Source organism: Mus caroli, unplaced genomic scaffold (genome assembly GCF_978045245.1).
Source record: "Mus caroli unplaced genomic scaffold, Mus_caroli_1 scaffold_8, whole genome shotgun sequence".
In the NCBI taxonomy this organism is placed as follows: domain Eukaryota; kingdom Metazoa; phylum Chordata; class Mammalia; order Rodentia; family Muridae; genus Mus; species Mus caroli.
Genome location: NW_028227263.1, coordinates 84763699 through 85193770, shown reverse-complemented (window position 1 = coordinate 85193770; position 430072 = coordinate 84763699). Strand labels below are relative to the sequence as shown.

General features: G+C 38.0%; 2 long non-coding RNA genes, 1 other non-coding gene and 1 pseudogene across 45 annotated transcripts; 1 reads left to right on the top strand and 3 right to left on the bottom strand.

Annotated features, from left to right (window-relative positions):
- Positions 1 to 13180: 13180 nt before the first annotated feature.
- On the bottom strand, positions 13181 to 67478 carry LOC110298667 (uncharacterized). Of its 3 annotated transcripts, XR_015047917.1 has the most exons (5): positions 63910 to 64378; positions 63589 to 63678; positions 55419 to 55512; positions 30400 to 30510; positions 13181 to 13695 (listed from the first exon to the last, which is right to left on the bottom strand). It is a non-coding gene; the product is annotated as an uncharacterized LOC110298667 (long non-coding RNA). The 3 variants fall into 3 exon arrangements; XR_003837191.2 differs by lacking the exons at positions 13181 to 13695; positions 63910 to 64378 and adding an exon at positions 67056 to 67478 and having other exon boundaries at positions 29829 to 30510; XR_015047915.1 differs by lacking the exon at positions 13181 to 13695 and having other exon boundaries at positions 29829 to 30510; positions 63910 to 64376.
- Positions 23598 to 24242, top strand: LOC110297952 (small nuclear ribonucleoprotein-associated protein B' pseudogene; annotated as a pseudogene).
- Positions 67479 to 67651: 173 nt separating the features above from the next.
- LOC115030329 (uncharacterized) lies at positions 67652 to 369376 on the bottom strand. Of its 41 annotated transcripts, none has more exons than XR_015047887.1 (39): positions 369299 to 369376; positions 367191 to 367306; positions 366910 to 366935; positions 366575 to 366616; positions 366097 to 366432; positions 364078 to 364128; positions 363069 to 363396; positions 362741 to 362824; positions 361700 to 361866; positions 360747 to 360890; positions 360342 to 360432; positions 356700 to 356797; positions 353726 to 353845; positions 352871 to 352940; positions 352244 to 352307; positions 350947 to 351438; positions 308651 to 308731; positions 290811 to 290887; positions 274536 to 274661; positions 272950 to 273112; positions 271937 to 272090; positions 264893 to 265051; positions 262094 to 262133; positions 261781 to 261862; positions 242139 to 242352; positions 236297 to 236400; positions 235217 to 235302; positions 210468 to 210563; positions 208235 to 208275; positions 202279 to 202441; positions 200014 to 200068; positions 185624 to 185782; positions 164906 to 165014; positions 163658 to 163743; positions 156847 to 156951; positions 137080 to 137172; positions 128914 to 128966; positions 124653 to 124757; positions 67652 to 68590 (listed from the first exon to the last, which is right to left on the bottom strand). It is a non-coding gene; the product is annotated as an uncharacterized LOC115030329 (long non-coding RNA). The 41 variants fall into 41 exon arrangements; XR_015047885.1 differs by having other exon boundaries at positions 366097 to 366418; XR_015047890.1 differs by having other exon boundaries at positions 366575 to 366613.
- LOC115031702 (U6 spliceosomal RNA) lies at positions 134798 to 134904 on the bottom strand. Its single transcript, XR_003837362.1, has one exon. It is a non-coding gene; the product is annotated as a U6 spliceosomal RNA (small nuclear RNA).
- Positions 369377 to 430072: the final 60696 nt, after the last annotated feature.

The window sequence follows — 430072 nt, the reverse complement described above, 5'->3', positions numbered from 1 at the left end:
AGAGAATTTCCAATGCTATAATTATTTTGCCACTGAGTAATAACTCCAGGGACAAGAAGAGTTTAAATTTTATGTACTCATTAGTCAAAGTATTACTACAGACTCCACATGAATTTCACAGATCATTTGAAAGGTTATGATTTATTCTCTTCAAACAGCAGCCAGAGAATAATGTTCTAATGCTGAAGATATTCTTACATATCACACTGCATGTAACTGAAGATGAAAAAATTCCTGAATATCATCAGCCACAAAAAGTGCATTGTAAATTAGTGAACTTCATTCAGGGTACACTGGCACAATAGTTTTACTGTCTTCCTGCAACCCTTCCTGTGTTAGCTTAATGCTTAATATTTTAGATTCATAAATTTGGATTGGACACACCACCTAGTAATTTGTGGGGGTTGTGTTTATTTGTTTTTGTTTTGTTTGTTTTAGATTTTAGGGCTAAGCTTATGAGCTGAAATTCATACCTTATACATCCAAGTGCCCATGAATCTGAGTTTAGATAGGATTGGGTTATAGAAAAGAAAAAAAAACCTACTACTGTTATTTTCCTATGGGAAAAATGAAATAAAATGATTCCTACAACATACTGTTCTACCCATAAATCAGTTCAGTGCTCAGTTCTCAACAAGGCTGTCTCCTCTTTCACAAGAATTAACTTAGACATCCTCAAGTGCCCTGTGTAGAGGAAGTGAGCGACTTTGAATCTGTAGATGTTAAATGGGTCTTCATTAAACTTCTCTCCTCAAGACTCTTGGATCTATGTTAAAGATAAAGCAGAAATATAAGTGTCAGGGGTTGAATTACTGCAAGGAAACAGTGCTATCCATACAAAACGACTGAGACACAGGAATGCCCAGAGAATGTGGCAGCACAAACAAAGCTGAATAGGTTCAATTCATCAAAAATTCCAGCTATGAGAAGGGAAAGGAGACAAAGTGCAACCCCTAACCAAAGAGTAATTTGCAAATAATGTCTGTTGATAGCAAAGAAAAAAATCAATCTATTCAAACAGAGTGTCACTGATTATATCAAAGATGATCCAGATCAGGCCCCAGCAACAAGAATAGTTGTAAAACATAAAGCAAACTTGACTTTTGTTTCATTTTTTATTTCAGAAGATTTTGTTTTGGGTACTGTTCATTTTGTTTTAATCTTTTTATCTTAATGTTCTTGGATTGCTATTTTGATTTTCATTTATTTACTTCTACTCTATTTTGGTAGTGAAGAAAGGGATAGAGAATGTGGAAGTGAGTCAGCTTTAGTGCTCCCACTTAATCTAGAGCATCTGAAGATTGTTTGCACTTGGGGTGGATCTGAGAGAAGCTGGAGAAAGGAAATGATGGCATCCAAGGTAAAATTATAAAAGAATATTAATACTAGGTCTTCTGCATCTTAAGTATGTGATGCTTAATGCAAAGAAAATGACTTTGTAATGTTTGTAAAAACATAATCTTATGTATAGAAAACAAGGAATTATGAATATGATCAAGTCTAATCCTAACTCAGCAAACCAATACTACATGAGAAAATCTAAATTTCTACTTGATTTTTATACACAGACAATCAAAGTTCAAAAATGAAACTCAGAGACCAGGTAGTTTTACAATACCATCAGCAGCAGTGGTGTTCTGTGTCTGTTGTGAGTTTCGCATGATGCTGGGAGGAACTATGGCTTCTGTGATGAGTTTGAACCCAGTGAGCAGCACGGTGAGATTCAGAATCAGAAGCACACATTACATGCTAAAAGAACAATACTAAAATAGATGTAACTTATATTTTCTATAAGCACAAGAGTGAAATGTATCTTAATATTCAGGATTATGATATAACAATAACTGTACAGAAATCTTGTAAAGACAGAAACACAATTCTTCCCAAAAAATATAAAGAGACATTAAAGAACAAATTAATTCAAATGGCAATGCAAAACATTCTAGATTATGAGGTCCCTGTAATTCTGCATAAAGACTGTAAAATTACAAACAAGTCCTTAACTTCTGATGTAACATAAAATTAATCAGATATGTGCTCTTTAAAAATTATTTAAGCATATTTTATTAAATATTCCGATATTTTAATAAAGAGATGTTGCATGCTAAGAACATATTTTTTGAATATCTGTTTGTGATTTATGTGCTTGCTGCTTAATAGAGTTGCAATGCTTTAGTTAAAATTAGAAATATTTGTAAGAATTATATCCTGGTGTTGATTATATATATATATATATATATATATATATATATATATATATATATATATATAAATCTTTCAGTTATTAAGATGGAAAATCAGTTAATTACATGCATTAAATTTATTGAGAGACCAGAGACTCCTTTCTATTTTTTAACTTATTCTTTAATCTTTTTTTACACTCCAGACTTTATCCCCCTCCTGGTCCACCCTCCAACTGTTCCATACCCCACACCACCTCTCCCCATCTCCAAGAGTATGTCCCCACACCATCGCCACTCCACCAGATCTTCCCACTCCCTGGCGTTCCAGTTCTCTTGAGGATTAGTTCTACCTTCTCTGTCTGAGTCCAGACCTGGCAATTCTGTGCTGTATATGTGTTGGGGGCCTCATATCAGCTGCTGTATGATGCCTGGTTGCTGGCTCAGTGTCTGAGAGATCTCAGTGGTCCAGGATAGTTGAGATTGCTGGTCTTCCTATAAGGTCATCCTCCTCATCACCTTAATCCATCTTTTCCTAATTCAACCAATGGGGTAACTGTCTTCTGTCTACTGCTTAGGTGTAAAAATCTGCATCTGACTCTATATGCTGTTCCTTGGACGTTTAGGGGCAGTCCTGAGAGGCTGCTCTTTATAAGCACACCATAGCATCAGTAATAGTGTCAGGCCTTGGGGCCTCCCCATGAGCTGGATCCAAATTTGGGTTTGTCACTGGAACTCCTTTTCCTCAGTCTCTTCATTTTTGCCCCAAACTGCAGTTTTGTTTTGTTTTGTTTTCAGACAGGAACAAATCTGGGTCAGAAATTTTGGCTATAGGATGGCAATCCCATCCCTCCACTTGATGCTTTTTCTTTCTACTGGAGGTGAAGTCTACAAGTTCACACACTGCTTGGTCCTTTGCTTTGAGATCTGAGAGTATCTCACCTTCCAGGTTCCAGAGACTCATTCCAAATTCCAGACTATGCTGTGAAATACAGTTTTCAATACTGAATCCACAATAATAAACATTTTTCACAAAGGCTTTAAAGCAGATGAATTTTTTAAAAATTATCTTTAATTTTTGTTTTACAATCCAGTTGTTATGCCCTCCCAGCCCACCCTCCAACAGTTCCTCATCCCATTCCTCCTCCCCTTTCTTCAATAGGATGTCCTCACACACCTACCCCCAGACCACCAGACTAAAAGTTTTTCAAGGGTTAGGTGTATCTTCTTTCATTGAGGCCAGACCAGGCAGTCCTCTGCTGTATATGTGCCTAGGTGGAGGCTCATATCAGCTAGTGCATGCTGCCTGGTTGGGGGCTCCTATCTGAAAGATCCCAAGTGTCCAGGTTAGTTGAGACAGCAGGTCTTCCTAAAGGGGTTGCCCTCCTCCTCAGCTTCTTCCAGTATTTCCACAGGGATCCTTGGCTTCTGTCCAATGGTTGGGTTTATATAGGAAGTGTCTATCTAGGAAGATTGAGACCAATCTAAAACCTATAAGGTTTCCTTTGCTCATGCAAAGTCAATATTATTGCATATCGTAGGTTGGGATATTTGTGTGTATTTATTTATTCATGTGTGCATGATAATTAAATGGGTACACAAGCATGTAGGAATAAAAAAACAACTGCTTTATCTTCTTTATTTTATCTCCAATTTATTTTGGTACAGAGTCTGTCATTGAACAAATATCACAACTCTATATAGAGTTTCTATTATATACTTAGATTACAAATAGACAATATCACATTTATTGATAGATTTTAATAAATTATTTTATTAACAATCCAAATGTTGTCCCCCTTCCATATTCCCCCTCCATGAGCTATTCACCCCATACAACACACCCCCTACCTCTGAGAGGGTGCTCCCCCTCCTGCATTCCCCATCATCACTCCTCTTCCCTGGGACATTAAGATTACATAAGATTAAGTTTATCTTCTCCCACTATAGCCATGCAAGGTACACATATGCCTCAACTACAAACCAGCCCATGTGTTCTCCCAGGACGTTGTCTTAGCCTCTGGGAGCTCTAAGCTCTCCAGGTTAGTTGAAACTGTTATTCTTCCTATGGAGTTGCAATTCCCTTCATCTCCTTCTGTTCTTCCTCTAACTCTTCCATACTGGTCGCAGAACTCACTCTAATTGTTGGCTGTAATCATCTGCATTTGTCTCAGACAGTTTATGGTAGAGCCTCTCAGAAGACAGCCAAGTGGGCTCCTGTCTTCATGTACACTATGGCATCAGTAATAGTGCCAGGATTTGGTGTGCACACATGGGATGGATGACAAGTTGGGCCAGTCTTTGGGTCGCCATTCTTTCAGTCTCTGCTCCATTTGTGTTGCTTTGCTGTTGTTATTTATTTGTTTGTTGGTTTGCTTGTTTTGGAATGGGGGTTATATTTTATTACTTTTATTTTTTTATACAGTCCTGTTATTAACCCCTCCTTGTCTGTCCTTCCACAGTCCCTCATCCCATTCCTCCTCCCCCTTCTCCAATAGGATGTCCCCCACCCCAACCCCTCAACCTCCACCATGAGTCCACATTCCCTGGGGCCTCAAGTCACTCTCAAGGTTGAGTCAGGGTTTACCTCACTGAGGAGAGGCCAGACAGTCCTCTGGCATATATGTGTGTGGGGGGGGGGTTAAATTTTTTGAAGATGGGTAGATGAAAACTCAGTGGATCTGAACCAAGTATGTCTGCTCCACTGCATGCAGCTTATAGAAGTCATCCCCTCAGTCTTGCAAACTTATCTGTGCACTCACACACACAGAAAAACTGTGCCACTCAAACTGCATTTTTAAAATACATACAGTCAAGAAATACTAAAATTAGAACAGGGACATCATTACTGATATATGAACTAAAGAATACTAAGTCCTGTAATTCTGAGATATACTGCAGGACTCACAAGGCATACAGAGAATCAAAGAAGTATATTTGTTAAATACCTTTCAAAATACCAATTGATAAAAAAATCTAGGAATGTCAAGTTACTATACAGTGTACACTAAACTATGTTTTAGCAGAATCTTGAAGCTTTTCTGATATTTGTCACTTATTTCTGAGAGGTTCTGGTAGGAATACTGTATTTACATCATTTCTACATGTCTCTACCAGGTCAAACTCCTTTTTCTCCTAGTTTCACCAAAATTTATGATAACTGAATGAATATATTTAATATCATTACCAGATTAGAAATATTTAACTCACCTATTTTTTAGTTCGGAATGAATACATTTAATGTCAATACCAGATCCCAAATATTTAACTCATTTATATCTCTGATCTAGATTGAGATGCACAAAGGGTGTTTTCATTGAGGCTCTTCTTGATTTATCTACTTTCAGCACAAAGTTGTGCTTTTGTAGACAAACTCCATATCGAAGAGAGGTTATTTATATTTCTCAGAATGGCATTCCCTTAAAAGCTCTTTAGTAAAAGAATGAATAGAAAAGGCATTAAATGTTTCAAACAAGTAATACAAAATTCAGATAATTTCAGACATGTGCATTTTAAAAATATAGCAATAGCCAGTTGACTCAGTTGGTCTTCCTTTGAAGTTGCTATACCCTCAGGTTCCTCAATTCTCTTCCTCCCACAATTCCAGAAGGCTTACTGTGATCATTCTAGTGTTTGGTTGTCGAGCTTTATATCTGTTTTGCTCAGCTATTTTGTGGAAACTGTGAGAGGACAGTAATCCTAGGCACCTGTCTGTGAATTTAGGACACACATACAAACAGCCTGAGGCTAGAAGCTAACTTTGATCTACTTCTAGATAAGGAGAAGGATAGGGTAGCCCCATTGATCCTCTGAGGACAGTTTGGCATATGTACTTCCCCACCAATTGGCATTAATTGCCACTCTTTTCATTTATGTCTGTTTCACAAAGGGCATGAGTGTATCTACCCCAGCAGTGTACAGTATAAATACACACACACACACACACACACACATATATATATCAGATATGCAGCTTGAAATTCAGTGCTGCTGTGATTGGCCTCAGTGTGAGAGGATGTGCCGAGTAGTCTTGCAGTATGTTGAGGTGCTAGGGTGGCTTGTTATACAGGCAGCAACACCACTCCCCTTCACCTATAAGGGTAGGAAGAGAGGATTTGGGTAAAGCACTAAGAGGAGAATGTAAAATGATTGGGATGAAAAGTGAAATCACATGTAAGTCCATGACAAAATATAAAAGAAAAATACAGGAAGGGATTGAACATTTGGCTCTAGTTTTAAGAACATTGGTTTTTCTTCAAGAGTATACAAGTTTGATTTACAATACCTACACAGCAACACACAAATATATATAACTCCATAGCATGAGATCCTACAGCATCCTCTGGCCATAAAAATATAAGACAGGCAGGTATTGGAAGTCATTTATGAACCAAGTCACTGACATAAATAAAATTAAATAAATCATTTAATAAAATAATATAAAATAGCAAAATTACTCTTGAATCAAAAACAATGTAAAATACCATAATTAAACAAGGAAACAATGGGCAATAAGTGAATCACAAGCATACTTTTAAAATTAAAAGAGGGTAAGTCGATACTTTGTGCCACATGCACAGAAAATAATAAAACAAAAGTCAATATCTGAATAGAGGGACGGACAGTATTTCAGAAAGCCACTTTTATGTAAACACGTTTGACCACTTAAAGAGGGTAAAATTAAGACTCTGTCACTAATATACCATTTACACTTAAATACATATTCTAGTCTACAACAAACAAAATATTCTGTTGTGTGGCTTCTTACTTTTCCTTTAAAACATTTAATGCTTAGCAGTCATGTAGCATGTTATGATGAAACAATAAAAAGCATATCATGCTCTCTTACCGACTGCCCCATTTCTTCTCTGTTTCTATTTCACTCACCTTCATGGCAAATGCACCTTTGATACCCTTATTTCTCCTCATGTGACTAAATTCTATCTACAAAATTATTTACCTTTTCATCACAGTAGACAAATTATTTATGAAGTACAAATGGAAACAATTTAATTTGGAGGTCTTCCACAACATAAGGAACTATATTACAGACTGGCAGGATTAGAAAGGTTAAGAACCAGAGGTCTATAGCAACATACCTTCAAGTTTACAAGGTTTTGGGACTAATGCAAAATTTTGTGGTATTCAAATATCCTCTTTTGATATTTCTGTGAGTTTTTTGGGTATAAAGCTATTGTTTCTAAAATTAATGTAATTTCTAAACCTAAATTTGTTCATTCTCAGAAGCTCAACAAGAAGGAAAATTTGGAAACAAAAGGAAACTACACTGGATATGTAAGACCTCTAAATAATACATTACATATAAAATTGAAAAAGGTTTTATGATGTCAAGGAACAACTCTAAAAAAATCAATATAACTATGTCAGCACACATGGCACGTGACACAGAAGTAATTAGAAAAAAAAAGAAAGGGGATAAAAATATTGCTCAGTGAGTGGAGATTCATAATCAAAAAAATGAAATAAATCTGTTAGGTAAAGTTCTTTCAATATGGGTAGAGAACACTATTCTGACACCAATGAGAGACATTTGACTTTGCAATATTCTCATGCATTGTCTTATAGAATGGAATTAGTAGAAATGGAAGAGAGTGCAAAGATAGAAGAACTAATAATTTTTCAATGAAGAATGATAATGAAAATATAACTCTTGAACCTAGATAAAAATGGAATATCTGAGCCCCTTGATGATGTCAGGATGAAGGAAAATTGCAAGTATTATACTTCTATGTCCACAAGATATTTGGGTGAAAGGCAAGACAGTATCTCTAAGTGTTATAGCTCAAACATTTCAGAGCATTGAAGAGTGCCAGGTGAGGATTATGACTGCCAAAGAAATTTTCAGAGTAGTCCCCCCAAACCCTTTTCTCTGTCAGATCCTGAATCCTGAAGTAATCTTTACTTGCAGATAATGAACCACATAAATACTAGTTGTATATGTAATATTAAAAACAAAAATTAAACTTAATAAATGTAACCCAAGACTACATTGATATTCATCGTAGATAAGCATCTCTTTGCTACCCCTCGAGCTCTGAATCTGTCCTCTGTAATTCTCCCATTTAAACTTATGTTTACTGAATATGCAACGAAAATCTCAGAAAATGGGGAGATATCTGTGCTGTTCTCCTTTGATCCAAACTCATACAATACCACAAGAGAAACACAGAATATTCTGATGTACATAACATCCCAGAATTAGATTCAAATTCTCACAGGTTTTTGTTTTCATTTTCAATAAGATCCATCTAAAAATTCCTTACAATAGTAAAGTATTGGAGATAGGATCCTTTATGTCATTCATATTATTTTTTCTTTATACTCCATGGTATGTTAATGTAAACACTGCAAGTTACAGTACTACAAACTTCATAGTAAACTCCATTACTTTACTACCCACTGAAGTGTTATAGTTTGTCAAATCTTAGCCCTTCAAATGGTAACAGTAACTTGGTGCTCAAACCCTCATATGAATTGTTCACTTTTTATTTGCTGAGTAATTCAGAACTACATCATAGCTTCAGAGGGAATTTATGCCTAATACAGGAAACCTGGTCTACTACACAAACAGGAGAGATCATTAGGCTGAAGGAACAACCTTTGTCTGATAAATTCCTGAAATACCACTTAATTTCTAAACTAAGTTCTAAATAACTATCCTAATTCCTACAGAAAATTTTAGCTATCTCCCTCAGCAAAAAGCTTTATTTTCTATTACAGAGAAATTGCTGAATTCTACAACCGTTCAAACTGCAAAGAACCAGAGAAAGTGGTGTGACTAACCCCAAGCAATGGATCCATAAAATCTGCCATTATTCCCAGACCCAGAAAATATTGCATAAAGCAGAAAAACAGAATATAAAAACAAAAGGAATAGTGTGTCTACTGTGAGAAGTATCTTTTGGAAAGTACAGGTAAGCTACACACATAAAATCTCAAAATCATTCATACATAAAAAAAAATCAACACTTTTAATGCTAAGAATTATGGGTAACACTTCTCAAGACCCCACACTTAATTTAAAAGTGCCAGGATGGATGCAGGGAGAGGGATGATCAGGGACACGAACACTGATAGTACACAAGGTATAAGCAGGTAATATCAGGAACATGAATGTATATATTGTATAAGTGAGAATCAATAATAATGAATACGTTTTAATGATTTGATATTTAATGGGACACAAATGACATTGGCGGAGTCTAGAAGAAAATGGGGGAATAATGTAAATATAGTACGCAAATATAAAAGTTTCAACCACTTCAAACAAGCTTAGATATATGTTGTTGTATACACACACTTACACACACACACATATGTGTGTGTGTTTGTCTGTGTGTATGTGTGTATAAAAGATTGAAGGGGAATGACATTATATTTGGATAGATATTGCTGTCACAACTATATATCTCAAAATATGAAATTATATCTTAAATATTGCTGGTGTCCTCAATTAATTATTTTGTTGAGTCCTTATCTAAAGCAGGCTTATTTTCCCTGCTCTGAGATATCAAATTATTGGTAACACGATATCAAATTATTGGTATCAAATTATTGGTAACATGAATACCAAAGGCAAGGTTAAATATTTGTCATCTGTAGGGAATGTCCAACTGCTGAATATATTATTTATGTATGGATTCAAAGTAGAGAAATACAATTGGTGCTCAATTAAAAGATTCACTGCCTCTGAATAATTTAATGAGGCTGAATGTTTACTTATGTGCTACTGGAGAAAAAAAGAAATCCTCAATATCACTAATGATGATCCCTGAAAAATATAATATTTAGGAGTTATCAAGATATACTTTTGTCATACTGGCATAAATATTATCATAGTAATAAATTGCTCTTATTATATTTATGATCAAATCCTTGAAGTTGAAGACATACCTCACTGTAAATGGCTAATAATCTGAGACTTATATAAAAAAATAATTTCTTATTCTGATAAATGGAAAAATTAAAATGAGCCCCAATGGCATAATTCTATACCCATAGATTTGAGAATCACTTATCATCAGAAGTGTTTCATACATTTTCTACTGAAATTTATGCACAAGCAATCAAAACTCGATAGTGAAAGTTGAAAAGAAAGTTGTCTTACAATACCATCAGCTGAATGTGGTGCTCTGCTTCTGTGCTGTGAACTTCTCATGAAGCTAAGAGGAGGTGTGGTTTTAGGGATGTTTTGGAGAACTCAGTGAATAGGACAACAAGACTCTGCATCAGAAGTACATGGACACATATTAAGAAAACAATATTGGGATAAATGTAACCTACAAACACTTTAAATTACAAACACAAAAGTAATGTGTATAAATATACTCCAGAATTTATCTAAAGAGTAACTACTGGAAATTATGTAAATGACACATTGCAAGTGGTTCAAGATAGCTGGTAAAGAGGTCACATGCCGGGGCCTAGCAAACACAGAAGTGGATGCTCACAGTCAGCTATTAGATGGATCACAGGAACCCCAATGGAGGAGCTGAAGAAAGTACCCAAGGAGCTAAAGGCATCTGCAACCCTATAGGTGGAACAACATTATGAACTAACCAGTATGTCAGAGCTCTTGACTCTAGCTGCATATGTACCAAAAGATGGCCTAGACGGCCATCACTGGAAAGACAGGCCTATTGGACTTGCAAACTTTATATGCCCCAGTACAGGGGAACGCCAGGGCCAAAAAGTGGGAGTGGGTGGGTGGGGGAGTGGGGGGGGTGTATTGGGGACTTTTTGGATAGCATTGGAAATGTAAATGAGGAAAATACCTAATTAAAAAAAAGAGGTCACCTGAAAGGACATGACAATAGCTATAGGAAAATATATTAAATTATGAAATGCATTCTTATATTTTATATAAAATATAGTCCAGTTCCAAACAAAATATCAAATCTTGTTATAAAAAAAGATAATGACATTTGATCTATTAATAAACTGATCATGTTCATGTATTTTAAGTTTTAATTTTTTTAAATTCTTGTTTTTAAATAATAGTACATTATGCTAAGAACATGTTTTTCAAATCTTTTCTTCAGATACCAGTATTTTTTTAAAATAGATCTGTATTCCTTGAGATAGAGTGTTAGAAGAATAAGCATCAATTGCTATCAATATTTTGGCAATTTATCATCCAAGTAAATTCCTCTGATATTTGGAATGGCAAATCACTTCAATTTCATGTATTAACCTCATTCACATTGTTTGGATATTTATGCTATGCTATCTGCATTTCACTTTAATAGCACAATGACCAATTAAGATTTTACACTAGCATCATTAAAGCAGGGTGAGGATTCATCAGAATAGAACTCAGTATAATTACTGTGAGTCAAGATTTTTAAATGATTCATGGTGTGCATTCTAAATCAAAATATCAGAGAGTGAGAGGGTAGAGAGAATGAGGAAAGCTTGTAAAAGATATCTTCAATACTGAGAGATTCTGTTCACTTTGATATGTTAACAGGAACATCAATTAGATATTTGTCCTAAGTTTTTATGACACTTAATTTTTCTTTTGCCAAAGCTCCTGTGAAGTAGAAACCTTTGAAAAATACTGTGTACAATAACATATGGTATCATCACCTACCTTCTAATTCTCACTCCTCACTCTCTCCATTCTCATACTTTCAGCTCTATACCTGTTTCTATATCATCAGACACTCAACTGAACCAAACTGTGTTATCAATGCATCATTCTGAGAGTCATAAAGATATCTTGCTGATATTTCTGAGCAAAGAAATACTTTCATTAGTTTATAATTTTTTGTATTGTTGCAACTACATTTTATTTAGTATGCAGGTAAGACCTTAAATTCTTACACTTAGATGCTCCAAACCAAGGGAAACTTAAGAGATTAAAACCAATCTAAGACACAAAAGGCTGCCAGACATTATGTGGTTTGTGAAGCTGGAAACTGTTTTTATTGTAAGGAGCAACTCAAATTAATATAATTGTGACATATGCATGATATATCCCAGAGACTGACTGATTGAGAGAGAATATTAATGAAGTAAAATTAGTCAGTCAGTGTATATTCAATATTAATAAGTGACAAGGAAATTTGATGTGTAAATTTCTTTTGATAAGAGTATATAATATCAGTCAGAGACCATAATATAGAATTTAGAAGGCTCATCTTGCACCTGACCTCATAGATATGAATGGGAAGACAGAGAAGACAAACTGCATTATTATTTGTCAAACTGAAGTGATAATTTAAACCTAACTCTACAAACAGGATTTGAAAGTTCAAACTCTTAGATGGCTATGGCAACAAGAAAATTGCACAACCCTTGTTTTGTCAGATACTGGTTACTGAAGTGTATCCTTTTCCTTTCAAGTGATACATGATCCAAGTCTGTGACAGGGTCAGTGTATCCTAAAGCAGGAGCAGCGACTTCAGCTGGAGGAACATATTTCCTGAAAAGCATTTAGGGACAGCCGGTCCATGAGGAATATAGAGATACTAGCAAGTCCCTGGTACACCTAGGTTTCACTTTGTTTTGTCGCCTGCAGTTTTTAATGAGCATTCCTCCTACTCTGACGAACACCATATACTCTTCTCCTTGCTAGGGCCTTCCACCACTCAGAAGCCTAACTTGCAATAATTCTGTAGAAAATTTGGAATTTTCTCTGTTTGCCTCTGCTTGCCAGAATGTCTACATACAATTAAACAGTAGATTAAGGATGAATCAAAAAAAAAAAAAGATCATGAAGAAGATCTCAAACCTAGAATTGAAACTCAAAACTTGCTCTAAGGTAAGAAATTTCATAACTGAAATAACCATCAAATAAATTTTTTTTGCAGATGTCCACTATCTCCAGCTCTTTGAGAAAGTGCTTCTTTACTGACTGGATTTGCTTCAGTAGAGAGTCTCTTGCACCATTCAGGATTGTATTTATTCAATTCTCTATTAAATGGTAATGTTCATATATAGAGTAGAAATAACACTACTAGAAACTATTAGGGCAAACTTCATTTTATTAACTTTCTATAGTGTTATCATTTCTTTTTTATTGTTCTTTAGTATTTTTTTACACTCCAGTCTCTATCCATCTTTCATTCTAGCCTTTGATTGTTCCTCGTCCCATACATTCTCATCTGTCTCCAAGCAGATTTCCCCACACACTAACTCCCACTCTATTAGATGTCCCAACTCCCTGGAGTCTCAAGACTCTCAAAGGTTAAGTGCATCTTCTCCCACTGAGTGCAGATCAGGCAGTCTTCTGTTGTATATGTGTTGGGGGACTCACCCAACCTGGTATGCTTCCCAATTGGTGGCACAATGTCTGAGAGAACACAGGGATCAAAGTAAGTTGAGACTGCTGGTCTTCCTATAAGGTTGCCCTTCTCATCAGCTTCTTCCAGCTTTGGCACAGTCAACCACTAGAGTCACTATCTTCTGTCCATTGCTTGGGTGGAAATATATTCATCTGACTCTTTCAGCGGCTTTTTGGGGGCTTTCTGAAGGCAGACATGCTAGGCTCCTGTTTGTAAGAAAACCAAAGTATTAGTAATAGTGTCAGGCCTTGGGGCCTCCCCTTGAGCTTGATCCAAATTTGGGTCTGCAACAGGACCTTCTTTCCCTCAGTCATTCTCCATTTTTATCCCTGCTTTTCTTTAGACAGGAACATTTCTGGGTCAGAGTTTTAGACTATGGAATAGCACCTCTCTCCCTCCACTTGATGTTCTATCTTTTACTAGAGGTGGACTCTACATTTCTTTCCGTCTCCTGTAAGGTATTTCATCTAACCCTCCCTTTGAGACCCGATAGTCTCTCATTTCCTAGGTCTCTGGTACATTGAAGAGAGTCCCCCACCTCCTACCTCCCAAAGTCGTCTGCTTTCATTTATTATGAGGGCCATCGGGGCTTCATTCATATCCCCTCTGATACCTAACCATGTTCCTCTCTTCCCCTCCCTGTCCCTCATTTCCACCCAGGTATCTCCTTCCTCATACCATGATGCCTTGGAATTATAAAACCACAAATGAAGAAATTATGATGTCTCTGGTGATTTATTGATACTTATTAAATCATCAAGGAGAGAATCATGTTCAATAATAAAACCTTAGCCAAAACCTGTGGCTGCAGAGATAATGGAATCTAGAGAAGAACTTAGCTCAGCCAGTTTCCTGACTCAGTATATATTTAAAATATAGAAATGTATACCTATCACCATCAGGAAAGTAGCTTCATTCTGCACCAGACAGAGAAAATTATAGGACTGCACCACTATTCAAAATGCAAAGAACAACTAACAGTGGTGTGTCCAACCCACATTTATGAATCTAAAATATTAATCATTAAGCTAACACTGAAAGCATTGCAAAAGGACATTAGAAAATATAAATGATTCAGAGGAAGAGATGTCTTCTGTAAACATGTGTCTTCTATATAGGATAAGGGAGTTGCACAAAATAATCTAACAACATGCATAACTAAAGAATATAATTCCCACATTACCACAAGATGGCATGCCAATTGTGATGGGAAAATATCATAGATATAAGCCCCATTTGTAGGTTTAAAAATACAGACAATTAAGCATGAGGATACAGATGAAATTAACTTTATCTTTTTATATTCCCCCTGGTAGGTTTTTCTATACCAAACATACATCTTAAAGATATTTACATATGATCAAATCCTCATATACACAGCAACAAGTAGTTATGTTTACATATGCTTAGGTAAATAATATTAATCACTAGGAAGATGAAATGGCATTGATAATGAAATAAGCAGGCAGGAGTAAATGTAGAGATAAAAGAATGAAATATGGAAATATTGTCAATTAAATTAGTCATGCATGAAATTCTCAAAAACAGAGAATCATATATATATATATATATATATATATATATATATATATATACATATATATATATATACATATACATATATATAATTACTATATATTTGGAGAGAAATTTCCAAAGCTATAAGTCTTAAGCCACTGAGTAATATATCCAGGGACATGGAGAATTTAAAAATGTATTGAGACATTGGATAAAGTAGTACTACACATGTTCTTCACATACAATTTGAAAGGTTATGGCTTAATCTCTACAACCATTAACTAGATAGTAATGCCTTATTGCTGAGGATATTCCTAACATATGCCACTGCATATAACTGAAGAAGAAAAAATATTGAATGTCATTAGCCACCAATAGTAAATTGTAAAATAGTGAACTTCATTCAGGGTTCACTGACACACTACTGAATCAATGTTAAAGTAACCTAGTAGTTTGTGGGGGAGGTTGTCTCTTTCTTTTTGTTTGTTTGTTTTAGATTTCAGGGCTAAGTTTATGTGATAAAATTCATACTTCATTATGCCAAGTGACCATGATTATGAGTGCAGATAGAATTGGGTTATAAATAAAAACCTATTACTGTTATTCTTCTATGGGAAACACTGACATAAAATGACTCCTACCAAAATACTGTTCTACCCATAAATCAGTTCAGTGCTCAGTTCTCAACAAAGCTGTCTCCTATTTCACAACAATTATCTAAGGCATCCTCAAGTGCCCTGTGTAGAAATAGTGAGCAACTTTGAATCTGTAGATGTTAAATGGGTCTTCATTAAACTTCTCTCAAGACTCTTCGATCTATGTTAAAGAGAAAGCAGAAAGATAAGTGTCAGGGGCTTGAATTACTTCAAGGAAACAATGCTATACATACAAAAGGACTGAGACACAGGAATGCCCAGAGAATGTGGCAGCACAAACAAAGCTGAATAGGTTCAATCTATCAAAAATTCCAGCTATGAGAAGGGAAAGGACACAAAGTGCAACCCCTAACCAAGAAGTAACTTGCAATTAATGTCTGTTGATAGGAAAGAAAAAAATCAATCTATTCAAACAGAGTGTCACTGATTATATAAAACATGTTCCAGATCAGGCCCCAGCAACAGGAATAGTTGTAAAATATAAAGCAGACTTCATTTTTATTTTATTTGTTATTTCAGAAGATTTTGGTTTTCCTGCTGTTCAATATATTTTTTATATTATATTAGTGTTTTTGGATTGTTAATTTTGATTTTCATTTGTTTTGTTTTACTCTATTTGTAGTAGGGAAGAAAGGGATAGAGAATGTGGAAGTGAGTCACCTTTAGTGCTCCCACTTAATCTAGAGTGTCTGAAGTTTGTTTGCACTTGGGGTGAATCTGAGAGAAGTTCGAGAAAAGAAATGATGGCACTCGGGAAGATTTTAAAAGAATATTAATTCTAGGAGTTTTGCTTCTTAAGTATGTGATGCTTAATGCAAAGAAAATGATTTTGTAATGTTTGTAAAAACATAATCTTATGTATAGAAAACAAGGAATTATGAATATGATCAAGTCTAATCCTCACTCATCAAACCAATACTACATGAGAAAATCTAAATTTCTAATTAATTTTTATACACAGACAATCAAAATTCAAAAATGAAACTCAGAGACCATGTAGTTTTACAATACCATCAGCAGCAAGTGGCTGTCTGTGTCTGTTGTGAGCTTCGCATGATGCTGGGAGGAACTATGGCTTCTGTGATGAGTTTGAACCCAGTGAGCAGCACGGTGAGATTCAGAATCAGAAGCACACATTACATGCTAAAAGAACAATACTGAAATAGATGTAACTTTTATTTTCTATAAGCACAAGAGTGAAATGTATCTTAATATTCAGGATTATGATATAACAATAACTGCTCAGAAATCTTGTAAAGACAGAAACACAATTCTTCACCCAAAATATAAAGAGACATTAAAGAACAAATTATTTCAAATGTCAATGCAAAACATTCTAGATTATAAGGTCCCAGTAATTCTGTATGAAGACTGGAAAATTACAAACAGGTCCTTACCTTTTGATGTAACATAAAATTAGTCAGATATGTGCTCTTTAAAAATCATCTAAGCATATTTTTATTAAATATTCCGATATTTTAATAAAGTGATGTTGCATGCTAAGAAAATATTTTTTTGAATATCTGTTTGTGATTTATGTGCTTCTTATTAGAGTTGCAATGCTTTAGTTAAAATTAGAATTATTTCTGAGAATTATATCCTGGTATTGATTATATATATATCTTTCAGTTATTAAGATGGAAAATCAGTTAATTAGATGCATTAACTTTATTTAGAGACCAGAGACTCCTTTCTATTTTTTTAACTTATTCTTTAATCTTTTTTTACACTCCAGACTTTATCCCCATCCTGGTCCACCCTCCAACTGTTCCATACCCCACACCACCTCCCCCCCCCCATCTCCAAGAGCATGTCCCCTCACCATCCCCACTCCACCAGACCTCCCCACTCCCTGGCGTTCCAATTTTCTTGAATGTTAGTTCTACCTTCTCTGTCTGAGTCCAGACCTGGCAGTTCTGTGCTGTATATGTGTTGGGGGCCTCATATCAGCTGCTGTATGATGCCTGTTTGCTGGCTCAGTATCTGGGAGATATCAGTGGTCCAAGATAGTTGAGATTGCTGGTCTTCTATCCTCCTCATCAACTTAATCCAGCTTTTCCTAATTCAACCAATGGGGTAACTGTCTTCTGTCTACTGGTTAGGTGTAAAAATCTGCATCTGACTCTATACGCAGTTCCTTGGACGTTTAGGGGCAGTCCTGATAGGCTGCTCTTTATAAGCACACCATAGAATCAGTTATTGTGTCAGGCCTTGGGGCCTCCCCATGAGCTGGATCCAAAATTGGGTTTGTCACTGGAACTCCTTTTCCTCAGGCTCTTTATTTTTTTTCAGACAGGAACAAATCTGGGTCAGAAATTTTGGCTATAGGATGGCAATCCCATCCCTCCACTTGATGCCTTTTCTTTCTACTGGAGGTGAAGTCTACAAGTTCACACACTGCTTGGTCCTTTGCTTTGAGATCTGAGAGTATCTCACCTTCCAGGTTCCAGAGACTCATTCCAAATTTTAGACTATGCTGTGAAATACAGTTTTCAATACTGAAACCACAATAATAAACGTTTTCAGAAAGGCTTTTAAGCAGATGAATTTTTAAAATTATCTTTAATTTTTGTTTTACAGTCCAGTTGTTATGCCCTCCCAGCCCACCTTCCAACAGTTCCTCATCCCATTCCTCCTCCCCTTTCTCCAATAGGATGTCCCCACTTCCCTACCCCCACACCACCAGACTTCAAGTTTTTCAAGGGTTATGTGTATCTTCTTTCATTGAGGCCAGACCAGGCAGTCCTCTGCTGTATATGTGCCTGGGTCAGGGCTCATATCAGCTAGTGCATGCTGCCTGGTTGGGGGCTCCTATCTGAAAGATCCCAAGTGTCCAGGTTAGTTGAGACAGCTGGTCTTCTTAAGGAGTTGCGCTCCTCCTCAACTTCTTCCAGTATTTCCATAATTCAACCACAGGGATCCTTGGCTTCTGTCCACTGGTTTGGTTATATAGGAATTGTCTATGTAGGACGATTGAGACCATTCTAAAACCTATAAGGTTTCCTTTGCTCATGCAAAGTTAATATTATTGAATATCCTATTATAATAACCTATGATAAGAGGTTGGGATATCGGTGTGTATTTATTTATTCATATGTGCACGGATGTTAAATGTGTAAAAAAAAAGCATATAGGAATGAAAAGACAACTGCTTTTTCTTCTTTATTTGATCTCCAATTTATTTTGCTACAGAGTCTGTCATTGAACATATATAACAATTTTATAGAGAGTTTCTATTACATACTTAGATAAAAAATAGACAATCTCACGTTGATTGTTTTTTTATTAAATTATTTTATTTACATTCCAAAACTTGTTCCCCTTTCAAGTCCCCCCTCCCTGATCTTTTCACCCCATCCTCCCCCGCCCACCTCTGAGAGGGTGCTCCCCCTCCTGCATCCCTACCCACATCAGCATTCCTCCTCCCTGGGGCATTAAGATTCCACAGGATAAAGTGCATCCTCTCCCACTATAGCCATACAAGGTACACATGTGCCTGGGGCCAAAAACCAGCCCATGTATTGTCCTTGATGTTTGGCTTAGTCTTTGGGAGCTCTTAGTGCTCTGGGTTAGGTGAAACTGTTATTCTTCTTCTGAGGGATAACAGAAGACACTGTCCAGTCAAATGCCAGGGTCCATAAAATATTAGAAAGTTCATTATCACATGGTTTCTAAATGCTACTTTAAAATTAACAGAAGTGATTTATTTCAGAAGAAACCCTTTATCTATACAAAAGGGTGACTTTTCTTTCTAGTCACTGTCAAAAAAGTTTCATGAACAAGGAAAATATGTTAACACATGTAGAATCAAGCCATACTGAACAGAATTAAGGACTTTCAATTCCTGGCATTCTTAATTCTACTAACATTCAAAACCTGGCCTAAGGAGTAGACTCATGCCAATTGTTTTGTTGTTGTTGTTGTCGTTGTTGTTGTAGTTGCTGTTGTTGTTGTTGTTTTGTTATGTTTTATTTTTTGTGAGTTTTAAATGAATAAACCATCCATAAATGTGTAGACTCATCGTCATATGTACAAATCATAAAGGGTTTTCTTATAATTAATATTTTATGACAATTTACCTTGTGCATTAATATTTCAGTTTATATGAGAAGGAAATTAACGATTCAATATTATCATATGAAATTTCTAATCATATGAATTCTTCAAATGCTTACAAAATTGTCTATATTAGTAGGTATTTGTAAATGAGTCTTCGCATGTGTAAAGATGCTGCACATATGAGCACAGGCTTGTGGGGTACAAAAATCATCATGTAGCCTTATCCTCAATCCAATCCCACCATATTTTTGTGATTGGCACTGAACCTAGAGATCAGCAGCTTGTCAGGAAAGACCAACACATATGGTTTAATTGTTCACTTGTTTGTTTTTTATGCAGAAGTTAGAGATTCAAGCACATATCTTCATGTTCCATAACAAATAATTTACAACTCAATTTCATAAAAAATATTTTTATTTTTTATTAATCATTCCATTTGTTTACATATCAAATAATATCCCCCTTCCAGGTTTCTCCTCCACAAATCCCCCATCCCACATCTGCCCTCTCCTTCCTCCCATTTGCCTCTATGAGGGATCTTCCCCACCCACCCACTCCCATCCTTCCACTTCAGCATCCCCTTACATTATTGTACATATTGTTCACAAATGTAATAAAATTATCTTTTTGTCAATTCATATTCATCTCTATGAATTGATATTTCCATCTCCCTATCCAACATTTCATATACTGTCATCTTCTGTGTAATGCTTATGACATGATGATGCAGTATTTCTCTAGAAATTTCACATGACTCCTTGGGTAAGTGTAGGCCTGCATACCAGAGGCTATCTGAGTAGATCTCCAGCCAGGGAAGGGAAATTTTCTCTGTCACCTCAGCTGCTGCTGCTGCTGCTGCTGATGATGATGATGATGATGATCATGATGATGATGATGTTGTTGCTGCTCCAAGAAACCTGCTCACATTGGCTGTGCTGAGCCTAGCCAGCAATAGTAGTGCAGAGGAGATTCTGGTGGCTAAGGTTTCAGGAGAGCAGTTCTCTTTTCTCGTGTGTTATAGCTTTTTATGACAAATACGCTCAGACAACAGAGTAATTTTCACACAACTTTATTCCTTCTGGATAGGATGTTATATACAGTTTTGGGGTGGTGCAGGGTCTGTTAGTAGGTGCTTCCTACACATCTACATGTGGAAGGGCTTAGGGCATTGTATTTACATGACTCATGGCCACAAATCTCTCTATGAGGGTTTGCAGCTATGTGACAGGGTCTGGGGCCTGGGGCAGGCAAAGCTCCTACTCTTCCTTCAGGATCTCTGGATTGTCTAGCCTTAGCTTGATCTTACCAGGCTTCCTCTCATGGTTCACAATACTGCAGTGTACGTTTGTAGGCCTGTGCCCATTCCACCACAAGGCAGGGTCTCTTGGGGAGGCAGAACTCATGGAGTTTGATTGTGCTTATCTCATGCCAAGGGAAGTTGCCAGGATGTAGGGAAGCACTGAGACTCAACTCTGGGAGTAGGAAAGCACAGTCTGAGATGTGAGAAAGCTGGAGCTGGCTTGGGGGTCCCCGGGCCTGTGACAAGGCTCGTGAAAACCCAGGCACTGCTGGAAGCTACAACAAAGCAGAGAATGAAGTTGAGGGCCATGGTCCATGTCTAGCCCATGACAGGGGAGGGGTTGGGGAAGGGGAGCTCCAATGAGTTCCAGCAGTGATAGTCCTTGGCTTGACAGCAGCAGGCTTGGTGGTAGTTGTGGCTAGGAGTGCAGAGAGGCCTTCTATGAGAGACTAGACTGATGCTCTGTATGTGAAGGCATTTTGTCTGCCTTGCAACAGTGTGTCTCAATAAAAAGAAGAAGTCCATAGTTCCAAATAATTTATTATCATGGAGGAAATTAGATGCATTAAACCATACACCACTTCTTTTTTTCAAAAAATTTTATTAGATATTTTCTTCATGTACATTTCAAATGTTATTCCTAAAGTCCCCTATACCCTCCCCCTGCCCTCCTCCCCAACCCACCCACTCCCACTTCCTGGCCCTGGCATTCCCCTGTATTGGGGCATATGATCTTCACAAGACCAAGGGCCTCTTCTCCCACTGATGGCCAACTAGACCATCATCTATTACATATGCAACTAGAGACATAGTTCTGTGGGGTACAGTTTAGTTCACATTGTTGATCTTCCTATAGGGTTGCTGACCCTTTTAGCTCCGTGGTTACTTACTCTAGCTCCTTCTTTAGGCGACCTTTGTTCCATCCAATAGATGACTGTGAGCATCCACTTCTGTATTTGCCAGGCACTGGCATAGCCTCAGAAGACAAAGCTATATCAGGGTCCTGTCAGCAAAATCTTCCTGGCACATGTAGTAGTGTCTGCATTTGGTGGCTGTTTATGGGATGGATCCCCAGGTGAGGCAGTCTCTGGATGGTCCTTTCTACTGCCTCAGCTCTGAACTTTGTCTCTGTAACTCCTTCTGTGGGTATTTTGTTGCCCATTCTAAGAAGGAACGAAGTATCCACATTTTGGTCTTCCTACTTCTTGACTTTCATGTGTTTTGTAATTATCTTGGTTAGTCTAAGTTTCTGGGCTACTATCTAGTTATCAGTGAGTGCATATCATGTGTGTTCTTTTGTGATTGGGTTATCTCACTCATGATGATATCCTCCAGATGCATCCATTTGTCTAAGAATTTCATATATTTATTGCTTTTAATAGCGGAGTAGTACTCCATTGTGTAAATGTACCACATTTTATGTACCCATTCCTCTGTTGAGGGACATCTGGGTTTCTTTCAGCTTCTGTCTATTATCAATAAGGCTGCTATGAACATAGTGGAGTATGCGTCCTTTTTACACGTTGGAGCATCTTCTGGGTATATGCCCAGGAGAGGTATTGCTGGATTCAGGTAGTACTATGTCGAATTTTCTGAGGAACCACCAGACTGATTTCCACAGTAGCTGTGCCAGTTTGCAATCCCACCAGCAATGGAGAAGTTTTTCTCTTTCTCCACATCCTTACCAGCATTTTCTGTCTCCTGAATTTTTGATCTTAGCCATTCTTACTGGTCATTTGCCAGTTCTTAGGATGGATCTGAGATTAAATGTCTTTTGCAGGGAGGAATTTCTGGGAAGGGAAGATTATTAGCATGCCCTCTGGGCTTCTTCTTACCTCATTAGCATGGAGAACTCTGTTTTAAGCTTAATTGACTGCTGTCACATCCCCTTTTACTATTGTTTTGGTCTGAGTTGTTAGGAATACCTCATCTACATGTGGGAGTGCTAGGCGCATTGCCCTTACATCACTGATGGCCACAATAATATAGAGGGCTGTGGATATATGACAGGAGCCTTGTGCTGGGAGCAGGCAAAGCTCTTACCACTCTTTTAGAGTCTTGAGTTTTCAAGCCTTTAGCTCAACCTTACTATGCTTCCTCTCATGGTCCACAGCCCCACACTGCAGGTAATTGCTTTCTAAGTTAAAACAGTCATACTTCATATTGGATGTGCTCACTTTAAAGAGATGAAGGGATATTTTTAAGCAAACACATCTGTAATTAAGTAAGGATAGTCACATTAAGTCTTGGCTACTGCACCATCAGTACTAACAACAACAACAACAACAACAAAGAAAAAACAAACACACACACAAGTAAATGTAGACTAGAACTTTTTTGTGTTATTGTTTATTTCTCCTTTAAAATTATGAAGACAAAGGTATTATATGGGGCAGTACAATGAAACATGATTCATAAAAGTATCCTCAATTAACACAATCATATTTTAGCTACCCAGTGTTTAAAACTATGACAGTTAGCAGGGGGGGGGGATCCAGTTGCTGGCTCTGAGTCAAGGAGGCCTCTATGGAAGTGAATCAATCCATCAGGAAACTAAGCCTTGTGAGCTTCCATGATGACTGTGAACAATAGCAACAAGATGGTGCAGCACATTAACTACAGGATGAGAGGCATCCTGCAAAACAGCTAGATCTTCACTGGACCTTCAAAACATTTGACAAGCATATGAATTTATCTTTTGTGTCTGTGATGAGTTCAGGAAGATTAAGCTAAAGAACTCCAAACAAGCAGAAATAGAAGAGAAGTGAGTCATTGTTCTGGTGTTGCTTTATGGGGGAGAACCTGGTCTACATGACAGTAGAAGGACCTCCTCCACCTAAAGATACTGGCATTGCCCGAGTGCCAATTGTTGGAGCTGCTGGACGGCCAGGTATTCTCAAGGCTGCTGGAGGAGGAATCCCAGCTGGTGTTCCCATGCCCCAGGTTCCTGTAGGTTTTTCTGGGCTAGTATGAAATATTGGAGGGTCATCCCAGCAGGTGATGACCCCACAAGGAAGAGTTACTGTTGCAACTGTTGCAGCTGCAGCCAGAGCCAGTAATGCAGGAGTCTCAACTCAGTACACACCTGGTAATGGGTGTCCTCCCCCACCTATGGGTAAAGGGGTCTCCTCCAGGTATAATGGGCCTATGTCCTGGCAAGAGGTCTCCCATTCGTGCCCCAATGGGATCTGTCCTGGATGAGGAACTCCAATGGGTATGACCCCTTCCTGGGATATAAACTCCTTCTCCAGGAATGCAGGTATGCTCTGATCTTCACACAGCATTATGTCAGTAGCTTCATAGAGGTGTGGGCCCTATTCTCCAGGGCCAGATTAACACAGACATCTTTGCTTTTTATGCTGTGAGTAGAGTCTTACTGGATTGTGTGGTTTCCCTTTCAGGGACTCTCCCTGGGAAATGAGTCCCAAGACTCATCTTGGATCTCCTCAGTTACTTTTCTGTTTTTTAAAAGGCTATATGTAGTCTAATTTCCTGTGTGGCCTATGAAGCTGATAATAAACTGTGAGAATGTTAAAAATTATTATAGTCATTATCAGGCTCGATAATGAGCAACACAAAGCACTTTAATTTCATAAACACAAGGGATGTATCACAGAGAAGTGATTGGTGAAAAGGTAATGCTAATGAGATGCTGGCCAGTCAATGGATATTCATTTTCAAATAGTGACAAAGAAATTTGCTGAGTACATTTATTTCAGTGAGAGTATAAAACAGTAATATGATTCCACTGAGAGATAAGTGATTTTCAAATATTCTTATGTCTTGCTGGAGTTCATAGGATGAATGGTACAGGCAGATAGGGAAGAGAAAATAAAATATAAAAACATGTGTTTGCAAAAGCAAAATGACAGTTAAACCTTACTCCAAAACCCAGATCTTAATGCAGTTTTGCTATGCCAAGTACAATTGATATCACTGGGAGGCCTGCTTATTTCTGAAGTGAAATGGACATGCAGAGGAGAAGGGGGCTGAGGGGTCCAGAGCAAGGGGCGGGAGCAGACACTGTGGCTGGGAAGAGAGAAGAACAAATAAATAAAAGAAAAAAGGAAAAAAAAACAAAACAAAACAGTTGAACCTCTGAAACCCTGAAACGCAGCATGTCCCCAAGAAAATGTAAGGAACAGATTTCAAACTGCATCATGTTCCTTGCCTTTTTCTGCAGGAGTACAGGACTGAGAGAGGGATGCCAGATATTAAGCAGAAGCAGTGGCTTCAGAAGCAGATTCACATTTCCTACACAAGAAGAAGGAGCCTGTGACTAAAGCAGGAGTGTGGGGAATCCTAGAAAAATCTCTGCCTGTGCTGTTCATTGGCTCTGTTGCCTGCAAGATTCAGGAGCAGTCCTCCTTTTCTTTTGCAGCTTACAGTCAGGCTTTGGCTAGATCAGGTACCAGTTGGTACCTGGAATCTAGCCAGGAGCCTGACTGGTAAAAACCCTGGCTGCAGAGATTTTTATTACCTCTGGTTGCCTCTGATTGGAGGAGTGCATACATTCAAATAGAGAATGGACTGAGAACCAATCAGGAGAGAGATCTCAAACCCAGGCATGAAACGCAAAAGCCTGCAAGCCTGCGGTAACCTTGGAGATCTTCACAAGAGCAGCTGATTCATTTATCTCTCCACCCAACCCCCGCCTTTGTGTTGCAGCAGAAGCAGGGAAAATGAAAGAGAAAAGCTAGAAAAAATAAAATTTAACCCTGAGTACTACTGGCTCTAATTTACAATCCACAAACCTGCCCATTGTACTTAGGGCTAATCATGTATCTGGGTGCCTGGGAATGGATGCTGGCTATCTAGATGAAAGCCTCCATTTCTGTCTGTATCTTTCTGATTTTGAGTCTAGAATGCTATGTGCAGCGTGCTGCTGACTCTTTGTGATACGCTTGTGTCAGTTTCCCCAATTGCTATGATTATATGCTTGAATTATAACAGTACATGTTATATTTGTGTCTATTTGAGTGCCTTACCAAAAGCTGCTTCGGTTTGAAAAAGAAATCTTGCCTTTAAGCCCTACTTAAAATGTATCCAACTAGGGTAATTATCACATTGTCATAATGATAAAGAAATAGTTTAATAGGTATTTATTTTATTGAAGATTTTAAAATAAATGTATATTCTCAACAATGCTGTGTAAGTGTAGGGAAGGTTTTTATATGTGGTTGTCCATGTGTCTGCTGGCAAGCAGCAATCATTATTTCTCAGGGGCAATTGATACTCTTAACATTTTTATTCAATACTAATATATGAAATAATGCATTTGAAAAAGTATTTTCTCTCTTTAATAACAATTGAATTAATTTAAGACATCTGTGTGTGTATGGACATGAGATCATCTACTGGCACATGGATTTCCTCTCCAGGAAAGCATCCCGAGAAAATATGATTATCTTCTATCGCTCATTGAATACAAAGAGCCAGTCTGACAGGAGTTGGGATTCATGTGTTCTGCCTCTAGCCATAGCAAATTTAGACTGACAGGATATAGTATATTAATTATGCATACAATTACATATGTTGGCAACTCATGAATGATATTATGCTTAAATATAAATCAACTAATGATCCAATGCATTGGCAATTGATGATTTGAGATAGTGTTTTTACAAGAAATGGAATTTGCCAAATAGCTTCACCTAATTGGCTAGTGAACCATTGAGCTCTTCCTGTCACCACTCCCCCGCAATATGCCAGGATTGCATGCTAATCATTCCTACATGCCTGCTTTTCAATATGTTTGTGCTAGAAACAAACCCCAAAAGCATGTTTTCTCATACACATGTTTCTGACTGTACCATCTACCTAGCTGTACATAGTATAACTTTAAAAGCAAAAAAATGAATTAGTGAATGTAGCTCAAGAACCACACAAATGTTCATGTTTAAGTAGACATCTATTATTCTTCTCTAATTCCTAGTATATCCTTAGCATAATTCAAGTTTCACATTTTGCGTGGTGAACACACTGAACTAAAATCTTAGGATGTGAGCAAGTGTCTGTAAAGTTCCTCTGTGATTCCCCACACATAAAATGGAACAAGAACAGCATATAAGATTCTCCCATATTTTTCATCTCAGATTTTAGTAGAAATCCACAACTTTATTGGCTTTAGTTTACGATAAGCTTCATTTATGAATTTATTACAATATGAAAACCTTATAGACAGTCCCTATGTCATTCAGACTGTTTGCTCTTTATTTATCTACTCTTCACAACTATGCTGTATTAATGTAAACACTGCAGCTAAGAGTACTACAAAATTTCAAAGTAAACTGCCTCACTTTACCACCTTTTTCTAGTGATATAATTTGCTAAATTTTACCCATAGAATGTTATTAGTGTCTTGGTACTCAAAGACATATCTGAATTTTTAGGTATATCTTTGTTCAGCAATGCAGCCCTCTATCATGTTCAATAAGAAATTTTTGCCTAGTACAATAAACATGGTCTACTACACAAGGCTAGTAGTATTGGTGATACTTAATACATCTTTCAGCTGCTAATTTTCCTGAAATAGTATAGTATGATTTATAAATGTGTTTTAAATATCTGTCCTTATACTCATAAACATAATTAGTTACAACCTTCAGGGAAACCTTCATTTAGCATCACACAATGACCACTAGAGTATTCCACAGCTGTATAAACTTCAAAGAACCACTGACAGAGATGTGTCTGACCCAAATGATGATAGCACAAACTTCGCAATTATTCCAAGACTGGGATAACACTGCCTAAGTGAGGCAAACAGATTGTAATATCCTGGGGAATAGGATGCCTACTGTGAAGAAAGTGTTTTCTATGTAGAATAAGCAAGCTACACACATTAAATCTTAAAAATATGTGCATCTACAAAAGATAAAAAAGAATGACACTACAAATTGGTATTCCCTCAAAGGTGAGAAAGTATTATATCACATACTTGGCTGAAAAACCACAGGCAAATCATGGATGCTTAGAGGGAGAATAGATTTCTCCAAGGACATGTCTTATGATCATGTATGTAATGTTCAGAATATAATATAAACATCAAGGGGTAGTTATGTATACATTTTTACATGAAATAAACAATGGTGATTTATAGAATATAATAATCATTTAGATAATGTAGCAGGCATTGCATGGATAATGGTAGGAGAAGAAATGGTAGAAATAAAGCAAATACAAAACTCAGGTAGAAAACACAAATAAATCAAAGAAGTTGATAGCATATATACACATATATACATAAGGAATTGGAATGAAATCACTCTGTATTTGTAGTCTATTACACAAACATCAAATACCATTGACAAAACTACAATTAAATATCTACATCATGATTTAGAGTTCCAGTTGCTGAAGATTCTACTTATTTATGTTAATGAAAATGTGAAAACATCTACTGCCCAATTAGAAGCTTCAAGGTTATTGACTGAATTTTATAAGGCTGAACATTAAGGTATATACTACTGGAGGAGAAAAGAAATCATCGGTGGAACAACAATATGAACTAACCAGTACCCCCAGAGCTCGTGTCTCTAGCTGCATATGTAGTAGAAGGTGGCCTAGTCAGCCATCATAGGGAAAAGAGGCCCCTAGGTCTTGCAAACTTTATATGCCCCAGTACAGGGAAACACCAGGGTCAAGAAGTGGGAGTGGGTGGATAGGGGAGCAGGGGTGGGAGGTATAGGGGAATTTCGGGATAGCACTTGAAATGTAAATGAAGAAATTACCTAATAAAAATTGGAAAAAAAGAAATCATTAACATAACAACCTACAAACCTGCAGCAGACATCAGTGAGAAGTATCAAAGAGACATTGACATAAACATTATAGGAGTAATCAACTACTTTGCTTTGTATTAAGACCAACTTCATGATATAGAAAGCCCTCCTCAGAATGCTAATGTGGCCAAGAACCTGAGTCTAAATATGTGATAGGCCTATGCCAAAAGCTATTTCTCTATTCCTGAGAAAGGAATATAGAAATAAAATGAGCCCTAATGACATGTATCAACTCCCCTTGACAAGCCACACAGGTCTCTGTGGAAAAGAATTCCAAAAGACAGTAACATGCCCAGGGGGTGATCACTGAGTTTTAAAAACAACAAAAACAAATACAAGAAACAGAAAACTCAAGGAATGTTTTGCAAAAACACCTTTACTGTCAGATATAGGTAGGCACTGAGACTGGCAGCCCAAACATGGTCTGAACAAGCTCAAAACAGACAAAAATACCAGCATGGGAAGGGAAAGTAGACAAAAAGAAGGGCCCTTACCCAAGAAGGTATTTGCAACTGATGTCTGTGGAGAGGAAAACAAATTAGGGTTGTTTTGGTTTGGTTTGGTTTGGTTTGTTTGTTTTGTTTTTAAACAATTAAATATCAGCAGTTATATTGTTATATTAATCACACTTCTGAACAACCCTCATGTACAGAGATAGCAAAATTGATCTCTTTGTTTCATTTTTCTTTTGGGAAATTTGCTTCTTCTTTTTTTTTATTACTGCCTTGTTTTTTGATGTTGAGATGGCTCAGTCTTTAGTTTTTCTTCCTTCCTTATTTCCTATCTTTCTTTTCTTTTCTTCATTTTTAGTTATTGTTTAAGAGGGAGAGAAAGACAGACATAAGAAAGAGAGACCTTGCATATGAACAGGGATACATTAAGTTGTGTTGGTAAGGAGGTAGGGAGTATCTGAGACAAGTTTTATAATGAGAAGAATGTGATCAAAATATATTATTTGAAAATATTATATGAAAAATATATTAATTAATTAATGGAGATGGAACACTTATTATATAGTCAGATTTTTTACAATGTTGAAGAAATTTTATCTAAATGGACAGGTTTAAGATATGCAAAGATTTCAATTAACAAGCATCATTAAAACAAGGAATGATAAAATATTCATGATCATCTTAAACTACAAAATAAAAAATCTCTGTGAATCCTTAGCTACCTTCATGATTAGAAGGAAACCACTCAAATATTAATTGCAAGAACACTATCTTAAGGAGAAATAACACATTAGCTGGTCTTAAATAACTCAGTATATTTGCAATTTTAAAAGTATTTAATGATGACAATTGTTGACACCTCTATTGGACATTGTTCTAGAAGGCCATTTATTTTGGAAAGCAAATACTTGGAATTTTCATTTTTTAAATATTCAAAGCTTGAAGCAAATAAAACCATGTCTAAGTTTTGCAAAGGCAATAATTCTTGTTTTCGGAAAATATTCAGCATTAAAATAATATTTATATATAAACATAATTTCAGCAAAGCCTGACAATTATAAAAATACACATTTTCTATTTTTTTTTACACCATCACTCAAATCTCAATATTGCATGTTGAAAAGGAGGTGTTTTACAATACCCATCAGCTGTGTGTTTTGGTTTGCATCTGTACATTAGCTTCTCATGATGTGAAGAGGCAGCATGGTTTCAGAGATGATTTTGAGACTACAGTGAGCAGCACAGTAAGAGCCTATTTAAAAAAAAAAAAAAAACCACAGGTCATACATCAAAAGACCAACACTGGAATAAATGCAATCTGTTTATATTCCAAACTACAAACACAAAAGTAATATACATGTAAATATTCCAGAATGAAACTAAACAGTAACTCCTCAGAATGATGCAAAGAAAACAGTTCAATTCATACATTAAAGTCCAAATAACTCTCTTGAAACTATTTGTGAATGCTATCATCTGCTGATATGAAGCCCCAACATGTATACAGCAGAGGACAGCTGTGTCTGAACTCAGTCAGAGAAGATGCTCGAGAGAATTGGGGCCCCAGGGTGTAGAGAGGTCTGGTGAGGTGAGGGTGGAAATGGGGGCATCCTCTTGGAGATGGGGGGATAGGAGATGTGGGATGTGGAACAGTTGGAGTGTGGACTGGGAGGGGCATAAAGTCTGGACTGTAAAATAGATTCAAGAATAAATAAAATAAATAAAAATAAAAATGCTCCCATATAGATCATGTAAAAACATAATAAAAGTTCAAAAAAAAAAGCCTTAAGAATCATTATTAGTCTCTAGATGGTCCATCCTTTCGTCACAGCTCCAAACTTTGTCTCTGTAACTCTTTCCATGGGTGTTTTGTTCCCAATTCTAAGAAGGGGCAAAGTGTCCACCTAGAGACTGCCATATCCGGGGATCCATCCCATAATCAGCTTCCAAACGCTGACACCATTGCATACACTAGCAAGATTTTGCTGAAAGGACCTAGATATAGCTGTCTCTTGTGAGACTATGCTGGGGCCTAGCAAACACATAAGTGGATGCTCACAGTCAGCTATTGGATGGATCACAGGGCCCCCAGTGGAGAAGCTAGAGAAAGTACCCAAGGAGCTAAAGGGATCTGCAACCCTATAGGTGGAACAAGATTATGAACTAAGCAGTACCCCGGAGCTCTTGACTCTAGCTGCATATGTATCAAAAGATGGCCGTCACTGGAAAGAGAGGCCCCTTGGTCTTGCAAACTTTATATGCCCCAGTACAGGGGAACGCCAGGGCCAAAAAGTGGGAGTGGGTGGGTAGGGTAGTGCGGGGTAGGGTATGTGGGACTTTTGGGATAGCATTGGAAATGTAAATGAGGAAAATACCTAATAAAAATATTTAAAAAAGAATCATTATTAGTTAATGACTATCATAATTGACTATTAACAAATCTTGCATGTTTTAAAATATGTAACTTAATATCTTTTTTTAAATTTTCCATTTTTTTTGTATATTTAAATCACTAGTCCACTGTGTCTTTACCCTTCTTTTAATAGCAGTGTCCCCCGCTGAGCAGTAAGTCACAACTTTGGAAATGAACAAGTCATCAATCATATTCTTTCTCAATACAAAGAAGGGTTGAAAGGCTCTCCTCTCACTTTTAGGGAACTTTTCTAGACTCTTGGTAGGAAAAAAAAAGCAGTGTTGAAAAAGGAAGATGACTCTTGGATATCAAGATCATTTTTAAAAGATTGATAAAACAACCCAGTAAAAAATTGATTTCTAAATCTGAGTGTGATGGCACTAGCCTGTAATCTTCGCACCCAGGAGACAAGGCTCAGGCAGCACATCTAAGCCCAACTTTCCCTGTCTCAAAAAAAAAAAAAACAAAATCAACAAAAGGCTTGTGAGTGCTGAGGAGAGAAATGATTTATAAACTGTGTAAGATTCCCACTCAAAGGGTAGAGAAAGAAACTTTCATTTAGCATTTATAAGTCCTGGTCTTTGTTTGGAATGACCATTTGGCTTACTCTGATTTAATGGGAGGGAAACACCCCCTTTCCCCCCACATTTTTATTAGATATTTTCTTCATTTTCATTTCAAATGCTGTCCCAAATGTCCCCTATGCCCTCCCCCTGCCCTGCTCCCCTACCCACTCACTCCCACTTCTTGGCCCTGGTGTTCCCCTGTACTGGAGCATATAAAGTTTGCTAGACCAAGGGGCCTCTCTTCCCAATGATGGCCGACTAGGCCATCTTCTGCTACATATGCAGCTAAAGACATGAGCTCTGGGGGTAGTGGTTAGTTCATATTGTTGTTCCACCTATAGGGTTGCAGACCCCTTTCAGCTCTTGGGTACTTTCTCTAGCTCCTTTATTGGGGACCGTGTGTTCCAACCTATAGATTACTGTGAGCATCCACTTCTGTATTTGCCAGGCACTGGTAAAGCCTCACAGGAGACAGCTTTATCAGGGTCCCTTCAGCAAAATCTTGCTGGTGTATGCAATACTGTCTGCATTTGGTGGCTGATTATGGGATGGACCCCCGGGTGGGGCAGTCTCTGTATGTTCCATCCTTTCGTCTTAGCTCCAAACTTTGAAAAAAACTGGTTTATGTGCTAAGAGCATAATTTTTCAAATGCCTCCTTATGATATCATTTCGTTCTATGAGAATTATATTGCCTGAGATTGAGTGCCAAATAAATGTGTACTACTTGCACTGATCACTGTAAATATTGATCATCTATGTATCATGTGGTACAGGTAGATATGTATGTATTTTCTTGTTGCATGAAGATGAGGTGTATACACAGGCATGCAGAATTGAGAGACTCACATATCTTCTTCAACCAATAACCAATGAATATTTTGAGATAGGGTTTATTATAAAGCTCAGATAGCACCAATCTTTATAGACTGGCTAGCACATGATGCGACTCTAGTTAGAAAACACAATGCTGACATATTATAATTCATATGCAGACTTAAGGGGCTAGAATAAAAATATTTCTACTCCATTGTGTGCAAATTATAGAACAAGGCATCTCCTCTGTCTAGAACACTTACCTATGAGGTAAAATGACTTTACACACTGATTATTATTCCAACAGTAATAATATTTCAAAAGAGAGGCTTGAGATAAATTGAAATTAATGAAAGATAAGAATTTTTTGAAATATGAATGCTACAACCCAAATTTCTTTAGTTCTGAGAAAGAAACCAGATCTCTAAGGTATGTATGAAAAAAGTGGAGGAAACCTGTGAAACCTTTCAAAGGAACAATGGGGCAATGAATGTAGAAGTGCAAATTCACAATAGAATGTACACAGAACTTTGAGTTAGTAACATAGTAAAGACTTTCTGATAAGATCAAACTATCTTATTAAATTTTTATACATGTATACTATATTTGCATCATTTCTACCTCTCCCATGGCTCCTTCAAACTATTCCCATGGGGTGTCAGTATCATCCTAACTCATGACCTCCTCTGACTCAGGTTTTAAAGGATGGAAATATTTAATAATGTTAATAATAATAATAATGGATCTGAATATTTTAACTCAAGCACCACTCATTTCTCTGTTCAGAAATCGCAAGTGAGTCCAATAAATGATGCCTACCTCCAAGGTCATATGACAATGTCTCCAGAGGGGCTCTTATGGAGATTTTGAGGACTAACTCAATGCTTAATAGAAGTTTACTTTTTTTTTCATTTTTATGAAAATAATAATATTCCTCTACAAGGTCTTTTGGGAAAATGAAGGAAACAAATTATAGGTCCTGAATTAAACTATGAAAAAGTTATCAAATAGTGCAGGTAAATAACATGAAATTATAGGGAAAGTGTAGGAATATGAGTTCTCTTAAGTGTTGACCAATTTCTTCAACCCACAACTTTTGCTTACCAAATTATATGTGTGTTCAACTATATCAATATTTATAGAGGAATTTTTATGATTATTTATAATGAAAATATAATATATTAATTAAAATGTGAACGCTTTGAAGATGGTAGTGACCTTGAGTACTCATAGGGCCACAATGTCACTCTGAGGAGCCTGAAAGACCCACAGATGTTTTAGAGGGAGACATGACAAAAAAGGATGAGCTTGGGAAGCAGACAGTATCTGTATCTGTGGAATAAGCAAAAAAGGGCAGGACTTATGGGAAGAGGCTTTTAAAAAGTGATACACTGGAGTGGTACAAAAAAGATGATTAAATATAGCTGGTCTTGAAGCAGGGAGAAGATATACTAGAAACTCAGTGGAGGAGACAGATATGGAAGTATGTTGACAGACAAAGGAACATGCTCTTGATGAGTAGGGCAAATCCTCAAGGCACTAGAAAGCTTGGGCCAACACTAGATCTGGCTTTCTCCCTTACTTCCTGCTATGCAGACTGCTGTTTAGATGACAGGCCAGGCCCTTGGCATTGAGCCGCAACTGCTGCTGATTGCCCTGCTCAGGGCAAAAGATTATGGGGCCACAGCATTGCATGCATGCTGCAAGCATGATGGTCATGTCCCAAGTGCTGGTATGGTGGCTGAGAGCAGAGCAGAATTGTATGCAGCAGCCTGAAACCCATGCAGGTAATGCCCCCAGTCAAAACCTGTGCAACTAACTACATGATCTTTTTGAGCAACAAAAAGACATCTAAGATGAAAAATGGTGACACAAGCCTCTTCCAGTCAGAAAAGCACCTGGGAAGCTAGGGCGTAGGGTCGGCTGACACTCGCCAGCTACCCACAACACCCGCCACAGGATCTTAAGACTTCTGGTGAGTGGAACACAGCTTCTGCTCCAATCCAATTATGCGCGGAACCTGAGACTGCATTAGTTAGGGAAGCAGAAACGGGCCTGAGTAGGGCCACAGGCCTCATCCGGCCGGATCAGCACCAGGGGAGCTAGAGCGCAGGGTCGGCTGACACCTGCCAGCTACCCACGACCCCCACCACAGGATTTTGAGACTGCTGGTGAGTGGAACACAGCTTCTGCTCCAGTCCAATCACGCGGGACCTGAGACTGCTCTGGTTGGGGAGAGAGAAATCCGGCCTACATAGGGCCACAAGCCTCTTCCAGACAGAAAAGCACCTGGGAAGCTAGGGCGCAGGGTCGGCTGACACTCGCCAGCTACCCACAACACCCGCCACAGGATCTTAAGACTTCTGGTGAGTGGAACACAGCTTCTGCTCCAATCCAATTGCGCGCGGGACCTGAGACTGCATTAGTTAGGGAAGCAGAAAACCGGCCTGAGTAGGACCACAGGCCTCTTCCGGCTGGACCAGCACCGGGGTACCGCCAGCTACCCACGACCCCAGCCACAGGATTTTGAGACTGCTGGTGAGTGGAACACAGCTTCTGCTCCAATCTTTAAACAGTGACAACGACAACAACTAACCCCAGAGATTACCAGATGGCGAAAGGTAAACGTAATAATCTTACTAACAGAAACCAAGACCACTCACCATCATCAGAATCCAGCACTCCCACTTCGCCCAGTCCAGGGCACCCCAACACACCGGAAAAGCTAGACACAGATCTAAAAGCATATCTCCTGATGATGGTAGAGGACTTCAAGAAGGACTTTAATAACACACTTAAAGAAATACAAAGGAACACTGGTAAACAGGTAGAAGACAGTAAAGAGGAAGCACAAAAATCCCTTAAAGAATTGCAGGAGAACACTGCTAAAGAGTTACAAATCCTTAAAGAAAAACAGGATAACATAATCAAACAGGTAGAAGTCCTTAATGAAAAACAGGAAAACACATCCAAACAGATGATGGAAATGAACAAAACCATACTAGACCTAAAAAGGGAAGTAGACACAATAAAGAAAACCCAAAATGGGGCAACACTGGAGATAGAAACCCTAGGAAAGAAATCTGGAACCATAGATACCAGCATCAGCAACAGAATACAAAGGATGGAAGAGAGAATCTCAGGTGCAGAAGATTCCATAGAGAACATCGGCACAACAATCAAGGAAAATGTAAAATGCAAAAAGATCCTAACTCAAAACATCCAAGAAATACAGGACACAATGAGAAGACCAAACCTACGGATAATAGGAGTGGATGAGAATGAAGATTTTCAACTCAAAGGACCAGCAAACATCTTCAACAAAATTATAGAAGAAAACTTCCCAAATCTAAAGAAAGAGATGCCCATGAACATACAAGAAGCCTACAAAACTCCAAATAGACTGGACCAGAAAAGAAATACCTCCCGACACATAATAATCAGAACAACAAATGCTCTAAATAAAGATAGAATATAAAAGCAGTAAGAGAAAAAGGCCAAGTAACATATAAAGGCAAGCCTATCAGAATTACACCAGATTATTCACCAGAGACTATGAGAGCCAGAAGATCCTGAACGGATGTTATACAGACACTAAAAGAACACAAATTCCATCCCAGGCTACTATACCCAGCCAAACTCTCAATTAACATAGATGGAGAAACCAAAGTATTCCACGACAAAACCAAATTCACACATTATCTCTCCACGAATCCAGCCCTTCAAAGGATAATAACAGAAAAAAACCAATACAAGGACAGGAACCACGCCCTAGAAACAACAAGAAGGTAATCCCTCAACAAACCTAAAAGAAGACAGCCACAAGAACAGAATGCCAACTTTAACAACAAAAATAACAGGAAACAACAATTACTTTTCCTTAATATCTCTTAATATCAATGGACTCAACTCCCTGATAAAAAGACATAGACTAACAAACTGGCTACACAAACAAGACCCAACATTTGGCTGCTTACAGGAAACTCATCTCAGAGAAAAAGATAGACACTACCTCAGAATGAAAGGCTGGAAAACAATTTTTCAAGCAAATGGTATGAAGAAACAAGCTGGAGTAACCATTCTAATATCTGATAAGATTGACTTCCAACCCAAAGTCATCAAAAAAGACAGGGAGGGACACTTCATGGTCATCAAAGGTAAAATCCTCCAAGAGGAACTATCAATCCTGAATATCTATGTTCCAAATACAAAGGCAGCCACATTCATTAAAGAAACTTTAGTAAATCTCAAAGCACACATTGCACCTCATACAATAATAGTGGGAGACTTCAACACACCACTTTCACCAATGAACAGATCATGGAAACAGAAACTAAACAGGGACACAGAGAAACTAAGAGAAATTATGAATCAAATGGATCTGGCAGATATCTACAGAAAATTCTATCCTAATACAAAAGGATATACCTTCTTCTCAGCACCTCATGGTACCTTCTCCAAAATTGACCACATAATTGGTCACAAAACATGCCTCAACAGATACAAAAATATTAAAATTGTCCCATGCATCCTATCAGATCACCATGGACTAAGGCTGATCTTCAATAACAAAATAAATAATAGAAAGCCAACCTTCACTGGGAAACTGAACAACACTCTTCTCAATGATACCTTGGTCAAGGAAGGAATAAAGAAAGAAATTAAGGACTTTTTAGAGTTCAATGAAAATGAAGCCACAACATACCCAAACTTATGGGACGCAATGAAAGCATTTCTAAGAGGAAAACTCATAGCTCTGAGTGCCTCCAAAAGGAAACTAGAGAGAGCACACATTAGCAGCTTGACAACATACCTAAAAGCACTAGAACAAAAGGAAGCAAATTCGCCCAAGAGGAGTAGACTGCAGGAAATAATCAAACTCAGGGGCGAAATCAACCAAGTGGAAACAAGAAAAACTATTCAAAGAATCAACCAATCAAGGAGCTGGTTCTTTGAGAAAATCAACAACATAGATAAACCCTTAGCCAGACTCACTAGAGGGCACAGGGAAAGCATCCTAATTAACAAAATCAGAAATGAAAAAGGAGACATAACAACACATCCTGAAGACATCCAAAACACCATCAGATCCTTCTACCAAAGGCTATACTCAACAAAACTGGAGAACCTGGATGAAATGGAGAAGTTCCTAGACAGATACCAGGTACCAAAGTTGAATCAAGATCAGGTTAATGATCTAAACAGCCCTATATCCCCCAAAGAAATAGAAGCAGTCATTAATAGTCTCCCAACTAAAAAAAGCCCAGGACCAGATGGGTTTAGTGCAGAGTTCTATCAGACCTTCAAAGAAGATCTAATCCCAGTTCTTCACAAACTATTCCACAAAATAGAAACAGAAGGTACTCTACCCAACTCATTCTATGAAGCCACAATTACTCTGATACCTAAACCACAAAAAGACCCAACAAAGATAGAAAACTTCAGACCAATTTCCCTTATGAATATCGATGCAAAAATCCTTAATAAAGTTCTCGCTCACTGAATCCAAGAACACATCAAAACAATCATCCATCCTGACCACGTAGGTTTCATCCCAGGGATGCAGGGATGGTTCAATATACGGAAATCCATCATCGTAATCCAGTATATAAACAAACTCAAAGACAAAAACCACATGGTCATCTCATTAGATGCGGAAAAAGCATTTGACAAGATCCAACACCCATTCATGATAAAAGTCTTGGAAAGATCAGGAATTCAAGGCCCATACCTAAACATGATAAAAGCAATCTACAGCAAACCAGTAGCCAACATCAAAGTAAATGGTGAGAAGCTTGAAGCAATCCCCCTAAAATCAGGGACTAGACAAGGCTGTCCACTTTCTCCATACCTATTCAACATTGTACTTGAAGTCCTAGCCAGAGCAATTCGACAACAAAAGGAGATCAAAGGGATACAAATTGGAAAAGATGAAGTCAAAATATCACTCTTTGCAGATGATATGATAGTATATATAAGTGACCCTAAAAATTCCACCAGAGAACTCCTAAGCCTGATAAACAGCTTCGGTGAAGTAGCTGGATATAAAATTAACTCAAACAAATCAATGGCCTTTCTCTACACAAAGAATAAACAGGCTGAGAAAGAAATTAAGAAACAACACCCTTCTCAATAGTCACAAATAATATAAAATATCTTGGCGTTACTCTAACTAAGGAAGTGAAAGATCTGTATAATTAAAACTTCAAGTCTCTGAAGAAAGAAATTATAGAAGATCTTAGAAGATGGAAAGATCTCCCATGCTCATGGATTGGCAGGATCAACATTGTAAAAATGGCTATCTTACCAAAAGCAATCTACAGATTCAATGCAATCCCCATCAAAATTCCAACTCAATTCTTCAACGAATTAGAAAGTGCAATCTGCATATTCATCTGGAATAACAAAAAACCTAGGATAGCAAAAACTCTTCTCAAGGATAAAAGTACCTCTGATGGAATCACCATGCCGGACCTAAAGCTCTACTACAGAGCAATTGTGATAAAAACTGCATGGTACTGGTATAGTGACAGACAAATAGACCAATGGAACAAAATTGAAGACCCAGAAATGAACCCACACACCTACGGTCACTTGATCTTCGACAAGGGAGCTAAAAACATCCAGTGGAAGAAAGACAGCATTTTCAACAAATGGTGCTGGCACAACTGGTTGTTAACATATAGAATAATGCGAATCGATCCATTCCTATCTCCTTGTACTAAGATCAAGTCTAAGTGGATCAAGGAACTTCACATAAAACCAGAGACACAGAAACTTATAGAGGAGAAAGTGGGGAAAAGCCTTGAAGATATGGGCACAGGGGAAAAATTACTGAATAGAATAGTAATGGCTTGTGCTGTAAGATCGAGAATTGACAAGTGGGACCTCATGAAACTACAAAGCTTCTGCAAGGCTAAAGACACCATCAATAAGACAAAAAAACCACCAACAGATTGGGAAAGGATCTTCACCTATCCTAAATCAGATAAGGGACTAATATCCAATATATATAAAGAACTCAAGAAGGTGGACTCCAGAAAGTCAAATAACCCCATTAAAAAATGGGGCTCAGAACTGAACAAAGAATTCTCACCTGAGGAATACTGAATGGCAGAGAAGCACCTGAAAAAATGTTCAACATCCTTAATCATCAGGGAAATGCAAATCAAAACAACCCTGAGATTCTACCTCACACCAGTCAGAATGGCTAAGATCAAAAATTCAAGTGACAGCAGATGCTGGCTAGGATGTGGAGAAAGAGGAACACTTCTCCATTGTTGGTGGGATTGCAAGCTTGTACAACCACTCTGGAAATCAGTCTGGCGGTTCCTCAGAAAATTGGACATAGTACTACCGGAGGATCCAGCAATACCTCTCCTGGGCATATATCCAGAAGATGTCCCAACCGGTAAAAAGGACACATGCTCCACTATGTTCATAGCAACCCTATTTATAATAGCCAGAAGCTGGAAAGAACCCAGATGTCCCTCAACAGAGGAATGGATACAGAAATTATGGTACATTTACACAATGGAGTACTACTCAGCTATTAAAAAGAATGAATTTATGAAATTCCTAGCCAAATGGATGGACCTGGAGGGCATCATCTTGAGTGAAGTAACACAATCACAAAAGAACTCACACAATATGTATTCACTGATAAGTGGAAATTAGCCCAAAACTTAGGATACCCAAGATATAAGATACAATTTGCTAAACGCATGAAACTCAAGAAGAATGAAGACCAAAGTGTGGACACTGTGCACCTTCTTAGAATTGGGAACAAAACACCCAGGGAAGGAGTTACAGAGACAAAGTTCGTAGCTGTGATGAAAGGATGGACCATTTAGAGACTGCCGTATCCAGTGATCCATCCCATAATCAGCTTCTAAACGCTGACACCATTGCATACACTAGCAAGATTTTGCTGAAAGGACCCAAATATAGCTGTCTCTTGTGAGAGGATGCCGGGGCCTAGCAAACACAGGAGTGGATGTCCACAGTCAGCTTTTGGATGTATCACAGGGCTCCCAATGGAGAAGCTAGAGAAAGTACCCAAGGAGCTAAAGGGATCTGCAACCCTATTGTTGGAACAACATGATGTACTAACCAGAACCCCGGAGCTCTTGTCTCTAGCTGCATATGTATCGAAAGATGGCCTAGTCGGCCATCAATGGAAAGAGAGGCCCATTGGACTTGCAAACTTTATATGCCCCAATATAGGGGAATGCCAGGGCCAAAAGAATGGGAATGGGTGGGTAGGGAAGTGGAGGGCGCTATGGGGGACTTTTGGGATAGCACTGGAAATGTAATTGAGGAAAATATGTAATAAAAATATTTAAAAAAAAAGAAAAAGAAAAATGGTTCATTTTCTGGATTAAGTCTCCTCAAAAGATATTCATGACTCATACTAATGCAAGCAGATATGTTAATGTTCTTGATTTCTGCCACAGATAACATTTTATTAAATGAATAAGATTGGTAAGTTCACTCTCTGATGATTGATTTTCTAAGACAATTATAAACAATAATTATGCAAATGGTATGATGATTTCTTGCCATTTTATGCAGTGTTAATATGTTTTAGATATTAGTTTAACAGTTATTAAGAACAGTACACTCATCCTTTACATGTTTCTGCCTCCTACAAAGACATCCCCTTAGTTAATAAGTGTATTAAACTGTACTTCATGATAAGACACCTCAGAAATGACTAAAAATGATGTATGAGTTATTTCTTGTCACTTCCTTCCATGAGAAAAAAATATATACACCATCAATTCTTAGATACAAGGTGTCCTCCTGAAACCTTCATTTTTTCATACAAGGCTATGCCCAAAGTTAGGGACAAGCAATATCAACAAAAATTTTGCAATCATCTCATGTACATATATATATTCTCTATTTTAGGTTCATTATGAGGTAAATTGTATTAGTATTATGAATGTAAAATCTAGATCAACAGAGATGTAAGGAATATAGTTTAAATAATATAAATAAAGGAATAATGTATATAAAGGGTTAAACTATATAAACCTACATTATGGAAGGTCATGTCCTTCTGCCAAACCGTTATCCCCTCACCATATCAAATTAGCTGCCAAAATGCCTCTGCTATCTCTGAGTGATAAAATGTTTAAGATGCTGATTCTTTGTTGAGATGATTGTTTTCTTCCCACATAACCAGCAACTTAGACCTACATTCCTTCTCTCTCCATGCTCCCCTTGATAATTAAAGCTTGCTGAGAATAAAATATATACCAGAGTATTTAAATCACAGGTTTGCCAATACAAAAATGAAAATGTGATTTCAAACAGCAATAAGGCATCATATTATCCACCGACACAAAGAATATACCACAAGTAATCTTATGAGACTGGGTTTTGTGTTGCCATTGTGGCAATGATACAGACAAAATTAGAGGGTACAAGTGTATAGATATGTCATGTCAGGAAGCTGTAATTCAAAAAGTCTAAATTCAGCGAAGAATTATGAGTGTACAAAATTTGGATTTCCTCATAAAATGTAGCAAAATAATATTTTCTATTGGCCATTTTTGTTCTCAGATTTTTTTTATCTCCAAAACCATGTAAATTGGCCTATGTAGGCTACAGAAGTGTGAGATCTTGCCATAAGATGTGCTATCACCTTGCATGACTCCAATGTTTTATATCTTTGCATTTTAGAATCCAGCTAATATCAGTGAAATCTCACAGATGTTTTACTAGATAGCAGCAAATCAATAACTCAATATACTCAGTAAAAAGACTACATGGGGATTAGATAGTATTCAGTCTTCTGTGCCCATGGTATCATACTAACACAAGTATATTCCATCTCTATTATTTTTATAGAGAGCATGATTTGTCCCTCAAAAACCATGATTTGTCCCAGACAGATTCTAACTCCTTGGTCTCGTTTCTATGTGGGCCACTTTTGACATTCCACCTCAGTATGCTTCCTTGTAAAGTAACTTGTACTGTATAGTTTTGTGTCAACTTGACACAACTGGAGTTATCACTGAGAAAGGAGCTTCAGTTGAGGAAATGCCTCCATGAGATACAACTGTAAGGCATTTTCTCAATTAGTGATCAAGGGGGAAAGGCCCCTTGTGGGTCGGACCATCTCTGGGCTGGTAATCTTGGTACTATAAGAGAGCAGGCTGAGCAAGCCAGAGCAAGAAATCCAGTAAAGAACATCCCTCCATGGCTCTGCATCAGCTCCTGCTTCCTGACCTGCTTCAGTTACAATCCTGACTTCCTTGGTGATGAACAGCAGTATGGAAGTGTAAGCCAAATAAACCCTTTCCTCTCCAACTTGCTTCTTGGTCATGATGTTTGTACAGGAATAGAAACCCTGACTAAGACATAACTCATGTAAGAATACTTTCAGGTTATACAGCATAATAATCATAGGAGTATTATTAATAAAAATAAGACAAAGAATATGGTAACATACTCATGAGAATCCATTAAAATAAGAACAGATCAATGGAATAATATACATTTTATGAGATATCACATACTTGTTAGATGGTATAATTCTCTTGCTACTTTATATTCACCGATATATCTCCATCTATGTAAAATATTCTTACATGTTGTCTTCATATGTTAAAAATCTGAGACCTAAATGGTCATTTGTATGTGTATTTGTTTATGTATATACATAGTGAGATATATACAGATAGATAGATAGATAGATAGATAGATAGATAGATATAATTGGTATTGAACTAATCAAAATAATTTTGAAGAATTTGTAATTATGTATGAAATTCCACCTCACACCAGTCAGAATGGCTAAGATCAAAAATTCAGGTGACAGCAGATGCTGGCGATGATGTGGAGAAAGAGGAACACTCCTCCATTGTTGGTGGGATTGCAAGCTTGTATAACCAATCTGGAAATCAGTCTGGCGGTTCCTTAGAAAATTGGACATAAAACTACATGACAATCCAGCAATACCTCTCCTGGGCATATATCCAGAAGATGTTCCAACCAATAAGAAAGACACATGCTCCACTATGTTCATAGCAGCCTTATTTATAATAGCCAGAAGCTGGAAAGCACCCAGATGCCCCTCAACAGAGGAATGGATACAGAAAATGAGGTACATTTACACAATGGAGTACTACTCAGCTATTAAAAGAATGAATTTATGAAATTCCTAGGCAAATGGATGGACCTGGAGGGCATCATCCTGAGTGAGGTAACACAATCACAAAGGAACTCACACAATATGTACTCACTGATAAGTGGATATTAGCCCAAAACTTAGGATACCCAAGATATATAATACAATCTGCTAAGCACATGAAATTCAAGAAGAATAAAGAACAAAGTGGGGTCACTGTACCCCTTCTTAGATTTGGGAACAAAACATCCATGGAAGGAGTTACGGAAACAAAGATTGGAGCTGTGACAAAAGGATGGACCATCTAGAGACTGCCATACCCAGGGATCCATCCCATAATCAGCTTCCAAATGCTGACACCATTGCATACACTAGCAAGATTTTGTTGAAAGGACCCTGATATAGCTGTCTCTTGTGAGACTATGCCGGGGCCTTGCAAACACAGAATTGGATGCTCACAGTCAGCTAGTGGATGGATCACAGGGCTCCCAATGGAGGAGCTGGAGAAAGTACCCAAGGAGCTAAACGGACCTGCAACCATATAGGTGGTACAACATTATGAACTAACCAGTACCCCGGAGCTCTTGACTCTAGCTGCATATGTATCAAAAGATGGCCTAGTCGGCTATCACTGAAAAGAGAGGCCCATTGGACACACAAACTTTATATGCCCCAGTACAGGGGAACGCCAGGGCCAAAAAAAAAAAAAAAAAAATGGGAATGGGTGAGTAGGGAAATGGGGGAGAGGGGGGACTTTTGCGATAGCATTGGAAATGTAATTGAGAAAATACGTAATAAAATATATTTTAAAAAAGAGGGTGCTATATACTTATATAATAGTTATTGTTATTTCTAGGTCACTGAGTTTATTCCCTGTTTGGACAGTTGAATATTTAGGTAAGACAGAAAAATGAACCTTAGAGATCATTTTCTTGGTCCCTGTATATATTTCTGTTTCCCTTATTGATTCTGTTTAACATGAGCCCCATGCATTTCTTCACTTTCTCCTTGAAAATGTTTCCAATACAAAAGGACACATTCTGAAATGCTACATAACTATCGGTCCTTCATTTCTTCTCAGATATTAGCTAAAAGAACCGTCAAGAGTTGGAATAATATTTGCTCTGGGTAAATTGTGATTAGAGTGGGCAGAGTATAGGAGTTATCCATCCAAGAGAATAGATGCCCTGATGTGGTGGACTTCTTGTGTCATTTAAGGGGAGGGGGTTCAGAAACAGAAACTAGGGATCTTCCACTGTGTCCACCCAGTGTCAGACATCAGCTCTGCATTTCTCCTCTAATATAACCTCCAGTTTCACAATTAGCATTGTTAAGCATTTCAACAGAAACTTTTTATTTTGTTACTTCTAAAAAGAAAAAAAAAATGAGGAGAGACTGAGTTCCCTTGGAGAATCTGTCCTATGGTGCTCTAGGGCATAATATATCATACATGCGTTGATACACATTAATTTGAGAGTTTTACCAATACAAAAGTATTGGGTTACAAGAATTGAAATAAATGAAAATTACCTCTAAATCATTAGGGTGAAACATTCCAATGACTGGTTGGACCTTAAATCAAGGAATTGTTCGGTTTATTCTTTTCTTTTCTTCTGTTTTTTTTTTCCCTGTCTTTTAAGTAAAGTCATTTCTGTTCTTGAGAGCACTAGAGTTGGGATTTCTATTTAGAATATTTGATAGCTTCTGTGTTGGATAGAGGCATAATGTAATGTTTTCTGATATACAATCTCTTAAAGAAACAAAAGAGACTTTTAACCAGCATTTAATATTTAGCATAAAACAGTAGTGGTACTCCCTACTTTGATTTAAAGTACACACTTTGGTATTGTATTGATCCACTGTGATGATGTCCAATGTTTGAATGTGAGGCATTCCACATACAAAATAAAAATGCAACATGATATCTCTGTTTTTATATCCAAGCGCAAAATTTTAGACAGAAGTACATAACCTGAACTATCCACAGGAACCAGGATTTTTAAAAGAATAATGAGCTCTTGGAAAAAAATCCTAGAGAATATGATTAGAAGGATACATGTCAAAGATCGATGTGTGAAATATGAGTAATTTTCTTGAATTAAAAAGACAATTGTGAGGATATAGGGGAGAGAGAATACAAGAGCATGTTGTGTGAGGCAGTGGACCATGAAAGGAAGCCTGGTAAGGTTATGCTAAGGCTAGAATCTTGGAGACATTGTAGGAGCTTTGCCTGCTTTCTATACCAGGCACTTGTCACATAGCTACAGTGCCCCTTTAGAGAGATTTGTGGCCATCAGTCACATAAGGGCAACACCCCAAGCCCTTCCACATGCTGATGAGGCATCCCTAACATCTCAAACCAAGCTAATAGGAATCAAGTACTGTCAGATCCGAACCCACCCCAAAACTGTATATAAGATCCTATCCAGAAAGAATAAAGGTGTGTGAGAATTACTCCATCTTCATCTAAGAGTGTCTGTCATAAAAATTATAATACCACCATGGAAAAGAACCGCTCTCCTGAAATGTTTGCCACTTTCACTCCCTTGTTGGCTAGCCAGCCTTCCACTAGCTCAGCTGGGCTCAGCTCATCCAGTCCAGTATCCAGCAGTGATTGCATCAGTGTCTGTAGCTGCAGCAGAGAGGCAGTAGAGGCAACTTCCCCTTCCTGCTCACACTCTTACCCCTTCACTTGAACTGTCCCATCTTGCCTGGCCAGAGATATAAAATTATATATAGTATAAAATAATAAAAAAGGTGAAAAGAGGTAAACAGAATGAAGAAGACAAAGTTATAGTAAGGTATGATGATTTATATATGATTGTCACAGGGAGTGGCACAATTAGAAATGTAGTAGATGTGTCACTGTGGATGTGGGTTAGAAGATTCATTCTAGCTTCCTGAAAATAAGTCTTCCATTAGAACCCTTCAGATGAAGATGTAGAACTCTCAGCTCTGCTTACACCATACCTGTCTAGATGCTGCCATGCTCGTACCTTGATGATAATGGACTGAACCTCTGAATCTGTAACCCAGCTCCAATTAAATTCTGTCCTTTATAAGACTTGCCTTGGACATGGTGTCTGATCTTAGCAGTAAAACTCAAACTAAGACATAAGGACATCTGAAAACACCTAAAGTGATCATTTAGTTATCTATCTAAAGTACCTATGACAAATACAAGTCATCATATAGATCAACATAGATTACAAATGAAACTTTCTCATCTAGGCTAAAAATATTCCTTTAAACAGACAAAATTTATCTGATAAAAATTTCACAAAAGAACATCTAATCAAAACATAATGTGAAACCCAGGCAATGAATATTTCTATAAGAAGTCACTATACAAGGACTAACTAACTAAAGTGAGGATGAAAACTAGATGCTACACATGACACTTAGCGATAAGAATAAAAATAAGTAGGAAAATAATCTGCCCAGGGGCTCAGACAAGTAAAATATTACTTCACAGCTCCAATATTTAGCCCCTTATGATTCTTCTCATACTCTAGGACTGAGTGGCTATTTCTACAAGTGATGTGCTTATCTGTTATGTATAGAACATCTTCAGAAAATGCTTTCATTATCTAAGTTCAGTGATGTTAAATAACTCTTAACTGTCCCTTGCTTGTGTAAGTAAGATAAACCATGAATGAGTAAAAGAAAGAAAGACAGAAAGAAAGAAAGAAAGAAAGAAAGAAAGAAAGAAAGAAAGAAAGAAAAGAAAACAAACCTAAGAATCAGGAAGTATGTGTCACTGTGTGCCCTAATTCTCATATTCATAATCTGTAAACAAATAAGTGATGACTCAGTGATTTACTTCCTTTACCTGAATTCTATTTATGCTAAAATATTCAACTTGTTTACCTCACAGAAACTGAAAAATAAAAACAAAAGTGCAAAGCCTTGGGTTCTGACTTGCTAGAATTCAAAGCAAGCAGCATAGAGGAAAGGAATATTACATTATGTTTCTATTTTTAAAATGTTCATTGTTTGGAGATGTTAGGAAGAAAGAATAAGCATTAAGACACAGTAAGGTCCTAAAAGGCACCCCCATCCCCTGCAAGCATACAGAACCCTTTATTTCCTGTTTGTTACTGCCAAGAGATTGTCTATCAGAGTTTTCTGGGCTGGTTAAAATCAACATGAGCTTCTATGATTTAGCCATCTTAGAGTTAAAGTGACTATACCAGGGGAACTCTTAAATATCCTAAAAAGGAGAACATCTATTTCCCCTTGGACTGACAGAAGTTTAGTTTCAGAAAGAACATAGGGCTTCCTCTCAAGTTTTCTACCCCTGAGCTTCACATTTTGCCCCATAGTTATTTTTCTTAGCATTATCTTCCCTTCTCAAAAATCTTCATGGAAATGTATAGAATAGAGTGTCTTTGGAAAGAGAAACAAATCTCTTTATACATGAAATAGAGGATAGAACCTGTTGTGGATAACAGGGATTACTGTTATCTGCCAGAAAATCCAGGTAAACACACCCTGCTCTGCTGTAACAAGTACATCTCTCAAAGGGCATACGTCACTTCCTCTATAGAGTCCACAGAAAATAAATGACACAGGTCCATGACTATGTTATCAGCACCATTATCATAATCCACTGAGGCAGTGTGATCATGCTGATTTTTCTCATATCCCTAAGACATTAAAGAACTAGATTTTAATATCCCAGTGACTTCTCAACAAATACTTAAATTTCAAGCATAAAAGTCACCAAGGAAAGTTTCCTACAAGAAACAGAACCTTCTTTCTTACCTCACTCAAGCTTCCACCTCTTGAGTTTCAGGACCTGCACACCTTGAAATCAAAGCAAACTTAGTAAAATTTATTTTTATTACATGAGAAATACTCTAGACTAAACTAGGATGAAGAAAAAGAGAAGAGGTTCACCACCAAATTATGAAAAAAAATTGGCTAGGATAGTATTGGTAGTTCCCCTTTGATTGTCAGGTAGCCTAAACTTGAGGAGTTACACTCAGTTATTCACATCTTATGCTTGAAGATTGTGCCAGGAACTGACTTTGGAATATGGGATTAAGCATAAGAGTTATTACCCAGTTTAACAATTACCAGTTGTATCGGTGGGGGGGGGGGGGAATGTGCTCTCTGACTCAAAAAATACTGCTTCTTTTTTTATTTTATTTTATTTTATTTTATTTTTAATTTTTAATATTTTTTATTACATATTTTCCTCAATTACATTTCCAATGCTATCCCAAAAGTCCCCCATACCGCCCCCCACTTCCCTACCCACCCATTCCCATTCTTTTGGCCCTGGCATTCCCCTATATTGGGGCATATAAAGTTTGCAAGTCCAATGGGCCTCTCTTTCCAGTGATGGCCGACTAGGCCATCTTTCCATACATATGCAGCTAGAGACAAGAGCTCCGGGGTACTGGTTAGTTCATCATGTTGTTCCAACTATAGGGTTGCAGATCCCTTTAGCTCCTTGGGTACTTTCTCTAGCCTCTCCATTGGGAGCCCTGTGATACATCCAATAGCTGACTGTGAGCATCCACTCCTGTGTTTGCTAGGCCCCGGCACAGTCTCACAAGAGACAGCTATATTTGGGTCCTTTCAGCAAAGTCTTGCTAGTGTATGCAATGGTGTCAGCGTTTGGAAGCTGATTATGGGATGGATCCCTGTATACGGCAGTCTCTAGATGGTCCATCCTTTCATCACAGCTTGAAACTTTGTCTCTGTAACTCCTTCTATGGGTGTTTTGTTCCCATTTCTAAGAAGGGGCATATTGTCCACATTTTGGTCTTCATTCTTCTTGAGTTTCATGCGTTTAGCAAATTGTATCTTATATCTTGGGTATCCTAAGTTTTGGGCTAATATCCACTTATCAGTGAATACATATTTTGTGAGTTCCTTTGTGATTGTGTTACCTCAATCAAGATGATGCCCTCCAAGTCCATCCATTTGGCTAGGATTTTTTCTGCTCTTAGGAAACTTATCCTTCTTGTTCAGACTCAGTGCAAGGATTTTCCCCTTGTCCTATTGTATTTTATGGTGCTTGGTTGTTGTCTCTTAGAAAGCTTCTCTTTTCTGAAAATATACAGAGGCAGAGTGGCTCTGGGATAGAGGGGAGATCAGGGGGTACTGAAAGGAGTAGGAGTGGAAACTCTGGTTGTTATGTATTGCATGAGAAAAAACTATTTAAAATTTAAAAAATTAAAAAGAAATATATATGTATATATGTGTATATATACACACACACAAATATGTACACATATACATACATACAAAAATGCATGTTACAATAATTAATGAAAAATGAAAAACTAGGCCATTAATATGAAAAAGCAAATACAATTATATGTGATGGATGGAGCAAGGAAGGGAAGAGAAGGATAGATGTCTTAGATAGAATTCCATTGCTTTGCCTAGGCACCACGGAAATCATTTCATTGACTCTGAATTGTAAATTTAATTATAACTATTATCATATTAGGAAGCATTGAAGCAAGCAGACAAATATGGTTATGGAGAAGGAACTTAGTGTTTTATAGCATTCTCCATATGGCAGTACAAAGAAGGAATTATACTGAGCCTTCCTTGAGTATTTGAAACCTCAAAGCCTAACCCTAATAACAAACTTCCTCTAACAAGGCCACATTTCCAATAATGGCACTTCATATGAACCACCCCAATGGGAAAATAATTAAATTATGTTAAATCTCAGAAAATAAAGCAAACAATTAAATAATAATTTTCTCCATAGGAGAGATGTAAGGAAGGTCTGCCCTTCCACTTAATGCACTCAAAACAAGTCTACATTGTATTACACCAAAGTTATCTCTGGGGCAGCAATAAGTTTATTGGGTGATCTTCTATAATACAAAACATACTGTTGTGTGTATGTCTGTTATCCGACTCAATGGACAAGAAAGTTTTTACCCAGCAAACATAATGGTTCTCCCATAACTCCAATAATAAGGCCACTGCAACTGAACTTCTTTGGCCTACATACTTCAGCCTTTTCCCAATGTCTGAAATTAGAAATGAGATGCATACAAGTTGTTGAAATATATGATCTCCTGACCCTTCCTTTCATTAAATGAGGGGGTGCAAGTAGCCAACAACTCAAGATAATCTTTCCTCAGGGAACACAAATAAATGCCCAAGATTGCAAGTGTTGGGCTTAGAGGATGGAAATATACAACACTTCCAGTTATCTCTCCAGTTCTTTTATTCTTTGCACCTCTTTGATCCTCAAGAATTGCTGAGCTTTGAAGGGCATTATATAGCTGTTTGATAACTCTCCTTGAGCTCCAGCAGGGTATAGAATCCTAAAGAACTTTTGATATAGTCAAAATGTCCCTGGAACATTAATGCTAGAAACTTTTGGGGATTTTTCTGACCATGAAAAATGAGAAATAAATATGATATAAATACACATGGAATATTTTAGTGTCATAGACTATAAACACAGATTACAGGAATAAATACTTAGCTGGCATTTTTATAAACCAGTCAATAGAAGAAAGTTTTTCACTATAGCCTAGGAGTTGCCTCATCACAGGTATTTCCAATTTTTTCCATACTAGATTTGTCATTTCCAATACAGAATGAATCTTAAGTCTAATATAAATATTGATATCTACCATCCTATAAAGCCAACATTGCAACAGCTAATACATCTTGATTAACACTTCTAATGGTAAATGCTTAGGATTCAAAATGAAGTAGAGTTTGGAGGCTTAATTCTCAACAACATTGTTAATTGCCCTGGTTGATGCTATAGGACCTAACTTCCCAGAGACTGGACACTTAGGGGCAATGCTAGCTATATTGCTCCTAGTCATCCAAAGCAATTATCCCTTCAACAATTGGAAGTGGTCCTTCACTCCTAGAATGCAACCAGCAGAGGTAACAACACTATTTGTAATTGTATAATCTTCTACGGCTTATGTGATCAAAAGCTAGCATGGGAAAGAACATGTTTCCCTTACTATGATTCCAAGTTAACATTTTTTGGAGCTTCAACTATAATCTCCTTTCATTCTTAGTGTAATTTTGAACACTTACATGTAAAAGCTATTTTAAAATTTCACAATCATCTTGGTAAATATTTATTCACCCATAAAGCCCCCATGGATTATAAAATTTCTTGTCCTATGTACCACTTGTAAACTAATTTTTTCATTTTGATTCTTCAGATTCTCATGCATGTCTCCTAAATTAGTCCAGAAATTTGTAAAACACTCAAATATTATCAAGGTATACTAGAGCATATGTAGATTACAAACATTAATGTCAAGTGTTTCTCCATGTTTCAATGTTGTATATAACAGAATACATAAGAGACACTAAATTTGGTTAAGTATTCAGTATCAGTAGTCATTTTCCTGGAATCATTCCACTTCCATTCTCCTTTACTCTTCAACAGAGCCTCCTTCATTTCCCAACCAGGCAGATTTGGTTTGCCATACATAGACAAAGCGGGGATGAAATCTTTCTTTTCCCTTCCTTTTTCTGGTATTCAGTCATGTTATCAGAGGGGCAAAGGGTTCACACTGTGCTGTAGTTGTCAATGTTGCCACTATATCAATCATGTCTGACTGTTACTGGAGGCTCAAAATTGACTACTGGAAAGCAAGACAAGGATCATTCTGCAGAATAGGGTAGTTAACTGTTTGATCTGTAAAATGTATTGCACATACCAGAGGTAGATTTGATTGCCATTATCTTTATTGATTTATTATTGGTGGTTTCTATGAACTTCTTTCTGGGTTTTCAAGAAACCACAAAGTTCGTTAGCATAGATTTCTGCCTTCATTCAATTGTTCCATCCAACCTCAAGCTCAATGCAAATCCAGACATGTTTGACCTCCATAACCCAAATAAGTTTCTGTCGTTTGTTTGCTTGTTTGTTTGTTTGTTTGTTTGTTTGTTTGTTTTCTTCTGTCTCTTCCAACTAGCTCGCCTGTTTACAAGAACATTTTACATGGTGGTTTAAGTCACTTCTGTCTATCTATAGATATTCAACATTATTAAGAACACACCTTACCAAATGAATGATTCTCCAAAGCTATGACCGGCCCCCCATAACATCCTCAATATCCCTGTTGATTTCAAGTCTTTTTTTTAAGATTCTGGTGAGCACAGAACTATCAGCCCCAGTCAACTGCACACCAGCATAGATTGCTTTCCTCATACCTAATGTTCTCAGTAGCACTTATCTATATTGCACTTTAGCTGCTGCTATATATGGATAGCTTCTCTAATGATGATCCAAGTATCTCATTTTCTAATGGCCCATGTGGGATCACCCTAATGGCATGTCTCATTGCACTTAAACATTTCTTATTCTTTCTACTAAGCTCTTAGGTCCGGTTAGAGACAAATTCTATGTAAAATTGTCTTCTGAAAACTCCACTACACCATGCAATTTTGCTTCACCTATGTGTCTCACTACACCATGCAATTTTGTTTTAGCTATGTGTCTCACATCATCATGTCAAGAGCATCACTGTTCTTCTTAAGTCTATAATGTTTTGTTGTAAACCTTAACTACCCCATATACTACCAAAATCCCTTAACATAGGAACGGATGTAAACTGTGTCTACAGGTCCTACTATGGTCCTCTTGACAAATCAATTTAAAACTAAACCAAAATTGGGGAATCACTGAAGCTTTGGTTTTACCTACAAAGCACAGAATGCATGTCATTATGTGGATTGTGAATGGCACTCCCACTCAAATTCTCTACCTAGAAGTTCTACTCAGCATAGATGATATATTTTCCATAGCTGCATAAAAGGATCCTGCTTGCACTGATAACCTGCCTCATATACATTTGTTCCTTTTGGAGAGCAAGTGTAATGTTGCAGTAATGGGTAGTCGTAAAGGGATGAATACTTAGATCATGTCTTCTTTATGTCTGCTCTTTATTCTGGAGATAGAAACAGTCCACCTGAATGTCTTTTACAAATTGGCACAGCTAATGTTTCCAAGGTATGATTATATGATGTAGAAGATAACCCTATGTCACACGGTAACTCAAAGATATCCCAGAGAAACAATTACTATTATGATCCCACCATCAGCCACAACCAAGAGATAGGGTTGGTAATGCCTCCCAGATTTGTATTTGGTATTCATTACATTCCAGTCTAGTCCTTAGATATGTAGGTTTGATGTCTTTCCCAGAGACACCAACTGACTCTGTGGGCTTGATAGCTTTAAAATGGTATTGAGGGTGGGGCCTACCAACAAAAACTGGTTACAGGAAGATGACAGGTCCTTTCAATCTCAGCCAACAAGTATTCAAATGATAGACCTGCATTCATGCTACTGCCATTTGATCACTTTGACAATTTTCAAATACCAACTGCCAACTGCCTATTAATATCAATCACCTCTATTATATTTTACTACACAACCATGCATGCAAGGATTCGGCATAGCAACAATTCATGACTATATAGAATTAGCCATAAAAAGACAGAGGATCTACAACAAGAAATTAACTAAAGCCATTGATGAATGGGATTGGTTTGTGGGCATCTAATTAGAGAAAAGGTGGACAAAGTCTCCATGTTAGTCAAGATCCATGACATAACATAAGCATTTGCAAGAATTCTCTTTACAGCCAGGACAAGAAAAATTCTCACTTCTGAGAAGTCCTATCTGTATATACCATGATGAGGGGATGACATATAAAGTGTAGTCATAAAATGAGGAACTCGAGTTCAGTGAAACTAGACCATAGTCATACATATTTATCATAGAAAGCAAATACCTAGTAGGAGAATATCCATAGGTGCACAGAATAGAGAAATCTGACTTATGAGCCCTAGTATTTTACCTCTCTTGTCTTTCCTGAATATTCAGGAATGAATGGTTGCACCAAAATCTAATGCACACCTCTGTTGTTTATGGGTGCTACTCTGCAAAATGCTTATTTTATCCTATTACAAGCCATATTTTACTTAGTTCAGTTTACTGTTGTGTTCCTTTATATAAAGCCTGTGGATCAAAAACACCCTAACTGGAAAATACAAAACCTAGTGGAGCCATTACTGATGACCCTTAATCTACGTGACAAGAGAAGATATATTATAACATCTTCCACATCTTCTTTGTCTTCCTCTAATGTAAATTCTAAATTTCAATAGTGTGTATGGGATAACTACTTTATCTAATGGAGGCAAAACTATTTAGGTTGTTGTCCTTTCTGTATGTCACCCTTCAATAACCACTCACCTTAGAAATACATAGTCTTCTCTTGCCTTCATAAGATACACCATTCAAAAATCCTCTGTGGTAAAATTCTCTTCATTTTTCTCAAATGTATAATCTGCAAGCAAGCAAGATAAGCAAGGAATAAATGACTTAACACATGTACCTAGATTCTAGAGAATGTGGAATGCAAAGATTGTTTATGTCACAGTAATTGGAAACTGCAAATTGGAAAACAAAACAGGCAACATGTAGAGAAAAAAAATGGGATGTTGTTGGTAAACTGGAAAAGCAGCTATCAAGACTCAGTATGGACACATCATCACCCTTACATCCAAGAAGATGAATTCTTTGCTTCTAGCTGGTACTGGATGCAGCTTGTCTTGCACCTGGCCTATGAATATTCCAGGAGCCTGCACAGGCACCAGTTATCTCTCGATAGACAGTAATGAGGGGATGTTTCAGCAATTCTGAGGGGGCAAAACTTGGTTGTGCCAAACTAAAAGTTGCTTACTAATATAGATTAAGACACAGTTGTTAAACAGAAGGAAATAAATTACATGATTAATTGTTAGCCTTGCCTCTAGCTGGCCAGGTGAGAAAGAAAATAGGCAATATTAACTTTTAGTGAACAAGGAAAAGAAAGTCATGCTCACAGAAGCAAAAACTTTTACACAAGCAAATATCCATAGACATATACACATTCATACACACATTTATACACAGACAGACATGGCAGACCATACTATTTGTCTCATTCCACAAATTCTCATGCATACTTACATAGTCACACCTATACTTATATGTAATACATGTGTGTGTGTGTGTAATGGCTGAATGGCTGAAGCAAAAGCTCCCATGAGCAAGGTATATGGAGCAAGTGCCAGAATTAAAAGCACTCACTCATTCTGGATGAAAAATAATCTCCAACCTTTATTGCTCAAAGAAAGAAAAGGTTTTTATAAATTTATTTCTGTTAGTATAAAATCCCTTTAAGAAAAAGCTCCTAAGTAAAAAGAAGTAGTCTCATGGTTTAAAAAAAAATCTCTCTCTGCTTGGCTCTGCCTTACCCAACCTGCCCTGGCCTGCCCAGCCCTGACCTAGCCTGCCCCGACCTGCCCTGGCCTGCCCTGGCCTGCCCTGCCCTGCCCTGCTCTGCTCTGCTCTGCTCTGCTCTGCTCTGCTCTGCTCTGCTCTGCTCTGCTCTGTTTTTCTATTGCCATTGTTCCAACTTCTTGTAATTTTCTCAGGACACATGAGTCGATGGTACATTAAATATCTTTTTATAAAAATTTCAAAAGTTTGAAACAAAAATTCAAATCATAATTTGAATACAAAGTAACAACAGAGATGTTTACATGTTTTCCCATTAAGGGCAGTTATCTAATTAAAAATTCATTATCTGTCATTAGATTCACAAGTCCATTAAACTTTTAAAATAATAAAATGCCATTAAGTTAACATGGTTTTGTTAAAAGGCAAATCAATCGCCTAGTGTTTCATTAGTACTGAACTTTTAGATAAATCCAGTCAATATTTTATCTTCTGTTCTGGCACCTACAGTAAATTGTCCATTCCCAAGTTTTGACCCCAGTTATCAGAAAATGGTTTCACAGCCACCCCAGAAGGAATGTTTTCTCTGATGTTAAATCTTCTTTCTATCTTAGTACACTTAGCCTGTTACACATGAAGATTTACAGAGCCCTAATTGCAGCCTACATACATAGAGACCGTGAAATTATCTGTATAACTTTAGGAATTCTATAGAATAATTATTAAAAATTACAAAATCATTAGCTTGTCTACATAGCATTACTATAAGAGAGTACATCTTTGTTGACCTGCAGAAAATCTGCCCAATAGCATGGGACAAGAAAGGATTATCAGGTGTAAGAAGCAATGCTGAGGTGAAATCCTTTGGACATTGCCTCTTAGTGCTCAGCAATCACAGACCATGCAGCACAATGGCCATCTCCAAAAAGACCACCTATATGTCTTTAGCCTATCGTTGACAGCTCCTGACAAGACTGTTACAAATTTACATGGATTTACAAGTCTTAACCATCTTAACTAGATTCAAAAGTCTGAAGAAACAGGTAAGGCTTCTATAGAAAAAATAAATTATCCTTGGTCTGATTTTTCTAGTGCTTCAGAGAGAACCCAGAGCTTCATGTATTCAGGTATGTTTTCTATACCTGAATTACATTCTTAGACCATAATTACTTTTCTTAAAATTTTCTTCCTTTTCAACATCATCAAGGCAAACTTTGGAACCTAGTGTGACAATATGTTCTTTGTATGGTCCTTTCCAAATTCATGATGTTGTTCTCCCAGTTCTATTTCTGAGCATTTATAATGAATTCATTGAATAATAATTGAAATATTTTAATAATTAATTCAAATAATTTAGAGTAAATGCAGATATAAGTAACATTTCCCAAATCTTTGGGAAGAATTTGAAAAACAAAACTATCAAGCTGACAAGGACAGAATTAATAGATTCACAACACACACATTATAATGAGGGTTGTGGGGCTACCCCAGTCAGGGTAATGCACATAGTAGAACTATGAAAATCTATGGCATTTCCTCATAAGCACATAAAATTAAGTCAATCATAGCAGTAGTGTAAGACTATATGCTATACTTTAGAGGCTGAGTAAAGAGTTCTTTAATGGTCATAGAACAGCTGGTCTATCAAAAAAATTAACTCCATTTAAGGAGAAATATGATTTCAAATATTGATATAGAGATTAATACTGGAAGACATATAATATAATCTCTAGACCCATGCTCCATTTCTCCAAAGTATAGAAATATGCAAAATTTACAATATTTCAATATTTTCTATCTCAATGAAACACAAAACTAAACAGCCTCAAGAAGGGCAGCACAAAACTAAGAGATGTTAAATAACATATTATTTAAAGTAATATGCTATTTAGGATGTGCTATGTCACATTATTTTGTGTGTGAACTATTTTACAGTAGCAGAGAATTTGGGGATAAATTTGGGAGATGACAAACTGCCTGCTTGAAGGAACATGTCATTAGCTATTTGGAAAAGCAAGATATTCTGGAAAAAAATTAGCCATAAAACTACTGATCCAACAGAGACCCAAATTCAGAGTTCAAATACTAATTCTCCAGTATCCATTTCACTCTGAATCAATACAAACATTGTCATAAACCACAAAGTAAAAGAAAACTTCTATCACAGCAATTATAACTGTCTTCCTAAATACACTTTTAATTTCCAATTGTTAAAAGTAGATGTTGTGCATGATCACTAAAAATTTTATATGATGTGATTGGTAGTCTCCTTACATGTATACTGATTTCTGACAAGATTCAGTGAAGCATACAATATATGTGGAAATGCCCTCTAGAAAGTGCATGGATGTGGGCTTCTGGAAACGCCCATCAATCTTCCTGAAGGCACTTGCTCTGAATTTTCTGGGTAACCAAGGGCCTAATTGTTAGCATCTCCCTCCGCCTTAATTGGAAGTTTGTTGCTGAGGACTAACACCAGAACAAGAAAGGTCTAACTTATTAAAAGTAGTACTAAATTGATCATCGTGAAAATACAGCTCCATGTTTCCCAAGGCCTTGAGTATATTCATGCAAGTCAGCACTTAGGAGTTCACAAGAACTCTGACATGATTTAGCCCTGCTTTCTTTCTTTTTTTTTTCTTTTCATAATATTTTATTGACTATTTGTGAATTTCACATTATAAACTTTGAGCACTCTCCCTTCCCTATCTTTCCAGGTCTGCCCTTACCATTGTGAAACCTCCACAAAACAAGAAAAGGAAAAAAATCAATTTGTGTGGCCCACATACTCACTGTAACATGGTCAAATACCCAGTGGCTAGACCCATAAAAAACTCAGTCCTTCACTACCAGTATCCCTGACAAAAAAAACATCAATTGTGGAGAGCATTCTGAGTGAGGTAACCCAGACACAAAAGAACACACATGGTATGTACTGACTGATAACTATATATTAGCCCAAAAGCTCAAAATGCCCATGATAAAACCCACAGACCATATGGAGCTTAGGAGAAAAGAAGACCAGGGTGTGGATGCTTCAGTCCTGCATTGAGGGGGAAAGTGGATGATCACAGGTGGTGGGGGAGGAAGGATCTGGAAGGGAGAGAGGAGAGGGAGGAAATAAGAGGGACAGTATCAGGTACTGGAGGGGATGGGAGAAAGGTAGAGAGGGTCAGGAAAGCTAATAAAAATGTGTAGCAGTGGGGATGAGGAAGTGGAGGATAGCCACAGAAGGGTCCCATACACCAGGGAAACGAGAGGCTCCCAGGACCCAACGAGAATGACTTTAGCTGAAATGTGCAGAGAAGGGGAGATAGAACCTGTTAGAGACCACCTCCAGTAGATAGGTCCAGACCCAGTTCGAAGGATTGGGCCACCCACCCATCTCAAAGTTTTTAAACCAGAAATGTCCCTGTCTAAAGAAAGAACAGGGACAAAATATGGAGCAGAGAATTAAGGAAGGGCCATCTTGGGACTGCCCCACCTGGGGATCTATCTTGTCCGCACACAACAAGCCCAGCACTGTTGTCTTTGCCAAGAGGTGCTTGCTGACAGGAACCTGGTGTGGCTGTTCCTTGGGAGGTCTGATCAGCAACTGAGCAATGCAGATGTGGATGTTTGCAGCCAGCACTCGGACTAAGCTCAGGGACCCTGGTGGGGAGCTGGCAGAAGGACTGGAGAAGCAGAGGGGGGATTACAATCTAATAGGAAGAACAACATAGGCTGGCTTGACCACCCTGTGCTCCCAGAGTCTAGAGTACCAACCACAGAGTGTACAGGGAAGGTTCCTTGGCTCCAGATACATATGTAGCAGAGGATGTCCTTGTCTGGCATCAATGGGAGAAGAGGCCCTTGGTCCTGTGGAGGTTTCGTGCCCCAGAGTAGAGGATGCTGGAGTGATGGAGTGGGAAAGGGTGGGTAGTTGGGGGTTCACCATCATGAGGCAAAGGAGATAAAGGAGAGGGCAAATATAGGATGGGGGTTTGTGGAGGGGTAACTGGGAATTGGGATATCATTTGAGATGTAAACAAATAGAATGATTAATAATAATAAAAATAGTTTTCTCTGATAGCTTTCTGTTTAGAATGTTATGTTTGGGGAAGGGGGTTTGGGTGTGGGTATTGGTTGTCACATAAGCCTTCTATGTCCCTCCTCACAGCCCTTACTTCTGTTGAAAATTATCTTATTAGTTTATTCATTGTTTATGTCCTGTGAATTTAAAATTTCAAAACATATTATAGAATTTTTACTCCAATGTAATCCTTTGAAAGTTAAGAAATTGACCTTGTAAATTGTTGATATTGATAATGTGGACCAAACTTTGAAAAAGTATTTAACAGTGGTATCCTTTATTCTATGTATAAATATGTACTAGTATTCTAGAATGGTCCATGGACAAGAAAAACAAAACAAACTAATTCAAAATATTCACATTGATATCCGCTTTATTATTTCTGGTCACAAATAAATAAACATATTTAATATATTTAGATGCTATAAAAAGCTGAGGAGGTCAGCAATATCATTGGAAGACTAGCTGTCCTGACCAACCTGCATGCCCGAGACCTGTCAGACACTGAGCCACCAACCAGGCAGCATACACTAGCTGATATGAGGCCTCGACACATATACAGAAAAGAACTGCCTACTCTGGCCGCAGTGAGAGAATATATACCTAACCCTCTAGAGACTTGAGACCCCAGGGAGTGGGGAGGTGTGTGCAGGGGGTGGGGGGAGTGTTGGGGACATCTGCTTAGGGATAAGGGGAGGAGGAATGAGATGAGAAACAGTCAAAAAGTGAACCAGGAGGGAGATAACGACTGGACTGTAAAAAAGATTTAATAATAATAATAATAGTAGTAATAGTAATAATACTAATATGAAAATTAAAAATATCCAGGCATATGTGAAAGTGCCATTAAGAGAGGATGACCAAATGGGAAATAAGGTTCCCTTAAACCATGTTAGATGATTTGATTTCAATTTAAAAACCTCATAATAGAAGGAAGTAACACAGTCTGATTCTATAACATGGTCCTCTGAAACAAACACACAATCTGTAAATTTAAAAAGCCAATTTTGAACGTACATATAAATATGTAAGATTTTTTTTAAATGGTAATAACTGTGGTAACAATTCTATAGAGACTGCAGGTTGGTTTTCACACCAAAAAAAAGAAAAAAATGTAATTTGAGAGCCGTTTTACATGCTGAAAACATTAGCTATATTCTCCTGAAGCTGTACTACCGATTGAACCATGCAAACACAATCAATTCTTTGTCTGACATCACCTCCTTTCCTGATTCTCTTTGTAGCCACCTGGGTACAATCATTTAAACAGCATTTTAATTCACCCTAAAATGAGTTAGTACATTCAATGGCAAGGGCTTATCAAAGATACTTTGCTCATGCATTCTTTAGATGCTCTATTCTATTCACATTAGTATACTAAGAGGGTGGTGGCTTGTCAATCAATCTGTTTTCATTATTGGATGTTCAAAACAGCTTATTTCCTTAATTTCTGATGAACAGACAACCCTCTCTGGTGGATTCGCACATGAGCTTTAGTTAATTGTGTTCAATCACATCTTTCATTTTATCAGAGTGTAATTTATAGGGACTGAACACTCAGCACCTCTTCCTGAGCTCCTCTAACACCTGTATCTTAAATTTCTATCTTCTGAACAAATTGGCAACACTCCATTGTAAGAGGTTTTCTTTCTGTGCACATCTACATAACATCTTTGCTGGATTTTCCGCTTATTTGTATTTCTGTATGATTATATGCCTGGCTTTATTTCTTCTCTATTGTCATGATGAACACCAGGACTAAAAGCAAATTACTGATGCAATGGTTTTTTTATCTTACAGGTTGTAATAAGGAAATCAGGGCAACATCTCACAGCAGCAACCTGGATGCTGGAACTAAGAGGATACCACAGTGTAGAGCTTATTGACTTGGTTATCATGGCTCAAATAATTTGCGGTCTTACATAATCTGGGACCATCTGCCCAGAATGGAAATTTCTCCAAGTGAACTGGGCCCTCTCACATCAATCATTAATTTTGAAAACAACCCAAAGTATGTTCCACAAAGGACAAATTGGTAAACAAATTCCTTCATTTGATATTTACTTTCCCAAATATGTCTGTGTTGTACCAAGTTAACAAAAGCTAACCAGCACAGAGAATAAGTATGTGGATCACCAGATTTATAGAAGAATATATACTGGATAACATGCTAGATTGTAGTGAACCCATTTACATTAAGAATTATTTGTATATAAAGAATTATTACCAATTAAAAACAACTAATTGAGGTGTATTTTGGGTTTGGTTGCCTATTACCCAGGAATCATTTATAAAATCAAATGTGTAAGAAAAAGAGTGAAGCAACAAGTATACAATTTTGAAGAGACTAAATATGTGCTACCATGATCTTGGCAGTGAGACCTGTGAGCCAGGACAGATGTCATTGCCCTTGCAGCCAGTCTCTACGTGATGTTACTTTCCTAACTCTATAATGGATTACAACTGAGTAAGAGTTGTAGCACTGCTCAGTATGCACTCACAGTGTGCTGGGATATTTTTATTGCTTCATGAACACTTGTGAGTGTCAGGCATGTTGCATTCACTCTGGGTATTTCACTGGGATATTCCCACACAAGTATGACATTCTGTTATACTAACTGCTTTTGCCTGACAATTCCTTGGTCTTTGTGATCTATTAGTTGAGACTGAAAATCCTACTCTGTTCCATTCAGCAGTACACAATATGATATAATTCTAGTATGTGAATGATAACTGAACATCTGATGTGCTTCACTGAATATAATGGATTCTGATATAAAGTACTCAAATCTGGACATTATTATTAGTAGAATAAATTGTATTTTTTTCTCCATTAGTTCCTATTTCTCAGGAATAAGCATAAAGAATCAGACAGTATAATCAGTGTGTTGCTTAAAGGAAAATGATTAAATGAAATTTCAGCAATTTAAAAAATTAATGTATCCACTATTCATGATAATTATGATTATAATCAGTACTGTATGCAATAACAAATATTCACAATTTCATGTTGTATAGTCACGTGTAAAAAGTCTCAACATTATCGTTAAATAATTAAAGTACACTCACCCTTCAGATTATTATTCCAGTCATTTCTAATGTCATCAGTATAATACTTCTAGATATCCACAAGGAGCAAATATCCCTCCTGACCAGAGTCTAAGGAAAACAGAGGCACAGTCATTAAGTGACACCCCTGAGCCTCTCTCATTCTACAGACTATGCAAAAATGAAGAAAAAATAAACAGCACATGAACTACTACTCAGTTACCGCTGAACTGCACTAAATTTCTTGGCTGTGAGAGGTCCCTGGTTCTATTAAAATGAATGTTAGCAGATGTCATAGCTTAAAGCTCTCAGAGTAGCTCACCATGACATATGAGAACTGACCTTGCTATAGAAGTTCTTCATGGGAGCAACAGAAGTCTCAGGTTTCTGTCAGTTTCTGAAGGCTGAAGTGCATCACCCTTGCTGTAACTGAAGTCAGACTCTAAAGTTGCCTCAGAAATAATCAGTCTTAATGCCAAAGCAGGATTAAATAATCCCAAGCAGAGATAACAGGAAAAGGTGAGTCTGATCGTGGGGATTCCCACAACATCCATGCAAATGCTGTGTGTCTGTGGCTCTGTCAACTGCAGGTCTCAGGAGCATCCATCCTTCTCTGATGAGCAGCTTGCAGTCAAGCCCCTGGCTAGAGCCTGGAACCAGCTGAGAGCTGGACTCCTGCCAGGAGCCTGACTGGCAGAAATTCTATGTGAATTGACTCATATTAGCTCTGGCTGCCTTTGATTGGTGAGATGTGTGCATGATAATAAAGAGCAGACTAAGAACCAATCAGGAGAAAGATCTCAAACCTAAAGTTGGAAGGCAAAAGCCTGCTGTTGCCTGGGAGATTTTCATCTAAGCCCCTGCTCCTCTTCTTTCCCCCTCCCTGGGTGTTGCAGCAGGCAGGGAGGAAGTGGGAAGAGTAAAACAGAATAAATATTTATATTTCCACTTAATTCAACAAATTAACAACAGACTAAACTCCCCAGCGAGACCTGCAAGCTCAAGCCTGGATGTAGCCATTCATTGGCCTTAGTCCTCATCTTTAAAAGAAGACTCCGTTTTTGTCTAATGATTCTGATTGTGGCTGTGGAGTATAATATGAAGTCTGATGCTGAGTCTTTGCAATCCTACTGTGTCAGATTTCTCAAGCAGCGTGGTTATATAATGATCTATGACACTAGATCACAGTTTATGTGGGTTACAGGTAACAAAAATAAATGCTCAGATTATCTAAAAATAATAACTCTCTCAATCATGGTTAGAGCCACATATTTAATTAGTGTGGTATGTTTTAAAGTATTATAGTTGTAAATAAATAATTTAAGAGGAATTTATTTTCTAAAGAAAAGAGTAATATGCAAGCACCCTCATGCTGGGGTCCTTCTGGCTCTGCCTACTGTAGTTCTCAGAAACAGCTCTCCTTTTCTGCTGAGTAGCATGTAGTCAAGCCCCTGGCTAGAACCTGCAACCAACTGAGAGCTGAGCTGTTTCCATTAGCCTGAATAACTAAAACTTAATGTGAATAGATTTATATTCGCTCTGGCTGTCTTTGATTGGTGGAGCATATATGTCTATGTGTATTTTTTAATGTGTTCAGGCGCATGGAGTACATGCTCACCCTTATAGAAACTAGTTAAGTTCTAGAATTAATTTTCAGATATCATTCATCATCACAAAATTATTGTGTGTAATTTTTGTGCTATATTGAATACAAATTATAAATAAATATTTGCAATATATTGAAAGAAAAATAACCCCAATTCCATATCCTAGATTTCTTTCTCTACATTCACTACTAACATTCCTTCACAACTTACCATGAATCTTTCCTTTTGAATACATATTCAATCCATTTAGCCATGTCTGTGTGTGTTTACTTGTTTCAAAATATATGCAATATCATCTACTGTGACATGAGCAGACTCTCATGGAAAGCCTCTGTTAACAAGTCTGACTGTCTCTCTTCCAACAGCCCATTAAATGGCTAACCCCCAATAGAAGTGGGGCTTCATGATTTCTTTTTTGTTTATTTTTGTTTTTGTTTTGTTTTTCAAGACAGGGTTTCTCTGTGTAGCCCTGGCTGTCCTGGAACTCACTCTGTAGACCAGTGTGGCCTCAAACTCAGTCTTGCCTGCCTCTGCATCCCAAGTGCTGGGATTAAAGGTGTGCACCACCATGTCTGGCTGGCTTTATGATTTCTACCTCTAGCCATGATAAGATTTTTGTTTTTGTTTTTTGTTTTTGTTTGTTTTTGTTTTTGTTTTTGAGACAGGGTTTCTCTGTGTAGCCCTGGCTGTCCTGGAACTCACTCTGTAGACCAGTGTGGCCTCAAACTCAGTCTTGCCTGCCTCTGCATCCCAAGTGCTGGGATTAAAGGTGTGCACCACCATGTCTGGCTGGCTTTATGATTTCTACCTCTAGCCATGATAAGATTTTTGTTTTTGTTTTTTGTTTTTGTTTGTTTTTGTTTTTGAGACAGGGTTTCTCTGTGTAGCTCTGGCAGTCCTGGAACGCACTCTGTAGACCAGGCTGGCCTCGAACTCAGAAATCTGCCTGCCTCTGCCTCCTGAGTGCTGGGATTAAAGGTGTGAGCCACCAAGCCCAGCACCATAATAAGATTGCTGGCTTGATCTAGTACAGGAATTATGCATTCAGTCCTACATAATAGAGTTTATATGTATAAATATGCTGTCATGTACAACAAATACTGTTTCAAAGAAGTGCTCTTCTACTTCTGATTCATTTGAGACTGTTTTCTATTCAAGTCTAGATAGCCAGCAAGATATGGGATTCACTCTGGCTCTCATCTTCAAAGGTGGAATTGCATGTTCATAACAATGCTGGTTTTTTATGTGTATGCGAAAAAATAAAACCCAGGTGTTTATATATGAAAGTTGTGTACAATTTTGACTGAGTCATCCACAACCCCTGCAGGGTTTGCCCTTAAAAGCAAAACAGTTTATTGCTTTTAATTCTGAGACCACAGACATATTCAGTTAATGGAGACTTCTAGTCTTGTTCTATCCCAAATCTAATACTGTCCTGTGACTTTATATTAAGATCTCAATGTATTTTTCTGAATATCTTGAAATTAGTAAGTGTTCGTTTTGTGCACTAAATATAAGTAGTACAGGGGATGCTGCAATATATCCCACATGTGAACATGCCTCTGTCAAAGTCCTCACTTTATTGATTGTGCTTAACAATAATCTTACAGACTTTTTAATTTGAAAAGCAGTAATTTAAATGAGATTGTGCCACTGTGCACTAGACATGCCTTTCTCCACATAGCATAGGATTGGATAATACTTGTGATCAGAAGAGTTCCTTTACTTTGTAGTATCTAGGTATTTTTTTCCAAATTATAATATAGAGCAGCTTTATTGCAAAAAGAATAACAAACATTGGTAGTAATACTTATTTTACTCACACCCTCAACTGTCATTCCTCCCCTTCCACTCCTCTTGCCCAATCCTTTCCAGCTGTACCTCTTAACATGTCACACCTTTCCTTCCTTTCTTCTTCCAGGCTTGCCTTCTTTCATTCTACATTCTTTCTTCTTGCTTCCTCTTCTCTGTTTTGTTTTCTTACAAAACATGGCAAGGAAAATGCCAAGAACTTGTGAATATTGCCTGGTCTTAGAATAATCATAAGGTTCCAAATATAAAAACATCAACAATGTCCCAATAAGTTTGATTGAGTTACCGACATATATCATGAACATGAAACAAATGAAGGGTCTCCTGAGGAGGTTCAAGGGGCTTAGACAAAAGGTAATATTGATGTTGTCCTCAGTGTGACTGATAGATGGACCACATAAAGATGAAAGATGACCCCGCTGTATTTTTAATAAACACCATGGGCAAAATAATTTTGTTTGGTAAATGTTCTTGGAAGCCAAATAACATAGATATAACATTGAACATAAAATATGAAGTGTATATGTATATACACTTCATATACATATATATATATATATATATATATATATATATATATATATATATATATATATATGTGTGTGTGTGTGTGTGTGTGTGTGTGTGTGTGTGTGTGTGTGTATACAGATCTTAGGGAAAGACACTTAAATTGCATAATTGACCCTCACTGTCAACACTATATACTCTCAAATAAGCAACCCATACCTCTTATTTACTGGGTGACACCCTAGGTTTGCATAATGCTTCCTCCAATGCTACACTGAACATTAAAGTATATGAAGAATGCAGAGAACACTAGTAGAGTTTTTGACATCTCAGCATATGAATAAGCTCTTCTAGGAATGCTTCTTCTTGTAATGACAACTTTGGAATTTTGATTTCTGTAAAACTCACAAAAATACTATAAGAATATGTTTTTGTTTTTATCCCAGGTGTGAGATATGGGGCTGCTTCATATTATCCACAGCAAGTGACCTATCAGTTGCTTCATGCTCTAACATAGGTGTGATTTGTCCAGCTGCTGGTAGTTTCTGTGATAGTGTAATGTTTAGAATTCTGAGGAGTTTGAGAGGGTATATAAATGCTAGGGTCCCAAGAGGCAGGGTGGGTGGATTATTGGTTTTGGGTTGGTTGTTGGCTGTAGTTTGTTAGTAGTAGTAAGCAAAGAAGAAACAAGAAGATAAAGTCATTAAGTATCATGACAGTGAAGTTCAAACTTGCCCCAAGGAACTCAATTTACTCAATTAGCAGGAAGTACCTGTAATATTGAACAATTTCTGACACTTGATATTCAGGGAACAATTTCATTTCCCCTCTCTCCTTTTTTTCCTCCCCTATTAGGAGTTGAAATGGTGGAAGAAAATGTTGATGCAGGATGGAACTAAGAAGAACCCATATAGTAGCCAAAGAGAACGATACCATCTCTCTTATTATCCAACACAAGTAACATGAATAACTCTCCTTGCTCTATGCTCTTAAGTGATAAAGTACTTCCATTACTGTACTTTGTGTTTTCTTAAGTGGTCTTCTTTTTGCAGGTGAAAAACAATCTTGACCATAAGTATTTCCTTTCCATGAATCTCCTGGAAAATGAAAACAGAGGTGAATGAGTATCACAGAGGCTCTACAGGAGCATATGGTAATATTATGATCTAAATAACCCTCCTCTGAAAGAACTACTCTTTCAAGAGTTAGATATTCAGGAAATAGACACTACACAATATAAAGTAATGGGCTATAACATACATATACATCCTCCATCAACTTTCTACATCATGAATTATAAGGTGTGGGTGTCAATTGATTTAAAGAGAAAAGTTCAGTTTAAATGAAAGAGTGGAAAGTATCTGATTGATATTGATGAATACTTCTACCTTTACAACCATGCAGAGTACCATCTAGCACCATAAACTCAATGATATAAGTGGTATCTACAACAACAGGAACTCCTTATTAGGAAGTGTGGAGTAAATAATAGCACTGGCAGTAATCTATGATGTATCAGAGAGGAACTGCCAATGGGATCCATTTTCTAAATAACCCAATAAAATTTAACCAATTCCTACCACTGGATGTATAATTCAGTGACAATAATGTATAGTTACATTATTTCCCCCATTATATGTGGTGACTACATATAGAGTATGTGTCTATAAGCTTCTACAGTAATAAATACAAACCAAACGCATAGATTCATGCCAAATAATATTACAACAATGAGAAGAGGAAGAGACACAAAATCCCACTCCTAACAGAGAAGCACTTTGCAGCTGACACTGAAACATATAGAGAAAATCACTTTTCTCTAATGAAATGTCAACAAAGGTGTCTACTACATTCCAGCTCAGAGTTCATACCCAAAAGTACTTAGTCTACGCACATAGAAGATATGTTAGTTTTTGGGTGTTTTATTTTGATATTTTTTTGTCTTATTGATCCTGTTGATTTTGATTTTAGTTTTTGTTTGTTTGATTGTTTTATGTTTTTGTTTTTGTTTTGTTTTGTTTTTGAGAAGGTTGGTTGAAGTCTCATTTTGTTACTCAACCTTTGAGCACATAGAAACTAGAGCCTAGTGTTCTCATACAAAATTTAAATGATGTATGGGAAAATGTCACATCATTACACAAAATGTTTTATCAATTACCCAGGAGGGCAGTGAATAATGCAATAGTCTTGTAATCTGTATTGACACAGTTACAGCTTTATCCCCCACAGAGAAGTGAGTATAAAAAGAAAGGCATTTGTGTAAATATGAAAAATATAATTTGATAATTGAAACATAAACTTTGAAAATAAAGAAATATTATATATAATGATATGAAACTGACCTTATATGTAGATTTAGTTTAACTAAAATAACATGAAGTAATGCATTAATATAAGAATGGGCAAAATGTATAGCTAATTTAAAAACCGGTTCCCCCTTCAACTTTGCTTCATTTATTTGTGTCATTCCCTTTATCAAAACCAACATCATTGATTTTCAAGATTCATCTGCATTTTCTTTTTGTTTGTTTTTTTCTTTAATTTTTATTAGGTATTTTCCTCATTTACATTTCCAATGCTATCACAAAAGTCCCCCATACCCTCCACCCCCACTCCCCTACCCACCCACTCCCACTTCTTGGCCCTGGCATTCCCCTGTACTGAGGCATATAAAGTTTGTATGACCAATGGGCCTCTCTTTCCAGTGATGGCCGGCTAGGCCATCTTCTGATACATATGCAGCTAGAGACATGGGCTCCAGGGGGTACTGGTTAGTTCATATTGTTGTTCCACCTATAGGGTTGCAGATCCCTTTAGCTCCTTGGACACTTTCTCTAGCTCCTCCATTGGAGGCCCTGTGATCCATCCAATAGCTGACTGTGAGCATCCACTTATGTGTTTGCTAGGCCCCAGCATAGTCTCACAAGAGACATCTATATCTGGGTCCTTTCAGCAAAATCTTGCTAGTGTATGCAATTGTGTCAGCATTTGGAGGCTGATTATGGGATGGATCCCCAGGTATGGTAGTCTCTAGATGGTCCATCCTTTGGTCTCAGCTCCAAACTTTGTCTTTGTAACTCCTTCCATGGGTGTTTTGTTCCCAAATCTAAGAAGGGGCAAAGTGTCCACACTTTGGTCTTTGTTCTTCTTGAGTTTCATGTGCTTTGTATCTTGTATCTTGGGTATTCTAATTCCTGGGCTAATATCCACTTATCAGTGAGTATGTGCATATCATGTGAGTTCTTTTGTGATTGGGTTACCTCACTCAGGATGATGCCTTTCAGGTCAATCCATTTGCCTAGGAATTTCATAAATTCATTCTTTTTAATAGCTGAGTAGTACTCCATTGTGTAAATGTACCACATTTTCTGTATCCATTCTTCTGTTGAGGGGCATCTGGATTCTTTCCAGCTTCTGGCTATTATAAATAAGGCTGCTATGAACATAGTGGAGCATGTGTCCTTCTTACCGGTTGGGACATCTACTGGATATATGCCCAGGAGAGACATTGCTGGATCCTCCAGTAGTACTATGTCCAATTTTCCGAGGAACCGCCAGACTGATTTCCAGAGTGGTTGTACAAGCTTGCAATCCCACCAACAATGGAGAGGCGTTCCTCTTTCTACACATCCTTGCCAGCATCTGCTGTCACCTGAATTTTTGATCTTAACCATTCTGACTGGTGTGAAATGGAATCTCAGGGCTGTTTTGATTTGCATTTCCCTGATGAGTAGTCTCTCAAGAACGACAAGAGGGAAATAAAGTCCCTCAACTGGAAAAACTTGTAAACTATGTCCACTTCTCCTCCTAAGTTCCCAATAACAGCCTTTTTACAACTTCACATGGTAAGATCTAGGAAATCAACAAGGTTATTGTGCTTTCTTACAGAACACTGGAGTTGAGTGTTGTCTCGTCCAAAATTCTATACCAGAATGTGTTTTCTCAGTAGGGGTGATGGCTTTCCTCTATCTATATTGGTTGACATATCTTGCCCTAGTTTACCTTGGCCTATATACTATAAACTACTTATGATTCTCTGTTCATTTAGGGCACAATTGCATAAAATAGGTAACAAGTTTCCTGACTTTTTTTCCTTCTATGTAAGCCATGAAATATTCTCCAAGCAAAGATAGGATTATCCTTTTAAAACTGGCACAATTCAACTCCACAAGTTGCCTGTTTTATGGGTCAGATGGTTGTACTGTTCAACACAGTCTTTTAATGAAAGCAAATGGAAACAATTAGAATTCTCAGCCCATTATCAGTCACAACTGATAGGCAAATCTTGTCTATTTGCAAAGGTTAGTACTTGGTGCTCATCACAACCCTGGTGGAAGCCAAATGTGCAGATTGTAGGTCTTTCTCAGAGATTACTGCCTATATGAACTTCAAATCTTTGTCTTGGTAAGCATAGGGGTAGCAAGTTGGTTATATGGATCTCACTGACTCTTTAAAACTCATCTTTCAAACTATCAGAATGCTTAGCCTGCTTTCAGTTCATGTCTGTGTACTCACTATTCTACGCATTTTCAACAAAACTGCCCATTAATATCTGTGGGGCTGTGGAGGTATTCAAAGAGGGGGTAAGGGAGAGAATGTCCATGTCCCACCAGAGTTCCTGTGCTCTGGGCAGGCAGGTGCCAGAGGATGGGCAGATGCTTTCCACTTGGCCCTGTGTGGGCATCTGGTTATGTGAAGCCACTAAACCCACTTGACAGGAGGTGGACAAGGGGCAGCCCCTGATACCAGGGCCCCTCAGCCCTGGAGATATGAGAGAGAGGGCAGAGGGAGAAAGGTTCCCATGCAAGTGAGAGTCCTAAGTCCAGTCCATGGCTGGAGCACAGGAAGAACTTCTGATAGGATATTAGGCAGGGCTCATTAGGTGAAAACCTATTCCATCATCCAAGCACAGAGGGCCTTGATGAACAGAGATGGCATATAGTTTTAGTGCTTTATTTTAGAAAGGCATGGGAAAAAAGAGAGGGGAGAGAGAGAGAGAGAGAGAGAGAGAGAGAGAGAGAGAGAGAGAGAGAGAGAGAGAGAGAAGAGAAGAGAAGAGAAGAGAAGAGAAGAGAAGAGAAGAGAAGAGAAGAGAAGAGAAGAGAAGAGAAGAGAAGAGAAGAGAAGAGAAGAGAAGAGAAGAGAAGAGAAGAGAAGAGAAGAGTCTGGACATGGCCAAGAGGAATGGAGAAAGGAGAGAGAAAGAGGAAAGGCCAGAGAGTAAGAGGTGAGAGAGAGAGAGAGAGAGAGAGAGAGAGAGAGAGAGAGAGAGAGCCAAGGAGCCCCTCTTATAGTGGGCTGTTATCTTGTTGTTGCAAGGTACCTAGGAGTAGTTTAGCCTGAAGGTCAGAACCTTGGGACATTGTCTACATAACTACTAACCACAGTTTCTCCTGTGGGGGCTGTGAGGGTGGTAACTTCAACAGGAGCTAGGACTCCAGGAGAGATGAGGGAACACCTTCCATCCCATGTAGGTGAATTATCACCCATCAGGTTGTATCAGGGTTCACAACCTCAGCTCGACTGTCTGTGCATAGCCCATTGATCCCACAAATATCCACTGTTCATACCATATTTTACTACACAATCTGAAGGTAAGAGGTCAAAGTTTGAACAAGTATAACTTGTATGGAACACTGTTGGATATTCAACAAGGAGAGGCAAAAAAGTCTTCAAAGAAGGAAGGTATATAATCAGAGCAGAACTGTTTCTAGTCCCAAGGATCATCAAGATAGAAAGATCCATAGTATGACATACATATATTTTCAAGGATATTGTGCTACTAAAATAATAATGACTTTTTACTTCTAGATATAGACCAGGACATTAGAGCTAGATGTAAACTAGTAAGCTAGATGCAAACTTAGAAGGTTGTAGCTAGGTTGAGAAATAGTATCAGAACAGTATATCAGTGAAACTAGACACTAGACATCCCACTTAACCAATGAAATAAAGAACCTAGAAGTAGTTTAACCATATGTTCTAGGAGTACCTCAGTCTGATATCAGAGTCCTAGTGCTTGACATCTTTTGTTTCTCCTGACCCTGAAGAAGAGTGGGTTCAAATAGAATGAATTAGCTCCTATGTAGTTTTTAGGGTCTGATCTGAAAATGTTCCTTTTAACCCACTATTTTTTTTTTTTTACTTAAGCCAGGTAGCTGTAGTTTTACTAAATATAAGACTAGTGATTCAATGATATCTCAATATATCAGTGCAAAGTCTAGGAAAGCTTTTGTTGAGAAGATGCCTGAAGTCCAGAATGGACACATGTATGAAAGAGGTTCCTGCAAGGTTAGAGCTGCTACAGATCAGATACAGAGAACCTGATCCTGCAGTACCATGACCATTTTTAGAGTTCATATATCTAATCTCCTTTATAGCCTATAGTCAGTTAAAGGCACATGTGCCCAATTATGCTATGGGACAGTATTAGTAAAGATTTGAGACATGAGGAAGCTCTGTCTTTGATATCACAAAATAAGAACACAGACAACTCCCAGTCGCCCCATGATTTGAGAACAAGAATTCAACCAACTCAGGGACCTCACTCAGGGTTTCCAGAATTCAAGGAATGGTTCCTAAAAAGAGACCAAACTTTCCCTCAAAAATAACTCAAATGGTCTCTACTGGAATTATTAGCACTTCCAAATTTGTACTCAGAACAATTGTTTTCACTAGTTACAGTACATAAAAAAAATTAAGGCTGCATTGTAGTGTGCCAACATTCCAGAAATTATCAAGACAAAGAGAGTAAACAAAGTTTTCCTCTGAGACACCCTACAGTTAGGTTCCTAAACTTCAATAATCATAATATATGGGCCCAAGACCCAACCTTGGGGTTAGAAGGATTTCAGCATGAGAATGACTTTCCACTTGGACCTTTTACCAAGTCTATCTCATGGGAAGCATGCCCTGCACCTCCCAGCCCAGAAATAGTATGTGTTCTTTAACCCTAATTTCCAAGTACAGACTTCTACCCTGGATTATGCAAGATAAACATCCACAAAGCATTATAAGATTACTAGATTATTCATTGGTTCTCTCATCTTGAATATAGATGGAGATCATTGCCAAGGCTAATTTTTAATTAAGACATAGCAGGACAGAATTCTCTTCCAAGTACACATTATTTTGTTGTTCAGATTCAGTTTATGATCTTGAATATTCAAGATGAATTCTTTGGATAGCAGTATAAATATTTAATGAATTAATACACATAATTTAGAATATATATGACTATATGCATACATACATTATATAAACATATATGTGGTATATGTTTATATAATATATAATATATATTATATATTATATTATATAATATATATATATCCAATTTATCAGAAGATTTTGGTAATTAAATTATTCAAACAGCTAATAAAGACAATTATAACACCATAAATTATAAACATAAACAAAGAAAAGATAACTGAGTGAAGTGGTATCATTACGGCAATGCCATTATACAAAGCATGTAGAACTAAGATCCTGTCTTCTAACCACATCAAACATCAGTGCAAGTGGTAATTCAAGTGTATATGAGAGTATATGGATAAACAATTCAGAGTTTCTTTGTAGGTAATGAATTATTTATCTACCCAACATTATTAACTGAATTTCCATTAGAAATTAATTATCAAAATTAATATGGACAGCATTACATGTTGATAGTGACACAAGTACATTATACTTATGTGTCACTCTATATTACTTTGTCAAAATATACGTATCCACATGCCTATAGCTACACAGGAACAGATTAATTCATATGAAAATATACACATAGCAAAATACATTTTAAAAACACCATTCATTCTAGATAGATGTAGATTTGTATCCTATAATTAATAGAATTAACTATTTTTTGTTTGTGACATACCATTTCTCAGGAAACACAATAAAAAAATCACTAAACTGAATCTCAACAATTTTATAAAATCAAGTCATTCACTATTAGTCACTGGATTATTGGACAGTTTTAATTACTATTGTATATAATAAAGGATATAGTTTATTATCTGGCTTGGGAGCAAAGCAGAACCTAGCCAAATAGGTTCCATAGGGCTCTGACCCAGCTAGAAAGGGCTGAAATATCACAGCTCAGAGAAGGGAAACAAGGATATTTGGGCAGCCTGTGTAAGGAAGGGAGCCAGCACTGACACAGTTACAGGGTTACAATGACTCCTTACGATTCATGTTTCTTTTTTCCAAACCCATCATATAAGGTAAACTTTGAGAGCATTTCTAGATTCTAGTAAATAATTTGTTCCTCCATGCTGATGTTTTCTGTCTATCACAACTGTCCCCTTTCTTTCTTCCTAACTTGTTTAAAAAATTGAATTACCTTATCTCAGTACTCACTTCATGAATACATATATGTAAAGAATTAACTGAAATCATTGGTTGTGGATAATTAATAAATAATTAAAGAAGGGACACATGAAGTTGGAATTGAGATTTCATGGAGTAAGGGTAAACATGGTATATATCTATAATATACACATATAAAATCTGAAAGAATAAATCAAATAAATATTACAAAATAATAGAAGGAAGCAATCACAGGAAGTTGTGAAAAGAAGGGATACGGGCACGAGAATCAACAGAGTGGAAAATAGGGCGACATCATGAGGTATTGGGGATGGTGGGTGGAAGGTCTGAATCCCTTAGGACCAAAAGCAAGAATGGAAACAGGCAACCTCCTGAGGTAGGAGGTGAGGCTCTAGAATGTACCAGAGACCTGTGAGGTGAGAAAAATCTCAGGACTCAAAGGGTGGGCCCTTAAATGAAATGCCCTACAGTGGGGAGAGGGAACTTCCCACCTTCGGTAGAAAGACAGAGCATCAAGAGGAGGGATGGGGTTGCTATCCCACAGTTAAAAACTCTGACCCAGAATTGTTCCTGTGATAAAGAAATTCAAGGACAAAAATGGAGAAGAGCCTGACAAAAGAGGTACGGTGACAGGTCTAAATTGGGATCCAGCTCAGGGAGAGGCACCAATGCTTGACACTATTACTGATGCTATGATGTGTTTCCAGGAGGAGCTTTTCATGACTGCCCTCCAAAAGGCCCAACAAGCAGCTGAAAGAGTCAGATGCAGATATTTACACTCAATCAATAGACAGAAGTTGCTGACCTCTGTGTTTGAATTAAGAAAAATCTGGAAGAAGCTGAGGAGGAGGGTGACCTTATAGGGAGACCAGCAGTCTCAACTAACCTAGACCTCTGGGAGCTCTCACTGAGCCACAAACTAGACAGCATATACCAGCTTATATGAGGTCCACAACAAATATACAGCAGAGGACTTCTGTGTCTGTACTCAAAGAAGAATCACCTAACTCTCAAGAGGCTGGAGGCTCCAGAGAGTGGAGAGTTCTGGTGGGATGAACATGGGAGTGGGGAAATTCTCTTGGAGACGGGGGTGGAAGGGGAGGATGTAGGATTTGGAACAGTTGGAGTGTGGACCAGGAGGGGAAAAAGTCTGGACTGTAAAAAAATAAAAATTAAACAATAAGATAATAATAATAATAATAATATAATTATAAAATGTCCCACGTAATATCATATTTTTTACTTATTGACTTTTTTCTACTGTAATACACAGGAGGAACAACATACAACTGGCAATAGGTCCTGGATTGTAACGTAGATTCTGTGACACACTTGATAACAGTAGCATAGAAACTAAGAAGGGTGGGACTGTTATAGATCATTGCTCTCAGATGGCTGGCCATTTATACCCGGCAAGAGGGTGTGAGCACAAACTTTCATCCCTAAGCCAGAGTTACCTCTAATTAATAGCTGAAAGCAAAGGAAAACTAACCTTTCTCTAATGGACTCTCACTGCACATAGAAAGCACTTAAGGGAAGGGCACAGCATTAGACAGCCCCCACAAAAAAATCTGGAACTTGTGGAAGTTCACTGACTCATGATGCTTTCTTGGTGACTTTTAAAAAATTACTTTACTGGTTGGAACATCTTCTGGATATATGCCCAGGAGAGGTATTGCAGGATCCTCCGGTAGTACTATGTCCAATTTTCTGAAGTCGGCCATCAGTGGAAAGAGAGGACCATTGGTTGTGCAAACTTAATCCGCCTCAGTACAGGGGAATGCCAGGGCCAAGAAGTGGGAGTGGGTGGGTGGGGGAGTGGTTGGGGGAGCGGGTGGGGGACTTTTGGGATAGCATTGGAAATGTAAATGAAATAAATACCTAATTAAAAAAAAACAAAATTAAATTAAAAAATAAATAAATAAGTGGAATTAACTGTTCATGGATATAAAGAAAACTAATGGAAGAGGAAAGTACTGATAATAAGGAAGTTAGGGGGAAACAAGGTGGGAGTCATACACATAGCATACAGTATGTATACCTGTAAGAAAAAATTAAAAAGTAAAATATAAAAGTCACTGTTTTTATTGGCAATAAACACTATAAATTTATTGTGTAAAAATTACTTTACATGTATTTGCTTATATATTATTATTCCTAATTTTGTGCTTTTTATGGGATTTCTGTGGAAATCAAGATGTGTAGCTCTGCATTTGTTTGTAGTTTCTGTACTTGTCCTTTTGCTATACTTCTTCAGTTATTTTATTAGTTTTTATCACATTCTGGTTTGTTCAGTACTAGCAGCAGCAGCAGCAGCAGCCAGGCAGCAGTGGCAGCAGTAGTAATACTCCTCCCTGGTCAAGCAACATACTCACTGGTAATGGAGTGCTCAAAATATTTTAATGGTAAATGAATCAACTGAGGTACTTTAGAAAAGAAACGGTAAAGTCTCTGTGTGTGTGTGTGTGTGTGTGTGTGTGTGTGTGTGCAGGAACATACAAATTCATTCATACCATGTTTTATGGCTTTAGAACTTTATTGCAGAAAACAGAGTGAGCGGGAAGAGAAGAGAAGAGAAGAGAAGAGAAGAGAAGAGAAGAGAAGAGAAGAGAAGAGAAGAGAAGAGAAGGGAGGGGAGGGGAGGGGAGGGGAGGGGAGGGGAGGGGAGGGGAGGGGAGGGGAGGGGAGGGGAGGGGAGGGGAGGGGAGGGGAGGACAGGAGAGGGGAGGGGAGGGGAGGAGAGGAGAGGGGAGGGGAGGGGAGGAGAGGGGAGGGGAGGGGAGGGGAGGGGAGGGGAGGGGAGGGGAGGGGAGGGGAGGGGAGGACAGGAGAGGAGAGGAGAGGAGAGGAGAGGAGAGGAGAGGAGAGGAGAGGAGAGGAGAGGAGAGGAGAGGAGAGGAGAGGAGAGGAGAGGAGAGGAGAGGAGAGGAGAGGAGAGGAGAGGAGAGGAGAGGAGAGGAGAGGAGAGAATTTAAATTCTCCCAAACATTATTTAGAAAATATATTTGGCTCTCATTGTTTTCCTTAGGAACTCTAGCTCAACACAAATCTTGCTGTATTTGCTTTCTACTACCCTACACAGGCCTCTTTATCTGCTTATACATTCCCTTCCCATCTTCAGAAAGCCATATCCCTTCAGATAATCTTTGCAGGCTGATATAAGTCACTTAAATCTGCCAAGTCTTTCCAATATTATAAAGATCCAATCTGAACAAAGATCTCAGCCAGATGACTAAATTCTCATGCTAGTCTCAAGATTCTTCCTGAATCCAGGTCTTCCTTAAGCCTGTGTTGAACTCTGTGTTAACAGTATCAGTTATTTAGAAATCAGATTTCAATACCCTCATACCTACTTCCCTCAGTAGTTATTTACCTACCTCTACCATCTTCCACTTCTTAATACCCATGGTGACCTTCTCTAGTGATGTAACAGTATCTCTAATGCCGTATATGTGACAGTTCCTCAGTAATCAAATTCCCTTCTTTAACCTATATTCCAAGTGGCATATGTGGTTATATTTCTCAATTTCTCTGACTTCACAGTTCACAGACTAATCTAGCATGCCACCACATTCAATAAACCCATAATTCTGGCTGTCTTTGGGTCATGACAATAATAGACTAAACCACAAAAACTGTAAGTCAGCTCCTAATACATATTTTTTTCTTTTTAAGAGTCACCATAGTCATGGTGTCTTTGTACAGCAATAAGACACAGACCATCAAGCATACCTACCACTGCATACCACAAAGAAAAATCTGCTATGCTGTGATACACCTAACATACAGGCATTTGCCAGGTGGCATAACCTTTGTAACATAACCCACTGCACCCTGAACTATTAATGTCCCTGCCACCACTCTGTTACTCACTTACAGGGAAAAATATTCATGTAAAAATCTCCTCTCCTCTTTAATTCTCACTACTTCATGCACATTATTTCTGTTACTTGCTGCTTTCTCCATATCTAGAACATCACTCTTCTTTCCTGTATCACAGTTAGTTTTGTTGTTTCCTTCCATCTTCCCACATGGTGATGCATTCCTTTTCCTTGGAGAGATTTAAACCTCTATAATTTCTCTTGAGATGCTAATGAGAAAATAACATTTCCACAAAAGTTTGCTCTGGAGAACTGATGACATTTCATGGTTACTTATAAGACAAAGGTAATGTGCTACTTACTGGTGTGTAAGCACTAGCTCAAATTTATACCAAAATGTTTTTCACCAAAGGAATAACAGAATTCACATAGGATACCCTTTACAGCAGTCTTCTTGGCCTATATGTGCTAGCCACTCCATAAAAGCATATCACTTTTTTCCAGAGTTACATAAAACTAGTGTTGGTATATTAATTATATGGCTTTGAAGACAGTCCTCTGCAACTCATGTACTTGGAGGAATCCCAGAGGAGCAAGTAGAAATATCAGTCCATTATCAGACACAGCTGACAGGCAGGATTGGCCTTCCCTCACAGGTTGGCATTTGCTAATTATCACATGTTTTTTGGTTGGTCCCCAAGTGAACAGGATGGAGGTCTTTACCAGAGGCAACTGCTGACACTGTGAGCTTGACACCTGTAACTTAGCCACTGATTGTAGGACCCACTGACAGAAACTGGTTACATGTAGATCTCATGTCTTTCAAACTTAGCAAATTTTTAGAGAAAAAGAAAGGCCTTGTATAGGACTCTCCTATTTATTTTCTCCTTTGCAATTTGTTTGTTTGTTTGTTTGTTTTGTTTTGGAGACAGGGTTTCTCTGTATAGCCCTGGCTGTCCTGGAACTCACTTTGTAGACCAGGCTGGCCTCGAACTCAGAAATCTGCCTGCCTTTGCCTCCCGAATGCTGGGATGCAAAAATTTTAACATGACCAGCCTAATGACTACTTTTCCAAATACTTTTCATTTTATAAGTTCGGGACCAAGAGTTCAAGGTTGGAACCATTAGAACATGTATAAGAAAGTGCTCAGAAGGAGAGAGGTATATTAATAAGCAGATTATTAAACCCATCCATGAAGAAGACAGTGGATTTTCTATTAAGGAGAAAAGAAGACAAATGTTCCAAATATTATCAGAATGTAAATATATATCACATGACACAAAGACATATGCAAGGACATGATCTGCCACACAGATAGCAATATATTATCACCTCTGAAGAATCACAAGCTGTGGGAGAAAAGAAGACGAATGTTCCAAATATTATCAGAATGTAAATATATATCACATGACACAAAGACATATGCAAGGACATGATCTGCCACACAGATAGCAATATATTATCACCTCTGAAGAATCACAAGCTGTGTGGACCAAACCAGAGTTTTGCCACGGAGATGGTATATAACCTGGAAAGTTAGTGTCAAAAACTAGAGAGCAGTGAAATTTAACACTACTCATCTCTATAAATAATGCAATGGAAAACCTGGAAGGAGAATCATTACAGGTTCTCAGAACACAGCAGTCTACTTTTATAGGACCAGGATTTGATCTCTTCTGTTGCACTGACCACTGAGGAATGAGATATGGCACCTACACTTAATGCTTCTTAATGATGCTCTGAAAATATTCTCTTTAACCCAATGCAGAATATATTGTTACTTAGGCCAGTCACATGTTGTGTTTCTGTAAACAAGGTCTGTTTTAGGAGACAGTTGCCTGAGTCCATCCTTCCCAGGAACAACCTCCTTATTGCTGGGAGATCAAAACTGAGATCATGTTTCCAGACCCTGGAACCAACGTCTATCCTGCTTGTGCATGAATTTCCCATTTGTATGCTAACCAGTAAAAATAAATCTAAAGAAGGAACTTGCCTATTATCTATAATAAGGCACACAAGTTGTAATTGAATTGCTTCTCATGACTTAAATTTACTTTGCACAGCTTGCCCAGTCATTTGTTCCCTTATCATTCTGAATTCTAGGCCAGAAAACCGAGAAGGAGAGCTGACTGCAGAAAGTGAGTCAAGAACCCTAAAACCAGGTGACTGGGATAAGGCCTTGTCACCAACATTTTACTTCCTTGCTTAATTTGTATCAAACTATGATTGGATAATGCCACACCCTCCCTACTCTACTTTGCTTTTGGGGTCTATCCTTTAAAAATGACCTTGATATAGCTGTCTTGAGTGAGGCTATGCCAGTGCCTGGCAAATACAGAAGTGGATGCTCACAGTCATCTATAGGATGGAACACAGGGCCCCCAATGGAGGATCTAGATAAAGTACTCAAGGAGTTGAAGGGTTCTGCAACCCTGTAGGTGGAACAACAATATGAACTAACCAGTACCCCCAGAGCTAATATCTCTAGCTGCATATGTAACAGAAGATGGCCTAGTCAGCCATCAATGGGAAGAGAGGCCCCTTGGTCTTGAAAACCTTATATGTCCCAGTATAGGGGAAAGTCAGTGCCAAGACGTGGGAGTGGGTAGGTAGGGGAGCAGGATGTGGGAAGGGTATAGGGAACTTTAGGGATAGCATTTGAAATGTAAATAAAGAAAATATGTAATAAAAAGAAAGAAAGAAAAAATGCTATGTGGTACAGAGCTAAACAAAGAATTCTCAACTGAGGAATCTTGAATGGCAAAAAAAGCACCTAAAGAAATGCTCAACATCCTTAGTCATCAGGGAAATGCAAATAAAAACAACCCTGAGATTCCAACTTACTCCAATCAGAATGGCTAAGATAAAAAACTCAGGGACATCAGATGCAGGCAGGGATGTGGAGAAAGAGGAATGTTCCTCCATTGCTGCTAGGATCACAAGCTAGAACAACCACTTTGGAAATCTTTCTGGTGTTTACTCAGAAAAGTGGAAATAGTTCTACATGAAGACCTAGCTATACCACTTCTGGGGCATATACCCAAAAGATGTTCCAACATATAACAATGATACATGTTCCCCTATGTTCATAGCAGCCTTATTTATAATAGCCAAAAGCTGGAAAGAAGGACATGGCCTAATAAAACAACAAAGCAATGCACATAAGGGCTCAAAAAGACTGAAATGGCAAGTGGGTAGACTGCAGTGGTCTGCACTAGGTTGTCTGTATATGCTGTGCCTATTAGTTTGATATGTTTTAGGACTCCTACCTATGGAAGTGTTTGTGTGTGTGTGTGTGTGTGTGTGTGTGTGTGTGTGTGTGTGTGTGTGTGTGTATTTGACTTTTTTCTGCTCTTAGGAAACTTATCCTCCTTGTCCAGCCTCAATGTGAGGATTTCCCCTTTTTTATTTTATTTTATTTTATTTTATTTTATTTTATTTTATTTTATTTTATTTTATGTGTTTGATTGTTGACTCTTGGAAAGCTCCTCTTTTCTGAAAGTAGACAGAGGCAGAGTGGATCTGGGGTAGAGGAGAAGTCAGAGAGTGCTGGAAGGAGTAGAGGTGTGGAAAATGTAGCAGAGTACTGCCTTATTTTGAGGGAAGGTGTTGGTCCTGTGGAGGCTTGATGCCCCAGTGAAAGACAATTCTAGAGGAGTGAGGTTGGAGGGGAGGGTGGGTGAGCACTCCCTTAAAGGTAAAGAGGAGGGGGAATTGAATGGGGGAGTTTCATGGATGGGGGACCAGGAATGAGGATAAACTTTGAAATGTAAACAAATACAATGATTAATAAAAAAAAGTTAAGAACAAAACTATTAAAAGGACAGAAGAAAAAAAAAAGAAATTATATTAAGGGGAAAAGACCTAGTAACATGTAAAGGCAACATATCGGAGTTACACCAGACTTCTCAAGAGAAAGGTTAAAGACAGAATATCTTGGACTGCTGTGATGCAGACAACAGATGGCAACCCAACTACTATACCAAGCATAATCTCAATCAACATAGATAGAGAAACCAAGATATTCTACTACAAAACCAAATTTAAACAATATTTTTCAACTATTCCAGCCCTACAGAGGTTACTACTAGATGACACATTCAATACAAGAAGGGTAACTACACTCCAAAAAAAAAAAAAAAAAACAAAAAACAAAAAACAAAAAACAAACAAAATAAAACAAAAGAAATTAATCATCTCACAAGGAATCCAAAAGAACAGTATAAAACACACACACACACACACACTTCCAGCAGCAAAAATAACAGACACTAACAATCATAGATCTTTAATATGCCTAAACATCAATGGGCTTAATTCAGAGATAAAATGTCATAGGTTGCAGCTGGAGAGATGGTTCAGTGGTTATGAGCACTGACTGCTCTTCCACAGTTCCTGGGTTCAATTCCCAGCAACTACATGGTAGCTCACAAAAAAACTGCAATGGGATCTGATGCCCTCTTCTGGTATATCTGAATATGCTATAATGTACTTATATAACATAAAATAAATAAATCTTTTTAAAAAGAGAGACACAGGTTGACAGACTGGATATTCAAACAGGATGCAGCGTTTTGCTGCATACAGTAAACATACCTAAGAAATGACAACAGACAATGAGAGTGAAGGGCTGGAAAAAAAGTTTTCCAAGCAAACAGTCCCAAGATACAAGTTGAGTTACAATTTTAATATCCAATAAAATAGACTTTCAACCATAAGTAATAAAAAGAATTAGGGAAGGACACTTCATACTCATCAAAGAAAAAAAAATCCACTAATATTAAGTCTCAATTTGGAACACCTATGCCCCTAATGCAAGGGCACCCACATCCATAAAAGAAACACTACATCTCAAATAAATAAAATGAAAACAGAAAAGATTGGATTTAGTAGAAAAAAGCATAGGCATTATGAGTCAATGGGGCCAAAGATTTCTATCTAGTCAAGTAATTTTGTTGATCCTTCATTACTTCTAGGTGTTATTGGCAGTAGCTTAACTGTAACTGGGCCAGTGTTATTTGAGATTACCTAGTTTAGCTAAAATGTGCTAGAATCAATTTACCTGAGAAAACTGTTAACTCCTCATCAGACAATGGGAATTTATTTTCTTCATAGTCTGACTTTCTCAGTGCTGCAAAATAGACCTGAAATTTGTGTAACCAAAAACACTTTCTACAAATAAGTCATATCATGAGGCTCTAAAGTACATTTTCTTGCCATTTTTCTCTTATCTTTCATTAACTTTAGAACTTCTAAAGCAGTGTTTTTCAACATTCCTAAGGCTGCAAACCTTTAATACAGTTCTTCATGTTGTGGTGACCCTCAACCATAAAATTATTTTTGTTGCTACTTTTTAACTTTAATTTTTCTAATGTTTTGAATCATAAATGTAAATACCTGTGTTTTTTGATAGTCCTATGTGACATTGTAAAAGGGCCATTCTACCCTCAAAGATATAACAAACCCAGAAGTTAGCATGTTCTAGAGCACCTGATGCTTATCAAAATTCCAGCCTAAGGTATTTTAAAACGAATATGGAATGAGTGATCCTGAAATTAAAAATAAATACACATGTGTGAAGGAAACCACTGAAAGTTCAGAGCTGCTGTAATCTAACAGAGTACGACAGTCTCATGTTGTACATTGATCCATTAGCCACACTACACTTCATTCCAGTTCATATACCTCAACCCTCTTGGAGCCCACCAACTAGTAAACACAGGGTTCCCAAGTACTTGTTTTATGTTGAGCAATAATTCTTTGAGAGAACAAACTTTTGTCTCTGTACTTGAAATAACCATGGAAGAACAACGGCAAGCCTTCATTAACCATGTGACTTCCAGACAGTGGTTAAAGCTCTGCAGAGATGCTAGCATCCAAGAAAAATTTCCTACATAGAAACAATTCTTTACATATTAACAGACTCAGTCCCTTTGATTTAATTTCAGGGCATTCCAACCTTGAGTTAAAAAAAAAAAAACAAAAAAAAACAAAAAAAAAAAAACAAAAAAAAACAAAGGTTTAGTATGATTTTCTTCATATGTCAGAAAACTTTTGACTATTTCAAAGTTTTCTTTGAGCTAGTGTGAAAACCTAAAGCAATGTGGAATTTAATCAAGTTTTTGACCCCCAAACTGTCTACCTTTATATGCCTGTGGTTAGCAATTCACAGAGTATAGCCTCAAGATCAAAGCTTGGAGTAAGGAGAAACTCAGCTGTGGAATGACTACGTACATGGATCCTTTCTGTATCTATTTAGCGTGAAATCTGTCCTTTGTCTCCCAACCCAGGAAAGCAAAGGTTTCCTTAAGCTCCAGACTACAAGCATTGTTCTTCTCCTTGGACTCAGAATGGGAATTCTCCACACTGCCATAATCAAAGCTCACGGATCCATCTGAGCACAGTCCTTCTCTTTTCCTCATTGTTATTGGAGTTGGAGACTGAAGTTGGAAATTCAAACTTTCAGATCCATGATGCAAAGGTTCCCCTTTCAGAGGGGTGCTCTGAAATGAGTGCCTGATAGTAAAGGCCACATCCAAGTCCTTCACCATGATTTCCATTCAAGTATAAGAACTGAAGTATAGAGCTTCTAAAATCCTTGATGAAAGTTGTAGAAACAAACCTTGAAGAATCTCTGCTAGACCTTGACAAATGCAGACACTCTTTTGCTGAGTGATAGTGCCTATGCCTTCCTTGTTGAAAGAAACAGTCTTTTCTATTGATGTCAGACTGGCTTCTTTCCTGCCTTTCATCACTTTGCACTGCCTCGGCAATCTAACATCTGGTACTAGATAGAGTAAAGGAAGCCCTGAGGCCTGCACACCAACCTTGATTGTTCTCATTCACTTGCTTATACTGGGGCCCTGATTGGGCCAGCAGAGCCATCTGTCCTTTAGTGATTTCTTTCAGTTTCAATCAATACCATTTTCTCCTCTCATGTCCCTTTGTGTTTTTCAGGCACAGTCTGCCCTCTAGATGGGAGGGATTTCTCCATTCAACCAGACTGTTCATCAAACACCTCCAAAAATTTGGGACAATGTAACCCCATGGGACCTAATTAGAAGGCAGCAGTTTAGGTCTTGAGGGATAAAAAGTCTCCTTTAGAGATTTGTTCTATGACTGTGAGGGTTTTGAATGAATCCTCTGGCCCCCTGACTCCTCAAGGTTACCAATTTTAGGGATATTCTTCCTACATTCTTGGCACATTTAGGAAATATAATTCAGGGAGGAATCTCTGAGAAGGGTATATTTTGACCCATGTTTACCTTAGATTCACAACTTCTGTGATATCCTAATCACATGCCCTTAGCCTGTCTTTGAACTTTTGGAAAAAAAAAAACTAAACTAAATAAAGGAAAAACAAACAAACAAACAATCACCACGTATGTTTAGCTATAACGTTCAATCTGGCCTGAATATACACTGGACAATGACCGCTGTTGGCCTGAAATTGAGTCTTTCAATCTTAATTTTTAACCTGTCCAGATAATTTGATAATATGAAATGGATAATGTTTTGATGACTCTCTTCCCAAAGAATTAACAGCTCCTACTCACTCTTCTCTTCACTACTACTCAGATCTCTCCTTCAACCTATCTCAGAACCTTAAATTAAGTAATTCCCATATTCCCTTCTCTGGAAAAAAACATCCTATGGATCATGGAAAGTAAGGCATAAATTCAAGATACTGTCCCAGCATGGGCAGCCTGTCCCAAACGACAGGTGATGGCAACAAGAGCTGTGGAACAGTCACTGAGAATATAAGTGGAGCTGGTATTCTCTACCTCTGCAGAAACTCTAGGGATCCCAGAAGCCTTGTCAGACAATGAGTCCAGGGCCTCACATCAAAATAATTATAGAATAAAGACATATTTTTCTATGCATGGCAAGTTTTTTTCTTTGTGGAGAAAGCTCCTTGGCTAAAATATTTTATCAGGGCTCCCTAAATTCTGTAAGATGATATAAACATGAATTTAATAAATAATAACTCAGGATTATTGGCTGAAGTAGATTAACCACATGAAGGTTAAGAAGTGGCCCAGCTATTGCACTGATTAAGGCATGTTCAAATATAAAGGCTGTGTGTGGGTCTTTCATTCAGGAACTTAAACCACTGAAGTAGTTAGCAGACCCCCACCACCAGGATTTATATATAAAAAATAATGGTACACCTATGCTTTATATAAGGACCTATTTTTAATAGCAAGTGCATACATATGTTGATTTATTGCATTACTTTAGATAGATTATTTGTAATCTTCTTTTATTAATATGATGTTGCATAATATCATTTTTTAATTTTACTTTATTTGTAATTCATTTTTTCACTCCATATTCCATTCCCTGCCCCTCCCGATCTACTGCTCCACATCCCGTACTTCCTCCTCACCCCATGCCATCTCCACATGGATGCCCACACCCACACGTGGATGCCCCCAGCCCCAACCCCACCTGATCTCTAAACTCCATGGGGCCTCCAGTCTCTTGAGGGTTAGGTGTATCATCTCTGAATGAAGACTGACCTGGAAGTCCTGTGTATTGTGGGATCTCATATCAGCTGGTGTGCATATTATCTTTTAAGTTGAATGATTCCCATTGATAGAGGTCTAGCTCTTCCTGTTTAAAATAATTATAGCTGAACACATTAATATACCTTCAAAAATAAGTGATAGGTAGGATATTGGACCTTTACCAGAGTGTCTAGTCAATCCTCTTGTTGGTTATCTACAACTTGATAGACCTCAAGGTTTTTTGGAAGACTTCAGGTGTACAGGCTAAAAAATAAATGTGGGAGAAGGGCCGATTTATACAATAATGAAAAAGACTTTACATGCACTGAATGTGTAACCAAGATATTGCCTAAGCATCTTTTCTAGACATAGCTTCTTAAAACAAATGGTATATTTGTTATTGCAATGTATTATTTTATTTAACATTTTAATCAAGAAAAATACATATGTACACACATATGTATGGCTAAATATAAATAAATGTATTTACTTCTTTGGATTCCTCTCTCATTTTTCATTTGTTTTAGAAATAAACACCAATTCAAGGTCATGAATATCATTGAAGTTCTTCCCAAAATACAAATATTCTTTCTTTTAGGATATGTAAGACCATTAAGACATACTTTTAAAAGCTATATAATTGTAAACAGGGAAAAGTTTGCTTTGACCTTGTAAAAAATAATGGGTTAATAATAAAAGCAACTTAGATTCAAATGCTGTTTAGGGAAATGAAAAAAACTATAGATATGAGGAAAATATTTAAATTTATGGGAAATATAAGGTTTGTTTTCATTTTTTAAAGTTAAAAATATGTTATTTAAAGTGGATTTTTCTATGAAGATATTTCATCCTAATATGAAAAATAATAACAGTATTAGATAAAAACCAAACCATGTATGAATAGGCCAAGTCTCAGAAGGTCTGAGTAAACTACAAAAGTTTATGGAAAACAGAACTTAAGGGTGATGTATGCTTGACAGCTAAGAGTTACAAATTTCTAAGGTTATAATGCTTTATTCACCATAATAAAAACTAATCCAACATATGTAATGGTGTCTGGCCTTATTAAGCTTCAGTAATTTGGTGAAACTTAGTCAGATAAAGAATTATTATATTACTTTAAAAGTTATGCTATCAAAGGATCAGGAAAGGGAGTTTCCCAGTCTCTCCATAGATTGTGTTCATTCTCAAAGTATATTTTTGTACCAAGAATGTACAATGCAAAACCATAATTTTTGAGTCTTGGAGACTGCAACAAAGATAAAATTATAAAATACTAATCTTTTAAGAATTACTAATTTATTTTATACTATTGCAACAGAGATTACTAAGACATAAAAGTAAATGGTCAGTCACCTTATAAATGAACAATTTATTTAATGTGTTTAGAACTATGTTTGTAGCCATAGGAACTATAAATGTAATTCATTTAGAGAAACAAGCTTGAAAGGGAAGAGAAACTCATAACTCACAATATAGAGTCTTCTGTATGTGTTGTTAAAGTTCAGTCTGAAAGAATCAACTCATTCAAAGTCAGTTATGAAAACTGGTTAGGAATAAATGATTGTCTGAATAAAATGGATTAAATTTACCAATACACACTTGCACAGCAGAACATCCTGAAACTCATGTAGGACATTTACTTTGGGATATGGCAGCCCCACCAGAGTAATTTATATGTTAGTCTAACTTCAGGATAAGGATACTTGAGAAATTAATAGCAGCTGGATGCCTATTGGTTCTATCTCCAGCTGTTTTGAGCAGACAAATTCTAGCAATTTATGCCAGATTAAGAAAACCCCACATTTTCTATAGGAAAGTTGAATTACTACTCATATTCCACATGGGGATGAATTCTCTGGCTCAGTGTAAAATAAATTGACACAAACTGGACATAAATAGGATGCTGTGAGCAGGGGAGTCATGTACATTAGCCTACAACACAACTAGTAAGAGATCTACATAGTTCAATCTGGGTATAACATTTACCCTGGCTTTCAATTCTTCCTCTGAACAAACTTAATTCCATGGTCGATATCTTAGCTGCCCATGTTGCCTGACTAAGTTTGAATACCAGATAATCTGTTATCAAACTTACAGCTTTGGGTAATTATTCAGAATATTAAGGTGGTAAATTTGGATCTTTGTGAGAGGATCATATAAAGATGACTAAATAGAATTCTATTTGTTTTCTAAAATTTCAATCAAATGCTGAATTTAACAGGCATCCTTTACAAATCTTTCAGGTGTTTGTTCCCTATGCAGGACTCTGAAAGCTAATTATAGTTACTTTGTCCTTCTATTAAACTCTTATACACCCAGGACCCTCTCCCCCTCTGTTCCTTATGATTACTTTGGTCTCCTTCTAAGTTGAGGTGGGGGTGAAAATAAGGGGTACAAAAAGGGGACAGGATCAGGTATAGTTTGGAACAGGAGAGGAGCCCAGAATATCGGGAGAATGAATAAAAACATGCCTGAAAGTGGGGTCAAGGACAGGAGAAACCTCTAGAAAGTCCCAGATACTAGGTGTGTGAGAGGATCCCAGGACCCAATGAGTATCTCCTTCCAGTAGATAGACATGGCCCCTGGTTGAGGGATGGGTCCATCCACCCATCTCAAAATATTTGACCCAGAATTGTTCCAGTCTAAAGGAAATGCAGGGACAAAAGTTGAGCAGAGTCTGAAGGAAAGGCCATCCAGAGACTGCCCCAACTTGGGATCTATTCCATGCACAGGCAACAAACCCTCACACTATTGCTGATGCCATGTTGTGCTTACAGACAAGAGCCTGGCATGGCTGTCCTCTGAGAGGCTCTACCAGCACCTTACTGAGACAGATGCAGATACTTATTGCCAACCATTGGATTGAGTTCAGGGAAAACTATGGAAGAGTTAGGGAAGGACTGAAGGAGCTGAAGGGGATTGCAACCAGACACGAAGAACTACAGTACTACAGAACTAACCTGAGTACACAGAACTACAGAACTAACCTAATACCTCAGAGCACAAAGGTATTAAGCTATCAACGAAATGTCATATATGGGGTAGTCTGTGTCCTCTGCAGAGGACTGCCTTGTCTAGCCTCAGTGAGAGCAGATGTGCTTGGTTTGTGGAGGTTTGATGGCCCAGAGAAGGGGAATAAAAGAGGAAGTGAGGTGGGAGTGGGTGGGTGGTAAGGGAGCACACTCATAGGTGAAGTGGAGGGGGCATGTGGTGGGGTCTCATGGACGGGGAACCAGGAAGGACTATAAATTTTGAAATGTAACTAAATATAATAATTTATATTAATAGTAATATTAAACTTTTATACTTGGTCCAGCAAATTCTCCAACTATTTTACCTGACTAAGCAAAATGTATGTTAATCATGATGTTGAACTCTTAATGATTCCCTCAGGAATGTAATACAGAGAACCAATAGATGATTTTAAACTTATTCTGGCCAATGAAAAATATTTCAAGCTCTTCCACCAAACCTTATATCTTGTGATCAACAACAATGATAAAAATAATCAGTTTTGGTAAAACCTACTTAAAAGCCTGGAAAACATGGCTGAGATTTTTTTCAACCTGTTTTCTTCATTCAATAAAGGATAAACTATCCTAAATATCTTCTTAATTATTCTATGCACATAATTTAAAGTGATATGAATAAAAGTTTCAATTTTTTTAATATTATACAGGTACTACATTCCTTGCATAGCATGTTTGAAGAATGCACACTGCCCCCAAGTGGGCTGTCTGGTGTTCTGAATCATTGCTGGCTCATCAGGGTTTTTGTTTGGTTTGATTTGGTGTTTTGTTTTGTTTTGTTTTGTTTTGTTTTGTTTTGTTTTGTTTTCTTTTCTTTTCTTTTCTTTTCTTTTCTTTTCTTTTGTGAGACCTTGGAAAGATCTTTCTCTGAGACATTCCAATTTCTGTACCTTCTATATTGCCCTTTATGTCAGCTAAAAGGATGTAACTCTCTTCAGCTAAAAGAATGTAACTCTCTTTGTATTGAATCACTATCTATACTCCTCTTTCTCTGTGTGTGTTTCTCTCTCTCTCTCTCTCTCTCTCTCTCTCTCTCTCTCTCTCTCTCTCTCTCTCTCTCTCTCTCTCTCTCTGTGTGTGTGTGTGTGTTGTCTCATAGCCCTCTCCTTTCCCATATATGGTTATCCAACCATCATCTCACCAACATAGGTGCATTACAACTTCCTGCTCTGAGATCTATAAGTGATGAAATAGGTCCATTTGTGCACGTGGGTTTTTCACTCATGCCTATTGTTTCTTATATGACTGTCTTTCCTGACCCCAAGGTTTGCCCTCTCAAAGTACTTCACAAGAAAGGTAGCATGCAAAGAATAAAACTAAATGTGAGCTATACAATAGATGCTAAGTCTTGTTCAGAAAATATTGGAAAAAATGTTTGTGATCAGACAAAGCAATACAAATTCATTAACATACATGAGTTAGAGCAATGAAATGACTAGCCAAATCAGGATGCTGAAGAAGATACCCGGATCAATACAAAGAATTTTTAGCTAAGTAAATTTCTATATATGGAAGTATTTATAGCCCTTTTGCCTTGCCTGTTCAAAAAGTATAAAGTAGGTAAAGAGGGAAGTGGAAGAAAAAAATACCTATATTTATCTCATAGCATTATAAACTTACATCTAACAGTAGAACTTGGATTGTAATGTAGAACTTCTGAGTTGCCTAGATTACAGTCCTTTGCTTTCAGATGACTGTTGTATGCACAGCAGATAATATCAACAAATAGCTTTAAGTGTGGCAGATGATAGGTGACCAATATACTTCACAGAGTATGGCCATGAATAAAGTGTAAGGGATAAATATACTCCTGGTTCTGTTATTTTCAGAAGGCTGAAGTGAACCATCCTTCTCTCAAATAAATTTGGATCTAGGACTGAATTATGAATGGCATGTCTGAATACATGTGGCATTAGATAAAATTTCTAACACATAAAACATGTCTACAATCACTCTGAGAAAGAATATGATGAATCCAGCAAATCTTTTCCAATGCTGGGTTTCTACTGGCTCTATCTAAACACCAGATCTCAGTAACAGTTCTTATTTTCTGTGTTAGGCTTGGTAATCAAGCTCTTTGCTACAACTTGTACCCGTTTGAGAACTGGACTCCGGCTGAGAAACTGTCAAGATTCCTATGTGGCTGGCTCGTGTCATCTCTGTTTGGCTGAATGTGTAAAAATAGAGGATGGATAAAGTACAAATCATCAAGGATATTGGGGGAGATAAAGCTGAAAAAAGGGATTATATATCAAAAGTCTAACTAGAACACCTTTGGGGAACAATTTCAACTTGATATACATCCTCTCTATATACTGCAGCAGAAACAGGAAAAAAGAATGAAGGGAGATGGGGAAAATGCAATTTAACCTTATGTATAGATAAAACTAGCAAAAGATAAAAGTAGACAGTATTGCCTGGGCTGTATATTTGTATATGAATATATATGTGTTTGTGTGTGTGTACATGGCTAGAACCTATATATGTATAGGTTCAAGTGATACACCTATAAACATATCGGTATCAAATAATACACCAAATTAGCATGAAGTGTTTTATACGTTCATAGTGGTAAAGAAATAATTAAGAGGTGTATAATTTTTTAAAAAGCTGTCAAAATATATTCATATTTTTGGCATTCATTTGTGAGCAGTATATTTGTATTTTATTACTGTGGGGAGCACATAATCTACAAGTCTTTCAAAAACTAGAGGAGTACTCGAGATTTTTCTTAGGCATCACCTATCCTTTAAACTTTTTTTTATATTAATATTTATTTGTAATATAATTGGAAAAATATACCCTCTTTTTCTCACTTTAAATTCTTACCCATGTCAACCAATATACCATTGCAACTTTATGTGTATTCTTTTAATACATATTCAGTCCATACAGTGCTGTCTGTGTGTGCCTAGATGAAGGGACCACCTAATGGATCATGATTAGCTTCTCAGGTCAAGTATCCCTGAAGAAAACTGACACAATCCTCCTGAGGTCAACAAAATGGTACTAGCTTCTCAAACATATGTGTTGGCTTCATAAGCTATGCCTCTCACTATGCTGGTATTTTCGTGACTTGTTCTGATATATCCATATTTTAGGAGTTTATGTATGCAAATATCCTGCCATGTGCAGCAAATACTATATTTGGTTCAGAGATCCACTTACTTTGTCTGATTTGAAATAACATTTATTCCTGATCTGGATTTCATCATGGGGACTATGCCATCAGGAAAATACAGAGGTCTCTCTGTCCCTAAACAAAATTTAAATTTAAGTAAATGATTGAATATAATACAAGGAACTTCTCACTACACACTATATGTAATTCTCAAATTTTCATCCAGCATATCTTGGATGCTATCCTCTAAGATCTACATCTAGTGTCAATTTTAGGTTTCTGAATACAGAACTAAAATCTCAGGAAATTAAAAATACCTGTGTTATTTCCCATTGACCACCAAAAAAATGTATTGGAACAATAATAGCACAGAGGATTTACCCATATATTATTTGTTATACATTAACCAATCCTTGTAAAAACCTTTTCCAATGCTCATTCTAATTTCCAATAAGCTCTCAATGTCTTTCATCCTTAATTCGATAATTTGTATGAAGAGGTTACACTGTACAAAAGGGATGCAACACTGTAATGCATAGTATTTTTTAATATGGTTGAGTGGGAAATTTAGTATCTTTTAAGTATTATAAGTAAGCATTCCAAATCATATTTTAGAACACATTTATTAAAAGAGAAATAGCATGTGCTATAATAAGGATTATTTCATTCACCTTACCCACAATCATACATCCCATTCAATTTCTGCTGGCAATAATTATGTTTAACATCTTCCATCTCTTACTGGCATGTCAGTCTTTCCCTTCATTTTGTTTTCTCAATATTCTTTTCTTCCTTTCCACTTATTATTTTAATTTACGTATTCTCTGACCGCTAATTTTATTGTTTTGTTTCTGATATATATGAGAGTGAAAGTCCCAAGTACTTCTGAATATAGACTTGTCTTTCAGAAATCTAAATAAATCCCCATATAAAACTATCAATACTTGTGATCTGATCAGGCGATTAAAAAACAAGCATATTTATAGAGAGACAGACAGGTAAAACTGAAGTGGGGAGGAAATCACAATAAGGATATCTAAAATGTCATACAGAGGACAATGATCCGCCCTGCAGGGAGCGCCATCTTGGCTCCGGGACACCACCGAACTTAGTCTGCACAGGTGAGAGTGAGGACCACAGAGGCAGACAGCTTCTGGGACAGGCGGGAGCCACAGAGCCTCTGAGGCAGCACCCTTTTGGGGCCGCAGACATCCGGCACCCTCCCAGCTGGAAGACAGTGGTCTGCCCTGCACAGCAGCCCTCTGCCTCAGGAGCAGGGAGCACATCTTGGATCCCGGACTCCACCGAACTTAGGAACCTAGTCTGCACAGCTGAGAGTGTGCACCACAGAAGCTGACAGCTTCTGTGACCTGCCAAAGCAACACAGCATCTGGGAAAGGTCCTGTTTTCGGCCTTCTTCTTCGGCCAGGAGGAGGTCCAAATGCCAGATATCTGTACACCTTCCCTTTAAGAGGAAAGCTTGTCAGCAGGGAGTGCCCTAACCACTGAAACTCAGAGGAGAGAGCCTGTCTCCCAGGTCTGCTGACAGAAGGTACTCAGAATCACCAGAAGAACAACCTCTGAACAGAGACAACTATAACAACTCCAGAGATTACCAGATGTCGAGAGATAAATGTAAGAATCTTACTAACAGAAACCAAGACCACTCACCATCATCAGGACACAGCACTCCCACTTCGCCCAGTCCAGGGCACTCCAACACACCTGAAATGCTAGACCTGGATTTAAAAGCATATCTCATGATGATGGTAGAGGACATCAAGAAGGACTTTAAAGAACTACATGAGAACATGGCTAAAGAGTTACAAGTCCTTAAAGAAAAACAGGATAACACAATCAAACAGGTAGAAGTCCTTAAAGAAAAACAGGATAACACAATCAAACAGGTAGAAGTCCTTAAAGAAAAACAGGAAAACATATCCAATCAGATGATGGAAATGAACAAAACCATTCTAGACCTAAAAAGGGAAGTAGACACAATAAATAAAACCCAAAATGAGACAACACTGGAGATAGAAACCCTAGGAAAGAAATCTGGAACCATAGATGCGAGCATCAGCAACAGAATACAAGAGATGGAAGAGAGAATCTCAGGTGCAGAAGATTCCATAGAGAACATCGGCACAACAATCAAGGAAAATGGAAAATGCAAAAAGATCCTAACTCAAAACATCCAGGAAATACAGGACACAATAACAAGACCAAAACTACGGATAATAGGAGTGGATGAGAATGAAGATTTTCAACTCAAAGGACCAGCAAACATCTTCAACAAAATTATAGAAGAAAACTTCCCAAATCTAAAGAAAGAGATGCCCATGAACATATAAGAAGCCTACAGAACTCCAAATAGGCTGGACCAGAAAAGAAATACCTCCCGACACATAATAATCATAACAACAAATGCACTAAATAAAGATAGAATACTAAAAGCAGTAAGAGAAAAAGGCCAAGTAACATATAAAGGCAAGCCTATCAGAAATACACCAGATTTTTCACCAGAGATTATGAAAGCCAGAAGATCCTGGACAGATGTTATACAGACACTAAAAGAACACAAATTCCAGCCCAGGCTACTATACCCAGCCATACTCTCAATTAACATAGATGGAGAAACCAAAGTATTCCACAACAAAACCAAATTCACACATTATCTCTCCAGGAATCCAGCCCTTCAAAGGATAATAACAGAAAAAAACCAATACAAGGACGGGAACCACGCCCTAGAAAAAACAAGAAGGTAATCCCTCAACAAGCCTAAAAGAAGACAGCCACAAGAACAGAATGCCAACTTTAACAACAAAAATAACAGGAAACAACAATTACTTTTCCTTAATATCTCTTAATATCAATGGATTCAACTCCCCGATAAAAAGACATAGACTAACAAACTGGCTACACAAACAAGACCCAACATTTTGCTGCTTACAGGAAACTCATCTCAGAGAAAAAGATAGACACTACCTCAGAATGAAAGGCTAAAAACAATTCTCCAAGCAAATGGTATGAAGAAACAAGCTGGAGTAGCCATTCTAATATCTGATAAGATTGACTTCCAACCCAATTTCATCAAAAAAGACAGGGAGGGGCACTTCATACTCATCAAAGGTAAAATCCTCCAAGAGGAACTATCAATCCTGAATATCTATGCTCCAAATACAAAGGCAGCCTCATTCATTAAAGAAACTTTAGTAAATCTCAAAGCACACATTGCACCTCATACAATAATAGTGGGAGACTTCAACACACCACTTTCACCAATGGACAGATCATGGAAACAGAAACTAAACAGGGACACAGTGAAACTAACAGAAGTTATGGATCAAATGGATCTGGCAGATATCTACAGAACATTTTACCCTAAAACAAAAGGATATACCTTCTTCTCAGCACCTCATGGTACCTTCTCCAAAATTGACCACGTAATTGGTCACAAAACAGGCCTCAACAGATACAAAAATATTGAAATTGATGCATGCATCCTATCAGATCACCATGGACTAAGGCTGATCTTCAATAACAAAATAAATAATAGAAAGCCAACCTTCACGTGGAAACTGAACAACACTCTTCTCAATGATACCTGGGTCAAGGAAGGAATAAAGAAAGAAATTAAGGACTTTTTAGAGTTCAATGAAAATGAAGCCACAACATACCCAAACTTATGGGACGTAATGAAAGCATTTCTAAGAGGAAAACTCATAGCTCTGATTGCCTCCAAAAAGAAACTAGAAAGAGCACACATTAGCAGCTTGACAACACACCTAAAAGCACTAGAACAAAAGGAAGCAAATTCACCCAAGAGTAGTAGACAGCAGGAAATAATCAAACTCAGGGGCAAAATCAATCAAGTGGAAACAAGAAGAACTATTCAAAGAATCAACCAATCAAGGAGCTGGTTCTTTGAGAAAATCAACAAGATAGATAAACCCTTAGCCAGACTCACTAGAGGGCACAGGGAAAGCATTCTAATTAACAAAATCAGAAATGAAAATGTAGACATAACAACAGATCCTGAAGAAATCCAAAACACCATCAGATCCTTCTACAAAAGACTATACTCAACAAAACTGGAGAACCTGGATGAAATTGAAAAGTTCCTAGACAGATACCAGGTACCAAAGTTGAACCAAGATCAGGTTAATGATCTAAACAGCCCTATATCCCCCAAAGAAATAGAAGCATTCATTAATAGTCTCCCAACCAAAAAAAGCCCAGGACCAGATGGGTTTAGTGCAGGGTTCTATCAGACCTTCAAAGAAGATCTAATCCCAGTTCTTCACAAACTATTCCACAAAATAGAAACAGAAGGTACTCTACCCAACTCATTCTATGAAGCCACAATTACTCTGATACCTAAACCACAAAAAGACCCAACAACGATAGAAAACTTCAGACCAATATCCCTTATGAATATTGATGCAAAAATCCTCAATAAAGTTCTTGCTAACGGAATCCAAGAACACATCAAAACAATCATCCATCCTGACCAAGTAGGTTTCTTCCCAGGGATGCAGGGATGGTTCAAAATACGGAAATCCATCAACGTAATCCAGTATATAAACAAACTCAAAGACAAAAACCACATGGTCATCTCGTTAGATGCGGAAAAAGCATTTGACAAGATCCAACCCCCATTCATGATAAAAGTCTTGGAAAGATCAGGAATTCAAGGCCAATACCTAAACATGATAAAAGCAATCTACAGCAAACCAGTAGCCAACATCAAAGTAAATGGTGAGAAGCTTGAAGCAATCCCTCTAAAATCAGGGACTAGACAAGGCTGTCCACTTTCTCCCTACCTATTCAACATAGTACTTGAAGTCCTAGCCAGAGCAATTCGACAACAAAAGGAGGTCAAAGGGATACAAATTGGAAAAGATGAAGTCAAAATATCACTTTTTGCAGATGATATGATAGTATATATAAGTGACCCTAAAAATCCCACCAGAGAACTCCTAAACCTGATAAACAGCTTCACTGAAGTAGCTGGATATAAAATTAACTCAAACAAATCAATGGCCTTTCTCTACACAAAGAATAAACAGGCTGAGAAAGAAATTAGGGAAACAACACCCTTCTCAATATTCACAAATAATATAAAATATCTTGGCGTGACTCTAACTAAGGAAGTGAAAGATCTGTATAATAAAAACTTCAAGTCTCTGAAGAAAGAAATTCTAGAAGATCTCAGAAGATGGAAAGATCTCCCATGCTCATGGATTGGCAGGATCAATATTTTAAAAATGGCTATGTTGCCAAAATCAATCTACAGATTCAATGCAATCCCCATCAAAATTCCAGCTCAATTCTTCAACGAATTAGAAAGTGCAATCTGCAAATTCATCTGGAATAACAAAAAACCTAGGAAAGCAAAAACTCTTCTCAAGGATAAAAGAACCTCTGGTGGAATCACCATGCCAGACCTAAAGCTTTACTACAGAGCAATTGTGATAAAAACTGTGTGGTACTGGTATAGTGACAGACAAATAGACCAATGAAATAGAATTGAAGATCCAGAAATGAACCCACACACCTATGGTCACTTGATCTTCGACAAGGGAGCTAAAACCATCCAGTGGAAGAAAGACAGCATTTTCAACAAATGGTGCTGGCATAACTGGTTGTTATCATGTAGAAGAATGCGAATCAATCTATTCCTATCTCCTTGTACTAAGGTCAAGTCTAAGTGGATCAAGGAACTTCACATAAAACCAGAGACACTGAAACTTATAAAGGAGAAAGTGGGGAAAAGCCTTGAAGATATGGGCACAGGGGAAAAATTCTTGAATAGAACAGCAATGGCTTGTGCTGTAAGATCGAGAATTGACAAGTGGGACCTCATGAAACTGCAAAGCTTCTGCAAGGCAAAAGACACCATCAATAAGACAAAAAAACCACCAACAGATTGGGAAAGGATCTTTACCTATCCTAAATCAGATAAGGGTCTAATATCCAATATATATAAGGAACTCAAGAAGGTGGACTCCAGAAAGTCAAATAACCCCATTAAAAAATGGGGCTCAGAACTGAACAAAGAATTCTCACCTGAAGAATACAAAATGGCAGAGAAGCACCTGAAAAAATGTTCAACATCCTTAATCATCAGGGAAATGCATATCAAAACAACCCTGAGATTCCACCTCACACCAGTCAGAATGGCTAAGATCAAAAATTCAGGTGACAGCAGATCCTGGCGAGGATGTGGAGAAAGAGGAACACTCCTCCATTGTTGGTGGCATTGCAAGCTTGTACAACCACTCTGGAAATCAGTCTGGAGGTTCCTCAGAAAATTGGACATAGTACTACCGGAGGATCCAGCAATACCTCTCCTGGGCATATATCGAGAAGATGTCCCAACCGGTAAGAAGGATACATGCTCCACTATGTTCATAGCAGTCCTATTTATAATAGCCAGAAGCTGGAAAGAACCCAGATGTCCCTCAACAGAGGAATGGATACAGAAATTATGGTACATTTACACAATGGAGTACTACTCAGCTATTAAAAAGAATGAATTTATGAAATTTCTAGCCAAATGGATGGACCTGGAGGGCATCATCTTGAGTGAGGTAACACAATCACAAAGGAACTCACACAATATGTATTCACTGATAAGTGGATATTAGCCCAAAACTTAGGATACCCAAGATATAAGATACAATTTGCTAAACGCATGAAACTCAAGAAGAATGAAGACCAAAATGTGGACACTGTGCCCCTTCTTAGAATTGGGAACAAAACACCCATGGAAGGAGTTACAGAGACAAAGTTTGGAGCTGTGATGAAAGGATGGACCATCTAGAGACTCCCGTATTCAGGGATCCATCCCATAATCAGCATCTAAACGCAGACACCATTGCATACACTAGCAAGATTTTGCTGAAAGGACCCAAAGATAGCTGTCTCTTGTGAGACTATGCAGGGGCCAAGCAAACACAGGAGTGGATGCTCACAGTCAGCTATTGGATGTATCACAGGGCTACCAATGGAGAAGCTAGAGAAAGTACCCAAGGAGCTAAAGGGATCTGCAACCCCATAGTTGGAACAACATGATGAGCTAACCAGTACCCCGGTGCTCTTGTCTCTAGCTGCATATGTATGGAAAGATGGCCTAGTTGACCATCACTGGAAAGAGAGGCCCATTGGACTTTCAAACTTTATATGCCCTAATATAGGGGAATGCCAGGGACAAAAGAATGGGAATGGGTGGGTAGGGAAGTGGGGGGCGCTATGGGGGACTTTTGGGATAGCATTGGAAATGTAATTGAGGAAAATATGTAATAAAAAATATTAAAAATTAAAAAAAATGTCATACAGAATCAAACTAAAAACTACAGCTATGAAATCCATAATAAACATAAATCTATGACTAATGATACACATATGAAGTTTTCTCATGGGAGCAGACAATGTTCCTTCAACGAAACAAAAACAACAGGTATAAGTAGCCTTAGTTGGAAAGATTCGTGAATAGAACAGCAATGGCTTGTGCTGTAAGATCGAGAATTGACAAATGGGACCTCATGAAACTGCAAAGCTTCTGAAAGGCAAAAGACACTGTCAATAAGACAAAAAGAACACCAACAGATTGGGAAAGAATCTTTACCTATCATAAATCAGAAAGGGGACTACTATCCAATATATATAAAGAACTCAAGAAGGTGGACTCCAGAAAATCAAATAACCCCATTAAAAAATGGGGCTCAGAACTGAACAAAGAATTCTGACCTGAGGAATACTGAATGGCAGGGAAACACCTGAAAAAATGTTCAACATCCTTAATCATCAGGGAAATGCAAATCAAAACAACCCTGAGATTCCACCTCACACCAGTCAGAATGGCTAAGATCAAAAATTCAGGTGACAGCAGATCCTGGCGAGGATGTGGAGAAAGAGGAACACTCCTCCATTGTTGGTGGGATTAAAAGCTTATACAACCACTCTGGAAATCAGTCTGGAGGTTCCTCAGAAAATTGAACATAGTACTACCAGAGAATCCAGCAATACCTCTCCTGGGCATATATCCAGAAGATGTCCCAACCGGTAAGAAGGATACATGCTCCACTATGTTCATAGCAGCCTTATTTATAATAGCCAAAAGCTGGAAAGAACCCAGATACCCCTCAACAGAGGAATGGATACAGAAAATGTGGTACATTTACACAATGGAGTACTACTCAGCTATTAAAAAGAATGAATTTATGAAATTCTTGGGCAAATGGATGGACCTGGAGGGCATCATCCTGAGTGAGGTAACACAATCACAAAGGAACTCACACAATATGTATTCACTGATAAGTGGATATTAGCCCAAAACTTAGGATACCCAAGATATAAGATACAATTTGCTAAACACATGAAACTCAAGAAGAATGAAGAGTGAAGTGTGGACACTATGCCCCTCCTTAGAATTGGGAACAGAACACCCGTGGAAGGAGTTACAGAGACAAAGTTTGGAGCTGAGACCAAAGGATGGACCATCTAGTGACTGCCATACCCAAAGATCCATCCCATGATCAGCATCTAAACGCTGACACCATTGCATTTACTAGCAAGATTTTGCTGAAAGAACCCAAAGATAGCTGTCTCTTGTGAGACTATGCCGGGGCCTGGCAAACACAGAAGTGGATACTCACAGTCAGCTAGTGAATGGATCACAGGGCCCCCAATGGAGGAGCTGGAGAAAATACCAAAGGAGCTGAAGGGATCTGCAACCCAATGGGTGGAACAACATTATGAACTAACCAGTACCCCAGAGCTCTTGACTCTAGCTGCATATGTATCAAAAGATGGCCTAGTCAGCCATCACTGGAAAGAGAGGCCCATTGGACATGCAAACCTTATATGCCCCAGTACAGGGGAATGCCAGGGCCAAAAAAATGGGAATGGGTGGGTAGGGAAGTAGGGGGGAGGGTATGGGGGACTTTTGGGATAGCATTGGAAATGTAATTGAGGAAAAGATGTAAAAAAAAAAAAAGTAGCCTTAGTTGGTTTGCTCTTTTAGTCTGTCAAAGGGACTGCAGAAGTAGAAAGAATTCTTATGGCTGAAGACAACATACACTTCAAACACAGGGCCTACAGATCCCTGAACACAAACTGACCTGTGTGATTTCAACCTTTGGACTAACTTTCAAGCTATCAGAAAATGCTTCACAAGATTGAAAAGGAAGGAAGCAAACATTCTACCAAGCAGTGATACCTATGAATCAAAATAAACACAAACATAAGAAAATAAACCCTAATTGCTGCTATATCACATTTTCTTTGGCAGTAACTGACAACTCTTTTATTGTTTCAGACCTGCTCATCATGAGGAAATTTGTCCTTTGAAACTCAGTTAAATACTGAGTATTAGTGAGTTATGGATCCTTGAGATAAACCTACTATTCCTTCACATTTGACTTAACTAGCATAATCCCTAACAACAATCCAATCATTTTATATATAACTACAGATAATTATAGTTTTCAACCCCCATGAATAAAAATACCCTTTGAAATAGATGCTTCATCCAAACTAACTAGAATTCATGATGCTAGAATATACTTTCAGTGCTGCTAAAGAATTCAACCATACAATCCAACTACTTTTTACCGTTTGATTTAGGATTGACCTTTGGTTTTAAATTATTTGAATTCCTCACCTTATGTTTGATCAAGAAAAATGAGGAAAGGTATTGACCCCGGAGTTTTCTGTTTACTTGATTACAATGGTAGATCATCATACACCTGACTGTCTGACCTGAGATAGAGTGATTACTCTCACTGGAAGTTAACTTTATCATTAGATTATTATGTGTTCTTTTTAGGTCCTTTGTGCTATTCATTCTCTGCATTTTCATTTCCTAGGACAGTAGTAGCAGAAAAACAAAACAAAACAACAACAACAATAACCAAAAATCTTATGGTTAGAAACATTTGCTCACCTTTTTAAAAATATGACCACTGTGGAGGAAGTATACCCTGCTAGCAGACAGACACCAGAAAAATCTCAGAATTGGGAACAGCAGGAGTGGAGCTAGCTCCCTGCCAAACTACCTGATCTGGAACAGGTAACCATGACACCACACTGAGAGGACCATGACAACCAGTCACTCTAGCATAAAAAACTAATGCTAATAGGGTATCTAAGTATTTTCCGAGTGTTTAGCCAATGAGCTTCCCTTCCTGGGCATTCCGTCTCTCAAAAAGTATTTCATACCTGTTTCACCCTGAATACGTTGTATGCATTAACATCTGCCATCAAACAGTTTGGACAAGCAAGGGCTTTTTCTTTCATAAAGTATTGTTTCAGGGGTATGGGTTTGGGAGAGGTCTTTGTTGTAAAGAGCCATTCCTGAATCTCCCAGAGGAAGCTTTTTCTCTTCCAAACCCTCTGTACTATCTGTACTCCTTTTGAAGCAAAACGGGTTCTGCCTTGTAGTGAGTTCAGCCACCCCTTTTCTGCTTGGCATTTAGACACAATCAGAGGAAGTGTAGACCTATGGAGCCCTGTTCTCATGTCCCAGCAATACGCCAGTGGTGTACATAGCTATCTGGGAAGCTGAGCATCTGTCCCTGACCCCATTGTTTCTCACCTGGAAACATGAACTAGTACCTCAATTATAGACTGTGTTCTGACTTCCTTGAGCAGCTTCCCATTGGTGTTCAGGCACACAAGTGGCAAAGCAGACACCAAGCCTGGAAGACCACTACAAATAATATATAACACTGAAAGTTTTTTAACTTTACCAGTTAATGGCAATTAACTGGTATTCCATGATTGGTATTCATGGTATTCCACGATTGAATGACACAGCATGCCTATACAAGCTCATTCAGAAGCTGGAATTCCAAAGCCTTTACTATTTTCTACAGCATTCCTCAGAGAATCCTCTTTCAATGTGGATCTGAAGAAGAAAAAAGACATTTTAGACAACCATATTCTAACTAACAGACATATGGTGGGTATTTTTACACAGAAAGTGTGAACTTATAGGATTAATTCTTAAATATAAAATGTAAAAAATATAAAATATCAATTCATAAAATACAAACTTCATATATATTTTTTTCAACCTGAAGAGTTGTTGCTAAACAACCCAATTGGGTGTTAATCTATAAAAAGGGCAACGTTTCCTTTTCTCAACTTGTCTAAATTGCCTCTATTTCTTTCTGTAGAGTTGTGACCTGGTGTACTCTGTCTAGTATGGTATATTCATTAGTGTCATTCTTAGTTAGCTGATTTTTCCGCAGTCATTTTGCTGAGACTTTATAGGTAGATTTATTTGTATTGCTATGAGAAACAGTATCATACATACTTCAAGATAATTTGGTCCTTACATTTTTTTCTGCTTCTTTTTCTCAACATTACCTAAGCTTTATATGTGGTAGAGTTTTATAATGTATCCATTAGTACTGTGCAAGGGCTTCAATGTAGCTGTCCTACCATCTATGATGGCTATGAAGCAAATCAAGGAACTGCATGTCTAAGGGTGCAATAGGGGTATATATATCATGGAAGTAACCAAGAGTACTTTCATTGCACTTATGATCTGCTTGACAGGAGGAATATGACACTAGTATAGGAATCCTAGTTAACTATACACAGAGGAAGAGAAGTCATTCTTATTGAAATAGGACTTACAGCTACTAATTCATTAAACCAACATAATATACAACTACAGTTTATAAACACACATAGTGTATACTCACATACTCTCATCAAGAAAATTTTCTCTTGCAATAGACAGAGATCATTCCAGAGAACCATAAACAATCAAAATACAGAGTGGTGGAGCACAGTCTCCCTCTCATCTTAATACCAACTTAGCCCAGTTTGGCTACCTGTTCCTGAATGAATCTACAGAAATATACTGGAGCATGGGTAGCTTCTGAGGTCCAACATCCCTCAAAATCATCTGACACTTTCTTCTCCAGTAGCCTATAAAATGTCATTATTTTGGTGATGCAAATGTCTATTATCACTGGCTCACATATTAAAGTGTTTCTCACTAAAACTCACAAAATAGTATTGGCTGGCTAGTCATCACTACTAAAAAAATCTGCCATTGTCTTATATGTCCTGGGATTGCATGTCTACAACAATATTCCTGGTGTGTGTGTGTGTGTGTGTGTGTGTGTGTGTGTGTGTATTCCAGAAATAGACTTAAGCATTTACAATTACAAAGTAAGTATACTGATGGCTGAGCCAACTTACTATTTAATGTAAACCTGAATATTAAAAATGAAAATTGAATATAATTCAAGATCCATAAGGCTGCACACTCTATGTTAACCTTCAATCTTCTACCACATCTATGAAGCTTACCTCTGAGAAACTAACCAAAATTCAACTTCAATTTTTGGAAATATTAAATAATGAGAAATTATGTTTTTCAATGGTGAGGCATAAACATTCAATGAAAAAGGATAAGCACAGAGGGTTCTAAACTATATTCTATATCACATGTGAGCCAAGATATAAAAACATTCATGTGCAATTATTGAACATTCTAATAAGGCTGCTTTTAGAATATCTTACAACATTAACATACTATAGTCTCCTACATTATTCATCTTTATATTTGGTCTACCACTTCTTCCTTGGCATGCTGATGTGAATACATCAAATAACCTTGCTATAAAAATTCTAGTTAAGCAATACATGAATTGTTTATAATATTTCTCATCAGGAAAGTAGACTTATATCAAGATCAAGGATAGAATTTTTTACAAAAACTATACACCTAGCCAAATGTCAATACATAGTGAAATTATGAACATTAGACAGAACCTAAAAATGCCATTTTCCTTTAGAAGAAAATTTATATAAATTAGTTAGCACTAACTCTCAGCAAAGTAGTGTCAATTTGCAGTTTAAAAAATGTTATCCACTGGTAAAAAGACAACTAACTGAATATTGTATGCCCAATACCAGTTAATAAATTTTAAAAGTACCTAACACAAAAACATACCCTACAGAATCAACTAATAAGGGCTCTTATGGTTTCTCAGAAACTGAAACAATATTCAGGAACTCTGCATGAAACTATCTGGAGTCCTTAGTGTATAGGTTATGGTGATATTGTATGCCATTCGTTACAGACTTCTAATAGTAGGAACAGGTACTATCTCTACATTTTTTGCTTGCAGTGGCAACATCTTCCCCTCTACTGGGATGTCTTGTCCAGCTTTTAATATGAGTCTATGTTCCTTGCTTCAGTGTAATTTCTTTATGCCACATTTGGTTGATATCCTTAGGAGGCCTTCTCTTTTCTGAAGCAAAAATGAGGAAGAGTGGGTGTAGGGGAGGAAGGGGAGAAGGAGTTAGAGGAGATGATGAAAGGCAAACTGCAGTCAGCATATAATATATGAGAGAAGAATAAATAGACAGTAGAATGCTAGATTATAGGTAGATAAGTAGATAGATAGATAGATAGATAGATAGATAGATAGATAGATGATAGATAGATAGATAGATAGATAGATAGATAGATAGATAGATAGATAGATAGATAAAATTGGTAAGTATTCACCAAACATCTGGTTTTATCTATTTTTTTTTAATTTTTAAAAATTTACTTGACAAAACTACTGGAAGCTTTCCCAACTATATTCAGGGGTTTCACTTGTACCTTACTCAGCCATAAAATTATCAAGAATGTTAGATAGAACACCGTCTGGCATACCCTTTGTGAAGTAATTTTCCATTCTTGATTCTTCAGCATGTATATTCAATGAACTCTAAACCTGCAAAGTACTCAATGTCTACCACTATGCTATCTACTCAGAAAAACAACAACAATAACTTTATACAAAGTGTAGCAAAACAATGAAGCAAATTTCTGAAAAACCACACTTAATTTAGTAGTCTGACTTCAAAAAATCACCTGGTAAAGCATTTGGAATACCTAGTGTCATCTGCTCTGAACAATTGTTAGGTCATCTCAGGGGTTGAATTCTATGCAATTAAAAACAATGTCTAATACATCATTCCATCCATTCGTACCAATTATTTCTTCCACACATCATCACTGGGTACAGAAATTTAGACAAGAGGTACTAATGGTTCTATAGAAAAGGCCTTCATTTTACCAGCAATGATTGCTTTAGTTGTGCTTACTCCTGCTGCACTGCCCAGCTAAGGGTAAAATTCTTTTTTATATCCTGTTCTCCAGTGCTAAATTTGCAGTTGGGGCAAAACCTTGGAGCATGAGAGCATTTATTATTTCAAATCAGGCATTTCTTACTTTGCTTATAACTAATTATCTTGGTACTGCTTTTGCAAAATGTCTTCCACCAATAGATATCCATGATGACCTTCTCTAGTCATTGAACATTTTCTCTAATGAGATAGATAAGACAGTTCATTGGGCATAAGTCCCCTTTCTACCTCCTCAAATTATGCAGCCTAAGCATCCACAGCTGTCTGATTCAATCTGTCTCTATATTCAAAAGACACACAACTCAGGCTGTGATGTAATGTTTTTCTTTCTGAGGCTTTTCTGTAATTCTAGCAATTTCAGTATTGAATCTTCTTTGATACCAATTGTCTTTAACACCTGATCATAATGAAGAGTAATATTGGCATTGTGGATCATGGATGTTTTTATTAATCTAACCAAATGCAGGAATCAAATTTATAGCGGGGAGGTTCTGGCTCCCTAATTGGTTCTTGGATGGATCAATAAAGAAGGCAAAAGCCAATTGCTGGATGAAGGGTGGGACTTCCAGGTTCCAGAAGGAAGAAAAGATACACAAGAAAAGAGAAAGTTTTTTTAGGCAGGCTTTGGAACAAGGAGAAAGTAGCAATCTTGTAAGATCTGGGGAAAATTAGAACCAGTGGACTCCACCAGTAGAGGCTGGCTGATATAGGTTAGTTGATATGGTTAGGGCAGGAGATTCTGCTCCCAGCAATTGTGCTAGTAGGCAAATTCTACAATAATAAGACTGAGTGTGTATGTTTTGTTTTTTTTTTTTTTTATCTGTGGATTCAAAGGTCTCTTGTGGAGCTTGTAATGTAGGATGCAGGCTAGGCCATCACCTCCCGGCTTTTCTAGGTTAGCGGATGGTTTCAATCGAGTTAGAGCAAAGGAAACCAGGAAAGGGCAGAGCACAGGCTGAGCTCCCAGAAAAGGTGGGAGTATGTTTTTAAATTACACACAACACAAAGTATACATTTTGTTTTTATCTAGGTTATTCCCTCAGTAATTGCTACAAGAGTACAATGGGTTCCATCTTTGGAAGTGCAAGATGGTGTGCTATACCACTGGGCTATTCTGGGCTCCTTTACATTTTTTTCCACAAAGCGATAAAGAACCCAAACCTATATTTCTGTTTCTCTTCGTATGTTCAATATACATGTTGTTGGATGCCAATATTAAATGATGAGCTTTACATAGTTTTTGTTTGTTCATTTGTCTGTTTGTTGCTTCAGTTATTACCATACACCAGTAGTATCACTCAGAGCTTATACTCACCATTGCATACATTTTAGAGGGCATGTAGTCTTTGTGTTCACAAATAATCACTAGGGGATCCTTGAATGTTAAACATGGAGGCTGGTCTTTTCTTTTTTTAAAGTTCTTTTTTTATTGGGTATTTATTTCATTTACATTTCCAATGCTATCCCAAAAGTCCCCTACATGCTCCCTCACCCACTCCCCCACCCACCCACTCCCACTTCTTGGCCCTGTCGTTCCCCTGTACTGAGGCATATAAAGTTTGCACGACCAATGGGCCTCTCTTTCCACTGATAGCTGACTAAGCCCTCTTCTGATTCATATGCAGCTAGAGACATGAGCTCCAGGGGGTACTGGTTAGTTCATATTGTTGTTCCACCTATAGGATTGCAGATCTCTTTAGCTCCTTGAGTACTTTTTCTAGCTCCTCCATTGGTGGCCCTGTGATCCATCCAATAGCTGACTTTGAGCATCCACTTCTGTGTTTGCTAGGCCCCGGCATAGTCTCACAAGAGAGAGCTTTATCTGGGTCCATACACCATTGCATACACTACCAAGATTTTGCTGGGAGGCTGGTCTTTTCAATGGAAGTAATGTATACACCTGTGTGGTGGTTTGAGTCAGTATGCACACACACACACACACACACACACACACACACACACACACACACACACACTGAGACTCATGTTTTTGAATGCTAGGTCCATAGGGAGTAGCATTATTAGGAACTGAGGCCTTCTTAGAAGAAGTGTGTCACTCTAGGGTTAGACTTTGAGGTTCGCTATGCTCAAAATATGCCCAATGTTTCAAAGAGTCTCTTGGTGCCTGTAGATCAAGATGTAGATCCTGTAGCTCCTTCTCTAGCACCATGTCTGTTTGGATTCTGACATGCTTTCCACTATGAGGACAATGCCCTAAACCCCTCAAACTGTGAGCCAGGCCCAAATAAAATGTTCCCTTTAATAAGAGTTGCCATGATCATGTTGTATCTTCACAGCAATAAAGTCATAATAAAGACAGCCTGTTTTTTCAACCAGGAGGCTAGAAGTTGATGTTTTTAATAGCCTGGTGATTTGTGCTATCTGAAGGTCAAGGCAACACCCAAATTCCTCAGATTATTATTTTTATTCCAGACTCTTCCTTCCTAGACCTTCATCTTTAGTTATGTTTCTCAGTTAATAGAACCCATCTCATTTACTTTTTAGCCTTGTGGGCTCTCCACTATATGTATGACTGATACCACAATATATTCTAAGCCCTTAAGCTACAGAACTCATCCTTTTGTACATGTCACATGTAGTTTACAAAAGCATTTCAATGTAGTCAGGACTTAAGTATTATTGAGAACATGGAATTGAGAAAACTGTTATGAAAAAACTTGTATTTCTAAATCTGAGCTATACATAAATATTTCAACAATAAATTCTCTGGTATCAGGCTCTACAATAGTTGTTCTCAATCTTCCTAATTCTGCATCCCTTATATATAGTTCCACATGTTGGGGTGACCCTCAACCATGAAATTATTTTTGTTGCTACTTCTTTACTGAAATTAGGCTGCTATGAATCATAATATAAATATGCATGTTTTCTGATTATCTTACTTAACACCATGATAGGGTTGTTTGATCCTCCAAAGGGGTTGAGAACCAGTGCTCAAAAAGTTTGAACCAAAACCAGCTAGTCTCTTGTATTGAACTGGATTTTCTCCTTGCCTCATGAAGACTGTTCTTTCACAGGCCACGATGTTTACAGAGAACAAACCCCTCCCAATAAAATTTATCATTACCCTCAGCAGTATGTCATGTTGCTTGTTCAAATTCTCACTGACATGATGATGGGCAGAAATCCTGGCAGAAACTATTCATATATTAAGAACACATATCAGTCACTAAATACCACATAGAAAGACTGTTATCCTGAGCTTTTCCTAGCCCACAGCCACTGTCCAGATGGCCTCCCGTTAGTGATATATCTCATTACTGTCTGTACTCCGCATGCCAATATCACTACCCTGATATTCACTTACAATATTAGATCCTCATGTAAAACAATTCCTGTGTAATATCCAGTAAGTTGTGCAAATTTTCTTCAGTTACTTGTTTATTTTCCTACATAAATACCAATATCATTTCTGTATCGAAATTTATAGGTAGTCTTGTTATATCCTCCTAACTATTGGAACTGTTGATAAACTTCTGCCAATTGGAGAGGGCGACTCTACAGACTAAGGAAGTCTGACTTGTTAAGTTTGAAAAGGAGTCTTGAGAATGACTTACAGACTTTAACAGGTCCATTATATATTTTGAGTTAAACAATTCAAATTTCTGGTAACTTGAGCTGAAGTGATGGGAACCCCACAAGACAGCCAACAGAGTCACCTAACCTGGACACCTAGAAGCTCTCATAGACTTAGCTTTTTTAGCACCTAGCCCTGGAATATGGCCAGTTAACATGGTTATAATTTTAGCCACCTTAGAGCTAGAGTCACATAGCTGGAGAATCTAAGTATCCTTTAGCCAAATTAAATTGATTGTTACTATGGTCTGACTATCCCAATGTTGCAAAGAAAACCAGCAACTTCATGTATCCAGGGAAGTTTTTTTTTTTCAAGTAAGCCACATCATATTATCCTACATTTTGCCATTTTCTTTACTTATTCTCATTTTGGACCCTGTAGATTCTCTGATGTCTTTCAAACGGACAGAAAAACACATGTAGATACAATGTGGAATGAAGAGGCCTGAAGTGTCAAACCTAAACTGCTGTCATCAGAAGAGACTATGAGATGATTATGTCATACCTTGCTCATGTTACAAAATTTTAACACTCCATCAGAGTTTATATATCAAAGCCCATATCAAGTCTTCCAGTGGGTGGAAGTGTAGGTTCCCACTTATTTGTTATGATTTGGTGATAACTGTTTGAGGAAATATATTCATGCCTTGCTTCTTGAAATCACTATGGAAGAACAATGACAAATTCCCAGTAGGCATGTGACTTCTGGACAATGATTTTAATGCTGTTGGAGCTCCAATACTCAAGAAATTTTTCCTAAACAGACAAAGGTTTTCATTCTAACTAACTTAAATGACTTCTAATTTTATGCCCTGAGTGCGTTGCCTTAAATTGGGATATGTAATGGTTTTTTTGACACTATGTCAAAGTTTTTGCCGTCATGAAAGAAATGTTAAAGCAATAGAGATATTTGAACAGGTTCTTTCTTCCCTCAGACAAGGTACCTTACGTTGTCTCTGTCTAGATATTCACTGTGTATGGACATGAAATCCAAGCTTGGTGTAAAATGAGATTCTATAATGGAATTATTACTCACATTGAACTTTTCTAAGTTTATGTATAGTAAAATGTACCCTTTGTAAACCAGCTCAGGACAATAATTGTGTCCTTGAGCTCAAGTCACCAAGCATAATTCCACTCCTTGAATTATACAGTGAAGTCTTCAGATAGCCATAGTCAAAACTCATAGCTCCATGTGAGGAGAATCATTTTATACTTTTCACTAATATCTGAAGTAGGGACTGACTGGGGACTTCAACTGTACAAACTATGATAGAAAGGAACCCATCTCAGAAGGGAGATTCTAGAGTTAATGACTGATAGTCCACATCCAGGTCCTTGTCTATTATTTTCCATTAGTCATAACTTGAGTAAAGGATATCTAAAATCCTGGATGAAAATTTTTTTAAATAAATCTTAATAGGCTCTGTCAGAACCTGACCTGTATAGTCACTCCTTTTCCATGGAACAATATCTGTGCCTTGTTGTTTGAAATAGTCTTTTATGTTGAAGCAAAATTGGTCTCAGCATCTGATCTCTACTGTTATAAGGTAAATGAGAGATTGAATATTTGGTGCTGAAAACAAGAAAGGACAAATGGCTTCAGAAGGTGGTCTGAGTGGTTCAAAGTGAACTCTTCTGATTTCCTTCACTTTCTAGTCTTGGGGCCTTGAATGGGCTGGCCAGGAACATCAGTCTCTCCTATAGTTCCATCTCTCACTCTCACTCTCTACTCTTTACTCTTCACTCTTCTTAATTCTCATTGTTTTACTCAGACTGCAAGTGTCTTTCAGATTGTGCCTTTCTACCTTCACCCAGACTATGAATCAACATTTGCAAAATTTCTGGCACAAAGTAAATTATCTGGCCTCATTTGTAGGCATTCCATGCAGGTTTTCTATATCACAAGTCTCACCTTAAAATATGCTCCTTTGGACCCAAGCTTAAAGGTTTTGCAGCCCCATAGGAGGAACAACAATATGAACTAACTAGTACCCCCAGAGATCCCTGGTACTAAACCATCAACCAAAGAGTACACATGGTGGGACTTGTGGCTCCAACTGCATGTGTAGCAGAGGATGGCCTAGTCAGTCATTAATGGGAGAAGATGTCCTTGGTCCTGTGAAGGCTCTAAGCCCCAGTGTAGGGGAATGCCATGGCTGGAAGTAGGAGTAGATGGGTTGGTGAGCAAGTGGAGGGGATAGGGGATGAGGGGTTTTGGGGGAAACCAGGAAAGGGAATAACATTTGAAATGTAAATAAAGAAAATATCTAATTAAAAATATATGCTCCTTTGATGATTTTGGAAGATTTCTACATACAGTGCAAACTCTTTCCTTTGGCAGGTCTCCAAGATTTGAGAACATGCCTCCTACCTTCCAGACACATTTAGAAAATTTGATACTTTGGGGATGTTGCCATGCCTTTTCTACTCTTATTCTAAATCTGGCCTCAATATATATTAGACAATAAACCCTGCTGGCCCAAATTTATGATTTTATATTTTAATATTTAAACTTATTTTTATAAGTTATAAGTTTATATATATAAACTTATATTTAAATTTCATATGATGGTCTGAGACCCTTATAGCCACATACTTAACAGCTCATCTTAATCCTTCTTGTCCCTGTCACTCATATCCCTATAGCATTGAAACTGAGTCTGAAATTAACTAACTCCTGCTTTCCCTTCACAAAAAGGTCTCCTATGGTCCATGGGAAAGAAGCATAAATTAAAGATAAATATTTCTTCTGGAACCTGCTTAAAATGGCAGAGTTGTTTCAAAAGTCAAGGAGAAGAAAGTGCAAAATATAAATGGAGCAGACACTCCTATTTCTCTGCCCCTGCTGAGAATCCAAGAATCTAGTTAGCCTTTCAATCAGTTATTTGAGGATCCCATTTAAGAATAGCTTAAGGAGGCATTACATGTGCGTCTATACCATACTTTTTCTATATGGACAGAAGGACCAAGAAGCAGGAGTAGGTGGGTTGGGGAGCAGGATGAAGGGGGAGAGGATGGGGGATCTTAGGATAGGAAAATAGGAAAGGGAATAACATTTGAAAAGTAAATAAGAAAATATCTAAGATAACAAAAAACACCTTTGGCTTGCTGGCTTGGAAAGGAAACTGAAGACATAAATACATTGCATTCTAATGTCTGTCTTTTCTATTTTGTCTCCAAGACTGCTTCCTCTAATTGAACATAGTGTTTATATTCTTGGAACTTTATCCCCTACACCTATGGTCTGCCTTTGTTTCTGATATAATATGTCTGAATACTTTTATCTTTTCTTTATATCTTTTTGTGTAGATGGTCTCTATGTTTTATGGGTATTTATACTACCAAAAAGAAAAATACAAAAATACGTAGTAATCTTTTCAGGATTTCTGACTTTTTCTCAAGATATACATAAATTTGCTTTAGTAATATAGATTGCCAGGTTCAGTTTTACAGAGATTTAGATATCTTTTGGGTATTGAGAATATTAGAAATATCACATACTACTTTATTTCCTATATTCTTCATGAATATCTTTGCAGCAATTGCTGAAAGTAAACTTCATTGTCTTAGGATCTATAAAACCACTGGGACATGGTTTGAAAAACTATCAAATTAACACAGGGAAATTTTATATTAAAACTTGTAAGAAAAAAATGGTTAAGAGTCAAAAGTCTTAGTTCAGGTTATTTAAATTTAATACACAATACCATATATGTATACTTTGGATCCAAATTTTATTTAAGAAAATAAAAAAGTAACAACAGGACATATAAGGAAACTTATTTGAATTCGTTAGATAGTTTTACTATTTTTAGAAAAAGTGTTAAATATTTTGACTAAGAATAGAGTTTTTTATGATTTTTTTCTAAGAATGAAAGCATAACTGATGAAGACAAAGCCATGAACGTTTAAATGGCCATGCTACAAAAGAATCAAGAAACTGTGGTTCTCAGTCTCTCCAAAGACTATATTTATGGATTATGTTTATTTTTGTACTAATAGAGCTTCAATGCAAAACCTGTAGTTTTTGACCTTCATAAATTACAGCAAGGTTAAAATTATGAAATCCTAATCTAATAAGAATTACTAAATTATTGATAACTATTGCAGTATAGATAAATAAGTCATAAAAGTAAATAGTGAGTGACCTTTCAAATGAGCAAATTATTTAATGTGCTTAGAACTATGGACAGAAAACATTAAAGAAGAAGACCCATTTATATCTCCTGTTATACAGTCTTCTCTAAACATTGTTAAATTTATGCCTCAAACACAGCAAGTTTAAAGCAAAAATTAAAGAGGAGGGGGATTGCAACTCCATTGGAAGAACAGCATAGCCTAGCCTGATCACCCAGTTCTCCCAGTGACTAGACCACCAACCAAGGAGTGTACCTGGAGTGATTCATGACTCCAGATACATATGTAGCAGAGGATGGCCTTGCCTGACAGCAATGGGAAGGGAGACCCTTGATCTCAGGGAGGTTTGATGCCCTAGAATAGGAGGATGCTGGAGCAGTAGGGCAGGAGAGTTGGGGGAACAACCTCATACAGACAAAGGGGAGGGGGAGGGCAGATGTAGGATGGGGGATTGGTGGAGGAATAACCAGGAAGTGGGATATCATTTGAGATATAAATGAATGGAATGATTAAAAAAAGAAAAAGGAAAAATTGAAGTTTATTTAATACAAAATAATATTCAAAATGGTGTATGTGAACTGATTATAAAAAATTGAACGTGTGAGTATAATGGGTTAAATTTACAAATATACTGCACAGCAACCCATTCTCAAGCTCAAGCAATACCCTTTCTCTTGATGGGACACTGTGCCACTATAGAAAATTGTATGCTAATTTCATTACAAGGATACATGAGAAAAAAGACCTAACAGAACTGATGCTTCCAGCTGTTGTAGGCATAACCATCTCTAGTTCTGTTGTCAGACCCGTAAAATCATTACCTTATCTATACAGAAGATGAAACTGTCCCCATGGCTCATATGACATGGGGATGCTCAGTGGAGGATCTTAGAGTCTGCTTTCTTACACTCGATATCTGAACAAATAAGAGTTAAGTAGCAATTACTCTACCCACAATGTCTCCCAAATTAACATTTTAGCATATTTTAAAAGGTGAAAATTTGTACCTAAGTGTACAAGCTGAAACCTCATACTAGTCTAATAGGCATGTACTTTATCTTGTCTTTCAATTTTTCCTCTTAGCAAAGGCTAATTCCATACTCCATACTTTAAACACCCATGTTCTCTGATTAAGGTTGAGGCTTCCAGATACTATGTCATCAAATTTAATGTTTCGGATATATATATATATATATATATATATATATATATATATATATATATATATATTAATATCCAAGTGGTATCTTTGAATCTTTGCTATGCAGTCCTATAAAAATCACTCAATAAGTTTCTATTTGGTTTTAAATTGTTAATTGGATGCTAATTTTACAGAATTACTTCACAAATCACCCAGATCCTCATTCCTTTCAGAGAAATCTGACAGTTACCTTCTCATTCTACAGAACTCTCAAACATAATCTAACCAGCTGTATAATTTCATTTCATATTACTGAACAAAGCTTAGCTTAAATATAATGTTAAACTCTCATTGATTCCCTCAGGGTCATAATAGAGCAGACCCAATGGATGAATCTGAACTTATGCTGGCCAATGGCACAAGTCTCAACATCTTTCATAAAAGCAATGACCTTACATCTTATCATCAACTACAATGACACAAATCATTAGTCTTGCTAAATCCTCTGAAAATTCCTGTCCAAAAAAATTTTAAATGATTTTCCTGCCCTACTTCAATAAAGATAAAACTGCCTTAAATGTTTTCTTAACTATATTCTCAGTAAAATTATAATAGTATAGTTAGCAGTTCTCCTTTTCATATGTTACAGTTACTCATAGCATGCAAGAATATACACTATCACCAAATGGATGTCTTATGCTCTGTACTATTTCTTCCACTCAGTTTTACTACGAATCCAAGGCCAGATCCACTTCTGAGACACTCTAATTGCTGCATCTTCTATTTGGCTCTCTCTGTTAGCTAAAACGATATATCCCTCTTCTCCCTAATTTGAATTATACTGTTGTTCATGTTTATCTCATTATCATTTGTACATATTTCTCCCTGTAATCATCCACTTACCTTTTAAAACTGTTGCTATCAACCCATCAATTGAATAATTCTGGGTCATAAATACCTCTTCCTCTGAGATATCTAAGTGATGAAATTCAATTGCCTCATGTGCTTTCTTGATATGTGTATTCTGCTTCTCAGTTGACTGTTTCTCCTGATCCTGAATTATTATCCTTTCAAATGTTAGACAGAGGAACTTTCAGGGAATAAAATTATCACATGGCATATGATAGCTTCATAAATATGTGTAATAAATAAGATTGGAAATGTGACTCAAAAGAACTACTCAAACACAGCAATGCAAATGATATAACATACATGATTTAGCATCCTGTATTGATTGGAATGAACACAATAGAGAATATGAATGCAAAAGAGAAAAAAATTAAGCCAAGTAAAGTTATTTCCCTGGGAGTATGTAGAGCTCTCTTGCCTTATCTATCATAAAAAACAATAGATTGAATAGACAGAGAAGTGAAAACAAACAAGTGTAAACAAACAAACAAACAAAAAAAAACTGGATCTGTCCCAAAGAAGTAAAGACTTTCTTCTCCCAGTAGAACATAAATTAAAAAGTAAGAACTCTTTCTAATAGCTGAGTAGTACTCCAATGTGTAAATGTACCACATTTTCTGTATCCATTCCACTGTTGAGGGGCATCTGGGTTTTTTTCCAGCTTCTGGCTATTATAAATAAGGCTGGTATGAATATAGTGGAGCCTGTGTCCTTCTTACAGGTTGGGACATCTTCTGGATATATGCCCAGGAGAGGTATTGTGGGATACTCCGGTAGTACTATGTCCAATTTTCTGAAGAACCCCCAGACGGATTTCCAGAGTGGTTGTACAAGCTTTCAATCCCACCAACAATGGAGGAGTGTTCCTCTTTCTCCACATCCTCGCCAGCATCTGCTGTCACCTGAATTTTTGAACTTAGCCATTCTGACTGGTGTGAGTTGGAATCTCAGGGTTGTTTTGATTTACATTTCCCTGATGATTAAGGATGTTGAACATTTTTTCAGGTGCTTCTCTGCCATTCGGTATTCTTCAGGTGAGAATTCTTTGTTCAGCTCCGAGCCCCATTTTTAAATGGGGTTATTTGATTTTCTGTGGTACATTTACACAATGGAGTACTACTCAGCTATTAAAAAGAATGAATTTATGAAATTCCTAGGCAAATGGATGGACCTGGAGGGCATCATCCTGAGTGAGGTAACCCAATCACAAAGGAACTCACACAATATGTACTCACTGATAAGTGGATATTAGCCCAGAAACTTGGGATATCCAAGATATAAGATATAATTTGCTAAACACATGAAACTCAAGAACAATGAAGACCAAAGTGTAGACACTTTGCAACTTCTTAGAATTGGGAACAAAACACCCATGGAAGGAATTACAGAGACAAAGTTTGGAGCTGTGACGAAAGAATGGACCATCAGAGACTGCCATATGTGGGGATCCATCCCATAATTAGCTTCCAAACGCTGACCCCATTGCATACACTAGCAAGATTTTGCTGAAAGGACCCAGATATAGCTGTCTCTTGTGAGACTATGCCGGGGCCTAGCAAACACAGAAGTGGATGCTCACAGTCAGCTATTGGATGGATCACAGGAACCCCAATGGAGGATCTGTATAAAGTACCCAAGTAGCTAAAGGGATCTGCAACCCTATAGGTGGAACAACATTGTGAACTAACCAGTACCCCGGAGCTCTTGACTCTAGCTGCATATGTATCAAAAGATGGCCTAGTCGGCCATAACTGGAAAGAGAGGCCCATTGGACTTGCAAACTTTATATGCCCCAGTACAGGGGAACGCCAGGGCCAAAAAGTGGGAGTGGGTGGGTAGGGAAGTGGGGGAGGGGAGGATATGGGGGACTTTTGGGATAGCATTGGAAATGTAAATGAGGAAAATACCTAATAAAAATATTTTTTTAAATAAAGGTAAAAACTCTTAATAATGGAAGGCTCTATCGCAACAAAAAAAAAAAGTGTGCAAATGTTATACTAATTTACTTTCAGAAAGTCTTTTGGTAAAAGCAAGAAATTATCAGTAAATATTATACCCCAAATCTCAGAGATTATCAGCACAACATGTGAGAGTCATTCATTCCTGACATAGAATTTCTTTACAGAGTGGGTCCATCAAGGGAGTATACGGAAAAGCAGTTCTCCAGTCTCTTGTCATTTTAAGAAGATTGATGTGAACTATCAATCTCTGGATAAAGGCAACATCTAAGAGTGAGTATGAATGACAAACCTAAAAGCAGAATCAGTGGTCCCAGGTGAGGGACAAATAGCCTTTTATGAGGGATTTTGCATTGTCTTATTTTATCTTGCTTTGCTCTGTTTGGCTGTTGGCTGTTGAAGGTCTGTTCATTTCTAAGAGGGAATGGAAGGAGTGTGGATCTGGGAGTAGGAGAGGTAGGGAAGACCTGAATGGAGTCAGGGAGTAGAAACTGTTTGGGGAAGAAAACTAACCCCAAAATAGGAGAATAGTATAAAAATCACACTAAAGAATACTGTGGTGAATCCTTGAATCTACCCTGTCAATTTTGGATTGTCAAAATTGTAGGTCTCAGTTGTAGCCCTCTTATAAACTAAGCGTGGTATCCGTGCATCAGACTGTCATAAACACTATAGATTTATATTAGCTGTAAATGGCTCTGATTGACTCTGATTAAATGAAAATAAAGGATGGATTACATACTAATCAACAGAGGGAGCCCAAACCAAGAAATAGTAATTTAAAAAAAAAAATCTAACCTAGGAGATCTCCATTAGAAGTTGTGGATAAGTCAGTCACCTGTTCTCCCTCTCTGTTCCAGCTGAAGATGTGCAAAGGAGGAGAAAGATAGGAAAATATCATTTTTCCTATGGTTAGGATTAGGGTTAGGATACAATTGATAACAGTCAATACCAACTAGTGGTATCTGAGTGTTAAGCATGTATCTGGCAGCTTGGAATTCTTTTACATCTATTTACTATAAAGCATCTATTTTCTTTTCTGGGGCCTTCTGACTATGACTGTTAGCTGCCACATGCAGTAAGCTGCTGACTTCTTGCAATCTCGCTGTGTCAGTTTCCCTGAGTATTATGATTATATCCACTAGTAATCACACTGGATCTATCTTTATGTGTGTTAGAATAATCTAAAACAGGCTAGTAGAGGTAAATATAGAAATGGTGTTTTCAAAAACTGATCAAACCACATGCCTCATCTGTATGTAATCCATTAACTTGTCATACTGGTAAATAACTTAAGAGCAGTGTTAAAAAAGAGTAATTAAAAACTATGTGTATTTTAAACTGTGGAGAGAGAGAGAGAGAGAGAGAGAGAGAGAGAGAGAGAGAGAGAGAGAGAGAGAGAGAGAGAGAGAGTATGTATGTATGTGTGTCTGTGAGTGTGTGCGTATGTGTGTGTGTATGTATGTGTGTGTGTGTGTGTGTGTGTGTGTGTATGTGTATACCTACACAAAGAAGTGTATATAAAAGAACCTGGCTCTTCTATCAATTAAAAACGTATTAAATGCCAATAACTAATCATACTGAAATGGAATGTAAAAGTACCTTCCTACTTCAGCCATAGCAGGATATTTATGACTTGTTCTGATCCAACTTTTGTACATGCAGTCTTAGATGTTGGAAGTTCATGTGGTCAACCGTCTATCATGTCCAAGAAATACTTTTTACATTGTATATATCTACTACCTCTGGCTTATTTGAGACAGTCTTTTCCAATGAGCTAAATTTGCCAAGTAGTCTACGTTGGCAGCTCAACAAATCTTAGAGATCTGTCTGTCACTTCCTCTCATATACTGCAAGTACTAAACCAAACCTTTTTGCCTTGATTTTTACATATGTATTTTATAAATAAGACTCAAGTGTCCATATATACAAGACAAGCAAATTGACAATAAAAGCTGAATGTTGGAAAGCAGTAGGTTTTCCATGTGTGTGAATGTTGTTGCCTATATCTACAGTGTGGGTGCCTCAAGAATCTACAGAGGTGGCATAGCTTCAGCAATGAGATTCCAATCATACTCAGCAGCACAGTAAGTCTATCCAACATTAAAGAAATATCTGTCAAGCCTTCAGTTGTCACATTCAATGGAACCTGTGTCATAAGAACCACAGGAGTATATGTGTTAAAAAACCTACCTGAACAACAGAATTAACACCTGTGAGAACTGAACACTTCAAAATAAAAATACCATTTGATAAAATTTTAAAATGCATTGACCACTAATTAGAAAGTATTTTTAAGCTAGTTATAGAAATGTGTTCCTGCTGTTTGTCTCTACCTAAGAGACATAAGGATAAATGATCTTTTGCCTCAGAAAGGACATTGGCAATAGGCCAGAAATTAAAGTTTCATTAAGTCCAGGCTTGTGAACCAATGAGGTATATGTCACAGCTTCCAGATCCACATGTAAGCATTGGGACAAAAAGAGATGTATTTGCAAAAATCCCACAGTGATGTAGGTAAAAGAAAACATTAAAACTATAGCCTTATAGCTCCCTAACCCAGATAAATGCAACAACCCTAAAGAATACATCCTACTCATAATTTATTCTTTGAATCAAATGACTTAGTGAGTTGTCTCTTCTGTGTACTAATTTATTATCACGTTTTATTATGTTTTCCTCTTAGATTCTCCACAAGAAGACAAACTTGGAGAGAATAAAATTAACATGAAAATTACAAGAGCCACATGTTAGTATATAATGAAAATAATTTTAGAAAACCTTTTGATTCAAAATAGCAACTCAGATAAGGTAATATAATTTTAATAATGTACATAATGTAACGCATCTAAAGTCACTGGAGAAGGGAAGGAGTTGCTAATCAGGGGACATTGATCAGTAAAAGGAGATGACAAGCCAAACAGAGAAAAGACATTTTGCAGGTAAAATTCCTTCCAAGAAAGTATGGGCAGGCTTCTTCCCTTGTCTTTCATCAATAAAGAGTTGTGAGCAGAGAGAATGAGAGAAATGAGTAAAATTTGGGATCAATTATATTCCAAACTGCAGTGACAATTTCATTTTGAAAGTTAAGTCAGGATGGGAAAGGTGCGTCTGTGACTCTTAATCAGTAGAAATAAGAGAATTCCACCATTATGTATCATTGCTCTCAGTTGGCCATTGCACACCACGTAAAATACTTTATGTGACAGGCCTCTAAGCAGTCCAAGAGTCTTAGGTTGTCAGCTGCCACTGACATAGCAATTCTTCAGTATATATTCAAAAGCTGTAAGAAGCAGAGGTCTCATGTCTCTATAATACTGAAAACATTAGTAAATCATCTTTCTTCTATACAATAAAATATTCCAAGGCTCATCCAAGTAGGGTAGATATTAAGCAGATGAGCTGTCTTTAGACATAGGAACAATTTTACAGCAAATTAGACAGAAGCCGAATCTCTACAAAGCTAAAGGAATACAAGAAAATAGCCCTGATTTTACTGGGTGGCTCTGTAAACCAGGACACAATTTTCCCTCTGTGAAATGTAACTTTTTAATCATGCCCTGGTTAGAGCCTTGAACCAGGAGCTTGACTGGTAAAACTCCTATGTGCATGGATTTATATTAGCTATAGTTTCCTGTAATTGACTGAGTGTATGTGGGCAAATATATAATGGATTAAGGGCTATGCAAGGTGGTATTTTTTATGACAATGTGATACAAGCTAAAGTCATCTGAGAGGAGGAAACCTCAATTAAGAAAATGGTTATAAGAAGGCCTGTGAGGTAATTTCTCAACTTGTTGGGAGGGCACAGTCCAAGGTTGGTGATGGGTAGTGGATATCTGGGCTGGTGGTCCTGTACTCTATAAGATAGAAGGCTAATGAAGCCATGTGGAGCAAGACAATAGCAGTATCCCTCAATGGCCTCTGTACCATCTCCTGCCTCAAGGTTCCTTCTCTGCTTGAGTTCCTGCCTTGACTTACTTTGATGATGTAATGTAATGTCAAATTAGAAGACTAATAAACCTTGTACTGCACATTGTTGTTATGAGTCATGGTGTTTCATCACAGCAGTTGGAGCTCTAACTAAGATAATTGTTCAGAAGGAGAGAGAAAGTGAGACAGAGACAGGTAGAGAGAAGGAAGGAGGGATAGAGGGAGAAAGGGAGGAGGAGGAGAGAGACAGATACAGAGATAAATGTAGAGAAGATTAGAGGAAGAGAGGTAGCGTGAGAGACAGAGACAGAGAGGGAGGGAGAGAGAGAGAGAGAGAGAGAGAGAGAGAGAGAGAGAGAGAGAGAGAGAGAATGAGAGAGAGAGAGAGAGAGAGAGAGAGAGAGAGAGAGAGAGAGAGAGAGAGAGAAGCTGAAAGCTGAAGCCTGGTATAAACCAGGAGAGTTCTCCATCATAGCAGCTCCTCCACTTCTTTTACCTGTCTCCTTCCAACTTAGGTGTTTCAGGGTGCTGGCTTTAGGTGATGATAGAGAAAAGCAGCCATTAAAGTATTGAACCTTTCTGGTCATTCCAGGCTTTCATCCTGCCAAAATACAAGAATATCTCATTTGTGTCTGTGACATTCTGGTTCATACTGTATGCAGTCAAATTCAGACTTGTGCTATCTCTTTCTAATTCTAATGGGAAGGTTTTATCATGTATGTGATTGTATGATCACCCATCACCCTAGATCATTACTTTTAAAGAATGGTAGAACAAATTAGCAAGGTATGTTTTGGTGTTTCATAGAGGTAAAGGAATATTTTACAAGGTATATGTTTTAGAACAAAATAGTCAAACTCTATTCATATTTTCACTGTTTGTTTGTTGGCAGTATAAGTGTACATTTTATATATAGAGAGCATATTTTCTGCATGTCTATGTAAAGTATATGTGGACACCTGGAATGATATACCAGGGCTCTTTTTCTTTTAAAACTATTTTCATATTAATATATACATATATTTTCAAAAACCATGACCAATTCCCTAAATATAAATTATTCCCAATATTCATTAGTATTTCATCCCAACTTCATGTGCTCTCCTTTTTTCATACACTTGCCTTCTATTTAGTGTTCTATATGTGCATAGATGTGGGTACACCTATTGGAGCATGAGTAGCTTGTCAATGAAAGAATCCCTGAAGAATGCTTACTCGTACTTTTCCTGCTATCAAAAAAAAAAAAAATGACACCAGATTCTCAGATATGTGTTTGGCTTCACTATCATGCCCTTGCCTATGTTGGGATTTTGTTGGCTTGTTCTGCTTTAAAAATTAACTTATAGTCCACGGGTGTTGGGTATTTATATAGTCAATTGTACTGGAATGTCTAGCAAATACTGTCTTGGTGCAGGAGTTTACTATCACTAGATCATTTGTGATAACATTTAATGGGAAGGTTTTATCATGTATGTGATTGTATGATCACCCATCACTCTAGATCATTACTTTTAAAGAATGGTAGAACAAATTAGCAAGGTATGTTTTGGTGTTTCATAGAGGTAAAGGAATATTTTACAAGGTATATGTAATCCATCTAGGTTGGATTTCACCATATGGTCTAGCCTAGTTGGGCAACAAGTCTGGGAGGTCTATTTGTCTTTAAACTTCAAGTCAAAGGATGGTATCTACACACCACTATGTCCACATTTAATGTGTACTGGAAATAAAGAGGATAATAATTACTGTAGGGCCAGTACATGGTGAACTGAGCCATCTCACCAACTTTCCAGATTTTAAAATTAAATAAGCAGTAGAATAAATTTCAAGGGTCTCCCTGGAACATACTACATGTAACTTGTGAGTTTTCTTCTACACTATCTCAGATGTTGTCCTCTTAAGTGGTCCTTTTATGTCAATTTTTGTTTCCTTTCATCAGGACTGATACCTCAGTGTGGTCTCCCTTCCCCCACCTGCTTGAACCTGCTTGCTCAAGGGTGGAGTTTCCTGCTCATTCGTTCTGCCGCGCCCACTGCTGGACCCTGTCAGCTTTGCTGCTTGGAGACACACACGTGTTCGTCCTGCTACTGGACCCAAAGTTACTTGGCAGGAAATTGGGTTCCCTCCCCCTTCCTTTATAACTGAATGTTGGAATTAGTAAAAGTGGGCTTCCTCTTTTTTCAGCTCGAACTGCCATTCTCAGTTGAACCATTCAAGTTGCAGACTGCGGGCGGGCCGCAACAGTTTGGCGCCAGAACTGGGACCTGAAGAATGGCAAAGGGATGCTAAGAGAAACGGCTGCTGTGTGGAGCTCCACAAGAAAGGAAAGGATCTTCATATCGGGAGCATCGGAGCAACGGACAGGTACACGTGCTAGCGCTAGCTTAAAATTTCAGTTTTGTAAAGTGTTGCTGTGGATGTGGTAGGATACGAATTAAGTTTGAATCAGTGCTAACCCAACACTGGTTCCACTTGGGTCAGCAGCTTGTTAATCGGAACTAGATACGGAAACAGGTGGTGTGCCGCAGCTTTTTAGAAAGCTGTTTAGGTGGAAGAAGGAAGGGTTTAAAGTCATGGATCAGGCGGTTGTTTTTAGTTTTCAGGAGTTGTTTCAGGCCAGAGGAATAAGGCTTGAAGTACAATTAGTAAGAAATTTTTTAGATAAGATAGATAGCTGTTGCCCATGGTTCAAAGAAGAAGAAATGATAGATTGTGGAACCTGGGAGAAAGTTGGTGAGGCCTTGAAAATCGCTCAGACAGATAATTTTACCCTAGGCCTCTGGGTGCTCGTAAATGATGCTATAAAAGATGCAACTTCTCCAGGGCTAAATTGCCCTCAGGCGGAGCTTGTGGTATCTCAGGAGGAGTGCCTATCAGAGAAGGCCTCCTCAGAAAAAGATCTTCTTAACTCAAAAATTGATAAATGTGGAAACTCTGATGATGGACTGAATTTTAACAAAAAATCACTCAGATAAATTGCCCATTACCTTAATGAGAATTGGTCCTCTTATGAATCTCCTGCTTCACCTATAATCACCACTTCGGGAGGTGCTACTCATAGGGACACATGGCTAAGCGAGTTAGAGTTTGAGATTAAGCTTCAGAGGCTGACTAATGAGCTTCGGGAACTAAAAAAGATCTCAGAAGCAGAGAAGAGTAACTCTTCTGTAGTTCACCAGGTGCCGCTAGAAAGAGTTGTGAGTCAGGCTCATGGGAAAGGACAGAATTCATCTAATACGCTAGCCTTTCCTGTGGTCGAGGTAGTTGATCAGCAAGATACTAGGGCCAGACATTACCAGACCTTGGATTTCAAGTTGATAAAAGAGTTAAAGGCAGCTGTTGTGCAATATGGTCAGCCCCATTCACTCAAGCATTATTGGACACAGTTGTGGAGTCACACTTAACCCCCTCAGATTGGAAGACTCTTTCCAAGGCTACCCTGTCAGGAGGAGATTTTTTGCTTTGGGATTCTGAATGGCGAGATGCCAGTAAGAAAACTGCTGCTTCTAATGCTCAGGCTGGTAACTCAAACTGGGATAACAACATGCTTTTAGGAGAGGGTCCATATGAGGGACAGACAAATCATATTGATTTTCCCATTGCAGTGTACACGCAAATTGTGACAGCCGCACGCCGTGCTTGGGGAAGGTTGCCAGTTAAAGGAGATATTGGTGGAAGTTTAGCTAGCATTTGGCAGGGTTCTGATGAACCATATCAGGACTTTGTGGACAGGCTATTGATTTCAGCTAGTAAAATCCTTGGAAGCCCAGACACGGGTAGTCCCTTCATTATGCAACTGGCTTATGAGAATGCTAACACAATTTGCCGAGCTGCAATTCAACCGCATAAGGGACAGACAGATTTGGCAGGATATGTCTGTCTTTGCACAGACATCGGGCCTTCCTGCGAGTTCTCCCAGGGAACCTATGCGCAAGCAATGTTCTCGAGGAAACGAGGGAATAATGCATGCTTTAATTGTGGAAGTTTGGATCATTTTAGAAGTAATTGTCCTACGAACAAGGGCGCCAAGGGTAGACAAACAGGCCGTACCCCAGGAATATGTCCCCAGTGTGGGAAGGGCCACCACTGGGCAAAAGATTGTAAGCATAAACCAAGGGTTTTGAGCCGCCCGGTGCCTGGAAACGAGGAAAGGGGTCAGCCCCAGGCCCCGAGTTATTCAAAGAAGACAGCTTATGGGGCTATAAATCTGCTGCCCAGCCAACAAGATCAGTTCTTGAGATTGTCAGGTTAAACCCAGGAAATGCAAGACTGGACCTCTGTTCCACTGTCCACACAGTATTAACCCCAGAAGTGGGAGTCCAAACTCTGCCTACCGGAGTCTTTGGACCACTGCCCATAGAAACCTGTGGCTTTCTCTTAGGACGAAGCAGTTCTATTGTACAAGGCCTGCAGATTTATCCAGGTGTTATAAATAATGATTATGAGGGAGAACTTAAAATCATAGCTGCTTGCCCTCGTGGTGTTATAACTATACCTGCTAATCAGAAAATTGCTCAACTTACTTTGATCCCTTTACGCCAGTCACTGTATAGATTCCTTGAAAATGAGGAAGGACAAAATAATTTTGACTCCTCTGGTGTAAATTGGGTGAAATCTATCACTAATCAGAGACCTAACCTTAAATTGACTCTTGATGGAAAAGGCTTTGAAGGATTAATAGATACCGGGCCGATGTAACGATTATAAGAGGGCAGGACTGGCCCTCAAACTGGCCCTTGACTCTTACCTTGACTCACCTTCAAGGAATTGGGTACGCCAGTAACCCAAAACGTAGTTCCAAATTGCTAACCTGGAGAGATGAGGAAGGGAAATCAGGAAAGATTCAGCCGTATGTTATGTCAAATTTTCCTGTGACCCTGTGGGGAAGAGATCTGTTGTCACAGATGGGTGTTATTCTGTGCAGTTCTAAGGAGATGGTGACTGAACAGACATTCAGGCAGGGACTCCTGCCTGGTCATGAAGTAGTAAAGAAAGGACAGGGAATTAAGAACTTTGAGGATCTTAAACCCCACTCTAACATGAGAGGTTTAAAGTATTTTCAATAGCGACCACTATCTTGCCTGCATCCCACGCCGAAAAAATTCAGTGGCATAATGATATTCCGGTGTGGGTGGATCAGTGGTCTTTACCTAAAGAGAAAATAGAGGCCGCTTCTTTGCTAGTGCAGGAGCAGTTAGAAGCAGGACATTTGGTGGAGTCTAATTCTCCCTGGAATACACCCATTTTCATTATCAGGAAGAAATCTGGGAAATGGAGACTATTACAAGATTTAAGAAAGGTTAATGAAACCATGGTACTTATGGGAACCTTACAACCAGGGCTCCCCTCCCCAGTAGCCATTCCTAAGGGATATTATAATATTGTTATAGATTTGAAAGATTGTTTCTTTACCATCCCTTTGCATCCAAAGGATTGTGAGAGATTTGCTTTTAGTGTTCCTTCTGTAAATTTCAAGGAACCCATGAAAAGATATCAATGGACAGTTCTCCCACAGGGGATGGCTAATAGTCCCACATTATGTCAAAACTTTGTGGCGAAAGCAATTCAGCCTGTTAGACAACAATGGCCAAATATTTACATCGTTCATTTTATAGATGATGTCTTGATGGTGGGAAAGAACTCCCAAGAATTGCTTTTGTGTTATAAAGGTTTACAAAAAGGCCTAGCTGATAAGGGATTGCAAATTGCTTCTGAAAAGGTACAAACTCAGGATCCTTATAATTATTTGGGTTTTATACTCACTGATCAAGCTGTTTTTCTCCAGAAGATCGTTATTCGTAGAGATAACTTAAGGACTTTAAATGATTTTCAAAAATTGTTAGGTGATATTAACTGGCTTCGCCCCTATTTAAAGCTTACTACAGGGGAGTTGAAACCTTTATTTGATATTCTTAAAGGGAGTTCTGATCCCCCTTCCCCTACATCCCTAACCTCAGAAGGATTGCTGGCCTCACAGCTAGTGGAAAAGTCTATTGAAGAGCAATTCGTTACCTATATAGATTACTCCTTGCCGCTGCACCTGTTAATTTTTAATACGACTCATGTGCCTACAGGACTGCTATGTCAAAAATTTCCTATAATGTGGATACATTAGAGGATTTCTCCCAAATGTAATATCTTGCCATATCATGAAGCAGTGGCTCAGATAATTATCACTGGAAGAAGTCAGGCATTGACTTATTTCGGAAAAGAGCCAGATATCATTGTTCAGCCTTACAGCGTAAGTCAGGACACTTGGCTGAAACAGCATAGTACAGATTGGTTGCTTGCACAAGTAGGGTTTAATGGAACTATAGACAGCCACTACTCCAAAGACAGGTTGATAAAATTTTTAAATGTACATGATATGATATTTCCTAAGATGACTTCTTTACAGCCTTTAAATAATGCTCTATTGATTTTTACTGATGGCTCCTCTAAAGGGCGAGCTGGATATCTTATTAATAATCAACAGGTTATCGTAGAAACTCCTGGTCTCTCGGCTCAGCTAGCCGAATTAACAGCAGTACTAAAGGTCTTTCAGTCTGTACATGAGGCTTTTAATATCTTTACTGACAGTTTATATGTTGCTCAGTCAGTACCCTTATTGGAAACCTGTGGTACGTTTAACTTCAATACACTGTCAGGATCCTTATTTTCAGAATTGCAAAACATCATTCTTGCCCGGAAAAATCCGTTTTATATTGGCCATATACGGTCTCACTCTGGTCTTCCTGGGCCTCTGGCCAAGGGTAATGATCGCATTGACAGAGCTCTAATAGGAGAAGCTTTAGTTTCCGATCCTGTTGCTCTGTCCCAACGTGATCATGAAAGGTTTCATCTCTCTAGCCATACCCTAAGGCTCCGACATAAGATCACTAAGGAGCAAGCAAGAATGATTGTAAAACAATGTCCTAAATGTATTATATTATCTCCAGTGCCACATCTAGGAGTCAATCCTAGAGGCCTTATGCCTAATCATATTTGGCAAATGGATATAACCCATTATGCAGAATTTGGAAAACTAAAATATATACATGTTTGCATTGATACCTGTTCAGGATATCTCTTTGCTTCTCTGCATACAGGGGAGGCTTCAAAAAACGTAATTGTTCATTGCCTACAAGCCTTTAATGCCATGGGGTTGCCTAAACTTATTAAGACAGATAACGGGCCATCTTATTCTAGTAAAAACTTTATTGCATTCTGTAAAGAATTCGGTATCAAACATAAAACTGGAATTCCTTACAACCCCATGGGACAAGAATAGTTGAACGTGCTCATAGCACCTTAAAGAATTGGCTTTTTAAAACAAAAGAGGGGCAGCTATATCCCCCAAGGTCACCAAAGGCTCATCTTGCCTTCACCTTATTTGTCCTAAACTTTTTGCAAACTGACATTAAAGGTCAGTCTGCAGCGGATCGCCATTGGCATCCAGTTACTTCTAATTCTTATGCATTGGTAAAATGGAAGGACCCCCTGACTAATGAATGGAAGGGTCCGGATCCAGTTCTAATCTGGGGAAGAGGCTCGGTTTGTGTTTTTTCACGAGATGAAGATGGAGCACGGTGGCTGCCAGAGAGATTAATTCGTCAGGTAAACACAGATCCTGTCTCTTCTTGTAAGTATCATTCTAAAGACTAAAATTCCTCTTGTGCTTAAAATTCAGCTGGGAATGGAAGCTCCCAGAAACGCTGTTTTCCTCTGAGCCAAATCCCCTACAGGAGGCCGGAGACTAGCTTTAACTTTACAATTTGCATCTGAATAAGTACCTGGATTTCTCCAAAAAGAAAATTTGCATTGCTACTCTCTCATTGTCTAGATCTCTTTCTTTTTTCAAGTAGGTCAATCTACATTCTCCCGCAAGACCTGCAGGGGTGCCTTCCCCTCCCCCAAGAGCACACAGGTGGCTACTGCTATCTCCCTTCCAAGGACATTCCAGCACGTGGCTTTCAGTCTGAGATAGAACTTAGATTTACCAAGAGAGCTAGGGAAGTAGAAATTTCATATATTTATAGAGATTAGTTCTTATTTTGATAGACGGGCTTAGTCCCTTAGCTGACCTCTGGCTTTTCACCCTTGATGTTACTGCAAGGTTTCCTTAGTTCCTCAGGCTAGGGAATAACAGGGATGAGGAGGAAAGACTTCCAGCTCCTATTTTAGCCACAATTCGTGGTGTTACTAATGACATAATTCTTTTCTAGGCCTTGCTAAATCTGAGGTTGACAAGTCTCCACTAGAGACCGCGCAGGACTCAGACCTGCGCATACTGATTCGTGATCATACGAATACAGTATGGCTACCACTTGGCGCAGGGGATTACTGCGGGGGAAGGTCCAGTTTGACTGTTTCTGAGTTCCCTGTGCAACACACCTGATTTGAAGGAGGTTGGTATCTGATTCCAGCTAAAAACCAAAAATACCTAAGGCTCTGCCTCCCCTCCCCAAAAGATACCAAGAGCCACAGATGTGGGTCCTGACAACACCCACGGGAGGAATCAAGTCAATGTCCACCCAAGCCAAGGTTAAAGGCCCACTCATCTACGGATGAGAAAATCATTTGGTCACCTCAGTTAAGCGTTGCCTATTTAGACTTAATTAATAGGGGGGGAGAGAGTTTGGAGATCGTACTGTTGAAAGGGCAAGCCCTTCACTGCCTCCCACCCAAATAAAAAAGCCAATTGGCCTTGTACTAAGGAGCCGGTCTTGCCCCTTCTCCCTGTTCCCCTGCCTGTCATCCAAAATTGCAGAGGAATATCAACTCAGTGTTATTCTAAATTTGTTCTGTCAAACTTAGCCAGGGTTCCAACGCCCTACTTAAAATGCAACCAGGTAGTTACCTATTCAGCACTAATTAGCGTTGTAAAGTCAGAGCCTACAGCTCAGCACTATTCTGTTAGTGCTTTACTAGGATAATAAAGACAGTCTTAGCCAGATACAGTTTACCATTAGGGAATCCCACGGAAACAGGTTTTTTCTTTAGCCCTAAGAACTCAGGCAGAACTATTTAGCATAGACAATTTTTCTGCCTCAGGCCAGCCTTTTCTTATTTTATTTTTTTGTTAACTATTGGGAGGAGATGTGGTCTCCCTTCCCCCACCTGCTTGAACCTGCTTGCACAAGGGTAGAGTTTCCTGCTCATTCGTTCTGCCGTGCCCACTGCTGGACCCTGTCGGCTTTGCTGCTTGGAGACACACACGTGTTTGTCCTGCTACTGGACCCCGAGTTACTTGGTGGGAAATTGGGTTCCCTCCCCCTTCCTTTATAACTGAATGTTGGAATTAGTAAAAGTGGGCCTTGAACATGGAATCGTCTTGGCCCAATTCTTTCTTCCGCCCCGTCTAGCTTCCTCTCTTTTCAGCTCGAACTGCCATTCTCAGTTGAACCGTTCAAGTTGCGGACTGCGGGCGGGCCACAACACCTCAGTAAATGGTAACTTGTCTATGCTGTTCTCTGTGAAAGACACAGAAATAGTGGAGTAATAGATGTACAGCGAAATCTACCATAATTACTTTGTCAAACATTAACCAGGTCTTATGAAACACTAGTCTATATTAATTCAACTTTGCCTTAATATCCAATATTCTTTAGTTCACTGGTTTTCCAAATAGGTTTCATTGTTCAACAGGAATGACATTCTAACTGTATAGGTCAATATGGCTGCTTTAGGAAATTTAGCTTGTATTAATATATGTATATCTTCACATTTATAAATAAAACACAAATATTACTAGAATATGTTTATAGTAATGATTATTTCATTCACTCTCCACACTATCACTACTCTCATTCTAGTCAAACTAGCTATAATCATATCCGACACATAGTCTTCCATCAACATGTCATTTTTCATCTTTTGGTTCTCTAATGTTTTTCCTTTCTTTCTGTCCTTATATTTTGCTTTATTTATACCTTATCTGCCCCATACTTTCAGTATTTTGTCTTTTACAAAACATGGCAATAAAAATTCCAAAAAAAAAAAAACCACTATATATAGCCTCCAGTTTCAGAAATCAAAGCAATTCACATAGAGAAACAAAGAAAAAGTTGATCAGATCAGAAATAATAAAACTATTAATGGAAGGAAGTAAAAACAAAGGCAGGAGAAGGAAAAATAATAATAATTAGGATTTCTGAAAAGTCATCAGGAATTATATCAACTCTATAGCAAAAAAAAATGGATAATACACATAAATCAGAGTAAATAAATATACATATGGAGTTTTAATGAATTTTTTTAATCATCTTAGCTCCTTTCACTAAACAAAACCCCAATAACATATTAGAAGCCATCATTTGAGTTGCTCTTCTGTCTGTACAAGAAATTTCCAATGCACAGGGTACTTCTATTGTTTGTTGCTGCACCCTAGAAGTGGAAGTGTACCACAATTGCTGAAACAACATATCCAGGCCTTAGTATTCCCTGATCTCAAACAGTCCTGAAAGTTTCCTCCGGGAGGACTAGCTTACATGGTACAAGAATATGCTATGCAAAATTTCAAAAGAAATCCCTCTAAGCTACGACTTATAAACCACAAGAACCATCAGCATCTCACATTAAACTTGAGGGTGCCATAGTGAAATGTATCCCTTGGAAGTAATCAATAGCTTTCTAACTGCTAGAAATACATTTCCAGCATCAGAAAGAAATACATGCTGCATGAACTTGTGTGTCATCCTTGTGCAAGGGCCATGTTAATCTTCTCTGTATCATTCCAATTTTAGTATATGTGCTGCTGACTGGACCACCAACAAAATAATACACATGGAGGGACCTGTGGTCCTGGCTGCATATGTGGCAAAGGATGGCCTTGTTGGACATCTGTGGGAGGAGAAGCCCTTGGGCCTGAGGGTGTTATATGCCTCAACGCAGGGGAATGCTAGGGCGGGAAGACAGGAATAGGTGGGAAGGTGGGGGAGCACCCTTATAGAGGCATGTGTGAGAGGATAGGATAGGGGGGTTCCCAAGGGGAGACCTGGAAAGAGGAAAACATTTGAAATATAAATAAAGAAAATATAAAATTAAAGAGAAAAAGAAAAAGAAAAAAAGAATACATGCCTGGTAGTTGAAACCTAGCTACTTATAGTGTGCTAACACAGTCAAGATTACTAGCAGAGAAACTACTAACTTTTATAATTTTACTAAATCCTAAATCTTTAATAACAATCTAAACATTGTCCAATACCTACAGATAGACAATTTTTTAACCCCCATGAATGGGAGTTCCCTTTGAAACAGAGAGAGACCCTTGCAGAAAATTACAACCTATGAAAATGCTCAAAAGGGTTGTTGAGCTTTGTCCCAGTAGATAGATCTACAAAACACTCCCCAAGAAGAGGCTAAGAGAACATTACAAATATATCAGAATTATTTCATAAACCAAAGGAACAGGACATATTCTGAGAAGTGTTAAATACTAGGAGAATATATTATCTCCATGTACAGATATACATGGTATAACAAGAAATTTAAAAGGACAAAATGCACTTGAAAGCAAATGAAGAGGAGTATATAAAAGTGTTTGAAATGAGGGAAGTGAATGAAGAAATGATTAAGCATTTTATAATCACAAAAAGGATTTAAAAATAACTATCCTAAATATTCAAATAGAATCTAAAGAAATCATGTTTCTAAAATAATCTTGCTAATATGAAGCAAAGGCTGAACTGTGAAGTACTTCCACATTCTTGGTTTGAAGATAGCATGACTAAAATAGCAGACCTTTCATTCAGTATATCAAACAGTTATACCATGTTATAGCCATCCAAGATCATTTGTATTAGATACCAATGAAGAAAAAAAATATGACATGTTCTCAAAACTGAACACATTCATGGGTCATAAAGTTCTTACATAAGTGTAACATTACACAAAAATTGTAAATATTATATATTTATGAAAATATACAGACAACAGACTACAGTACTTAAACCTAAATACAGAATGATTTTTGAGTCTGGAAATTTTTAAAAATAAACAATGACTGTGATTCTATTGAATGTTATATACCCTGAGGATATATGAATGAATTTCTGTTCAGCCCAGTAGCAGGATCAATGACCAAACCACAACTACAAAAAAAAAAAAAAAATTTCAAATAACTTCAGATCAATGAACCAAATTGTTCATTTCCTGTTATAGGATAATAAGTGACATAAAGATATCTGCATTACAAAACACTCACAATAGAGTGTGTATAATTATTCAGGGAAAGTGCAGAGGAGAAGATCACTGCCCTAAGAGCAGGCAGCTCTCCCAGAGCCTCCTTTACCCAAATAATTATTCATTTCAAAGTACTTGAGGAAACTGACCAAGTTCTTTATTTATTGAATGCTATGATCTTTACTTGAAAATCCAAAAGAAAAGAAAGAAAAGAAAAAGAAAATAAATATAAATATCATCGCATGGTAATATGAGATATGTAGCTACAGGAAGACTTACTAGAAACATTGGTGTTCTAATTTTTGTCCTTCATGTCTTGTGAACTAATTTAGAACAAGTCAAGACAGTACTGGCCTTTTAAAATGTTAGGAGTTAATAAAATATTAATATGTTAAAATACAAGAATATCAGTACATTAATTTTGTTGTATACAAAACACAAACTCAGGCAAAGAATTATTATTCCACCAAATATACCATTGACATAGTTTTGTGAGTATGAAGTTTTGTCCATAAGTAATCATTACATGGGTACAGACATGGACACGTAAGTATTTCATTCTCGTCTGTATTGACAAGAGAAGCCACAGTAAAATATCAACAGTATAAAAGACTTTATCAAATGGCTCCAACTTAAATGCATCAACTAATAATAGAATAAAAAATATAAATTGTATAACTAATATCATAAATTCATGTTATTTCGACATATATTTGAATATAAGCTTACCATTTATTGTAAGACGATTACAGCATACTTACACTTAATATTTCCATTCCTCTGCCCCCTCAAACTTCTTCAATGCGGCCCATAAATTGTCCATCCTTTTTCAACTATTCTCTCTTGAACAGTTCCTTAAAGAAAGCCAAACATAAGCACTGAGTTTCAGCAATAACCTTCTGTCCACACTGTCCTTGTATAAATTCCCACCATAAACACTTAGAGTATCACCACTTGATAACTTTTAGAACTCAACCAGACCCACATTAAATAAAAATGATCTCTCTAAGCAGTGCCATGAATACTAGTAAAGGCCTTGTAATTATACTTTTTTTTTTTTTTTTTTTTTTTTTGTGAGGACATGAGTTTTATTACTAGCATACGTTTGGTAGCTCACAAACTTGTATAACTTCAATTCCAAGTGATCTGATGTCCTTTTCTGGCCTTGGTGGGCAGTAGACACACATGTAAAACACACACAGACATAAATTCATGTAAAATACTCATAAACATAAAATTTATTTAAAATAAAATTAATAGTAAAATATGGACTGTGAGGAGTAACAGTTCAATTAGGATCATATTCTAAAAGACATTAAGGTCTAGATAATTGATGCATAAATTTTATCATCATGCACACATATCTGAAATTTATATTTCCAAATTGATACAAATTATTTATAATCATTCACACCTCTCAGAATTATACATTTTCAAAATTCTGAAAGCCATGAAAATTGTAATTTATGAAAGCAATATCTGTAGAATTCTGTTTTTTCTATTTTCCTTTTATACTGTAAATATCAGTAGTTGGTAAGTAAAAAAGATTGAAGAGACTTTAGGCTGAATCCTATCCAATTTGGAATCTACTTTACTTCCTTATTGCCAATAAAATTCTCCACATTCCATGAGAATGATGTTTCTCCTAGAAGTAGATTAATGATATTTTCTGAATGAAGAATAAAGCACCTGGTATGAAAATGTCTGCCAGAAATTATTGTGTGTTAATAAGAAAGTACTCTAAAATGTATGTCTTTTGTGTCACTTGAGAAGTGAATTCTTGTGTTCTTAGTTTATAAATATTTCGGGCTTCTTCTTCTATGTAAACCTTGTGACTTGTTGTGGTTTGAACATGTAATAAGTCTTAAAGGTTTCAAACAAAAAGACATTATGGTCTATTTGAGTCCACAATAAATTGTTCTTTTTTAATTTTTAATATTTTTATTACGTATTCTCCTCAATTACATTTCCAATGATATCCCAAAAGTCCCCCATACCCTCCCCGTCACTTCCCTACCCACCCATTCCCATTTTTTGGCCCTGGCGTTCCCCTGTACTGGGGCATATAAAGTTTGTGTGTCCAATGGGCCTCTCTTTCCAGTGATGGCCGACTAGGCCATCTTTTGATACATATGCAGCTAGAGTCAAGAGCTCCGGGGTACTGGTTAGTTCATAATGTTGTTCCACCATTTCTTATATGTTGGGTTATAATAAAGCTATGGAAATCAAAAAGTAGTAATACAATATAAACAATTGCCTATTGGCAATCATCATATGAACAGGATAATCTTCTGTGATATAAGGTGGATATTTAATTTGTTTCTCAATTTTCCAGGAGTGATTTATGAGATGAAATGGGTGGGGAGTATCCTGAAGTTCTATGCATGCAAAGTAAATGATGCTAAATATTCGCTGCCCTGATATGACAAGTGAGGCATGTGGGCCAGGCCTGCTGTCACTCTTCTTCCAGGGTCTAGGCCACAGGAGCTAATTTTCCAACTGAATAATTGACTATGGTAGAGACATACTATAGTTATGTATATTAATATATTAGCCTTGTTCATGTGGGTACTCTTGAGGTCCATTTTGTATTCACGGTGTCCTGTACTCCTTTAATTGATAACTAGTCCTTCTCTGGGAGACATGCAGTATCTTGTGTTATTATCTGCTTCCACACTCCATACAGAACAGTCTTTAATATTTCCCTTAATAAGAACTTTGGACTCTCTATATAAATACAATTGAAGATTGGACTCCAATACTACTGAATTGGCAATTCACTATGTGATGCAATCCTGGTATATGAGTGGTAATAAAACACATGATAACAGTGAACTCATATGGGTTCTACAAAATGACAGAACATTTATTATTACATAGTGTCTGTAAACAAAATTATAGAGCACTTTCTTAATTAGTGATTGATTTCATTGAACCCAGGCAATTGTGGTCCTAGGTTTTATAAGAGTGTAGGATCAATAATCTATTAGAATAACCCAGCAAGCAATACCTATGTATATCCTTTGCATCAATTTCTATTTCCAGTTTCCTTTTCTGTTTGAGTTTGTGGTCTGACTTCCTTCAGTGATATACTATGATAATGAAGTACAAACTAACACACCCAATCTTTTTACCTAGTAGTTTTTCATGTTGGTGTTTCATAACAGCAACACTACACCTAACTAAGACAGAGATTTGTGCCAAGAGTAAGTTATTGCTGTTACAGAACTGACCATGTTGTTTTGTATAGGATTTTGGAAGGAGATTAAAACCTCGGGAAACTAAAGACATTGCATGTTGACTTTACAGTGAATATGGCATAGGAGTTTTTAAGACAACAGGTGATGGTGTCCTGGCTTGTGATGTTTCAGAGAGAAGCAAAGACTCTACAAAGCCATTTCTGTGATGAATCTTTTGTGTCATATCGGCTTTAACTGATGTATTGTCTATAACCAACATGAGACCAGATCTCTAAAGTAAGATTTTTACTGTGCTAGGCCTATGGATGCTGAAAATCAGCTGTGATTAAGAATAGCACAATACCATTGAGGTAAAGTTTTCTGGAAAGTGTTTCTTAAAAGTCAACACATAGAGTGGTTGGAAAGGTTGCTCAGTGGTTATGAACATAGAATGTTCTTCCAGAGGACATGGGTTCAATGTACAGCACTCACATGGCAGCTCACAAGTGTCTATAACTCCAAGATCTGATACCATTACCCAGTCAAACATACAGGGAAAACACCAATACACGTTTAAAAAAAAGAGTCAACACACAGATGTGTTCTAGGATCTTTTAAGGTGATTCCTCCTGTTAGCAGCCAAAACCAGTACTGTAAATGTCATACAGCTCTGGATTTGAAGGCATGAGAGCTCTAGGGCAAGTGTGAGCTGAAAGAATGGGACTGGAATAGGAGTGAGGTTGGTAGGTTTCCAAACCCCTAAAATCACTTCTTAAAACTACAATCTCATCTTGACAACAGCAAGAATAAGGACTCCCTCCCTAAATTCTTTGCCTGAATGCTGCAGGGCATATAGACCCACAACCCCCACCTCCATGCTTACATGCTTCCATACATTTCTTCTTGATGATAATGGACTAAACCTTTGAACTATTAAGTCAGACACAATGAAATGTTTTCCTTTATTAGATTTGTCATGGCTATGGTGTCACTTTGCAGCAATAGAAACCTCAAGACAATATATAATCCAAATTAACTTTTTCTCTCCAAGTTGCTTTTGGTAATGATATTTCATCCCAGGCATAATAATCATAAACAAGACAATAAGTTGGTAGCATATTTTAATACATGGGAGCAAATAAAAAAGGCAGACTATAAAGAACAAAAAGGCTTACCCATTTTCTCTTGGTAGACATCTAGCAAAGTATAGAATTTGGACTAAGGAGTGGAGTTATGTCAAATTTCTCATGTGTTGTGGGAAGTTATTGAACTAGCCATAGTATATACCCTAATAGAAAACTTTGACATGTATAGTAATATTGAACTGTTTCTAAAACAGATCATGACAATTACAGGAAAATACATCACTTATATCTAATGATGAAAGATAATTATTCAACATTACCACATAAATTACTTACTATATTATATTTCTCAAAACTGTACACAATGTTATAAACATTAATAAATTATGTGACAATCTATGGCCTTAAAATAAAGCAGATATAGTTAGTAAATATGTATGTTTGGTCTTTCATTTAAAACAGGCTATAGGAGACACTCCTTCCCTCCTGCCCATTGTTTCTCTACAATGACACATCTTCTGTGTGGGTCTGATATATGAGTGATGTAGCATTTCTTAAGAAAATTATCACATTTTTTCTAATATAGTTAGATAGATAGATAGATAGATAGATAGATAGATAGATAGATAGATAGATAGAGATAGAGATTGCAGCTTCAAATATGTTTTGTTTCTGAAGAAATCACTAGACAAAACTGATTTTTTAAAATCAAATATACAAGTGAAAACAGGAAGATACTCACAGGATAAGTACTGTTAGATAAATATACCACTCTGAATATACAAATTCAAATTTATATATTAATCTAATTAACTAGGTTTTTTTTTTCGAAGAGATACCATTTCTTAAGGAACACCATAAAGAATCAGATAGAGTATCTTGTGCATTTCTTGAATAAAAATGATTAAATGAAATTTCAAGAATTTACAAAATTAACTCATCCACTATTAGTTACACAATTTACTACCGGACCATATAAATTACTATTTTATGTAATAATGGATGCTTGTGATTTCATGCCATATAAATATGTGAACATAAACTCAATTTGGCCTTTAAAATTTGGTTTCTAATTCAATGTCTTTTCCAATATTATCAATATGGTGAATCTAGTTATCCACAATTAACTAAACTCCATTCTGATGAAATCTGAGGAGAAAAGCATATACAAGTATTAAGTGACACTGCTAAGCCTCTAAGCAGAAATGCAAGGGAACTACCCCTCAGGTACAGGGTGATAGTGGCTCCTATTATCCATGTTATTTAATTCAAACCAATCACCCAATGGAGGTTTTGAGACCTTTTATAGATTCCAATAAATAATTTGTCCCTTTCTACCCCACTTGTCTCCTTCCTAATTTTCCTACCTTGTTGAAAATGTTGAAAGTTTATATCTTGGTACTCACATCATATCATATGTACATATAAGAAGCACAAATTGAAATAATTGGATTTGAAGAAGAGTGAAAATATGTATAGAGAAGGATGTAGAGAGAAAGCAAAGAGGACTATGCTACGATTAAATAAAAATTTCAAAAGAAAAAATTGAAAAGAAATTTTCATATAAAAGTTCTTTCCTTAAGGATATGGCCAGGCCTCTTAACTTGCCTGATTTCAAAACTGGAGTGTCCAGACAAGGAAGTGTAAACAAATATATTTATCACAGAGCAGAAACAATATTTAACAAAAGACTGGTTGTGGATTAGAACATAGAATCTGTGATACTCTTGAAGCCAGCTTTACAGTTTTATACTGCCTGATGATTATTGGCTAGAAGTCAGCACATGACCTGTCACAAAACCACAAGCTCTCGCCAATTGATTACTGCAAGCAAATGAAAAATAAATTTTCCTCTAGTGGAGCTTAATCACATATGCAAATTAACTTTAAAGGTCCAAAACTCAGAAGTAGATTGCACACAAAAAAGTACTCAAAGGCATTTTGGAGTTTCTTTTTCTCATAATGCTCCCTCAGTGTTGGTTTGTTTTGTTTCTGTTGTTGTTGGTGGTGGTGGTGGTAGTGGTGGTGGTGGTGGTAGTGTTTTCTTGTTTATTTACATGTCCTTTTTTGTGGGCATGCCTATAATGGATAATGGTTTATGGTATTATGTTTTGGTGTCACTTATTTTTGTGTGAACATGTGTGCCTCTGCATAATTTCATTTGGCTATTTTACTTCTTTTTTTTTTCTTTCTTTTGTCTTACTGTGATTTGTTTTATTTTAATGACTGCTCAGTAGTAGTAGTAGTAGTAAATTCATGTCTATATTCTCATTAGAGAGACAAGGAAAAAGTGTAGATTAGATTTGGGTGGGTGGGATTTGGTATGAGACTGAAGGAAAGACCATCCAGATACTGCCCCACGTAGGGAGCCATCCCATATAGAGTCACCAAACCCAGACCCTATTGTAGATGCTGGGAAGAGCTTGCTTACAGAAGCCTGATATGGCAGTCTCCTGAGAGGCTCTGCCAGAGCCTTACGAATACAGAGGTGGATGCTCACAGCCAACCATTGGATTGAATGCAGGGTCCCTGATGGAGGAGTTGGAAAAGGGACTGAAGGAGCTGAGAGGCATTGCAGCCCCTTGGGGGGAGCAATGGTGTCAACTGGCCAGATCTCTCATAGCTCCCAGGAACTGGAACACCAGTCAAAAAGTACACATGAAGGGACCCATGGCTTGGGCCACATATGTGGCAGAAAATGGCCTTATTGGACATCAGTGGGAGGAGCAGCCCTTGGACCGGATGGCGTTTGATGGCCCAGTATAGGGGGACTAGGGCTGGAAGACAGACAGAACTGGATTGGTGGGTGAGGGAGCACCGTCATGGAGACAGGGGGAAGGGAAATGGGAAAGGAGGTTCCCAAGGGGAGACCTGGAAAGGGGAAAATAATTGAAATGTAAATAACAAAATATCCATTTTTTAAAAAAAATAAAAAAACAAAATAAAACAAAAGAATAAAGTCCTAAGTAAGATTTAAAAAAAAGAGAAAGCACAGTCATTATATATTTTATGAAATAAAATCTACCTTCAGTAAAAGAATACCACCTATTAAAAAAGTGAATGTTTCAGCTCTCTCTGACTTTTCTCTCAGAGTTTTAGGTTGCCAGATAAGAGATATATGTAGATATCAGTTCTCATAATAGGTCTATGAAGGGAGTCTGAGAAGCAGTAGCTCCCCTGTCTCTGTTATATACTGAAGGCTGGGATGCTTATGGAACAGTAGCTATACTGTCTGTGTTATATACTGAAAGCTGAGATGTTTATGAAACAGCAGCTCTCCTGTCTCTGTTATATACTGAAGGCTGGGATGCTTATGGAACAGTAGCTATACTGTCTCTGTTATATACTGAAGACTGGGGTGCTTATGGAACAGTAGCTCTCCTGTATGTTATATACTGAAAGCTGAGATGTTTATGGAACAGCAGCTCTCCTGTCTCTGTTATATACTGAAGGCTGGGATGCTTATGGCAGATTAAAGCCAAAATTCAAGGATAAATCATGTATATATATATATAATTTATACTTCTCTCATACAGTGTATTATAAATGCAATCTCCCCTTCCTCCCTGCTCCCTGTCTCCTCTGGAACATACGTTCCTCCTTTTCTCTTCAGAAAATTGATACTAACTAAACATAGCATAACAAGATGCAATAACACGAGAAAACAAAACAAAACAAAAAAACCCTTTAAATCATGGCTGAATGAGGCTACCTAGTAGGAGAAAGCAAGTCCCAAGAGCAGGCAGAAAGAGTCAGAGACATCCTCACTCTGACCATGGGCAATCCCACAAAACCCCCAAGCTGAAAAAGCAGACATTTGCAAAGACCTAGGCTCCATGACTACTGCTTCAGTCTCTGTTAGTCCCTGTGAGCAATATATTTTTAAAAAGAGCAATGGATTAGGAAGAAGAAACACATTTCCTAAAGAGGAAATAGAAGCAAATAATTAAGCAGGAGTGTGGAGTCTTTTAGCAAGTACCTGTCTATGCTGGCTTTCCATTGGCTCTGTTTCCTGGCACATTTTAATATGGGTCCTCCTTCACTGCTAAGTAGGTTGTAGTCAGGTCCTGGCTAGAGCCTGGAACCAGCTGACAGCTGGACTCCAGCCAGGAGACTGACTGGCAAAACCCCTCTCTTCAGGGACTTATATTAGCACCATTTGTCTATGATTGGCTGAGTGTGTGCATTCAAAATAAGAATGGTCTTAGAACCAATCAAGTGAGAGATCTCAAAACTAGCTATGTAAATCAATAGCCTTCTGTAACCAGGGAGATTTCTATACAAGCTTGTATGTATCGCCCCTCCTCCCTGTGTGCTGCAGCAGGCATGGACAGTGAAATGAGAAATAATAAATAAATGTAATTTTACATGGTTCCACTTGACAAAAGGCAAAAACAGCCAGTGGTGTGTGGGTGCTGAGCATGTATCTGGTTCCTTGTACAAGATGCCCTTGTACAAGGAAGTGTCTTTGTCTGTCGGGACCCTTCTGATTATGATTTTGAGCTGCCAGACGCAGCTGCTGCTTGACACTTTCTACCCAGCTGCGCCACTGTTTATAAGCGCAATGATTATAAGAATGAGCCATCACACTAGATTAGAACTTTATGTCTATTAGAATGATTAGACTACCGAAAAAGCTGATTAGTTTTAAAAAAAGAAATGAGGTGTTCTATCCCTGGTAAACTAATATATCTAATGAACATGGAATGGCTTAAAATATAGTCATTGTAAAGAAATAATTTAACAGGTAGTATGTAAATTTATTTTAAGACAGGTCCATAAATATTCTCTGCTTCTGCGTGCCTCTCTCTCTCTCTCTCTCTCTCTCTCTCTCTCTCTCTCTCTCTCTCTCTCTCTCTCTCTCTCTCTCTCTCTCTCTCTCTCTCTCTCTGCTTATTTGTGAACTCATACATTTCTGGTGTGAGGAGTGAACACATTGTGCATCCAGGTAACATACAAAAGGCAAATCTACATTTTTCCCCACTAGCAGCTTCATTTCTTAAGACATATTTTATTCAATATAAATATTATGTGCTTTTAATACCTACCCTCCATTCTATAATCTAAAATCCTACACTACCTCTATTATTACTACTCTATATACTTATATAAATCTTATATACTTATATAAACCTCTCTATTCTCTTTGTGTATGTGTGCATGTGTTTGTGCATGGCTGTATTTTCATTTCTCTCTGTCTCTCTGTGTCTCTCTTCTCTTTCTGTGTGTGTGTGTGTGTGTGTGTGTGTGTGTGTGTGTCTGTGTGTGTTTCTGTGTGTTTCTGTGTGACTACTTTCTTATTTTTATTATTATAATTTAATTGTATTTCTTCTTTCCCTTTCTTTTTTCAAATTTTCTATAACCCACATCACAATATCTTTCACATTTATGCCCCCCTTTTACTAATTTTTGTTGGATATATACATGCATTAACCTCAATGTAAATTCTCAAAGGTGACCTTCTTTTAAAACACAAATAATTTGTGTAGTCTTCGCTGAGAATGGTCACATCTTCCTTTTCCAGCTTTCCTTAGTTGCATATTGTTCTATAAGTATGGTGGAGTCCTTGTGAACATTTTCCCATAAATTTTAGCTCAATTTTGGATGTTCAGGTTACTGAAATTTAATTAATGGAGCTTCTAATATTCATAGAAACATTATTATAACAAAATTCGCTGATCACCTGGCTCTTACATTTATTTTTGCTACTTTACTTTATTGTACCATGAACATTAAAGTAGAAAAGAGAGTCCCCTATGTCTCTCATTTTTATATTTCATCTACTCCTTACCACCATGCTATGTTGAAGTGAACACTAAAGATAAGAACGGTACAAAACCTATAGGTAAACTTCAATATTTTATCAACTCCTCTCAAATGGCATTATTTCACAAATCCTAGTGCTAATCATGGTAATAGAGGATTATTTATTCAAAATTACACATGAATTGTTCATGATAGAGTGTAATGTGAATGATAATCAGTAGTCTTATTATGTGATCAAGGAAATGGATTATGCCAAACACTATAAACCTAGTCAACTATCCACAGACAGTGAGATTACCAGTCTTGGAAAACAACCTACAGCGGCCAACTTACTGAACCAGAATACTTTATAATCACATTCTAAATATATATCTTTATATCCACAGATTAATGCAACACTCACCATCAGCAAAACATTTTGCAGCACAAGGAGACCATTACAATATGCCCCTGGTCAAAATGCACCTGACTTTGGTATGCCTAATAACAACAGTTAAATTTAAAAACATCATCAGCATTCAAGCATCAGAGTATTATGGAAGAGATGGAAAAATACTATAAATCCAATGGAATTCTTGAACGCAGAATATCATTAGATATACATAATTATGTTTGTAATTATAAAATGCCTAACAATATGCCTAGAATTTGAAATCAAATGGGACATATATGAGAGTTGCTGTGGATGAAAGATGGAGTGGTATAAGTAATCATTCGATCATATAGACATGTATGGGTACATGAAAAATACTTTAAAACTTCCTAAAATGTATACACTTCAGAATGTAATTTAATGGATTCCCCTTACAAAAGGGGATAGTTCAACTAAATATTTAAGCCACCAAGTAAAATGTGTAGTATTGGAAATGGGTTATTTTTGATTCATTCATTAATGGAGTCATACAGACTCTACAGCTATCACAGGTTACAGCCAAGGATATCTTCTACTTTATAGAACTTAATTGTTAGGCCTATTACTGGAAATGCAGCTTATCTATGACATCATACACAGAGAAATTGAGCTGGTGAAAAATTAGAAGCTTTACTATTTCTGACTAGAAATCCTGGTATTGGGAGATACTCTACACATAACTGGTGGAAAGAAGAAATCATCAATGCTACCCAGTTACAAATGATGCAAGCTACATTAGTGATATACTTGTACAATACACTGGTGAACATTTTGAACAAAAGCCATTGGAGTAATCATTCAGTTTTATGAATTTATGATGTCACCCACAAAGCAGAACCAATAGAGAACATTGTTATTGTGAGAAAAAAACCAACTGAGACTAGATGGGACAGGGCTTGTCGAAAACCTGTTAATATTATTTTACTGAAGGAATCTAGTATTGAATTTCCTCCCATAGATAAACACGTTCTTCAATAATCATTATCAAAGCGTCTACTTGTAGTAGATAGGAAATAACATAACGACTTACAGCTGTACAATAGGCTAAGAATGACAAACTTTGGAGCACTTGCTCCTTAATGATATGTCTTAAGCAAACCTACCAGACCTTGCCTCCAAGATTTCTACAGAAAAAGGGAGTAAGAAGACTGTCAGAGCCAAATGTAGTGAATAACTCCAAAGTAACAGAATCTTCTAGAAAAGTACACCTGGTACATTTGAATCCACAACATTTCTGAGAGCAAATAAGACTTGCATGAGGTAAATTGCATTTCTTAATCCTCAAAGGCAAAGCAACAAACTTCCTCAACAGTAGAACCTTTTCATTCAGTTCTTTTTTTTCCCCTTTCTGCCATGACCTTTTTAAGGCATTTTTATTATATATTTTCTTAATTTACATTTCAAATGCTATCCCCAAAGCCCCCTATGTCCTCCCTCTGCCCTGCTCTCCAACCCATCCATTCCAACTGCCTGGCCCTGGCATTCTCCTATACTGGGGCATATGATCCTCACAATACCAAGGGCCTCATTTAGTTCTGAAATAAAGCCAACACCTGCTGCAAACATCTTTACTCTTTTAGAAACTTCTAGGTTTCCTGTGGCCAATGACTACTAGGGAAGTAACCTATTAATAGCCCTAGAATTTCCAATGCACAATGCTGTGGCTTCAACAAATATCTGCTTGTATTTTTTTCTGTACCTTTTAATAGAATCTCCTCTCCTATGCACCATTTGTAAAATTATCATCAATTCATGATACTTTAGATGCATTCCCATGTTTATTAAATGAGTCTTCAAAGCTGCAAAACACTCAAAGATTACATAATGATAGGTACATTAAAAGGGGGATATACAGTATATGGGCAGAACAATGATCCAAACGTCTGGGCCAATACATTATAAGTAATAATAGGATTCCTGATTTAACATTGGTAAAGCACTTGGAACATACACTGCCATCTCTTCTGTGCAAGTGTCAGCTTATCTCAGGAGTTCAAAGCTAAGGAGACACTGAATCAAATATAATCAATATTTAACACAGCATTTAATCTTAGCATCTATTATTTCTTCCTCACATCATCATTGGAAACACTAGCATGGACAGGAAGAACTAAGTTTTCCACAGAGAACCCCTTCATTTTAACAACAGTTGCTTTAGTATATCTGATTCCTTTTTCTCTGCCCTACACAAGGCAAACCACAAAGGAGATCCTGTTCTCCAATGCTACAGCCACTAGTTAGTTGTATTCCCTGGGGTAGCAGGATGGCTCAGTTTTTATATTGTGATCTTAGTTCCAACTGTAGCCTAAAACTCATAATACCTGAATACTGGTAAAGGTCCCAGTCTTACAAATTATTCCCACCAATAATACTTCTTTTCACAGAAGAGAATGAAACACTGATTAATACAGAGACATCACTATACTGAGCAGAGATAGGCTTATCTTCACCTTCTATTCAATTCAAGGTGAAGGTTTAAAGCCATATAATAGTTCATGAGAAAAGTATTTTGTATCTTCAGTTATTTTTTTCAGGAACTTCCCACATTTGACTTCACATATCATCCATTTCCTGGCTCTTCCCTTTCGCTCCTCCAGGAATCAATCTCACTTTATCTTTGAAGTTTGGTGTAACTACATAAGTCTGCTAAAGCCTTTCCAACGTTATAATAAAAACAAAGAGTTCATAAAAACTATGAAAACACCTTGCCAGCCTCAAGAACCTTGCTTAGTACTTGCTTTCCTTAAGTCAGTGGTGAACATTATTTTATCTGTCAGTCTCAGTCAAGTGGATATCAATTATATCTTTCCTCATACCTAATTCCCTCAGTGGTGTTTTTCCCACTCTACTGTCTTCCAATATTTAAAATCAATGGGGACTTTTTATAGTGTTGGAAGAATGTATTATAGATCATAAGAGATAATTAATCAGAAATTGATTACCATCTATGGTCTCCATGAAGACTATGTCCAAAAGGGGATATAAGTATATATTGCTCAGTTTCCTTGCTTCCACAGCTCACACCCTGATCCAATCTTTCCCCCTATCCAGTGAACACACAGGACAGGCTGTGAGTCTTCTTTGATTACTGAAGCTTTTCTGTAATTCTAGCAGTTTCAGTGTTGAACAGTCTTTGTTAAAATTTACTCAGACACCTGAACATAATGAAGGGTAATGTCTTTATAGTGGCTCAGGGATTTTTCCATTTAACATTAGCAAATGCAAGACTCAAGTTGTATCTTTTACTTTTTCTGTCATTTCAATTCTGTTACTATAAGATTCCAATGGGTTTCAGGTTTTTGTGTGGTAGATGATGGAAGAAAAATTAAATCAATAGAGAAATTTGAACAAGTTTCTCCTTCCTATGAACACATACTCTCAGATGGTTCTATTTTGTTATTGTTAGTGCATGGTCCAACAATCCAAGTTGGAGTGATAAAGTGATCAGAAATGGCAGCACTGTCCACACTGCCCTTTACATTTTTTTTAAGAGTAAAACTGCCTTTTGCTTTCCAACCCAGAAGATATTTTTTTCATTGATCTCCAGTCCCAGATCCAAGTCTCCTCCCTGAATTCAGCATGGGTACTCTTCACTCGGCCATTATCAAGCTCACTACTCTATGGGAACACAATCATCCTGTTTCTTCTTGTTACTGTGGGTTCTGATTCGCTGGAGATTCCACCTGTACTAAGCAATGTGGAAGAGATCTTTTTCTCAGATGAGGGTTGCTGGAGTGATTGCTGGATAGTTAAGGCTACATACAAGTACTTCTGCATGGTTTTCAACTGGGTATATGACCTTAAGCATAGGACTTCTAAAATCCTGGATAAGAGTTGTTGGTATAAACCTCAAAGAAACTCTTTTTTACCCCAACCAAAGCAGCCACGCTTTCCTTGACAGAGACTGTCTGTGCCTTTCTATTTGTAATAGTAGCTTCTGTTTACACTCGTCTCTTTTCTGCCCTATGTTCATCAGAAATCTAAAAGTTGTTGGGAATTGGTCTTTTATACAGCTCTGTGTATCCAGATGCTGACAATATCCAGACATGGACATTGTCATGAACATTGAATAATCCCATATACCAATGTTTTGTATAAAATGCCCCCCCCAATTATGTCTGATTGGTTAATAAAAAGATGAAAAGTCAGTGACTGGAGAATAGAGTTATGAAGGCTGGACTTTCAATTCCAGCCTGGGATCCCAGGGAGGAGAGCCAGGTAGAAGTAGTTCACCATGAGTCATGTTAGGATCCAGAAGGAGAAGGGCCAAGAGGTGGAGGAAGAAGGAAAAGGTCACCATGAGGGCAGGCATGAGGAAAATTCTCCAAGGGAGTTCTCCATTGGGATAGAAAGCTGGAGCTGAGCATGTATCTTAACTCTGGCTATTTAGCAGAAAGCCTAATTTTCTGTGTCCTTTTGATTGTAAGCATGTGCTGCCAAGTACCTGTCAAAGAAGCTATGCATGGTAGCATACTGCTTTTCCAGCTTCAGCAGGAGCTGCTCCGCAGGAGCTGTCCACAGTGGTGACACCTATCCTGCCTTAGCATACTGCCTTCCTGAGGTGTTGTCCATGGTAGTGATACCTTCTTTCCTGACTTTTGTGAAACACCACTGCAGGATCTGCCCCACAAGAGCTATCCACAGTGGCAGCACCTCATCTTTAGCCTCTCTCTCCCAAACTAGAAGCCCCCCCCCCCTGAGATGGTGCTTCAGCAAAAGACAGAGGTGGCCAGGAAGGATTTCTCTTTAGGCCCAGGGCAGGAAAATGTGGGTGAAAAAAATCCATCAATCCCTGATCTCAAAATTTCACCAATCCATGAGTTTCTCAACCCACCCAAAACACACACATGCAAACCTTTGAGTAGGTGAGCAGGAAACTCACCCATCTCTGAACCACCCACCAAGCCCTGAGCTCCCCAGGCTCAAGACTTAAAAGCCCATCAATTCTCAATCTGGATATCTCTTCCCTGAAAAGCTCCACCTTCTAAGGAACCTGATTTAAGCACTGTCCTTTATACAATTCTCTGCTGCCCATACCCAGGAGCAGAGGGCAACCATCCCTGGACTCACCAATAAATCTCTTTCTTCAGATTCCCTGCCTAGTATGATTTTTGTTTGAAGAAGTCAAGAAGAAAAGAACCAATGGGAAAAAAAAAAGGAGTGTATCTGAGGCCCCTGAGCTCCTCATCTCAGCTGGGGATGCCCTACCCTGGGAGCTACAAGGCCTCTTATGAAGAGGATTTCTCTCAATTATGTAGTTCTAGGGATGCTGGCTCTCATAATGTCCTCCCACAGGAACACTGTCCCACCTCAGAGCTCTAAGGTTCTTATCCTCCTATATTTCAAGATTCACTTCTACTGGGACAGTGTCATAACTCAAAGCTTTGTGTTTCCTGGGACCACATATCACAGGATGCCTTTCCATCGGGATACCTTTTCCTTCCATAGTTGCATGGCTTCTGGCTTCCAAGTCCCAGGTTACCATACTGTCCAAAAACTCTTACACATATAAACTCACAAGTTCATAGTAGCATGCACAGGACTGCACTAATCAAACAAATTTCACTGTTTCTCAGAATATTGGGAATAGTTCTATCTCAAAACCTAGTTATTTCACTCCTTGCCATACACCCAGAATATGCTCTGACCATACCAAAAGAACACTTGTTCTATGTTCATTGCAGATTTATTCATACTTTCCAGAAGCTGGAAACAATCCAAATGTCCCTCAACTGAAGAATTAGTAAATAAAATGAGGAGCCAAACATTAGATAGATCTCTGGAAGTCTTGTGGAAGAGTTGTAGGAAGACTGAGGAACCTGGACAGGATAGGAATTCCATAAGACCAACAGGGTAAACTAACCTGGACCGTGGGAGTTTACTTACACATAGATAATAACTTGGACAAAGATTGGGAACATATAAAAGACCCATACTTCTCCATTATCTGCCAAGGAATTGACACTTATACGAAAACCCCAGAGAAAGGGGCTTCATGTGCCAATGTCTTCCGGGGTACAATGGACTGTCAAGTGAAACTGCCACTAATTCCTATTGAGGGACTGCCTACCAACAAGGAGGTACCCCATATGTATGTGCCCTGATGGATATGCAGGAAGGTTCTGCAAGACAAATTACAGTGAGTATACTTGCATTCTTTGCCTAAGCGGGGCTTTGTGTCATGACGAAATCAATGGCGACTCTTGATTTTGTATGCCTGCACACCGAGGCAGGCATTGTCAGTTGGAAGTGGATGAATGTGCTTCTGATTCCAGCATGAATGAGGCTATATGCCTCAATGAAATAAGAAGATACACATGCGTCTTCCTCAAGTGTACTGGGGTGTGAGCTGTGAGTTGGAAACTGATAAATGTGGATCCCAGCCATGTCTACATGGTGCCACATGGGTACCATGTGGCTTATTTCTGTAATGGTACCAGAATGGTGGAGGCCACTGTGAACTCGACTTTAATGAATATGCCAGTCCACCATGTCTTCATGGAGGTCCATGTGGGGATGCAGGAAACAGCAACCTCTATGTCTGAATGGGTAGTATATTCACAGGAAAACACTGTCAGACCTTGATACCTCTTTGTTGGATAAAGTTTTATCACAATGATGCTATATGTGATGGCACTGTTGACAACTCTATTTGTCACTGCAGGCTTAGATACACAGGTGGTCTCTGAGAGACAGACATGAATGAATACAGTATCAATCCTTGCCATTTTGGGTAGTAATATGTCAAGTTGTCCTCAGAAGATCTATATGGACACATTAGTGTCCTGCTTCCTCCTTCAATTACCTTGGTGCCCCAGGGTATGTTTTTACCTATCAGCCTGAATTCACAGACAGAAGCGTAGCATAACTGTTCTCTGAGAGGATTACCCAGCATCTGACATAAACAGGTGCAGGAAAACACACTTCAATATTAGACAGAATTTGGGAGAAGAATTGTGGAACACTTACTTGGGGAAAAATTGAGGAACCTGAAGGGGATATGGGCACCATAAGAAGACCAACAGAGTTAACTAAACTATACCCTTGGGGATGATAAACTGAAACACAAACCAAAGAACACACCAGGTCTGGACATGGGCCTACTTGAACATATATACCAGGTATGCAGCATGGTCATCATGTGGGTTCTCCAAAAATTGGAGCAGAGAATGTCCCTAACTCTGTTGGTCCCTAACTCTGTTTGTCCCTAACTCTCTTGTCTGCCTGTGAATCTTCTTCCTCTGACTGCCTACTCTGGCCTCAGTGGCAGAAGTTGGGCCTAGTCCTACAGTCACTTAATGGACTAGGTTTGGTTGACACCCAGTGCTGTCCTCCCTCGCTGAAAAGAAGGGAAGGGGAGGAGCTTTATTTATTTATTTATTTATCTATCTATCTATTATTTATTTATTTATTTATTTATTTATTTATTTATTTATTTATTTATGGAGGACCAAGAGGACAGGGACTGGGATTGAGAGGTAAATAAATAAATGAATGAATGAATGAATATCAATGTTGATATATATCATGCTTTTAAAATCCACCCCATCCTTAGTGGCACTATTCTATTGTAGTTTCATGCATTCTTTCTTCTTTGCACCAAATGAATAAATTTAGTGCTGCCTATATACACATAAATAACTACTAACATTATACCTAAGAATGTATAACCTCTCAGAGCAAATATTACTAAAGGAACCCCATTCTCTCAAATCAATCAACACATCAATAGCTTAGATAAGAGTCCTACTCCAAGAGGTCCTCCTCCAGCCATGGTGTGATATTGGCTGGCTTAATGTGGTGGAAGTCATATAGATGTAGATGGGAATTCATGTGTTCACAAGTTCTATCATGCTCATGAACTACTCTAAATACTGGCAAAATGGAAATATCTACTATCTCTAGCCAAGTTGATGAAGTGTTCTCAGTGGACTAGAATTTACCAAGATATACAGGACACCTGGCAAAAAAAATCAGAGATCTGTCTGTTAATTCCCCTCAAGTCCTGGCAGTGCTTCCCTGTACTAGTATGCCTTGATTTTTGCATATATTTTATAAATAAATATTGGGTGCTTATATCTGCATGTCAAGATTTTTTTGTGAATTAGCAAACTCCTCAGCCCTGAAAATTTTTATATAAAAAGAAAAGGTAAATTTTATTCAAGAACCACAAGGCTGCTCACTTTATGTAAATTTCCAACCTCCATTCTTATTCAACCATGTCCCTGAAGCATTAATCTGAGCTCCTGCTCAAGTTTCCATTTTAGCTTTCTTAATACTGTCTGAAATATTGAGAAAAATTGTATAACTGTTTGTGATGTTTTCCTGTGAACCTCGGATATGTAGTATAAATAGAGAATCATCGAGAACATTGATGTGAACCCAAGGCACACATGGCACAGGTATCTGCCAAAGGCCTGAAAATCATTCAATCAGTTTTCCTATAATCTGTTGTTTCAAAAATTTCTACATCAAAATGACAGAGAGGCTCTGATGTCATACAGCTTTATACTTCATTTATTTCTTATTTTAACACCACATTGAAATGAAAATTATGGATAACATCTCTTGGTATGCGTATTGGTATCATCTTTCCTTAAATGCCATTATTTTGCAAATATTAGCCCTTACCAGAGCATTAGAAGCTTTGTGGCTCCAAGGCATACCTGAATTGTTTGCATTTCTGGTCAGTAAAATAGATTTATGTGATGGTAAAGGAGAGAATAATGGTTAATATTGTACACATGGCCAACTATCTATAGTGTGTAAGGTTATAAATCTGGCAGAAGTTCTTACCACCATCATTTTTTTGGAAAAAGTATAATTTCTAAATGAATTTAAGGTCTCTATTGTTGTCCCAAGAAATTAATGAAGGCCCCACTTTCAGCAAAATACTTCATTTTATAGCAGTGGAGTTCAGTAAAAAAAAAAAAAAAAAAAAAAAAGAAAAGAAAAGAGAAAAAATTCGACAACTATATAATATGAAAAGAATAAAGAACTGTGTTGTGCCAAGTGATAAAAATTTAAAAATTAAAAGAAAGAAAACACATAGAACACAAAACTCAGAAAAAATGTATATGAGGTGGAAAAATGCTGAATCCAGACTAACAGGATGTCTGCTGTGAAAAAGTTTCTCCTATTTATGATAGGGAAGATTCACAAACTATCAACAATACAGATACCTAAAGTAAATTTAAAAACTGAAACCACAAGTTCTCATGCCAATGTGGATGGCAGAAACCTCACAGGCCACAGTGCTAGTTGAAGAGCTATGGATAATTAATTAGAACAAGAGGGAGAATCAGTGACTGCATGGGATAGAGCCCTTGATAAGTTATTAAATCTGAAGAACTTAGCCCTAAACACAAACATAGGTTTAACACCTAATAGATGCAGATGCAGCAGTTGGTAATTAAGGATACATAATTGTGTGTGTGTATGCATACATATAAACTTGATATAAATTATGTGACACACACACACACACACACATATATATATATATATTATCTCCCTTGAGAATAATGTAAATTATTCAAAGGCTTGAGGCTACTACTTAACAAAAAACTGAGAGATGATTTATAAATGAAATTCTACCTACAAGTGATTCAATGATATTTATTTGATATTAAAAGAATTAAAACTTTTAAAAGGTATTGTAATTATAGATACTCCTGTCTAATGAAAATAAATTGGGAAGAATATAAATTCATAATAAAAATAAACCCCTCCATTATATAGGAAAATATGATAGATTATTTATAGAAGCAACACATAGGCACATCCTTATAGGGTAATACTCAGTGTGTCAATAGTAACTGAGAGTACCCACCCTTGCTTTTCTATTTCACATTGTCCTCAATGTCTTTTTCAAATAAGTGAATGAGTGTTGAGTTTGAACCTATGACAAATGGCTGAGGTGACTGTAGCATCAAAGCATAGCTTGCCTTTTGTAAAATTATGTAATGTTTTGTAATGTTATGCAAGCAAAATGTAAAGTATAGCAAAATATAAAGTTCAATCTATTGTTTTCATGAGCAATCTACAATCAATAAAGAAATCAGAAAGCATGTGTCTTTACAATACCAGAAGTTCATGGTAGTAACCTCCATTGTGAGAATCTCAGGATGCTGAGGGAAAGCACAGCTTTAATGCTTGAGTTTCAACAACATTGAACATCAGAGTCAGACCCTGTATTAGAAATAAATGACACAAATTAAATGAAAACATAGGGATGGCTGAAGGTGAGCATACTAAAATATATAAGCATGTATTTAAGATTATTTTAAAAATCCATATATTTTAAATGTTCCAATTCATTGACTTTAAGAAGGTAACATTTTTCAAATATATTGAGAGAATAAGAATATTAAATCCAGAGCAAAGATATATCATTTTTTATGGTCAACCTCATAAAACTTCATAAGGAACTGCCATAAGACAGTAAAATTTGACACAATATTAACATAGAAAAGTAAAGATGGAGAACTTGAACTCTCAGTCATATTTAAAAACAGGACAAATTAGTTGTAACGATAACATTTATTTGTATGTATGTGTATGTATGTATGTAGAGACAAGATATATAAAATTAGGTGCTTTAAAATGAATTCTTAAATATATTTGTGTATATGATCATGGGTGAGTGAGGTGTCTACCATATGTGAACAAGTATATGATTGGAAGGAGACCACCAGATCTCTAGCACAATTAAATTCTAGCTTTTTAACACTTAGCTTGAGATTTTCATTGATCCTATAGCTTAGCAGTTCATTGGATTTGCAGACCAAATTTGGTATTCTTACTGAAATTGGATGTAGAACCATTCAAGACAGAGATTTCAAACCTAGGGATGGAGATCAAAAACCTACTGTAAATAGAGTGGTTTCCATCAAACCTGCTGTAATTTCTATCTCTTCACAATTCCTATATGTTGCATCAGAAAATGGGAAATTGAAAGGAAAAAGGAATAAAATATAATTTAATATGTGCTCTGGATGCAATAGACAACAGACAAAACAAAAACAAAACAAAACACAACAAAAAAAACCTGCAGTACCTAGAGTCTGAGCATGTATCTGGCTGCTTGGACCTAGAGCCTGGCTATTAACCAGAAAGTTTACATTTTGCTGTGTATAACTCTAGTTCTAACTCTGAGCGGCACTTGCAACTTGCTGATGCCTCTTTGTACCTGTCTGTGCCAGTTTTCCCAAGTCCTATGATTATATGCACAAGGGTACACCTTGGATTAAAACGTTACATCTATTAGATGCTCTATCAATGGCTATTTGCACTAAAGAAAGAGATGTTGATTTTAAGCCTTGGGCAAAAAATATACCCAGTGAGCAGTTTAGTGCCCTAAGGTGGCATGATTGTCAATAAATAATTTAAGAGGTATTTTAGAAAAGTAAACATATGTATATTTTAAATATTGCATTTGCTGCTGCTGCAGCTGCTGCTACTGCTGCTGCTGCTGCTGCTGCTGCTGGTGTGTATGTGTGTGTGTGTGAGAGAGAGAGAGTGTGTGTGTGTATGTGTTCATGTATAAATGCAGCAAATGTAGTTTTGAATGTGAAGAAGGTACATATTTGTCCATGGTCATATCACAGCCAGAGGTTAAATTCTACAACTGATTCTCTGGTACATTCGTTTTTTTTTTTTTTTTTCTAAATTATTGAATGTATAGATGTGTGTGTGTGTGTGTGTGTGTGTATGTATGATCATGTGCATGGGGACATGCAGTTTTGCTATGAACAGTGAACACATGTGTGCATGCAGGTAAACTACAAAGAACAAACTCTATCATTCTTTCTCTGGTGTTGGGCTGAGGGGTGTAGGGGAAGAGGGAAGGGAGAGACCCCGAGTCCAGCCAGAGTTCCTCTGCTCTAGGCAGGCAGATGCAGGAGGACTGCCATACATTTTCCACTCGGCCTGGATGGACAAATGGCTGTGTGAAGGAAGCTACTGCCCTTGCTCAGAGGGGAGTGGACAAGGGTCAGCCCCTGATACCAGGAACCCCGGGGTGACACCCTGAGCACCCAGGGATAGGGGAGAGAGGGCAGAGGGAGAGAGGTTCCCACACAGCGAGAGTCCTTAATCTTGTCCATGGTTGGAGCACAGGAAGGCCTCCTGACAGTAGATTAGTCACAGCTTGTTAGGAGGAAGCCTATCCCATCATCCAAGCACAGCAAGCCTTGATGAACAGAGACAGTCTATAGTTTTAGACCTTTTTTGTAGAAAGGCAGGGGGGAAGAGAAGAGGTAAAATGAGAGAGATAGGCCATGGCCAAGAAGAGAGAAGATATAAAAGGAGAGAGAGAGAGAGAAGAAAGGCTAGAGTAAGAGGGAGAGAGTAAGGAAAGTAACAGCTTAAGAGAGCAAAGAGAGAGAGTAAAAGTTGTGCCAGCACCATTTGTTGAAAATGCTGTCTTTTTTCCACTGGATGGTTTTTGCTCCCTTGTCAAAGATCAAGTGACCATAAGTGTGTGGGTTCATTTCTGGGTCTTCAATTCTATTCCATTTGTCTACTTGTCTGTCACTATACCAGTACCATGCAGTTTTTAATCACAATCGCTCTGTAGTACAGCTTTAGGTCTGGCGTGGTGATTTCACCAGAGGTTCTTTTATCCTTGAGAAGATTTTTTACTATCCTAGGTTTTTTGTTACTCCAGATGAATTAGCAGATTGCTCTTTCTAATTCTTTGAAGAATTGAATTGGAATTTTGATGTTGATTGCATTGAATCTGTAGATTGCTTTTGGCAAGATAGCCATTTTTACTATATTGATCCTGCCTATCCATGAGCATGGGAGATCTTTCCATCTCCTGAGATCTTCTTTAATTTCTTTCTTCAGAGACTTGAAGTTCTTATCATACAGATCTTTCACTTCCTTAGTTAGAGTCATGCCAATTTGTGACTATTGAGAAGGGTGTTGTTTCCCTAAATTTTTCTCAGCCTGTTTATCCTTTGTGTAAAGAAAGGCCATTGACTTGTTTGAGTTAATTTTATATCCAGCTACTTCATTGAAGCAGTTTATCAGGATTAGGAGTTCTCAGGTGGAATTTTTAGGATCACTTATATATACTATCATATCATCTGCAAAAAGTGATATTTTGACTTCTTCCTTTCCAATTTTTATCCCCTTGATCTCCTTTTGTTGTGAATTGCTCTGGCTAGGACTTCAAGTACAATGTTGAATAGGTAGGGAGAAAGTAGGCAGCCTTGTCTAGTCCCTGATTTTAGTGGGATTGCTTCCAGCTTCTCACCCTTTACTTTGATGTTGGCTACTGGTTTGCTGTAGATTGCTTTTATCATGTTAAGGTATGGGCCTTGAATTCCTGATCTTTCCAAGACTTTTATCATGAATGGGTGTTGGATTTTGTCAAATGCTTTCAAAGTGAGGAGGGGGTAAGCAGTCACTCTTATAGTGGGATTGTTTTATCTTACTGTTGCTAGTTAACTGGAAGGAGTCTAGCCTGAAGGTCAGAAACTTGGGACATTGTCTACATGACTACTATCCACATGCTTCTCTTGTAGGGGCTGTGGGGGTAGTGAGTTTGACAGGAGCCAGGGATTCAGGAGACATGAGGGAATGCCTACCATCAGATGTAGGTGGCAGTTATCACCACTGGGTTTCACCCGGGTTCACGACCTCAGCTTGAAAGGAAACAAAGTGGCCTGTGTATAGCCCTTTGCCCCAAACTATGGTGCCTTAATTTCTTAAATATTTCATTCAAACACACACATAAATATTATATGTTTGTTAAAAAATCCATGGCTTAAACTAAAATCCATAATTATCCTTACTTATAATATCTATGCTGGTATCTACAAATCCATCTTCTCTTTATGAATGCAGGAAGACATACATGCACATGTTCATGTAAACATGTATATGTGCATTGATGTGTATGAATGTCTGAATTTGAGTATGTTTTTTCTTTTTATTGTTAACAGTACAATTTAATTACACTTCTGCCTTCCTTGTCCTCCTGCAAACATTTTTGTATAACAGTATTCTCCTTGAATTTTATGGCTTAATTTTTTAAAAATATTTTTGAATACATATATTTATACATTTATACATATGTATTCTTAAATATATAACCGTTTTGTTCTCCGATTGTTACCTGAATGTGTTTTCAAAGCAGTATTTTTGGTACTAAACAACCAATTGGTATTCTCTTCCCTGAAAAAGCCAACATCTCCCTTTTTCCGATTTACTCAGTTGCCTATCATAGTTTGTGTAGTGCTGAATCCATATGGTCTTTCTTTGTCTTCTTTGTCAAGTTCATTTCCATCACCTTATTTAGCTGATTTTTGGTCATCCATGTTGCTCACTCTCAATCTGATATTATCAACAAGACATACTATCATAGCAAACTTTCTGAACATCAGGCCTAACAATTTTTCTGACAAATGTGATGCAAGATTGCCTAGGAATTCTATGTGGGAGTGTTCTGTATATGTATTTACCATGTCTGTGTAAGCTTCCAAAAGAGGAGGCATATTTGACATTAAAAGAATAATAAACCTATGTAACCCACTCTATGTAAACCTCCAGTACTCTCTACAACACCTCTGAAGCCTCCTCTAAGATCCAACTTTATTTTCAATTATAGTTTTCTTTTTATTTATTTATTTATTTATTTATTTATTTATTTATTTATTTATTTATTTTATTTTTAGAATATATTTTTATTAGGTATTTTCCTTGTTTACATTTTCAATGCTATCCCAAAAGTCCCCCATAACCACCCTCCTAATCCCCTACCCACCTACTCCCCCTTTTTAGCACAGGGGTTCCCCTGTACTGGGGCATATAAAGTTTGCAAGTCCAATGGGCCTCTCTTTGCAGTGATAGCCGACTAGGCCATCTTTTGATACATATGCAGGTAGAGACAAGAGTTCTGGGGTACTGGTTAGTTCATATTGTTGTTCCACCTATAGGGTTGCAGTTCCCTTTATCTCCTTGGGTAATTTCTCTAGCTCCTCCATTGGGGGGCGTGTGATCCATCCAATAGCTGACTGTGATCATCCACTTCTGTGCTTGCTAGGCCCCGGTATAATCTCACAAGAGACAGCTATATCTGGGTCCTTTCAGCAAAATCTTGCTAGTGTATGCAATGGTGTCAGCGTTTGGAAGCTGATTATGGGATGGATCCCTGCATATGGCAATCACTAGATGGTCCATCCTTTCATCACAGTTCCAAATTTTGTCTCTGTAACTCCTTTCATGGGTGTTTTGTTCCCATTTCTAAGAAGGGGCAAAGTGTCCACACTTTGGTCTTCGTTCTTCTTGAATTTCATGTGTTTAGCAAATTGTATCTTATATGTTGGGTATCCTAAGTTTCTGGGCTAATATCCACTTATCAGTGAGTACATATTGTGTGAGTTCCTTTGTGATTGGGTTACCTCACTCAGGATGATGCCCTCCAGGTCCATCCATTTGCCTAGGAATTTCATAAATTCATTTTTTAATAGCTGAGTAGTACTCCATTGTGTAAATGTACCACATTTTCTGTATCCATTCCTCTGTTGAGGGGCATCTGGGTTCTTTCCAGCTTCTGGCTATTATAAATAAGGCTGCTATAAACATAGTGGAGCATGTGTCCTTCTTACCTGTTGGGACATCTTCTGGATAGTTTTCTTTAATATTAGAAAATGGCAAATTGTCTGAGCTATTCCATCTGTGTGAACCACAACGATGTAGCGAGACAAGTAAAACACAGAATACTCTACCTTACATTTCACATAACATATAAGCCAAATTTCTGTGAAAATATTCACATGTAATAGATTTTCCCATATATAGATTTTAGAATTCTTTACAATATTAAAGTGGTAAAAAGTCTCCTATGCAATTCAGCATTATACTTGATATTCTTTTTACCACCATGCTAGCTTAAGGTGAATGCACTGCAGGTAAGCATGCAGCAAAACTCTTAGGTAAATTCACAGTTTTACCAACTTTCTTCAATTAACTTCATTACCTAAATATTAGGCCTTATTATAGCATTAGAGACTTTTCAGCTCAACTTCACATGTAAATTGTTGTTGATATTTCTATTCAGTAAATTAGCATTCTACCAGGTAAAGGAAAGAAGTTATACCAAACAGTGCAGTCTATAGCTATAGGATGTCTGCTGTAAAAACGTTTGATTGATATATGACAGAGCTGCATCCATAAACTCCCAAAATAAGGATACATAGGTATTAAATATACATGACACTATGTTGAAATGCCAGAGTAAAGAGTGGAAATTCAAAAGGTCCTGCTGCTAGCGTAAGAACTACTGGAAGAATGGGATGAAGAGGGCAGACCAGGAGGGGAAATAATGACTGGACTGTAAAAAAAAAATTAAAGAATTAAAAAAAATAACTATTGGCAATAAATATTATTATCCATGGTTGATCCTTAAATGGGACAGGTTATACAGAGAGTTCAGTCCTAAATGCATGCACACAGACTATATTTGAGAAATATTAAACTACCAAAGGTTTTAGCAGTTGTTCATTAGTTATATACATTTGTATGCATAAAACTAAAAAATAAAAAATAAAGCTATGCCATGATGAAGATTTCTGAAACCCTGGGAATTTCAGCATTGAATTGTGTTTAAAGATAATTGCCTCAAACACCTAAACTAATTGTACAGGACTTCAGTGAGATCCTATTTGGGGGTAGTGGACATTGTTCTATATAGCTGGTCTAATCCAGGACCTCTTACATTTTTAATCTTCATAGCTATAAAGAATACTAATATCTCAATTATACATTGTATATAATATAGCTTCTATATTGGAGCTCAATATCAAATTCCCATCACCACATGCTTTTTGTATGCTTATTTATCACCTTACACAATACATATCTTTCAGGGCTGGCTGAAACTCACCATTAGACATATTATTCAGTATCTGCAGTAGTAGCCATATTGCTCCTGCAGCTTTTTACTGATACTTCTGTTATTGATGTAGCATTCTGAGGGAGAAACCAGTTATATATTAATTAAGTATATATTCCAATGAACAACACATAGAACACTGTTATCCTATGATTTCCCTAACTCTCAGCTACTGTCCAGGCATCCTCATCTTAGTGTTTTAACTTATCACTACATTCCCTAATCCCCTTCCAGCTCTCTTACAACGAAAAACCACCAGGTAGGTGTCCCCTCTCTAATCTGCACTAATCTATACACATTATCTTCAGTTACATGTCTCTTTTCCGGTATCAAGTATAAAATCATTACTATTTCCAAACTCAACATTCATATCTTCATCTACATCTTTCTTTAAATCAGACAGTCTTTTCACAGCAAGGATGATAGCTTTCATATAGCTACATAGTTAGTGTCATCCTACCTTTGGAAGCTCTGGCCTATCTCTTAGCCTATCTACAAAGCCACTTTTACTATTGTCAGAGTTGAATAAAACAAGTCCTGGTAAATTATCTGTATGCTCTAGGAAAAAAAAAAAAAACAATCCAAAGCAACTAAGTAACAAAGAGAGCAGAAAGGGAAATAAAACAGACATTGTAGGATGACAGAGAGAGAAATCTTGATGGGAGAATGAGTGAGGAAAGGAATGTCGATAGGTAGGGAGAGGGTGGTAGAAGATTGGGAGAGAGAACAGAAATCGATGGGGGTCATCGCTGGTACCAACCAGAGACCTGAGACAGTGGAGGCTCCCAGAAATCAGTACTGTAATTTAATATATTTGAATTTTTAAAAAATTAGAGTACTGAAATTTAATAAATATAAATGGATGAAAATACCTAGCACCCTAAAAGATTTAGTAATTTTTCAAAAATTAGAAAGAAAAGGATAGAAATAGTTGCCAAGCCACACAATTACTGAGCAATGTCCTCTAGGAATTCTGTTTGGAAAATGTACACTGGGTGTTTCTAAGGACAAAAATCATAATCTATATCTAATTGGAAAGAACATGATTCAAGAGAAATAGTAAGACATGTACAAAATTACAGATTTAAACATATGACTTGGAAATATGCAAATACATAAAAACACTAAAGTTTTAATTTTATTTTACATGTAAGAAATAATAATTAAAAACAAAAGAGAAAATTGTTCAGAAAATTAATAATTAAAAAGGAAACAAAAAATAACCAGGGTTTACAATACCACCAGCTAGATATGGTAACTGTATTCAGGAAAAGCTTCTTGGAACTTGGAAGAGCAGAATGTCCTCATTGCTTGAACTTGAGATCATTATAAACTGCATGTAGAGACCCTGAAAAAGTATCATAACATGGAAAGGAAAATGTTTAAGAATAAATAGTGAATAACTGTTTAAATATGTATGACTAAACAGTGAATAATTTTCAGATGACTAGTAAGATCTATCTTAGATTTAGAATGTCCTAAATTTTAAGACAAATATTTTTAATATTATTATGAATTCAATATTTTAAAGCAATTTAGAAATTTTGTACTATGAGCTTCAAGGTCCCATATATATTATTCATTAGTTGTTGTGTTTAAAATTATTCTAAAATTTGCACAGAAACACAAGAAATCATGTATCAATAAAATTGTCCTGAAAATAATAAAAAGAATTTATTTCAATCATATTGTATGTTTTCAAAAATTATAAAAATGTGACACTACACACATAAATTGAAAATTCTTTGATGTATACTGAGGGCTTAAAAATACCATTTAATATTTTTAATTTAACACATCTTACAAATTGATAAAAAAATATGAGATGAAAAGTTTCTCAAAACTCAGGGTGTTCTCACTCATAATAGCTGAATAGTATTCTGTTGTGTAAATGAACCACAGTTTCTGTACCCCTTCTTTTGGATGGAACTAGAAATATCATCCTGGATAAGGTAATTCAAACCCAAAAGGACATGCATGATATGTGCTCACTAATAAGTGTATATTAGACCAAAAAGTACAGAATACCTAGAATACAATCCACAGAACTCAAGAAAGTTAACAAGTTGAAGGGATCAGGTGAGAAAAGTTTAGTCTCACTTGGGAGGGAGAAGAAATCAATCCTAGGAGGCAGTGGGGGGCAAGGGACTTGGGTGGGATAAGGGAGAGGGAGGAGGAAAGGAGAACAAGGTCAGGTATTGGGGTAAGGGACACAGGAGAGAAACTGTAAGGGCCAGCAGAATGAATGGAAATATATAACCCAGCAGGGGTGGGGGGTTATGGGGACTCTTCAGATATACGAGAGACCTGGAATGTAAGAGACTCCCAGGACTCAAAGAGAGCAACCTTAGATGAAATGCCCTACATAGAGGAGAGAGAACTTGTAGGGTCCACATCTAGTAAAAAGACAAGGAATCAAGAACGTGGATGGGGTTGCCATTCCACAGTTAAAAATTCTGGCCCAGAATTGTTCCTTTCTAAAAGAATGACAGGTACAAATATGGAGAAGAGTCCGATGAAAGGAGGCCCAATGACTGCCCAACTGTCAATCCATCTTAAGTGGAGGCTCCAAGGACTGACACCTTTACTGATGCTATGGTGTGCTTAAGGACAGGATTCTGGTATGACTTTCCTCTTAGGGGCCCAAGAAGAAGCTGACTGAGAGACATGCAGATACTTACACCAAAGCAATGGACTGAAGACAGAGACCCATGTGATTGAATTGGGAAAGGCTAGATGAAACTGAGGACAAGGGAGACCCCATAGGAAGACCAGAAATCTCAACTAACCTGGAACCCTGAGATCTATCAGACACCAAGCCACCAACAAGGCAGCATACACTACCTGGTATGAGTCCCCTGACACATATACAGCAGAGGACTGCCTGGTATGGCCTCAGTGAGAGAAGATGTACCAAATTCTTAAAAAAATACTTAAAAAAAAGATTCTCAAATCAAGATAACACGGCAAAATATATTTAACTTGCATAAGACATATTGTTGATAGTTGTATTAATATGTGTGTGTGTGTGTGTGTGTGTGTGTGTGTGTGTGTGTGCAAGCATGCAAGTGTGCCTAATGAGTGCTTGTAATTGTGCTTATATGTGTGCTCATACACAATAACAGAATCAGAAGAGGCCATATATTTAAAAGTGAACAAGGAGGATGATATGGGGATGATTTGAAAAGAAGAAAGGTAAGGGAGACATGATGTATCAAAAATTAATATGGAGAGCAGTCCAGAAAGACAATAATACTGAGTTGTAGCGTCCATATCCTTATATTATCATCTGTTCAAAAATTGGGATAGCTTACACCCTGCAAATACACAGGAACAGTTTGACAAATATCAAAGGCATGGAAAATAAAATGTTAATAATTAGTAGAGATCTGATGACATTCTAAAAGAATGTTTGTAGGAGGAGGTGTTAATATTAAAGTCTGGTTCCCTAATTGGTTTTGATTTGGTCAATAAAGGAGGCTGGGAGTCAATTGCTGGTCAGAAGGGACAGGAGGGACTTCTAGGTCCCAGCAGGAAAAAGGAGATGCAGGGAAAGAGAACAGGCTTTTGCTTCCATACATTGGGACAAAAAGAAAGCAAAAGCATGTAAGACATTGGGGGTAGCTAAAGGGTGAGTTTTTAACTGTGAGATATCAACCCCTTCCCTTCCTGAGGGTGAGGGACTGCAGCCTCCAACTCAGGTAGGGGCAAAGTATGTTGGCAGAAGCTAACCTCTATAGGGCTAGCTGGTAAGTTTTCAGGAGCTTCTGTGCCCAGCAAATGTGCTAGTAGGCAAACTCTAACATAACAAAGTTGTCTGAGTGTTTTTCATCCATGGAGCAAAGGCTTGTAGAGTGGGAAGCCTGGTCAATAATGCTGGCTTGGTGAAACTAAGCAAGGAAGAACAAGAAGTAGAGAGCAGACAGTGTGAGGGTAGCAGCTCATTGCAAGTCGGGAGTCAGTCTGGTGGCAGCCAATCTCAGAGCAAAGCCAGGAGAGGTCATAGCCCAGGATATGCTTCCTGAAAAGCAGGTAATATGCTCATTAAAATTACACACAACAAATGTGTTTACTTATAATTAGACATGGGGGACAGCAGTCATATCTAGGAACTCACTGTCTCAGAACTGTGGAATTTTCAAATCTTAGCCTATGTGAGGCTGAGTGTGATGGCAAAGATTTCTACTTCATGAAATACCAACCATGCACAGATTCCTCCCTAATGATTAATGTACAAAATGTGATGGGTCCCTATAGTGATCTCTTATCAAGATTACTTGCACACATAGAATAGCAAGGTATTTGGCACAAGTATACTAGTGCATTCACAAAGTTGTGACTTCTGGCTTACCAGATAGTTCACTGGGAATATGCAATGTCTTCATTATGTCTATTACCAAGGACAGACAGAATCAGAATTAATCAGCAAAGGCAAGAAATAATTAAGGAGACACATAAAACTTGCCCACAGACCAACCTGAAATGCATAATTAATAAATTGACAGTCACTTTCAAAAATATATCCAGGTTGTATCAAAAAATTAAAAAAAAATTGAGTACAGTTTCCTAGTATGAGAAAAAAAACTGCTTCAAGAATAAAAACATCTTACTTGTTTTTAATTAGGTATTTATTTCATTTACATTTCCAATGCTATCCCAAAAGTCCCCCACACCCTCCCACACTCACTCCCCCACCCACCCACTAACACTTCTTGGCCCTGGCATTCCCCTGTACTGAGGCATAAAGTTTGCAAGACCAATGGGTCTCTTTTTCCACTGATGGCAGACTAGGCCATTTTCTGATACATATGCAGCTAGAGACAGGAGCTCTGAGGGATACTGGTTAGTTCATATTGCTGTTCCACCTATAAGGTTGAAGATCCCTTTAGCTCCTTGGTTATTTTCTCTAGCTCCTCCATTGGGGGTCCTGTGATCCATCCAATAGCTGACTGTGAGCACCCACTTCTGTGTTTGTTAGGCCCCAGCATAGTTGCACAAGAGACAGCTATATATGGGTCCTTTCAGCAAAATCTTGCTAGTGTATGCAATGTCAGCGTTTGGAAGCTGATTATGGGATGCATCCCCGGATATGGCAGTTTCTAGATGGTCCATCCTTTCGTCTCATATTTCTTATGATGCTGGGTTGTAATGTAACAATTGTAATCAAGTAGATATTTACTTTGACTGCTGATAATAAAAATCTTATGGACAGGCTAAACCTCCATAACTCAAGAGGGTATTGTTAATTTGAGTCTTCAGTTTCAGAGTCATTTATGAGAAGAAAATAGGGGAAAATCCTCCTTAAGCCCTCTATATAAAACTGAAGTTTCCTAGATACATAAAAGACAGGGATGTGGACCAGGCTGGCTGTCATTCTTTTTCAAAGCTTTATAAGATAGGAGATAATTTTGTAACTGACTATAAATATGATGGAGATGCACCACAAATATCAGTATTAAAGAAGTAGCCTTGACTTTTGGGGGGCATATCGGCTTCAATGTGTACTCACAATGTAATAGGTGTTCTTGATTGATGACTAACATTTCTCTAGATAAGAAGTTGTCTGGTGTTTTTCCCTGTATTTACACTATGATTTCCCTAAACCTAGAATATAATTTGTAATAATTCCTGTTACAAGCCTTAGTATGTCTGAGACACATAATTGAAAATTCAAATCCATAACTCTTGTATTGGCAGTGCCTGGTATGATGCAATTCTGATACATGGTATATATTCTGGTATTTATAGGAGTAAGAGACCAGAAACAATACTTAGTATATTATGATATATGAGACTATATTATATGATATAAAATATGATATGAGAAAATAATCTATTTTATTTATTTATTTACATTCCAAATGTTGCCCCCTTTCCTGGTCCCTGCCTCACGTGTCCTTTACCCCATACGCCATCCAAATTGCTCCTGAGATGTTGTTCACCCATCCACACACCTACTTCCACCTGACTCTGACTGTGCTAGCATCCCCTTTCCCTAGGGTACTAAGTTTCTATAGGATTAAGGACATCTTCTCCCACTGAGGCCAAACAATGCATATATCCCTGCTACATATATAACAGGGGCCATGTGCCAGTCTCTGTATGTTCATTAGTTGGTGGCTTAGTCTCTGGTAGCTGAGGGGCTCATTGCTAGTGAATACTGTTATTCTTCCTATGGGGTTGCAATTCCTTTCAGCTTCTTCTGCCCTTCCCCTATCTGTTTCATAGGGGTCCCTGACCTCAGTCCAATGGATGGCTGTAAGGATCTTCATCTGTCTCAATCAGCTTCTGGTAGTGCCTCCAAGGGGACAGCCATGCTAGGCTTCTGTCTCCAAGCATAGAATGCCATCAGTAATAGTGTCAGAGTTTTGGGCCTGAGCATGGGATGGGTCCCAAATTGGGCCTTTTCTTCAGTCTCTTATCTATTTTATTACCTCCATTTCCTTAAGATAGGAACAATTCTGGTTCAAAAATTTTAAAATGGGTGTGTGGTGCCATGCCTCAAATGTGGGCTATGTCTTTCTACTGGAGCTAGTCAATTTAGGTTCCCACTGTTGGAAATTTCAGCTATGGTCATCCCCACTGAGTCCTGGAGGCCACTCACATCCTTAGTCTCTGGGAATTTCTAGATGCCCTCCCCCCCGACTGGAAACATATAAACAGAGAAAGGGGGCAGGCAGGGAGGGAGATACACTATATGAAAATTTTTTTCTGGGACAATGATTGCTGGAACTTTGGAGCTGAGGAATAGGTTGTGATTAAGAAAAGATCAGCATCATTAGGATAACTATACCCTGAGATTACCACACAGAAGCTGTTTTCCTGGGGTGATCAAGAATATACTTCATGCTGGCAGCCAAAGTTGGTGTATAAATGGGAATCAGGTAGTGAGGTGAAGACTAGAAGAGGTCATGTAAAGCAGTAGATGCTTGGCACACTGTGATAGAGTTGGTGATCCTGTCACTGGCACAAGAGTTCCATGTATGTGCTGGCTAGTTTCTTGTAATCATGATACAGGCTAGAGAAATTAGAGAGAAGGAAACATTAATTGAAAACTGCTGAGGGCCACAGGCCTCATCCGGCCGGATCAGCACCGGGGTAGCTAGAGCCCAGGGTCGGCTGACACCCCCCAGCTACCCACGACCCCCGCCACAGGATTTTGAGACTGCTGGTGAGTGGAACACAGCTTCTGCTCCAGTCCAATCACGCGGGACCTGGGACTGCTCAGGTTGGGGAGAGAGAAATCCGGCCTACATAGGGCCACAAGCCTCTTCCGGTCAGAAAAGCACCGGGGTAGCGAGGGCGCAGGGTCGGCTGACACTCGCCAGCTACCCACAACACCCGCAACAGGATCTTAAGACTTCTGGTGAGTGGAACACAGCTTCTGCTCCAATCCAATTGCGCGCGGGGCCTGAGACTGCATTAGTTAGGGAAGCAGAAACCGGCCAGAGTAGGGCCACAGGCCTCATCCGGCCGGATAGCTAGAGCGCAGGGTCGGCTGACACCCGCCAGCTACCCACGACCCCTGCCACAGGATTTTGAGACTGCTGGTGAGTGGAACACAGCTTCTGCTCCAGTCCAATCACGCGGGACCTGAGACTGCTCAGGTTGGGGAGAGAGAAATCTGGCCTACATAGGGCCACAAGCCTCTTCTGGTCAGAAAAGCACCAGGGAAGCGAGGGCGCAGGGTCAGCTGACACTCGCCAGCTACCCCCAACACCAGCTACAGGATCGTAAGACTTCTGGTGAGTGGAACACAGCTTCTGCTCCAATCCAATTGGGCGCGGGACCTGAGACTGCATTAGTTAGGGAAGCAGAAACCGGCCTGAGTAGGGCCACAGGCCTCATCCGGCCGGATCAGCGCCGGGGTAGCTAGAGCGCAGGGTTGCCTGACACCCGCCAGCTACCCACGACCCCTGCCACAGGATTTTGAGACTGCTGGTGAGTGGAACACAGCTTCTGCTCCAGTCCAATCACGCGGGACCTGAGACTGCTCAGGTTGGGGAGAGAGAAATCCGGCCTACATAGGGCCACAAGCCTCTTCCGGTCAGAAAAGCACCGGGGTAGCGAGGGCGCAGGGTCGGCTGACACTCGCCAGCTACCCACAACACCCGCAACAGGATCTTAAGACTTCTGGTGAGTGGAACACAGCTTCTGCTCCAATCCAATTGCGCGCGGGGCCTGAGACTGCATTAGTTAGGGAAGCAGAAACCGGCCAGAGTAGGGCCACAGGCCTCATCCGGCCGGATAGCTAGAGCGCAGGGTCGGCTGACACCCGCCAGCTACCCACGACCCCTGCCACAGGATTTTGAGACTGCTGGTGAGTGGAACACAGCTTCTGCTCCAGTCCAATCATGCGGGACCTGAGACTGCTCAGGTTGGGGAGAGAGAAATCTGGCCTACATAGGGCCACAAGCCTCTTCTGGTCAGAAAAGCACCAGGGTAGCGAGGGTGCAGGGTCGGCTGACACTCGCCAGCTACCCCCAACACCAGCCACAGGATCTTAAGACTTCTGGTGAGTGGAACACAGCTTCTGCTCCAATCCAATTGGGCGCGGGACCTGAGACTGCATTAGTTAGGGAAGCAGAAACCGGCCTGAGTAGGGCCACAGGCCTCATCCGGCCGGATCAGCGCCGGGGTAGCTAGAGCGCAGGGTTGCCTGACACCCGCCAGCTACCCACGACCCCCGCCACAGGATTTAGAGACTGCTGGTGAGTGGAACACAGCTTCTGCTCCAGTCCAATCACGCGGGACCTGAGACTGCTCTGGTTGGGGAGAGAGAAATCCGGCCTACATAGGGCCACAAGCCTCTTCTGGTCAGAAAAGCACCAGGGTAGCTAGGGCGCAGGGTTGGCTGACACTCGCCAGCTACCCACAACACCCGCCACAGGATCTTTAGACTTCTGGAGAGTGGAACACAGCTTCTGCTCCAATCCAATTGCGAGCTGGACATGAGACTGCATTAGTTAGGGAAGCAGAAAACCGGTCTGAGTAGGACGACAGGCCTCGTCTGGCTGGACCAGCACCAGGGTACTGCCAGCTACCCACGACCCCCGCCACAGGATTTTGAGACTTCTGGTGTGTGGAACACAGCTTCTGCTCCAATCTATAAACAGTGACAACGACAACAACTAACCCCAGAGATTACCAGATGGCGAAAGGTAAATGTAATAATCTTACTAACAGAAACCAAGACCACTCACCATCATCAGAACCCAGCACTCCCACTTCGCCCAGTACAGGGCACCCCAACACACCAGAAAAGCTAGACACGGATCTAAAAGCATATCTCCTGATGATGGTAGAGGACTTCAAGATGGACTTTAATAACACACTTAAAGAAATACAAAGGAACACTGGTAAACAGTTAGAAGACATTAAAGAGGAAGCACAAAAATCCCTTAAAGAATTGCAGGAGAACACAGCTAAAGAGTTTCAAATCCTTAAAGAAAAACAGGATAACCTAATCAAACAGGTAGAAGTCCTTAATGAAAAACAGGAAAACACATCCAAACAGATGATGGAAATGAACAAAACCATACTAGACCTAAAAAGGGAAGTAGACACAATAAAGACAACCCAAAATGAGGCAACACTGGAGATAGAAACCCTAGGAAAGAAATCTGGAACCATAGATACCAGCATCAGCAACAGAATACAAGAGATGGAAGAGAGAATCTCAGGTGCAGAAGATTCCATAGAGAACATTGGCACAACAATCAAGGAAAATGTAAAATGCAAAAAGATCCTAACTCAAAACATCCAAGAAATACAGGACACAATGAGAAGACCAAACCTACGGATAATAGGAGTGGATGAGAATGAAGATATTCAACTCAAAGGACCAGCAAATATCTTCAACAAAATTATAGAAGAAAACTTCCCAAATCTAAAGAAAGAGATGCCCATGAACATACAAGAAGCCTACAGAACTCCAAATAGACTGGACCAGAAAAGAAATACCTCCCGACACATAATAATCAGAACAACAAATGCTCTAAATAAAGATAGAATACTAAAAGCAGTAAGAGAAAAAGGCCAAGTAACATATAAAGGCAAGCCTATCAGAATTACACCAGATTTTTCACCAGAGACTATGAAAGCCAGAAGATCCTGGACGGATGTTATACAGACACTAAAAGAACACAAATTCCAGCCCAGGCTACTATACCCAACCAAACTCTCAATTAACATAGATGGAGAAACCAAAGTATTCCACGACAAAACCAAATTCACACATTATCTCTCCACGAATCCAGCCCTTCAAAGGATAATAACAGAAAAAAACAATACAAGGACAGGAACCACGCCCTAGAAACAACAAGAAGGTAATCCCTCAACAAGCCTAAAAGAAGACAGCCACAAGAATTACTTTTCCTTAATATCTCTTAATATCAATGGACTCAACTCCCTGATAAAAAGACATAGACTAACAAACTGGCTACACAAACAAGACCCAACATTTGGCTGCTTACAGGAAACTCATCTCAGAGAAAAAGATAGACACTACCTCAGAATGAAAGGCTGGAAAACAATTTTCCAAGCAAATGGTATGAAGAAACAAGCTGGAGTAGCCATTCTAATATCTGATAAGATTGACTTCCAACCCAAAGTCATTAAAAAAGACAGGGAGGGACACTTCATACACATCAAAGGTAAAATCCTCCAAGAGGAAATATCAATCCTGAATGTCTATGCTCCAAATACAAAGGCAGCCACATTCATTAAAGAAACTTTAGTAAATCTCAAAGCACACATTGCACCTCATACAATAATAGTGGGAGACTTCAACACACCACTTTCACCAATGGACAGATCATGGAAACAGAAACTAAACAGGGACACAGAGAAACTAAGAGAAATTATGAATCAAATGGATCTGGCAGATATCTACAGAACATTCTATCCTAAAACTAATGGATATACCTTCTTCTCAGCACCTCATGGTACCTTCTCCAAAATTGACCACATAATTGGTCACAAAACAGGCCTCAACAGATACAAAAATATTGAAATTGTCCCATGCATCCTATCAGATCACCATGGACTAAGGCTGATCTTCAATAACAAAATAAATAATAGAAAGCCAACCTTCACATGGAAACTGAACAACACTCTTCTCAAGGATACCTTGGTCAAGGAAGGAATAAAGAAAGAAATTAAGGACTTTTTAGAGTTCAATGAAAATGAAGCCACAACATACCCAAACTTATGGGACGCAATGAAAGCATTTCTAAGAGGAAAACTCATAGCTCTGAGTGCCTCCAAAAGGAAACTAGAGAGAGCACACATTAGCAGCTTGACAACATACCTAAAAGCACTAGAACAAAAGGAAGCAAATTCACCCAAGAGGAGTAGACAGCAGGAAATAATCAAACTCAGGGGCAAAATCAACCAAGTGGAAACAAGAAAAACTATTCAAAGAATCAACCAATCAAGGAGCTGGTTCTTTGAGAAAATCAACAAGATAGATAAACCCTTAGCCAGACTCACTAGAGGGCACAGGGAAAGCATCCTAATTAACAAAATCAGAAATGAAAAAGGAGACATAACAACAGATCCTGAAGACATCCAAAACACCATCAGATCCTTCTACCAAAGGCTATACTCAACAAAACTGGAGAACCTGGATGAAATGGAGAAGTTCCTAGACAGATACCAGGTACCAAAGTTGAATCAAGATCAGGTTAATGATCTAAACAGCCCTATATCCCCCAAAGAAATAGAAGCAGTCATTAATAGTCTCCCAACTAAAAAAAGCCCAGGACCAGATGGGTTTAGTGCAGAGTTCTATCAGACCTTCAAAGAAGATCTAATCCCAGTTCTTCACAAACTATTCCACAAAATAGAAACAGAAGGTACTCTACCCAACTCATTCTATGAAGCCACAATTACTCTGATACCTAAACCACAAAAAGACCCAACAAAGATAGAAAACTTCAGACCAATATCCCTTATGAATATTGATGCTAAAATCCTCAATAACGTTCTTGCTAACCGAATCCAAGAACATATCAAAACAATCATCCATCCTGACCAAGTAGGTTACATCCCAGGGATGCAGGGATGGTTCAATATACGGAAATCCATCAACGTAATCCAGTATATAAACAAACTCAAAGACAAAAACCACATGGTCATCTCGTTAGATGCGGAAAAAGCATTTGACAAGATCCAACACCCATTCATTATAAAAGTCTTGGAAAGATCAGGAATTCAAGGCCCGTACCTAAACATGATAAAAGCAATCTACAGCAAACCAGTAGCCAACATCAAAGTAAAAGGTCAGAAGCTTGAAGCAATCCCTCTAAAATCAGGAACTAGACAAGGCTGTCCACTTTCTCCATACCTATTCAACATAGTACTTGAAGTCCTAGCCAGAGCAATTCGACAACAAAAGGAGATCAAAGGGATACAAATTGGAAAAGATGAAGTCAAAATATCACTTTTTGCAGATGATATGATAGTATATATAAGTGACCCTAAAAATTCCACCAGAGAACTCCTAAGCCTAATAAACAGCTTCGGTGAAATAGCTGGATATAAAATTAACTCAAACAAGTCAATGTCCTTTCTCTACACAAAGGATAAACAGGCTGAGAAAGAAATTAGGGAAACAACACCCTTCTCAATAGTCATAAATAATATAAAATACCTTGGCGTGACTCCAACTAAGGAAGTGAAAGATCTGTATAATAAAAACTTCAAGTCTCTGAAGAAAGAAATTATAGAAGATCTCAGAAGATGGAAAGATCTCCCATGCTCATGGATTGGCAGGATCAACATTGTAAAAATGGCTATCTTGCCAAAAGCAATCTACAGATTCAATGCAATCCCCATCAAAATTCAAAATCAATTCTTCAACGAATTAGAAAGTGCAATCTGCAAATTCATCTGGAATAACAAAAAACCTAGGATAGCAAAAACTCTTCTCAAGGATAAAAGAACCTCTGGTGGAATCACCATGCCGGACCTAAAGCTCTACTACAGAGCAATTGTGATAAAAACTGCATGGTACTGGTATAGTGACAGAAAAATAGACTAATGGAATAGAATTGAAGACCCAGAAATGAACCCACACACCTACGGTCACTTGATCTTCGACAAGGGAGCTAAAAACATCCAGTGGAAGAAAGACAGCATTTTCAACAAATGGTGCTGGCACAACTGGTTGTTAACATGTAGAAGAATGCGAATCGATCCATTCCTATCTCTTTGTACTAAGGTCAAGTCTAAGTGGATCAAGGAACTTCACATAAAACCAGAGACACTGAAACTTAGAGAGGAGAAAGTGGGGAAAAGCCTTGAAGATATGGGCACAGGGGAAAAATTCCTGAAAAGAACAGTAATGGCTTGCGCTGTAAGATCGAGAATTGACAAGTGGGACCTCATGAAACTACAAAGCTTCTGCAAGGCTAAAGACACCATCAATAAGACAAAAAAAAAACACCAACAGATTGGGAAAGGATCTTCACCTATCCTAAATCAGATAAGGGACTAATATCCAATATATATAAAGAACTCAAGAAGGTGGACTCCAGAAAGTCAAATAACCCCATTAAAAAATGGGGCTCAGAACTGAACAAAGAATTCTCACCTGAGGAATACAAAATGGCAGAGAAGCACCTGAAAAAATATTCAACATCCTTAATCATCAGGGAAATGCAAATCAAAACAACCCTGAGATTCCACCTCACACCAGTCAGAATGGCTAAGATCAAAAATTCAGGTGACAGCAGATGCTGGCGAGGATGTGGAGAAAGAGGAACACTCCTCCATTGTTGGTGGGATTGCAAGCTTGTACAACCACTCTGGAAATCAGTCTGGCGGTTCCTCAGAAAATTGGACATAGTACTACCGGAGGATCCAGCAATACCTCTCCTGGGCATATATCCAGAAGATGTCCCAACCGGTAAAAAGGACACATGCTCCACTATGTTCATAACAGCCCTATTTATAATAGCCAGAAGCTGGAAAGAACCCAGATGTCCCTCAACAGAGGAATGGATACAGAAATAATGGTACATTTACACAATGGAGTACTACTCAGCTATTAAAAAGAATGAATTTATGAAATTCCTAGCCAAATGGATGGACCTGGAGGGCATCATCTTGAGTGAAGTAACACAATCACAAAAGAACTCACACAATATGTATTCATTGATAAGTGGATATTAGCCCAAAACTTAGGATACCCAAGATATAAGATACAATTTGATAAACACATGAAACTCAAGAAGAATGAAGACCAAAGTGTGGACACTGTGCACCTTCTTAGAATTGGGAACAAAACACCCAGGGAAGGAGTTACAGAGACAAAGTTCGTAGCTGTGATGAAAGGATGGACCATTTAGAGACTGCTGTATCCAGGGATCCGTCCCATAATCAGCTTCTAAACGCTGACACCATTGCATACACTAGCAAGATTTTGCTGAAAGGACCCAAATATAGCTGTCTCTTGTGAGACGATGCTGGGGCCTAGCAAACACAGGAGTGGATGTTCACAGTCAGCTATTGGATGTATCACAGGGCTCCCAATGGAGAAGCTAGAGAAAGTACCCAAGGAGCTAAAGGGATCTGCAACCCTATTGTTGGAACAACATGATGTACTAACCAGAACCCTGGAGCTCTTGTCTCTAGCTGCATATGTATCGAAAGATGGCCTAGTCGGCCATCAATGGAAAGAGAGGCCCATTGGACTTGCAAACTTTATATGTCCCAATATAGGGGAATGCCAGGGCCAAAAGAATGGGAATGGGTGGGTAGGGAAGTGGGGGGCGCTATGGGGGACTTTTGGGGTAGTATCAGAAATGTAATTGAGGAAAATATGTAATAAAAATATAAAAAAAATACTCTGTGTGTCTACAGTATTCTAAACTGTCAAGATGGTTAAGAAATCAATTAGAGATATTCTGGGAAAAAACTGTTAAGTTCTATATAAATGTAAGACTTCTTTGAGTATGTGTGTATGTGTGTGTGTGTGTGTGCATGTACATCACACAAACCCAGGTAGTTTTTGATGTGAGGAGGGCATAGATTTGTTCATGGACATATGGCACCTAGAGAATAAACTCTATTCTTGCTTCTCTGGTGCCTTCATTTAAAAGCACATACAGCATGGTCCGGTCTCAATGAGAAAAGCTAGACCTAACCCTTTAGAGACATTAGGGCTCAGGGAATGGGGAAGACTGGAGGGATATGGAGGATTAGTGGAGGGGTGAAATCATCATCTTGGAGATGGTGGCACAGGAATGGGATGGTTAACTGTTAGAAGGAGGAAGGGGGGATTTTTTTTTAAAAAGGTTAAAGATAATAAAGAAAAGAAAGAAAAATACTACAGAAACAGAGGAGTCAAAATAATTCCATGGGATGGGGAAATACTGACTTGATCCTATTCCACAGGAAGCCAGAGAATTATACACAGAAGGCAAGTAGACTTCACTGCCAGCAAAGCTTGTGATGTGCATGAAAGTGAGGCCAGGAATGGCTAGGTTGTTGGACCTGGTCTATCTCTACCACTGCGAAGCTCCAAGCAGATACATACCACAGGCAGACTCCAGTGACTCTCTTTTTAGCAGGGCATCCTCGGTGGCTCAGACACTGGTTGTGGATTGTCCTTCCCCTGCATGACTTATTGCTTTCCTATACTGCTCTTTTGAACAAGTAATAAAGTGTTCCACACCAATTTAACCGTGGGTAGTTTCACTCAGACTGAGGAATAACTAAATAGTATTATATAACAAGACACTAAAGTGGCATAGACCTAGCATGTGCCTTTGAGAGGCTTTCTAGAGTGGTGGGGAGTATCACCAGCTCAGATTTGAATTCTCTGTAGAAGGCAAGATAGATATCCAGTTACATTCATGTTCCTCTCACAGACACTTCAGTCTTATAAGTGAAACTGAAGATTCCTTACCCTCAAAAATATTTATTAAACAGCTACTATATGTGTTGCCTATTCTGGGTACTTACTATAAAGATGTAAACACACACAAAATGAAATATTAGCCTACAGAAATCTTTCTTTCAAATATAGCTGATTAAATTGTAACAGCTTAGCATTCTGTCAATTACTTTATCAGAGAAAACATGAGAGGAAAACAAGTCTTAACAGTTATAATCACAGTGTAAGCTCATTTGGTGAGCAGATGAGATAGTTTTAAGTTCATGTAAATGGCCAAAAGGAAGGCACTCTAAAGAGACATGAGCCACTTAATCTATCAGGGCACTGAAATAATGGACACAAGAGGAGAAGGTCAAGGAGCCAGCCAGATGGTAAAAATATCTCTTAGGAAGGGAAAGAATATGAACCAAGTTCTAATATTTTTCTCATACCACCTTAGAAGAACTGAAGCACTGACAATGTTGAGACAATAGTGGCTGGGTCACCACCTGACCCAGCCTGCTGAGATGTTCTTGACCCTGCTCTTCTATGTAAACTTTAGTTTGTTTTTGACCTGGAAAATAGACTTGAGTGGGACATTGCATCACTTGTTTGTCTCCCCAATATTCCTACAATAAATAAACTTTATTTTCTGCTTTCTATTTAAAATTATTAAATATGTAAATTTTGGAATCTATAATCCCTCAAATCATTATTTTCACTAAACTATGCCAAATTTGAGAACTATCTTGGTGCTTTGTATATATGTGCATGCACATTTTGTGCACAAATGTGTGTTTTATGTGCACAAGTGTTTGTGTGTGTGTGTGTTGGTATACATGCAGTTCCCGAATGAAGAATGGACTGATTTAGAAAAGTAAGAAAACTACCGAGGACAAAGTCTCCTCTTGTTACTCTGGTTCCTAAATTTCTTGATAATATTTTGTTAAAAATAAATATATACATATTTTAGATATGTGAAAAGATGCCTAACACATTTTGACCTGAAATCCTTACCTGCTACTGCTATCAATATTCTATGCTGACTTTAACAACATTGTCTACTCTTTTTTTCTTTTCTTATTCCTTTTTATCAATTTTTGTTAGATATTTTCTTTATTTACATTTCAAATGTTATCCCATTTCCTAGTATCCCTCTGAAACCCCCTATCTCCTCCCCCTCCCCCTGCTCACCAAACCCACCTACTTCTGCTCCCTGGGACTGACATTCCCCTGTACTGGGGCATAGAACATTCACATGTCCAAGTACCACTCCACCCATTGATGACTGACTAGGCCATCCTCTGCTACATATGCAGCTGGAGGGAGCCATGAGTTCCAAAATGTGTTTTCATAGGTTGGTGGTTTAGTTCCAGGGAGCCCTAGGGGTTAGTTCATATTGTTGTTCCTCCTATGGGGCTCCAAACCTCTTCAGCTCCTTGGGTCCTTTCTCTAGCTCCTTCACTAGGGACCATGTGAATGGCTGTGGCATCTACTTCTGTATTTTCAGGCACTGGCAGAACCTCTCAGGAGACAGCTATATCAGGCTCCTGTCAACAAGCTCTTGTTGGTATCCACAATAGTACATGGGTTTGGTGGTTGTATATGGGATAGATCCTGAGGTGGGGCAGTCTCTGGACATTGTCTACTCTTTGTGCATGTGTGCATGCATGTATTCAGACACACATAAGCATACATGTGTGTTTGTATTTATGAGTGCCTACAAGTGTGTGAGGAAGCTATTTCTATTTTTGACAGTATAATCCAATTAGAACATTTCTACTTTCACCCAACTCATCCAAACCCTTACACACACACACACAGACATACACATATGCAGATATATTCTAGATATTACTTCATAAGTCTCAATGCTCCCTGCATGTGTTTTTTCAAAGCAGAACTTTCAGTGCTGGACAACCAAATAATGTACTCTTCCCTGAGAAGGACAACAACTCCCTTTGACAAATTGCCTCAGTTGCATATTGTAATTTGTATAGCGTTGAGTCCTCATGGGCCTCTCTTTGTTCAGTTTGGTATGTTCATGTTTGTCATATATAGTCACTGAGTTTTAACTCTGTCATGTTGTGATGTCTCTTTTTTGATATTAGTAAAAGGTACAATATCATAGCAAACCCTGAAATTTTTAGTCTTAAAATTTTCCTGTCACATTTGAGGCAAAGTTGCCTAAGCACTAGGTTTAGAAGTGTTTGTATATCTATCTATCTGCCAATTTTCCATCTGTTCCATTGTCTATCTATCTATCTATCTATCTATCTATCTATCTATCTATCTATCTATCTATCTACCTACCTACCTACCTACCTACCTATCTATCTATCTATCTATCTATCTATCTATCTATCTATCTATCTACCTATCTATCTATCTAGCAGGTCCGTGGAAGCTTCCAAAGAGGAAGACCACCTACAATCTGACCCAGTTTGGATGTCTATGAGAAACATCAATTATTAGCAGAGCAAAAGTAACCACTAGCGTACAGTGATGACACATATATGTTACAGGATTTTCCTTGTCCAATCACATTAGGGCAGTGGGAGGCTTGCGATTGGATATGAGAAGGGAGGGAGAGCATGGAGTTGAGTGGAGGGGGGATGTTAGAAGGGGAGAGACAACCAGAATAGAGGCTGACATGGTGTTATCAAAAGGTTAGAATAATTGGGTTAAAGCATTATCATTATCATTTGGCACTGAAATTATTTTATTGGCATCTTGTAAACTGTGTTATTATTGATACATAAATCTGATTAGCTAATTAATCTTAAGAGATTAACTCTACTGGGTAATTAGGTGTTGTGATGACTAACCTGGAGTATGTGGAGCATTGCAGGAAAGCAAGAGGAATTGGGTGGGGGCGTCTGACAGATAGCCTGGTTGGAGCTATGTGACCTCATAGGACTGTTGAGTGGTCTGGCTGAGAGACCAAGTGAGTGAGAACCTGGAATAGTGGCTAGCTCTAGACAGTTGGTGGTGGTAGCAGTACTCAGAAGCTTGGTCTTACCCCACTGAGTGTTGGCAGGTTTATTTTTTAATATTTCCCACAACACATATATCTTGGAAATAACAGACAGGTCTCTATTTGCACTTATGACCTCATCAACAAAAAGGAGATCATGTTTGGTATTGGAAATGTACTCAACTACTCCAAGTTGTGAAGTCACAGTTACTGGAGGGAGAGCTACAACTACAAATTTTTAAACAAACATAATCTCTATTATTTATAGTTATGTGTGCTCATATCCAAGAATAATTTAGTCTTCTCAGTTCATCAAAAAACACTTTGCAAATAAGGAGAAATAATTAACAGGTATATCTATCAAAATACAGGCTATCTATCAGTGTCCACTTATTCATAATACCAATTTTGGGCTAACTTTTTGTTCACAGATGTGTGAAAATTTATGGAATTGATAGTAAACAGCTTCTGAGATAAGAATCTCTGAATATAATGGAGTATTCTTTCATTAGCAGTCCACAAAATGTGACACAAATATGACTGAGTCTTCATGAGTTCATCCACTAACCAAGATGATATCTTTTTTTTTGTAGCTTGAATATAAAAGAAGGATATGTATAAAGAAGGGTGCAGAGAGAAAAAATGATACATGTTATAATGAAATCATAATCTCAAGAACATATATATATATTGTATGGGTATATTTCTATGGGTATATGGTTCTTTCCTTCATCAGATGTCAAATAATAGAAGGTAGAGAAGAGGAAAAGTTAACAAATATATTTGCCACAAAACTGTTGCAATGCACACCTCGTTTGTAAAATGTACTCTGTGAGACTTAGTGATGATAGCACGATATAAATAAAGGAAGTTCTTCAATCTTTAAGGATGGACACTGGATATAAGGTAAGAGAATGTTATTAGCTTCCATGCTCAGCTCCTTGGTAAGGCATTTGGACCCAGTGCCTGACCCCACACACATCTTCATGTTTCAATATTAGTGTTCTGAAATATTAGGGAAGGGGAAAGTGTCTGTACTTTACAGTCAGTGTGAGCATCTATGTTATAAGGGGGAAAGAACAGCACAGAGGATGCAATATTTCTTTTCACATTAAGATGTGACCCAATAGGTGGAACAACTATATGAACTAACTAGTACCCACAGAGCCCGAGTCTCTAGTTGCATATGTAGCAGAAGATGGCCTAGTCGGCCATCAGTGGAAAGAGAGGCCCCTTGGTCTTGCAAACTTTATATGCCCTAATACAGGGGAACACCAGGGCTGAGAAGTGGGAGTGAGCGGGTAGGGGAGCAGGACAGGGGGATGGTATAGGGGACTTTTGAGATAGTATTTGAAATGTACATGAAGAAAATATCTAATAAAAAATTGAAAAAAAAAAGAGATCCTAAAAAAAAAATACGTGACCCAAGCGTCTGTCAAAACATTTTCACTTATAATACTTTCCCATAGATTTATTTATTAATTTATTTATTTTTAAACTTTTTTACAGTCCAGACTTTATCCCCTTCCCAATCTACTCTGACTGTTCCACATCCCAAACCTCCTTCTGCATATCTCCAAGAGGATGCCTTCACCCCCACTCCCACTCATATTCCACCAGACCTTCCCATTCCTGGGGCTCCAAGTCTTTTGAGGTTTTGGTGCATCTTCTATGACTGAGTTCAGACACAGCAGTGTTGGGGACCTCTTATCAACTGGTATACACTGCCTGGTTGGTGACTCAGTATCTGAGTGATCCTGGGTGTTTGAATTAGGGAAAAGCTAGAAGAAGCTGAGGAGGAGGGCAACCCTATAGAAAGGCTAGCAGTCTCAATTAACCTGGTCACCATAGGTTTACATTAAACTTTCTTGCAATGTTAATAAGATGGTAGAGACAGTGTTTCATGCCATTTAGCTTTATATCGATTCTTCTCTTTAGAACCATGCTAGGTCAACATAAAAATTATATATAAATGTGCTACAAAATTTCTACATAAACTTTATGATCTTAACTTTCCTGAAGAAATAACATTACCTAAATCTTATTGCATATTAGGTTATTAAAGGCTTGGCTGCTCAAATCCACATGCAAAATGTTCATCATATTTCTCATCATTAAAGCAGAGATCAATCATGGTCAGGGAAAGAAATAATGACAGTGTAAACCTAGACAACTCTCCATAGATAAAGAGATATTGGGCCTTGGAAAAACAGGTCTAGAGCTGCCAGATTTCTAAGACAGTATAATTACTATCAACATTGTCTATTTAAATTTTAAATTAGTGTATCACTCATCCTAAGTGAATCCACTTCACTTTGCAGCTGACTGTGACCCTTACAAGAATTCAATGGTCAAAATGCACCAATACCAACTGAAGAATAAAAAGAAACACACTGAACAATCAAGAATCAGAAAATACTGTGGAAGAGGTAGCACAAAAATTAGAAGATCCAGAGTAAGCATGGGTCTGCTGTGAAAAGGCTGTCTTTAATATAAGATAGTGAAACTGTACCCATAAACACCCCCAAATAAGACTATATGAATATTAATAATAAAATTATACACTTCAAGTTGAAATGCCAAAGTAGATGGTGGGAACTCAAAGATCACACTGCTAGGGAAGAGCTACCAGCAAGGATGTGTGCTAAAATATGGATTGTAGTCTTCTATAAGTCCCATTTGATGGGACAGTTAAGAAAAATAGTTCATTCCTAAATGTATGCCCAATACTATATTTGAGAAAAATAAAACTGCTGAAGAATTTAGCATATATATATATGCTAAATATATATATATATATATATATGTTCATATATATATATATATATATATATATATGAACCTACATTAATAGGAATATTCCATGCTAAAGACATCTGTAACTCTAGGAATTTCAGTGTTGATTTTTCTTTATTGGTCATTGCCTCAGACACTAATTGCTACAGGATCCAATGATTTATGGGGGTCCCCTTACACTTTTCACCTTCCTATTAAGTAAAGTAATTTTTATGTTCCTCATTTTTTTCTCTAGTACATCTGAAACATTAAAACTCAGTATCAAATTGTCAGCCCCACACATTTTTGCTGTATTTCTTACCTTAGATCAGAAGTATCTCTCCTGGCTGCACTTCACGATTAGACACACTTCTGAGTAACCACATCTGTAGTCATATTACATTTACAGCTTCTTGGTGATGCTTTGGTTGCTGCTGTGGCATTCTGAGGGAGAAACTGATAATGTATCCATCACAAATGTCTGTCAATGAACACCACAGAGAAGAACATCATTAAATGTTTTCCCTAACTTACACCCTCTGTCCTGGTAACCTCACCTTAGTGCTGTATCTAATGCACCCCTTATATCTAGCCCTCTACAATGAACACCCCACTCTCTTATCAAGGAAAACTACCAGGTAAAGTGTTCTACAACTGTGACTCATCACCAGGCTCTACAGTTAATTTTTGTGTCAGCTCTTTCCATTATCCCCCATTGTCTTGAATTTTTTTTTCTTTCAAAACACTAGTAGAGAGCATTGAAGATACAATATAGCATGAGGGGCCCTGAAGTGGTAAAGCTGAGTACAAGTCCCTGGGAAGATCAGAACATGTATTCTCAAACCAAGAGTACAGCCTAATCATGCTGTAGTCTACTCTTCCTGAAACATGGTGATTAATCAGAGGTCATATTTTTCAAAGCATACGTAGCTCACACGAAAGTGGAGGCACAGGGTTTCAACTATTTGTATGACATCAGTGATAACTTTTTGACAAACATATCCATGCCTTTCATCTTAGATTCTCTAAGGAAGAACAATTATACTCTTTCTGTAGCCAGGTGATATCTGGAAATTGATTTCAATACCCTTGGACATGCCAGCATAATCAGACAATTAGAATTCCTACACAGCCGGGTGAGGTGGAACACGCCTTTAATCCAGCACTTGGGAGGCAGAGGCAGGCTGATTTCTGAGTTCGAGGCCAGCCTGGTCTACAAAATGAGTTCCAGGACAGCCAGGGCTATACAGAGAAACCCTCTCTTGAAAAAACCAAAAAAAAAAAAAAAAGTATCCCTACACAAAGACAAGACTTTGCATACTAGCTCACCCCACTGGCTTCTACTTTAACATTCGCCAGGCCCACCTGGAATTTAAAGCAGAGTTAATATCACCCTCCTTTGTGTATATCAGAAAAGGAGGGACTATTTCAAAGTCCACCTTCATGGCAGAAAAGCTAAAAGCAATAGAGAAATTTGAAGAAGATTCCCTTTCCCTCAGACAACATGCCCTTGGACACCTACACTTTGCCAAAGATCCAAGTTTGGAATAAGAAAGAACTCAGGATTGTCAAGACTACCCACATGAACATTTAAAGTGTTATCTACAATGAATTCTTTTTTGCCTTCCTACCCAGGAAGATAATTGTTTACTTAAGTTCCAATCCCAGGTACAAGTTTTCTCCACGAGTACTGCATGGGAAAACTCCAAACAGCTTTTATCAATGCAACTGATATTCCTATGAGATTGCAACCCCATAGGAAAAACAATACCCACTAACCTGACCACTCAGAGCTCCCAGGGAGTAAACTACCAACCAAAGAGTATACATAGAGGGATCTATGTCTCCAGCTGCATATGTATGAGAGGATGGCCTTATCTGGCATCAATGGGAAGGAGACCCTTATTCCTGTGGAGGCTTGATGCCCTGGCATAGGAGGATGGTAATACAGTGAAGCAGGAGTAGGTGAGTGGGTGGAGTTGCAATCTCATAGAGGCAAAGGGGAGAGGGTTAGATGGGGGTGGGAAGTTGCAGAGAGGAAACTAGAAAGGGGGCAACAGTTGAAATCTAAATAACTAAAATAACCAATAAAAATAAAACTGAGATTAATGTTCTCACATATTTTGTAAAAAGCCACTGATCAATGGGTGCACAATTAATTTGTTGTTACTCATTGTTATTAGAAGGGAAAACTGATTGAGATTTCAACTGTATGAGCCAATGTGAAAGAGTTCTCCTGTCATATGTGGGCTGCAGAGTTGATTGCTGAACAAGTCCACATCCAAGTCTTCTGCATGATTTTAAATATGGCATATGATTTTGAATACAGGACCTCTAAAATCCTCAGTGAAATATTAGAATGAGCTTTGAACAAACTTTGATAGCCTCTGGCCAAGGCAGGCATTCCTTTCCTGACAGAGAGTATCTGCAATTTGCAGTTTTAAAATGTTCCCATCTCTTCATACTGGTCTCTTTTCTGTCTTATGTCATATAAATCATCAGAAATTTAAAAATCAGATGCATAATTCAGGAAGGGAAAATGAATCCATTAATAACCTGAGCTCTCCACACAGACTTCCCTATTTCTTATTTACTTTCTACTACTGGGTGCTTTAATGAGCCTGAAAGGTTGATGTCACTCATGCAGTCATTCTTTCATTCTCAATCTATACCTGTTCTCTCCTCTGATTCCACTCTGTGTTTCTCAGACTGACTCTGACCTCCCAATGGGAGGCCTTCTCTATTCAAAGAGAATATGTATCCAAAACCTCCAAAACTACAGGGACAAGGTACCTCATGGGACCTCACTTTGACACTCTGGTAACTACTTAAGAATCTCAAGTAACTGGCCGGGTGTGGTGGCCCACGCCTTTAATCCCAGCACTTGGGAGGCAGAGGCAGGCAGATTTCTGAGTTCCAGGCCAGCCTGGTCTACAGAGTGAATTCCAGAACACCCAGGGATATACAGAGAAACTCTGTCTCAAAAAACAACAAACAAACAAACAAACAAAGAATCACAAGTATCATCTTAGAGATTTTTCAGTAAATGGCTCTGGAAGCTTTCCTCTAGCCTGTGACTCTTAACTTATGGAAGGTACCAGGTTTAGTGACATGGCTCCTATAAATCAGAAAATATTTGGAAACCTGATAGTTGTAGGATAAACAGTGTTTAGATCTTCACCCATGTATTTAACCTTGGTTCTCTAACTACCATTTATCCCAATTTTGACACTTTTGGCCTCTCTAACATCTAAAAGAATAAAAGTGTTGCTATAGATTTTCAGGTCTCAGTCTCCCGCTGAACTCACAGTCTATTACCTGGCTGCATAAGGGAAGATGTTCCTGGCCCTCGAGTATCTCCAGATCATTGACTTCCCATGTGGGTTGATAGGTGCTGTTAGCCTGAAATTGATATGCTGTCTCTTCTATTTTGCTTTCAATCTCTCTTTATGGTGAGTATACCTCCCCCATTATTCAGAGTTAATCACTCTATAATGAATGAGATCTGCATGCTGTACCCCTCCTAAATCCTACAGCCTGCTTGTCTCCCAGGAGGTCTGTCATAACCAGAGACACAGATGAGACAATTGTGCCAATACTCCAGGCAGACCGCCACTCTCTCCCTCCAGCCCAGCAGACATGGGATCTATACATCTCCAAATGAGCCTCACAGTCCTATCTGCACTTCCATCTGCAATTGGGGCAGCTACTTTCCTGGGACCCCAAAGCCTGCCTGTCTCCCAGGAGGTTTGCCCTAACCAAGGACACATGAGATCTGTCCTAACCAGGGACATAACAGTACTGCTCCAACCAGTGACACAGAAGGCCTTCTCTAAACAGGGACACAAGAGCCACCACTTCCCTAACCAGATTCAGCACAGTCTGCCTCATAGGATGACTGCTCAAACCTATGTAACCCAGCTCTACCTGCCTCCAAGGAAGCCAGCACCAGTCGGAGACAATCAGGCCAGTTAACACCAGAGATAAAATCATTAATAATTATCAAAGCCTTGATAGTGTCACTTTATTAAATAAAAGACTGGGTTCTGGCTCTTTATTTGGGAGAAGGCAAATGAATGAGAAAGGAAAAGGAAGAAAGAAAAAGGAAGAATGATGAGAATACTCGGGCAGTGAGAACACTTGAAATGACAGCTTGGATCCACTACTGACTGTGAGTTATTATTGAATCAATGTTATTTCCATTCTCCCGTTTCTTAGTACACTCCTCATGCTGAGACTGGAGATCAGCAGTTTATTGGAAAATCGCTACTGCTAGCCTGAACTCAAGACTTTCTGTTTTAATATTCAAAATGACTTGGATATATAATCTCACATGACAGAATGGAGAATGGTATTGAAGGAGGAAAATTACTGAACTCTTCCTGAACTCTTCAACTCAGAGTCCTCCTACCCCTCCCATCTGGAGATTGTTCCCGGAACACTCCTGAAATTCTCACCCCAGAGTACATTCCTGAACTCTTCACCCCAGAGTCCGACCCCCTCCCAACTGAAAACTGTTCCAAGAACATTTTTTTAGATAAGGGTTTCCTGGAACAAACCTAGTCCAACCCCTCCCAACTGAGGACTGTGCCAGGAACATTCTTGAGATAAGGGTTTGAACAAACCTCAGAATGTTCCAATAGATCGGGTACATTGCCAAAATATAGGACACGACCCCTTGGTTACAGAAAGCCCCTTGGAAAGCCCCTTGGAAAAACCCTTGACAAAAACAAGCCCCTTGGAAAAACCCTTGGCAAAACCCCTTAATGACGCAAACTTGTACTTTCCCTGCCCTGCTTCCCCCCTTGGCTTTTTCCTATATAAGCCTGTACAAAATTTGGGTCAGGGTCGATTCTCCTCTTCACCATGCTTGGTGTATGAGTTTCGGCCCCAGAGCTCTGGTTTATGTGCTTGCTTGTTGTTGCTTTATTAAATCTTACTCTCTACATCTTAAGTTCGGTCTCAGTGTCTTCTTGGGTTCTCGGCTGTCCCGAGACTTGAGTGAGGGTCTCCCTTCGGGGGTCTTTCATTTGGGGGCTCGTCCGGGATTTGCGCAACCACCCAGAAGTCCTAGACCCACTTGAAGGTAAGATTTTCTGTCCTGTCTTGGTCTGGTGTCTGTGTTCTGTTTTGGAGGCCAGGAAGGTCTCGATCTGTGGGCCTTTGAGAGGCCATCTGAATCTGTATCTGGTGTGATCGCAGTTTCGGTTTTGCGCGACGCTCTGTGCTCAGTACGAGTACCTGAGACCGTGCTCCGGGAGAGAGCGCGGGGTGGATAGGGATAGACGTGTCCGGTGTCCACCGTCTGCTCGCCCTGGGGGACACCCCAGGAGGAACAGGGGAGGACCGGGGACGCCTGGTGGACCCCTCTGAAGGCCAAGAGACCATCACTTTGGTGGAAGGTCTAAATCGGCCGGCCTTGGAGAGGCCATCTGATTCTGTAAGTTGCCTGTGGGCGACACGAAGTCGCCGCTGTTTTTGGTTTCTTTTTTGTCTCAGTATCGTGTCTGCTCTTGTTGTGTCTGCTATTATTCTAGAAATGGGACAATCTGCCTCCTCTCCCCTGTCTCTAACCCTGGAGCATTGGAGAGAGGTGAGGGTCAGAGCTCACAACCAGTCAGTGGAGGTTAGAAAAGGTCCTTGGCAGACCTTCTGCACCTCCGAGTGGCCGACATTTGGAGTGGGCTGGCCACCAGAGGGTGCTTTTGACTTGTCACTAATCGCCGCCGTCAGGCAAATTGTTTTCCAGGAAGAAGGAGGTCACCCTGATCAGATCCCCTATATTGTGACCTGGCAGAATCTTGTTCAGTTCCCACCTCCGTGGGTCAAGCCTTGGATTTCAAATCCTTCGAAACTGACGGTCGCGGTTGTCCAGTCCGATGCAGCCGAAAAATCCAGTCCCTCAGCACCCCCCAAGATTTATCCAGAAGTTGACGACCTTCTCTGGATGGACTCCCAACCTCCCCCTTACCCCCTGCCCCAGCAGCCGCCTGCGGCCGCCCCGCCACAGGGACCAATAGCGAGAGGGGCTCAAGGACCGGCGGGGGGACTAGGAGCCGCCGAGGCCGAAGCCCTGGGGAGGAAGGGGGGCCGGATTCAACAGTCACCTTGCCACTTAGAGCACATGTGGGAGGGCCAGCGCCAGGACCTAATGATCTCATTCCTTTGCAGTACTGGCCTTTTTCCTCTTATGATTTATATAATTGGAATACTAACCACTTTCCTTTCTCAGAAAACCCCTCTGGGCTTATTGGGCTCCTTGAATCACTTATGTTCTCCCATCAACCCACTTGGGATGATTGCCAGCAACTTTTGCAGGTCCTCTTCACCACGGAGGAGAGAGAAAGGATCCTGCTGGAAGCCAGGAAGAATGTCCTGGGACAAGATGGGACCCCTACTAATCTCCCCAATCTTATAAATGAATCCTTCCCATTGACTCGTCCTAATTGGGACTACAACAATGTGGGAGGTAGGGAGCGTCTCACGGTCTACCGCCGGACTCTAGTGGCGGGGCTCAAAGGGGCCGCACGGCGACCTACTAATTTGGCCAAGGTAAGAGAGGTCCTTCAGGGTCCAGTGGAGCCGCCCTCTGCTTTCTTAGAACGACTAATGGAGGCTTACAGAAGGTATACACCGTTTGATTCCTCTTCAGAGGGTCAAAAAGCAGCCGTGGCTATGGCTTTCATTGGTCAGTCTGCCTCTGATATCAAGAAAAGGTTACAGAGACTAGAGGGGCTCCAAGATTATACCTTACAGGATTTAGTGAGAGAAGCTGAGAGAGTGTATCACAAGAGGGAGAAAGAGGAAGAAAAGCAAGAGAGAGAAAAGAGAGAGCTCGAAGCGAGAGAAAATCAGCATGATCGCCGCCAAGAGAGAAACTTAACTAAGATTTTGGCCATAGTAGTAGGTGCAAAAAGGGCAGAAAAAGAACAGTCAGGGTACCTGGGCAACAGGGCGAGAAGACCTCCAGGAGAACAGAAACTTCCACTTGAAAGAGACCAGTGTGCATACTGTAAAGAGAAAGGACATTGGGCCAGAAATTGCCCCAAAAGGAAGCCAAGAGGACCCAAGGTGTTGACTATGAAGGAAGACTAGGGAAGTCGGGGCTCAGACCCCCTCCCTGAGCCTAGGGTAACACTTTCTGTGGAGGGGACTCCTGTTAATTTTTTAATAGACACAGGAGCAGAACATTCAATCTTGACTAAACCGTTAGGACAATTAGGAAGTAAGAAGACTATGGTAATAGGAGCTACTGGCAGTAAATTTTACCCCTGGACTACTAAGAGAGTTTTGGAAATAGGAAAAAATCAAGTAACTCACTCTTTTCTTGTGATTTCTGAGTGCCCTGCGCCCCTTCTGGGACGAGACTTGTTGACCAAACTTAAAGCTCAAGTCCAGTTCACCTCAAAGGGACCAGAAGTTACCTGGGGAGAGACCCCTATAGCGTGTTTGGTTTTAAATTTAGAAGAAGAGTATCGCCTCCATGAGCAGGGTCCCAAACAATTGCCAGACCCTGAATGGCTATCCGCTTTTTCTGGAGTCTGGGCTGAGCAGGCAGGGATGGGATTAGCTAAACAAGTACCACCGGTCGTGGTAGAGTAAAAAGCCAATGCCTCCACAGTTTCGGTCAGACAATACCCTATGAGTAGGGAAGCTAAAGAAGGCATCCGGCCACATATTCAGAGACTGATAGAGCAAGGAATTCTAGTGCCTTGCCAATCTCCTTGGAACACAGCTCTCCTGCCAGTACGGAAGCCTGGGACTAATGATTATCGACCAGTGCAAGATTTAAGAGAAGTTAACAAGAGGGTGCAGGACATTCACCCTACTGTTCCAAATCCTTACAACCTACTAAGTTCCCTCCCGCCAGAGCGGACTTGGTACACTGTTCTAGACTTAAAAGATGCTTTTTTCTGCCTTCGATTACACCCTAAAAGCCAGCCACTGTTTGCTTTTGAGTGGAGGGACCCAGAAGGAGGACACACGGGCCAGCTAACCTGGACAAGGTTGCCCCAAGGATTCAAGAACTCTCCTACTCTTTTTGATGAAGCACTCCACCGGGACCTTGCGCCTTTTAGAGCACAAAACCCTCAGATTTCTCTCTTACAGTATGTAGATGACTTACTGGTGGCAGCCTCAACCCAGGAACTGTGCCTTGAAGGAACCAAGAAGCTCCTGAATGAACTGGGTGAGTTGGGGTACCGGGTATCGGCCAAGAAAGCTCAGCTATGTCGTACCGAGGTGACCTACCTAGGATACACCCTCTGAGACGGAAAGCGGTGGCTCACCGAGGCCAGAAAAAAGACTGTGATGCTGATCCCAACCCCTACCACCCCGCACCAAGTACGTGAGTTTCTGGGGACGGCGGGCTTTTGCAGACTCTGGATACCAGGGTTCGCAACACTGGCGGCCCCTCTATATCCACTTACTAAAGAAAAAATCCCATTCACCTGGACTGAGGAACACCAAAAAGCCTTTGACAGCATAAAGGTAGCCCTGCTTGCAGCCCCCGCTCTGGCCTTGCCAGATTTGACTAAGCCTTTTACCTTATATGTTGATGAGCGGGCTGGAGTAGCCCGCGGGGTTTTGACTCAGACTCTGGGGCTCTGGAAGCGGCCAGTGGCCTACATATCTAAAAAGCTTGACCCAGTCGCCAGCGGTTGGCCCTCCTGCCTGAAAGCCATTGCTGCAGTAGCCCTGCTTGTTAAAGACGCTGACAAGCTTACTCTGGGTCAGCATGTGACTATAATCGCTCCCCATGCCCTGGAGAGTATTGTACGACAGCCCCCTGACCGGTGGATGACTAATGCCCGGATGACCCACTACCAGAGTTTGTTGCTAAATGATCGAGTAACTTTTGCTCCACCTGCCATCCTCAATCCTGCCACCCTCCTCCCCTTGACGGATGACTCCACTCCTGTACATCAATGTGCTGATGTCCTGGCTGAAGAAACTGGAACGAGGAGGGATCTGACTGACCAGCCTTGGCCAGGTGTGCCTGCCTGGTACACAGATGGTAGCAGCTTTGTGGTAGAGGGAAAAAGAAGAGCAGGAGTGGCAGTGGTGGATGGAAAACAGGTAATTTGGGCGAGTGGTCTTCCAGAAGGAACTTCGGCTCAGAAGGCTGAACTCCTGGCACTAACCCAAGCCCTGCGGTTGGCTGAAGGTAAGGCGATCAACATTTACACTGACAGCCGCTATGCTTTCGCTACAGCCCATATCCATGGGGCCATCTACCAACAGAGGGGGCTACTTACCTCAGCAGGTAGAGACATTAAAAACAAAGAAGAAATTCTGGCCCTCCTAGAGGCTATACATATGCCAAAGAAAGTGGCTAATATCCATTGTCTGGGCCACCAAAAAGGACAGGATCCTGTGGCTCGAGGAAACCAGATGGCTGATGTAGCAGCAAGGCAGGCAGCTCAAGGGGTAACAATAATGGTAGAAAAAGGCAGGCCCCTGCCAGAGCCCTCACCGGCAACCAGTCCAAATTATACTTACTCTGATGAAGATTTTAAACTATTAGATTCCATGGTTTGTCGCAAACAGGCGCAAGAATTCAATTTTAGGGGGCTAGTGCGGACTGTAGATGGGCGTATTATTTTACCTACAAAAGAAGGAAGAGACTATGTCCAAAAATTACATCAATTGACTCATCTGGGATCTGATAAACTCCTACAGCTGATCAAGGGTTCAGATTATTATATTTTGAAACTTAACTCGGTAGTACAACAGGTGATTGACTCCTGTCAGGCTTGTGCTCTCACCAATGCTGCCCGACCTTACAAAGAACAAGGAAAGAGACAACGAGGAGATCGCCCCGGAGTTTACTGGGAAGTGGACTTCACTGAAATTAAACCAGGAATGTATGGCAACAAGTACCTGCTGGTGTTTATAGACACCTTTTCTGGATGGGTAGAGGCTTTTCCCACTAAGTCTGAAACCGCTCAGGTGGTGACCAAGAAGATCCTTGAAGAAATCCTACCCAGGTTTGGGATCCCCAAGGTAATTGGCTCAGACAACGGGCCTGCATTTGTTGCCCAGGTAAGTCAGGGATTGGCCTCAAAATTGGGGACTGATTGGAAGTTACATTGTGCTTATAGACCCCAAAGCTCAGGACAGGTACAAAGAATGATTAGGACTCTAAAAGAAACCCTAACTAAATTAGCTATTGAGACCGGCGGTAAAGACTGGGTGACCCTCCTTCCCTTTGCGCTTCTTAGAGTCCGAAACACACCTGGACGTTTCGGTCTTACTCCTTATGAAATTCTACATGGGGGACCGCCCCCCTTGACCGAGTCTGGCGGGATTTTGGATCCCTGTGTTGACTCTTCCTCACCCTCTGCTCTGTTTACCCATTTAAAGGCCTTAGAAGTTGTCAGAACACAGATCTGGGACCAGATCAAAGAAGCTTATGCACCGGGGACTACGGCAGTGCCCCACGGGTTCCAGGTTGGAGATTCGGTCCTTGTCAGACGACATCGCACTGGCACTCTTGAGCCTCGGTGGAAAGGACCATATCTGGTGCTGCTAACCACTCCCACAGCAGTAAAAGTAGACGGAATCGCCACCTGGATCCACGCCTCCCACGTCAAGAAGGCCCCTAGCCAGAGTAGAGGCAACCATGAAGACAACTGGACAGTGGCAGCTACTGACAATCCTCTTAAAATTCGCTTGTGTCGCGGGTGCCACCCTAAGCCTAGGGAATCACAACCCTCATGCTCCAATTCAACAGTCTTGGGAAGTGCTTAATGAGGAGGGAAACATTGTATGGGCAGTCACTGCAGTCCATCCCCCTTGGACTTGGTGGCCTGATCTCACACCTGACATCTGTAAGTTAGCAGCAGGATCTCCCAATTGGGACCTCCCCGATCATTCTGATCTTAGTAACCCACCCCCTGAACAGCGGTGTGTTCCGAATGGAATAGGGAACACGTATGGATGTTCGGGGCAGTTCTACCGAGCTAATCTTAGAGCTGCACATTTTTATGTTTGCCCCGGTCAGGGTCGGAGCGGGAGGCTTCAACAAGAATGTGGAGGGGCTTCAGATTATTTTTGTGGTAAATGGACATGTGAAACGACAGGGGAACCCTACTGGAAGCCTTCCTCTGATTGGGACCTAATCACGGTAAAACGAGGTAGTGTTTATGACAGGCCAAACCAAGGAGAGAGAAACCCCTATAAATATCCAGAAAATGGGTGCGCTCTTAAAAACAGCCCACCAGGGCCTTCCAAAGGTAAATACTGCAACCCCCTACTTATAAAATTCACTGGGAAAGGGAAACAAAATCGTTTAAGTTGGCTTAAAGGAAATAGGTGGGGTTGGTGCGTATACATTCCACCAAGAGACCCTGGGTTCATTTTTACGATCAGACTGACAGTAAAAGACCTGACGGTAACACCCATAGGGCCCAACAAAGTCCTTACGGAACAGGGCCCCCCAGTTGCACCGGCTCCCCCACAAGTCCCAGCCGTACCAGCTCCACCAACTCCACAGCTCAACACAGTAGGACCCTCCCTAGGGACTAATACTTCCCTCATGAAGCCAACCTTAGCTTCCTCACCGCCCCTAGATACAGAGAGCCGTCTGGTCAGTTTAGTCCAAGGAGCTTTTTTAGTTTTAAATAGGACTAATCCTAATATGACTCAATCATGTTGGTTATGCTATGCCTCTAGGCCCCCTTATTATGAAGGAATTGCTCAGATCAGGACTTATAATACTACTTCAGATCATTCTCAATGCCTTTGGGGAGAAAACAGAAAGTTGACTCTGGTAGCATTTTCAGGGAGTGGGCTTTGTTTAGGCCAGGTACCTCAGGATAAAGGGCACCTTTGTAATCAGACCCAGAACATCCAGCCTAACAAAAGTAGTCAGTATCTAGTGCCCCCCATAGACACAGTATGGGCTTGCAATACCGGTCTCACTCCTTGTGTATCTATGTCTGTTTTTAATAGTTCCAAAGATTTCTGCATTTTAGTTCAACTTATTCCTAGACTCCTGTATCATGATGATAGCTCCTTTTTAGACAAGTTTGATCACCGGGTCCGCTGGAAAAGAGAACCCGTTACCTTAACTCTGGCAGTACTTTTAGGATTGGGAGTAGCAGCAGGAGTAGGTACAGGGACCGCTGCCTTAATTAAGACCCCCCAATACTATGAAGAATTACGTACAGCTATGGATGTTGATCTTAGAACTATAGAACAGTCTATAACCAAATTAGAAGAATCTTTAACTTCCCTGTCCAAAGTAGTGTTACAAAACAGAAGGGGATTAGACTTATTATTCCTTAAAGAAGGAGGACTTTGTGCTGCTCTAAAAGAAGAATGTTGTTTTTATGTTGACCATTCAGGAGTAATCAAAGATTCTATGGCCAAACTTAGAGAACGCCTAGATATACGTAAAAGAGAAAGAGAAAGCCAACAAGCTGGTTTAATAAGTCCCCTTGGCTCACCACCCTCCTCTCCACCATAGCAGGACCCTTAATTACACTTATACTTTTGCTTACTTTTGGCCCCTGCATTCTCAATAAGTTAGTAGCTTTTATTAGAGAAAGAATAAATGCAGTGCAAGTTATGGTACTAAGACAACAATATCGGGTCCTCCAAGAGGCCGAAAACTCGCTCTAAGATTAGAGCTACTTACTAAAAAGGAGTGGGGAATGAAGGAGGAAAATTACTGAACTCTTCCTGAACTCTTCAACTCAGAGTCCTCCTACCCCTCCCATCTGGAGATTGTTCCTGGAACACTCCTGAACTTCTCACCCCAGAGTACATTCCTGAACTCTTCACCCCAGAGTCTGACCCCCTCCCAACTGAAAACTGTTCCAAGAACATTTTTTTAGATAAGGGTCTCCTGGAACAAACCTAGTCCAACCCCTCCCAACTGAGGACTGTGCCAGGAACATTCTTGAGATAAGGGTTTGAACAAACCTCAGAATGTTCCAATAGATCGGGTACATTGCCAAAATATAGGACACGACCCCTTGGTTACGGAAAGCCCCTTGGAAAAACCCTTGGCAAAAACAAGCCCCTTGGAAAAACCCTTGGCAAAACCCCTTAATGACGCAAACTTGTACTTTCCCTGCCCTGCTTCTCTCCTTGGCTTTTTCCTATATAAGCCTGTACAAAATTTGGGTCAGGGTCGATTCTCCTCTTCACCATGCTTGGTGTATGAGTTTCGGCCCCAGAGCTCTGGTTTATGTGCTTGCTTGTTGTTGCTTTATTAAATCTTACTCTCTACATCTTAAGTTCGGTCTCAGTGTCTTCTTGGGTTCTCGGCTGTCCCGAGACTTGAGTGAGGGTCTCCCTTCGGGGGTCTTTCATTATGTGGCCCATTTTTCCATTTCATTACAACTCATCTTAAAAGTTTTCATCCCTATCACTCTGTTCCCTCTTGTTACCATGTTCAGAGCACAAATATATTTAGCTCTCATTTCCCTTCCTGCTAAAGGTCTCATAAGGCCCCTGTAAATTGAGAATGGAAGACAAAATAATATCTCAAGTTGGAAAGACTGCCCCAAATGGCAACAAATGGCTTGGAGTAGAAACTGAAAATGTCAGTTCAGCAGTCACTCCTAATTCTACACCCCTGATTTGGCCCCAAGCTACCTAGTAACCTTGCCAAATAGCTAGTATGGGTTTCACCACAAAAGAGTCACAAAAGATAATCAAAGCTTTTCTATGCAAAACATATGTTATTGTTGTTGTTGTTGCTGCTGCTGCTGCTGCTGCTGCTACTACTACTACTGTTTTGGTTTTGGTTGTTTGTTTTAGTTTTTGTTTTCTAATGGCAATATCCCCTTGGTTTTGTAGTGTGTAATGGAAACTGGAAAAATAAGTATATTAGGTCCTGCCATATATACTAGGTCTCCAATCATGCTTGCAGAAACTGAGATAGAATAGTCTCTCTATTATTAGCAATTCCTTGTCTTATACCTAATGTGTGCCATTGTTTCTGCTCCAAAATCCTCTATAATATTTTTCATACCTTTCTTTATTATTATTATTATTATTATTATTATTATTATTATTATTATTATGTATTTCCTTCATTTACATTTCCAATGCTATCCCAAAAGTTCCCCATACCATCCCCCAACTTCCCTACCCACCGACTCCCATTTCTTGGCCCTGGCGTTCCCCTGTACTGAGGCATATAAAGTTTGCAAGACCAATGGGTCTCTCTTTCCTCTGATGGCCGACTGGGCCATCTTCTGATACATATGCAGCTAGAGACATGAGTCTGGGTGGAACTGGTTAGTTCATATTGTTGTTCCACCTATAGGGATGCAGATCCCTTTAGCTCCTTGGGTACTTTCTCTAGCTCCTCGATTGGACTGGAATGCGTCATCCTAAGTAAGATAAGCCAATCACAAAAGAACTAACATGATATGTACTCACTGATAAGTGGATATTAGCCCAGAAACTTAGAATTCCCAAGATATAAGATACAATTTGCAAAACACATGAAACTCAAGAAGAACAAAGAACAAAGTGTGGACACTTTGCCCTTTCTTAGAATTTGGAACAAAACACCCAAGGAAGGAGTTACAGAGAAAAAGTTTGGAGCTGAGACGAAACAATGGACCATCTAGAGTCTGCCATATCTGGGGATCCATCCCATAATCAGCCTCCAAATGCTGACACCATTGCATACACTATCAAGATTTTGCTGAAAGGACCCTGATATAGCTGTCTCTTGTGAGGTCATACCTTTCTTTTTGATGGCTTCTAGGTGTCAGCTCTTATATTGTTGGCAACTTGAAATCTTTAAAAATAGAAAAAGTAATTGTTAATATTTTTATGTTTTCTACAAAATTATTGTAGAAACACAGGCCACTGAGTTTAGCCTTACAGATATTTGAATATTTTTGGATGTGTATTATATGAAAATAATTTCACTTGTAACTTTGCTGAAAAGCTAGCTCTGGAGAGAGGCTTTAGCCTGTTCACCCTAGACCCCAAGCCTCTTGCCAATGGTTCCTTCAAATGCTCTCTACTAATTTAAGCTATTCTCCTGATTTTTCTGTCATGGAGAAGTCAACAAAAGAATAACCCAGGAAAAAGACAATGTGTGCTTCACAGTAGCTAAGGGTAAACTTCTTCAAATAGAGGCGACTATTATTTATCCCATTGAAAGAGGGTGTTTATAATAATACTAGGTAACCAAGTACTTATACATAGAAATAATACAAGGCAGTCTAGCATCTTTTTTATGTTAACATTCTTCCACAGATAAATTTTGTTAGATGATATAAACATGAAATTATGATTATAATGAAGACAAAACACAAACAAACACACAATCAAACAAATTCCCTCTACAGGCTGCCTAATTCATAAAGGCTACCCAATATTTTTTCATAAGGTTTACCTACGTTTTTACCATCAAGTATAAAGGTAATATTAACTTATTATTTCAATATATAAATGTTTGGTTTAGGTTTCTTTATTGTGGTGATGATTCACAATATCTTATAAACTGAAAAACTATTTGAATAGAGTTATTTATAACCTTAGCTGTACCTACTTAAAATAACTACAGTTGAACTTATTAAATTGACATATCTTCGAAAAAATAGGAGAAGATAGTCAAGGGTCATTGGACTTTAGTCTTTGGTCCAAGGAGTCTCCCAAGTAGTTAGGTGCAAGTGGACCCTAATTATATTAAAATTCAAGGCTTTAGGAAAAATTGAAAATTACAGGCTAAAAATTAAAAAATGTAGAGTGAATCAACTTATGTCACAGTAAATAGATGTAATATAGAGTGAATTAGGTTCCTAGATATTGCTTACAACTTCACTTAGAAAAATTAATTACCAAAAATGATAAATTAATTTGTTACTGTTTTATCATGGTATTTATTTTTTAATTATATATATATTTATGTGTGTGTTAATAGTGGTTAATACTGGTTAATACTGGTTAAATATAATTAAACGTATTTAGCTCTCTGCAATCTTCCCCCTTATATAGGTTTTTATTTTTTTAAGTATTTCTCCCATTCATAGTCATGGATGTCTTTGAAGTGCTTCATGAAATGTGAACTTTCTTTCTCTTATGACATGTAAGACCATTGAAGACATAGTTTAAAACCTGTAAAATTTCAAGCAGAAAATATGTTTGATAATTAGTTGTTATATATTCCTAAAGTTATAATGATTTTTTTCATGGTAACAAAGGCATTTAAAAGATGTATGTCTAATCACAATACTAACTTCACAAAAGCATATCTAATCATAAAAGACTTTGTTAATTTTATTAAGGTTTAGTAATTTAGATAAACTAAGCATACAAAGATATTTATATATACACATGACATAAAAGGATAAGAAAACCGAAATTACCAGTCTCTCAAATTGACTGTATTTATAGATTAAAATTAATTTTAATGCAAAAAAACCTTTAATTTAAAAAACTATGAACACTAAAGCTTAAACTCTGTAACATAAATAAAATAATAAAATAAAAATCTTAAAGGAATCACTATTTTTTAAATCTTTTACAAGAAAGATAATGAAGAACAGAAGTAAATGATCTGGCACCTTACATATTATCAAATTATTTAATGGTTAGTTAATTTTGTAGCCATGTTAAGGAAAAGTGTAATTGATTTACACAAACAGGCTTGGAAAGTAAGAACAACTTATAACTGACATTATATAGTTTTCTTATGTATTGTTAAACTCCAGTCTAAGGCAATAACTCAAAATAAAATTAAAGTAGAATTAAAGTTAAGTTAAAATAAATTAATGTTCAAAACCAAGTATAAAAATTGGTTAGAAAAAAATGGATATCTCAATGAAACGGGCTAAAATTATAAATTAACTTATACAGGAGGACATTTGAAAGGAAAGCAGTAACTTTTCTCTCAGATAGGACATAGCTCCACTAGAATGAATTACATGCTGCTCTTATTACTAGTTGAAATTTTTACTAGTTGAAATAATTTTAAAGGAATAGGGAAACAAAACCTACCAGCTCTCTGCTGCTTTTGTCTCCAGTGCTTGTCCAGATCCAACTCTCTAGGCTAAACCAGAAAATCCTCCTCCTTTATATGGAAGAATAGTATCGCGTGCCTCACATCCATAAGAATGAAAGCTCTTACTCAGTGGATGATCTTGTAGTCTGTATCCATATCCTAAATGTATTAAATACAAAGAGTAATTCCTCTGACAATAATATCTTTAAAAAATGGAATATAAGGATCTACAAAATGGGAATATTGAACATAAGCCTACAACCCAAATGGTATGGGACCTGGTTCATAATTCTATTGGACATGAACCTTTTCCTGGTGTCCATTTATTCCTCTTAGCAAAAACTAATCCCACGCTCAATACTGTAATACCCAATATTTTCTGAATAAGGGAAGCTGTCAGATAGTTAGACATCAAACCCCTAGCTGTGTATAATTGTTCAGAAATTCCAAGTAGTGTATTTGGAATTTTTCTAGACAATCCTATAAAAAATTACTCAATAGGATACTATTTCTTTTCAGAATTTTCAATCAATACTATACTTCACAGACTTCCTTTAAAATCTTCTAGGTTCTGTTTCCTTGTGCAGGAGTCTGATATTAATAAACAGTTAATTACAATTACCTTATACTACAGAATTCTGTTATTTTGACTTGTCAGTTGTGAAACTGCAGTTCAGTTTAGTAAACAAAGTTTATATTAATCATTTGAAAAACTCTAAATGACTCTCATAATGTTGCAATAGAGCAGCCCAATCAATGATTCATAATATATTGTGTACAATGAAAAATGTCAAATTGCTACCATCTTTTCATTAACAAAAATAACACAAATCATCAGGCCCTGTAAACATCTTTGAAAAAGCAGGCTAAAGAGGGCTGAGATCATTTTCTTGCCTGTTCTTGTACTTCAATAAAGACTGAACTGCCTGAAATGTTTTCTTAACTATTTCCTCAGGAAAAGAATAATAAGACTATTAAAAGTTTACTCTTTATACATTCCATATATAACCCCATTCGCATATAAGCTGGAGATTATATACTACTATTAAATGCCCGTCTTTGCTCTGGAATGTCACCATCTTTTAACTTTTATTGTTGGCCCTTGATTGGATCATCCTTTGTGAAACCCTAATTTTTGCTCCTTCTATATTACCTATTTTGTCAGATGAAAGTTTGTAACCTTCATGTTCGTAATCTGCATTCTTTCTCTCTGTGTCCTCATCATGTAAGTATCATCACTTAATCGACCTCTATATCACCAAACACTAACATTTTATAGATGTTGCTATCAAAGAAGTATAACAAATGTTCTTCCATTTCAATCAGCTTCAGAAGGCTGAAGTGAAACAATTAAGATGAGCCATGTTTATCTCATTCTTTACTAAGCTGGAAACCAAACCTGAGTGGTGAGTAACATACCTAAAACATAATCAGTAATCTCATATGAGGAACAAATCCCTAAGTGATGAAACAGGTGCAAAATTACTCTTAGGACAAAGGTGGGGAACACAAAAGTATCTTGTTAATTGCATGTTTCCATTGGTGTCATATAACTGCAGATCTCATGAGCAGCCCCCCCCCACCTTAGAAAAAAATGTAGTCAAGTACTTTACTAGAGGCTTGAAGAAGCTGAGAGTAGAACCTCAGGTAGGAGACTGTCAAAACCACCTTGTGTTTGGATTCATATTAATGTAGTTGGCTCTGGTTGCCTGAGTGTGTGAATAAAATAAATAATGCAATAGTACCAATCAGCAGAAAAAGACAAGGAGAGTTAGCTTAAACCCAGGAGTGGAAAATAAACATTCATTAAATAATATCTCCATTAATGGTACAGTTTCAACCAGGTATCCTTACTCAGTGTGTTACAGCAGAATAAAGAAAAGTCAAAGGAGAGATGAACAAATATAAATCACCCTGGGCTCTGGGTCTAACTGACAACAGACAAAATCAGCTAATGGTGCTGGGGGCCAAGCATGTATTTTAATTCATAGACTTTAATACTGGCTAGTTACTAGAAAGTAACCATTTCTGTTTGAGTCCTTCTGTTTCTAACTGTGGGCTTCCAAGAATAGCACCCTGATAACCCTGGAATCTCCCTGTGTCACTTTTCCCAATGACTACATTCATAAATGATGAGACTGGATCAAATCTTTATTTCTTTATTTCTATTAAAGTGCATTCAAAACGTCCCGTCTGTTAAATATGTATATGATGGGTTATAGCCCTGATAAAGAAATATTCCAAATTAGTGTGGATGATATTTCAATGTGCTTATGGTAAAGAAATAATTTAGGAATTATTTTAGAAATGAAATTAAAACCTACTGTAGATGGTTAACACAAAGGATAAAATGCCTTCTAGATACAACAGAACTGACTAATATATGAACTCACAAACAACATGGCACCTTTCACAGGTCTATACAGTACAAATCCAGAAAGCATTCTAGATCTGATAAAAAAGAAGGGAACAGTTTCACTACATCCTCAACCATGAACCTATCTCTAACTGACAAACATTCACCAAAAAAGGAGAGTTTCAATGAGTTACAATCTATACTAATGGGGCTTAGAATCTCATGTCAGGCATTAAATTGCTAACTAAAAATCAATGGTGCTTTTTTGGGAAAAAAAAAACATACAATACTTTCTCTACACATTGTTAAATGTTACTCTTGTGTTGTTTCTTTATTATGGTTCCCAACATTACATTTATAGGTATTCTCTTTGTATATAGATATCTGCATTGTATAGGTGCTATGCTAATACTTGCTTTGTCTTTAGGCTTTCTTCCCTCTGTGTTTTTTATCCTATCCTCATTTTTTTGCTGTCTTATTCTCCTGTTTCGTTTCATAAAAGATACATAAATAAGGCATAGATATGAATGGGTTAGGAGGTTTGAAGGGTCAGGGAGGAGTTCGGGGGGGGGGCGGGATCCATGATCAGAAAATACTGCATGAAAAGTATTTTTCTGTTAAAACATATTATGAATTAAAATTCCTACTCTATCAGTACTATCACAATCTATCTCAACTTTCTGTTCTCTCTCACTCTTGATCTCTCCCTCTCTGTCTCCCCCTCTCTGTCCTTTACACAAAAAGAATCAATTTAGTGCTGCTAGCATATGTATGTATGGAGAAAAATCAATTTAAAAATGAGAGACAGCTAGGGGAAACATGTCTAGAAAAAAATTACTCTCCCAGTCTCCAGCAGCCTATTAATTGTCAGTAGCTACTCAAATAGGTATGGAATTTTATGAATCCATTGCCCAGCCATAATGGAATATTGTATGGCTTGATCTGGAACAAGTCATGTGAATATAGTTGGGAGTTCATGTGTTAAATTTCCTTTCATGCCCAGAAAATCCTGTTAAGATGTAAATATACAGTAACCCAAGATCAGTTCATACAGGGTTTCTTAATGGCCCCAACTTTAACAAGTTTTCTAGGCTTTCTGGCTAATGAAATGTAGAGACACCCCCCCCCATGTTCTGGTAGTGCTTGAACACAAGTCTATGCCTTGATTTTGAAATATATTTTATAAATAATAGTTTATTTCATAGAATTTCATATCTTCAAGGCCTGAATGATTCTGACTGTGCAAACACTGTAACCCTGCATATTTTTATCTAAAAAAGAAAAGTATTAAACTGAGTTACCACACAGCCTCTCATCCCATGTAAACATCCAACACTCCACTCCTATTCTACTACATCCATGAATCTTTTCTTTGATCTTCTCCCAAAGTTTTTATTTTAGCTTTCTGAATACTGGACCAAAAATATATGAAATGTAAAAGTGTTTTTGCTGTTTTCCTCTGAATGAAATTATCAGATTGTTACTGAACTCAAGAAAAATGGTCAGGGAGTGACCATATTCATTTCTTATTGTGTAATAATGGCTGGGTTACCTTGGAGGAAAGACAGTAGTTCTGAAGTCCAAATACACAAAAAGAAGGACAAAATTTTAATAATACATCACACTGAAGTGAGAAATTTATTCTGGCTCTTATATATAATATTCCACATTTGAGAACACAGAAACTAGTTTTCTCATTCAGAGTAGAACTATTTTGAGGAGAAATATCATATCATTAGAGCAAATGGAGTGAGTTTCCAGGTAACTCCAGAGTATGGCGACATAGCAAGCGAGAGAGTAAATTGGGATCTTCTGCAGAGTATGGAGTGAGAACAGGGAGACATTTGACAGGTTGAGGCAGTCCCTTCTACTGTGTAATTCTGTGGCTTTCCAGACCGAGTGCAGAATATTTATCCTATATTGTCAATACTAGGTCATTACATGGATATGGATCATATTTCCCCAGGCACAAGGTTTTTTCTCTGTTGTGTGTAACAAAATCTAAATCATTAATCGCTTAGAAGTTTCGCATTGCTGTTGTCTTCATGGTCATGAACTGAATTGTAAGCAATTGTAAAATGAATGTGTGATGATATGGAAGAAAAAAGAAGAAAAAGGAGATCTAATGGGTGCACTATTTTCCTTTAAATTGAGAAAACTGGGCTGGATTTGGTTTGGCAAGTAACCATGGAGGGTACCCTAGATATCACTTTCAGCGCATCTAATTAGTACCTCAGGTATTAAATTAGTTATGTGCATCTGAAAGGACATTCCACTAAATGAGATCTACTTGAAATAAAATTTTGAGTCACAGACAGTCCTAGGTATCTACATTAGAATTCATACTTGCCATTAGTGTTACCAATTTTCCTTGTGTCAACATTTTCCCCATTTTACTCATTACCAGGATATTACATTGTACTAATTACCAGATGTGTAACTATTTTACATAAAATCCCTTTGCCTTACTATGTATAAACTACACATGAATTCATTATGCCTCAAATGCAAACTTGTTAAATGGTCAAGATTGAGGAATGTCATGAAGGCTAGAAGTTTATACATTGCTGGACACTCATATGGCACTTGCTTTGTTTCAATTTCTAACTACTCAAAGGGAGTCTCCTTGAAGACAATGATAACAAAATAACAAATAACTGATAATGCACAAATAAAATGCTACTTTTAAAATCATTCCATTGAGTCTATTTTATCTTAAAAGAGATAAAAATCTAAAAGCAAAGATAATTACAGATCATCATGGCTATTGGTAACTATTGGGAAATAATACAAGTCAGTAATAAAAATAAAACCTTCCAACACATATAAAATATCATATATATAAAGGAAGCATATATGCAGATCTTTGTAGGTCAAGATTTCTGCATGTTAAATAGAGAATGGAGATGACAAGAATGACCACCCTTGTCATCTCCATTTCACATTGTCCTAAGGCTATTTCTTAAGGCAGCTCCTGGCTGTTAAGATTCAAATCAGAGACAGATTGCACAGCAGAGCAGACTTGGCCTCCATGCTCTTTCAGTATTCCCTAGTCATTACCTGTTACAGAGCATGATTGACATATCCTGCCCTCTACTCTGAACACTCCAGCCTAGGGACTGTGTGACCCTTTTCACAGAGGCTCTTCCTTGTATGATACAGCCACTGTGGTTATCTGCCCCTTTTGTATCTTTGACCTCCTGGATATTGGAACCAGTTCTCCTCTCTACTGTTTCCCTTCATCTTCACCTTCTCCTTATAGGGCTCAGTGTCATGAAAACTCTGTACTCTCTGGAAATTTTTGCCTCTGACTATGCTTTCCCTTTCATCTGCAATACACTTTCTCCTCTACCATACCTAGGTACATTAATATCCTTTCCTTTCCTTTTCAATGTCTGGTCTTTAAGGCCAACAGGAAAATCTGCAAATTTTTTGAGAAGACATAACTTTGTGTAAAGCACTCAACAATAAAACATGTACAAACATCTAAAAACTGCAAAGTTCAGAGTATAACAAAATATAAAGTTCAATCTAATAATTTTCATGAGCAATCAATAACCAAAAAAGAAATAAGAAAGCAATAAGTTTTACAATACCATAAATTATTGGCCACCTCCAGTGTGAAATCCTCAGGATGCTGAGAGAAAGCACGACGTTAATGCATCAATTGCAACATCACTAATCAGCATAGTCAGACTAAATGACATAATTAAATGAAAAAATAGGAATAAATTAATATGTCTATACTTAAAGATAAACACTTCTATTTAAGATTATTAATAACATATATACATATATACATATATACATATATACATATATACATATATACATATACACATACACATACATATCATTGGATTGACTTTAAGAAGCCAACAGTTCTCAAAACTATTGAGGGACAAAAAGTATCCCATCCAGTGTTAAGATATATTACTTTTTTTCTATTGTCAAACTCTTCTAAACATCATAGGAATTGCCATATGATCCTCAACATTGACACATTATTTCAGAACTTAGCACAAACTCAGCATCAATAAACTTAAGTGTTTTAGTAATGTTTCCTAAAATTGCCACACAGACACTGTTCTCAAGTGGTGGACAAGGTTATACATTATGCTTTCAGCCAAAGTTGCCAGTACAAGTGTCTCTCATGTGAAAAATGCTTGAAGACATGAAGAGTTCTTGGAGTGCTAAGCAGGTGAGGCTAGGTACTATGTAATAGAGTTGGTGTTTCTGTGACTGTCATCATAGTTCCAAGTATGTGCTGGCTAGTTTATTGTAAACTTGATAAAGGCTATAGTCTAGATATAAGAAAACATTAATTGAAAAATATTTCTATAATATCTAGCTGAGGTCAACACTGTAGGGCATTTTCTTAATTAATTACTGGTGGAGACAGCCCACCCATTGTTGGCAATGCAGCCTATGTGCTGGTGGTTCTATGTTACCTAACCAATCAGGGTGAGCAAAGTCATAAGAGCAAACCAGTAATCACCTCTCCTCCATAGAATCTGCATCATCTACCACCTTCAGGTTCTTTCCCTGTTTGAGAATCTGCCCTTAAATATTTCAGTGATGTACTATTATAGGGGAATGTAATGTGTTTTTAGTTATAGAGTTTCACCAAAGCAATAGTAACCCTAAAAAAGGCAATGTACAGGAGAGCATATTCTAATACATGTGAGTAAAGCATAGAGATAGAGATCAATCACAGGATTACAATTCCTCTCATTTTACACTTCCATTGAGGTATAGAATTGTGTCTAATGAATGGAGCCATCTCCTGTATCTGATGTCTTGCTAAAGCAGAATGAACTAACTATAGATATATTTGCAGACTAACTACAATACATGACATATTTAAACATGTTGAACATGGTTTCAAAATAGATAACAAAAAAATTCTCAATTTTCCAACATATGGACCTGTGAAGGTTTGATGCCCCAGTGTAGAGTAATGCTAGGGTGGGTGTGGGAAGGTAGGTAGGGTAGCACCCTCATAGAAGCAGGGTAAGGGAGGATGGGGTAGGGTTTGCAGAGAGAAAACCAGGAAAGGAGATAACATTTGAAATATAAATAAATTTTAAGAAATTAAAAGACACAAAAAGGATTTCTTATTATATCAAGTTTTCCCACTTATTCACAAAAATATATTTGTAAGTGGTTGTAAGAAAACCATTTATGTAACTATCTGAGGTGTTATTATAAAGCAGATATAGTCAATCAACATGTGTGATGTGACTTTCGTTCTGATCAGACATGCTAGAAACTCCTTCCCTACTGTCCAAGGTTTCTCCACAAGATCATCTTCTATGTGGGTCTGACACATGAGTAAAGCACCATTTTTTAAAGAAAGTATAATAATCTTCACTGACATTCATATATACATGTATTTCAGCTTCAAACATATTTTTGATGAAACAATCTCTAGAAAACAGTAGGTAGAATATGTTTATTTTAATTTAGTGGATAAGTGAAAACAAGAGGTTACACTTAGAATAAATACTGTAAGATCAAATTTAGACCAGATATATACAAAACTGAACCCTATTATTAGTTAAATTAACTGTTTTCTCCGAGATACCATTTCTTTAGAAACACCATAACACCATACAGAATCAGTAACAGTATACCTGGAATTCCTAGGAGAAAAATGCTCGCATAATATTTAACAATATTACAAAATTATTACATGTACTTTTAGTGATGAGAATTAATATTGGACAAATTTTAAAATTGGTATATATAATGAATGTTTATAACTTCATGTTATATATTCTTGTAATTATGAATTCAATATTATTTTTAAATTTTATTTGCACTCACCTTTCAAATTTATTTCTACATCAATGTCTTTCATAATGCCACCAATCTGATCCATCTAGATATTAACATGAAGCAATTCTCCATCCTAACATTATTCTATGGGAGAGATAACACATCTAAGTATCAAAAGTGAACCAATCACGCCTCACACTTCACAGTGAATGCAGAAATACAAATGAATTACCACTGAATTATTACTTCCTATAATCCATGTTGCTTACTCCAAATGCATCATGCTTTATGAACATTTGTATATTCCCATAAATAATTTGTTCCACAGTGATTATGCTTTCTCTCACCCCCACTGGCTCCTTCTCTATCTCCTTATGTGTTAAAAATTTGAAATGTTCCTGTTTTGGTGTTTATTTCGTACATACACATGAAAAGTACTTATTGAAATCAATGATTTTGAAAGAAAAATATCAAAATTATTATAGACAGTGAACAAGATGTTGGATATGAGATTTGGTAAATTGATGGTTGATATGATTAAAGCTTTATTAGATACCTGAATAAAAATATCAAAGAGTATTTTTAAATTGCTAAATAGTAATATGACTTATATGAAATTTTCATCGATTGAACTTCTAATCCATGATAGAATATCATCAAATTATTATCCCTATGGTGTATCCATAGGAGTTGATGAGCTTTTACTGATTCACATGTCTAAGTACCTAAGCATAATTTCATTAAGACAGAGCAATGGCTATATTTCAGTCTCTGTCAATGAAAATTACATAAATATTAGTGTAACCAAATATTTCCTTTGACTTCCTATATCAGAGGAAAAAAATGATAGCTTAGCAATATACTGTTCTGAGATAAAAAAATATTGACATAAGTTTATATTTAAAGTAAAAATAGCTTAAACAAAAATTGATTCGGTGAAATAGTCATCTGATAAATGAGCTGAGAACCAGTGCCATATGATAATTTTGTTCCCTAAATAACCAATCTCAAATAATAAAGGGTACAGAGGAATAGAGGAAACAATTCTTTGCCACAAAGCATAACAATATAAACCTTGGCTCAGAAAAAAACAATCTATGAAAATTCTTGATGGACCCAAGGTAGAAATAAACTATAATGTGACTATTTTAGTTCGATGTTTTTGGAGAGATGGGATTTGGGTATCATACAAGAAAATGATGATAGAAGGGTCCATCCCTAATTCAGAAGCTCCATCTCTGATTAATAGCTAAAAGTAAATGAAACATTGATAGATTCTCACTGCATATTTAAGCACCTATGAAGGGCAGGGCTTAGAAGTTCATTGTTTCCACAAAAATGCTCTCAATGGCATTGTTACAGATCCACTTTCTCATAATACTCTGTCATAAATATTATTATATGTAAATATTAGTATAACCAAATATTTGTCTGGTCTCTTGTTCATTTGTTTGTTTAACCATACAGTTCCCTACTCTATATATTACCTTTTCTGGTTCTGTATTTTTATGGGATTTCTGTGAGTGTGAGCATATGTGTCTCACAATTATGTGTTTCTTGTGCTTTTTCTCTGGCTACTTTTGTATATTTATTTTTTGTCCTACAGTAGTTGGTTTTGTAATAGTAACAAAAGGAGGATGGTATGAGGATGAGTATCAGCAATAGAATCCTATGTCTGTTTATCTTCTACTGAAAGACAGAGAAATAAAGAATGTAAATTAAGGTGCATAGGTTATATATATATACATACATATATTGTTAGCAGTGGTGACACTGACATCAAAATATACTGTATGAAACAAAATCATCACTATACGGAACCATCCCAAAAGAGAAGTACTTCTCATTAACTATGTTAGCTCTAAGCTTTCAGAATCTCAGTGGCCAGGTGGCATATGTACTTAAATAGCAATTATTTACTTAGTAGGTCATGAAGGGGATATGAGGAACACAGGTCTTCAGCCTCTGTTAAATATTGAAAGTTGAGATGAATGACCCTTCTTTCAGATAAAGTTAAGACCAAGGAATGGGCAAATAAGGATATCTAAAGGCAAAGCAGTGACTTCAGATAGAGCAATAGTTTCCAACAGATGTAAAACTTGTAGAATGGGTTCCTTCACTCAGGATACTTTCTAGTTCCATCCATTTGTCAAAGAATTTAAAGAATAGAACTAGAAAATATCCTGACTGATGAAACCCAATCACAAAAGAACAAGCATGGAATGCACTCACTGATAAGTGAGTATTAGCCCAAAAGTTCCAAATATTCAACATACAATTCACAGAGCACATGAAGCTCCAGAAGAACAAAGATCAAAATGTGGATGTTTTACGTTCATAGCAGCCTTATTTATAATAGCCAGAAGCTGGAAAGAACCCAGATGCCCCTCAACAGAGGAATGGATTCAGAAAATGTGGTACATTTACACAATGGAGTACTTACTCAGCTATTAAAAAGAATGAATTTATGAAATACCTAGGCAAATGGATGGAACTGGAGGGCATCATCCTGAGTGAGGTAACCCAATCACAAAAGAACTCACACAATATGTACTCACTGATAAGTGGATATTAGCCCAGAAACTTAGAAAACCCAAGATATAAGATACAATTTGCTAAACACATGAAACTCAAGAAGAACGAAGACCAAAGTGTGGACACTTTGCCCCTTCTTAGAACTGGGAACAAAACACCCATGGAAGGAGTTACAGAGACACAGTTTGGAGGTGAGACAAAGGATGGACCATCTAGAGACTGCCATATCTAGGGATCCATCCCATAATCAGCCTCCAAACGCTGACACTATTGCATACACTAGCAAGATTTTGCTGAAAGGATGCAGATATAACTATCTCTTGTGAGGCTATGCTAGGGCCTAGCAAACACAGAAGTGGATGCTCACAGTCAGATATTGGATGGATCACAGGGCCCCCAATGATGGAGCTAGAGAAAGTAAACAAGGAGCTAAAGGAATCTGCAACCCTATAGGAAGAACAACAATATGAACTACCCAGTACCCCCCAGAGCTCATGTCTCTAGCTGCATATGTATCAGAAGTTGGCCTAGTCAGTCATCAGTGGAAAGAGAGGTCCATTGGTCATGCAAACTTTATCTGCCTCAGTACAGGGGAACACCAGTGCCAAGAAGTGGGAGTGGGTGGGTGGGGGAGTGGGTGTAGGAATTTTGGGAAAGCATTGGAAAAGTAAATGAAATAAATACCTAATTAAAAAAAACAAAATTTAAAAAAGGAAAACAAAATACTCACAGGAGAAAATATGGAGATAAAGTGTAGAGCAGATACTGAAGTAAATGCCAACAAGAGACTCTCCCACCTGGGGATTTATCCTATATACAGTTACCAAACACAGACACTATTATAGATGCCAAGAAGTGCACCCTGGCTGGAGCCTGATATAGCTGTCTCCTAAGAGGCCCTGCCAGAGCATTACAAATACAGAGGCAGATGCTCACAGCCAATGATTTAACTGAGCATGGGGTCTACAATAGTGGAGGCAGAGAAAGGACTGAAGGAGTTGAAGGGGTTTGTAACCCCATAGGAGGAACAACATTATCAATCAAATAGTACCCCCAGAGCTCCCAGGGACTAAGCCATCAACCAATGAGTACACATGGCTCCAGCTGCATATGTAGTAAATGATGGTCTTGTCAGGCATCAATGGGAAGAGAGGCCCTTGGTCCTATGAAGGTTTGATATATGACCCAGTGTACGGGAATAGAAGGCAAGGAGTTGGGAGGGAGTGGGTGGGTGGAGGAACACCCTCATAGGAGCAGGGAATGGAAGGATGTGGTAGGGATTTCCAAGAGGGCTGAAACTGGGAAAAGGGATAACATTTGAAATGTAAATAAAGAAAATAACCAATAAAAAAGTATAGAATGACTCTAAAAACAACTGCTGGGAATCCCAATTTGCCACCCCACAGTACATACACTTCTATTGGTTGTCTCCTACAGCTCCCAGGAGCAGTCCCCCTTCTCTACTGAGGATCATGCATTCAGACCCTGCCAACAAGAGACTCTCCCACCTGGGGATTTATCCTATATACAGTTACCAAACACAGACACTATTATAGATGCCAAGAAGTGCACCCTGGCTGGAGCCTGATATAGCTGTCTCCTAAGAGGCCCTGCCAGAGCATTACAAATACAGAGGCAGATGCTCACAGCCAATGATTTAACTGAGCATGGGGTCTACAATAGTGGAGGCAGAGAAAGGACTGAAGGAGTTGAAGGGGTTTGTAACCCCATAGGAGGAACAACATTATCAATCAAATAGTACCCCCAGAGCTCCCAGGGACTAAGCCATCAACCAATGAGTACACATGGCTCCAGCTGCATATGTAGTAAATGATGGTCTTGTCAGGCATCAATGGGAAGAGAGGCCCTTGGTCCTATGAAGGTTTGATATATGACCCAGTGTACGGGAATAGAAGGCAAGGAGTTGGGAGGGAGTGGGTGGGTGGAGGAACACCCTCATAGGAGCAGGGAATGGAAGGATGTGGTAGGGATTTCCAAGAGGGCTGAAACTGGGAAAAGGGATAACATTTGAAATGTAAATAAAGAAAATAACCAATAAAAAAGTATAGAATGACTCTAAAAACAACTGCTGGGAATCCCAATTTGCCACCCCACAGTACATACACTTCTATTGGTTGTCTCCTACAGCTCCCAGGAGCAGTCCCCCTTCTCTACTGAGGATCATGCATTCAGACCCTGCCAACAAGAGACTCTCCCACCTGGGGATTTATCCTATATACAGTTACCAAACACAGACACTATTATAGATGCCAAGAAGTGCACCCTGGCTGGAGCCTGATATAGCTGTCTCCTAAGAGGCCCTGCCAGAGCATTACAAATACAGAGGCAGATGCTCACAGCCAATGATTTAACTGAGCATGGGGTCTACAATAGTGGAGGCAGAGAAAGGACTGAAGGAGTTGAAGGGGTTTGTAACCCCATAGGAGGAACAACATTATCAATCAAATAGTACCCCCAGAGCTCCCAGGGACTAAGCCATCAACCAATGAGTACACATGGCTCCAGCTGCATATGTAGTAAATGATGGTCTTGTCAGGCATCAATGGGAAGAGAGGCCCTTGGTCCTATGAAGGTTTGATATATGACCCAGTGTACGGGAATAGAAGGCAAGGAGTTGGGAGGGAGTGGGTGGGTGGAGGAACACCCTCATAGGAGCAGGGAATGGAAGGATGTGGTAGGGATTTCCAAGAGGGCTGAAACTGGGAAAAGGGATAACATTTGAAATGTAAATAAAGAAAATAACCAATAAAAAAGTATAGAATGACTCTAAAAACAACTGCTGGGAATCCCAATTTGCCACCCCACAGTACATACACTTCTATTGGTTGTCTCCTACAGCTCCCAGGAGCAGTCCCCCTTCTCTACTGAGGATCATGCATTCAGACCCTGGCCAGAGCCTAGAAGCAGCTCAGAGCTGGACTCCAACAAGGAGCCTGACTAGCAAAAGCACTCTCTTTAGGGACTTATATTAGGTCTGTTCACCTATGATTGGCTGAGTGTGCATTCATATGGAGAATAGAGTTACCACCAATCAAGAGAGAGATCTCTTCAGTATTTGCCAGGCACTGGCATAGCTTCACAAGAGACAGCTTTATCAGGGTCATGTCAGCAAAATCTTGCTTGCTTATGCAGTAGTGTCTGTGTTTGGTGGCTAATTACGGTATGGATCCCCCAATGGGGCAGTCTCTGAATGGTCCTTCCTTCCATATCAGCTCCAAACTTTCTCTCTGTAACTCCTTACATGGTTTTTGTTCCCCATTCTAAGGAGTGATGAAGTATCCACACTTTGGTCTTCCTCATTCTTGAGTTTCATGTGTTTTTCAAATTGTATCTTGGATATTCTAAGTTTCTGGACTAATATCTGCTAATCAGTGAGTGCATATCATGTGAGGTGTTTTGTGACTGGGTTACCTCACTAAGGATGATATCCTCCAGATCCATCCATTTGCCTAAGTATTTCATAAATGCATTGTTTTTAAAAGCTGCATAGAGTGGATGCTCACAGTCATCTATTCGATGGAACACAAGGCCCCCAATGGAGGAACTAGAGAAAGTACCCAAGAAACTGAAAGGGTCTGCCACCTTATAGGAGGAACAGCAAAATGAACTAACCAGTACCCACTGAGCTCATATCTCTAGCTGCATATGTATCAGAAGATGACCTAATCAGCCATCATTGGGAGGAGAGGCCCTTGGTCTTACAAAGATTATATGCCTCAATACATGGGAATACCAGGGCCAGGAAGTGGGAGTGGGTGTGTTGGAGAGCAGGGTAGGGGAGTGTATAAGGAGCTTTTGGGATCGCATTTGAATTGTAAATGAAGGAAATATCTAATAAAAATTTGTTTAAAAAAGAAAAACATAAACTTATTTATTAAGGAGCAAAATAAAACAGATGCATATCTTTCTAGATATTTTATTGCTTAATTTTCCTAAAAAACAATTTAGTATGAATGGACAACAAATATTAAAATCTAAGAGTGAGAGAGAGAGAGAGAGAGATCCCAAACCTATGAATGGAGATCAAAAATTTACTGTACCTAAGGAGATTTCTATCAAAGCTGTTGTTTTGTCTATCTCTCCTCTCTCCATGTATGTTACAGTAGAAGCAGAGAAACTGAAAGGAACATGAATAAAATATAATTTAATGTTGGCTCTAGCTCTAATTAACATCAGACAAAACAGACAGGAAAACCTGGAGGCTGAGCATGTATCTGACTACTTGGAATTACATCCTGGCTATTAATTTGAAAGGTTTCATTTTGTTCTGGACTATTCTGACTTTGATGCTAGTCTGAGAAGTAGAACTTGCTGCAGACTCTGAAATCTGCCTGTTTGTTTCCACTAGTGCCATTATTACATGCATGAGCCTTCAACCTTGATTATAACTTTATGTACATTAGAGTACCCTGCAAAGAGCTTCTTGCATTAAGGGATAAAAAAAATGATGATTTTGAATTCTGTGTGCCCAGAGTGTCCCAAAAAGACATGATGGTGAAGAAATATTTTAAGAGATATTTTAGAAAAAATATTCTGTCAAATTTTATGTAAATTTTAACCATTCTCTGTGTTATGGTGTGCGTATGTGTGTGTGTGTGTGTGTGTGTGTGTGTACATATGTGTATATTTGTGTATACACAGGCAACATTTGCCATGTGATGTTCATACATATGTTTATGGTCACATGACATTCAGAGAATAAACTCTACTATTGCTTTTCTGGTATCTAAAATTCATACAATTTTTTAAATATAAATATGTATATATTGTGTGTTTGCAAAAATACTCTGAGCATACCATAATCTGTAATCACTTCACTGTTTCACTAAACTATGATAAACTTGAGAATTCTTGCTCTTATGTGTGTATGCATATATGCATGCAAGAATTTTGTATAAACACAATTGTGTGTTTAAATTCAATTATGGTTGAGGATTGAACCCATGTATGCATGTAGGTACCATACAAAGTAGAAAAATCAACTGCTGTTGCTCTGATCCCATATTTCCCAGTACAGGGGAACACCAGGGTCAAGAAGTAGGAGTGAGTGGGTAGGGGAGCAGGGCGGGGAGAGGGTATAGGAGACTTTTAATATAGCATTTGAAATGTAAATGAAGAAAATATCTAATAAAAATTGAAAAAGAGAAAAATATATTTTCAAAATAAATATATAAATATTATACATCAACTTAAAGCTACTGCCCATAACCTAATCTTAAATTTTTCCTGTTCCTTTAAACACTATTTTATGCTAACCTGAATAAGTCCATATTCTCTTTATATATGTGCCAATACAATCATGGACACATTTATATACATTTGTGCATGTTCATATATATGTGAATTCATGTATGTGGGGACAACTCTTTTATTTTTTTAAGATTTATTAACTTTTTGTATATGAGTATTCTATCTGCCCAGAAGAGGACATCAGAGTACTATATATATATATATATATATATATATATATATATATATATATATGGTTATAAAACACTATGTTATTGTTGAAGATTGAACTCAGGAACTCTGAAAAAGCAGACAGTTCTTTTGACCACTGAGCCACCTCTCTAACCTATTTCTGTTATTTTTGACAGAATAATGTATATATATAAGATTTCTACCTTCCCTTTCCTTCTTAAAATACTTTCATATACATGTTCTCCTTCAAATTTATGACCTCATTTTCAAGCAATTGTTATTGTAAGCATATATGTACACATATATACAAATATATTTTAAATATTACCTGATTACACACCTAATGCTATTTTTATGTGTGTTTTTAAAAGTAAGGAAGAAACATCTCTCTAATTGCATTTTGGCCTGGTCAGCAAGAGTAACATCTTGTTTGGTACTAGAAGCCTAGTTAAAGACTCAGAGGTACTAAAGACATAGCTACTATAGAAGACTCTACAATTAAAACTATATTAAACCAGCATAGTCTTCAACTATAATTTATGTATAGAACTAACAAAGAATTCACAACAGAGGAATCTCAAATGGTCCATAAGCACTTAAAAAATGTTAAAAGTTCTTAGTTATCAGGGAAATGCACATCATAACAACCCTGAAATTCTACTGTGCACAAATCAGAATGGCTTAGATTAAAAACACACACACACACACACACTGGTGACAGCACATTTTGGTAATGATGTAGAGAAAGAGGAACACTCCTCCACTGCTGGTAGGATAGCAAACTTGTAAAACCACTCTGGAAATCAATCTGGAGGTTCCTCAGAAATTTGGAAATAGATCTACCTGAAGACCCAGCTATACCAATCTTAAGCATATACCAAAAGATGCCCCACCATGCCACAGAGGCACATGTTCCACTATGTTCATGGTAGCCTTATTTGTGATAGCCAGAAACTGGAAACAACTCACATTTACCATAATGGAAGAATAGATACAGAAAATGAGGTTCACTTACACAATGGAATACTACTTAGCTATTAAGAACAAGGACATATTGAGATTTACAGGCAAATGATAGAACTATAAAATATCATACTGAGTGATATAACTTAGAACCAAAATTACAGGTATGGTATATGCTCTCTAATAATTGGATATTAGCCAAAAACAAGTGCAGAATGCCCAGGATACATTCCACAGAACTCAAGAAATGTAACAAGCAGAAGGGTGCAATTTAGGACAACTCAATCCCACTTGGGAGGAAGAAGAAAGCAATCATGTGGGGGGTGGGGAAAGAGGGAGGGAGTAACCTAGGTGGGGCAGGGGAGGAGGAGGCCAAACGTGGAATATAATCAGATAATGGGGGACAGAAGTGAAGACCTCAGGGCCAGTAGAAAGAATGGAAACAGGAAACCTCAGGAGGTAGTAGGTTGTCCCTGAGGACCATTTAGAATATACCAGAGACCTGGAAGGTGAGAGACTCTCAAGACCCAAGGGGAGGAACATTGAATGAAATACCATACAGTGGGGAGAGGGAACTAGTAGAATCTACCTCCAGTAGAAAGACAGGACATCAAATGGAGAAATGTCATCCCATAGTCAAAAACTCTGACCCAGAATTGCTTCTGTCTAAAGAACTGCAGGGTAAAAAATGGAGAAGAGCCTGAGGGAAATGAGATTCAGTGACAGACCCAAACTGGGATCCATCTCCAGGGGAGGCTCCAAAGCCCGACACTATTACTGATGCTTTGGTATGCTTACAGACAAGAGCCTAGCATGCCTGCCTTCTGAGAGGCCCATACATATAGCTCAAAGAGTCAATGCAGATACTTACACCCAATCAATGGACAGAAGCTGGAGACCCCTGTGGCTGAATTAGGGTAAAGTTGGAAGAAGCTGAGGAGGAGGGTGACTCCTAGGAAGACCAGCATTATCTACTATCCTGGACCATGAGATCTCTCAGACACTGAGACACCAATGAGGCAGCATACACTAACTGATATGATAGATGATAGATGTCTGATATTGTCAAGAAAATAAGTTATTCCAAACATTGTGGACCTAAACTAGTATCCATAGGTAATGTGAAAATAGACCTTGCAAAGGGACCTACAAATGCCAAATTTATAAGTCAGTATAATTACTACTGAGATTTCAGTTTAGATTTTAAAATGTTGTAGCACTCACTCTCAAGTGAAGTATCTTCATTCTGGAGCAGAAGGTGATTATTACAATAATCCTATGTTCAAAACACAGCTGACTGTGATAGATCTAATGCAAACAGATGAATAAAAGCAATAGTCATAAGGCACACAAAACTCGGAAATTACAGAGGAAGAAGTTACCGAAAGATTAGAGGATCCAGGGAAACACTATGTCCATTACGAAAAAGTGTGCTGGAAGGTCACAGTGTCCCACTGCTAGCTGGAGAGATACCAAAAATAATACATAAGAAAATATGTAGAAAGAGCCTTCTCTAGTGGAACCCTTTCATGGAACTGATAAGACAGAGTTCAGTTCCAAATGCATGTGCACACACTCTATATTGGAGAAATGTAAACCTTCTATTATATCCAGCAGTTTTTCATTAATTATACCTAATTATAGGCATGTATAACTTGTTGAAGATTTCTGTAACTCTAGAAACTACAGTGCTACATTGTCTTTAATAATCATTGCTTTAGACACCTACCCTTATTGCTAGAAGAATACAATGAGTGCTATTTTGGGGTGCCAGATATTGTCTGTATTTCTGATCTATTCTGGATCCTCTTACACTTTTGACATTTTAGCTAAAAAAAACTGTGACTTTTACATTTCTTTTCTTTTCTTTCCTCCCATATACCTGCTATATTTTAGGTAAACAAAAAAATTGTCAGGACCTCTTGTGTTGCTATAGTTATTACCTTACACCAGAAGTATCTCTCGTGGCTGTTACTCATCTTTAGACAGATTTTTCAGTACCCTCAAAAGTAGTAATATTAAACAGGCTGAGAAAGAAATTAGGGAAACAACACCCTTCATAATACTCACAAATAATATAAAATATCTTGCGTGACTCTAACTAAGGAAGTGAAAGATCTGTATGACAAGAACGTCAAGTCTCTGAAGAAAGAAATTAAAGATCTCAGAAGATGGAAAGATCTCCCATGCTCATGGATTGGCAGGATAAACATTGGAAAATGACTATCTTGAAAAAAGCAATCTACAGATTCAATGCAATCCCCATAAAAATTCCAACTCAATTTTTCAACAAATTGGAAAGGGCAATCTCCAAATTCATCTGGAATAATAAAAAACCTAGGATAGCAAAACTCTTCTCAAGGATAAAAGAACCTCTGGTGGAATCACCATGCTGACCTAAAGCTGTAATACAGTACAATTGTAATGGAAAAAAAAACAAACAAACTGCATGGTACTGGTATAGCAACAGACAAGTAGAACAATGAAATAAAATTGGAGACCCAGAAATGAACCCACACACCTATGGTCACTTGATTTTTGACAAGGGAGCTAAAACCATCCAATGGAAAAAAGACAGCATTTTCAACAAATGGTGCTGGCACAACTGGCAGTTATCATGTAGAAGAATTCTAATTAATCCATTCTTATCTCCTTGTACTAAGGACAAATCTAAGTGATTCAAGGAACTCCACATAAAACCAGAGACACTAAAACTTGTAGAGGAGAAAGTGCGGAAAAGCCTCGAAGATATGGGCACATGGGAAAAATTCCTGAATAGAACAACAGTGGCTTGTGCTGTAAGATCGAGAATCAACAAATGGGACCTCATAAAAGTTCAAAGCTTCTGTAAGGCAAAAGACACTGTCAATAAGACAAAAATGCCACCAACAGATTGGGAAATGATCTTTACCTATCCTAAATCAGATAGGGTACTAATATCCAATATATATAAAGAACTCAAGAAGGTGGACTCCAGAAAATCAAATAACCCCATTAAAAATGGGGCTCAGAGCTAAACAAAGAATTCTCACCTGAGGAATACCGAATGGCTGAGAAGCATCTGAAAAAATGTCCAGCATCCTTAATCATCAGGGAAATGGAAATAAAAACAACCCTGAGATTACACCTCACACCAGTCAGAATGTCTAAAATCAAAAATTCAGGTGACAGCAGATGCTGGCAAATATTTGTAGAAGGAGGAACACTCCTTCATTGTTGGTAGGATTACAAGCTTGTACAACCACTCTGGAAATCAGTCTGGCAGTTACTCAGAAAATTGAACATCGTACTACCAGAGGATCCGGTAATACCTCTCATGGGCATATATCCAGAAGATGTCCCAACCGGTAAGAAGGACACATGCTCCACTATGTTCATAGCAGACTTATTTATAATAGCCAGAAGCTGGAAAGAACCCAGATGCCCCTCAACAGAGGAATGGATACAGAAAATGTGGTACATTTACACAATGGAGTACTGCCATATCTGGGGATCCATCCCATAATCATCCTCCAAACGTTGACACCATTGCATACAATAGCAAGATTCTGCTGAAAGTACCATGATATAGTTGTCTCTTGTGAGACTATGCAATGGCCTAGCAAACACAGAAGTTGAGGCTCACAGTCAGCTATTTAATGGTCACAGGGCCCCCAATGGAGGAACTAGAGAAAGTACCCAAGGAACTAAAGGGATCTGCAACCCTATAGGTAGAACAGCAATATGAACTAACCAGTACCCCCTGGAGCTCGTGTCTCTAGCTGAATATGTATCAGAAGATGGCTTAGTTGGCCATCAGTGAAAAGAGAGGCCCATTGGTCGTGCAAACTTTATATTCCTCAGTACAAGGGAATGCTAAGGCCAAGAAGTGGGTGTGTAGGAGGGGGGGTATGGTTGACCTTTGGAATAGCATTGGAAATGTAAATGAGGAAAATATCTAGTAATTTTTTTGTAAATTTCAGCAACAAGTGATTCAATGATATTTATTTGTTATTAAAAGAATTAAAACATTAAATAGGGACCCCGAATGGAGTAGCTAAAGAAAGTATCCAAGGAACTAAAGAGATCTGCAACCCTGTAGGTGCAACATCATTATGAACTAACCAATACCCAGGAGCTCTTGACTCTAGCTACATATGTATCAAAAGATGGCCTAGTTGGCCATCACTGGAAAGAGAGAACCATTGGAGATGCAAACTTTATATGCCCCAGTACAGGGGACACCAGGGCTAAAAAGTGGGAATGGGTGCTTAGCGGAGTGGGGGGGAGGGTATGGGGGACTTTTAGGATAGAATTGGAAATGTAACTGAGGAAAACACGAAATAAAAAATATTTTAAAATAAATAAATAAATAAACAATTTAAAAAGGTATTGTAATTATAGCTCCTCCAGCCTAATGAAACTAAATGGGGAAGAATAAAATTCATAATAAAAATAAACCCCTCCATTATATAGAAAAATATGATACATTATTTATAGAAGCAACACATGGGCACATCCTTACAGGTTAATACTCAGTGTGTCGATAGTATCTAAGAGTACCCTCCCTTGCTTATCCATTTCACATTGTTCTCAATGTCTTTTTCAAAGCAGTGAATGTGTGTTGAATTTGAACCTATGACAAATGGCTGAGGTGACTGCAGCATCAAAGCATAGCTTGCCTTTTATAAAATTACATAACATTTTGTAATGTTATGCAAGCAAAATGTAAAGTATAGCAAAATATAAAGTTCAATCTATTGTTTTCATGATCAATCTACAATCTATAAAGAAATCAGAAAGCATGTGTCTTTACAATACCAGAATTTCATGGAAGTAACCTCCATTGTGAGAATCTCAGGATGCTGAGAGAAAGCAGGCTTTTAATGCTTGAGATTCAAGAACATCAAGCATCAGAGTCAGACCCTGTATTAGAAATAAATGAAATGCTCTTCCTGTCTGACCAGCACCTGGGTGGCTGGGGCGCGGCATCTGCTGACACCCGCCAGCTACCCACGACACCCGCCACAGAATCTTGAGACTTCTGGTGAGTGGAACACAGCTTCTGCTCCAGTCCAATCGCGCGGGACCTGAGACTGCTTTGGTTGGGGAGGCAGAAAACCGGACTGAGTAGGGCCACACACCGGGGTAGCTAGGGCGCAGGGTTGGCTGACACTCGCCAGCCACCCACAACACCTGCCACAGGATCTTAAGACTTCTGGTGAGTGGAACACAGCTTCTGCTCCAATCCAATTGTGCGCGGGACCTGAGACTGCATTAGTTAGGGAAGCAGAAAACCTGTCTGAGTACTGCCACAGGTCTGACCAGCACCGGGCTAGCTAGGGCGCAGGGTTAGCTGACACCTGCCAGCTACCCACGACACCCCCCACAGGATCATAAGACTTCTGGTGAGTGGAACACAGCGTCTGCTCCAATCTTTAAACAGTGACAACGATAATAACTAACCCCAGAGATTACCAGATGGTGAAAGGTAAACGTAATAATCTTACTAACAGAAACCAAATCCACTCACCATCATTAGAACCCAGCACTCCCACTTTGCCCAGTCCAGGGCACCCCAACACACCTGAGAAGCTAGACCCGGATCTAAAAGCATATCTCATGGTGATGGTAGAGGACATCAAGAAGGACTTTATTAACACACTTAAAGAAATACAGGAGAACACTGCTAAACAGGTAGAAGACATTAAAGAGGAAGCACAAAAAAAAAATCCCTTAAAGAATTGCAGGAGAACACTGCTAAACAGGTAGAAGACATTAAAGAGGAAGCACAAAAATCCCTTAAAGAATTGAAGGAGAACACTGCTAAATAGGCAGAAGACATTAAAGAGGAAGCACAAAAATCCCTTAAAGAATTGCAGGAAAACCAGACCAAACAGGTGATGGAATTGAATAAAACCATCCAAGACCTAAAAAGGGAAGTAGAGACAATGAAGAAAACCCAAATTGAGGCAACACTGGAGATAGAAACCCTAGGAAAGAAATCTGGAACCATAGATGCAAGCATCAGCAACAGAATACAAGAGATGGAAGAGAGAATCTCAGGTGCAGAAGACTCCATAGAGAACATCGGCACGACAATCAAAGAAAATACAAAATCCAAAAAGATCCTAACTCAAAACATCCAGGAAATCCAGGACAAAATGAGAAGACCAAACCTACAGATAATAGGAGTAGATGAGAATGAAGATTTTCAACTCAAAGGACCAGCAAGTATATTCAACAAAATTATAGAAGAAAACTTCCCAAACCTAAAGAAAGAGATGCCCATGAACATACAAGAAGCTTACAGAACTCCAAATAGACTGGAACAGAAAAGAAATTCCTTCCGACACATAATAATCAGAACAACAAATACACTAAATAAAGATAGAATACTAAAAGCAGTAAGGGAAAAAGGTCAAGTAACATATAAAGGCAATCCAGAATTACACCGGATTTTTCACCAGAGACTATGAAAGCCAGAAGGGCCTGGACAGATGTTATACAGAAACTAAGAAAACAAAATTTCCAGCCCAGGCTACTATACCCAGCCAAACTCTCAATTACCATAGATGGAGAAACCAAAGTATTCCACGACAAAACCAAATTCACACATTATCTTTCCACGAATCCAGCCCTTCAAAGGATGATAACACAAAAAAAACAATACAAGGACAGAAACCACGTCCTAGAAAAAGCAAGAAGGTAATACCTCAAAAAACCTAAAAGAAGACAGCCACAAGAACAGAACACCAACTCTAAACAACAAAAATAAAAGGAAGCAACAATTACTTCTCCCTAATATCTCTTAATATCAATGGACTCAACTCCCCAATAAAAAGACATAGACTAACAGGCTGGCTACAGAAACAGGACCCAACATTTTGCTGCTTACAGGAAACTCATCTCAGAGAAAAAGATAGACACTACCTCGGAATGAAAGGCTGGAAAACAATTTTCCAAGCAAATGGTAGGAAGAAACAAGCTGGAGTAGCCATTATAATATCTGATAAGATTGACTTCCAACCCAAAGTCATCAAAAAAGACAAGTAAGGGCACTTCATTCTCATCAAAGGTAAAATCCTCCAAGAGGAACTATCAATTCTGAATATCTATTCTCCAAATACAAGGGCAGCCTCATTCATTAAAGATACTTTAGTAAAGCTCAAAGCACACATTGCACCTCATACAATAATAGTGGGAGACTTCAACACACCACTTTCACCAATGGACAGATCATGGAAGCAGAAACTAAACAGAGACACAGTGAAACTAACAAATGGATCTGACAGATATCTACAGAACATTTTATCCTAAAACAAAAGGATATAACTTCTTCTCAGAACCTCACGGTACCTTCTCCAAAATTGACCACATAATTGGTCACAAAACAAGCCTCAACATATACAAAAATATTGAAATTGTCCCATGCATCCTATCAGATCACCATGGACTAAGACTGATCTTCAATAACAAAATAAATAATAGAAAGCCAACACACACGTGGAAATTAAACAAAACTCTTCTCAATGATACCTTGGTCAAGGAAGGAATAAAGAAAGAAATTAAGGACTTTCTGGAGTTTAATGAAAATGAAGCCACAACATACCCAAACTTATGGGACACATTGAAAGCATTTCTAAGAGGAAAACTCATAGCTCTGAGTGCCTCCATAAAGAAACTAGAGAGAGCACACATTAGCAGCTTGACAACACACCTAAAAGCTCTAGAACGAAAGGAAGCAAATTCACCCAAGAGGAGTAGATGGCAAGAAATAATCAAACTCAGGGGTGAAATCAACCAAGTGGAAACAAGAAGAACAATTCAAAGAATCAACCAATCGAGGAGCTGGTTCTTTGAGAAAATCAACAAGATAGATAAACCCTTAGCCAGACTCACTAGAGGGCATAGGGAAAGTAATCTAATTAACAAAATCAGAAATGAAAAGGGAGACATAACAACAGACCCTGAAGAAATCCAAAACACCATCAGATCCTTCTACAAAAGGCTATACTCAACAAAACTGGAGAACCTGGATGAAATGGACAAGTTTCTAGACAGATACCAGGTACCAAAGTTAAATCAAGATCAGGTTAATGATCTAAACAGTCCCATATCCCCTAAAGAAATAGAAGCAGTCATTAATAGTCTCCGAACCAAAAAAAGCCCAGGACCAGATGGGTTTAGTGCAGAGTTCTATCAAACCTTCAAAGAAGATCTAATCCCAGTTCTTCACAAACTATTCCACAACATAGAATCAGAAGGTACTCTACCCAACTCATTCTATGAAGCCACAATTACTCTGACACCTAAACCAAATAAAGACCCAACAAAAATAGAGAACTTCAGACCAATTTCCCTTATGAATATTGATGCAAAAATCCTCAATAAAGTTCTCGCTAACCGAATTCAAGAACACATCAAAACAATCATCCATCCCGACCAAGTAGGTTTCATCCCAGGGATGCAGGGATGGTTCAATATACGGAAATCCATCAATGTAATCCATTATATAAACAAACTCAAAGACAAAAACCACATGATCATCTCGTTAGATGCTGAAAAAGCATTTGACAAAATCCAACACCCATTCATGATAAAAGTCTTGGAAAGATCAGGAATTCAAGGCCCATAACTAACCATGATAAAAGCAATATACAGCAAACCAGTAGCCAACATCAAAGTAAATGGTGAGAAGCTGGAAGCAATCCCACTAAAATCAGGGACTAGACAAGGCTGCCCACTCTCTCCCTACCTATTCAACATTGTACTTGAAGTCCTAGCCAGAGCAATTAGACAACAAAAGGAGATCAAGGGGATACAAATCGGAAAAGAAGAAGTCAAAATATCGCTTTTTGCAGATGATATGATAGTATACATAAGTGACACTAAAAATTCCACCAGAGAACTCCTAAGCTTGATAAATAGCTTCGGTGAAGTAGCTGGATATAAAATTAACTCAAGCAAGTCAATGGCCTTTCTGTACACAAAGGATAAACAGGCAGAGAAGGAAATTAGGGAAACAACACCCTTCTCAATAGTCACAAACCATATAAAATACCTTGACGTGATTCTAACTAAGGAAGTGAAAGATCTGTATGACAAGAACTTCAAGTCCCTGAAGAAAGAAATTAAAGAAGATCTCAGAAGATGGAAAGACCTGGCATGCTCATGGATTGGCAGGATCAACATTGTAAAAATGGCTATCTTACCAAAAGCAATCTACAGATTCAATGCAATCCCCATCAAAATTCCAACTCAATTCTTCAACGAATTAGAAAGGGCAATCTGCAAATTGATCTGGAACAACAAAAAACCTAGGATAGCCAAAACTCTTCTCAAGGATAAAAGAACCTCTGATGGAATTACCATGCCTGACCTAAAGCTGTAATACTGAGCAATTGTGATAAAAAACTGCATGGTATTGGTATAACGACAGACAAGTAGACCAATGGAACAGAATTGAAGACCCCGAGATCAACCCACATACCTATGGTCACTTGATCTTTGACAAGGGAGCAAAAACCATCCAGTGGAAAAAAGACAGCATTTTCAACAAATGGTGCTGGCATAACTGGAGATTATCATGTAGAAGAATGCGAATTGATCCATTCCTATCTCCTTGTACCAAGGTCAAATCTAAGTGGATTAAGGAACTCCACATAAAACCAGAGACACTGAAACTTATAGAGGAGAAAGTAGGGAAAAGCCTTGAAGATATGGGTACAGGGGAAAAATTCCTGAATAGAACAGCAAAGGCTTGTGTGGTAAGATTGAGAATCGATAAATGGAACCTCATAAAGTTGCAAAGCTTCTGCAAGGCAAAAGACACCGTCAATAAGACAAAAAGACCACCAACAGATTGGGAAAGGATCTTTACCTATCCTAAATCAGATAGGGGACTAATATCCAATATATATAAAGAACTCAAGAAGGTGGACTCCAGAAAATCAAATAACCCCGTTAAAAAATGGGGCTCAGAACTGAACAAAGAATTCTCACCTGAGGAATACCGAATGGCAGAGAAGCACCTGAAAAAATGTTCAACATCCTTAATCATCAGGGAAATGCAACTCAAAACAACCCTGAGATTCCACCTCACACCAGTCAGAATGGCTAAGATCAAAAATTCAGGTGACAGCAGATGCTGGCGAGGATGTGGAGAAAGAGGAACACTCCTTCATTGTTGGTGGGATTGCAAGCTGGTACAACCACTCTGGAAATCAGTTTGGCGGTTCCTCAGAAATTTGGACATAATACTACCAGAGGATCCAGCAATACCTCTCCTGGGCATATATCCAGAAGATGTTCCAATCGGTAAGGACACATGCTCCACTATGTTCATAGCAGCCTTATTTATAATAGCCAGAAGCTGGAAAGAACCCAGATGCCCCTCAACAGAGGAATGGATACAGAAAATGTGGTACATTTACACAATGGAGTACTACTCAGCTATTAAAAGGAATGAATTTATTGAAATTCCTAGGCAAATGGATGGATCTGGAGGGCATCATCCTGAGTGAGGTAACATATTCACAAAGGAACTAACACAATATGTACTCACTGATAAGTGGATATTAGCCCATAAACTTAGGATACCCAAGATATAAGATACAATTTGTTAAATGCATGAAACTCAAGAAGAAAGAAGACCAAAGTGTGGACACTGTGCCCCTTCTTGGAATTGGGAACAAAACACCCATGGAAAGAGTTACAGAGATAAAGTTTGGAGCTGTGAAGAAAGGATGGACCATCTAAAGACTGCCATATCCAGGGATCCATCCCATAATCAGCTTCCAAACGCTGACACCATTGCATACACTAGCAAGATTTTGCTGAAAGGACCCAGATATAGCTGTCTCTTGTGAGACAATGCCAGGGCCTAGCAAATACAGATGTGGATGCTCACAGTCAGCTATTGGATGGATCACAGGGCCCCCAATGGAGGAGCTAGAGAAAGTACCCAAGGAGCTAAAGGGAACTGCAACCCCATAGGTGGAACTTTATTATGAACTAACTAGTACCCCAGAGCTCTTGACTCTAGCTGCATTTGTATCAAAAGATGGCCTAGTCGGCCATCACTGGAAAGAGGGGTCCATTGGACTTGCCAACTTTATATGCCCCAGTACAGAGGAATGCCAGGGCCAAGGGGTGGGAGTGGGTGGGTGGTGGACTGGGGGGGAGAGTGTATTGGGGACTTTTTGGATAGCATTGGAAATGTAATTGAGGAAAATACCTAATAAAAAAATAAAAATAAAAAATAAATAAAGAAATAAATGAAACAAATTAAATGAAAGCATAGGGATGGCTGAAGTTGAGCATACTAATATCTATAAGCATTTATTTAAGATTATTATAAAAATCCATATATTTTAAATGTTCCAATTCATTGACTTTAAGAAGGTAATGATTTTCAAATATATTGAGAGAGTAAGAATATTAAATCCAGAGCAAAGATACATTATTTTTATGGTCAACCTCATAAAACATCATAAGGAACTGCCATAAGAGAGTAAAATTTGACACAATATTAACATAGGAAAGTAAAGATGGAGAACTTGATATCTAAGTCATATTTTAAAACAGGACAAATTAAATGTCAAGATAACATTTGTCTGTATGTATGCCTATATGTATGTATGTATGTAGAGTCAAGTTAAATAAAATTAGTTGCTTTAAAATGAATTCTTAAATATATTTGTGTATATGATCATGGGTGAGTGAGGTGTCTACCATATGTGAACCAGTATATGATTGGAAGGAGACCATCAAATCTCTAGCTCAATTGAATTCTAGCTTTTTAACACTTAGCTTGAGATTTTCATTGATCTTATAACTTAGCAGTTCATTGGATTTGCAGACCAAATTTAGTATTCTTACTGAAATTGGATGTAGGACCATTCAAGACAGAGATGTCAAACCTAGAGATGAAGATCAAAAACCTACTGTAAGTAGAATGATTTCCATCAAACCTGCTGTAATTTCTATCTCTTCACAATTCCTATATGTTGCATCAGAAAATGGGAAATTGAAAGGAAAAAGGAATAAAATAAAATTTAATATGTGCTCTGGATGAAATGGACAGCAGACAAAAAAACCCTGCAGTCCCTAGAGTCTGAGCATGTATCTGGCTGCTTGGACCTAGAGCCTGGCTATTAACCAGAAAGTTTCCATTTTGCTATGTATAGCTCTATTTCTAACTCTGAGCTGCAGTTGCAACTTGCTGATGCCTCTTTGTAATCTGTCTGGGCCAGTTTACCCAAGTCCTATGATTATATGCCCGAGGCTACACCTTGGATTAAAACGTTACATTTATTTGATGCTCTATCAATGGCTATTTGCACTAAGGAAAGACATGTTGATTTTAAGCCCTGGGAAAAATATACCCAGTGAGCAGTTTAGTGCCCTAAGGTGGCATGACGGTCAATAAACAATTTAAGAGGTATTTTTAGAAAAGTAAACGTAGGTATATTTTAACTATTGCATGCGCTGCTGCTGCTACTGCTGCTGCTGCTGCTGCTGCTGCTGCTGCTGGTGGTGGAGGTGTGTGTGTGTGTGTGTGTGTGTGTGTGTGTGTGTGTGTGTGTGTGTGTATGTATGTATGTATGTATGTGTGTGTGTAAATGCAGCAAAAGCAGTATTGAATGTGAAGAAGGTACATGTTTCTTCATGGTCATATCACAGGCAGATGTTAAATTCTTCAATTGGTTCACTGGTGCCTTCATTTTTTTCTAAATTATTGAATGTGTAGATGTGTGTGTGTGTGTGTGTGTGTGTGTGTGTGTGTGTGTGTGTGTGTGTGTGTGTGCTGTGTTTGTGATCATGTGCATGAGGACATGCAGTTCTGCTATGAACAGTGAACCCATGTTTGCATGCAGGTAAACTACAAAGAACAAACTCTACAATTCTTTCTCTGGTGTTGGGCTGAGGGGTGTAGGGGAAGAGGGTAGGGAGAGAGCAATCGGAGTTCCTGTGCTCTAGGCAGGCAGATGCAGGAGGACTGCCAAACGTTTTCCAGTCAGCCTGGACAGAAAACTAGCTGTGTGAAGCTACTGACCCCACACAGATGGGGGTGGACAAGGGGCAGCCCCTGATACCAGGAGCTCCGGGGTGACACCCTCGGCCCCCAGGGATACAGGAGAGAGGGCAGAGGGAGAGAAGTTCCCACCCAGGTGAGAGTCCTTAATCCTGTATATGGCTGGAGCACAGGAAGGCCTCCTGACAGGAGATTAATCACAGCTTGTTAGGAGAAAGCCTATCCCATCATTGAAGCACAGCAAGTCTTGATGAACAGAGACAGTCTATAGTTTTAGACCTTTATTGTAGAAAGGCGAAGAGGTGTGGGGAGAAAAGAGGTCAAAAAGAGAGGAGAGAAGGGGGAAAAAGAGAGAGAGAGAAGAAAGGGTAGAGTAAGAGGGAGAGAGTAATGAAAGTAAAAGCTTAAGAGAGCAAGGAGAGAGAATAAAAGTGAGGAGGGGGCAAGTCTAGCCTGAAGGTTAGAAACTTGGGACACTGTTTACATGACTACTATCCACATGCATTTCTTATAGGGGCTGTGGGGGCAGTGACTTTGACAGGAGCCCGGGGTCCAAGAGATATGAGGGAATGCCTACCAACCCATGTAGATGGCAATTATCACCACTGGGTTTCACCTGGGTTCATGACGTCAGCTAAAAGGAAACCAAGCTGTCTGTGTATAGCTCTTTGCTCCACTCTCTGGTGCCTTAATTTCTTAAAATATTTCATTCAAATACACACATAAATATTTTATGTTTGTTAAAGTCTCCATGGATTAAACTAAAATCCATAATCCTTAGTAATAATATCTATGTTGGTATCTAAAAATACATCTTTCCTTTATATATGCATGAAGACATACATCCACATGCCCATGTACACATGTATATGTGCATTCATGAGTATGAATGTCTGAATTTGAGTGAGTAGTTTTTTTTCTTTTATTAACAGTTCAATTTAATTACACTTTTGCCTTCCTTTTCCTCCTGCAAACAATTCTGTATAACAGTATTCCCCTTCAATTTTATGGCTTCATTTTTTAAAAATAATCATTTTTACATGCATATATGTATACATTTATACGTAAGTATTCTTACATATATAACCATTTTATTCTCTGATTGTTACCTGAATGTCTGTTTTCAAAGCAGTACTTTTGGTACTAAAAAACCAATTGGTATTCTCTTCCCTGAAAAAGCCAACATCTCCTTTTTCAGATTTGCTCAGTTGCCTATCATACTTTGTGTAGTGCTGAATCCATATGGTCTTTCTTTGTCCTCTTTGTCAAGTTCATTTCCATCACCTTATTTAGCTGATTTTTGGTCAGCCATGTTGCTCAGTCTCAATCTGATATTACCAACTAGACATACTATCATAGCAAACTTTCTGAACATCAAGCCTTACAATTTTTCTGACAAATGTGATGAAGATTGCCTAGGAATTTTATGTGGAAGTGTTCTGTTTAGGTATTTAATCATGTCTGTGTAAGCTTCCAAAAGAGGAGGCATATTTGACATTAAAAGAATAATAAACCTATGTAACCCACTCTATGTAAACTTTCAGTATTCTCTACTACACCTCTGAAGCCTCCTCTAAGATCCAACTTGAGTTTCAATTATAGTTTTCTTAAATATTAGGAAATGGCAAATTGTCTGAGCTATTCCATCTGTGTGAGCCACTATGATGTAGTGAGACAAGTAGAACACAGAGGACTCTACCTTACATTCCACATAACATATAAGTCAAAATTCTGTGAAAATATTCACATGGAATGGATTTTCCCATATGTTGATTTTAGAATTCCTTACAATATTAAAGTGGTAAAGAGTCTTCTATATAATTCATCATTATACTTGGTATTCTTTTTACCACCATGCTAGCTTAAGGTGAATGTGCTGCAGGTAAGCATGCTACAAAACTCTAAGGTAAATTCACAGTTTTACCAACATTCCCCAAGTAACTTCTTTACCTAAATATTAGGTCTTCTTAGGACATTACAGACTTTTCAGCTCAAATCCACATGTAAAATTATTGTTGATATTTCTATTCAGTAAAGTAGCATCCTGTCATTTTAAAGGAAAGAAGTTATGCCAAACAGTGCAGTCTATAGCTATAGTATGTCTGCTGTAAAAACGTGTTGCATCCATTAACTCCCAAAATAAGGATACATAAGGATTAAATATACATGACACTATGTTGAAATACCAGAGTAAAGGGTGGAAATTCAAAAAGTCCTGCTGCTAGCTTAAGAACTACTGGCAGAATGGGATAAAGGGGGCAGACCAGAAGGAGAAATAATGACTGGACTGTAAAAAAAAAAAATTAAAGAATTTAAAAAAAGGACTACTGGCAATAAATATTATTATCCATGGTTGATCCTTAAATGGAACAGGTTATACAGAGAGCTCAGTCCTAAATTCATGCACACAGACTATATTTGAGAAACATTAAACTACCAAAGGTTTTAGTAGTTTTTTCATTAGTTATATACATTTATATACTTAAAACTAAAAAAATAATAATAAAGCTATGCCATGCTGAAGATTTCTGTAACCCTGGGAATTTCAGCATTGAATTGTGTTTAAAGATAATTGTCTCAAACACCTAAACTAATTGTACAGGACTTCAATGAGATCCTATTTGGGGGATAGTACACACTATTCTATATAGCTGGTCTAATCTAGGACCTCTTACACTTTTAATCTTCATAGCTATAAAGAACACTAACATTTCAATTACTCTTTTTCTACAATATACCTGCTATATTGGAGCTCAATAACAAATTTCCATCACCACATGCTTTTTCTATGGTTATTTATTACCTTACACAAGAAATATCTTTCCGGGCTGAAACTCACCATTAGACATATTATTCAGTACCCACAATAGTAGCCATGTTGGTTCTGCAGATTTTTACTGATACTTCCATTATTGATGTGGCATTCTGAGGGAGAAACCAGTTATATATTAATTAAGCATATATTCCAATGAACAACACAGAGAACACCATTATCCTGTGATTTCCCTAACTCTCAGCCACTGCCCAGGCATCCTCATCTTAGTGCTATAACTTATCACTACATTCCCTATTCCTCTTCCTGCTCTCTTACAAAGAAAAACCACCAGGTAGATGTTCCCTCTCTAATCTGCACTAATCTATACACATTATCTTCAGTTATATGTCTCTTTTCCCATATCAAGTATAAAATCATTACTATTCCCAAACTCAACATTCATGTCTTCATCTACATCTTTATTTAAATCAGACACTCTTTTCACAAAGGATGATAGCTTTCATATAGCTACATAGTTAGAGTCCTCCTACCTTAGGAATCTCTTGCCTATCTCTAGCCTATCTACAAAGCCACTTTTAATTTTGTTAGAGTTGAATAAAACAAGTTGTGGTAAATTATCTGTATGCTCTAGGGGAAAAAAAAAGAATCCAAATCAACTAAGTAACAAAGAGAGCCTAAGGCAGAAAGGGAAATAAAACAGACATTGTAGGAGAACAGAGGGAGAAATCTTGATGAGAGAATGAGTGAGTAAGGGAATGGCGATCAGTAAAAAGGGGATGGTAGAAGATTGGGAGAGAGAACAGAAATCGATTGGGATCATCGCTGGTACCAATCAGGGATCTGAGACAGTGGAGGCTTCCAGAAGTCAGTACTCAAATTTAATAAATTTGAATTTAAAAAAATATTAGAGTATTGAAATTTAATAAATATAAATCGATGAAAATACCTAACACCCTAAAAGAATTAGTAATTTTCCAAAAATTAGAAAGAAAAGAAAATAGTTGCTAAGCCACATAATTACCAGACAATGTCCTCTAGGAATTGTATTTTATAGGTAAGAAATAACAATTGAAAACAAAAGAGAAAATTGTTCAGAAAATTAATAATTTAAAAGGAAATAAAAGTGCCCAGGGTTTACTATACCACCAGCTAGGTAACTGTATTCAGGAAAAGCTTCTCGGAACTTGGGAGAACTGAAAGTCCTCATTGCTTGAATTTGAGATCATCATAAACAGCATGGAGAGACCCTGAAAAAATATCATAACATGGAAAGGAAAATGTTTAAGAATAAATAGTGAATAACTGTTTAAATATGTATAACTAAACAGTGAATAATTTTCAGAATACTGGTAAGATCTATCTAAGATTTAGAAAGTCCTAAATTCCAAGACAAATATTTTTAACATCATTATGAATTCAATATTTAAAAGCAATTTAGAAATTTTGTACTGTGAGCTTCAAGGTCCCATATATATTATTCATTAGTTTTTATGCTTAAAATTATTCTAAAATTTGCACAGAAACACAAGAAATCATGTATCAATAAAATTGTCCTGAAAATAATAAAAAAAAATTATTCCAATCATATTTTCTGTTTTTAAAAATTATTAAAAAGTGATACTACACACATAAATTAAAAATTATTTGATGTATACTGAGGACCTAAAAATACCATTTAATAATTTTCATTTAACACATCTTACAAATTGCTAAAAAAAATATGAGATAAAAAGTTTCTCAAAACTCAGGGTGTTCTCATTCATAATAGCTGAATAGTATTCCATTGTGTAAATGAACCACACTTTCTGTACCCCTTCTTTTGGATGGAAATAGAAATAATATCCTGGGTAAGGTAACTCAAACCCCAAAGGACATGCATTGTATGTGCTCATTATTAGTGTATATTAGCCTAAAATTACAGAATACCTAGAATACAATCCACAGGTGTCAAGAAAGTTAACAAGTTAAAGGGCTCAAGTGAGGACAGTTCAATCTCACTTGGGAGGGAGAAGAAATCTATCCTAAGAGGCAGTGGCGGGCAAGGGACTTGGGTGGGATAAGGAAGAGGGAGGGGAAAAGAAGAACAAGATCAGGTATTGGGTGGGGGACACAGGAGAGAAACTGTAAGGGCCAGCAGAATGAATGGAAATATATAACCCAGCTGGGGTGGGAGGGTAGGGGGACTCATCAGATATACCAGAGACCTGGAATGTAAGAGACTCCCAGGACTCAAAGGAAGCAACCTTAGATGAAATGCCCTACAGTGAGGAGAGAGAACTTGTAGGGTCCACATCTAGTATATCAACAAGGAATCAAGTACAGGGATGTGTTTGCCATCCCACAGTTAAAAACTCTGGCCCAGAATTGTTCCTGTCTAAAAGAATGGCAGGAACAAATATGGAGAAGAGTCCGATGAAAGGAGGCCCAATGACTACCCAACTGTGAATCCATCTTAAGTGGAGGCTCCAAGGACTGACACTTTTACTGTGTGCTTAAAGACAGGATTCTGGCATGACTGTCCTCCTAGGGGCCCAAGAAGAAGCTGACTGAGAGACATGCAGTTATTTACACCAAAGCAATGGACTGAAGACAGAGACCCATGTGGTTGAATTGGGGAAAGGCTAGATGAAACTGAGGACAAGGGAGACCCCATAGGAAGACCAGAAATCTCAACTAACCTGGAACCCTGAGATCTCTCAGACACCAAGCCACCAACAAGGCAGCATACACTACCTGGTATGAGTCCCCTGACACATATACAGCAGAGGACTGCCTGGTGTGGCCTCAGTGAGAGAAGATGTACCAAATTCCAAAGAGACTTGAGGCAACAAGGATTTGGGAGGCTTGGCATGGGTGATATTTTCTTTGAGACAGGGAAAGGGGGAATGGGACGAGGAACTATGAGAGGTTGGTCCTGGAAAGGGGGAAAATGACTGTACTATTATAAACAAAACCTAAAAGTAATATTTTTTAAAAAAAGTTTCTCAAATCAAGATAACACGGCAAAATATTTTTAACTTGCATAAGATATATTGTAGATATTTGTATTAATGTGTGTGTGTGTGTGTGTATGCATGCAAGTGTGCCTAATGAGTGCTTGTGCTTATATGTGTGCTCATACACAATAACAGAATCAGAAGAGGCCATATATTTAAAAGTGAACAAGGAGGATGATATGGGGATGATTTGAAAAGAAGGAAGGTAAGGGAGACATGATGTATCAAAAATTAATATGGAGAGCAGTCCAGAAAGACAATAATATTGAGTTGTAGCCTCCATATCCTTATATTATCATCTGTTCAAAAATGGGATAGCTTACACCCTGAAAATACACAGGAACAGGCTGACAAATATCAAAGGCTAAGTACAGGAAAATAAAACGTTAATAATTAGTAGAGATCTGATGACATTCTAAAAGAATGTTTGTAGGAGGAGGTGTTAATATTAAAGTCTGGTTCCCTAATTGGTTTTGATTTGGTCAATAAAGGAGGCTGGGAGTCAATTGCTGGTCAGTAAGGACAGGAGGACTTCTAGGTCCCAGCAGGAAAAAGGAGATGCAGGGCAAGAGAACAGGCTTTTGCTTCCATACATTGGGACAAAAAGAAAGCAAAAGCATGTGAGGCCTTGGGGTAGCTAAAGGGTGAATTTTTAACTGTGGGATATCAACCCCTTCCCTTCCTGAGGTTGAGGGACTACAGCCTCCAACTCAGGTAGGGGCAAAGTATGTTGGCAGAAGCTAGCCTCTAAAGGGCTAGCTGGTAAGTTTTCAGAAGCTTCTGTGCCCAGCAAATGTGCTAGTAGGCAAAATCTAACATAACAACGTTGTCTGACTGTTTTTTCATCCGTGGAGCAAAGGCTTGTAGAGTGGGAAGCCTGGTCAATAATGCTGGCTTGATGAAACTAAGCAAGGAAGAACAAGAAGTAGAGAGCAGACAGCATGAGGGTAGCAGCTCATTGCAAGTCGGGAGTCAGTCTGGTGGCAGCCAATCTCAGAGCAAAGTCAGGAGAGGTCAGAGCCCAGGAGATGCTTCCTGAAAAGCAGGTAATATGCTCATTAAAATTACACACAACAAATGTGTTTACTTATAATTAGACATGGGGGACAGCAGTCATATCTAGGAACTCACTGTCTCAGAACTGTGGAATTTTCAAATCTTAGCCTATGTGAGGCTGAGTGTGATGGCAAAGATTTCTACTTCATGCAATACCAACCATGCACAGATTCCTCCCTAATGATTAATGTACAAAATGTGATGGGTCCCTATAGTGATCTCTTATCAAGATTACTTGCACACATAGAATAGCAAGGTATTTGGCACAAGTATACTAGTGCATTCACAAAGTTGTGACTTCTGGCTTACCAGATAGTTCACTGTGAATATTCAATGTCTTCATTATGTCTATTACCAAGGACAGACAGAATCAGAATTAATCAGCAAAGGCAAGAAATAATTAAGGAGACACACAAAACTTGCCCACAGACCAACCTGAAATGCATAATTAATAAATTGACAGTCACTTTCAAAAATATATCCAGGTTGTATCAAAAAATTAAAAAAAAAATTGAGTACAGTTTCCTAGTATGAGAAAAAAAAAACTGCTTCAAGAATAAAGACATCTTTCTTGTTTTTAATTAGGTATTTATTTCATTTACATTTCCAATGCTATCCCAAAAGTCCCCCACACCCTCCCACACTCACTCCCCCACCCACCCACTAACACTTCTTGGCCCTGGCATTGCCCTGTACTGAGGCATAAAGTTTGCAAGACCAATGGGCCTCTTTTTCCACTGATGGCAGACTAGGCCATTTTCTGATACATATGCAGCTAGAGACAAGAGCTCTGGGGGGTACTGGTTAGTTCATATTGTTGTTCCACCTATAAGGTTGTAGATCCCTTTAGCTCCTTGGTTACTTTCTCTAGCTCCTCCATTGGAGGCCCTGTGATCCATCCAATAGCTGACTGTAAGCATCCACTTCTGTGTTTGTTAGGCCCCAGCATAGTCTCACAAGAGACAGCTATATATGGGTCCTTTCAGCAAAATCTTGCTAGTGTATGCAATGGTGTCAGCGTTTGGAAGCTGATCAGGGATGGATCGCCAGATATGGCAGTTTCTAGATGGTCCATCCTTTCGTCTCATATTTCTTATGATGCTGCGTTGTAATGTAACAATTGTAATCAAGTAGATATTTACTTTGACTGCTGATAATAAAAATCTTATGGCCGGGCGTGGTGGCGCACGCCTTTAATCCCAGCACTCGGGAGGCAGAGGCAGGTGGATTTCTGAGTTCGAGGCCAGCCTGGTCTACAGAGTGAGTTCCAGGACAGCCAGGGCTATCAGAGAAACCCTGTCTCGAAAAACCAAAAAAAAAAAAAATCTTATGGACAGGCTAAACCTCCATAACTCAAGAGGGTATTGTGAGTTTGAGTCTTCAGTTTCAGAGTCATTTATGAGAAGAAAATAGGGGAAAATCCTCCTTAAGCCCTCTATATAAAACTGAAGTTTCCTAGATACATAAAAGACAGGGATGTGGACCAGGCTGGCCGTCATTCTTTTTCAAAGCTTTATAAGATAGGAGCTAATTTTCTAACTGACTATAAATATGATGGAGATGCACCATAAATATCAGTATTAAAGTAGTAGCCTTGACTTTTGGGGGGCATATCGGCTTCAATGTGTAATCACAATGTAATAGGGGTTCTTGATTGATGACTAACATTTCTCTAGATAACAAGTTCTCTGTTGTTTTTTTCCCTTTATTTACACTATGATTTCCCTAAACCTAGAATATAATTTGTAATAATTCCTGTTACAAGCCTTAGTATGTCTGAGACACATAATTGAAGATTCAAATCCATAACTCTTGTATTGGCAATGCCTGGTATGATGCAATTCTGATACATGGTATATATTCTGGTATTTATAGGAGGAGTAAGAGACCAGAAACAATATTTAGGATATTATGATATATGAGACTGTATTATATAATATAAAATATTATATGAGTAAATAATCTATTTTATTTATTTATTTACATTCCAAATGTTGCCCCCTTTCCTGGTCCCTGCCTCATGTGTCCTTTACCCCATACCCCATCCACATTGCTTCTGAGATGTTGTTCACCCATCCACACACCTACTTCCACCTGACTCTGACTGTGCTAGCATCCCCTTTCCCTAGGGTACGAAGTTTCTATAGGATTAAGGACATCTTCTCCCACTGAGGCCAAACAATGCATATATCCCTGCTACATATATAACAGGGGCCATGTGCCAGTCTATGTATGTTCATTAGTTGGTGACTTAGTCTCTGGTAGCTGAGGGCTCATGGCTAGTGAATACTGCTAGTCTTCCTATGGGGTTGCAATTCCTTTCAGCTTCTTCTGCCCTTCCCCTATCTCTTTCATAGGGGTCCCTGACCTCAATCCAATGGATGGCTGTAAGGTTCTACATCTGTCTCAGTCAGCTGCTGGTAGTGCCTCCAAGGGGACAGCCATGCTAGGCTTCTGTCTCCAAGCATAGAATGCCATCAGTAATAGTGTCAGAGTTTTGGGCCTGAGCATGGGATGGGTCCCAAATTGGGCCTTTTCTTCAGTCTCTTATCCATTTTATTACCTCCATTTCCTTAAGACAGGAACAATTCTGGTTCAAAAATTTTAAAATGGGTGTGTGGTGCCATGCCTCAAATGGGGGCTATGTCTTTCTACTGGAGCTAGTCAATTTAGGTTTCCACTGTTGGAAATTTCACCTATGGTCATCCCCACTGAGTCCTGGAGGCCTCTCACATCCTTAGTCTCTGGGACTTTCTAGATGCCCCCACCCCTGACTGGAAACATGCAAACAGAGAAAGGGGGCAGGCAGGGAGGGAGATACACTATAGGAAATTTTTTTGCTGGGACAATGGTTGCTGGAACATTGGAGCTGAGGGATAGGTTGTGATTATGAAAAGATCAGCATCATTAGGATAACTATACCCTGAGATTACCACACAGAAGCTGTTTTCCAGGGGTGATCAAGAATATACTTCATGCTGGCAGCCAAAGTTGGTGTATAAATGGGAATCAGGTAGTGAGGTGAAGACTAGAAGAGGTCATGTAAAGCAGTAGATGCTTGGCACACTGTGATAGAGTTGGTGATCCTGTCACTGGCACAAGAGTTCCATGTATGTGCTGGCTAGTTTCTTGTAATCATGATACAGGCTAGAGAAATTAGAGAGAATGAAACATTAATTGAAAACTGCTACTTCAGATATGACTGTAGCTAAGTATTGCTAGGCATTTTCTTAATTAAAGATTGATGTGAGACAGCCCACCCCAATGTTGGTGGTATTATGGCTGGGTGATTATAGGTTCCCAAGAACTGAGCAAAACTCTTAGAACAAAGTAGTAAGCAATACCTCCCTATGGTCTATGCATTAGCTACAGTGTACAGTCTTTTCCCCTATTGGAGTTTCTGCCCTGATATATTTCTATGATGTACTATTATATGGTAGTGTAAATCAAATAAACACTATTCCCCCAGGGTGTTTTTGATTACGGAGTTTAATCACAGAAATAGTAACCCTAAGACTGTGAGACCCCGACTTAGAGCATTTCTCCATAGAAGATAGGTGTCCACAGTACGTTTTCCAAGCTTGTTTACCCTGATCTCTAAAAATACAGCCAGAAAGAAGCTCTTTGTTCTCTATAGCCAGCAAAAAGCCTTATTGTTTCCGAGCCTTACAGCCAGAGATGCGATAATTGTAATTTTACCAAGGATATCCGGGCAGAGAAGAACACTCCTCCAAACTCTTTCCAAATCCTACCAACTTTCCTACCGACTCCTCCCAACTCATCCCAACTCTTCCTAACTCCTCCCAACTCTACTCCCAGCTGCTCCCAATTCCTCAGCTAGCTGTTAAAAGCCCCCTACTTTCACTGCTCAGGGAAGAACTCCCCTGCCCTGCATGGCAGAAGGAGTTAGTTCTCAGCTAGCTGAAAATAAAACCTCTTGCAGTTTGCATCAGGTGTGGTTTTCTCTCAAGTCATTGGGGTGCTGACCAGCACATCCCAGGACTGGAGCAGAGGCCCAGCTTTTGGGGTCTTACAAGACAATGTACAACAAAACACACGTTAGCAAAGCATAGATATAAACTGAATAGAATCAAGAGATAACAGTTTCTCTCCTTCTAAACTTCTATTAAGATGCAGAATTGGAAGTAAGAAAGGTAGCCATGTCATATATCTGATATATAGTAAAATCAGGATGAATTAACCATAGATATATGTGTAGACTATTCATAGCCCATGTCATCTATAGGAACATTTCAAGATTCCCATAAATAATTTGTACCTCAGTGCTTATGTTTTCTCTCAAACCTAGTTTCTCCCTTTTCTGTTTCATTATTGAAACTGTTGAATAATCATGTTTTTATTTACCGCATGCAAGAATACATACATGTGCAATGTACTAATTAAAATCAATGATTATGAATTATAAATAAATTATTATAGAAAAAGGACACAAAATTGGAATTGAGACTAGTGATGTGATGGTGTGTATGATAAATCTCTATTTAATAAATTAATGAAAATTTTAAATATTAAATCATATAAAATTACTAAATAGTAATAAGTCCCATATGAAATTTTCATTGATTGCGCTTCTATTCTATGATGTGATATCAACAAAGTATGATCTCCACAGTGAATCCTTAGGAGCTGATGCGCTTTTAATGAATCATATATCTTGGTAACTAAGAATAATTATATTTAGAAAGCTCTATGGCTACTTTTCTGTCTCTGTCAATAAAATTACATAATATTAGTATAACAAAAAATTTCCAATGACTTTCCATTTCTAAGTAACAGTTATAAGAGCTTAGCATTATACTGTTCTAAGACAATAAAATACTAATGTAATTTTAGATTTAAATTTATATTAAGATTAAATTAAAATGGATTCAGGAAAAAATTAACCTGATTATTGAACTATTAAAATTTCAGAGACTATAATCATTATTTGAATAATGTAGTGAATTCTTAATAACTTACCATGTATCAGCCTCTACTTGGGTATGAGGTCACCAATGTTACAAAGGAGATCATGACAGGCTAGACTATGTCCAGAGGGATCTGATTTCTTAACTTTCCTCAAAGAAACCCATTCAACACCCTGACTGTGGGATGCATCCCTAGTGCAAATCTCCTAATAACAAGTCAGATCAATATTGGAATTTGTCCAGTCAGCCTCCAACTAATAATGCCTATGGAGAGAGTAACAGCAACACTTACTAAGTTACCATAAGAACTTCTAAAACCTGCTTGTGTTATCCAAACTGATGAAGAATGAGAAGGCTTTTCAAAAGATGTCATACACCATAAAAAAGGATGTGACCTTCCTTTTCCCTCATTTCTCTGTTCTTATTTATATAATTTTCAGCTCTATGAGTATCTCTAGCTAATTATAATTTCAACTTTCCCAGGTGCTGTTATTAATCCATCATTCCATCAAATTTGCAGCATGAGAATTTCTTCTGCTGAGATACCTAAGTTATGAAACACTTTTGTGTTTGTATATGCTTTGCTGAACAGTCTGCAATGTGTGTCCCTTGACCTGAACTACTAATGCTGAATTATTAATTCTCTCAAAATATTGTACAAGAATGGGAATTCTCAGGGAACAAAATGAACATGAGGCAATGGGTCTCAACCTGGATATTTAGACCCATTTTGGGACGAATGAACCTTTTACAGAATTCACCTGAGAATATTAAAAGACACAGATATTTAAATCACAATTCATAACTATAGCAACATTAAAGACTAAAGAAGATATAAAATAATTTTAAGGTTGAGTGGCAAGACTATGAGGCATTTTATTAAACCATTGCAGAATTATAAAGGTTAAGAACCACTGACAATACATACAGTAGACACAAACTATATTTAATAAATTCATTGAAAATGGTTTATGATTTCAAAAGATCACTCAGAGTAATTAACTGCATTAATATGTATGACTTATCTTACTGTAGTGACTGACAGAAACAGATGAAGATAAGCAGACATTATATACTAAGTGAAAATGACAAGTCTAAACAACCTACTGTGAAAAGAAACATACAAGAAATAATACACAGAATGAAAAGTTTTTATATAAATAAATACATGTATATATATATATATATATATATATATAAAATATCATTTAGTGAAAAGGAGGTTATGAGTATAAAGGAGAATGAGAAGAGATATATAAAATGGTATGGAGGGCAAGGAAATGAAGAAATGTAACAAAATTATATTCTTTTTTCAATAACTTATTTATTCACTTTACATCCTGATTGCAACCCCCTTTCCCCACTCTCCTCCAAGTTTCACCCTCACAATTCCTCTTACAACACTACACAGTCAACCTCTCTGAAGAGAAGGGAAGTGCCTAGGAGTATCAACCTGCCTGGAACATCAAGTTGCAGCAAGATTAAACAAACACTCTCCCTCTGAAGCCTAACAAGGCAGACAGGCTAAGTTAAAGGGATCCAAAGTTAGGCAAAAATAGTCAGAGACAGACCATGCTCTAAGTTTGAGTGGAACTATATGAAGACAAGCCTGCACATATGCCTCAAATATGTAGGAACTTTAGTTCCAACCCATGCATGTTCTTTGGTTGAGAGTTCAGATTTTGTGATTCCCCATGAATGCTGGTTAGTGGACTCCTTAGGTCTTCTTGTGATGTGATTGACACCATAGCCTCCCCTAATTTTTCCCCATACTATTTTGCAAGGGTCCAAAGCTCTGTCTGATGTGAGGCTCTAAAACTTTGCATCTGTTTGCATCAATTGCTAAATTCTCAGAGAAGAGTTATGCTAGTCTTCTGTCTGCAAACATAGCAGAGTATCGTTAATAGTGTCAGGTATTCGCTCTCTTCCATGTGATGTGTCTCATAAGAGAGAAAGGATACTTTGGAAGAAATGTTCTTTCTAGGGGTCTATGGGCTTGTTCTTTCCTTCATTGGATTTAAGATAATAGAAGGCACCGAAGAAGAAGAAACAAATATATTAGCCACAAACCTGCAGCAATACACACCTGGCTTGACAAATATACTGTGTGAGAATTTTTAATGATCGTAGGATATAAATAAAGGAAGATGCCACCGTTAGAGTTCCTTAGTCTCTATGAACAGTACTGAGTATCAGGTAAGAGAATGTCAGTAAAAGATAATATCTGAAAAACTGAAGCTCTACGAAATGGATAACTGAGAGCAATAAAAAAAATCTATTTCTCCAGTGGAGTCTCACTGCATATAAGTTTTCTTCAAAATGGTGGGGCTTAACTGGAGATGGTTCGAACAGAAAGCACACATACATTTTTCGAGGAGTATTTTTTTTTCACATAATGCTTTTTCAACAATTTTTCTTTTTAACCTGGCAGTCTACTTGCTTATATATTATAATTTCTGGTATGGTGTTTTTATAGAATTTCAGTGAGTGTGGAAATGAGTGTCTCCTAAGTGTCCACTACTTTTATTCTGGCTACTTTTCTCTATGTTTGCTTGCTTGTTTGTTTGTTTGTTTGTTTGTTTCTTTGTTTCTTTGTTTGTTTTAATTTAATACTATGTTGTAGTCATAGTAGACTTAGTAGTCATAGTGGTAATATCATATTTTTGTTTACATACTAATGAAATACAGAAAGAAAGAGAATAGATTTAGAAGGGTGGATTAGCACAGAGTATCCTAAATGAGTGGGATGGAAAAACTCAAACAATAATAAATTGAAGAAAATAAACCTACAATAAATGAACAACTCACAAACGTGGTCTAACTTAGCAAGTGTTTTAGCTCTAAGATTTTTTAGTTTCAAGGTGCCATGGAGAGATGCAATTAAATAGCAATTATTTACATAGTAGGTCATGAAGGGAGTGTAAAAGGCATCAAGTCTCCAGTCTTCCAGATATTGAAGGTTAAGATGAATCACACTTGTTTCAGAAAAATTCAAGACTGACGGCTGTGTAAACATGATATATAAGTGGTCTCAGAGGCAGAAATACACTTTTGAAAGATGAAATGAGCACTGAATGACTCTAAGAATAACTGTGTGGAATCACAATATGCTAGCCCACTGTACTTACACTGCATTTCTATTTGCTCTGTCTCCTGTAGACCCAAGGAGCAGTCTCCCTTCTCTACTCAGCATCATGCAGTCAGGTCCTGGCTAGAGCCTGGACCCAGCTCAGAGCTGGACTCCAGCCAGGAGCCTGACTTGCAAAATCCCTGTGTTCACAGACTTCTATTTGCTCTGTTTGCCTATGATTGGATGTACTTTCGTAATAAGAATAGAGCTAGGACCAATCAAGAGAAAGATCTCAAACAAAGAGATGGAAATCAAAAACCTACTGTATCTAGGGTGATTTAAAGCAACACTCGAGTTTTATTTCTCTCCCCTCTCCCTGTATGCTGCAGCATAAGCAGAGAAATTGAAAGGAAATGGATAAAATATAATTTAGTCTGGGCTCTGGCTCTAATGAATCCTCCCCCAAAAGGCAGCCAGTGGCACCTAGAGGCTGAGAACCTATCTAGCTGCTTGAAACTAGAACCTGGACTTTAACTAGGAAGATTCCATTTTGGTCCGGACCATTGAGATTCTTCTCAGCTGGCAAGTACAGCTTGCTGTGTAATCTTTTCAATCTGCCTGTGTCACTTTCCTCATGGGCCATTATTACATGTGTGGGCTTTCACCCCTTATTAGAACTTTATTTCTATTACAGTGCCCTGCAATGTGCTGCTTGCATTAAAGAAAGAAATGTTGTTTTGAACACTGGTAACACAATATATTCAGTATGTCTGGAGTGTTCAAAAGTACCATGACAGTCAAGATATCATTTTGTTAAAAAAAAAACTGTTAAATTGTATATAAATTTATACTTCTTTGTGTTGTTGTTTGTATATGTGTGTGGTATATTGCAGATGTAAATGGTACATACACATGTAGTTTTTTATGACAGAAGGGCATAGGGTTGTTCATGGACTATGGCAGCCAGAGGGTGAACTCTGCTATTGCTTCTCTGGTGACTCCATTTCAAATAAAAAGACTGTCTGATGTTGCCTCAATGAGAGAAGACTCGAGAAACCCTTGAGAGACTTAAGGCCCCTTGGAATGGGGAGATCTCGAAGGGTATGGGCATTTTGTTGGTGGTGAGGACATCCCCTTGAAGACAGGGGAGGAGAAGTGGGATAAAGTACTGTCAGAAGACAGAGTGGGAAGGGAAAATGACTGGACTACAAAAAAAAATAAAGATAACAAAAGAAAGGAAAAATACTACAGAAACAGGGAAGTAAACATAATTCCATGGGGTGAAAACATGGGGTCCTGATCCTACTCTACAGAAAACCAGGTGATTATAGACAGAAGGAAAGCTGACTTCATTGCCAGCAATGCCTGTGATGTGGATGAAAGAAAGTCCAGGAATGGCTGGGCTGGTCTACCTATAAACCTGGGCAGTTCCAAGACATACATGCCACAGGCAGACTCTTGTATCTCCCTTTGTAGCCTGGGTTCATCAGTGTATCAGACCCTGGGTATGGGTTGTCCTTCTCCTTTATTACCACATCATGATTTATTGTTTTCCCATACTGTTCTTTTGAACAAGGAATAAAATGTTCCATACCGATTTAACACTGGTCAATTGCACCAGAACTGAGGTATAATTGAAATTGTTATATAACAAGACTCTGAAGTGATATAGACCTAGCATGTGCCTTTTAGAGGCTCCCATGGGTGTTGGGAAGTATTACCAGCTCTGCTTTGAACTCTTTCTAGAAGGCATGTGAAATATCTAGTGACATTCCTGTTCCTCTCACAGACAGTTCTTGATAACATAATATGTCTTATCAGAGAATCTCAAGATTCCTTATGCAAAAATTGTTTATTAAACACCTACTATATACCTGACAGATTTCTGGGTACTGATGATAAAGATTTAAACAGACACAAAATGAAATATCAGCCTGCAGAAATCTTACTGTCAAATATATTTGATTAAAAGTGCAACAGATAGCCGGGCATGTTGGCACTTGCCTTTAATCCCAGCACTTGGGAGGTAGAGATAGGTGGATTCAAGTTCAAGGCCATCCTGGTCTACAAAGTGAGTTGCAGGGCATCCAGGGATATACAGAGAAACCCTGTCTTCAAAACAAAACAAAACATAAAAAAACAAAACAAAACAAAAGTGTAACAGCCTAGCATCCTGGAAATCAGTTTTCCAGGGAGAAAATTGAGGGAAAAACAAAAGTCATAACAGTTTTACACACAGTGTAAGCTGACTTGGTGAGTAGATGAGATGGTTTTAAGTTAGTGTAAATGGCAGAAATGAAGGCACTCTGATACATGAGCCACTTAATCTATGAAAGTACTGAAATAATGGACACCAGAGGAATGAGGATTCCACTAGAAATTCCATTTTGGAAGAACAAAATGATACCAGATTGGAGAGATAGTTTCCCAGAAAAGGGAAAGAGATTGGACACAGTTCTAATATTTTCTTATACCACCTTAGAGGGACAGAAGCACTGGTAGTGATAACACAATTGTGGGTGGGACACCACCTGCCAACCTGCTGTCATGTTCTTGACTCTGCTCTTCTATGGAAACTTGAGTCTGTTTTGGACCTGGAAGAAGCACTTGAAGGGCACACTGCATCACTTTGTTTGTCTCCCAAATATTCCTACACAAATAACCTTTGTTTTCTGATTTCTATTTTATTAAAAATAAAAACGTGCATTTTGTGTTTCTAATCTAAAATCCCTCAAACACCTATTAGTACTAATCTATGCTAACTTTGAGAAATATCTCAGTACTTTGCATATATGTGCACAAATATTTCATTCACAAATGAGTGTCTGTAGTGTTTGTGAGAGAGTTGATATATATGCAGTTCTTGTATGAAGAGTGAACTAAGCAAAGAATGAGGTAAAATACAGACGATAAAAACTCCTCTTGTTACTCAGGTGCCCTTATTTTCTTATTAATATTTTATTCAAAATAAATATATATTTTACATAAGACAAAGGATGATTGGCTTGTGGTGTAAGATAGAGAATCGATAAATGGGACCTCATAAAATTGCAAAGCTTCTGCAAGGCAAAAGACACCGTCAATTAGACAAAAAGACCACCAACAGATTGGGAAAGGATCTTTACCTATCCCAAATCGGATAAGGGGCTAATATCCAATATATATAAAGAACTCAAGAAGGTGGACTCCAGAAAATCGAATAACCACATTAAAAAGTGGGGCTCAGAGCTGAACAAAGAATTCTCACCTGAGGAATACCGAATGGCAGAGAAGCACCTGAAAAGATGTTCAACATCCTTAATCATCAGGGAAATGCAAATCAAAACAACCCTGAGATTCCACCTCACACATGTCAGAATGGGAAAGATCAAAAATTCAGGTGACAGCAGATGCTGGTGAGGATGTGGAGAAAGAGGAACACTCCTCCATTGTTGGTGGAATTGCAAGCTTGTACAACCACTCTGGAAATCAGTCTGGCGGTTCCTCAGAAAATTGGACATAGTACTACCCGAGAATCCCAAAATACCTCTCCTGGGCATATATCCAGAATATGTCCCAACCAGTAAGAAGGACACATGCTCCACTATGTTCATAGCAGCCTTATTTATAGTAGCCAGAAGCTGGAAAGAACCCAGATGCCCCTCAACAGAGGAATGGATACAGAAAATGTGGTACATTTGCACAATGGAGTACTACTCAGCTATTAAAAAGAATGAACTTATGAAATTCCAAGGCAAAGGGATGGACCTGGAGGGCATCATCCTGAGTGAGGTAACCCAATCACAAAGGAACTACCACAATATGTACTCACTGATAAGTGGATATTATCCCAGAAGTTAGGATACACAAGATATAAGATACAATTGGCTAAATGCATGAAACTCGAGAAGAATGAAGACCAAAGTGTGGACACTTTGCCCCTTCCTAGAAATGGGCACAAAACACCCATAGAAGGAGTTACAGAGACAAAATTTGGAGCTGTGACGAAAGGATGGACCATCTAGTGATTGCCATATCCAGGGATCCATCCCATAATCCGTTTCCAAATGCTGACACCATTGCATACACTAGCAAGATTTTGCTGTAAGGACCCAGATATAGCGTCTCTTGTGAGACTATGCCGGGGACTATCAAATGGAGAAGTGGATGATCACAGTCAGCTATTGGATGGGTCACACGGCCCCCAATGGAAGAGCTAGAGAAAGTACCCAAGGAGCTAAAGGGAACTGAAACCCTGTATGTGGAAGAACAATATGAACTAACCAGTACCCCGGAGCTCTTGTCTCTAGCTGCAAATGTATCAAAAGATGGCCTAGTCAGCCATCACTGGAAAGAGAGGCCCTTTGGAGTTGCAAACTTTATATGCCCCAGTACAGGGTAATGCCAGGGCCAAAAAAAAAAAAAAAAAATATATATGGGAATGGGTGGGTAGGGAATTGGGGGGAGGGTATGGGGGACTTTTGGGATAGCATTGGAAATGTAAACAAGGAAAATTCCTAATTAAAAAAGATAAAGGATGCCTGCCACACATTGTCCTAAAATTGTCATCAGCTGCTATTATCTCTATTTTATACTGATTTCAACAACATTTCTCTTTGTGCATGTGTGCATGCACATATTTAGCCACATACATGTGTACATAAGTGTTTGTATTTATAGGTGCCTACATGTGTGTGAGGAGATAGTTTCTTTCTATGTTGACAGTATAATTCAATTAGAACATTTCTGGTTTCACCCATATAGGGATATGTGAGTGTGTGTGTGTGTGTGTGTGTGTGTGTGTGTGTGTGTGTGTGTGTGTGTGTGTATGTGTGTGTCTGAGAGCGAGAGAGAAAGAGAGAGTTTATGGGTATACATATATGCAGATATATTCTTAAATATAACTAGTTCAGGCTCAATAGTACCTGCATGTGTGTTTTCAAAGCAGAACTTTTGGTACTGCACAACAAATTGGTTTTTCTCTTCCTTGAGAATGACAATATCTCACTTTGCCAGATTTCCTCATTTGCATATTGTACTTTATGTAGGTTTTGTCCTTGTGGACTTTTCTTTGTGTCATATATAGTCACTGAATTTTAATTCTGTCATATTGCTATGTCTCTTTCTGATATTACTAAAAGACACTATATCACAGCAAACTCCCTGAAATTTCACGTCTGAATTTTTTCTGCCACATTTTAGGCAAAATTGCCTAAGCATTAGGTATGGAAAAGTTTATACATCTATCTATCTATCTATCTATCTATCTATCTATCTATCTATCTATCTATCTATCTACCTACCTACCTATCTACCTACCTATCTATCTATCTATCTATCTATCTATCTATCTATCTATCTATCTATCTATCTATCTATAATCTGATCCATCTATGTATCTATGTATCTATGTATCTATGTATCTATGTATCTATGTATCTATGTATCTATGTATCTATGTATCTATCTATCTATCTATCTATCTATCTATCTATCTATCTATCTATCTGTCTATCTATAATCTGATCCATCCATCTATCTATCTACCTATCTACCTATCTATCTATCTATCTATCTATCTATCTATCTATCTATCTATCAGGTCTGTGGAAGCTCCAAAAGAATAACACAACCTACAATCTGACCCAATTTTGATGGCCATGGGAAACATCAATTATTAGCAGAGCAAAAATAACCATTAGGTTACAAATAGGTGTATGCTAATATATGTGATTGCACATATAACTTGGAGATAACAAACAGCTTTCTAGTTGAACTTATGACCTCATCAACAAAAAGGATATCATGTTTGGTACTGGAAATATAGTCAACTAATCAGAGTAGTGAAGTCACAGTCACTGGAGGGGAAGCTACAGCTATAAAATTTTAAACAAACATAATCTCTATTATTTATATCATTTGTATTAACACCCAAGAATGAATAAGTCCTCTCACTCCATCAAGAAAATTCTCTTTGCAGATAGGTATTCAGCCTTAAGGAGCTCAGTGTCAACTTCTTCATAATACCAACTTCAGATGGCTTATTTGTTCATAGGTATGTGGAAATGTATTGGATTGATGGTAAGTAGATTTTGAGATCAAGCTTTTCTGCATATAATGGAGTTTCCATTCTGTATCAGTCCATAAATGGCAATAGCAACTGAAATATGACTGAAACTTCATGGGTTCCTCCCCAAACCATGATGATATGAATTTTGTAGTTTGCCCTACTAGAAGTCTTGTATATGCAATTTGTATCTCTAACTGCTAGGACTTGACTGTGCAGTTCAACAACCAATATATGATGCAAATATCTAAGTCTGGTTCATTTGAGACAGTCACTCTCACTGAAATACACCCAAAAACCTAGTTTGGCTGAGCAGCAATATGAAGAGTACTGTCATTGCATTTCATATTCTGAAATTGCACATCCACAATACAATGTCTGAATTTTTATTTCTGTAGTATAGAAATAAAGACAGGTGTTCATAATTAATGATGACAGTTTTCCTGCAATGTGCAAGTGCCCAAAATTACAAAGTAAATATGTAACTGCCTGAGTCAACTTTTGACTCAGGGATATTTAATATGAAAGCAGAGGAGAGTATCATTAATAGTGTCAAGGGTTGGATCTCGACCATGGGATGAGTGTCACATTGGACCAGTAGCAAAACTACAGTTTTAAAGTAGCAATGAAGATTATTGTATGGTGAATGGCCACCACAACATAAGGAAATAAATTAAAGGGTTGCTACATTACAAGGTTTGAGGACCAGTAACAGGGCATAGAGTAAACATGAGGAAAAAACATAATAACTATGATTAAAAATGGTTTATAATTTCAAAAGCGATTTGATATGATTTAACTGCAATAATATGAATGATTTACCTCACGGAAGTAAATGGTGGAAACAGATGGTGTCAAGCACACACAGTATATTAAGTGAGGATTACAAGTCTAATTGTCAGCCCTGAAAAGAAGCATATAAGTAATATTATAAAGACTAAATTATTTTATGTAATATATATATATATATATATATATATATATATATATATTCCTGCTAAATGAATTAGCAATAAGGGGGGGCATAAATATAAAAGAATGTGAGTGGGTATATGAAATCATGTAGAGAGAAAGAATGTGATACATGTTCTAATCAAATCATGATCTCAAGAAACAAAAAAAAATATGAAATAGAAAGGATACCTTGGGGCTGGTGAGATGGCTCAGTGGGTAAGAGCACCGGACTGCTCTTCTGAAGGTCCAGAGTTCAAATCCCAGCAACCACATGGTGGCTCACAACCATCTGTAATGAGATCTGACGCCCTCTTCTGGAGTGTCTGAAGACAGCTACAGTGTACTTATATGTAATAAATAAATAAATCTTAAAATAAAAAAAAAAGAAAGGATACCTTGGAAGAAATAATCTTTCTATGGGTTTATGGGTTGTTTCTTTCCTTCATTATATCTCAGATAATTGAAGATACAGAAGACAAAGAGTAAATAAATATATTTGCCACTAACCTGTTGCAATACACACCTGGTTTGACAAATATACTCTGAAACTTATTTATGCTAGCAGGATGCAAATAAAAGATGATGCCACTTTTACGGTTCTTCAATCTATGGACATTGGATATCAGCTAAGATAATCTCATCTAAATAGCCCATCTGCAAATCTGACTCTCTCTCTCAAACTGATAACTGAGAACAATGAAAATTTATTTTTCTCCAGTCGAGTCTCACTGCATGAAAAAATTCCTCAAAATGGAAGGGTTTACCTGGAGAGGGTTCCCACAAAAAGCATGGAGTTTCATTTTTAGAGGAATATTTACAGAAATAGATAATAAAAATGAGAGTCTCACATCTAAGTGTCCTGTACTCTTGCTTTGACTTCTTTTGATTAATTAATTAATTTATTTATTTAACCCTTTGGAAGTTGGCTTCATAATAGTAGTAGAAGAATTACTAAGAGTTGTCATAGAAGTACTAGTAGAAATATGAAGAAAGAAAGAAAGAAAGAAAGAAAGAAAGAAAGAAAGAAAGAAAGAAAGAAAGAAAGAAAGAAAGAAAGAAAGGAAGGAAGGAAGGACAGGGAAGGAGGGAGGGAGGAAGGGAGGAAGGGAGGGAGGGAGGGAGGGAGGGAGGGAGGGAGGGAGGGAGGGAGGGAGGGATGAAGGGAAGAAGGAAGACGAAAAGAGAACAAATTTAGGAGTGTATATTCACACAGCTTATCTTGCAGGAATGGGATGGAGAAACTAAAATAATAATATATTGTAGGAAATAAATCTACAATAAAAAGAAAAACTCACAAATGAGGTCTTTCTTAGCAAATGTTTTAGCTCGAAGCTTTTTATTTTTATGGTGCCATGGAGAGATGTAATTAGATAGCAATTGTTTACTTAGTAGGTCACGAAGGGAGTGTGAGAAGTATCAAGTCTCCAGTCTCTGTTAGATTATGAAGGTTAAGATGAATCACCCTTATTTCAGATAAATTCAAGACTGATGGCTGGGTAAAAGTAATACATCAGTGGTCTCAGAGGCAGAAATAAATTTTTGAAAGATGAAATGACTCTAAGGATAACTGTGGGAAACCCAATATGCCAGCCCGCAGTACTTACACTACACTTCTATTTGTTCTCCCTCCTGCAGCTCCCAGGCACTGCCCACCTTCTCTACTGAGCATCATGTAGTCAGGCCCTGGCTAGAGCCTGGACCCAGCTGAGAGCTGGACTCCAGCCAGGAGCCTGACTTGCAAAATCCCTGTGTTCACAGACTTCTATTTGCTCTGTATGCCTATGATTGGCTGAATGTGTGCCTTTATATGGAGAACAGAGTTAGGACCAATCAAGAGAGAGATCTCAAACCAAGAGATGGAAATCAAAAACCTCCAGTATCTAGAGAGATTTAAAGCAACACGCTTGTTTCACCTCTCTCTCCTCTCCCTGTATGCTGCAGCATAAGCAGAGAAATTGAAAGGAAATGGATAAAATATAATTTAGTCTGGGCTCTGGCTCTAATGAACATTAAATAAAAGCACCTAGAGGGTGAGAATGTATCTGGCTCCTTGAATCTAGTTCTTGGCTTTTACTAGGAAGATTTCATTTTGATCTGGACCATTCTGATTCTGATTCCCAGCTGACAAGTACAGCTTGCTGTGAAATCTTTGCAATCTTCATGTGTCACTTTCCTCATGGGCCATTATTACATGCATGAGCCTTAACCCCCTACTGGAATTTTATTTCTATTAGAGTACCTTAAAAATGCTGCTTGCATTGAAAAAAGAAATATTGATTTTTAATCATGGTCAAGGAAGATACTCTGTGTGTCTACAGTATTCTAAACTGTCAAGATGGTTAAGAAACCAATTAGAGATATTCTGGGGGAAAAAACCCATTAAGTTCTATATAAATGTAAGACTTCTTTGAGTTTGTGTGTGTGTGTGTGTGTGTGTGTGTGTGTGTGTGTGTGTGTTCATTTACATCACACAAACGCAGGTAGTTTTTGAAGTGAGGAGGGCATAGATTTGTTCATGGACATATGGCAGCTAGAGAATAAACTCTACTCTTGCTTCTCTGTTGCCTTCATTTAAAAGCACATACAGCATGGTCTGACCTCAATGAGAAAAGTTAGACCTAACCCTTTAGAGACATTAGGGCTCAGGGAATGGGGAGACCTGGAATTACATGGGGGATTAGTGGAGGGGTGAAATTATCATCTTGGAGATGGTGGAGCAGGAATGGGATGGTGAACTGTCAGAAGGAAGAAGGGAGGGGATTTTCTTTAAAAAAAAAAAAGTTAAAGATAATAAAGAAAAGTAAGAAAAATACTACAGAAACAGAGAAGTAAAAATAATTCCATGGGATGGGGAAATATTGACATGATCCTATTCCACAGGAAGCCAGAGAATTATACACAGAAGTAAAGCAGACTACACTGCCAGCAAAGCTTGTGATGAGGATGAAAGCAAGGCCAGGAAAGGCTAGGCTGTTGGACCTGGTCTACGGCTACCACGGGGAAGCTCCAAGCAGATACATACCACAGGCAGACTCCAGTGACTTTCTTTTTAACAGGGGATCCTCAGTGGCTCAGATACTGGTGGTGGATTGTCCTTCCCCTGCATGACTTATTGCTTTCCCATTCTGTTCTTTTGAACAAGTAATAAAGTGTTCCATACCCATTTAATCCTGACTAGTTTCACTCAGACTGAGGAATAACTAGATAGTATTATATGAAAAGACTCTGAAGTGATATAGACCTAGCCTGTGCCTTTGAGAGGCTTCCTAGAGTGGTGCGGAGTATCACCAGCTCAGCTTTGAATTCTTTCTAGAAGGCAAGATAGATATCCAGTTACATTCATGTTCCTCTCACAGACACTTCTTCATAATATAATAAGTCTTATAAGTGAAAGTGAAGATTCCTTACCCTCAAAAATATTTATTAAACAGCTACTATATGTGATGCCCATTCTGGGTACTTATTATAAAGATGTAAACACACATAAAATGAAATATCAGCCTGCAGAAATCTTTCTGTCCAATATAGCTGATTAAATTGTAACAGCTTAGCATCCTGGCAATTAGTTTATCAGAGAAAACATGAGGGGAAATCAAAAGTCTTAACAGTTATAATCACAGTGTAAGCTGATTTGGTGAGCAGATGAGATAGTTTTAAGTTCCTGTAAATGGCCAAAATGAAAGCACTCTAAAGAGACATGAGCCAATTAATCTATCAGGGCACTGAAATAATGGACACAAGAGGAGAAGGTAAAGGAGCCAGCCAGATGGAGAAAATATCTCTTAAGAAGGGAAAGAATATGAACCAAATTCTAATATTTTCTCATACCACCTTAGAAGAACTGAAGCCCTGAGAATGTTGAGACAATGGTGGCTGGGACACCACCCTGACACAGCCTGCTGAGATCTTCTTGACCCTGCTCTTCTATGTAAACTTTAGTCTGTTTTTAACCTGGAAAATAGACTTGAGTGGGACATTGCATCACTTGTTTGTCTCCCCAATATTCCTATACTAAATAAAATTTATTTTCTGCTTTCTATTTAAAATTCTTAAATATGTAAATTTTGGAATCTAAAATCCCTCAAATCTTTATTATCACTAATCTATGCCAAATTTGAGAACTATCTTGGTGCTTTGTATATATGTGCATGCACATTATGTGCACAAATGTGTGTTTTATGTGCACAACTGTGTGTGTGTGTGTGTGTGTGTGTGTGTGTGTGTGTGTGTGTGTGTGCACGCGTGTGTGTTGGTATACATGCAGTTCTGGTATGAAGAATGGACTGATTTAGGAAAGTAAGAAAACTACAGAGGACAAAGTCTCCTCTTGTTACTCTGGTTCCTTAATTTCTTGATAATATTTTGTTAAAAATAAATATATACATATTTTATATATGTGAAAAGATGCCTGACACATTTTGACCTGAAATCCTCACCTGCTACTGCTATCAATATTCTATGCTGACTTTAACAACATTATCTACTCTTTTTTTCGTTTTTTTATTCCTTTTTATCAATTTTTGTTAGATATTTACTTTATTTACATTTCAAACATTATCCCATTTCCTGGTATCCCCTCTGAAACTCCCTATCTCTTCCCCCTCCCCTGTTCACCAAACCCACCCACTTCTGCTCCCTGGGCCTGGCATTCCCCAATACTGGGGCATAAAACCTTCACATGACCAAGTTCCTCTCCTCCCATTGATGACTGATTAGGCCATCCTCTGCTACATATGCAGCTGGAGGGAGCCATGAGTTCCAAAATGTGTTTTCATTGGTTGGTGGTTTAGTCCCAGGGAGCCATTGGAGTACTGGTCAGTTCATATTGTTGTTCCTCCTATGGGGCTCCAAACCTCTTCAGCTCCTTGGGTCCTTTCTCTAGCTCCTTCACTAGGGACCATGTGAATAGCTGTGGCATCTACTTCTGTATTTGTCGGGCACTGGCAGAACCTCTCAAGAGACAGCTATATCAGGCTCCTGTCAACAAGCTCTTGTTGTTTTCCACAATAGTGCATGGGTTTGGTGGTTGTATATGGGATGGATCCTGAGGTGGGGCACTCTCTGGACATTGTCTTTGTGCATTTGTGCATGCATGTATTCAGACACACAAAAGCACACATGTATGTTTGTATTTATGAGTACCTACAAGTCTGTGAGGAAGCTATTTCTATTTTTTACAGTATAATTCAATTAGAACACTTCTACTTTCACCCAACTCATCCAAACCCTTCCACACACACACACACACACACACACACACACACACACACACAATCGTGTGTGTGTGTATATATATATTCACATATTTAGATGTATTTTAGATATTACTTGATAAGTCTCAATGCTCCCTGCATGTGTTTTTTCAAAGCAGAACTTTCAGTGCTGGACATCCAAATAATGTACTCTCCCCTGAGAAGGACAACAACTCCCTTTGACAGACTGCCTCAGTTGCATATTTAATTTGTATAGCATTGAGTTCTCATGGGCCTCTATTTGTTCAGTTTGGTATGCTCATGTTTGTCATATATAGTCACAGAGCTTTACCTCTGTCATGTTGTGATGTCTCTTTTTTTGATATTAGTAAAAGGTACAATATCATAGCAAACCCTGAAATTTTTAGTCTATAAACTTTCCTGCCACATTTGAGGCAAAGTTGCCTAAGCACTAGGTTTAGAAGTGTTTGTATATCTATCTGCCAATTTTCTATCTATCTATCTATCTATCTATCTATCTATCTATCTATCTATCTATCTATCAGGTCTGTGGAAGCTTCCAAAGAGGAAGACAACCTACAGTCTGACCTAGTTTGGATGACTATGAGAAACATCAATTATTAGCAGAGCAAAAGTAACCACTAGGGTACAGTGATGACACATATATGTTGCAGGATTTTCCTTGTCCAATCACATTATGGCAGTGGGAGGCTTGTGATTGGATATGAGAAGAGAGGGAGAGCAAGGAGTTGAGGAGAGGGGGGATGTTAGGAGGGGAGAGAGAACCTGAATGGAGGCTGACATGGTATTATCAAAAGTTTAGAATAATTGGGTTAAAGTATTATCATTAGCATTTGGCACTGAAATTATTGAATTGGCATCTTGTAAACTGTGTTATTATTGATACATAAATCTGATTAGCTAATTCATCTTAAGAGATTAACTCTACCGGGTAATTAGGTGTTGAGATGAATAACCTGGAGTATGTGGAGCATTGCATGAAAGCAAGAGGAATTGGGTGGGGCCATCTGACAGATGGCCCTGTTGGAGCTATGTGACCTCATAGGTCTGTTGAGTGGTCTGGCTGAGAACCTGGCATAGTGGCTAGCTCTAGAGAGTTGGTGGTGGTAGCAGTAGCTCAGAAGCTTGGTCTGGCCCCACTGAGTGTTGGCAGGTTTATTTTTTAATATTTCCCACAATACATATATCTTGGAAATAACAAACAGGTCTCGAGTTGCACTTATGACCTCATCAACAAAAAGGAGATCATGTTTGGTATTGGAAATGTACTCAACTACTCCAAGTTGTGAAGTCACAGTTACTGGAGGGAAAGCTACAACTACAAATTTTTAAACAAACATAATCTCTATTATTTATAGTTATTTGTGCTCATACCCAAGAATAATTTAGTCTTCTTATTTCATCAAAAACCTCTTTGCAAATAAGGAGAAAAAATTAACAGGTATATCTATCAAAATACAGGCTATCTATCAGTGTCCACTTATTCATAATACCAATTTTGGGCTAACTTTGTGTTCACAGATGTGTGGAAATTTATGGAATTGATAATAAGAAGCTTCTGAGATAAAAATCTCTGAATATAATGGAGTATTCTTTCATTAGCAGTCCACAAAATGCGACACAAATATGACTGGGTCTTCATGAGTTCATCCACTAACCAAGATGATATCTTTTTTTTTTTTTTTTTGTAGCTTTACCTAGTGAAAGTCTTGTATATGCAAATTTTATCTATAACTGCTATGAACTTATCTGTGCAATTCAACAAACAGCACCACTTCTGGCTCCTTTGAGACAGTCCCTCTCAGCAAAATTCATCAAATAACCTAGTTTTCCTGACGAGCAATACTAAGAGATATGTCACTGCCCTTCGTGTTCTGAAATTGCACCTCCACAATACTATCCCTAAATCTTTTTTCTTCTCTAAAGCAAAAAGCAGTGCAAGTATTCATAATTAAGGAAGAGTGTTTTGCTGCAATGTACAAGTGCCTGTAATTACAAAGTAAATATGTAGCTGCCTGAGTCAACTTCTGACTCGCGCATATTTAATCTGAAACCAAATCAGAGTATCATTAACAGTGTCAGGGGTAGGCTCTCTACCATGAGATTTGTCTCACATTTGGACAGTAGCAAAACTACAGTTTTAATGTAGCAATGAAGTTTATTGTACAGGTAGTGGTCAGGACAACATAAGGAAATGCATTAAAGGTTGCAGCATTATAAACTTTGAGTACCCGTTACAGGGCATAGAGCAGGCATGAGGAAATAACATAAGTAAGATTGAAAATGGTTTACAATTTCAAAAAGACTCAATGTAATTTAACTGCATTAACATACATGACTTACCTCACTGAAGTGACTGGTATAAACAGATGGTGACAAGCAAACACTGTATATTAAGTGAAGATTACAAATCTAATAATCAGCCCTGAAAAGAAGCATACAAGTAATATTGTACAGACTGAAATGTTTATGTGTAAAATATATATGCATGTATATGCATGCTACATAAAATAGTAAAAAAGGGAGGATATGAATATAAAAGAAGTATATGTATAAAGAAGGGTGCAGAGAGGAAAAATCATGCATGTTATAATGAAATCATAATCTCAAGAAGATATATATATATATATATATATATATATATATATACGCATACTTTGGTAGAAATGTTCTTTCTATGGGTATATGGTTCTTTCCTTCATCAGATGTCAGATAATAGAAGGTACAGAAAAGGAAAAGTGAACAAATATATTAGCCACGAAACCGTTGCAATGCATACCTTGTTTGTAAAATATGCTCTGTGAGACTTAGTGATGATAGCAGGATAGAAATAAAGGAGGTTTTCAATCTCTAAGGATGGACATTGGGTATCAGGTAAGAGAATATTAGCTTCCATGCTCAGCTCTTTGGTAGGGCATTTGGACCCAGTGCCTGACCCCACACATATCTTCATTTGATCAGAGGTAACAGGACTTAGTGGGTGTTATTTTTTATTAAGCAGTTAAAGGGAGTAAATAAGAGGTATATGGTATAGTTGGAGAAAGGGGATTGGAGGATTGATATAGTCCTGATAAAACTTATTTGTACATATATAAAATTTTGAAAATAATATTAATAAAAATAAAGTTTGAAATTCATAGAAATAATAAAAAAGTAATCCTTTTTCATATAATTCAAGGGCTGTAAGACGGCCCACTCCATGTGAACCTCTAATCTTCCTGTTTTCCTCATTGATTTCCTTCTTGTATGTATCCCTACTCATGTTTCAATATCAGTGTTCTGAAACACTAGGGAACGGGAAAGTGTCTGTACTTTACAGTCAGTGTGAGCATCTATGTTGTAAGGGGAAAGAAGAGCACAGAGGACTCAATATTACATTCCACATTAAGATGTGACCTAATAGGTGGAACAACAATATGAACTAACCTGTGCGCACAGAGCTCGTGTTTCTAGCTGCATATGTAGCAGAAGATGGCCTAGTCAACCATCATTGGGAAGAGAGGCCCCTCAGTCTTGCAAACCTTATATGCCCCAGTACAGCAGAATGCCAGGGCCAAGAAGTGGGAGTGAGTGGGTAGGGGAGCAAGATAGGGGAAGGGTATAGGGGACTTTTGAGATAGCATTTGAAATGTAAGTGAAGAAAGTATCTAATAAAAATTGAAGAAAATATAAAAGAAATCCTTAAAAAAAAAAAAAAAAAAAAGATGTGCCCCAAGCTTCTGTCAATACGTTTTCACTTCTTGTACTTTCCCATAGATTTATTTATTTATTTATTTTTAAACTTTTTTACAGTCCAGACTTTATCCCCTTCCCAGTTCACTCTGACTGTTCAACATCCCACACCTCCTTCTGCATATCTCCAAGAGGATGCCTTCACCCCCACTCCTACTCCTATCCCACCAGACCTCCCCATTCCTGGGGCTCCAAGTCTTTTGAGGTTTAGGTGCATCTTCTATGACTGAGTTCAGACACAGCAGTGTTGAGGGCCTCATATCAACTGGTATATGCTGCCTTGTTGGTGACTCAGTATCTGAGTGATCCTGGCTGTTTGAATTAGGGAAAAGCTGGAAGAAGCTGAAGAGGAGGGCAACCCTATAGAAAGGCTAGCAGTCTCAACTAACCTGGTCACCATAGGTTGATATTAAAATTTCTTGCAATGTTAAAAAGGTGGTAGAGACAGTGTTTTATGACATTTAGCTTTATATCTGTTCTTCTCTTTAGAACCATGCTTAGGTCAAGGTAAACATTATATATAAAAGTACTACAAAATTTCTACATAAATTTTATAATATTAACAACTTTCCTGAAGATATAACATTACCTAAATCTTATTGCAGATTAGGTTATTAAAGGCTTGGCTGCTCAAATCCACATGCAAAATGTTCATCATATTTCTCATCAGTAAAGTAGACATCAATCATGGTCAGGGAAAGAAATAATGACAGTGTAAACCTAGACAACTCTCCATAGATAAAGAGATAATGGAGCTTAGAAAAACAGGCCTAGAGCTGCCAGTTTTCTAAGTCAGTATAATTACTGTGTACATTGTCAATTTTAAATTTTAAATTAGAGTATCACTCATCCTAAGTGAAGCCACTTCACGTTGCAGCTGATTGTGACCCTTACAATAATCCAATGGTCAAAATGCACCAATACCAACTGAAGAATAAAAGTAAACACACTGAACAATCAAGAATCAGAAAATACTGTGGAAGACGTAGCACAAAGATTAGAAGATCCAGAGTAAGCATGGGTCTGCTGTGAAAAGGATTTCTTTGATATAAGATAGTGAAACTGTACCCATAAACACTCCAAATAAGACTATATGAATATCAATAATAAATTATACACTTCAAGTTGAAATGCCAAAATGGATGTTGAGAACTCAAAGATCACACTGCTAGGGAAGAGCTACCAGCAACGATGTGTGCTAAAATATGGATTACGATGTGTGCTAAAATATGGATTGCAGTCTTCTATAAATCCCATTTGATGGGACAGATAAGAAAAATAGTTCATTCCTAAATGTATGCATAATACTATATTTGAGAAAAATAAAACTGCTGGAGGATTTAGCATATATATATATATATATATATATATATATATATATATAGCATATATATATATATAGCATATATATATATGCTAAATATACATTGGGTCATATATATGTATATGGAATTTGCCTTTAATAGGAATATGCCATGTTAAAGACATCTGTAACTATAGGAATTTCAGTGTTTATTTTTCTTTATTGGTCATTGCCTCAGACACTAATTACTACAGGATCCAATGCGTTACTTATTTATGGGGGTAGATGCTCTCTTACACTTTTCACCTTCCTATTAAGTAAAGTAATTTTTATGTTCCTCATTTTTTTCTCTAGTATACCTGACACATTAAAACTCAGTATCAAATTGTCAGCCCCACACATTTTTGCTATATTTCTTACCTTAGATCAGAAGTATCTCTCCTGGCTGGACTTCATGATTAGATACACTTCTTAGTAACCACATCTGTAGTCATATTATATTTACAGCTTCTTGGTGATACTTTGGTTGCTGCTGTGGCATTCTGAATGAGAAACTGGTAAGGTATCCATCACAAATGTCTGTCAATGAATACCACAGAGAAGAACATCATTAAATGTTTTCCCTAACTTACACCCTCTGTCCTCGTAACCTCACCTTAGTGCTGTATCAAATGCACCCTTTATATCCAGGCCTCTACAATGAACACCCCACCCTCTTACCAAGGAAAACCACCAGGTAAAGTGTTCTACAACTGTGACTCATCACCAGGCTCTACAGTTAATTTTTGTGACAGCTCTTTCCATTTTCCCCAATCATCTTGAAGAAATTTTTCTTTCAAAACACTAGCAGAGAACATTGTAGATACAATATAGCATGAGGGGACCTGAAGTCATAAGGCTGACTACAAGTCCCTGGGAAGATAAGAACATGTATTCTCAAACCAAGAGTACCTCCTGTTCATGTGGCCGTCTACTCCTCCTGAAACCTGATGATTAATCAGAGGTCATATATTTCAAAGCATATGTAGCTCACACAAAAGTGGAGGTACAGGGTTTCAACTATGTGTTATGATATCGGTGATAACTTTTTGAGAACATAGCCATTCCTTTCATCTTGAATTCTCTAAGGAAGAACAATTATACTCTTTCTGTAGCCATGTGATTTCTGGACATGTGATTTCAATGCCCTTGGAGATGCCAGCATAAGCATACAATTAAGAATTCCTACACAAGCCGGGAGAGGTGGCACATGCCTTTAATCTCAGCACTGGGGAGGCAGAGGCAGGCAGATTTCTGAGTTCAAGGACAGCCTGGTCTACAAAATGAGTTCCAGGACAGCCAGAGCTATACAGAGAAACCCTGTCTGGAAAAACCAAAGGAAAAAAAAAAAAAAAACAAAACAAAACAAAAAAAAAAAAGAATTCCTACACAAAGACAAGACTTTGCATACTAGCTCACCCAATTGGCTTCTACTTTAACATTAGGCCATGCCCACCTAGAATTTAAAGCAGAGTTAATATCACACTTATTTGTGTATATCAGAAAAGGAGGGACTATTTCAAAGTCCACCTTCATGGCATAAAAGCTAAAAGCAATAGAGATATTTGAAGAAGTTTCCCTTTCCTATAATAGACAACATGCCCTTTGATACCTACACTTTGCTAAAGATCCAAGTTTGGATTAAGAAAGAAGTCAGGATTGTCAAGACTACCCACATGAATATTTAAAGTGTTATCTAGAATGATTTTTTTTTCCTTCCCGCCCGAGAAGATAATTGTTTCCTTAAGTTCCAGTCCCAGGTACAAGTTTCCTCCATGAATACTGCATGGGAAAACTCCAAACAGCTTTTATCAATGCCACTGATATTCCTATGGGATTGCAACGCCATAGGAAAAACAATACCCACTAACCTGACCACTCAGATCTCCCAGGGAGTAAACTACCAACCAAGGAGTATACATAGAGGGATCTATGGCTCCAGCTGCATATGTAGAAGAAGATGACCTTATCTGGCATCAATGGGAAAGAGACCCTTATTCCTGTGGAGGCTTGATGCCCTGGCATAGGGGAATGGTAATACAGTGAAGCAGAAGTAGGTGAGTGGGTGGAGTTGCACCCTCATAGAGGCAAAGGCGAGAGGGTTAGATTGGGGGGGGGAGTTGCAGAGAGGAAACTAGAAAGGGGGGCAACAGTTGAAATCTAAATAAATAAAATAACCAATAAAAATAAAACTAAGATTAATGTTCTCACATGTTTTGTAAAAAACCACTGTTCAATGGGAGCAAAATTAATTTGCAGTTGCTCATTGTTATTGGAAGGGAAAACTGATTGAGATCCCAACTGTATTAGCCAATGTGAAAGAGTTCTCCTGTCATATGTGGGCTGCCGGAGTGATTGCTGAACATTCAACTCCACATCAAAGCCTTCTGCATGATTTTAAATACAGCATATGATTTGGAATACAGGACCTCTAAAATCCTCAGTGAAATATTGGACTAAGCTTTGAACAAACTCTGCTAGACTCTGGCCAAGGCAAGCATTCCTTTCCTGACAGAGAGTATCTGCAACTTGCAGTTTTAAAATGTTTACCTCTCCTAGGCATATATCCAGAAGATGTTCCAATGGTAAGAAGGACACAGGCTCCACTATGTTCATAGCAGCCTTATTTATAATAGCCAGAAGGTGGAAAGAACCCAGACACCCCTCAACAGAGGAATGGATACAGAAAATGTGGTACATTTACACAATGGAGCACTACTCAGCTATTAAAAAGAATGAATTTATTCCCCTATGCCAGGCAAATGGATGGACCTGGAGGGTATCATCCTGAGTGAGGTAACCCAATCACAAAGGTACTCACACAATATGTACTCACTGATAAGTGGATATTAGCCTAGAAACTTAGGATAACCAAGATATAAGATACAATTTGCTAAACACATGAAACTCAAGAAGAATGAAGACCAAAGTGTGGACACTTAGCCCCTTCTTGGAATTGGGAACAAAACATTCATGGAAGGAGTTACAGAGACAAAGTTTGGAGCTGTGACGAAAGAATGGACCATCTAGAGACTGCCATATCCATCCCATAATCAGCTTCCAAACGCTGATACCATTGCATACACTAGCAAGATTTTGCTGAAAGGACCCAGATAGGGCTGTCTCTTGTGAGGCTATGCCGGGGCCTAGCAAACACAGAAGTGGATGCTCACAGTCAGCTATTGGATGGATCACAGGGCCCCCAATGGAGAAGCTAGAAAAAGTAACCAAGGAGCTAAAGGGATCTGCAATCCTATAGGTGGAACAACAATATTAACTAACCAGTACCCTCCTGGAGCTCTTGACTCTAGCTGCATATAAATCAGAGGCCTAGTCGGCCATCACTGGAAAGAGAGGCCCATTGGTTGTGCAAACTTTATCTGCCCCAGTACAGGGGAACGCCAGGGCCAAAAAGTGGAAGTGCGTGGGTAGGGGAGTGGGTGGGGGAGGATATGGGGGACTTTTGGGATAGCATTGGAAATGTAAATGAAGAAAATACCTAATAAAATATTAAAATTAATGTTCCAATCTCTTCATACTGGTCTCTTCTCTGTCTTATGCCATATAAATCATCAGAAATCTAAAAATCAGATGCATAATTCAGGAAGGGAAAAATGAATCCATTAGTAACCTTAGCTCTCCACACAGACTTCCCTTTTTCTTATTTACTTTCTGTCATGGCACTCCGGTCGAGTCTGCCTGTCAGGCAGTGATGCCTAAAAGCTGCTCATGAGGAAAAAAAGAGTTTCAAGGAAGCTCTCCTCCTGGAGTCTGGCGAAAGCCAGCTCTCCAGTTGGGTCAGTTTGACAAGCGGAAGCTTGGAAGCTGCCCATGGGGAAAAGAGTTTCACAGAAACTCCCTCCTGGAGTCTAGCATCCCCTCTAAACCATAAATTAATTGTCCACTCCCGCGTTAGTCTTGTATATGGATCCATGTGCCCTCTATTAAGCATTACCCTATTATAAGTGCCTTTTAAGATTGAATTCTGACATAGCTAAAGCCTCTCCCAGTGTTCCAAGATCCCAGATTACAGCAAGGAGTTTAACCTATTCAGTAACTAATTAAGCACTACAATAAAACAGAGCCATTAACTCAACTGGTCTGCAGGAAGAGCCTGGGAATCTCACTGAGATAGAAATCTTTAGTACAGGTTACATTCCATGCCAAGAGCAAGTTGATATACTATCTTGATAAATGGGGATTCTCCAGACAAGATAAGAATGAGCAAAGCCTAGGAATTTAGGGGTCCATGACACTACATTATTCTTGAGGCTTGTCAAGAGTTAAAACCCCCTGGTCCTATTAACACTAAAGTGTGAAATTCTTGCCTGGCATTAGGCTGATCCTAGGCAGGGCTGTTAATCTCTATTGTAAACATTTATATAGTTCCTGAAAATTCCTTTCTTTTGTATCTGGTAAATTTCAGTGTACCTTGTCTTATTATGATTTGTAGCTCCTGATAATTCGCTGTAACATAAAATAGTCTAATGCTCGACCAGAGATTACATTCAGATTCTACACAAACTCTCCTGTGTGTGTCTGTTTGTCAATTTAATCCTAAGCTTTGCCTACCTACTCTAGAGACCCGTTTTACAAAGACACAGGGACCCAGAGGGTCTGCAGCAACTTTCTACTGCTGGGTAATTTAATGAGCCTGAAAGGTCTATGTCACTCATGCAGTCATTATTCATTCTCAATCTATACCTGTTCTCTCCTCTGATTCCACTCTGTGTTTCTCAGACTGATTCTGACCTCCCAATGGGAGGCCTTCTCTATTCAAAGAGAATATGTATCCAGAACCTCCAAAACTACAGGGACAAGGTACCTCATGGGACCTAACTTTGACACACTCTGGTAACTACTTAAGAATCACAAGTATCTGGCCGGGCATGGTGGCGCACGCCTTTAATCCCAGCACTTGGGAGGCAGAAGCAGGCAGATTTCTGAGTTGGAGGCCAGCCTGGACTACAGAGTGAATTCCAGGACAGCCAGGGCTACACAGAGAAACACTGTCTCAACAAACAAACAAACAAACAAACAAAGAATCACAAGTATAATCTTAGGAATTGTTCAGTAAATGGCTCTGGAAGCTTTCCTCTAGCCTGTGACTCTTAACTTATGGAAGGTACAAAGTTTAGTCACATGGCTCCTATAAATCAGAAAATATTTGGAAACCTGATAGTTGTAGGATAAACAGTGTTTAGATCTTCACCCATGTATTTAATCGTGGTTCTCTAACTACCATTTATCCCAATTTTGACACTTTGGGCCTCTCTAACATCTAAAGGAATAAAAGCGTTGCTATAGCTTTTCAGGTCTCAGTTTCCCGCTGAACTCAAAGTCTATTACCTGGCTGCATAAGGGAAGATGTTCCTAGCCCTGGAGTATCTCCAGACCATTGACTCCCTATGTGGGCTGATAGGTGTTGTTAGCCTGAAATTGATAGGCTGTCTCTTCTATTTTGCTTTCAGTCTCTCTTTATGGTGAGTATACCTCCCCCATTATTCGGAGTTAATCACTCTATAATAAATGAGATCTACATGCTGTACCCCTCCTAAATCGTACAGCCTGCTTGTCTCCCAGGAGGTCTATCATAACCAGAGACACAGATGAGTCACTTGCGCCAATACTCCAGGCAGACCGCCACTCCCTCCCCCCAGCCCAGCAGACATGGGATCTATACATCTCCAAATGAGCCTCACAGTCCTATCTGCACTTCCATCTGCAATTGGGGCAGCTACTTTCCTGGGACCCCAAAGCCTGCCTGTCTCCCAGGAGGTTTGCCCTAACCAAGGACACATGAGATCTGTCCTAACCAGGGACATAATAGTACTGCTCCAACCAGTGACACAGAAGGCCTTCTCTAAAAAGGGACACAAGAGCCACCACTCCCCTAACCAGAGTCAGCACAGTCTGCCTAATAGGATGACTGCTCAAACCTATGTAACCCAGCTCTACCTGCCTCCAAGGAAGCCAGCACCAGTCGGAGACAACCAGGCCAGTTAACACCAGAGATAAAATTATTAATAATGATCAAAGCCTTGATGATGTCACTTTATTAAATAAAAGACTGGGTTCTGGCTCTTTATTTGGGAGAAGGCAAATGAATGAGAAAGGAAAAGGAAGAAAGGAGAAGAAGGAAGAATAATGAGAATACTTGGGCAGTGAGAACACTTGAAATGACAGCTTGGATCCACTACTGACTGTGAGTTATTATTGAATCAATGCTACTTCCACTCTCCCCTTTCTTAGTACACTCCTCATGCTGAGGCTGGAGATCAGCAGTTTATTGGACAATCGCTACTGCTAGCCTGAACTCAAGACTTTCTGTTTTAATATCAAATTGACTTGGATATATAACCTCACATGACAGAATGGAGAATAGTATGTGGCCCATTTTACCATTTTATTACAACTTATCTTAACAGTTTTCATCCCTACCACTCTGTTCCCTCTTGCTACCATGTCCAGAGCACAAACATATTTAGCTCTCATTTCCCCTTCTGCCAAAGGTCTCATAAGGCCCCTGTAATTGAGAATTGAAGTCAAGATAATATCTCAAGTTGGAAAGCCTGCCCCAAATGGCAACAAATGGCTTGGAGTAGAAACTGAAAATGTCAGTTCAGCAGTCACTCCTAATTCTACACCCCTGATTTGGCCCCAAGCTACCTAGTAGCCTTGCCAAATAGCTAGTATGGGTTCCACCACAAAAGAGTCACAAAAGATAATCCAAGCTTTTCTATGCAAAACATATGTTATTGTTATTGTTGTTGTTGTTGTTGTTGTTGTTGTTGTTGTTGCTGTAGTTGCTGCTGCTGCTGCTGCTGCTACTACTACTACTGTTTTGGTTTTGGTTGTTTGTTTTAGTTTTTGATTTCTAATGGCAAAATCCCCTTGGTGACGATTCACAATATCTTTTAAACTGAAAATATATTTGAATAGAGTTATTTATAACCTTAGCTGTACCTACTTAAAATAAGTACAGTTGAACTTATTAAATTATCATATCTTTGAAAAAAACAGGAAAAGATAGTCAAGGGTCATTGGACTTTAGTCTGTTGTCCAAGCAGTCTCCCAAGTAGTTAGGTGCAACTGTACACTAATTATATTAAAACTCAAGGCTTTAGAAAAAATTGAGAATTACAGACTAAAAATTTAAAAATGTGGAGTGAATCAACTTATGTCACAGTAAATAGATGTAATATAGAGTGAATTAGGTTCCCAGATATTGCTTACAACTTCACTTAAGTAAGATTAATTACTAAAAATGATAAATTAATTTGTTACTATTTTCTCAAGGTATTTATTTTTAATTATATATATATATATATATATATATATATATATATATAATTCATATATATGGATGTGTATGTGACTATTTGTGTGTTTTAATAGTGGTTAAATATAATTAAAGGTATTTACCTCTCTGCAATCTTCCCCCTAATCTAGGTTTTTCATTTTTTTATTTTTAAGTATTTCTCCCATTCATAGTCATGGATGTCTTTGAAGTGCTTCATGAAATGTGAACTTTCTTTCTCTTATGATATGTAAGACCATTGAAGACATAGTTTAAAACCTGTAAAATTTCAAGCAGAAAATATGTTTGATAATTAGTAGTTATACATTCTTAAAGTTATAATGATTTTTTCATGGTAACAAAGGCATTTAAAAGATGTATGTCTAATCACAATACTAACTTCACATAAGCATATCTAATCATAAAAGTCTTTGTTAATGTTATTAAGGTTTAGTAATTTAGAGAAGCTAAGCATACAAAGATATTTATATATACACATGACATAAAAGGATAAGAAAACCGAAATTACCAACCTCTCAAATTGACTGCATTTATAGATTAAAATTAATTTTAGTGCAAAAAATCTTTAATTTAAAAAACAATAAAGACTAAAGCTTAAACTCTGTAACATAAATAAAATAATAAAATAAAAATCTTGAAGGAATCACTAATTTTTTAAAATCTTTTACAAGAAAGATAATAAAAAACAGAAGTAAATGATCTGGCACCTTATATATTATCAAATTATTTAATGTGGTTAGTTAATTTTGTAGCCATGGTAAGTAAAAGTATAATTGATTTACACAAACAGGTTTGGAAAGTAAGAACGATTTATAACTGACATTATATAGTTTTCTTATGTATTGTTAAACTTCAGTCTAAGGCAAGTAACTCAAAATAAAATTAAAGTAGAATTAAAGTTAAGTTAAAATAAATTAATGTTCAAAACCAAGTATAAAAATTGGCTATGAAAAATGGATATCTCAATAAAACGGGCTAAATTTGTAAATTAACTTGTACAGGAGGTCATTTGAAAGCAAAGCAGTAACTTTTCTCTCAGATAGGACGTAGCTCCACTAGAATGAATTACATGGTGCTCTTAGTACTAATTTTAAAGGAATAGGGAAACAAAACCTACCAGCTCTCTGCTGCTCTTGTCTCCAGTGCCGGTCCAGATCCAACTCTTTAGGTTAAACCAGAAAATCCTCCTCCTTTGTATGGAAGAATAGTATCTCATGTCTCACATCCATGACAATGAAAGTTCTTCCTCAGTGGATGATCTTGTAGTCTTCATCCACATCCTAAATGTATTAAATACAAAGAGTAATTCCTCTGATAATAATATCTTAAAAATGGAATATAAGGACCTATGAATGGGAATCTTGAACCTAAGCCTACAATCCAAATGGTATGGGACCTGGTTAATAATTCTATTGGACATGAACTTTTTCCTGGTTTCCATTTATTCCTCTTAGCAAAAGCTAATCCCATGCTCAATACTGTAATACCCAATATTTTCTGAGTAAGGGAGGCTGTCAGATAGTTAGACATTAAACCCATAGCGGTGGGTAATTGTTCAGAAATTCCATGTAGTGTATTTGGATTTTTTTCTAGATAATCCTATTAAAAATTACTCAATAGGATACTATTTCTTTTCAAAATTTTCAATCAATACTATATTTCACAGACTTCCTTTAAAATCTTCTAGGTTCTGTTTTCTTGTGCAGGAGTCTGATATTAATAAACAGTTAATTACAGTTACCTTATACAACAGAATTCTATTATTTTGACTTGTCAGTTGTGAAACTGCAGTTCAGTTTAGTAAACAAAGTTTATATTAATCATTTGAAAAACTCTAAATGACTCTCATAATGTTGCAATAGAGCAGCCCAATCAATGATTCATAATATATTGTGTACAATGAAAAATGTCAAATTGCTACCATCTTTTCATTAACAACAATAAAACAAATCATCAGGCCTTGTAAACATCTTTGAAAAAAGCAGGCTAAAGATGGCTGAGATCATTTTCTTTCCTGTTCTTGTACTTTAATAATGACTGAACTGCCCGAAATGTTTTCTTAACTATTTCCTCAGGAAAAGTATAATAAGACTATTAGAAAGGTTACTCTTTATACATTCCATATATAACCCCATTGGCATATAAGCTGGAGAATATATACTACTATTAAATGCCTGTCTTTGCTCTGGAACGTCACTATCTTTTAACTTTTATTGTCGACCATTGATTGGATCATCCTTTGAGAAACCCTAATTTTTGCTCCTTCTATATTACCTATTTTGCCAGATGAAAGTTTGTAACCTTCACCTTCCTAATCTGCATTCTTTTTCTCTGTGTCCTCATCCTGTAAGTATCATCACTAAGTCGACCTCTATATCACCAAACCCTAACATTTTATAGATGTTGCTATCAAAGAAGTATAACAAAAGTTCTTCCATTTCAATCAGCTTCAGAAGGCTGAAGTGAAACAATTAAGATGAGCCATGTTTATCTCATTCTTTACTAAGCTAGAAACCAAAACTGAGTTGTGAGTAAAATACCTAAAACATAATCAGTAATCTCATATGAGGAACAAATCCCCAAGAGATGAAACAGGTGCAAAATTACTCTCATGACAAAGGTGGGGAACACAAAAGTATCTTGTTAATCACATGTTTCAATTTGTGTTGGATAACTGCAGTTCTCATGAGCAGTACCCCTCACCTTAGAAAAAATTGTAGTCAAGTCCTTTGCTAGAGGCTTGAAGAAGCTGAGAGTAGAACCTCAGGTAGGAGACTGTCAAAACCACTTTGTGCTTGGATTCATATTAATGTAGTTGGTTCTGGTTGCCTGAGTGTGTGAATGAAATAAATAATGCAATAAGTACCAATCAGCAGAAAAAGACAAAGAGAGTTAGCATAAACCCATGAGTGGAAAATAAACGTTCATTAAATAATATCTCCATTAATGGTACAGTTTCTACCGGGTATCCTTACTCACTGTGTGTTATAGCAGAATAAAGAAAAGTCAAAGGAGAGTTGAACAAATATAAATCACCCTGGCCTCTGGATCTAACTGACAACAGACAAAATCAGCTAATGGTGCCTGGGGGCTAAGCATGTATTTTAATTCATAGACTTTAATACTGGCTAGTTACTAGAAAGTAACCATTTCTGTTTGAGTCCTTCTGTTTCTAACTGTGGGCTTCCAAGAATAGCATCCTGATGACCCTGGAATCTCCCTGTGTCACTTTTTCAAATGACTTCAGTCATGACTGATGAGACTGGATCAGATCTTTATTTCTATTAAAGTGCCTTCAAAAATCCCCTTCTGTTAAATACATATATGCTGGGTTATAGCCCTGATAAAGCAATATTCCAAATTAGTGTGGATGATATTACAATGTTCTTATGGTAAAGAAATAATTTAGGAATTATTTTAGAAATGAAATTAAAACCTACTGTAGATGGTTAACCCAAAGGATAAAATGCCTTCTAGATACAACAGAACTGACTCATATATGAACTCACAAAGACCATGGCAATGTTCACAGGTCTATACAGCACAAATACAGAAAGCATTCTAGATCTGATAAAAAAAAGAAGGGAATAGTTTCACTAGATCCTCAACCATGAACCTATCTCTAACTGACAAACATTCACCAAAAAAAGGAGAGTTTCAATGAGTTACAATCTACACTAATGGGGCTGAGAATCTCATGTCCAGCAATAAATTGCTAACTAAAAATCAATGATGCTTTTTTTGGGAAAAAACATGCAATACTTTGTCTATACATTGTTAATAGTTACTCTTGTGTTGTTTATTATGGTTTCCAACATTATATTTATAGGTATTCTCTATGTACATAGATCCTTGCATTGTATATGTTGCCGCAGACCCTCTGGTGCCCTTTGTCTGCGTGGAATGGGTCCCTAGTCACATGTGGGCAAAGCGTCTGATGAATTTGACAGACAGATGCACACAGGAGAGGTTGTGTTGGATCTGAATGTCTTTTGTCAAGTCGAGCATCAGACTTTTTACGCAGAAGACAATAAGGATGTTGGGTGACATACCCACAGGTTACAAATGAGGTAACTGGAATCTTACATAAAACAGAGGAATGCAAACACAAAAGGTCTAAAAGGAACTACCTGGGATAGAATTTATTGTTAACTGGGATAAACAAGGGCTCCACCTAAGATTCACTAATCTTAGAAGCCAGGATCAAGGGCTTTGTGCCCTTGTCATACTTCCTATTTTAGTCTATTGTATAGTCCACCTTCCCCTTAGGCCATTGTAAATACTTGTGTATGGGTGTAACTAAGCTATAGTTCTAAGTATCTATTCTGGTTTCTCCATTGGTCTGAAACTTCCTTCTTCCTTAGTGATGGGAAATTCCTGTGTAAGGTAATGACTTAGCTTTTATTCAAAGTGTCACATTCTTACTGAATTTTAAGCCCATGGTCTTGCTCAAGGACATCCTAGGACTGTTGGAACACTAAGGCTTTAGCTATGTCAGAATTCAATCTTAAAAGGCACTTATAATAGGATAATACTAAAAAGAGAGCACGTGGATCCATACACTAGACTAACGTGGGAATGGAAAATTAGTGTATGGGTTAGAGAGAACGCCAGACTCCAGGAACGAGTTTCTGTGAAACTCTTTTGCCTTGAGAGTAGTTTTTAAGCCTCTCCGCTTATCAAGCTGACTCTACTGGAGAGCATGGCAATAGGTGCTATGCTAATACTTGCTTTGTCTTTAGGCTTTCTTCCCTCTGTGTTTTTTATCCTATCCTTACTTTTATTTTTTATTTTTTGCTTTCTTATTCTCCTGTTTCTTTTCATAAAAGATACATATATAAGGCATAGATTTGAATGGGTTAGGAGGTTTGAAGGGCCAGGGAGGAGTTCAGGGGGGGATCCATGATCAGAAAATACTGCATGAAAGTACTTTCTGTTAAAACATATTATGAATTAAAATACCTACTCTATCAGTACTATCACTATCTATCTCAACTTTATGTTCTCTCTCAATCTTTCTCTTCCTCTCTGTCCCCCCCTCTCTCTCCTTTACACAAAAAGAATCAACTTAGTGCTGCTAGTGAAGGAGGAAAATTACTGAACTCTTCCTGAACTCTTCAACTCAGAGTTCTACCCCTCCCATCTGGAGATTGTTCCCGGAACACTCCTGAAATTCTCACCCCAGAGTACATTCCTGAACTCTTCACCCCAGAGTCCGACCCCCTCCCAAATAAAAACTGTTCCAAGAACATTTTTTAGATAAGGGTCTCCTGGAACAAACCTAGTCCAACCCCTCCCAACTGAGGACTGTGCCAGGAACATTTTTGAGATAAGGGTTTGAACAAACCTCAGAATGTTCCAATAAGATCGGGTACATTGCCAAAATATAGGACACAACCCCTTGGTTACGGAAAGCCCCTTGGAAAAACCCTTGGCAAGACCCTTTAATGACGTAAAACTTGTACTTTCCCTGCCCTGCTTCCCCCCTTGGCTTTTTCCTATATAAGCCTGTGAAAAATTTGGGCCGGGCGTCGATTCTCCTCTGCACCATGCTTGGTGTATGAGTTTCGGCCCCAGAGCTCTGGTTCATGTGCTTGCTTGTTGTTGCTTTATAAAATCTTACTCTCTACATCTTAAGTTCGGTCTCAGTGTCTTCTTGGGTTCGCGGCTGTCCCGAGACTTGAGTGAGGGTCTCCCTCCGGGGGTCTTTCATTTGGGGGCTCGTCCGGGATTTGCGCAACCACCCAGAGGTCCTAGACCCACTTGAAGGTAAGATTTTTCTGTTCTGTTTTGGTCTGGTGTCTGTGTTCTGTTTCTGGAGGCCAGGAAGGTCTCGATCTGTGGGCCTTTGAGAGGCCATCTGAATTGTATCTGGTGCGATTGCAGTTTCGGTTTTGCGTGACGCTCTGTGCTCAGTACGAGTACCTGAGACCGTGCTCCGGGAGAGAGCACGGGGTGGATAGGGATAGACGTGTCCGGTGTCCACCGTACGCTCACCCTGGGGGACGCCCCAGGAGGAACAGGGGAGGACCGGGGACGCCTGGTGGACCCCTCTGAAGGCCAAGAGATCATCACTTTGGTGGAAGGTCTAAATCGGCCGGCCTTGGAAGGCCATCTGATTCTGTAAGTTGCCTGTGGGCGACGCGAAGTCTCCGCTGTTTTTGGTTTCTTTTTTGTCTCAGTCTCGTGTCTGCTCTTGTTGTGTCTGCTATTATTCTAGAAATGGGACAATCTGCCTCCTCTCCCCTGTCTCTAACCCTGGAGCATTGGAGAGAGGTGAGGGTCAGAGCTCACAACCAGTCGGTGGAGGTTAGAAAGGGTCCTTGGCAGACCTTCTGCACCTCCGAGTGGCCGACATTTGGAGTGGGCTGGCCACCAGAAGGTGCTTTTGACTTGTCACTAATCGCTGCCATCAGGCAAATTGTTTTCCAGGAAGAAGGAGGTCACCCTGATCAGATCCCCTACATTGTGACCTGGCAGAATCTTGTTCAGTTCCCACCTCCGTGGGTCAACTTTGGATTCCAAATCCTACGAAATTGACGGTCGCGGTTGTCCAGTCCGATGCAGCCGAAAAATCCAGTCCCTCAGCACCCCCCAAGATTTATCCAGAGGTTGACGACCTCCTCTGGATGGACTCCCAACCTCCCCCTTACCCCCTACACCAGCAGCCGCCTGCGGCTGCCCCACCACAGGGACCAATAGCGAGAGGGGCTCAGGGACCGGCGGGGGGAACTAGGAGCTGCCGAGGCCGAAGCCCTGGGGAGGAAGGGGGGCCAGATTCAACAGTCGCCTTGCCACTTAGAGCACATGTGGGAGGGCCAGCGCCAGGACCTAATGATCTCATTCCTTTGCAGTACTGGCCTTTTTCCTCTTATGATTTATATAATTGGAAAACTAACCACTCTCCTTTCTCAGAAAACCCCTCTGGGCTTATTGGGCTCCTTGAATCACTTATGTTCTCCCATCAACCCACTTGGGATGATTGTCAGCAGCTTTTGCAGGTCCTCTTCACCACGGAGGAGAGAGAAAGGATCCTGCTGGAAGCCAGGAAGAATGTCCTGGGACAAGATGGGACCCCCACTAATCTCCCCAATCTTATAAATGAAACCTTCCCCTTGACTCGTCCTAATTGGGACTACAACACTGCGGAAGGTAGGGAGCGTCTCACGGTCTACCGCCGGACTCTAGTGGCGGGGCTCAAAGGGGCCGCACGGCGACCTACTAATTTGGCCAAGGTAAGAGAGGTCCTTCAGGGTCCAGTGGAGCCGCCCTCTGTTTTCTTAGAACGACTAATGGAGGCTTACAGGAGATATACACCGTTTGATCCCTCTTCAGAGGGTCAAAAAGCAGCCGTGGCTATGGCTTTCATTGGTCAGTCTGCCTCTGATATCAAGAAAAGGTTACAGAGACTAGAGGGGCTCCAAGATTATACCTTACAGGATTTAGTGAGAGAAGCTGAGAGAGTGTATCACAAGAGGGAGAAAGAGGAAGAAAAGCAAGAGAGAGAAAAGAGAGAGCTCGAAGCGAGAGAAAATCGGCGTGATCGCCACCAAGAGAGAAACTTAATTAAGATTTTGGCCATAGTAGTAGGTGCAAAAAAGGCAGAAAAAGAACAGTCAGGGTACCTGGGCAACAGGGCGAGAAGACGTCCAGGAGAACAGAAACTTCCACTTGAAAGAGACCAGTGTGCATACTGTAAAGAGAAAGGACATTGGGCCAGAAATTGCCCCAAAAGGAAGCCAAGAGAACACAAGGTGTTGGCTATGAAGGAAGACTATGGAAGTCGGGGCTCGGACCCCCTCCCTGAGCCTAGGGTAACACTTTCTGTGGAGGGGACTCCTGTTAATTTTTTAATAGACACAGGAGCAGAACATTCAGTCTTGACTAAACCGTTAGGACAATTAGGAAGTAAGAAGACTATGGTAATAGGAGCTACTGGCAGTAAATTTTACCCCTGGACTACTAAGAGACTTTTGGAAATAAGAAAAAATCAAGTAACTCATTCTTTTCTTGTGATTCCTGAGTGCCCTGCGCCCCTTCTGGGACGAGACTTGTTGACCAAACTTAAAGCTCAAGTTCAGTTCACCTCAAAGGGACCAGAAGTTACCTGGGGAGAGACCCCTATAGCGTGTTTAGTTTTAAATTTACAAGAAGAGTATCGCCTCCATGAGCAGGGTCCCAAACAATTGCCAGACCCTGAATGGCTATCCGCTTTTTTTGGAGTCTGGGCTGAGCAGGCAGGGATGGGATTAGCTAAACAAATACCACCGGTCGTGGTAGAGTTAAAAGCCGATGCCTCCCCAGTCTCGATCAGACAGTACCCTATGAGTAAGGAAGCTAAAGAAGGCATTCGGCCACATATTCAGAGACTGATAGAGCAAGGAATTCTAGTGCCTTGCCAATCCCCTTGGAACACACCTCTCCTGCCAGTACGGAAGCTTGGGACTAATGATTATCGACCAGTGCAAGATTTAAGAGAAGTTAACAAGAGGGTGCAGGACATTCACCCTACTGTTCCAAATCCTTACAACCTACTAAGTTCCCTCCCGCCAGAGCGGACTTGGTACACTGTTCTAGACTTAAAAGATGCTTTTTTCTGCCTTCGATTACACCCTAATAGCCAGCCACTGTTTGATTTTGAGTGGAGGGACCCAGAAGGAGGACACACGGGCCAGCTAACCTGGACAAGGTTGCCCCAAGGATTCAAGAACTCTCCTACTCTTTTTGATGAAGCACTCCACCGGGACCTTGCGCCTTTTAGAGCGCAGAACCCTCAGATTTCTCTCTTACAGTATGTAGATGACTTACTGGTGGCAGCCTCAACCCAGGAACTGTGCCTTGAAGGAACCAAGAAGCTCCTGAATGAACTGGGTGAGTTGGGGTACCGGGTATCGGCCAAGAAAGCTCAGCTATGTCGTACCGAGGTGACCTACCTAGGATACACCCTCCGAGACGGAAAGTGGTGGCTCACCGAGGCCAGAAAAAAGACTGTGATGCTGATCCCAACCCCTACCACCCGCGCCAAGTACGTGAGTTTCTGGGGACGGCGGGCTTTTGCAGACTCTGGATACCAGGGTTCGCAACACTGGCGGCCCCTCTATATCCACTTACCAAAGAAAAAGTCCCATTCACCTGGACTGAGGAACACCAAAAAGCCTTTGACAGCATAAAGGCAGCCCTGCTTGCAGCCCCCGCTCTGGCCTTGCCAGATTTGACTAAGCCTTTTACCTTATATGTTGATGAGCGGGCTGGAGTAGCCCGCGGGGTTTTGACTCAGACTCTGGGGCCCTGGAAGCGGCCAGTGGCCTACCTATCTAGAAAGCTTGACCCAGTCGCCAGTGGTTGGCCCTCCTGCCTGAAAGCCATTGCTGCAGTGGCCCTGCTTGTTAAAGACGCTGACAAGCTTACTCTGGGTCAGCATGTGACTATAATCGCTCCCCATGCCTTGGAGAGTATTGTACGACAGCCCCCTGACCGGTGGATGACTAATGCCCGGATGACCCACTACCAGAGTTTGTTGCTAAATGATCGAGTAACTTTTGCTCCACCTGCCATCCTCAATCCTGCCACCCTCCTCCCCTTGACGGATGACTCCACTCCTGTACATCAATGTGCTGATGTCCTGGCTGAAGAAACTGGAACGAGGAGGGATCTGACTGATCAGCCTTGGCCAGGTGTGCCTGCCTGGTACACAGATGGTAGCAGCTTTGTGGTAGAGGGAAAAAGAAGAGCAGGAGCGGCGGTGGTGGATGAAAAACAGGTAATTTGGGCGAGTGGTCTTCCAGAAGGAACTTCGGCTCAGAAGGCTGAACTCTTGGCACTAAACCAAGCCCTGCGGTTGGCTGAAGGTAAGGCGATCAACATTTACACTGACAGCCGCTATGATTTCGCTACAGCCCATATCTGGGGCCATCTACCAACAGAGGGGGCTACTTACCTCAGCAGGTAGAGACATTAAAAACAAAGAAGAAATTCTGGCCCTCCTAGAGGCTATACATATGCCAAAGAAAGTGGCTATTATCCATTGTCCGGGCCACCAAAAAGGACAGGATCCTGTGGCCCGAGGAAACCAGATGGCTGATGTAGCAGCAAGGCAGGCAACTCAAGGAGTAACAATAACGGTAGAAAAAGGCAGGCCCCTGCCAGAGCCCTCACCGGCAACCAGTCCTAATTATACTTACTCTGATGAAGATTTTAAACTATTAGATTCCATGGTTTGTCGCAAACAGGCGCAAGAATTCAATTTTAGGGGGCTAGCGCGGACTGTAGATGGGCGTATTATTTTACCTACAAAAGAAGGAAGAGACTATGTCCAAAAATTACATCAACTGACTCATCTGGGATCTGATAAACTCCTACAGCTGATCAAGGGTTCAGATTATTATATTTTGAAACTTAACTCGGTAGTACAACAGGTGATTGACTCCTGTCACGCTTGTGCTCTCACCAATGCTGCCCGACCTTACAAAGAACAAGGAAAGAGACAACGAGGAGATCGTCCCGGAGTTTACTGGGAAGTGGACTTCACTGAAATTAAACCAGGAATGTATGGCAACAAGTACCTGCTGGTGTTTATAGACACTTTCTCTGGATGGGTAGAGGCTTTTCCCACTAAGTCTGAAACCGCTCAGGTGGTGACCAAGAAGATCCTTGAAGAAATCCTACCCAGGTTTGGGATCCCCAAGGTAATTGGCTCAGACAACGGGCCCACATTTGTTGCCCAGGTAAGTCAGGGATTGGCCTCACAATTGGGGACTGATTGGAAGTTACATTGTGCTTATAGACCCCAAAGCTCAGGACAGGTAGAAAGAATGAATAGGACTCTAAAAGAGACCCTAACTAAATTAGCTATTGAGACCTGCGGTAAAGACTGGGTGACCCTCCTTCCCTTTGCGCTCCTTAGAGTCCGAAACACACCTGGACGTTTCGGTCTTACTCCTTATAAAATTCTGCATGGGGGACCGCCCCCCTTGACCGAGTCTGGTGGGATATTGGATCCCTGTGTTGACTCTTCCTCACCCTCTGCTCTGTTTACCCATTTAAAGGCCTTAGAAGTTGTCAGAACACAGATCTGGGACCAGATCAAAGAAGCTTATGCACCGGGGACTACGGCAGTGCCCCACGGGTTCCAGGTTGGAGATTCGGTCCTTGTCAGACGACATCGCACCGGTACTCTTGAGCCTCGGTGGAAAGGACCATATCTGGTGCTGCTAACCACTCCCACAGCAGTAAAGGTAGACGGAATCGCCGCCTGGATCCACACCTCCCACGTCAAGGAGGCTCCCAGCCAGGGTAGAGGCAACCATGAAGACAACTGGACGGTGGCAACTACTGACAATCCTCTTAAAATACGCTTGTGTCGCGGGTGCCACCCTAAGCCTAGGGAACCACAACCCTCATGCCCCAATTCAACAGTCTTGGGAAGTGCTTAATGAGGAGGGAAACATTGTATGGGCAGTCACTGCAGTCCTTCCCCCTTGGACTTGGTGGCCTGATCTCACACCTGACATCTGTAGGTTAGCAGCAGGATCTCCCAATTGGGACCTCCCCGATCATACTGATCTTGTTAACCCACCCCCTGAACAGCGGTGTGTTCCGAATGGGATAGGGAACATGATGGGATGTTCGGGGCAGTTCTACCGAGCTAATCTTAGAGCTGCACAATTTTATGTTTGCCCCGGTCAGGGTCGGAGCGAAAGGCTTCAACAGGAATGTGGAGGGGCATCAGATTACTTTTGTGGTAAATGGACATGTGAAACGACAGGGGATGCCTACTGGAAGCCTTCCTCTGACTGGGACTTAATCATGGTAAAACGAGGTAGTGGTTATGACAAGCCAAACCAAGGAGAAAGAAACCCCTATAAATATCCAGAGAGTGGGTGCGCTTTTAAAAACAGCCCCCCAGGACCATGCAAAGGCAAATACTGCAACCCTCTACTTATAAAATTCACCGAAAAAGGGAAACAAAATCGGTTGAGTTGGCTAAAAGGGAATAGGAGGGTTGGCGAGTATATATTACACCAAGAGACCCTGGGTTAATTTTTACGATCAGATTGACAGTGAGAGACCTGGCGGTAACACCCATAGGGCCCAACAAAGTCCTTACGGAACAGGGCCCCCCAGTCGCACCGGCTCCCCCACAAGTCCCGGACGTACCAGCTCCACCAACTCCACAGCTCAACACAGTGGGACCCTCCCCAGGGACTAATACTTCCCTCATGAAGCCAACCTTAGTTTCCCCACCGCCCCTAGACACAGAGAGCCATCTGGTCAGTCTAGTCCAAGGAGCTTTTTTAGTTTTAAATAGGACTAATCCTAATATGACTCAATCATGTTGGTTATGCTTTGCCTCTAGGCCCCCTTATTATGAAGGAATTGCTCAGATCAGGACTTATAATACTACTTCAGATCATTCTCAATGCCTTTGGGGAGAAAACAGAAAGTTGACTCTGGCAGCGGTTTCAGGAAGTGGGCTTTGTTTAGGCCAGGCACCTCAGGATAAACGGCACCTCTGTAATCAGACCCAGAACATCCAGCCTAACAAAAGTAGTCAGTATCTAGTGCCCCCCATAGACACAGTATGGGCTTGCAATACCGGTCTCACTCCTTGTGTATCTATGTCTGTTTTTAATAGTTCCAAAGATTTCTGCATTTTAGTTCAACTTATTCCTAGACTCCTGTATCATGATGATAGCTCCTTTTTAGACAAGTTTGATCACCGGGTCCGCTGGAAAAGAGAACCCGTTACCTTAACTCTGGCAGTACTTTTAGGATTGGGAGTAGCAGCAGGAGTAGGTACAGGGACCGCTGCCTTAATTAAGACCCCCCAATACTATGAAGAATTACGTACAGCTATGGATGTTGACCTTAGAACTATAGAACAGTCTATAACCAAATTAGAAGAATCTTTAACTTCCCTGTCCGAAGTAGTGTTACAAAACAGAAGGGGATTAGACTTATTATTCCTTAAAGAAGGAGGACTTTGTGCTGCCCTAAAAGAAGAATGTTGTTTTTATGTTGACCATTCAGGAGTAATCAAAGATTCTATGGCCAAACTTAGAGAACGCCTAGATATACGTAAAAGAGAAAGAGAAAGCCAACAAGGATGGTTCGAAAGCTGGTTTAATAAGTCCCCTTGGCTCACCACTCTCCTCTCCACCATAGCAGGACCCTTAATTACACTTATGCTTTTGCTCACTTTTGGCCCCTGCATTCTCAATAAATTAGTAGCTTTTATTAGAGAAAGAATAAATGCAGTGCAAGTTATGGTATTAAGACAACAATATCGGGTTCTCCAAGAGGCCGAAAACTCGCTCTAAGATTAGAGCTACTTACTAAAAAGGAGTGGGGAATGAAGGAGGAAAATTACTGAACTCTTCCTGAACTCTTCAACTCAGAGTTCTACCCCTCCCATCTGGAGATTGTTCCCGGAACACTCCTGAAATTCTCACCCCAGAGTACATTCCTGAACTCTTCACCCCAGAGTCCGACCCCCTCCCAAATAAAAACTGTTCCAAGAACATTTTTTAGATAAGGGTCTCCTGGAACAAACCTAGTCCAACCCCTCCCAACTGAGGACTGTGCCAGGAACATTTTTGAGATAAGGGTTTGAACAAACCTCAGAATGTTCCAATAAGATCGGGTACATTGCCAAAATATAGGACACGACCCCTTGGTTACGGAAAGCCCCTTGGAAAAACCCTTGGCAAGACCCTTTAATGACGTAAAACTTGTACTTTCCCTGCCCTGCTTCCCCCCTTGGCTCTTTCCTATATAAGCCTGTGAAAAATTTGGGCCGGGCGTCGATTCTCCTCTGCACCATGCTTGGTGTATGAGTTTCGGCCCCAGAGCTCTGGTTCATGTGCTTGCTTGTTGTTGCTTTATAAAATCTTACTCTCTACATCTTAAGTTCGGTCTCAGTGTCTTCTTGGGTTCGCGGCTGTCCCGAGACTTGAGTGAGGGTCTCCCTCCGGGGGTCTTTCATTAGCATATGTATGTATGCAGAACAACCAATTTAGAAATGAGAGACAGCTAGGGGAAACATGTCTAAAGAAAAATTACTCTCCCAATCTCCAGCAGCCTATTAATTGTCAGTAGCTACTCAAGTAGGTATAGAATTTTATGAATCCATGGTCAAGCCATAATGGAATATTGTACTGCTTGATCTTGAACAAGTCATGTGAATATAGTTGGGAGTTCATATGTTAAATTTCCTTTCATGCCCAGGAAATACTGTTAAAATGTAAATATACAGTAATCCCAGATCAGTTGATACAGGGTTTCTTCATGGCCCCAACTTTACCAAGTTTTCTAGGCTTTCTGGCTAATAAAATGTGGAGATACCCCCAGTCCTGGTATGCGACTATGCTTGATTTTGACATATATTTTATAAATAATAGTTTATTCCATAGAACTTCATATCTTCAAGGCCTGAATGATTCTGACTGTGCAAACACTGTAATCCTGCATATTTTTATCTAAAAGGAAAGTATTAAACTGAGTTACTACACAGCCTCTTATCCCATGTAAACATCCAACACTCCACTCTATTCTACTGCATCCATGAATCTTTTATTTGATCTTTTATTTGATCTTCTCTCAATGTTTTTATTTTAGCTGGACCAAAAATATATGAAATGTAAAAGTGTTTGTGCTTTTTTCTATGAATGAAATTATCTGATTGTTACTGAGTTCAAGAAAAATGGCCAGGGAGTGACCATATTCATTTCTTATTGTGTAATAATGGCTGGGTTACCTTGGAGGAAAGACAGTAGTTCTGAAGTCCAAATACACAAAAAAGAAGCACCAAATTTTAATAATACATCACACTGAAGTGAGAAATTTATTCTGGTTCTTATATATAATATTCCACATTTGAGAACACAGAAACTAATTTTCTCATTCAGAGTAGAACTATTTTGAGGAGAAATATCATATCATTACAGCAAATGGAGTGAGTTTACAGGTAACTCTGGAGTATGGCGATATAGCAAGCAAGAGAGTAAATAGGGATCTTCTGCAGAGTATGGAGTGAGAACAGGGAGACATGTGACAGGTTGAGGCAGTCCCTTCTACTGTGTAATTCTGTGGCTTTCCAGACCAAGTGCAGAATATTTATTCTATATTGTCAATACTAGGTCATTACATGGATATGGATCATATTTCCCCATGCACAAGTTTTTTTCTCTATTGTGTGTAACAAACTCTAAATTGTTTATTGTTAGAAGTGTCACATCATTGTTGTCTTCGTGTTCATGAACTGAATTGTAAGCAATGGTAAAATGAATGTGTGAAGATATGGAAGAAAAAAAGAAGAAAAAGGAGATCTAATGGGTGCATTATTTTCCTTTCAATGGAGAAAACTGGGCTGGATTTGGTTTGGCAGGTAAGCTCCAAATAGACAATATACAATTCACAGAGCACATGAAGCTCAAGAAGAACAAAGATCAAAATGTGGATGTTTTATGTTCATAGCAGCCTTATTTATAATAGCCAGAAGCTGGAAAGATCCCAGATGCCCCTCAACAGAGGAATGGATACAAAAAAAAAATGTGGTACATTTACACAATGGAGTACTACTCAGCTATTAAAAAGAATGAATTTATTAAATTCCTAGGCAAATGCATGGACCTGGAGGGCACCATCCTGAGTGAGGTAACCAAATCACAAAAGAACTCACACAATATGTATTCAATGATAAGTGGATATTAGCCCAGAAACTCAGAATTCCCAAGATATAAGATAGGATTTGTGAAACAAATGAAACTCAAGAAGGATAAAGACCAAAGTACCAAAGTGTGGACACTTTGCCCCTTTCTTAGAATTGGGAACAAAACATTCATGGAAGGAGTTACAGAGACACAGTTTGGAGCTGAGACGAAAGGATGGACCATCTAGAGACTGCCATATACGGGGATCCATCCCATAATTAGCCTCCAAACGCTGACACCATTGTATACACTAGCAAGATTTTGCTGAAAGGACCCAGATATAGCTGTCTCTTGTGAGACTATGCTGGGGCCTAGCAAACACAGAAGTGGATGCTCACAGTCAATTATTGGATGGATCACAGGGTCCCCAATGGAGGAGCTACAGAAAGTAACCAAGGAGCTAAAGGGATCTGTAACCCTATAGGTGGAACAACAATATGAACTACCCAGTATGCCTCTGGAGCTCGTGTCTCTAGCTGCATATGAATCAGAAGATGGCCGAGTCGGCCATCAGTGAAGAGGCCCATTGGTCCTGCAAACTTTATCTGCGTCAGTACAGGAGAAAGCCAGGGCCAAGAAGTGGGAGTGGGTGGGTGGGAGAGCAGTTGGGGGAGTGGATGGGGGACTTTGGGATAGCATTGGAAAAGTAAATGAAATAAATACCTAATAAAAAACAAAATAAAAAAAAGGAGAACAAAATACTCACAGGAGCAAATATGGAGATAAAGTGTAGAGCAGAGACTGAAGTAAATGCCAACCACAGACTGTCCCACCTGGGGATTCATCCTATATACAGTTACCAAACACAGACACTATTGTAGATGCCAAGAAGTGTACCCTGGCAGGAGCCTGATATAGTTGTCTCCTGAGAAGCCCTGCCAGAGCATTACAAATACAGAGGCAGATGCTCACAGCCAACGATTTAACTGAGCATGGGGTCTACAATAGTGGAGGTAGAGAAAGGACTGAAGGAGTTGAAGGGGTTTGTAACCCCATAGGAGGAACAACATTATCAATCAAACAGTACCCCCAGAGCTCCCAGGGACTAAGCCATCAACCAATGAGTACACATGGCTCCAGCTGCATATGTAGTAAATGATGGTCTTGTCAGGCATCAATGGGAAGAGAGGCCCTTGGTCCTATGAAGGTTTGATATATGACCCAGTGTATGGGAATAGAGGGCAAGGAGGTGGGAGGGGTTGGGTGGGTGGAGGAACACACTCATAGGAGCGGGGAATGGAAGGATGTGGTAGGGATTTCCAGGAGGGCTGAAACTGGGAAAAGGGATAACATTTGAAATGTAAATAAAGAAAATATCCAATAAAAAAGTAGAGAATGACTCTAAAAAGAACTGCTGGGAATCCCAAAATGCCACCCCACAGCACATACACTTCTATCGGTTGTCTCCTACAGCTCCCAGGAGCAGTCCCCCTTCTCTACTGAGGATCATGCATTCAGGCCCTGGCCAGAGCCTGGAAGCAGCTGAGAGCTGGACACCAACCAGGAGCCTGACTAGCAAAAGCCCTCTCTTTAGGGACTTATATTAGGTCTGTTCACCTATGATTGCTGAGTGTGTATTCATATGGAGAATAGAGTTACCACCAATCAAGAGAGAGATCTCTTCAGTATTTGCCAGGCACTGGAATAGCTTGACAAGAGACATCTGTATCAGGAACTTGTCAGCAAAATCTTGCTGGGTTATGCAGTAGTGTCTGTGTTTGGTGGCTAATTACGGTATGGATCCCCCAATGGGGCAGTCTCTGGATGGTCCTTCCTTCCATCTCACCTCCAAACTTTGTCTCTGTAACTCCTTACATAGTATTTTGTTCCCCATTCTAAGGAGTGATGAAGTATCCACATTTTGGTCTTTCTTCTTCTTGGGTTTCATGTGTTTTGCAAATTGTATCTTGGGTATTCTAAGTTTCTGGACTAATATCTGCTTATCCGTGAGTGGATATCATGTGAGGTCTTTTGTGATTGTGTTACCTCACTAAGGAAGATATCCTCCAGATCCATCCATTTGCCTAAGTATTTCATAAATTCATTGTTTTTTTTAAATTTTTTATTAGGTATTTTCCTCATTTACATTTCCAATGCTATCCCACAAGTCCCCCATTCCCACCCCCCCAACTCCCCTACCCAACCCCTCCCCCTTTTTGTCCCTGGCATACCCCTGTACTGGGGCATATAAAGTTTGCTTGTCCAATTGGGCCTCTCTTTCCAGTGATGGCCGACTAGCCCATCATTTGATACATATGCAGCTAGAGACAAGAGCTCTGGGGTACTGGTTAGTTCATATTGTTGTTCCACCTATAGGGTTGCAGATCCCTTTAGCTCCTTGGGTACCTTCTCTAGCTCCTCCATTAGGGACTCTGTGATCCATCCAATAGCTGACTGTGAGCATCCACTTCTGTGTTTTCTAGGCTCCTGCATAGTCTCACAAGAGACAGATATATCTGGGTCCTTTCAGCAAAATCTTGCTAGTGTATGAAATGGTGTCAGCGTTTGGAAGCTGATTATGGGATGGATCCCTGGATATGACAATCACTAGATGGTCCATCCTTTCATCAAAGCTCCAAATTTTGTCTCTGTGACTCCTTCCATGGGTGTTTTGTTCCAAATTCTAAGAAGGGGCAAAGTGTTCACACTTTGGTCTTCATTCTTCTTGAGTATCATGCAAATTCATTGTTTTTAATAGCTGAGTAGAGTAGATACTCACAGTCATCTATTGGATGGAACACAAGGCCCCCAATAAAGGAGCTAGAGAAAGTAACCAAGAAGCTGAAGGGGTCTGCAACCTTATAGGAGGAACAGCAAAATAAACTAATCAGTACCCCCCTGAACTTGTGTCTCTAGCTGTATATGTATCAGAAGATGACTTAATCGGTCATCATTCGGAGGAGAGGCCCTTGGTCTTGCAAATATTATATGCCCCAATACAGGGGAATACCAGGGCCAGGAAGTGGGAATAGGTGGGTTGGAGAGCAGGGTAGGGAAGTGTATAAGGGACTTTTGGGATACCATTTGAATTGGAAATGAAGGAAATATCTAATAAAATGTGTTAAAAAAACAAACTTATTTATTAAGGAGCAAAATAAAACAGATACATAACTTTCTAGATATTTTATTGCTTGATTTTCCTGAAAAATAATTTAGTATGAGTGGACAACAAATATTAAAATCTAAGAGAGAGAGAGAGAGAGAGAGAGAGAGAGAGAGAGAGAGAGAGATCCCAAGTCTATGAATGGAGATCAAAAATTTACTGTACCTAAGGAGATTTCTATCAAAGCTGTTGTTTTGTCTATCTCTCCTGTCTCCGTGTATGTTACAGTAGAAGCAGAGAAACTGAAAGGAAAATGGATAAAATATAATTTAATGTTGGCTCTAGCTCTAATTAACATCAGATAAAATAGCCAGCAAAACCTGGAAGCTGAGCATGTATCTGACTTGGAACTAGATCCTAGCTATTAACTTGAAAGGTTTCATTTTGTTCTGGGCTATTCTGTCTTTGATGCTGGGCTAAGAAGTAGAACTTGCTGCAGACTCTGAAATCTGCCTGTTTGTTTCCACCAGTGCCATTATTATGTGCATGAGCCTTCAACCTTGATTATAACTTTATGTGCATTAGAGTACCCTGCAAAGAGCTTCTTGCATTAAGGGATTAAAAAAATGAAGATTTTGAGTTCTATGTGCCTGGAGTGTCCCAAAATGACATGATGGATAAGAAATATTTTAAGAGATATATTAGAAAAATATTCTGTCAAAATTGATGTAAATTTTAACCATTCTCTGTGTTATTGTGTGTGTATGTGTATGTGTGTACATATGTGTACATTTGTGTATACACAGGCGACATTTGCCATGTGATGTTCATACATATGTTAATGGTCACATGACATTCAGAGGATAAACTCTACTATTGCTTTCCTGGTGTCTAAATTTCATACAATTTTTTAAATATAAATATGTAAATATTGTGTGTTTGCAAATGTACTCTGAGCATACCATAATCTGTAATCACTTCACTGTTTCACTAAACTATGATAAACTTGAGAATTCTTGCTCTTATGTGTGTATACATATGTGCATGCAAGATTTTTATATAAACACATGTGTGTATTTAAATTCAATTATGGTTTAGGATTGAACCCATGTATGCATGTAGGTATCATACAGAGTACAAAAATCTACTGCTGTTGCTCTGATCCCATATGCCCCAGTACAGGGGAACACCAGGGTCAAGAAGTAGGAGTGAGTGGGTAGGGGAGCAGGGCGAGGAGAGGGTATAGGAGACTTTTAATATAGCATTTGAAATGTAAATGAAGAAAATATCTAATAAAAATTGAAAAAAACAGAAAACATATTTTTTCAAAAAAATATATCTGCCTAGAAGAGGGCATCAGAGTCCAATATATATATATATATATATACATATGGTTGGTTTTAAAACACGATGTTATTGTTGAAGATTGAACTCAGGACCTCTGAAAAAGCAGACAGTTCTTTTAACCACTGAGCCAACTCTCCAGCCTATTTCTGTTATTTTTGACAGAATAATGTATATATAACATTTCTACCTTCCCTTTCCTTCTTAAAATACTTTCATATACATGCTCTCCTTCAAATTTATGACCTCATTTTCAAGCAATTGTTATTGGAAGCATATATGTACACATATATACAAATATATTCTTAAATATTACCTGATTACACACCTAATGCTATTTTTATGTGTGTTTTTAAAAGTAAGGAAGAAACATCTCTCTAATTGCATTTTGGCCTGGTCAGCAAGAGTAACATCTTGTTTGGTACTAGAAGCCTAGTTAAAGACTCAGAGGTACTAAAGACATGGCTACTATAGAAGACTCTACAATTAAAACTCTATTAAACCAGCATAGTCTTCAACTATAATTTATGTATAGAACTAACAAAGAATTCACAACAGAGGAATCTCAAATGGTCCATAAGCACTTAAAAAATGTTAAAAGTTCTTAGTCATCAGGGAAATGCACATCAAAACAGCCCTGAAGTTCTACTGTGCACAAATTAGAATGGCTTAGATAAAAAACAATGGTGACAGCTCATTTTTGTAATGATATGGAGAAAGAGGAACACTCCTCCACTGCTGGTAGGATAGCAAACTTGTAAAATCACTCTAGAAATCAATCTGGAGGTTCCTCAGAAAATTGGAAATAGATCTACCTGAAGACCCAGCTATACCAATCTTAAGCATATACCAAAAGATGCCCCACCATGCCACAGAGGCACATGTTCCACTATGTTCATGGTAGCCTTATTTCTGATAGCCAGAAACTAGAAACAACTCACATTTACCATAATGGAAGGATAGATACAGAAATGTGGTTCACTTACACAATGGAATACTACTTAGCTATTAAGAACAAGGACATAATGAGATTTGCAGGCAAATGAATAGAACTATAAAATATCATGCTGAGTGATGTAACTTAGACCCAAAATTACAGGTATGGTACGTGCTCACTACTATGTGGATATTAGCCAAAACAAGTGCAGAATGCCCAGGATACATTCCACAGAACTCAAGAAAAGTAACAAGCAGAGGGTGCAATTTAGGACACCTCAATCCCACTTCTGAGGAAGAAGAAAGCAATCATGTGGGGTGGAAAAGAGGAAGGGAGTAACCTAGGTGGGACAGGGGAGGAGGAGGGTAAACGTGGAATATAATCAGGTAATAGGGGACAGAAGTGAAGACTTGAGGGCCAGTAGAAAGAATGGAAACAGGAAAACTCAGGAGGTAGTAGGTTGTCCTGGAGAACCCTTTAGAATATACCAGATACCTGGGAGATGAGAGACTCTCAAGACTCAATGGGAGGGACATTGGATGAAATACCATACAGTGGGGAGAGGGAACTAGTAGAATCTCCCTCCAGTAGAAAGACAGGACATCAAATGGAGGAATGCCATCCCATAGTCAAAAACTCTGACCCAGAATGGCTCCTGTCTAAAAGAACTGCAGGGTAAAAAATGGAGAAGAGCCTGAGGGAAATGAGATTCAGTGACAGACCCAAATTGGGATCCATCTCATGGGGAGGCTCCAAAGCCTGACACTATTACTGATGCTATGGTATGCTTACAGTTAAGAGCTTAGCATGGCTGCCTTCTTAGAGGCCCATACATGTAGCTGAAAGAGTCAGATGCAGATACTTACACCCAATCAACGGACAGAAGCTGGAGACTCCTGTGGCTGAATTAGGGGAAAGTTGGAAGAAGCTGAAGAGGAGGGTGACTCCTAGGAAGACCAGCATTATCAACTAACTGGGAACCCCGAGATTTCTCAGACACTGAGCCACCAATGAGGTGGCTCATACACTAACTGATATGAGGGCTCCAATACATATAGAGCAGAGGACTGCCTAGTCAGGCCTAAATGAGAGATGGTGAGCCTAACCCTCAGGAGACTTGAGACACCAGGGTCAAGGGAGTTCTGGTGGTGTGGGGGTAGGAGTGGGGACATCCTCTTAGAGATGGAATATTGGTAATTGGATTAGAAAGAGTTGGATGGCAGACCAGGAGAGGGATAATGACTGAATGCAAAAACAAGATTAAATAATAATACTAAAAAAAAATGGACATAGTACCATTGCTGGAATATCCAGCAATACCTCTCCTGGGCATATACCCAGAAGATGTTCTAACTTGTAATAAGGACACATGCTACACTATGTTCATTGCAGCCTTATATATAATAGCCAGAAGCTGGATACAACCAGATGTGAAGATGTAACCAATGGATACAGAAAATGTGATACATTTACACAATGGAGTACTATTCAGGGATTTAAAAAATGAAATTATGAAATTCTTAGGCAAATGTATGGATCTGGAGGATATCATCCAGAGTGAGGTAACCCAATCACAAAATAACAAACATGATATGCACTCACTGATAAGCAGATATTAGTCTAGAAACTTAGAATACCCAAGATACAATTTGCAAAACACATGAAACTCAAGAAGAAGAAAGACCAAAATGTGGATACTTCGTTCCTTCTTAGAATGGGGAACAAAATACCCATGGAAGGAGATACAGAGATAAAGTTTGGAGCTGAGATGGAAGAAAGGGCCATCCAGAGACTGCCTTACCTGGGCATCCATCCCATATACAACCATAAAACCCAGGTACTATTACATATGTCAGCAAGATTTTGCCGACAGGACCCTGATATAGCTATCTCTTGTAAATCTATGCCAATGCCTGGTACGGGCAGGCTCACAGTCATCTATTGGATGGAACACAGGGCCCCTAAAGAAGGATCTAAAGAAAGTACCCAAGGAGATAAAGGGATTGGCAACCCTATAGGAGGACCAAGAATATGAACTAACCAATACCCCCCAGAACTGTGTCTCTAGTTGCATATGTAGCAGAGTATGGTCTAGTCAGCCATCAATGGGAGGAGAGACCCTTGGTCTTGCGAAGATCATATGCCCCAATACAGGGGAATGCCAGGGCCAGGAAGTGGGAGTGGGTGGGTTGGGGAGCAGGGTTTGGGGAGGGTATAGGGTACTTTCAGGATAGCATTTGAAATGTAAATGAAGAAGATATCTAATAAAATATTTTAAAAATTAAAAAAAATTTGCTCAAAGCCAAGAACAAGTTTACTCTCCTAACCTCATCAAGTACCTTCTCTTTGCAATAGATGCCATAACAAAAACTATATAAATAGAGTATTGTGGAACACAGTATCCAATTCTTCATATTACATACTTAGAACTAACTGTATGTGCATAGATGTTTGCAAATCTATGAGATTTTAAGTAGCTTCTGAGACCAACCATTCCTGATTATAATATAAATTATTTAACAGTTGATAAAATGCTAATGGCAAGTAAAATATTAGTGGAAATTCATGTGGATCCAGCAGTTGTTCATTAATTATACATAATTCTACGTTTATCACTACAGATTTTAATAAGAATATTCCATGTATGCCATGTTGAAGATTTCTGTAACTCTAGAAACTACAGTGCTACATTGTCTTTAATAATCACTGCTTTAGACACCTACCCTTATTGCTAGAAGAATACAATGAGTGCTATTATGGGGTGTCAGATATTGTCTGTATTGCTGATCTATTCTGGAACCTCTTACACTTTTCACTATCTTAGTTATAAAGAACTGTGACTTTTACATTTCTTTTCTTTCCTCCTATATACCTGCTATATTTTAGGTAAACAAAAAATTGTCAGGAACACTTGCTTTTGCTATGGTTATTACCTTACACAAGAAGTATCTCTCATGGCTGTTACTCATCTTTAGACAGATTTTTCAGTACCCTCAAAAGTAGCAATATTGAACAGGGTGAGAAAGAAATTATGGAAACAACACCCTTCTCAATAGTCACAAATAATATAAAATATCTTGGCGAGAATCTAACTAAGTAAGTGAAAGATCTGTATGACAAGAACGTCAAGTCTCTGAAGAAAGAAATTAAAGATCTCGGGAGATGGAAAGATCTCCCATGCTCATGGATTGGCAGGATCAATATAGTAAAAATGGTTAACTTGCCAAAAGCAATATACAGATTCAATGCAATCCCCATCAAAATTCCAACTCAATTCTTAAACGAATTGGAAAGGGCAATCTCCAAATTCATCTGGAATAACAAAAACCTAGGATAGCAAAAACTCTTCTCAAGGATAAAAGAACCTCTGGTGGAATCACCATGCTGACCTAAAGCTGTACTACAGAGCAATTGTGATAAAAAAAAAAATAAATGTATGGTACTGGTATACCAACAGAAAAGTAGACCAATGGAATAGAATTGAAGACCCAGAAATGAACCCACACACCTATGGTCACTTGATCTTTGACAAGGGAGCTAAAACCATCCAGTGGAAAAAAGACAGCATTTTCAACAAATGGTGCTGGCACAACTGGCAGTTATCATGTAGAAGAATGTGAATCGATCCATTCTTATCTCCTTGTACTAAGGACAAATCTAAGTGGTTCAAGGAACTACACATAAAACCAGAGACACTGAAACTTGTAGAGGAGAAATTGCAGAAAAGCCTTGAAGATATGGGCACAGGGGAAAAATTCCTGAATAGAACAACAATAGCTTGTGCTGTAAGATCGAGAATTGACAAATGGGGCCTCATAAAATTGCAAAGCTTCTGTAAGGCAAAAGACACCCTCAATAAGACAAAAAGGCCATCAAGAGATTGGGAAAGGATCTTTACCTAGCCTAAATCAGATAGGGGACTAATATCCAATATATATAAATAACTCAAGAAGGTAGACTCCAGAAAATCAAATAACCCCATTAAAAAACAGGGCACAGAGCTAAACAATGAATTCTCACCTGAGGAATACCGAATGTGTGAGAAGCACCTGAAAAAATGTCCAGCATCCTTAATCATCAGGGAAATGCAAATCAAAAGCAACCCTGAGATTCCTTCTCACATCAGTCAGACTGGCTAAAATCAAAAATTCAGGTGACAGCAGTTGCTGGCAAGCATGTGGAGAAAGAGGAACAGTCCTCCAGTGTTAGTGGGATTGCAAGCTTATAAAACCACTCTGGAAATCAGTCTGGCAGTTCCTAAGAAAATTGGACATAGTACTACCAGAGGATCCTGTAATACCTCTGCTGGGCATATATCAAGAAGATGTTCCAACTGGTAAGAAGGACACACACTCCACTATGTTCATACCAGCATTATTATACCAGCCTATTATAAATTAGCCAGAAGCTGGAAAAAACTCAAATGCCCCTCAACAGAAAAATGGATACAGAAAATGTGGTACATTTACACAATGGAGTACTACTCAGCTATTAAAAAGAATAAATTTATGAAATTTCTAGGCAAATGGATGGACCTGGAGGGTATCATCCTGAGTGAGGTAACCCAATCACAAAAGAACTCACACAATATGTACTCACTGATAAGTGGATATTAGCCCAGAAACTTAGAATACCCAAGATATAAGATATAATTTGTAAAACACATGAAACTCAAGAAGAATGGAGACCAAAGTGTGGATACTTTGCCTCTTAGAATTGGGAACAAAACATCCATGGAAGGAGTTACAGAGACAAAGTTTGGAGCTGAGATGAAAGGATTGACCATCTAGAGACTGCCATACCCAGGGATCCATCCCATAATCAGCCTCCAAACGCTGACACCATTGCATATACTAGCAAGATTTTGCTGAAAGGACCCTGGTATAGCTGTCTCTTGTGAGGCTATGCTGGGGCCTAGCAAACACAGAAGTGGATGTTCACAGTCAGCTATTGGATGGAACACAGGGCCCCCAACGGAGGAGCTAGAGAATGTACTCAAAGAGCTGAAGGGGTCTGCAACCCTATAGGTGGAACAACAATATGAACTAACTAGTAACCCCCGGAGCTCGTGTCTCTAGCTGCATATGTATCTGAAGATGACCTAGTCGGCCATCAGTAGAAAAAGAGGCCCATTGGCCTTGCAAACTTTATATGCCTAAGTACAGGGGAACGCCAGGGCCAAGAAGTGGAATTGGGGAAGGGGAATGGGGGATATGGGTGACTTTTGGATAGCATTGGAAATGTAAATATACCTCTATTCAGTATCTCTTGAGAATAACAAAGACAATATCCTACTATACCTGTGATTCTCGGCACAAGATTAAACTGGCTGGTGAGATTCATCATTCAAGGAAGAGACCATATACAGAGTTCACACTTTCCCTACTAATAAGCTCAAGGTTTCTCCACAAGAAATTTTGGCCCTCTAAAATTTAAACTCAGAGAAAGACTTTTCAGTATGTCAGAAAACTTCCAGGCTCCCTGGAGTTTATCTATGTTCAAGAAGCTAAAGACAGATAAAATTTAACAACTCCCTCCTAGCAATATAATGGCCCTAGTTGCATAAAAAAAAAAGCTATTCCTAGTGCATAAACCCAAGACCTGACCCCATGATGAAATAGATTCAGAAGCAGAATAACTTTCTGTGTGGAACTTTCCCAGGTGTATTTAATGGGAATCATTCCCCCTATTCCCAAACAGGAAGAGATTTGTTTCCTTGAACAAGAATTCCCAGGCATAAGCCTCTTTCCTAAAGTTTTCAGGATAAATCATATGATATAACAGCTCACAGCTGCACATATAGATTATTCAAGGCACACTAGTAAGGACTGTAGTTATGGATCATAGCCAAGGCTGATGTCAGGATCAAGCCACAGCAGGACAGAGTCCCTTGCCAAGAACATACCATTCTTCATTATCTTTTAAGATGAATCCTCTAGGTACTAATTCATATATTTACGTAATTAATACAGATGATTTATTGCATAAATTTTCCCAAATAATTTCACGAGAAAAGTTTGATAATGAAACTAATAAAAGAGGTAACATCCACAGAATTTTATTACACCATAGGTTATAAAAATAAACAAAGGGAAAATTTAAAAGTGAGTCTCTGTGTATGGGTAAGGAACTATTTTTCCATTATATTAGCATGTAAAACCAAGCACATGTCTAGTTCTAACATAAAATTTCAGGGCCAGATGTTTGTAATACTACATTCCAGTATTTCCTTGGGATCATAAAATGTTGACCCAACTCAAATAATTAAATTAATTTCTATCACAAATTTTATAACAAAAATTAATGTGGAGAATGATACAGGAAGACAGCAAACACTGAATTATAGCCTTGAGACCAATGTACACTCTTGTGTTCAAAAATTTAGATGATATACTACCCAAAAATACATAGAAAAAAGACCTTCCTTTAGTCCTCTGACAATCAAGAATTTCATTGAGTCCAGATTCACTTCAGAGGACACAACAAATAATGTATATTATGAAACAGATGATAGGGTCCATTAAGAAAAAAAAGATTATTTTTATGGAAAATCTTAAAAAGACGATGGGAAGAAATACCTATACATGTGTGATGTTCTCCTCCATAAAGCAGCCACATACCAGCTCATATTCACCACCTGTGCCTTGTATTAACATCCCTATCCCTGGTTTACTTGGCTTTCCCTTTATTCTCTCTTTCAATAATTATAAATGCCTAACGATGTTACACAAAAAAATAAAAACTACCACTATGTCACAGAAAGAAAGAAATAACAGAGCAACAAAGAAAAGACAAAAGACTCTATCAATGCAATGACATATTTTCAATTCACACATGATAAGAATCTATTGTCCACAATAGATGTTAAATACAATGTTAAATACAACTGTATCCTTAGTAGAGGTATATAAGTGTGTTTTCTAAATAAGTAAATTCTTTGAATAGAAAGTACTCAAGAATCTGCAGACACCAAACTCAGACACTATTGCTGATGTCAAGAAGTGATTGTAGGCTCTTCCGGTCAGAAAAGCACCTGGGCAGCTAGGGCGCAGGGTCGGCTGACACTCGCCAGCTACCCACAACACCCGCCACAGGATCTTAAGACTTCTGGTGAGTGGAAAACAGCTTCTGCTCCAATCCAATTGTGCGCGGGACCTGAGACTGCATTAGTTAGGGAAGCAGAAACCGGCCTGAGTAGGGCCACAGGCCTCATCCGGTCGGATCAGCGCCAGGGTAGCTAGAGCGCAGGGTCGCCTGACACCCGCCAGATACCCACGACCCCCGCCACAGGATTTTGGGACTGCTGGTGAGTGGAACACAGCTTCTGCTCCAGTCCAATCACGCAGGACCTGAGACTGCTTTGGTTGGGGAGGCAGAAATCCGGCCTGAGTAGGGCCACAAGCCTCTTCCGGTCAGAAAAGCACCAGGGTAGCTAGGGCGCAGGGTCGGCTGACACTCGCCAGCTACCCACAACACCCGCCACAGGATCTTAAGACTTCTGGTGAGTGGAACACAGCTTCTGCTCCAATCCAATTGCGCGCGGGACCAGAGACTGCATTAGTTAGGGAAGCAGAAAACCGGCCTCAGTAGGACCACAGGCCTCTTCTGGCTGGACCAGCACCAGGGTACCGCCAGCTACCCACGACCCCCGCCACAGGATTTTGAGACTGCTGGTGAGTGGAACACAGCTTCTGCTCCAATCTTTAAACAGTGACAACGATAACAACTAACCCCAGAGATTACCAGATGGCGAAAGGTAAACGTAATAATCTTACTAACAGAAACCAAGACCACTCACCATCATCAGAACCCAGCACCCCCACTTCGCCCAGTCCAGGGCACCCCAACACACCGGAAAAGCTAGACACGGATCTAAAAGCATATCTCATGATGATGGTAGAGGACATCAAGAAGGACTTTAATAACTCACTTAAAGAATTACAGGAGAACATGGCTAAAGAGTTACAAGTCCTTAAAGAAAAACAGGATAACACAATCAAACAGGTAGAAGTCCTTAAAGAAAAACAGGATAACACAATCAAACAGGTAGAAGTCCTTAAAGAAAAACAGGAAAACACATCCAAACAGATGATGGAAATGAACAAAACCATACTAGACCTAAAAAGGGAAGTAGACACAATAAAGAAAACCCAAAATAAGGCAACACTGGAGATAGAAACCCTAGGAAAGAAATCTGGAACCATAGATACGAGCATCAGCAACAGAATACAAGAGATGGAAGAGAGAATCTCAGGTGCAGAAGATTCCATAGAGAACATCGGCACAACAATCAAGGAAAATGTAAAATGCAAAAAGATCCTAACTCAAAACATCCAAGAAATACAGGACACAATGAGAAGACCAAACCTACGAATAATAGGAGTGGATGAGAATGAAGATTTTCAACTCAAAGGACCAGCAAACATCTTCAACAAAATTATAGAAGAAAACTTCCCAAATCTAAAGAAAGAGATGCCCATGAACATACAAGAAGCCTACAGAACTCCAAATAGACTGGACCAGAAAAGAAATACCTCCCAACACATAATAATCAGAACAACAAATGCTCTAAATAAAGATAGAATACTAAAAGCAGTAAGAGAAAAAGGCCAAGTAACATATAAAGGCAAGCCTATCAGAATTACACCAGACTTTTCACCAGAGACTATGAAAGCCAGAAGATCCTGGACGGATGTTATACAGACACTAAAAGAACACAAATTCCAGCCCAGGCTACTATACCCAGCTAAACTCTCAATTAACATAGATGGAGAAACCAAAGTATTCCACGACAAAACCAAATTCACACATTATCTCTCCACGAATCCAGCCCTTCAAAGGATAATAACAGAAAAAAACCAATACAAGGACAGGAAGCAAGCCCTAGAAACAACAAGAAGGTAATCCCTCAACAAACCTAAAAGAAGACAGCCACAAGAACAGAATGCCAACTTTAACAACAAAAATAACAGGAAACAACAATTACTTTTCCTTAATATCGCTTAATATCAATGGACTCAACTCCCCGATAAAAAGACATAGACTAAAAACTGGCTACACAAACAAGACCCAACATTTTGCTGCTTACAGGAAACTCATCTCAGAGAAAAAGATAGACACTACCTCAGAATGAAAGGCTGGAAAACAATTTTCCAAGCAAATGGTATGAAGAAACAAGCTGGAGTAGCCATTCTAATATCTGATAAGATTGACTTCCAACCCAAAGTCATTAATAAAGACAGGGAGGGACACTTCATACTCATCAAAGGTAAAATCCTCCAAGAGGAACTATCAATCCTGAATATCTATGCTCCAAATACAAAGGCAGCCACATTCATTAAAGAAACTTTAGTAAATCTCAAAGCACACATTGCACCTCATACAATAATAGTGGGAGACTTCAACACACCACTTTCACCAATGGACAGATCATGGAAACAGAAACTAAACAGGGACACAGAGAAACTAAGAGAAATTATGAATCAAATGGATCTGGCAGATATCTATAGAACATTCTATCCTAAAACAAAAGGATATACCTTCTTCTCAGCACCTCATGGCACCTTCTCCAAAATTGACCACATAATTGGTCACAAAACAGGCCTCAACAGATACAAAAATATTGAAATTGTCCCATGCATCCTATCAGATCACCATGGACTAAAGCTGATCTTCAATAACAAAATAAATAATAGAAAGCCAACCTTCACGTGGAAACTGAACAACACTCTTCTCAATGATACCTTGGTCAATGAAGGAATAAAGAAAGAAATTAAGGACTTTTTAGAGTTCAATGAAAATGAAGCCACAACATACCCAAACTTATGGGACGCAATGAAAGCATTTCTAAGAGGAAAACTCATAGCTCTGAGTGCCTCCAAAAGGAAACTAGAGAGAGCACACATTAGCAGCTTGACAACACACCTAAAAGCACTAGAACAAAAGGAAGCAAATTCACCCAAGAGGAGTAGACGGCAGGAAATAATCAAACTCAGGGGTGAAATCAACCAAGTGGAAACAAGAAAAACTATTCAAAGAATCAACCAATCAAGGAGCTGGTTCTTTGAGAAAATCAACAAGATAGATAAACCCTTAGCCAGACTCACTAGAGGGCACAGGGAAAGCATCCTAATTAAAAAAATCAGAAATGAAAAAGGAGACATAACAACAGATCCTGAATTAATCCAAAACACCATCTGATTCTTCTACCAAAGGCTATACTCAACAAAACTGGAGAACCTGGATGAAATGGAGAAGTTCCTAGACAGATACCAGGTACCAAAGTTGAATCAAGATCAGGTTAATGATCTAAACAGCCCTATATCCCCCAAAGAAATAGAAGCAGTCATTAATAGTCTCCCAACTAAAAATAGCCCAGGACCAGATGGGTTTAGTGCAGAGTTCTATCAAACCTTCAAAGAAGATCTAATCCCAGTTCTTCACAAACTATTCCACAAAATAGAAACAGAAGGTACTCTACCCAACTCATTCTATGAAGCCACAATTACTCTGATACCTAAACCACAAAAAGACCCAACAAAGATAGAAAACTTCAGACCAATATCCCTTATGAATATTGATGCAAAAATCCTCAATAAAGTTCTTGCTAACGGAATCCAAGAACACATCAAAACAATCATCCATCCTGACCAAGTAGGTTTCATCCCAGGGATGCAGGGATGGTTCAATATACGGAAATCCATCAACGTAATCCAGTATATAAACAAACTCAAAGACAAAAACCACATGGTCATCTCGTTAGATGCGGAAAAAGCATTTGACAAGATCCAACACCCATTCATGATAAAAGTCTTGGAAAGATCAGGAATTCAAGGCCCATACCTAAACATGATAAAAGCAATCTACAGCAAACCAGTAGCCAACATCAAAGTAAATGGTGAGAAGCTTGAAGCAATCCCTCTAAAATCAGGAACTAGACAAGGCTGTGCACTTTCTCCATACCTATTCAACATTGTACTTGAAGTCCTAGCCAGAGCAATTCGACAACAAAAGGAGATCAAAGGGATACAAATTGGAAAAGATGAAGTCAAAATATCACTTTTTGCAGATGATATGATAGTATATATAAGTGACCCTAAAAATTCCACCAGAGAACTCCTAAGCCTGATAAACAGCTTCGGTGAAGTAGCTGGATATAAAATTAACTCAAACAAATCAATGGCCTTTCTCTACACAAAGAATAAACAGGCTGAGAAAGAAATTAGGGAAACAACACCCTTCTCAATAGTCACAAATAATATTAAATATCTTGGCGTGACTCTAACTAAGGAAGTGAAAGATCTGTATAATAAAAACTTCAAGTCTCTGAAGAAAGAAATTCTAGAAGATCTCAGAAGATGGAAAGATCTCCCATGCTCATGGATTGGCAGGATCAACATTGTAAAAATGGCTATCTTGCCAAAAGCAATCTACAGATTCAATGCAATCCCCATCAAAATTCCAACTCAATTCTTCAACGAATTAGAAAGTGCAATCTGCAAATTCATCTGGAATAACAAAAAACCTAGGATAGCAAAAACTCTTCTCAAGGATAAAAGAACCTCTGGTGGAATCACCATGCCGGACCTAAAGCTCTACTACAGAGCAATTGTGATAAAAACTGCATGGTACTGGTATAGTGACAGACAAATAGACCAATGGAATAGAATTGAAGACCCAGAAATGAACCCACACACCTACGGTCACTTGATCTTCGACAAGGGAGCTAAAAACATCCAGTGGAAGAAAGACAGCATTTTCAACAAATGGTGCTGGCACAACTGGTTGTTAACATGTAGAAGAATGCGAATCGATCCATTCCTATCTCCTTGTACTAAGGTCAAGTCTAAGTGGATCAAGGAACTTCACATAAAACCAGAGACACTGAAACTTATAGAGGAGAAAGTGGGGAAAAGCCTTGAAGATATGGGCACAGGGGAAAAATTTCTGAATAGAACAGTAATGGCTTGTGCTGTAAGATCGAGAATTGACAAGTGGCACCTCATGAAACTACAAAGCTTCTGCAAGGCTAAAGACACCATCAATAAGACAAAAAAAAACCACCAACAGATTGGGAAAGGATCTTCACCTATCCTAAATCAGATAAGGGACTAATATCCAATATATATAAAGAACTCAAGAAGGTGGACTCCAGAAAGTCAAATAACCCCATTAAAAAATGGGGCTCAGAACTGAACAAAGAATTCTCACCTGAGGAATACCGAATGGCAGAGAAACACCTGAAAAAATGTTCAACATCCTTAATCATCAGGGAAATGCAAATCAAAACAACCCTGAAATTCCAACTCACACCAGTCAGAATGGCTAAGATCAAAAATTCAGGTGACAGCAGATGCTGGTGAGGATGTGGAGAAAGAGGAACACTCCTCCATTGTTGGTGGGATTGCAAGCTTGTACAACCACTCTGGAAATCAGTCTGGCGGTTCCTCAGAAAGTTGGACATAGTACTACCGGAGGATCCAGCAATACCTCTCCTGGGCATATATCCAGAAGATGTCCCAACCGGTAAAAAGGACACATGCTCCACTATGTTCATAGCAGCCCTATTTATAATAGCCAAAAGCTGGAAAGAACCCAGATGTCCCTCAACAGAGGAATGGATACAGAAATTATGGTACATTTACACAATGGAGTACTACTCAGCTATTAAAAAGAATGAATTTATGAAATTCCTAGCCAAATGGATGGACCTGGAGGGCATCATCTTGAGTGAAGTAACACAATCACAAAAGAACTCACACAATATGTATTCACTGATAAGTGGATATTAGCCCAAAACTTAGGATACCCAAGATATAAGATACAATTTGCTAAACGCATGAAACTCAAGAAGAATGAAGACCAAAGTGTGGACACTGTGCACCTTCTTAGAATTGGGAACAAAACACCCAGGGAAGGAGTTACAGTGACAAAGTTCGTACCTGTGATGAAAGGATGGACCATTTAGAGACTGCCGTATCCAGGGTTCCATCCCATAATCAGCTTCTAAACGCTGACACCATTGCATACACTAGCAAGATTTTGCTGAAAGGACCCAAATATAGCTGTCTCTTGTGAGACGATGCCGGGGCCTAGCAAACACAGGAGTGGATGTTCACAGTCAGCTATTGGATGTATCACAGGGCTCCCAATGGAGAAGCTAGAGAAAGTACCCAAGGAGCTAAAGGGATCTGCAACCCTATTGTTGGAACAACATGATGTACTAACCAGAACCCCGGAGCTCTTGTCTCTAGCTGCATATGTATCGAAAGATGGCCTAGTCGGCCATCAATGGAAAGAGAGGCCCATTGGACTTGCAAACTTTATATGCCCCAATATAGGGGAATGCCAGGGCCAAAAGAATGGGAATGGGTGGGTAGGGAAGTGGGGGGCGCTATGGGGGACTTTTGGGATAGCTTTGGAAATGTAATTGAGGAAAATATGTAATAAAAATATTAAAAATCAAAAAAAAAAGAAATGAAAATCAAAATGGCAGTTGGGGGGAGATAAGATTAAATATACCAAAACCAAATAAATTGTTCACAAGAAAAAAAAATAAATAAAGCTGTTTCTAATGGTGAAAAAAAAAAAAAAAGAAGTGCTTGTTGACAGGAGCCTGGAATGGCTCTGCCAAAGCCTGATCAATAGAGATGTGAATGCTCATAGCCAACCATTGAACTGAGTATAGGGATCCCAATGGAGGAGTTATGGGAAGGACTGAAAGAGCTGAAGGGGTTTGCAACCCCATAGGAAGAACAATATCAACCAACTAGACCCCCCAGAGCTCCCAGGGAGTAAGTCACCAACCAAGGAGTACACAAGGAAGGACCCATGGCTCCAGCCGCATATGTAGCAGAGGATGGTGTCATCAGTTGGAGGAAAGGTCCTTGGTCCTGTGAAGGCACAATGTCCCAATGTAGGGGAATGCTAGGGTGGTGAGGCAGAAGTGGGTGGGTGGAGGAGCTCCCTCACAGAAGCAGGGAGGAGTGGGGCTGGGATATGGTGTTTGAGGAGGGGAAAGTTGGAAGATGCATAACATTTGAAATGTAAATAAATAAAACAGCAAATAAGAAAATTATCTGGAGAGTTAGAATGAGCTTCAGTGACAGCTGCAAGAGCCCAAGGAGTCCATTAGACAGAGAAGTGTGTGCCTGTTCTATAGAACAAGTGCTTCCAGATCACTGCCCAGATCAGAGCACCATGGGAAAAGACTGATAATTAGCAGCAAATCTTGAAGATAAACTTGAGCCTGACTGAAAAAAAAAAGAGAAAGAAAAAAGTACTCAAATGTAACTACAGCAAAGTGGAAAGGCAGAGAAAAAATCTTAAATGTTTTTGATCCCAGGTAAGTAAAATCTAAACACCCTTGAGAGAGACCGCACACATCTAAGAGGCATGAGTTTATGTGGACTTGCATTTGACTTAATATGCCACTTGACATAATGTTTGTTGGATTCTTATGTTGTGTGAAAGATTTAACAGTATTAGAAAATATGGGGATAAAAGAGGGAGCATGCAAACCTCCTATATGAATAAGCATACTACCTGCCTTTTAGAAAATATATATGTTATGAAAATAAGACACAGTGTTACTAATTTAAGAAGCTGCAATGATGGAAACTCATAGTCTAAGGCAAATTTAGTGACTTGCCAATTTATACCTAACCAATGTAAATATTGCAATAGCTTCAATATAAAAGGAAAACATACTATTGAAACCACACCTGTATGCTTGGGTATTCTTAAAATTTACATTAGCCTAGAATAAATGTACAGCAACCTTTCTAAGTATACATGAATCAGTATTTAGGATTTCCCAAGTACTCTGACAAGAGTTGGTCCTTACTTCTGTTGAAGAGGATCTTCTTCCATTCTTGATTTTTGTGTGTGTGTTCTTCCTATGTAAACTTTTTGATTTAAGCAATTTATAAAAACTTAACACAAACTCAGCACTAGAAAGGAAATAAATAATCTCATATAAAATTGATGATGATACTGGTAAAAAATAAATAATTTAGTGAAATTGAAGTGAAAAAATGACCACAGTATCTTCTACTACTATTCTGAAACCAGTCAATTCCAAAAGATAAAGTCAAAATATTCAAATAATATATATTAAGATCCCTCATAAATGCCAATTGCTATAAATTTGTAACCTAACCTAAAATGTGATATATATATATATATATATATATATATATAATACAAATTAATTAATTTAAAAAATGTATTGAGGGACTAAGAAGAGAACATAAACACCAAAGTAAAATCTTTGTATTGTACTGTGTGTTGGGTGCAAACAGATAGAATTTGATAAAAGAGGTAAAGACAGGAAGATCATAAGTTCAAGGTCATACTGGACTATAAATTTAATGAGAGGACTAGTGGAACATACCTTTAATCCCAGCACTTGGGAAGCCAATGAAGACAAATCTCTGAGACTGAGGTTAAACTCGTCTACAGAGAAGATTCGATGAAAGCCAAAGCAACACAGAAAAAATTTGTCTTGAAAAAATACATTGCTGAAACTGTGGATATTGGTCAAATGGGGGCTGGGGGTGAAGAATAAGCTGTGATAAACCTGATCTGGAATTGGGTGAAGGAAAAGGACTGAAGTTCTGAGGGCCAGGAGAAAGAATGGAAACAGGCAACCTTAGGAAATAGGAGGTTTGGGAACGCCCCAGAATACACCAGAGACCTGGTAGGTGAGAGACTCCCAGGATTCAAAGAGAGGGACCTTAGATGAAATGCCCAACAGAAGGGAAAAGGAACTTATAGCACCTACCTCCAGCACAGAAACAGGACATCATGTGAAGGATGGAGTTGCCATCGCACAGACACATCTCTGACCCATAATTTTTCCGGTCTGAAAGAATTACAGGGATAAAAATGGAGAGGAGCCTGAGGAAAAGAAGGTCAAGCGACAGGCCCAAAGTGAGATCTGGCTCAAGGGGAGGTCCCAAGGCTTGACACTATTAAAAAAAAAAAAAAGACCTATCATGACTGCCTTCCGAAAGATTCAACAAGCAGCTGGAAAAGAGTCAGTTGCAGATATTTGCACCCAACCAATAGAGAGAAGCAGCTGACCCCTGTTGGTGAATTAGGGAAGACTGAAAGAAGCTGAGGAGAAGGGAGATCCTGTAGGAGGTCCTATAGAAGGATCAGCAGTCTCAATTAATCTGGACCCCAAGACCTCTCAAACACTGGACCACCAAACAGACAGCATACACCAGCTGATATCAGGCTCCCAACATAAATACAGTAGAGTACCTCCGGGTCTGTGTTCATTCAGAGATGATGCACCTAACCCTCAAGAGACTGGAGGCCCCAGGGAGTTTAGAGGTCAGGTGGGGTTGGAGGGTGGGGGCATCCATGTGGAGACAGGGTCAGGTGTGGAGGAGGTATAGGATGTGGAGCAGACAGAGAGTAGATGGGGGTGGCAAATGGAATATGGAGTGTAAAAATAAATTAAAAATAAAATAAAATTTAAAAAAGTAGACACTGGTGTCAATGAGATAAAGTCTTCTAGCAAGTGTTTCCTGAGCGCACAGAAGTTATATTCCAGAGACAGCCAAGTTTATAGATGTTGCTGGCACTAAACTTGAAAATATATGTGTCACTTAGGTTATTTTTATTTTGAATGTTGAAGGTGTTATGGAGAGTAGCTGAGGTCTCTAACTGTGTGGCAGAACAAAAGTCCCAATCACTGGCACAAGCATTACCATATTATATGTATGTCCTGGTTAGTTTATTTTCAACCTGACACAGGCTGGATGTATAGAATGAGGGAAACTTCTACTAAAAATGCCATCTTTAGATTTAGATGTAGAAAATCCTGTAAGACATTATCTTAATTAATCATTAATGGTGATTGTTTAGTCCTTTGTGTATAGTGCTATCCCTGTACTGGTGGTCCTAAGTTCTTTAAGAAATTTGGCTGTGTACCACATGAAGAGCAAGCAGGAAACAGAACTCCTGCCTGGCCTCTGCAACAGCTAAGGAAACCATGGCATATATATTAATATTGACTATGTTCTCAAATCAGATGATGTGAATCATATGGTGGTTGCCTGAAAACAGTTTCTGTGTATGTCTTGTGTGTCTTTTTGTGTTCGGACTTGGACTAACAACTGACAACTGTTTTTGAGTTATGACCTCTGGAATAAGCCTAAGAATCCTGTCAGATCCCTGGGCTGACCACAGCTGTCCTGCCTCCCACTCCAACCCCAGGGAGCAGCCAGCAGGTCACAGTGGTCCTGCCCATGGACCTGGAGCCTAGGAAGAAATGAGCTAGGGAAACCTAGAGCAAAAGAGGGGTGGTCCCTGAGAAGTAAGTGGCCCTGGATGTTGTGGCTGCTGAAGAAAAAAGAAAAGGAGGCTGTAGGAGTGGCCGGCCAAGAGTGCTGTGGGTTCCCTGGCTCCTTCTCATTCTCCTGTCCCCTGCATCCCATCTCTTGTTAACAGAAAAAGTGCTTTCACTTTGAAATAATCAGAGGCCCAGTACACCCAGCTGTGAGAGCTGCACTCCCTTCTATGCCTAGTGTTTTCTCTTCTCATGCAACTCCCCCCTGAGCTGCTGGCAGTGAGTCTATTCCAAGTTCCAGCAAGGGAGGCATTTGCCCACTTGGGGCTTCTGCCCAAGGTAAGGAGCACCTTCGAGTCTAGCTGCCAGGCTCTGATGGGGGTCTCATCTCTGTGGGACTAGAAAGTGCCCCAACAATCTGACTGAGGTAATAGGAAGTTACAGAAGTTAAGAGAAGGACAAGGTAAGTCGGTAAGAAAATTAGTGTAAGTCGATAAGAAAGTGCAGAGGAGGAGAAACGAAGGAAGGATAGAGGTCTGCAAAGAAGTGAGCTAAGAGCAAAGCTTTAGCAGACTCAGGAGAGATGGACAACAGTGGCAAATAGATCGGTTAACAGTGAGGAGAAGTAAAAATAGAGATGAAGGAGATTAGAGAGGTCTGAGATGAGAGAGGTACTCTGAATGAGAAATATTTAGAAGAACCAGTAAAATGAGGCTGACAAAGACAGAGACCAGAGTCAGAATCAGAGATATGCTGTGAGAAAGAAAGATAAACCAGGGTAGAGGCGAACTATGAGAGAAGATAAGTGACAGAATATAGATGTGATAATTAGAGATAACATCCAAAGGAAGCAAAGACAAGGAGGAGGAATATATATATATATATATATATATATATATATATATATAGAGAGAGAGAGAGAGAGAGAGAGAGAGAGAGAGAGAAAACATTATATGAGATCTCCATTAGAGTTAGGAAACAGCAGCAAGGAGAGGTAAATGACAGAGACTAGAACCTAGCGAAGTGTCACATGCTAATAATGCTAGCACTTAGAAATGATCTGTAAGAAACAGGAAGCCAGGAAATTGAAAAGAGATAAAAGAAATGAAATACTGGCCACAAAAGTCAGGGAAATTAGAAAACTTACTTCTTACCTGAGAAGAAAATGGGCACTGGGTGAGAGACTGCATCAATACAAAAAGAAGAGGAGCCCCCCCATGACCAAACCCTTCACCTGTTCATGGCTAAAAGTAAAGAGATAGCAAAAAGACACAGAAGCTGAGTCCTTAGAAGAGGCCGGTGGCCTGTCAAAGAAGCTAGAAAAGAGACTGTGTTTCATATTCCCCCACCAACCAGTGCAAAACAAGTTAGAAAAGTTACTGGGCACTGTGGGCTTTTGCAGATTGTGGATTTCAGGTTTTGCTAAATTAAAGAGATAAACAGCCCTTCGTATAGAGAAATAAAGAACAACCTTGGATGGCCTTGCATGCTATTAAGACTGTCCTAATGTCGCCCCCAGCTTTGGGACTCCTAGATGTGACTGAGAACAAAGGTATTGCCAAAGAGGTTCTTATTCAGAGATTGGGACCCTGGAAAAGGCCTGTGGCATACTTGTAAGAAAGTAAACCTGGTGGGTGTAGGATGGCCTGCTTGTCTGCACATAGTGGCTTCTGGTCAAGGACACAGATAAATTGACTCTGAGACAAAACTTGGCACATGCCCTAGAAAGTGTGGTTCAGCCCCCCTGACTGATGGCTGACTAACGCTCACATGACTCATTACCAGACTCTCTTGTTCAATTCTGAGAGAGTCACTTTTGCCCCACAAGTCTGAACTCAGCTACCCTGGTCACAGACACAGACTTTCAGCAGGTTCTTGCTGAGACACATAGGTGACATAGAGATCTGACTGACCAGTTACTGGAGGGTGCAGATGCTACCTGGTTCACAGACTGGAACAGTTATCCAGAAGACAAGAAAAAAAAAACATACTGGAGCAGCTGTGATAACTGGACAGGCCCTGCCAAAGGACACATTGGCTCAAAAGACTCAACATCTACACAGATAGCAGGTACGCTTTTGCCACAGCCAATGTCCATGAAGCCATATATCAATAGAGGAGTCTACTGATGTCGGAAGAAAAAGAAAATAGGAACAAAGAAGAAATGCTGGCTCTACTGAGGCCCTCCACGACCCTGCCAAGGTAAACATCATCCACTGTCATAGTCACCAGAAGAGAGATACCATGTTAGCAAGGGGCAACAACACGACAGACCGAGAGGCAAGAACAGTTACCGCCATGGCCTTGCTGATGCTCCTGGCAACGGAGACCGAGTTTTCCTACACAATAGAGGACTTATCCCTTATTTCCAAAGATTCCAGTCACCAGTTCAACAAAAATAAGAGACTGTGATACACCTCCAGGAAAAGAAAATCCTGCCACAAAGACAAGAAGAAGCTGTGAACAAACAGATGCATCAGTGGACTCACTTAGAGGTAAGCAAGCTCATCCAGACATTTTCCAAGCCTAAGTACCATGTACCAGGGTTAAAACACCTTGTGGAACAGGTGGTGCACAAGTGTGTGCCCTGCCAAAGAGTCAATGTCTGCCACACTATAGTAGATCTAGGGAAAAGACACTGGGGAGAGAGACTTGGTGTCTACTGGGAAATAGACTTTACTGAGAAAAATATGTGTATGAATACCTTCTGGTTTTTGTGAACGTTCTCAAGATGGATAGAAGCTTTTCCCTGTAAAAATGAGACTGCTCAGATAATCACCAAGAAGATTATTAAAGAAAAAAATTCCAAGATTCGGAGCTCCAAAAGCAATAGTGTCAGATAATGGCCCTGCCTTTGTTGCCCAGGTAATTCAGGGTGTGGCCAAGTATTTAGAGGTCAAATGAAAATTATATCGTGTGTAAAGACCTCAGAGATCAGGAAAGATAGAAAAAATAAATAGAACTCTATGCCTTGAAAAAATTAACCATGGAGACTGGCGCAGACTTGGTGTCCATCCCCTTACCCTATTTGGAACTAGAAATACTCCCTCTTGATTCAGTCTTACTCTTTTTAAGATCCTTTATGGGGCTCCCATGCCCATCACTATCTTAAATGATGTGTTTAAACCTATGTTTTTGTAATAATGATCTGTATGCTAAGTTAAAAGGCTTGCAGGTGGTGCAGAAAAAAGTATGGTCACAACTGGCTACAGCAAATGAGCCGGGCACCACAAAGACATCTCACCAGTTCCAGCCAGAGATCTGATCTACGTGCACCTACATCATGCTGAGACCCTTAAGTCTAGCTAGAAGAGTCCCTGCCTAGTTCTGTTTACTATCCCTTCTTATTCTGTTTTTGTTCCCATGTTAAAGTTACAGTATAGCTTATGGTCCTCCAGTATCAATACCAACCAATAGTTAAGATAGAAAAAGAGTATGATTTCTATTCTCCATATAGAGATATAAACTTCTGAAATTCTAAAATTAGAATTACTTAATAGAAGAAGAGGGGAATGAAAGAAAGATGAAATTTCAAGACCTGTAAGTCATATAAAGCACTCAGAAATTGCTGGTTATTTGTGAGCCTAGAGGCTGCCTGGGGCTGAGAAAAAAGAAAAACAAACCTGGGTATGCCCGTAGTTAAAATATTCCTGGGAACATCTTAACCTTAAAGATAAATAAAAATGTGAAGACATAACAGGGGTATCTTAACTGAGTCAACAACTCATAGAACTCTGACACCCTGCACATACATGTAATTTTTCTGCTGATGTTTGAATAAACCAATAGTGTGTTGCTATTCCACACCCCTAAGCCCCTTACCCCATGAAAACCCCTAGCTTCCAAGCCTTGTGGCCGACATCCATTATCTCCTGTGTGGGATGCATGTAGGTCTGGAGCTCTGTAATTAACTACATCATGTAACTCATGTAAGTCCTCATGTAACTACATCAAGAGATGGTCCTTTGTGATTTTTTTGTGTGCATGCCGAATCGGGAATTGGGTGGGGGTTTCCCCACTAGGTCTAACAATACTTCATTAAAATCATATAGATGCATATTTGAAACCTATTATTTATTGCATTAACTATTTACATTTTTGATATCCTTAGGTAATGAGTCACTGGGCATAGTCACAGCTTAGAGAATTGGCTAGAAGACTGGAGAGATGGCTCATCAGTTAAGAGCACTGGCTGGTCTGAGTTCAATTTCCAGCAACCACTTGGTGACTCACAACCATCTGTAATGGGATCCAATGCACTCTTCTGGTGTGTGTCTGAAGACAGCTACAATGTACTCATATAAAAATAAATAAATAAATAATTTTTTAAAATAAAATATTTTGAAAAGGAAATTGGCTAGAATATTGTAAGCATTTCTCAAAATTGTTGAATAAAATTTCGACAAAATTTTAAAATTACAAATTACTTTATCCACTCTTCATAATGAGAGGTACTATTGGATAATTTAAATATAATTATAAATAAAAATTAATGCTTACATTTTCATGCTATACATTCATGTGAATATGAACTCAACTTAATCATATAAAAAAGCAGTGCCCTTACTCTTCAGGTTTCTAGTTCACTCTTATTCCTTGCAACATCAATGTGATACATACAGATTTCTACATGAAGCAAGACTCCCTCCAGACCATATTTCAATGGACAGAGAAATATAAAAGATTTGCCAATGACACTCTCATCACATAGTACATGAAGAAATGCATATGAAGTACCACTCAGTTACAAGGTAATAGTGACCTCCTGGGGTTCATTTGTTTACTTCAAACTCATCATATATGGTGGAATTTCTGAAATTTTCTAGATCCTAATAAATAATTTGTCTTAAAGTCCTTGGGTCTTCCCTCTACCGATCTGTTTACTTCTGGTTCCTATAACTTATTGACAATGTTGAATATTTTCTTTCTTAGTACTCACTTTATATACATATATACATATATACATATATACATATATACATATATATATATATAAAATCAATCATTAACTGATCATTGGTATTGAATGATAGAAAGAAGTCATGAACTTAGGATCAAACTTGATATAGGGATCATTGAAGACTTGGAGAGTGAGAAAACGTAGATAAAATTTCATTATATATTTTTTATTATTGAAATTTTATATATAAAATATTTGTATATAACATATAGCACATGTATTACATATAATATCAAAAAATTCAGACAAAATTATGGATATTAAGTTCCATGTGATATTTTTATTGATTGTAATTCTAAGCTTCTGCAGGATATCATAAAGATATAATCATGTGGTAAATCTGTAAGAGTCACTGGGCTTTGAAGTATGCACATGTTTTAGTACCTAAGGATAATAATATCCAGACTGCTCTTGGTTTACTCTTTAATCTTTATCAATGAAAATTACACTATTATTATTAGTGTAAACAGAAATTTTCTTGGAATTCATATTTCATAGAAACAATTATGAGAGTTTAGCAATATATTATTCTAAGAGAATGTGATGGTTTGAATAAGAATGGCTGTCATGGACTCATAGATTTGAATGATTGATCACTACAGAGTTGCTTTATTAGGAGATATGGTTTTTTGAGTAAATGTGTGCTTACTGGAGAAAATGTGCCACTGGGTATTTATTGCCTTTGAAGTTTTATATGCCCAAACCAGGCCTAGTATTCTTCTTTCTCCTACCTATGGATACAGATACAGAACTCTCAGACACCTTCTCACCACCACCTCAGCCTGCATGCTGCTATGCTTCTCACTGATGATAATTGGAGAATATAATTCCAATTAAATGCTTTCTCTCAGAAAAGTTTCTGTAGTCACGGTGTCTTTTCACAGTAAAAGATCATTGATTAAGGCAGATAACAAAGTGTTCCATTTGTTTATATTAAATATAGATAGATATTGATGATGTGAGCTGCCAGCAGATAACAAAGTGTTCATTTGTTTATATTAAATATAGATAGATATTGATGATGTGAGCTGCCACATGAGGTGCTGGGAATTGAACTCAGGACCTCTGGAAGAACAGCCAGCACTCTTAACTACCGAGCCACCCCTCCAGCCCCAATAAGCATGAATAAAAATTGATTCATCTGGAGTCATCTCATGATAGAACCATTTAAATTTGCATATTGCTGTAATCACTATCTGAATAATATAGTTACTTTTAACATTGACCAGATGTCTGCAGCTATTTGAGCATCACCTTAGCACTGGTAGAAAACAATAAAACAGAATATATCCTTTATATTTTGCACTCTCTGGTTCCTCAAGTTTCCAAAAATTTTCAATTCAGACACCTAGCTCTTGGAACAAAATCCCAGTGTAAAGTTCCTAATGGAAAGTAAAATCGACATTTGAGAGACTCCAGTGAGCCTAGCTGCTCATACCACTCATGCAGAAAAGCACAGAAAATTCTGCTTGGGCACCAAGGAACTTCCTAGAAACCAGATAGCTTTCTCTATATCTATGATGGAAGAAAAACATTTTTGAATAATGGTGCACAGGCATCATGTGTGTATGTATGCATCTCTCTCCCTTTCTCTCTCTCCCTCTCCCTCCCTCCCTCCCTCCCTCCCTCTCCCTCCCCCCCTCTCTCTCTCACACACACACACAATTTCTCTCTCTCACTCTAGTTAACACATAGTATATAAGAATTTCTATCCAACAATAACCCTACCTTTCTCAGCCATTCATATGAATCCATCATTTCATCTACTTTGAGGCATTAAAAACTTCTTCCATTGACAACTCTAAATAATGATATACTTGAATATTTGCAAGTGTTTGTTGTCTCTACAGTGTCTCCCTTGACATTCCATCCTGACCCTGAATACATGCCCCCTCAAAGTGTTCAGAAAGAAGTCAAATTTGAAGAGAATAAAAGTAATATAAGAAATAGAATAGGGTACAATATAAAAGAGAGATATGGCCTCCCCTGTGAATATATATATATATTCATATATATATATATATATATATATATATATATTCATGAATATATATATATGTGTGTGTGTGTGTGTATGAATTTTATAAAATGATATGTAATAATATGCTTAAAAATGGTTTATGATTTCCAGAAGCAATTTAGACAAAGTAATGCCACTGCATTAATATAAATATATTACTGCACTAAAGAGACTGAAGAAACCAGAGTGCTAATAAAGAGACACTAGATATTAAGGAGAAATTATAAGTCTAAACAACCATTCCTAAAACTAATATGCAGGTAAAATTTAAAAGACTGAACAGTTCATATATATATATATATATATATATATATATATATATATATTATGTTTTCTGTTTCTGAGTAATCATATCTATAGTCTGTACATGAGCATCTCTCCATTTCCATGTGTTTCTTGTGATTTTTCTCTTCTAACTTTCCTTTTTACCCTGACCTTATTTGTCTATCTATCATATATCTATCAATCTATCTAACTAACTATCTATCTATCTATCTATCACTAATATTATCATCATATATCAGTTTATATTCTAATGAGAGAAAGAAAAAGAAATACTGTAGATTTCAGTGAGTAGGGAAGTGGAGAGGAACTGGGGGATGGAAAGTCCTAGTCAGAATATACTGTATGAATGAAAATCTATCTTCAATAAAAAAGAAACACATACACAAGAAAGAGAGGAAAATGTCAAAAACTATCTTAGCACTAAGCTTTCAGTGTTTCAGTGCACTGTACTAAATAATAACTGTAGGAAAGGCCATCCAGAGACAGCCCCACCTGGGCATTCATGCCATATGCAGCCATCAAACCCCAATCACTATTGCTGATGCCAAGAAGTGCTTGCTGACAGGAGCCTGATACAGCTGTCTCCTAAGAGTCTCTGCCAGAGCCTGACAGATACAGAGGCTGATGCTCACAGACAACCATTGGAGCTGAAGGGATTTGCAACCCCATAGGATGAACAAAAATATCAACTGATCAGACCCCCTAGAGCTCTCAAGCCTAAACCATTAACCAAAGAGGGACATATGGCTCGAACTGCATATATAGCAGAGGATGGCCTTATCTGGCCTCAATGTGAGGGTGTAAGATCCCCGAAGCTGGGCCTCCGCTCAAGTCACAGGATGAGCTGGCCAGCACCCCAGTGATGCGAGAGAAAACCACACCTGATGCAAACTGCAAGAGGTTTTATTATCATCTAGCTGAGGACGAAGTCCCTTGGCAGTGCAGGGCAGGTGAGTTCAACCTGGAGCGGTGACAGTAGGGAGCTTTTACCAGCTAGCTGAGGAATTGGGAGGATTTGGGAGGAGAGTTGGGAGGAGTTGGGAAGAGTTGGGAGGAGTTGGGAAGAGAGTTCTTCTCTTCCAGGTGTCCTTGGTGAAATTTATAAGGCAGGAGTGGGGAGTGAGTTCTTTCTGAATTTTTATCTCAGTGTCCTCGGCACAGGAAAGCAGGCATCTCTGGTTGTAAAGTATAGAAACAAAAAGGCTGGCTATAGAAAACAAAGAGCTTCTTTCTGACTGTATTTTTAGAGATCAGGGAAAACAAGCTTGGGGAACGTCCAGGGGCTTTACCTTCCAGGGAGAAATGCTCTAAGTCGGGGTCCCACAAAGGGAGGCCCTTGGTCCTGTGGAAGCTTGATATCCTAGCATAGGGAATTGCTAGGGCAGTGAGTACCATGGTGTATGGCGGAGCAGCCTCATAGAAGAAAGGGGAGTGGGATGGGGATTTGCAGAGGAAAAAGTGATAACATTTGGAATGTAAATAAATAAAATATCCAATAAAAATGAATTCCTAACATAATAGGTCCATAAAGAGAATGTGAAGAACAAACAGGTAGCCTGTATCTATTCAATTCTGAAGGTTGAAATGAATCTTGTAGATATAAACAGAATACAGTATTCACTAAGAACAAAATTTCTTCACAGATAATCAGTAACCTCACAAGCATAAATAAATTTACAGCAGATGGAAGAGGTACAAAATCACACTGAAGATAAATGTGGGGAGTCTCAAAATATAATCTCATGGTGCTTATAGCAGACTACCATAGCCTCTGTCTCCTACAGGTCTCAGGAGTGGTCCTCCATTCCTGATTAGCAGATTATAGTCAGGCCCCAGCTAGAGACTGAATCCAGTTGAGAGCTGGACTCCAGTCAGAAGCCTGACTGACAAATATCCTGGGTACATAAATATATATTAGCTTTGGTTTCCTCTGATTGGGTGTGTGTGTACATGCAAATAGAGGATATATTCAGGACCAATCAAAGAGAGTGATCTTAAACCTACCAATGGATACCAAAAGCCTGCTATAACCTAGAAGATTTCCATCTGAGCTGCTATTTCATGTATCTTCTTCTCCCCCTCCCTAACGTTGCTACAGAAGCAAGGAAAGTGAAAGGAGAAAGACAGGAAAATACAATTTCCACTGTGCCCTGACTCCAACTGAGAACAGAAGAAAACAGCCAGTGGTGCTAGCTCTAAGCATTTACCTAGCTGCTCAGATCTTGATCCTGGCTATTTACTAGGAAGTGTGCAACAGCACACTAGATTAGAGTTATACCTCTACTAGATAGCCTTGGGAAAAGCTTCATGGATTGAAGAAGGAAGTATTTCCCAGTAAACACTGAGAGACTTAAAAAGTTATGGTGTAAAATAAATAATTTAAGAATTATAAGAGTTATTTTGGAAAAGACATGTTCAAAATCTGTGTATATTGTTTGTGTGTGTGTGTGTGTGTGTCTGTGTGTGTGTCTATGCATGTAGATTTTGATATGGGGAGTGAACACATGTGTACATGCAGATGATAGCCAGAAGACAAACTCTATTTTCTCCCTTTTCTTCATTTTAAAACCTATGCTATTTAACATAATATTAACTATTATGTTTGTAAAAAATCGTTTCCTATCCCTAATAGCACTATTCTATGCTAACATCAAGAATTCTTCTCTCTCCTTCTTTTTGTTTACATGCATAGGCATGTGTGTGTGTGTGTGTGTGTGTGTGTGTGTGTGTGTGTGTGTGTGCAGATATACACACGTGTGGCTTCATTCTTTGGTTTTATTGCTGAGAATGTAGTTTATTTACAACACTTATATTTCCATTAACTTCTTGAAACTTTCCAATATACCATGACAAGCTTTCCTTAAAATTCCTGGTTTTATTTCCTTTAACTAATTTTTATTACATGCATACTGTATATGCATGTACATTCTTAAGTATTCAATGCGCCATCCATTTAATGATACCTGTGTTTATGTTTTTGAAGCAGAGTCTTGGTTCCTAGAGAACCATATAGTATGTTTTCCCTGGGAAAGTCCATATCTCTCTTTCCCAGCTTCCGCTGAGTCCTAAGGGCCTTTATCTGTCCAGTTTGGCAGGCTAGTCCTTATTCAGCTAATTTTAAACAATAATTTTGCTGTGGCTTTATGGGTTGAGTTCTTGACATTAGTAGGATATATACTGTTTTTAAAACTTTCTGATTATCTGGCTCCAAAATTTTTTCTACTCACTTTTCTGCACTATTCCCTGAACGTTAGATGTGGGTATGTTTTGTAGATGTATCCATTAGTACTGTGCAAACTCGCAGAGGAGAAAGAAAATACATAAGTAAATAAGTAGAATTGCACAATAACCCAAAGTGTGAAATATAGCACATATATATTGGTGGTAACCAACAGCTCTCTAATTGCATGAATGACCTGCTCATCAAGATTAATATATTGCCTGTTAATTACTCAGTGCTAGTGAAGTTATGATATTGAAGGAGAAGTTACAACTACAAACTTATTAAGTCAGCATAATCTCTAACAACAATTTATAAATATTTGACTTCATGCTCACATGTAACTGTAGCCTTCCCCTCACATTAGGGAAAATTTCCTGGCGAAATATGGAGATGATTACATAAATCAATCCTCAAGAAACAATACTATTCCTTTTTCAGCAGCGCAACAATTCCCAATAATTCCCACAATAGGGGCGGGATTTCAAAGTCTTTGTTTCAGCCATCCTGAAATTTTAGCTTATACAAGCCTTAAACAAGTAGTCTTAGCTGTTGGGTGCTTTTATGTGACACTTTCCTAATGTTTTCAGCAAATATTATTTTAATTCAAATATCTACAACATCTGTCTCAACATCTGCCTTCCTTGAGGCAGTGTTTCTCACTGAAATTCACCAAATAATGTGTATTGGCAAGTCATAAAACTCAGAGATCTGTCACTTCTGACCATGTTCATGGATTGCATATTAATAACAATATGCCTGGATTTGACTTGTGTATTCAAGAAACAAACTCAGGCATGTATAATTACAAGGTATCTATGTTGTGACTGGGCAAACTTCCCAAGCAAACATATTTGGCCATAGAAGGAAAAGTATTCCACTGAATATAATTCAAGGACTATGAGGCTGACCATTATGTAAAGTTCCAATCTAATTACCCCACATTTCTGAAGCTTTCTTTAAAGATCCTCCTCAGGTTTCAATTTTATTTTCTAAAATATTAAGAAATGGGATAGTATCTGTCTTGTTCTACCATGAGATAAAAACATGTAGTGGATAACAAGAAGTAGAAAGGTTTCTCCAATACATTCCACATTAAACGTGAACCAAACTGCTATGAGAACACTCATATTTATCATTCTTCCCAATAAAGTTGATTTAAAATATTTACACTATTAAAGTAGTAAAGATCATCTCATTTTTATATTTTATAAAATTTTTAAATATAAAAGCCAGTTTTATATTTAGTCAATTCTTTAACATCATGCTCTGTTGATGAGAAAATCATACATAAACGTGTTACAAAACTTCTAGGTAAATTTCATACTTTTAACCACTTTCCTCAAGTATCATTGTTCCCCTAATTTTAGCCCATACAAGGCTACTTTAGACTTAATGGCTCAAAGCCACTGGTGAATTGAATGATATTCTGGTGAGGAAAATGGACTTATCCCATGGTCAATGAAAGAAATTATGTGAAACAGTAATGTGATCATGATCATGTGAGTAACATAAAATTAGTAACCACATAGTTTAGATAAGTGTCAGCTCTACATTCCTTTCCAGAACCCACGATGCAATGTTTCATATAACTTGTAAACAATGTGTGTGTGTGTGTGTGTGTGTGTGTGTGTATCTTTGTGTATAAAATAAAATTAATAATCACATGGTACATATATTTGGTACATATACATATTCATGTTGTTGTTCACCAATGGGCTGTCATAGTTGCCCCAACCATAACAGTCTAACTCCACAGATACTGACTAATCTTTACAACTTGATGGTTACGCCCTATTACTAGAAATACTGTTTCTTTATGACATCAAACAGGAAGAAATCAGCTTGGTGCCCAACTAGATGGTTCAGTCCTAATGACTAGAAATACTGGTATTGGAAAGTATTCTACATATTATTGGAAGAGTAAAGAAAACCTCAATAACCTTAAGATACAAATCCTGAAACCTAAAATAGGAACCTTGCTTTAAGACAAAGTGAGTAATAGTATCACAAATGTCATATCATTTACCAATCACTTTTTCATTGGATTCAAAGCCTACTCTATAAAATGGAGCCCAATTCTATCATAGACAATATGCAAAAACCTGAGTCTACATAGTTCATAGGCCTAGACTAAAACCTATTACTATTATTCTATAAAAGAAATTCAACAATAAAATGAACCTCAAAGATCAGTGCATTTTTTTAACAATCATCATCAAAGATTCTTTTTGTATTAAATAAGAATCAGAAATAACACAGAGAATCACAATATGCAAATAATAAGACACTTTGGAGCACTTGTTCATATAGGAGGTCTTCATCACACCTCAACCTTTAAGCTTCATGGTTCTATGTGGATTAAGAGGTAGAAGAATTATCAGACCAATGGCTGGTTGCTGACTCAATGGAAGCACTGTCTTCCAGATATAAGTAAACCTGAACTCACTGAGACCATTCAAGCAAATAGGCCTACATATGTTCAATTTTATTACTCTTAACTCCTACAGTCAAAGCAAGCAACATCCTTAGCAATACAGCCTTATTATCCCATCCTAGAATGTAGCTAACACTTGTTGCAGATGTCTTAATTTAGTCTATTTTTAGTCTTTGTTTTAGAAGTCTCAAGGGACTCATCACCAACAAATAATACTGAGGCAAATGATTGCTACTTCTAGAATACCTAATCAACAATGCTAAGGTTTCAACAACCATTTTCATTTATCTTTTATGTACCTTTTAAGATTTACAGAAAAAAGAAATATATAGCAAGCTTTCCCAACCACCTTCAGGGATATCACTTGTGTCTTCACCAATCATAGAACCACCAAGAACTCTACAGAAAGATTCCTTGCACCCTTTGTCTAATATTGTCCATGCTTGGCTATACAGGTGCACTCAATTGTCTCTTAAATGAGTCTCTGCATCTGTAAAACACTCAAAGTTTAGTAGTATGCTATTTACATAGAAAACAAACTTTATATAGTGGATGGGCAAAATAATGATGCAAATTATGATTCTCACTACTCTATAGTCATCTTTGGTAAAGTACTCAGAACAAATATTTCTAGGGGATTCTCTGAAAATTTTTCCTTTATCCTACTATACTTTACTTCATTCCAAATGACAGGTACATTTTGTGTTTGTGTATCTATGGCCTGTTGATCAAATTTATCCAAATATCTATGTACACAATAGGAGAGAGTCTTTTGTTAGGACTTCCAAACCATAAGACAATAGAAGATTTATTGGTATATTTTCCACTTCTTCTTTGTCAAAACTCTGGATATTTATATGTAAATTTTATTGACATGGGCATTAGTACCTGTGTATTCTGCTTTCTCCATATGTACTGAAAAGAAAGATGGCTTATTGATATTATTAACTCTTGTCTATGTTATATGTTATGAGCTGTAACCTTAAAGAGTTCCTAACTTTGTCTTTCCTATATAAGATGCATAGCTCAAATATTCCTCTAGAGCAAATGTTCCTTCTGACACCTACATTTTATAATTATTGTATAATCTATAAGCAACCAAGAAAGCTTACCATAGACACAAAGATTCTAGAAAACATGGAATAGTCAGCCTGTTTTTCACAGAGTAATTGTAAAGTAAATACAAATGTTTGGAGTGTCTAGTGAATAATGTGGCAGAAATCAAAAGAAGTAGAATGAATGGAAAGAACAATCTCATTTAAGTAAATAAATAAAATATTACAGGTGCTGGCCAAAAAGGTAGGCATTAATACACAATGGTGCCATAACATTTCCAACTTCCAAAATGAGTCTGCTAGTCTTATTTACTTCCCTGTGTTACTGTCAGCAGATGGACTAGTCCCTGCTCTTGGATACTGGAAATTATTATGAGCTTCCAAATTGTAGCCATCTTTGAGCCAGTGCCATATAGCTGCAGATACCTTTAAAAGCCCTTTAGACAAAATAAAACTTGTTTTCATAAAGATTTGACTGTGGTACAAAGAGAAGTCATTTCTTGTATAGCCAGAAAAGCTGTCTACACTTGAGCAACATCATCAGGTACTACATTTAATATCTTGACATTTTCCTCCCTTATTCTTAATCATCTTGAAGAACTTTAGAGGCTGTGATGCCTTGCAAAGATGCCAGCAAGAACATTTTATAGAAAATGTGGAATGAAGGAGCTTGAAGTGACAAAGCTGCATATGTGTGGAGAAAGGCCCCAGAGGTCAGAACTGCTGTGAACTGAGAGAGAGTGAACCATGCACATGTTATATTTGATTCATGCTGCCTCCATCAGTGCCCATGCAGCTCAGTCCACATGGAGCCCACCACTGGTAAAGGCACAGTTTCCACCTATGCGTTATGACTTTGGTGATAACTATTTGAAGAAATATATTCATGCCTGTTATCTTCAAATCTGTAAGGAAGAACCATGCCACAATTCCAGTTGTTGTGTGATTTCTTGACAGGCAGTCAGGGCTGTCATAACTCTAAATAGGGTTTCTAAACAGCAACAGCACTTTGCATACTAACAAAATCAAGTGGCTTCTACTTAAATTTCAAGCCCTGCTCCCTTTGAATTTAAAGCAAGTTCAGTATCACTTTATGTTTACCCCATCAGAAAACTTAAGATGACTTCACGGTTTGCCTTCAAGAAAGAAAAGCTAAAGCAAAGGATAAATTTGAAATGTTTCCCCTTACAAAGACAACCTACCCTCAGATGTATATAGTTAGCTATTCATAGTACATGGACCCGAGATCCATACTTGGGGTAAGAAGTGATATAGTGATGAATGACTATCCATATGGAACTTTACTAGGTTTGTCTAGAATGAAATTTGTTTGTTTGGTTAGTTTTTGGTTTTGTGTTTTTGTTTTTTGTTTCATTTTGTTTGGTTGATTGCATCCCAAAACTTGAGATTATTTTCCCAAGCATAATTCTCCTCTCTGGATTCTTCACACACACACACACACACACACACACACACGCACACAGAGAGAGAGAGAGACAGAGAGACAGAGAGACAGAGAGACAGAGAGACAGAGAGAGACAGAGACAGAGAGACAGAGACAGAGACAGACAGAGACAGAGACACACACACACACACAGAGAGAGAGAGAGAGAGAGAGAGAGAGAGAGAGAGAGAGAGAGAGAGAAAGAGAGACTCCACATAGTCATAAACAAATTCCACAGTTCCTCAAGAGCACAGTCCTCCTATTTTCCTCATTCTTAGTAGAAGTAGACTAACTTGGGATTCCAACTGTAATAACCATGGTGGGAGGTTCCTCCCTCAGAAGGTGGCTTCTGGAGTAAGTGCCAGATAACCAAAGCCACACCAAAATCCTTCACAATTATTTTCAATCAGGTGTGTGAACTTTAGAGGATATCTAAAATCCTGAAAGGGAGTTTTAACCAAACCAAATCAACCAAACCATGAACAAGGCAAGCAATCCATTTGTAAGAGAAAGTATCTGCTCTTTCTGCTTGAAATAGTTTCATCCATTGTGATCAGACTGGTATCTTTTCCATCTTCTGTCTCATTAAAGATATAACAAAAATCTACATCTGCTACTGAAACCCAGGGGATGTCAGTTGTTATCCACTGCTGGCCTGAATCCTTCTCTGCCTGGTTCTCATATACCTGATAGCCCTATGGTCCTGATAGGGTTTGGCAGTGCTATGTGCCTCTCAGGATATCATTCTTTCAATCTCCTTCACCATTCTCATTCCTTTGTAGTGAGCTAGGAAGTTCAGATGACCTTCTTCCACATAGCCAGATCATTCATAGAACACCTCCAAAAGAGTTGGTACTAGATAACCTGTGATAGCTAACTTTGATGCCTCTCATTGAGTTCTTCTGGGATCACAAGTCTCATTTCCCAACTACTGGAGGCACTGTGTTCAGGGATGCCCTTCCTACTTAGTGACACATTTTGGCAATTTGATACTAAAGAGTTGCTGTGAGTGGCAAGATTGGACCTCTGCTTTTACCCTCATTATGCACCTACTATGTAATCAAAATTACACACCCTTAGCCTGTCTGTACACTAATCTACCAAATTCAAAAGAACAAACAAACAAAAACCCTTGCTACACTTTTTCAAGCTTCTTGATCCCAATCTAGATTCAATTTACATTGGTCAATGGTCACTGCTGGTCTGAATTCAAAACTTCACTTTTTAATATCTAAAATGATAGAGATAACTTAATAAGATGGAATGGAGAATGGTCTGAGAACCTTGCCACCACATAATTCACAGTCCATCTTCACTATTCTCATCCCTGCCATTAGACTCTCTCATGTAACCAGGCCCAGATTTTGATCTTAAGGAATTCCTGTTCTCCTTAATGGTTCCCACAGACCCTGGAAGTAAGGCATAGTCAAGGTTGACAACAACAGTCTTGGAAAGGACACGGCAAACAATTTAGTTTTCTCAAAATGGCTCACCCTTTTGCACTGCTGAAATGGGTGTGTTCTAAGAGGCATGGACACCAAAGACTTTATCCCAGGATTGTTTCTCCCTTCTGATAATGCCTTCCTGACATTATTACATAGCTTAATGATTTTCTGAGTATTTACCTATTCTGTTAGGCAGATTTCCTGCAGAATCAATATGAAGATGTACTTTCATATAGTAATACCGTTTGGATGAATTGGTGATTTCTAAATTCCTGACAATGATTTTATAAAAAGTTCTAAACTAATATAAGTAATTTTGATCCCCATGTAGAATAAAACTTGTAAAGTGAGCCCTGTATCCCTTCACTTTTCACAGTCTAATTGCAATAGGGAAAGGATAGAAGCTTAGAATAAATTGCAATTAAGGAAAACATTCCTTCTAAGTTAGGAATGAGGCCAATATCTTGAGAACTGCATATCATAAATAGAGAATAGGCAATTAATTTTAGGAACAAGGACAGAAAATGAATGATAAACTAGTTTACCTATATAAATAATAAGACACAAGGTGGGTTATTTATATCTTGACAAAACTGCTATCTTGTGACATAAAATCTATTGCTTTAAACTTACAGTAAATTTTCTTTTGATCTAGAAAATACATAATTAATGTTTATTCAGGTAATAGTATTAATGGAAAGGCATGTAAATTTAAACAATTATACTATAACTCCTTAAAACTTATCAATGTATCACATCAATTATTATTGTAAACTTACTATGAACTGGTAGATTATAAAAGTGTTTAGAAAATCATGTAAGCAATTATCTTGCTGTAACTGTACACCCTGATCATTACTGTGAGATAACTTTTGGAGAAAGTCTAAATACTAAGAAAAATAATAAATTGATGGTATACCACTGCTTGCTTTATCCAGTGTGCATGTGTCTGAATATGTGCCTGACTTTCTTTTTCTGTTTTTTCTCTCTGTCTCACAAAGTGTTTAAAAAACAAACAAACAAAAAACAGAGCCCTAGGCCTGGTTAGTGAGAGGCCTCTGAGTCAAAGTGTAAAGTGTTCAAGTAACTAAGTTTCTCTGTTTACTTTCTAAATCTCCTGCTGTTATCAGTAGTAGTTAATTGAAGGAAGCCTTCAGCTTTTGGCCCCATTATAGCAAGGGAGAGTTAAGCTGGAAGAAGTCATCAGCTTCTGGCTCCCACAAAATTAAAGGAGAGTTTATGGCCAGAGGTCATAAGCCTTTGGTCTTTGTTTAGCACTGCTTCCCACCTCTGTACCTTAGTGTTCATGTGGGAACAAGATAACCAATGTCCCTGTCTGGATATTCTAACAGAAAGGCCAATAAGTGATTACAGCAGCCATGGAACAGGAAATGCAATATGTATATGTGGCAGCCACTCCCATTTCTCTATCCTGACCGAGACTCCAGCTTCATAGTTTTTAACTGGGCTCCCTCGGCTAAATTATATTAGATTATGTAAATGTGAATTTAATGATGATAATGATAAAATATGAATTAAACAAATTGGACCTTCTATACCAGGTGTCTCTCAACTTTTCTTATGTTGTGACACTTTAACATAATTTTGTGATAATCATCATCCATCAATCCATTTTCATTGTTATTTCATAACTATAATATTGCTACTATTATGAATTGTAATGTAAACATTGGATAAAGTTGGAACAGAGATTGAGGGAATGGCAAAATAATAACCAGCTTAACTTGAGAGCCAAACCCAGACACTATTGATGCTCTGCTATGCTTGCAAACAGGAAACAAGAATAACTGTCATTTGAGAGGCTTCATCCAGCAGTGGATGGAAACATATAGAGACCCACAACCAAGTATCAGGCAGAGATCAGAGAGTCTTGTGAAAGAGTGGGGGATAGAATGAATTGAGCTGGAGGGGTCAAGGGCACCACAAAAAGATCTACAGAGTCAACTAACCCAGAGCAATGAGGACTCACAGAGATTGAACCACCAACCAAAGAACATACAATGGATGGATCTAGGTCCCCTAGACTTGTATAGCAAATATGCTGATTGGTCTTCATGTGGGTTCCCTAATAACTAGAGCAGGAGCTTTCTCTGACTCTCTTGCCTGCCACTGGATCCCCTTCTCCTAATTGGAATGCCTGGTGTGTTTCAGTGGAAGAAAGGGTGCTTAGTCCTGAGCTGACTTGATTAACAGGGTAGGGTGGCACCCAAATGGGGCTTACCCTTCTTCCTAGAGGAGGGGAGGGGGTAATGGGAGGGTATTGATTTGTGAGGGTGGAACTGAGAGGAGAGGAGGAATATAGGGCTGTGGTTGGGATATAAAGTGAATAAATATATTAATTAAAACAAAAAAAATCCTTTACATAACATGCTTGAAGAATACACACTATCACCAAATGGCTGTCCTGATATATGGATATTTTCCATCTCCTAATTTTTACTGTGGTCCCTCAGATGGATCCTCCTATGAGATCCTCTAATTGCTGTCCCGTCTATGATCAAGAAGGATGTAATACCCCTTTTCTCCTATGCATTCCTTCTCTCTGTGTCTCTATCGTCTAATACATTTATATGTTTCTCAATTTCATCATTCCCTATGCTTTTCAAGATGTTATAGTCAATACATCATTTTATCACTTTATGACATGAAAACTACTTCTTCTGAGATCTCCAGGTGATGAAAAAATCCAATACCACATGTGTTTTCTTGACATGTCTTAACTGTTTCTCTCTTGATTAGTTCTCTTAATCCTGAATATTACCCTCCTCCTTTATTCTACAAGAGGAGGGCTTGAGGAGAATAAAATCAACACAGAACACACAACAACTGTAATACTATGCATAATAAATATGATAGCAAAAGTTAAGTAAGTCCAAAGAACAATTTAGATGAAATAATATAACCACATAAACATAAATGACTTAGTACACTGAAGTGATTGGCAGGTACAGAATGCTGATGAAGACACGCTCATCACTAATTAGGGTTTACAAATCAGAAAGATAAAAATGTTGGATGGGTGAAGTTCTTTCTACAAAAGTAGCTACAGAGGGAAATTTCCTAAACAGGATGCCAATGGCTCAGGCTCTAAGATCAATATTGATAAATGGGACCTCAAGAAACTGAAAAGTTTCTATAAGGCAAAGGACATAGTCAATGGAACGAATTGGCAACCTACAGATTGGGAAAAAATCTTTACTAGTCCCACATCCAATAGAGGGCTAATATCAAAAATATATAAAGAAATCAAAAAATTAACCTCCAAACAAACAAACAAACAAACAAACAAACCAATCAAAAAACAGGGTATAGAACTAAACAGACTTCCCAACAGAGGAATCTCAAATGGCCAAGAAGTACTCTGAAGAAAGAAATTAAAGAAGATCTCAGAAGATGGAAAGATCTCCCATTCTCATGGATTGGCAGGATCAATATAGTAAATATGGCTATCTTGCCAAAAGCAATCTACAGATTCAATGCAATCCCCATCAAAATTCCAACTCAATTCTTCAACGAATTAGAAAGGACAATCTGCAAATTCATTTGAAATAACAAAAAACCTAGGATAGCAAAAACTCTTCTCAAGGATAAAAGGACCTCTGGTAGAATCACCATGCTTACCTAAAGCTGTACTACAGAGCAATTGTGATAAAAACTGCATGGTACTGGTATAGCAACAGACAAGTAGACCAATGGATTAGAATTGAAGACCCAGACATGAACCCACACACCTATGGTCACAAGGGAGCTAAAACCATCCAGTGGAAAAAAGACAGCATTTTCAACAAATGGTGCTGGCACAACTGGCAGTTATCATGTAGGAGAATGGGAATTGACCCATTCCTATCTCCTTGTATTAAGGTCAAATCTAAGTGGATCAAGGAACTCCACATAAAACCAGAGACCATGAAATTATACCCCTTCTGGTCCCCGACAGCTCCGGGGTAGCTTGGGCGCAGAGTCTGTTGACAGCCACAAGCTACCCACAAGACCCTCCACTGGAACTTAAGACCTCTGGTGTGTGGAACAGAGCTGCTGCTCCAATCCAACCATGAGGGACCTGAGACTCTCACTTAGGGAAGCAGAAAACCCGGCCTGATCAGGGGCACAAGTCCCTTCCTGTACACACCAGCACCGGGTTCCTTGGGTGTGGAGTCTCTGGACACCCACAAGGTATACACAGGACCCTCCATGGGATCTTAAGACCTCTGTGAGTGGACCACAACTTCTGCCAGGAGTCAGGTTTGAACACCAGTTATCTGGGCACCTTCCCTGCAAGAGGAGAGCTTGCCTACAGAGAATACTCCGAACACTGAAACTCAGGAGAGATCTAGTCTCCCAGATATGCTGATAGAGGCTAAAATAAACACCTGAGGAACAAGATCTAACCAGAGACAACTACAAAATCTAACTCCAGAGATTACCAGATGGCAAAAGGCAAACGTAATTATATTACTAACAAAAACCAAGACCACTCACCATCATCAGAACAGAGCACTCCCACCCCACCCAGTCCTGGACAGCCCAATACACCCGAAAAGAGAGTCCCTGATTTAAAGCATATCTCATGATGATGGTAGAGGACATCAAGAAGGACTTTAATAACTCACTTAAAGAAATATAGGAGAACACTGCTAAACAGGTAGAAGACCTTAAAGAGGAAGCACAAAAAATCCCTTAAAGAATTGCAGGAAAACAAGACCAAACAGGTGATGGAATTGAATAAAACCATCCAAGACCTAAAAACGGAAGTAGACACAATAAAGAAAACACAAAGTGAGGCAACGCTGGAGATATAAAACCTAGGAAAGAAATCTGGAACCATATATGCAAGCATCAGCAACAGAATATAAGAGATGAAAGAGAGAATCTCAGGTGCAGAAGATTCCATAGAGTACATCAGCACAACAATCAAAGAAAATACAAAATGCAAAAAGATCCTAACTCAAAACATCCAGGAAATCCAGGACACAATGAGAAGACCAAACCTACAGATAATAGGAGTAGATGAGAATGAAGATTTTCAACTTAAAGGGCCAGCAAATATCTTCAAAAAAATTATAGAAGAAAACATCCCAAACCTAAAGAAAGAGATGCCCATGAACATATAAGAAGCCCACAGGACTCCAAATAGCCTGGACCAGAAAAGAAATTCCTCCTGGCACATAATAATCAAAACAACAAATGCACTAAATAAAGATAGAATATTAAAAGCAGTAAGGGAAAAAGGTCAAGTAACATTTAAAGGCAGGCCTATCAGAATTACACCAGACTTTTCACCAGAGACTATGAAAGCCAGAAGATCCTGGACAGATGTTATACAGACCCTAAGAGAACATAAATGCTAGCACTGGCTACTATACTCAGCCAAACTCTCAATTACCATAGATGAAGAAACCAAAGTATTCAGTGACAAAACCAAATTCACACGTTATCTTTCCATGAATCCAGCCCTTCAAAGGATAATAACAGAAAAAAACAATACAAGGACAGAAACCATGCCCTAGAAAAAGCAAGAAAGTAATCCCTCAACAACCCAAAAAGAAGACAGCCACAAGAACAGAATACCAACTCTAAAAACAAAAACAATATGAAGCAACAATTACTTTTCCTTAATATCTCTTAATATCAATGGACTCAATTCCGCAAAGAAAAGACAGAGACTAACAGACTGGCTACACAAACAAGACCCAAAATTCTGCTGCTTACAGGAAACCCATCTCAGGGAAAAAGACAGACACTACCTCAGAGTGAAAGGCTGGAAAACAATTTTCCAAGCAAATGGTTTGAAGAAACAAGCTGGAGTAGCCATTCTAATATCGAATAAAATCGACTTCCAACCCAAAGTTATCAAAAAAGACAAAGAGGGACACTTCATACTCATCAAAAGTAAAATCGTCCAAGAGGAACTCTCAATTCTGAATATCTCTGCACCAAATGCAAAGGCAGCCACATTCATTAAAGAAACTTTAGTAAAGCTCAAAGCACATATTGCACCTCACACCATAATAGTGGGAGACTTCAACACACCACTTTCATCAAAGGACAGATCCTGGAAACAGAAACTAAACAGGAACACAGTGAAACTACCAGAAGTGATGAAACAAATGGACTTAACAGATATCTACAGAACATTTTATCCTAAAACAAAACAATATACCTTCTTCTCAGTGCCACTTGGTACCTTCTCCAAAATTGACCATAAAATTGGTCACAAAACAGGACTCAACAGATACAAAAATATTGAAATCATACCATTCATCCTATCAGAGCACCATGGACTAAGGCTGATCTTCAATAACAACATAAATAATGGAAAGCCAACATTCACGTGGAAAATGAACAACACTCTTCTCAATGATACCTTGGACAAGGAAGGAAAAAAGAAAGAAATTAAAGACTTTTTAGAGTTTAATGAAAATGAAGCTACAACATACCCAAACTTATGGGACACTATGAAAGCATTTCTATGAGGGAAACTCACAGCTCTGAGTGCCTCCAAAAAAAAAAAAAAAAAAAAAAAAAAACTATAGAGAGCACACACAAGCAGCTTGACAACACATCTAAAAGCTCTAGAAAAAAAGGAAGCAAATTCACACAAGAGGAGTAGAGGGCAGGAAATAATCAAACTCAGGGGCTAAATCAACCAATTGGAAAAAAGAAGAACTATTCAAAGAATCAACCAAAGGAGGAGCTGGTTCTTGGAGAAAATCAACAAGATAGATAAACTCTTAGGGAGACTCACGAGAGGGCACAGGGACAGCACGCAAATTAAGAAAATCAGAAATGAAAAGGGAGACATACCAACAGATCCTGAAGAAATCCAAAACACCATCAGATCCTTCTACCATAGGCTATACTCAACAAAACTGGAAAACCTGGACAAAATGGACAAATGTCTAGACAAATACCAGGTACCAAAGTTAAACCAGGATCAAGTTAACGATCTAAACAGTTGCATATCCCCTAAAGAAATAGAACCAGTCATTAATAGTCTCCCAACCAAAAAAAAAAAAAAAAAGCCCAGGACCAGATGGGTTTAGTGCAGAGTTATATCAGACCTTAAAAGAAGAACTAATTTCAGTTCTGCAAAAACTATTCCACAAAACAAAAGTAGAAGGTACTCTACCCAACTCATTCTATGAAGCCACAATTACTCTGATACCTAAACCACAGAAAGATCCCACAAAGATATAGAACTTCAGACAAATTTCCCTAATGAATATCAATGCAAAAATACTCAATAAAATTCTTGCTAACCGAATCCAAGAACACATTAAAGCAATTATCCATCCTGACCGAGTAGGTTTTATTCCAGGGATGCAGGGATGGCTTAATATATGGAAATCCATCAATGTAATCCAGTATATAAACAAACTCAAAGACAAAAAAAAACCACATGATCATCTCCTTAGATGCAGAGAAAGCATTTGACAAAATCCAACACCGATTCATGATAAAAGACTTGGAAAGATAAGGAATTCAAGGCCCATACCTAAAATGATAAAAGCAATCTAAAGCAAACCAGTAGCCAACACCAAAGTAAATAGTGAGAAGCTGGAAGCAATACCACTAAAATCAGGGACTAGACAAGGCTGCACACGGTCTCCCTACCTATTCAACATTGTACTTGAAGTCCTAGCCAGAGCAATTCGCCAACAAAAGGAGATCAAGGGGATACAAATTGGAAGAGAAGAAGTCAAAATATCACTTTTTGGATATGATATGATAGTATATATAAGTGACCAAAAAATTTCACCAGAGAACTCCTAAACCTGATAAACAGCTTCAATTAAGTAGCTGGAAATAAAATTAACTCAAACAAGTCAATGGCCTTCTTTACACAAAGAATAAACAAGCTGAGAAAGAAATTAAGGAAACAACATTCTTCTCAACAGTCACAAATAATATAAAATACCTTGGCGTTACTCTAACTAAGGAAGTGAAAGGTCTGTATGGTAAGAACTTCAAGTCTCTGAAGAAAGAAATTAAAGAAGATCTCAGAAGATGGAAAGATCTCCCATTCTCATGGATTGGCAGAATCAACACTGTAAAAATGGCTATCTTGCCAAAAGCAATCTACAGATTCAGTGCAATCCCCATCAAAATTCCAACTCAATTCTTCAACGAATTAAAAAAAGAGCAATCTGCAAATTCATCTGGAATAGCAAAAAACCTAGGATAGCAAAAACTCTTCTCAAGGATAAAAGCACCTCTGGTGGAATCACCATGCCAAATCTAAAGCTTTACTACAGAAACTGTGATAAAAACGGCATGGTACTGTATAGCGACAGAAAAGTAAACCAATGGAATAGAATTGAAGACCCAGAAATGAACCCACACACATAGGGTAACTTGATCTTCAACAAGGGAGCTAAAACCATCCAGTGGAAAAAAGACAGAATTTTCAACAAATGGTGCTGGCACAACTGGTGGTTATGTAGAAGAATGTGAAGTGATCTATACCTATCTCCTTGTACTAAGGTCAAATCCAAGTGGATCAAGGAGCTCCACATAAAACCAGAGACACTGAAACTTATAGAGGAGAAAGTGGGGAAAAGCCTCGAAGATATTGGGACAGGAGAAAAATTCCTGAATAGAACAGCAATGGCTTGGGCTGTAAGATTGAGAATTGACAAATGGGACCTCATGAAACTGCAAAGCTTCTGTAAGACAAAAGACACTGTCAATAAGACAAAAATGCCAACAACAGATTGGGAAAGGATCTTTACCTATCCTAAATCAGATAGAGGACTAATATCCAATACAAAAAAGAACTCAAGAAGGTGGACTCCCGAAAATCAAATAACCCCATTAAAAATGGGGCACAGAGCTAAACAACAAATTCTCACCTGAGGAATATCAAATGGCTGAGAAACACCTGAAAAAATATTCAGCATCCTTAATCATCAGGGAAATGCAAATCAAAACAACCCTGAGATTCCACCTCACACCAGTCAGAATGGCTAAGATCAAAATTTCAGTTGACAGCAGATGCTGGCGAGGATGTGAGGAAAGAGGAACACTCCTCCATTGTTGGTGGGATTGCAAGCTTGTACAACCACTCTGGAAATCAGTCTGGCAGTTCCTCAGAAAATTGGACATGGTACTACCAGAGGATCCCGCAATACCTCTCCTGGGCATATATCTAGAAGATGTTCCAACTAGTAAGAAATAAACATGCTCCACTATGTTCATAGCAGCCTTATTTATAATAGCCAGAAGCTGGAAGGAACCCAGATGCCCCTCAAGAGAGGAATGGATACAAAAAGTGTTGTGCATTTATACAATGGAGTACTAATTAGCTATTAAAAGAATGAATTTATGAAATTCCTAGGCAAATGGATGGACCTGGAGGGCATTATCCTGAGTGAGTTATCCCAATCACAAAAGAACTCAAATGATATGTACTCACTGAAAAGTGGGTATTAGCCCAGAAACATAGAATACCCAATATATAAGTTACAATTTGCAGAACACATGAAACTCAAGAAGAACAAAGACCAAAGTGTGGAAACTTTGCCCCTTCTTAGAATTGAGAACAAAACACCCATGGAAGGAGTTACAGAGACAAAATTTGGAGCTGTGGAAAAAGGATGGACCATCTAGAGACTGCCATATATGGGGATCCATCCCATAATCAGCCTCCAAATGCTGACACCATTGCACACACTAGCAAGATTTTGCTAAAAGGACCCTGATATAGCTGTCTCTTTTGAGAATACGCCAGGGCCTAGCAAACACATTAGTGGATGCTCATAGTCAGCTATTGGATGGATCACAGGGCCCTCAATGGAGGAGCTAGAGAAAATACCCAAGGAGCTAAAGGGATCTGCAACCCTATAGGTGGAACAACTTTATGAACTAACCAGTACCCCGGAGCTCTTGACTCTAGCTGCATATGTATCAAAAGATGGCCTAATCGGCGATCACTGGAAAGAGAGGGCCATTGGACTTGCAAACTTTATATGCCCCAGTACAGGGGAATGCCAGGGCCAAAAAGTGGGAGTGAGTGGGTAGGGGAGTGGGGGAGAGTGGGGGGGTAGGGGAGTGGGGGGAGGGTATGGGGGACTTTTGGGATAGCATTGGAAATGTAAATGAGGAAAATACCTAATAAAAAAGAAAAGAAAAGAAAATTATAGAGTAGAAAGTGGGGAAAAGCCTCGAAGATATGGGCACAGGGGTAAAATTCCTGAAAAGAACAGCAATCACTTGTGCTGTAAGGTCAAAAATTGACAAATGGGACCTCATAAAATTGCAAAGCTTCTGTAAGGCAAAAGACAACCTCAATAAGACAAAAAGGCCACCAACAGATTGGGAAAGGATCTTTACCTATCCAACATCAGATAGGGGACTAATATCCAAAATATATAAAGAACTCAAAAAGGTGAACTCCAGGAAATCAAATAATCCCATTTAAAAATGGGGTTCAGAGCTAAACACAGAATTCTCACCTGAGGAATACCAAATGGCTGAGAAGCACCTGAAAAAAATGTTTAGCATCCTTAACCATCAGGAAAATTCAAATCAAAAGAACCCTGAGATTACATTTCACACCAGTCAGAATGACTAAGATCAAAAATTCAGGTGACAGTAGATGCTGGCGAGGATGTGGAGAAAAAGGAACATGCCTCCATTTTTGGTGGGATTACAACCACTCTGGAAATCAGTTTGGCATTTCCTCAGAAAATTGGACAGAGTACTACCATAGGATCCCGCAATACCTCTCCTGGGCATATATCCAGAAGATGTTCCAACCAGTAAGAAGGACACATACTCCACTATGTTCATAGCAGCCTTATTTACAATAGCCAGAAGCTGGAAAGAACCCAGATGTCCCTCAACAGAGGAATGGATACAGAAAATGTGGTACATTTACATAATAGAGTACTACTCAGCTATTAAAGAGAATGAATTTATGAAATTCCTAAGAAAATGGATGGACCTGGAGGGTATCATCCTGAGTGAGGTTACTCAATCACAAAAGAACTCACATGATATGTACTCACTGTTAAGTGGATATAAGCCCAGAAACTGAGAATACCTAAGATATAAGATACAATTTGCAAAACACATGAAACTCAAGAAGAATGAAGATCATAGTGTGGACACTTTGCCCCTTCTTAGAATTGGAAATAAACCACTCATGGAAGGAGTTACAGAGACAAAGTTTGGAGCTGTGATGAAAGATAGACCATCTAGAGACTGCCATATCTGGGGATCCATCCCATAATCAGCCTCCAAACGCTGACACCATTGCACACACTAGCAAGATTTTGCTGAAAGGACCCTGATATAGCTGTCTCTTTTGAGGCTATGCTGGGGACTAGCAAACACAGAAGTGGATCTTCACAGTCAGCTATTGGATGGATCACAGGGCCCCCAATGGAGGAGCTACAGAAAGTACCCAAGGGGCTAAAGGGATCTGCAACCCTATAGGTGGAACCACAATATGAACTAACCAGTACTCCCCAGAGCTCATGTCTCTAGCTGCATATGTATCAGAAGACAGCTTAGTCGGCCATCAGTGGAAAGAGAGTCCCATTGGTCTTGCAAACTTTATATGCCCCAGTACAGGGGAATGCCAGGGCCAAGAAGTGGGAGTGGGTAGGTAGGGGAGTGGTGGGGAGGGTATGTGGGACTTTTGGGATAGCATTGGAAATGGAAATGAAGAAAATACCTAATTAAAAAATGTTCAATGATTTAGTGATCAGGGAAATGAAAATCTAAAGGACCCTGAGATTCCACCCTTACACCAATCATACTGGCTAAGATCACAAACTCAGGTGACAGCACTCATTGGGGAGAATGCAGAGAAAGAGGAATACTCCTCCATTGCTGGTGGGATTGCAAACTGGTACAACCACTCTGGAAATCAATCTGGAGGTTCCCAGATAATTTGAAATAGATCGACCTGAAGACCCAGTTATAACACCTTTGGGCTTATACCCAAAAGATGTCCCAGTATGCCGAAAGAACACATGCTCTACTATGTTCATATCAGTCTTATTTGTGATAGCCAGAAGCTAGAAACAAGCCAGATGTTTCACAACAGAAGAATAAATACAGAAATTGTGGTTCATTTACACAATAGAGTACTAATCAGCCATTAAAAACAATGACTTCATGAAAGCCACAGGCAAATGGATGGGACTAGAAAATATCTTCCTGAATAAGGTATCTCAGATCCAAAAGGATATGCATCACTAATAAGTGGATATTAGCAACCAAAAAAAAAAAAAAAAAAAAAAAAACCTACAGAATGCCGAGGACACAATCCACAGAGCTCAAGAAGGTTAACAAGCCAAAGGGTCTAAGTGAGGATGATTAAATCCCTTTTGGGAGGGAGAAGAAAGCAGAGTGCAGAGAGAGGGAGGGAGGGAGGGAGGGAGGGAGGGAGGGAGGGAGGGAGGGAGGGAGGGAGGGAGGGAATGAGGGAAGTGGGTAGAAGAGTAGATTGGGAGGGGCAGGAAAAAAGGGGAACATGATCAGGTATTGGGGGAAGCAGGAGTGAAGCCCCAAGGGCCAGCACAATGAATGGAAATATGCAATCTCAGGAGCTGAGGTAACCCACTAGAATGTACCAGAGACCAGGAAAGAGAATGTCAAAACATCTAAGGTACAGGAACCTTAGATGATGTGCCCTAAAGTGGGGAGAAGAAACTTGTAGAATCCACCTCCAGTGGAAAAGAGGGCATTAAGTGAAGGGATGGGGTTGCAATCTCATAGGCAAATACTCTGACCCAGAATTGTTCCTGTCTGGCACAATTGCAGGGACAAAAATGGAGAAGAGCCTGATGAAAAGCAGGTCCAGCTACAGGACCAAAGTGGGATCCAGCTCAAGGGAAGGCCCAAAGGCCTGACACTACTACTGAGGCTATGGAGTGCTCACAAAAAGGGGTCTATCATGACTGCACTCCAAAAGACCAAACAAGAAGCTGAAAGAGTCAGATGCAGATATTTACACCCAACCAATAGACAGAAGCTGATGACCACCATGGTTGAACTAGGGAAAAGCTTGAAGGACTTTTCCTACACAATTCTTTCGATAAATTTACTCCTTTCCTACTGTCGACACAAGCAACATCATTTCGATAAGATTTTTTTTTTCTTCTCTGCTTCTGATCCCCACTGATAGTCATCTCATATGTCCCAAATTACTAGGATGGAAATTTGAAATTAATCTGAAATCAGAATTGCACAAAGTCATGAAAAGCATCATATCTGAAAGCATAATTGCACAAATCAGGACAGGCTTGCTTCTCTTCACCTATATTGCTTTATTATGCATACCCTCTGTGAAGTTCCGTAAGATTTTAAAGTCTTCCAAAAGTTCTTTCCCACAGAATTATGTTTTGCTTCAGTATTTTTCCTTAGGAATTCTAGCTACACTAAAATTGTGTCAAATTTTGCCTTCAAGAACACAGAATAGTTTTCTACCTCTGCATATGCATTCCCATATCTCTTCCAGGAAACAATATCTCCTTTTTGTTACCTGCTGGGTTATGCCAAATACAATATGAAGGACTTTTAATCTTTTAATGATTCTACTAAACAAAAGGCCTCAGTGAGGGTACCAAATGTGCATTACAGTCTCAAAGCTCTTGCTCTGAACATAGTACTATCAACCCAATCAACTGCCTTATATGTAGTGTACATCAAACTTAATTCTCTCAGAGGTGCTAGGGCCATCTCTACTGTACTGTAGCTTCTGAAGTCTAATTGTTACTCTGGCTGCCAAGTGCAGCATACTAGTGAGTTTTTACAATCTTTCTGAGTTAGTTCTCCCAAGTAACAGGATTATAGTCATGAGTAATTACACTGGATCAGAATTGTGTGTGTGTGTGTGTGTGTGTGTGTGTGTGTGTGTGTGTGTGTATGTGTGTGTGTGAAATTATTTTTATGTTTGAAATAAATGTATCTGTCCAGGGGATAGCCGATATTTGCTAATAAGGAGGTATGGTTGTTTTTATATGCTTGGGCCATGGAGTGACACTATTAGGGTTTGTGGACTTGTTGGAGTACATATGTCACTGTGGCTAGGGGCTTTAATACTCTAAACCTAGCTGCCTAGTAGTCAATCTTCTCCTAGAAGCCTTCAGTCAACAACTTCTATAATATTTTACACTCCTATATTAGTTAGGATTTTACTGCTGTGAATAGACACCATGAACAAGGCAACTCTTATAAGACACCATGAACAAGACAACTCTTATAAGGACTATATTTAATTGGGGCTGGCTTATAGGTTCAGAGGTTCAGTCCATTATCATCAATGCCACAAGATGGCAGCATCCAGACAGCCTTGGTGCAGGAGGAGCTGAGAGCTTTATATCTTCATCTGAAGGCAGAAGACAGCCAAATTAAAACAAATTCTATTGTATCATGGATATTTTTTTCTTACAGAGAATGTTGGAATTTATTCTTACATTACTGATATAGTGCTTATATATTACAGCTTCTGTAATTTGTGTATTTGTTGGTGTTCTTTGTGTGATGTGTGTTTCTATGTCCATGTACTTCTCTTGTTTTTCTTTATGTTTTTTCTCTCTATGTTTTATACTATTCTGGTTTATATTTGCCTGTTTCTTTTCTAAAGAGATAAAGAATGTAAAGAGTTAAATGTATTGTGAGATAGGAAGGCTTAAAAGAGGTGAAGGGGTAAAGATCACAAAATAGTATATGAAAATTACATATATAAAAACAAAAAATATATAAAATTGTGTGTGTATATATATATAGATAGATATAGATATAGATATAATTCCATATGAATTAATTAATTATGGGTGGCCTGCATTCATGTGGGAGCATGAATACTAGAAAACAGGTATCCTCACAGAGCAAACATCCCTGAAAGAACTTTACTCACCCATAAACCACAGACGATAAAATGCCAAAAGATACCCAGACAGGAGTGGAACTTCAGGTATAGTGGAATAATTTCTTGAACTGACGCAAGTTTTTGTATGTGGTCTTAGCTGTTGAGAGTTCATGGTTCAACTGCTTTGCCATATCTAGGAAATACTGTAATAATGCAGAATACTACTATCTTTATTTATTTGAGATAATGTTTCATAGTTGACTAGAATCTGTCAAGTAGTCCAAACTGCTTGGGAAAAAGAATTTGTCTACCACTTCCTACCATGACCTTGAAGTGCTAGCACACAAAACACACTACTCCTTGATTTTTACATATCTGTTCTATGAATAAAAGTCAGGTACTCATACCACCAAATGCAGACACTATTGCATATGCCAGCAAGATTGTGCTGAAAGGACCCTGATATAGCTGTCTCTCATGAGGCTATGCCAGTGCCTGGCAAACACAGAAGTAGATGCTCACAGTCAGCTATTGGATGGAACACAGGGCCCCCAATGGAGGAGCTAGAGAAAGTAGCCAAGGAGCTGAAGGGGTCTGCAACCCTATAGGTGGAACTACAATACAAACTAACCAGTACGCCCAAAGCTCATTTCTCTAGCTGCATATGTAGCAGAAGATGGCCTAATCGGCCATCATTGGGAAGAGAGGCCCCTTGGTCTTGCAAGGAACATCAGGGCCAAGAAGTGGGAGTGGGTGGGTAATGGAGCAGGGGTGGGGTATAAGGGTCTTTCTGGATAGCATTTCAAATGTAAATGAAAAAAATACCTAATAAAAAATTGGAAAAAGTTAAAGAAAAAAAAACATCCACAGCCTGCATATTTTGATCTATGAAAGAAATTTAACACACTTAAGATTATCCACTGACCATAAGGTCATACCTGCTATATAACTCTCCAATCTTCTACCTCATCTTTGATGCTTTCTCCTGAGATTCTCTTCAAATAGTAATTTTATTTTTCTGAATACTGGACTGAAAAGTTAGGAAACAGATAAGTACCTGTCCTTTTCCCTCATGAACCACAAGAATGTAGTGGAACAAGAACAGAAAATAAATGTGACATGACTATGTCCCATGCCCCACATAGCCCACACATAAGTTAAAGGCCTAAACTACATTCAATATAAGTTGCATTTTAGAATTCATTGCAATATGGAAGTGATATAGAGTATCCAATACCAATCAACTTTACATTGGGCAATTTCTTACCACCATGTTATATTGATGGAAACCCTAAAGATAACACTGCTACAAAAAATGTGGGTAAACATTATGATTTTACCATCTTTCCTTAATTGTCATCATTTCTAAAATCATAATTATTACCGGGATATTAGAGGCTTAGAGGTTCAAATCCATAACCCAATTGTTCACACTATTCATGGTGAGTAAGTAGACTTATATCATGGCAAAGACAAAAAATCTTCCTGGATACTGTATACTTAGTCAGCAGTTCATGGCTGGTGAGGTTACAGATCCTGCCAGAAAGTTTATGACAGCCATGTTTTTGGCATTATATAATTTCTAAACACATTTTGAATGTGTGTCTTTTCACAGAGAAATTAGTATAACTTTCACCCTCATCGAAACACTCCATTTTAAAGCAGATGGAGATTAGCAGAGAATTCCACAAATAATCAAATTGAAAAGAATAAATTACTGGTATTCCCAATGACAATTGATAAATTAACACAAGAATGAAAAGAAAAATAAGGGAAAAGGGAGAAGAAATTGTATTACACCCAAGACTTAGAGAATTTGTGTAAGATGGAGCAGAAAGGGTGTAAGATCCAGAGAAATGGCATGCCTGCTATGAGAAAGTGTCTTCTACTTATGACAGGGAAGTTGCACCCACAATACCCCAAATAACAGAAATACCTAAAGAAGATTTTTTTAAATAAATGACACCACATGTTCTTGTGTCAACCTGGATGGGGGAGAAGGATGTTATTGACCACACTGCTAACTGAAGACCTACAGGAAATTAATTGGAGCTTATGAGAGAAAGAATGGGAATTCTCCTGGGCCAAGTTCCTTAAAAAGTTGTCAAGTCTTGAGAAAATAGCTTTTGCACACATACACACGAGCAATACCTAATGGACTTAATAGTCAGTAATTATGCATACATAACTGTATTATATGAGAGTAGACCATGAGTTTGGGAGCAAATAGGGTGCAAAAGAAAGAAATTGCAGGTAGAGAAAACAGCAGAAATAATGTAAAGGATCACCTTTGTAATTTCATTAAATTTTTGAAATATTCATTGAAATACATTCCAAATATACTTTGAAAGTAATTTAAATGGAGTTACAATATGTTGAGTGAGACAATTACAACCTAGATATATTATGACACCAAATAAAAATTTCAGTATAAGGAGTGGATTACTTTTGTGTAGCAACAGCTAATGGTGCTGCCCACCCCTCCCGATAAAACACGTTATTGGCAAGACTATCAGTTACTCTCTACAAACTGAATATATCATGAATTTATAACATTAAACATGGACAAATTGATCCGGTTCCCAAGTAGAAGATTCACTAGTCCTAATGAGCAGACATAGTGTTGACAAGTACTTGGCACACTACTGGGAAAATTCATCATCAGTTTTTTCCTAGATAGAACCCGTGTAACATATAGCAATAACCCCTATATAAGATATATCATTGCAGTAATGCCAAATATATTACAGAAGTAAACAAGGATATACAGGAATAAATAATTAATTAATGAAAAAATTAAATGAAAATTGAAAAAGCTATACATGATAATATGACTAAGAACTTCCATTTCATAGTCATTTTATAATAAAATTAATGAAATAGACCAAAGTACATAGATTTAGCGTAACATACATAAAGGTTTTCTGTGAAATACTGCCTTATTATATGAATAGATAAAGACTATAAGCTTATCTCAAAGTGCACAGCCAAAGTCTTCAAGAACCCCCTCTCTGTGGTTTGAAAAGAAAGTCATATATTAGTTATGTAAATGAAACCCTGTAAGCTTAAGAGGCTGTAGCACTTGTCCAAATATAATATTTCTGTAATTAAAAAAATATCTATAGACCTAGAGGTCATCCTAGGGCAGTTATTGGGAAAAACTAAAAGTGGACATTTTTTTTCTTAAATATCTGATTTTTAAGGCAACAAAAATAATCTAAAAGCTTTGTGAAGACCACATCCCTGTATATAGAAAATTATTGATATTGGTTAGGTCAAAGATAATTTCAGTAAAGTAGCAGTGCATGTTAAAATAAAAAAATAAATAAATTATGTTTTATGTACAAACGATCACTATTCAAAACTGAATGCTGAAACACACCTGGTTATACAAAGCCCTCAGTGAGTGTGGTGGCCTACATCTACAATGAAGAGCTGTGAGCTCCTCAGCATCTGGAGGTTCAAGCATGACTTTGTTAATGAGTCTCAACTCATTATGAGAAGTACATTGAGACTTTGTGTCATAAACCAAATATATTAAGGTTATATCTGTCAAGCTTCGTGGTGTGCATGTGATTACAGCTCACCAGACCTGAGTCAGAAGAATTCCAAGAGTATAAGGGTTGGAGGTCTGCCTATGTGACACAGAGAGAACAAAAGTGAGACCTGACAAAGACTGTTTGAAACTATTTTAAAACAGATTTATCATTGGTAAGGAACTATTCTTAAGGTAGGTCTAGAAATAATTTACTGCAGTTTCTCTTTTTCTGGAGAGACGTGAGGAAAGATGTGTTTGTCCTAGTTATGACATAGGTAAGAGAACAGAAATTTTAAAAGGTGCCCACTATTCCAAGCTGGTGTACCACTAGGTTTACTGGGGTTTACATACAGAGTTGCAAGTAATCATGTGTGACACAAAGGCAGGTAGATTACCCTGATTCCAATCAATGTGGGAGGAATCTACTAAAACTGCAGCCATGTAGCTCTTTAAACAAATTGAAGGAAACTCCCATAAAACTATTTCAATTAAAATTTTCTATTTGCATAGCATGTCTTGATGCCTTGTCTCTTCTTTATCTGAACTGACCATCCCCTCTGACACTGTTTCTATAGGCCCCCTCAGAGACACAACAAGAAGAGAAATTTATAGTAAATAAAATTAAAATGAGCTACAGAAGAGATATAAAATGGTATAAAGAATTGGAAAAAAAAGGTTTTTTTTTATTCCAAGGAGCAACAGAGACAAAGCAATATGACTATATAAAAATACATGACTTAGAATGGTAAACTGATTGGCAGAAACAAATTGTTATGAGGAGAACTTAGTCAAAAAGAAGACATTGCAATCCAAAAGGAGAAAGAAATTTTTGCTAGGTAAATGCTTTCCACGGCAGGTGGACAGCCCTCTTTACTTGCTTGCCATCCAAAAATTTTAAAGGAGTGGACAGAGAAGAGAAAATAATATTTGGGAAGTAATACTTCCCATACAGCAGTGACAACGCAACTCTGGAAGTTGACCCTGTATTGGAAAAGAGTATCTCTGAAACACTTCATAGCAGCTGAATGATGTCAACTGAATGCCAGCATTATATAACTTTGTTCTTAGAGAGCTGTTGCACACCAGGTAAAATGCCACAAATGACATGGCTCTTGGCGTTTAGATGATCATAGTGTATCAGATGACAGCTGCCTTTGATGTAGCAATTCCTGAGAGTAGGTGCCCCCAAAATAGTGCAAGAAGCATGAGTTCTCATTCTCTCTCACACTGAAAGCTCTATGGAATCACCTTTCTTTCAGATAAAGTATGATTCCAAGATCTGAGAGAGAAAGGGAAGAGTTTAAAGCAGAAGTAGTATTGGCAGACCCAAGAACAAATTCTCAGCAATGGAGATAGGAGCAGAATTGCTCTGAGCAGGACTGTGGGTAATCACTTCAAGGACCCTCAACTTTACTGCATGTATATTAATGTGTTCTGTCAAATCAGAAGCAGTCCTACTTTGATGAACAGCAGGTTTCAGTAAACCTCTGGCCTGATCCTGGTAACTGCTGAGAGGTAGACTCCAGCCAACTGCCTAAATGGCATAATACTGTGTGCATGAATTAATATTAGCTGTGGTTGGCTGAATGTGAGCATTCAAATAAATAATGAATTAATGGCAAATCAGGAGAGAGAACTTTCAAACACAGGAATGAAAATCAAAAGCTTACTATAACCTGATAGTGTTTTACATTTGAGCCTATTCTACCTCTTCTGCCTCCACCCTGTGTTCTACAAGGTGCTGACTTCAACAGACATTAGAGAAACCAGTCATTGGAATATAGAAGTTTAAGTTTTTGTCTGGTCATATAATGCTTTCATCCTGGTAACATACAATAAAATCAGTGTTTGTGTGTGTGGCTTTCTGATTGTGGTTGTGGGCTGTCCAATGCAGCTTGTTGTTAATCCTTTGAAATCCTCTATTGTCAGTTTCATCAGGTGTTGTGATTATATTATGATCCATTACACTAAATAATGTCTTTGTGACCATTACAACCCACTATAGAAAAACTGCTTAGGTTATATAAAGAAATAGTGGGTTCTAGCCATGGTAAGCAATACAATTAATTAGCATAGAGTGTATTATAGTCGAATAGGGTATATATTTTAGAACCAATAAAGTCAAAATGTATTCACCATTTGTTTATGGGCAATAAACATATATTTTTCCATTGTACACAACACATAGTCTGCATGTTTATGAAAACTAGAGGTGCAATCATTAACTGTTTCTTAGAAATCATTCATCATGTAAAACTGTTCATATTAATGAATACATAGTACATGTAGTAAATTCCAACCACCAATTCTATAGACTTTAATTTCTCCCTAATATCAATTAATGTTTCATCACAAGTTCATATACACTGTCCATTCAGTGCTATTTGTGTTTGCATAGAGATGTGACCAGCTACTAAAACATCAATAGCCTCTCAGGGTTAGTATCTCTGAAGAAAACTGGTTCTCCTTCCATCTGCACTTAATCAAATACCACTAGCTTCTCAAATAAGTTTGGCTTCATGAATCCTGTCCCTGACTTTGCTAAGATTTAATTGGCTACTTCCAAGACAAGAATTTAGCATGTAGTCTCAGCTGTAACAAGTTTATGTGTTCCAATGTGAAGTCCTGTCCAGAAAATCCTGTTTCAGTATACAGGTCTACTACCTCTACATTGATATAGCATTTAATACTAGGAGAATTTCATGATAAGAGTGTAGGCTAGCTGGCCAGTAATACTTAAAGGCCCCACTATCTCTAACCCTGAAACTTTAGGATGGCTTTTATACACCTCTGTTTCAATTATATATACTTGATGAGTGTGTTCATTCAAATAAAAATGAATTAAGGGCCAATCAGAAGATAGAGCTTTCAAACGTAAATGTAAATACAAAGCTTGTTGTAACCTGGGAGAGTTCTCAGTTGGAGCCTGCTCCAACTCTTATGCCTCCTCCCTGGATATTTCAAGGTGTTGGCTTTAACTGACACTAGAGAAAATCAGCAAAAGGAATAAGAATATTAGTTATAAACTCTGGGTGATCAAAACCCAAAGACAAGCATACTCTTTACTGTGCCATCTTCCCAGCCCTACATTTTTAAACTTAATAACCCAGTAAATATAATTCAACAAAACACTCCCTGATACCTACTACATGTAACTATCAAATTTTCCTCCGTGCTAGCTCTGCTATTGTCTTCTGAGATACTCCTCTAGTGTTATTTTTAGGTTGTTTTTTGTTTTTTTTTTTTTGTTTGTTTTTTTTTTGTTTTTTTGATACAGGACTGAAATCTCAGAAAACTGGACAGAGTCTGTACTGCTCCCTGGTAAACACACACACACACATGTAGTAGAGCAAGAGCAGCACTGACTGCTCCCCCTTATATCCTTCCTCACACATTAACCAAGTCTTGTCAAATTTCTCACCTACATTTCTACAGTTCTTCAATAATCTCCAACTTTCATTCATTTTTAAATTAATGATTTGTCTGAACAAGTTCTAGAGTTCACCAGGAATGACCTTTTGCATTTCATAGGGTTTGTCAAAATGGTTAGATAAGGAAATTAATAAAGTTTGAATTAAGGTAAGCAGGCCTTCTAAACTAAAAAATATAACACCATTATAACTACTAGAATGGCATGCATGTATACTAACTGTAAATTTCACTCACCTTCAGATAAATATATACCTTACTTCCACCAAACAAAACTCCCAAAATAGGTATAAGAAGTCCTGTGTTTACTTGCTATTGAGATCTGTTTGAAAGATGCCCAAACACACAAGCTATTTCTACTGCCTATGACTGGTCCCAAAAGGTGGTAAGTAAGTCGCTATTAATAAAGACAACACACACTTTAGACACAGGGCCTAAAGGTACCTGATCTGAAATGTGCCTTCTCCCTGAGGACTAGCTTTCATAATACCAGAAATGACAGATAATCTTCAAAGGAGGGATGCAATAAACTGCCCTGTTCAGTTGTGACACATATGAGCCATAACATTCACTGGCATCACACACACACACACACACACACACACACACACACACAAATAAATAAATAAAACTAAGGGTGCATTTACAGCACACTTACAATAACTAAGACCTCTCTAATTGAACTTAAGATCTCAACATGAAAAAAAAAAAACCAAAAAAAAAACCTTGTCTTATACTAAAATCTAGTTAACTAATCCAAGGCCTGACAATATTACTGATGCTATGGTGTACTTATAGAGAGGATCCTAGCATGGTTGCCCTCCAAGAAGCCCAACAAGCAGCTGAAAAAGTCAGGTGCAGATACTTACACCCAACCAATGAACAGAAGCCAAAGACCCCTGGATTTGAACTAAGGAAAAGCTGGAAGAAGCTGAGGAGGAAAGTTACCACATAGGAAGACCATCAATCTCACCTAACCTTGACCCCCTGCTCAGACACTGAGCCACCAACCAGCCAGCATAAATGAGCTGGTATGAGGCCTCCAACACATATACAACAGAGTATTGCCTAGTCTGGCCTCAGTGACAGAAGATGCACCTAACCCTTGAGAGATTGAGGCCCCAGGTAGTGGGGAGGTCTGGTGGGGTGGAGTTGAGGGAGTTGGGGACATCCTCTTGGAGACAGAGAATGAATAATGGGATGAGGAACAGTCACAGGGCAGACTGAGAGTGGGATAACAACTGTACTGTAAAAATAGATTAAATAATAATAATAATAATAATAATAATAATAATAATAATACCGCAAAACTATTTTAGCTGGGATTTAGTAAGAGACAGACAGTACAGGTCTGTTGACATGTTATTAGCACTGACTAAAATAATTTTACATAGATCCTACAAACTTATTTTAGTTGGATACAAACCACAAACTCAGTAGTTTTTTGGGGAAAGACTATACTGCCAAAATGTGTCATTGGTATAATCATGAATTTCTGACTAAGAGACAGCATTTCTTAGGAAAGGGCATGAAGTCCTATAAGATGCATTCTATTCTATATTGATTAAACATGCCCCAGTGAAATATCAATAATATAATATAATTCAACTAATACCTTCTGGTTAGATACTTCAATTAATGGTGGAATATTATAATTATAAATTATGTTTTTAGAAGTGAATGTTCACAGTCATCTATAAGATGGAACACAGGGCCCCCAGTGGAGAAGCTAGAGAAAGTACCCAAGGAGCCGAAGGTGTCTGTAATCCTATAGGTGGAACAACAATATGAACTAACCAGTACCCCCAGAGCTTGTGTCTATAGCTGCATATGTATCAGAAGATGGCCTAGTTGGCCATCATTGGGAAGAGAGGCCCCTTGGTCTTGCAAACTTTATATGCCCCAGTACAGGGGAACGCCAGGGCCAAGAAGTGGGAGTGGGTCAGTAGGGGAGCAGGGAAGGGGTGGCTATCGGGGATTTTCAGGATAGCATTTGAAATGTAAATGAAGAAAATATCTAATAAAAATTGAAAAAAATGTCATCACCAAAGATAACAATCCCATGCTGTTTCCACACTCCACATTTGAATATAAACTTACCCTATATTGAAAATGATTACACCATACTCCCAGTTGATGTCATCTCTGCTTCCTCGGCCTTCCTCAATGTGGTTCATCAAATTTTCTATTCCTTACAGCTACTCTCTAGTGAACAGCTCCTTTAGAAAAAATCAAAGATACACATGAGTTGCATAATTGAGCACCTCTATCCACACTGCTTATGCATAAATACTCTCTGTATAATTCTTAATTACAGTATGTACACCTATAGACTGTTTGCCTCTGCTAGACTCACATTGAAAGGGAAGTATCTAAAAATGCAGTGGGCAGTAAGGCTTTGGTATCCCAGTATGTAAATATACTTTCTAGGTATGCTCTGTCATCTTAACTGTGCCATACTAGTCAAGTGAGATTCCCTCCATGAGCTAAGATTTTAAGAAAAAAAAATGGTCTTCCAGTATTGTGTATATTTGAGTGTCTGTTTTCAGCTGCTCAAGTAGTCCTCAATGTTCTCCCCTTGCCATGGGTCACCTAGAAAAAGAAAACAGAAGGAGAATGAATAGAACATAGGCTCTATAAGGAGCACATGATAATCTGATGATAAAATAAGCCCCCTGTGAGAGAACTACCCTTTCATTGGACATACAGTAGTAAAATGATTCAGTAGCATAAACAAGCACACCACACTATAGATAAATATCATCCATCACCTTTCATAATTAATTACAAGATGGGGGATTAAAATAGTTAAAAACCCCAATCAAGCCTAAGTCAAAGAGTGGAAAATAGCTGTGTGGTATGAATGTTTCTATTTTTTATTAATCATTTTATTCATTTACATTTCAAATGATATCTTCCTTTCTGCAAACCCCTCATTCCATTCCCTTCCCCTTTTCCTCTATGAGAGTGCTCCTCCACACTCACTCACTCCAGCCTTACCACCCTAGCATTCCCCTATTCTGGGACATCTAGCTTCCACAAGACCTAGAACTTCCCCTTCCTATTGATGCCAGATAATTTCATCCTCTGCTATATATTTATCTGGAGCCATGAATCCACCCATGTATACTCTTTGGTTTAGTCTCTGGGAGCTCTGGGTGCTCCAGTTTGTTAATATTGTTCTTTCTATGGGGTTGCAATCCCTTTCAGTCTTCCTCTAGCTCTTTCATTAGGATCCCTAGGTTCAGTCCAATGGTTGGCTGTGAGTATCTGTATCTATATTAGTCAGGTGTTGGCAGAACCTCTTAGAGGACAACCATACCAGGCTCCTGTCAGCAAGCACTTCTTGGCATTAGTAACAGTGTTGGGGTTGGGTGTCTGCAGATGGAATGGTTACCTAGGTGGTGTAGTCCCCAGATGGTCTTTTCTTCTGTCTCTGCTCCATTTTTGTCCCTCCATTTCTTTTAGACAGGAAAACATCTGGGTTAATTTTTTTTGAGATGGGTAGGTGGCCTCATCCTCCAACTACAAGTCATGTCTATCTACTGGAGGGGATCTCTTACATGTTCTATTTCCCCTTTTTTGGGTGTTCTGGCTAATGTCATCCCTGGTTGAGGTAGCTTCTATCTCTTACATGCATGCAAAATACCTTCTGGAAGTAGGAAATCTAGTTAATAGGGATGAAATATCTTCTTGGGTACAAACTACATTTTTCCATATTTGATTATATAAGTAGTATATTTAGGAAGAGGGCCTTTCTACTGTAGATATTGTAGGTGTAAATGATGTTTAGCACTACTAATTCATGTTTGAGGTTAGGGTATATGGGAATTCTTTGGACAATAATCCAGGAGGATTTAACCCATTCCCACTGCTGGAGGTTTACTTGGTGGCACACCTAGCTAAGGAATTGTCTTCTTTAATATGGTGAGTACTTCATAATTATTATCATTTGTGTACATATTATAGAAAGCTTCTAGAACAATAGGCACAGACAAGACTTTCAATATTTCACACCACTTACAATTGCAGCATTGATTAAGGATGTGAACACAAGTCCTACTCCTCATCAGGAATATATTTGTAGTTTATATCTGTAAGGAAAGGGAGAATCATGTTTCCCCAGTGGAGTTATTAAGAATATCAACCACAATCTAGGGCTGACTTCATTCCCACGAATAGTAGGCCAAAACAAAATGAAATCCAGGTTTATTTGTTTGCTATTTGATTATGCACTGTGTTGTGATGGGCTCTGTTTGATTTGGTTTGTTAGATTTTCTGTTTCTTTGCATATTCATATTTTCTTAATGATAGGATATATATAACAATAAATTAGTTGGGTAGGGAGATAGGAAGAATCTGAGTGACACTGAGAGAGAAAAATAATCAAAATATACTATAGATAATTAATAAAGGATTAAATATATAATATGTATAAATAAGTATGATTCTATTCATTAAATAAGCAAAAAACAGTTGTTTCCAGAATACCCTTTCTGGAGTGGAACCTGACAAATGTAAACAAATTCTGCACTACACTGGAAATAAGAAACAGCACTGAAAATTTAATTTTGCCTAATGCTGCTTTGCTCAATCTGTTTTGTGCAATCTCAGGAACGGTGATCACAAGTTCACCTTGTTTTATGTCGCAACCAAATGTTGTGATGATTCTAATACTCAGAAAGTTTGGAGTCTCACCCTGGCTCTGTGACCCACTCTCCTCTGATAATTGGAACCATAAATAAATTTTGTTGTTTCCAGATCATCATAGTAGATGAAAACTGTATAGCATAATAAAATAGAATCTTCCATCTAATTATTTACATAACTAATCAAAAATAAAAAAACAAATGTTGGGAAGCTAATGACTTTATAATACCATAGCTCCAGGTAGCAGTCTCCAGTGTGATCTTCTCAGGATGCTGACAAGAAGCATGGCATTAGTGCTTGAGTTTGCAACCTCACTAAGAAGTACAATGGATCTCCATATCAGAAATACCTGAGATAAATAATGAAAAACACAGGGATAAGTAAGTATGAGAATACTTAAAGTTTCAGACATGTATCTCAGACTATTAATAACACCCATGTATTTTTAATGCCCAATTCATTGACTTTAAGAATTCCATAATTATCAAACTATTATAGACTAAGAGTATCTCCATCCACAGCAAAGTTATATTACTTTTTGTTCTATGGGCAAACTCATCTAAATTCCACAAGGAACATTAGTACAAGAACTAAATTTGACCTAATATTCAGATAAATAAAAACAAAGATGGAGAACTTGAACTTTAGACCCTGTTTCAAAACTTATGACAAATTAGTTTCAATAAAGATATCTGAATATGATATATAGTTAAGCATATATTAGTAAAATGAAACCAAATACCCCAAATAAATATTTAATAAGCATTTGTGAATATGATCATGGTGTGTGAGAATGTTGCAAACTGTGCATATGTGTATGAATGTTTAGTGAACATCAGGGCTTTTAATCAATTGAATTCTGTCTTCTTTAGAGATATCATTTGTCACTGATCTTAGAGATTAGCAGCTAAATAAACTAGCAGACCATTTCTAGGATGAGGATGGCATGACACCATTTCCAGTTTCTTTGTTGGTTGGTTTGATTCTGTAACTGCTAGGGATACAATATCATATATCTGCAAGTTCTGTGAGAAACACTATATAAGTGAGCAATCCCCAAGCATAAAACATTTATAGTTAACATCAATGATTATCAAAAATGTCCAGTAATTTTTGAAGCTATCAGTAAAGTTGATACAATATGAAAATTTGCATACAGCAAACATAACTGACTAAAATTGCCCATGCAAAAATATATACTGAAAATTAAAAACTCATAAGCCAGCAATATCTATGGAGTTAATTATGGTAGCACTAATGAACAAATTATTAGTAATATGGAAGCAGAATTACTGAAAGAAAAGAATATTGCAATTAATACAAAATAAGCATTTTATAAAATGAATTATAAATTCAAACAGTTTAGGATGACAAAAATATAGAATTTTCGAGTATCAGTGTTTGCCAATAAGGTAAGATTTTTCGAGGAGTACCAGAACATAATGAAGAAGAGTGAAGTATGCATATATACCCCATGTGGTGATCATCACATGTCCATTCAAGTTATTCCCTCTGCTACCCAAATTTCTCAATGTAATTACTGCTATGAGACATAAAAGCCAACAGTGATAGTGTATAAAACAACAACCATCAAATAATAACAGACAAAAATACCAAGACAAGTGAAAATAATTCAAAACAAAGCAAAACAAAGAAAAACCATAGGGGCTGACATAGCTTTATAAGAGTGAAAACACAACCAGTAGAATCACGTGTTTCTAGATCATATTGGATAAGTCTACTAACAAAAAAGTATAAAATATTTTACTATTTTAAATACAAAAGAGGAATAACAGAACTATATAATTACGAGTCTAAATAGACATTTTTGCAAAGCAGTTCCATGAGCATTGCAGAAGAAATTTTCTAAAATAAATAGAAACAATAGGGTTAGTCAAAACTTACAAGGAAATCATTATTGATAATTATCCCAAATTATATATAATTGTTATTCACATATAGATACTCACACACATGCATATACACATGTATGTGTATACATAGGTTTACATAATTTGCACACAATTGGGAAGATTATTGGCCCACCTGGGGCCATGAATATCTAAGAAAAATTCCAGACAGGAGAAAACTCTGAAATTTTGAATTGTTAGTAAATTTGATGAGTTGTTGAGAAAGGATTCCAGGAGAATACCACAAGAGTATAGTATAAGATAAGTACTTATTGCTTGAAATAACTGCATTTTGGATAGGGGAGCTAAAGGGATACTAAAGGTACAGTTGTGTTCTTAAACATGTTCAATAACTAATAGCTACCTAATTGAAATCAAGGCTTGCTTAACAAAGGGCCAATGATGCCTCATTGTGTAAACCAACAAATGTCATAAGGCTAGTTAGCCTTTGGAACTTAGACGACCTTACCACTACTTTCATAAGCCATTATATTCCCTAAATGCTGATGACATCTTATTCCTACAGAATGTTTAGAGCTAAGAATATTAAATCAATTTGTAAAGTTGTATTTACATACAAATATGCATGTGTTTGTGTGTAAGAGTATGTATGTAGCAATTATAATGAAGACATGATTTTGAGAGACGTGAATTTGAGACGTGAATTTGAAGTACACAGGAAGAGTCAGATATGTCAAAATTATGTAATATCTATTCATATGAAATCCTACTTTTGAATAAAGAAATAGTAAGGACACATAGAATGTAGGTTTTCCATAGAAGAAAGATTAGATTAGACTGAGGAGAATTGAGATGAATATGAGTAAAACTTATTTAATATAGGAGTATAAAAGAAATTGAAATACAAGAAGAACTAGAAAACTCAATAAAGCAGGCCATGTGCAAAACTGAAAGTTTATGGATTTAAATAGAAGGAAATACCTAGATTATAAAAAAAAAAAAAAAAAAACTCAGTACTTTCCCAGATGTTATCAAAGAAAAGATAAAAGTGGATGTCACTTCATAGAAAATGCACTGGTCATTAATCTTAGTCCAATTAGTGAATACAATGAACAATAGGTCACTCCTCTGTCTTTTCCTTATGACAAGGAAAACAAACTACTTTTGTTGGAAATATCACATTATTTCTATAAAATGCACAAAAATATACAGACTTTAAAAGATAGCAACAAACATAAAAGTATATGGACATATAAAATTTCACTTGAATTTATAGAGAAGAAAGTAATAATGAAAAATGAAAGGCAAAAGTCTCTAAGTATACAATACTACCAGCTACACATGGGATCCCTTTAATAAAGTCTCCTCAGAAGACCAGCACGGAGCACCTTCTCAGAATCTAATATCAGCTTGAGCAGCACGGTGAGACTCTGCATCATAAAAAGAAAAAAAATGTTTAAGAATAAGTAGTTAGTAAATGTAAAATACGTATGCTTTATTATTTATTTTCTTTCATACTTAACAACTTGACTGCAATTTCTTTCCCTCCACTACAACCACTCATTCCATCTCTGCTCTTCCTTAGATCCTATCCTCCTCTGTTTCTCTTAAAAAATGATTAGACCTCTCAGGGATATTAAACATGCAAGGCATATCAAGTTGCAATAAGACTAGGTACAATCCATCACACCAAAACTGTATGAGACAACTGAGTAGGATGAAAGGGTCTCAAGCATAAGCAAAAGAGTCTTGGACATGTCCCACCCTCAGTGTTAGAGCAGTCCCACAAGACCACCAAGCTACACAACCATAACATATATGCATAAGACCTAGCTAAGACCCATACAGGTTCTTTGATTTTCACTTAAGTCCCTGTGAGACCCTGTGAACATTGCTTAGTTGATTCAGTGGCCCATGTTCTTATAATGTCCTTAGCTACTCTGTCCCATACAATTCTTCTTCCCCTTCTTCTGTAGGGTTCACTGAGCCAGCATGAAATACAAGCCTTTGAGTAAAGCTGTGCACACCTATAAAGGGTGTGGTCCCATTCTCTTTTACTCTCCCTCTATATCTACTTGTATTATTATCAGTCCTATATTAATCTATATTTGATCACATTGTAACCTCTACTTTAAGTTGGCATTAATTCATCAGTGTATTAACCTGTGAGCCATGCCATTCTGACCCCTGAGGTCTGTAAGTGAAATATATTTCAATTGTTGCATTGTATTGCAGATTTGTCTCTACTGTGCCTCACTTAACAATCACTTCTGACCCTACTATCTATTTTTTCTCACTGCATAATCACTTTTATCAAATTATTTGACATGATATTAATATATAAAATAAATATTATGTTTGAAAAAATAGGCCCACCATTTCCTAATCAAAAAATCCTCTATTAAACCTATGATGTTTTCTATTATAACTTCATGTATTCTCTCCATTCTTTATATAAACTGAGTCCACTTGCATGTGTACACCTAGATGTGGAACAATCTACTAAAGGATGAGTAGACTCTCAGGGAAAACAGTCCTAAAGCAATATGACTCTCTTCTCGTAAAAGGCAATCAAATTCTAATAGCTATGTAGGGATGGGACTTCATGAGTTTTTCCTGCAGACATGGCAGTATATTGGCTGGCTTGCATTGTTAGAAGTCTTGTGGATATATTCTTAGCTGTTGAACATTCATTTGTTCAGCTTTTCAGTCACACCTAGCAACTACTGCTACCATCTGCTACCTCTGGCTCATCTGAGACAGTGTTTCTCAATGGACTGGAAATTTCCAAGTAGTATATGCTAACTGGCTGACAAAATTCAGATATCAGACTGTCACATCCTCTTATGTCTTAGGAATCCTTACCCATAAATAACGCCTGGCTTTCTTTTCTTTTTTTTTTAATTTTTTTATTAGATATTTTCTTTATTTACATTTCAAATGCTACCCCAAAAGTCTCCCACTGTCCTGCTCCCCAACCCACCCACTCCTGCTACCTGGCCCTGACATTCCCCTGTACTGGGGCATATGATCTTGCAAGACCAAGGGCCTCTCCTCCCATTGATGTCCAACTATATCATCCTCTGCTACATATGCAACTAGAGACACAGCTCTGCGGGGGGTGGTGTAGTGTTTAGTTCATATTGTTGTTCCTCCTATAGGGTTGAAGATCCCTTCAGCTCCTTGGGTACTTTTTCTAGCTCCTTCATTAGGGGCCCTGTGTTCCGTCCAATAGATGACTGTGAGCATTCACTTCTGCATTTGCCAGGCACAGACATAGCCTCACAAGAGATAGCTATATCAGGGTCCTGTCAGCAAAATCTTTCTGGCATATACAATAGTATCTGGGTTTGGTTGTATATGGGAGGAATCCCCGGGTGGGGCAATCTCTGGCTTTTCATATATATGTGTGTGTGGGGGTGTATGTTTGAGAAATAATACTTAGTTTTATATATCTAAAAAGCAAGCATATTGCTGAATAAGCCACCTCCACATACCTATGTATTTTAACATAAAATGAAAAATAACAGATATTGTGCAAGAATCATAATGCTGTGTTGTGGGGCCAGGGAGAGACAGAGCCAAGGGAATTGAGCCTGGAGCAAGAGTGTGGTTGGGGCATGTCCAAACCCTGGAAATCTTATCCTCATAATAGAAGTAGTAAGATTGCTCCCTAGCCCTGCCCTGGTTCTGCATGTCCTTGTGCATATAGCCCTGTGCCCTTACTTTGGTTCCACTAGAGAAATTAATGTAGCCCAGTAGCCATAATAGGTCCACCAAATATTTGGAATTACTCCTTATGCTGAGGCATCCCCAGCACCTGACCCCTACCAATGGTATACCTTTACCATATAGCTCCTACTCACCCTGCGAAACATTTAAATAGCCTTTAAACCACCTATTAAAATGAGAGGTCTCCATGAAGCTGCTTCTGGAAAGTATGTTCTCACTGTGTTGACTGCCACCTGAGACAATATTCCAACTAGATATTTTAAGCTATCAAATAATTGTGCATGTCACAGAGGTCAAGGACTCCACAAGACAACCTACATATTCAACTCACCTGCACCCAATGGGGCTCACCAATACAGAACCAACAACCAAAGAGTATGTAGGGAATGCAATTAAACCCCCAACATCTATGTACCATATATGCAACTTGGTCTTCATTGGGCTTCCCTAAAAATAAGAGCAGGGACTGTCTCTGACTCTGTTGCCTGCCACTGGATCCCCTTCACCTAAAGGGAAGAGCCTCAGTGGAAGAGGATATACTTAGTCCTGCTGTGACTAGATGTGCCAGGTTGGGGAAGTATGTAACAGGGGCATCCCCTTCACTGAGAAGGGAAGAGGTAATGCCAGAAGAGATTTGTAAGGGGGGCACTAGAAGAAGAGGAAAGAATGGCTTGTGATCAGGATATAAAGTGCATAAATAAATAAATTTTAAAAAATTGTCAGGAATGTTTTTGTTGTTGTTGTTTGTTGTTGTTGTTGTTGTTGTTGTTGAGTTGTTGACTGGATGGTATGTCATGAAGACATGACCAAACATTACAAATTGTCTCCTAAACACATGAATATTTGAGAACCAAGTAATAGATTCAACAGCTGCCAGTTAGAAGTACATAATAATAGGTATCCAAAAATAATAATTAAGAGTTCATGAATTGAGAGATAATGTGAAAAACGTGAGAAGCCAGTGGTGTAAGAAGGAGAGTGGAAATTATCTACTTACAATACTTATGAATGAATGTCTCAAAAACTTTTAAACACGTCCTCTATATGGAAGAAATTTAAAGATAGTCACCATAGAATAGAGGAGACTATACCCTAATCTCTCCAGTGTTAGGAATGGGTAATTTTGTTGCATTTTAGTCAATGGAATCCCATAGACAACCCCAAACAAGATATAGACAAAGCTTTTAGTTACTCTCTACAAACTGAAGGCAAAATCCTAATACAAAGAAAGATATCACTTACTTATGTCACCAAACATGGAGAAATTGAGCCAACGCCAAGCCAGAAGCTTCACATGTAATGTTCATGGAGTTAGAAGGTACGCTGCATGATACTAGAGGAAGAAATAAATAATCATTAGTACTCAGCTACAAATCCTGTAACCTAAACTAGTAATATAGCTACAAAATATACTGCTGTAATTGTGGCACAAAGTTTATTGAAGTAATCTCCTATTTTTGATTGGATTCATGGCCTAACACATAAAAATCAAGAGTCATACCAGACATTGTCAATGTGCTCGAGAACCCAAGAATACATAGGCCATGGTCCTAGTGGGAAACCACTATTATTCTGCAAATGGCTCATGACAATAAAATGACTCCTAATGGCATATTGTTATATCCATAAATCAGTGCATCACTTAACTCTCATCAGAGAAGTTTCTTCTTATAGTAGATAGGAACTAGCCCAGAGAGCCACAACTGGATAATGTACAACAGTGAAAGACATTGGAGTACTTGTCCTGAATAAGAAGCCTTCATCAAACCTTTCCCATCAAGCCCTGTGAATCTATGGGAAAGGGAAATTAGAAAGATTTTAAGAGAAAAAGGTAATAAATGATTCCAAGGAACTAGACTATTTATATACAACAGGGCACATAAACATTTGTACTCACAAGAGACTTTTATAGCATGCACAAGACTTTAAAGTTCAAACTGAACAAAAAAATCTCAGCATTAAATGGGAGAAGTGGAAATGAAGTGTCCCACCCCTAATTAAAAGCTATGTGTAATTGATAGCTACTGGCAAAGGGAAAGTCATTTTTTTTCCAATTTGGGTCATTGGATATATCAACAAAATTCAAGGGCAAGCTGCATGTCATAAAATAATTAGGAAAGAGAACCATATTCTCTTTTGGCTTGGGGAGGAGTGCTTTTTTTTTCTTTTTTTGATTTAGTTTCATTTGGTTTTGATATTGGTTTGTATTATTGATAGGTTTGTCATTGCTTTGTTTGATTTTCTTTTTTATTCTGTCTTGAGGCGTTGGGAGATAGAGAAAGAACACAAGTTTGGTGAGGAGGGAAGCAAGAAGGAGTTGGGAGTACTTGGAGGGGTGAAATAATATCAAAATATATGATATGAAAACAATTATATATATGATAATACAACCCAATCCACCAATATGAAAAATGATTATATACAATGAATACTTTATGACCCAGTTCAAGTTTTTTTAAGAACTTTATGTACAATACTATATTTACATCACTTCTACCCCTTCCTCTGCCTCTCCACTCTTCTAATGTACCCATATTCTCCTACAAACCCATAACCTCCTGTCTAGTTTTGTAAAGGCTGAGTACACAAAATAGGAATACCTGAAATTTTAACTAATCTACCAATGACCTTTTTTTCTGTTCAGAAATCCATATCGAGATCCATGAAGGATGTCTTCCTGAAGACTCGGATAGTCAGGTCCCCTTCAGGCTCCTATGATGGATTTCTGGGTGGGGGGTTAATTCCATGTTGAACTGAAGTGATTTCACTAGGGAAAAATTCAGAAATTTTTATTTTAACTTGTAGTTTCAAGTTACATTCCATCATTGCAGAAGTCACAGTAGCAGGTTGCATAAGAAAACTGATCATGTTATATCCATAACTTAGAAACAGGGAACTTGTCCAAGTGTTTTCTAAAGAAAGGAAGAAAGAAAATATGGATTTGAGTAGGTTGAGATGTGGGGAGGTTAGGTATAAGTTAGGAGAGGGGAAGTGGTAATCAGAATATATTCTCAATATAAAAAGCAGAGAGTAATGAACACAAGTTCATTCTAGTTCATGCTAGTATTCAGCCTGCCTTCATCATTTTATACAATCTAGGATATCCTGCCCAGCGGATTTTCCTAGCTACAATTAACATGGTTCTTTAAACAACCAAGGTGACCCCTCACAGATAATATCCCAGGGGCTTGCTTCCAAGTTGGTTTCAGTTTTTGTCGTGTTGGCAGCTAACAATGAACCAACTACATGAGCATAGAGGGTGCTCTTATTTTAATATAGACAATATGTTTTAAAACGACAAATTTCCTTTGCAATCTTTTGAAAATCAAAACACAATTTTAAAGCTTACAACAAGTCTTTTAGAGATGACAGTGTAACCTAGTATCAAAACTTCAGAAGCAAGATAGCACCTTAGAGACAAACATGATTTAAGAATGCAGGAAAGGTCTGGAAGAGAGAAGAAGTGGGGAAGACTGACTCCAAGGAGAGGAGAAATAGTAAACTCTGGTTAGGATGTAATACATAAGAGAAGAATGAAACACAGAATTCAAAAGAGGAATTTGATGTATTGCTCAGTAATAAAAAACACTGCTCTTCCAGAGAACCCAGGTTCAAATTCCTGAATGCACATGGCAACTCACAAATGTCTGTAATTCCAGTTCCAGGGGATCTTACACCATCTTCTGGCCACTGAAGGCAACAGACATGTATTCGAAGACATATACCTACAAGTAAGTAAAATATATATATATAATATATATATATATATATATTATATGTGTGTATATATATATATATATATATACACACACACATATAATTTATTTTTTATTTTCTGCTTTCACTCTTTTTTACACTCCAGTCATTACCTACTTCCCGGTCTTTCCTCCCACAGTTCCTCATCCCTTTCCTCCTCCCATCCTGTCTCCAAAGGAATGTCACACCTCCCTACCAGACCTCCCCACTCACTGGGGCCTCAAGTCTCTCTAGGGTTAGGCAAGTATTCTCTCACTTAGGCCAGACCAGGAAGTCCTCTGCTGAATATGTATCAGAGTCCTTGAACCAGTTCTTGTATGCTGCCAGTTGGTGGGTCAGTGTCTGAGAGATCTTGGGGGTCCAGGTTAAGTGAGACTGCTGGTCTTCCTTTGGGGTCACCCTTCTCCTCAGCTTCTTCTAGCCTCTCCCTCATTCAACCACAGTGGTCTCCGACTTCAGTATATTTTGTTGAGTGTAAGTATCTGTGTCTGTCTCAGTCAGCTGCTTGTTGGGCCTCTTGAAGGGCAGCCATGCTAGGCTCCTATTGTAAGCACAACATAGGATCAGTAATAGTATCAGGCCTTGGAGCCTCCCCTGGAGAAAGATCCCAACTTGGTTTGGTGATGGGACCTCCTTTCCTCTGTCTCTTCTCCATTTTTGTACCTGAAGTTTTTTTTTTTTTATATAGGCACAATTCTGGGTCAGAGTTTTTGACTGTGGGATGGCAACCCCATCTGTCCATTTGATGCCCTGTCTTTCTACTGGAGGTGGACTCTATAAGTTCCCTCTCCTCACTGTTAGGAATTTCATCTAAGGTCCCTCCCTTTGAGTCCTGAGCGTCTCTCACATACTGGGTCTCTGGTACATTCTAGAGGGTCACCCCACCTCCCACACTCTGAAGTTACATATTTCCATTCATTCTGCTGACCCTCAGGGTTTCTCTCCTACACCCCCAATACCTGAATAGGTTCTCCCTTCCCTCCTCTCCCACTCCCTCCCCCTCCCTCTTCCTCTACCATATACCACCCAGGTCCTTCCCTCCCTCTGCCTCCCATACCTGCTGCAATACTCATAATGTCCTCATTCTTAATAGCTGAATCTTATTCCATTGTGTAAATCAACCACATTTTCTGTATCCATTCTTCCCTTGTGAGACATCTGGATTGTTTCTAGCTTCTGGCTATCACCAATAAGGCTGCTATGAACATAGTGAAGCACGTACCCCTGTGGCATGGTGGGTGTCTTTTGGGAACAGCTTGGTCTTCAGGTAGATCTGTTTTCAATTAAAATTAAAAATACAGAAGAAAAATCCTTCAAAAAGTATTTTTGAAACAAAGACAACAAAGAGGAACCAGAGTACACATGGGCACAACGTGCATGGGAATCACAAATGTAACAGGGTCCCAGACCTTGGAAAGCCTTGAAAGTTTAGCCCAGCTGACTTAGTACACTTCAGTGGTGGCAGTACCATTTAGAGTGTAAAACTCAGCACATAGACAGTGCCACCTCCCAAATCTAAAAAAAAAAAAAAAATCTATTCTTAACCCAGCAACATAATTGTTCTGGAAAACTCTCTAAATGTACTGACCTTGCTTTTTTTTCTCCTGTAGTTCTGCTTCTGACTAACTGTTCTTCAAACCTGAAATATCTCAACCCAAAACAAGCTTGATCTTTTTCAAAGCTCATCCTGAAAAGATTTCAGTGCTGCACTAAGATCCTGAACATCCAGTGTATTTGCTGGTCAGCTAATAAAGATTTTCTTTTGACTGAAATCCATCTCCAAGCAACATTTTCTGGTAAATACCCCACAACAACAAATATTCATTTCAGATTTTAAAATGAGTTAATATGTTACACTACACTTAAAGAGTATGATAAAAAAATTAAGTGATTATCTCACAAAGGCAGAGGAAATCTATCACAAATCCAAACCCAATTTATAATAAAACACTCAGCAAATTAGGGAGAGAAGAAAGTCATATACACATTTTATCTTCAAAAGCTCAATTTTCAGATTAAAAATAACCAGATGTGCACTCCCTTCATATTTCTATCAAACATTTGTTCCAAGCATACTGTGAGTTGTATTTAGTGAGAAAATAACATGAGGGATACTATATTTATAAAGTTCAAGGATAAATAAATCATAATCTACCTATATAAAATGACATATCCTTGTGGATATAACAGCCACCAGAAACCTACCAAATTCCTTTAAAATATGAAAATATTTTGACAATGTTGCAATTGATGTAAGTTAAATAAATGTTTGGCTACATTTCTATCAAAAGACATCCCAAATATTAACTCAAAAAATAAACATAGCAAAGGAAAATATGCTAGGCTTAGAGGTGTGCCTGTGGTCACAGCTCAATGGAAACTAAGTATGAATCATTACATGAGGTTAAGAGTTGGAGACCTGCCTGGGCAGGACTGAGAACAGTCTATTTCTCTATATAAAGACTGTTTAATTCAAGTTTAAAATGCATAGACCTTTGGTAAGGAAAGATTCTTAAATTAGATCAGGACATACTTTTTTCTGGTTGTCTTTTCTTGAAGAGACACAAAGTAAGTTCTGTTTGGCACAAATAGGATATGGATGGCAGCCCAGAAATGGAAAAAGTCCCATTTAGTCCAGGCTGATGAATGAACAGAAGTGTGGAATATCCAGGTAGATTCTAATGACTAAAAGTTGCATCTTAAAAAGTGTGACTAGTGGGATACTTTAGGTTTATATTATTAATTATTGAAAATCATGTGTGGTATTGATATATGCACATGAGTGACAGAGCCAATTGACTTGTGTTGTGGGAACTAAGGTCATTGTGTGTTCTTACTCTCAAGCCCCTCTCTCTAGTGCCTGTTTTTTTTAGATCATCTATAAGACAATTTCTGAAACTATATATTAGGAGAAGTGAGGTACATGCCACCATTTAAACCACTTTTGAGGGGAAGAAAAAAGGAGAATGGTCACTGAATCATGAGCAGGTTGCCTAAGGCAGTGTTTGGAATGATGAATAAAACTTTGCTTGTACTTATAAAGATTCCAGGAGACTGCACTAAGTAGGCATTTAGAATAGGTTGGTTATTGGGTAAAACAAAACATTTAATTCCATCATTATCTATAAAATGTGATACTTTTGTATACTGCTATATTGATTTTTATTAATTTATATGTAATGACTACTTCTATCTTCAGTTTTCATCTTTTATGGGAGATATGAAGAAAGGTTCTAGGTACCTTATCCAAGTAATCCATTCTTAATCAGATTCTTATTGTTTCATCACAACCATGGGCCGATGGTGTTACACATCTTCAGTCCTAGCACTTGGGAGACAAGCAGGCAGATCAAGGAGTTTGAAGTCAGCCTGTTCTTCAGAGCCAGTTCTAGGACAGCCAGGGACACACAGAGAAATTATCTCAAAAAATACCAAGACAAAAACAAAAATGGGGAAAGCACAGAGGTATGTGCTTATAACTCACACCATTGGAAAGTCAAGACAGCCATGTCACTGGAGCTCCATTGCCAATTTAGTCTGCAAAATCTGTGAATATCGAGTTCCTGTGAGAGAATCTCTGTTTTAAACAACAAGAAAAAAAAAAAAACACAACAATAACAACAAAGCCAAGGTGACTCTATCTAGTGATATGGTTTAAGTTAACTGCTGCTCTTCTAAAGGACTTGGATTCTATTGCCAGCATTCACATAGTAACTCACAACCAAAAATGACTCCACTTCTCAGCGATCCAATGTCATCTTCTGGCCATAGCAGGTACCAGGAATAGAGGTGTTGCACAGAAAAAAAATATAGACAAAATAACTATATGTACAAAACAATTGAATTTTAAAGAAAAACATGGAAGCTGTCTCTTGAAAAACAACATGATCAATTCATCTATGGTTTCCAATGGTCATAAATGTATAAACACATGTTGCACATGCATTTGCACATGTGTTGCACATACAATGAAAACACACATACACACACATGAACATGCACAAAAAAGTACAATCCAAAAGAAGAAAATTGAAATAAAGATGGCATACTTTACCATTCTTACTAAATGTTGTAGTAAATCTTCCCATCAAGAGCAATCAGTGAGCAAAAATAAATATTAGGTACGCTTATTTCTTATGTATCTTTTCCCTATCACAATTAGGATAAACTGCATTTATTTGGAAAGAACATAATCTTTTGTATGAGAAAAAAATAGTTTGGAGCTGAAAGATAGCTCAACAGCCAGAGGAATCACTGGAGCTTGGGAATTACAGGCAATATTTGAGAATATATATATATATATATATATATATATATATATATATATATATTTACCTGTTAGGTGAACTTATGTGTGGCTTCTGCAGAAATACCTGACAGAATGGCCCATACTTGCTAGCTGTAGCTCTTCATATCTTCCTCTGTAGTAATTCAATTCTGTCATATTCTGCCTGTGATAGATTATAAGTTGGAACAAAATATTAACATCTAAATTAGTAGCAATATAACTTCTAGCTGTCCAACATAAGCTTATTATAATTTTGGCTTTTTCATGTGAAAGGAAAATATATCTCAATCAAAGGAATAAAGAATGACCCTGGAATACATTATATAGATATATTTTCTAGCATATATTAAATATTGCAACTAAAAATTAAAAGAAAAATGTCTTAATAAAAGTAAGATTTTAATACACACTTCTCCACAGTAGCTATAGGAATATCTTATTGGTATATCAAAATTTCTCAATACGTTCCATTCTTACCAATTACACATCTCAATAGCCATGAAATGTACTTTATTATACAAGAGGCATATAACTAAATGAAAGGATGAGATTGAAAAATCAAAACCTCATTTATGTAACACTGGGAAAAAAGTGATGTGAAGGAGCATGTGTAGGAACTAATAAAATCATTAATAACTACAAAGTCACTTGGGTCATGGGAAGGTTTCATAGGTGAGATGCAGATAATTTTTATAATTCACTAAAATATTTTTACAGTTTTGTCTTGAAATTTTATAATATAATGATTAATCCTACATTCTGCATAAATTAAACAGTAGGTTGGGTTTCCCTAAGGAGTAATTTGAACAAAATAGCATAACTCTTTTTTGAATATATGTAAAAACCCTGATTTCTGAAAGTAGTGGGGAAAGGGATATGACCCAGGTAGCTTAAAAATAACTGGACATTCCATCCTCAAATAAAAAGAGAATTATCTGAGAATACTGCTAATTATTAGAAATATTACTTCCTCTGTATGAGCTTCTGGTTTTGTAACCACTCTGCATATAATATTTGTGTTGATTTCTCAAATCAACGAAGTCAAATTTCTCACTGATAAAGATGTTATGTATAATTAAATAAAATGAGGTAGACTATTCATGTTCTACAAACTCAAAGAAAAGATCTAATTAAGTACAATTAAGGCATGTACATAAGGACAGTCATAAAATTGAACAAAAATGTAAAAAGAACACCTGTGTTCTGGTATCCCCCTTCTCTTAACCTGTCCCACCCCAATAGCCCCATTTCCTGGTTTCTGCCAGAACTCTAAGCCAAACACACAAATCTAAAAAGTCAAGGCTAAAACCCACATATAAGAAAGATTGTGTGCTGTTTGACTCTCAGCCTGACCACTGATGGCTACTAGGTAAATGAATGCAAGTTTTCTTCAGGGTTGTGGTTAGGGGTAGCTTGCATGGCTCAAGAATGTACATCAAGGAACACTAACTAGATTCAGTATTTTATTTGGGGGCAAGAGGAGAATTGAGAAGGGCACAGTGGGGGCAGGGAGGAGCTTGGAGAGTTTGGGGATGAACATAATCTAAATACATTTTATACACAAATTAACTCCTCAAGGAATAATTTAATTTAAATAACATATTTTAGAAACCAAAGTAAATAAATATAATCTAGTTTTTATAGGAATACTATTAGTTTGATAATTTTCATAAAAGGAATATGCAAAAATAATGAGATACACACCAAATCTCCAACACATTTTTGCTTTTGGACATGCACAAATGTATCTTTGAAAATGGCCAGATATTTATACTTTAGCAATGATTAAATAAAAATATACAAATATATGGCAATTCCCTTTGTTAGCTAAAATTCCTTATGAATAATTGACCAATAAAAACCATATTTAACTTCAGGATTACTTGATAAGGAATGTAAGGGGACATATGAAAGAAAATAAAACGTAAAATTACACGTTATGATTTGAGGTATAAGGTAAAAATCACGAAGTCGTTTTGAGTACATTACATAGTACAAAGCAAGATGCAGAGACACCAGACAATCTGTACCTATGCTAAGAATGCAGGGAAGACTCCCACAACACAGAGACTTTCCACTTATGCTTTTATATCGAATCCCTCTGCAAACACTGGACGCCCATCACCCATCGCAGTCCAGCGACCTCAAACCTTACCTCTGAAAAGGCTTTCATCCGGTGAAGTGGTTGGCCTTGTCTGTGTTGGACCCTCCATTTCATTCTCTGCGCAGCTGCAGACCCTGCCCATCCGCAGCTTCCCAGCAGGCTGTTCGTGGCCTCCATCTAGTGGACACTAGGTGGCAATGTGAACTGTCATTCTGAACTTCTGATTTAGAAAAATGTATCTAAGCCTGAAAAAAAATAGTAAAAAAAAAAAAAAAAAACAAACAAAAAAAAAAAACAAAAAAAAAACAAAAAAAACCAAAAACCTAACATGAACTTATTTGCCTGGTAGGATCGAGTCCTCGTAAATGGCAAAAGGGAAATAAATGTAGACAGAAGAAAGGTAGACGAAGAGACGAAGCCTATTAGCCTGAGTGCCCAGCAGTTGTTTCCATGCAACTTGCACCCTTCCTAAATCCAGCCTTTGAGGAAATAACCCAGAAAAGAGCCTTCTGGGCTTTTCTCAAAACCAGGCATCTTGGTTTAAGAGAGCATAATAGGGAATAAATGTAATGATAAATAAATTACAAAATTCTTCAGTACAACAAGCAATTCTTCTGGGAGATACATCCCCATCTCCTCCTTACCTGCATCCTCTCACCTGTCCAGTATCCTACGTATGGCTCCCTGCTATGTTGCAAATTCAGCGGATTCTTGTTATCTCCTAGTCTGTTGCCATATATACAGTTGTTCCTCACCCCATATCCTTGCCTGACCAACTTGTCCTCCATCTTCAGCGCAAACTTTCTTTCTATAAGTAATGTATCCTTTCCATCCTATCTAGTTCTAATACTGTTCTTTTGGTTCCCCGGCAGCTCTCCCTAAGCACCAGCTATTATTCAAGTTTTATGCATCCCTTAAAAAATTAAATACCACGGAAAATGGAAAATGTGTTTATGGGTGTGTCCCTGCAAGTCCCATGTAGGTAGTGGGAAGAAGGAACACAGATTGTCTTTTATACTTAAGTTACACAAGAATTAATGTCTCAACCTTCTGACATATATTCTATCTGCATTACAATAAAAACAAACCTTTGATTTGAGGATTTGAAGATGGTGACTTCTTAGTTCTTGTTTCTCAATTCAAGACAGAGCCCCCAGATCCGCACTTTAATTGTTGCCTCTAGCCACCCTTTATCCACCCTTGGCAAACAGCTGGACAACATTGGTTCTCTCATCTGTATAAGAAATGGTTAATTTGACTCTCTTAGGTCACTATCAAACATTCAAGTTTATTAGCCTGTCTTTCTAGACAAATATTTTCAAATCTTTAGTAGTTACCATGTTTTCCCAATATCACACTGTATTTTTTTTAATGGATAACATTTTAGCCTGGTAGCTAAAACATGCTATGACCTTCACTGTGTGCTCATGAATAAACAGGTCCTCACATTTCTATTATATTCTGCTCATTCGCTTCTATCAAATCTTGCACATGATCTATCCATAAAAAGAGTACAGATCGCATGGAGGTTGGTAGAAGTTGGGAAAAATCTGAATAGCACCTCCCTTGCCCCAGTGTCACTTGCTTTGACTATAAAATCACGAATTTTTAACACGTACCTATAATTTCAACCCTTGGAAGGCAGAGACAGAGAGAAGGATCCAGAGATTTTTCTGGATAGCAAATCTCAAATAATGTATATGCTCATCTCCCAGTGAAAGACTCTGTCTTACAAACCAGAAGGTGTACAGGAGTTTGATTCCATCCTTTACAGCATTGCTACATACTGAAACTTTGCATAACAGTAATGAAGTACATAAATGCAAGCAATGTCTCTGCCTATACTCATATTTATATTCTATAATTACAAACCTTACAACAGATTTATCTGTATTTTTCTTTACTAAATAATTTAAAACAGATTCCAGGTATCTTGAAATTATATCACTTTGTTGTTACATAGTTTAGCATTCATCTCCAAAACAAGTATTTCCTCACACAGCACAAAGCTAACTTATATCCTACAGCTGAACAACTTTTATCTAATATCAGTAACTTTGTTGCTTTCTTTTACTTGATTTGGGATTTAAAGGACACCACACATTGCATTTTCAGTGTATCTGAAGCTTCTGCAAACGTACTTTGAAAGGCAGAAATTCATGTATCTGAGGATGCCCTGAATTCCAATCCTCCTTACACCATCTTCTGAATTCTCGAAGTTTAACACCGTGTACAACTTATATTAAGGCTCTGATATCATTTTCTTAGGTTTGTTTTTAAGATTCTACATTATACATTATTTCCTATTTCCCAATTCTCTTTATTGTTTTCATACCATTTAGTTCTTATAGAAATAGTATCTCTTCCAAAATAATTTATTGGTCTATGGAGACAGCTCAGTTGCTAAAATACTTGCCATACCAGCATAAGGAATTGACTTCAATCTCCAGATCCTATGCAAAAACCCAGGTGCTATGGCACACACCTGTAATACTAGGAGAAGCATGGCAGGGACAGAGAGAATTGAGAATAGCTGAATTTTGAGTTCTAGATTCAATGAGAATCCCTACCTCAAAACATAAAATAAATGGATTGAGAAAGTCATCTGGCATGGAAGTCTGTCCCCAACACAGCCATATACTCATGCATATGTGTCTGCAAAAACAGTTGAAAGTACATATGAACACATGCATACATAAAAATGCTCTATACATTGATTTAAACCTAAGGATGAATAATACTTTTTAGACATTTATATAAGAAGGATTTTAAAGAATGTATGATCTCTAGGAATGGATTTTACCATACTATCTATAAATCTACTTAGCTTTTAAGTGCTTGACTTCAACATGTCAGTTATAAAAGCATGGTTAGCAGAAAAAAAAAAAGAAAAAAGAAAAAAAAAACTCAGCCACACTGGAGGTCACATAGTGAAGCAATGTGTCATTGCTCTCTCACTAGTTTCTGTTATAAAGAACAGATGAACAGAAAGGTTTCCTGTGGAATCAGATGGAAATGAACACATAAACCCACAACCAGACATTATATGAAAACGGAAGTCTAAACCAGGGATCTCCATTGGATTACATTCCCTCAGTGCAAAGGAATTCCCACTGAAGATGAAGAAGAAAGATTATAGAATGCATCCCACTGGATCAACTAAGCCAGGTCCATATTGACTCACAGAGACAGATGCCTGCATGAGTTTGCACCAGGTCCCCTATATACTTGTTGTAGCTGTTAGTTTTGTGTTTTGTGTGCAGGGTGTGTTCCTGATTTTTTTGTCTGTTCTTGGGACTCTTGCTCGAGTTGGGTTATTTTGTCCTGTTTCTGTGTAAGAGCTTTTTCTTTGTCTTGCTGTTTCAGGTTCAAGTTTTGTTGTCTTTTGGATGCCTGCTCTTTTTGGATGGGAGATAGAAGTGGAGTAAAATAAGAGTTGGTGGGAGGTGAGGTTGGAGGTATGAGGAGTGAAGAGAGGGAAAATTATGGAAAAGAAAAATAAAATCACACTTGAAAAATGAACGAAACTTAGATGACATGTGAGCCATGTTCAAAAGGCTTTTTTGCATGATCTTTCATCAACTTGAAGTTCACTTAGTTGAAACTACTGACGTCTTCTATGGTCCTCTGAATAAGCCCTTATATGTACATGTTTTGATGGTATGAAGCAAAAATGTATATCCTCAAGTCTGTCTAATGGCATTACTTTTTTAACACATCTTCCAAGGATAGATATGAAGATGAATTACACATAAACAGATTTAATTACATCACATTCCATCATATTTTTCTTTGCCTTAAATCACATTTCTTCTCAGTCCTAGAAATACCTGCAATGGTCTTCTCTGATGAATCATATTTGAAATGTAATCTCCTACCAACATACATGAGCTATGAAACAAGTAAAATATCTTTGACAAAAATCACTTCATGACTGACCTACAAGGCAAGCAGCAAAGTGAGACTCATGTAGCAACATCACAGGAGGAAGTTTTATTTAAGCAATATATTTTGTCAACTGTTTTCATACCACAGATGGTAACTGTCCTAGTTTGCTCCCTGTCATTGTGATAAACACGATGATGAAAAGCAAGTTGGGGAGGAAAGGGTTTATTTAATCTCACAACTCACAGTCAGGAAAGTCAGGTCAGGAGTTCAAGGTAAGAACCTGGACATAGGAATTGAAGCAGAGAGCAATAGTACTTACTGACTTAACCTTCCATGTCTTCTTCAGATAGCTTTCTTATACAACCAAGGACTACTTCCATTAATCAATGAACTGGAAAAAAAGAATGAAAAAAAAAACTCAGAGGCATTCCTATGGGCCAAATTTCTGGCAATTCTGTAATTAACAATCTTTCCTCTCAAATAACTCTAGTCTGTGTCAAGCTAATGAAAAGCTAACCAGCACAGTAATGTTCAAATATCTAAGACTCTAGGGGTAGGAGATATGGATCAGTGTTTAAAGTGCTTGATTTCTATGCAAGCAGTAGGGTCAGAGTTCAGATACTCAGCACCCCCATAAAAATGATGGCTTGCCTCATTCCTCTAACCCCAATGCTGAGGACAATGCAACCCAAGGGGACCTCAAGGGCTCCCAGGGGAGCCATTCTATGCAATAACAACAAGCTCTGGGTTCAGCAAAAAAAAAAAAAATCAAAAAGACTAAGTAGCCACTTTTAAAAGGCACTCCAATATCAAACTCTTGCTTCTACTTAAGTCTACACAGGTGAGCATATAAATACATACATGTACACAATTATGCATACACCTCACACAGAAAGGGAAGAAAGGCATGGAGGAAGGGAGGGAGGGAGAGAGTAGGAAGGGAGAGGGAGGAGCAGGAAAAGAGAGGAAGAGAGGATGGAAGAAAGACATATAATGATGAGGCAGCAGGAAGGAGGGAGAAGAAAAGGGGGAGAGAAAAATAGAAAGAAAGAAATGAAAAGGAGGAAGTGAAGGCAATGGTAAGAGGGGAAAAAGAAAAGAGGTAGGAGAGGGAAAAAGAAAATCTAAAATGATAGAACAAATGAGTTTCACAGAAGTCAGATCATTGAGGTGTGTGTAAATGCCTTAATTCACACATAGAAATCCTTTTCATATGAATGAAAGTCTTATCTGTCATTGTGGAACATTACAAATAATTATAATAAAAAATGAAAGTCTTATCTGTCATTGTGGAACATTACAAATAATTATAATAAAAAGTATGTTATCTATACAAAAAGTTGAAAGTGATACAATCATTTTAAGTAATATATCTAAAATTTTCCTTTCCCTGCATGTAGCATATAACTCCCATAAAAACGTTTAAATAACTTGCGACCCAGGCTGGCCTTAAGATAAGAGACTATATATCCATATATACATATATATATGGATAAAGTATATGAATCAATAGTTGGTAATACTGTATATCAAAATATAAAAAAAATGAGGGGGAAGGGAGGGATGGAGGAGAGAGAGAGAGAGAGAGAGAGAGAGAGAGAGAGAGAGAGAGAGAGAGAGATCTATGAGAATCACTTTGCCTCAAATTCTTACTTCAAACAGTGAGACAGCGTTCAGCCTGGCTATGTAAAGGATCATGCTGGGATTCTAAATTAAGTTGATTCTGATGAGAGTCTGGAGAACATTCTGGGCTTAAATATCCCAGTGCCACATTCTAGAAAAGAGATCACTCCTCAGTGTGAGGATTCTGAAGATTCCGAAAGGTTGTTTCATTAGTCTGAGCCAAGAACACAGCTGAATCTGAGGGAAGAATCACTTAGAAGTATTAAAGATGTTTCACACTTACACCTGCCTAAAGTAATATTTCTCATTCTCTTCAGCTACACTTCAAGACTCAAAGAACATTGAAAGAGGTAAAAGAGGTATCTTGCAATTGCAATAAAATGTTCTTATACCAAATGCAATTTCATTAATTAATAGTAATAGAATTTTTGCATACAAAACAATGCAATTAATTCATGTTATGGTCTACAATTAGGCTCAAATTTATTGAAACATAATAATGGGCATCACTCAATAAAGTAAAATTAACATTTCTTCTTTCTCAATAAATACCCACAACACAGGTAAAAACATTTAAGTGAGACACATCGTAAGAAGGAAATGTTCCATTGTAGCTGCCTTAGACATAAAATAGAAGCTAAAAGTTAAATGGCAACAACACAGAGACTGTTTTTTCATAACCTCACACTACCCTGGAAATGATTTTACAAATTCCAGTGCAAAACACTATTTTTTGTTTTCTTATTTTTTGTTTGTTTTGTTTTGTTTTGTTTTGTTTTGTTTTGTTTTGTTTTGTTTTGTTTTCCAGCCTCTGTCTCTGACCCTGTTGCCAGCTCATCAACTAAATTCCAATATAGATGCAGCTTAGTCATGAAAGTGGTCAGGAACCTCAGTGAAGTTGAAGATTTGTTTGTGTTGAAAAAACTTAAAGAAATGCAGTGCATGGGGTTACCTGATAATTAAACTTTTAGAAAGAAATGTCTAAAAAATAATGAAACCTTGCATATAGGAACCATGTATTTTACAAGACAGAGAGTAAAATAACCAGAATGAAAACAGCATCTCTAACTGAGATGTGGGACATTTTCAAGCTCATATGTGAGTGCAACTAGAGCCAAACTAGCTAAAATAGAAACCTATATATTCAAAAGCACTAACTTCCAAGCACAAGGGATATGAAGATATCTATACAGTAATACATTGTACCCAAGTTGCCCCAAATGGCAATCAAAAAGTAAGAAAAGAACAAGCATGTCATTACATTGGAGATAAAGTAGGGTAACATATTTCACATCCAGTGAAATAGAAGCATGTTTGAGGTACAATATGATTATCCAAATGCTGCAATAAGATGAAGCTTGCAAGCATTGTACAAATGTTAAAATAAATTTTAAGTCCTATTTTGTGCACATATGAACTATAATGATTTGTCACTACTTAACCTTTGGAATAAGAAATGTGAAACTGAAGAACTTAAGAGAAAGAAATCGATCTCTACAAAAAGGAATTTAGAAACATCTCTAACTACTTGAGTAAATATAGAAAGTCATTTCATATTACTTAAATACATTTAGCAAACCATTTATTGCCTAGACAAAGTGATGACAGGACTATGAGACTATCAACAGAAGTAAATACGTGACTTATCACAAATATCAGGAAAGAAGAAAAGGAATTATTCCTCTAACATGGTAGACTATCACTTGAAAATAGAATGTGATCAGTTAAATATGCATATATAAACCCTAAATAATTATTAGAAATAAAATTATACCTGTATAACCCAAAAGAATATATTTTAATTCTTGAAGATTATATCATTCCTTAATAATGCTGATAAAGAAGAGAAACAGAAACAGGTAGAATGACTATTAAAGTAGAGATGGTCTATTAAACACAAAAACTCAAAAAGAAAATCTGTCAATCAGACAATAAAGGAATCTGAGAAAAAAAATCAAATCAAAGAACCCAATTTTAAAAATGGGTACAGATCTAAACAGAATTTTCGGTATGGGAATCTCAAATGGCTGATAGACACTTAAAGACATGTTTAACATATTTAGCCATCAGAGAAATGCAAAACAAAATGACTTTGAGATTCCATCTTACACCTCTCAAAATGGCTAAAATCAAAAATACAAGTGAGTATTCATGATGGCAAGGATGTGGAGCAAGGGGAACATTCCTCCACTGCTGGTAGAAGTCTATATTTGTACAGCCACTTTGAAGTAAATATGGCAGTTTCTCAGAATATTCAGAAGAGTTCTACCTCAAGACCCAGCTATACCACTGTTGGGCATATTCCCAAAGGATGCTTCATCCTACAAGGACATTTCCTCAAGTATGTTCATAGCAACTTTATTCATTTAATACCCAGAACTTGGAAATAACCTAGACATTCCTCAAGAGAAGATTTAAATAAAATATGATACATTTACACAATGTAGTACAATTCAGCTGATTAAAACAATGACATCATGACATTGCAGGCAAATAGATGGATGTAACTTTAACTTTTTTTCAAATCCTAATTTTAATGGTGGCTCTTAAATTCTTTAACCTTCCTTAGAACCCACCACCCACCAGAGGTAGTGGGGGGAAAAAGGATACCGGGGAAGTGAACCTGTTTACAAAGGTTCTTTGGAGCAATTCCTGTCTGTGTTTTCTGGAAATCACACAGTTCAGTTCACAGGTTAGCAGACAGTGGCAGCTTGATACACTCTCAAATGCTTCCTGGAAACACCAGCAGTCCAGTTCAGGAGAGTCAGATTAGCAACAGGGGTGACACAAGTTAGCAAAGACAGCCTGGCCTCAGCCTAGGCTCTAGTCAGCAGGTGTGACCAACAAGAACACCAGAAGTTCTCAGCTGTGCCTCTCTCAGGGAGACCCACAAGTATTTCACTGCTAGCTGTACTAGCAAGCAGGCACTGTCTCCATCACTCTGTTGAGTCCTATTTGTACCCTCTAAATACCACATGTCCTCCACATGCTTTGTCTCAGCACATGCATCCAATCAGCCACAAACTATGGTACATCACCAGAAGATTTTTGGTCCGTTTCTCTCTAAGGCCTCCTGACAAATGCAGCTCAACTATCCAATGTAAGGCAGACAAATACATGCATATCATATATCATTAGCAAAAAAATTTTCATCATGTGTCCTTTCATGTGTTTGCTTTAGAAGCACATCCTCTCTCCTGTGTCTGCTTCATCGAAACATTCCTTCATGAATAGGCCTTGGCCTTTCACACCTGTGTCTACTTTAATGAAATTTTCTTTAACGTGTTTGCTTCAGCAAAATACTATCCAACTGACTTTCCAAAGAACCCTTAAGTTTCCACTTCAGATGGAACTAGAACAGATCCTGAGTGAGGTAACCCAGACACAGAAAGAAACACATGGTATTTTTTGGGACCTAAGTAAAATGTTAAGGCTTAGGTGATTGTTACCTAGATAGCCTGCCATTACAAAGAAACTTTCTCATATGTGTCTGTTGTTAGTAGGATACTTTCTAATGCCAAGGTTGATACATATTCTGTTATGTTCTGTGTCCTTGGGAACCAATAATAAGAGAAATCAATAAAACTGTTTTGTATAGTTACCCACAGTGTTTGGGCCCAAACCAACCACCCAACATCCATTCCTGCATCTATGTCTAAGCTTTTAGGGAATTTGGATTTATATTCTGCCCCTGTAATGTACCCCAGCATAAGAGATATACCTACACCAATATAAGAAACTATTTGCAATAAGACTTCCATTTTGAGTAGTGGTCAAGTAAAGTTTATGTTCCTAAGAACTCCCTAGGAACTGACTTTATTCTTGGCAAAAAGAGACATGTACATGGAACTGATATCCTAGTTGGCAAGTTAAGACATGAAAGTTTGTCAAGTCCCATTTTGGTAAAAACGTTGGTACATGTGTATTAGACAAGACAAGCCCCCTGCCACTCCAACTAATGGAAACAGGATAAGTGTGCAACAAAAACATGTTCCTAAGGAAATCCCCTATCCTTAAATCCTGACTGGGGAAATTATGTGTCACAGATGTTTGTGGATTTTGGGACTTAAAAACCCTGTAGAATCTTAATGTCATGATTCAGTTGACAAATCTTGACCATGACCCTGTTCAAATAGTTCTATGGGGTATGCTCAATAAACTATCTCTGTGTGATTGAGATCAGTGTTTATGTGGCTTTTGAGGCCATTTCTGGACCCCAACAGTGTGTACACACTTATAAATTGATATTAACCATAAAATAAAGGATAAGCTTGCCACAATCCACAGACCCAGAGAGGCCAAGCAACAAGGGAGGGGGTTTGGGTGGGGGTGAGAGCACAAGGGACCTCCTTGGGAAGGAGAAGTAACATAGATTTTGTGGGTGGAATGTAGCCAAGTGGAGTTGGGAACAGGAGGGATCTGGTGGGAGGAGGGAGAAAATATTAAAAGAAAGGATTGGAATTGGGGGCACTTGAAAGAATGAGATAGATACCTAGTACAATAGAAACTCCAAAGAGTCCCAGAGTAATCCTGGCAAAAATTCATAGTAATGTGGGACACTGAGCTTGAATTGTCCATTTTCTGTAACCAGGTGAGACCTCAAGTATAGGGATTGCGACACCAACACAGTCACAAAACCTAGAATATTCCTGGCTACAGAGAGTTCATCATCAAAGAGACAAGAGAGACTTAAGCCAAAAACTGATGTGACCAGATGCAGAGTCCCACAGCCAAACATTAGGCAGAACTCAAGAAGTCCAGACAAGGAGGAGGAGGAAGGATGGGGGTAACTGATGGGTCAGGGAAACCCCCAGAAAATGGCGCATAGAATCAACTTACCAGGACTCATGTAGACTCACAGAGATCAGGGAGCCTGTGTGGGTCTGACCTAGGTTCTCTGTATGTTATAGTTTAGTAGCTTAGTGTTACTGTGAGATTCCTAACAGTGAGAGCAGGAGCCATTTCTGACTCTATTAAGTGCTTACAGGACCCTTCTCTTCCTACAAAGTTGCCTAGTCCAGCTTTGATGTGATATATGCTCTTGCTTTTATTGTGGCTTGTTATGCCACATTTGATTCTTGTCCCTGGAAGACTTGCTCTTTTCTGAGGGGCAGCAGAGAAAAAGAGAGTGGATCTGGAGGAGAGGGGAGGTTGGATGAAGAGACTAGTGGTGGGCTGAAAACTTCAATCATATATAATGCATGAGAGAAGAATAAAAAAGAAAAAAAGAAAATCATACTTATGTGAAAGCTTCATAAGAAAGATTGAAATAACTGAGATTGGGATTTTAAAAATATATGGATAAACATTCCACTAAAATGTGAAAAAAGAAAATAAAAGAATCTGTAGATGTATATGCAATATGAATGTGTAAATTGTGTAAACACAAGAACACATACACATGCCTTTTAGGATTAAAAGATATTACTGATATAAATTAAAATGAAAGATAAGTTTATATAAGATAATACTATATACTTCTTTATAGAAATATATATTCCTTTGTAATAGGACCTGGAAGACGAAACTATCTAGGACCACACAATGATTCTTTAAATGCACAAACTAAAATCTAATAGAATCTGAGGTGAACTGAAAGTTTTCATTGGAAATTCCAATATAATATTGAAATACATAGTGAAAAGGAGAAAAACTACTAATAATGTAGAATGTTAAAATTATACTATTTACTATTTGAATCTAATTGTCACCTACAACATTTTATGCTTCTTCTAGTACATCTTTCAATTAAACATGGAACATTTGATAAGGTGGACCATCTCTTTGAAGAAAACATCAACCTAAGTAAATCTAACACATGGAAGGAAGGAAGGAAGGAAGGAAGGAAGGAAGGAAGGAAGGAAGGAAGGGAGAATAAATGAAAACTAGTACCATTTGTTTAGAATAATATCTGTCAGCAAATAGTCTCAGGCTGAAATACAAAATAGTAGTGACCTTACACCTAAATCCCTACATAACTAAACAAGAGTAACTGCTACTGCTTCCGAGTCAGAAGTGGTTTCTTAATAGCAAAACTGACCATTTCACATTCCACCAAATTTGAAAGAAAGTGTAGGTAGAGAAAATATGCAGAAGAGAAGAATAAGAAGAAATATACAAAGAACTAGGAATTATGACAGTAGAAAACCAGGAAGGAGTGGGTGGGAGGTGTGAAGCTCAAAAAATGTATTTCAGATAATAAGAATGTTGAAAAAAATCAAGGAAACTATGAAAATTGATGCTTTAACTTAGCTAGGTAACACACAGCACATGAGGTGCTCATACTTCTGTGGGAATATATTGAACCGAAATGGAAACTGAAACAGAAAACCATAGAAAAGAATCTTTAAATTACATTTATAAGATGATGACAAAGTCGACACAGAATAATTCCTCAGTAATTTAACTTAGAGCTCATATAGCATGCCTGTTACATCTACTGAAATTCTTACAACTGGAAAGACCTCAAACAGTGTTGCAAATATGTAATGGCTCAGAATCTCTGGCAAACAATGGTCATTTGTTATGAAATGAAGTTTATTCCTTCCAGATATCGCAGCAATCTCATTCTTGGTCACTTATCCTAATTAGAAAATGAAAATTATGTGCACGTACAAGTACTCATGGTAATTTTACATTTACTGTTTCCAAACTGCAAATAATCTTAATTTTTTAATGGGCAAAGAAAACGAAAAGGATTCTAGTACTCTAGTACTCAGTAATAATGAATAATAGATTTTTGAAACAATACATGGGCTTCAATGAATTAGTCAGAGTAAGAAAGTCTCACAAGTCCATATAGGTAGAATAGTGGGTGAAGAAATCCCTTGATACTAAGCTAGAAGACCTAAGTTTGGTTTCCCAGAACCCAGGTAAAACCTCACCTGTATCTGAGCACTCATATAGCTATATGGCAGGCATGCACAAGGTAATTCTTTGAAGCTTATATAAGCAGTACTGAAGAAAAGCAGTCTTCATTCTAAAGAAGATGGAAGGCAAGAACAAACACCCAAGGTTGTCCTCCAAATCACTCATGTGCATTCCATACTCACAAACAGCACCACACATACAAACATGCCATATGAACATGCATATGCACACACAGTCTAAAAGATTACCTTCTGTATCATTTCATGTATAATGTTTTAAAATCTAAAAACAAAACAGATTTATAGAGAATAAATCTTTGATGGTCAGGAGAGTTAAAAAATGATAGTAATAAAGTCATGTTGCCGAAAAGGGCTTGGCACATATACATGTGATACAAATATGCCCATGTGATACAATTTTATAGTTCATTTAAATTGTTGAAAGAAAACGGTATATAGTTTGGTTAATTTTCACTCATCAATACCAATTCTTCGTGTGGAGCACACTATCCTACAATTACACAAAATGATCTTGTTGGGAGAATACCTACACAAAGCACCAGAACTGTTTATGGTTTCTAAAGTGAGCCTCCATTAAGAAGAGCTTCTGACTGTGTTGCTAAGCAAAGTTCCAGGAACCAACACATTTCTTATGACAGGGAAACTTCTCATAATCTCTAATATAATGACTGATAAGTATGCAACATAGTCTCTCACTGAGAACTTGGGACATCAGATGAAGTCTCTCAAAGTAAACCAGGCAACCCTCAAACTCAATATCTTCCTACCTATAGCTGCGAGCTGCCATGCCAATCTTGTCAGAATTTGATCAAAAAGTTTTTATTGAATCATGTATACTAGAGCAAGTAATTGTTAGCATATGTGATTCAATAACAGATGATTCTAATCCTCTGTGCCAAACTCAAAAGTTAATTGAGACATGCCTAAATAACACAGATGTATTTAAAAACTTGGTCATCCCTAAAGGTGTATAATATAAAAGATTATATATAATATATAACCTTTATAATTTGTGTGTGTGTGTGTGTGTGTGTGTGTGTGTGTGTGTGAAGCCTTTAATGAAAAATACACCACAAACTTTAAGGAGAGTGGGTTGGAGTATATAGAAGAGTTTGGGAGAAAAAGCAAGAGAAGAGTGTTGTAATTATATTATAATCTCAAAAAGAAATACATAGTAAAAGAAAACTTGAGGAACCCCTGCAATCTATGCAATCTAACAAGACCTATGGTGCACACCTCCTGCTTCTGACATCTCACCTTCCAAAGTAAAAGGAATAAGATATCCTTTTTCCTCAGAATAATGTCTATATTTTGATTATGATGGAAAAGACTCCAAGAGGAACAAATTGCAATTAAAAAAAAAACTGAAATAAGGGTTTAAACTTTCTTGACAATAAGAATTCTAAAAACAAACAGGGAAACAAGAAAACCCTAACAGATTAGCTTCTTTTACATGTCAACACTCACACCACCACCTCCTTTTCAATCCTGGAATGTTTCTATCAGTGTTTTCCTCATACAGAAGTTTTTATTTCTCTGTTGTTACTTTCTGTCCTTACCTCTCTGGCTTACTACACATTTCCAGTGAATCTTCTAGTCAGCCACCTGCAAACATATATTACCAAATAAATTAGACAAGCATAGTTAAAAGCACTATAAAGTACTTAAATTGTTGCTAACGTAAAATGACTGAATAATATGCTTTGTAAATTACATATGGATACTTAGGATATGAAAATTTATTCTTTTGCCATATACAAATAGTTTAAGATACTATTAAAGTAAAAATTAATACTGATTTTGTTCACATGTGCTCATATGTAGTAAGATTTGAGGAGTATCTATCTGTTGACCTAGAAATTAGATTCTAAATTAAGCTCTACACAATAATATGTTTGTAGTGCAAATAAATGTACAGGTATTTCAGTATGGAATCTGCAAATTGAAGCAAAAATAGACACAAACTAAACCAAATAAAATGAAAATACAACAAATATATGCTAATCAAATAATGATGTAATTTGGTAACAATATCCCTGCATGTTTGTAAAGTATATTTCTAACTATTATAAAAATCTATTGCTTGTTAGTAAAGAACTCTAGGATAACAGCAAAGGAAGAATAAGCTTTTTGCAAAGCAATGGAAAAGATGGTAAAATAATATAGTCTTTTTGTCATCACTTAATTTTCTTGAGCCTTTCAAGTTATTTGCCTAGTGCACCATTAGTGCTTCTAACTGAGAACTTGGTACACCTCACACATTTGGCTTTTGAATAAGAAAATTTTACCCAATTGAGAGGGGAACTCATAATGTATGACTGTGCTATGGCACACTATATCTACCTGAAATTAACTTGATGATCCTTGTATACATCTTTTGTAACTTAAAACATCAATAGTAATACATACACTTACTCTGCAAACATAGGTTGAAAAGACACAGGTGATTACAAAATTCAGGATTTAATGATCAGACTGTGACCTTTCGTTTTATATTATTTTCTATATAAAATTTGAATTCTATTATTTTTTTCAAAAATGCTAAAACCTACATAGTGAAATGATTACCTGTATATATTTCTGAATACTTTAAACATAATTCCAGGGCTGTAGATGGACACAAACCCAAACTACCATAAAAGATTTTGATTTCAATATTTTTCTGATTCTTTTTTGTCTTTTTCATTCATTTATTTCTTTAAATTCAGAATGATAAAAATCGGAGTAGCAACTAACTGTTTACAATGTAAAGAAAAGGAAATCAGTGGTGACTTCTTTGGTATAACTAAGATAGTCTTGCTGTTAAGCAAAGCAAAAAAAAAAAAAAAGAAAAGAATTAAGAACTGTAAATTTTTTTAAAGTATGCTGACCAACAGAAGAAAGAAGAGCAGATACTACTAATATATGTACTTTATGTACTTGTGCATGAATATAAACTTGATAAATAATGAAATATATATTTTTTCCCTAAGGGGAGAAAAAAGTTTATCTTCTGTATGTTGTGAAGGAATGCAGGGGTAAGAATCTGTCGAAAGTTTCAGGTTCAGCCACAGACTGAAGAAAAACTCCTAGAGAACCGGAAGCTAAAACCCCTGTGTGTAGATTTCTAGGCTGTTGCAGAGACCAGAAAATGCTGAGCACCTGGCTGCCTAGCTGATGCAGAGGAGACAGATTAAGATTGACCCTTGCGAGATGCCTTCCCTGTACTGTGAACACGTGACTTTCCCACCATTCCCTGCTACTAAGCCTGCTAGGGTCTGGACACTTACCAGCTCACAAGCATTAATGACCAGCCTGGTGCACTGGTTCTAAGCAGTCCCCAGGGGCCACTGAGGAGGCCAGATGAGGAGTTCAGGAAGGATTTGCTACACAGTCACTAAATTCACCCCAAATTAACTGAAAACCATCTGTGGAACACAAAGCACAATGAAGTTTTTATCCTTAAGGAAACATTAAGTTTTCACACTTCCTACATATTTTTTTTTGTTTTCTTTCGTTTCGTTTTGTTTTGTTTTGTCTTACAAATAGTTCTTGAATTTTCTAAAATTGAAATGTTAAGAAAATAGACTACACAGGTCATAAGAACTTTTACAACGTTTCTAGAATCAAAAAAATATATACATCAATAATGGTATAATGTTAAAATAAAAATTGTATATTTATTTCCCAAATATTTACTTCCACTTAGTTTTACCTTATTATGCTTAACCATTAGATTCTTTTAAAATTCTAACCATTAAGTTCTAGTAAACTAATAGTTTAATAGAAAAATATGTAAAAACGTTCTAGCAAAAATATGCAAATGTTATTTTTACCTTAAAACATATTTTAGACACTTCACATTTAATTATTTCTAGGTTCTTACCAATTTTATTATTAGTGAAGTTTAAAGGAAGTATGAAATTTACAAAAATACTTATAGTAATCAAGTATTGATGAATTAAGAGGCACTTAACTTTAGGATTACAAAATACAGAAATAACACGTGTATATGTATAATTAATACTTAGGGAGTAAAATAAGAAAATGGAAAAACAAAGCAAAAACAAACAAAAACCTCCAAGATCTCACATCTTGGAGGCAACTCCCATTCCTAATGTTCACTGAATTTACTTTCTACAAAATTAAAGAAAGGTAGCAATGAAATTCATACTTAGTAATTTAGAGATGTGGGTATTTTCAAATATTTGTAAAATAATATCGACTTCCTACCTCTTTATCATACATTATATATATACATAATTAATACTGTATGTTTTAAGTTAAAATAGCATTTGTATATTTTTGAGAAGTTAATTGGTTGCATGAAACCAGAAATATTTACAATTTATTAAATTACTGGTAAGTAATTGATAGTGTAAAACTAAAAACAGTTAACCGTTTGGAAAATATTTATATCATTGTAGTCTTATATACATGTTGACACAATAATCTCATATTACTAATGTATGCTTTTTAAAATGTTAAAACAATTTACCAAAGAGAAAACTAAATAAGGAGCAGGAATAGTAGGCATTTAATGTTAAATAAATATATTAGACGAGCTGTGCTAGCTTTTGCAAGGAGAGTTGCTAATGTTGAAGCCTAAACACTGCATTTAATATCATCATTTAATATAGAATTAATGCCATAATGTTCTTTTAGGGAATCAACAATTTTATTACTAGTGAAGCTTACAAGAATGCAGTTTAAAATAATACTTCTTGCTGTATTTTCTGTGAAACAGAAAAACAATAAATCAAGTATATATTGTTAGTCCACAAATAAATTAAGAGGCATTTGTATTTAAGATCACAAAATAAAAAATAATGCATATCTACCTAATGATAAGAAAAATACGGAATGTTTCTACATATCAAACACTGACTATCAAATATAGCTAGCTTTATATATTAACTATAGAATTGTTCATGACAATTGTTTAGAAATATGTAGACTTAACTGAGCTCAGTCATAGGTAAGGTTTATACTATTATGATAAAGCAAGATGACCAAATTTAGGAAAGAAAGGGTACATTTGTCTTACATATCCTGGGTCACAGTCCACTGAGAGAACCCAGGACAAGAATTCAAAGAGGGAACTGGAGAGAGAAACTGACACATGGAAGAATAGTGCTTACTTGTTGCTCTCTATGGCTTTCTCAGGCTGCTTTGCTATATTTCCTAGGGTCACCAGCCTTGGAGTGGCAACTATCACAGTGAGCTGGACTCTCCCACATCAACTGTGAATCAAGAAAATGCTTCATAGACTTGCCTAAAGTTCAACCTGCTGAACACAATTCCTAGTTGAGATGCCCTCTTCCCAGACTGCATCTTTATGGATGGATATAAAAAGTTGAGTACATTGTTAAGTTTTTTTTTTTAACATGTTCCTGTTTTAAAAACTGTGCAAGTAAATAGAAAGGAATGCTATATGCCAAACTCTTAATGTTCCTTTGTTTCTGGTTTATTGGCTTTTGTTTCCTGGTCTCCGTTTTACCGTTATCTGTTGTTTTGGAGCCAGGATTTCTGTTACATACCCAATCTGGTGCTGAAATCAAAATTCAAATACCTGAGTCCTTAGAGTCAGTCATATGTCTATAGTTTAGAAATATATTAATTTGTATTAAATTTGCTCCTTACCGATGTCCATCAGCATTAGTTTCTTGGGCTCTCTCCAGAATCTAATCACTCTTTGTATCTTACTACTGAGAGTCTAGATTCCGAGCCATAAGATTGGGCATAACCCTGTACTTCCACTTCTGGATGGCAGATGGCGATGTTGAATTGCTTTATGGGATTTTTGTACATGTTTTAATATTGTTAGCGCTCACACACTGTAGATTTTAACTAAAACTAAAAACAGAGTTGTCAGGGTTATCAAACCTTCAAGAACAGATTAATGTAAATTCCCCAGGTAGAGTTTAAGAGCTTTATTAACTAGAGGTTCAGTGATCTCACAGTACTACCCAATATGTCCTGGCTGAGAGGTTTTCTGCAGAGACTTACTAAGGCACCAAAATCAGAAACAGAGAATTGGCCTTCTAGAACATTCTCAAGGTGCCATGATAAGTAATGCAATATGTTACTCTGAATAGGATCCTGGGACACTGTTGTGTGTTTTAAATTGATACTGAAAATAACATATTTTAACTCAATGAATAAAATGAGAGCTGTGTATGAATACTCACAAATCAATGAAAGGTAGGTGCTGAAATACTCCTCATTACAGAATGACTACAACATTGTGACCTTAGAAGAAATGACAGTGGGGTTAGAAAGTCATGAAATTCTGCCAGTAACAGAAAGTACATAATAAACAGGTGTGTCTCCAGAAAGATTTAATCAATCCAAGTTTGCCTAAAGTGTGGTTAAAAGAGATGTCTTACTTGAAAGACACTCTGAAAGATTTTGAGTTAAAACATTCAAACCCTTGTATTTTCAATGTTTTGATGTAAATATGTGGACATTGTTTTTGCATGTGAACAAATTCAGAAGAAATGTATATAGAGAAAATAACAGGAAGTGGAGTATAAGATAAAAATATGACAAATATTTATAAAGAAAATAATATAAATCCAATATAGCATCTCCTTTATGTTTCAGATTAGATATTAACAAAGTTTAATTTTTGGATAACTTATTATTCATTTCCTCTAGGGGAAAAAAGAACTGTCTTATCACATATTCACAAAATAAATTTCAATTAATACAAAAATCCTGTGGAAAATAGAGAGGATCATGCTATTAAGAAAAAAAAAAAAACAAAAAACAAAAAACTGTGAGACCTGTAATGGACAAAGCCTTGTTGTATAGAATCCATAAAATATTTCTATAAAAGATTAAAAATAACCCATCCAATTCAGGGGGAGCATAGAGCAATTTTATGCAATGAATCATTTGTACAAAATAAACACAAATGTTCAAGGAATATGGGCAAAAAAACATAATGTGCAGGATACAGGAAAATAAAACATTTGTTTTCAATAGAAAATAACAAACTCAAAAAAAAGTTTAAATTGTGTTTTGTTGTCAAAAGAACAGAAGATCAAATGCTCTCTGTTTCAGTAATTATTGAGTTTTGATACTGTATAATTACCATCCAATGCACATGTAGGAAAGTCTAGAAGTCGGTAATCCAAATGCTAAGTGTTCCTTCCCTCAGACTCAGCCATGCTCCTGGCTCAGACAACTACCACAGCCTTTGGGAATCTTCAGAATCCTGACACTGAGGAGTGATCTCTTTTCTAGAACGTGGCACTAGGATATTAAGCCCAGAAAGATCTCCAGACTCTCATCAGAGTCACCTTAATTTAGAAATCTCAGCACATATCCAGGCTGAGTGCTGTTTGAAGTAAGAAGTTGGGGCAAAGTGAGTCTCACAGATATTCCATTCTCTCTCTCTCTCTCTCTCTCTCTCTCTCTGTGTGTGTGTGTGTGTGTGTGTGTGTGTGTGTCTGTCTGTCTGTCTGTCTGTCTGTCTGTCTGTCTCTCTGTCTCTGTCTCTGTCTGTCTCTCTGTCTCTCTGTCTCTCTGTCTCTCTGTCTCTCTCTGTCTCTCTCTCTCTCACACACACACCACATACATGATCATACTTCCCGAAGTGAAACATTTCATAAAATAGAAGCTATTGTGTCACAGATTTGGAATGGGATGGCATACACTGAAAATATAGCAAAAGAAAAGTGTTAAAAAAAATGCAGGAAATAAACAAATTTCAGTTGACTAGAGGTTAGAAAACAAAAATCTGGTAAATGTCACCGATAAAGAATTAAAGTACCTGTCTATGATGGATGACCCATGGCAAGATGGCTTTTAAGTAAAAATGTTGAGTCAGTAGACTTTTGGTGGTGTTAAGTATCATAAAATACAACAAAATATACAGATGAGCTTAGAAATAAACTGTTCAAAACTGTTCAAGGTTTATGAGAATGAGAGGAAACAAAATGTATGGAAGAACTACTTTTCAGGTACAAACTAAAACAAACAAACAAACAAACAAAATCCCAGAAATTTGTAATAAAACCTCATTGCTTCTACTGTGGTTTAGAATGAGGAAAACTTACGTACCACAGCTTTAAAATCATCAACATGTGAATAACTTCCATGTTCATTATTTTTTTTTCACCCCCAATCCAGACTACAAATAGCACATGCATACAAAATACAGTTAATTTGAATCTGACTGAATTTTCACCAATTTATTAACACATTAAAAAAGTCAGAATCTGAACTTTGCTTTTTTTTTTTTTTTTTTTTTTTTTTTTTTTTTTTTTTTGACTCTCAGTGTACGGAAAAAGTCAGCTAACTTTCCTGTTCGGTCAGGTGAATTTGAATTTGAAGTTGGCTTTAGGCTGAGTATCTTAACTCAAGGAGTGGACGGTGACAGACTTTCCAAGAATGACTCCCTGTTTTTAAAAGGCTCCTCTTTTATTTTATTTTATTTTATTTTATTTTATTTTATTTTATTTTATTTTATTTTATTTGCATGTCACATGGAGAGAAGGAAGCACAGAGACTGTTTTATGTTGTATCTGTTAGCAAACAGGCTTTGGAAAGACCAAGTCCTGTGCTAGGCTCAAGGCCATCACATTGCTTTGCTGAAATGACCCATCTCCTGTTCTGGTCAGCCCCAGGAGAGTGGGACCTAAGGGTCAGATTTTGGGAAGCAGTGTTCCCGGGATGCAGTCAGGCCTTTGTTTACTCAACTTTCTCTCCTTAGTGTCTATCTGGAGATACAGATCAAAAAACACCCCAAGGCTGTTAAAACCAGGGTGGGCCCTCTCAGATTTCTTTTTCTGACTGGAGTGAGCTGAGAATCTGCATTTCTAACAGTGTTGCTCTAATGCAGATGGCCAGCAAGGAGCTGAGGCCCCAGGGGATAGAGTCCTGGGTTGGGGGCAGGCTGAAGGGCATCAGGCTCAAATACTGAGGTAATCCTTTCTCTGAGGCAGCTCACCTTCAGCTTGTCAATGCACCCAAATTTCCTTTGCAGCTGCTCTTTCCAAAATTAGGATGTGTTATTTGACTCGAATTCTACTTTGGTGACCCACACAGCACATTTCCAACATTTCCAAGCCCTAACAAACACTGCAGTCAGAAGCTGTCAGGGGACAGAAGGGCCTCTTCTGTTCCACGCAGCAGCCGCCTGTTGGCGCAGTAACCTGAGCAAAGGAACACTTGTGGCTTGAGAGCTGCAAAGGGAGGGGCTGGAGCAAAGAGCCACAGCCCAACTCCCTCTCTGCCTCCCGCCCCTGCCTAGCCCTAGATCTTTCTAGAAGCTGCCAAACTGGCGCAGTCGCACAGTAAACTCTGCAATGCTGTAGTAAGAGTGCGCAGGCGCCAGGAAGCCCCCTCCTCGAGAGAAGGGAGCTGCTGCAGTGTGTTTCCATTGCGCATGTGCCAAGAAATCCCCCTCCCTCTAGAGCAGACCCCTGCACTGCGGTGGAAGGAGTGCGCATGTGCTAGCACCCCCCCCCCCTTCCTCCAAGTCTGTGAGCTGCTCTGAGTCCATAGCCTCCCTTCTTTTTCAGGTGATTGACATTAGATAAGGCCCACACGGATGGTGAGAGCTTGTAAAATGGTGGCTGTGAGAGACTGATTCCCTACAGAAATGTAATTGAAATGTTCTCAGTTACTGAGAAAGAACCCAGGTACCTGCCCCTGACCCCAGGATGACAGTTTAAAGCAAGGAAGTAAGCTAACTCTGGGTCAATTAGCCAAGGTCAGATTAGCTCAATTTTCTGAAATCAAGTTTTCAGATCCTTCAGTGACTTCAAGGCGCTTTCAGCCTCACAGCCTTGAAATGGCATTTGCAATTGACCTCTGACTTTTCGCTTTCTTAAATCATGAGTTATCAGTATTATCAGTATTTAAACTTTGGACGAACGTACACGATTTAGGCTTTGAGCTTCCACAGAATTTTAATAACTCACTGGTATGGGAAATCAGGAAAGGCATAGAGAGCCTGGTGGAGAAGAAAAGACTTCATTTGTAACCAAGTCTGAAGGTAGAGGACAGGCAAGGAGAACAGCCTCCCTGCTTACTGAACTCTAGCCTTACATACAAATGCCTGCACAGTTTTTCCCTTGATAATTTTTCCCTCTGCTCGGGCTAATAACCACATTTTCCCAGTAGACTCAAGTTTAAACATTCTGGTTTCAATCTGGCTGTGATCCAAGCCACACCTTCAGTATCCTGCCCCAGAGTCCTGCTAAACAAGGCTTCTCTGAACAGCACGGATCTGGGAGTACAGCAAAGCACTTGTTTCTCACCTTATTTTAATACTTACTGAGGCTCAACACTGTTACTGGAACATTACATAGAGCTACTATAGATTTTTCTTTCACACCTCTGTCGGGAACTCACATAACCCCACAGCTTCGTCAAAGTAAAAAAGGCACCTAGTAAGAACCGGGCCCATAGGTGAAACCTGACCTGAATCCATCACACCCACTTCGAGCATCTGAAATAACCCCTTAACACGATTTCCTGCCTATACCCCAGTGTCTCCCCACACCCATACAATCCTCACAGCAAAATGAGTCACACTGAAGTTTTAAATCCCCTTTCAAAAAGCTACCCCAAGTGGAAGCCCGAAAAAAAAATCATACTTTACACTGCGTACATCACCCTCTGACTCTAGCTGCTTCCCAGCCACAGAGACCCTGTTCTCAGTCACCGAATACATGAGCTCGGGAGTGTTTTGTCTCCTGCCTACGAAGATCCATCTTTCACTTCTATTGATTGACTCAGCTCTTGTAAATTTTTTATCAAAATTCAAGTCAAACATGTCTTATCCAGATTCCCTGGATTACCTTTGAAGCCTCTGACATCTAGCACACTCAACCTTGCCTTTGTGTGCTTTGTTTTTTTTTTTTTTTTTTGCTCTGCTTTATGTATCAGTTTTTATTCACTGTATTAATAAACATAACATGCAAATCTGGTGAGAGCCTGATAAAAATCTACAAGGAAGCAGGTACCTTTATTTTACACACCAACATGCCCCAAGCTTGTAAAATAGGATTATATAATCATCAGAGTTTTAAGAGATTTTTGTTAGGTAAATAGATAAGTAAATAAATAAATAGCAGGATCTTAAAATGAAATGAAAGGTTAGGAACTAAGAATAGTGTTGGGAAGAATGAAAGGCAAATAGCACAACAAAACAAAAAAAAGGCGAAAAGCAAAATGATTAGTCTCTGAAACAGACTTCTGAAGTGCTTCATTGGCAGATAGCGAGGTGATCACAATGAATCACTCCGTTTGCTTTTGCTTTCTTTACTTTGCTCTCCATCACAAAGCTCCCTGGCCCCTCGCTTCCTTGGAACACAACATTGATACACATGGGCATGAAACTTGCTTTCCCTGGAAGTGTTTAATTTCACAATCGGTGGCCTCATCTTTAATATCTTGGTCTCCATGTGTCTGAATCACACAGGCAGTCCTCAAATGCTCACCCCTTGCCAGCAACACAGAGGGTGTCAAGGCATTAGTTGTCCAGATAAAGGAATGAGACTGAGAGGCCTCCAAGGTTCCTGTTTTGAAATCAGAGCAAGTCTATAATAAAGCTCTTTTGGTGATCTCATAGAAACCTCTAAAAGTAAAGATTTTTACAATACATTGCAAAATGTACAATATCCTATTTTGCTTCTGCACCAGTCTATTTTTTTTCCAAAAAGAACTAAAAATTTTGTGACTGTCAGTATTATTTGCAATAGCAGAAATATTAGAAATGTTCTAGTTCTCTGTGAATATATGAACGACTACAAAACATAGTGCCTATGATCTTAGGTATCACAGACTTGATAACATATGCTGTGATTAATAAAGTGGTCTGTGAGATTTTACAAATTGAGATCAATTTTAAATCACAAAAAAATGTAAAATCAATCTGTGAATTTCCATAGACACATTGGATTGTGTATTTAGAGTCATCATCAGTTCCTTTTGAGAGTCAATTTGAAATAAGGATTTCGTCTGTTTAAGCTAGGGGGCACAAAGTATTAGTTATTTCACACAGTGGTATGTTATTTAAATATTTGTAGTTGGTATGATTTTTTTTTTTTAAATACTCTACTTCACATTGTCCCCTCTTCTGTTTCCGATGTACGGGGCCTGTTTTTACCGGCAGCTGCCTATATTGCAGGCGCTTTACTCCATCTAGAGACTTCCTGTTCTGGTTACTAGATGGCACTGTAACATGATTAGAGAAGGCTCCCGACCACCATAAAGGAAATGGGAAGAAAAAATCTCTTTGAAACAGCCAACTTGGATTTGCCAGAGGTTCATTCCTCCTCAAGGAAGTGAGGATTTGTTCCTTTGGGTACAAGCAGATGTTAGAGAATTTGGGTGGAGGGGAAAGCAGGAACTCTTGGGAGGCTGAAAGCACAGCTGTATTAGAGCGAGTGCCTTGAGACCCTGAAAGCACGATCCGTTATCTGCAATCATTCATACTCCAGATCTAACACATTCTTAGGAAATGGTCTAAATGGACAGTAAAGCCAAAAGTAGACCTTTCTCTGGGACCTACTATTTTGCAATCGACAGAAACAATATATAAAAGGGCAGTCTTGGAAAAGGTTGCTGCATTGGATTTGGGAAAGTGGCTGACATTTGGCATGGGAGAGAGCAGGCATCACAGCACTGAAAACATTTCCGACGACAAGAGGAATCAATTAGAAAAGTATTCCGTCAAATTTTAATTATCCCGAATTTTACTCTTTTACACAGGGGTCAGAAGATCTGCCACAAGTGGATTGGTAGAGCCAACTGGGGAGACATAAAAAAAAAAAAAAAGAAAAAAAAGAAAACCAAACCTTATTTAGAGAATTTTCATCCCATAAATATAAATGATCACTTTTTTTTTAAAGCCACTGTAGAGTTAGAGGCAAAACCTGTAATCCCAGTGTTCATGGGGTTGAAGAAAAAAAATTAAAAAGGAGGGGTAGGGAGGAACAAGATCTGTATTTAATCTATGTATACATGGAGATTTATCCAAACAAATTCAAATAATTCCCAATTGCATATGGTTGAGATATTAAAAATCATTTCACAGCACTTGGTTAACTTCCATTGGGAGAAACTGTAGCTAAAATGCTATCTCATATCATTAAAAATAAATAAGTCTAGTGATCTGGAATTAGAAAAGGTAGTTTAAAAGAAGTGAAAAAGATAAGATATAGGCTTATTGGAAACCTTTGCACATTTTGTAACTGTATTATAGAAGGAATGTCTATAAATCACTGGAAGAAAAGGCTGCTGAGGTGATGGGGAACTAGGCAAATTATATGAAAAATCAAATCATGGCAACACAAGATCTAAATGTGTGTATTTATGATTTGTATTTCCATGCTCCTAGTCTACAACAGCTTAGTCCCATGGGCATTGCTGCCCTACGGCACTGATAGGCTCTTGCCAGAGGCTAAAGTTCTGGAAACAATTAATGTTAATGGGGAATAAGAAAATCATTTTATTTTCCAAGCATGTAATTATTGGTGTGATCGTGAATACATTTTATTTCTTAAAATTACATTAGAAAGCCCCGCAGGGAGATTAAGAGCAGCCTGAATGGGGGGGTGCTTTGTTACCTTTATCTGCAGGGAGTTGGAAGCAATCACAAATATTTAAGAACATTTGTGTGTTGCATATTTTGAAACAAATAAACTGTTACAGAATTTTCAGAACGTATGCTCATCTCTATGTGCACTCATACATAACAACGAAGATAAAGGTCCTTAATATTCTGCTTAGTACAAAATAGCTTTTCTGTTGAATATTACCAAATATCACCTAAATGGCTAATAAATAAATATGACTTTAAGGATCATGTATAGTTATCATGATCATCACAAGCCTCTGTCCTGTGTAAACACACACACGCACACACACACACACACACACTGCCTAGCATAGGTTTCCAGCTGGACCTATCCATGCATGAAACCCACTCTGGGCTTCTGGCCAAAGAAGGAATAGATTCTAGAATGGTGGCATGTTTTTAGAGCCCCCCTCAAATAAGTCCAGGTTAGCATATGTTCCATTAGGATCAGGGAAGAGTAAGAAATTGAAGTCAAGAATGTTTCTTTGTGGTTTTTCAGATAGGGAGGGCATAAAGAGAGGGAGAGGGAAAAAGAGAGAGACAGAGAGAGATCTATATGTCTATTTCTGTGGGGTTGTATGTTTATGTGTGTGTGATTGTGTATATGTGTATGAGTATGTCAGTTTGTATCTATGAATGTGTGTTTAGTTATGTGTGCATCTATGTGAGTATGTCTGCATTTGTCTGCATATGTGTGTCTTCATGAATACCAGTGTGAGGGTTCTTATGTATATGTGTGTCTTCCTCTGTGCATCAGTCTTTCTCTGTGTCTCTGTATGCAAAATTATGTGTATGCATTTGTGTTTGGATCTGTGGGTATATATGTTCATGTGTGTGTTTGTGTGTGTATGTGTGTGTGTGTATTTTCTGTGTGTGTGTGTGTGTGTGTGTGTGTGTGTATTTTCTGTGTCTGTGTGTGTGCATGTGTGTGTACATACCTGTGTCTTTGGTGTGTGTGTGTGTGTGTGTGTGTTTATAAGAGTCTGTCTGTATATCCATGTGTGTATGTGTGAGTCTCAGAATGTGCCTCTGTGTGTCTGTGTTTTCTTGACTGTGTCTCTCTGTGTCTCTATGAGTGTTTGTGAACGTTTGTTCTTTGAATATTTCTATGTATAAGTATGTTTCTATGGGAGTGTGTGTTTGTGTGTAAGTAAATCTTTGTGTCTGTGTGAATGTTTTTGAAGTGTTTGTGCATGCTTCTCTATATGTTTCTTTCTGTGTGTGATCGCGCACTTGTGTGTGTGTGTATGTGTGTGTGTGTGTATTCTTCCAGGAAAATTCACTTTATCTTCAGAAGAAACTCATGTATAAATAAGGGCAGAAGATAGATCTCTCTTTAGTATTTTACCCATTATCATCTTCTTGCTAGAGGTTTTGTTTTCTTGCTTATCTGTTTTTTAATCTTATTTTATGTTAAATGATGTCAGGATTCCTTATAAACATATCATGTCAATTTTTAGCTTCTTTTTAACTTCTCATTGCCATCATTGCCAACTTTCATCTACTGAAGTATACCTTTATGCCTACATCAAGAGTCCTCTGGGTCTAATTGAAAAGCTCACTAGATTATCTCAGGGCAGGTTCCCATAGGCATACTGAGGCTCATTAGCAGGATCATACTTATGTCTTATATATGAAAATCAAGAAATTAATTTGCTACTCTCTGTGAACACAGGAGTGAACAGGAAGCTGGCTACTCAAAACAGAAGACATTTTGTGCCCACCCTACCAGATTGATCAAGGATACAGAAGATTGGTCTACACTATTCCTAGGCAACTGGGCAGGCTCCACCAGAGTAACCCACTCTCCACATTGAGGGTGTGGTGCTGTTGGAGGGGAGGAAGTCCAAGGGACTAGTGTACTACATCCTCTATTCTCCTAGACAAATTTTCTTTAAGGAAGTTTTATGTGATCACTCCTGAAAGAGCTGAGAATGTGCAGAAAACTGGCTCAGAATACCAGGTTTCTTTAGACAGATGCAATAGAGCATCCTAGGTTATATTGGCTTTAGTTTGATAACCGCCCACAGTTGCCTCTATTCCCTAACCCCAAATCCTAATCCTGGCCAACTGGGACCACAGAAGAATAACCAGGTGCAAATATCAGATTTTCTGTTAAATTACTATGCTCATTCAGTGTTCCAGAATCCTGTCATCTGCCTTAAAATCCTCTTACAAAAAGGCAGCTGACTAGTTTCTATGATTAAAAGGGTATGAGGTAATTCCTTTCCTCTGTGGTCCCATAACCCTTTTGTGTTTACTTGATTAGTATTTTCTCTGGTTACATTGGGAATTTTCTCTACATTAAAACAATTCTACAGCAGGATTGTGGGATGATTTGAGTAGGCTAGACAAAATGGCAGCAACAAGTAATTGGGAGTGCTTGAAAAGGCTGCAAATTTGTGTGCATGATTTTGCTGGAGCTTAAACTAGTCTTTTTTCACAGAACGATGAGGAACAAATGAAAAAACAAAGGAATAACAATAATGAGAAACAAATTAATCATTTTTAGTACACACACTGGGAGAGAGAAGAGAGACAGACAGACAGACATACAGACAGACAGCGAGAGAGAAAGACAGAGAGACAGAGGTGTTGTGTTCATGGACAAATACACACTATTGCCATTTAGTGTCTTAGCCCCAAATCAAGAGGTGAGTCCATGCAATTAAGACCCACGATGCTGCATTGTTGCTACCATGAATCTAATCCAAGTCTCCACTGTTGACTTTAAACCTTTCCTTCTGTTATTAGGTCTGGACAGAATTTTTGTTCAGATTGGCACAGTCTAAAAACGTTCTAATCTCTGCCCACTAATTTCATGTGGTCCATATATTAAGCCTATTAAGCCTTTTAGAGATTCCAGAAATATTCAGCTTCTAGATAACAAAGTCTCTGAAATAAACTTGGAGCTGATGACAGAAAAATTGACATCTACATTCTCAAAACTTTTCAAATTGAGTTTGTTTTGTTCTGATAGCTGCCTGAAGGCAGACTTTAAGCTTTTAGTTATTAATGGTCAAATTGTTCTTCTAGTTGTATCAAATACCACATCCTCAGTTGAAGTTTTCTGTGTTTCTGTTCCTTGTCTTTGCTTCAGGGCATGCTATCACACTTTTCCTGTTTTCTCATATGCCTAGACACTGTGGACTTCATAATATAAACATTCTTGATTGTTCCATGTTCTTCTGATGGATACATGTATACTGTTTCTGTCAATTAACCAGAGGGCTACATTCTGAGAAATGTATCCCATGAACATCATGGTGTTCACTTAAACAAAACATCATTATAAGGTACATAAATAAACAGTTAAGTTGGCTGAACAAACTGCTCACAGCCTCTTCTCCAGATGGTGGAAAGTCAGGCTCTGTTCAGGTTTCCAATACGAAGCCCAACCTACCCTCTATTCATTGTTTCAAGACCATTTAGTGTTGGATAGGATAGATCTACAGAATCTAGTGTCTCTTGTACAACTCTTATTTCTGAAGTTCTGACATATATACATGATTTAACTGTCACAAATATCATCTTTGGGTATTATTATCCCATACAGATGCAGGTTTTCCAAATTGTATTTTCAGATACTCTTCATGGAACAGATTTGGAACTTAGCTGATGACAATATCCTGAAACGATGAAAAAAAAAAAAAAAACCACTCGAAGTATAGAGTAGACTCAACCCAATCGCAGACTATATGCTTTTTGTGTCTCTTCAATAATTTCAAAAATGTGCCTTTGTATAGTATTTAGATTTTCAGTCAAGTTTCTGTTTCCTCTATCATTTAAAATACATTTAAAGCATTTTGAAATTAAGCTCATTCTGTTTGATATTAACAAAGTGTGGGGAATGGAAGTGATTGTGCATAAGCAACTTCAGCTACTCAAGTGGCTGAGGTATAAGAATCCGCAGTTGAACTCAGGAGTTTAGGAAGAGTTGTAGCAAAAACCCCTACCTCATATGAATATTAACAGAACATAAAGTCAATAGGAGATATATATGGCTTATAGTTATACTTAGATTTGTATTTTGTTTTCTTCTGTTTGCAGGATTCAAGATCCTTGATGATGACATGAAGCAGAACCTCGTATCTTCCCACCAGAAGCACACTCATTTGTGTCCACACATGACAAGAAACCTCCAAAGAAAAATAACTTGTTTACAAAATGCCAAATAAAATGTTTTCTATTAATACATAAAAGCTTTCTCATATATGTATTTTTTTATTTTCATATACTATGAATTTTTGTGGGGTTTGAAGAAAAGTGTTCAGGGGGGATAAATACAGAAAAAATATAAATTACCCCTTCTCATGAATCTATCTGAAAGAGGATAAGGGAGAATTGAATATTTGGAGAAGGAAAGCCAAAGATGATAGTTCAGGACAAGAGATGAGCATTTCAAGTCTGCTTTATCTCCCCCACCATCCCTCCTCCTCCTAGGTGCCTAGGGAAAAGAGCTCAGATGCATATGGCTGCCCATCCGTGTCAAAATCACAAACTACGTTCTGTGTTTTAATAAACAGAGTGAAATAACATCCTGCAGCTTTAGACAGGACCCTCACTGGGGAGTTGGAGACCTGGATTGAGCACAGTAAAGACAGGAAACAGGGCTCAGTTGTCTTTTTGTTCATTTTTTTTTCTTCTTCTTCTTTCTTTTTCTTTTTCCCTTAGAGATTGCTGTTGTTTCCATTTAGCCTTCATAAAGCATCTGTCTCTCCTAACACTGACCTCACTCCCCAGGAAATCACAGCATCTACTCAAGACATAAATTAGGGGAATCATTTTTATTGTATTTAGTATGATTTTCTTTCTTTAATATCATACTATCTTTGAATATAATGGTATATTTACATTATACACCCACCTTCATGATGCACAGGTTTGTTTTGGTTTTGGTTTTTGGGTTGTATTTTTTTTACAGTTTTATTGTGGTCCTAAGGGTACTTATGCATAAATGTGCCTCATCACAATGTCCTTACTGGCCAACAGACATGAAGTCAAGTGGATAGAACAAAAGAAAATGATGATATTTAGTCAAAAAGTGATAGGGTATATTAATATGGAGAGTAAGTTCAATAGATAGGACAGGTTGGGTCACAGGGCAAAGGTAGATTTGGCAGAATCATATAGATAAAAGTAGAAAACAAAACTGTCCCAATGTCCATGTTTTAAACATAGATGTGACTTTCTGGGAGCATATAGGACCCATCTCATTCAGTATACCATGGTACATGATACCATAACTACTTCTCACACATGTCGATTTTGAAATTACTCTATACACATACCAAGAACAATGATTTGAAATTCTAACATATACTTTAGCTGGCACTGTGTCTATGTTCAGAAACCTGGGGAGACAATAGCAGCAAGTGTGGCACACAGAAAAGCTATTCTAATCCCCTGCCTCAGCACCCTCTCAGAAATCACGCTACAGGTGTTTTCTCAGGAGAAATGTTTGTTCATTAATATATGTACCGCAATACACGCCAACACTTATGTCCAACTTTAATACTCCAGAGTCCAGCATTGAGTAAGACTGTTCTGCAGAATGTCTACAATGACAGCACATAGGCCCAGGAAAGCAGCTGAGGAGCGCACGGCTCTCATTTCTTAGATCTGGGCAAGGCTTCCTAAGATACATCTGTTTTCTTAATTTGTTCTTTATGAAACCATTACTCACCTCCAAGTTCATAACTGTATGCCAAATTTAAGACTCTTCCTCCATTACTAAGACATTAAAATATGGATTTTTGCTTCTCTAAATCAACAGATTTGTACCTCCAATAAAATAACTGTCCCACACAATCAATGCTATAGAAGGCAATGTGCAGAGAGTGCCACATATAAGAAACTATGCTAAAGGTCCTTGCACTTCAAATAAGAAAATAGATTTGATAAAGTAAATCGATGGATTTGCATGGTAGTTGGAATAAGCATGAAATCCTGCCTCAAATTTCATTTAATATCTATCTGACCTGAACTCACTTACCTACCAGTGGGTAACCATACAGACAAGGTGTCTTAGCTGTTCCTTGTAAACATACCTGATATGTGAAGAACCCATGCTCATATTCAGTTTTCCAGAAACCTTATGTTAAAGTACTTTGTTGCCTGGTTAGCAAAATTCTAATGAAAGCCTTAATATCACTAATTCTATAAATTATATAATCTGTTAGCATTTGTTTCAGACAATACAGGTTTCAGGTGATCAGAGACTTCAGCCTGGGAATTCATTGGCAGTGCCTTGTATGGTTGAGAATGCTGCTAGCACTCTTTCAAGTGCTTTGGTGGTACCACCATGTCCCAGCCCACCACAATATAAGTACAGTTTCAATCCCTTTTCACGTTCCATCTTGAAGCACTCAGGTTAAACATTAGATTGCTGAGGATACAATTTGAATTTAGATTCATTGCAACCCCCATCACAATTACAGCATAAATCTTCATAGATATGAAAAGAGCAATTCTCAACTTCATATGGAAAAACAAAAAGCTCAGACTAGTCAAACAATCCTCAGTAAACGATCTTCTGTGGGAATCGCTATCCCTGGCCTCAAACTCTACTACAATGCAATAGTGGTTAAAAATATATGGTATTGGAACAGAGACAGACAGGGTGATCAATGGAATAGAATTGAAGACCCAGAAGTAAACCCACACACCTATAGACAGTTGATTTTTGAGAAAGAAACCAGAATCCTTCAATGGAAAAAAGCATCTTCAATAAATGGTGCTTGTCTAACTGGTGGTCTGTATGTAGAAGAATGAAAATAGATCCATATTTATCACCTTGCACAAAGCTCAAGTCCAAGTTGATCAAGGACCTCAAGATAAAAACAGATACACTGAATTTAATAGAAGAAAAACATCATTTTTTTGCTTAGATTGTATGCAATATAATAATACACCCATTTAAAGGATCTATCTCAATCCACACAGAAGTTAATGGCACGCAGATTCTTCTTACCTTTCAATTTCATGTTACACCAAGTTACAGATATAATGCAATGCTATATGCGCTCCTTTCTTTTTCTTAATAGTTTTGAGATCGATTCATGTTGCTGTGTATCAGTACTTTGTTTCTTTTCATAAAATAGTAGTATATTACTCTGTAGTTATGACACAATTTGATTAACTACTCAATTGTTGAGAGAGAAATTTTGGTAAATTATTCTATAAATAACCTGAACATAGTACACATAATAGTTTATCTCATTATACATACATAATTTGATTCCTTTTGTTTAAACAGATGGAGTTAAGTTTGGGTGGGTTATATGGAGAGTATATAACTCAATCCACTTGAAAAGAATCAACCTATATTTCAGAGCATCTGCATTGTTTTACTTTCATGGAGTAATATATAAGAATGTGATTTTTTTTTTCTATTTCTCTGGCTCATGATGGGTGACAATTTTTATTCCCTGATGGCTAGCCACTCTGAGGGGTTCTACAGGGATTTATTTGTCTCTCAAGACAACACTTCTGTGTTTTTCTAGTTTTCACTGAGTATTTAGCCTTATTGTGCACCATATGATTGTTCCTTTTACAAAATTTAGATATAATCACTACCTAGGAATACATATTGCTAATAATTCCTCAAACATTATGAATTTTCTTTCCTTGAGAGTACAAGCATTTTTGGTGTAATTCAAATGCTTATTTTTAATGTGATTCACATTTTAAACTGCTGAAGTTATGTTGCCTTTGTTTTGTAGATGTCTTATGATCGTGACATTCTGTTCATTTCTGAATTATATCTCTGCTTAAATGTATGCATTCTGTGAGATTATTGCAACAACTCATTTCTCCCCATTTTGGTGACCAAGTGTTACAGCACTCACTGAAAATGCTCTGTGTTACTGATTTAATGATTTTATTATGTATATATATATATATATATATATATATATATATATATACATTTGTGTGTATAATATTTGTATATAACTATGTAAATATAAAGAAATAATATATTTATATATATATACTATAATACTATTATATGGTACTATAGATCCCTATATATTACTATATATTACTCTAATTTAAATTACATATAGATATTTATACAAATAATACATATAAATAGATTAATATATACATTCCATATTCATAACTCTATTTTTAAAATTCATGCATTTTCATGGGGTATTGTGCTTTCAACCCCCAAATCAACTGCCTTGATTTGTGTCCCTTTGAAAATAGTTTGAAACTAGACTATGAGAATCTCCCACACAATCCTCGTTTTCTGCAGTTATAACAACACTAATCCCTTTTTCTTATAAGTCATTTTTAGATTCAGTGTGCCACTATCTACAGAAAGTTCTCTATGTACTCCATGGACTTGCGGTCATGTATTTTTTTGTTTGTTTGTTTGGTTGGTTGGTTGGTTGGGTGGGTGGGTGGGTGGATGGGTGGATGGGTGGGTGGTTTGATTTTTCAAGAAAGGGTTTCTCTGTGTAGCCCTGGCTTTCCTGGAACTCACTTTGTAGAACAGGCTGGGCTTATAATCAGAGACTGGCCTGTTTCTTCCTCCTGTGTACTAGGATTATAGCCATGCACCACAAACATCTAGGTATTGAATCATGTTTAAACTAATCTTTGAAACCATTTGAGAGGTGAACTTGATGCTTTAATTCTATTCATCCCTTTATCCATGACTATGTCCAGTATTTTTACTTGTATTCTCTTTTCAAAATCAATCCAATATTTGCAATTTGAAGTTCTGATGTATTATGCATGTTTTACTCAGTAAACCTTTTTGGTTTTCTGTTTGTTTTGCTAACTGAAATACTGTTTTGTTTTGGTTTTTATTTTATTTCAAGCAACAAACAATAAAAATACCCTTATTTTGACACTGTGTCTTATAGTCATACTAAATGTTCTTCTGTGGATTCCTGGGGCCTACATAGTACTCACTTGAGTTTCCAGACTTCATACTTCACCTATTGTCACTGAAATGTTTTTTGGGGTGTGCATGTGTATACAGGTGTTCCTGTATTTCTGCAGAGAATAAAACTGTTTAAAAACAAATGTTTTAGGCATAAGACATGTTTATAATGTAAGAGGATCACATTGGGAATATGGCAGCTGGAATAGATGAAAAACTTGATAGAAAAAAGACAAACCTCCCACCCTTCCAACTCAGAGAGGCCTAGGGTAAAGTTTGAACAGAAACTCTGGCAAACACCAAGATGACATCTTTTGGAGGAGAAATCTCTTTTCCATACTTGACAATAAGCTGTCCTTTCCCAAGCTCATCTAAAATGTTACATAAGACAAAAACTTTCCAGACATTTTTCTGGACTCTATGGCTTCCTTGATGACCTACTGCAGCAAACTAAGTTTCCTTCTTATGAGCTAATATTCACAGAATTATATGGGAAAAACTTTATTTTATCTTTTGCTCCCACTTCACATACTATTTTGATGTGTGTGTGTGTGTGTGTGTGTGTGTGTGTGTGTGTGTGCTGTATCATCCACATACCAATATCAGTTTTCATTCCACAGTAGCACTCCAAAGTAAAAACATGTCAAGTGTGTATCTAGCACTTGTCTAGTGGCATTTGAGTGCATCTTATTAGAAACAGATTTAGGTATAAGAATTTGGACTTTGGTTTTCAGAAATATAGTTTTATTTTTATGGGCAACTAACTTGGGTGGAGTTTTGTTTAGGTATACTGTGATACAGAACTATTGAATACTAATATCAGATGGCATAGTAAGAGTCTCCTAAACTAGCAACAGTGAGGTCATGTGTGTTCTTATCTTCTGCACATTGTTGAAGCAACTACATTCACAGTTTTGTTTTTGAGGACTTTTAAGTTACCCATTTCTCCATGCTCATGGCCATAACTTCAAAGGTGAAGAAAGCATAAGGTTCAGTCCTCCTGGAATACACAGTAGGGATGACTTAACCTTGTAATGGTTTGTTCAATATTTTAACAAATTTAAGGTGTTTGCAATATTAAAATTGCTTAAAGATTTATTGTTGCTTTGATTCTTTTTATGAGATTAAAAATGTGTTTTGGCTTTTAAAAATAGGTTTTCAACCTTACATTTGCTTGCAATTAAAAAAGACAAACTTTACATTTTGGCATGCATATTATCTCCAAGCACAAAGGGAAAACTATAGATAAAAATAAACCCATTTAATTCCTCCAGGAATCCCTCATCATGTTCAAGTATGTTCCCCAGAAATGAAAGCAGCTTATCTATCTGGAACCTGAATTTGCTTTCTTATCTTTAAAATATATGTTATTTTCATCATTTGTGTTTTCATTCCTGACTGTGCACTTCCCCGGTCTACTCTGAGCTGATATCTCCCTTGTGATATTTTACTGTATGAAGACAATAATTAGCTACTTGGAACAGATATTAAACTTCACAAGTTATCTTTTCATACTGTGTTATCTAGATGCAGGAAGTCTACCTGGCCACGACAGCCCAACAATAGAATGACCACATCTCTTGTCACCACAAAAGATAAGCAGCATCTTTCTCGGTCTTAATTTGAGTTTCCATGCAGTCAGGTGCTTGGTATTGTTCTTTCTGTTGTGATGGCTGCATTGTGTTAGGCTATGTTATGTGTTGGTGTTACAGCTCCTTTAAAATTCCTTTACTTTAATCTAATGCTATTTCATGTTCTGTTTGATTCATGCTGCAATAACACAAGCACTGATGCAGTCCTTCCACCATATTTTCTCAAGGATGCAGCTCGCTCTGACCTTTGTATATTCTGTTTACTGCTCTTTCTTCAGGCTTTCACTGCAGAGAATGTAAAAATGTAGACTCATATGGAAGATTTTATTCCCCACCCTGAATTTATTCTCACTAGAGCTCTAGCCATCAGATAAGCTATGATTTTTATCAAAGTCACTCTGGTTCTTATTTCAAAATATGAGCACATCAATGTGGGAATGGGCAGTGTTCTTGTTATTAGAGCTATAAGTTGTAGTTATTGAAAAATACTTGTAGAATGGAGTTAATAAGCTCATGTCTTCAGGTTTCAGTAACATTACAAAACTTCATGTCATAAAGCAGAAAATAGCCAGACATTGGGCTACATGCCAGTAAAACTAACACTGGGCTTTGAGCAGGAGAAAGGACATGTATTTGAGATCAACCTGAGCAACACAACATGTTAAAGGCCTGACGTAGATAGATAACAAGTATCTGCCACTAAAAAAGAGATAGAGAGAGAAAATGAGAAGAAAAGCGATAGAGATAGAGAGGGAATTTTGAAGGTCATAATTGGAACTACCTAGATTTTTGAGATTCAATGAAAAGGAGCTGAGAGTGGGAGTGTGGGAAATAGAAGGAGAGAGGTAAGAAAGTAGAGAGGGATAGAATTGCACAGTATTCACAGCCAGAGAAATCACTTAAGACAACAAGATCCATCTCCATGTTTTTTCAGAGCCTTCTCACAGCAAGAACAATCAATTTTATTCAATGTTTTGAATATACCTACAAATATCAAGTGAGATCATAGAACAAATATATCTACCTTTTGTCTTAAGCTTCCACTGGAAAGATCTTATGGGAATAGGATTATCAGACTCGTAAATATGGAGAAATATGTATCACCAGACTTTAAGTATAAATGGTCTGTATCTGTCTGCACCCATCCTCTTCTTCTATTTTCTTATTCAAAGAATGTTAAAATAACCATCTACATATAATTATAGATAATATCTCGCATTGCAAGCCATTATACCATCTATTCTATCTACTAACATTACTGGTAAGACACAACTATTTCCAAATTTAGTCAGTGCAAATGCGATCCACAGTGTTTGACATCATTCCCATGGAAAGGTGTTCCTATGGTCATCCCCTTTATAATTTGGTGGACTTGTGACTACTTCCATGAAGAGCAAATATATTGATTTGTTGAAGATGATTTGAAGTCATAAAGAATTCTGCTCATGGGCAAAACAAAATTATCACAGGACTTTATATACAGAATTCAAGTTGCTAGTCCTAAAATTTAAATTGTCCCTGTCCAGAAATATCATATATTATAAAAGGGAGCTTTTATAAGCTACTAGTTTTATCTACTGTAATCATCCCCAAGTATTTTTCCATTTAAAGTTTAAGTCTCAGATATAGCAGAGATTACATAGTTTTTTGATAGGCTTCTGTTTATGGTATAGGTATGATAGGAAGAATTTATGAATGTGTGCTAAGCACAACTCAGTAGATAGATCATACACCTTGATTGAGAGTTCCCTGTAGTTAATATGACTTAAGAATTAAGGAGAGATTTAATATGTAAAGCATATTTCTGCAAGTGATCTCAGAAAGCAAATGCAAGAACATCGGTGGAATAATGGATGTAGGTAAACCCCTCATTTTTTGTAAGTGAGACAGTGTTTCTGCATCATATTTTATTGATGTTTATGTCTTCCAAACTTTCAAATCACTAATGAAAAAGTAAGACTTGGTAGTTAATCACTTTGTTGGATTGCATAAAATTTCCCCTTCCTCTTTGAATTAACTTAGTACAATAAAACCCAAAACACACTCAATCACTTCTGCAATGGTAATTGGTATATTGCTCACTACTTCTAATTAAACAATTGCATGAGGAGCTCATGATTAAGAAAATTAAATAAGGTGTTGGTAAGAGAAAACATTCTTTGCTCTCAAAATGTGGCCACTTTACACCACAGGTCTACCCTTGTCTTAAGAATGACCTACATATCAGAAAAACAGATGCTGGAAACCAAGTGTGATATTCCATATCCACCATGCCAGAACCTTGGACAATGAGACAGAAGGATCATGAATTTTGTACTATCCTGGCTTGAGTATAAACAAATAAACAAACAAACAAAAACCCTATGCATTGCTTATAGAATACAGTTTGACCATATAGTATTGGATAACAAATTGGAGTGGTCTTTCCTGAGGAAAATAATTTTTTCCAGTCAAAGAAATTGTTGGTTGCTTTCAGTACTTTGCATAAGGTTGGAGAAATAACCTTAAATATTTTTTTAAAAGGCGTAAGAGCATATCAGAGCAAAGTGCAAATTACTATGATCAGCACAGCCTTGGTTGTCACATCATTCTTGACATAGAGTTCCTTGCATCTCCATTCTCTATAGGTATTTTATCATCCACACATAAGTGCTATGCCAATCCATAGTGATTCAAATTTTTCTAGAGTATGTGCTATTTCATTTATATATATCTTCTGTCTGGAATGGTTCATAATTCTTTGTGGGCAGGTTTAGAGAAGAGTCACACCTGCTATGCCTTCCCAAATAACTATCTGCAACAAGAATTCTGTTAATATCCATGAAATAGCAAAGACACCAAACCTAAAAGCAAGTGAAACACATTAGAAAAAGAAAAATTAATAATCAAAAAATATTTCTAAAGAAAATACAAAATTGAGCAGTGTAAGCAAGAATGGCTCTCTGAACCAGTGATTCTTTAGGAAATTAAGTCTATAACAGTTACCTTTCTACAGCTATTAATGATTACCAGATTTATGGAGAAGATACAAATATCAGAGCTTTTGTAACATGTTTCTAAGTATATAAAATGCGAAAGGTAGTATGGAGAACCACTTAATAGTTTATTGCTAGAATTAACACTTTATCCAATATTTTCTCTCCTAGACATCTAGCAAAGTAATTAGCTAATGACCTCAGAGATATACTGGTACATCTATGCCTGTGGTGCCAATGTATGTAACAGACAAAGTGCAGGATAAGTCAAATCTTCAAAGGCAGATGACCTCCCGCAACATATTGTTTATACAAGGACTAAGATAACATTCAGCCCATATAGGAATACTCTTATTTGGACAGTCATGTACATAGAATGGTACTTTAGTCAACATGTATCCAAGCTGACATTACCTACAAATTCTGTGTAAATTTTGTTTATGTAAGTACTATCTAGGATGTTTGTATAATGCATTTCTTAGAACTAGTCAGTCTCCCTGTTTTTGAGAAATAATTATGTTCACACAAAAATGAGTACATTAAAGTTACACACAATATTATGTTTTGTAAGAACAAAAATACAAAAACATCATGAATATCAATTTTTTGGCTGAAGAGATATCTAAAACATGGTATATGCTTCAATGGAATATTATATGGTCACAAAAATGAAGTGCTAAAATTTTGTAAAGCATGTGCAAACACTAAAACCATTTTAATGAGAAATAACTGGGCATAAATGATCTTGTATTTTATTATTCCATTTATGTAAAAGAACCTTGATACACAAATAATTAGAAAGAGCAAGATATTAGATAATACAGGGAATTAAGTGATGAGAAGAAAAGATACAGACTTTCAATTTATTCTAGCTCCTTTAAATTCATTTAACTTGTTTATAAATTCTCTTTTTTGCAACAGACATACAAACACTCTGGTCTGTATATGTGTATGAGTACAGGTTTATTCACATATGGATGGTGTAAGTTGATGGCAACTTTTTTTCAGAGACTGGAACACTCATTGAATCTTGGAGCTCACGGGCTGTCTACGCTTGCTCTCCCCCATTCATAGGAATTCTATTTCATTTTCCACCACTAGGGTAATATGCATATGCACCATGCTCACCTTCTACATGAGTGCTATGGATCTGAATGTAGGCCTTCATGCATGCAGAGTAAGTACTTTAACATTGAGCCATCTCCACGGCCCCTAATTTTTATCATAATTTAAAACTTGTGAATATGTTAAAATTGAATGTCTGTAAATGATTGCTTTCACATTTTATAAATTACATATTATTAAAGGTATCATAAACAAATGACCTTGGTTTAACACAGAGGGGTGAAGCAAGTAGAAGAACACCACACCATAACCTTTGACTCCATTTTTCTATTATAATATTAACAAAAAGCCTATGCAGTTTTCCCCTAAACAATTCAGGCTTCATATAGACTTCCCCAAGCCTGCATAGCAGTTTAGTTTATTCTCCCTATTCTGAATACACGATTTTCTGTTGACTGCCATATTACTAACATTGACCTCATCAAAAATTAGGTTAGAAATATTTTATTCACCAAAGAAATTAATTTCATTTTATATCACCATATGAAGAAATTGAATCCTCCATTTTAGTAAATCATGTGTTAGGCCTTCAGTAGTTTGCCTTGATACTCAACAGAAAGAGGCATCCACCAAGGTGTCTATCACTGAGGAAAAGGCTACCAATGTACAGCTCAGACCTGGAGAGTACAGAATGGCTCAATCTGTGCTGTTTCAGCCCTGCTGAAACTTTCAATCTAAGGAATGATGGTATGGCTGTCAATCTATTTTAAAGAACACATAGGATCATTTATCTAAAGGTGTCCTCATACCAATCCGATATCTTTGGCCAAAACTCAGATCCTACAACCAAAAAGAATCTGGGGGAAAAAAGAAAAAGGAAAAAAAAAAACCTCAAATGCATGTTGTTAATCCCAGGCTGTGTTTTGTCTTTTCCCACAACAGTAAGCAGGAAACATGAGTTTTATAAGAGAGTGACTAAAATGAAGGAATGGCTTTCTGCTGCATGGTGGAGCGTAGGAACACTGCCAATGAGGAAGAATTACAAAACTAAGCAAGCTTTTGGCACCCAAATAATACTTATACTTTGATTCTCAGAAAGGAAATCTGTGATTAGAGATTTGGAATCATGTATCCTTAAGAAATCTAATTTTAAACATCTTAGAAAGTAGAAATCCTAGTGACATGAATGAATTAATGTCTTCTTCTGAGTCCAATGCTGATGGAATCCTATGGGAGTAAAGCTCTGCTCATGGAAAGCACCATAAACACAGTCAAGGACAAACCAAGCAGGCCGTGTTCTGCTGCTTCTGTGTTTGAGTTTTCATGGAGTATACTTATTTCTTTAAGTCCTCAATTCACCTTTGCCAAATTCCAATCTGCTTTTGATTTTGCATCTTTACAAAGCTTATCCAAGAGGATGTTGTTGATACATTTTTCCTACAAGTCAGGATCCACTACCAATGACTGGATATGCAACATGGCAATAGTGCACATTAAATGTCGGCAAGTTGTTGTCAATCTATGGATAAGTGATGAAAAACAATTGATAAAATCTTGAGTTCAGAAAAGTTTGGCAATACCTACCAGACAATGTCAAAATTGACAATGATGGTACAGTTTGGACTAAGATCTTTCCACCAAAATAAACATGTTTGCTTTAATATTTCTTCCTCTATGCACAGTTTTAGTACAAAACAGGTATAGCACTTTGGGGCTAAAATCCACTTATCAGTGAGTACACACCTTGTGTGTTCTTTTGTACCTGGATTACCTCACTCAGGAAGACATTTTCTAGTTTGCCTGCGAATTGCATGAAGTCGTTGTTTTTAATAACTTGAGTAGTACTCCATTGTGTAAATGTACCACAATTTCTGTATCTATTCTTCTGTTGAGGAACATCTGGGTTGTTTCCAGCTTCTGGGTATTATAAATAAATCTGCTATAAACATAGTGGGACATATGTCCTTGTTATATGTTGGAGCATCTTTTGGTTTTATGCCCAGAAGTGGTATAGCTGGGTCTTCAGGTAGAAATATTTCCAATTTTCAGAGGAAACACAGACTGATTTCTAAAGTGGTTTTACCAGCTTGCAATCCCACCAACAATGGAGGAGTGTTTCCCTTCCTCCACATCCTCAGGGATCTGCTGTCACCTGAGTTTTTTTTTTTTTTAAACTTAGCCATTCTGATTGGTGTGACATGGACTCTCAGGGTCATTTTAACTTACATTTCCCTGATGACTAAGGATCTTGAACATTTCTTTAAGCGTCTCTAAGCCATTCAAGATTCCTCAGTTGAGAAGACTTTTTGTAGCTCTGAACCTCATTTTTAATAGGGTTATTTGGTTCTCTTGAGTCTAGTTTCTTGCGTTCTTTTTATATTTTGCATATTAGCACTCTATCAGATGTAGGGTTGGTAAAGATCTTTTCCCAATCCGTAGGTTGCCTTTTTGTCCTGTTGACAGTGTCCTTTGTCTTACAGGAGCTTTTCAATTTTATGAGGTTCCATTTGTCAATTGTTGATCTTAGAAAACGGCTATAGAGACAAATGGTTTATCAATGGCTGCTTTACAGTAACATTCTAATGCCAGCAAGAAATAGTACTGAAATGAGATTCTTTTTTAAAATTGGTTTATTTACTTAAAATCCAAATGTTGCCATCTTCCTGGTCCAAGTATTTTTTTTTTACTCTATCCTGCCTTTCCTTTGCCTCTGAGAGGGTGCTCCCCCTCTCTCACCCCATCTACCCCTAACCCCCCTCCCCCCCCACACACACACACACTCACACACATCTCCTTTCCCTGGAGCATCAAGTCTCTACAGGTTTGGATACATCCTCTCCCAATGAGCCCAGACAAGACATTCCTCTGCTACATATGTAAAAAAGCTGCAGTCCAAACCATGTATGTTATTTGGTTGGTGGCTTAGTCTCTGGGAGCTCCCAGTTGTGTGGGTTAGTTGATACTGTTGATCTTCCTATGGGGTTGCATTCCCCTTCAGCTCCTTCAGTTCTTCCTCTAACTCTTCCATGGGGGTCCCGAACTCAATACAATGATTGCTGTAAGTATCTGTTTCTGTCTTACAGCTGCTGGTGGAGCCTTTCAGAGGACAGCCATGTTAGGCTTCTGTCTGCAACCACATCATGACATCAGCAATAGTGTCAGGTATTAGTGCCTGCCCATGGGATAGAAACCAAGTTGGAATAGTCAACAGATAGCCTTTCCTTAAACCTCTGCTCCACTTTTGTCCCTGAACTTCTTTTAGACAGGAACAATTCTGGGTCAAAATTTTTGAAAGTAGTTTGTTGACACCATCCCTTGACTAGGAGCCCTGCCTATCTACTGGAAGTGGTCCCTTAAGTTTCCATATCCACTCAGTTGGATATCTGAAATGCAATTCTAAAGTAAGGCAAAAATTTATCAGAGGTCCATTAAGAAATTTTAAAGATGGCTTAGTTGGCCATCACTGGAAAGAGAGGCCCATTGGACACACAAACTTTATATGCCCCAGTACAGGGGAACGCCAGGGCCAAAAAAATAGGAATGGGTGGGTAGGGAAGTGGGGGGGGAGGATATGGGGGACTTTTGGGATAGCATTGGAAATGTAATTGAGGAAAATACGTAATAAAAATATTAAAAATTAATAAAAAAGAAATTTTGAAAGGTTACATTGAGAAAGAAAAATACAAGAAAGGTACTCAATATCTAGCAGTCAGTAAGGGAGTTATGAAAATGAGTCCAAAACAATATAGATGAACAATTGAATAAACAAATAAAAGGACCATAATGCCCAATAAATAAATCCACAAAACACAATCACCTGTTCACCAGCAAGAATAGTATAACATAGTGGTGGGTAGAAAGGTGTCTTTAATAACAATGTTGAGAAATCTGGGTCTATACCTGCCCAAATTTGGGGTTGCACTATTTCAGGGAGTTGTATAGGACTCACAGTCTTTATGCACTGGTAGAAAAAAAACTAAGTGATGCACTTACTTTTCAAGAGAGTATGAAGAGCTCTAACAATTGATATAGAACTATTATGTGACCTGGGGATGTCCAATGCAGCAAGATATGCATTATATATAACATTATAATATTCCATAAGTGACATGATGGCTAAACATGGAGAAACCTTTTCAGTGAGATAAGGTAGCCATGGCAGAAAAACATCTGTATGGCTTCGAAATAATTCAATTCAAGGAAAATTTGGACAAAAACAAAACAAACAAACAAAAAACAGCAATTGATGAGGGTAGAGTAAGATCTCTATAGGCAAGATGAATGTCCTAAAATGTTTTGCAACTAATGCCTACAAAATAACATTGTGTTGTACATTCTAAATTTGTTGAGCAACTGGATTACATGTTAATATGTACAGGAAATCCATACATAAAGAAATGGAGACAAACACATTACATAAGCTAAAGATAAAAGGATTAAGCGAAGTATAAAATCACCATGATAAATATGTTGTAATTACTGTGGACAAAATTCACTGATGGATGCAAAAATTGCCTGATGAAACATTAGAATCAGCATGATGTTTGCAATATTCCAAACAATTTCCTCTAATCCTCCATGTACTAATTACTCTGAAATACTTAGCAAACGCCTTTTGAATTACTCAATCTATCTTCCTGTAGAAGATGAAACTCAATTCATCTCTTTTCTTGGTTGTCGGCAAAGCTTAATATATTTGCTACAAAAATCACTAAGGACAAAAAAATAGCTCCTTGAGAAACAATTCTTTAGTCACTTTTATTCACATGACCAGTCTTATTATGAATACTGAAAATCGCAGTGCCATGATACATCTCTCTATAGGTATAAAGTCACAATAATTCATTTTATTCTTTTCAAATATTTATAGTACAGACTCCTGTTTCACCTCTGACAGAAACAGGTATAAACTAGTACTCATAATAAGAAAAGTATGAATAAACTGAAAACAAATAACTTGTCTTGAAATTTCCACAGAAATATATATATATATATATATATATATATATATATATATATATATAAAATTAAATATAATGTGGCAAATCTTTACCCCAAAATATATGGAGAATAATACATTTAAAATGATACAGAATCAGCCGGGCGTGGTGGCACACGCCTTTAATCCCAGCACTCGGGAGGCAGAGGCAGGCGGATTTCTGAGTTCGAGGCCAACCTGGTCTACAAAGTGAGTGCCAGGACAGCCAGGGCTACACAGAGAAACCCTGTCTCGAAAAACCAAAAAAAAAAAAAAATGATACAGAATCAAATATTATCATGGGAAGTGACCCATACAAGCAAATGTCACATGTTTTCAGTCACCTCTGGATTTAGGAACTTGTGGTGTAAATGTGTCATTTGGAATATCCTCAAAGGTCAGAAAATGGGTAATGATTCATCAGAGGAAGGTTTCAACAGATAAGAGATACAATAAATGGTATAAAGGGTTAAAGGGAAATCATAAAACAGAAAGAGTTAAACATGAGTAAGGGATGGAAGAGAGAATAGAGAAAGGGATAGAGGGCTAATATATATCACTGAAGAACTTTTGATATATAATTAAAACTCTATTACCCAGAGAGTTAGCTTATTTTGTAGTTGGTGGCCAAGAAGTTTACAAAGCACTCCCAAACATTTCAAGCTATTGCCATTTTTCTTGGTCACCCTCTTGAATGTGCCCATTAGACACTAGTACTGAAGACTTCATGTACATGAATATTAGAACATGGAAAAGGCATACTTATCTTGACCTGGAAGTTTCATTCCTACTGTTCAGGTACTGGTGGAAAGTGCTATACATGCTAAAGAAGAATGAAGGTAATATTGGTGGTATTTACTTACGAACTTTTTGAACTAAAATAATGCCTAGCCTGGAAAGATGTGCCCTTGTTGAATGAGCCTAATGGGTGTAATCAAACACTTTCTGATTGGATTAAAGCCCCACATATCAGTAGAAAACACATGCCTGCAAACAGCAGTATAATAGAACCCTATATATAGAAAAGGCATGAGCCCTAGGGCAGACACACAAGTCTTATGTCATTGAACAGACATGTTGAATAGACTCATAATTATTGTTCATTATATCCATAGATCAATGTTTCTCTCAACCATCATCTGAGTAGCTTCTTTTTACAGGACAGCATTATTAAGTTCATGATCCACAACTGGCCAAAATACAAAGAAGGAGACTGCCAGAAATCTCAGTCCTAAATGGAACATATGTACGTCAATCTCTTCCCAAGACTCAAGGATCATTGCTTGATTCGATTGGAAAAAGTGTAAGAATCTATGTTAGTGAATGACTACAAGGAATAATTATTTGGGGGGCACAGGCAGACAACAGCATATAGAATTCAAAGACATTAGGATAGCATGCACAACTTCTGAGATCACAAGCCTGACCAATTTCCAACAAGAAGGAGAAGTTAAGACATAATTCCACCCCAAGCTGTAGAGCAATTGTTAGCTGCTGGGAAAGAGAAAAGGGTTTTCTGTAACAATGCAGACCCTGGTAAGTCAACCAGCCTCAAGTGGAAGATTTATAGTCAAGAATATTTGGTAACACAAAGTGGTCATGCAAGGTTAAAATATATGACAAAAAGTTGTGTGGAGAAGTAAGTTGTGGAAGAGTTGGAGCATGAACATGGTCACATGTTGTTTAAAACTATCAAACAAATATCAATTTTTTTGAAAATCAAAAATTCAATTTAATGGCTAACTATACTATACTTTTTAAAAACTTACAAACCTCCACATTAAGTTAGCCAATAGTTTGTATATTATCTAAATACTCAATGCTATTTTAATCCAAATTCTTACTGCCTTATTTGTTGGCAGATATTGAAAAGCTAGTATTAAGTTTCATGAGAAATGTAGTAAAATTGTATAAACAAAATACCTGGAAAAATAACAACAAAGTTGGAATACCCAGTTGAAAGTTCCTCACTTCAAAACCTACCATAAAGCTTCAGTGATCAGTACATGGTACATGTATTCAGGTAAAAATTGTGTTCAATTCATGAACATGAGATATATGATGTAAAGTTATGTTTTAACATAATGTAAATTTATGTTTTTTAAAACAATTTATTGTTTAAAATATGTTTTAAATAAATGATGTTGAGAAACACACAAAAATACATGTATACATGACAGCTGGACTTAAGTCTGTACATCCAGAGACTCAGTGTTGACCATAATTCTTTATGCTACTAAAAAACCTAAAAAGCCTAAAATATAATTATAGGTGCACCTGCCGATGTACTTATGACAAATAATACATGGCATGTACAATATTAAAATCGTAAATCACAAACCAAATGTGAATTGGGTTTCTATTAGTAAAGATGTTATTAAGTTAATTATCAGTCAACACATCATAAATTTCAATAAAACCAAAGACTGACACAAAGTATGTAAAGATTGTATATGGTCTGTAAGAACATATTTGTATTGCTTAGAACATACAGAAAAGTATATGTGTGGCTTAGTATGCATGATTGTGTTTATTGGCATTGGTATGTATGCAAAAGCATGTGAAAGCTACATAAAATCTTCATATGTTATTCCCCAGGGAATGGTGTGTGTGTGTGTGTGTGTGTGTGTGTGTGTGTGTAAGAGAGAATGATAGAGGAGGGGCATGTGTTTGAGATTGTCCACATGTGACCTTGAGGAAGAGATCAATGGACATGCCGAAGTGGGCAGGATAATTTCCATGAGGCCTCAACCATACAGAAATTACTATAGGTGACTAAGGAATGCTGAAAGTAGAAATAGTCTTCCCTTGAAAAGAGCACACCAAAGCCGGGCGTGGTGGCGCACGCCTTTAATCCCAGCACTCGGGAGGCAGAGGCAGGCGGATTTCTGAGTTCGAGGCCAGCCTGGTCTACAAAGTGAGTGCCAGGACAGCCAGGGCTACACAGAGAAACCCTGTCTCGAAAAAACCAAAAAAAAAAAAAAAAAAAAAAAAAAAAAAAGAAAAGAGCACACCAACACAAAATGGTCAGTCCTGTCAACACAAAATCATCAGCCGAATAAACATACATTCAAGTGACATTATACAGGTATATGCATGTACTCAATGACAGATGAAAAATTAAAGCAATGAATTTGAAAGAAAGCAAATAGGAGTAAAAGAAAAGCTTCGGAAGAAGGGGAGGAGAAATGTATTTATAATACTGTCAACTGTTTTTGTAGGAAAAAATTGAGTTTTCTGTTACAGGCCATTCCAGAAGGACTACAGCCCCAGTATCAGGCAGCTACACAGACAAGGTATTTGGAGACCTAGATCCACCAAGAACTGAGTTGGCAAGAAAGTCTCAGAATTCATCAGATATTCTCTGGCTTTCCTTCTGTCCTATCAGGCCTTCACTGCATTTTCATATGTAAAGCCATGAACTGATAAAATACCTTCTGTATTTATGCTTCTCTGAGACATATCCAAAGCCATTTCCATGGAATTCTAAATTATAAAAAGAGGGGATTACAGATAAGTAAAAAAAAAAATCATCTTGAAAATTCTTTCCAAAGGAAAGTGAAAGTATGCACCCTGTCAAACTATCATCTTAGACAATGAGAGAGTAACAGAGTGGGGGGAGAGGGGGGAGAGGGGGGAGAGGGGGGAGAGGGGGGAGAGGGGGGGAGAGAGAGATTGTGATGATAGAAGTCAACACTCCTCACCAGTTGTGCTGTGTCCTGAGACAAAGCAACAGATGGGCATAAATTTGACATATGTGTACTACGTGTATATCTTCATATTTTCTATATGTGTGTGCATATATGTGCTTGAGTGACCATACCTATGCATGTTTTCTGTGTATGCATGTGTACAGATGAGCATGCACCTGTGAATGTGTCTGTGAATGTGTGTTTATGTGTGTCTGTATGCATGTGTATATGAGTGGTTTTGTCTCTCTGCCTCTCTCTCTCTCTCTCTCTCTCTCTCTCTCTCTCTCTCTCTCTCTCTCTCTCTGTGTGTGTGTGTGTGTGTGTGTGTGTGTGTGTGTGTGTGTGTGTCAAGGAATAGGGGTCATGGGGCAGCACTCTTTACAAATTAAAGGAAAAAATAGGTTTGTACAGTTTATTAATCCACTTTTTTTTCTTGCTATAACAACATATCTAACTTTTTAGAGAAAATAAGTTTATTTACAACATAATTTCAATAGTTGAAAGTCAAATATTCATTTGCCATATCTTTTTTCTCCATTAAAGTTCTATATGATAGCATTTCAAAATTGTAGAAATAAGAAAAATTTATCAAGCCTTAAGCAGAAGATTTGAGTTATCTGGAATATTGGATGTAGCTTAATGATTGTACAGGGATATTCTCTTTAAAGAATATTGAGGTGCTATGCCAATGATTCTCAGAAAAAGCTATTTCAGACATATACATAACTGGTGCAATTGTCTCAAAACTGTGGCAAGTTAAGGATGCTGGATTTCAAACTTGATAATGAATACGAGTGAACAGGTACACAGCTCAATACCTGCACCAAGATTGTTAATTTTCTACACCCATAATGCTTGAATCTTTCCTTTTCTTGTGTGTGTAGTCTGAGATGAGAATCCTTATACAAAGTTTTAAAAGGAAGCCTACCAAAGACTTCAAGTGTCTGTTTGCTTGACGTTTTCGACGTGAACTCCACAATCTGTTCTAAAGCAAAGGACCTTGGAGTTATTCAGAGTTAGAGTTGTTGAGAGCAAAGAAGTTTATTTCATGGCAGACAATAGACTGCAAGGTAAGAAAAGAGTGTAATGCTCTCAGCACTGGGCCTGATTGGCGTGCTGCAGAACACTGAAGACAAAAATCTCTCCTTAGCAACTAGAAATCAGGAAATAATTCAAAAGGAACCAAGCTCACTACTTCATACTCTTAGGCAAGATTGCAAGTTGAATTTCCTGAACATAAATATCTAGAAACACAGAAACAAACCAAAAGTTGAATTCACACTGATTTTAGATTCATAATAATGTCAAATGTTACTTAAATTTTATTTATTTTAATAGATACAGAAGTGTAATATGGTCACATCTGATATTTTCCCTATATGTTTACACTATCAAAGAAAGCTGGTTGCCATATACATAGACACAAGGACTTATAGGAAAACATTTTATATGTAGTTTCTTAGTACTTTTGAGTATACATTAAAAGTATGGGACCATGCTTACCAATAGATTGGTAATAAATAAATAAAAATCCTTATATATTTTTTCTGGAAGACATTTTTTAAAAACTATTTTGAATTATACTGATTTGTTTGCCCATCCCTTTTTCAGCCACTGGTAACCATCATTCTTCATTTGTTTTCATGAATTTCAATTTTAGGTGTTTCATGTATCAGAGTGTTGATCTTTCAGTACCTGCATTACATAAGCATAATGTCTTCCAGATCCAAGCACACTTTTGTTGTTTAAAGTCTGAAAAGCCCACCATGATTATAAAGGCCATTATCTTCTTTGTCCTTCACTGACAGCAACCTCAGTAACATAAACATCCTTTTGTTGTGAGGAATGCTGTGATGAACAGAGCTAAAAAATCTTCCTGAGATTCTGATATTCCATTAGGATAAACTGCCTATTGAGATTGTTGAGACATACAACGTCCTCTTTTCAGCCCTTTGAGAGGATACTGTACTATTATCTATAATTTACTGTCTCAACTCAGAATCCTGATGACAAAAGTATAAACTTTCCTTTTCTGAACTAACAGACTATCAGAGTTCCATCCCCAGAAACCACATAAGATGGAAAACATGAGCTGAATTCACTAACTTTTCTTTTGACTCCTCCATAAATGCACTCTACATATTGTGCATGTGCTTTGAGTAAATAAAAATTTAAAACTTAAAGATTTGCTTTTCTTCATACTTTTGCCAATATTTATAATCATTTACCTATGCTGTTTGTTGAATGCTTTCTCATTGTTGTGTTCAGAATACCAGAGTTAAAAGCTAAATGACCATAAGAATGTAGCTTTACTGGTGGTTCCTTATCCTATGCTATTTGTTGAATTTCTATTTTATGCTAGTGTTATAGTGTTTTGCTTACCAATCTTTGCAATATATTTGAAATCATATGACACAATATTTTGAGATTCAATCCTTTTCCTAAAGATTGCCTTGGCTACTTGCGATATTTCCTAGTCCCGCCTTTTTGTTTGTTTGTTTGTTTCTGTGAAAAACAGTAATGCACATTTGATCATGATTATTTTAAATATTTAATCATTTTGGGTAGAATTGATATATTTATTCCATTGACTCTTGAGTAATACCCTTTCCTGGATAATGAATGCTTACATCTTTGTAAATTCAGTGTTTGTCTCTTCTTTTTGTCTATCCTTCTTCTGTGTGGCCAACTCATGATTTCAGTAGGTGAAAAGCCAAAAGGGAGCCAAAACTTTTCCTGATTATGGAACCATAAAGGGGATGATGATACTTGCAAAGAGTCCAGTGTTTTTCAAATGGTTGGTGCTAGGAACATTCACCTTCCCAACCATTTATTTCAAACACCTGGGGAATGGGTCATCACATTCATTTCAGCACTTACCAAAACAAGTTCTCTCAGTACCCCCTTATAATGAAAACTGTGGTGACCTTGTCTACCAATGCTTGCCTATCCACTACAAATTTTCCATTTCATCACCAGGCCATTGTCACCTGCTCTATTCTAGAGAACAGAATCTGTGTATATGAAAAAAATGCTCCACAGAAAGTGTGGAGAGGGGTGAAAATTCTGAATGCCTCGCAGAAACAGAATAGACTCCTCAAGTGCATACACACACACACACACACACACACAGAGAGAGAGAGAGAGAGAGAGAGAGAGAGAGAGAGAGAGAGAGAGAGAGAGAGAGAAGGTGCTTTCAAACCACAGCCTTGAAAATAAGACTGACTGAAATGTACTGACCAGGAAATGAGGCAACTCTGTTCCAGCAAACACCCTAAGGACATCTTAACACCCCTACCCGCAGGGTCACAGCACTCCTCATGGTTGCCACCCTTCTAATCACAGAGCTTTACACCCACACATTCTGCAGGGACCCTGTCCTACCACAGAGGCCCAGCAGGGCCAGCAGGGCCAGGCATTCATCAAACAAAGTGAGTGAATCTGGGTAGAATCACGTTTTCACTTGTCTCCATGGTGACAAAAAGCAGAAAACAGGCAATCAAGGATAATAAGCCCCGTGGGCAGCCGGAATCTGTGAGAGCAAATTAAGCCCCCATCTTTTTTCCTCTTTTTCCCCACCCCCATCACCTCTCGGGATTATAAACACACGTCAAATCCAGGCAAGAGGGGCCCTTCATTGCTCGGTGCCATGGCAACTGACTCATTCGCCGTCCTCCCTCCATCCTGTTTTTCCCCATTAGCCTGGATACAGCACCTTTCTGAGTAAAAAAGAAAGAAGAAAGGAAGAAAGGAAGAAAGGAAGAAAGGAAGAAAGGAAGGGGGAGAGAGAGACAGACAGAGAGACAGAGAGAGAGAGAGAGACAGAGAGAGAGATACAGAGAGACAGAGAGACAGAGAGAGAAAGAAAGGGAAAAACTCCAATCAGTCTGGTGACAATATGGCCATTTCACAACATCCAATCCCTGAGCCTGACCAGAAGAGGCTGTTAAGGGTCGGCGACCTATACAGGACAGAAAGCAGCAAAGATGGATCACTCGCCCAACCCAGAACAAAACAAAGCTCCTTTTTCATGTTATTTTCCTCTTTCTTCTCCTACTTACTTATTTTGAAAAATTTCAAACCCCTGGAAATGTTGAAAGGATAATAAAGTAGTCTTCTATAATAGCTTCACCTAAATTCACCAATTATTTACAATTTGGCAGATTAGCATTCTTGCCCGCTATTTATCCATCCACCTCTACCCCTATTTATCCACTGACAATCCATCTTCACATATTTGCTTTATTACTGCACAAATATGATGGCATTATAGTTTCGAAGGGAATCCAACTGAGACATATGAATATATATCCTAAGTCCCACAATCAGGGGATTCGATTCAGGTGTACACATATAATGATTATCCTTTTGTCTAGGGCATGGGTTGCCTTTCTCTTTGATGCTGTGTTTGGATGGGTTTCATTATAACACATAATAGAAAATAGATGTATTTTTCGCTGTGATATTTACAGATATCCAAGTCCCTTTCACCACATAGTTTGCTTGGTGATCTTGCATGTATTAGTTACTAATAAGACGGTGGGAGGTGATCATTCTCTGCCTCTAATGATGCATTTTGTTATTATTACTCTAACAAGAGAAAGAAGACCGCTCCTCAGTAAATGCATTAATATATGCTTGTTTTACCAGGCAACCTATCCACTCATGTTTTATTACAATAAAGGTAACACATAACCTGCACATATCTGATGTATATAGTTTGATAATTTGGTGAGTAATCCAATGTATATGTAATCAGGAAATCCTCACCATGTAACTGTAATAATCTCTTCACAATTACATCATCAGAAATACATTTATATATTTGAATTCATTTTGTATTAGCTTTCATGTTTGTGAAGCTTTGGTAGACAAAATTTTGCACAGCATAAATTTTTTTGTCTATTTTCTTTAATCACTTTTGAGATTTATCTCTATGTCTGTTCATTTTAGTTGCTAAATACTCTAGAAATCATGTTGGATTCACAAGAAAGATGCAAATGTATGCTGGAATCCATTATGGTCTTTTCTCCTTCTCACTTATCTTAATATACAACAAATTAACACATGTTCACTATAGGAGTTGGGGTGAAGTGTCAAAGACAGGAAAAATTGTTCATATGACCTAGCCTCTAGTTATTCATGACACTAATATAACCTATTGCTATGAGTGAAAACCTTGAGCACTTATGACTCTATTTGATAAGCTTCTCTAGAGCTACTTTCTTTGCTTGCTGGAATCAAGTTTCTAAGGAACTCACATTCAGCTAAAAGAAAATGAATCTGTACTTCCTAAGGTTTATGTGTGTGTTTGTCTGTGTGTGTTTATATATTTATTTATATACATAAATTTAATTATTTTATAATTATATGGTGTAAAATCCATGTCAGTTATATCTCATTTTGTGTATTGAATTTTTTTACATTAGAGAGTCAAGTGATTTTTAATTTATACTTGGGATTGTTGTCCAAAGCTATTTTTAATTTTTGCTCAAATTTTATTACTTTGGAAACAAGGCATATCCTGGATCTAATTCTGTGTCTTCTGCACCTGCCTTCTCTCCCTGCCTGCAGGTATTACTTTATGACATTACAATACATTTCAGCTCTGCTATGGATTTTGGTACCAGCAATCATCTGATATTCATTTTTTAAAGAATGGTGTCTTTATAGAAACAGTACATCAAAAAATTATTTTTTTTAAAAAAAGCATAAGTTTAATCATGTTTTCTCTTCTCCCAATTCCACCCAAATTTTCCCCACCTCTCCTCTCTCTCTCTCTCTCTCTCTCTCTCTCTCTCTCTCTCTCTCTCTCTCTCTCTCTCTCTCTCTCTCATCTCTTTCTATGCTTCTCCCTCTCCTTCTCACTTTGTTCCTTTTTCTTTCTTTCCAAAACAAAACAAAAAATAGAAAATAAAAACCAAAACCATAAAAACAACAACAACAAAAGAAAAAGAATTTGACTTAAAAAGTGCATGTTTATTAACTTTCTGCCTTTACATATGATGTTCAGAACCACCCTTAAAGTTCTAGGGCAGGAAGGTGTATGCCTATAAAACCATGGTAGAGCAAACCAGATAAAAATAAGCCCAACAGTTTCATGATCCACAAAACAGGAACATTCCCTAGAATCCATGTGTTTGGAGAGCATACAGGGAAGAGTGCAAATGGAAAACGCTTTACTCTTCACCTCCATGCTGTGACCCAAGAAAAAGACACAGGTTGAGATTAAAAAAAAAAATAGGAAGACAAGGAAAAATCTTTAGTTGATAATGATCAAGACTGGCCAGTTTTATGCTCCTAGCTGTTTGGACCCAGAATGTACTATCACCTTCTTAGACATCACCACAAGCTCTGTCCCAGAAGTCTCCATATGATTCAGTTTTCAACAAACCCATCTCCCCAGATATTTATTTCTTAACTGTGACTTTAGCACAATCATATGCATCATGATTTTCCTTTATGTTCCTCTTGCAGTCTGAGGCACTTCCCTGAGCCCTGGGTAGAACAGCAGCTGGTGAGGGCATATCTCATGTTTCTGAGTGCACTAAAGTCATTCCTTGGGTGCCTTCTTGTTGCCATTTGGCCAACAAGGGCCCCTCTGGCTCTCTGATCTCTTACCTCACCCTGGTCAACTTTCACAGGATTTTCCACTCCTTGTCTTAAATATATCATGGCAGCTGGTCTTGTCATTTCTCTTTACATGTTTTTTTGGCCCTTGCCAATCTTTATTTCTGGTTTTATTTTAGATACTTTGAAAAACCCGAAACAGAACAGTACACCTCACAGTTGTTTCATTTTCTGCCGTGGTCCTGCTTCTCACTAGATCTATGACTTTATATAAATTATTTAATTTCCCTATGCTATATTCTCCATTTGCAAAGTGAGAAAAAAGCATAATTAACCAATATCATAGGCATCTAATGTTGTTTGAATGAATTGAGTGTTCAAAATCATCAAAATAAGATTATGCAACTGAGGAGTGTTGGGAAAAACTGGTATCTGGTGAGAACTGTGGAAGTGGATTGGATTCTCAAAAATCACAGTACTTTTGGTTTATAGGGTAGGTCAAAGGTTAAATACACAGATGTTTGTGCTCAGAAAGTAATGAATCCAGAAGACCAGAAGATGCCATGAAAACTGAGACAAATTTTCCCAATTTGGCAATATGAAAGCAAGTGTTAACTTTGATGGATTTTAAACTTCTGATATCACTAATAATCGAGTGCAACAATAGGAATCTTATATTTAGCCTTTAAATCACTGACTTTTTGGTGTGGCTAATCCTTTTTTTTTCAATTTTTCATTGGATATTTTATTTATTTACATTTCAAATGTTATCCCCCTCCCTGTTTTCCCCTCTGCAAACTCCCTATCCCATCATCCCTCCCCCCTACCTATCCCATCTACCCACTCCCACTTCACCACCCTGGCATTCCACTACACTGGGTCATCTAGCCTTCACAGGAACAAGGGTCTCTCCTCCTATTGATGTCTGACTAATCCTTTATCTAACAACAAATCATTTCCACATCCTGGCTCTGCCTTTCCTTTTTCTTTCTTTCTTTTTTCTTCCTTCCTTCCTTCCTTCCTTCCTTCCTTCCTTCCTTCCTTCCTTCCTTCCTTCCTTCCTTTCTTCCTTCCTTTCTCCCTTTCTTTCTTTCTTTCTTTCTTTCTTTCTTTCTTTCTTTCTTTCTTTCTTTCTCTCTCTCTCTCTCTCTCTCTCTCTCTCTCTCTCTCTCTCTCTCTCTCTCTTTCTTTCTTTCTTTCTTTTATTAAGTCCTGATAGCTGGTTGTATGAACTTTCGATAGAAACTCTCAGGACTCTTTCTACATGACACAAGTGACATGAATAAATGCTCACCTTCATCACATAGTTATTTCCCAGAGGATCTATCTCTAAATCTCATAATATTGGAACTGCGGCTTCAACATTTGAAAACTGACAAGAAAACATACAACTGTTTCATTTCTTTCTGTCTCTAGCCCCTCAATATAAGTGCCCTCACATAGAAAATGCATTCAATTCATGTAGACAGCCTCAAAAAATCTCGTTTGTGGTGTTGGGAATGAAACTATAAGGTCAAGTATGAATAGCACAAATTCTTCCAGAAATACCCATTGTTTACCCATGTAGGATCTTGCTTTATAGCTCAAGATAACCTTGAATTTACAAGCTGACTACTTCAGCTTCCTGAGTGCTTTCTTGGGTTACAGAGATATGTCACCATGTTTAGTCTCCTAAAAATCTTAAGTCATTTCAGAATCACCTGTAAAACTTAAAATTTAAATTATTACCAGAGCATCATCTCTGTTATATTTAGATTAGACTTGAATAATAACTCACTTCAAAGTAAAATTCATCTGCAACTGTGAGCATGAGAATTAAACAAGTCAGATGTGGCTAAAATACCATGACCTTTCTATTCCTTTTTCATAGGAGAGAAATATCACATGGATAAAAAGGAATAATCTAAAGCAAATGATGTACAGATAGAGAAACACTTTGGAACAACGTCCTTCCTTTCAAAATTCTGGCCTTTGGGTCCACTGAAGGGATAGTCCTTATTCTTTCTAATCACAAAGGTATCTGAATAATTCTGTAAATCTAGTGAGTCAAATTGCCTTTCTTCATCCATTCTTGAATTGTTTCTGATATCAAAAATAAATGCAGAAGATAAAATTAATAGATTTTCTTTTATTACCAAGGCTATTCATAAAAGTAGTACTTCATACCACACTAACCTTTCCTTCAAGTTTGCTTGTCCATATTAGTCATGTCTTCTCACAAGCATCAAATGTTTCTGCTTTGTGGATATCTAAACATTTTCTAAATATTTAATTTACATTTTGCTTCAAATTCCATCGTTGAGATAATTTTCTTTTGTTTCTGACTGTTGTTACTGCCTAACAGGAGAAACATAGCTACTCCTTCAATATTTTACTTATAAATATCCAATTATTCATAAATAATTCTATGGTTCACCTGATCTGTTTTCTTAAGCAACATTAATCCATGAATACGGTTCAGCCAGTGTTTTGTCACTGTGTAAGGAAGCCACCAATTTCGTTACTCCCTTAATTCTGAGAACTCATCCTAATGGTATTTAGAATCCATGTTCCCACCAACACTTTTATGATCATATCTACAAGGAAATGGGCCTGTTTCTCTCTAGAGTTCTTCTTTCCTTTCTATTCTTTCATGAGAATCACCTTTAAAATTTGTTATGGAAAATTTTGATTCTTCTAGAATGCAACCATGAACTTGTATCATGTCAATAATTGCTCTGTTCCAAAGCAAACTCAACACATGTGAGGATTCATTGTGGATCTTCATTTTTTGGAACCAAAGTCTGCCTCCATAACATCTTAGATTGCTGTGTCACAGGGCTATAATATATACTGGCCTGCTTTAAGCACTATCAACCCATTCTTCATAGATCTGCAGAATGTATTCTAAGATCTGGGTGCAACTCTGTTTGATCCTGCTTATAACTACTACAGTTTATAGAAAGACATGTTCTCCTTTATCGTACCAAAATTGAACTAGATTGGTCTCTGGTTTATTCTAAAAATCACTGATATCGCTATGTAGTCCCAACATCACATTGTAGGCATGTTCCAGACCCACTCTCACACAGAGTTTAAGTATTTAAAATATTAATTTGAATGGGAGAAAATAAGCATTGATTAAATAGATCAAAACCCTACCTGATTTTCTTTCACTTTTGGTTCTGATATATTGAAATTTTTCTGCAAATATATTTATGTTATTTTTGTTTTAAAGATTATTCATACTGAATGCCAAAATCATGATAACTAAATTATCTTCCTGCTTACAAAAAGGCAATTTCACTGCTTTCTGGATTCAATTATTTCTGTTTAGAAATATGTCAGTCTTATTGTTGCTCATTTAAACAAAATGTGTCTTATTTTGCTGGCTTCTTTCAAGGTTGTTCTCATTACCCATGGTCTTTAACATTTGCAGTAAAGCTTTTTAATTACCTGTCATGATTTCACTGGACTTCTTCAGTTTGTTTGTTTAAGTCTGCATTGATTTTAGAAAATTTAAACACATTTTTTCAAAAGTGTGTAACTTTTAATCACACTGCCTTTTTATATTTTTATTTCTAGTGTTTAATATTTTCACTGTGTCCTAGATATCTCAAACACGGTTGTTTATTTTTCTCTAATTATTTTCATATATGTACTGTTGAAATGTCTTCTAATAATTTCTTACTCAGTTATACAAACTATTGGCTTATACAGAGTTCTTAATTTTAGTTAGTGTATCTTTAAGGTAACACCATTTGGTATTTTATACAGCAGCATTTGAAAACATATCCTATCTCTCCTGTGTATTTTTCTTATATCCGGTGAAATTATTAATAAATATTTGAAATGATACTATTAACTAACCTAGTTTTCTAGAACACAAGAAGAAACTTCTTTGTCAATTAAATTATTTCCCACCTTTACACATAAAGTAAGACTATCAATAGTAGTTATAATAATTAATGAGTAAAACATATTGGATTGCATTTTTATGCAAATAATAGCTTAAATAATAGCTAAATTGTAAAATTTAGCTAACACTATATTATTTGTATGACTATAAAGAGGAATATTTTTGTTCCCAGAAACTTTATGTGAATGTTTTTACATTAGTATAATTCTAAATATTAGTACCTCTCCAAATTTACTGTATAAAAAATGGATCTGATGAGAGAATGATCTCAAGCTGACAGTTAATTACCAGATAACATTGACTAGAAAACAACAACATGCCTTTCTGTGTAAAGGCAAGATTGGGCAGGAAAAAAAAACTGTACTGTTGCAATAACAACAAAAATAAAATTATAATGTTTTAATCCCAGTGAAGTCTCTATCTCTTTTTTAACATGTCTTGCCATACATCTGCCTTCAAACTTTAGTCTTGGTAGGTCAATATGAACAGACATGCAAGCTTCTTTGTGCTAAAAATCTGCTTTAAATTTCCCTGGTCTAGTTTTACATGTTTCTGATTGTAGTAGTACAAATCACATAGCATGTCCTCAACAGCTGTGTTCTTCTCAAAGCCAGAAAATGCTTCTAGGAATGAGCACAGGAATTGCAAGGAGAGACCAACAATACAGCTAACACTGCTGCATCAGATATGCTCTTGGATTAATTCACAGGAATACGCTAAGTGCTTCTTTGTCTGTCATTCACTTGCTTGTCTTGAAATCTCATGCTTTATCAATTATTTAAAATCACTGATCATCAGTACATTTGTGCATACATTAGAGAAACCTTCATTAGGGATCACCTTAATTCATTTCAAACTCCAGTGACTACAGTGCTTGTCAACAGGGAAACAGGTGGTAACAGTGACTAAATGTTGAGCAGTATTTTGTTCTATCTCCATGGCAACAGGACAGAAGAAGTTCTATTAAGATATATTGCTTCCAGCAAGGAGGCAAAAAGCCAGCAAAATGGTTCTGCCTTTCCGTGTATTCCCCAGCTTAATTTCTTTAGGTTCTTTTTAGAAAAATGCAATTTAAAATTGTTGAACACAGTATGTGAATACATTATGCAAATAATATTACATATACTATACAAAGACATGATGAAGAACTTCCTTCTCATATTTCTTTCATATGGC